Source organism: Cetorhinus maximus, chromosome 17, assembly GCF_964194155.1.
Source record: "Cetorhinus maximus chromosome 17, sCetMax3.hap1.1, whole genome shotgun sequence".
NCBI lineage: Eukaryota > Metazoa > Chordata > Chondrichthyes > Lamniformes > Cetorhinidae > Cetorhinus > Cetorhinus maximus.
In genome coordinates, this window is record NC_135895.1 from 80,626,887 (window position 1) to 81,203,602 (window position 576,716).

At 43.4% G+C, this 576,716-nt stretch overlaps 3 protein-coding genes across 3 annotated transcripts in view; 1 reads left to right on the forward strand and 2 right to left on the reverse strand.

The window, feature by feature from the left end:
* LOC144692534 (LIM homeobox transcription factor 1-alpha-like) overlaps nt 1–109,079 on the reverse strand; it is a 369,110-nt gene extending 260,031 nt beyond the window's left edge. The window contains exons 1-2 of the mRNA XM_078561506.1: nt 108,931–109,079; nt 90,457–90,643 (exon numbers count right to left, since the gene is read on the reverse strand). Coding sequence (XP_078417632.1) covers nt 90,457–90,643; nt 108,931–108,997 — 254 coding nt within the window. The 5' untranslated portion in view covers nt 108,998–109,079. The remainder of the gene's footprint in view (nt 1–90,456; nt 90,644–108,930) is intronic.
* A 78,540-nt stretch (nt 109,080–187,619) lies between these two features.
* imp3 (IMP U3 small nucleolar ribonucleoprotein 3) lies at nt 187,620–464,042 on the reverse strand. Its single transcript, XM_078561507.1, has 7 exons — nt 463,864–464,042; nt 447,943–448,050; nt 365,572–365,646; nt 351,231–351,310; nt 263,596–263,647; nt 190,855–190,927; nt 187,620–188,816 (listed from the first exon to the last, which is right to left on the reverse strand). The coding sequence occupies exons 1-7, from the start codon at nt 463,998–464,000 to the stop codon at nt 188,790–188,792; spliced, it is 552 nt and encodes a 183-aa protein (XP_078417633.1). The 5' UTR covers nt 464,001–464,042; the 3' UTR covers nt 187,620–188,789.
* Nucleotides 464,043–548,922: 84,880 nt separating this feature from the next.
* The window catches only part of LOC144692536 (uncharacterized), a 163,714-nt gene continuing 135,920 nt past the window's right edge, over nt 548,923–576,716 (forward strand). Inside the window, exons 1-2 of the mRNA XM_078561509.1 lie at nt 548,923–549,257; nt 574,184–574,265. Of these exons, the coding sequence (XP_078417635.1) occupies nt 549,194–549,257; nt 574,184–574,265 (146 nt within the window). The 5' untranslated portion in view covers nt 548,923–549,193. The remainder of the gene's footprint in view (nt 549,258–574,183; nt 574,266–576,716) is intronic.

Genomic DNA, 576,716 nt, shown 5'->3' on the forward strand with positions numbered 1-576,716 from the left:
TTGCCACACAGCACCATGTGAATGAGGGACAACGCTGCCATACAGCACCATAGGAATCAGTGACAACAGCGTCATACAGCACCATGAGACTCAGGGACAACACTGTCACACAGCGCCATGACAATCAGGCACAACACTATTATAGCGGCACCATGAGAGTGAGTGACCACACTGTCTAACAGCCCCAAGTAAATCAAGGGCAACACTGTCATACAACACCATGACAATCGGGGACAACATTTTCATGCAGCACCATAAGAATCAGGGAAAGCAACAACAAACAGCACCATTGGAAAGAGAGACAACACTGCCTTACAGCACCATGAGAATCAGGGACAACACCGTCATACAGCACCATAACAATCAGGGACAACACTGTCACACACCATGATGAGTATCAGGGACTACACCATCATACAGCACCGTGTGAATTCAGGATAACACTGTACTACAGCACCAAGAGCATCAGGAAAAAAACTGTCACACTGCATCAGGAGAATCAGCAATAAACTATCTTACAGCACCATGAGAATCAGGTACAACACTGTTAAAGAGCGTTATAAGAATTAGGAACAACAATGCCATACCGCAGAATCAGAATCTGGTACAACTCATCTGATATGGCACCATGAAACCCAGAGGCAGCACTGAGCAACTTCAGAATCAAGGACAAGACTCTCATACACTTCCATGAGAGTCAGGGACAACACTGTCATACAGCACCATGTGAATCAGGGATAACCCTGTCGCCCAGCACAATGGGAATCAGGGACAACACTGTCACACACCATGATGAGAATCAGGGACAACACTGTCATACAGCACCATGACAATCAGGGACATCACTGTCATACAGCACCATGACAATCAGGGACAACACTGTCGCACACCATGATGAGAATCAGGGACAACACTGTCACACAACATGATGGGTATCAGGGACAACACTGTCACACAGCATGATGAGTATCAGGGACAACACTGTCATACATCACCATGAGAATCAGGGACAACACTGTCACACAGCATGATGAGTATCAGGGACAACACTGTCACACAGCACCATGAGAATCAGGGACAACACTGTCACACAGCACCATGAGAATCAGGGACAACACTGTCATACAGCACCATGAGAATCAGGGACAACAATGTCACACAGCACCATGTGAATCCAGGACAACACTGTCATACAGGAAGATGAGAACCAGGGACAACACTGTCACCCACTACAATTAGAATCAGGGACAACACTGTCATAGAGCACCATGAGAATCAGGGACAACACAGTCATACAGCACCATTAGAATCAGGGACAACACTGTCAAATAGCACCATGAGAATCAGGGACAACACAGTCATACAGCACCATGAGAATCAGTGACAACACTGCCGTACAGCACCATGAGAATCAGCAATAAACTATCTTACAGCACAATGAGAATCAGGTACAACACTGTTAAAGAGCATTATGAGAATTAGGAACAACAATGCCATACCGCAGAATCAGAATCTGGTACAACTCATCTCATATGGCACCATGAAAACCAGAGGCAGCACTAAGCAATGTCAGAATGAAGCACAAGACTCTGAACAGCTCCATAAGAATCAGGGACAACACTGTTATACAGCACCATGAGAATCAGGGACAACACTGTCATACAGCACCATGAGAATCAGGGACAACACTGTCATACAGCACCATGAGAATCATGGACAACACTGTCATACAGCACCATGAGAATAATGGACAACACTGTCATACAGAACCATGAGAATCAGGGAAAACACTGTCCCACAGCACCATGACATTCTGGGACAACAATGTCATAAAGCTTCATGAGAATCAGGGACAACACTGTTACCCAGCACAATGAGAATCAGGGACAACACTGTCATACAGCACCAAGGGATACAGGGACAACACTGTCATACAGCACCATGAGAATCAGGGGCAACATTGTCACAAAGCACCATGAGAATCAGGGACAATACTGTCATGCAGGTGCATGAGAGTCAGGGACAAAACTGTAACAAAGCACAATGAGAATCAGGGACAACACCGTCATACAGCACCATGTGAACCAGGGACAACACTGTCATACAACACCATCAGAATCAAGGACAACACTGTCATACATCGCCATGAGAATGAGGGAAAACACTGTCTTACAGCACCATGAGAATCGGGGACAACACTTTCACACAGCATGGTGACAATCAGGGATAAAACTGTCACACAGCATGATGAGAATCAGCGGCAACACCATCATACAACAAGATGAGAATCAGGGAAAACACTGTCACTGAGCGCCATGACAGTCAGACACAACACCGTCATACAGCATCATGAGAATCAGGAACAACACCATGACAAAGCGTCATGAGAATCAGATACAACACCCTCGTACAGCACCATGAGAATGAGGGACCACACTGTCACACAGCAAGATGAGAATCAGGGACAAAACTGTCATGCAGCACCATGAGAATCAGGGACAAGGCTGTCAAACAGAACCATGAGAATTAGGGACAACACTGTCATACAGCACCATGTGAATCAGGGACAACACTGTCTTACAGCACCATGTTAATCAGGGACAACACTGTCATACAACACCATCAGAATCAGGGACAACACAGTCATACCGCACCATAAGAATCAGGGACAGCAACGTCATACAGCACCATTAGAATCAAAGACAACACTATCCTACCGCACGATGAGAATCAAGGACAACACTTTCACACAGCATGATGAGAACCAGCGACAACACTGTCATACAGCACCATGAGAATCAGGGACAACACTGTCACACAGCACCATGAGAATCAGGGACAACACTGTCGCACAGCATGATTAGAATCAGGGGCAACACCATCCTAAAGCACTGTGAGAATCACGGAGAACACTGTCACCCCGCACCATGAGACTCAGGGACAACACTGCCACACAGCATGGTGAGAATCAGGGACACCACAGTCACACAGCACAATGAGAATGAGGGACAACACTGTCATGCAGCACCATGAGAATCACGCAAAACACCGTCATACAGCATCAAGAGAATCAGGAACAACACCATCATACAGCCCGATGAGAATCAGGGACAACACTGTCACACAGCACGATGAGAATCAGGGACAAAACTGTCGTACAGCATGATGAAAATCAGGGACAACACCTTCACAGAGCACAGTGAGAATACGGGACAACACAGCAAAATGAGAAATATGGACCACACTGTCATACAGCACTGTATGAATCAGGAACAACACTGTCAAACAACACCATGAGAATCAGGGACCACACTGTCAGACAACACAATGTGAATCAGGGACAACACTGTCTCACAGTAGAATGAGAATCAGGCACAACACTGTCACACAGCACCATAAGAATCAGGGACAACACTGTCACACAGCATGATGAGTATCAGGGACAACTCCATCATACAGCACGATGTGAATCAGGGACAACACCTTCACAGAGCACAGTGAGAATACGGGACAACACAGCAAAATGAGAAATACGGACCACACTGTCATACAGCACTGTGTGAATCAGGAACAACAGTGTCAAACAACACCATGAGAATCAGGGAAAACACTGTCACACAGCACCATTCGAATCAGGGACAACACTGTCATACAGCACCATTCGAATTAGGGACAACACTGTCATACAGCACCATTGGAATCAGGGACACCTCTGTCACCCAACACCATGCGAATTTGGGACAACACTGTCATACAGCACCATGAGAATCATGCACAACACCGTCATACAGCATGATGAGAATCAGGGACAACACTGTCACACATCATGATAAGAATCAGGGACAACACTGTCACACATCATGATAAGAATCAGGGATAACAGTGTCATACAGCACCAAGATATTCAGGGACAACACTGTCATGCAGCACCATGTGAATCAGGGACAACACTTTCATATAACACCATGATAATCAGGGACAACACTGTCTCACAGCATGATGCGAATCAGGGACAAAACTGTCACAGAGCACCATTGGAATCAGGTATAACACTGTCACCCAGCACCATGCGAATTTGGGACAACACTGTCACACAATATGATCAGAATCAGGGACAACACTGCCACACAGCACAATGAACATACGGGACAACACTGTCAAACAGCAAGATGAGAATCACGGTAATCACTGTCATACAGCACCATGTGAATCAGGGACAACACTGTCATACAGCCGATGAGAATCAGGGACAACACTGTCATACAGCACCATGCGAATTTGGGTCAACACTGTCGTATAGCACCATGAGAATCAGGGACAACATTGTCATACAGCACCATGAGAATCAGGGACAACACTGTCAAACAGCACCATGAGAATCAGGGACAACACTGTCACCCAGCACGATGAGAATCAGGGACAACACTGTCACACAGCACCATGAGATTCAGGGACAACACTGTCACACCGCATGATGAGTATCAGGGACAACACCATCATACAGCACCATGAGAATCAGGGACAACTCTGTCATACATCACCATGAGAATCAGGGACAACAGTGTCATCGTGCATCACGAGAATGAGAGACAACACTGTTGTCATACAGCACCATGAGAATCAGGGACAACACTATCATACAACACCATGAGCATCAGAGAAAACACTGTCCTGCAGCACCATGAGAATCAGAAGCTACACCGCCATAGAAACATAGAAACTAGGAGTAGAAATAGGCCATTCAGCCCTTTGAGCCTGCTCTGCCATTTATTATGATCATGGCTGATCATCCAACTCAATAGCGTGCTCCCACTTTTTCCCCATATCCTTTGATCCCTTTCACCCCAAGAGCTATATCTAATTCCTTCTTGAAAACATACATCGTTTTGGCCTCAGCCACTTTCTGTGGTAGTGAATTCCACAGGCTCATCTCTCTTTGGGTGAAGAAATTTCTCCTCATCTCGGTCCTAAATGGACTACCCCATATCCTCAGACTGTGACCCCTGGTTCTGGGCTCCCCCACTATTGGGAATATCCTCCCTGCATTTACCCTGTCTATTCCTGTTAGAATTTTATAGGTTTCTATGAGATCCCCCCTCATTCTTCTGAACTCCAGTGAGTATAATCCTAACCGACTCAATCTCTCCTCATATGTCAGTCCCGCCATCCCAGGAATCAGTCTGGTAAACCTTCGGTGCGCTCCCTCTATAGCAAGAACATCCTTCCTCAGATAAGGAGACCAAAACTGCACACAGTATTCCAGGTGTGGTCTCACCAAGGCCCTGTATAATTGCAGCAAGAATCCTCTCGCTATGAAGGCCAACATACCATTTGCCACCTTTACCGCCTGCTGCACCTGCATGCTTACCTTCAGCGACTGGTGTACGAGGACACCCAGGTCTCGTTGCACATTCCCCTCTTTCAATTTATAGCCATTCAGATAACAATCTGCTTTCCTGTTTTTGCTACCAAAGTGGATAACCTCACATTTATCCACATTATACTGCATCTGCCATGCATTTGCCCACTCACTCAGCTTGTCCAAATCACACTGAAGCATCTCTGCATCCTCCTCACAGCTCACCCTCCCACCCAGCATTGTGTCATCTGCAAATTTGGAGATATTACATTTAGTTCCCTCATCTAAATCATTAACATATATTGTGAATAGCTGGGGTCCCAGCACCGATCCCTGTGATACCCCACTAGTCACTGCCTGCCATTCAGAAAAAGTCCCGTTTATTCCTAATCTTTGCTTCCTGTCTGCCAACCAGTTTTCTATCCATCTCAATAACTACCCCTAATCCCATGGACTTTAATTTTATACGCTAATCTCTTATGTGGGACTTTGTCGAAAGCCTTCTGAAAGTCCAAATAAACCACATTCACTGGCACCCCCTCATCAACTCTACTAGTTACATTCTCGAAAAATTCCAGTAGATTTTTCAAGCATGATTTCCCTTTTGTAAATCCATGCTGACACTGTCCGATTCTGCCACTGTTTTCCAAGTACTCAGTTATTAAATCTTTTATAATGGACTCTAGTATTTTCCCCACTACCAACGTCAGGCTGACTGGTCTATAATTCCCTGTATTTTCTCTACCTCTCTTTTTAAATAGCGGGGTTACATTAGCTACCCTCCAATCTGTCGGAACTGTACCAGAGTCTATAGAATCTCAGAAGATAACCACCAATTCATCCGCTATTTCTGGGGCCACTTCCTTAATTACTCTGGGATGTAGATTATCAGGCCCCGGGGATTTATCGGCCTTCAATCCCATCATTTTCCCCAACACCATTTCCCTACTAATACTAATTTCTTTCAGTTCCTCCCTCTCACTAAGCCCTGTGTTCCCCAACATTTCTGGTATGTTATTTGTGTCCTCCTTTGTGAAGACAGAACCAAAGTATGTATTTAGTTGGTCAGCCATTTCTTTGTTCCCCACTATAAATTCCCCTGTTTCTGATTGTAAGGCACCTTCATTTGTCTTCACCAATCTATCTCTCTTCACATACCTATAGAAACTTTTACAGTCAGTTTTTATGTTCCCTGCAAGCTTACTCTCCTACTCTATTTTCCCCTTCTTAATCAATCCCTTGGTCCTCCTTTGCTGAATCCTAAACTGCTCCCAATCCTCAGGTCTGTTGTTTTTTCTGGCCAATTTGTATGCCTCTTCCTTGGATCTAATACTATCTCTAATTTTCCTTGTAAGTCATGGTTTGGCCACCTTTCCTGTTTTACTTTTGCGCCAGACAGGAATAAACAATTGTTGCAGTTCACCCAGGCGTTCTTTGAATGTTTGCCATTGCCTATCCACCGTCATCCCTTTAAGTAACATTTCCCAATCCATCGTAGCCAACTCTCGCCTCTTACCATTGTAGTTTCCTCTCTTAAGATTCAGGGCCCTAGTCTCAGAATCAATTATGTCACTCCCCACCTTGATGAAGAGTTCTATCATATTATGGTTGCTCATCCCCAAGGGACCTCGCACAACTAGATTGCCAATTATTCCTTTCTCATTACACAATATCCAGTCTAGCATGGTCTGTTCTCGAGTTGGTTCCCCAATGTATTGGGCCAGAAAACCATCCCGTATACACTCCAGGAATTCCTCCTCTACGGTATTGTTACTAATTTGATTTGCCCAATCTATATGCAGATTAAAATCACCCATAATTACAGATGTTCTGTTATTGCATGTGTCTCTAATTTCCTGTTTAATGCCATTCCCAACATCACCACTACAGTTTGGGGGTCTATATACAACCCCCACTAACGTTTTTTGCCCCTTAGTGTTTCTCAGCTCTACCCATACAGATTCCACATCGTCAGAGCTGCAGCCATGTCTCTTTAATCCCGACTATATCATACCTGTTTACATCTATTTGCACGGTTAATTCACCCACTTTATTGCGAGTGCTCCTCACATTAAGGCACAAAGCCTTAAGGCTTGTCTTTTTAACATTACTTGTCCCGTTCCCACTATTTTTCACTGAGGCCCCATTTGATTCTTGCCCTTGATTTCGCTGCCTATCACTTTTCTTATTCCCCTTTCTGTCTTTTGTTCTTGTCCTTGATTCCCCCTCCTCCTTGCTTAGGTTCCCATCCCCCTGCCATTTTAGTTTAAACCTTCCCCAACCACTCTAGCAAAAATTCCCCCTAGGACATCAGTCCCGGTTCTGCCCAGGTGTAACCCGTCCAGTTTGTACTAGTCCCACCTCGCCCAGAACTGATCCCAATGTCCCAGGAATCTGAAACCCTCCCCCTCACACCATCTCTTCAGCCATGTATTCATCCGATATATCCTGCTATTTCTACTCTGATTAGCACTGGTGGCACAGGTAGTAATCCTGAGATCAGTACCTTTGAGGTCCTACTTTTCAACTTACTTCTTAACTCCCGATATTCTGCTTTTAGGACCTCATCCCTTTTTTTAACCTATGTCGTTTGTACCAATGTGCACCATGACCACTGGCTGTTCACCCTCCCCCTTCAGAATGTCCTGTAGCCGCTCTGAGACACCCTTGACCCTAACACCAGGGAGGCAACATACCATCCTGGAGTCTCGTTTGCAGCCACAGAAATGCCTATCTATTCCCCTTACAATTGAATCCCCTATAACTATTGCATTCCCACACTTTTTACTCCTTCCCTGTGCAGCACAACCAACCATGGTGCAACGAATTTGGCTGTTGCTGCTTTCCCCTGAGAGGCCATTCCCCTCAACAGTATCCAAAGTGGTATATCTGTTTTGCAGGGGAATAGCCACAGGAGATTCCCGCACTGCCTGCCTAGTCCTCTTGCTCTGCCTGGTGGTCACCCATTACCTTCCTGCCTGTGGACTCAGCCTGTGGTGTGACCACCTCATGATATGTGCTATCCACGATACACTCTACCTCACAGATGCTCCACATTGCCCCCAGCCGCCACTCCAGCTCTGAAACCGGGGCTTCCAGGAGCTGCAGCTAGAGACACTTCCTGCACACATGCTGGCCCCGGGCACAGGAAATGTTCCCGGCTTCCCACATAGAGCAGGAGGAGCACACCACAGCTTTGAACTCTCCTGCCATGACTTACCCCTTTAAATTAAATTAAACCTTTTGGAAGATACTTAAGATCAAATAATATCAATTACTCTAGGGCCCTTCTTCCCTGCTCCTCGTTGTTACAGAATACAGCCCTTACAAACGATGAACCACAAAATAAGACCTTAAAAACTATAAGCGATAAAAGTAGTAAATACTTACCCAACCGTACTCACAGTACTCAAAAACAAACCTTGTTCCCTCCTCACTGATCTCCCTCAGTCACCAAACTACAACTTACGCACTCTACTGCAGCCCACAGCAGCACTCCGGTGCAGACCCATGACAATCAGAGGCCGCTCTGTCATACAGTACCATGAGAATCAAGGACAATGCTGTCAAACAGCACCAGGATAATCAGAGACAACACTATCATACAGCACCATGAGGTTCAGAGACAACGCTGTAAAACTGCACGACAAGAATCAGCAACAATACTGTCATAAAGAACCATAATAACCAGTGAAAACACACTCAAACAGCATCATAAGAATCAGAGGCAACACTGTCATACAGCACCATGGGAATCAGGGAAACAAATGTCATACAGCACCGTAAGAATAAGGGACAATACTGTCATAGAGCATCATAAGAATGAGAGACAACACAATCAAGCATCACCATGAATTTCAGGGTCAAAACTGTCATACAGCACCATGAGAATCAGGGACCACACAGTCCTCCAGCAGGATATAAGTCAGGGACAACAATGTCTTGTGACACCATGAGAAAGAGCGAAAACACAGTCATACAGCACCATGAGAAGCAGGGAAAAGAAGACCAAACTGCACTATGAGAATCAGAGACAACACTGTCCTTAAGAACCATGAGAATCAGGGACAACACTGTCACACAGCACCATGAGAATCAGAGACAACACTGTCATACTGCACCATGAGATTGACACACTACACTGTGACAGCACCATTAGATTCAGGCAGAACACTGTCACACTGAATCATGAGGTTCAGTGACAAAACTGTCATTCAGCGCCATGGGAATCAGGGACATGACTGTCATAAACCAACATGAGAATGAGAGGCATGACTGTCATACAACACCATGAGAATCAGGGTCAACACTGTGATGCATTGTCATTAGAATCAGCAAACCATGTCAGACAGTACAGTGAGAATCAGATACTGTCATACAGCATCATGAGAATGACGGACAACACCGTTAAAGAGCACCATGAGAATCAGGGGCAACACTGTCAAACTGGGAATCAAAGACAACAGCGTCATACAGCAACATGCGAATGAGACACAAAACTGTCAAACAACACCATGAAAATTAAGGACAACACTGTCATACAGCACAATGAGATTCAAAGACAACACAGTCATACAGCAACTTGAGAATCATGGACAACACAGTTATACAGCACCATGAGAATCAGGGGCCACGTTGTCCTCCAGCATGATATGAGTCAGGGACAACAATGTCTTGCGACACCATGAGAAAGAGCAAAAACGCAGTCAAAGCGCCATGAGAAGCAGGGACAAGAAGACCAAACTGCACTCTGACACTGTCCTTAAGAACCATGAGGATCAGGGACAACACTGTCCTTAAGAACCATGAGGATCAGGGACAACACTGTTATTAAGAACCATGAGGATCAGGGACAACACTGTCCTTAAGAACCATGAGGATCAGGGACAACACTGTCCTTAAGAACCATGAGGATCAGGGACAAAACTGTCCTTAAGAACCATGAGGATCAGGGACAACACTGTCCTTAAGAACCATGAGGATCAGGGACAACACTGTCCTTAAGAACTATGAGAATCAGGTACAACAGTGTCCTTCAGAACCATGAACATCAGGGACAACACTGTCCTTAAGAACTATGAGACTCAGGGACAACACTGTCATACAGCACCATGAGATTGATGCACTACACAGTGACAGCACCATTAGATTCAGTAAGAACACTGTCACACTGAATCATGAGGTTCAGTAACAAAACTAGCATTGAGCGCCATGACAACCAGGTACAACACTGTCAGACAACACCATAAAAATTAGGGACAACACTGTCATACAGCAACATGAGAATCAGAGACAACACTATCATACAGCACCATGAGTATCACAGACAACACTGTCCTACAACACCATGAAAATCAGGGACAACACAGTCGGAAAGGACCATGGCAATCAGGGGCAACACTGTCAATCAGCACTATGAGATTCAGGGACAACAGTGTCATGCAACAACATGAGAATAAGGGGAAACAGGGTCAAAAAGCACCATCTAAATCAGGGACAAGACAGTCATACAGCACCATAGGAATCTGGCACACACAGTTATACAGCATCATGGGTATTAGTAAAAAGACTGTCATACAGTACCATAAGAATCAGGGAGAACACAGTTATACAGCATCATGGGAATTAGGAAAAACACTGTCATACAGCACCATGAGAATCAGGGACAACAGAGTCAGTAAGCACCATGGCAATCAGACATAAAACTGTTGAACAACACCATGAGAATCAGGAACAACATTGTCATACAGCACCATGAGGTTCAGAGACAACACTGTCATAGACCACCATGAGAATCTGGGACAAAACAGTCATACAACATCATGAGAATCAGGGACAACACTGTCATACAGCACCATGAGAATCAGGGAAAACAGTGTCATACAGCATCATGACAATCAGAGAAAACACAGTCATACAGTGCCATGAGATTCAGGGACAAGACTGTCATACAGCAAGATGAGAATAAGGGACAACAGAGTCAGAAAGCACCATAACAATCAGGCATAAGACTGTCGTACACCACCATGAGAATCAAGAACAACTCTGCCAAACAGCAACATGAGAATCAGAGACAAAACTGACACACAACACAAAGAGAATCAGGGACAACACTGTCATACAACAACCTGAGAATAAGGGTCAACACTCATACAGCACCATGAGTATCACAGACAACACAGTCATATAGCACCATGAGACTCAGGGACAACACTGTCATACAACATCATGAGAATCAGGGACAACACTGTCATACAGCACCATGAGACTCAGGGACAACAGTGTCATGCAGCAATATGAGAATAAGGGGCAACAGAGTCAAAAAGCACCTTCTAAATCATACAGCATAGGAATCTGGCACGACACAGTTATAAAGCATCATGGGAATTAGGAAAAACACTGTCATACAGCATCATGAGAATAAGGGGCAACAGAGTCAGAAAGCACCATGGCAATCGGGCATAAAACTGTCAAACAACACCATGAGAATCAGGAACAACACTGTCATACAGCACCATGAGTTTCAGAGACAACACTGTCATACAACATCATGAGAATCAGGGACAACACTGTCATACAGCACCATGAGAATCAGGGACAACACTGTCATACAGCACCATGAGAATCAGGGACAACACTGTCACACAGCACCATGAGAATCAGGGACAACACTGTCATACAGCACCATGAGAATCAGGGACAACACTGTCATGCACTACCATAAGACTGAGCGACAACACTGTCATACAGCATTGTCAGAATCGGCTTCAACACAGTCATACATCGCCATGAAAATCAGGGACAACATTTTGAAACAGCACCGTCAGAATCAGGTACAAAACTACCAAACAGCACCACGGGAGTCAGGAACAACACTGCCATACACCATCATGTGAATCAGGGACAACACTGCCATACGGCATCATGAGAATCAGGAACAACACTGTCAAACAGCACAATGAGAATCAGGGACAACACTGTCAAACAGCATTATGAGAATAAGGGACAACAGAGTCAGAAAGCACCATAGCAATCAGGCATAAGACTGTCGAACAACACCATGAGAATCAGGAACAACATTGTCATACAGCACCATTGAATCAGGGACAACAAAGTTACACAGTGCCATGAGATTCAGGGGCAACAGTGTCACACATGAGAATAAGGAATCACAGTCAGAAAGCACCATGGAAATCAGGGACAATGCACTCATACAGCACAATATGAATCAGGGACAAGACTGTCAAACAGCACCATGGGAATCAGGCACAACACAGTTATACAGCACGATGGGAATTAGTAAAAACATTGTCATACAGCACCATGAGAATCAGGGACCATACTCTCAAGCAGCACCATGAGAATCAGGGACAACACTGTCATACAGCATTGTCAGAACAATGGGGATGGGGACAGAGATTGATACAAAGGATCCTGCCATGGGAGAGTGTTAAGCAATCGTGTACAACATTAACAACTGAACCTCATGAAGTAGGATATCCTAAACTCCCTATACACCCGGCAAAGAATCAGAATTCTAGGCATCCTTTGCGTTTTCTTTGTTGCATTCTTGCCTGCATTCTTCCTGAAAGGAAGTGTACCTCAATGTGCAACTCTTGTGTTTACCATAGTCATTACTGTCATACAGCACCATGAGAATCAGGGACAATGGTGTCATACAGCACCATGAGAATCAGGGACAACACTGTCACACAGCACCATGAGAATCAGGGACAATGGTGTCATACAGCACCATGAGAATCAGGGACAATGGTGTCAAACAGCACCATGAAAATCAGGGACAATACTGTCACACAGCACCATGAGAATCAGTGACAACACTGTCATACAGCACCATGAGAAACAGGGACAACACTGTCATACAGCACCATGAGAAACAGGGACAACAGTGTCAGACAGCACAATAAGAATCAGGGCAAACACTGTCACAAATCACCCTGAAAATCAGGAACAACACTGTCAAACAGCACGATGAGAATGAGGGTCAACACTGTCAGACAGCATCGTCAGAACCAGCGACAACACAGTCATAAAGCAGGATGCGAATCAGGGACAACACTGACATAGAGCACCATAAGAATTAGTGACGACAGTGCCATACAGCAACATGAGAATAAGGGAAAACAGAGTCCCAGAGCACTAAGGAAACCAGCACAAGGCTGTCATACAGCACCATGAAAAACAGGGGCACCACTGTCATACAGCATCGTAAGAATCAGGCACAACAATGTCATGCAGCTCCAAGAGAATCAGGGACAACACTGTAATATATCACCATGTGACTCAGGGACAGGACCACACACAGCACCATGAGAATCAAGGATAACACTGTCATACTGCGGCATGTGAATCACGGACAACAGTGTTGTATAGCATCGTGGGTAACGGGACTAACACAGTAAAAGAGCACCATGAACATCAGGGGCAACAAGGTAATAAAGCAACCTCGGAATCAGGGACAACACTGTCATACAGCACAATGAGAATTAGGGACAACACTGTCATACAGCACCATGAGAATCAGGGTCAACACTGTTAAAGAGCATTATGAGAATTAGGAACAACAATGCCATACAGCAGAATGAGAATCTGGTACAACTCATCTCATATGGCACCATGAAAATAGAGACAGCACAGAGCACCTTCAGAATCAAGGACAAGACTCTCATACAGCACCATGAGAATCAGGGACAACACTGTCATACAGCACCATGAGAATCAGGGTCAACACTGTCATACCAACCATGAGAATTAAGGACAACATTGTCATACAGCACCATGAGAATCAGGCACAAGATAGTCATAGAGCTTCAACACAATCAGGGACAACTGTGTCCTATGGGACCATGGGAATCAAGGACAACATTGACAAACAGCACCATGAGAATCAGGGACGATACTCTCATACATCAACATGAGAATACGGGACAAAACAGTCAGAAAGCACCAAGAGAATCGGGGACAAAAGTGTCTTACAGCACCATGAGAATCAGGGACAGCACTGTCATACAGCACCATGAGAATCAGGGACAACACTGTCATACAGCACCATGAGAATCAGAGCCAACGCTGTCATAAACCACCCAAAGAATCAGTGACAACACAGTCATAAATCACCAGAAGAAGCAGGGACAACACTACCAAACAGCAACATCAGAATCAGGGAAACATTGTCAAAGAGCACCATGAAAATCAGGGACAGCAGTGTCGTGCATCAACATAAGAATGAGGGACAAAACAGTCAGAAAGCTCCATGCGAATCAGGGACAACACTGTCATACAGCACCATGAGAATCAGGGACAACACTGTCACACAGCATGATGAGAATCAGGGCCAACACTGTCATAAACCACCCAAAGAATCAGTGACAACACAGTCATAAATCACCAGGAGAAGCAGGGGCAACACTACCAAACAGCAACATCAGAATCAGGGAAACATTGTCAAAGAGCACCATGAAAATCAGGGACAGCAGTGTCATACAGCACCATGAGAATCAGGGACAACACTGTCATACAGCACCATGAGAATCAGGTACAACACTGTCATACAGCACCATGAGAATCAGGGCAAACGCTGTCATACAGCACCATGAGAATCATGGACAACATTCTTATACACCAACATGAGAATCAGGCACCAGATAGTCATGCAGCTCCAACACAATGAGGGACAACAGTGTCCTACAGCAGCATGAGAAGCAGGGATAACACTGTCATACAACACCATGAGAATCAGGTACAGCAGTGCTGTGCATCAACATGAGAATGGGTTACAAATCAATCAAAAAGTACCATGGGAATCAGGGAATACACTGTCGTAAAGCACCATGAGAATGAAGGACAACACTGCCATGCAGCACAATGAAAATCAGGTTTAGCACAATTACATAGCAACACTGGAATCAGGGACAACACTGTCATACAGCGCCATGAGAATTAGGGAAACACTGCCATTCAGCACAATGAGAATAAGGATCAACGATGTCACACAGCATCGGCAGAAACAAGGACAACACAGTAATAAACCACCATGAGAATCAGGGACAACACTGTCACAAAGCACCATGCGAATCAGGGACAGCATTCTCATACAGGACCATAAGGGTCAGGAACAACACTGTCACACAGCACCATGAGAATCAGGGACAACAGTGTCATAAATCAACATGAGAATAGAGAACAAAACAGTCAGAAAGCGCCATGAGAACCAGGGATAAAGCTGTCTTACAGCACCATGTGAATCAGGGACAACAGTGCCATTAAACACCAAGAGAATGTAGGGCAACACTGTCATACAGCACAATGAGAAAGAGGGACAACACTGTCATACAGCACCATGAGAATAGGGGACAAAACAGTCAGAAATCACCATGGGAATCAGGGACAACACAGTTCTACTGCATCATGAGATTCAGGGACAACACTGTCAAACAGCACTATGAGAATCAGGGACAAGACTGTCATACAGCACCATTCGAATTAGGGACAACACTGTCACGCAGCACAATGAAAATGAGGGTCAACACTGTCATACAGCATCATCAGAAACATGGGCAACACAGTATTAAAGCACCATGGAAATCAGGGGCAACACTGTCATACATCACCTTGAGAATCATGGACAACACTATCAAACAGCAACATCAGAATCAGGGACAACATTGTCAAACAGCACCATGAGAATCAGGGACAACACTGTCATACTTCAACATGAGAATAGGGGACAAAACAGTCAGAAAGCACCAAGTGAATCAGGGACAAAAGAGTCTTACAGAACAATGGGAATCAGGGACAACACTGTCATGAAGCACCATGAGTTTCAGGGACAACGCTGTGATACAGCGCCATGGGAATAAGGGTCAACACTGTCAGACAGCACGATGGGAATCAGGATCAACACTGTCATAGAACACCATGAGAACCAGGGACAGCACTGTCATACAGCACTATGAGAATCAGGGACAACACTGTCATACAGCACCATGAGAATCAGGCACAAGATAGTCGTAGAGCTTCAACACAATCAGGGACAACTGTGTCCTACAGGACCATGGGAATCAAGGACAACATTGACAAACAGCACCATGAGAATCAGGGACGATACTCTCCTACAACCACATGAGAATACGGGACAAAACAGTCAGAATGCACCAAGATATTCGGGGACAAAAGTGTCTTACATCATCATGAGAATCAGGGACAACACTGTCATGCAGCACAATGAGAATACGGGCCAACACTGTCATACAGCACCATGAGAATCAGGGCCAACACTGTCATACAGCACCATGAGAATGAGGGCCAACACTGTCATACAGCACCATGAGAATCAGGGCCAACACTGTCGTAAACCACCCAAAGAATCAGTGACAACACAGTCATAAATCACCAGGAGAAGCAGGGACAACACTACCAAACAGCAACATCAGAATCAGGGAAACATTGTCAAAGAGCACCATGAAAATCAGGGACAGCAGTGTCGTGCATCAACATAAGAATGAGGGACAAAACAGTCAGAAATCTCCATGCGAATCAGGGACAACACTGTCATACAGCACCATGAGAATCAGGGACAACACTGTCATACTGCACCATGAGATTGACACACTACACTGTGACAGCACCATTAGATTCAGGAAGAACACTGTCACACTGAGCCATGAGGTTCAGTGACAAAACTGTCATTCAGCGCCATGATAACCAGGTACAACACTGTCAAACGACACCAAAAAAATTAAGGACAGCACAATGAGATTCAAAGACAACACAGTCATACAGCAATTTGAGAATCATGGACAACACAGTTATGCAGCACCATGAGAGTCAGGGACAACAGTGTCAGGCAGAAAAATGAGGATCAGAAACATCACTGTCATACAGCACCATGAGACTCAGAGACAACACAGTCATACAGCGCCGTGAGAATTAGGGACCACATTGTCCTCCAGCATGATATGAATGTCTTGCGACACCATGAGAAAGAGCAAAAACGCAGTCAAAGCGCCATGAGAAGCAGGGACAAGAAGACCAAACTGCACTCTGACACTGTCCTTAAGAACCATGAGGAACAGGGACAAAACTGTCCTTAAGAACCATGAGGATCAGGGACAACACTGTCCTTAAGAACCATGAGGATCAGGGACAACACTGTCCTTAAGAACTATGAGAATCAGGGACAACACTGTCATACAGCACCATGAGATTGATGCACTACACAGTGACAGCACCATTAGATTCAGTAAGAACACTGTCACACTGAATCATGAGGTTCAGTAACAAAACTAGCATTGAGCGCCATGACAACCAGGTACAACACTATCAAACAACCCCATAAAAATTAGGGACAACACTGTCATACAGCACCATAAGAATCAGGGACAACAGTGTCAAAATGCACCATGAGGATCAGAGACAACACTGCCAAATAGCACCATCAGAATTAGGCACAACACTGTCATACAGCACCATGAGAATCAGGGCAAACACAATCATACAACGCCATGAGAATCAGGAACAACACTAACCTTCACCACCATGAGGACAACAGTGTCATTCAGCAACATGGGAATTAGGGACAACACAGTCATACAGCACCAGGAGAAGCAGGGACAACAAGAACAAACTGCACCATTAGAATCAGGAGAAACACTGTCATACAGCAACATGAGAATCAGGGCAAACACTGTCATACAGCACCATGACAATCAGGGTCAACACGGTCATACAGCACAATGAGAATCTGGGACAACACTGTCTTCCAGCATGATGTGAGTCGGGGACAACACTGTCTTGTGATACCATGAGAAAGAGCGAAAACACAGTCATACAGCACCAGGAGAAGCAGAGACAACTCGTTCATAAACCACAATGAGAATCAGGCACAACACAGTCAGAAAGAACCATGAGATTCAGGAGAAACAAGGTCATACAGCACTAGGAGAAGCAGGGACAAGAAGACCAAACTGCACCATGAGGATAAGAGGCAACACTGTCAGACAGCACGATGAGAATCAGGCAAAATACTGTCATAGAGGACAATCGGAATTAGGCACAACACTGTCAAACAACGCGATAGCTATCAGAGAACGCTGTCGTAAAGCAACATGAGAATCAGGGACAACACTGTCATATTGCACCATGAAAATCAGGGACAACACTGTCATACAGCGCAATGAGAATCAGAGACAACACTGCCAGACAGCAACATGTGGATCAGTGACAACTCAATCATAAACCACAATGAGAATTGGCAACAACACTGTCGAACAGCACCATGAGAATTAGGAAAAACATTGTCACGGCACCATTACAATGAGGATCATGGAAAACATGGTTAGAAAGCTCCATGAGAATGAGAAACAAGTTGATCATAAACCACGATGAGAATAAGCTACAACACTGTCATAGAGAACAATCAGAATTAGGCACAACACTGTCAAACAGCACTATGAGAATCACGAAAAACAAATGACACAGCACCATGAGGAACAGGGAAAACATGGTTATACAGCACCATGAGAATCAGAGACAACTCAGAAACCACGATGAGTATCGGAGACAACACAGTCACACAGCACGATGAGAATCAGGGCAAACACTGTCATACAGCACCATGAGAAGCAGAGACAATACTGTCTTCCAGCATGATGTGAGTCAGGGACAACACCGCCTTGGGACACCATGAGAAAGAGCGACAACACTGTCAACAGCAGAAAGAGAAGCAGGCACACGGCAACCAAGCTGCAACATGAGAATCAGAGACAACTCGGTCATAAACCACGATGAGAATCAGGGACAACACTGTCTAAAAGCATCATGTCAGTCAGGGAGAACACTGTCCCTCACCACCAGGAGAATCAGGGACAACACTGTCCCTCACCACCATGAGAATCAGGGACAACACTGTCCCTCACCACCATGAGTATCACAGACAACACTGTCATACAGCACCATGAGAACCAGAGAAAACACTGTCATACAGCATCATGAGGTTCAGGGACAACACTGTCAGAAAGCACCATGAGAATCAGGGACATCAGAGTCATACAGCACCATGAGAATCAGGGACAATACTGTCATACAGCATCATGAGAATAAGGGACAACAGAGTCAGTAAGCACCATGGCAATCAGACATAAAACTGTTGAACAACACCATGAGAAGCAGGAACAACATTGTCATACAGCACCATGAGGTTCAGGGACAACACTGTCATAGACCACCATGAGAATCTGGGACAAAACAGTCATACAACGTCATGAGAATCAGGGACAACACTGTCATACAGCACCATGTGAATCAGGCACAATATAGCCATACAGTGAAATGCGTTTCAGGCACAACAGTGTCTTACAGCAACACGAGAATGAAGGACGACGCTGTCAGCAGCACAATGTGGATCAGGGACAACATTGTCAAACAGCAACATGAGAACGAAAGATAATAGTATCATACAACAATATGACAACAGGGATCAACAAAGTCATGAAGCACCATGAAAATCAGGGACAACACTGCCATAAACCACCATAAGAATGATAGACAACACCGTCTTACAACACCATGTGAACCTGGGACAACACTGTCATACAGCACCTTAAGAATCAGGGACAACACTGTCATACAGCACCTTAAGAATCAGGGACAACACTGTCATACAGCAGCAGGAGATTCAGGTTCAACACAGTCATACAACACCATGAGAATCAGAGAAAACAGTCATACAGTGCCATGAGATTCAGGGACAAGACTGTCATACAGCAACATGAGAATAAGAGACAACAGAGTCAGAAAGCACCATAATAATCAGGCATAAGACTGTCGTACACCACCATGAGAATCAAGAACAACTCTGCCAAACATAAACATGAGAATCAGAGACAAAACTGTCATTGTGCATCATGAAAATGAGAGATGACATTGTTGTCACACAGCACCATGAGAATCAGGGACAACACTGTCATACAGCATTGTCAGAACAATGGGGATGGGGACAGAGATTGATACAAAGGATCCTGCCATGGGAGAGTGTTAAGCAATCGTGTACAACGTTAACAACTGAACCTCATGAAGTAGGATATCCTAAACTCCCTTTACACCCGGCAAAGAATCAGAATTCTAGGCACCCTTTGCGTTTTCTTTGTTGCATTCTTGCCTGCATTCTTCCTGAAAGGGAAGAAAAACATTCTAGTCGTGTACCTCAATGTGCAACTCTTGTATTTACCATAGTCATTACTGTCATACAGCACCATGAGAATCAGGGATAATGGTGTCATACAGCACCATGAGAATCAGGGACAACACTGTCACACAGCACCATGAGAAACAGGGACAACACTGTCATACAGCACCATGAGAAACAGAGACAACACTGTCAAACAGCACCATGAGAATCAGGGACAATGGTGTCATACAGCACCATGAGAAACAGAGACAACACTGTCAAACAGCACCATGAGAATCAGGGACAACACTGTCATACAGCACCATGAGAAACAGGGACAACAATGTCAGACAGCACAATAAGAATCAGGGCAAACACTGTCACAAATCACCCTGAAAATCAGGAACAACACTGTCAAACAGCACGATGAGAATGAGGGTCAACACTGTCATACAGCATCGTCAGAACCAGCGACAACACAGTCATAAAGCAGGATGCGAATCAGGGACAACACTGACATAGAGCACCATAAGAATTAGTGACGACAGTGCCATACAGCAACATGAGAATAAGGGAAAACAGAGTCCCAGAGCACTAAGGAAACCAGCACAAGGCTGTCATACAGCACCATGAAAAACAGGGGCACCACTGTCATACAGCATCGTAAGAATCAGGCACAACAATGTCATACAGCTCCAAGAGAATCAGGGACAACACTGTAATATATCACCATGTGACTCAGGGACAGGACCGCACACAGCACCATGAGATTCAGGGATAACACTGTCATACTGCGGCATGTGAATCACGGACCACAGTGTTGTATAGCATCGTGGGTAACGGGACTAACACAGTAAAAGAGCATCATGAACATCAGGGGCAACAAGGTAATAAAGCAACCTCGGAATCAGGGACAACACTGTCATACAGCACAATGAGAATCAGGGACAACACTGTCATACAGCACCATGAGAATCAGGGACAACACTGTCATACAGCGCCATGAGAGTTAGCAGCAACACTGTCAAACAGCAGAATGAGAATAAGGGACAACTCATCTCATACGGCACCATGAAAACCAGAGACAGCACAGAGCACCTTCAGAATCAAGGACAAGACTCTCATACAGCACCATGAGAATCAGTGACAACACTGTCATACAGCACCATGAGAATCAGGGTCAACACTGTCATACCAACCATGAGAATTAGGGACAACATTGTCATACAGCACCATGAGAATCAGGCACAAGATAGTCATAGAGCTTCAACACAATCAGGGACAACTGTGTCCTATAGGACCATGGGAATCAAGGACAACATTGACAAACAGCACCATGAGAATCAGGGACGATACTCTCATACATCAACATGAGAATACCGGACAAAACAGTCAGAAAGCACCAAGAGAATCAGGGACAAAAGTGTCTCACAGCACCATGAGAATCAGGGACAGCACTGTCATGAATCACCATGAGAATGAAGGACAACACTGTCATCCAGCACCATGGGAATCAAGGGCAACATTGTCATACAGCACCATGGGAATAAGGGACAAAACAGTCATAAAGCTCCATGCAAATCAGTAGCAACACTGCCATACAGCACTATGGGAATCAGGGACAACACTCTCATGAAGCACAATCAGAAACACGGACAATACTACCAAACAGCACAATGAAAATCAGTGTTATCACTGTCATGCAGCACCATTAGATTCACTATCATACAGCACCATCAGATCATCAACATGAGAATAGAGGACGAACAAGTCAGAAAGCACCATGAGAATCAGGAACGAAACAGTTTTACAGCACCATGGGAATCAGGGACAACACTGTCATACAGCTCCATGTAAATCAGGGACAACACTGTCACACAGCAGCATGAGAATCAGAGACAACACTGTCACACAGCAGCATGAGAATCAGAGACAACACTGTCACACAGCACCATGGGAATCAGGGACAACACTGTCACACAGCAGCATGAGAATCAGGGACAACACTGTCATACAGCATCACGAGAATCAGGGACAACACTGTCATACAGCACCATGGGAATCAGGGGCAACATTGCCATACAGCACCATGAGAATCAGGGACAACACTGTCATACAGCACCATGAGAATCAGCGACAACACCGTCATACAGCACAATTAGAGTGAGGGTCAACACTGTCATACAGCATCATCAGGAACAGGGGCAACACAGTAATAAAGCACCATGGAAATCAGGGACAACATTGTCATAGAGCACCATGAGAATAAGAGACAAAACAGTCATAAAGCTCCATGCAAATCAGTAACAATACTGTCATACAGCACTATGGGAATCAGGGACAACACTCTCATGAAGCACAATCAGAATCACAGACAATACTACCAAACAGCACAATGACAATCAGTGTTAACACTGTCGTACAGCTCCATTAGATTCACTATCATACAGCACCCTCAGATCATCAACATGAGACTAGGGGACGAACCAGTCAGAAAGCACCATGGGAATCAGGGACAACACTGTAATAAAGCACCATTAGAATCAGAGAAATCACTATCACACAGCATAATGAGAATCAGGTCCAACACTGCCATAGAGCAGGAAGTGTCAGAGACAACAATATCGTACAGGACAATGCTTATCAGGGAAAACACTATCATAAAGCACCACGACAATCAGGGACAACAGTGACATACAGCAACATGGGACTCAGGAACAACACTGTCATACAGCACCATGAGAATCAGGGACAACACTGTCATACAACACCATGGTAATCAGGAACAACACTGTCATACAGCACTATGATAATCAAGAGCAACACTGTCAAACAGCACCAAGAGAATGAGGAACAACACTGTCATACAACACCAGGGGAATCAGCGCCTACACTGTGTCAAAGAGCACTGTGAGAATCAAAGACAACACTGTCACACAGCATCATGGGAATCAGCAACAACACTGTTAAACAGCACCCAGAGAGTTAGGAACAACACTGCCTTACAGCACCATGAAAATCAAGAACAACAGAGTCATAAAACACTATCAGAATCAGAGACAACAGTGTCATACAGCAGCATGAGAAACAGGGACAACACAGACACAAACCAGCATAAGAATCAGTGACAACACTGTCACACAACATGAAGAGTTTCAGAGACAACAATATCGTACAGAACAATGGAAATCAGGGAAAACACTGTCCTACAGCATCATGACAATCAGGGACAACGCTGCCTTAACGCACGATGAGAATCTGGGGCAACACTGTCAAATAACACCATGGGAATCAGAGACAACACTGTCATGCAGCACAATCAGAATCAGGGGGAACGTTCTTACAGAACCATGGGAATCAGCAACAACGCTGACAAACAACACCATGAGAATCAGAGACAACACTGTCACACAGAACCACGGAAATCATGAACAATGTTGTGATACAGCTCCATGAGAATAAGGTGCAATACTGTCCTACAGCACATTGAGAGTCAGAGACATCACTGTCAAACATCACCATGAAAATCAGGGAAAACACTGTCCTACAGCAATATGAGAATAAAGGACAACACTGTCATACAGCACCATGGCCATCAGGTACAACACTGTCAAACAGCACCAGGATAATCAGGGACAATAGTGTCGCACAGCAACATGAGAATCAGGAAGAACAGTGTCATTCAACAGAATGAGAATCAAAGATAACACGTTAATTACAACACCATGACAATGAGGGTCCGGGCAGTAAAACAGCACCAAAATAGTACCGGAACAGGAAAGACACCAGCATGAGAATCCAGGAGAACAACCTTGGACGTACATCACCATCAATTTTAGGGGCCGTAAATTGATACAGCACAATGAGACACAGGGGCAAGAACTTTGGATATCACCATGGAAGTGAGGGCAATACAGCCGTTCACCATCATGACTTTCAGGCAAAGCAGAATCAAAAACCGCTATGACAAGAAGGAAAGACAATTTAATATACCAAAATGAGAATCAGGGAAAACACAGTCAAAGAGAATCATCAGAACGAGGGAATACAATGTAAGTGAAACACCGCGACAAAATACAAATACTGTCACACAGCACCATAAGATTCAGGGACAAAACTGTCATACAGCACCATGAGAATCAGGGGCAATACAGTCACAAGGCAACATGAGAATCAGGGGCAAAACTGTCATACAGTGCTATCGGACTCAGGGACAACACCGTCATACAGCACCATGAGAATCAGGGACAAAACTGTCACACAGCACCATGAGAATGAGGGACAACACTGTCATACAGCACAATGAGAATCAGAAGCAACACAGTCATACAGCACCATGAGAAGAGGGAAAACACTGTCTTACAGCACCCTGGGAATCAGCAACAACCCTGCTAAACAGCACCCCGAGAATTAGGGACAACACTGTCATACAGCAACATAAGAATCAGGGACAACAGAGTCATAAAACACTATCAGAATCATGGACAACAGTGTCACCCAGCACCATGAGAAACAGAGACAACTCAGACACAAACCAGCATAAGAATCAGTGACAACACTGTCACACAGCATCATGAGAATCATGGACAATATGGTCACAGAGCACCATGAAAAGCAGATTCAAAACCTTGATCTAGCAACATGAGAATCAAGGATAATGCTATCATAAGTCACCATGTGAGTCAGGAACAGTTTTGTCATACAGTACCATAAGCATCATGAATAATGCTGTCACACAGCAACATGAGCATCAGGGACAAGACTGTCAGGCAGCAACATGAGTATCTGGGACAACACTGTTAAACAGCACCATGAGAATGAGGGACAACATGGTCATAGAGCATGATGAAAAACAGGTTCAAAACTGTAATATAGCAACATGGGAATCAGCGACAACATTATCATAGATCACCATGAGCATCAGGAACAATTCTGTCATACAGCACCATGAGAATCATGAACAAGACTGTCAGACAGCAGAATGAGAATCAAAGATAACACGTTAATTACAACACCATGACAATGAGGGTCCGGGCAGTAAAACAGCACCAAAATAGTACCGGAACAGGAAAGACACCAGCATGAGAATCCAGGAAAACAACCTTGGATGTACATCACCATCAATTTCAGGGGCCGTAAATTGATACAGCACCATGAGAAACAGGGGCAAGAACTTTGGATATCACCATGGAAGTGAGGGCAATACAGCCGTTCAGCATCATGACTTTCAGGCAAAGCAGAATCAAAAACCGCTATGACAAGAAGGAAAGGCAATTCAATATACCAAAATGAGAATCAGGGAACACACAGTCAGAGAGAATCATCAGAATCAGGGAATACAATGTAAGTGAAACACCGCGACAAAATATAAACACTGTCATACAGCACCATGAGAATCAGGGACAACACCGTCATACAGCACCATGAGAATCAGGAACAACACTGTCTTACAGCACCATGAGAATCAGGGACAACACTGTAATACAGCACCATGAGAATCAGGGACAACACTGTAATACAGCACCATGAGAATCAGGGACAACAACGTCATAAAATCATCGAGGTCTATAGCACAGAAATAGGCCCTTTGGCCCATCGAGTCTGCTCGGGTCAAACAAGTACCTAACTATTCTAATCCCATTTTTCAGCACTAGGGCCATAGACTTATATGCCATGGCATTGCAAATGCACATCCAAATACTTCTTAAATGTTACGAGGGTTTCTGCCTCTACCAGCCTTTCAGGCAATGAGTTCCAGATTCCCACCACTCGCTGAGGGAAAAAGTACTTCCTCACATCCTCCCTAAACCTCCTGCCCCTGACCTTAAATATCTGCCCCCTGGGTGTTGATCCCTCCACCAAGGGGAAAAGTTCCTTCCTGTCTACCCTATCTATGCCTCTCATAATTTTATACACCTCAATCTTGTCCCCCCTCAATCTCCTCTGCTCCAGGGAAAATAACTCCAGCCTATCCAATCTCTCCTCATAACTAAAACTCTCCAGTCCAGGCAACATCCAGGGAAATCTCCTCTGCAATCTCTCTAGTGCAATCACATCCTTTCTATAATGCGGATTCCCAAACTGCACACAATATTCTAGCAGTGGCCTAACCAGCATTTTATACAGTTCCACCATAACCTCCCTGCTCTTATATTCTATGCCTCAGCTAATAAAGGCCAGTATCCCACATGCCTTCTTAACCGCCTTATCTACCTATCCCGCTACCTTAAGGGACCAGTATACATGCACGCCAAGGTCCCTCTGATCCTCAGTACTACCTAGGGTCCTACCATTCATCGTGTATTCCCATGCCTTGTTTGTCCTGCCCAAGTGCATCACCTCACACTTATCCGGATTAAATTCCATTTGCCACTGATCAGCCCATCTGACCGGCCCGTCTATATCCTCCTGTAATCTAAGGCTATCACTATTTACCACGCCACCGATTTTCGTGTCATTCGCGAACTTACTGATCAACCCTCCTACATTCAAGTCTAAATCATTTATATATACCATATACCACAAACAGCAAGGGACCCAACACCGATCCCTGTGGAACCCTACTGGACACAGGCATCCACCCCTTGACCATCACCCTCTGCTTCCTGCCAGCTCTGGATCCAATTTGCCTAATTGTCTTGGATCCCAAGGGCTCTTACCTTCGTTATCAGTCTCCCATGCGGGACCTTATCAAAAGCCTTGCTGAAGTCCAAGTAGACTACGTCAATTGCATTTCCCTCACCTATACACCTGGTCACCTCTTCGAAAAATTCAATCAAATTGGTCAGACATGACCTCCCCTTAACAAAATCATGCTGATTGTCCTTGATTAATTCTTGCCTTTCCAAGTGTAGATTAATTCTGTCCCTCAGAATTGCTTCCAATAGTTTCCCCATCACTGAGGTTAGACTGGCTGGCTTGTAGTTTATCCCTTACTCCCTTCTTGAATGATGGTGCCACATTGGCTGTCCTCCAGTCCTCTGGCACCACTCTTGTGGCCAGAGAGGTTTGAAAATTATTGCCAGTGCCCCTGCTATCTCCTCCCTTGCCTCACTCACCAGCCATTTCATCCGGGCCTGGAATTTATCTACTTTTAAGCCTGCCAGGACACTTAGAACCTCTTCCCTTTCTATGATAATTTATTTAATTATATCACAGTCCTTCTGCCTGATTTCCATACCGACGTCATCCCTCTCACTTGTGAACACCAACACAAAGTATTAATTTAGAACCATACCTATGTCTTCCGGCTCCACACACAATGACAATACTGTCAAACTGCACCCTAAGATCCAGGAGCAACACAGTCAAACAATACCATGAGAATCAGAAATAATACTGTCATACAGCACAATGACACTCAGGGAAAACAGTCATACAGCATCATGAGATTCAAAGACAGCGCTGTAACACAGCATCATGAGAATCAGGGACAACACTGTCATACAGCACCATGTGAATCAGGGACAAGAGTATCATACAGCACAATGGGAATCAGAAAAAACAGTTATCCCGCACCATGAGTATCAAGGACAACACTGTCAAAGAGCACCATGAGAATCAGGGAAAACACTGTAATACATCACCACGAGAATCAGAGACAACAGTATCATCGAGCACAATGGGAATCAGAAAAAAACACTGTTATCCCCCACCATGAGTATCGGGAGCAAAACATGTCATAAACCACCGTGAGAATGAGAGACAACACTGTAACACAGCACCATGAGAATCAGGGACACTGTCATACAGCACCATGAGAATCAGGGACACTGTCATACAGCACCATGAGAATCAGGGACACTGTCATACAGCACCATGAGAATCAGGGACACTGTCATACAGCACCATGAGAATCAGGAGTAACAATGTCCAACAGCAGCATGAGAATCAGGGACATCAGTATCATACAGCACAGTGGGAATCAGGAGAAACACTGTCATATTGCACCATGAGTATCTCGCATGGGGTGAATCATTGACTAAACTATCTAACAGCATCAAGAGAATCAGAGACAACACTGTGATATAGCGCTATGAGAATCACGAGAAACAATGTCCAGCAGCAGCATTAGAATCAGGGACAACACTGTAATACAGTGGCATGAGAATCAGGGACAACACTGTAATACAGTGGCATGAGAATCAGGGACAACACTGTAATACAGTGGCATGAGAATCAGGGACAACACTGTAATACAGTGGCATGAGAATCAGGGACAACTCTGTCATAAAGCATCATGAATTAACACTGCCATGCAGCAACACAAGAATTATGGGCAACACTATCATACAGCACCCTGAGAATCAGGAATAATCCTTTTGAGAATCAGGAGTAACATTGTCTCACAACGCAATGAGAATCAGGAATGACATGTCATAAACATCATCAAAGTCAGGAGCAAAGATGTCACACAGCACCATGCGAATCGGGAGTGACAATGTCCAGCAGTACAATGGGAATCAAAGACAACACTATCATACAGCACCATGAGGATCAGAAAAAACACATAAGGTACCATGAGTTTTAGTGACAAAACTGTCATAAACCACCAAGAGAATCAGAGACAACACTGTGATACAGCACCATTAGAATCAGAAATAACACTGTCATACAGCACCATGAGAATGAGAGACTACACTCCTGTACAGCATCCTGAGATGCAGGAACAACACTGTCATGCAGCACCATAAGAAACAGGGAAAACATTGTAATACAGCACCATGTGAATCAGGAACAACACTGTCATACAGCGCCATGTGAATCAGGAACAACATTGTCATACAGCACCATAAGAAACAGGGAAAACATTGTAATACAACACCATGAGAATCAGGAACAACACTGTCATACAGCGCCATGTGAATCAGGAACAACACTGTCATACAGCACCATAAGAAACAGGGAAAACATTGTAATACAGCACCATGAGAATCAGGAACAACACTGTAATACAGCACCATGAGAATCAGGAACAACACTGTCATACAGCACCATGTGAATCAGGAACAACACTGTCATACAGCACCATGTGAATCAGGAACAACACTCTCATACAGCACCATGAAAATCAGGAAGAAGATTTTTGCAAATCAGGAGTAACACTGTCTCACAACACAATGAGAACCAGGAATGACACAGTCATAGAGCATCATCACAGTCAGGGACAAAGATGTCATACAGCACCATGACAGTCAGGAGCAACACTGTCTTACAGCACAATGAGAATCAGGTACATCATTGTGATAGAGCAACATGACAGTCAGAGACAACACGGTCTTACAGCAACACAAGAACCAGGGACAATGCGGTCATACTGCACCATGAGAATCAGGAATAACAATGTCCAGCAGCACCATAGGAATCAGGCAAAACACTGTCAAACAGCACTATGAGAATCAGGAACAACAGTGTCCAACAGCAGCATGAGAATTAGTCACAACACTGTCTTGCAGCTCCATGAGAATCAGTGTCAGCACTTCTACACACCAACATGATAATCAGAGACAACAGTGCCATACAGCACCATTAAAATCAGGAAAACATAGTTATACCGCACCATGAGTACCAGGGACAAGACTGTCATACAGCCTGATAAAAATCAGGCACAACACTGTCTTACAGTACCATGAGAATCAGGAACACTGTCATACAGCACCATGAGAATCAGGAACACTGTCATACAGCATCATGAGAGTCAGGGACAACACTCTCTTAACACACAGGGTGAATCATGGACAAAACTAGCTAACATAATCATGAGAATCAGAGAAAACACTGTCATACAGCACCATGAGAATCAGGAATAATCCTTTTGAGAATCAGGAGTAACATTGTCTCACAACGCAATGAGAATCAGGAATTACACTGTCATAAACATCATCAAAGTCAGGAGCAAAGATGTCATACAGCAACATGACAATCAGGAACAACAGTGTCCAACAGCAGCATGAGAATCAGTGTCAGCACTGCTACACAGCAACATAATAATCAGATACAACAGTGCCATACAGCACCATTAGAATCAGGAAAACATAGTTATACCGCACCATGAGTACCAGGGACAAGACTGTCATACAGCCTGATGAAAATCAGGCACAACACTGTCATACAGCACCAAGGGAATCAGAGGCAACAGTATCATTCAGCACAATGAGAATCAGAATAAACACAGTTATATCACACCATGAGTTTCAGTGGCCAAATTGTCATAAACCACCCTGAGAGTCAGGGGCCACACTGTCTTACAGCACAATGAGAATCAGGGACAACACTCATACAGCACCAAGAAAACCAGATACACTACAGTCATACAGCACCATGAAATCAGGAACAACACTGTCATACAGCATCATGTAAATCAGGGACAACACTGTCATACAGCACCATGAGAATCAGGGAAAACACTGTCCTACAGCATCATGTGCCAACACTGTCATACAGCATGATGAGGATCAAGGCAACACTGTCATAGAGCACCATGGGAATCACAGACAACACTGTCAAACAGCATCATCAATCAACACTGTCATACAGCATGATGAGGATCAAGGCAACACTGTCATACAGCACCATGAGAATCAGGAGCAAATCTGATAAACAGCACCATGAGATCAGGGACAACAAGTTGATACAGCATCATGAGAATCAGGCAAACAGCACCATGAGATACAGGAGCAACACTGTCTTACAGCACCATGAGAATCAGGGCTACACTGTTTATACAGCATCATGAGACAACACTGCCATACAGCACCCTGAGATGCACGAACAACACAGTCAAAAAGAACCATAAGAATCAGAAATAACAGTGTCATACAGCACCATGAGATTCAGGGACAACAGTATCATACAGCACAATCGGAATCACAAAAAACATTGTTATCCCATACCACGAGTATCGGGGCAACACTGTCATGCAGCACAATGAGAATCAGGCACAACAATGTCATACAGCACCATGAGAGGGTCTCATAGAATCCTATAAAATCCTAACAGGATTACACAGGGTAGATGCAGGAAGGATGTTCCCGATGTTGGGGGAGACCAGAACCAGTGGTCACAGTCTGAGGATATGGGGTAGACCATTTAGGATGGAGATGAAGAGAAATTTCTTCACCCAGAGAGTGGTGAGCCTGTGGAATTCGTTACCAGAGAAAGTAGTTAAGACCAAAACATTGTTTCTTTCAAGTAGGAGTTAGATATAGCTCTTGGGGCGAAAGGGATCAAAGGGTATGGGGAGAAAGCGGGAGCAGGCTATTGAGTTGTATAATCAGCCATGATCATAATGAATGGCCGAGCAGGTTCGAAGGGCTGAATGGCCTACTCCTGCTCCTAGTTTCTATGTTTCTATGAGAGTCAGGAACAACACTGTCACACAGCACCATGCGAATCAGGTACAATGCTGTCATACAGCACCATGAGAATCAGTAACAACACCGTCAAAGAGCACCTTCAGAATCAGGAACAAGACTCTCATACAGCATCATGGGAATCAGGGACAACACTGTCACACAGCACCATGAGAATTCAGGGACAACACGGTCATCTAGCATGATGAGGATCAGGGGCAACAGTGTCCTACAGCACCATGAGAAACAGGGACAACACTGTCATACAGCACCACGTGAATCAGGGGCAACAGTGTCATACAACATCATGAGACAACACTGCCATTTAGCACCCTGAGATCCAGGAACAACACAGTCAAACAACACCATGAAAATCAGAAATAACACTGTCATACAGCACCATGAGAATCAGAGACAAGACTGACATACAGTATAATGCGAATCAGAGAGAACACTGTCAAACAGCACCATGGGAATCAGGGACAATACTGTCATACAGCACCATGGGAATCAGGGACAATACTGTCATACAGCACCATGGGAATCAGGGACAATACTGTCATACAGCACCATGGGAATCAGTGACAATACTGTCATACAGCACCATGGGAATCAGGGACAATACTGTCATACAGCACCATGGGAATCAGGGACAATACTGTCTTACAGCACCATGGGAATCAGGGACAACACTGTCATACAACATAATGAGAATCAGGGGAAACAGTGTCATACAGCATCATGAATCAACAATTTCATACAACATCATGAGAATCAGGAACAACACTGGCAAACAGCACCATGAGATACAGGAGCAAAACTGTGATACAACAACATGAGAATCAGGCACAACACTGTCATATGGCATCATGAGAATCAAGGTCAACACCGTCATGCACCACCATGAGAATCAGGGATAACAATGTCATATAGCACCATGAGATTCAGAGACAACAATATCATACAGCACAATCGGAATCAGAAGAAACGCTATTATCCCACACCATGGGTATCAGGGGCAGTACTCTCTTACAGCACAATGAGAATCAACTACAACACTGTCACAGAGCAACTTCAGAACCAAGGACAAGACTCTCATACATAACCATGAGAATCAACGACAACACTGTCTTAATGCGAAAGGAGAATCAGGGACAACACTGTCATACAGCACCATGAGAATCAGGGACAACACTGCCATACAGCACCATGAGAATCAGGGACAACACTGTCACACAGCACCATGAGAATCAGGGACAACACTGTCATAGAGCACCATGTGAATCCAAGACAACACTGCCATACAGCACCATGAGAATCAGGGACAACACTGTCATACAGCACCATGAGAATCAGGGACAACACTGTCATAGAGCACCATGTGAATCCAAGACAACACTGTCATACAGGAAGATGAGAATCAGGGACAACACTGTTACACAGCACCATGAGAATCAGGGACAACATTGTCACACAGCACCATGAGAAACAGGGACAACACTGGCATACAGCACCATGAGAATCAGGGGCAACAGTGTCATACAACATCATGAGACAACACTGCCATTTAGCACCCTGAGATCCAGGAACAACACAGTCAAACAACACCATGAAAATCAGAAATAACACTGTCATACAGCACCATGAGAATCAGAGACAAGACTGACATACAGTATAATGCGAATCAGAGAGAACACTGTCAAACAGCACCATGGGAATCAGGGACAATACTGTCATACAGCACCATGGGAATCAGGGACAATACTGTCATACAGCACCATGGGAATCAGGGACAATACTGTCATACAGCACCATGGGAATCAGTGACAATACTGTCATACAGCACCATGGGAATCAGGGACAATACTGTCATACAGCACCATGGGAATCAGGGACAATACTGTCTTACAGCACCATGGGAATCAGGGACAACACTGTCATACAACATAATGAGAATCAGGGGAAACAGTGTCATACAGCATCATGAATCAACAATTTCATACAACATCATGAGAATCAGGAACAACACTGGCAAACAGCACCATGAGATACAGGAGCAAAACTGTGATACAACAACATGAGAATCAGGCACAACACTGTCATATGGCATCATGAGAATCAAGGTTAACACCGTCATGCACCACCATGAGAATCAGGGATAACAATGTCATATAGCACCATGAGATTCAGAGACAACAATATCATACAGCACAATCGGAATCAGAAGAAACGCTATTATCCCACACCATGGGTATCAGGGGCAGTACTCTCTTACAGCACAATGAGAATCAACTACAACACTGTCACAGAGCAACTTCAGAACCAAGGACAAGACTCTCATACATAACCATGAGAATCAACGACAACACTGTCTTAATGCGAAAGGAGAATCAGGGACAACACTGTCAAACAGCACCATGAGAATCAGGGACAACACTGCCATACAGCACCATGAGAATCAGGGACAACACTGTCACACAGCACCATGAGAATCAGGGACAACACTGTCATAGAGCACCATGTGAATCCAAGACAACACTGCCATACAGCACCATGAGAATCAGGGACAACACTGTCATACAGCACCATGAGAATCAGGGACAACACTGTCATAGAGCACCATGTGAATCCAAGACAACACTGTCATACAGGAAGATGAGAATCAGGGACAACACTGTTACACAGCACCATGAGAATCAGGGACAACACTGTTACACAGCACCATGAGAATCAGGGACAACATTGTCACACAGCACCATGAGAATCAGGGACAACACTGGCATACAGCACCATGAGAATCGGAGACAACACTATCATACAGCAAAATGCAAATCAGAAAAAACACATTATATCGCAACATGAGTATCAGGAACAACACTGTAATAAAGCAGCATGAGAATGAGAGTCAAAACTGTCATACAGCACCATGAGAATTGGTGACAACACAGTCATACAGCCCCAGTTAACGCTGTCATACATCACCATGAGAATCAGGCACCATACTGTCTTACGGCACAGTGAGAATCAGGGACAACACTGTCATACAGCACCATGACATCAGGAACAACACTGTCATACAGCATCATGTAAATCAGGGACAACACTGTCATGCAGCACCATGAGCCAAAACTGTTACACACCATGATGAGGATCAGGGCAACACTGTCATAGAGCACCATGGGAATTGCGGACAACACTGTCATACAGCACCATGAATCAACACTGTCATACAGCATGAGGAGAATCTGGAGCAACACTGTTAAACAGCACCAAGAGATCAGGGACAACAGTTTCATACAGCACCATGAGACTCAGGAACAACACTGGCAAACAGCACCATGAGATACAGGAGCAACACTGTCTTACAGCATAATGAGAATCAGAGACAATAATGTCATACAACAACATGAGAATCAGGTACAACACTGTCTTACAGCACAATGAGAATCAGGTACAACACTGTCTTACAGCACAATGAGAATCAGGTACAACACTGTCTTACAGCACAATGAGAAACAGGTACAACACTGTCAAAGAGCACCTTCAGAATCAGGCACAACACTGTCATACACCACCATGGGAATCAGGGGCAATGCTGTCATACAACACCATGGGAATCATGGGCAACAGTGTCATACGGCATCATGAGACAACACTGCCATAGAGCACCCTGGGATGCAGGAACAACACAGTCAAACAGCACCATGAGAATCAGATATAACACAGTCATACACCACCATGGGAATCAGGGACAAGACTGCCATACAGTATAATGAGAATCAGAGAGAACACTGTTAGAGAGCACCATGGGAATCAGGGAAAACACGGTCCAACAGCATGATGAGACAACATTGTCATACAGCATGATGAGGATCAGGGCAACACTGTCAAACAGCACCATGGGAATCAAAGACAACACTGTCATACAACATAATGAGAATCAGGGACAACAGTGTCAAACAGCATATTGAGGCAACACTGTCATACAGCATGAGGAGAATCAGGAGTAACACTGTCATACAGCATGAGGAGAATCAGGAGTAACACTGATAAACAGCACGGTGAGATCAGGAACAACAATTTCATACACCACCATGAGACTCAGGAACAACACTGGCAAACAGCACCATGAGATACAGGAGCAACACTGTCTTACAGCACAATGAGAATCAGAGATAATAATGTCATACAACAACATGAGAATCAGGAACAACACTTTCATACAGCACCATGAGAAACAGAGACAACACTGTCTTACAGCACCATGAGAATCGGGGAAAACACAGTCATACAGCCCCAGTTAACACTGCCATAAACCACAATGAGAATCATGGGCAACAGTGTCATACGGCATCATGAGACAACACTGCCATACAGCACCCTGAGATGCAGGAACAACACAGTCAAACAGCACCATGAGAATCAGATATAACACTGTCACACAGCATCATGAGAATCAGGGACAACACTGTCATACAGCACCATGAGAATCAGGGACAACACTGCCATACAGCACCATGAGAATCAGGGACAACACTGTCACACAGCACCATGAGAATCAGGGACAACACTGTCATAGAGCACCATGTGAATCCAAGACAACACTGCCATACAGCACCATGAGAATCAGGGACAACACTGTCATACAGCACCATGAGAATCAGGGACAACACTGTCATAGAGCACCATGTGAATCCAAGACAACACTGTCATACAGGAAGATGAGAATCAGGGACAACACTGTTACACAGCACCATGAGAATCAGGGACAACACTGTTACACAGCACCATGAGAATCAGGGACAACATTGTCACACAGCACCATGAGAATCAGGGACAACACTGGCATACAGCACCATGAGAATCGGAGACAACACTATCATACAGCAAAATGCAAATCAGAAAAAACACATTATATCGCAACATGAGTATCAGGAACAACACTGTAATAAAGCAGCATGAGAATGAGAGTCAAAACTGTCATACAGCACCATGAGAATTGGTGACAACACAGTCATACAGCCCCAGTTAACGCTGTCATACATCACCATGAGAATCAGGCACCATACTGTCTTACGGCACAGTGAGAATCAGGGACAACACTGTCATACAGCACCATGACATCAGGAACAACACTGTCATACAGCATCATGTAAATCAGGGACAACACTGTCATGCAGCACCATGAGCCAAAACTGTTACACACCATGATGAGGATCAGGGCAACACTGTCATAGAGCACCATGGGAATTGCGGACAACACTGTCATACAGCACCATGAATCAACACTGTCATACAGCATGAGGAGAATCTGGAGCAACACTGTTAAACAGCACCAAGAGATCAGGGACAACAGTTTCATACAGCACCATGAGACTCAGGAACAACACTGGCAAACAGCACCATGAGATACAGGAGCAACACTGTCTTACAGCATAATGAGAATCAGAGACAATAATGTCATACAACAACATGAGAATCAGGTACAACACTGTCTTACAGCACAATGAGAATCAGGTACAACACTGTCTTACAGCACAATGAGAATCAGGTACAACACTGTCTTACAGCACAATGAGAAACAGGTACAACACTGTCAAAGAGCACCTTCAGAATCAGGCACAACACTGTCATACACCACCATGGGAATCAGGGGCAATGCTGTCATACAACACCATGGGAATCATGGGCAACAGTGTCATACGGCATCATGAGACAACACTGCCATAGAGCACCCTGGGATGCAGGAACAACACAGTCAAACAGCACCATGAGAATCAGATATAACACAGTCAAACACCACCATGGGAATCAGGGACAAGACTGCCATACAGTATAATGAGAATCAGAGAGAACACTGTTAGAGAGCACCATGGGAATCAGGGAAAACACGGTCCAACAGCATGATGAGACAACATTGTCATACAGCATGATGAGGATCAGGGCAACACTGTCAAACAGCACCATGGGAATCAAAGACAACACTGTCATACAACATAATGAGAATCAGGGACAACAGTGTCAAACAGCATATTGAGGCAACACTGTCATACAGCATGAGGAGAATCAGGAGTAACACTGTCATACAGCATGAGGAGAATCAGGAGTAACACTGATAAACAGCACGGTGAGATCAGGAACAACAATTTCATACACCACCATGAGACTCAGGAACAACACTGGCAAACAGCACCATGAGATACAGGAGCAACACTGTCTTACAGCACAATGAGAATCAGAGATAATAATGTCATACAACAACATGAGAATCAGGAACAACACTTTCATACAGCACCATGAGAAACAGAGACAACACTGTCTTACAGCACCATGAGAATCGGGGAAAACACAGTCATACAGCCCCAGTTAACACTGCCATAAACCACAATGAGAATCATGGGCAACAGTGTCATACGGCATCATGAGACAACACTGCCATACAGCACCCTGAGATGCAGGAACAACACAGTCAAACAGCACCATGAGAATCAGATATAACACTGTCACACAGCATCATGAGAATCAGGGACAACACTGTCATACAGCACCATGAGAATCAGGGACAACACTGTCACACAGCACCATGAGAATCAGGGACAACACTGTCATACAGCACCATGAGAATCAGGGACAACACTGTCACACAGCACCATGAGAATCAGGGACAACACTGTCATACAGCACCATGAGAATCAGGGACAACACTGTCACACAGCACCATGAGAATCAGGGACAACACTGCCATACAACACAATGAGAATCAGAGACAACAATGTCTTACAGCACAATGAGAATCAGGAACAACACTGTCAAAGAGCACCTTCAGAATCAGGGACAAGACTCTCATACAGCACCATGAGAATCAGGTGCAACATTGCCATAAAGCACCATGAGAATCTGGAACAATACTGCCATTACTCACCATGAGAATCAGGGACAACACTGTCATACAGCCCCATGAGAATCAGGGACAACACTGCCATTACTCACCATGAGAATCAGGGACAACACTGTCATACAGCACCATGAGAATCAGGGACAACACTGCCATTACTCACCATGAGAATCAGGGACAACACTGTCATACAGCACCATGAGAATCAGGGACAACACTGTCAATCAGCAGCATAATAATCAATGGGAACATGTAAATTACAACACCATGGCACTCAGGGATTTTGCAGAAACACGGCACTATAGGTAGAGCAACAGGAAAATCAGCAGTATTAGAAGCAGGGACAACAACTTTGGACGTGCGTCACCATGTGTTCCAGGAGCAGTAAATTTATACAGAAGCATGGGAATCAGGGACAACAACTTTAATATTACCATGGCAGTATGGGTCAATGCAACCATTCCAAACCATGATTTTCAGGTACAACATTAACAAAAAGCGCCATGACATTAAGGAAAGACACTTCAAATGCACAGTCAGAGTGAATTATCAGGGACTGCAATGTAAGTAAAATAACATTAGAAAATACAATCACTGTCAGACAGAATCATGAGAATCAGAGGCAACATTATCATTCAGCAAAATGAGAATCAGAATAAACACAGTTATATCGCACCATCAGTTTCAGTGGGAAAACTGACATAAAACACCATGAGAATCAGGCACCATACTGTCTTACAGCACAATGAGAATCAGGGACAACACTGTCACACAGCACCCTGAGGATCAGGGATAACACTCTGTTACAGCACCAAGAGAATCAGATACATTACGGTCATACAGCACCATGACATCAGGACCAACACTGTCATACAGCATCATGTAAATCAGGGACAACACTGTCATGCAGCACCATGAGCCAAAACTGTCATACACCATGATGAGGATCAGGGCAACACTGTCATAGAGCACCATGGGAATTGCGGACAACACTGGCATACAGCATCATGAATCAACATTGCGGACAACACTGTCATACAGCATGAGGAGAATCAGGAGTAACACTGATAAACAGCACCATGAGATCAGGGACAACAATTTCATACAGCACCATGAGACTCAGGAACAACATTGGCAAACAGTACCATGAGATACAGGAGCAACACTGTCATACAGTACAATGAGAATCAGGTACAACACCGTCAAAGAGCACCTTCAGAATCAGGCACAACACTGTCATACAGCACCATGAGAATCAGGGGCAACGCTGTCACCCAGCATGGGAATCAGGGACAACACTGTCATACAACACATTGAGAATCATGGGCAACGTGTCATATGGCATCATGAGACAACACTGCCATACAGCACCCTGGGATGTAGGAACAACACAGTCAAACTACGCTATGAAAATCAGATATAACACTGTCATACAGCATCAAGAGAATCAGGGACAAGACTGCCATACAGTATAATGAGAATCAGACAGAACACTGTCATAGAGCACCATGAGAATCAGGAAAAACACAGTCCAACAGCATGATGAGACAACATTGTCATACAGCATGAGGAGGATCAGGGCAACACTGTCAAACAACACCATGGGAATCAAAGACAACACTGTCATACAACTTAAAAAGGTTCAGGGGCAACGGTGTCAAACAGCATATTGAGGCAACACTGTCATACAGTAGGATGAGAATCAGGAGTAACACTGTCATACAGCATGAGGATAATCTGGAGCAACACTGATAAACAGCACCATGAGATCAGGGACAATAATTTCATACAGCACCATGAGATACAGGAACAACACTGTCTTACAGCACAATGAGGATCAGGTACAACACTGTCAAAGAGCACCCTCAGGATCAGGGACAAGACTCCCATACAGCCCCATGATAATAAGGGCCAACACTGCCATACACCACCATGAGAATCTGGAACAACACTGTCATACAGCACCATGTGAATCAGGGACAACACTGTCATACATCACCATGTGAATGAGGGACAACACTGTGTTACAGCACCATGAGAATCAGGAATAACACTGTCATACAACACCATGAGAATCAGGAACAACACTGTCACACATCACCATGAGAATCAGGGACAACACTGTCACACATCACCATGAGAATCAGGGACAACACTGTCACACAGCACCATGAGAATCAGGGACAACACTGTGTTACAGCACCATGAGAATCAGGGACAACACTGTCAATCAGCAGCATAATAATCAATGGGAACATGTAAATTACAACACCATGGCACTCAGGGATTTTGCAGAAACACGGCACTATAGGTAGAGCAACAGGAAAATCAGTAGCATTAGAAGCAGGGACAACAACTTTGGACGTGCGTCACCATGTGTTCCAGGGGCAGTAAATTTATACAGAAGCATGGGAATCAGGGACAACAACTTTGAAATTACCATGGCAGTGTGGGTCAATGCAACCATTCCAAACCATGATTTTCAGGTACAACATTAACAAAAACCGCCATGACTTTAAGGAAAGACACTTCAAATGCACAGTGAGGGTGAATTATCAGGGACTGCAATGTAAGTAAAATAACAGTAGAAAATACAAACACTGTCAGACAGAATCATGAGAATCAGAGGCAACAGTATCATTCAGCAAAATGAGAATCAGAATAAACACAGTTTTATTGCACCATCAGTTTCAGTGGCAAAACTGACATAAAACACCATGAGAATCAGGCACCACACTGTCTTACAGCACAATGAGAATCAGGGACAACACTGTCACACAGCACCCTGAGGATCAGGGACAACACTCTGTTACAGCACCAAGAGAATCAGATACATTACGGTCATTCATATAGCACCATGACATCAGGAACAACACTGACATACAGCATCATGTAAATCAGGGACAACACTGTCATGCAGCACCATAAGCCAAAACTGTCCTACACCATGATGAGGATCAGGGCAACACTGTCATAGAGCACCATGGGAATTGCGGACAACACTGTCATACAGCATGAGGAGAATCAGGAGCAACACTGATAAACAGCACCATGAGATCAGGGACAATAATTTCATACAGCACCATGAGACTCAGGAACAACACTGGCAAACAGTACCATGAGATACAGGAGCAACACTGTCATACAGTACAATGAGAATCAGGTACAACACCGTCAAAGAGCACCTTCAGAATAAGGCACAACACTGTCATACAGCACCATGAGAATCAGGGGCAACGCTGTCACCCAGCATGGGAATCAGGGACAACACTGTCATACAACACATTGAGAATCATGGGCAACAGTGTCATATGGCATCATGAGACAACACTGCCATACAGCACCCTGGGATGCAGGAACAACACAGTCAAACTACACTATGAAAATCAGATATAACACTGTCATACAGCATCAAGAGAATCAGGGACAAGACTGCCATACAATATAATGAGAATCAGACAGAACACTGTCATAGAGCACCATGAGAATCAGGAAAAACACAGTCCAACAGCATGATGAGACAACATTGTCATACAGCATGAGGAGGATCAGGGCAACACTGTCAAACAGCACCATGGGAATCAAAGACAACACTGTCATACAACTTAAAAAGGTTCAAGGGCAACAGTGTCAAACAGCATATTGAGGCAACACTGTCGTACAGTAGGATGAGAATCAGGAGTAACACTGTCATACAGCATCAAGAATTAACACTGTCATGCAGCATGAGGAGAATCTGGAGCAACACTGATAAACAGCACCATGAGGTCAGGGACAACAGTTTCATACAGCACCATGAGACTCAGGAACAACACTGGCAAACAGCACCATGAGATACCGGAGCAACACTGTCTTACAGCACAATGAGGATCAGGTACAACACTGTCAAAGAGCACCCTCAGGATCAGGGACAAGACTCTCATACAGCCCCATGAGAATAAGGGCCAACACTGCCATATAGGACAATGAGAATCAGGTACAACACTGTCACACAGCACCATGTGAATCAGGGACGACACTGTCATACAGCACCATGAGAATCAGGGACAACACTGTCACACATCACCATGAGAATCAGGAACAACACTGTTACACATCACCATGAGAATCAGGGACAACACTGTCACACATCACCATGAGAATCAGGGACAACACTGTCATACATCACCATGTGAATCAGGGACAACACTGTGTTACAGCACCATGAGAATCAGGAATAACACTGTCATACAACACCATGAGAATCAGGAACAACACTGTCACACATCACCATGAGAATCAGGGACAACACTGTCACACATCACCATGAGAATCAGGAACAACACTGTCACACATCACCATGAGAATCAGGAACAACACTGTTACACATCACCATGAGAATCAGGGACAACACTGTCACACATCACCATGAGAATCAGGGACAACACTGTCATACATCACCATGTGAATCAGGGACAACACTGTGTTACAGCACCATGAGAATCAAGAATAACACTGTCATACAACACCATGAGAATCAGGAACAACACTGTCACACATCACCATGAGAATCAGGGACAACACTATCACACATCACCATGAGAATCAGGAACAACACTGTCACACATCACCATGAGAATCAGGGACAACACTGTCAATCAGCAGCATAATAATCAATGGGAACATGTAAATTACAACACCATGGCACTCAGGGATTTTGTAGAAACATGGCACTATAGGTAGAGCAACAGGAAAATCAGCAGCATTAGAAGCAGGGACAACAACTTTGGACGTGCGTCACCATGTGTTCCGGGGCAGTAAATTTATACAGAAGCATGGGAATCAGGGACAACAACTTTGATATTACCATGGCAGTGTGGGTCAATGCAACCATTCCAAACCATGATTTTCAGGTACAATATTAACAAAAACCGCCATGACATTAAGGAAAGACACTTCAAATACACAGTCAGAGTGAATTATCAGGGACTGCAATGTAAGTAAAATACCATTAGAAAATATAAACACTGTCAGGCAGCACATGGGACTCAGAAAAAACAATGACATGCAGCACCATACAAATCAGGCACAACACTGTCATAAACACCATAAGAATCAGGGATAAATCTGTTATACAGCACCATGGGAATCAGGAACAACATTGTTATACAGAATAATGAGAATCAGGAACAACACTGTCAAACAGCAAAATGGGAATCAGGGATAACACTGTCATACAGCACAATGAGAACCAAGTACAACACTGTTAAAGAGCATCATGAGAATTAAGAACAGCACTGTCATACAGCAGAATGAGAATCTGGTACAACACTATCATACGGCACCATGAAAACCAGAGACAGCACAGAGAACCTTCAGAATGAAGGACAAGACTCACATACAGCTCCATAAGAGTCAGGCACAACAGTGTCGTACAGCACCATGAGAATCAGGGACAACACTGTCATACAGCACCATGATAATCAGAGCCAACACTGTCATACAGCATCATGAGGATCAGGGACAACACTGTCATACAGCACCATGAGGATCAGGGACAACACTGTCATAAATCAGATAGAGAATCAGGAACAACAACTTGAAACAGCAGAATGAGATTCAGGGACAACACTGTCATACAACAATAAACTATCTTACAGCACAATCAGAATAAGGTACAACACTGTTAAAGAGCATCATGAGAATTAGGAACAACAATGTCATACAGCAGAATGAGAATCTGGTACAACTCATCTCATACGGCACCATGAAAGCCAGAGACAGCACAGAGCACCTTCAGAATCAAGGACAAGACTTTCATACAGCTCCAGAAGAGTCAGGTACAACACTGTCATAAAGCACCATGAGAATCAGGGACAACACTGTCATACAGCCGAATGAGAATCAGGGACAACACTGTCATACAGCACTATGAGAATCAGGGTCAACACTGTCAACCAGCAGAATGAGAATCAGGGACAACACTGTCATACAACACCATGAACAACACTATCAGGAACAACACTATCTTACAACACAATGAGAATCAGGGACAACACTGTTAAAGAGCATCATTCGATTTAAAAACATCACTGTCCTACAGCAGAATGAGAATGTGGGATAACATCCTCATACGGCACCATGAGAATCAGGACCAACGCCGTCAGACAGCACCATGAGAGTCAGGAACAACAAGGTAATAAAGCACCATGAGAATCAGGGGGAACGGAGTCATACACCACCACGGGAATGAAGAACGACACTGTCATACAGCATCATGAGACAACACTGTCATCCGGCACGAGGAGATCGGGGACAACACTGTCATGAAGCACAATGAGAATCAGGAAGAATACTGTCATACAGCACCATGAGAATCAGGGACAACACTGTCATACAGCACCATGAGAATCAGGGACAACACTGTCATACAGCACCATGAGAATCAGGGACAACTCTGTCATACAGCACCATGAGAATCAGGGACAACACTGTCATACAGCACCATGAGAATCAGGGACAACACTGTCATACAGCACCATGAGAATCAGGGACAACACTGTCATACAGCACCATGTGAATCAGGGACAACACTGTCATACAGCACCATGTGAATCACGGGCAACAGTGTTGTATAGCATCATGGGAAAGGGGACTAACACAGTCAGGGAGCACCATGAGCATCAGGGGCGACAAGATAATAAAGCCACCTTAGAATCAGGGACAACACTGTCATACAGCCCCATGAGAATCAGGGGCAACACTGTCATACAGCACCATGAGAATTAGGAACAACACTGTCATACAGCAGAATGAGTGTCAGGGACAACACTGTCACACAGCACCACGAGAATCAGCAATAAACTATCTTACAGCACAAGGAGAATAAGGTACAACACTGTTAAAGAGCATCATGAGAATTAGGAACAACAATGTCATACAGCAGAATGAGAATCTGGTACAACTCATCTCATACGGCACCATGAAAGCCAGAGACAGTGCAGAGCAACTTCAGAATCCAGGACACGACTTTCATACAGCTCCAGAAGAGTCAGGGTCAACACTGTCATACAGCACCATGAGAATCAGGGACAACACTGTCATACAGCATCATGAGAATCAGGGGCAACACTGTCATACAGCAGAATGAGAATCAGGAACAACACTGTCATACAGCACCATGAGAATCAGGGACAACACTGTCATACAGCACCATGAGAATCAGGGACAACACTGTCATACAGCACCATGAGAATCAGGGGCAACACTGTCATACAGCAGAATGAGAATCAGGAACAACACTGTCATACAGCACCATGGTAATCAGCGACAACACTGTCATACAGCAGAATGAGAATCAGGAACAATACTGTCATACAGCACCGTGGTAATCAGCGACAACACTGTCATACAGCAGAATGAGAATCAGGAACAACACTGTCATACAGCACCATGAGAGTCAGGGACAACACAGAAATACAGCCCCATAAAAATCATGGACAACACTGTTATACAGCTGCATGAGAATCAGGCACAACACTGTCTAACAGCAACATGAGAATCAGGGACAGCACTGGTAAAGAGCATCATGAGAATTAGGAACAAGACTGTCATACAGCCAACTGAGAATCTGCTACAACACTCTCATACGGCACCATAAAAACCAGAGACAGCACAGAACACCTTCAGAATCAAGGACAAGACTCCCATACAGCTCCATAAGAGTCAGGGACAACACTGTCATACAGCATCATGAGAATAAGGGACAACACTGTTATACAGGACCATAGTAATCAAGAACAACACTGTCATACAGCAGCGTGAGAATCAGGGACAACACTGTCTTTACACACAATGAGAGTCAGGACAGCACTATCATAACGCAAAAGGAGAATCAGGGACAATGTTGTTATACAGCACCATGAGAATCAACAACAACACTGTCAAACAGCACACTGGGAATAAGGGTCAACACTGTCACACAGCACCGTGAGGATCAGGTACAACACCATCATCCATCACCATGAGAAATAGAGACAACACTGTGATACAGCACCATCGCAATCAGAGCACCAACAGAGCATCAGGGATAACACTGTCAAAATGCAGAATGAGAGTCAGGGACAACACTGTCACACAGCAGAATGAGAATCAGGGACAACACTGTCGTATAGCACCATGAGAATCAGGAATAGCACTATCTGACAGCACACTGAGAATGAGGTACAACACTGTTAAAGACCATCATGGGAATTTGGAACAGCACTGTCATACAGCAGAATGAGAATCTGGTACAAAACTCTCATACGGCACCATGAAAACCAGAGACAGCACAGAGCACCTTCAGAATCAAGGATGAGACTCTCATACAGCTCCATAAGAGTCAGGGACAACACTGTCATAAAGCACCATGAGAATCAGGGACAACACTGTCACACAGCACCATGAGTATCAGGTACAACACTGTCATACATCACCGTAGGAATCAAGAACAACACTGTCACACAGCAGAATGAGAATCAGGGACAGCCCTGTCTTAACACAAAGTGAAAATCAGGGACAACACTGTCATACAGCACCATGTGAATCAGGGACAACACGGTCATAAAGCACCATGAGAATCAGGGACAACACTGACACACAGCACCATGAGTATCAGGTACAACACCATCATACATCACCGTAGGAATCAAGAACAACACTGTCACACAGCAGAATGAGAATCAGGGACAGCCCTGTCTTAACACAAAGTGAGAATCAGGGACAACACTGTCGTACCGCACCGTGAGAATCAGGGACAACACTGTCATACAGCAGAATGAGAATCAGGGACAACATTGTCAAACACCTCTATGCCACTCAGGGGAAACACTCATGCAGCACCACGAGAATCAGGGGCAATACTTTCATGCAGCATCATGAGAATCCAGGACAGTGCTGTAATACAGCATCATGAGAATCAAAGACAACCCTGACATACAGTCCCATGGGAATCAGAGACAACACTGTCATACAGCACCATGAGAATCAGGTACAACACTGTCTTAACACAAAATGAGAGTCAGGGACAACACTTTCATAACGCAAAAGGAGAATCAGGGACAACATTGTCATGCAGCACCAAGAGAATCAGGAACAAAACTCATACAGCACCATAGGAATCAAGAACAACATTGTCATACAGCACCATGGGAATCAGGGACAACACTGTCATGTAAGATGGTGAAAATCAGGGGCAACATTGTTACACAGCACCATGAGTATCAGGTACAACGCCATCATACATCACCATGAGAAATAGAGACTACACTGTAATACAGCACCATAGGAATCAGAGCACCATGAGCATCAGGGACAACACTGTCACACAGCAGAATGAGAATCAGTGACAACCCTGTCTTAACACAAGGTGAGAATCAGGGACAACACTGCCATTCAGCACAATGAGACTCAGGAACAAGACTGTCAAGCAGCATCATGAGAATCAGGGACAACACTGTCATACAGCAAAATTTGGATCACAGGCAACATTGTCATACAGCACCATGGGAATCGGGACCAACACCGTCAGACAGCACCATGAGAGTCAGGAACAGCAAGGTAATATAGCACCATGAGAATCAGGGAGAATACAGTCATACACCACCAGGGGAAGGAAGAACAACACTGTCATACAGCATCATGAGTCAACACTGTCATCCAGCACGAGGAGATCGGGGACAACTGTCATGAAGCGCAATGAGAATCAGGGAGAATACTGTCATACAGCACCATGAGAATCAGGGACAACACTGTCATACTGTGCCATGTGAATCACGGGCAACAGTGTTGTATAGCATCATGGGAAAGGGGACTAACACAGTCAGGGAGCACCATGAGCATCAGGGGCGACAAGATAATAAAGCCACCTTAGAATCAGGGACAACACTGTCATACAGCAACATGAGAATCAGCGACAACACTGTCATACAGCACCATGAGACTCAGCGACAACATTGTCATACAGCACTATGAGAATCAGGGACAACACTGTCACACAGCACCATGAGAATCAGGGACAACACTGTTAAAGAGCACCATGAGAATCAGCAACAACATTGTCATACAGCACCATGAGAATCAGGGACAACACTGTTAAAGAGCACCATGAGAATCAGGGACAACACTGTCATACATCACCATGTGAATCAGGGACAACATTGTAAAACACCTCTATGCCACTCAGGGGAAACACTCATGCAGCACCACGAGAATCAGGGGCAATACTTTCATGCAGCATCATGAGAATCAAAGACAACCCTGACATACAGTCCCATGGGAATCAGAGACAACATTGTCATCTCGCATCATGAGGCTCAGGAACAACACTGACATAAAACACCATGAGAATAAAGTATAGCACTGTGCTTGAGAATCATGGACAACACCGTCAAAGAGCACCATGAGAATCAGGGCACACTGTCTTACAGCATCATGAGAATAACAGACAATGCTGTCATACAGCACAATCAGAATCAGGAAAAACACTGTCATCCCGCATGATTAGAATCAGGGTTAACGCTGTCATATTGCGCCTTGCGAGTCATAGATCACCACGGGAATCAGGGACAACTCTTTCATACAGCATCATGAGAATCCGGGGCAGGGCTGTCATACAGCATGATGAGAATCAGAGACAACATCATGATACAGCACCATCAGAATCAAGGACAACACTGTCATACAGCACCATGAGAATCAAGGACAACACTGTCTTAACACAATGAGAGTCCGGGATAACACTTTCATAACGCAAAAGGAGAATCAAGAACAACATTGTCATACAACACCATGGGAATCAGGGACAACACTGTCATGTAAGATGGTGAAAATCAGGGGCAACATTGTTACACAGCACCATGAGTATCAGGTACAACGCCATCATACATCACCATCAGAAATAGAGATTACACTGTAATACAGCACCATAGGAATCACAGCACCATGAGAATCAGAGACAACACTGTCATACAGCAGCGTGAGAATCAGGGACAACACTGTCTTTACACACAATGAGAGTCAGGACAGCACTGTCATAACGCAAAAGGAGAATCAGGGACAACGTTGTTATACAGCACCATGAGAATCAACAACAACACTGTCAAACAGCACACTGGGAATAAGGGTCAACACTGTCACACAGCACCGTGAGGATCAGGTACAACACCATCATCCATCACCATGAGAAATAGAGACAACACTGTGATACAGCACCATCGCAATCAGAGCACCAACAGAGCATCAGGGATAACACTGTCAAAATGCAGAATGAGAGTCAGGGACAACACTGTCACACAGCAGAATGAGAATCAGGGACAACACTGTCGTATAGCACCATGAGAATCAGGAATAGCACTATCTGACAGCACACTGAGAATGAGGTACAACACTGTTAAAGACCATCATGAGAATTTGGAACAGCACTGTCATACAGCAGAATGAGAATCTGGTACAAAACTCTCATACGGCACCATGAAAACCAGAGACAGCACAGAGCACCTTCAGAATCAAGGATGAGACTCTCATACAGCTCCATAAGAGTCAGGGACAACACTGTCATAAAGCACCATGAGAATCAGGGACAACACTGTCACACAGCACCATGAGTATCAGGTACAGCACTGTCATACATCACCATAGGAATCAAGAACAACACTGTCACACAGCAGAATGAGAATCAGGGACAGCCCTGTCTTAACACAAAGTGAGAATCAGGGACAACACTGTCATACAGCAGAATGAGAATCAGGGACAACATTGTCAAACACCTCTATGCCACTCAGGGGAAACACTCATGCAGCACCACGAGAATCAGGGGCAATACTTTCATGCAGCATCATGAGAATCCAGGACAGTGCTGTAATACAGCACCATGAGAATCAAAGACAACCCTGACATACAGTCCCATGGGAATCAGAGACAACACTGTCATACAGCACCATGAGAATCAGGGACAACACTGTCATACTGCGCCATGTGAATCACGGGCAAAAGTGTTGTATAGCATCATGGGAAAGGGGACTAACACAGTCAGGGAGCAGCATGAGCATCAGGGGCGACAAGATAATAAAGCCACCTTAGAATCAGGGACAACACTGTCATACAGCACCATGAGAATCAGGGACAACACTGTCATACAGCACCATGAGAATCAGGGACAACACTGTCATACAGCACCATGAGAATCAGGGACAACACTGTCATACAGCACCATGAGAATCAGCGACAACACTGTCATACAGCACCATGAGAATCAGGGACAACACTGTTAAAGAGCACCATGAGAATCAGCGACAACATTGTCATACTGCACTATGAGAATCAGGGACAACACTGTCATACAGCACCATGAGAATCAGGGACAACACTGTCATACAGCACCACGAGAATCAGGGGCAATACTTTCATGCAGCATCATGAGAATCCAAGATAGCGCTGTAATACAGCATCATGAGAATCAAAGACAACCCTGACATACAGTCCCATGGGAATCAGAGGCAACACTGTCATACAGCACCATGAGAATCAGGGACACACTGTCATCTCGCATCATGAGGCTCAGGAACAACATGAGAATAAGGTACAGCACTGTGCTTGAGAATCATGGACAACACCGTCAAAGAGCACCATGAGAATCAGGGCACACTGTCTTACAGCATCATGAGAATAACAGACAATGCTGTCATACAGCACAATCAGAATCAGGAAAAACACTGTCATCCCGCATGATTAGAATCAGGGTTAACGCTGTCATATTGCGCCTTGCGAGTCATAGATCACCACGAGAATCAGGGACAACTCTTTCATACAGCATCATGAGAATCAGAGACAACATCATGATACAGCACCATGAGAATCAAGGACAACACTGTCATACAGCACCATGAGAATCAAGGACAACACTGTCATACAGCACCATGAGAATCAAGGACAACACTGTCATACAGCACCATGAGAATCAAGGACAACACTGTCACAGAGCACCATGAGAATCAAGGACAACACTGTCACAGAGCACCATGAGAATCAAGGACAACACTGTCACACAGCACCATGAGAATCAGGGACAACACTGTCAAACAGCACCATGAGAATCAAGGACAACACTGTCACAGAGCACCATGAGAATCAAGGACAACACGGTCATACAGCACCATGAGAATCAAGGACAACACTGTCACACAGCACCATGAGAATCAAGGACAACACTGTCATACAGCACCATGAGAATCAAGGACAACACTGTCATACAGCACCATGAGAATCAAGGACAACACTGTCATACAGCACCATGAGAATCAAGGACAACACTGTCACAGAGCACCATGAGAATCAAGGACAACACTGTCACAGAGCACCATGAGAATCAAGGACAACACTGTCACACAGCACCATGAGAATCAGGGACAACACTGTCAAACAGCACCATGAGAATCAAGGACAACACTGTCACAGAGCACCATGAGAATCAAGGACAACACTGTCATATAGCACCATGAGAATCAGGGACAACATTGTCATACCACACCAGCAGAAGCATGTCCAGTACTGTTGAACACCACCATGAGAATTCAGCACAAGAATGTCCTGCAGCATGCTAACAATCAGGCATCGGACTGACAAACAGCACCATAAAAATAGAGGAGTGCGCCGTCATACAGCACAAAGAGAATTAGGGAGATGACCATCATAGAACAGCATGCTAATAAGGAAAAACACTTTTACAAGTACCTTGAGACTGATAGATATCCATTTAAGCAGACTGAGAATTGGGGTATACACTGTCATACAGCACCATGAGATTTAAGGAGGCTAACGTGAAACATCATCATGAGGGTCAGGTACACAGCTGTTGCACATATGAAATTGTCATAGACCAGAATAGGAATCAGGGACATATGCCTCATTATGACTAGTATAAAAATGTTTCAAAATTGCAATGTAGTGATAAATTATTCAATGCCACAATGTACTCACCAACAGTTTCAATACTTTTCTGGTTCCAAATTTGTAGCTTTCTGCTATCTCTAGTGGTTTAGGGTTGAAGTTTTCCTCTAACTTGATGATTGTGAATGGCATTGTGATTGGTCTTGACGGGACAAGAAGGTTTGTTAGTGAGCCAAACACTTCCAGGTCAATCTCCGTTACTTAAATTGCTTCCTTGGGTTCATGAAAAGCCTTATTCTGAGTCTGGGCCTCTTCACTTTCACCTTTGACTTTTAAAATATTATTAGCCCTGTAAAACATGCCCATTCTTTCAACATAAAAACTCAATAGTTCTCGAACTCTCTCAAACAAAGTAATTGACTCCGATTTTTCGCAGTCCATCGAGCCTTACGGTTGGTGGACGGGCAAATCGGCCAGGGGGCCTTTACATTTTTCATGAAACGTCATCCAAGGACAGGATGAGGTTTCCATTATGAAATAATATAAAAGAAAAGTCTGTGGGTGGCATTTTTACCATCTATACCTTCAAACGCCTGATTCTGATGCTTGGACATTTTTTGGAGGGGCTTTTTTGAAACTTTATTTGATGGTTTTCGGGTCTGCGGCTTCCTGAGGCATCCCTCTGCCTTCAGGGAGCTTCCGCTCAGCGCACGCCCGCATCCGCGCTGACGTCATCGCCCGCGCCCTTTCTCCCCTCACACCGGCAGCGCTGAGCTTTACAGAGCACATTTCGTGCTGGCTGGCCGTTACTTGGCCGTGTGTTCCTAGTCTAACGATATATATCCCACGGGTGCATTCATCTTGTCCCATTTCAAACGCACAGTCAACCTTCACAGTGGCTATCCAGAATCGTGAGGCAGAGTCTAAGTCAGCTTAGGTGGAACAAATGCGCTCAAAGCCAGTCTAGTCGGTAGTTGCATCAGATGGACAGTATGACCCTGCAGCAGCCCATTCAACTGAGTGTAGCCACGTGATGTCAGAAACAGTGAGGCTCAGCACAATCCAGTTGAAATCTCCGCCATCAGAGCAGGTATGTCACCGGGAGCTAGCTGATCTTGTTCATCACAGTCCCGGCTGCAGTTTGCTGGAAATAATTTTGTGCCTTGATCCAATCTTGTAGCCAAAATCTGGTACAGATTGGGAGATACTTGCATAGAAAGACAGACACAAAGACAGCCATTTCATACATTTAATGGCAACATTGCGCACTGCACATTCTCATAACTGATAGATAAAATGCAATGAAAATCAGACAAGATTGTAAATCACAATAAGAATCAGACAACACTGTCATAGGACACCATGAGAATCAGGGACAACACTGTCACACACACAGCACCGTGAGAATCACAGACAACAATGTTGGATAGTAACACGAGAATCAGAGGCAACACTGTCAGAGAGCAACACAAGAGTCATAGGGACAACACCGTCATACAGCACCATGAGAATCAGGGACAACACCGTCATACAGCACCATGTGAAACAGGGACAACACTAATACAGCACCATGAGAATCAGGGACAACACTGTCATACAGCACCATGAGAATCAGGGACAACACCGTCAAACAGCACCATGTGAAACAGGGACAACACTAATACAGCACCATGAGAATCAGGGACAACACCATCATGCAGCACCATGAGAATCAGGGACAACACTGTCATACAGCACCATGAGAATCAGGGACAACACTGTCATACAGCACCATGAGAATCAGGGACAAACACTGGAGGAAATCCATTTAATTTGCATTTGAATGCAGCAGTTCCTTATTGCTTCCACCTTCTCACAGGGGAGTCTGTTTGCCAGATTGACCACACACTCATTCTTTCCATGGATTAGTTTTGACTTTTCCTCCCTCAAAGTGCAGCTTTTGTCCTCTAACTCTATTCTTCTGGACAAGGTGAAGTAGCTTGTCATAGTGTACATTGTCTAACCCATTTAGAATCCCAAAAAAACAAATACCATATTGCAACTCAACCCTTTCTTTTTCAATGAGAAGATGCCCAATTTATGCAATCGCTCTTCACAGTCCAATCCTTCCATTCCCGTACTCCATTCTCTTAGGTCTGGTTCCTCTTTACTGCATCCTTTCAATAGCTTGAATATCCTATTTCTGCCGTGGCAACCAAAACTGTACATACACAATATTGTAAATGCAGTCGCCCCACAGATTTATAACATGGCAGAATTACCTCACTATTTTAGCTCAACATTAACCTTTTAACACCTCTGAACACCTGATTTACTTTCCTCACACTGATGATAATTGTTGCAATAATTTCAATTTATCCTCAATCAGGGCCATCAGCTCAGTCATTTCCCAAACATATTATATTCTTTCCATCCGTGTCCTAGCTTCTTCCTGGATATTTTTGTCCACCCTTTGCATTTCCCTACATTAAATCTCACCTCTCTGCTCCATCCTCAGGTATGTTCAATGCCTATTCTAGCTTATCCTGTACAGCTTTGCAGTCTGCTGCCTTCAGAAATTCCACATCAAAATATTAGTATTGGAGTCTTTAATGCAAACTTCTGTGATATTTTCCACTATGTTTCTGAAATGGAGACTTCTGTTTGGTTGGGATGATAGCCAGAGTGTCTTGTAACAGCATTTGCAGAAGAACTATGTATCACTGGATCATGATGCGCATTATCCAGGGAGAAATAATTCCATTTCCAAGAATGGATATAGTTTGTGCCAGGAGAACAAAGCCCTCTGCGGTTGTGTTTGCAGTTCCTTTAGTAAACACTGGATTTGTTTTAATAGGGCCAGCTCACATAGAATACGGTACATACCCTTCAACAAAGCAAATACGCAGGCTTTCAGACCCAGGACAGAACCATCTGCAGTTGCTAAGCTGCTCAGTGTGGCCCTTTCAATAGAAAGCTTCAGTTTACAGGTCAGTACAACTCATCTCATAAATTGTCTGATGTTATTTGTAAACATGACTGTCTGTCCTCCAATCAGTTAATGGGAGTGGAGTTCTTGTGTCGCAGTGGTAATGTCCCTACATCTGAGCCAGAAGCTCTGAATCCAAGTCCTGCTCCTAGACTTGATGGCCACAGGAGGTATGTTCATTATGTGGCCAAACAGGTCGACTATCAACCTGCAGAGCTACCCAATATGCCTGTGGCAGCTGGTAAGAGCAGGAGGGTCTCCTGGTTAGCCAGGACCGGGTGGTAGCTGCGGCGCAACAGCCTCTCCACATTAAGAGACTCCAAACGCAGGTTCTTTCCATGGGATGTATTCCAAGGCAAGCGTCCCCCTCACTTTGAGGCACCACCAGAAAGAGAGTAAATGGGAATGCTCCTGGACTTTAGGGATGAACTGGTGGAAAGGATTTGAGCAACGGATTATTATGGAATCGAGAGACGGGATGAAATGATGCAAGGGACTGATAGAATGGAGTGACAGGGTGAGTGATGGAAGGAACTGATAGAATGGAGTGACAGGGTGAGTGATGGGAGGGACTGATAGAATGGAGTGACAGGGTGAGTGATGGAAGGGGCTGATAGAATGGAGTGACAGGGTGAGTGATGGGAGGGACTGATAGAATGGAGTGACAGGGTGAGTGATGGAAGGGACTGATAGAATGGAGTGACAGGGTGAGTGATGGAAGGGACTGATAGAATGGAGTGACAGGGTGAGTGATGGAAGGGGCTGATAGAATGGAGTGACAGGGTGAGTGATGGAAGGGGCTGATAGAATGGAGTGACAGGGTGAGTGATGGAAGGGGCTGATAGAATGGAGTGACAGGGTGAGTGATGGGAGGGACTGATAGAATGGAGTGACAGGGTGAGTGATGGGAGGGACTGATAGAATGGAGTGACAGGGTGAGCGATGGAAGGGACTGATAGAATGGAGTGACAGGGTGAGTGATGGGAGGGACTGATAGAATGGAGTGACAGGGTGAGTGATGGAAGGGACTGATAGAATGGAGTGACAGGGTGAGTGATGGGAGGGGCTGATAGAATGGAGTGACAGGGTGAGTGATGGAAGGGACTGATAGAATGGAGTGACAGGGTGAGTGATGGGAGGGGCTGATAGAATGGAGTGACAGGGTGAGTGATGGAAGGGACTGATAGAATGGAGTGACAGGGTGAGTGATGGAAGGGACTGATAGAATGGAGTGACAGGGTGAGTGATGGAAGGGACTGATCATAGAAATCATAGAAAATTTAAAACACTGAAGCAGGCCATTTGGCCCATTGTGTCCATATCGACCAACAAAGGGCCACTGAGCCCAACCCCACCTTCCTCCTCTAGGTCCATAGCCCCACAGCTCGTGGCTCTTCAAGTGGATATCCAATTACATTTTTAAATGTGGTGAGAGTTTCTGCCTCTACCACCCTATCATGAAATCAATTCCAGGTCTCTATCTGGATGAAAAAAATGTTCCCTCATCTCCTTCTAATCCTTTTACCAATTACTTTAAATCTATGCTCCCTCATCTTTGACACCTCTTACTCACATAAGTAGGTCATCCCTATTTACCCTATCTAGGCCCCTCATAATTTTATGTACCTCAATTAAGTCACCCCTCATCCTCCTCTATTCCAAGGAAAACGATCCCAACCTATCCAATCTTTCCTCATAGCTAAAATTTTACAGTCATGTCAACGTACACGTAAGCCTCCTCTGCACCCTCTTCACAATGACTTTTTGGACTGACACCACTCACCTAGCCACATGACACATTCCTCCTACCACATAATTGAGCAATGTCATATGTGAATTTCAGTGCTAGTGCAATGTCAGGTCCTTGGCCAAATGTCCCAACAACTGGCTGATCAAGACAAACAGTATGTTCCTTTGGTTGTTCATAATATGTAGAATATACAGACTGTACTCAACTAGCCCGCACTTGCAAAACTCTAAAATAAAACGTATATTGTTCCATGTGATTCCACGATAACGCAGCACTTGTTCACAATAGCTACACTAACAACCAATTTAAGATAATCAGCCAAGCACATAACACAGCTCACTTATGCTTGCTCGAAGCAACAGACATTCATTCACAGGGACCCATCCTCTGCAAACAAAAGAAATATGTTCAATCCTTGCACTTTTTTTGAATTACCTGGGAGCTTGGAGAGTCTATAGTTTCCCATTGCTTTCTCCAGGACAAGTTTCGGCCTAACTTGCCAACCAATCAGCACCTTTTTCTCCTATGGTATAAATTATTGTGATTGTTTGAAATTTGGAATTCTTGTGTTTGTCCTGATGAGTGCAAGATGAAAAGCTTCAGCAAAATGTCTCGCTTTTCAGCAATACTCAAGTTCTGTACTCCAAGCAACTAAAGGACTTAAGTGAACCAGATGGGTTTTATATCATGGTACCATTACTAAAACTTTTCAATTCCAGATTTTTATTAATTAACTAAACCCCACCAGTTGCCCTGGGTGGAGTTTGAACCCATGACCCCAAGGCATTAGCCTGGGCTTCTGGATTACTACTGACATTACCACTACACCACCACCTCCCCTGAACCCTTAGGTCCCTTTACTCCTCTATTCCATTTGGACTTTCATTACCCAAGCAATATATGACCTCTATTCTTTCTTCCAAAATGCACCTTACCCTCACATATACTAAATTTAATTTGTCAAATATACACCCATTCTGCAAGCTTATTAATATCCTCTTGTACTTTTTCCTTTGTGTTAACTATGTCCCTCAATTTGGTGTCATCCACAAATTTTGAATTTGTATTTCCAGTTCTCAAATTCAAGTAATTAATTGTGAGTGCCAGTGGTCCCAGCACCAATTCATGTGCTACACCACTTCCCAAACGCCTGCCATTTTGTTCTGATGTTCGGGCTACCTAAAGGTTAGATCTGTGGAGTAAATTGTGAAATAAAAGCAAAGTGCTGGAAAAACTCAGCAGGCCTGGCAGCATCTGTGGTGAGAGAAAGAGAGTTAACATTTTGAGTCATATGACTCTTATTCGGAGCTGAAACAGGCTGAAATAATAGGTCTACACAGACAGACCTGTTTGTGGACGTTGGGAAGGTAGCAGAAAAGGTCTGATCACCGTTGAGGGACCGTGAGGTCTGAAGTTGTGGAGGAAAGGACTCCAGGGGAGATGAGGTCAGTGACAGTCCTGGAAACCATAGCTTAATGTTCAGAGGTGGGGTCATGCTCCTGAAGAAGAGTCTGAGAGTTAGCACTCAGCCTCTGCAAGGTAGAGATTGTCATGCCAGACGACAATAGCACCACCCTTCTCAGCAGGTTTGATAACAACATTGGGGCCAGACCTGCGAGAACGGAGTGCAGCAAGTTCAGAGGGAGACAGGTTAAAGCGGGTGAGAGAAGCAGAGAAATTCAGACAGCTGATGTCACACCGACAGTTCTCAGTGATAAGATCAAGAGCAGGTAAGAGGCCAGAGGGAGGGGTCCAGGTGGAGGGAGAATACTGGAGGCAGGTGAAAGGGCCCATTGGCTGGGGGGAGGACTCCTGTCCAAAAAAAAGCGAGCACGGAGCCGTAAGTGACAGAAGAAGGGTTCAGGATCGCACCGATCTCAAAACCCATTGAGGCAAGGGTGCATAAGGGGATAAAACTGAGTCCTTTGCTAAGCACAGGTTGTTCAACATCCAGAAAGATCAGAGGACATCATGAATACACGCCAAGAGGTGGGATTGGAAGACTGGACGGGGTCAGAAGGGAAGAAGGGGAAGGATCCGGAGAGGTGATCCTATCCATATTATCTCAGGTTTATTTCATATTTCCAGCATCCACAGTACTTTGCTATTATTTTAGTTGGTGACATTGTGGTTTTGTTAGTTTTGGACTAGTAATCCAAAGGTCTGAACTAATGATCCAGAGAAATGAGATCAAATTCCACCAAACAGCTGGGAACTTAAATTCAGTTAATTAAATAAACCTGGAATACAAAGCTAGTCTCAGGAATGATGACCATGAAACTACCAAATAGTCATAAAAACCCATCTGGCTCACAAGAGTCCTTTAGGGAAGGAAATCTGCCATCCTTACCCAGTCTGGCCTACATGTGACTCTGGACAGACATGAATGTGGTTGACTCTTAACTTCTCTCTGAAATGGCCTAGCAAGCGACTCAGCTGTACAGGAATGGGCAATAAATGCTGACTTTGCCAGCGATGCCCACATCTGTGATGAATAAAATAAAGGTTATGAGCCTACTACACAGTACTTTATCATAGACCTTTCGAAAAAGCTATATTTCATTACTACATTGTCAACTTTCTATTACTCCTTCAACGAATTTAGTAAGGTTGATCAAGTATGATCTTTTCTTTTAAAAATCACACTGACTACTCCTTATTATATTTTCTGTCGCTAGGGGCTGAATTTTCTGGCCCAGCCGAGGGTGGGGACAGAGGCAGGCAGGGCCTTAAAATATCAGCACTGGTTGAAGGGCTGGTTTCCCGGCCTCTTTCCTTAGGTGGGTATGAGGCCTACCTGGGAGGCCTCAGGGTGGGTAGCCAATTAGGCTCATTAAGGGCCTTGCTAACCACACTTAAAGGAGGCTGACTGGGATCTTCCAGTCGGTCTTGAGTTTCCCAAAGACACCCAGCGACAGGCAGGGGCCAGTGCTCCAGGCAAGCCCACCAGCCCTCCCTACCATGCGTGGTGCAACCAAAGCCTGCCCTGGAAATGGATTCCAGCTCCCCACCCTGCCACCTCCCCCTTCCCCTGGAAGTGGTAGCTGGCTGCTCAATCCGCTCCTTCTTTAATTTTTTTTTTAAATTAATGACAGAGTGGCTCAATGTTGAAGCACCCTCTCAGTTAGTTACTCTTTACTGCAACCTGCTGCTCCTCTCAAGCTGAAAGGCCTCCTATTCGCCCTCCCTCCCATTTGCTGCCCTTAACTGGACAGGGAACCTGTCTCCATGCCAATTTAAGGGCCACCTCTGTCAAAATCCCAAAGCCCGACTGTTTTTCCCCGGGGTTGGGGAGGGGGATGCTAGGTTCAGGGTTTGGAAACAGTCCCGACTCCTGTTTCCCACCCCCAGAGGGAATATCCATTCCTAGATATTTTTCAGTTACGTCTTTGAGTAAAGATTCAGTTTTCTTTCACACCATTGATGTTAAACAAACTGGTCAATAGTTCCCTGTTCTATCTCAGTTTTAAATGTGGAAATTACATTAGTTGTTCATCAGTCCGGTGGCACTATTCTTATTTTCTGATGAATTTTTATATGTATGATAGTGCCTCTGTTATCTCTCCCTTAAACGTCATTCAATATGCATGAGTGCAATGCACCTGGCCCAGCGGTTTCATCCTCTCAAAATTTGAATAGTTTATCAATTATCTCTCCCCATTCTATTTAAATATCTTTATATTATTTCTGATCTCTTCTTTGAATGTCATGCCCACCGTGTTAGTCTCCCTGATAAGCACTGAGGCAAATTAACGATCCAACATTTCTCTCATTTCATTGTCATTACCTGTGAGTTTAGCTTGAGCACCCCTTAGTGGCACTATCCCTATCCTAATCTTTCTTCTGTTACTAATATATCTATAGAATACTATTACATTTTATATTCCTTAATAATTTAATCTTCTAGATCCTCTTCACTTTCATAATGTTTTTGACACTTTTTGTAGCCTCTTCATATTCCTTTTTGTCATTCTCTCTTTTGTTGTCTATGCATTTCGTGTATGACTTTTACTTTGGTTTTAATTTGACCTCAAAATTCATCCATGGTGTTTCACTATTGGTTTGTTTTTTTCTCACTTTTTAGTCAAATATATCTTCCCTGGGCTCAATCGGTCACCGCCTAAAGTATTTCCCACCGCTATTCTGTCTTTGTGAATTCTTTTTCCAGTTTACCTTCCATTCTCATCCCCTCAATCTGCTTTTTTCCGATTCACTGCTTCAGTCTCAGTCTTCTGTATGTCTTCCTTAATCGTTATTGTAAGCCTCATTATGCTGTGTTGCAAAGGAGAAATGGGATACTTTTATAGAATTGTATGGTTATAGGCTAGATTAAGGAAGGGACTGCTGAAATAAAGTAATGGGGTGAAATGGAAGAACAGAATGAATTGGCAGATGAGACTGGCAGGATTGATTGATGAGATGAAGTAACAAGTTCAATTGATCCATCGGAGTTTTGCCTGATACCAAAGCTTCAGGATACAGAATTTAATGTGTGATCTTGTGACATACTAATGAGTCTGCTGTTCCACTGCTTTTTTAGACGTTTGCATTTATTTTTCATCAAACACCCAAACATGAAACACCCAACAAGATTCCCTCAAAGGCCAAGGCATCCCGAGTGGATGCTGCAGCCGCACTGGGGTAAAACACAGCGAGCTTCAGACAGGGGTCTGTGGTGTCAGGGTCCAATTGTCTCATTGGAAAGGGTGGGAGAGCATGAAGGAAACAAATGAAAAATATTGAACAGCAAGAAAGATAGGAAGGCATGAAAAGCAACAGAGTGAGTGAAGAAATGATCCTGAGAAGAAGAACAATAAAACAGAGCAAAAACAAGTGACGTGATCTGAATATTGTGCGATGTAACCTTAAAGATACCAAGGCTAGAAAAACCTGGACTCCTCAATCTTCAACAGAAGTGCGTGAGAGGGGCAAATTGACAGCGATATAGGTAGGGTTAATCCAGAGCACAATTTAACATGAAACCACTGCGGCCGCAGGGTAGCAAGACACAGGTATAAATTGGAAAAAGACAAGTACAGAACTGATGTCAAGAAGCGGTTCTATACACAAAGGCAGGCATCTAAAATGTGTAAGTGTAAGAGAGGCAGAATTTCTGTAATTATTCAGTGGGCAAGCTGGAGCAGGCCATAATTTTCTACATTGAGCTAGCTGGGCTGAATGGCTTCCACCATCTGCCTATATCTTTGTACAAATGGAAATAATTGCCCTATAATTATTTAAACTTGTGCATGCACAGGAAAGCATACAGAAAAAGCAAATAGATAATAAGAAGCTCCCCAAAGGCCTAACAGGTAAAGGGGCTACTTCGTTTAGATCAAAGTCATGTATTCACAATAGTCCCCAGGCTACCAAGTCGCAGCCAGTGGAGCAACTGGGGCAGTAGGTAAGGGAAAGGCCACTAGGTCACAGAAGGGAGAAAATATAAATCAGTCAAGGATCTTGCTCCTTTTTGCCATCTTCCAGCTCCTCCTGGATGGATGGTGGGGAAGAGGAGAGTGTGCTGTGTCTGAAGATTAGATGTCCTGTTGACACTCACTATCAATGTTCACACAATCAGAATCAGCACTTAAGTGAAATCATACCCCAGCAAGAGTCAGTGCCTTCAGGAGACAATAGGAAACTTGGAAAATGAAAACAGAGGGGAAAGCATGTAGGAATAGCCTGATGATAGAGAAAGGCTGGGTCAGAGGCGAGTCGGTCAGAGGCGAGTCTTTCTAACTTCTAGACCACGAGGCTTACTGCTTCCTGTTGTGTGTTCTGTTTGGACAACAGAGGCAGGGTTAGTGTTCTTTCAAATAAAATAACTAAAGCAAGTCTATTTTCTGAGTGTTAATAAGAGTGTGCATGCTGCTTTAATGCTCCCTGGTGTCTCATGTCTTACTACCCGTTCTGAAGTCTCTTGAACAGGGATTGAGTATTGAATAAATTGAGCCGTCTGGGTCCCAGATGTTTCTCCATTCATCCTGAGGCACTGAGTTATAATAACATTTTAACTCTCTGGCTCTATAGAGCTGATTCTCTGGCCCAGTGTTGGCATACAAACAAGGGGGCCCATGGAGTATGGGTCACACAATTGACCCTCCCTTCCATTTCGCTCAGTTCCCAACCTGAGGCATGCTGAGCGAGGGGGCACCAAGCAGATGCTATCACATGGCTGGACAAAGAGGTCATTGGCAGATGCCTGGTAGCGGGGCCTCCTAACCTCCATCGTCACTTGCCCACGGCAGCAGAGGCAGGGGTCCTGGTGGACGGGGTCTGAGTGCTCTCCAGTGAGGACTAAAAATGCCTCAGAGAAACAAACCAAATGTCAACAGCTAGACCTGGAGTGAATCTTCTAGCGTCTCTGCCATCATTGATGGCCGGCTGCTCATTGATACCACTTAAATATCTGAATATGACAGAGTTACAGCTATAATCAGGCAACTGGCAGGGTTGAAGTTGCGATATCAACAAACCATGTGACGCAACTACATTACAACGGTGACTACACTTCAAAGGGTTTCATTGGTCGCAAAGCATTTTTGGGACGTTATGAGGTTGTGAAGGGCACTAGATAAATGCAAGTCTTTCTTTTTTTCTTTATTTCACAAAGGCATCTTCTTATTCATCAGCATTACCGCCAGGGTCAGAATACAGAGTCTCCCCACAATGTCAGCTTTCTCAGGGCTGAGGTGTGCCTCAATTACAATGTAAAAGCAGTCACAACGTTCTGACTCGAAGATGAGAATGTCACCCCCTGAGGCACAGCCAATGCACCCAAATAATTGATTTGATAAGGTCAGCATAAAAAAAAGAGGTTTTTGAGAAAAGAAATACTATATTACAAATGTACCTTTATTCCTGATTCCATTGGCAACCTATTTCTGACACCAAAAGGAACCATGGCCTGGTGGAGATCACAGTGCAGCACCAACAGTAGCCTCACCATGGGAAAAGGACTGTCAAGGGTACTGCTCAGTTCCCAACCTGAGGCATGCTGAGTAAGGGGGCACCAAGCAGATGCTATCACATGGCTGGAGATAGAGGTCATTGGCAGATGCCTGGAAGCGGGGCCTCCTAACCTCCACCGTCACTTGCCCATAGCTGTCATGCCTCAAGGGTACTGCTGTCTTGTGCCCAAATGCTGTCAACTCTGATGCCAGCCCCTATGTCGTAGGCCAAGGACATGCTAAGTGCTTGGCCTATTCAAATAGCCCAACATTGCAGCATCCTGATCTACCCTCCCATTCATCAGGAAAATTCCACAACTACAATGAAATATGGAGGGAGGGAGGGGCGGATTGGGGGAGACGGGGAGGGAATGAATAAAGTTTTCTCTAGCTTTTATTCCCATTCTTCTCTCCTATATTGAAGGCAGTCGAGGCATCCTGGGCTACAATTCAATAGATCACCATCCTTCTTTGCCCGAGTGGCTATCCATGCCTGTGGGCTGAACCCAATCCTGTCCTGCTCCGAGATGAGCACACACAGCAGCACTTTCTAACAAGGAGCCACGGGCTAAAAGACCAGGAACAAGAGTCCCCTGCTGGCCTTTGAAGCTAATCACAGCACCAGTACACCTGCCCCATTATCGATCAATGACCGGCTCAGGCAGAGTGAGTGGAACATATACCTACGGAGATGTGGAGTTATTCATACAAACACACATACTTAAGATTGCTTGCACATCATTGTTTCTCTGCAGATCACCCCAGATCTCAGTACTTTCAAATGTCTTCCACTAGAAATAGAGCAAGGGGCGGGGTTTGTCCACAGAACCAGAAGCTAGGGAATTGTACAGAACAAGCTCTCCATTGGAACGGATTCTATAGCCTACACTAATTTCCCTGGGTGTATAGATGCCTTGGCTGATTGTAGAGGCATAGTGACGATGCTAGGGAAACTATGTCCAAACTCACATTATTATTCTGTACAACCAACTCTTTGTGCTGCACACACCTGTGCAATGTTTGTGAGAATTATGATAGGAATACCTCAGATTAATGGTCTGATTGATTTGATTGATTCAGAGAAGCCAGCTGAGAGGTGCATCTGTGGAGATTCTGTAAGCAAGTTAGCGATCTTGACATTTATATCTTTATTGGCTCAAAGTTTACACAGCAGTCCTTTAGCCTTGTTCCCCTTTCCTTAAAAGGAATATTGTTATTACTGTACTAGGCAAACAGTGTTGAAAGAAAGAATGGTTTGCTGTTTCTGAGTAAGTGAACAGTGGGGTCAGGTATTTAAACCAAAATGCTTTCATGTTCAGAGGCTCCAGCATGAGGCTGCTTAACCTTTTATTCAAGGCAGTGCAATTCATAACACAGACACGAGCCCTCTACTTTCAACCCACAATGGTAGACTGTTTCTTATGACCCTGGTTATCTGTTCACAACATGCCCTAGTAGGGGACATTGTCCAAGCTGCGAGCTGGGATTCGGTGTTATTACTTCACCCTTTCTTCTTTCTCGAAAAAGGTGACCGAGGAATGCGAGTGCAAGGCAGTGTTAAGCGAGATCCCGCAGAGCAAGTGAAAGGGCCCTGAATCGAATGGATAGAATTTGTTTAAACTGCTGGTTTTGCGGGTGTTCTTTGCACCTTCCTGTAGTAAACTGTCTCACTTCCACGGGTCAACTGTCTGCTATGGCGCCACGGTAAATCAATAAAGGTGGGCAAGGAGCTGGGTCCTATCGCCCCACCATTCATTGAGTTGCAGCGTTCCAAGGAGAAGCCCTCGAACAAGACATTAGTCCAGAGCTTGCTGGACTGGTGTAGATGAGGTGGACTTTTCGGCCTCACTGTCCAGCTCCAATGAACTTTACTTTACAAACTGCTGTGACGTAATTCATGGCTCATGTAATGTTTAAGAAGATTACATTTTAACTGTAGAAAATGGGACAATTGCAACCATAGCAGTGTGGAATCTATTGCACGTAAAAGGTTGGGCCCATGTTGACTTAAGGGGTTAGCAGCTAGAATGGAAAGATCCTAAAACAGCAGGTGGGCTCACTTAGCTGGACAGCTGGCGACATGGTGTCCACACTGCTTGCAAAGAAGTGCAGTCCAGAGAGATGTTTTGTTTTGGGAATTAAATTATCTCGAAAGCACTCAGGGAACCCTGAAAGGCTGCGCCCTCATGGAAATGTGTGGAGCTTAAGAAGTTGTTCTGGTTTCAATTGATTGGAGTGTTCTGAGGCAGGGGAAGAGGATATGCCAAAAGGGTGCTGTTGTTAGCAGGTTCAAGGCAGTTAGGGACTGAGGAAGCCCTGGGAGCCATTGGGGAAGCTGTTGGTTGCAGTTTGGACCTCATGTGGTTTGCAGCTAACAGAGAAGCTCCAGGAACTGTTAGCAGGTTCCAGGCAGTTGGGGATCAGTGAAGTGCTGGGAACTGAGAAGGTAGCAGAAGGTCACGGGTTCCATGCCAGGCAGTTAGGGCTCAGAGAAGCTCTGGAAGCTATTTATAACTCAGTACAGCCGGGAGCCTGGAGTTTGGAGAAATACAGGGACAGTGCCAGCTTAGTGAAGCCAGTGGTTTGCAAAAGAGTTGGAATTGTGCTAGTAAATTAGAGGCAGGAGTGTAGCTTTGTGAATCCCGTGGAATACAGTCTCAGGAGGAGAGATTGAGGCAGTTGTTAAGGCAGTTCAAATTGGAGTAAATGTTGAGGGAATTTAGAGGCTAAATCTTTGAAAGTAAAGAGTTAAAATCCCTAGTGAGGGAGATAGAGTTTTATTGAGATTTTGTGACTCACAGTGGTCACTGACGCCTGGGTGAGTTGCTGAGAAATCCGTGGGTTCTGTCTTTGGGTCTGCCATTTAATGTGCAGCATAGTGTTTTCAATCACAGTTTGCCTGTTAATTCATTTTACCTCATGATAATTCTGAATTTTAGAGTATAAGATAGATATTGTATATTGTTTTACTTTGCTGACATTGTGTAGTAAAGTTTATTTTGTTTGTTTGAAACAGTGGAATCTTGTGGCCATATTCTCCGAGTGGTAACTGAGATTTCAAATTTTGGCTCTGAAGAAGTCATACAGACTCGAAACGTTAACTCTGTTTCTCTCTCCACAGATTTTGTCAGACCAGCTGGGACTTTCCAGCATTTTCTGTTTTTATTTCAGATTTCCAGCATCTGCAGTATTTTGCTTTTATATTAAAGAAAAAAATTACTGATCCCCAACTAGATCGTAACAGATTACAGAAATATGAATCTCATCATTAAATGGGTCCTTATGCTGTTAAGGATAGCCCAACTTTCGCAACAAGTTTAATTTTCATTTATCGAGCAATTTCAGCAACTTCAGGAAACTCATGGGGAGATCCCGTCATCCCCCCTTTCTTCAAGAAACCAACCATTGACCCAGGGCCGGTGCAAGAGCCTTGTGCCTCCCACCCACCCCAACAATTAACTTTCGAAAATAAATATTGTGCATTAATATGAATAAAAATTTACAATTACAGATTTAGTTTACATGAAAAAGGAGAATGTTATGATACTGATTGTACATTCTCATTAATCTACATTTATCACAAAATATGGACTTGAAGAAATGCTCATTATAATGTGTAATATGGCTCATTTAATACTGTGTGTTCCTGCAACAGTTACTGGATGATTTTATGCGCAATTTACACAATCAATAATCATTATGACAGAGTGGGCTAGATTAAATTACGTTCTTTGGTATTATTTACTGGTTCACAGTTTTGGAATAGTCGTGCAGTGAACAAATTTGTAAAACAGCCACATAAATAGAATGAGGAATATAATATGAAATTTTGGAACAGACTGCAAATACATGGAAATCTATATGTATCTCAGTATCTCAGTCCAGTAGGTCTAAAACCTGTTTGTTTATTTATGTATTTTCATGAATAGTTTGTTCAGTTTTTTGCTGTACATTCCCACCACTGCTCAAATTTTGCCGCTCTAGTTGACCACCTAGTTTGCCTAATAGTTGTGCCGACCATGTATTGATCTCTTTGTCCTTGCATACTACCATCCTACCACCCCATCTTCAACCTCCATTTGCTTTCCAAAGTCCTTTGACATCTTGTCACCTCCCAAAGTCATGCCCATCTTTCCTGGAATCCCATGTTTGAATCCCTCCAATTGGGTTTCCGCCCTGTCACAGTTGCAAAATTGCTCTTATCAAAGTCACAAAGCATACCCTCTGGATGGGCAGAATTTAGTGTAGGCAACGGAGATCTCATCCACCAGCTGGAGAGCCCCAGGCACTTAACTGGTCAGTGGTGGGCCTTCCCAGGGGCGGAGGTCTGGCCTGATGCGAGCTGCCAGCCCATCAGAGGCCAGCAGCTCTTCAGTGCCCAGCAGCATCACCGACAAGGCGGTGGCTGCTGCTGCTAATGCACCAGTAATCGCCGAGCAACCCAGGCCACACATGAGTGATAGCAGGAGGAGGATCGCATGGTAAGGGATCGCTGGGGGTGGGGGACAGGGTAGTTGGCAGCAAGAGCAGAGGGGTGGCTCTCAGCTACCCACCCCTCCCAATGCTGGGTCCCTTAATCGGGCACCAAGTGCCTTTCAACATGGGACTCCCTCCTGAAAGCGAATCCCCCACCTGCCGCCGGGTGAATCCCAGCGGCAAAGGTATGCAGTCCTTAGGTGGGCATCAGTTGCCCACTTAAGGGCCAGAATTGGCGGGGCGGGAAGGCCAGCCACAAACCTTCCTGCCATGGACTTAATCAGGCAGAGGTGGGAAGACAGCAGGGTCCTCACCGCCAACTTGCTGCCTGATTAAATGCCCCGCCACCAAATTCGCCATGGAGGAAAGCATTAAATACTACCCTATGTATGTGACTGTGACAAAGGTAAACTATCTCTCCATGTCCTTCTTGTCCCAACTTGACCACCATCCTCCTCCAATGCCTCTCTACTGTTGTCCAGATGGATGGTACTGAAATCACCTGGTTCCATTCTTATATACCTCATCATAGCCAGAGAATTACCATAGGTGTCTTCTCTTCCTGCTCTCGCACCATTACCTCTCTTGATCTTTGACTCTGTGGCAACTGTCTGAGACTTGACTATTCCAACACACTCCGGCCAGCCTCCCATATTCTACCCTTCATCAACTTGATGTCAGCCACGGGTATCCCCATGACTGGGATAAAGGTCTAGGCTTTTTACTGTTCGCTTCCAGGGATTCACCCAATGAGTCCACCTGTTTTACTCCATTTGAATGAGTTTACAGGCACCAAGTGCAAGGGCCTCTGAAAATAATCAAGAAGAGGTTTTTAAAACAGAAGGAGAAAGTCTCCAGGTTAGGCTACGTAACAGCGTTCTGGGAGTGCCTCATGAAAGTCTGTGATGCGGCCCAAAAATACTTAAAAATTTCCCAAACAGCTATGAAGAAATAGGCAGACGAACATGCCAGGGCCCAAACCTTTCAGCCAGGAGACTGTGTGTTAGTGCTCCTACCAATACCAGGTGAAACTTTAAAAGACCGGTTCAGTGTCCCATACAGAGGAGCAAAGAAGAACTATCTAATTGAGACCCCACGTCAGGGGAAAAAGCAAAGGCTGTGTCAGGTCAACAGCCGAGAAGGGGACAAGCAGGTAACAATCTGCCACCGACCTAGAGGATGAGGGTAGCAGTGAGGATGAGTTGAAGGGAGACGTGGGTGAGGCCCACTTTGAACCCCTTACTACCCGGCTAACCAACACCAAGATACTAGCGAACTTAGACTCCTTATTCACCCACCTAAGTGCAGAACAGCGAGCAGGCTTGACAAGGCTGCTCAGTGCATTTAAAGGCTTAGGCAGAGACAAGCCAGGCTGCACCACCCTAGCCCAACAAGATGTGGATGTGGGAGGGGCGCCTCCCATAACGCAACATCCGTATTGTCTAGACCCAGAAAAGCTGGCCCAGGTTCGGAAGGAGATTAACTACATGCTGGAACACCAACTAATAAGCCTAGCAGCAGTAGCCGGAGCTCCCTAGTTGTGCCCGTGTCCAAGCTGGATGGCTCCATAAGGCTCTGCATTGACTACCAAAAAGTTAGTGTGGTGACCAGAGCTGACTCCTACCCAATACATTGCCTGGAAAACTGCATGGATAGGGTAGGTAAAGCAGTCTACATTACAAGGATAGATTTACTCAAGGGGTATTGGCAGGTTCCCTAGACTGCCCATGCGAAGGAAATCTCCACCTTCGTGACTCCGGATGGGTTATACCAGTGTCGAGTCCTGCCATTTGGACTTCAAAATGCTGCAGCCACCTTTCAAAGACTGATGAACCAGGTAGTGGCGGACTTATCCAATTGCATAGTGTACGTAGATGGCCTCCTAGTGTACAGTGACACCTGAGAAACTCACTTAGAGCAACTGGAAACCCTCTTCCGGGAAATACAATAAGCTGACCTCGTGGTCAATCTCACAAAGAGCGAGTTCACTAAGGCTCATGTGACCTATCTAGGATACGTAGTGGGTCAAGGACAAATACTGCCCAGAGCCACAAATGTGCAAGTACAGTTCCCCATTCCCACAACGAAACGGGAAATCTTGGGGATATGTGGGTTCTATCGCAAGTTCATCCCAAACAGTAGCCACCCCGCTGACCGACCTACTACAGAAAAAAGCAAAGGTAGCATGGACTGAAAAATACCAGACAGCTTTCAAAAAGCTGAAAACCATTTTAAAGGTGAGCCTGTGCTTGCAGCTCCAAACTTTAACCAAGTATTTAAAGTAGCCATCTATGCGAGTGACATCAGGGTAGGGGCTGTCCTCTTCCAGGAAGATGAATCAAGGATAGAGACACTAATCGGGTATTTCTCCAAAAAACGAAACATGCATCAGAAATGGTACTCCACAGTAGAAAAGGAAACCCTCGGTTTATTACTGGCTCTCAAACACTTTGAGATATATGTCTGAAATAGATACAGAGAGACCACAGTCTATACTGACCACACCCCATTAACCATTGTGGAAAAGTTTAAGACACAGAATGCCAGGTCCAACTCCATTGGAGTTTGTTTCTCCAACCAATCTATCTAAAAATCACCCACATTGCCAGGAAATCAAATGTGATTGCAGACGACCTGTCCAGAACTTAAATAGACCCAGTTAGAACTGAAAAGATGGATCATGAGACCATAAGACGTATGAGCAGAAGTAGACCATTTGGCCCATCAAGTCTGCTCCGCCATTCAATGAGATCATGGCTGACCTGATTATCCTCAACTCCACTTTCCTGCCTTTTCCCCATAACCCTTGATTCCCTTACTGATTAAAAATCTGTCTTTCTCATCCTTGAATACACTAAATGACCCAGCCTCTACAGCCCTCTACGATAAAGAATTCCACAGATTGACTACCCTCTGAGAGAAGAAATTCCTCCTCATCTCTTCTTAAATGGGTGATCCCTTACTCTGAGATTATGCCCTCTGGTCCTAGACAAGGGGAGACAACCTCTCAGCATCTACCCTGTCAAACCCCCTAAGAATCTTATAGGCTACAATAAGGTCGCCTCTCATTCTTCTAAACTCCAATGAGTACAGGCCCAACTCACTCAACCTCACCTCATAAGAAAATCCCTCCATAGCCAGGATCAACCTACTGAACCTGCTCTGGACTGCCTCCAATGCCAGTATATCTTTCCTTAGATAAGGGGACCAAAACTGTTCACAGTATTCTAGGTGTGGTCTAACTAATGCCTTGTATAGTTTTGGCAAGGCTTCCCTATTTTATTCTCCATTCCCTTTGAAATAAAGGCCAACATTTCATTTGCCTTCCCTACTACCTGCTGAACTTGTATGCTAGCTTTTTGGGATTCATGCACCAGAACCCTCAAATCTTTCTGCAGTTTTCCTCCATTTAAATAAAATTAATCTCCTCTATTCTTCCTACCAAAGTGCATAGCCTCACATTGTCCCACATTATGTTCCATCTAACAAGTTTTTGCCCACTCCCTTAACCTGTCTATATCCCTCTGTAAACTCTTTGTGTCATCCTCACCACTTGCCTTCCCAACTATTTCTGTGTCATCTGCAAAGTTGGTGATAGTACATTCATTTCCCTCATCCAAGTCATTAATATATATTGTAAATAATTGTGTAAATAATTGATCCCTATGACACTCCACTAGTTACAGGCTGCCATCCAGAAAATGCCCCCCTTATCCCAACTCTCTGTCTTCTATTGGTTAGCCAATCCTCTATCCATGCTAATATGCTACCCCAATATCATGGGCTCTTGTCTTATTAAGTAGCCTTACGTGCGGTACCTTATCGAACACCTTTTGGAAATCCAAATATTACATCTACTAGTTCCCCTTTATCTATTCTGTTTGTTACCTCCTCAAAGAATTCTAATAAATTTGTCAGGCATGATTCTCCTTCATGAAGCCATGCTGACTCTGCTTGACTATATTATGTATTTCTAAATGCTCTGCTATTATATCTTTTATAGTAGGCTCTAACATTTTCCCAATGACAGATGTTAAGCTAACTATAGTTACCTGTATTTTGTCTCCCTCCCTTTTTGAATAAGGGTGTTACATTGGCTGTTCTCCAATCCTCTGGGACTTTTCCAGAATCTAAGGATTCTTGGAAGATTACTACCAGTGCATCCACAATCCTAGAATGCAGCCCATCAGGTCCAGGGACATCTCAGCCCTAGTACTAGTTTCTCTGGTCCTTTTTCTCTCGTGATACTTATTGTATTTATTTCCTCCACCCCTTTTGCCCTTTGGTTATTTACTATTTTTGGAATGCTATTAGCATCTTCTACTGTGAAGTCTGATGCAAGGTATGTATTGAACTCCTCTGCCATTTCCTGGTTCCCCATTATTATTTCCACAGCCTCATTCTCTAAGTGGCCTATGTTCACTTTGGCCTCTCTTTTCCTTTTTATATATTTAAAGGAGCTCTTACTGTCCATTTTTATATAACTTGCTAGTTTACCCTCAAAGTTTATTTTCTCCCTCTTTATTTGTTTTGGTCATCTTTTGCTGGTTTTTAAAACTTTCCCAATCTTCTAGCTTACTTCTAATTTTTGCCACATTGTATGCTTTTACTTTCAATTTGATACTATCCTTAACTTCCTTGGTTAACCATGGTTGGTTTATCCCCTTCCTTGAATCCTTCTTCCTCACTGGGATATATCCTTGTTGTGAGTCATGAACTATTTTCTTAAACGTCTGCCATTGTTCATCAGCTGTCTTTTCTTCTAAACTCCCTTCCCAATCCACTACCCTCATTCCTTTCTAATTACCCTTATTTAAGTTTAGCACAATTGTTTCCAACCCAATATTGATCAAGGCTAGGAGAATGAGTGTGTGTGAGTGCGTGTGAGTGAATGTGTTAATTTGTTGATTTATATTTTTTTCTTGCCCTTGTAATTAAATGGGAATGAATCTCATTTCATTTGTGGTGCAGGGGACGTGTCATGAAAGCCAATTACCACCACAAATTACTTACTGGCATATTGAACTTTTTAAGGAAGACTTGTTTGTTTTGAAAGAAATACAAGCAAGGGCTCTGAGCCAAAGATGGCTGATAATGTATAGTGACCACTTTCTGGAAAATCCTTATGTGGATTATACTAACATGTTCTGAGAGAACATGTCACACCTCAAAAGGTGTCATGGCCTTCTTCAAGTATAGACACTTGAGAGGGAGATAGGAAAGATGCAAAAGATTGAACTTTAATCTACTGTGGTTGCGGAGACAAAGACTGATTATTACACCTCAGTAGTCATCCAAATTCCATCTCCTGTTGATTCATATCTCGGCATGTGTAAAAGGTCTGATATGAAAAGAACATGGACTCTGGGTGCGAGTCATAGTTTTTTCCCTTCCAGAATGCACAGGGAAAAAACAGTTAAAAAGCTGGTGTACTGGTGTGCTGCATGTGACAGCAAGAAGACCACCAACTAGTCACCCCTGCAATTTCAGGCAAAGTCTCTCTCTCTTTCTGTTGCTGGAGGCAAGGCTCAGCAGAAGCCACAATCATAAAGGAAATAGGACAGCTTCTTTAACTATCCTGCAAAACCAAGTGTCTCCAAACCTACTGCAAAACTGCCAGATCTACCAGAATCACCCAACTTAATAGCCGCAACAATTCGGCATCTACACCTCATGGACAAGCCAAAGACTGATTCGTATATCTTTGTTAACTTTTATTTGGGCTCTTACCTTCTCATTTCTGATCTGTGTGGGTGTGTATCGTGTGTTTATTATTTTTTCTCAGGTTTTTAGTAACTAATAAACTTACTCCTTCTTTGACTCAAGAAAACCTGATATGTTGGCTCCTTCAAAAAAAAAAGTACATTTGGACTGGGAAAAGGTATCCACAGAGGAAGAGGGAAGGGATCCCTTTTAAATTAATCTTATTGCAACCAGCTGAGGGGGTTGAATAAAGAAGGAGAGCCAGCTCATTCCTCCTCGCCCAGGAGCATAACAAAATTGGTGTCCTGTTCAGGAAGTTGGCAAATTGGGGCACCTCACCTGGGGACCAGACGTAACATAGGATATCTATGTTTCCCCAAGTTTGGCTTCTCAAACATTTTATTACATTAATTATGCTGTATAAATACAAGTTGTTGCTGTTACATGTGGAGTGGATTCCATCAATATCTCAGTAAGTGCCCACCTAGTGTAGTGTTAACCCATTCACTGGAGAAAGGTGCCTGGTTTGATTGCCTCTCTTTGTTGGGCCCCATAATCTCAAGCTGGACAACATTTGGCACATTCATCTGGCCTCACTCTCCTCAGGGTGGGGAGCGGGGAAGAAAAGTCAGTTCAGGTCCTAACTCCAGATGGTTACCTGTGAACCCTGCCTGGAAGCACACATGTGTGGAGACTAGGCAAGAAGAAAAATGGGCTCGAAAGTGTTTCATCGTGTTTTAAATTCTCATCTTTGTGTTCAAGTTCCTCCGGGCCCTCGCCCTCCCAATCTCTGTCAATCTCTCCAGTCTTACAACCCTCCAAGTTGTGTGTGTTCCTCTTGTGCATCCCCGACTTTGTTCATTTCTCCATTGACAGCCACGCCATCAGCTGTCGAGACGCTAAGCTCTGACATCACCTCCATAAGCCTCTCTTGCCTCTCAACCTCTCGCTCCTCCTTTAAGACACCCCTTAAAACCTATGTTTTTGACCGAGCTTTTGGCCATCTACTCTAACATCTCCTCATGTGGCTCAGCATTAAATTTTTGTGTGATAATCCCTCCTGTGAAAGATCCTGGGGCATTACTATATTTAAGGCGCTACATAAATACAGGTTGTTGGCATTGTTGTAGTCTGGGCTCACATGTGTAGAATTGTGCCTTGGCTGCAGTACAGATTGGCTGTCTCCCCTATCAGCCACCCACCTCCCCCCTCCTCCTCCTCACTCCCTTCCTTGGGCTGCTACTCAGAGGGTATTAGACCTCCTAGAGACTGGCAAAACAAGAGAACAAATAAATAATGGGCAGAATTTTCCCCTCCCCGTCAGGGGGGATGCTCAGGAGCAGGCGCATGGAGGCGCGCCTCCAATCGGCGCCCCCGATTGGGGGCACGCCGCCATTTTACGTGGGCAGGCCAATTAAGGCCCACTCAGCGTGACTCCCGCAAGGAAGCGCTATGCACTCCCTGTGCAGGCAGGGGCAGGGGGGCGGATTCCCTGAGCCGAGAGTGAGCTCTTTCGCGCATGCAGTGGGACATGCCCATCACTTTCAGTTTCACTTTTATTAAAAATTTATAAACATACATGAAACCTCACCCCACCCATGGATGAGGTTTCATGCTTTTTCCAATGCCCGCCAGGGCTCCCAGCCTGCCCTCCAACCTTAAGGTTGGACGGTCAGGTCCATTAATTACTTTAATGACTCTGTCAATGGCCTCATTTGGCCATTGACAGGTCGGTGGGCGCACAGCTGATTCGGTTGAGCCCCCGCCTACCTGAAAATCGAAATGGGGCGGGGTGACATCAGGAGTTCCGCCCGACGTCATCTCGCGTCATTTTACGCATTGGCGAGCAGGCCCCACCCCCACCCCCCCCCGCCCCACTCACCAAACGGGAAATCCTGGCCTATGATTGTAAACCTGGACAGCTCAAAGCACCTGACTCCCAGCTGTCAGCCCCCAGTGCACACAAGCTCAGTCCATTTGGCACTCTTTGCACTCTCCCCTATCATCATTAATATTGGTCCAAGACCAAGAGGGAAGTGGGGCAACGGCAGTGATTGTGATGGTCACATTTTCACTGCCTCTTCCACATGTAACCCAAGACATCTAAAATAATTTTTAAAATACGCTTCCCATCTGCTGGTAGATAAATGCTACACTGGGACTTTGGATGGTTACCAAGGTGGGGGCTTGATGCCTATAATAAAGTGGAACTGGTTATCGCTTTGCCTTTTATATAATCAACCCCCCCCTCAACAACTAGCCAATAATATTGAGCATATCACACCCAAAAGTACAGCCTGCCAAGGAGTTTGTTTCCTCTATTTATGTGGCCTTCATCTTGAAAACACTGATAAATATGAAAGAGAGAGAAGGGCTGGCAAAGGAAACAGCTTACAAGGGAAATATAGTGAGTTTTATCTTTCTCAACGCCTTGGAAATGAACTTGCACAAAGGAGCCTTTCAATCATAACCAGTGACATGCAGTAGATCTCTTTTGTTACAGTTACTACCTGTTTCTACGGCGATGGATTTTCCTGCTCCAACTATGAAAGTTGAAGCGTTGTCTTTGACCTTCTAAGACCCCCATATGTAGCCCGCTGAATGCCCGGAAAAAGTGTCATAGAAGGTAGTTATTTCCGGGCAGGCTTTTCCCACCTGCTGGTCCTGGTGGGGATGCAGAGTGTACAGTATGTTTGCTCTACTTTCTAAATTATATTTTGCCTATGGCTAAGGGTGAGGGCTAAAGATATAGGTTCTTGTGCAGTTGCCAACTTTCCAGGATTCTCCTGGGGTCTCTGGGAATTAAAGATTAATTTCCAGGACACTGCTGCAAGCGACCCCAGTGGAAATGTCACAGGGAATCAAAAAGAATGGTATTTCTTTTAAGAGTTTCATTAATTAACTATCAGAATATTGAAGGTGCGAGAAAGGGCTGATTGTTTGACAGTCAAGAGTCATTCAATTGCTAGCGAGGGGATTCTCCATTTTCCAATTGTCATGGGAAGGTGATGTGCCTTGAGGGGAGACCAGTGGTGGATTCAGTCACCTGAAGACACTTCACTTCCCAGAGGTAACAAGGGATCCTCTCTCTCTTTTATATGGGACTAGCTGCCATGATAAGTAAGAAAGCTGCTGTTTCACTCCTGCAGTATGGGTTTGGACTTCAGAAGGCAAAATTGAGTTCTTCGCTATCGGGAAATGCTGGCTCTGCCTTTTTTGATGGATCACTGTCACATATCTCACCACATCCCTCATCCTCTTCTGTCTCCACACCGTTGCCACTTGAACCCATTTACCCTCTGATTCCAGATCGGCAAGGGGAGTCAATTAGACCTTTCGCTGCTGCAACCCAGATCGGAGCCAGCTGGATTGAGGGAAAGTTATCCTTCTTTTTCTGATATGGCATGTGACAGTACTGTTGCTTCACCACCACCCCCTCAATGCAGACAAAGTGAAAACAAATCTCTCATTTCTGTTGCAATTTGAATGCGGTGAGTGGTGTTGATGGTTGTTTTAATCAGACTCTGAAACATGGGCCAGAATTTTTAGCCCAGCGAGTGGGCACGCGCCCGAACCGACCGAGCATGAAATAACGTTGGCCGATCGTGCCGATGTCAACGCGCAGTCACGCGATAGTTTGGTCGGCGGGCTTGCGTCAGAGTTGGCAGCATGCCCGCCGACAATTAAAAGGCCTATTAAGGCCATTAAGTTATCAACTGAGTTTAAATTTTCACTGCCCGCTCAACCTAACAGTGGGCGGGCAGGCAAAAAGGCCAAGCGGCCTTTCAACTTTTTTGGAAACCTCATCCACGGACGGAATGAGGTTTCCAAAAGCAAATACAAATACAAACTTTATTTTTTAATTAAAAACATGCACCTGCTCATGTGGCAGAGGCACATGAGGGGACACATTTTATTAAATTTTTCTTATGTTCAATAATTTGTTCAATATACTCTTCATCTCCCTGAGGCAGCTCCGTGCCTCAGGGGGATTGTTCTGTGCCCTCTTGTGCGCATGCACGAAGTGTGCGCCAGGCCTGCTCACCCTGCCCCACCCCCCAACCACCCACCCTCACAGGTAGCGCTCAGCGCTGCTACTCGCGTATCACGCTGGGCGGGCCTTAACTGGCCCGCCCGCATAAAATCGAAGAGTGCTGCCAATTGCGGGTGGCAGTCAGCTTCCCGACCTCCCTCGCCCGCCCCCAACGATCCCGCACGCCAAGCGCAAAACTCTGCCCGTGGAGTAGCAACTGGGCGGGTGTTTAATAATACTGCACATACAGTAGGGTTGCCAACTCTGATTGGATGTGCTCCTGGAGGATTGATGATTGAGGACATGATTTTCTGCCTCTATTTCTATAACTAATAAACAGAAGGGTTTTTTTTCATTCACTTGTTGGATCTGAGCATCACTGGCAACGCCAGCATTTGTTGTCCATACCTAATTGTTCTTGAGCAGGCGATGGTGAGTCGCCTTCTTGAACCACTGCAGTTCAAAGAAGATAAAAAGAACTCCACTTCTTTTTAAGGCCCCTATGACTTTTGTCCAGGCTTGCTACAGTAGTGTCCTGGAGATTAATCTTCAAGTCCTGCAGAATCCAAACCAATCCTGGAGGATTGACAACTCTAACATTCGATTCCACGCTCGTCAGATCCCTACTGGAAAATTCAACCCTTCTACTGTTTGTGGCCCATAAAATAGCACAATGTGCCTGCACAGTCTGTACTGAAGAACCTAAGCGTAAAGAGTCCCCTTCACAAAACTGCCCTCAGGGCTGCCACTAAAAATATATTGAATAGCATATTTCTTTGTCAGGCACTTTTATTTCTGGCGACCTTTAAAAGCACATGTTAAATATACCCTTTGTGAAACCTAACCAGGACAGAGAAAGCTGCTATGTACTTAAAGACCTTCATCCCCTCTGGGTCAAAAGTTGGCTCTGGATTCATGCCAATGTGCCAGAGTGTCAGGTGAATTTCAAATAAATTCGTTAAAACCTCACTTCTCCTTCCTTGCATCAATGCAGAGTAAGTGTTGTATAAAGAGTAGTAAATATACATTCAAAGCATGTTTTCCAGCACATATCCCTACCTTCCTCGCCAAAAAAAAATGAAAAGGCATTTTTTTTCCCCAAAAGTATTTATGAATTGGTTTTGTTCTGAACAATATTTGCTTGTTTACAAATTCTCAAGTGGATTTGTGCTGTGTTTTTTTTGGGAGAATGGACAATAGGTGCATTGTGAAGAACGAAACTTGAGGCCTGACTTGCTCACTGGAGCTCGACTGTATGCCACAGACTTCAGAACGACAATACAGACTCTGCTTAAACAAACCTGCCCGGCTCAAATGACACTGCTGCTCATTACTTTTCAATGCTGCTGATCTGCAGGTTTGTAGCTCTTATTGTCTGGTCATAGCTGGTCCTCTGTCACCTGTTCTGTGAACCTACAGAGGATTGGAGGGAGGTCCGTGCTTACAAACAAGCATTCTGTGTAGGCCTTGGTCACTAATACAACAGCATCTTTTCTTGGGTTCACTGGCAGAAATCATAAGCTTTGCAATAAGATGCTTTTCAAGATACTCAGTGGTTTCACATAAAGTCCCCGCATGTTTGAGATGGTATTGGAGGGGTGGGGGATTGATGATCTTCTGCTTTGGTTTTTGACATCAGTTAGTGTTTTGCCTCCTTCCTGGCTGGTTGTGGTCACTCTTCACTGTTTTGTGGACAAATGGGTGATCCACTCTCCCAATCCACCACCATATCCTCCGCACCGTTTCTTCTCTTTATATCGGTCAGGTGCATGAGAGGCCTTTCCTTCCCACTCTCTGTTGGGGGGTTATTGGTTTCTGTCCATGGTAGTAAGGCACATTTCAGAACATTATGGATGGAAGCCAGACATGGCATGTACCCAGTGCTCTGTGATGCCATACATCTATACACTAACCTGAAGTCACAACATTGCAATATTGACTACACTTCAAAAGCACTTCATTGGCTGTGAAGTGATTTGGGACATCCTGAGGCTGTTAACGGTGATATATGATATTTTTCTCTCTCTCTATATATACATCTGACAGTCTCATCTGGCAGCATCTACTTCTTTCATCAGATCGACATGAACGCACAATGGTAAAAATCATTTAATTAATGAGCAGAACCAGCCCAGCCCCTCCCCTCCGCCCCCGCTCCCCCACAAACACACACACACACACACACAAACACACTCAATCTCTTTCCCAATGAAATGTTAACCAATACAATCCAAGAATATAAGTTATAGCTGGGTAAGGAGTCCAGCTCTCTTGTGACTTCTCCACAGTTGCAGAATGGTCTCACAGGTATTTTAGATTGGATAAGAATACATGAGTCTGAGGGTGGAATCTTACTGCCTTAGTCTCTGGTGTAACGGCACGACTATTTTCGGATCACAAACCTGACCTGTTTAGCGGGCCTCCCAGTTGCTCTTTACCAGAGAAAAACAATTAAGTGCCTGGCTCCGGGCTCCCGGCCAATTATGGAGAGAGGGTGGGTGGGATGTTGCAGCCATTTTGTCAGAGGAAGGATTTCTGTTTAAAGAACCAGGACAGGTTTCAGAAAAGCTCAGCAGCACTTTGATTTTTGAGGTTACAGTAACCACAAGAATGGGGAGGGAACCCGGGAAGGCTGCTTTCCGGGTCCCTCACTCTTACTTGGAGATCTTGCCGTAGGGTTTGAGGGGCTGCAGCGAGGTGTGCTCTCCCAAAAACAGGGGGAAGAGGACAATCTCTCCAGCCGGCGAGGATTGGAAGTGGTGAGGAAGTGAGCAGCAAGACTGTGATCCCGCCAATCTGGAGACAGAGCACCAGGGGGATCCAAGACCTCAGGAGGGCAAGTCAGGCGAGTGGCAGAACACTTTCAGGTGCCAAGCCCCATACTCTGACTTTCCCAACATTCTCCTGCGCCACACTCCTCAGGGCAACACACCTTGCAGCTGCACTCATTTCTCTCTCTCCAGGCACCTCGCAATCCCATTCAAACAGCCAACACTCATACTCAACTTTAGCCTATGTCCCTCTCACACCCATGCCTCACAGACACCTTCCACAAATGGTGTCCTTCCCTCCTCTCCGCACAGGCCATAACAAACACTCACACGCCTCTGCTTTCTTTGCCTGCAGAAGAGAGCACACAACCTGGCGAGAGGCCTTTACATCCCCTAGTCCTGCCTGTGATAGATCAGTACAATTCAAATCCGGCTCCTTCATTAGCAGCTCCTTTATGATCCCCATATTTTTCCTTCTTGTGATTCCAACATCATCATAACAGAGTTCTTAAAGAGGTTGACAAAATATCTTGCTTAGTGAATATCCTGAAGGCTTGAAATGTCCCCATTTGGTAGCGCTGTTTAGGTGGCTGGATCCATGTCAAATTCATAACTTACCATTCTTTTTGCCAACAATTATTAATGAATCTATCCATTCTATCAGTTCATCCTTTTTCTGTCCTCCATTCAATCACACTCCATCTTAACAAAAACAGTGCAAGCAACACTTTTCTACATGGGTAAATTAATCAGATGGCTCATTTATTAATTGTGATCCAGTAAAATAGATAATTCATTTGTTGGCATCTATTCCATGGAGCCAGCTTGGTTCATTTGGTAACATCCCTGCCTCTGATTGTGTGCTCAAGTTCAGCTCCACAATCGGTGGGCATAATCTAGGATGAACTTCATTGCATTAGTGAAGGAATGCTGCATTGTTGGAGATGCCATATTTTGGCCAACACAGCATACTGAGGTTTTGATTGGTGCTTCAGTAGGACCTTACAGATTGCATGACACTTTTTCAAAGAGCAGCAGGGAGCTGTCTCCATGTCCTGGTAAATGTTCTTCCCCCAACCAACATCACTAAAAACAGATTCACTGTTCATTCACCTCATTCGCTGTTTGTAGGAAGTTATCTTGTGCAGATTAGCTGCTCCATTTACCTACATCACAAAAGTGTGGCTACAGTTCAAATACACCAGTTTTGAAGGGCATTTTGAGATGTCCTGAAGTTGTCATAAGGTGCTTTATAAATGCAAATTCTTTCTTTCTACATTCCACACTCAAGTGTTCTGCGCCTGTATTGATTTTAACTTTTACTGAGAGGTTCTTCCTTCTATATCTAAATTGTTGCAGAAGGGCTCAGACATATCATCATCTCCTAAACAACACCTATATAAATGACAACTTGTACATTGTATCCTTAAGAATAACGCTGCCTACAAGTCTTTATTTTACGCTTATGCCTTCTCCCAGTCGCAATGGTGGTGTAGTGGTAATGTCTCTGGGCTAGTAATTCAGAGGCCCAGGTTAATACTTTGGGGACATGGGTTCAAATCCCACCATGGCAGCTGGTGGAATTTGAATTCAGTTAATAAAATCTGGAATTGAAAGCTAGTCTCAGTGATGGTGACCATGAAACTATCATCGATTGTAAAAACTTACCTGGTTCACTCATGTCCTTATGGGGGTGAAATCTGCCATCCTACATGTGACCCCAGGCTCACAGTAATGTGGTTGATGTTTAACTGCCCTCTGAAATGACCTAACAAGGGCAATTAGGAATGGGCAACAAACGTTGGCCTTGCTAGTGGCGCCCACATCCCATGAAAGAATAAGAATATTAAAAAAGCCTCCCATAACTGAGGTGGATCTACCATCTTGGTCAGACATGACGTTAGCTTGCGCTCCTGAATCCAATTTAAATAGTTCAACTGTTTCCATTCACTACCAATGGACCCAAACTCTACCACTTGACTTGTAGCGTCTGTGCTTGAATAAATTTTCTCTGGTGGCCTTGTTTCCCCATGAGATGCAGCACAATTCCTTAAATAGTGCTAATCATATACATGTTTTCCCAAAGGTTGGGAAAGTCACGGGTTCTACAGCATTCCACATCATTATCACATACCTATCTCTACCATTTTATTTAAGGGGAGGGGTATTGCTCCCATACCAGGCTTTCTCCAGAGGAGGATTTTCCACAAGTGAATCTGCCCTTCAATGTTTGGTTTGCCAACGTATTATTATGAGTTCTTAATTCAGTTGCACACTGACGAATGGGTTTCTCCTGTTTTCGGCACAGGTGAAAGAAGTGTAGCTTCCAATTAGTTTTCTAGTGTCTCTTGAAACTTATTCATTACATCCAACACCAGGTCTTTCCTTCCTCGAAGTTGAAATTATGATAAATATTTAATGCGTGTCTACCAATGACATATAGCAAACAGCTGCTTTCATCTTCGTACCTTTTTATTTGCTTCACTAGTAGATTAAAAAAAACTTCGATCCATTTCTTAAGCCTTTACAAAATTTTAGCAAGATTTCCCATCTTAGTGTCTTTAAATTTACTGCGTGTGGCTTTATACCATCTCTCAGTTACTGTGCTTCTTCCTTCCATTTTTGTGTTCCCATTCAGCAGTTCCAATGCTTGTGCAAAGATTTCTAATAATGCAATGTCAAATAACAAAGGAAGAACAACCGTAATCTAGTTTTAAACACCTTCACTTTCACAGCAGCTCGTATTCTGTTTACACCTCCATCTTGCAGACTGACTGACTTCTCCAGGCTTGATCCAACTGGTTGCTTAATTGCAACATTAATGCAGAGTTTATTGGTCTTAAGGGAGTGTCTATAAATTCTCACACTCAAGCTGATAACATCATTATAACCACCAGACACAAGCTGCTTGACTTATGCAAACAACTTTTCCACCCCATTCTCCGCACAGGTTGTAAACAGCAGCAAAAGGTCTGCACAGCAGACACGTGGCAGGAATCTGTGTTCTCCATGCTGGATTAACTCACGCACTATAAATATAGTACGAAGAGTGCCCATGGTCACCAAGCCTCAACGTTGACCATTAAGGGTTGCCAAGGACCACATTTATTTACCTGAAAAGCAGCCCCTTAGCTGTAAAGTGCTTTGGGACATCCTGAAGTTGAGAAAGACACTGGAGAAATGAAAGTTTGTTCTTTCTTTCCAAATGGCTTCAACAATGTTTCCACCAAAATAAAAAAAGCTACCAAGGTAATTCCAACACCCAAAGACTATCAAAAAATGGAAGAACAACATCTTTCATTAAGAATTATGACACACCAATGTGCCATCAGGCAGTTTCTTTAGAAAGAATTGTCATCAGGAAGTGATGACTGGGTAGAAACCATTTGCAGGTGGTAGATGTACTTTACACATTGGCCCCACTTATACTGGTACCTGACCAGAATATACTTGCCTGTGAAGCATTACCTTCAGCCCCCATCTCTTCATTGCATCTTTTCTTCCCTCTCTCATTATTTTAAATCGATATGATGTTGGTCAATGCTCCTCACATTTCTTCCTAAATTCCAAATACACAACACTCCAGTGCAGTACTGAGAGGGTGCTGCATTTTCAGAGGTGCCATCTTTGGGATGAGACATTAAACTGAGGCCCTGTCAACCCTGTCAAGTGGGCAAAAAAGATAGTATACAGAGTTCTTCCCGCTATTAATATTTATCCCTCAACCTTGACCCCAAATAGATTATATGATCATTATCACATTGTTATTTGTGAGACCTTCTTTTGCACAAATTGACTGCCACGTTTCCGACATTGCAACAGTGACGATGCTTCAGGAGTAGAAGTGAAAACTTTGAAACTTACCAAGATCAGGAGATGCACTGTATAAATGCAAAGTCTCTCTTCCCTTCTCATTACATGCTCTTCATCCTTGCTGTGTTGGAACTAACCCTTAGTGCACTATCATCTACTCTGGGAGGTGTCAGCTGTGGCTCAGTTCATAGCACCCTCGCCTTTGAATCAGAGGGTTGTGGGTTCATGTCCCACTCCTGGAAACCAAGAACTGTGATTGTACTCAAAAGAGTTGCAATCTGTGACTGTTGATAACTCGAAAGAGTATCATCTACTCTGACACAAACTTCCCCAGCACCTCAGAATGGGGAAACTCGTCACCTCCTTCAGCACTCCCTTCCTCTTCTCATTAACCAGCTTTTGGAAACCCAAGCCTGGAGCCACCTAATCACCACCGAAATTAAGCCAATCTCCTCCCCTGCTCCTTGGGACATCCTGAGGATGTCAAAGGTGTCATACAAATGCAAGTCTTCTTCCTCTTTTAGTATTCATTTTTCAACCCACTCTGGTACCCTGGATGATGGGCCTTAGCTCTGCTCAATAAGAAATTAATGCTGGTATTCCAGAGGGCCTATCAGCCATCACCACCTGGAATGTCGTTGAAACTCCAGTGAGCTGCTGCTAAAGGCAATGCAAAACACAGGCCCCTAAAAGGCCCTTAGACTAGCAAGAGAATAGGAGACCAGTCAGATATCCCCATTTGAACACAGCTCCCCAATGTCCTATATGCGAAATAAAAATGCATAATCTACTACACTGCACCTTTCTTCCATCCTACCCACCCCCCCTTCCACCCAATTAAAATACTGGCATGCAATTTCTGCTAGGGGTGCAATCGATGAGCTGTGCCCAGAATGAGCTGCACCCATTTTGATGAGTTACTTCAAGTTGCCGCACAATTCATTAACTTAAGCCTCGAATGTAAAATCTCTCATGAATCAGTGTAATCAAGCAGCGTAATCGATCGTCTTCGATTTGTGACTGGAACAGGGTTTCATCCAGAATCACAGAGAAGAGTGGGATTGCCAAGAAATGAGCCATTCTTCAGTTGATTGATTTAATGCTCTTGGTCTTGCTTTTTAATTGGATTCAATTGACTGCTTTAATCTGCCCTAGGTACATAAGACCTGAGAGCAGCAGTCAATTGAAGCCATGCAGGTGTGTCCTGCTCTGCTGTAATTGACTGAATTCAGACTCATTTAAGCTGAACTTAACATAATTTAAAGTCATTGCAGCAAGCAGCAGCAGGAACACAAACAGGGTCAAGGCTTTCAATTGACCCCTGGTCACTGCAGGTACAGGAAATTAACGCTATAACATGATTATGGGCACAACCTATTTACATTTAAAATTCTGCAATCTTTAAACGTTATTTTGTTTGATTCTGTTCAGAGGGCCCTGCTATCTGGGTGGAAATTACGCAGTGACTCCAAGCATTGAAAACTATCCCACACTCTGGAGTAGAAAACACCTCAGATGGTTACGGGAAAGATTTAAAGATGCAAGAAGAGCCACTTGGAGTTGAGAAAAGGACGAGAAGGGTAAGATTTCCACAGGGCTGTTCCGATCTCCTGCCATAACTTTGGCAGAAATGCAGCCAGCTGGAGATTGAAAGGAGCCAAGTGCAAATTCCAAGCGGTCACATCCAAGAATCATTATGTTCCTGGCTTCACCTGACCACTTCTGGCTGCCTCCTTGTACAGCTCCATCAACAGGAACTGATACCCTTCTCTGTTGCTAATAGCACAACCTTTTACATATGGGTATTAATTCAAACCCAAACAATGCATATACATATGAGAGTCAGCAATATACTCACCAGCTGAGATTTAAAGGGACAAAAGGGGTATCCTCACTTATGTGTGTGGCTCACATATGCATGCTAGAAGCTATGTATATTAATACACAGGGCCCTGCCCTTTACAGGCATGTTGCAAAGAACATGTACACACACTGCACTTTTTTCAACTAAACAAAATAGGTGACAGCCATTCTCTGGTTCAATCCCCAGGGCAATGCCTTGACCAATCAAAGTCAACCTGCCTGGTTTGAATTTAAACAAAGCTTGGCAATTAACTGTCAGTCATCAGTTAACTGGTGCATTCTCCGTGGCAATGCCTCTACCAATCAGAGTCCAGTTGCCAACCAATCAGCACTCTCTTCTCATGCAGTATGAATTGTTGTTCCCTTTACATTTGGTATTCTTGTGAATTGTCCTGATGAGTGCAAAGGTTTCTTTTTGCAGCAATACTCAAGAAGAGAGTGTGTTTGACACATCTATTGCTTATAGTGTTCTTTGCAGGTGTTAGTTCCCCAACTTTGGTTTGAAAACCAAAGGGATACTTTCAAAAATAGTGTGCGGGCAGGAAAACTTCATACACCTAGATTCATAAAAATTACAGCATTCAGCCCAAGCTCCTCATGCAGGCACTGCAATTAAATTAATCCCTTCAAATTCAATTCTCCTGCCTTTTCAATCTGGCCTTCAACATTCTTCCCTTTCAAATACTTGTAAGACTTCCTCCCAAACATTGCTGTCAACCGCAACCCTTTTCCACTGCGTACACCACAACCAGCAGTTGCTGAACCCACAGTTGCTGGAGTGTACATTAAGTTGTATGAAATCTCTTACATGTTGTTTTCTAGCATCCACTGTGTTGTGAAGCAGCTGTCATGTTCAAGGCTGTCATTTGGTTGCATTCTCACTAGAGAGACCACGGTTGAACCTGATTCTCTTCTCCTCCCTCAGCCAGTATCCCATCACTGAGCCAGTAGAGGTCATCTAACATATTTTTATATCGCAGCCCCAGCTTCAGGAGACTGGTGCTATTCTAGCCTATTCAAGCTAAGTCAGGTGGCTAATATTTCTAACTGCAGCTCTTGAGTCCATGACCTTCTCCTGTTCCTAACTTTTATTATATATTTACACACTTGCTGAATGAATGAATAATAAGAGCCAAGTTTGAAATGCTCTGTTTTTTTTATTCCAGAAAGCGTGAACAAGAGTTCATAGATGCATTTAAGGGGAATGTAGATAAGTATGAGAGAGAAAGGCATAAAAGGTTATGCTGATGCTGTTGGATGAAGTAAGCTGAGAATCCAGGATAGAGTAGTTGGGCCGAATGGGCATCCTTATGCTGTAAATATGTCATTCCAAACACACGGTTACATTGCTTTCTCATTTTGTTGAGGTCGTCTTCAGAGAGGATTTGGCTGAGGGACTTGACAAAGAGTGGAAGCAAATGGTGATAGGAGGAGTTTGCAACATCCTTTATGTGGGAGTGGATTGGCTCACACTGTTCTGCGACATCCCAACTGTGGTATGATGCATAGCTTAGGCAATGGAGTGCGATGAATATTTCTAATTTGATACTTGAAACCAATTATCAATGTTTCATGTAAAATATTAAGGATGAAATTGGTCTCGGGCATTAGTGTAAAATGAGTGTCCAGGAATCAGTAGCCCACTTTATATCCTGCCCCAATTTTCTATTACACCATTGAAGTCAATGGAAATGAAGGTCGAGGGAGGGGCGGTAGGTACAAATGTCATCAATTCAATATCACCCATTTTGGCCCTATCGCTCAAGACCAATTTCACTCCAACACATTTCAAATTATCACACTTGATTGGTTCCAAATATCACTTTCATAAACGAGCAACAAATCACAACTGAACAGGGAATCCACCAAGGAGCAAGTGGCATTTTCAAAAAATATGAATGGAAGAGAAAGAAAGCTGATCATTTCACGCTGATTTCTTGTGACGTGAAGTCAGGAATTTATAAGCAACTACCAATATACAAACCTTCTTCAGTAACATCAACTAGTGTCTAATTGACCTCAATAGGTGCCTAATTACAGCAATTAGACTTTGCGACCTTAAAGGGGCAGGTCAGTTTTAACACAGCTCCTTGTTAGAAGCACAATATAACATTCTGCATTGCATAATATAATGCTCCTGCCATTACAAAATACTGTATCATCTGAGTTACTGTACACAACGCCAGGGAGGAGTACTCATATTGTAAGGTGCAGAGGTTACTGCACATTACATCAAAAGCCAGGAAAGTGGAACATCAAGTGTATCACCTTAACATTAACTCCTGTGTACATTGCATTCTTTACAACCATTCACACTATCATTAGTAAGTAACAGTGAGTAACATCAGTGTTAGATCACATTCTATGTAGTTGCTATATGTCACACTCCTTGCACCTGTTTTCACAACATTTGCTGTATCTCCAGTGACTTTTCTTCGCTATTTCATTCACCCTAACACTGTGTTTATGTACTGCTGCTAGATAAAGTTGCATAAACTTTAGTACTGTTTCACACTCCCCATATTATTAATCCATGATCATTTGTCAGTAGTTCACATGTTCCATAGTTGTTCTCAATTGTCATTGGTGAGTAAATGCACCAATATAACAATTACCTAAAATTCCCCAAGTTATGTACACAGATACCAGTAGTGAACAATATGAGTCATTGTTTTGCAATTCATGAACTTCTGCTCAAAACAAGGTTTGCCAACACTGGCATTATTTCACACGCCATGTATCTGTGCTCATCATACTGCCGGTGAGCAACACATACTATTATTTCACAACACCTGAGTCACCAACATGCAGCAATTTGGTGTTAGACCATAATCCCCTCAGCTGCATACACTGCACATTTATTTTTATTGGATCTTTCAAAATCAAGTTAGCCACAACATTTCTCAAACTCTGTAAATAGCACAGCAACAAACATAGAGAAGTTACGAATCCTGCTAAGAGCCTCACTCCCTCAATTTTTAAACCGAGGTTCAGATTATACACAGTATTAATTCCTTCACATGGTCAGGTTTAACTCTGTACAGCGTCCATCAAGGTAATTGCTTCTCATCACATTTTACGGCACTGATTGGGGTATTGACCGTGTGAAGTACTTAGCGTGGAACCACAGAGAGAGGTAGGTAGGACACAGTACATGCCCATGATTTACTGAAGTGTCATCCACTTCCCTCCCAGAGAGAGGGACAATGGAAGAGGAGTCACTCCCTTTGAGGCTTCTGTCAGCCGTGGTTCAAGCAAGGCACTGTCAGAGACCTAGCAACAGATGGTCTGCCTGTTCTTCTTGATCTGGTAACAGTATGTGGAGATGGGGTGCAGAGAATCGTTGGAACAGAAATCAACTTTAATGGCGGGGGGGGAGGTGGGGGTCTGTACATTTTACATTATTTAATGAGACGATTGTTCCTCACTTACTTTTCGTAGTCATGTTTGCAGTAAAGCTTCTTGTCTCTGTAGTAGCAAGTGGTGGTGAGGGGCTCCCTGCACCCAGCACATTGCACACACTGCTCGTGCCAAAAGCTGTCATTCACCCTCAGCAGAAAGCGGTCTAAGATCACCCTGTCACAGCCTTCACATACCGCCCTTTCCTTTCCACTGGGCCCTGGAGAGAAAAGACAGGAGGAATCCATGAAGCTGTTAATGCCACAAGCTCAGCCATCTGTCAGGTAACACCTCTGAGATACCATTTTCACTGGTATCGGAACTTAGCCACAGACTGGAAGGGGTCAGTCTGTATGCAGAGAGTGTCAAATATGACAATGAAAATATTAGTGGAAGAGAAGGAAAGTCGGGGCTGGATAAAGAATTGGACAGAGAGATAGAAAATGAGATTCAAAGATAGGTGAATGGCTATGGAGAAAGTGAGCTAAGTGAATAGAAGAGTAGAGGTTGGAATGAAAGCAGCAATGAAAGGAGAGATTTAGACACATGAATAGACAATAAGAAATAATGAGTTGAAGTAATGGAGGACTATGGAGGTAGAGGAATGGAGGGAAGGAATTCTGAATGAAGAAATGAGTAGGTATTTCATTGGTGGAGAGGACAAGTATATGACGTATTAAATATGCATCCACAAGTAAATACTGTATTCTTTAAAGACTATTGTAAAGTTATAATTTGGAGAATTATAAAACTTGGATGCATCTTACAACTGTGCACTGAAATATATTACAGACAAAAGCACACTATAATCTCAGACATTGCGCAGTGAAAATCCTTCTAATTTGTTCTCCACTGAACATGGCCCTCGATTGCAAATGTAATTTCCCACACCAGCCAAATTCATTGATGCTATGAACTAGATTGCCAATTGCAGAAAAAAAGAAAGAACTGCATTTGTGTAAGCGCCTTTCCCAGTCTCAGAACATCCTAAAGAGCTTCAAAACCAAGGAAACACATTTAGAAGTGTAGCCACTGGTGTAATGTGGGAAGACACAGCAGCTAATTTGTGATCAGCAAGATCCCACACTGAGCAATGAGCTAAATAACCAATTTTAATGAAGTTGCTTGAGGGATATATATTGCCCAGAACACAGGGAGAATACCACATTCTTCTTTGAATCATACTGTGGGGTCTTTTACATCCACCTGAGAAGGTAGATGGAAGACATTTGTGCTGAATTACAGGTAGTCTTTTGGAGCAGACCTGCATGTACTAGGAACTGTGATGAGACTGTCCCAAATTTATACTACACACAGCTAGAGGAGAGGGGAGGTTTCACCCAGTCAGGATTGGGTTTAAAATCAGGTCTCAGAAATGAAAATCCGATCTTAATTGTTCTGAAGTACAAGCATTTGAATGGATCTTTGCACAGCTCAGTGATTAAAAACCTGAAAGGTATATCTCAGGTGAAAGCCCACATAAATGTAGAAATACAGGAGTGGAGATAGAGTAGAATGCATTTGACATAGCTACTGGTCACAGTGAGTGGAATATTCCTGATCCCATGAAGGCAGCTTGGAAGGCAAGACCAGAAGCAAATTTGCAGATTAGGAACTTGGATCGGCAGGCAAATGTTTTCCTGCCTTCAAGAGATCTTACATAGGAAGAGTGAACAACGGAAGAGACCAGCCTCCCAACAGTAGCTGGTAGCCAATAATTAGCAATTCAGATAATGAGGAGGACAGGAAGGGCTCTGCCGGAATTGGAGCAGCATCGTGTTGAGTGCCAAGCTTGATAGCACCATGGAGGCAGTTACCGGGCAGCAGGCTACATGGCCTTGGGAGCCGGAGGCACCCTTGCGCTCTCTTTGCAGCCTCAGCAGTGTCCGCCTCTCCTTGTGGGGCTGCTGGCCCTCCAAAGCTACAGGCTGCCTGATTGGACCTGCAGCTGCAGGAACGTGCCCACTATCCTTAATTGGACTGGACCTCCAGAGGTGGTCAGTAAGGAGGTTGCCTCCCAGAAGATCTCTCTGGCAGGCGGAATTCATAGATCACTAGGGTCAGGCTCATATTTGTCCCCAGTGGAAGAATATTTTCAACGGCAGTAAGATTCCAACCAGCCTCCTTTACAGATGTAACTCCCCAACTTTGGTTTAAAAACCAAAGGAAATTCTCAACAGCAAAGAATCCACATAAAGTACCATACACCTAGAATCACAGAAGATACAGCACAGGAGGAGGCCATTCAGCCCATCTTTCTACCTCCTCATCTGAATCTGTCTCTTCAAATGCAATTTCTCTGTCCTTTCACTGTGCTTTTCTACATCCTTCCTTTTCAAATGTTTATCCAATTCACAGGACCAGAGGAAGAGAAGTAGTCCATTCAGTTCCTCAAGTATGTTCCACCATTCAATTAGACCATGGCTGATCTGTAATTTCATTCCATATGTATTACCTTGCTTAATAAAAATATGTCAGCCTCAGTTTTGAAATTTATAATCAGTTCCCAGCCTTCCCAACTTCTTTGGGGAGCGAGTTCCAGATTTTACTACCCTATGCGTGAAGGAGTGCTATCACCCCTGAACTGCCCAGTTCTAATTTTAATGTTATTCTCCCACCAAAGAAAATAATTTCTCTTTATCACCCAGTCAACTCCTATGATAATCTGAAACCCTTCAATTAAATCACCCAATCACTCACTGTTCCAGAACTACTTCATCCAATTCAGGGTCACGGGCAGTCAGAGCCTAGCCCGACAGGCAATGGGCGGGGTACAGCCAGGATGGAACGCCAGTCCATCACAAGGCACACACTCACATTAGGGGACAATTTACTGTAGCCAATCCACCAAACTGTCTTTGGATGGTGGGAGGAAACCGGAACACCCGGTGGAAACCCACGCAGACACGGGGAGAATGTGTAAACTCCACACAGACTGACACCTGAGGTCAGGATCGAACCCACTTCCCTGAAGTTGTGAAGCAGCAGCACTAACCACTGTGCCCATCACCCAATCAATTCCTTTAAATTTGATCACCCTTAGCCTTCTATACTCATGGTAACAAAACCCATGTGGCAGCTGTGGTTCTGTTAGTACATGCTAACCCCTAAGTCAAAAGGTTATGGGTTCAATTCCCACTAGGTGTTTGGGTGCAGAAATTTGCACTGACACTTCAATGTGGTACTGATTGAGTGCTGCACTATCAGAGGTGCCACCTTTCAGCTGAAATGTTAAACCCATCTGCCCCCTTAGGTGGATGCGAAAGATCCCATATGTGATGAAATCTGCAGTATGGGGAAGTGTGTATGAGCTGCCGTCTGCACAGCTACTTGTCAAATTTTGTTGGGTGCAGTAACTCCCGTCTCCAAGCTTTTTTTTTAAAGACAAGTAACTAACTGAAAGAGAAACTAAGACTAACTACTGGGAATGGGCTGTAACCTCAGGTTGCTCAGGAAACAGAAACTGGTTGAAACCAGACAAAAGATGGAGCCATGAAATGATCAGTTCAGTGCAGACAATGAGGAGAAGAAAGTTATGGCACAGTTGTAAAAGTAGACACAAAGGTCAGATCCATGAGCATAGCTGAGAAGGATTTGGAAAAGTGCACCTTAGGGCGTAAATTGTATCCATGGAACTCAGGCGGAGTAAAGCTGCTGTCAGATGGGACTTGATGGCTAAACCTGAGGAAGACAGAGCTATGAAGGACTTTGTGGCTGAAATTAATTCCATATATGCTGAATGAACTAGCTGAGAAATCTGGGAGAGCCATCTTCATTATATCCACTATTTAAAGTATAATTTATAGTTTATATTAACTGCAATTTGCCTGTTAATTCATGTTTAATTTATGTTGATTCTGGTTTAATTATTTCAAATTATAAAAAGTGAAATCTTGTCTATCAGTTTTTTTTGTTGGGGTCATTCAGTAAATTCTGTTCTTTTTAGTTTGTTGGTCTCCATGGGAATCATTTAAAGAAGAGCGGGGGAGTTCTCCCTGGTGTCCTGGCTAATATTGATCCCTTAATCATCACAACAATAGATTATATCGTCATTATCACAGCACTGTTTGTGAGATCTTGCTGTGTACAATTTTCTATGTCACAACAGCAACTACACTTCAAAAGTACTTCTGTAGCTGTAAAGTGCTTTGTGCTATCCTGAGGTCATGAAAGGAGTTGAATAAATGCACGTGCTTTCATTTCTTACATGCATTTATGATTTTGTTTCAAAAAAGTGAGAAAAGAAATTCATCTACCTGCTCTACCCTAGAACAAAAACAGAAAATGCTAAATACTGAGCTGGTCAGGCAGCATCGGTGGAGAGAGAAACAGAGTGAATATTTCAGAATGCTGTCCTGAAGGGAGGTCCATGGTGGAGAAGCAATTCTGTTGGGTTTCTTTTAGAGCTATACTTACTTAAAAATATTTCAACCAACTATATAAACAGAATATATTACAGTCAACACCATGAGGTGATAACTATTCCCATTCTTGAGCTTGCTCATGGATCTTAAAGTTCAAGATTCTCCTATGGAGGTGTGGTTGCAAAGTGACCAAAGTTGGGAATTAAATATTTCAGGATACTAAATTTTTTGAAGAGGTCAGCAAAATGGTAATGCAGGAGGCGTAGTCCTGATAATAGAGGATGGGATAATAGAGAAAAAGGATCTTAGCTCGGCAAATCGAGTGAAAGAATCAGTTTGGGTAGAACTAAGAAACAAGGGGCAGAAAACATTGGTGGGAGTTGTTTATAGATCTGCTAACAGTAGTTATAATCTAGGATAGACTATAAATTAGGAAATTATAGGCACATATAATATGGGTAATATAGTAATCATGGGGAACTTTAATCTTCATATAGACTGGACAAACCCAGTTTGCAGTAATAGTGTGGAGGACGGGTTCACAAAATGTATTCAAGGTAGTTTTCTAGATCAGTACGTGAAGGTACAAACTAGGGAATGGGTTATTTAGGATCTAGTACTGTCCAATGAGAGAGGGTTAATTAATAACCTCATAGTAAAGGGGCCTCTAGGGCAGAGGGAACATAATATGATAGAATTTTAAATTGGGTTTGAAAGTGACTTCATTAAACCCAAATCTAGGATATTAAATCTAAACAATACAAACTACATAGGTATGAAGGGTGAGTTAGCAAAGGTAAATGGGGAACCTTGTTAAAAGATATGGTGGTAGACAAACATTTAAAGGATTAATATATAATTTGCAACAAAGATGCATTCCTTTAAGGCAAAAAAATCCCAAAGAAAAAGTGATCCAACTGTAGCTAACAAGAGGAGTTACAGGGGAGTGGTGATTATAGAAAGAGACTTATCTCTCTCTCTCTCTACAGTTATGGAGGACCTCCATGTTAATCTTGCTCTGGAGGCAGGGGTCATCTTTGTTGGTGGTATTCATCCAGTTTGTGAGGCTCTTTAGAAAGATCGTTCTTTGTCGACCTTGATCTCTTTTACCATTGACCTTTCCCATCAGCATCAGACTTTCCAGGTCATGATTTCTTAAGTGCCCAAATATTTCCCCACTCTCTTCCTGATCTTGGTCAGCAGATCTCAGATTTTACTAGCATCTCTTCACTGGTAGTGTGATTGTCCAAAATATCTTCATTATTCGCCTCAAAAACCACAACTCTGCAGCCTTAATTCTTCTCTGCATTGCTTCACTGATCGTCCAACACTCACACCCATATGTAAAAATTGGTGTGATCTAGCATTCCAGGATTCTCAGCTTTGTTTTCATGCCTAATTTTGAGTTGATCATAATCCTTTTTATTCTTTGAAATGTACCCTTGGCCATTCCAACCCTTTATTTTATTTCTTGGTTGCACTTTCTGTCAAATGTTAACGTACTTCCTAGGTAAGAAAATTTGTCTACCTGTGTGACCTTTCCATTCTTCACTGTGATCTTACATTCTGGTGCAATTTTTATTTTTGGACACGACTAGACATTTTGTTTTCTTATGATTTATGCTCAGTCCTTTCTTCTCACTTTCACTCAATACTCTGCACAAAATCTTTTGCAGTTTCTCTTCAGTCAACAATAAAAATGAGTCATTGGCGGCGTGTCTTATATTATTGGTTATAGTGTTACCAAAAAGATTTAGTAAACCTGATGATTGAGAGAATTTGAGAAGTCAGCAAAGAAGGACCAAGAAATTGATAAGGAAACAGAAAATGGAACATGAGAGTAGACTAGCAAGAGACACAAAAACAGATTGTAAAGTTTCTAGAGGTGCATAAATAGGAAGAGGTTAGTGTAAGTAAACGTGGTGGGCCCATTAGAGGCAGAGACAGGTGAAATTACAATGGAGAATAAGGAAATGACAAAGACATTAAACAAATACTTTGTATCTGTCTTCACGGTAGAAGACACAAAAAAATCTGGAAATATTGGGGAACCAAATGTCTAATGAGAATAAGGAACTTCTAAAAATCGATATAAGTAAAGAAATAGCACTGGAGAAATTAATGGGACTAAGTAGCGACAAATCCCCTGGACCTGATCATCTACATCCTAGGGTTTTAAAAGAGGTAGCTGCAGAGATAATTGGTTTTGATCTTCCAGAATTCCTTAGATTCCAGAACAGTTCCCAAGGATTGGAAGGTAGCAAACATAACCCTGCTATTCCAGAAAGGAGGAAGAGAGAAAATGGGGAACTATAAACCAGTTAGTCTAACATCAGTAGCAGAGAAAATGCTAGAATCTATTATTAGGGATGTGATAACAGGGCACTTAGAAAATCATCATATGATTAAGCAGAGTAAACTTGGATTAATGAAAGGGAAATCACATTTGACAAATCTGTTAAAGTTTTTTGAGTTTGTAACTAATAAGATGGATAAGGGGGACCAGTGGATGTAGTGTATTTGGATTTTCAAAAAACATCTGATAAGGTGCCATGCAAGAGGTTATTACACAAAATTAGAACTCATGGGATTGAGGGTAAGATATTAGTGTAGGTTGAGGATTGGTTAATGGACAGAAAACAGAGAGTAGGAAGAAACGGGACATTTTCAGGTTGGAAGGCTGTAAGGATCAGAACTTGGGCCTCAGCTATTTATAACTATTGTATATTAATGACTTAGATGAGGGGGTTGAGTGTAACATATCTAAGTTTGCTGATAATACAAAGTTAGATGGGAATGTAATCTGTGAGGAGAACGCAAAGGGGCTGCAGAGGGATATGGACATTGGGTCAGTGGGCAAGAATGTGGCAGATGGAATTCACTGTGGTGAAGTGTGAGGTTATTCACTTCAGTAGGAAAAATAAAAAATAATTTTTTGAATGGTGAGAGGCTGGGAAATGTTTACATTTGAGGAACTGGGTGTCCTTGTACACAGATCGCAGAAAGTTAACATGCAGGTACAGCAAACAATAAGGAAGGCAATTGGTATATTAGCGTTTGTTACAAAGGGATTGTACTATAAGAGTAAAGAAGTCTCACTACATTTATACAGGGCATTGATGAAGCCACACATAAAGTGCTGTGTGCAGTTTTGGGCTCCTTACCTAAGGAAGGATATATTGACCCTAGAGGGAGTGCAACCAAGGTTCACTAGACTGATTGCTGGAATGAAAGGATTGGCCTATGAGGAGAGATTGAGCAGATTAGGCCTGTATTTCTTAGAATTTAGAAAAATAAGAGTTGATCTCATTGAAGATATAAAATTCTTAAGGGGCCAAAGCTGAGAAAATGTTTCTCTTGGCTGATGACTCTAGAACATGGGGTCATTTATGGCTGAGATGAGGAGAAAATTCTTCACTCAAAGGGTTGTGAATCTATGGAATTCTCTATCACAGAGATCTGTGAATGTTTGGTTGTTGAGTATGCTCATGCCTGAGGTTGATAGATTGTTGTGTGGTAAGGAAACTAGTGGGTATTGGGATAATGTGGGAAGGTGAAAGATCAGCCATGATCTTGTTGAATGGTGGAGTAGGCTTGAGGGGCCAAATGGCCTGCTCCTATTTCTTATGTTCTTATGTTCTCATGAGTTATGTAGTCAGCCTCACCTGTGGAGGTATTATCATATCCCTGTACTTCTTACCCATAGACCTGAATAACACAACACTATTATTAATAGCCATGAGCTGATTTTAATGCCGAGTGGCTATTGCTTTGTTTCAACTATTATTATCTGTTGCTGTAATTTTCCATGTCTATGTCATTTATCCCTGTCACGAAGACAGCTGCAAACGGAGTTGAGTAGAATTCCAACAGTGAAGATAACTCAGCTTATAGATGCATGATTCACAGAGAATTATGCAAATTACCAACCAAGGCTTGACTAGAGTGTACACGGCTGAGCATCATAATATACCTCACAGTAGATTTAGTTTTCCCTGTACTCACTTGTGGATACCACCTAGCCAATGCTGTGTTTTTAATTGTTAGCCACAAATCTCGAAATTTTGTTATTCTGATGTTGATTTCTGTGTATTTATTTAATGCTATATCACATTACATCAGCTAATAGAAAAAATACTGTCATTTAAACAAAAAAAATAGTGATTTATATTCTGAGTTAATGTGTCAGAAATCTGACCCACTTGGTTGTTCTCTGACCTTTAGTCAGCACAACATGTTCCCTTAAATCAAGCAGAGACAAGCTAAACCACACTCCCCGCCCCATCTCGCCCACAACCCTCCAACCTCTAGTTCATTTCTGGATAGCTTGATTGATTGGGGGGATATTAAGCCATCCCAGTTCCAAGGCCATTTGCAACAAATGCAAAAAAAGCAATGTAGAGACAAGTATCATATGAAGAATAAAAATAAAATAGCAAGTGTCACTTTTGAGATAGTTAATTAGTCGATAGTAACAAACCATAACATTTTTACTTGTCATCATATTAGTCAGTACTGACTGACAAGTGTATTGGCTGCTGGTACTGGTAAAGATGATCACTTTACTTAGAATTACTATTCAGTAACGATCTATTTCTAGCTGGCTTCTTTGAAGATTTAATTGTTCCCTGAACCAGAGATCAAGGGCCTGTTGAAACAAACATTTAAGTTAATTTATATTGCATGTTCAAATTCATTTTACCTACTTTCAAACATTTGATTGTTAATTTATGTTTTGTGTCAGCAGTTCATGGGGCAAGACAGGGTTTTAATTTATGTTCTTAGCCAGACAGTTTGAATGTATTCACATACACAGTTTTTAGTTAACACAGATTTATATTTAGAGAAAGGTGTGCTTATTTCTAAATGTTAGGAACTTTGTCGAACTGAGGCAAGCACAGCTGAATTTTTTTTGTTACTTATCTAGTAGCAAACCTGACCTAACATTGCTTAAGGTGACTGACTGTTATAATACTTGTGCAGCTGCTGAACAAAGTGTTACAGGAAGTAAATGTGACTCTCTTGCAAGAAGTGTACACTATAGAGGATGTGTAATATACCAACAAGAGATCTAACATGGCGCTGCTCTGCTTACTGTGAGTCACTACATGATATGTGTAAGTTCTGAACAAAATATGATGATAAAAGTTTTATGGGGAGCAAATGTGGCACTTAGTAGGTGTGTGCTATATATGAAACATTTAAGATATTACTCACTCTACTCCCGTGATATTGCATATGGCATGTTGGAGAATATGGTCTCTCTTACGAGTATAAACTGCCTTATTGCTGCTAATTCTCCATCTTTCACCTTCGATTTCAGTCTCTCCCTTTTGATTCTCTCTCTATCCTCTTCTAAATGGTTCTCGCTCTCTTTCTCTCTATCTTTCTTCTTTCCTTTTGAATGAGACAATGGTGTTCTGATGTACTGTCATGGGAAAAGGAGCTGCCAACCTACTGGCTGCCTCTGGATAGGGATTGCAGAGAAAGGTTGGTCCCCAGCAGCTTCCCCTCCGCACCCACCACTAATAACTCATGTTTCCCCTCCCCCTTTTCCCATCAAGTACTCATACCACTTTACCTTTGCACTACGCTCTCACTCTCATAACTCCCACTCATCCTCAATGCCCTCCCCCTTGCTCCCCACCGTCACCCACCGTATCCTTAATCCTCCATCAACTCATAATTTCCCCTTCCAAGAGTAATGGCAAGATGCAAGATGTCTTTTGCTCTTCTGTTCTAATTGGTTTCCCTTAAAGGCTTTGTTTCATTTACAAATTCACCTCTTTAAGATAAGAAAATTAAAATGAGAATACTCTTCCTTTCGCTTGTAGATGTTAACTATTAGAATATTTTTTCCCACAAGTGGAAGCAAAGGCATTTACCTTTTTGAACTATTGAAACAAAGACGAGATGATTAGTTGGCTTCAAATGCAACTAGAGATGTTTTCAAACTAAACTAGCAGCACAAAGACTCTCTTGCAGTCCTTCCCTCTCCTTCAAATTCTGCTCTCTCCCTTAGCTTAATACACTTTCTGATGTTTACCGAGCACAAAATAAAAGCTGTGTAATTGCTGCTCTCCATTTTTTCTCAATTAGCTGCAGGCATCTGATCACCCTTTCTGTTTAAAAACACAATCATTCTAAGCTTTACTTTTAAAAAAAAGTGTTCCTTCAAATAAGTTTGAAAACAAACTGAGTGTCAGCTGCTGGTAGCTAAAACAGAATATTCCATCAATGTAACAGAATGAATGCTGTTGCTGCAACCTGGAAGATTAGGTGCACAACACATACTTGTACTGCTGGATCCAAATTTGACCGACATCACCACAGCTTGAGGCAAACCAATTAAGTCCAAGCAAAAGCTTTCGGAAGAGATTGTAATCTTTGAATATTTTAATGAAAGCTTTAAAAGATACAAAACAAAATTTAAAGTATAAATGTGTTAATGTTATTATGGACTGGGTAGTGAAATAAAACTATTGTTTAAAACTTTATTTGGGTCTTACAAATTTCTGTTACTGAGGGGAAAAATAAATCAAGAACTTTCTAATGAAAAATATTTGGAAAGCATTTTGAATGATTTTTGGCGCAAAACCACCCAGTGGCCGGGTTGTGTAATTACAGATTGTGTGCTTAACAGGGATCATTCCTATTTTAAATGACGCGAATTTATGGTAGAAAAGAATTGACCAGCCTGTGCGCCAAAAAAAAAAGATAACGACAGATAAAAGTTGTGTAGACAGGAGGTTTTCGTAGCTGTAAGCTTATTAATAAGAAATAAAGGGATATTTCAGAAGCTAAGTTTAGGATAGAGTTGTTCAGGCTCTATTTTAAAACGTTTCCATGACATTGTTATTTATTTTCAATTTATCCAAGCAGGATATTTAATTTATGTTTTGTCATTGCCTAAGTGGCCGATACTATTGCATATGTATTAAAATTAATGAAGTACTGTATACCATTTCTCCTGTAATATATCCACGGATTTTAACTTGCCCACTTTGTGCCTTTCAGGTAAAGCTGATTGACAGTGAGTAAGGATTTATTTTCTTTTGATCTGTAAGCAATTGGCAACAAATCACTCAGTGTCAGTTCAGCTGGTTTGGTAGGAATCTTAGTCAGTAGGTTGCATGTTCCATTCTGATTGAGATTTATAGTGTGGCCTGACAATCCAGTGCATTATCAGATCGAGGTGTCAGCTGTGGCTCAGTTCATAGCACCCTCGCCTTTGAATCAGAGGGTTGTGGGTTCATGTCCCACTCCCAGAAATCAAGAACTGTGATTGTACTCAAAAGAGTTGCAATCTGTGACTGTTGATAACTCGAAAGAGTATCAGACCAGCCCTCCTTCGGGTGAAACGTTAAAGCCAAGATCAAGCTTGCCTTTTTTTTTAATGGGGTCCGGGTGGTTTAAAGCCCCGCTGGCGTGATTCAAAGAAGGGCAGAGCTTCACCGGGTGCCCCACAACCACCACTCTCAAAATTAGATTACCTGATCATTTATCTCATTGGTTTGAAGGGGTGGGAGTGATGTGCAGTCGTAGTGTATCTTAAATAACTTCCTATTGTCCAACTCGCCTTCTAAGCAACTGCTTGTAATGTGATGTCGTAAATACCTCTACCAATTAATCCTTGCCCCTCTCCCTTTGCTTTTTTTAACAGTCTGAGTCGATTCCACGTTCCTGATTTTTTTTAACACAATTTATTATTCGACATATTATTTCCAGGAATCTCTTTGAGGGGAAGTCGGGATTTTTTTTTTCAAAATTCGACGATGTAAACAGAATTACGGTCTAAAATGTAAAATCGATGTAACCATACCGGGGCAGCATCGAAAATATCCCTACAATTTACAAATAAACATTTTACAAATTGTCTGGGCAAAAACAAAAAATAGGCGCTTTCCATGGCAAGATAGGAATGTCATGAAGCAAGTTTCAATGTTAGCCCTGAATGCTCCAAAAGACCAGGTTAGAGAATATATTCAAACAGCAAATAAATAATTGGAAGCACAAATTATCCATTGAATGTAGAATCCGAGGACAAGTCACTCCCATCCTGAGGAGGGATGCAAAGAGAAGTGGACAGGTTAATTGAGTGGGCAAAAAATTGGCAGATGGAGTATAACATGGGGAAATGCGAAGTTGTCCACTTTGACGGGAAGAATAGAAAAGCAGCATATCATTTAAATGGGTAGAGAACACAGAATGCTGTGGTACAGAGGGATCTGGGTGTCCTTGTACATGAATCACAAAAAGTTAGCATGCAACTATAGCAAGTAAATAGGAAGGCAAATGGAATGTTGGCCTTTATTGTAAAGGGGGTGGAGTATAAAGGCAGGGAAATCTTGTTACATCTCTACAGGGCATTGATGAGACTGCACTTGGAGTACTTTGTACAGTTTTGGTTTCCTTACTTAAGGAAGGATATACTTGCACTGGAAGCATTTGAGAGCAGATTCATTGGGCTGATTCTTGAAATGAAAGGGTTTGTCTTCTGGTGAAATGTTGAGCAAGTTGGGCCTGTGCTGATTGGAGTTTAAAAAACTGAGAGGTGATCTTATTGAAACATATAGGGGGGCTTGGCAGGGTAGATGCTGAGAGGATGTTTCCTCTTGTGAGGGAATCTGGAACCTGGGGGCACAGTTTAAAAATAAGGGGTCTCCCATTTAAGGTGGAGGGAATTCCTTCTCTCAGAGGATCATTGGTGTAGAATTCTCCACCCCAGAGAGCTGGAGGCTGGGTCATTGAATATATTCAAGGCTGAATTTGACAGCTTTTTGTTTGGCCAGGGAGTTAAAGGTTATGGGGACAAGTAGGAAAGTGGAGTTAAGGCAACAATTAGATCAGCCATGATCTTATTTGAATGGCGGAGCAGGCTCAAGGGGGAGTATGGTCCACTCCTCCTCCGAATTCGCATGATCTCATGATGGTACCCATGTGTGTGAGCCGATCTGAATGAAAGCCTATTAACTTCCCCGATTCCATCACCTATTTGCTTTGCACGTGGCTCCGGGATGCAGAATGATCCCCGTCTCATCCAGACTCTAGGTGGGTGAACGGCACAACCAATGAGGTCTCACTTAAATGGAGACAACTGTAGAGCGAGTGATAGACAAACTCAGCGCAGCGAGGCGAGCTCCTGTCACAGCATCGCCGACATTCCGGCCTGATGGCCTTCCCACTTCTCTTTAAACGGTATGGGTACACGGCTCCACACCGATCTGACCCGCTGTTGGTGCCGTTATCACTGACCTTCTATCTGACTCCTTACATGTGCGCGATTAAAAAAAAAAATCTATGTAAGTCGTTTGAACATCAAGGAAAGCTAAGTGTGAGGATTGGGCAGGTAAACCAGAAGCGAAATGAACTGGGTAAGTTATTGGCAGACTTCAGGCCTGCAGTAAACGCTCTTTTTTAAAAAAAAAATTCTCCTCGCCAAGTTTAAAGTCTACCTTTAACTTATATAAATGAAGATATACATATGCAAATATGTGTGTACAAGACACAAGGGTCCACTTTGTGTGTTAAATAGTGTAGCCTTTAGCCCACGTCTCCTCGAACACCCCGAACAGTGAACTGCGAGGAAATCTCTCCCGGCCGCTTTCCCTTCCCGCATCCGGCTCCCTATTCACCATGTGGCTCGATCGCTCCCGGGAATTGTCGCGGGGATTTTTGAACATGGGGCAGCCCTGGAATCAGCCAAGCCGACCCAGGAAAGGACCTCACTCCAGTAAAGGCGGATTGAGATGCCTGGGGGGGCTGTCTGCGTTGAGTGCGAGGTGTTCACAGTAAGGCAGGACTGTGAGATTCGCGCTTTTTACCTTCAGGTTAAGAAGGAAAGCAGGTTGGAGACAGGAGGTAATTGCTGCTGTGAACGCACACTTCATTAAAATCACTATACAGCTGGGTCTGAATATGCAATGGTTCAGACCCATTTATTTAGTTCCATTGCCATCTATACACATCAAATGTGTGGTAAAGTCAAAGTATATAGGTGTGTGCAACCTCCTTGTAAAGCTAAAGCTACACTCTCTGTGTAACTGTGTGTGGAAACGGGTGTGTGATCTGCACATGGATATTTAAAAGTTGGTCTCTATGTATGCATATGCAAACACACACACAAAAATCCAGGTATACCCAGAAATAATTGCACATTATAGAAAATCAGGTAAATGCAGAGAGACACGAGCAGGAACGTGTTACTTAAAATATTAGGTGACAAATTTCTGGGTATCTCCCTGTGTATGTGTACATGGAGGTATCTATGGAGGTATGGATTAGTAGGTGTATGTGTGCGGGGGCGGGAAATCTATGTGTACATGCATTTGTATTATCGCGGATGTATTCCACTTTGTGCACACCTGGGGATCAATGTATGTCTATGGAAGTATTTATAGAGGTGTATATATATATATACACGTGTGTATATGTAGATGAACGCGTGGGCATGTAGCTGTGTGCCGGCCCTATGCGTCCATTTTGGCAACACGTTAGCTGCTTCATAACCCTGCTCTTCCCATTGATAGCAACAAATCAGAAAGTGAACCAATATGCCAAGTAGAGCTCAGTGTAATCGATCATTCTAAATCCAGATAGTTTGAAACTGAAGAACAACTTGAAAAACATTCGCTTCGAGGAGATTTTACAACAGAATACGTTTGATTCTTTACACGGGTAAAAGTGTTGCTCTTATGATATAAACAGCTATGGATCTGGATTTCGGAAATAAATCTTCGCCTCGAAATCTGTTGCCCCCCACCGCTCACGTCTCTTTGCGGACTTGCTGTATCCTGAGATATTGCAGAAAGGACAGCGTTCACATTCCTGACCACACCGAGCCCCTGGTAACCCGAACAAGCCCACCAGCACATGGGTGACTCGCTCAGAAACAACTATCAAAGGAAACAGCGCAATGCAATAAGCAGAGAGATTAAATATCACAGCTCCCTCCGGATGGGCCTGGGATTTCAAACAGCGCCGAAATAGCGAACGTTATACCTTGTTTTGGGGGAGGGGGTGGTGGGGGGACTTTTCTATTACTTTTAAATGATTTATCTTTAAAGAATTAGTAACCGTGATTTATATCTGATATTGGCTGCTGATGAAACGAGAAGTGGGAGTTTACCCTTTGCGAGGGTTATAGTTCGAAGAACATCGAAGGAACCGTTCGTTCTGTTCGTTTAGTTTCAACCGGACAGGCAATTAGGTCCATTTAAGTTAAATGTGAGTCAGAGAAACCGAAAACCGGGGTTAACAGCCGTTTTGTGTCTGTGTGGGTGTGGGTGACTGCCTATGTATGTATGTGTATGTGTTTGTGCATGTGCATGTATGTGTGTATGTCTATATGTGTGTATGCGTTTGTATGTGTGTACGTGTGTATGCATGTGTATATGTGTGTGTATACATGTGTGTATATGAGGGTATATATGTGTATATGTGTGTATGTATGTTTATATGTGTGTAGATGTGTATTTTATATGTGTATATATATGTGTATATATGTGTGTATGTGTGTGTTTATATGTGTATCTGTGTATATTTATGTGTGTGTGTATATATATGTGTGTGTATATATATATATGTGTGTGTGTGTGTATATATATGTGTGTGTGTATATATATATATATATGTGTGTGTGTGTGTATATATATATGTGTGTGTGTATATATATATATATATGTGTGTGTGTGTGTGTATATATGTGTGTGTATATATATATATATGTGTGTGTGTGTGTGTGTGTATATATATGTTTGCGCCCCAATGCTAACACTGATCACAGCTTGGATTCAGAACGCTCGTATTAACTGACAAGACAGCCGAAACATTAAATAACTTTACTTAAACGTGTAAATAACTGCCGACTGCGTTGCAAGGCCTTGCAATTAATCATTACACCCACACCCTTTCTATAAAATAGTCATGCAATTTACATGATAGCAATCCTCCTGAACTTGTACATGACTCCGATGTCTAAAGCGGTGAGAGAGTAACATTTTGTCACTTTTCTATCGGCGGCATGTGGTTTTTAATGTATACGGCTGAGAAATTTAAGATTGAAAGAAACGAGACTAGGATTTAGCGCCTGGGCTAAAATGGGAAAAGTCCATTTTACCCTCCATGTAACGCGTCACACAATCTCAGATCAGTACTTCAACAATCTGCTTTCTCTCGCCCCCCTTTTCTGACCCTTCCCATCTCCCGTTGTGGCCGAATCTAGTTAGTGTCTGCCTCGAAGACGTATTTGCTACCTATGTACACGCAGACTCAAATGCTCCGTCGTGTGCCTCTCTATCTCTCTCTCCAGTATTAATGTGTTCCCCACCATCTAAACACTCACCCACACCGTCTTGCTTACTTGCTCTGTCTCTTAGGCCCTCTGTCCAGCCCTTATCCCTTCTCCTGTCATTGTACCGTGCTGAGTACCCCTGTCCCTCTCATATCTGTCACCCACACACTGTTTAAAGCATTCCCTTAAGCCATTTATAACGTCCTGGGTCAGAAAACAATGCAGAAACAGATATATATCGTGTGCCTGCTAACTGATGCGTTGATCACTGGCTGTAAGTAGAAATATTTACTTAAAGAATGTTCTTATTCACTGTTCAAACTTGTCAACTTTTTGGTGTTAAGGGTCAAACTAAAACCACGGGTTTAGTTGCTCTCTGAGAGTTTCTCTACCTTTTAAAAAATATTTGGAGTGTCCCCTGTATTTGACGGCGATATTTTCTCCCATGTCCAACATAATCCTGGAGACACGGGATTCTCACCATGGCACTGTCCCACACATCTCAAGGTACAAACTTGGACAAGACTGCGCCCGGGAAACCTCACAGGCCATTGGCGACAGGGTACATTTTGCAACTTAATTTAATTGTTAATTTGTAAACCGCAAGTACTCCAGACAAAAACCCAAGCATCATAACGCAACGGATTCTTATTTAATCTAGCATAACATAAAGAAAATTAGCAAAGTGTTTTTTTTTTATATACATAAGAAATAGCTTTGTAAGTGTATCTGGGAAAGGAAATTTTAAAAAAAATGTTTCTGTTCAGTCCGGAATTGAATTGTAAATTTAGAGTATGGGCAAGTTTTCCCCGGGCAATCGTTCTTTTCACTTCTCGCTCAGCTCTGTGCTCGCTTTCAACTCCGTCAAGGTATTCCTCGGTACGGGGTTTGATTTAGATCTTAATATTGCAATCAACAGGAATGTGGGGGTTTTTTTTGTCACTGAGCGGGCATTTTAATATTGCGCTGGGAATTCACTGGAATTTGACTTTTTTTTTTAGATAAAAGCCCAGAATCTGAGGAACGAACAGATCGTCAATTTGAACGACTATCAGACTAATTCACAGGCAATTCTTACTTCATTAGCTGGGCAATGATTTCAGTGAAAACTACAAAATAAATCTTTACAGCGGCGGGTTAAGCTTTTATGATGCCGTATGTGTAATTTACATTTGGATGCATGTGCACAGATACATAAGAATGAACATATGTATGTATATATATATATATTACACATATGTATATATCGCCTCTGTAAGTAAATGTAAAATATATGTATATGTGCGCATATAATTTGGATAGATGTTTGCGTCTGTTGGGATCTATATAATATCCATGTATCTATGATGGCTGAGCATCGGTTTATGTGATAAATTATGTAGGCGGATGTGTTTATTTTTTGGGAGCGCCCACGCATTTTAAATTGAGTGTGTTACTGTTTAATGTGTACATAATGTCTTTAAATTGTGTGCGTTTGTTACATAAACCCCAGCATAACGTACATCGGGGTTTGCTCTGTGTGCATCCTCCAGATCCAGCGTATAGGAATTGTGTTTCATTTCGTGTATGTCGTTTCCACATCCTGACTATGGTACACTATTGTAAGTATTCCTTAATATTTTGCGCATGCTTTTACAAACGCCAATATGCAAGTTATGAGGAGGGATCGAGTTATACAATCCGCATGTCAGCGTACCGTTCGTATTAAAAAGATTCACGAGCATAGAGGAACTAAGGTAAAATAAAACTGGGCAGTCTATCTATGGGAGAAATTTAAAAAAAACACGGGGGTGGGGGGGGCATTAATTCTGCGATTTAATAAAAAAAAAGAAAAGCGAGTGAAGAACTCACCAAGTAGAGAGGCCGGGTTCTGAGCCGAATGCTGCAAATTCGCTTCCATTTTCAATCCGTCTAGCATGATCTCGGGTGGGGGTGGGTGGGTGGGAAGGGGAAAGCAGCACCTAAAATGAAGAGAACAGCGCTTGTCAGCTCATACCGGCCCTTCCACACACAAAGGGCAAAGCCCTGGCTGTCAACTACCTGGCCTCGGATCCCAAAAGCAATGCCCGCTCAGATTGCTGACATGGGGAGGGCGGGGTGGGGAGAGAGAGAGAGAGAGAGCAAGAGGGGCCCGTCGGCCGCTCCGTCATGGAGAAAGAGGTGGACAGAACTTCCTCCTCCTTCCCCACACCGCGACCACCAACCAGCACCCCGGCCACCCCTCCCCTCCGCAAAGTTAGCGATCTCCGCCCGCTGACTGGGGAAGCACTCTCTCTCTGTCTCTCTCTCTCTCTGTGGAGTGATCAAGCAGAGAGAGAGAGAGAGAGAGACCCGGGGCTACGAGGATCTGCAACATACCCATGCCTCAAATTGTTAAAAGTACAGAACTCAACTGGGACACGTTTCAAATTTCAGCGTTTAACCCAGGGGTTCAACTATCACGCAACATTCAAATAACAGCACTAAATCACACTCACTTTAACCAGGTAACATTTTTTTTTTGCTGTGAATTTTGTTTAGTTTAATTTACTTCGATTTCTTACGTCCAACGCGGGCCCCATCTACCCCCTCCCTCCCTCCCGCCGAAGGGAAATATTTATTTCTGATGTTGGAGCTGACGGGTTGAACCCCACCCCCCCCGTTAATATATTCTTCTGATTGACAGAGCGTTAACTGTTAACCAGATTGCAACGCTAATGAATTTCTGAAACTCGTGTCCATTAAGGACATTAATTTCCTGTGAAGTGAGTTCTGAAATTGATGAGGAGACAAGGAGGGAAAGTGGGGGTAATAACACATCGGAAAGTGGGGTAATAACACATCCTATCCCGTCAGCTCCGGGCTGCGTTAATTTCGCCCTTCCTTCCCGAACAACCGATCGGAAATTTTGCCCTCGGACCCGCTCCCTCCTTGGTCATTCATTTGTGCATCGCTCGATTTAATTTTTTAAAAGCCATTATTTTAAAAAAATACACTGATGCACTACTTTAAAAAGAATCGGTGTCATTCGTTTTAATTTCAAGAGAGTTTTGGATCTTTATAGAACCGTACGTAATATTTCACATTCATTGTCTTTAATATTCAAACAAGTTCGACACAAACCGGCACCACTTTATAAATCGAATGCACAAATTGGGAGTTTGCGAGATTTTAAGGCTGAGTTTAATATTTCTATTTAAGCATTCATATCCAGGTTATAACTATTATATACATATTTAAACATTTCAGTACTGCAACCAGTTTACATTAAACAAGGCCGTTGTCGCGTTCAATGCGGGCGGGAAATATCCCCCATCTCTAATAAATTGTCACATGCAAAAAAATTTTTTTTACAAAAGTTTTTTAAAAAAAGACAGATTTGGAAAGCTGGAATAAACGGGTCGGTTTAAATTATGAGTGGACCCGGGGTGGAGAGCGCGGTTATAAATTACAAGGAGAAGGGACTGTCAGTAAAATATATCAGGAGATGTGTAAATATTTTCACGCACCTCATTTCGCGCTGGCCAATGTGAAAAGTGTTGTTTAGAATCAAAAATATTCAAACACAAACAAAACCAAAAAAAAAATTGGCAGCTAACAGTTGCGCCAAAATTTAATAATGAATTCACAATCTTCACAATCAGCTGCAAATGGGGTTGGAAATCAGACTTTATTTTGAGGATTGTTCCTGTCATTGTTCGTGATTACAAAAATGACAGAAATGGGGATTTAAAAGAAGGTGGTTGGTTGGAAGCAATTTAAAGAGCGTCGGAAGGCAGCAACGTGAGCAAAAAAACGTGCACGTTATATCTTGTTAAAATAACTTTTATATTAAAGGTTGCACTGACCGTCTGGTGTTTTTTTTTTCCCCGGCAATTCGATCGGAAAATGCACGCACAGACAGTGCCCAGGCTGCTGGCTGAGTTAGCTCGGCATCACTCTTGTACTCAACACACATGCAACTCACCGCAACGTCAGGGAGCACGGTCACTCTTTCCAGGCGGATTGGGAGGGCTTGTGCTCAGGACTGGTCTTCAGACGCCGATCACAGCCCGACCAACACCACCCATCACCTACCCCACCCACCCCAACCCCCACGATCACTCTGTCACCAGTCAGTCTCTCTGTGCAGGTACCTGTGTCCCAGAGCTCATCGACAGCCCGTCTGGCGTAAGGTGAAATTCCTCCCGCAGCTCTCCAGTGATGCCAGTGCGCCCAAATTCTGACTCCCTAAATCCAGCCTGTAACTAACGTTGGTGGGTTCTCTCTCTCTCTCTCTCCCCCTCTCCGCTGGGAAGTGGGGAGGGTGGAGGGGGGAGGGAGGGAAGAGGTAGAGAGGGGAAGCAGAGGAAAGGGCTGACAGGTCCCGATTGGGTTTAGGAGCTTCCTAATCCCAAACTTTTCTCCCAGGGAATCACACACTTCTCTGCTTGTCACAGCCAGCCTGAACCTTGGGAGCCAGCCCCTCCGATTGCTCCGCGCCAGTCACAGGGCACTGGGCGGGGGGAGCCATGCATACACACAGCTGGGTACAAAAAGACCCCTGGCTCAGGGAGAGCAAAGAGTTTCAGTGGGTGCAGCAACCGGTAAAGGGCAATGGTGGCATTGGACGAAATATCCTCAGGAAACAAAGCCCCAATCCACACAACCACCCCAGAATAAAATGACAGCCAGAAAAAAAGTGGCAAATCCACACCACTCCCCCCACCCCCCGCCCCCACCACCCCAGTAGCAGTACATATTTATGTACACACAAATTCTGTTATTTTACAAACATATACACATTATATATAATATATACATGCACATATATACATTTTATAACGCATTTTGCATGCATCTATGAAACATATCTTGCCATACATGTGTGAAAACATTTTACTTGAACGTGAAAATATTTTATTATAATCTGCAGTTTATGTGTGTTTACTTTCATGCGGCCATGTGTCTTCAGGTCCTGTGATAGTTTATCCAAGAAAAACATTTTCGCCCTCCTTCAAAGCTTATTGGCACGGTGTAAGACATTCTGTAGCTTCATAAAAATGCGGCCAGGAGCACCGATACGGGGAGGGGGAGTTGATTAAATTCAGATCGGCTTCACCAGATCGAAGTGGGCGATTTTATATTTGCTTTGTTTTTGGGGGTTTATTTTTTTTTTCTCCCGAACTTTTGCCCTCCTTAATTTAAGGATGGTCAGGTTCCAGTCTCCCTGTGAAGAGAGACCTCTCGTTCCGGGACATGTCTTTACCCGTCTGTCTAAATGCACATTTAAACATTTTATACTAATTAACGCCCTACTCTGCTTAATGCCCGTTCCTTTCCGTTCGCTTCTATTTTTCGTTCGCGCCCTTGAACAATTTTCTGAGATCTGGGTAAGTGCTTTCTCGGTCATATCTTTCATTCTCTCGCTCCCTCGCAAATCTCTAGGTTTGTGTGTGCTCAGATATCTTTATTCGCCTCTTCCTCGCTCCGTGTGTTGCTGTCACCTGCACTGGCTTGTGCCTCTTCCTGTGTACTGACCGAGGCGTGTAACACATCCCCGGGAAAGCCACTCGCCGCAGACAAGACCCCTGCTCGGTTCAGCCGCTCCAGCGATTACACCCCGAGACTGAACTGGGGGAGAGTAAGGATGAGAGAGACGGGGTGGGGGAGAGAGAGAAGGGGGGGTGAAGAGAAATAGAGCCAAGCCGGGAAGCTTCGGAAATGGACAAAAAAAAGTGGAGTTAACACAAGAGGCTAACTTGCAGTTAACAGCAAGCGTTGGGCGGTGGCCCCGCTCTCCATTTCATTCCTTAAAGTTATTGCTTTCCCCGACATCCTCATTTTAAATTCTGACCGCCCCTCGTCCTTTTAATGCTTTATTCTTTCTCGGAGTAAAATCTCAGTGTGAGATATGAGAGCTTTTTTCCCCCGGCTGTGTTACCTGAGTGATAACCTCCATTTCAGCTGTAGAGAAGACACCCGGACACAGAGTTAGTTTACTGGTCTCCCCTCTCCCCTCACACACACACACACACACCGAGACTCCAGAGCAGCAGCATAACCGGATTATCTCTTTCAAACTGGGCCAGGAAGGCGAAAGCGAGCGATTGAAACACGAGTTTAATAAGTCTTTAAACCCTTTAGTAAGTTTACAACTGTTCACAAACTCTGCAGAGATTAATGCTGCACGTTCGCCTAATTCTCAATCACAATACAGACACACAAGACATTTCTCGAGTGAGCTCAGGCTCCTTCAAGAGCAAATGCAGGACTTTACAAATTCATCTAGTCCCTTCGTTCTCTCCCATGGTCACAGACAGCGCTGTTATTAATTGAAAGCTCGGTGTGTGTGTGCGTGTGTGTGTTGGGGGGCGGGGGTGTTGAGAGGTGGGGGGGGGGGATGTTGGGGGCTTCTCATCCTCCCCCGGCTATCCGACCTCTCTGCTCTGCCTCTCCACCTCGGGACTGCCTTCTCCAGTGCTCGCCGTTTATACAGCACCAGATATTGGGGGGGTGGGGGGAATATTCGAGTAACAGCAACTGCCAGGTATTTGATTCCAGAAAAAAAAATTCTGCAGCATGTTACATAAATCATTTGTGTATCTCAACTGCCAGTGAATGTGTGCTTGTGGCGTATATTGTATATATAAGACACATATACTGAAACTACTGGAAACGTGAAGTAACCGGGAGAGATTTAGAAAATTATTCTCACCCACCGTCTACAGCTGCACACAGTCCAGGAGCTCGGGGCCTGTTAAGTGTTGCCTCCCACTTTAGACAGAGGCAACATTACGAGGGCGATTATATTCACCGCCTGGCTTCCACCAGTGCAATGATTATAAATCCTCGCATGTTACTATCACACTGTTTAATAGTTTCCATTCACGCGAAATTACTGAGCTCTATCATGACCGATTTCAGGGATAAGTCTATAAATGCTAAGGTTTTTGGAATTGTTTAGCAAGCCCTATAAAACACCAATGAATCGCGCGTGTGATTCATGAGCCGGATTCCGAGGCGGTATCATTCTGTGCATTTAAAAATTTTTAAAAAGCTGCAATTACCGTTGTCAATTGGTGCGATTAAAGGCATTTCAATATGTAAATACAACACTGTTCAGGTGGTATATTAACACAGTTACAAGACTGTAATATCCGTGTCAATTAGTGTGGCGAGAGAACGTTATATATTATTACACATACATTTATACATACATTCAGGACTACAATTTGCTTGTCAGAAATGCAGTAATAATATTTATTTCTAAAGTAACTTAAAGGGATTTAATGCGCGGTGTATATGAAGCGGGTACAATCGCGCTTTAAATATTAAATATTAGACACAGGCAACGCCACTCATTTCGATAACTGATTTGCACCAAATCAAACACTTGAAACTGGATGATTTTGAATGGATTCCGATCGGCGCATTGACGAGTTTACTACATAAATGAAACCCCGAATCGCCCTAGCGGGGATGTCGGTCCGTTTAGAGAGGGGTTTTTTTTTTGTTAATTCTGTGCAGGATTTTAACGATGTTTTTTTTTAAAACCAAAAGGAAAAGGTTTAAACTGATAACCGCGCCGTCCGGGAAAGCTGCATAAATTGAATTTGTTTAATGTTCCACAGACAACAGCCTAGCTCGTTATTACCGTCATCTCTTTAACAGCTTTTCGGAGAGGATTAATATTTCCTTATCGATTTTTCTTTTTGAATATAATTATCTTTCTTGTTATCATGAAGGAATCAGCGGGCACTTTCGACAATAATTTGATAAGAGCTCATTAGAGCTGACTTCGCTCGGGGGCACTCTTTATTACAACTCTCACTCAGAGAGGCTCCGATTATTAAAGGAACGCAGCCCACACCGCCTGGACTGTGCAAGGGACCGAGGGCCGAGAGAACTCCGCGCACATTTCACACAAACTCCCCACTCTAAAGTACTACAGTGTTTTCTTTTTTCAAAGATCACCCGAAATGTGGGACTGCGGAGAGGAGGGAAGAAATGAGGAGTAATTCGATCAGTTTTAAATTCACTGGAAAATTAATTAAATGCAGCATTGCTTGTAAATGTAACTGTTCGATTTCATCTCAAATGTTATGTTAGTGTGAGAGTTAACAGGTTGCTTTTAAAATTATATTTAGACTAGAGCTGTGCGGCAGCTTTATTCTAGGGTGTTAGTGGCACCCGAATCTCTCTTGGTCCTAAAACATTTTGAAGCTTAAAACTGTTCCTATTGAACAGGGCTCAGCCTGACAGACAGATTGTCCCTTTAATGAACGCCAGCCCCCAGTGAGTTTCGTTCCGGTGGCCTGGCGAGAGGTGAAGTTTTTGTTTTGTTCCCTCGCCCGCTATGCTCAGAGATGGGGAGGGGGAGTGGGGAATGAGGGAGCAATCCGAATCCCGATCGAGTTAGGGGGCGATCAGGCCGAGAGTCCGGCTGGCGGGGAGGGGCAGGCTGAGCTGGGTACCCTCTGACCCATGTCACAGTGTAGCTACAGAATCGAGCTGCTACCTAACAGGTCCATGTAGACAAAAGACATTCGTGTAACTGTTATAATCGTCAGTGTTTGTCGAACTCAAAGAGCCAAGCACCCCAAACGCAAAAATGTAAAAAAAAATACACATATAACATCCTCCGTTTGATCAGAATCAGGGTCATTGACTGAGTTTTCAGATGCAATAATATTGTCGCTTTTGGTGTCCACATCCCCTGATGGGGATGAGAGTTTAAACAACTGGAGAATATATAACGGAGGGTAATGTAACTGAAAAGTGCTTAAACAAATGAAAAGAGGAAAGTGAGGGGAGTGTGGCGAGTTGGGATGTGGAGTTAGTCTGGTGGTTTAAGTGTTTACTGATTTTGAGTGCGGGCTGGTGGAATAGGACACAATCTACAGCTCTAAACACTCTTCCAATGGGATTCACACTGGACGGCAAGTTGGTCGACTTCCACGTACGTGTGGAAAAAGATGTACAGAGGCTGGGGATGTTTCCAATCGAGGCATTTCGAAAGCCTGACCGAATTCTACCCGTTTACAAATTGAGATGTCGGCTTATTTCAGTTCGCGCACAAATCAAACGAGCAAAGCTCGCAAAGTTAGTAGTTCGAATGGATCCGGGTTTATACGAATGACTGCACGCTTTTAAAATAGATGCCAGGCCATAGATCGTGCAGTCACTGTCAGAGTGAGCCAGCTCACCCATGCAGACAAGGGCCAGGGTCCCAAGAGGGAACGGGGAAGAACAATGAAAGTTCGCCAAATCTATCACACCTATCAGTTAAGTGCAAAACTTGGTCACAATATTTGCACCGAAGCCGATTACTCTGCGTTGTAATGAGGGGTGCGGGTGGAGCTGATGCGGCCCAGGGGGCTGGAGAGTCAGGAGATGCAGAGCAACAGGCCACTTTACAAGTTAAAATTGGGATTGTCTTCCCCCCCCTCCCCCCCTCCCCCCAAAATGATCAAATCACCTCTCGCCTCGATGGTCGAATGCTCCGACTCGGTACAGACTCTGTAACTGGCCTGTCACAGGCACCGATCCGTTTACTCCCCACCACCCAACACCAACACAGCCACCCCCCGCAAAAAAAACAAACAAAACTGTATTTCTCCCACTGAGTGTAATTTAGTTTGTAAGTGAAACTCTTTCGAGTTATCAACAGTCACAGATTGCAACTCTTTCGAGTACAATCACAGTTCTTGTTTTCCGGGAGTGGGACATGAACCCACAACCCTCTGATTCAAAGGCGAGGGTGCTATGAACTGAGCCACAGCTGACACCTCTTAGTTTGTAAGTGAAGGTGAATTTGGAACCGGAACTCAATTCCAAATTGGGAGGATTGCACACACCTCGCCGTGTGCAGTTTGATGCAGTACACAGTTGGGCACACGGCGCAATGTCCTCTCATTGGCTGCAATCTTATACAGCTTCCTGGCATTCTGCATGAACCGAACCTGAGCTCCAGGAGAGGGGTCAGGGAGTGTAGAGGCAGCGTCAAAGGGGTTCAAAATGACCCCAAGTTGCACGGTCCCCTTCAACCCGAAAGAGGAGCTGACCCTTAAATATATCGCCTGTCCTTTTTTTTTTACTGAATCCTGTTCAACAATAAGGCATTAAGAGAGTAGATATTTTACCAATTTGCACCCACTATGACCGAGTTGGCACGGAGTTAAAGCGGATCACACAAACATTTTCTTTTCATTAATGTTAATCGGCGGAAGATTCTACCCTTTTTTCTCCTCTTACCCCCATCCCTACCCCTTAATTTCCTAAAATACTGGCGACGCCCTGTACCCGCACGAAACTTCCTAAAATGTACCGCCTGCTTTGGAAATCCAATTTTAGTTTGGGGCGTTTGTGTGTGTGTGTGGCCTTTTCCTATCCGACACTAACTGCAAGAACCTCTCAGCCAGGTTCCAATGATTTATCTGCGGTTGGGAGGAAGTTGCGATGGAAAGATATAAAATGATATATATATATATATATATAATGACCTAGAACTCCAGTTTAGTTGGCTGATGTATAGAATGATGGATTCATGGGAATGAGTTACACCCAAAAATCTAATGCTTGGATTCAAGTGTTATGTAGAATAACGGATTCCCAGCAATGAGTTACAGGTTGAATTCTAATCGGGGTCAATATGCAGCCTAGATACCCAAGAGCGAATTGCAGACGTGAGTCTAATCATGGGGTGCAGAGGGTTCATAGAAAGGACCGATTTATCTTCAACAGGTTTGCTGGTGGGTTAGAATCCAAGAGTAGGTGCTACTAGATCACTTTGCCAAGCCTCTGCAATTTCTTTCTGGGCGGAACCTGTCACTATCTCCAACTCAGAGCTCTGTCTGACCCTTGTTGCTGCCATCACTTCCTCCTTATGTTCTCCCCATCTATTAAAACGAACCTTGAACAATCCCCAGCACATGTTCTGCCACACTATGAAAAAATGGTGCAGGGGGCAATGGTGTTAAATTAGTAGGCCCATTGTGGACCACCAGAAGCAATAATTTCTTCACAAACAAGTCTGACATGCAGGGGTGGGTGGGTGAGGCGGTGGGGGTGGGTGGGGGATGTGTGTGGTTGGTAGGGATTCATCACCGCGGGCAGCAAGACTTGACTTTCATTATGGAAGCAGGTCTAATAGTTACAGGATGTCACATTTGTGACCGTTTGTGCAGCTTACTGTCATTAAAGGGCAACCCTTAACCTACCCCAGCCTTACTTGATCACATTGAGCCCGAGCTTTGTGTCAATCAAACCATGGTTAATGAGATTGCTGGAAAGCAACACTGGCAGTGGGAGTGGCGCCACCTTCTTTAGACCAATGAGTTTCTTAAGACAGTCATGAGATTACTAACTGCCAATAAGACAGCTCAAAAATGACACCCACTGTTTTTGTCTAATAACTGTTATGGGATACCTGGGAATGAGATGACACTGCAATTTGAGATGATTTACAGTGTCAATGGTTTATAATGGTCACCTGATCCCCAACATTAATTCACTACCTTATGATCTCTCTGAAGTAAATTCCTTCTTGCTAGATAGCATTGTAAAGAAAACAAAAGAAAAAGCTTAAATCTGTTTGATGCCTTTCTTATCCTCATAGCCAATTAAGTATTTTTGAAAAATAGTCACTGTTGCTTTGTAGACAAAAAGCTACAGCTGTTTTGTGCACATCAAGGTCCCACTATTTGCAGTGACGTACATGACCAAATAATCTGTTTAGGTGCTTTTGGATGAGGGAGCAATATAGGCTAGGGCACTTGGGAGAAGCCCCCACCACCCCCCAATGATCTTCAAATAGTGCCATGGTATTTCTTGCAACCACTTAAACAGGCAAAAGTCTCAGCTGAAAGGTGGCACCACTGGAAGTGCAGCACTGTCTATGTACTGAACTGAAGTGTTGGGTTAGGTTCGTCACTCAAATCTCTGGAGTAGGGCTTGAAGTTATAACTTTCTGACTCAGGAGCAAGAATGCTATCACTGAACCAAAGCTGGTATGTGTTGATTTTACATTAATCTTATGGCGTGGTATAATTTTGACTTTGCTTTATGTCAGACGTACCTGTCAGTGCAGAGGTGATAGTCAATGCATTATATGTTGTGATAGAAAAGTAATGATTGCAACATTAATAGTGTAGATTCAACAGGCAACTGGTTATATATACTCACCTAGAATCCAACAATGTTGATGGTGGACTTGAAGGTTTTGCAAAATAATCTGTAGATAAATTAACAGCTGTATCACAGAAATTTCTACATCAATTACTCATCTCCAAATACCTATTTGACACTACAATATGTTAAAAAGGTAAAAAGGCATTGTTTTCTGTGAGAATGTCCATAGATTTTACTCAGGCTTTCTTTGTTTCACAACCATGAGAAAACAATTGTATTTAATACATGATCTCTGGAAAAAAATAATTTCATCAGAAGCACGTTAGCATAAATAAAAGTCAAATGAGCAGGTAGTTATCAGAAAATTAAACCATTCCCATGCACGTGGCTTAAAGGAAAGCAAGTTCCAGTGGTGGTGCTGGAAATTAGCATAATCTGCTGACACAAGTAGTCAAACCGCAAGTAATAATGTCTCCTTCATAAGTGTTCACATTCAGCAACATTTTGGCTATTCTATTTGTACAGCCTTAGCATCCTAGTTCCATGTTATTTTGTTACAAATAAACTTTCCTTCTAATGGTGGTGCTTTGGTCTTAATGATGATCTTTCCTTCTGTACAAGTGGAATCATGGAATGGTTGTAGCACAGAAGGAAGCCATTCATGTTTGCACCAGCTCTCTGCAAGAGCAACTCACCTAGTCCCACTCTCCCACCTTTCCATCACAGCCCTGCAATTTTTTTTTTCTCTTCAGCTAATTATCCAATTCTCTTTTGAAGGTCTGAATTGAACCTGCCTCAACCAAGACCCTCAGATTCTAGATCCTAACCACTTGCTGCGTTAAAAAAAAAGTTTTTCCTCATGTCTCCATTGCTTCTTTTACCATTCACCTGAAATCCATAGCCTCTGGTTCTCAACCCTCCCACCAATGAAAACAGTTTCTCTCTATTTACTCTGTCCAAGCCCTTCACGAATTTGAGCACCTCTATCAAATCTCCTCTCTACTTTCTCTTCTCGATGGGGAAACTGGGACTGTTCCCCAGTCTATCCATACAAGTGAAGTTCTTCATCCTTGGAGCCATTCTCAGAGGAGTGGAGCATCACGAAGTTTGGGGGCAGGTTTTTGTGCACTTATAGCACAGTGTGTGAGCACACTCCAAAACCACTGGTGGTTACAAATTAAATCCCAGGGAGAATGAAATCTCCCCAGGTTAGGTTTGTGATTTAATTAAAAGCAAAAGGCTGCAGATGCTCAAAATCTGAAGTAAAAACAGAAAATGCTGGGAAAAAAACCCAGCAGGTCTGGCAGCATCTGTGGAGAGAGAAACAGAGTTAATGTTTCAAGTCCATATGACATCTTTGGAACTAGGTTTATGACTTATTTACTTTGGAGGTGATTTTGATTTTGTTGAAAGGGGAAAGTTTATTTTGGAGGAGTCGGTTGAAGGCATAGAATTATTAAGGAATGTACTCTGTTGAGGTGAATTCCATGGCAGGATATATTTTGCTCCATCTCTAATAGTAATTGTGATTGGGTTACTTAATGTATTTGGAATACATTCTGTAACCCATATATATGTGGTAAGGATCATTAATAATATATGAGATATCAACAAACATTTCCTGAGGACTGTGGTGATTTTGCCAGGCAGAAATACAGAGTATTGAAAAAAAAATGATACAATAATGTTTTAAATTAAGCTCCACCTTTCAGCTCTGATATAAGTGTTCTGTTCAGCCTGCATTCCTTTTTCCCTTTCACGGAGCTGCGGTTGTCCTTGAAAGTTTTAATGAGTTCTTCCACCTTTAATAATAATTGACATCTCTACCTGACAGCTACAGTCAACGATGACGTGTTATGCCTAATAGCGTCTAGAGAGAAAAAAGTGACCTTGTAATAACTGAACAACGTTTTGCATACCCAATTTAACATCACCAACAGCTTTAAAAATGATATGAAAAACAAACTAAAGCAGCAACAGGGCTTTCACTTCGTATTTGGCTAGAAGTCATTGCAAAATCGTTGCCTTCATCTTAAAAGTCCCTCCATAGACTCGCCCCCACCCCCCATCCCGGCTCCTCCTGCAACCTCCTTCAATCCACACACAGACAACTCTGTTCAACTCTGGTCTAAAAATTAATAAGATTTTGTTAGTTCAGGGTATCGAGGGGTATGGAGCTACGGCAGGTAAATGGGGTTGAGGCGTAGATCATTCATGATCTAATGGAATAGCGGAGCAAGGCGGGGGGGATGGGGGGGGTGCTGAATGGCCTTCAAACATTCCCATGACTGCTGTGCTCTCCCCATCGCGCTCTTGCAATATTTTTGAACCCGAAGTCTCTGTCTAAACCGTTTCGCCTTGCTGGAGCATGCCCCACATTCAAATGCCTCTTCAAAACACATTTCTCCAACAACCTCTTCACTTACCTAACCCCAACTCCACTCAGGACTTTCGCTTGGAGTTCATGTTCTGCTCCCTTCTCTGTGAAACACTTTAGTGATATTTCACGGCGTTAAAAGCTGCCATGGAATCCAAATCATTTAGGTGAGAACCAAACACTTCATAAACACAGTTAATAAAAGCTCCACTCACACACAGGTGGTGTCTCAAAAAATTCGATCATCAATTAGAACTGAACAGGGCAACTGAGGGTCAATGTTGCACAGTACAATCTGCACAGGATAATTTTGACAGGAATTTGTTGTGCCTTTTGCTGGTTAGCACTCAAACGTATGAAAGCATGTAGCAAACATCAGAAAAAATGCTATCCTACACTGATTGTAAGCAGAAACAGCTACTTTTTATATAAAACAGGCAGCCGCTGGGGGCAATTGTAACTAAACCCGCCAGCTGGGAAACTGACGGGATTGGATATAATGTTGTTTTGCACCTTGCCCCATGAATCTCTCCATTGAAGTTAATGAGGCACAATATTAGGCAGCAAGTAAGACTGACCTTCCGTCTGATTTCGTCAGTTTCCCAATGGGCGCCCCCCCCACCCCCCCTGTTTAGAGAGATGTGAAGGGTAAATTTCTGTTATATACTGTAGCTAGGTCACCACCTTTTACAATTTGAAGTAGTTATTACCTTAATATTTTAGAACTTTCCCCTCCCCCTTGAAATTTGCAAAGCTTTTTTAAAAACAACTGTTTGTTCAAAGTAATTAAGGAAGTCACTAACCTGTGGCAAATCTTTTATTACGGCAGAGGAAAGATGAGGATAACAGAAACTAGAACGTGTACTCAGGTTAATATTTGCTCGTAAAAATCAAGGCAGTAAAAATTATTATTGATTATTGTAGTGCTAAACCTCGATGGATAGATAGGCTCTTAAAGAGATCACAGTCCTAAAGCAGAGCCTGCCCCCGTGTGGTAGCAAAGGAAATAGGCTAGAAAGTTCATCAACTTTTTCAAAGAAGCAAACGATATATTTTTGTCATTAAGGTTATTTCATCAACAAGAATATTATTTCTTTGATTAAATAGAATAACAGAGTTACAGTCTGCAATCTAATCGAGGGGTTTGGGTGGTTTATATATAGAATAACAGATACCTGGGAGTGAGTTACAGACTGGAATCTATTCGAGGGGTTCGGGTGGTTTATGTATAGAATAACAGATACCCGGGAGTGAGTTACAGACTGGAATCTAATCGAGGGGTTTGGGTGGTTTATATATAGAATAACAGATACCTGGGAGTGAGTTACAGACTGGAATCTAATCGAGGGGTTTGGGTGGTTTATATATAGAATAACAGATACCTGGGAGTGAGTTACAGACTGGAATCTAATCGAGGGGTTTGGGTGGTTTATATATAGAATAACAGATACCCGGGAGTGTGTTACAGACTGGAATCTAATTGAGTACACGGCTTCCCCGTGGGACAGGGTGCCAATTACTCCACACCTAACACTTTGCGGGCACCTCATGTAAAGTCTGAGATGTACTGCAACTAGAGGAAATGCTATTCCTTCACTCTCCAGCTTGTGTGTGATCCCTGTCCAGCACATCCTACAGGTCAATGCCTGGTATCTGGGCAGCAGTCATGGTGCTTTTGTTCTGTGGCAGTCCACTGTACCATCGGTATTTCAGCCACCATGACAAGCCAGATGTTGGCTAATGGGTGACAGGGACTATCAACTACCAGGCTTACGACTACAGTGTATGACCCACGCACACGTGGGCAACATACATACAATTCAAGCCATGCAACCACATGAAATGCAATCAAGCAGACTATTGGGATAGGTAGACAACACTACCATTATCTGGAACACGATGGAGGAGCCCTGCAGTACTCACCACAGCACGTCTCGATTCTCCGTGGTCCATTGCATATTGTCAATCATGCGATCGTGAGGGCGCAGTTCTTGCCACCAGGTATGCAGCAATCAGCTGAGGAGCTAGAAGAGGAAGAGGATCAGGAGGTGGCAACCATCACCCTGTTCTGGCCAGACTGAGCATGATTAACTCACCTGACTGCAGTATCAATGCAATCTCAATTCCCCTTTCACCAACAGCCTCACACCTTATCTTCCCTCTTTTACTGACCATCACCGAATCCTCTTGCCACAATGTTGAAATAAAAGACACCACAAAACAAATGTTACAAACCAACTTTATAAATCAAATCATACCATATTCTATGCAAAAGTCAACTATTCAGACTTGTGCATTCCCTAAGAGCCTGAGTTGTGGGTGCCTTTCCCTATTTTAGTGCTCCTGCACAGTACTACTCCAGTGGTGGCAGCATGGCTGCTGGAAGGCTTTCCGTGCAGGAAACTGCAGATGGCTTTCCAGGATGACCTTTACCACCTTTGGTCCTAATAGGCCCGACTTTGGTCTGTATCGTCACTGCACGGGCGGCTGCAGTCTGAGCTGGCTGGTTGACAGGCAACAGTAAGGGCACTGGGTGGGAGGACCAATGCTGTCAGCCTGAGAGAAGGCAGCAGGTTCATGCTCCATGATACAGCTGTCCCTGCTCCTGGACGTCGCAATGGACAACCTGGCAACGGTTGGATGACAGTTTCCTGGACTAGTGTGACTACTGGACTGAAAGCTCCTTTTCACACTGGCAGCAACAGCTAGAATGGCAGCAGTCTGAGCCTGTGTGGCAGCAAACTGAGCTTGCATGACTTCAGGCTCAGCTTCCACTGCAGCACCCAAATGCTGGGTGACTTCTGCTTATGCTGCAATGGAAGTGTCATGACCACATAGAAGACTTTTCCTTAATGTTGCCCGTGAGCTAAGATGTGTGTGTATGTGTGTGTAGCCCCCTTTTAATTTGTAAGTAATTCAATTTAAAAATAACCCAGCAGTCAAGCTTTATTCTCAAGATAAAGCTTAGTTCATTACAAAAGCTACTGCTGAAAGTTACTTAGGTGATAGTGATAAAGTTATTAACTAAAATAGAGATACAAAGATTAAAATGCAGATAGAGAAAAAGGAACACTTAAAGATGAGATTTGAAATCAGCCTCTGTGTGATATTGTTGTGGGCCTGTTGCATGAATTCCTTCTTTCCAAAGTGATGGGTTTGAAACTTGAGGTTTGGTTTAGCAGCTGCAATGGCTTCTGTAGTTGAAGAGTTGGAGTTTACCTTTGTAGTTGGACTCAGTAAGTAGAACAGCTTTGGGGAGCGAGCGAAGGTCCTTTTCCTTTTACTGGTGCTGTCAGCTGAACACTTGTAGACTGCCTGGTTTCCCTTTTTAGCAGACCAGTGATGGTTTCTAGACAATGTCCTCTTTGGTTCCCTGTGGCAGGGAGCCCCAGCTCTCGCATGTGGTTTAGCTAAGAGATGTCTGCTGGTACTGTCTCTTAAAACTGCCACACCAAAATTATTTCTTGCAAATTCCTTTATACAATCCAAAAACACAAAAATGGCTGCTATCCCAAAATGTTGAATCATGCTTCCATATTAGGTGTTGGGTTAACCACGGTTTGGGGGCATAGTCACATTCATTGTCTTTTTAGCTGAGGTAATTAACCTTTTAAATGTCTCAGCCATTAACTTGAATGGTTCCCATTCTCCTAGGTTTGAGGAGGTAAGAAAGAGATATTCAGACATCCAGGCAGGCCAGTGTCAGTGAGTTTCTGTTTACCCTTGAGAAAATGCACATTGAATCTCAAATGTCTTCACATGTCTGGATATGTCTACTTGCAATCCACTTGGAGCCTTCTAGAAGCTTGAATACATTACAGTTGAAAAGGTCAGGTGACTTTTGGCAGCCACCTTTAAGACGACTTGTGTTCATTTAAAAAGGAAGATCAGCTTTCTTACAAAATCTACAATATCACATCAACATGTTTGTGACAGGGAGCTGAGACATCAAATGCTGCATAATGGTTAGATCTGCAGTGCTCTCATGTAATTGGCCATAAATGCACTGAGCATTTCAGTGTGTATTCCCATCAGCATTTTTCTGTACATCTCCCCATCAAAGTCCTCATCTGAGTCATATGCAGCAGAACCTGAGTGTGACTTTGTCCTCCTTTGTTCCCTCCCTGGACTTCAGCCCTCTCATGCCCCTCTCTCACTACATTCACATCTCACCTCTACTCTCTCTCTTCAGATACCATGCTCGCAACCATGGACATCCATTTGTTTGCCCATGGTTATGCTTGGCAAGATGTTGCAGTGGTTTCCTGTTGCCTTCTGCAGGATCTGGCTGACCAGGAAACTCACCTCTATGTTATCCTCTAAGTTACGTGTAATGTCATTATCTGAACTGGGGATTGCAAGGGTAAGAGCAAGTGACTGTTTTTCTTCAGAATCTTGCTCTTCCATCTGTTGCTCCTCCACCACTGTCTAGCCAGGTGTCTAGCCAGGTGGCAGTTCTTGGATATCTGAAAGGAGAAAGTCACATGGGTGAGGTGATGGGAGTTGGGGGAAGTAAGAAGTGCACGCTTACACCATCTGCAGCTTGTAAATTAGGATAGAGGATGAGCTGAGGGGAAGGGGAGAAGTGGGATGTGAGAGATGGATTGGGTATGAGGATACTGTCATCATCAATAATTGCAGCTCCGGCATGGGCCACTACCCTCAGTCATGGCCTCTCCAGGGATTAGAATGTACACCCTTACCTGTCCCCCTGCTGGCTGGCTGCTGCCTCCACCTGTGTGCCACCTTGTCCTGCAAGAGAAAGGAAAATGAGTGTGCTGAAACATGTTTGGTTGATATGGCTGAATAGCTGGCTGTGTGTGCAAGCTGGAAGATTGGGTATGAGTTTTGCAGCAGCGCTAAGTGTTTGAGGGTGAGGTGAAGCAGTGAATGTAAGGTACAAGTCATGATTACTGGAGATGGTCGGTAGGCAAGTGAAGGGGAGGTGGTGGTGAATTCAGCAATCTATAGACTAATGGGTTCAGTTGGTAGTACATGCCATTTGAAAATGAATCCAAGGACTTTGACCACTAGTGTAAATTCACTAAACTTTTCACAGGACTGCATCCAGATCATCATGTTTGTACTACTTTCTTTGAACGTGATGGCCATCTAGTCCCATTGCCTTCTCAGAGTTTATCTGGAGGGCCTCCTGGCCCCATGTGGATAAAGAACATCGCTCCTCCTCTCCACTTCCTACACCAAAGTCTCCAAGTGGTGCATGAGAGAACAATGGAGCACAACTTCTGCCTTGTTGCACCATTAGTCAGTGTTCTTCCTGCTCAGAATATCTTCCCCAGGAACTTCCAACACCTGCTCCAGCCAGAATACACCTTTTTCAGAGGTGCAAGCTTGCCTTAAGTATTGTTGGTTAGCTTTAAGTGGTTTTAGCCTTGGCCCTGCTGCTGAGGCATGTAGCTACTCAACAGTGCGTTTACTACACTCTCATCCTCCTCCAACATCTCTCCATTGGCATCCAACTGGGTGGGATTGCACTCGTCTGGTTCCATTCTCAGCTATTGCATTATAGTCAGAGAATCTCTTGCAGTGGCTTCTCTTCCTGTTCCCACACCATTACCTCTGATGTCAGCACCACCCCGGGGATCGATCTTAGACCTCCACCTATTGTTCATCTACATGAGACCCCTCGGCAACATCATCCAAAAACAGTGTCAGTTTTCAAATGCACACTGACAACACCCAGATCTACCTCACCACCACCTTTCTTGACTCCTCCAATGTTTCTAAATTATTGGACTGCTTGCCCGACATCCAGTAGCGGATGAGCAGAAATATCCTGCAACTAAATATTGGGAGGACTGAAGCCAGTGTTTTTGGTTCCTGCCACAAACTCTGTTCTCTAGCTATTGACTCCATCCCTCTCCCTGACAACCGTCTGAAACTGAACCAGATTGTTCGCAACCTTAGTGCCATATTTGACTTCTGAGCTTCTGACCACACATCCACTCCATCTCTAAGCATCTATTTCCACCTCTGTATCATCCAACTCCACCCCTCCTCAGTTAACCTGCTAACTAAAACCCCCATCCTTGACTTTGCTATCTCTTGACCTCTAAACTTGACTGTTCCAAAACACTGCTAGCTCACCTCCCACATTCTACCCTCCGCAAACTTGAGGTCAACCAAAACTCTGCAGTCTGTGTCCTGACTCATACCAAGACCTATTCATCCATCACCCCCTGACGTACATTGGCTCCTGGGCAAGCAACACCTCAATTTTAAAATACTCACCCTTGTTTTCCAGTCACTCATGGCCTCACACCTCCCTACCTCTGTAATCTCACCCCCCACAACCCTCCAAGGTATCTGCATTCATCTAATGCTGGCCTCTTGAACATTTCTGATTTTAATTGTCCCATCATTGGTGACTGTGCTTTCAGCTGCAAAGGGCCTAAGCTCTGGAATTGCCTCTCCACCTCTCTCTGTCCTTCTTTAAGATGCTTAAAGCCTACCTTTTTGACCAAGCTTCTGGTCATCTGCCCTAATATTGCCTTATGTGGCTTGTCAAATTTTACTTTACGACACTCCTGTAACATCTTGGGACATTTTATTACCCCCCTGTAAAAATGCTATATAAATGCAAGTTGTTGTTGTCATTTAGCACTGTGCTGCATTGCGATTTCCACTCCCATTTCTGGCGGCTATCTAATTTTGTCTCCTGTATGTTACACCCAAAAACAAAACTCCACAAATAAGTGGAACACACATTTTCAATGTTTTCAAAGCGGACGTGCCAAGCAAATGGATGTCACCACTCAACATGCTGAGATAATGAACTCAGTATAACCACATCCAGCCTCTTTTCCACTAAGCTGCATTGGTCCAACTTTTCCCCCTCTTTTCCTGCCTCATGCCAAAAAGGCGGTTCCACCGGTGCCGGCTGCCCTCTCGTACCTCTCCCGAGTGCTTGCTCCATATGTATCGGCCTAGACGGTGATGTTAGTCAAGCCCCAACTGTGAGCCAGTATTGTGGCTGAGCAAATGCTGGAAATGCTCAGCAGATACGCCAGGACCTGCGGAGGGAGAAATAATGTTCAAGTCTCAGGTCGTCCGTCCTGTTCATCAGCTTGCATTCACTTTCCACTGTCAACTATCTGTGTGGGGGCCCAAGGGCCGGATTGGCATCTCATCATTAAGGCAGGAATCGGGGTGCAAAATGCTGAACTTCAAACTTTTTTTGCTAAAGAAATGGTTTTCCTCTGCCTTCCCAAACGCCCCGCCATTTTTGCGTGGCCTTTCACGGGTCGGGAGGGGGGGTAAATTGTTTTTGCGAATGCCCGCCATTTTGACCTGGAGCTGCACGTTTTTTGAGCCTTAATAACCCAAGTCGCCCCAGTCGAGGTGTGACCGCTTCTGCCAGGCTGTAAGGTGTTTATTTGGAGTGCAGCAATATTCTGCCATTACAAAAACAGAATTACCTGGAAAAACTCAGCAGGTCTGGCAGCATCGGCGGAGAAGAAATCAGTTAACGTTTCGAGCCTTCATGGCCCTTCGGCAGAACTGGTTCTGCCGAAGGGCCATGAAGGCTCGAAACGTTAACTGATTTCTTCTCCGCCGATGCTGCCAGACCTGCTGAGTTTTTCCAGGTAATTCTGTTTTTGTTTTGGATTTCCAGCATCCGCAGTAGCTTTTAGCTTTTTGTTTTTAATATTCTGCCATTGTTTTTTAATCATTTTTTAAAACAACAAAGTTTGCCTGCAGGCATGAGGAGGCTCTGGCAAGGTGGAGGGAGTTGAAGGAGGAGTCTCCACAGGGCCACATCCAGCACAGCTGCAGACCTGCAAGCAGCTACTCTCCACCTTGAGCCTCAGCATCTCCTGCGGTGACATCCTGATTCTGCAATGGGAGCAGCCCCAGGCCACCTTCAGTACATAGAGGCACAGGTGCAGCAGCAGCCTGAAATGCCACATTCACTATGTGCATGGTTTAAGAGATGGAGGCACGACAACATCAAGTGCCTGTGAGGAGGCGGCGACGAATGATGAGGCAGTATGCATCTAAGAGGGCATACAGGAATAGGGTAATGTATCTAGCCATGACTGCAAGGCAATGTCAGAGGAGGCTGTGTCTGTCCCTGGAGGCAGGTTGTCTTGCAAACTTCTGCGAGACAACCTGCAGCCAAGGGGGCAGTCAGACACTCCCAGTGGCCTTGAAGGTGACCGTGAGCCTCAATTTCCTCACTACTGGCTCAATTAAAGGCTGCACATCCGACGTCTGTGGGATATCAGAGTTAGTAGCACACAGGTGCATCCATCAGATCACTGATGTCCTTTTTTCCAGGGTGAGGCAGTTTATCTCCTTCGGAACAGACACTGCAGCTCAGGCACAGCGGGTGACAGGATTTGCCTCAGTGGCAAGATTCCCCACATGCAGGGTGTGGTCGACTGTACGTACATGGCGATAAGAGCACCCGTCCAGAATTCAGGGAGGTACATCAACCAAAAGAGCTACCATTCCTTAAACATAGAACTTCCCTGTGACCACCGCAAAAGGTTTGCACCAGAGTATGGCAGTTGCCATGATTCTTTCATCCTAAGTGAGTCTGGGCTGCCAAGAATGTTTCGACCAACCCCACGCCCCGGTGCATGGTTTGATACTCAGCGATAAGGGGTATCCCCTGAAAACGTGGCTCCTCACACCCCTAAGACAACCACAAACCTAATCGCAGAGAAGATACGTCAAGAGCCACCTTCACACAAGAACATTAACTGAACATTGGCCTTCTAAAGATGATGTTCAGGTGCCTTAACCGCTTGGGTGGGAGGGTGGGTGGGCAGCACTACAGTATGCACCTAACAGGGTATCCAGAAACACTGTAGTCTGCTGCACGCTCAACAACTTGGCACTGAGAAGGGGCTCAACCCTGGACCCCGAGGAGGCTGAGGAAGGGAGTCTCTCCTCAGAACAGGGGAATGAAGAGGAGGAGGAGGAGCAAGAGGAAGAATTCCACGCAGAGGAGGAGAGCGAGGATGAAGGTTAAAAAAAGAGACCACAGAGACGAGGGAGATGACTTTGCCATAGAGATAGTGAAGACTCCATGCAAGACGCCGTCATGAAGAGACCTTTTGATACAATGGTGCTTCACGTGATGGGACCCTACCATGAGTTCAAAGGCTGACCTGGAAGGCAAAGGGAAGGGCATTGGAAGGATCCAGCAATCCAGCACATATAAAGATTCATGAAACAAATGTGGAAGCAGTGCTCAGGTGTCAGGTGAGACATGAAAGACTTTTGACTGCATGGACACTTCCAAAATTCTATAAATATATTGTACATAGTTATTATACCCAGTGAGCAGATGGCATGCCTGGCTGAGTGGCCAAGGAATCTGAGGAGAGTGAGATTTCCTTAAAATGCATGGATCCCTCATGCTCTTGTCCTGATTGTGCAGCTCTTGGTGTGCTGTCCTGATGGCTGGATGGGCTGTGGTGCTGGGGTACAGCTGCCATCCCCTCTAGCCACCGATTTGCCACTCATGATAGTCCTGTTCAGTGACAGTAGCTCCTCTCCCAGTGCTGCGACAGAGCTAGTGCCATTGAACAGGAGACCTAGAACCACTTGCATGCACTACACGTGCTGCCACATGGGGTCAGCACATGTTTGGCTGTTCATCATGCGCTCCCCAACCCGAGAAATGCCAAAGGTCGTGACCATAGCAGACTCCTCTATTTAGAGAGCATGAACTTGCAATGTCTCAGGGAGATCAGTCAGATGGCCACTTATATGGTGCTGCAGGTCCATAGAGAGCTACTGTAACTCAGTCTCAAAGGGAGGCTCCTGCGTCTCTGCCTCACTGACCGCAGAGCATCCCTGTGACAGCCCTTCCCTCTCTGTGGTAAACTGTGCACAGACACCTCTGACTTTTACACCTTCTTGTGCACAATGATGTTGTACTCTTCATTCAGTGCTCCCCACTTTACTTCCACGCTTAACCCACCAGAGTGGGCATCTCTGAGCTGGTGCCTGCTGCTTGCGAAGGTGGGATGGTGTACCCACGGACATTGTGCCTCCCCTTCATGTATGAGGTCAGATTCCTTTCCGGGTGGTGGGACCGCAGTTCTGAGAACTGTGAGAGAAACACCAGATAGTCATGAGATGAAGTCACGCACAGCATCCCCATTCCCATTGACATTCCAAAGCCAAGCTTGAACTAGGTTTGCCACCAGTCAATGCCTCCTAGGCTGAACGCCTTCATAACTTGAACACCTTCATAATTTGGAACTTCATATTACCATTAACATCAGGGATGCCATCCCCAAAGTCTATCCCCCTCCCGCCGTCCACCCCCTGCGGACCCCATGGCCATGTGCCCCTGGGAGGGGGGACTCGCCATCACGCACACGTTCTAATGGTGGAGTCCGTGTTATGGCCTCTCCTCCACAGCTCCGATGTGTCTCAGATTTGGGGTCCCAGCCCCAGTCTAGGCCAGCCCCCTGGTGTAGTGGGCCTCTTCTCCTGAAAGGAAAAGATGGAAAGGCTGGTGTGTAGGCTCATCGAGACATGGTACTTGGAGATGCCTCCAAGATATCTCAGATGTCTCTTCCTCAATGGCCTTTGTTCAAGGTGAACATTATTTGATTCACCTTGGCCATGGACTCCTGCTGCTGCAGCACTTCTGAGCATCGTTTGCCCTGTGTCCACCTGAGGCCAGCCATGCTGCTTACAGCAAAGAAGGTGGCTGTTGATCCATTCCAGGTCCCCTGGCTAGGCTGAACATGGGCCATCCTGGAATAGGGGCAGATGAGTCAGCACGTGGGGCTGTCATTTCCTTCCTTGCCATGAGCTTTATGGGGTTCAACGATCATGAGGGGAAGGTACAAATGTGTGTGTGGCATGGGAGGGAAGTGTTTGCCTGGCACAGGCTTGGTGGCCTAAGCATTGCGTTGCAAGTGACAGGGGGGGCAATCCATGTCCCAGGTCACAAGTGCAAGGGCCTGAGGGGTTCAAGGCATATTCATAGCCTGTTTTGTGATGCTTCTGAAGGCTAGCCTGGGAGTGCTCAGTATGCTGCGTCTTATTGAAGGGGAATCCTTCGAGATGGGTGTTATGGGTTTGAGAGGGTCTGTGTTGGAGTGAGGGGTGCAGCAGATGAACTGTGCCACTGGGTCGGCTTGCAGAGCTGCATAATGTCACTTTAAAAGTTAAAGACTTTCAGGGGTAAGCAGCAAAATAGTGGTGCAGTGTGATACCTGAAAGATAAGGTAAAGTGGCAGCATTGGCTTAGAACAGTGAACACATCAGTCCATGTTGCCTTAACTAAGAGTATACAGTAAACGGGCCAGCTCACACGGAAACAATGTTTCAGCCAACATAAAAATCAACAGTACTTACTTACAGTGCAAGGGTGGCAGGTCACCTCTTATGGCATAGCTGTCTCCAGGACGATTTTTAATGTTGCACCATATTCTACCTTTTTATTGGGCAGAGGACAAGAAGTGCTGGCCTCCGCCACCCAGCCTCTGTTTTCCACACGTCCGAACCCAGTCACCACTCGCACATTGCATCTGGAGTCCACCCCTTTCTTAAAATAACAAAAATCTCGGGCAAAGTAAGTACTCAGCTAGCAGTGCATTTCAGAAGGGGAAGCGGTGGCATAGTGGTATTGTCACTGGACTAGTATTCCAGAGGCCCAGGGTAATGCTTTGGGGACCTGGGTTCAAATTCCACCATGGCAAATGGTGAAATTTGAATTCAATAAAACGCCTGATGATAACCATGAAACCATCTGGTTCACTAATGTCCTTTATGGAAGGAAACCTGTGGAACTTACCTGGTCTGGCCTACATGTGGCTCCAGGCCCACAGCAATGTGGTTGACTCTTAAATGCTCTTTGAACAAGGGTAATTAGGGACGGGCAATAAATGCTGGCTGAGCCAGCAACTCCCACAGCCCATGAATGAATAAAAAAAACCTAGACCAGTGTCAGTTGAGTATTTCACAACTGAGCCAATCCTGTCCGCATCTGATAAGCTCTCTCCAGCAGCCATTATTGCATGGTGAACGTTCTCTTCCTAATTCAAAGGAATGGAGAGATCCTACAATGCTCCTGAACTGCCTTTCAGGGCCCCTTCTAATAACCATTTAGAAAAACTCACTGTGAACTTTAACAGTCTCTTTTACCTTTTTGTTTAAAAGAAACAAAATATTTTTAGTAATGATGGCATAATCAGGGGGAAAGAGTGGAGCAGTAACTGAATATGTCAGTCACACTATAGGCGCCTTCAAGCTAGTTCCCCAATGGTCTACTGAAAATATATCCATTAATAAAGGGGTGAAAAAGATATAGAAGTTAATATTATAGAGGCTCAAACGCTGCTTTTGGGATCGAAAGTGGTAAGACTTCAATCACAGTTTCTGTTTCTAAGGGTCCTGGCATTAGAAGACCAGGACAGGATCAAGTTTGGCTGAGATTCCTCCCCCTTCCCCCCCGCCCGCCCCACCAATTATGGTTGAATAGCTTACTGCTAATAATTTACTGTCTACATTCTTGGTCACTCAGTTGAGCTATCAAATGGACCCAAGTGACCATAATCCAGCAAAGGTCAGCACCATCCTGACAGAAGAGGGGAGGAGGGAAATTTGAGAGATTTTTTCTGAAACATACAGCAGAGGAGGCTGTCATTTGGCCCATCGTGCCTGTGCCAGGTCTTTGAAAGTGCTATCCAATTAGTCTCACCCTCCTGCTCTTTACCCATAGCCCTGCAAGTTTCTTCTTCTTATGCATTTATCCAATTTCTTTTTGAAAGTTACTGCTGAATCTGCTTCCACCGTTCCTTCAGGCAAGTGTATTCCAAATCACAACACACAGCTTAAAAAAAAAATCCTCATCTGCCCTCTAGTTCTTTTGCCAATTATCTTAAATCTGTTTCCTTTGGTTGCAGACCTTCCCCTAGTAGAAACAATTTCTCCCTGTCTCCTCTATTGAAAGGGGGCTGGATATCTCAGTTGGTTAGGTGCTAGCGTGTGGTTCAGAATAACATTACCACACAGGTTTGATTCCTACTCCAGTTGAATTAAACTTGGGATGTATTTCCTCATCCTGCCCCTGAGCTTGAGAGGCAATGGCCAACCACCACTGAAAGCCAGCTAAGAAAATGGCTCAGGATAAAGCATCTGCAGAAAATGAGCAAATCGCCTGACTTCAGGCATAGCACATGTGAATAAAGGAATATTTTGAAAGCCTCTATTAAATCTCCCTTTAACCCTCTGCTCCAAGGAGAACAATCCCAGTTGTTCTCTCCACATAACTGAAACCCATCATCCCTGATACCAGTCTAATAAATCTCCTCTGCATCCTCTTCAAGACCTTGACATCTTTAGCTAAAGCAATAAAAATTTTATTGAAATTATATGTTCTAATTGTGTTTTGTGAATCTGGGCGTCTACACAAACAATTTATACCATTATCATGAGATTAAATTTAGATGAAGTTATGTACTTAACCTAATTGAGACCTCATCCTTCTAGAGCATGGACACTCCCCTTTCTTACTATTACAGCATGTTCTGCTTCTTAAATGACTCAATGACGCAGCCTCAAATTCCTTTCTTGGTAATTCATTCCAGCTGTTTGTCATTAATAACCATTATGGTTAAATGTATTTTAGATCCAATGAAGTATTCATGAATCAATAATGTTTTTAATTTTAAAAAAAATCAAACATTGCAGAGCTTTGGCAGAAACTGCTGGTACCATTAACCATTAGAACATCTGATGCAGATTTGTGGCACAGCTGCATAATGACCAATATCTCTACATGATATCAAACAGCTCAGTGCTCATTAACACTTGCAGCATGCACAATCTTAGTAATTTTTAAAAATTATTGAAGTGAAGGAACTCTATCCAGTTTGCAGATTAATGAACATAAAAAGTTGATTTATTAGTTTGTTAGAACTATCTTGGAACTATCAGAGCAGAAATCCAGTGAGTTTCTGTCCTCGGAGAGCCCCCACTGCTATCGCTGGGACTAAATTTCCAAATTCCCACAGCTTGTGTCTCAGGAAAGAAATCAAGGTGATTATTTCCTCCAGTTCAATATTAGGCACAATACTGTCACATGCTCAACCATAACTGAAATCATGTTTGACTATCACATTTTCTCCTCCTTTCAATCTTAAATCTTACTAAGGGAGCAATTGGATATTCATATTAGGTATTTTTGCATTCACACAAATGTAGCATATTATGAGGAAGTCAGCTAATAGCAGAGTTTCATACAGCTTTTCACTTAAAGATGAGAAATAGCAGGTTTAAAGAACCATGTGGATAATCCAGTGACGAGTAGGGACAGCACATATACTTTTCAGAAGCAACATATAGGGACAATTTGGTGAGGGAGCAGAGACAGCACATGGTGAAGGGACTGCAGAGATAGCACATGTTGAGGGGAAAACAGTGATTGCATCTGGTTAGGGAGTAGAGGTAGCACGTGGTGAGAAAGCAAATAGCACCTGGTGATGGAACAGAGAGAGCATCTGGTGAAGAAGCAGAAAGCTAATGTGATTCCTACATATAAAAAGGGAGATTGAACAAATCCATGTGATCCATGAGCAATTAATGCCAGTAGTAGGAAAGGTAATGGAATCCTTGCTCAAAAATGTAATAGAAAAACACCTAGAAACTGAGAATATAATAAACTCATTGGCACAGGTTCTTTTTATTATTCATTCATGAAGTGTGGGCTTCGCTGGCTGGGCGAGCATTTATTGCCCATCCCTAGTTGCCCTTGAGAAGGTGGTGGTGAGCTGCCTTCTTGAACCACTGCAGCCCATGTGATGTAGGTACACACACAGTGCTATTAGGAAGTTCCAAGATTTTGACCCAGCGACAATGAGGGAATGGTGATATGTTTCCAAGTCAGGATGGTGAGTGACTTGGAGGGGAACTTCCAGATGGTGGTATTTCCATCTATCTGCTGCCCTTGTCCTTCTAGATGGTAGTGGTCATGGGTTTCGAAGGTGCTGTCAAAGGAGCCTTGGTGAATTCCTGCAGTGCATCTTGTAGATGATACACACTGCCGCTACTGTGCGTCGGTACTGGAGGGAGTAAATGATTTATGGATGGGGTGTCAATCAAGCTGCTTTGTCCTGGACAGTGTCAAACATCTTGAGTGCTGTGGGAGCTACACTTATCCAGGCAAGTGGGGAGTATTCCATCACATTCCTGACTTGTGCCATGTAGGTGGTGGACAGGCTTTGGGGAGTCAGAAGGTGAGTTACTCGTTGCAGGATTCCTAGCCTCTGACCTGCTTTTGTAGCCACAGTACTTATATGGCTAGTCCAGTTCAATTTGTGGTCAATGGTAACCTTCAGGATGTTGATAGTGGGGGATTCAGTGATGGTAATGCCATTGAACATCAATGGGCGATGGTTGGATTCTCTCTTGTTGGAGATGGTCATTGCCTGACACTTGTGTGGCATTAATGTTACTTACCACTTGTCAGCCCAAGCCTGGATATTGTCCAGGTCTTGCTGCATTTGGACATGGACTGTTTCAGTATCTGAGGAGTCGCGAATGGTGCTGAACATTGTGCAATCATCAACGAACATCCCCACTTCTGACCTTATGATGGAAGGAAGGTCATTGCTAAAGCAGCTGAAGGCGTTTGGGCCAAAGACACTACACTGAGGAACTCCCACAGCGATGGCCTGGAGCTGAGATGACTGACCTCCAACAACCACAACCATCTTCCTTTGTGCTAGGCATGACTCCAACCAGCAGAGCGTTTTCCCCCTGATTCCCCTTAACTCCAGTTTTGCTAGGGTTCCTTGATGTCATTCTCAGTCAAATGTGGCCTTAATGTCAAGGGCAGTCATTCTCACCTCACTCGTGAGTTCAGATCTTTTGTCCATGTTTGAACCAAGGCTGTAATGAAATCAGGAGCTGAGTGGCCCTGGTGGAACCCAAACTGGACATCGGTGAGCAGGTTATTGCTAAGCAAGTGCCGCTTGATAGCAATACTCTTCCAATACTTTACCGATGATCAAGAGTAGACTGATGGGGCTGTAATTGGCCGGGTTGGATTTGTCCTGCTTTTTGTGTACAGGACACGCCTGGGCAATTTTCCACATTGCCGGGTAGATGCCAGTGTTGTAGCTGCACTGGAACAGCTTGGCTAGGGGCACGGCAAGTTCTGGAGCACAAGTATTCAGTACTATTGCCGGAATATTGTCAGGGCCCATGGCCTTTGCAGTATTCAGTGCCTTCAGCTATTTTTTGATATCGCGCAGAGTGAATTGAATTGGCTGGAGCCTGGCATCTGTGATGCTGGGGACCTCCGGACGAGGCTGAGATGGATCATCCCACTCGGCACTTCTGGCTGAAGATTGTAGCAAATGCTTCAACCTTATCTTTTGCACTGATGTGCTGGGCTTCTCCATAATTGAAGATGGGGATATTTGTGGAGCCTCCTCCTCCAGTAATTTGTTTAATTGTCCACCATCATTCACGACTGGATGTGGCAGGACTGCAGAGCTTAGATCTGATCTGTCGGTTGTGGGAACTCTTAGCTCTGTCTATCACTTGCTGCTTATGCTGTTTGGCACACAAGTAGTTCTGTGTTATAGCTTCACCAGGTTGACACCTCATTTTTAAGTATGTCTGGTACTGCTCCTGGCATGCCCTCCTGCACTCTTCATTGAAACAGGATTGATCCCCTGACTTGATGGTAATGGTAAAGTGGGGGGATATGCTGGGCCATAAGGTTACAGATTGCGTTCGAGTGCAATTCTTCTGCTGCTGACGGCACACAGCGCCTCATGGATACCCAATCTTGAGTTGCTAGATTTGTTCAAAATCTATCCCATTTAGCACGGTGGTAGTGCCACATAACACGATGGAGGGTAACCTCAATGTGAAGGCGGACTTCGTCTTCACAACGACTGTGCGGCCTACCGATACTGTCATGGACAGGTGCATCTGCAGCAATCAGGTTGGTGAGGATGAGGTCCCAGTCTAGCAGCTATGTCATTTAGAATTCGGCCAGCTCGGTCAGTAGTGGTGCTACTGAGCCACTCTTGGTGATGGACATTGAAGTCCCTTTGCCACCCTCAGTGCTTCCTCCAAGTGGTGTTCAACATGGAGGAGCACTGATTCATCATCAGGAGGTTTCCTTGCCTAAGTTTGACCTGATGCCATGAGACTTCATGGGATCAAGGTAGATGTTGAGGACTCCTAGGGCTGTATACCACTGTGCCACCACCTCTGCTGGTTCTGATGACAGGACATGCCCAGGGATGGTGATGGTGGTGTCTGGGACACTATCTGTAAGATATGATTCTATGAGGATGACTAGTCTTGACTGGTCTGTGAGACAGCTCTCCCAATTTTGGCACTAGCCCCAGATATTAGTAAGGAAGACTCTGCAGGGTCAACAGGGCTGAGATTGCTGTTGTCGTTTCCGGTGCCTAGGTCAATGCCGGGTGGACCATCCAGTTTCATTCCTTTTTTCTGGTTTGATACAACTGAGTGGCTTGCTGCCATTTCAGAGGGCAGTTAAGAGTCAGCCACATTGCTGTGGGTCTGGAGTCACATGTAGGCCAGACCAGGTAAGGGCCTTAGTGAACTAGATGAGTTTTTTACAACAATCAACATCCAGATTTTTTTTACTGAATTCAAATTCCACTATCTGCCGTGGCAGGATTCGAACCCAGGTCCCTACATTACTAGCCCAGTGACATTACCACTATGCCATCGCCCCACCCAAAAAACAAACTGTTAGGCTTGACCAACCTGATTAAATTCTTTGAAGTAACAGAAAGGGTAGACATAATATATTAGCATTTCCAAAAAACCCTTAATAAGGTACTACATGGCTGATTCATAACTAAAGTGGAGTTAGAAGACAAATAGCAGAACAGGTAGCAAGCTGGCTACAAAACAGAGAACACAGAGAAGAGGTTAACTGAGTTACCTAGATTGGCTAAAGGTGGAAAGTAGTGTTCCACAAGGATCAGCATCAGGACCACTGTTGTTCACCATTTACACAAAAGATTTGGACTCAAGAATCAGAAGTACAATTTCATAATTTGCGATGACACCAAATATGGGATGGGGGTTAGTTAATACAGAGAAAGAGTATGACAAAATACAGGAAGACATTGGGCAGGATTTTAACTCCCGTGGGCAGGCATGCGCCCGGCTCGATCGGGCATAAAATAGTGTGTGATGATATCGGGTAAGCGTCCCGACGTCATCACACACTCGCGCGATACTTTGGTCGGTGGGTGCGCCCGAGAGTCGACAGTATGCCCACCAACAATTAAGAGGTCTATTAAGGCCATTAAAGTTTCAATTAGTGGGGATTTTTTGCTGCCTGTCCAGCATTACGGTTGGCAAGCGGGTGAATCGGCCAGGCAGCCTTCGCATTTTTGAGGAAGCCTCATCCAAGGGCGGGATGAGGTTTCTGAGATTAATTTTAAAAAAGATAAAGATGTTTGGATACAAATTTCCGCATCCATATGTTTAGGTGATTCATTCTGATACATGGGCAATTTTTCCGGATTTTTAAATCTGTTTTCATTGAATTTAAACTCTTCAGCTCCCTGAGGCAGCTGTCTGTCTTCGGGGAGCTTTCATTCCGTGCTCCCCCGCGCCCGTGCTGACTCCAGTGCTTGCCCTCCGCCTGCCCCAACCCCAGCAGCACTGAGCCTTTCAGCACTCGTATCACGATCAGGGGCTGATTGTGCGCAGTGGTCCGTTCCCCATCCGCTCCCGGGCCCGCTGTCCCGAAAATCCTGCCCATTGATAAACTCCCAGACTGGGACTGGGCATGTAACTGGCAAATTAAATTCTACATAGACAAATATGAGGGGGTACATTATGGTTGGAAGAATAAGGTCACATACTCCTTGGAAAATGAGTGTCCACATGTGTAGGATGGAGGACTTGTGGCACAGTGGGTAGTGTCCCTCCCTCTGAGTCAGAAGCTCCAGGACTGAGTCCCACCCCAGGACTTGATGGCCAAGGAAGATGCGTCTATAACATGACCAAACAGTTTGAGTGTCAACCTGCAAATCCCTCCAACATACGCCAATGGCAGGTAGTAAGAAGTGGGAGAGATTCATGGTCAGCCATGCGATGGGAAGGAAGTTCGAGCCTCTACCATCATTATCAATAACTCCAGACTACAACATGCATGTAGAAATTGCATGATGCCACAGCAACTCGGACTCCCTGACTGAACTGTAACACACCATCACCACATAGATAGAGGATCAATGGGATGTGGTGTACACTTAAATAAATTATTAGAAGTAGTAGTTGATAAGGTTTATAAGGCCATTAAAAAAGCAAATAAAGCACTGGGGTTCATTCCGAGAGGGATAGAATTGGAAAGACAAGAAGTATTAGACCACACATGGAATACTGCAAACAGTTCTGGTCTCAATATTTTGAAAATGGCATAAAGGCACTGGAGAAGGTGAAAAAAACTTACTAGATATCAGAACTGAGAGGTTATACCTATCAGGAAAAATTGAATGAGCTGTCTCTCTTTTCTCTAGACGAAAGGCGACTGAGGGGTGACCTTTTAGAGGTCGTTAAGCTTATGAAAATATTTGATAGGGTAGACTTGCTACAAAACCAGAACTAGGGGCCATAAATATAAGATAGTGACTAATAAATCAAATAAGGAATTCAGGAGCAGGTTCTTTAGCCATAGAGTATCTAGAATGTGGAACTCTACCACAGGGAGTGGTTTAAGCAAAAAGCAGGGATGTACTTACTGAAATTTCAGGGGAAACTAGATAAACACATGAGGAAGAAAGGAATAGAAGGATACATTGATATGGTTAGATGAAGAAGCGTGGGAGGAGGCTCATGTGGAACATATAAACAAGCATAGAGCAGCTGGGCTGAATGGCCTGTTTCTGCCCTGTAAATACTTTGTAATCTTGTGAGGACAGCTGAGATACCCCATTGAAAAAAGCACATAGTTATCCCAATAAAGGACAGCACAGTTACCATCTGCGATAGAATGCATAATTACAACAGATGAAGAATAGTATCGTTATCAGTGAAAAGCAGCATTAAGTTCCCAAATGGCGTATGTGAACACAACAAAGGAGCAGGAGTGGGACATTCAGCCCTTCAAGCCTGGTTCCCACAATCATTAAGATCATGGCTGATCTTCTACCTCAATTGTACCTTCCCAAATGAGGTGCATACTGTACGGTGTTATTGCCAGGGGAGAAGACAATTATTCAAACAACACAGCTACCCCAGAGTGAAGGAGAGATACTTCTGCCAAATGAGAGCATGCAGTGTTATTACCAGTGAAATAGAACAATTTACATATAGCAAAGTACAGCGAGATTCATCTAGTGAAATGCACGCAGTGTTACCACCCATGAGGACCACCTTGAGATACCCTCCAGTGAAGACCACCAGAGTTACTGCTATGAAAATCAATACAGCTACAGCCACCTGGCTCAGCAATTGTTCCTGTCCCATGTCAGTAGCTGCCAAATTAAATAATTTAAAAAGCATTAACTCAGTAGCATGGTCTGGGCTTTGATCTGCCTCAAACTTGCAGATATTGGATTTGGCGTGCACCATTGAACAATTAACTGCACAGTTAATAACCCTACTTATTAAAACCAGATCCCATTAGCACCATGACGTTCATTCAATATTGTTTAGCACACTCAAGGACAGTCGTTAAGGGCGGAAATATTTTCTGCATTTTCACACTTGGGAAGCAAGCATTCATTGATTCAAAGTTCCTTGAAAACTAAGAAAAAATATTCTCACAGAGAGTCAGCTCTTGCTTTTGAAAGGAACATTCCAAGTACCTTTGATGTAGCTCACACAATTATACATGTTTAATTACTGATGGGTGTTCACAATGACACACAGTAAAAACCCTGAAGCACAGGTAAGCTATGTAATGTTTCTGCTTGTGGGCTGACCTTGGCTAACCTTGCTAAGGAGTACTAGCGTCAGTCCACTCATGAAGATATTCTTTTCATTTCATCCGACTTGCAGACTTTGTCCTTCCCCCACCTCCCCATACACTGTCCCTTCTATTTGACTTGGATAGTGCCCTAAGCAGTGTGCAGGTATGCACAGGTTCTTGAAGCTTATTTAGCAGCTGCAGTCCTTCTCCCTAGTTGTCATGTCTCACAGGATCACATCACCCAGAGGGTGCCGGATTTGGAGTCTACACCTGCCTCTTCGAATGGCAAAGCCCTGGATTGTAGCTCCCAGTATAAGATTAGAAGCAATTGGTGGAACAATTCTCCTTAGAGAAGAGAGTGTTGAGAAGAGATATGAAAGGTGTTCAAAATCATGAGGGATCCAGACAGGATAGACAGAGAGAAACTGTTCCCTTTGGCAGAAGGGTCAAGAACCAGAGGGCACCAATTTAAGGTGAATGACAAAAGAACCAACAGCGACATGAGGAAAACCATTTTTAAACAGGTAGTTACGATCTGGAATGGATTGCCCTTGACTACAGTGGAGGCAGATTCAAATCTGGCTTTCAAAAGAGAATTTGATAAGCACCTGAAAAGAGAATGCAGGATTACAGAGAAAGGGTGGGGCAGTGAGACTAGTTGGGTTGCTCTTGCAGACAGCTGATGCAGACACAATGAGCCAAATAGCCTCCTTTAGTGTTGTAACTATTCCATGATCCTATTCTAATTAATTCTCAAAAATAGTCTCCTGACACACCCCATTTTGCTTAAACAATTTGGGTGACCTTTTCCAGGTAGAGTTTTGCATATGGCAAAGGGGGTGTATTTGGGTTCATTGCAGTGAAAGGAATCAGTGCTGGGCAAAAGAACCTCTCCACTTTTCATCAACATCAAGGTTTTCCTTGCAACCTGAGGATTGAAGTACAGTTACAATACTGAAATATATTACATTAATAATCAGCACATTATGAACATGACAAGAGGAAAATACCAGCTGCTCCATCAAGCCTGCCCCACACGCCATCATGGCTAAGCACTCCCCACCCCCCCCCCCCTCCCGTTCACCATGGATGGCCAGATCTCTCTTGTTGGAGATGGTCATTGCCTGGCATCTACCAACAATCTGGAAAATTGCCCAAGTATATCCTGTTCACAAAAAGCAAGACAAATCCAATCTGCCCAATTACCACCCCATCAGTCCACTCTCAATCATCAGCAAAGTGATTGAAGGTATCATTGACGGTGCTATTAAGCAGCACTTACACAGCAATAAACCACTCACTGATGCTCAGGTTGGGTTCTGCCAGGGCCACTCAGCTCCTGACTACAGCCTTGGTCCAAACATGGACAAAAGAGCCAAACTCCAGAGGTGAGATGCGAATGACTGCCCCTGACATCAAGGCAGCATTTGACCTAGTGTGGCACCAAGGAGCTCTGGCAAAATTGAAGTCAATAGGAATCAGGAGTGAAATTCTCAACCAATTAGAGCCATACCTAGCTCAAAGGAAGATGGTTGTGGTTGTTAGAGGCCAATCAACTCAGTCCGGGACATCACTGCAGGAGTTTCTTTGGCAGTGTCCCAGGCCCAACCATCTTCAACTGCTTCATCAATAACATTCCCGCCATCATAAGGTCAGAAGTGGGGATGTTTGCTGATGATTGAACAATGTTTAGTACCATTCACAACTCCTCTGATATTGAAGTAGTCATGCCATATAAAGCAAGACATTCAGACTTGGGCTGATAAAAACAAGTAACATTCCTGCCACAGAAGTGCCAGGCAATGATCATCTCTAACTAGAGAGAATCTAACCATCTCTCTTTGATATTAAATGACATTATCATCACCAAATCCCCATCTGGGGCTAATCATTGACCAGAAACTAAACTAAACACTGTGGCTACAGAGGCTGGGAATCTTGTGACGAGACCTTCTGTCTTCCCAAAATCAGTCCACCACCTACGAGGCACAAGTCAGGAATGTGATGAAATGCTCTCCTATTGCCTGGATGAATACAGCATCAACAACACCCAAGAAGCTCAACACTCTCCAGGACAAAACAGCCTGCTTAATCGGAACCTTGTCTACCAACTTAAACATTCAGTCACTCCAACACTGTTGCACAGTGGCAGTAGCATGTACCCATCTACAAGCAACTCACCAGCCTCTCTCGAAAACACCTTCCAAACACAGGACCACTTGGAAGAACAAGGGCAGCAGACACATGGGAACACCACAATCCGCAAGTTGTCCTCCAAGCCACACACCATCCTGATTTGGTAATACATCGCCGTTCCTTTACTGTCACTGAGTCGAAATCCTGAAACTGCCTTCCTAACAGCACTGTGGATGTTTCTGAACCATTTGGAGCGCAGAAGTTCAAGAAAGCAGCTCACCATCTTCTCATGTGAAATTCAGGATGGGCAATGTACGTTGATCTCTTCAGCGATGCCCATGCCCCATGAAAGGATTAAAAACAGGATACCCAAGAACTGACAGCTGGTCAGACATGAAAGTGTGAAGACCAAAAGGAGCAAGACACTGATGATGAATAAACACCATTACTTGATCACACGCTTGGAGCCACAGCTCAGATACTAGTACTGTGAGTACTTTAGAGGAGAGCATAGAGGTGGGATCTGCATATGGTGAACCACTGGGCATGAATACGCTGTAGCCAGGGCACAGGAAAGGTTAGCTGCCTGGAGGGCACAGTCCAATATGAATTCTGCTGCAGAGGGCTCAGATGAGGACTTCGATGCAGCAGTATAAAGAAAAAAGCCAGCAGGCATGCACACAGAGATGGCTGGTACATTGGTTCACCTGCCAGAAAGCCTGCTGCCACTATCAAGGAGCACGTAGGAGTCCAGGTCCAACTTGGTAGAGGGCTTTGCAAGGAGCTTGCAACCCATCCTTTCCAGTGGGGAAATGGGGGCCAACTCCATGCGAACACTTGAGGACACAACCATGATGCAGCATCAGGTGGTTGATGTCTCAGCTCCCACTGCAGCACAAGCAGGAGCCAGACTGCTGCAGTGGAAGCTCAGACTGAGGTCATGAAATCTTAGCTTGCTGCCATGCAGGCTCAGAACGCCACTGTCCTGGCTGTGGATTATCAGTGCTCAAAGGGGCTTGCAGAGTCTCACAGCAGTCCAACAATCTGCCCTCTCACAGATTACTTGGATTTCTGAGGTGCCACCCGAAGGAGTGGCAATGGTTCTGTGGAGCATGAACCTGCTGTTCTCATTCAGGATAAAAGCCTTCATGATTCCACCACAGCCACTGTCTTTCAGTAAGCCAGCCCAGACTGCTGCTGCCTGTGCCGACGTGGCACAGGCCAAAGCCAAGCTTTCTAGGTACAGAACTACCAGACAGCACCCTGTAAGGCCATCTGCAGTCTGTCCCAATGAAAGTCAGTAGCCTTCCAACAGCCATGCTGCTGCTGCTGGGTTAGCACTGCATGGGAGCACTAGGCCAGGCAAAGGCACCCAGGCATTAAGGGAATGCACAAGGGTGATTAGTTGTGTGTTCTACAGGAATATTGGAAGTTTTGAGGGATAAAGTTGGTATGGAATTGTTGTTTTGCAGTGGCTTTTATTTCAGCAAGAGATTGCTGTGAAGCTCCATAACAGGGGGATGGTAGGTGTGGAATTGTTGTACAATGGGGGTTTTGGGTTGTGTCCACAGGAACATGAGTCAGATCAGGTGCTCCCATACAGACCAGCTGGAATGCGCAGATGCACCAGTGGCTTCCTCCTTTCCTCCTCCTTCAAGTGCTCTCTGTATCCCTGGTGACAAGGGTTGAGTCCTCATGCTGTCCAGATGGTGGAGGATACAGCAGATCACCATGAATCAGGACACCTGACCTGGCGAGTATCAGAGTGTGGACCAGGAAACAGCACCCTTGCTTCAGCACCCAAATAGTCTGCTCCATGGTGTTTCATGTGGCAGCATGACTCTCATTGTACACATGTTGGCCTCATGTGGTTGGGTTGTGAAGGGCATCATGTGGCAGATATAAAATGGAAATCACTTACTGCCCAGAAGCCACCCTTTAGTTTGACGAAAGATGGAGAGAACAGAGGACTGACGCAGGATGAATGTAGTATAAATGCTGCCAGGATGGTGGACATTTACCAACATAATGTGCCGAGCTTGGTCTCATGCCATCTGCACACTGAGTAAGTGGTAACCTTTGAAGCTGTGGTATATCTCAGCATTGAGGGAAAGTCACATGCAAGCTCTGTTTCTCTCTGTTCAGAGAAAACAAAATGAAATCCCCTCTCCTGACAAAACGAGCATTGTCACCTCTCAGATGCAACACTGGACAGCAAACTGGGAGATATTAGATATGTTGCCTATTCCAGCTTGGAAGGGTTCAAACACAAATAAATTCAGGGCTATGGTCACCTTCACAGCCACTGGCAGTGCCATCCGTGCCCTGTTCTGAGGTCTGGTTTCAAGGGGTGGAAGAATTCTGTGAGTACCTCCTTCGTAAAGTGCAGACAACAAACACACTAAACTTGTCTTGGGGGAGACCCAAGCTGGATAAGGCTTCCTGCTGAGAGCCCCTCTTCCCCTCCATCTTCTCTCTCTCTGAAAAATATGTCCTTTTATTGGCTGCCAGTGCATGATCTCGTGCTGCAACCTAAGAGGAATTGCAACTATAGCACTCCTGAATAGAAGCTGGTGGTCTGACCAGAACCCTGCAATCACAACAAATGGCCTACCCCACATGCAGCACCACTCCCTGCAGACTTCACCAACTGTAACCAACTCCTCAATACGTGAAACACTTCCAGAAACTAAAATAGACTCAGTAGAGATTAATCAGCACTAACCTGTAAGTTGTTAACCATCCCTTTAAATAATTGGCATGGCAGGGCAGCTCGGCCAAGTGGAATGTTCCTCCTATGCAATGTGGGAAGACAGGGACACTTCCCTGACCGACCAGGTGTGCAGGAAGTGTCTCCAGCTGCAGCTACTTGAAATCCATGTTTCAGAGCTGGAGCTGTGGCTGGAGTCCCTGTGGAGCATCCGCAAGATTGAGATCTTCGTGGATAGCATGTACAGTGAGGTGGTCACACCACAGATAATGAGTGCACAGGCAGAAAGGAATTGGGTGACCACCAGACAGAATAAAAGCACCAGGCAGGTAGTTCAGGTGACCCCTGGGTCCATCTCCCTCTCCAACAGATTTTCTGTTTTGGATACTGCAGGAGGAGATGGTTTCTCAGGGGAATGCAGCAGAGCCAAGACCGTGGCACCACGAGTGGCTCAGCTGCACGAGGTTGGAGGGGCAGAAAGAGTAGGACAGCAATAGTGATAGGGGGTTCTATCGTAAGGGGAACAAACAGACATGTCTATGGCCACAGACATGATAGCAGGATGGTATGTTGCCTCCCTGGTGGCAGGGTCAAGGATGTCACTGAGTGGCTGCAGGGCATTCTGAAGGGAGAGGGTGACTAGCCAAAGGTCATGGTCCATATCGGTACCAGCGATATGGATAAAAAGAGGAATGAGGTCCTGAAAGGAGAATATGGAGAGCTAATAAATAAATTAAAAAGCAGGACCTCAAAGGTAGTAATCTCAGGATTACTCCCAGTGCCATGAGCTAGCAAGATCAGGAATAGGAGATTAGACTGGATGAAAGCGTGGCTGGAGAGATGGTGTAGGAGGGAGGGATTTAGATTCTTGAGGCATTGGGGCCGATTCTGGGGAAATGGGACCTGTACAAGCTGGACAGGTTGCACCACAGCAGGACCAGGACCAATATCCTCGCAGGGGTATTTGCTAGTACTGTGGGGGAGTGTTTAAACTAGATTGGCAGGGTGATGGGAACCTAATCGGAGAGGCACAAGAGAGGGAAACAAAGATAGGAATGAAAGACACAAAAATAGGAAGCAAAAGTGGAAGGCAGAGGAAACAAGGGCTAGCAGCAAATAGGGCCATAGTACAAAAGAATGTGTAAAAATGTTGAAAAGACAAGTCTAAAGGCACTGTGTCTGAATGCACGGAGCATTCGCAATAAAGTAGACGAATTAACAGTGCAAATAGATGTAAACAGGTATGATATGATTGCGATTGTGGAGACATGGCTGCAGAGTGACTAAGGCTGGGAACTGAATATCCAAGGGTGCTCAATATTTAGGAAAGACAGGCAAAAAGGAAAAGGAGGTGGGGTTATGTTGTTAGCTAAGGATGAAATCAGTGCGATAATGAGAGAGGATATTGGCTCAGGAAATCTAGATGTAGAATCAGTCTGGGTGGAGCTAAGAAGCAACAAGGGGCGGAAAACATTAGTGGGAGTTGTATATAGGCTTCCAAACAGGAGTGATAAGGTAGGGGATGGCATTAGACAGGAAATTAGAGATGCATGTAACAAGGGTGCTACAGTAATCATGGGTAACCTTAAACTACATATAGACTGGGCAAACCAAATTAGCAATAATTCTGTGTCGGATGAATCCCTGGAGTGTGTACAAGATGGTTTTTTAGACCAGGATGTCACAGAACTGACTAGGGAACAGGCTATCCTAGATTTGGTATTGTGCAATGAGAAGGGGTTAACTAATAATCTTGTTGTGCAGGGTCCTTTAGGGAACAGTGACCATAAAATGATAGAATTCGTCATTAGGAAGTAGTCTGAACTGAAACGAGTGTCCTAAATCTAAACAAATGAAACTATGAAGTTATGAGATGTGAGTTGGCTAAGGTAGATTGGGGAACTTCATTAAAAGACATGACAGTGGATAGACAATGGCTAATATTTAAGGAATGAATGTATGCATTGCAACAGTTACACATTGCTTTCTGGTGCAAAAACACAACAGGAAAAGTGTCCCAACCATGGCTAACAAAAGAAATTAAGGATAGCATTAGATCCAAAGAGGAGTCATATAAAGTTGCTAGAAAAAGTAGCAAGCCCGGGGATTGGGAGTAATTTAGAATTCAGCAAAGGAGGGCCAAGATATTCATTAAGAGGGGAAAAGTAGAGTATAAGAGTAAACTTGCAATGAACATAAAAGCGGACTGTAAAAGCTTCCATAAGTATATAAAAAGAAAAATTCTCCAAAACTGGAGAATTAAAACAACTACTTTAGTTCTGTCTTCACGGAGGAAGACACAAATAACTTCCCAGAAATACTAGGGAACCAAGGGTCTAGTGAGAAGGAGGAATTGAAGGAAATTAGTAGTACTAAAACAATAGTGCTGGAGAAATTAATGGGACTGAAAGCTGAAAAATCCCCAGGGCCTGGTAATCTACATCTACAAGGAGGTAGCCATGGAAATAGTGAATGCGTTGGTTGTCATCTTGCAAAATTCGGTAGATTCTGGAACAGTCCCAGCAGATTGGAGGGTGGCAAATGTAACCCCACCATTTAAAAAGGAGGGAGGAAGAAAACAGCGAATTACAGAGTGGTTAGCCTAACTAAGCCACAGAATCACATAGTGCAGAAGAGGCCCTTCGGCCCATCGAGTCTGCACCGACACGTGTGAAACACCTGACCTACCTACCTAATCCCATTTACCAGCACTTGGCCCATAGCCTTGAATGTTATGACGTGCCAAGTGCTCATCCAGGTACTTTCTAAAGGATGTGAGGCAACCTGCCTCCACCACCCTCCCAAGCAGCGCATTCCAGACTGTCACCACCCTCTGGGTAAAAAAGATTTTCCTCACATCCCCCTAAACCTCCTGCTCCTCACCTTGAACTTGTGTCCCCTCGTGTCTGACCCTTCAACTAAGGGGAACAGCTGCTCCCTATCCACCCTGTCCATGCCCCATATAATCTTGTACACCTCGATCAGGTCGCCCCTCAGTCTTCTCTGCTCCAACAAAAACAACCCAAGTCTATCCAACCTCTCTTCATAACTTGAATGTTTCTTCCCAGGCAACATCCTGGTGAATCTCCTCTCCACCCCCTCCAGTGCAATCACATCCTTCCTATAATGTGGCGACCAGAACTGCACACACTACTCCAGCTGTGGCCTCACCAAGGTTCTATACAACTCCAACATGACCTCCCTACTTTTCTAATCAATGCGCCGATTGATAAAGGCAAGTGTTCCATATGCCTTTTTGACCACCCCACGAACATGCCCCTCTGCCTTCAGAGATCTATGGACACACACGCCAAAGTCCCTTTGCTCCTCAGACCTTCCTAGTGTCATGCCATTCATTGAATACTTCCTGTCAAATTACTCCTTCCAAAGTGTGTCACCTCACACTTTTCAGGGTTAAATTCCATCTGCCACTTATCTGCCCATTTGACCATCCAGTTTATATCTTCCTGTAGCCTAAGACACTCAACCTCACTGTTAACCACCCGGCCAATCTTTGTGTCATCTGCAAACTTACTAATCCTACCCTCCACATAGTCATCTATGTTGTTTATATAAATGACGAATAATAGGGGACCCAGCACAGATCCCTATGGTACGCCACTGGACACTGGCTTCCAGTCACTAAAACAGCTTTCTGTCATCACCCTCTGTCTCCTACAATTAAGCCAATTTTGAATCCACCTTATCAAATTACCCTGTATCCCATGTGCATTTGCCTTCTTTATAAGTCTCCCATGTGGGACCTTGTCAAAGGCTTTGCTGAAATCCAAATAAACTACAGCAACTGCACTACCCTCATCTACACACCTGGTCACCTCCTCAAAAAAATTCAATCAAATTTGTTAGGCATGACCTCCCTCTGACAAAGCCATGCTGACTATCCCTGATCAAACCTTGCCTCTCCAAGTGGAGATAGATTCTCTCCTTCGGAACTTTCTCCAATAGTTTCCCTACCACTGACGTGAGACTCACTGGCCTGTAGTTCCCTGGCTTATCTCTACAACCCTTCTTAAATAGCAGAACCACATTAGATGTTCTCCAGTCCTCTGGCACCTCCCCCATGGCCAGAGAGGAGTTAAAAATTTGGGTCAGAGCCCCTGCGATCTCCTCCCTTGCCTCCCTCAGCAGTCTGGGACACAAATAATCTGGACCTGGAGATTTGTCCACTTTTAAGCCTGCCAAAACCTCCAATACCTTGTCACTCCCTATATCAATTTGCTCAATAACCTCGCAGTCTCTTTCCCCGAGTTCCATACATTCATCCTCATTCGCTTGGATGAAGGTGGATGTGAAGTATTCGTTCAACACTCTACCGATGTCCTCTGGCTCCACCCATTGATTTCCCCCTTGGTCCCTAATGGGCCCGACTCTTTCCCTGGTTACCCTCTTCCCTTTGATATACTTATAGAATATCTTGGGATTTTCCCTACTTTTACCAGTCAGAGCTTTCTCATATCCTCTCTTTGCTCTCCTAATTGTTTACTTAAGCTCCAACCTGCACTTTCTGTACTCCACTAATACATCTGCTGATGTGCTCCCCTTGCACCTGCTAAAAGCCTCTCTTTTCCTTCTCATCGTATCCAGTCATAGGGAAAATGCTAGAGTCTATTATAAAGGATGTGATAACAGGACACTTAGAAAATATCAACAGGATTAGACAAAGTCAACATGGATTTATGAAAGGGAAATCATGTTTGACAAACCTACTGGAGTTTTTTGAGGACGTAACTAACAGGATAGTTAAGGGAGAACCAGTGGATGTGGCGCATTTGGATTTTCAGAAAGTTTTTGATAAAGTTGCACATAAGAGGTTAGTGTGTAAAATTAAAGCACATGGGATTGGGGGTAATATATTGGCACGGACTGAGAATTGGTTAGCAGACAGGAAACAGAAAGTAGGAATAAACGGGTCTTTTTCAGATGACAGGCAGTGACGAGTGGGGTACTGCAGGGATCAGTGCTTGGGCTTCAACTATATCAGTGATTTGGATGAGGGAACCAAATGTAATGGTTCCAAGTTTGCTGACGACACAAAACTTGGTGGGAATATGAGCAGTGAGAAGAATGTTAAGAGGCTTCAAGGTGACTTAGGTTGAGTGAGTGGGCAAATACATGGCAGATGCAGTATAACATGGATAAGTGTGAAGTTATCCACTTCGATAGGAAAAACAGAATGGCAGAGTATTATTTAAATGGTGATAGATTAGGAAATGTTGATGTACAAAGGGACTTGGGTGTCCTTGTACACCAATCACTGAAAGCAAGCATGCAGGTGCAGCAAGCAGTTAAGAAAGCAAATGGTATGCTGGGCTTCATTGTGAGAGGACTTGAGTACAGGAGCAAGGATGTCTTACTGCAGCTCTACAGGGCCTTGGTGAGACCACACCAGGAGTATACTGTGCAGTTTTCGTCTCCTTACCTAAGAAAGGATATACTTGTCATAGAGGAAGCGCAGCCAAGGTTAACCAGACTGATTCCTGGAATGGCAGGATTGTCGTATAAGGAGAGATTGGGCCCACTAGGCCTATATTCTCTGGAGTTTAGAAGAGTGAGAGGGGATCTCACTGAAACGTATAAAGTTCTGACCAGGCTGGACAAACTGGGTGCAGGGATGATGTTTCCTCTGGCTGGGAAGTCTAAAACAAGGGGTCACAATCTCAGGATACGGGGTAGGCCATTTTGGACGGAGATGAGGAGAAACTTCTTCGCTCAGACGATGGTGAACCTGTGGAATTCTCCACCACAGAAGGCTGTGGAGGCCAAGTCACTGAATATATTTAAGAAGGAAATAGATAGATTTCAGGACTCTAAAGGCATTAAGGGGTATGGGGAGAGAGCGGGGGTATGGCATTGAGACAAAGGATCAGCCATGATCATACTGAATGGCGGAGCAAGCTCAAAGGGCTGAATGACCTACACCGCTCCTATTTTCTATGTTTCTATGTTTATGTTTCTATATGGTGTGTGGAGGTTGGGGGAGGGGGGGTCCTTCTTGCTGCTGAATGCATGACCATATGTACATGTTTAAGGGAGGGTGTTAGCTAAAGCAGTGAAGTTCAAAATGTCAGCATTGGCATCTGTTTTACATTCTGACATCAAAATCTGCCTACTCTACATTCTACCAGTGAACATTTCTAACTCCCACACTAATGCCCTCACCAAGATAGTGTTCAGCGTGGGCCGCACTGCAAGTGTGCACATGCAGCATGGACACCGTCTTGATATGATAATGGCAAGTGAAGGCAATGGGAGCATCATCACCACCATAGGAGGAGGCATTTAAAGTCGATGAAAAGTCAAATGGTACAAATTGACTAGATCTCTCTATGTCAACTGAACTCCTTAATATAAATCTGCAATATATGGGGAGCCGCTGGAATTGTAAGCTCATTCAGTGCGGGTCTATGATTGAGTGGTTGGATTAAAGGAGTTGGTTTGAGTGAAGTGTATGGCAGAACTCTATGTTTGCAGACTGTCTAGCAATTATGTCTTCACACTATGCTATGTTAACAGGACTTCACTATAAGATAAACAGGTAGAGCAAGCATTAAGATTCCTCTCTCTAAACAGTAGCAGAGCAAAATACACAATGTTAAACTGCCTTAACAGCCTTAATGATATTGGAGGGTTGATAATGTGATGCTCTACCCTTGGCAGATATGAATATAGGTCACAGAGAGATTACCTAATGCTGTAGGTGTCACTTCTTTGACTGGCACTTGCATCCAGTGATAATCCTTAGATCTCTGACAAACCTCAACTGCATGGTAATGAACACCAGAGTGGCCTTGTAGTTAAAGGGCTAGTGAAGGTTTCAGTAGGTTGGAGTTTCAAATGTACCCTCTTCTCGCACCATCACAACAGACCTGAAAAACCAGGGTGCTGCCTCAGATGTCTAAATGATTGTTACTTTATAATATTATACACAAAAACACTGCCCATAAAGTAGCTGCCTGTGTTTTATCCTCACTTTCCTTTGGACTCTGTGTGGAATTTGCATAGCAAGGAGCCTTCTTGGTATCACATTGTTGTTCCACAGGTGATGACACCTTTTTCTGATATCCTGATTTTCTGTTCAGCTTAGCTTGTGATTAGGTGCTGAAGAGGTGAAATTTCTGGATTTTGCCACATTAAAGTTCTATGTGGCTTTGTTGACCTGAATATTGATCAATGATCAGCCAGGAACCTGCCAAGGTTTGGTTTTGGACTTGGTGTCAATAGTGGAGCAAGGATTAGCCTTTGGACTAAAACTAGCTGTGTACTCCAAATGTTACTGAGGATTTGGTTTCTGTGCAACTCATGTTGCAGCTGTATGAGATTAGGACTGCAGTATTGCTTTGTTTACTGCATGTGCTGTGGACAGGTGGAGAGGAGGAGAGTAATAGCGATTCACTGTGTTTCTAATCTTTGTTACTGTGCTTCTGGCTCCATCTAGAGTTTAAAAGTAGGTCAATTGCAGCCCGGCTCTGTACATTACAGTGCCCACAGAGTTCTTCTTGCACAATGTAAAGGGACAAAAGATTGGAAACAGTTTAGATTTTTACCTCTTGGCGCAATGCTGATTAATTGTTCAAAAATGCTACATTTGCATAAAATGCTGCATTCCCATAATCTTTACAGTCTGGCCTCTTTGCACTCATGATCTGTATATCACAAATGTGATTTACAGACACAGAGGGTACGAAACTTGTCTCCATAGTGCCAGGTTTTTCATCTCTATTAGTGCTGTTTTGTCTCCAAAATGGTGTCCACAGTGTGCAGGCACGCTTCAGGTGTGCACCTGGGGGACGTTATTTTTAATCAGGGTACATAGGAAATCCGCAGAGTGGAAAGATCATGGTGTCTTGATGCCAGCGCTGCCATTTTGGAGTTCAACGCTTCAGCTAACACCCTCTCTTGACATAACATAAGAAATAGAAACAGGAGTAGACCACATGGCCCACTAAGTGTGCTCCGTCACTCAATATGATCATGGCTGATCTTCGGCTTCAACTCCATTTTCTTGCCCGTTCCCCATATCCTTTAATTCCTTGAGACACCAGAAATTTGTCTATCCCAGCCTTAAATGCATTCAATGATGGAGCATCCACAATCCTCTGGAATAGAGAATTCCAAAGATTCGCAACCCTTTGAGTGAAGAAATTTCTCCTTATCTCAGTACCAAATGATCGGCCCCTTATCCTGAGACTGTGACCCCGCATCTTAGATCCCCCGACCAATGGAAACAATCTCTCAGTGTCCACTCTATCAAGCTCCTTCAAAGTTTGTAGGTTTTAATGAGATTGCCTCTCATTCTTCTAAACTCTGGAGAATATAAACTCAGTTTGCTCAGCCTCTCATCATAGGGCAACCCCCTCATCCCAGGGGCCAATCTAGCGAACCTCCACTGTACCGCCTTCAATACAAGTATATGTGAAAGGGTTAATTGATTTTAATTAGAAGTATCTTTTAGTAAAAATAAAATTTTAGCAGAAAAGAGTAGCAGATGTGCTTTAGACAAGATAGAGAATGAGACAAACAAGCTAGAACAAAGGACAAGGCCAGGGAGTGGGTGTTGAAATCAAGGAGGCCCAGACTCCTGCACAGTCAGCAAGATATGGTGGTCTTACATGGATGAGAACATTGTCTGGTGTATGTACACACGAGAAATAAGTAACTGAAGCCAGAGACATCTGTTTAAGCATGTGATTGTAAAATGACAAGATTAGAATATGTGTACATGACTCAAGGTGTATATAAGGAGTGAACACTTACAACTTTTTAGAGTATGGTCCTGGACTGCCCAAGGCTGTCTCTTCCTGAGTACGCTTGAATAATAAATGATTAAAACTTGTACCTGAGTCTCCTGGTGGTTTGTCGAGGTAAACTACAACAATTGGCACTGCGAGCAAGGTACTCATACCAGATCAGCACTACAAACGGGTGAGTACATTTATTTACCACCCATAGTTAGAGCCGTAAGCCTACCTGAGTAAAGGTCCGGCCAAGTATCCAAAGAATCTGAAAGGAAGACTCAGGACAGGAGGCACTGGGAAGAGGAGGCAGAACCGTGCTGGTGGGTCAAAAGCAGAACTGTGCAGATAGGTGGACCTCTTGGAAAAGAATAAGCCAAAGCCGCGTAGGTCAGGAAACTAAGACCACGCAGGGTGGACGGAAAACAAGATGTTTTCGTTAGAGAAGAATGAGACGAAGGGGACCATGAACCACAACTGGGGACTGGAAGGCTCCATTATGGGGTTCATAGCAGAACATCAGAAAAAGATTATTAAGAGAATGCAGGAGGACAGGTGGGACCCGAAAGGACCCCCGCTGAATTTTTGGTAAATAACTTAAAAATGAATTGATCTAAGTCACAAGAGCGGTTTGTTCTGAAGAGCGAAACAGAGAGAGGGGTACCCCTATGGTGGTTAATAAGCAGTGACAGGCAGGAGCAGAGGAAATATGAGTTTCAGTCATGAGCCTCGAAGATTCCTTTATTCCCTCCCACTGCTACTTGAAGTTTTGTTTAGAGTATGATAGGTTTAAAGTTATTAAGATAAATGTTATAAGAATGAAAGTACATACATTTATATATGAAGTGTTTGTGTGCAAGGAAGAATTTGTATATGAGCTTTAACACGGTTTCTTCCCTAAATTGTCATTTGTGTGTAGAGTTCAGCACTTTAGAGTCAAAAGCATCATATTAGATTAAAGGAAAAGTGGACTCAAACATTCCAATGTTTTAAGTATAAGGTTCAAGTTGAGATTTCTGGCAAAAATCACAATTCGAAGGTATTGTAAAGATAAAACAGGGTTTTCCTTTGTTTGAGATGAACCAGCTTTTGCACCACCCCCTTGCAGACTAGCAGGGAGTAACTATTTCCACCAGCTTCTAAGCTGATTGGGGTTGATGAATTAATTTTAGTTCATATCAGTTGGTATTCTAAAAATTCCAAGGAAAAAAATTACCTGACATTCAAAAGGATTCGAGGAAAACCAAAAGGCATAAACACATGGGTTTCTATGGACAAAAAGGGGTTTCTTTTGAAGAAGAGGTGAATTAAATATGAAAGGAAATCTGCAGCCCAACAGCACTGTTATTTGAATTTGGGACAATCTTGAGATGTGAAAAGTGTAGCGTAATTTAGCAGGTTACTTTTGAATAACTAGGATGCTATCCAAGATAAAGGATATGTGTTGATAAACATGTGGGACTTTTAATCCGGATACAAATTTATACACATGGGAAAGAGGTAGTTTTAATTTTGATCGTATAAATTACAGTTCTTACAAAGTTTAAAAATTTGAGGTTTGGTTCCGATAAAGTTCTCAAGAGGGAGTTTTTATTTTAAAAGGTTTGACAACAATTGACAATAATTCAAATGCTGCAAGCTTTTTGTATTTGTAAGTCTGTTCCCAAAATATAAAGTTAAGCTCAAGACCGTGACAAAGTTTGGCAGATATCCAATTTTTGTCAGAGCAAATGAATCTGGGATCATCTCAAAATAAAAAAAAAGGTCAGACACAATCTAGTGGGTTACTTTTGAGAAAATAGAATGTTGTTTGAGGAGAAGAAGATAAGGAAGCAAAACACGGTAATGCCTGGAATCAAACAGAAATGTTTGATTTCTGTTTTAAAAATGTTATGAGAATACTTTATTGGACTGTAAAATCTCTCCAGACAACCTGAACAAGAAAGTAGCTATTGCATGTGTGAAATGGTATGAGGAAATGATTAAGGGTAGGAGTTAGAGTTAGGGAAGGAGGACACAATTTGATAATCCGGCCATCACCTGAGGCATTGGAACTGCACACGGGAAGATAAGCAAAGATCTAGAGACAGAGATCCCCATTGACATGGAATGGTTAATATGACCTAAAGAGTGAGGAAACATTTTAAACAATCAAGGCAACAGAAAAACTGACCTTAAGAGAATCTTAAGACGTTCCTGGTCAGAGGGAGTAAAAAAATTTAAAGGTAGAAGTGTAAGGAATCTGTAGTTGAGGCAATTGAAGGGTAAGGAGGAATAATACTTAACAACAATTTACCACAAGATGGATACAGGTAAAGGGAAATTCGGAAAAAGGCTAATTAGATGTATTACTGAATATATTAATGTACCTGTGAGCTACAAAAAGTAAGACCACGGGATTAACACAATGATGACAGGCAGGGTTAGACCATAAGGCCATAAGACATAGGAGCAGAAATTAGGCCATTCGGCCATCGAGTCTGCTCCGCCATTCAATCATGGCTGATAAGTTTCTCAACCCCATTCTCCCGCTTCTCCCTGTAACCTTTGATCCCCTTACCAAACAAGAACCTATCTATCTCGGTCTTAAATACACTCAATGACCTGGCCTCCACAGCCTTCTGTGGCAATGAATTCCATAGATTCACCACTCTCTGGCTAAAGAAGTTTCTCCTCATCTCTGTTCTAAAAGGTCTTCCCTTTACTCTGAGGCTGTGCCCTCGGGTCCTAGTCTCTCCTACTAATGGAAACATCTTCCCCACGTCCACTCTATCCAGGCCTTTCAGTATTCTGTAAGTTTCAATCAGATCCCCCCTCATCCTTCTAAACTCCATCGAGTATAGACCCAGAGTCCTCAAACGTTCCTCATATGTTAAGCCTTTCATGCCTGGGATCATTCTCGTGAACCTCCTCTGGACCCTCTTCAGGGCCAGCACATCCTTCCTGAGGTACGGGGCCCAAAATTGCTCACAATATTCTAAATGTGGTCTGACCAGAGCCTTATAAAGCCTCAGCAGCACATCCTTGCTTTTATATTTTAGTCCTCTCGATATAAATGCCAACATTGCATTTGTCTTCCTAACTACCGACTCAACCTGCAAGTTAACCTTAAGAGAATCCTGGACTAGGACTCCCAAGTCCCTTTGCACTCCAGACTTCTGAATTCTCTCCCCATTTAGAAAATAGTCTATGCCTCTATTCTTCCTACCAAAGTGCATGATCTCACACTTCCCCACGTTGTATTCTATCTGCCACTTCTTTGCCCATTCTCCTAACCTGTCCAAATCCTTCTGCAGCCTCCCCGCCTCCTCAATACTACCTGTCCCTCCACCTATCTTTGTATCATCTGCAAACTTAGCCAGGATGCCCTCAGTTCCTTCATCTAGATCATTAATGTATAAAGTGAAAAGTTGTGGTCCCAACACTGACCCCTGCGGAACTCCACTAGTCACCGGCTGCCATCCTGAGAAGGACTCCCTTATCCCCACTCTCAGCCTCCTGCCAGACAGCCAATCTTCTATCCATGCTAGTACCTTGCCTCTAACACCATGGGCTCTTATCTTACTGAGCAGCCTCCTGTGCGGCACCTTGTCAAAGGCCTTCTGGAAGTCCAAGTAGATAACATCCATTGGCTCTCCTTTGTCTAACCTACTCGTTACCTCCTCAAAGAATTCTAACAGATTTGTCAGGCATGACCTCCCCTTGATGAAACCATGCTGACTTTGCCCTATTTTACCATGCACTTCCAAGTATTCTGAAATCTCATCCTTAATAATGGACTCTAAAATCTTACCAACGACCGAGGTCAGGCTAATCGGCCTGTAATTTCCCGTCTTTTGCCTCACTGTTACATTAGCGATTTTCCAGTCCTCTGGACTCCAGTGATTCCTGAAAGATCACCACTAACGCCTCCACTATCTCTTCAGCTATCTCCTTCAGAACTCTGGGGTGCAATCCTTCTGGTCCAGGTGATTTATCCACCACCACTGGAAGTGAAGATATTGAGCCATTGACAGATAGGATAAGAAGGTGCATTGTAGAGTTGGGTAGACAGCTTAAGAAATTGAGGTCCGAGGTGAGATAGCAGCAAGAGATAGCAGACTAGGAAAGAAGTGAGGGGGAGCGGCTCCCCAGGACATGCCAGAAGTGAGGGATAAGGTAATGGTGAAGGTAACATCTGAGAAACCAGGTTTTTCACCCAAGTGGATAGGACCTTATGAGATAATAACAATTAGCGATACTTGCGCCTATGTGGATATGAAAGGGAAGGGGCGCTGGAAGCACTGGTCACAAATGAAACATGTTACTAACTGATCTTACTTTACAGAACTTATCGCGACCAACCAGTGACGACTGGGAGGTCATGTACTTGAATCCGCAGGAATGATGCTATAACAACAGCACTAGCTGACTTAACAAGTGGAGGCAAAATGCTACAGCCGCAATTAACTGATCCCTCTTGTCCAGCATTGAGCCCTGGACTGGTGTTGATAAAAGCAGACAAAACTCTGTATGATAATGTACACCATGAGCTGGTATCCATCGTCCTAAACATCTCTGACGTTAATTTGCCCGAATGGGGCTCGGGCCAAACCCGAGCACTGTATGCAGCACTAGCAAAACAAGTGACAACACAGGCAGCCTGGTCTAACAGTGGGGAGGCAGCCCGTGGCAGCACCCCTTGTTCAGGGAAAGGGTCGGTTAAAACGTAGTCCGATTAATAATGTCGCCACAGTATTTAACACAGGGGCCTCAGTAGTAAATTTGATTGATTTGGCAACAGGGGACCAAAAGGACTGGACATTAAGCTCTCTGCTTAAGAAAATTCTGGAAAAGGGACAGGGGGTCAGGACAGACAACACAGTACGGACCAAGACCTGACACGGGTAATTCAGAGCTTAGCCACTGTACTAGAGAGCCATGCTTGGACTATTAACACATTGATTAATGTAGAGAGAAACCTCTCAGATGATGTGGTCAGGAATGACGTCTGCAGCACCTACGGATGATGGATGCTTGAGCAGACACGAGAAAACCTGAGACAAATCCATGAGGGTGAGGTGCCCCTGTGGATAACAAATGTGCACTTGTTTAACCTGTCACAACGTGAGAATCATGGTTTGATTGGTTGCCAGCTCAGGGGTATGACGCGTGTATATAAAACCGATGTTAAGTGTGTTGCGAATAATAATGTTAATTGGCATTGTTTTGGCAATCCCAGTTTTACCAGAAACAACACTCAATAAGACATTATAGCGAGTAGAAAATATTGGGGCAATTAGTGGGAAGTATTAGGTAAGGTAACAAAATATATCACCATATGCAGTAGGGACAGAGGGTAATATAGTAAGCACCACTATAGAGAGATGCAGTGTAGAGGGCTCTTCGGTAGTGTGTCCATATCCAATACATGAGACGGAAGAAGCGAGGTGTGGGTTTAATGCAACAGCCAATGATACAATGGAAGCTATATGGGCTATGTTGAAACCAACTCACGTTGCATACCTGGGTACAGAGAGATATTATATTACCACATCACAATGAGAGTACCAATATGGGAACAATCGATCCTGTCCTATAGCCAGCCATGCGGTGTGTCTACACCCACAGGTACGAGCTCGGGTGGGAAAGGTAGAACTGGTGGAAATTTACAAGAGGGAAACAGTTAATGTGCAGGTAGAGGAAAGCATAAAAGAAAACCTGGCACAGTATTTGAGCCAGTTCTCCTATGTAATCCCACTGTTACCTGAACACCTAACAGATATCCGTGATGAGACCCAGTGGGTGCATAGAACATTATTATATGCTGCAGTAACAGGTTAAAACCCTGATGATTTTTAAAAATATATTCATTCATGGGATGTGGCCTTCGCTGGCTGGGCCAGCATTTATTGCCCATCTCTAATTGCCCTTGAGGTGGCAACGAGCTGCCTTCTTGAACTGCTGCAGTCCATGTGGTGTAGGTACGCCCACAGTGCTGTTAGAAAGGGAGTTCCAGAATTTTGACCCAACAGCAGAGAAGCAACGGCAATATATTTCCAAGTCAGAATGCTGAGTGACTTGGAGGGGAAGTTGCAGGTGGTGGTGTTCCCATCTATCGGCTGCCCTTGTCCTTCTAGATGGTAGTGGTTGTGGGCTTGGTAGGTGCTGTATAAGGAGCCTTGGTGAATTCCTGCAGTGCATCTTGTAGATGGTACACATTGGCTACTGTGTGTCGGTGGTGGAGGGGGTCAATGTTTGTGGATGGGGTACCAATCAAGCGGGCTGCTTTGTCCTAGATGGTGTCGAGCTTCTTGAGTGTTGTGAGAGCTGCACTCATCCAGGCAAGTGGGGAGTATTCCATCACATTCCTGACTTGTGCCTTATAGATGGTGGACAGGCTTTGGGGAGTCAGGAGGTGAGTTACTCATCACAGAATTCCCTAGCCTCTGACAATGTGGAACAAATAGATACCCCCACTTGGTGGGAGGACCTTTGGAATTGGGGATCGAATGTACAGGTGCACCTGTGGATTAGGATCATCTCCCATGTTTTGGTTATGGTACAGTTGATATTGGTTCTATACTTAACTTACTTGGTCCACCACAACAGAAGGACACACAAGAGTTGGCAGAGAGTAAGGGATTTCAGGAATGCGGGTACTAAACAAGAGAGGCAAGTGTCTGTATTGCAGGGCCAACCTGTACAGATGATATAGCCCGATACCCTTATAAACTCTAAGGTCGATACCCGGCCAGTGTCAATGAGAAGCGGAGAGTAAGAAAAAGGGCAGTGCCATTGGGTTGGCTATCTTGGACCAGGCCAAGGGCCAAAAGGAGGACTGAAAGGGTTAAACGATTTTAGTTAGAAGTGTCTTTTAGTAAAAATAAAGTATAAGCAGAAAAGCAGAACTGGAGAGTAGCAGATGTGCTTTAGACAGGATGAGGAATGAGACAAGCAAGCTAGTAGAACAAAGGGCAAGGCCAGAGAGTGGGTGTTGAAATCAAAGGGGCCCAGACTCCTGCCCAATCAGTGAGACATAGTGGTATTGCATGGATGAGAACAACGTCTGGTGTATGTACACACGAGAAATAAGTAACTGAAGCTGGAGACATCTGTTTAAGCATGTGATTGTAAGTTGACAAGATTAGAATATGTACGTGACTCAAGGTGTATAAAAGGAGGGAAACCCTATAACTTTTTAAGAGTTCGGTCTTGGACTGCCCAAGGCAGTCTCTTCCTGCGCATGCTTGAATAATAAATGATCAAAACCTGTACCTGAGTCTCCTGGTGGTTTGTCAAAGTGAACTACAACAATATCCTTTCTTAAATGTGCAGACCAAAACTGCACGGTAATCCAGGTATGGTCTCACCAAAACCCTGTAGAACTGTAGCAAGACTTCTTTATTCTTGTACTTCAATCCCCTTACAATAAAGGACAACATGCCATTTGCCTTCCTAATTGCTTGCTGCACCTGCATGCTAACTTTCTGCGTTCCTTGTACCAGCACACCCAAGTCTCTTAACTTTGCACAGCTGAACATGGGTTCAGCAGCAAAAAGGAACCCCCACCAGTGATAACTAAAGGAGTCACCAACTGCTTTCAAGTTAGATGCTGTTCGCGTTCTACTGGCTATTGCTAGGATTGTAGAAGTGTTTGGTTGCTTCCAGAATTGTTTATTGTTGAAGTCTACAGGAAGTGGTGTGGCACGTGTTGTAGGACTTTGCCCCAATTTCAAGGTTTCTTCACAAACCACTTGCTCAGCACAGATATGGGTCCAGTAGTTTGCATTCCCCTTAGCCTACAGTATGACATGAGTAGAGGTGATAGAGAGCAGGACAAACTGCTGGAAGAGGGAGGAGGAGAATGGGTCTCAGCAGGAGGTCATATCTGCCCAGGATGTTCAGAAAGCAATTCTCCCACCTGAGCCTCAGCCAGCAACAGTGTGTCAGGTGTCTCCACTTCAGTAAGGATAGCCTCCTTGAAATCTGCCACCTGTTGCAGCCAAAACTGCAACCTCAGAGCATGGGGAGAATAGTATTGCCAGTAGTTTTAAACATGACCATGAACTTCAATTCATCTGGCTCCTTCCAGGCTGGAGCAAGTGGCATCTGCAACATCTCAATGTGCACCATTCACTGTTGCATAAGGTTCTGTATTCCAAGGAAATTAGTACATTTTGTGTTCTCTTGCCAAAGAGAAGCAGGCGGAGACAGCATGTGACTTTGCAAAGATTGCTGGCTTCCCCATTGACTACACATATGACATTTTGCAGGCACCACAATTTAAGTCTGAGATGTATTGCAACTGTAAGGAATTCCATTCTCTCAACACCAAGTTGGTTATAATGCAGGTGAATATCCAGTATCGTGGTAGCAGTCAGGATGCCTTCAATCTGTGGCAGTCTGTGTACTATCTACATTTAAGCCATCGCAACAAACCAGAGGGTTACCACTGAGTGACAAGGACTATCTTTTGATGCCAAAGACAATCCTCATGACTCTGGTGAGCAACCCATGCATACTTTGGCAGTAAAATAAAAGCAAAATACTGCAGATGCTGGAAATCTGAAAATAAAACAAAGTGCTGGAAAACCTCAACATGTCTGGCAGCTTCTGCGGAGAGAGAAAAAGAGTTAAGGTTTCGAGTCCAATATGACTTCTTCAGAATGAGAAGGCTGATGAGCACACACACAGAGATGCTTGGTGCATTGGCAGGCCTGCCAGGGGGGCTGCTGTCATTGTCAAAGAGACATGGAGGAGTCTGGCGCCAACTTGACAAAGGCCTTCACACACAGCTCGGATCCCATCCATTCCAGCATGAAAGTGGTGGCTAGCTTCATGAGGAAATCTGTGGACCCAACCACAGTGCAGCGTCTAATGGCCGATATCTCAGCTTCCATTGCAATGCAGGCAGAAGCAACCCAACATTTGAGTGCTGCAGTGGAAGCTCAGATCGAGGCCACAAAATCTCAGTTTGGTATCGTGCAGGCTCAGGTTGCTATCATCATGGCTTTGGGGTGCAAGTGTTCAAAAGAGGCTTTCAGGATCTCTCAGTATCCTGCAAGCTGTTGCCCCAGCATGATTACTGAAGCACCACCCAGGGGAGAGGCAGTGGCTCATTGGAGTTTGAACCTGCTGTCCGCTCTCAGGATTACAGCATTCATATTCCCACCACTGCTGCTTCATCAGTGCCCTTACTGTTGCCTGTCAGCCAGCCAGACCAGGCTGCTGTCACCCATGCCAAGGTGATGCAGTCCAAAGCCAGGCCTTCTAGGCCCCAAGCTGCTCAGGAGTATCCTGCAAGGCCATCTGTAGTCAGCAACCTTTCACTAGCCATTCTGTAGCCACTGAGGTAGCACTTACAGAATACGGTCCCACCGAAGTCAATGGACTTTTGAATGGCTTGTTGCATTTTATGGCCTCACCCACACCACGACAGGGGCTGGAAAATTCCAGCCAAGGAATGCGCAAGGATGATTAGTTGAATTTTTATGGGATATTGGATTGTTGTTGGATAACGTTCATATGAAATGGTTGGCTTCTTTCAGGAATTTGACCAAGGGTGCTGCGATGGTCAGTGACAGAGGGATTGTAAGGTGTTGTGCTGCGTTCAATGGGGATTGGAGCATGTGTTCTCAAAAGCCGGAGGTGAACCAGATGCTCGTGGACGGCTGGGCCGAGCTGCCTTTCCCTTTTGCTTCCTCCTCCTCCTGAAGTGGTCACTGATTCCCTGGTGCCCTCATGATGACCAGGTTGTGGAGGATACAGCAGATAACCACAAATCAGGACTCACACTTTGGCAGGTACTGGATGGCTCCTCAAGAGTGGTCCAGACAGTGAAACTTGCTTCAGCATCCCAGTGGTCTGCTCTATGATGCTTCACATGGTGGCATGGCTCACATTGTACACATACTGGCCTCATGTGGTTGGGTTGCAGTGGGGAGTCATGAGCCTAGTGTAAAGTGAAAATCCCTTATCGCCTAGCAGCCATCCAATGGTTTGGCAGGGTGGAAAGAGAATAGTGGACTGGTGCAGGATGAATACGTCAGGAGTACTGCCAGGACAGCAGGCATTCAACCAGTGTGGTGTGCTGAGTATGATTGCACACAAACAACACTTTCGCAGTTGTGATACATTTCAGCATCAAGATGTGTCACCTGTGTCCTCTATTTGGGTAAAACCACATGTGACATTCATGTCATACCTGCAAGGTTATAATATTCCTAACTTTCAATATACAGACTTCAGTCAATGCGGATGTGAAAATTAACTTTAAAAAAAAAGTGGTCAAAATGCTGCCCAAGGTGGCCTACAAGGGTCAGGTAACTTTGTGATTTCTGCACAAGGGATTAACTCACGTCTGAACATGTTTCTGGAAAGTGCTTAATGGGTAAATGACTGTGGGTGGAATGCCTTTCTTTGAATAGATAGTCGCAACGTGAAACCGCCTGTGAATTTGCACCTCCTATTGACTGGATATTTACCAAAACTCAAAATCAATAGCCCTCCTAGATGCAGTGTCTGTGTCAGCGAGCTTGACCCCTGACGAAGAAAGCTGCAGAGAAACCAGTTATCCCAATGAGTGCGAACAGCCACCATTAAAACTCCATTGTGTAGCAACGGCTTCAACTTCAAACCAGTTATGTGGACAATGGAGGTGTTGATCGCGGACGGGGGGTGGGGATCACATGAATGAAACAGACCTCAGATCATAAATTCTTTTACTCCCAGAGCCAGGGGGTGACAGAGCAGTCTGAATACCAACAGGGCAAGAGGGACCATCCTCCAGCAAGAGGGACAGCACTCTGCCTAACTAGCAGTCAAGCCAGGCTGAGAGAGACAGGGACTAATTCATTTTCACCTGCAAAGCTTCACCCTGACACAACTTGGCCACAACTTCATCTGGAGACCCATAGGCTTCCAACTTCCTTTCATCCAAAGAACCACGAGTGGGAACCAATGCACGCATTTTTAAAGCACTGAAATCTGGACACATGATTTACTACTTGTATTTTCTTTTGCTAATAACCTAAACGAATGCTTGTCTCTTGAATCCATCTTTGCTTGTCTGTATAACTGTGTGCATGAGGGAGTGAATGTATTTCATTGCGTTTATATTTCGGGGTGTTATGTGAATAAACATTATCCTTTCTTTTGACTTTAAACTCACCCAAATGCCTACTTCATGTTTATATGAAGATTTATGAGAGAAGACAATGAATCCCCCCTCTCCTGGAATAAAGAGCCTCCATCGCCAGCCTGACTCAGCAGTGGACAGCAAACTGGGGAGATTTTAGATATGTCACCTCCTCCAGCCTGAAACGAACCTGACACAAAAAAGTGCATGGTTACGGTCACCTTCACAACCACTGGCACTGCCTGTTTGCATGGCTCTGAGGCTGCATGTTTGGTTCCAAGAGGTGGCAGCATTCTGTGGGCCTCTTGAATTGCTCAGAATGCACACATGTCTCCTGGCTTAGGTGTGAGTAAGAGAAGTCTCCCAGAAAGCCCTGCTGAGGACCTTCCCCCCCACACCCCCCCATTCCTCTCCATGTGAGCAGTTTGTCTTGTCCTTAGCTGCCTCTGCACCATCTCCCTCTCATGCTGCAGCCCAGGGGAGAATGTAACTTTAGCAGCCATAACATGGATCGGGTGGTGTGCCCAGAACACCTGCAGTCACAACAAATGCCTTCACCACATACGCACCATTCCCTGCAGACTTCATCAACCGTAACCAACTGCTCAAAACACCTAGCATTCCATAAACAAAAACAAAAATTGCTGGAAAAACTCAGCAGGTCTGACAGCATCTGTGGAGAGAAAGACAGAGTTAAAGTTTCGAGTCCGTGTGACTCTTCATTAGCATTCCTTAAACTCGCATAGGGCCTGTAGAGAGTAATCAGAAATTAACCTGCCAATTGTTGATGATCCCTTTAAATAATGGTGGGGTTCCTTCCTGCTGCTGAAGTGAGCATGAGCAGTGGCATGCCATTTTGGTACCAAAAACAGCACCCTTAATGCCAAAACCATGGACATTATGGAGCCCAATTTGCAGTCAATGTTTCAGTCTTAATTACTACGTTTAGTTAACAGGAATTTCAGATTTTCTTTTCTGTGACATGGAGGAAGATCAAACAGAACTGTGTCCTGGATCAATCTTCAAAATGATTTCCATTCATTTGTCTCAATAGTCATGTTTGCATTTCAATATCCAGGGTTGATTCGAGTTATAGGACTAAAAATTGATCCCGTGCACATTTTTTGGTTACAGGGTTCACGATTCACAATTCTGCCCATGCTGGTTCCTGTTGAAGCAGAAAGCATGCAAACTTTGTGCTGCCTCCCCATTTAGAAGATTTCTGCATGCAGCCCAGCATGACTCCCACTGCAGTCTGGCTGCACACTCAATGTGGGATTATTAGCATGCAAAGCTAGCACACGTTCCAGCTAGCCTCCAACTCTTACAGGAAGCCTTTCCCACTTCAATGGAAGCTGCTGTTGAATACCAGATGCAACTGCAACCAAGAGATGTTGCAACACCAGTGCAGAGAGGGAGGGTTCTGCCATTCACAGATGCAACACTGGAGGCTTTTATCATGGAGCTGCACAGGAGGAGGGAGGCCATATTGCCACTAGGAGATCAGGAAGCTCTCAAGGAATGCTTTCTGAAGGGAGTGGGAGCATGTGTACATGGAGGTCAATTCCCAGAGATCTGAGGACTCAGCAGTGCTGGCGCAAGAAGTTTAATGACCTCACATGGATGGTTAAAGTCTGCACATGACCTCTCATCTCCACCACACCACCAATCTCTCATGCAGCCGAATGCACCACACCCCCATCTGTCAACCTGTTAGCAGGCCATAGCAGTAAGGACTCACACCTAATATTCACATACTCAACCTCACTCTCATATTTTCTACTGATTCCAACCTCACACCCACCTCTCACTGCCCCCATATATCTCCAGCTACTCAACTATGGCAGGCACATCACCCAACCACTGTGCTACACAAACACTGACATTCTGCCCTCTCTCTTGTAGGACAAGGTGTCACACAGCAAAAGGGAGCAGCACAGAGCCTGTAGAGTTCAGGCATGCGTTCATCCACACAGTCAGCCTGACAGAATAGAAGCTGCTCCCAACCATGGGGCCAGTTGCAACATAGCATTTAGCATCCAGCACCTGATGATGGTATGTTACTGCCAATGGCCCTTCTCAATGGCCCCCCTCACCCAGATCTGCTATCTGTCATGCTGTACAAGCTGCAGGTGGTAGGACCATGGACCTCTTGCTTTACACGCCCCGGCACAACCCCTCCCTCACCCCAAAACCTCTTTTATGGTTTCAGATACCCAAGAGTTGCCATCTATCTAGCCACAGCAGCCTCAGGTAGAAGGGTAAGAGCAACTCTACACCACCGATGAAGAAGCACCATACTTGATCCAACAACTGCAGCCACAGCTGACATTGTGCTACCCTCTAAGGTATGAACAGAGTCAGGGTATGTACTTGGTGAGTCACCGAGCATGAGTGGACCATGACAAGGCTGGGGGAAAGGATAGCATGTGCCAGCTCCCAGAGAGCAAGGTCGTAACAACTTCTGCTACAAGGTACTCACAGGAGGACTTTGATGGGGCGGCATACAGGAGAATGCTGATGAATACGCACACTGAGGTGCTTGGTTCATTGGCAGGTCTTCCAGACAGCCTCCTGCCCATTTAATTGGATGTGTTGTCTAATAAAGATGTTACTAAAAAGGTTTTCATGGGTGATTTTTATTATTGGATGGTGACCAAGAGGAAGTTGGGTTGAGGTGCTCAGATGGTGAGACATGGTGGATTCATGGTGGCAAAGGGATGCAGTTTTATTGAAAGCAGAGTCTGAGAAGACACTCTCTGACAGCCCATCCAGAGTGAAGAATTCAGGATTCTCCCTGCCTCTCCCATCTTCCTCCTGATGTAACCTCTGGATTCCTGGAGATAAATGGCTATGTCCTCATGATGGCAATGCTATAGAGGGGGTAGCAGGCCACCACGAACACCCATAGCCCCTGCAGTATGCACTACAGGGCTTGCCCCGAGCAGTCAAGGCAAAGGGAACTACAGCTTGAGCAGTCTGACTGCCTGCTCCACAAGGTTTCTTCTGACTCCATTATACACCACAGTTCTGGTAGAGTTGGGTAGTGGAGAGAGGGTCATTAGACACAGCTACAGAGGGTAGCCTTTATCCACAAGGAACCAGCCTCTGATTCCCCCATGAAGCCCAAAATTGGTGGGTAGGACTAAATGGCACGGGATGAATGCATTGGGGTTGCTGCCAGGACGCTGGGCATTCACCAACATTATGTATTGGTGTGGTCACACCACGCGTTTAGAAAATAGTGGCCCTTACCATTCCTATACCTCTCCAGCTTGAAATGGGTCAAGTGCATGTAATCAGTGGCAACCTGCACCATTGGACCTGCACCTGCCGAAGCCATGTGTACTCTCATACTGCTTCTCCTCTCGTACTGCTTCTTCCGACTGAGAATGAAACAGAGTGTACTCTCCTCTTATGGCATACATGTCCTACATAACCTCCTGGGTGCTCTGATGGGCTATGTACTTGGAAATGATTGAGATGCTGCCCACTTCTGCCTGAAAGACCCGGATGCCTGAAAGTTCAATGCCACTTTACAGCCACTGGCAGGGCCATCCTTGCCCTGGTTCAAGGCTCCAGGTCGGGTTGGTGGAGTTGGCAGAGTTCAGTGACCACCTCCTTGTTGAACCCGAGTTGCCTCCTGGGTCAGGTAGAAGTAGGACAGAAGTGCTCCCGAAAAACCCTCAGCAGAATGGCATTCTGTGGAGATCCCTCCTCCCCCGCCCTCTTTGCAGAGCTTCTTCTCTCTGCAACATTCACTCCACCCCATGGTCACGTTGTTGACCAAGACGACTGCAAAAACAGCCTCCATACCTCGGTCACCAAATCCTGCGTTCTCCCAGATTTTGAACACTAGCTCTCCAAAACATCTCCAGAAACATGACACAGCTCTTCCACAAACTCAGCCTAAGTAGAAGCAAATCAAAAGCACCTCAACTGCAATTTGGTATCTGGCCCTTTAAAGAAAGTTCTGATTAGAGATCACAGACCTGAACCATTAACCCTGTTTCTCTCTCAACAATGCTGCCGGACTAGATCAGTATTTTCAGCACTTCTGCTTTTTATCTCAAATTTCCAGCATCCTCAGTATTTTGTGCTTGTTTAAATAGTTTTGCTGGGGAGATCCTAATGCTGCTGCCACCCTTCAGCTGGGAGTGGTCAGAACAGGCATTGTACGGACAGTCGCAGGTTCAGTTTCTGAAAGCAGTGTCAAATCAGCTGGAATGGCTGTTTGATATCATGGAAGCTCCACTCATGAGCCTTCCAGTGTACTCACTGTACTGAGATAAAAGCAAAGAACTGCGGATGCTGGAAATCCAAAACAAAAACAGAAACAGAAATACCTGGAAAAACTCAGCAGGTCTGGCAGCATTGGCGGAGAAGAGCACAGAACTGTTGAAGGGTCATGAGGACTCGCAACGTCAACTGTGCTCTTCTCCGCCGATGCTGCCAGACCTGCTGAGTTTTTCCAGGTATTTCTGTTTCTGTTTTTGTACTCACTGTACTGCCCCCACTAGCGCACTTCCTAGAACAGGGTGATGTGTGGAGCGTGCCGGTAGTGGTCGCAAGCATGGGCAGCACCAGTTTCTTAATTCAGGGCTTCCGCAGCTTCAGTCGTAGCAGCTCTACAGAGCCCAATGTAAACTTCTGCTGCAGTTCAACTGCATTTTCAACAGTGCCACCTCAATTGTTATAGTGCTGACCAAGAGAGGGCAGTGTGTTGCTGGATAAAATGTTCACAGAGACAGGCTTGAAATGAAAATCTGCCGATAAAATATGGGCCTTCACTATTGTCCCAGATTTTTTAAACAACTACGTTACTCCAAGTAGGCTTAGTTCTGCACATTTACAAATCTCAGTGCAATATTTAACAGGAACACCAGTAGACAGTAAGGTTGCCAACTCTGGTTAGATGTATTTCTGGTGTTTTCATCGTTGACCACCCACGTCCAAATGACCTTCCTAGTTAAACAGGCATTTTTCCCATTTCCAATATAACTAATAAACAACCAGTTCAGAGAAAATGAAATAAACACAATATTTGAAATGCCCTATGATTTTTCTCCTTCGATTGCTTGCAACAGCGTCCAAGATATGAATGCTCAACTCCTGGAGACTCCAGGGCATTCCTGGAGAATAGGTAACTCTTGCCCAACAGGAAAACAACAAGGGGAGTGCTGCTCCCCTTAAAATGAGATCACAATTCAAAGTACTCATTATCTAATACATCCGAGCATCAGAATATGAATTTTATATCCTTACCAATCTTGGTAAACAACTAAACATTCCATCTTTCAGGAAGACAGTGTATGTCTACAAGCAGCCAAAAGCTCCAAGAAGCCCAGTCTCGCTTTATAATCTGATCTGGGTGAATGAATACCAGATGATAGTAGCGAGAGGGAGGAAGGAGCGAGAAAGCCAGCCGTACAGACATGTATTGAGATAATGAGCTCTATAGAAAAGTTCTCTTTGTTATGCCTTTGATGAATACATGCTCATCTGTTGCAGAGGCTGCATTGAAAATTCTTATTCATTCCACATGTCTCAGACTGATTTTGAGTTGATTATCATTGCATGAATATAGTTTCACTTCTTGATTTCTCTTTCCTCTTGCCAATTGCAGTGCCACAACCTTGTTGACACCAGCAGGCTCACACCAAACACAGAAAAAAATTTGGTGAGTTCAAAGTCTGGATAGCTCATTACTACCCACAAGGCATCCGACAATACCAGTTCTGGATTGTATGAGTTTACTGGAAAGTTTTAATTAATTAAAATGTAAAGAAATTAGATTGAAAATGTGCAATGCACCAGCCACAGCTTTTATGTCAATACCAACCCTGGGACAATTCAGAGGAAGCGGATACAGGTAAATCAGAGCTGTTCAACCTGAGTTGAAACACTTAGTCAGCTGTAGATGCTGGCAGCCTAGGGTTAACCTGCAATCATTTGAACTACAAGATCAAGAGATAAATAAATAATCCAGAGCAAAGCGAGGGCACAGGGAGCCCAGGCAAGAGCGAGGGCACAGGGAGCCCAGAGCAGAGCCAGGGCAGAGAGCGCCCAGGGCAGAGCGAGCACACAGGGAGCCCAGCGCAGAGCGAGCACACAGGGAGCCCAGAGCAGAGCGAGGACACACAGGGAGCCCAGAGCAGAGCGAGGACACACAGGGAGCCCAGAGCAGAGCGAGGACACACAGGGAGCCCAGAGCAGAGCGAGGACACACAGGGAGCCCAGAGCAGAGCGAGGACACACAGGGAGCCCAGAGCAGAGCGAGGACACACAGGGAGCCCAGAGCAGAGCGAGGACACACAGGGAGCCCAGAGCAGAGCGAGAACACACAGGGAGCCCAGAGCAGAGCGAGGACACACAGGGAGCCCAGAGCAGAGCGAGGACACACAGGGAGCCCAGAGCAAAGCAAGGACACAGGGAGCCCAGAGCAGAGCAAGGACACAGGGAGCCCAGAGCAAAGTGAGGACACACAGGGAGCCCAGAGCAGAGCGAGGACACACAGGGAGCCCAGAGCAAAGCGAGGACACACAGGGAGCCCAGAGCAGAGCGAGGACACACAGGGAGCCCAGAGCAAAGCGAGGTCACACAGGGAGCCCAGAGCAGAGCAAGGGTACAGGGAGCCCAGAGCAAAGCGAGGACACACAGGGAGCCCAGAGCAGAGCGAGGACACACAGGGAGCCCAGAGCAGAGCAAGGGTACAGGGAGCCCAGAGCAGAGCGAGGACACACAGGGAGCCCAGAGCAGAGCGAGGACACACAGGGAGCCCAGGGCAGAGCGAGGACACACAGGGAGCCCAGGGCAGAGCGAGGACACACAGGGAGCCCAGGGCAGAGCGAGGACACACAGGGAGCCCAGAGCAGAGCGAGGACACACAGGGAGCCCAGAGCAGAGCAAGCACACAGGGAGCCCAGGGCAGAGCGAGGACACAGGGAGCCCAGAGCAAAATGCACACACCTAGAGCCCAGAGGAGAGCGAGTACACTCAGAGCCTAGAGTGGAGCAAGGCAGAGACAGAATGAATCATTTTTGGGAAGAGGTCCACCACCAGCAACGCAGGGCATCTAGGGATTGTAAATAAATGCAACCATACCACAAATTAAATATAGTCTTCAAAATTTCTTTCAGCAGTTAAGGTGGACCTTTTCTTTGTACCACTACAGTCTTTATGCTAATGGTGGTCAAACGAGTTTTGAGTCACTGATGATTAGTTATGTGAAGAGAAAAAGATTGGTGAAGACAAATGTAGGTCCCTTATAGTCTGAAACAGGGTAATTTATAATGGGGAACAAAGAAATGGCTGACCAACTAAATACATACTTGGGTTCTGTCTTCACAAAGGAGGACACAAATAACATACCAGAAATATTGGGGAACACAGTGCTTAGTGAGAGGGAGGAACTGAAAGAAATTAGTATTAGTAGGGAAATGGTGTTGGGGAAAATGATTGGATTGAAGGCCGATAAATCCCCAGGGCCTGATCATCTACATCCTAGAGTAATTAAGGAAGTGGCCCCAGAAATAGCGGATGAATTGGTGGTTATCTTCTGAGATTCTATAGACTCTGGTACAGTTCCTACAGATTGGAGGGTAGCTAATGTAACCCCGCTATTTAAAAAGAGAGGTAGAGAAAATACAGGGAATTATAGGCCAGTCAGCTTGACGTCGGTAGTGGGGAAAATACGAGAGTCCATTATAAAAGATTTAATAACTGAAAATAATTGGAAAACAGTGGCAGAATTGGACAGTGTCAGCATGGATTTACGAAAGGGAAATCATGCTTGACAAATCTACTGGAATTTTTCGAGAATGTAACTAGTAGAATTGATGAAGGGGAGCCAGTGAATGTGGTTTATTTGGACTTTCAGAAGGCTTTTGACAAAGTCCCACATAAGAGATTAGCATGTAAAATTAAAGTGCATGGGATTGGGGGTAGTGTATTGAGATGGATAGAAAACTGGTTGGCAGGCAGGAAACAAACAGTAGGAATAAACGGGTCTTTTTCTGAATGGTAGGCAGTGACTAGTGGGGTACCGCAGGGATCGGTGCTGGGACCCCAGCTATTCACAATATATATTAACGATTTAGATGAGGGAACTAAATGTAATATCTCCAAATTTGCAGATGACACAATGCTGGGTGGGAGGGTGAGCTGTGAGGAGGATGCAATGATGCTTCAGTGTGATTTGGATAAGCTGAGTGAGTGGGCAAATGCATGGCAGATGCAGTACAATGTGGATAAATGCAAGGTTATCCACTTTGGTAGCAAAAACAGGAAAGCAGATTATCTGAATGGCTAAAAATTGAGAGAGGGGAATGCGCAACGAGACCTGGGTGTCCTCGTACACCAGTCGCTAAAGGTAAGCATGTAGGTGCAGCAGGTGGTAAAGGCGGCAAATGGTATGTTGGCCTTCATAGCGAGAGGATTCGAGTACAAGAGCAGGGATGTCTTGCTGCAATTTTACAGGGCCTTGCTGAGGCCACACTTGGAATGTTATGTGCAGTTTTGGTCTCCTTATCTGAGGAAGGATGTTCTTGTTATAGAGGGAGTGCAGTGAAGGTTTACCAGATTGATTCCTGGGATGGCGGGACTGACATATGAGGAGAGATTGAGTTGGCTAGGATTATATTCGCTGGAGCTCAGAAGAATGAGGGGGATCTCACAGAAGCCTATAAAATTCTAACAGGGGTAGACAGGGTAGATACAGGATGTTCCCGATGGTGGGGGTGTCCAGAACCAGGGGTCACAGTCTGAGGATATGGGGTAGACCATTTAGGACTGAGATGAGGAGAAATTTCTTCACCCAGAGAGTGGTAAGCCTGTGGAATTCGCTACCATAGAAAGTAGCTGAGGCCAAAACATTGTATGTTTTCAAGAAGGAGTTAGATATAGCTCTTAGGATGAAAGGGATCAAAGGATGTAAGGAGAAAGCGGGAGCAGTCTATTGAGTTGGATGATCAGCCATGATCATGATGGCGGAGTAGGCTCGAAGGGCCGAATGGCCTACTCCTGCTCCTAGTTTCTATGTTTCGATGATTGGAACGATTTACATATCCAAGTCAGCAAGGTCTGTGCGCTATGAAATACATAATGTTTCTACGATCTTGCAAATACCTTTTTTGAAGTTCTTGATGATGGAGCTTGTGGACGTAGGAGGTATATTGAAGTAAACCTGATGTCTTTCTGCCATGTATCGTGTAGATAATACACACTGTGGCCATAATACACCATTGATAGTGGGGTGAATGAAGTCCAGTGGCAAGCAGCACAAATAGAAAACCTGATTTGTCCTGGATAGTTTTGTGCTTTTTTGGGTGTTATTGCGCCTAACTTTATTCAGGCCCATATTGGTTATTACAGTACACGCTTCATTGGGAATAGTGCGATAGAAGTAATGGTACTGGACCAGTAATCCTAAGGCCTGGACTACTCACCATAGAAGCTGGGAAATTTAAATTCAATTAAAAATTCTGGAATAAAACTAATCTCAGTTATGATGGCCATGAAATTACTGGATTGTCTTCAAAATCCATCCGGCTCACCAATGTCCTATAGGGAAGGAAATCTACCAACTTTACCTACTCCGCCACATGAAACAGAAGATGGTTGATGAGAAGAAACCGGCTCCCTAGAAGGAAGCCAAGAAAACCTTGAAGAAACCGTCAGCAAGTGCGGGGAGAAGGTCAAAGGGGAGTTATTCCATCTCCATCTACAAATTGATGAAGCAGGCTCAACCCGACACCGGCATCTCCTCCAAGGCCATGAGCATCATGAACTTGTTCGTGAACGTATTGAGCGTATTGCAGGCGAGGCTTCCCGCCTGGTCCATTACAACAAGTGCAGCACCATTAGCTCCCGGGGGATCCAGACTGCCATGCGCCTGCTGCTGGCCAAGCACGCCACGTCATGCCAAGTACACCAGCTCCAAGTAAAACTTCATATGTGCCTCCAGACCCACAGCAATGTGGTTGATTTTTAATTGCCTTCTGAAATGGCCTAGCAAGCCACTTAGTTAAGGCCTATTAGAGATGGGCAATACATGTTGCCCTTGCCAGCAACGCCTACATCCTGTGAATGGATTTTAAAAACCCTGCCCAATCGACTCTGCAAAATCCTTCTCAATAACATCTGGGAATTTGTGCCAAAACTGGGAGAGTTGTCCCACAGGGCTAGTCAAACTCACCGAATCATACCTTTCAACCAATATCACTGACTCGTCAATCATCATCCCTGGATATTTCCTGTCCCACCAGCACAGTGGTATACGGTCGAGAGTAAGTTGCATTGGGAGTCCTCAACAATTAATGCAGACTCCATGATGTCTGAAGGCATCATATCAAAAATGGGCAAGGAAACCTCCTGCTGATTACTACTTACTACCCTCTCTCAGCTAATGAATCAGTCCCCCTCCATGTTGAACACCACTTGGAGGGTAGCAAGGGCACAGAATTTACTCTGGGTGAGGGACTTCAATTCCATTACTGACTGAGCTGGCCAAGTTCTGAAGGAAATATCTGACAGGCTAGCTCTGTGGCAGGTGGTGAGAGAACTAATAAGAGGGAAAAACCAACTTGTCCTCATCTCACCAATCTACTTGTCACAGGTGAATCTGCCAATGCCAGCATTGGTCAGGGTCACCATCGCACAGTCCTTGTGGAGACTGTCCTATCTTCACGTTGAGGATACTGTCTATCATATTGTGTGGCACTAGATTCAGGACAGATCTAGTAGCTTAAAACTGGGCATTCATGAGACATTGTGGGCCAGCCACAGCAACAGAATTGTATTCAACAACAAACTGTAACCTGGCATATCCTTAACTCTTCCACCAAAATCAAGCCACGGGATCAACCCTGATTCAATGAGGAGTCTATCAGAGCATGCCAGGGCCATCACTTGGCACACTGAACAATGGGGTGTCAACACAAAAACTGAAAATGCTGGAAAAACTCTGCAGTCTAACAGCATCAATGGAGAGAAAAACAGAGTTAATGTTTCGAGTCTGTATGACTCTTCTTCAGAGCTAAAGAGAAGTAAAAATGTGATGCAATTTATACTGTTTAAGGGGGATGGGGGAGGTGAAGCTGGATAGAAGGTCAGCGATAGGTGGGGGCAAAGGAGAGATTGACAAAGATGTCAGTGGGGTGTCAACCTGGTCAAGCTATAACACAGGAACACATGCATGCTAAATAGCAGAAGTAGCATGTAATAGGCAGAGTTAAGTGATCCCATGACCAATGAATCAGATCAAAGCTCTGCACTTCTACCACATCCAGTCAAGAATTCACAGGAGGAGGCTGCTCCAAAAATAGTTGCATCCTCAATGATGAGGGAGCCCAGTACATCAGCGCATAAGACAAGACTGATGCGTATGCAATCATCTTCAGCCAGGTGAACTGAGTGGATGATCCATCTCTGACTCCTCCAGAGGTCCCCAGCATCACACATGACAATCTTCAGCCAATTTGATTCACTTCACATAATACTGGACACAGCAAAGGCTATTGATCCCAACAACATCTCAGTTGAAGTACTAAGGACTTGTGCTCCAGAACAAGCCGTACCTCTTGCCAAGCTGCAACAGCTATAACACTGTCAAAGAGGCTTTGGCAAGTTGTTGTAGTGAATCTTGTAGATGGTGCACACTGCTGCCAGCCTGCCACTGTACGCCAGTGGTGAAGGGAGTGAATGTTTAAGGTGGTGGGTGGGGTGTTGATAAAGCAGGTGCTTTGTCCTGGATGGTATTGGGTATCGTTGGAACGGTACTCATCCAGGCAAGTGAAGACTATTCCATCACTCCTGGCTTGTGCCTTGTAGATGGCAGGCAGGCTTTGGGGAGTCAGGAGTTGAGCTCTGCGTTGCAGGATTCCCAGCCTCTGACCTCCTCTTGTAGCCATAGTATTTACATGCAGTTAATTGTCAGGAGGAACTCATTAAGTGATATCTTGGGGATGCAATAATTAGTCTCAGCCAACTTTCATAATGTCAGGTTTGACTTCAATCTCTGAAGATTTTCTCCTTGACCTCAAGTTCTTTTTTGGGTTGCTTGGTGCCATGTTGCTGACAGCTAGACCATGTCTGTAATAATGGCTGAAGCCAATGACAAGAAACAATTCATGGGTGAGCAGGTGCCATTCAAATTACGGAATGATAGAGTGGTTACGGCAACTCAGCTAGACCCACTCCCCTGCCTTTTTTTCAAAACCTGCAAATTTTTTCTGTACTGATGGTTATCCAATTCTCTTTTGAATGCCACGATTGGATCTGCCCCCACTCACTGCACAATAAAGTTTTACCTCATTTTGCCATTCATCTTAAATCTATGTCCTCTGATTCATGACCCTTCCACCAATGGGAACAGTTTCACCCTATCTACACTGTCCCGACCCGTCATGATATCCTCCCAGCTTCTCCAATCTATCACTAAACTGAAGTCCCTCATCGCTGGAACTGTTCTCGTAAATCTCTTCTGCACCCTCTCTAATGTCTTCACATCCTTCCTAAAGCGTGGTGCCCAGAATTGGGACAATACTCCTGCTAAGGCCCAACCTCTTGTACTCTATGCCTTTTTAAAACACCCAGGATCCTGAATGCCTTTTGAACCACTTTATCACCTTTCCTGCCACCTTCAATGATTTGTACACATATAGCCCCAGGTCCCTCTGCTCTTCCATCCACTTTAGAATCGTATCAATTCACAGTTCTCGGCATTAAATTTCATCTGCCACATGTCTGCCCATTCCGTCAGCCTCTCTGCGTCCTCTTGAAGTCTATCATTAGCACCCTCACAATTCATAAAACTTCCAAGTTTTGTGTCATGTGCAAATTTTGAAATGGTTGTGCAGTGCACAACCAAGTTTACATCAGAACAAAGATCAGAAAAACCAGTGGTCCTAATACAACCCATGGGGATCCCCACTGTATACCACTATGTATCCTCCAGTCCCAAAAAACAGTTCATCACTACTTTCTGTTTTCTGTCACCAGCCAACTTTGTATCCATGCTGCCATTGCTCCTTTTATTCTGTGGACTTTAACTTCGCTGATAAGCTTGTCATGTGGCACTTTATCAAATGTCTTCTGCTAGTCCATGTAAACCACATCAACCCCACTACCCTCATCAACCTTCCCGGTTACCTCAAGAAACTCAATCAAGTTAGTTAAACACAATTTGCCCTTAACAAATCTGTGATCTAAATCCTTAATCAATCTGCATTTTCCCAAGTGACTGTTAATTTTGTTGCAAATTATTGTTTCTAAAACCTATTGGTCCTGGTTAAGTCACATTCTAAGCAGATGAGCCAATATGAGCAGGTACCTGAAGTCCTTTTAACAATGCTTTTTTTTAATGAATGACTTGTTTTAAAACTGTGTTTACCCCTAGAATTTGATCTGTCAGCAAGACTTTGCATCTGTCTGCTTGTTTCTAAAAGCTTTCCCGCCACTGAGGTTAAAATGATTGGCCTGTAGTTGCTGGGTTTATCCTTTACCAACTTATTTTGAACATTTGCAATTTCTCTTCTCCTCTTGCGCCGCCCATATATCCAAGGAGATTGGAAGACCCTGGCTAATGCCTCTGCAATTCCACCCTCATTTCCCTCAGAATCCTCGAATGCATCTGATCCAGTCCTGGTGGCTTATCAATTTATCAAGTACAGCCAACCTTTCTACTACCTTCTCAATCAATTTCTTGCTTATTTCTAGCAGTTTTTTTGGAATCTTTGATTCCAATTTGGGCCTCTTCTGTTCTCACTCTACTAAAATTGTCCCTCCCCCAATTAACTATTTTTATTCTGGATTGTTCCTTGCCTAGCTAGCTTAAGCATTATGACATGATCATCATTGTCCCCCAAAATATCCCTCTATTGACACTTGATCCATTTAACCACTTCATTACCCAGAACAGATCCAGCAATGCCACTTTCTTGTTGGGCTGAAAAAAACACCAATCTAGAAAATTCTCCTGAATATATTTCAGCAACTCTTTCCCCGCTCTGCCTTTTACACTTTTACTATCCCAGTCTATATTAGGATAATTAAAGTTCCCCATTATAACTATTCTACAGCTTTTGCACTTCTGTGTAAACTCCTTGCAAATTTGTTCCTCTATATCCTTCCTACTAGTTGGAGGCCTGTAGAATACACCCGGTAACATAATGGTACCTCTAATGTATTGAACTAGGGAAGTCCACAGTAATTCCAGGTATGGCTGATGATTGGCCAGGCAACCCATCACAGTAATTGGATTTGGAGAGCTGGCCTACCACTAGGTGCTGGCATTCCACTCACCTGATTCCAACTAGTTACCTTATGGATTGAATGGTCCTACCTGGGCAAGGAGCAGGAAATCTTACCAGTGTTCTCCAGTGGGTAAGCTGCAACTTCGAGGTGATTAAATTCCAGCAGTATGTCTGTGCACGCATGGGGGCACCAACTGTCGTCAATCTGCCTTGCTCTCTTGCCTTGGGTAGTCTATGTCTTCTGACCGGGAAGTGTACGCACTCCAACTGAAAATCTACATGTGTAAAGTGGCTTGCTTTGGACACTAATCAGCGTATTCATGGAATTACAGCACAGAAAGATGCCATTCTGCTCCTTGTTCTTGTATAGCTCTTTGAAAGAGCTATCAAATTATCACTCCCCTGCTCTTTCCCCAATGATAATGAATTTCTGTGCTTGCAGCTAACCAAAAAACAGATTTGCGAAGCTGTCTACATGATACACAGGGAGCTCACTTTGTCTGCTCACTATTTACATCAATTTTAAATGCTCCATATCTCCAGCAGTTAAAAATGCTGCTTTAAGAGTATATCTATACCCGTTCCATTTATAAAATTTACATTAAGAAAGACAAATGCTTGATGTTTCATCATGCAACAGCAAGATGCACGAAAGGTTCAGTTCAAACACAAAAAAAGTTCACAACACAAAAACATGATTTGCTGTGATCACCAGCTACACCCCCAGGTATACAACATATAGTTGCTCTGTGTCATTTCTAAATATAAACAGATAAATGCAAAGTCCTGCTGATGGATCAGATTCTAGGAATAAGCAAGAGTTTTAAAAGAAATCATTCATTAAAAAAGCATTATAAAAAGGTCTTCAGGTACCAGCTCATATTGGCTCATCTGCTTAGGATCTGACTTAACCAGGACAAATAGGTCTGGTGCCACTAATTTGAACACATGACTCTGCCAGTGACCCTTTTCTGGACCCCAAGAAGGTCTTTGATATTACTAACCATAACCATACCAACCTTCTAACACAAACTTAATAAATTAAATACAAGTCTGTCTTCAAATAAATAGGTCAAGTACTACTTAACATATGTCAGAGAGTGCCTTTGAAGTGAAAGCTGATCCAGCACCAGCTGGAGTTGGAAGTGCTCTCATCAGACGCATACTTCTTCCACAGTATGTGATAGGGTTTGGTCTCAGAGAACAGCCAGGGAAAAATATATTGTGTGATTTAGAAAGAGCTTGCATTTATATATTGTTCCTCATGACCCAAAGCACTTTACAGCCAATATAGTACTTTTGAACTGTATTCACTGCTGTAATATAGGGGAATGTGGCAGCCAATTTGCCCACAGTAAGGACCCACAAACAGCAATGAAATGAATGATCAGATATTCTGTTTGTAGGTGCTGGTTGAGGGATAAATGTTGGTCCAGGGCACCAGGAACTCCCCTGCTCTTCTCCAAAGCTTGGCTATGCGATCTCTCCTGTACACCGAGAATGCAGACATGGCCTGAGCTTAAAAATTTTTTAAAATTTAATTAAAGTTTTTTAAAAAGTTATGGACATGTCCCAACTCACATGGGAGGTCATGTCAGGGAAATTTTTTATTTCTATTTTTAATGTTTTTGATAGTAGAGGCAATCTACCTGAGGCAGCACTTAGCCTCAGGGAGATGAGTGTGCTCTTTCGTGCGCATGCGCAAAAGAGCTCACTCTCAGGTTTAGGGATTCCCCCCCACCCCCCGTCCACACAGGGAGCGCATAGCGCTTCCATGCGGACGTCACTGTAAAATGGCAGTGCGCCCCCAATTGGGGTGCCGATCAGAGGCACGCCTGTGCGCACCCGCACTTCAACTTTGCCCCCAATGGGGGGAAAATCCTGCCCTGTGAATTTCTTGGTTATGAATCTTTGGAATTATCTGCCCCAGAAGTTCGTGGATGCTCAGTCATTGGGTATATTTAAAATTAAGGTAGATAGATTTTTGGGCACAAGAAGAATGAAGGATATGGCAATAAAGTGGGAAAGAGGAGTTGAGGTAGAAGATTAGCCATGATCTTATTGAATGGGTTAAGGACTATCCTAAATAAAACCTGGTTTCAAAACACGCTCAATATACCTTTTGTTCCAAAATAAGTGGGGGGAATTTTGTGCAGTGCAGGCTATTATGAAGGAATCAGTGGGCATTGGTGAAGCCCCACCAGCCTTGCAATGAGCAAATGTAGCACCTTTTTTTTTAAACAAAAAGCAACAAATTAGATTCAAGTAATAAACTAATTAGAAAACAATAAAATACTGGAGTTATTCCGAGCAACAGGCTGGAGTACCTAAAACTAATAAAATTAATAAGTTAATATGTAGCAGCAAATATGATGTGGCAAAGATTTTGTATGTCGAACCTCCTCAACTTCCTGGAGGTCACTACTGATTAAATACAGGTATTGGAACTCCTTAAGGTGTAATTTGTTAGGCCTTGGAGAATGCTTTTGACAAAAGTTCCACATAAAAGAATCCTAACTGAACTGAAAACAATCAAAATACAGGGATATCCAAATTCATTTGGATGCTATCATAGGAATTGGGACACATGGATGACCTTGTATTGCACTATACTGAATTTTCTGTGTCTATAGTTGTGGTTCAGAAAGTCAGCAGAGGTCCTGAATATATGACTCTTGCCCTAGAACACACTGCCAGCAATGAGAAAAGGACACATTGTCTACTGGTTCCACCCTGTGTTTTACATCCATGTACAAAACCAAATCAGGCTAAGCCAAGATTAGAACCCTGTCAACTTTTCTGTAATGTCACTCCCAAATCTTCATTCAGCACATCTGGTGACCTAATATTTAAGTGAGAGGGGCAGATGCCAACACTTCAGTTCCAATTCTCACATTTCCAAATGTTATTGCATATAATTTGCAATTGTCCCTTCCTTTGGCTCAGAGTCATTTTTTCTCTGATAATTCTACTGTGAAGTGCCTTGAGATGTTTTACTATGTTAATGGCGCTATATACAATTCTGAACAGCTTCATATCTTACCTGGAAAAACAATTGTATGGATTCTCTTCAACATAGGTTTCATTAGCATACATTGACATTACTATGACCATCACCAACCAGGAGGATATCATTCCTTTTCAACAAGCTGCACAGATCTGCCACCCCTTCACTCTGTTACACCATTAAGACTGCCATCAAATTTTACCTGCTAGACCAATTCCACATCAGTGGGTAGCAGAGTCCATCCGTCATGGGCTCAAGCCCTAATCCATAGACATCAGCACAGAATCCAGGCTGTCATTTCAGTGCAGCACCAAGAGAGAGCTACGCTTGTCAGATGAGACATTAAACTGAGGTTTTATCTGCCTTCTCACGTAGATATAAATAATCCTATGGCCTTTCTCAAAAGAGAGCAAGGGAGTTCCTTTGGTGCCCTGACCAATATTTTATCCTTCAAATAACCATTTAAAACAAACACAGTTTTGATCATTTATCTCCTTGCTGCTTCTGGGACCTCGCTGTGTGAAAATTAGCTGCCACATTCCCTGCATTACTGTAAAACCTACAGTTCAAAAGTAATCTACTAGTTGTAAAGTGCTTTGGGATTTACTGATAATTGCAAATGGTTTCTTTCTAGACTCCAAGTTCCGACTCTGGTCTTGATGGTTCTTACCCTATTGTCCAAAAGGTTAGCATCTCAATAAAATGTTACTACTTCTCTTTTTCGAAGTCTACTTTTACTTCTCACTGAAAATTTGCTGTTCCCCAAGTAATGTGGTCGCCCTTGCTCTTCAAACAACTACCCTAATGTTCATACACTGGTACTTTCTAAAATTATGAAAGCTGCTGCTCACTTAAATTATCCCTCATCTTGAAAATCCTGGCCTAATCCATGATCACCAGTGCGGTTTTGGGCACTGTTATCCCAATAGTGACCTTATTACCTCTGAAACTCTATTTTTGAAAATGCTGATGAGTCATTTGCCATTGTCTTTGAGCAGACCCAACATTGTATACTTGTCAATAACTTATCATATGCCATTCATGCTAGGACACCATAAAGTTTTGAAGCACACATCAAATTGCCCAACGCATGCTGTAGTTTGTGGCTCATCCTCCTACCCTTATCAAATAATTCTGGAGTTCTCCAGGGTCATGTCTTTTCTTTTCACTATTTCCTCCGATCAATGACATCCTTCTACAGTAAGCCAAGCATATCCATTTGTTTGCTAATGATTCCACTTGAAATTAATCAACTTCCTTTAGACTGCAAATCTTCAAAGCATGCTGTTTTATTCCTTTTGCAGTATAATTGCTGAATGGCTACATCTTGATCTTCTCCATCAGACATTTTATTTCTCCTCAACAGGTGTTAACATCAAGTGTCAGCCTGGATTATATGTGCACAAGTCTGAGTGGAGTTTGAACCTACAACCCTTCTGACTCAAAGGTGACAGTGCTTCTGATGAACCTAGGCCCTGGGCCTCGTCATAATGTGGGGACAACTACTGCTTTCAACCAAACAATCATCAAGACATACTGAGAACATGACAATATAACTATCAGCTTTATTTTTTTACCAATCACACTAGGAATTCAGGCTGTGGTACAGCTCCATGGATGCTGCCAGTTCATTCCCTGCACAACTGCCAATCTTGATATGAAAGTCCAGTGTCAAGTCAGATTCTCCGCCAACGGGAATGGGGAATGGATTGCAGCTGTACCTGATCATGAGTTCAATCAAAATTAACACAGGAGATATCAATGGGAGATAATCTGGTGCAGGAACCATGGCTGAATCCCCAAAAGAGGGACTTCTGCCCTGCCTTTCCCTCACATCCCCCACCAACGTAGGGCACTGAGAATAATTAAAACAACCCAAAGATCTGCTGTCTCAATCTGGTCAGGATCAAAATTGGGGATGATCTCATCTATTGTGCTCAGTACCAAACTAGACAGTGGATTCACCCAGTTGGTCATCAGAGTGTTCACTATCTACTATATTTATTATAGATCACTGAGGGAGACAGGGACGCACACGACCAAGAGAAAAAAGACCCATTGTGGCTCATCTGACTGGAACCAGAGTTTTCTTCAGTTCACAAAGTTGAATGGCATTTGCAGATTGAAGATTTGTAAGGAAAAATAGTCAAGTCAGTACAAGAAAAAGGACTGAAAATTATATCGTTGTAAACATTCATATGCAATGTTTCTACACATAAAATTTGCTAATTGAGCAAAGTTCTGTGAACCTTCAAAATAAATCCCAAACCTTATTTGGAATTTTTAATTTTAATTTAAAAGGCAATTAACATCAAGTGGTTGCTCACTTCAAAAATTGGAACAGGTCACTTCCTTGGCCTTCGCTCACTGCAACAATCTCCGCAACTCTGAAACCCAAGCTTGGCCTCGACCAATCGCCACTTTCTAATTTACCTCATCTTCTCTTTCACGCTGTTCAATTCATCAGCAATTGAAAGTGCTCAGCCAGAGGTTCAATTTAAGGTCAAACCTGGATTGGAGGAGTAAAGCTTCAGCAGAAATCTAAGCATTTAAAAAATACATATGCATATATTAAAGCAAATCTCCGCAGTTAATTCAATTACTTCTTCCAGAAATTAATTTCCAATACAATCTAGTATATTATCGAGCCACACTAAAGGTTAATTCCAGCCCTACAACAAACAATGACAGCTTCATCTTACTGTTTCTCGTAATTAGAAAGAGCAACCCTTGTGGCTTGACCCCATTCCAACCATATGCACAGGGGACGAAAGATTAAGATTAGTGGTGTTTTAAAAGTTGGCTTGACACTTGGATTTCCTTCCCTTACACAAATAAAATGACAGTCAATGTTCCCCTCCTTATTGCCTAAATGTAAAATTTCAATGAACTGGTCATTCTGGTTGGTGAAGATTTTAAGCTGTCATCCTGGTTAACAACCTCAGCATTTTCTAGTTCTAGTTCTGTTTTGGTACATCTGCATTCAGCTCCAAGGTTTAGCAAACAGCGATGTTTCTGCCAACGGCTGCAACCAGTGTTCTATGAATGCTCCCTCTTATTCAACACCCCTGTAACTTTTAAAAGAACATTACAATCCTTACCGACAGCCATCTACCCCGAACCTGCCTTTACTACAAAGAGACCTTTTGTTTACAAATGGAAACCACAGTTGAATGGAAAATGTGAAAGAGTTGGGTTTATTTATAGAAGTTTTTTTTTAAATTGAGAAATACTAACATAAGATGACGTTAGCCTTTGTTAACCTTGGCATAACAAATTCTTGTAGAGCTGGAAACACCGTAGTCTCAAAAAAATAGGTTAGACTAATTTGTACATTATTCTTTACAAAAATCCAGTATTATAACATTTGGAATCTACTGACATTTTGTTTGCCCCCAAAATGAACACTACTAGATCAGGGTTTGGGGAACTGTGTTTAAAGCAAAATTAATCTTTTCTTCTGAAGAAGAATCTTCTGATTTGAATTCAAATTTTGGGATTGGAATGCTTTTCCAGTCCTCTGAGGATCAAAGATAACAGGGGGCTGGTTTGATTTGGTTTGAGTATATGCAATTCACCTTCTGCAAACCCCATGGGACAAGGCTGCTGTTTATCAGATGATTGTGCAATGGCTTCAAATAGAATTCTCTGCTTTGTTACAAAAAAAATGGGCTGCTGGTGCTTTCTTTTGAATGTGTGTGTGTGCATTTGGACTGATCTGTGAGCTAGGGATGGAGAGTGCATCTTCCTTGTGGCCCTGTATGAGCAGTTTACTTCAAAATACATTCAGAATCATATCAGATTAATGATAGGACTGCACTAACACAATGTACTTGCCAACAGTTAGGGAGTAGTTGTCTCAGTATCAGATCAGTGTGGAGGTTATGGTGCGCTCAAAGGGGTAGTTTACAAAAATTGAAGTCGAGTTGCATCCCCACCAATTTGGTACAACAATGACAATATTGCAGGCAATGATAAGACTATACACTGAATCACTGCTTCAATGCAAGCATATAAATTTGTTTTGACACAAATTATGCCAAAACTGGTAAAATAACTCAATGTAACCATTTAGGGAGAGTCCACCATGTTGGAAAATTAGAATGTTTTATAATATATATTGCATCAACAAAAGTATGAGGATGGAGATAAAATGGAAAGTTGTTGTGGACTGATTATAACCAAACAGAAGTTCATAAATTGGTAGTTCCATCATACAGCCTCGAGATATGGTCTGAGGTTAGGACGTTTCAGCAATGGTGACTGCAGTCAGTAGGTCACCAAAGGCGATATTCCCTCTACTTAAACCAAGTAATGCACAGGGCAGTCCGCACAAAAACATGGAACTAGACAACCAGGTCAAAGTCATCTCTCTGAAGGGGAAAAAAAAAGGAAAATTAATGCACATCTTCCAGTCTGTTACATCAATCAACAAGTGTACATTTCAAAGATATTCCAGCTTAATTTAAAGCTATCTTCTTGATTTCATTATATATAGAAAGAGAAAATGCTGGAAATGCACAGGAGAGCAGGTAAATGTGTTCAGTGTGTCCCTTCATCAGAACCACAAGATCAAACACTATCACCCCACAATATCAACCTTGCATCATACCCTCCCCTCCTTAAAAGTCACTTCTTTGACTCCTCCTAAAATCTTTTTTTTGCTCAATGTCCATTTGTCAACACTCTGCGAAGCGCCTCAGGATATTTATCTAGCTTAAAGGTTTTATAAATGCAGTTTCCAAGAATCACCCTTTCTATTTTTAGTCACTGGATGTTTTCAGCCTCAGGCTTTATTTAAGAAAGTATTAGAATTTATATAACATCATCATGGCCTCAAATGCCCAAACAGCCAATTAATTACTGTTTGAAGTGCAGTCAATGTTGTTATGTAAGCAAAAATGTAAGCCAATATGCTCACAGCAAGATCTCACAAACAGTAAGTGAGATAAATGACAGGTTAATCTGTTTTGGTGAAATTAGTTGGGGGAGGAATGTTCGCTAAGATACGAGGTGAACTCCCTGCTCCTCTTTAAATACTGCCAGAAAATATTTACACTCAACTGAAAAATGTGGTTCCAGTCGCAGTTTAACATCTTATCTGATAAATGAAATCTCAGACAGTGCACCACTTCCTCAGAACTGCACTGACATGTCAGCCTTGATTCTACGCTCAGATCCTGGTGTGGGCTTGAAGCTTTGACTCAAAGAGGAGTGCTACCAGTGAATTAAGGATCGGCTGGCTATTCAACTGCAGAGATCATTATAATTGAGGCCAATTCTGTCTTCAATCAACACCACACATAGATCCTACTTTACACAAGGGTCAAAGAAGCCAAATTAATGTCTCCACCACTGCCCTCATTAATCTCAATTAAGTAAACATGGAACACTGTTTCACCAAGATATCCCCCTGGACTATATGGCCAAGTTCCACAGCAAACACTGCTTCTAGTTACTGTGTCCCTATCTACCTCTCTCTAGACAAGTCATCATTCCTAACTGGCAGGATAAATGTTGACCTCCAGCCAAAGTATCATACTTAAACTGGTTATTAAGGATTAATTATTGCATTGGGGTGACTTGTGACATACAGTGCAGTGGATTCTGAAGTCCAATGTTAACTCTGCATCTCTTTTCACTGATGCTGCCTGACCTGCTGAGTATTTCCACCATTTTCTGCTCTTATTTCAGATTCTGAGGTGCATTAGCTTCAAGTGTCAGGCTAAAGCAGACAATTAAAATCCACTCAAAGGCCACTTTTTTTCTTATTTGTTCAGGGACGTGGTCATCACTGGCTAGGCCACCAACTATTGCCCATCCCTAATTGCCCTTGAGAAGCTGGTATGAGCTGCCTTCTTGAACTGCTGCAGTCCATGTTGTGTAGGTACACCCACAGTGCTGTTAGGGACAGAGTTCCAGGATTTTGACCCAGCGACAGTGAAGGAGCGGCAATATAGTTCCAAGTCAGGATGGTACGTGGCTTGGAGGGGAACTTGCAGGTGGTGGTGTTCCCATGCATCTGCTGCCGTTGTCCTTCTAGGTGGTAGAGGATGTGGGATTGAAAGGTGTTGTCTAAGGAGTCTTGGTGAGTTGCAGCAGTACATTTTGTAAATGGTACACGCTGCCAACATTGTGCATCGGCGGTGGAGGCAGTGAATGTTTCAGGTGGTGGATATGGTGCCAATCATGGAGGCTGCTTTGTCATGGATGGTGTCAAGCTTCGAGTGTTGCTGGAGCTGCACTAATCCATGCAAGTGGAGAGTATTCCATCACGCTCCTGATTTGTGCTTTGTAGATGATGAAATTAACTTGGGCAGATCCTCCCCAATAAATTAAGTGCATAAGTCAATCAGGAAGAAAAAGTGTGCAATAGAATTTCAAGCAAGTTGTTAACAGTATAGTTCTTACCTCTTCATTGTACTCCATTACATGCTGCTTGATTTTCGAGGAGTCCACCCAGGTTACATAGTCTTCTGTATTCCTGTAGGTTTGATACGAAAATGGCCACGTTAACACAGATATTCAAAAAGTATTTGGACTGCCTTGTACTGAGGCTGATAAATGCACACAGCCCTTTACCCACTATAACCAGTACTTCCAGATTTAACCTGCTACACGCATTGACATGTTTGTGCTGTCAGGCACTTTCACCAACAGAAGGGAGAAAACGGTCTCTCCCACAACTGTTCCACCCACTGCTGATGTCCTTCTCACAGTAACCTGGCATTGAAGCAACTTGACTACTCCTAGTCTGAGACAAGCTAGGTTCAAATTTAAAATGGTCATAAACAGTGCATATGTGTAAATATCTTGCTACCACAAGCAGTACTTAGCCTGTTTCCACTAACATTCTGGGGGGCAAAGGTGCCCACCCAAAAATGACTGAAGGGGAAGAAAACGTGAGGGAGGAAGGGGTCAGTCTGGCTGGCAGATTTCTCTGCTTCACTTCATTTCACTTTCACTATCACAGTTCTTTTAGTGATAAAGAAGTTCCTTCTTCAGCTGTTGACGTTTAGGATCTCACTGAAAACATGCCTTATAACATCAGTTTTTATTATAATTCTTCAGCTCATAGTGGCAATCAAAAGCCAAACTATGGAAAATGATTCCACTATATCTGCCATCAAGTCGTATGATTCAGGCTGTCTTCCAACACAATGTGCGTTCACAGCACAAGGGTAGTTATTATAAAGTAGATCAAGTCTCCTACGAACCAACATCTGCACCCTTATATGTGTCAAGAGTGGAATAGGATATCACGGGATCGATAGTTACCTCTAATTACAGTAAGTCATAATTGTTCATTGTTAATGTCCCCAGTGATTGTAATTTCTGAAAAAAGCTAGATGAAGAGTTGAAGCCTAAAATCAAAATAATACCAAAGTTAAAAAAAAGCAAGGGGGAATGGACAGAGTAGATAGTCAGAAGCTTTTTCTCAGGGTGGAAGAGTCAATTACTAGGGGACATAGATTTAAGGTGAGAGGAGAAAACTATAGAGGAGATGTGCGGGGCAAGTTTTTTACGCAGAGGGTAGTGAGTGTCTGGAATTCGCTGCCAGAGGAGGTGGTGGAAGCAGGTACGATAGTGGTGTTTAAGAGGCAGCTTGACAAATACATGAATAGGATGGGAATAGAGGGATACGGATCCCGGAAGTGCAAAATGTTTTAGTTGACGGGCAATATGATCGGCGCAGGCTTGGAGGGCCGAAGAGCCTGTTCCTGCGCTGTACTTTTCTTTGTTCTTTGAAGACAAAATACATTAAAGAAATGGAATACAAAAACACACTGCAGGTTCTATACTACAAAAAATGTTGAGAGAGGATTCTGAAAGCTCAGAGAGCAACAGGCAAGATACAATATACTTTAAAAGCAGAAAAAGCCGCAAATACTCAGCAGGTCAGGCAGCATGTGTGGAGAGAAAAACAAAGCTAACATTTCAGGCTGATGACCTTTCATCGACAAGATGAGCAGATTTCCAGCAGCTTCATTCATTTTTCAGATTTCCGACAGCTGCAGCATTTTGCTTTTGTGGGCAAAATATAATAACTGCTGTATTACAGGCGGCTGTCGATTGCCTTTCTATATTGGAATGATTGCTTGAAACAAATCATAGCAGATATAAATGCAGCACTTGTTTTTAAGTAACACACAGTCCTCAGTTCATCACACAAGGGTTTTTTTTTAAAAGGAGGATCAATCGTTTACATGGATTTGGCATCCTAATGGCAGTGTCCAATCACACAGACAACAGCAAAAAGGACATCAAGCTGGATAGTAATATACAAGTTATAGATTTTCCATAGGTTAATGTATTATTCAGCTACTCTTCCCCAGCAAACAATGGTTAACTGTTTCCAATTGTGAATATAAAAGACCAAGTTCTTCCTCTTCCCCTCCCCTGATTTGGTCTCCTGGCATCTATCATGCAGTTCAGATGCATTCATCTTTCAGGGTTAGATCAAACACGCTCCAGCTCTGGCACCCAACCAGCCAGAGTACAATGAATCAAACATTATGAGAAGCGCAGTAAGGAGAAATGGTTTTATCTGTGAATATCTTACTACCCGCAAAACTCATTCCCCACCACTAGGAGGGGACGCTCCCTTTACAATGAAGTTCATCACACTAAAGTCAGATTCGCACATGGCTGACATAAAAACAGAATAATGTCTTGAAAATGTGTTTTCTGTTTGTGTCACATTTAAGGACTGTGGTTGTGGGACCAGCTTAATGCAAAAAAAATAAATAAACCCTGTAGCAGTTTGGTACATGCCACATTTAGGATATAGGGTCTTCAGGCAAGACAGGGAAGGAGGAAAAAGAGGAGAGGGTATCACAATATTGATCAAGGAATCAATTGCAGCAGTAAGGAGGGATGACATCTTAGAAGGCTTCTCAAATGAAGTCATATTGTTAGAACTGAAAAACAAAAAAGGAGCAATCACATTGCTGGGAGTGTACTTTTGGCCCCCAAACAGTCAGAAAGAAATAGAAGAGCAGATATGTAGGCAAATTTCAGAGAATGTAAAAATAATAGGGTAGTAATAGTGGGGGATTTCAACTTCCCCAACATTAACTGGGTTAGTCATAGTGTGATAGGTTTAGAGGGAGCAGAATTCTTAAAAAGCATCCAGGAGGGCTTTTTAAGCCAGTACGTAGAAGGTCTGACAAGAGAAGGGGCAGTCCTGGACTTAATTTTAGGGAATGAAGCCGGGCAAGCGGTAGAGGTATCAGTGGGGGAGCATTTTGCAGTTAGTGATCATAACTCCATTGGATTCAAGGTTGTTATGGAAGAGGACAAGGATGGACCAGAAATCAGAGTTCTAAATTGGGGGAAGGCCGATTTTAATAAGATCAAATATGATTTGGCCAGAGTGGACTGGGGACAGCAACTTTTGGGTAAATCTGTGTCAGAGCAGTGGGACTCATTCAAGAAGGAAATAGGGAGAGTACAGGGCCAAGATGTTCCAGTAAAGATAAAAGGTGGGACCAATAAATCCAGGGAACCCTGGATATCAAGGGATATACAGGATTGGATAAAGCGAAAAAGGTAGGCTTATGGCAGATACCGAGGGCTCAAAACAGCAGAACCCTAGAGGAGTATAGAATGTGTAGGGAGGAACTTAAAAAGGAAATTGGGAGAGCAAAAAGGGGGCATGAAGAAACATTGGCAGGTAAAATAAAGGAAAATCCAAAGTTATTTTACAAGTACATTAAGAGTAAGAGGATAACTAGGGAAAGAGTAGGGCCCATTAAGGGCCACAGTGGTAATTTGCATGTGGAGCCGGAAGACATAGGTAGGGTTCTAAATGAACACTTTGTGTTGGTGTTCACAAGTGAGAAGGACGACGTGGGTATGGAAATCAGGCAGAAGGACTGTGATATAATTAAATAAATTAGCATAGAAAGGGAGGAGGTTCTAGGTGGTCTAGCAGGCTTAAAAGTAGATAAATCTCCAGGCCCGGATGAAACGTATCCCAGGATGTTGAGTGAGGCAAGGGAGGAGATAGCAGGGGCGCTGGCAATAATTTTCAATACCTCTCTGGCCACAGGAGAGCTGCCAGAGGACTGGAGGACAGCTAATGTGTATTGTTATTCAAGAAGGGAGGAAGGGATTAACCAGGGAACGACAGGCCAGTCAGTCTAACCTCAGTGGTGGGGAAACTATTGGAAGCAATTCTGAGGGACAGAATTAATCTACACTTGGAGAGGCAGGGATTAATCAAAGGCAGTCAGCATGGTTTTGTTAAGGGGAGGTTCATGTCTGACCAATTTGATTGAATTTTTCGAAGAGGTGACCCGGTGTGTAGATGAGGGCAATGCATTTGACGTAGTCTACTTGGACGTCAGCGAGGCTTTTGATAAGGTCCCGCATGGGAGACTGAGAATAAAGGTAAGAGCCCATGGGATCCAAGGCAATTTGGCAAATTGGATCCAGAATTGGCTGAGGGCCAGGAAGCAGAGGGTGATGGTCAAGGGGTGTTTTTGTGACTGGATGCCTGTGTCCAGTGGGGTTCCACAGGGATCGATGTTGGGTCCCTTGCTGTTTGTGGTATATATAAACGATTTAGATTTGAATGTAGGAGGGTTGATCAGTAAGTTCACGGATGACACGAAAATTGGTGGGGTGGTAAATAGTGAGGAGGAGAGCCTTAGATTACAGGAGGATATAGACAGGTTGGTCAGATGGGCTGATTAGTGGCAAATGGAATTTAATCCGGATAAGTGTGAGGTGATGCACTTGGGCAGGACAAACGAGGCACGAAAATACACAATGAAGGGTAGGACCCTGGGAAGTACCGAGGATCAGATGGACCTTGGCGTGCATGTCCACTGGTCCCTTAAGGTAGCGGGACAGGTAGATAAGGTGGTTAAGAAGGCATATGGGATACTTGCCTTTATTAGCCGAGGCATAGAAGATAAGAGCAGGGAGGTTTGGTGGAACTGTACAAAACGCTGGTTAGGCCACATTGAGCATTGCGTGCAGTTCTGGAACCCGAATAAAGGAAGGATGTGATTGCACTAGAGAGAGTGGAGAGGAGATTTACCAGGATGTTGCCTGGGCTGCAGAGTTTTAGTTATGAGGAAAGATTGGAAAGACTGGGGTTATTTTCCCTGGAGCAGAGGAGATTGAGGGGGGGCATGATTGAGGTGTATAAAATTATGAGGGGCATAGATAGGGTAGACAGGAAGGAACTTTTCCCCTTGGTGGAGGGATCAATAACCAGGGGGCATAGATTTAAGGTAAGGGGCAGGAGGTTTAGAAGGGATGTGAGGAAGAATTTTTTCATCCAGAGGAAGGTGGGAATCTGGAACACACTGCCTGAAACGGTGGTCGAGGCAGAAACCCTCATAACATTTCAGAAGCATTTGGATGTACACTTGCGATGCCATAGCATACAAGGCTATGGGCCTAGTGCTGGAAAATGGGGTTAGAATAGTTCGGTACTTGTTTGACTGGTGCGAACTTGATGGGCCGAAGGGCCTTTTTCTGTGCTGCATGACTCTAAGATCAATTTATTTTATTCTTTTCCAGATACAAGTAACCTTTAAAGAAATATGCCCCTGCCCTCCCATCCCCAATACCTTTAATTTCAAGGTCCTGCAGGCCTGCAGCTTCAAAGGCTGATGAGTAGACTGTTCTCTACAGCTCAGTTAATGCACTCTTTGCTTAGCCTTTAGAAGGCAATGAGGTGACAACATCCACAGCTGATGTTCCCTCCTCACTCACCTCACAAAGTTAAGCCATGATCTCAACACAGTGTCTGGCTGCACTGTTGAACCTAATAGGAGTTAAATAGAAGCAGCAATTTCAACTTGTACCTCGCAATTTCTGGAGTTCCCTGTTGAAGCTTCAAAACCACCATCAGGACCAACTTTTATTTCCCCACACGCACATCAGAATTCATGCCTTCAACACCTTAAGGCAAAAATTGTACAGTGCCCTCTTAGCTGGCCACCAATATCAACCTTTCATAAACTTCAACACACTGACAGCCTTGCAGCTCACTCCTCTACTGAATCCAGTGGCACTGAGTACTCCAGCATGGTCATTTCAAAATTCCGATCACGGGGGCTGGATTTCCATCCTGGAGGTGGGAAGCAGAAATCGGGAAATATCCCAGCTCAGCTCGCCCGCCTTGGGAGAAAGTGCCAGCAAATTTGCGATTTTGGTGCTGGACAGGTGTGGAGTTAGTGCTAACTGGAGTTGGGCCCATTACTTCCGGAAAAAGTTTGCAGGCAGCCACAGGGGCTGCTGAGTCCGCCGAGTGCTGAGGTGGGCTGTTTAAAAAGGCCCGCCTCAGTGCTCAAGGACTTTGTCCCAGTTGTAATAGTGACAGCAGAACAAACAACAGCCTTCTTGCGCTCACCCCTCTCATTCCCCAATACCCCATCCATCCCATCCAGGCTAACTCATGCCACCTCATCCCCCATCCACCCCCCCAAGGCCCTCATACCCTTGATGTCAAGCTATGCCCCTCCACTCACCCTCCCATGGCCTCTCATGCCTTCCATGCCAAGCTACAGCACTCCCATGCCCATTCACCCATTATACACTCTGTAGAGAACCAACGAAACCTATCATAACAATAAGATGCGTGAAAAAGCTTTTTAAAAAATCAAACGTTTCGACTTCTTAAAAGCTTATTTCACTACAGCCCTATAAAAGTGTCAATCATTCAGATCCTTTAAGTTATTAACAGCAGAAACTGCAAGCACTTGACATCTCTCTGTGTCCTATGTAGATACACATTGTGCAATTGACAGAATAGATCACAGAGCAAGAGCTGTCAATCAAGTAACTTTTTTTTCCTATGGGCTCTCAGCCAAGAATGTTTATGAAGCTTTTTTCACCAGTACAAGGTTAAGAGCCAGGAATGGGATTGGGAATCCTGGAATCGGGTTCTGGCTGTCATTTTTTGTTTTATCTCCATGGAATCTCCCCACCTCCATGAAAATCCAGCCCACGGTTTCCAAATCCCTCCATGGCCTTGATGCATCATGCCTCAGTGATCTCTTCCTGTCTAATATCCATATGAACACTCCCGAACCTAACACTGATTTTTCCGCACTACCCCACTCCCTGCAACATTGGCAACCACTCGTTCAAGTACTACATACTAACCTTGTGTAACTTTCTACCTAGTTCCAACCGCCCTCCCTGCTTTGAATCACCCTCTCCAAATTCACCACTTGGGAAATACCCTTTCAAAGATCTCCATTCCCTACATATCAATTGTTCATCACGTTATCTTCTTCCTTACTCTAAAGAGCTCTCAGATATTTTCTTGCATTGAAGCGCACTGTAGAAATGAATAATAGGTCATTAGCTTCATAACTAACCACAAGAAGTGAGTGAATCATCCAAACTGAACAGTTTGGGAGTGATAACGCAGGTATCTGCCACAAATCTACTGCTAAAGACCCAGTCACATATCTACTGAATGTGACATACTCAGCACAATATAAAAGCCATCAGCAACTAGTGAGAAGAAATAAGTTTAACTAAGGAAACCCATCTGACAGCTCACAGGGGCAATTTCAGCCTTGCCTGCACCCTAAAGATAGCTCCACATCATCTTCCCAGTCACGAAACAAAGCTGGGATTTCTCCTGGGCCTGAACTACTCATCCTGATATGTGTCCTATACGCCACAAATGATCACACATTCTTACAATCCATAAAGTGCAAGTTTGGCAGCAATAGGCAGCAAGGGGGTTAAGTTCACGCTTCAAATTTTTGTGTGACATCTGATCTCCTGGATGGGTTTTGGCCTCTAAGCAGCCTCCTTCTGCTGGAAGGGTAAATTAGTGAACCACTGACTACTGCTCAGCTTCAAGACAATAAGTCCCTCTATATTCAGGGAGCCAGAGGGAAGTTTTGCTGTGGGAAACTGCAGCTTGTACCAGACACTGAAACATAAAACAAGCTGGTTCAAATGTCAAGGAATGCTGGGACTTGAGCCCAGGGCCTAAAGTCAGTAAATCTGGAAACTTTTTCTTCGGAATCTCCCTCCCCAGGATCCACAGGGGTGGGGTTTGTAGGGCCACAGAAAATACAAGTATTGCAGGCATTGGGTATGCTGTGCATGGTAGCAAAGTTGTGCTGATTGGTGAGTGGGGGTGGTGCCGTTTGGAAGCTGGGACCAAACGAATAAACGATGTTCGCTCTACCTCAGAGATCTGGATTCAAATCCAGTGCAGATTCCAGAATAGAAGATTCCTCTGCCTACTGGCTGTAAAGATGCCATAAGAAATGAATGTGGATCAGTGTGGACCACTTCAATCAGCTGCTATCGCATACGGGCCCTTACCATGACACTGGCCTAAATAGACAATGTCACTTAGAAAGGTCAGAAGGAGGGAATGTGAGAGGGATACACCACAGAATGGAAAGGGGTGCTCTGCTATAGATGGAGCCTTCTGAACTTTTCAAACTATGCTATAACTCACCTGGCTGTGCTTGATACTTACACAAGGTTTCTAAAGTCAAGAACATTCCATTTCTACACCACAAACACCCTCAACTTGGGCAGAATCACATTTACAAAAAAATACTTGAGAAAAATACCCTGGGACAAGTCAAACCAATTTGCTACGTCATCTTCTGTCTTTGTAAGCTACTGTCCCATCTCTAACCTCCCTTTCCACTTCAAAGTCCTTGAAAGTGTTGTTGCCTCATAAATCTATTCCCATCTTTCCCGATTCCACGCACTCCTAGCTGACCTCCCACATTCTATCTCTGTAAACTCGAGGTCATCCAAAACTCTGCTGCCCATGTCTTAACTCACACCAAATTCCATTCACCTATCACTTCTGTGCTCACAAATCTACATTGGCTCCTGTCAAGCAAAACTTTGATTTTAAATTCTCACCCTTGTTTTCAAATCCTTCCATAGGTTCGCCCCTCCCCATCTCTATAATCTCCTCCAATCCCACAACTTTCCAAGATATTTAAGCTCCTCTTGCCCGGACCATTTAAGCATCCCCAATTTTAATCACTCTAACACTGGTGTCTGCGCCTTCAACTGCCTCGGCTCTACCCTATAGAAATTGCTCCCTAAACCTCTCCGCCTCTGTATCTCACTTTCCTCCTTTATCAATTGAAGCATAGATTACAAAAGTAGGGAGATCATGTTGGAGTTGTATAGAACCTTGGTGAGGCCACAGCTGGAGTACTGTGTGCAGTTCTGGTTGCCACATTATAGGAAGGATGTGATTGCACTGGAGGGGGTGCAGAGAAGATTCACCAGGATGTTGCCTGGGATGAAACATTTAAGTTATGAAGAGAGGTTGGATAGACTTGGGTTGTTTTCGTTGGAGCAAAGACGACTGGGGGTGGGGGGGGCGACAAGATTATGAGGGGCATGGACAGAGTGGATAGGGAGCAACTGTTCCCCTTAGTTGAAGGGTCAGTCACAAGGGGACACAAGTTCAAGGTGAGGGCAGGAGGTTTAGGGGGGATGTGAGTAAAAACATTTTTACCCAGGGGGTGGTGACGGTCTGGAATGCGCTGCCTGGGAGGGTGGTGGAGGCGGGTTCCCTCACATCCTTAAAAAGTATCTGGATGAGCACTTGGTACATCATAACATTCAAGGCTATGGGCCAAGTGATGGTAAATGGGATTAGGTAGGTAGGTCAGGTGTTTCACACGTGTCAGTGCAGACTCGATGGGCCAAAGGGCCTCTTCTGCACTGTGAGATTCTGTGAAGATACTCCATAAAACCTACCTCTTTGACCAAGCTTTTTGTCATCTGACCTAATATCTCCTTATATGGCCTGGTGTCATATCTTGTTTTATAATACTCCTGTAAAGTGCTTTGGGACATTGTATTATGTTAAAGGTGCTATAGAAGTTGTTGCTGTTGTTGGGGCCATTTTCTATGGATTCTTGCTGGTTTGCATTAGTTCCCAGGTAGACATCTCACAGACACTCCCTATCTGCCTATCTAGAACTGCCATGTTCAGAAGGGCAACAAATCCACAAACATTAGTGCAAATCAGCAGGTTATATCCAATATTTTAAAACAGTAACTACATTAGTAACTGTCAGTTAGCATCTTCTGTGCACAATATCCAACAACTCTGACACAGCATCGTGATATTTTGATTAATTTTATTTGTCTTATCACAAGTGATCCAGCCTACATGTTTACAAATCTATTGGGAGAACCTACCAAAAAATGTATTTGCTGCATTTGGCTCCTTGCCTTTCAAAGCTTCTGTTCATTTTCACATCAAACTATCCACATCCACAGTTTCAGCTTCCCAAAACAAGCAGAAAGGAGACAAGGGAGACGGAAGCAAGCTACACGTCCGTGAGGTACAAAGTGCTCGAAATACGCCTCAGATCTACCACCATCAGGAATGGAAAAGGCAGGTTTATGGTTCGGGTGGACACCCTTGATTAAAACTCAAGATCTTCTGCAAATTTCCAGGATCTGCTGTGAATTTCAAGGTCCTCCTGCTTTTATTTCAAAGTCTGGCACTCTCAGTTTCTCTTTTTTGTAAATTTACATCCAGTCCTGTGCACAACGGGCAAACAGCTTGCCACTCCACTTTTTCACTAATTGGAAAACACTGGCTCAACAGAATTTTACAACATATTTGTACAGCTGCTAATCTTATTAAGCATAGCTGAAGAAATGTTGAAACTATACATCAATGTTGAATTAGCAGCATTTTGGTTGACATTCCAGAAATATCAGTTTGATTACATAGGAACAGCAGTAATCTGAGCTATCAAATCTACAGAGAGGGGCACAGATAATAACTGTGAAAAGGATTCATTTTTGAACGGATTCATTTATAGAATTTTCTGTTCATATATTTTGAACGGTCCCAGCTATCCCCAACGCACGTCTTGTGAAAATCAGCAGTAATGGGTTGTTTTAAAATGGAAGGTGGAAGGCTTTCCAAGCTGAGGAAAGGGGAGGGAATCAGAAGGAGATGCCCCTCGGAAAGGGGAGGGGTGATTACTAGACAGTGGTGGTACTAGAAGCCTGGTGGGGGTAATATTTCAGAAATGTGGGAGGGGAAGTGAAGGATTTGAAATGAGGATTCCCAAAATTCAAAAAAATGAGCATCTGAGCAGATACAAAGGGCTGAGCCTTCCTCTGGGCTCAGGAAAACTACTTTTGTGGATCACAAATGGCACACCTGACCCAGGTGTGACTTCACAGACCATTTTTGCCTTTTCAGACTGGGATCGGGTTTGCAATGCAATTTAAGTCGTACCAGAGTGCATGAGCAGTGTGAGTGCGGAGACGGACCAGTTAGAAGGCCCACCTTGGTTCTCCAACACAGTATCCCAGCTCCCCAGAGTTTAAAGGCCTCCTAACCTTCACCTCTCAGCTCCCCCCCACCATTCCCCCTCAGATAGCCCATGCTGGCTCATGCCCCCTCTGATATCCATGCCACCGCATGCCATCTTTATGTCCCCTCAGATCACCCATGCCACTCCATGTCACTTCTATGCCCCGTAGCCACTCACCGAATATGCGTGTTGTACAGTCTTCAGATTCCACGCAATATCAATGGAAAATATTGTACATTTTGTGGAAAAAAATAAGCCTTCCGCCATCTAATAAAAGCTTATCAATTCATTGGTTTTGAGTAAAAAATGCATTCTGCCATGTGAAAGGAAACTGGTATACTTTTAATCCTATTAGCTTGAGTCGACAAACCAGAAACCACATTAAAGGGGCAATCTGTTATTACAGTTTCTTGAAACTGTCATTCAATCTCAGATGAATGAACCAATTAGCAGTTGAAACTCAGTCAGGCATTGATAATGGCTATTCTCTGGGAAGGAAAGAACAACAGGGGACCATTTCAAATTCAAAGCAGAGTGCCTGTCAATCAATCCAAAGAGCAAGTGGTTAGATTATTTTCAAATGTGGATTTTTTTTAAATTTCAAAACCAGTCTTTTTCAATCAGCCACAGGCATTTAAGTCACAGTACAGAAGATGACAGTACAGGCTGACAGGCCATTTTGCGACTTTTCTCACTACATTATGGTGCTTTCTCCATTGGAAAAGCACTATAATGCAATGAGCTAATGTAAAAGGCCGGTCGATGTAAGTGTTAACTTACCTTTAAAGGACAGATCCCTATGAATCACTGCATTAAACATACATCTACATTACAATACAGAATAGTGACATTTGAAGGTGTGAAAATACTTTACGTTTACCTTTCAGAACTTTTCATTTCCTTAAAACTCTCTCAAACTTTGTGTGCTTTAAATGGGCTTCCAAAACCCTCACCACCATACAAAAATGGTGGGAGGAAATCCAATTTTTTCCCTCAATTAAAATGGGGAGCCCGACCTCAGCGGGGCGGGTGAGTATTTTTCACACTAGGTATTCCCGACCTGCAAAAGGCCAGAGGAAAATGGTGTGCAGTCGGAAATGCAGAAGAAAATCAGATTTGCTCCAAAAAAACTAAGTGTGGCCATTCGCACAACCAAATGCCCTTCCACAACCAGGTGAAGATACAGCTCAACATCTTTGTGATGAAAAAGATTTTTGTCACTGCGGCAGAAATGGCATCACTTTATCCTTCCGAGTATCTATATACAAACATAAGTTACTGTAGGTTCCTTTACCATTAAAAAGGTTTCTTAGAAGCAGTGTTACATCCTTCCACTGAGAGACCACAAAGTGTAGTTGGCTAGTTAGTTCATTCTATCAAACACTCCCTTTCTGGCAGGCCTGCATTGCACTGCAAGTTGTTGACCATAACAGGTTTGCTACAGTCAGCATCACAAGGACTGAAAAATGAATGCAATCATCAAATGGTGACACATGTAGAATAGGCTGTATTGTTGCAACAAACAGGTCAAAAGTTTTAGATAGGGAAAGTTTTTATTCCTTTACACTTCAACAGATTTCTGATTTAAGTGGAAGTGACTGCAGCAAGGCTGAGCACTTGTGCTTGGCTTACTGCAAACAGGTGACTATGAACAAATCACTCTGCAATTTAACTCCTGACATAACAGATGAGGGCTGAAATGAGATAAATAGAGAGAAAAAAAGAGAGAAGGGAGGTCAGATGACTGCTGACATTAGGCCAAATGTAAGTATGAATGGGTCCTCTGAATTCAGTCAGATTGAAAGGTGTTAATCTCCAATGAATTATACTCAGCAATGGGAAGACAATCTATAGGAAGCTTTAAGTGGAAGACATGGATGGGATGCAGTATCCAGGCAGTTTAAAATGATATTTGTGAGTGTGAGTGCAATTCTGCAAGTCTGTATTATTTTTGCCACATACTTCAGACCACAATATGTATACTATAAAAAGGTTTAGCAAGGCAACTCTGTGGTTGAGTTCTTACATTTTCTCCTCCAGTTTACTTCTTTCCTTATTTGAAGGTGTTAACTCATGCTAGAGTATGGTTTTTGGTAACGAGCTGCCTGCCTGCACCTACCCTGACGACCATTATTCTTGTGTGAGCATAGATAGACAAATCAAGAGGCATCACTGACCAGCTCCGTAACCCAGGTGATTTCCCCTCCTCCTCCCCTGCACCCCCTCCCACCACACTCCACCATAAGCCAAGGAGCTCAAATTAGGCAAAATGCATTGCTGAAATCAGCAAACTCAGATTAGACCAGAGATCAAAGTGATGACTTTCTTGATTTGTATGGTTAAATTACATATTGCTTTTAAAACCCAAGCTTAACACCACCTTAAAACAACTGCTCAATTTAGTCCATCTTCTCTCCTACTCTTTTACAGCTTGATGTGGAGCACAACGAGCCTCAGTGTCTCCATTTTCATTTTTTTTTTAAAAAGGAAAAGCTGTGAAATTAACACAAAAATATAAGTAAAGGAAGCAGCAATCAGGGTAGCAATCTTCCACACGGGCAGGATTTATATTTTACATCCCTGGCTTCCTATTCAATTGCAGCCAGATCCACTACCTGAGTCAGTCACTGTAGAACCACCAAACGTTTCAGAACTAATGGCATTAGCAGTTATGTACACAAATATATCATTTATTTGGAATTAGATTAATTTATTTTGAAATACAATGGAACCTACTTTGGACGAGCAGTAATTTCCTCCAGCTAAACCCTAAGCCATCATCCTTGGCTGCCACAAATTCCCAAATGCTGATTTCTTTGGAATAGAGGAGGACAAAGAGAGATTTAATTGAGGTGTCTGAAATCATGCTGGGCTTAGAGTGGATCGGAAGGACCCATTTCCCTTAACAGAGAGGTCAATAATCAGGGGCATAGATTTAAAGTATTTGGTGGAAGGGTTCAGGGGAGTTGAGGAGAATATTCTTCACCCAGAGGGTGATGGGGTCTGGAACTCACTGTCTGAAAGGGTAATAAAGGCAGAAATCCTCATTCACATTTAAAAAGTGCTTGGGTTATGCACTTGGAGTGCTGTAGTCTACAGGGCTACAGACCTAGAGTTAGAAAGTGGGATTTAGGCTGGATAGCTTTTTTTCTACCAACACAGACATGATAGACTAACTGGCTTCCTTACATGCTGTGAATTTCTATGATAAAATAGCTTGCCTGTCCCTAGATTTTAAATTTTCACCCTCATATTTAAATTAGTCCATAGCCTTGATACTCCTGATCTCTGTAGCCTCCTCCACCACACACCCCCATCCCAACTCACCATTCCACTGACTCTGGCACCTTGTGCTCCACTCCCCCCCCTAGCAGCTGAATTTCCAGCCACCTATGTCTTTCCCTTCCTAAAGCTCTACACTTTTTCACCTCCTCCCCCTCCTATATGACCTTCATTATAATCCACATCTCTAGGTAAACTTCGGTCCTCCCAAATTTTCATTCTTCGGCTGAGTGCATGTTTTTCCTTCTACATTATCGGTTAAGTGCCTTAGGATGTTTCTTGGTATTAAAGGTGATAAATAGAATCTGGTGGCATTAACTTATTCAAAATAAACACAGCCCTACATGTGTAAATGGGTTTGCGATTTACCACCTTCTTTATAATCATAAATGCCATTACTAATATTTCCACAACATTAACAGCTCTGGTTATAGGGTGCTGTTGCTTTCTCATCTCCAAGGGAAGAGTGTGAAGTAGTGGAAGGATTTGCAAGCTGACTGACAATCTGACAGGCCACAATGAGAACACTCTTTCCATGACTGTAAGCTTCATTACACCAGTCCTATAGTCCTATACAGCAGAAGGTTTTCTTTTAAATGGGTTCCCACAACTCACAGGATGAAGGGTAGGAAAGGAGGGCACCCATGCCGTCAAACACGAGTATCCCACTGGATGGCAATCTTGAATTCTAAGCAGGAGCTCCATCCTCCATTTGCCAAGACTGTTTAGAACAGGGTTTGTACCCTTCACCTTCTGAGCCAAAGGCAGGAATGCCACTCCAGGCTGGCTCTAGGCACAGGATAAACACAATATCCTCTGCCATTTCCGCCAACTCCAGCATGATGCCACCACCAAACACATCTTCCCTTCACCCCCGCTGGCGGCATTCCGCAGGGATCATTCCCTCCACGACACCCTGGTCCACTCCTCCATCACCCCCTACACCTCAACCCCCTCCCACGGCACCTTCCCATGCAACCGCAGAAGTTGCAACACCTGCCCCTTTACTTCCCCTCTTCTCACCGTCCAAGGGCCCAAACACTCCTTTCAAGTGAAGCAGCATTTCACTTGCACTTCCCTCAATTTAGTCTACTGCATTCGCTGCTCCCAATGCGGTTTACTCTACATTGGAGAGACCAAACGCAGACTGGGTGACCGCTTTGTGGAACACCTTCGGTCTGTCCGCAAGCATGACCCAGACCTCCCTGTCGCTTGCCATTTCAACACTCCACCCTGCTCTCATGCCCACATGTCTGTCCTTGGCCTGCTGCATTGTTCCAGTGAAGCTCAACGCAAACTGGAGGAACAGCACCTCATCTTCCGACTAGGCGCTTTACAGCCTTCCGGACTGAATATTGAGTTCAACAATTTTAGATCATGAACTCTCTCCTCCATCCCCACCCCCTTTCCGATCTCACCTCCCACCCCCCCCCCCGCTCCAATAATTTATATAGATTTTTCTTTTCCTACCTAGTTCCATTATTTTTAAATGTATTTCCATCCATTGTTTTATCTCTGCCTTTTAGCCTATTTCGATCCCTTCCCCCCACCCCACCCCCACTCGGGCTATCTGTACCTTTATTATCACATTCCTTAGATAATATCACCTTTGTCTATGACATATTTTGGTTACCTCCACCTATCACTGGCCCTCTATCCAGCTCTACCTGTCCCAACCCCCCCTTAAACCAGCTTATATTTCACCTCTTATCTATTTTTCCTTAGTTCTGTTGAAGAGTCATACGGACTCAAAACGTTAACTGTGTTCCTCTCCGCAGATGCTGTCAAACCTGCTGAGTTTTTCCAGGTATTTTTATTTTTGTTTTGGGTTTCCAGCATCTGCAGTTTTTTGCTTTGATCACAATATTGGAAAGACAGGTTGTGGACAGTAGCAAGATAAAACTCTAGGGAGCTGAATTAGCATGAGTAGAGAAGTTCATTAACCCACAGTGCATCAGTTATAACTCTATTAATTCAGTTCCTTCCTGTTGTCTGGCTAAGGAAATACTCGTAACCATTTCCTAACAATGTTTGTATTATTAAGCACAGAATTTCAGCAGCAATAGTTACATAAAATCATACAAAAAAAACCCCACATGGAAAGAAACTAATCAAAAAGAAAGGAAGATCAAGTTATAGTGATTTCATGATTAATCATATCACAATCAATCTTTGAATTGCATGCCCTCTGTAAAGGGAGAAACTTAGCCAGCAGGGGGGAGTAAAACATTGGGCAATGTTGCACTCTACAATTTTCACCACTTGACATTTTATCAGGTTTTATTCACACAACATTTCATTAAGTCATCTGTAAGTATACTCTCAGATTGGCAGGAAGGCAGGGATTGAATTATTACAGGGTAAAACACATTATTTTGCTCTTACTTTCTTGACACAAACTCATACAAATTCACCATTGTCATTAATGTGAAACTCACGGAAGGCTGAATTTCCATTCAAGTTTTGAAAACACTCAGTTTCCACAGCACAAGACTTTCATAAGTAACCTTCTGTAAATTTCTAATGCTGAATACAATAAGGTAGAACTTGAGATTTCCGTTCTCCTGCTCCAACTTCTGGCAGCGATTGTGTTCTGCCTGTGGATCATTTCTATTTCTACAGGGTCTACATGAAAGTTGGCATCTCTGACAGTGCAGCATTCTCCAAGTACTGCCCCAAAGCATTAGCTTAGTCTATGTGCTCAAGTCTGCATTGGGTTTGAAGCCATAAGCCCTTTAACAGACTGGTGACTGGAACTGAACCACAGTAACACAGTGGAAACTAGTTTCATAGTCAGATGGCTTTGGATTTAAGCTCCACTCCAGATGTGTGAATGCATAACTAAGGCTGATCCTGCAATGTAGTACTGAGGAATGGTTGTATGGTCAAAGATGCAATCCTCCAAGTGAAATCAAACAGGTCTGCTTCTCTTACTCGTTCAAGTGGATGTTTAAGATCCACAGCACTATTTAAAGGTAAGCTAAACTTGCTGTGCACAGAATTTGCTTACATTATAATAACAGTCACTGCGCGACAGAGCAATTCATTGTGTGTGAAGCACTTGGCAAAGTTTCAGAGAAATATGACTAATAATTATATACAAGCAAGTCTTTTTTTCTTAGTAAGCTAAGGTTGGGGAAAGAAAAAATTAGTCAGCATATATGCTCCAACTAATCAGACTACAAAACCAGTTGATGGAATCGCAGAGGAGGATGACTTACATTTATATAACACCTCTAACACAGTAAAATGTCCAAGGTGTTTCACATACTATCATGCAGCCAAAGAGAAAGACGTTATTAGGATGGGTAAAAGAGGTAGGTTTTAAGAAGTGTTATAAAGGAGGAGGGAGAGGTGGAGAGATTTAGGGAGGTTATTCCACAATTTTGGGCTTGGACAGCTGAAGTTCTAGCTCCCAATGGTGGGGTGAAAGAAATCAGGGATGCAGAAGAGGCCCAAATTGGAGGAATGCAGAGCTCTCAGATGGTTGTGGGGCTGAAGAGGTTTAGAGATAGGGAACAATCAGGACATGGACGGATTTGAACACAAGGATGAGAATTTTGAGTTGTTGCTTAACTCAGATCCAATGTTAGCGAGCACAGAGGGATGATGTATGAAATGGAGCTTGAGGTGCAAATTAGGATATGGGCAGCAGAATGTGGGATCAACTGAAGTTTACAGAGGGTGAAAGCATGACAGAACTGAGTTTTTTTTAAATTCATTCATGGGATGTGGGCATTGCTGGCTAGGCCAGTATTTATTGCCCATTCGTAATTGCCCTTGAGGTGGTGGTGGTGAGCTGCCTTCTTGAACTGCTGCAGTCCATGTGGTGTAGGTACACCCACAGTGCTGTTAGGGAGTTCCAAGATTTTGACCCAGTGAAAGTGGAGGAACAGTGATATATTTTCAAGTCAGGATGGTGAGTGGCTTGGAGGGGAACTTCCAGGTGGTGGTGTTCTCATGTATCTGCTGCCCTGATCCTTCTAGATGGTAGTGGTCGTGGGTTTGGAAGGTGCTGTGTAAGGAGCTTTGGTGAGTTCCTGCAGTGCATCTTGTAGATGGTGACACTTGCATCGTAATGGTATGATAATTCTCACACCATCCATACCATCCCAGTTTTATAGCATAACAGTAACCAATTTGCAGCTGAGACCAGATCCCTGGTAATCCTTCCAGTATATATCACTGTATGCATCTGTTTTCGTGGGCTGCATAGCTATGTACCATGGAGCCAGTCAAAATTTAAAGTCACATCAGCATTAATTGCAAGATTTCAAGTTACTAATATTGATGGGTCTTGTATTCTGATTACTAATTTATGTTAGTAAAACGATAACAGTGCTAAAAGCAGCCCTTTCTAATTTAGAACAAACTAGCATAAAGTACAAGTAGGACCAAGGTGCCTGGGCTTCAAGATGTTCATGCTAGGAAAAAGGAACACTTCCCATTTAGAGCACCTGTTAGCTTCAGGCACTTGCAATTCATGTTCAGTATGGTGTTCTCCACTGTGTTCCAATACAACAATATAACTCAGGTCAGACTTCAGAAGAGGGCCCCAGACAATCCCAGTTAGGTCTTTTGCTTTCCATTTTTGACAGCATACATCCTTAAGCCACATGGATTACTTACGTCAACTCGAGCTGAAATTGGGCACTTTTGTGCCGTGGACCATAAGCTTAGTAAGAGCAGGATTGAGAATGTCAAAAGCCTATTACACATGTCACCAGAAGGGCTTCCAGTCTGTTGTCTGCAATGGATTTGGACCTGGGTCTCAGAGGTGAAAGGCCAGTGTGTGACCCGCTTCCCCACCCATCCTCTGAGCAATCACTAATAGTGCCACTTGTACCCCATCAATAAATTTGATCCACATCATTCAAATTACGTTTACTCTGCAAAGAACCCAGCTAAGAGTTAATTAAGCAACAATTACAACTTGAAGAAGCAACAATGGGACACTGTTCTTTGCAGCTTTTAATATGTGTGGGACATGCGCAATTCAACTACTGCGAAAGGGGATTACTTTCTAAGACGCATTTCAAATGCAGCCTGTTCCAGGTTATTTTCTGCTCCAAATATTCTTCACTGTGTTTAGTTCTTATACTTCAAAATCACAAAAGCTATTGCAGCCAGAAGTTCTGCATTATATTAAAAGTGAACAGATATATGCTTTGCTCCTGAGGCATGATACTTTTCCCCCCTCTTTCTTTACAGTCCTTCCATGCATTGCGCTTTGCACATTCTTGTTCTATTTCATTTGCCCAGCTGTCTGAAATCCACGTAGATTCCAGAGGTTAAGAAAGAAAATAAAAAGGCCTACTAAAGATGTTGGCACAAAGTCATGGGGGTGGGCGTATGGGGAACAACATGTGCAATACCACAACTTTTATCACTTGTTGGCAAGCTCTCTGAAATGTTAGCAATAGCTCATTGTTTCAAAAGATGGTGATGTTTAAAATTTTGAAGGTTACAGAAGCAATATTGTCAAGATGTGCTGTAAACTATGTGTTGTAAGCTTATTAGGCTCTGTGAAGCACAAAGGATAATCACAATCGATCAATGGCAACTGTTTAATTTTCAGAAAAGCCAATTAGTTGCTGGGAACTGAACTGCACTCTAAACTTAGCTCACTGAAGGTGAAAATGAACCTAATATATGAAGCACCCTACTGTAATGAATCTGACACTTGTCTACTCATTCTTGTCATAATTTAAAAGTCTGCTTAATTTCTTCCTTTACCCCTCCTCCATTACAGGCTGTGGCTGATGCCCTTTCCAGAAAAATGAGCAAGCCTTTAGTACCTCACACACAAAGTCCTTAACTTTGCAAGAGTCTGGCAAGTGAGTGTTAACAGGCTAATCCTGGGGAGCATAACAGCCGAGTTAAACCAGTCATCTTCCAACGTTCATAGACATGCGCTTTCCAGCAAGCAGACTGCAGCCGCCACCCCAGCTAAGGTGAGCTAACTTAGCACTGATTACAAACTGAACGTCGAGGCTTTCTGGTCTGTGCAGTTCAGCACCACACCTCCAAAACAGTTACCTAGTGCTTTACAAAAAGGGATGAGAAATGAGAATATGGTTGGTGAGAGGCTACTTTTCATTAAAACCGGGTTTCTGGTCTGCTAAACAAGGCTTTTGGTTCTAGAAAATTGCATCTATCTCAAGTATAAAGGAACCAGAGTGGCTCCAAGTTGTTTTTTTTCAAATTGAAGATTTCTTTATTCATGAATAATAAATAAATGATACCTCAGTGAAAGTACAATTATTTCTGGAGACAAGTGAAATTTAGATATAACTTTTGGCAAGACATCTAGTATCAGAGCTGCACTATGTAAATAACAAACAAGGTGAACTTGGAGTGAGAAAATCAATGGCTTCCAGTGAAATTACACCACTATGGATTTCCCGCCACCTCTTGTTGATTCTCTACTAAAAGGAACACAAAAGTATTTTCCCCTACCTGCTTTGGGGAAAAAGAAATGGTCAAGCCGTCCTGTTACCTTTATACCCTTCAATTCTTCCTCCTAACAAATATCATTCCAGCTCCATTACAAATGTCTCGATTGCTTTTTTTTTTGGCAATGTCTCCTGTACTAGATGACAACTTCTTTTGATTCTAATATCCAACTTTATCTTGAGATTTATGAACGTTATACTCATATTCTTCGGTCCTATGCTCATTGCCTGTGTTAAAAAGCTAGCCTCCTTCAACCACATCTGTGCCTTGCGTTACTTCGACAATCTGCAATATGTCTCCTCTCACTGCTCCTTCCTCCAATAAAAATTTAGTTAGTCATTTGAGCTTTTCTTCGTAACTTTGATAAAGGCTAACAAATTAACTGTTGAACTTGACATTGAACATAGCGCCCATTTTCACAGAATCAAATTCACAACTCAAGTGGAAATAATCTGAGTAACAGAACTTTGTTCTGGACACCTTTTATTATCCAGGGTAGTATGCTGTCCAGGACAGAGACATTGCATTAACAGTAGAGGAGCAGAATGGACTGCCAGAAAATTTACAAGTAATTTTCCTGATCTAGCAACATAGGTATGATGAAATTACAGGTGCAACATCCAAGCAAGATGAAGCTGTGGTTCTGGTGCCAGTGAGCAAGGCACACATCCATTCATCTTCTAAATAGAGGGCTCTCTAGCATCCAGCAAGGAGCATTCACCAGTTGCTTTAGCCTAAGTTCATTAGAGCTAGCTGCCTCAAATGCCCTGGTATATAACGTGGACTTTATTCAAGTATCAATGAATCTGTTTGAGCACATGATACTTTACATCTTTTGACAAACTAAATATATAGTGGGACTTCTAGTGTGCAATGCACAGTAAGCTGGGTTAATCACCAAATCAAGTTAGAACATGAAAGACAGATTTTGGATTGCTTACAGAAACTGTTGCCAGGTTGTTTAAATGAGAAAACTATATTTCAAAAGCCGATTCTCAAGCAAGCTGTCACGTGAGAAAATGAGGAAACGACGTGGGTGGGAGAAGAGGATCTATGGGAGTGGATCGGCCGGGGGGGGGGGGGGGGGGAGGGGGGGAGTCGGGGTGGAAGAGAGAGAGAGAGGAATAGAGGATATTTCAGCTATGAGGGATTTGCAGACTGACGGGATATAAGCCTCGATCACCCAAAACCATTATTGTCATAGAGTCATACAGCACAGAAACAGACCCTTCGGCCCATCATATCCGTGTTGGCCATCAAGCACCTATCTATTCTAATCCCATTTTCCAGCACTTGGCCCGTAGCCCTGTATGCTATGACGTTTCAGGTTTCTAAATACTTAAATGTTGTGAGAGTTCCTGCCTCTACCACTCCCTCAGGCAGTGTGTTCCAGATTCCAACCATCCTCTGGGTGAAAAATTATTTCCTCAAATCTCCTTTAAACCTCCTGCCCCTTACCTTAAATCTATGCCCCCTGGTTATTGACAACTCCGCTAAGGGGAAAAATTTATTTCTATTTACCCTATCTATGCCCCTCATAATTTTGTATAACTCTATCAGGTCCCCCCTCAGCCTTCTCTGCTCTAAGGAAAACAACCCTAGCCTATCCAGTCTCTCTTCATATCTGAAATGCTCCAGCCCAGGCAACATCTGAACCCTCTCCAATGCAATCATATCCTTCCTATAGTGTGGTGATCAGAAATGCACACAATACTTGTCCTGAATAGTGGCCAAAAGGAACAGCTCTGGATAATCTCCCTTATTGCAATAACCCCGAACAGAAGTTGCCAGATTTGCACAGCACGAATTAGGTACTTGACTACCCCAACTTGTCTCCACAGAACTGCAGAATGCAAACTCACACCTGTGACTTCCCACAAAAGAACCTCCTAGGCTTGGCTCTGCCATTGGGGGCAGGTGCAAAGTTCTGCCTGCAGGCTTGTTTAATCAGAACAGTGAGGGCCAAAGGGAAGAGGATGAAAAAGTACAAGCAAATTCAAAGTCACCCCATGACATTGTTTTGGCTTCAGAGGGAAAAGTCAAAAATCCAGTTGTGTGTATACCTTCCTTTTAGGAAATGCTGTGCCTCAGAGGGCAAACTTTTGCTTTCTGAGGTAAAACATAAATAGCAATTTATATGTTTCTTCTATCAAGTGAATTTTAAAATGCACCAGTCTCAAACTCAAGCTAGATGTAGAGTAACTTCAGAATTTCTATCTCCACCCAGTTTCACACAATCGACATATCTTGTGCAATCTCAATGCGTTATGCAATTTTGCCCTTAAATTCAGGTCATGGTGGAAATTCAGCGATGGTATAATTTCTTAAATATTTGACTTACAGAAGCAGAACTTTGTTTAAATAACTGACTAACTGAACAATCAATCAAGATTCACAACGAATTTGCTTGCTGCCATCAGCTAAAATAATAGATAATGTAAATACTAAGGAGCTATATTATAAACACTGCAGGTGTGTATGCACTCAATATAACCTTTAAATACATGCATATTGGCACATGCTCAGGTTCTTTTGCATACAACCATAGAAAGTTAAAGCACAGAAATGGGCCATTTGCCCCAGCAGGTTTTTCTCCACCAACCACCTAGTCCAATATCACTTTCCCACTTGTTTCCAACACTTTTTAGTATTCAAAAAACTGTCAAATTCCCTTCCAGAAGAATTTATGAACTCTGCCTCGACAACAATTTTTATTCAGTAAATTCCAGATTCAAGTCACACCGTGTACAGTGATGTTTTTCCCGAAGTACCCTTTTCATTTAAAAGCAAAAGACTGTAGGTGCTGGAAATCTGAAATAAAAAACAGAAAATGCTGGAAATACTCTGCAGGTCAGGCAGCATCTGTGGAGAGAAACAGAGCTGGTTGATGATGAGGAAATGTTAACTCGACAAAGTTCCTCACCGCAGCTGAATGGTCTGCTTAGATTCACGAGCATTGAGCAACAGGAAGTTCAGCTTTGCCACGATGATGTCACACAGACAGTCACTTGATCTGACACTCACAGCTAGCAGTTCACATACTGGCACTGCACATACTTGAGAAAGTAGCATCGAGATGGAATCCACACGTGGTGAGTGACCAGGCATGAGTGACTTGCAGCCAGGGCAGGGGAAAAGGAATTCACGGGTGGCAAACAAGTTCTACTGCAGAAGACTCAGACGAGGACTTCAACTGGGTGGTGTACAGAAAAAGGTTAATGGGCATATATACAGAAATGCTTGGCGCATTCGCAGGTCTGCCTATAAAGCTTGCTACCACTTTCAAGGAACATGGAGGAGTCCAGCTCTAAATTGGCACAGGGTTTCCCAAAGAGCTTGGAGTCCGTAGAAATGGTGGCCAACTCCATGAGAGCACTTCCAGATCTGTCTGTGATGCAGTGTCAAATGGCTTATGTCTCAACTCCCACTGCAGCTTTTTGATGAGATAACAGAGAGGGCTGCTGAGGGTAATGCAATTGCAGTAATGTATATGGACTTCCAAAAGTGCCACATAACAGGCTTCCCAGCAAAGCTGAAGCGCGTGGTATAAACGGGGCAGTTGCAGCATGGATACGGAGTTGGCTGAGTGACAGAATACAGAGATTTTCAGACTGGAGGAAGTTCTACAGTGTGGTCCTATAGCAGTCAGTAGTAGGATCACTGTTTTTATTCATCTATATGAATGACCTAAACTTGGGTGTGTAAGACACAATTTCAAAATTTTCAGATGGCACAAAGGCCCCAAAGCTGCTCGAGGGTATCATGTAAGGCCATCGGCAGCCTCCCCACCTGCAAAGTCAGCAGCCTTTAATCAACCATGCTGCAGCCACTGGGGTAGCACTGCAGAGGGGTGCCAGGTCAGGTAAAGGCAAATGGAAGACAGGCTGTAGGGGAAAGGGTGATTAGTTTAACATTGTATGGAGGAGGCGGTAGTGTAGTGGTATTGTCACTAGACTGGTAATCCAGAGGCCCAGGGTAATGTTCTCGGGACCCGGGTTCGAATTCAATTCAAAAATCTGGGACTAATGATGAAAATGAAACCATTGCCGATTGTCCTAAAACCCATCTGGTTCACTAATTTCCTTTAGGGAAGGAAATCTGCTGTCCTTACCTGGTCTGGCCTACATGTGATTCCACACCCACAAGAATGTGGTTGACTTTTAAATTCCCTCTGAATGAGGGCAATTAGGGATGGGCAATAAATGCTAGCCAGTGACGCCTACATCCCATGAACGAATAAAAGAAAAGTATTGGATTTGTTGTTAGATAATTATTTAAGGAATATGGCCAAGAGGACACTGTGATAGCCTGTAACTGAGGAATGTTACAGTGTGCGACTGTTGACCAATGTGGATCTGGAATTGTATTCAGGGCTTCAACACAAAATTAAGACTGACACGCCAGTACAATACTGAGGCAGTGCTGCACTGTCAGAGATGCCGTCTTTTGGATGAGGTGTTAAACCAAGGCCCCTCTTGCCTGCTTGGTGGGTGTAAAAGATCCCATGGGGCTATTTTGAAGAACAGAAGTACAGTTACCCTGGTATCCTGGCCAATGGCCAATATGTATCCCTCAACCAACAACACAAAAACAGATGATTTATTTGCTGCTTGTGGGAATTTGTTGTGTGCAAATTGGCTGCCATGTTTCCTATCTTACAACAGTGATGAGAATGAAAAGTACTTCATTGGCTGTAAAGCACTTTCAGTTGTCCAGTGGTCATGAAAAGCACTATATAAAGTCTTTTGTTCAAAGGAACCAGAGATGAATTAGACACTTGCGGACAAGAAAGTCCAGAACATAGATGTGCCAGCTGCCTCCTTCCACCATCTCCTGAGGTGCTCATCGAATCAGTGATTGCAAAAGCTATGCCTCATGATGGCCAGGTTGTAAAGGATGCAGCATACCACCACAAATTGGGACACCGCTAGGGCAGGTACTGGAGGGCTCCTCCAGAATGGTTGAGGCAGCAGAATTCTTGTCCCAGCACATCCATTGTGTGCTTCATGCTGTTTCTCTTAGCAGCATGACTCTCAATGAACGTGTAATGGTCACATGAGGTTTAGTTGTGGAGGGCAGTCATGAGCCAGGTGTAGGGTGGATGGCTCTTATCATCCAGCAGCCACCCTCTGGTTTGATCTGGTGTCTGAAAGGTTGCCAAACAGCAGGCTGGCGTAGAATTAATGCATCATGAAGGCTGCCAATATAACAGGCACCCTGCAGCATGAGTGTGTTCGCACACCTCCTGCACATTCAGCAAGTGGTAACCATTGCAGTTACGGTACATCTCAGCACTGCGATGCAATGCCCACAAAGCCATGAATATGCTGTCGATGGCAGCATGGGTAAGCCCACTATCCTGGAAATGGCATGTGCAAGCTCTGTCTGTTTCTCTCTGTTCAGAGAGGACAAAATTAACTCCCCTCCACTAGCATAAAGAGTCTGTATAAACTCTGATGCTGTAATGGCCAGTGAACTAGGAAGATATCAGGAATGTCGCTTGTTCCAGCCTGGAAGGATCTGAACGCAAAGAAATTCAGGGTCACAATCACCTTCACAGCCACTAGTAGCACCAGTTGTATGGTTCTGAGGTTGCAAGCTTGGTTCCCAGAGGTGGCAGCATTCTGTAAGCACCTCTTTTGTGAATTGCAAGAAACACAGTTCTCCTAAGAGGGCTGAACCTGAAGACCCGATGTGGATAAGGCCTCCTGCTGAGAGCCCACCTCACCCTTCCTTTGCAAGCAGCTTCTCTTCTTATTTGCTGCCAAAGCACCATCTCCCTCTCATGCTGATCCCAATGGGGCTGCTAATATTATGCATATAGCTGGGAGCAAGGGGTGAGCCCAGAGTCCTTGCGGTAACAACCAGCATCGGCCATGTGCAGCATCACTCCCTGCAGACTTCAACTGTAACCAATTCTTCAAAGTGCCTTGCATGTTCACCAGCTCAAACAGAGCCAGTTGAGAGTAGTCAGCAACTAACCTGCAAGTGCTGATGATCTCTTTAAATAGTTCTGCTTGAGGGTGGGTCCTTCCTGCTGTTGAATGAATGTTCAGCTGCGTGTGGTTAAGAGAGGACATTAGCTAGAACAGTGAGGTCAAATATGGCAGCTCTGGCAACAAATCAGCATTACACTTTTGACTGATGTCACGATCTGCCTGCTCTAGATATTTCAAATGAAAGCTCCTGACACCTGCGCTAGCATTCTCATTAGGATGGAGTCAGGTGCAGGCCACAGTGGAGTTGAATAGAATCAGCACGGACACCATTTTGAAAGGGAGAAAGTGAGGGAGAGAGAGAGAGGAAAGAAACAAGAGAAAAGGAAAAGATTTGCATTTATATAGCACATTTCGTGGCCATTGATGTCTCAAAGTGCTTTACAACCAATGTAGTGCTTTTAAAGTGTAGTCACTGTTGTAATGTAGGAAATGTGGCAACCAAATTGCACACAGCAAGCTCCCACAAACAGCAATGTGATAATGACCAGACAATCTACTTTTGTGGTGTTGATTGACAGATAAATATTGGCCAGAACACTAGGGGTAACTCCCCTGCTCTTCTTCAAAATAGTGCCATGGGATCTTTCACATCCACCTGAGCAGGCAGATGGGGCCTCTGTTTGAAGTCTCATTTGAAAGGCAGCACTTTCAACAGTGTGGTACTCTCTCAGTACTACGCTGCAGTGTCAGTCTTGATTTTTGCGCTCAAGCCCTGGAGTGGGACTTGAACGCAGAACCTTGCAATTCAGAGCAAGAGTGTTACCAACTTAGCTACAGATGACACTTCAAAATGGCACAAATAGCGCCAATTTTTGTCACTGATTGTTTAATTTCCAAATAATTGAAAAATGTAAGCAATCACCTATTCTTTCCACCCTTAAAGGTAAAACTTGGAGAAAATCCTGCCTTTACTTGCACTGCCAATGAGGGATGTGCTGTACGTACCCCAATGTAACACAACAGTTGAATTTTTTTTTTTATTCATTCATGGGATGTGGGTGTCGCTGGCTAACCACATTTATTGCCCATCCCTAATTGCCCTCGAGAAGGTGGTGGTGCGCTGCCTTCCTGAACCGTTGCAGTCTATGTGGTGTAGGTATATCCACAGTACTGTTGTGAAGGGAGTTCCAGGATTTTGACCCAACGACAGTGAAGGAACAGTGAAATATTTCCAAGTCAGGTTGGTGTATGCCTTAGAGGGAAACTGAATCCATCGGTTTAATTTGCCACACTCCTGACTCGTGAAGCTGAATTTTATGATGGGCGTCAAGACCCCAATGTCGGGGTAAAGAGCAATTCCCAAACACATACTTGTCAGCTGCAGGACCTGCTTGGCAATTTTATCACAGGCCTCCTAATTGGCCATCTGTGGGCCCGCTGTCCAATTAAGGATATTGGGAAGGCTCCAATCAGATAGCCAGCAACTCTGAAGCCTCAACATTGCCACCAGGATGTGCTATCACTGCTGGGGTATGTAGGTGACCTGGAGCCTCCTAGAGACAAGTTGATAAAAAGGTCTTGGGGCTGAGGGTTGGAGGGGAAACCCATCCGGGGAGATTGTTGGGGCGCAGGTGTTGCCTTTTCTGCCCACATCCCTTTGAGCCATGAAGCTTTACCCACTGGGAGGTCATACTGCCACTGGCAAAATGTCGACGGTACTATAAAATGGTCCATAAATTGTACTTTTAATTCTGGAAATTACGTCTGGGCCCACCATCGTTAAAATGTCTCGACAGGACATGCTCCCTTGATTTGACCTGTTTCCCAGCCCGCTTCCCAGGGACTACTAAATTGCTGGCAATGACGTTTTCCATGTACACCTCTGATCATCAGTTGTACTTCATACATCCAGCAATGCCTCAAATATCCCATTCTGTTCCATATTCTTTTCTCACGGGATGTGGGCATCGCTGGCTGGGCCAGCATTCATTGCCCATTCCCAATTGTCCTCGTGTAGGTGGGGGTGAGCCACCTTCTTGAACTGCTGCAGTCCACATGGTGTAGGTGCACCCACAGTGCTGTTAGGAAGGGAGCTCCAGGATTTAGTCACAGCGACAGTGAAGGAACGGCGATATATTTCCAAGTCAGGTAAGGTGCATGTATTGGAAGGGAACTTGCAGATGGTGGTGTTCCCATGCATCTGCTGCCCTTGTCCTTTTAAATGGTAAAGGTCTCAGGTTTAGAAGGTTCTGTTGAAGGAGCTTGGCGAGGTCCTTCAGTGCATCTTGTACATGGTACACACTGCTGCTCCTGTGCGTCGGTGGTGGGGGGAGTGAATGTTGAAGGTGATGGATGGGGTACCGAACAAGCGGCTGCTTTGTCCTGGATGGTGCCGAGCTTCTTGACTGTTGTTGAAGCTGCACTCATCCAGGCAAGTGGAAAGATTTCCATCACACTCCTGACTTGTGCCTTGTAGAAGGTGGACAGGCTTTGGGGAGTCAGGTGGTGAGTTACTGATCGCAGGATTCCTAGCCTCTGAACAGCTCTTGTAGCCAGAGTATTTATGTGGCTGGTCCAGTTCAGTTTCTGGTCAATGGTAATCTCCAGAATATTGATAATGGAGGATTCAGTGTTGGTAATGTCTATTATGTCAAGGGGCGATGGTTAGATTCTCTCTTGTTGGAGATGGTCATTGCCTGGCGCTTGTGTGGTGTGAATGTTACTTTCCACTTATCAGCTGCATATGGACATGGACTGCTTCAGTATCTGAGGAGTTGCAAATGGCACTGAACATTGCCATCAGCAAACATCCCCACTTCTGAACTTTTAATGGAGGGAAGGTCAGTGATGAAGCAGCTGAAGATAGTTGGTTCAAGGACACTACCCTGAGGAACTCCTGCAGCGATGTCCTAGGGCCGAGATGATTGATCCCCAACATCCATGACCATCGCCCTTTGTGCTAGGTATGACTCCGACCAGTGGACAGTTTTCCCCAATTCCCGTTGACTCCAGTTTTGCTTGGGCTCCTTGATGTCACACAGTCAAATGCTGCCTTGATGTCAAAGGCAGTCACTCTCACCGCACTTCTTGAGTTCAGCTCTTTTATTCATGTTTGGACCAAGGATGTAATGAGACTGAGTGGCCCTGGTAGAACCCAAACTGAGTGTCAGTGAGCAGGTTATTGCTGAGTAGTATTGCTTAATAGTACACCTTCCATCACTTTGCTGATGATCAAGTGTAAACTAACGGGGTGGTAATTGGCTAGGTTGGATTTGTCCTGTTTCTTGTGGACAGGACATATCTGAGCAATTTTCCACATTGCCGGATAGATGCCAGTGTTGTAGCTGTACTGGAACAGCTTGGCAAGGGACCTGGCTTGTTCTGGAGCACTAGTCTTCAGTAGTATTGCTGGAATGTTGTCAGGGCCCATAGCCTTTGCAGTATCCAATAGCTTCAGCTGTCTCTTGATATCACATGGGGTGAATATATCTCTTGTAATTAATGCTCTATACTGCACACTATGTCTGACAGCATACCCCTCATGACATGCCTAAGAGTTGTCCTGATGACACACATTGCTCCCTACTGCTCTCACATCAAGAACTGCAGACATACAATGGGGAAATAGCATCCTCTGTTTACTTATGTCATTTGTAAAACTGTCTCATAGTATATTTCAGCAGAATCATAGCATCCACTATTTCAACTGTACATGAACCTTGATAGATGGATGCAACAGATCAGAGGGGAATGAAACAAGTGTGGGCCCCACAAAATTCAGTCCCCACACAGCACATTACAAAGAGTGGAAGGAGAGTGAAAGCCAACTGATTCCTATCTTAAACAAAATTAATACTTTTACACCAGCAACAGCTCAAATATAGATTCACGCAAAAGGCTCCCAGTAATCAGAGCTTTTACTTAGCTATTTACTTGTTTACACAGGGTTTCAGTGCTGTAAAGGCCAGCAAAAATAAACTGCAAGAAAATGAGCAGGAAGGTCAGAAGTGGAAATGAGAGGCGGTGGTTGTTAAAATATTTCAAATATTCAGACGTAAAATGGCCATGTAGATTTACTTAAAAGGGAATCCCTCCCTCTTCACCACACTACTCTACTGTGACCATCTGGATCTCCTTATGGCAGGAAAGGAGGGTAGAAAGTTGGAAGAGAAAAATGAAACAATTATAAACTATCGAAAAATTATACACAAAGGGAGTCAGCAATTGATTCGCAGCAGATTGTTCACATCAAACAGAAATCATGTAAAGAGTGCTTAGAAATTTTATTCCACCCTTATCCCTTTAGAGCTTCAGGTGAATGCTTAGCTTGGTTTGTTTTGCTAACAGTAAAGTATAGAAGGTGGAAACAACGCTCATCCCATTGAGAGTCTGGTACAACCTATTACTCGAGGTCACAGGTAAAAGTTTCCAGCAAAAGAAATGGTTTGAACCCAAGAATCATGCTCACCAGCCCTCTCTAAACCTTGTCCATTGTATCAGTGGTCTTTTTAATTTATTCTTTAGCTGTGGGCAGAGAAGGAGGAGGGCTGGAAGCAGAAGTGAGAGCTTTTGAGTGGGAGCTGCTGGATGAAGTACAGAAGGGTCACAAACACAACAGAAAAGCAAATGGGACTGAAAATTGGTTTAGGTGTGGGTCTGAAGGGCCGTGAGGTCAGCAGCAAAGGAAGAAGTGGAGCTCAAGAACATCTAGAGGCAATGACCAGAAAAAATTAAGGAATTTCATTGCATTCTTTGAACCAAGGTGCAGATTAAAGGGAAGTATAAAGGAGCAGGGCAGAAAGATCGGAAGTGGGACGGTACAGGGAGTCATGGTAGAACGAGATAGAGGGAAGAGCACCTGGGGCCCATTTGCTAAATCATACCAGGAGAAAACAAGGAGGCAAGTGGGTTAAAATAGCAGCAATTGGAAAATGGGAGGCCCAGTAGCGTGGCGACAGGGCTGAATTCGTAAAGACAAAAATTGCCAAAGATTGTCTGGAGGGAAAAATATAAACAGGCAAGAACACAGTTAAATTAGTAGATTTCTTTCTGAGCCTACCTGAAATGAGGCTGAAGTAGCTGTGGTGGGCAGTGCAGAAAATTCTGCAGCTGCACAATTTTAGTCAATAAAGCTGGCATGACTGGGATCCACACCAGCTATTTGGCCATTTACTATTGGGAATTCTGCTGAGTACTGGGGTGCCTACCTAAGAGAGAGTAATGTCGATGGCCAAAAATGGAGAGTACAACATACACATGGAGTTTTTCCTGATTCAAATCAAAATGATGTATGCCTGGATGAAGGATGGAGGCAAGACATAAGGCAAAGGAAGAAAGCCTTGCATTTAGCTAATGTTTAATAACATCTCAGAAACACCCCAAAATTCTTCAATACAGCAGTGACCTTCCACACAGCAAAGTCTAAGTAAATCACTAATAAGTTCAAAGACAATTTAGTCTGTTTTTGATGACAGTGGTTAAGGAAGGAATGGAGGCCAGGAAACCCAGTCGTTGATCTGGAGCAGTAACTGTTTCTCTCTCCACAGGTGCTATTTGACCTGCTTAGTATTTCTTGCCTTTTTTGTTCTTAACCAGGAGAACATGTTCATCACTGAACAGTGCCTTCAGGTCTTGATAGTCACTTGGACTACTGGAATAGACAGAAAGTTTTTACAACATAATCAAAAATACCTGGAAAAACTCAGCAGGTCTGACAGCATCTGCGGAGAGGGACACAGTGGACGTTTCGAGTCCGTATGACCCTTCATCAGAACTAAGACATATAGAAATGAGATGAAATATAAGCTGGTAGAAGGGGGTGGGACAGGAGAGCTTGATAGGGGGCCAGTGATAGGGGGCCCCCTATCGAGCTCTATCTGTCCCACCCCCCTCTACCAGCTTATATTTCATCTCACTTCTATATGTCTTAGTTCTGATGAAGGGTCATACGGACTCGAAACGTCCACTGTGTCCCTCTCCGCAGATGTTGTCAGACCTGCTGAGATTTTCCAGGTATTTTTGTTTTTGTTCTAGATTTCCAGCGTCCGCAGTATTTTTTTTTATAGAAAGTTTTTACACGTCACTCTGTACTACACTGGAGGGTCAGCAAGCATTATATGTTCATGTTTTGGAGTGGGGCTGAATCCACAATCCTCTGTTATCTTAGCCATAACTGATCCAAGTGGATACATTTAGTCAGCATATGAAAACTTCTCTCAAGCCCTCTCAAGGCTGGATTTGAACTTATTTTCCAGAGATGGCCTATCATTTGAGATTCTAACAAATGCTTTTTAAAAAAAATAAAGGGAGTCAGTTGAAAAGTTGGAATAATTTACATTGTATAACCAGGGATTGGATTATTATAAATTATACCTTGGGAGGTGAACAGGTGGATGCTCATGTCTTTCTTATGGACTTTCATTATTTAAATGGTGCCTGTTTTAATTGCAAGTTAGGTCCTTCAAAATTTGACTTGGCAGTAGAGAGCTGTTAGTAATGAATGGACAATGGAACTAGGCATAATGAGCAGTGGAGTTCCACTTTTCCACTTACTGCTAACTGCTCCCTATTGCCAAGTATTTAATTAGCTAGAAAGCACTTTGGGATGTCCTGAGGTCATGAAAGATGCTACATAAATGCAAAAGACCAAGCTCTTGATTTAACAGAAGCAGCAGCTTCAAGTTGACATGATTTGAAAATCTAAAATGCCATTAGATCATCTCTAGCAGTTAGTGAGATGTCTACATACAGATTTCCATAATTTACAGATCACCCTCACTTGCAGGAGCCAGCATCATGCATGTTCAGACAACCGCAAAGAGTTTAATCAGAGGAGCATAAAGTTAGAAGGCTGCAATGGTGCTTGACGAATGAACACTTTCCTGGTGAATACTGGCAATCTCCTTACATTGATCACCTGGTCACATAGCTTGATCTCAATGGACCACTGGGAGCGTTGTTCAGTTTATAAATAGCAGGGCATCCAGAACAGGCACCAGTAGAATTCCACTCATCATTAGGCTCAGTTCCAATGTCCATTTATTACCAAGTGTTCTACTGCCAAGTCAACTTTCAAAAGGCCCAACTTACAAATAAAACTGGCAAAATTTAAAAAGTGAAAATCCATGAGCCTGCTCACCTCCCAAGCTCTGATTTATATCAATCTAATCCCTGAATACAGTATCAAACAGTACTTTGAGATCCTATCGCCTCAAAAATATGCATAGCACATTCAAAGACAGAAAGCCCCTTAAAAAAATAAGTTACTTCATTCAAAAATGGTACTCAATTGCAGTGCATCAGGTACAGAGTTTAAAGTTGCTTTTGCTTCAAAAGCATTTAATTGTGGACCTAGAATTCACCAAACAAATGTCATCAATTATGGAAAAAAGAGAGTAGCGATGAACTTATTTTCTTTGTACTTCAATATGAAGAAAGCAATACTTACAACATACTTGAAAGAGTGTTGAGAAAAATGTGCTTTCATAGTCACATTGAAATGACCAGCCAAGATTGCTTAAGAGTTGAGAGCACGATAGCTACATTAACCAGACACCAACAGATGAATAACAGATTGAATAGCATTTACAATGGAAACTGAAAAACAATGCATAGAACAGAATTCCATGGAAATGGTTAAGGACTGCGAGTGAATTTACACATTATTACATTCCATACATGGTTTTTACAGCAGATAAACTGGTCATTCTTCCCATGTGTGCGCAGGTATTAATGATCCATACCCAGGCCTTTTCACACCTTACTTCATCTAACCCTATCAACATGTACTTCTATTCCTTTCCCCTTCATGTACTTGTCCAGCTTCCCTTAAAATGCATCAGTGCTATACACTCAACCACACCAGCTGGTAGTAAATACCACATTTCATTATTCGCTGAAGTTTCTCCTAAATTCCTTTTGGGCTTAGTATTGACTAGCTTGTGTTTATGTCATCTGGTTTTGGACTTCCCATGAATGGAAACATCATTTAAAACACTGATACACAACTTAAACAAGTTACACTTTTCATCTGATAAGCATTTATATTTGCACAGAAGTACGGAACACACCAAATTCACATCTCAGCTCACTGCTGTAAATGGCCCAACATTTCAGGGAAACCAAAAGCATTTTGGACCTGTAAAAAATGTGGGTCTACAAACGTGTCACTGGAATGAGTTTTGGTGATCTGAATGTGGGAACCCTATCGAACACAAATTGGATCCGAACATCACACAGTGAGCCCTGTGTGACCAGCATTATGTTAGGAAAGTGAAAGGTGGAGCACGATGCACAGAATTTGCACTCTCTAGATGTGATGTGACAACATAAAATTGTAAACAGGTATGTGTGCAGTAGGCTGTAGAAGACAAAGGTGAAATAGAAAATTGCCTCTGACAACATGATCAGAACTGGCCCTGGTGTCACTGTACAATGGCATGGTTTATAGGTCAGAAGCTTCCTGCATAGGAACTAATCATCACAAACCTGTACCCTATCACACTACATAGTCTGCTAGAGCTTAGGTGTTCCGTGCCACAGTTTAATTTTGCGAAACCTATAACAACTTGTATTTATACAGCACATTTAACATTGTAAATGTCCCAAGGTTTTTCTAAGCAGAATTATGAAACAAAATTTGGCATTGAGCCACATGAGGAGATATTAGGATATGTGGCCAAAAGTTTAGTTAAAGAGAGAGCTTTAAGGGGTGTCTTAAAAGCAGAGAGAGAAGCAGAGAGATTTAGAGAGGGAATTCAAGGGCTTAGAGCCTAACGAGCTGCCAATGGTGAATCAATGAAATTTAAGCATGTTCAAGAGTCCAGAATTAGAGGAATGCAGAATTATCAGAGCATTGCAGGGCTGGAGGAGGTTACAGGGATGGTGAGGGATGAGGCCATGGAAGAATTTGAAAACAAAGATGAGGGCTTTAAAATCAAAATATTGTCGGATTGGGAACTAATGTGAGTCAATAACAACAACCATCCATTCAAGTTGTACTTTAAGTGGTTCACTGAGATTAATGACATCACTACTTCCTCTGTGCTTGTAGTAAACTGCCAAGTAATGAGTGGCAGTGGAACTCCAATGCACTGCATTTCAACGATTGTGGACACAGGATCACGCTCATAATTCCTGACATACTGAGCTCTTGATCTCAAGCAAGTTCTTGCACTCCACAATTCCCTACACACCAGTCTCATGAATCTCATGATTTAAACCACAAGCAGCTCAAGATTATTCTTTGCATGAAAAGGTCCTAAACTCATAGATTACATTCTATACATGATCTAGAGGCAGTTTAGGCTTTCAAATCACGTCAACTTGAAGCTGCTGCTTCTGTTAAATCAAGAGCTTTGTCTTTTGCATTTATGTAGCATCTTTCATGACCTCAGGATGTCCCATATAGAAGCTAAATTAATCCTAGATAAAAGGCAACAATGATGCTTTGTTCGACTAAAGCCTGCATTTCAGCTCTGTTCTGCTGTGATAGCAAAATACATCACACACTGATTGGCGGGCTCTCAAGTAATATGTTAGAGCAGGTACTGATTAGCTGTTTCAAAATAAAGTTATACAGCAACTGTTTTGATCAAGCCAGTCAGGTGAAGACGCCAGCCGCACACTCTAACATGATACAAGTGTAAATTGTACACTATCATGACATTGCATCTGGGAATATGCTTTTTTCCTTACATCAATAGCCATAAATTTACTTTACCCAACGAAATATATTGCATCTCTAAGAAACAATCGAGGCCTAAATACTGTTGACCTCAAGAGTGGTTTGGGGAGGCATGGGGGTTTGAAACAACCTCATGAATTTTCAACCCACTGAAAAAAATCCAGGTTGGGGGAAGTGGTTCACCTAGATGAATGACATCACTACTTCCTCTGTGCTTGTAGTAAACTGCCAAGTAATGAGTGGCAGTGGAACTCCAATGCACTGCATTTCAACGATTGTGGACACAGGATCGCACTCATAATTCCTGACATACTGAGCTCTTGATCTCAAGCAAGTTCTTACACTCCACAATTCCCTACACACCAATCTCGTGAATCTCATGATTTAAACCACAAGCAGCTCAAGATTATTCTTCGCATGAAAAGGTCCTAAGCTCAGTGATTTGCCAGTGAATAGAACTGATCTCAGCACAGCTCTTGAATTCAGCTATTCGAATGGCTGGATCCTGATCTTGGCAAGTACCATGCTTGTTCATCCTTCGAGATGACCAGGTTCATCATCTGCGGTTTTTCAGTTGGCTTCCAGTGGGCGTGTAGGTGACTGCTAAGGCTGATCTGCGCCTGGAAAGTTCTGCTGTAAACAGGGCAGGATACCACAGACGGCTGAGCTTTGGACAAGTTCCTGGCTTGGGATTTCCTCTCCTTGTGTTTTCTCTCTGCCTCTGATATGCACTTGCTTTTGAAGGAGGCCACACTGTTTATTATTTTGTTGCACCAGGGTGCAGTGATCCTGGGCAAGCTTCTTCTCAGGACTTGAAGTCGACATCGAAGCTCCTAAGTAAAGTTTTCAGAGTGTCCCTTTTTTTTAATACATTCACGGGATGTGGGCTTCGCTGGCTGGGCGAGCATTTATTGCCCATCCCTAGTTGCCCTTGAGAAAGTGGTGGGGAGCTGCCTTCTTGAACTGCTGCAGTCCATGTGGTGTAGGTACACCCACAGTGCTGTTAGGAACGCAGTTCCAGGATTTTGACCCAGCGACAGTGTAGGAACAGTAATATATTTCCAAGTCAGGATGGTGAGTTACTTGGAGGGGAACCTCCAGGAGGTGGTGTTCCCATCCATCTGCTGTCCTTGTCCTTCTAGGTGGTAGTGGTCGTGGGTTTGGAAGGTGCTGTCTAAGGAGCCTTGGTGAATTCCTGCAGTGCATCTTGTAGATGATACACACTGCTGCTGCTCTGCGTCGGTGGTGGAGGGAGTGAATGTTTGTGGGTTTGGTGCCAATCAAGCGTGCTGCTTCGTCCTGGACGGTGTCCAGCTTCTTCAGTGTTGTGGGAGCTGCATTCATCCAGGCGAGTGGAGAGTATTGCATCACATTCCTGACTTGTGCCTTGTAGATGGTGGACAGGCTTTGAGGAGTCAGGAGGTGAGTTACTCATCGCAGGATTCCCAGTCTCTGACCTGCTCTTGTAGCCACAGTATTTATATGGCTGTTCCAGTTCAGTTTCTGGTCAACAGTAACCCCACAGGATGTTGATAGTGGAGTTTAGCGATAGTAATGTCATTGAATGTCATGGGGCGATGGTTGGATTCTCTCTTGTTGGAGATGGTCATTGTCTGACACTTGTGTGGCGCGAATGTTACTTGCCACTTCTCAGTCCAAGCCTGGATATTGTCCAGGTCTTGCTGCATTTGGACATGGACTGCTTCAGTATCTGAGGAGTGCTCCTTGTGACACTTCCTCAGGCCGCCATGAGAATGCACCCCAACTCAAGTTCCCCATAAAAGGTTCGCTTTGGTAAGCAAGTGTCAGGCATTCTGGCTCCATCACCAGCCCAGTTCAGTTGCGATGTTCCATAGAAAGGTGACACTGGTCAACATGGGCGTATGGAATATGTGTGTCCTCATGGACGACACAACAGCTGACAAACCTGAGAGAAGGACTGCTCGTTGGTAGAGAGCTGGCTAGGTACAACATTCAGATCGCTGCCCTCAGCAAGATTCGTCCACCTGAGTCAGCTCAAGGAAATAGGTGCAGGTTGCACACTCTTTTGGAGTGACTGTAGAAAAGAACAGCATGAATCTGGCATAGGCTTTGCTGTCATGAACCATCTCATCAGTAAGCTGACTTGCCTTCTCAAGGCTGTTAATTATCTGATGGTGCTTAAACTCCCCCTGCACAGCAACAAGCAAACAACTCTCATCAGTGTGTACGCCCCTACCATGACCAACCCTGATGAAGTCGAGGATAAATTCTATGACAACCTCCACTCCTTCATTGCTATTGTACCAAAGTCAGATAGGTTAATCATTCTGGGTGGCTTCAACTCAAGATTTGGTGTAAATCACCAATTGTGGAAAGGGACTATCGGAAAAAACAGGGTTGGCAGTTTTAATAGCAGTGGTCTCCTTCTTGCTGAAGATGTGTGCTGAGCATGAGCTCTTAATTACCAACACAATTTTCTGCCTCTCTAATAACAGCAAAATGTCTTGGATGCAGCCCCGTTCTATGTGTTGGCATCTAATTGACTATGTCATCATCAGGCAGGGGTCAGGCAGGATATGCGTGTAATAAAATCCATGTGCGGTGCTGGCTGCTAGGCTGACCATTGACTTACTTCTTGGTGAGCTGCCACACAGTGAACTCATGACCGAGGCTGTTTTTTGTGCACTGAACTACTGATCTTAATCATTTACCATATGGCAAGCTCCTCACTTCAACCAGGCCATGTTACAAGGGGACAAATGGAAGGCAGAGGTTTCCATATAGAAAAGAAAAATTATCTAAATGGAATCTATCTCAACCTGTTCTAACACATTCATTAGCTCAGGCACAGCACTGGCAGATATCTGGAGATAAAAATCACTAATGTGCCCTCCTGTCCAGTGATTGTAAAGTTTCTGGCAGAGGTCAGGAAGGAAATTATAAACAAAATCACTTTTGTTTCATCCGTTCATGGGGTGTGAGTGTCTCCGACAAGGTGCACATTTGTTGTCCATCCCTAATTACCCTCAAGGAGGACTCAAATTATCCTCTTTATCCACTATATTTAAAAAATCAGTTTTATCCTATTTGTAAAATATTAGGACAAACTCTCTTGTGAAATAAACTGGGTGTTCTTCGAATCACTCAAAATTTGTAGGAAATACCACAAAATAAAAATTGGATTTAGTATGTGTTTGTAATACATGTGCTGTTGAAAAATATCACACAACTACAAGCCATTGCTCCAATGAGTTTGAGAAATATTTCATCTATGTTACAAAGTCTTATGGGGAAAACTAGCTTAAGATTTGAGAGACTAATTTAATTTAGGATCCTCTGAGTGTCAGCGAGCAGTGGAACCCATTCTTCCAGATGGATTCAAACACAGCCCCTTGCAAGCACAGTGCAAAATCTTCTAATCTTTTGTCCTAAATACAGATTTTAATAATTCATTCTGCTAATTGAAGCAAGCTACTAAATATTTGTGCCAGTATTTTTGCATCTGACCCCAATTTCTTCTATCACTTATTTTTCAAACATTGTCCTTGTAGTTCCACACACCCACCCCCAACCCCCGCCCCCTCAGTCACATAATCTTCTGGGAGAGGCTAAACAAAGAGAAAAAAATCTGTGGTCAATTTAGAAAAAGAGACTGTAGAAACAAATAGATAAGATGCAAAAATAACTTGTCAGGGAAAATATGCCAAAGCAGGAAATATTAAAAATATAAACTCAAATTTCAGTAGACAGCAAACAGGGACACATTTTTCGACCCTTCACCAAACTATGCTACCTTTCCCAGATGACTTAAATGCCAACAAAAATGGAGGTAGCGTTCCCCAAGCTACTCTGGAAACATTGCTACCAAAGGCGGCAACTGACCTTCACTGGCAATGGGCAAAGCTATTTTTTCCTGCCCCTTGGGTGGATTGATTGTTGAGAACTTCCCATTCAGGCAAGTGTTCTCTTCTCCCATTTCTGGCCTGTGCTGATTATCCAGTCATTGGGGAAGGTCTGCTGGGCTTGAAGTTAATGAAGGATTGCATTCACTGCTGTTTGTTCTTAGGAGTACAGTGAAATTACTCTGGAGTATAAATGGAGTGGATTCTGGTGCACACTACCGAGGAGATTACAAAACTGCTTCTACTCGAGGCGGCTCATTAATACAAAGGGGGTAGGTGTCTAAGATTGGATTGTGAGCTGTAGCTAGAATTGATAGATTTTCTCAATAAGTACAGCATGCTGTGTGCAGGAATATAAGTATATCTGATAAAGACGAGAAAAGTTCAAGTAGTAAGCATAAGCTCACCTGGAAGTTGAGGGATTTGTGCTTTGTTCGCACCACCGAGCTGAGAGAAACAGGGAGGAGCTGCTTAGAGCAGAGAGAAGAGGAACCCGGTGCCAATCTCTAACCACATAAGCAGCCACTTTTAAAGAAACACAAGTATCCTTTTAATCTTAACCTCCAGTTGCCACCAAGCATTCAGGGTGTAATACTGCAACTTACACAAGGGTCTAGTACAAAATCTAGGAAATGGGCTGCCCCCCCAACTAACAACATACTTGTTGATTCAGTACAGTTTAACTACATATTGTACTTTCTCTCACTCTCTTCCCTAATTTTCTCTCCTTCTCTCCTAATTGTGTTGATTCTTTCTAGTCTACATTTCCAAGGTGTCATTCTTCACATGAACATAGACAGTGAACATCATAGGGCTATTCAGTTTGTTCCTGCAGGGGTCACTGGACCTCATCAGGTGACCACCATTGCTGATATTTTTTCCCATCTGAACCAAGGGCAGAGCAGCTCATTGCAGCAGCACATCAGTTTGATATTTCTGTACAGTAATAACCCTTGAATTAAACAAGCACTGCCCATGCACAGCTTAAATACTGACTAACATCCTAAAGCTGGGTAGCTATAATTTACTATTCACCACCACATGCAGCAAAAGCTTATGGCACCACAGTTCAGGAGTCAGCACTCCCCTCATTATTTGATTACCATCAGGCCAGGAGACTAACCCCAGTTCAATGCAGTGGTTTTGAAAGCATAGCACCAGGCAAATCTTAGAATGTGATACCAATCTGAACATGGCTAATTATATGACAAAGGCCAAATGCAGGCTAATAGTCACACAGTCAATGGATAGTTCCAACACCTGGATTTGGCACCAACCCCAGGAAAGCTCAAGGCAAGTGTGAAGTCATCTAGGGATTTTATGAACTTCAGTTTTCAACCTTGAATACTAGGAAGTTCTGAGGAACAAAGGGTCCTTGGCGTGTGTGTCCATAGATCTCTGAAGGCGGAGGGGCATGTTAGTGGGGTGGTGAAAAAGGCACTTGCCTTTATCAATCGAGGCATAGATTATAAAAGTAGGGAGGTCATGTTGGAGTTGTATAGAACCTTGGTGAGGCCACAGCTGGAGTATTGTGTGCAGTTTTGGTTGCCACATTATAGGAAGGATGTGATTGCACTGGAGGGGATGCAGAGGAGATTCACCAGGATGTTGCCTGGGATGAAACATTTAAGTTATGAAGAGAGGTTGGATAGACTTGGCTTGTTTTCGTTGGAGCAGAGAAGATTGAAGGGCGACCTGATCGAGGTGTACAAGATTATGAGGGGCATGGACAGGGTGGATAGCAGCTGTTCCCTTTAGTTGAAGGGTCAGTCACAAGGGGACACAAGTTCAAGGTGAGGTTCAAGTTCAAGGGTTAGGGAGAATGTAAGGAAAAACATTTTTACCCAGAGGGTGGTGACGGTCTGGAATGCGCTGCCTGGGAGGGTGGTGGAAGTGGGTTGCCTCACATCCTTTAGAAAGTACCTGGATGAGCACTTGGCACGTCATAACATTCAAGGCTATGAGCCAAGTGCTGGTAAATGGGACTAGGTAGGTAGGTCAGCTGTTTTTCACGTGTCGGTGCAGACTCGATGGGCCTCTTCTGCACTGTGAGACTCTGTGATTCTAAACAGATGATCCCACCAGATTCACACTTAGCTACCTGAAGCATCCAGCCCTGTGCACACATCCAAGCTCACATGCTCACATCCAAGCACATGTGTAAAGAATTCTTCTACTGCCAATCTTAGGAAGAGGCGCAGCCAGCAAAGCACCACATTCTATAGGTACTGATCTTAGACGGGTAGCTGATGTATAACTAAACCCCAAGTTGCAACAATGGAAGCATCACCACAAACATTAAATGTGCGCTTGGATGTGTGCACTTACACAGAATCTCCAAGTGTTGGAGCACATTGATAAAAAATCTAAACATTTTACATTGTAAGCTATTGCTAAAATATTAACTTAACCTTTCAATTTACTGAGCAATAGTGCCATAATTTATATTACCTGTACAATTAGATAGATTTTATTATTTTAGTGTCTACTTTAATGCATCATAAGGGTTACAATCAAGATGAGTATAAGGTCATATCAGCTAAATATGTACTTATAAACATGCAGCCAACACATCATTTTACTGGACAATTATACAGTTTCAGCCAAGGATTAGTTCAAATCCTTAAAGTCCAAATCCTGTGACAATACAAGTTTGAAACAACCGTATTATTTATAAACCCACAACATTGTTTGGGAGACAATGAAATTGGCTACTTCAGTCTGCCCACTCACCTCTGACTCCTCTACAATCCTGTCCTCAGCCAAGTTCACTCAGCAGAAACCTTCAAGGCCACCTCAAAAGCCTCATCACCTCCAATGTTCTGATCAAGGGCAAGGACAATTCTGACCACCTCACCTTCTGCCATTCAGTCTGTTATGCCTGTGCCAGCTTTTTGAAAGAGCTGCCCAACTTAGCCCCATTCCTCAGCTTCTTCCCCCTACCCCCCGCCACCAAGCCCAGTAAATTAACTGTCTTCAATTCAGTGGCCAATTGCCTTTAAAAAAGGCTCCTCTTTTTTTCCTACCCCTCAAAAGAGCATTTATATTATGGGTCTCTCCATGTTGTATCCCCTAAAGAGCATCAGTTCACATTTATGCAGATTAAATTGCATCTATCATATGTACATCTATTTCCCCAAATTATGCCCTCCTGAAGTCTATTACTATCCTGTTCACTATTTACATTGCCAAGTTTTGGATTGTCTGTAAACTTTGAAATTCCACTCCCTATACACATGTCCAGGTCATTTTTATAAATAACAAGAAAAACATTAGTCCTAATATCAACGTCTAGGGGAACCTCCACTGCATACTTCTCCACAGCAAAAAAAGACACCTGTTCACCATTCCTCCCTGCCTCCTCTCCCTTAGCCAGTTAGGTTTCTATTTAATTCTTTCATGGAACATGGGCATCGCTAATAAGGCCAGCATTTATTACCCATCCCTAATTACTGAATGGCTTGCTAGGCCATCGCAGAGGGAATTTGAGAGTCAACCACATTTCTGTGGGTCTGGCGTCACATGCAGGGCAGACCAGGTAAGAACGGCAAATTTCCTTCCCTAAAGGACATTAGTGAACCAGATGGATTTCACAACAATTGATAATAGTTTCATGATCACCATCACTGAGACCAATTCCAGATTTATTGTTTGAATTTAAACTCCACCAGCTGCCATGGTGGAATTTGAACTGATGTCTCAGGGTCATTAATCTGGGCCTCTGGATTACTCGTCCAGTGACATCACCACGACACCAACATCTCCTCCCTTAGGTAACAAATTATCACCGTCCCTTTAATCCCATGTGCTTCTATTTTCCAAATTGTCTGCTATGAGACGCTTCAGCAAATGTCTTTTGAAAGTTTATATATGCAACATCTGTGCTACTACCTTCATCAACCTTTTGTTACTTCATGAAAGAACTCAATCAGGTTAGTCTGACATGGTTTGCCTTCAATAAATTGGTACTAGCTAACTCTTAATCCTTGCTTCTCCAAGTAGAATTAATTCTGTCTTTCACAATGGCCTCACGTTTAAATAGTTATCGCTGACAGTGAAAGAGATCAAGGGATCTTATGAACATAATGTTTAATATATCTGCCCAATGCAGTGAATCAAACCAGTAAAATGATGCACTATCTAGCCCAAACAGTGGAGTAAAAGTTGGAGGAAGAACTATCAAGGGTGTCATTCCTCAGGGCCTGAAGATTTCAGGATAAAATGCCTTTTAATTTTAATTGGGTATTTAATATTTTCACTTTCTCCAATGTAACCTTCTCCCAGGCCTTTGCCATTATGTGTCTGTGATCAACTACCAGCAGATGCACAGAGGAGCCTGGGCAAACTGTCAAGGTAATGACTGGACTCCATTCAGTACATTTGGCAACTATCATGACAAAGGTCAATGCCTTGCTGTTTAGCACAGATACACAATGAAGTTTTAAACAGCAGACAGATATCGCATTGGGAACGTCACAAGAACTGAGGAGCTATACAGGCAAACTAATGCTAGATTATTCTCAACTCAAAATCAAAGCATTACTGAAGACCCTCATGATATAAACATATAGGTTAAACCACTGGTCAGAAAGGGTCAAATTAATACCTGAAAATTAATATTTATTTTCATATTTATAAGCAGTCATAAATATCAACTATCATATGCATAATGTTGGAAAAACTTCCACTCCAATTAACTAACCTGTTTGAGGTTTTTTGATGAGGTAACAGAGAAGGTTGATGAGGGTAGCAATTGATGTAGTACACATGGACTTCTAGAAGGCTTTTAATAAAGTGCTATATAACAGGCTTGCCAGCAAAGTTGAAGCCCATGGAACTAAAGGGACATTGGCAGCATAGACAAAGTTGGCTGAGTGACAGGAAACACAGAGTGGTGGTGAATGGTTCTTTTTTTGACTGGAGGACGGCATACAGTGGAGTTCTCTAGGGATCGTATTAGGACCACAGCTTTTCTTGATTGTAATAATGACTTGGGTGTGCAGAGCACAATTTCAAAATTTGCAGATGACAGCAAGCTTGGAAGTAAAGTGAACTGTGAGGGGGATAGTAATAGATTTCAAGAGAACATAGGCAGGCTGGTGGAATAGGTGAACAAGCGGCAGAAAAAATTTAATGCAGAGAAGTGTGAAGTGATACATTTTGGAAGTAAGAACAAGGAGAGGCAATATAAAATAAAGGATATAATTCTAAAGGTCGTTCAGGAGCAAAGAGACCTCGGGTTAAATGTGCACAAGCCATTGAAGATGGCAGGGCAGGTTGAGAAAGCAGTCAATACAGGATCCAGGTTTTTATAAATATATGTTTATGCAAAAGCAAGGAAGTTATTGTGAACCTTTATAAAACACAGGTCGGCCTCAACTGGCATATTGTGTCAAATTCCAGTCATCGTACTTTAGTAAGGATGTGAAAGCATTAGAGAGAGTGCAGAAAAGATTTACAAGAATGGTTCAAGGGTGACGGACTTCAGTAAAAAGGACAGATTAGAGAAGCTGGGCTGAGGCTGTTCTCTTTAGAGAACAGATTTGTTCAAAGTCATGAGGGGTCTGGATAGAGGAGATGGGGAGAAACTGCTCTGACTGGCAGAAGGGTCGAGAACCAGAGGACACCAATTTAAGGTGAATGGAAAAGGCGACATGAGGAGGAGCTTTTTTGTTTTGCACAGTGAGTGGTTGGTATCTGGAATTCAATGCCTGAGAGAATGTTGGAAGCAGATTCAACTTTAGCTCCAATAGGGTTTTGGATAATTATCTAGAGAGAAAAAAATTGCAGGGTTACAACGAAAAGACAGGGGTAGTGGAGTAGCAGAATTGCTCTTGTAGAGTTCGCACAGACACAATGGGCCAAGTGGCCTCCCTCTGTGCTGTAACCACTCTGTGATTCTATAACTGGGACAAATAGGTGTTACTGCTATTTGACTTGAGTTACTCCTCAACAATGGCCTTTGATGTTGAATCCAGCACTATCTGAACTGCTTATTGGTCTTCAGCTAAAGAGTAGTCTTATTCTATTCATTAACTGGTAAAAAAGTAATCCCAAATATAAAACATAGAAACCTCATAACAACATGTTTCTTTTTACTAACAGTGGCAGTGAATCTACCCCATGCACTGAGGGGATAAAAATGGCCATACTGAAGCTTCAACAGGAATCCAATGGCTTCCCTTGATCAGTTGGATATACTTCATAATCCCATTTGTTTGAAAACTGGAGTATTAATCCATATGGGTTGAACTGTGTAATGGTGTGAGGTTGGGTCACATCAGATTGCACTTTTATTTAGCATTTTAAAACATATTTTTCTTGCTTCAGGTTTAGAAGTAGCAACAAAACTCCACTGTTGCATGGTAACAAATAGCACATAACGAGCTTTCCAAAGTCAACCACAGAAAAAGACCACACACATACACTGCTTCATTCCGGGTATTATATTCTTGTAGCCTTGATAACAGAAGTACAAAGATGTGCTTTTTTAAAAATTTAAATACCCATATTGTGTTTGGAAGTTAAGCTAAAGAAAAACTGTCGGATGTGCCAGGAGCTGACCTCAGCAATCCCCAATTCTCAAGCACAGGGAAGAGGGCCACATGGCATCGACACTCTTTCCAACAGAGACAAACACAATCCGTTATGTGGTATGCTTTCAGGCTCAATAAAATCCAGCTAAGGTTCCTTTCAAAGGTCAGGAAATATATATACCAAGAGCTGCTAAAATGGATATTGGTCCATTGCTTTTTTATTTCCAAACTGAAGACAAGGCCGAAGGATTTCTAGATTTCAAACTGCGCCTTTTGGACAGCCAGGTAACTTCAGTGGTAGAACTTGTGGCTCTGAGCTATCATGAGCTAGCACAAGTTGAATCTCATATGACTTGGGGTACAGTGGTTATGTTACTGGACTAGTAACCAAAATGCCTGGACCAACAACCGGAGATATATGTTCAAATCCCAACATGGCAGCTGGGGAATTTAAATTCAGTTAATTAATTAGGCTGCATTTGCTGACACTGCAACTACAGAGGGTGCAATCCCCGCACATGGGGTTGCAGTGCCTGTGACATCACCGGCAGCAACATCCCAGGCAGCTGCCGGCATCAAAGATGACGCAGACCAAACAAAGCGAGAAAAGAACATACAGCGCTATTACAGTTCCCTCCTGCCCTGCTCTCTTCGCCGATTCCTCCCACTCCCATCGTCCACCTCCCTTCACCACACTCTCCACCACTACTTCCGGTGCTCCCTTCCACTTCCTGCTCTCTCCTGACCTTTGTCTGCCTTCCATCACCAATCCCTCTGCCGGTCCTTCCTGCTCAGCAAATGAGGAGGAGGAAGCAAGGAGGGTCAGTGAAGGGAATGGCAGAGAGAATGGGAGGAAGTGTGGGGAGGCACCAAAGTGCCACCAAGCACTCCAGGCCTTACTAGCATACCCCCTCAGGAAGAAGGGGCTGCTGGGGTTCCCACACACGGTGTCCAGGAGCGACAACGAGCCGTGGCTATTCAGCGCCTAGCGACACCAAGGGTCTATAGACGCCACCTAATACTCCTGCAGATGACTGAGATGCAGTGTCGCCAACAACTGCATACGTCTAGGGACCTGGTCACTCACATCTACCACTTACTGCAGGACATCGCACCAAGGGGACATGGAGGGCATCCACTGCCAGTGGCTGTGAAAGTGACCGTGTCACTCCTTTCAGGGCTCCACAGATGACCTCTGTGGGATATCACAAACTGCCACTCACAAATGCATCCATGAGGTCATGGATGCCATCTTCTCGAGAGCACATAACTTTGTGCATTTCACCTGGGGCTGGGACAGCCAGGACACAAGGGTCATTGGATTCTCCTGGATCTCGAGATTCCCACAGGTGCAGGATGCGATTGACTGCACCCATGTGGTGCTCAGGTCTCCATCGCTGCACACGGTGGACTACATCATCCACAAGGGATTCCCATGTGCAGCTGGTATGCAGCTACCAGAAACGTATCCTGCGGGCGTGCACACGGTTTCCAGGGAGTGTGCACAATGTCTACATCCTCAGTCGGTCACATATCCTGGAGTCTTCCAGGGTCCACAAAAGCTGCAGGGATGGCTCCTCGGGGACAAGGGCTACCCATAGAGGCCGTGGCTGATGACACCTGTGCGGCGGCCTCAGGCTGTAGCTGAACGATGGTACAATGAAGCTCATGCTGCAACTCGCAACTTGGTGGAACAGACTATTGGGGCGCTGAAGATGAGGTTCCTGTCCCTCGACCAGTCTGGTGGAGCCCTGCAATACAGTCCACAGAGGGTGTCACGCATCATTGTCATCTGCTGCAATGGGGGGATGAGCTAGCTAAGGAGATGGAGGAGCTGCACGTCTCCTCCGAAGAGGACGATGATGCCGACGGGGATAAGGGTGAGGAGGTCCTCGGAGGCAACGATGATGGGGATGAGACCCTCGCACTGGCTAGATAGGCAGAAGTGCCCGGGAGGCCCTCATAGCTGCTAGATTTGTGAAGGATGATGACGACATATAGTGAGGTGAGCCCATAGATCGTCACATTGCATCTGTGAACGTTTGACTCTAGCCTGGTTTATGGCAGTGCTCATACCCTCTGTGAGAATGCTCCTGTCATGGAGACACAGTGGAGGCCCTAATAGTCACTTGACTGCAGGAGGATGATGACAGCATGCAGTGAGGACACTCCATAGATCTTCACACAGCCTCTGAGAATGTCTGACTCCTGTCTGGCCGAAAGTAGCTTGCTTGCAGTCTGTGATCAAGGTCATATCATAGAGACGCAGCCACGAAACGATAGAAGTTCTGATGCTTTGTCTGCCTTCAGCACCTGAGCCCTTCAGGGCTGGAGCACAGCATCAGTGGTCACAGATGCTGAAGAGATGGGGACAGTCCCTCCTTAAAGGTGCTGAAAGCACATCAAGAGAATGAGAGAATTCTGTGGCGCCTGCCCACTACATTCTGGCAGCAATGACAAGCGCCGCCTAGGTGCAGGCATCAGTAATGTGTCCATGGAGTGTGAGGCTGGACCATCACTTTGGTCTGAAGGCTGCACAGAGCTCAGGGAAGAGGCCCTGGAATGAGACATCTACCTTTATATTGTGCAGAAAGGTTTCACATCTGAGTGGCAAGAACACTGTTCATCAGAACAAGGAGCCATAGGCAGTGGGAGTTTACTGACAATAGTGAACAGTATGTACAAATGATTAACACCTGTGCCCAGGCTGTGCAACTAATTCTCCTTAACTTTCCTAACCCTGCCGCTACATCTTGTTGCTCCCCGGACATCCACAGCGGAGGTGGAGTTAGCCTGCTGACTGCGACATCCTGTCTGTGATGACTTTGGCAGGTAGTTGCACCAAACCACTAAGACAAAGTACAAGGATCAAACTAGCCAGACCAGCTGGCATGGATCAAGCACTGCGAATAACTTGTTTATAATTCATAATTTCTAGAATATAACTTTTTGTTTTAGGAATTGAAGTTTTAATTATAGATAAATGGGTGCATCTGGTTGAGAAACTGGTAAAAATGACTCTGATTGTAAATGAAACTCAAACAAGCTTGGGTTTATTACACTAGAAAAGGTAGCCTGTGTTTACCTTACACGGTCAGAGTTGACAATGAAAAAAGCCTTAAACAATGGGTGACTCATCCCTGGACCTCTTACTAGAACCAGGGAGTCTGGAAAAGGGCAATTACATCCAGCAGTAATATAAATTATTCATATAGCTTACAGAATCAGAGCTGCGATAAAGGTAAAATAATTAATTTACATTTCTATTTGAGGACATCCCAAAGTAGGCCACATTGTCATAGAGCTGCTGTGGGGGTAGAAGGTTATTTTATTTAAGTTATCTGGGTTTTTGCTCAGAAAGCAGGCAGAAGTTTTGTTTTAGTGTAGACTGCATCTCACTGGATTGAGAGATCCAACAGGAGAAGATTGCTAGTCAGAGAAAACATTAACTTCACCATTCATAATGCAGGTGGGACACGAACTCAGTTTGGCTTTCGTAAGGGAAAAAGCAGCAGTAAGGTTTGCCTAGCTTGCAGCTAGAGGAAGAAACCTACAGTGGCCCTCACAGAGCTGTGTGGAAGAAAGCAGTCAGCAGAGTTAGCTTGGAAGCTGTGAGAAGGCAATTAGATATCTGTAGCAACCAGAAGTGGAAGCTGAAGTATCCACAGGCATAACGTATTAAATAAAGGTTGGAAGGTCATTTAGTCAAAAGGTTAATAGAAGAGTCCCCATAAAATCATACCTCAGAGAATAGCTAGAACATTGAGGAGAATTGAGGTGAATTCCGGAGGGCTGTGGCAAGTCTTTGGCTTGATGCCTACAGAAGTGAATGAACCTTCAAGGTTCTTGTAATATATAAGGGAAATTTTGGGTGGAAATAAAAAGTAAAGCTTAGTTCATAGCATAAGTAATTGTGTGATAGGTTACCAGTGCTTGGTTTATTTAATTCTTATATACAATGAAGTTAGTTTTTGAAAAATCTTGTGGCCTAGTTCTGTTAGTTAATCATGGTGCTCAGGTTTCTCTTTAAACATTAACAGTCCCTAACAAGATCATAACACTAGACACTCGATTCAGCCACAACAAAGGGCACTTGACCCTGCAAAGTCCTCCTCGTTGACACCTGGGGACTTGTGCCAAATTCAGGTAAGCTGTCTCACAAGCTAATCAAGATTGGCATAGTCAAACCTTTCAGCTAACATCCCAGATTCCTCTATCACCATCCCTGGGTATGTGCTGCCCAACTGGCAGGGTAGACCCACTAGAGCTGGCAGCATAGTAAGGTGATCTCAACATTGACTCCAGACCAAGACTCATCACATCATTTCAAACACCTTCCGATTACCACCAGCACTCTGCCTCAGCTGATGAATCAGTACCCCTCCATGTCGAACACCACTTGGAAGTACTGAGGGCAGCACAGGCACAGAATGTACTCTGGATGGGGGACTTCAATGTTTTTTTTTTCATTCGTTCATGGGGTGTGGGCGTTGCTGGCTAGGCGACGTAGGGAAAGGCTTCTTTCAAGAGTATCCTCCAAACCTCCCATCTCTACCACCTAGAAGACATGGGCAATAGACGTAGGGAAAGACCACCACCTCCAGGTTCCCCTTCAAGTCACACACCACCCTGGCTTGGAAACATATCACTGTTCCTTCATTACGCTCCTGGAACTCCCAACCTAATAGATCTGTGTGAGTCCCTTCACCATACGGACTGTTCAGTTCAAGACAGCAGCTCACTACTACCTTCTCCAAGGAAATTAGGTATGGATAATAAGTACTGGTCTTACCAGTGCTGCCCACATTCTGCGAATGAATTGTAAAAAAAAATTGTCACTCCCAAAGGGCAAGCTTTTGCCAGCTTTCAATTAGCAATAAGGATCACTGTAGAGAATGTTGATCACTATGGTCAACAAATTCAAAAATTGAATTAGTGAAAAAATATGCAGCAAAGAAATTCTCTCAACCCATCAATGGTAGAAAAAAGCACCAGACTGCACTGGAATTTGAACTTTATACTTCCACTTAATAGTTATTAGATTTAATCCATGTTCATCTAACTCTTTACAATGGCTTAATTTTCCAAAAGTAAAACCATGCTGAGACTTCCCCTTTAAATCTAATATGCCTACATCTGCTGGCAAGGATCATGTAACATTCCATATTTCAGTGCAACAAAATGATGATGTCATGCATTTACAATGTCTATCTGATGAATTAGAATAAATGAATCAATCCCATCCTCCAAGTGTGGAGTTGTTCTCTGAGATCAAGAGTTAGAGAGATGGGGCTACGTGGCTGCAGTACCAATTATCTTACACATAGCAGCTTTGACTGCAACTCTCTGTCAAAATGCAAGATCGAAGAAATTACTTTACAATATCAAAAAGAACTAAATCAGTTGCTAAATGCTACATTAAAGCTGTTTCAATGGTGCATTGCTTCAGAATGGCTAAATCTAACGCACAGTAGTTTAGGAGTTTACCATGAGTAGAGCTTTTGGAATATGTAGATAGGAAGGAGGGTAAACAGGGAAACTCTCTTCAAAATACACTTGTAAATTCATGTAACATAATGAAACAATGAAATAAATAATCACAATGAAACAGCTGGTCTTCAGAACACAAAATTCTAATAGTTAAGGATACTTTCTATTTCGGAGCTAGTGTCAACTCCAATAGTATTTCCTCGAAGTATTGCTGCACAAGCCTCAACAAAGGTTTAAATCTAAATGACAACAATAGAGATGGACAGAGAGAGAGAGAGCCAAACCAAGAGGGAGGGAGGGACAAACCGAGAGGGAGGGAGGGACAACCCGAGAGGGTGGGGGAGAGAGAGAGACAAACAGAGAGAACAAGAGAGAGAGTGCAAGCAAGAAAACAAGAGCAAACATCTGCTGACAAACAAAAGACCAGAGATTTTATGTTGCAGAGTAATCCACTGGAGGAAATTACCACTGGATCTGAATCAAAGTCAAATGTGAAAGATAATCTCCAATTTCCTTGCAGTTTTTTTTGATTCAGTTGAACCTGATTTTTCAATTTGGAGTTCATAGGTCACACATGATTGTTAATGTTGGGTGCAAAAGTGAGAAAAGGTCCTTCAGAATTAAAAATTTTTGCGAACACAAATACAACCAAACATAATGTCCAAAACTTACACATGTTGATAAATTTAATAACAATTTAATTCTATTGATTCATGTCCACTAGGAAATGATTGGAAACGGCTTGTTTTCATTAGGGAAATGAAAGACTAACATGCAATCTAATTCGAGTTTCCAAGTCCTAGAATTGCAACAGATAAGAAACTAAAAGCAACAGGTACTGTTTTATTGTGGAGGAATGCAAGTTAATAAAACTAGAATGAGAAAAGAAGCTACAGACTCAAAGGTTATTGAGGAAATTAAAAGCTCATGGTGTAGAGGATAACATATTGGCATGGATAGAAGATAGGCTAGCTAACAGGAAACAGGGAGTAGGCATATATGGTTCTTTGGTTAGCAGGATGTAGTGGGTGGTGTGCCACAGGGATCAGTGCTGGGGCCTCAACTATCTACAATTTATATAAATGGCTTGGATGAAGGGGCCAAGTGTATGGCTGCTAAATTTGCTGTTGACACAAAAATAGCCAGGAAAGTAAGTTGTGAAGAGGACTTAAGGAAGCTACAAAGGGACATAGATAACTTAAGTGAGTGGGCAAAGATCTGGCAAATGCAGTGTAATGCGAGCAAATGTGAAATTGTTCATTTTGGTAGGAAGAATAAAAAGCATGCTATCTAAATGTTGAGAGATTGCAGAGCTCTGAGATTCAGAGGGATCTGAGTATCTTAGTGCATGGATCACAAGTACGCAGGTAATGCAAGTAATTAGGAAAGCTAACAGAATGTAATCATTTATTGCAAGGGGAATTGAATAAGAAAGTAGGGAGGTTATGCTTCAGTCATACATGGCACTGGTGAGGCCACATCTGTGTACAAAACTGGTCTCCTTATTTAAGGAAGGATGTAAATGCATTAGAAGCAGTCAGAGAAGGTTTACTAGACTAATACTAGGAATGGGTGGCTTGTCTTATGAGGAAAAGTTGGACAGGCTCGGTTTGTTTCCACTGGAGTTTAGAAAAGTAAGAGGCAACTTGATTGAAACCTTCAAGATCCTGAGGGGTCTTGACAGGGTGGATGTGGAGAGGATGTTTCCTCTTGTGGAAGAATCTAAAACTAGGGATCACTGTTTAAAAATAAGGGATTGCTCATTTAAGATAGGGATGAGGGGAATTTTTTCTCTCTCAGAGGGTCATGAGTCTTTGGAACTCTCTCCCTCAAAAGGCGGTGGAGGCAGAGTCTTTGAATATTTTTAAGGCAGAGGTAAGTAAGGAGGTGAAAGGTTATTGGGGTAGGCAGGAATGTGGAGTTGAGGTTACAATCAGATCAGCCATGATTTTATTGAAAGGTGGATCAGGCTCAAGGGGACAAATGGCCGACGCCTGCTCCTAATTAGTATGCTAGTATGTAAATGCTGAACAACAAGGCAGAACAGAGAAGAATTTGATATGCTGATTGCAAACTCGTTGATACTGGCCTCTACGTGTGTGACAGCAGCAAAGGCGGCGAACAAGATTTTATCATACATTTTCACAAGGATAGAGCACAAATCTTAGGAAGTGATGATGAACTTGTACAAAAACCAATTCCCAACCTGAATACTCTTATAATCCTGGCCACTGCACTATAATGAAAATATTCTGAACAGGATATGCCACAAAGTAAACTGATAGCATGGCTTAGTCTCTTCTCATAGTTCAGGTGCCTATGAAAATTGGGATTATTAGCAATAGTGAAAGACTATAAGGGGAGACCAACTCAAGCTCAGAAGGAGGAAAGGAAACAGGCATTTAGATCTAACTACATTACAAAAAAGATGGTAAATATAAGGAAAAGTCTTGCCTCAGGAGAGGGTGGATACAGATTATGCTGCCAAACTTAAAAGGTAAGTGGATAGATTTCTGGCAGAGTAAGTGACTAAAAGGACAAGGAAGAGTATTGTAGAGTCTATTTTTTTACTTTCAGGTTCACAATATTGACCAAATTAGTCTCTGCTGATCCCATTCATTCCTTTTTCCAATCTGAAATTATGAAAGGAAATAACAACATTGATCCATGTAAATTGTTCATGATGAACATAAGCATCAGGATAAAATTATAAAAGAAAGCTAGAAGAAACTCTTGACCACAAAGTAATACACTTGTGGGATAAATTAGCATGGAAATTATTAAAATGAACTATAATAAGTAGAGTTGGATACATTTCCAGCCAGAGATAAGATGGAGGCATATGTTGAGAAGACAGTACACTAGGTTAATCTCTAAAAAAGGATGAGTTTGTTAGATTTGGAGGGCATTTAGTGGTCATATACATTCTTATATTCTTAGGTTTGTAAATTAGTGACCATGCCAATGAAATATGAAACATGTGATATTATAGTGGACTCTTCCACAGATGAATACTTATATTGGCTAAAACTCATGGCAAGAATAGTTGTTAAAGGAATTCTTCGCAAAAAGAATAAGATATTGTTACCAGCAGTTTAGAACAGTCAACTCAACTACCAAACATCTGAGCTACACTCTATTCTTCATATTCTTAACAAAATGGTGACCTAAAATATCACAGACCTTTTAAAAATACAGGCTCAGAGCTCCAAATTTGACACATATAAATAAGAAACGCCAATCCTGCAATCCATGGTCAGTATGATGCCAAAATAAAAGTAAACACCACCTGCCACTGCTTTCATAACTGCCCAATCTTTCACTCGGAAAAGCAAAGAAGTCCTAACAAAGAAAAGTAACAAGTTATAAAAGGTATTAGGCGAGCAACCAAGTACCCGCGCAGTAACAGTCTGGTTACCAAATAGATAGTCAAAAGTTGGGATCCGAGAGTTGCCACGACTGAAATGCAACTGCCACAAAAGGACTGTTCCCTTGGTGGATTGTCTTATGAGGAAAGGTTGGACAGGTTAGGCTTGTATCTGCTGGAGTTTAGAAGCGTAAGTGGCGACTTGATTGAAACATTGAGGGGTCTTGACAGTGTGGATGTGGAAAGGATGTTTTCCCTTGTGGGAGAGTCGAGAACCTAGGGTCGCTATTTAAAAATAGGGGTCGCCCATTTAAGACAGGGATGAGGAGGATTTTTTTCTCTGAAGGTCGTGAGTCTTCGGAACTCTCTTCCTCAAAAGGCGGTGGAAGCAGAATCTTTGAATATTTTTAAGGTAGAGATAGATAGATTCTTGATAAAAAGGTTATCGGGGGCAGGCAGGAATGTAGAGTTCAGGTTAAAATCAGATCAGCCGTGATCTAATTGAATGGTGGAGCAGGCGCGAGGGGTCTACTCCTTGTTCATATGTCCCTGTTAAGCCATTAGTGAACTGCATTAACAATTGTTGAGAAGGTGTCAATTTTAATAAGAAAATCAGGTTTATTGTAAGTAGCTAGGGTTAGGGAATGAGCCTTAGGCTTAATGACACCATTCCCATCTGAGTTAGGAGATGTGTCCAAGCCCCATTCTGGACAGCTCCACTAAGTAAAGGTGAGAATATGCCATGGCCGGGATTTTCCAGCCGCGTCCACTGCAGGAACTGTTACGGGGGAGACGGAAAATTTGACAGACCAGCAAAAGGTCCATTGACTTCGGGTGGGAATTTCCAGGCCCTAAAATCCCACCCATGGTTTCTAAATAGTGGGTCAACACCCAGTTTTCAATCTTTTCCAATCAGAGTGACCTCTGCTCAATGGTAGTACTCCCACCTTGGATCAGAATGGCTGTGTCTAACTCCCACTGCAGGCAGCCCTGGTGAATAGATACTGGAGTGGCTTCTCCAAAGAGGGTTATTGTAGGTCTGGGTGCTCCCACCTCATCATATAAAAGACAGGTGAAGCTCTTTAGCCTGGGTTGCAGAAAAGTACTCCAAAGATTAAATCTATGAGGAAATCACAGGAAAATCATCTTATCTGCCCTTGGCAAGTGTCTCAAGAATCCGTATATTATTTGGACCAGAACATGATGGACAGGCTTTGGGTTAAATTGGTATAGCGATGACCCAGAAATCGAAACTACTGATCTAAAAGAGGGCAATTTTTCTTTCTCAACCCATTCCATTTCTTTTTTTCTTTCAAGTCGGATAATCCAGCCAAAGGCTCAAAGTTTCCCCTCAACACTGCCTGCGTTTAATGAAAACATGAAGTGAGAGGATGACGTAAACAAATACATGCCACAGTGCAACTAATTATTTTTTCACACATACATGGCAGCCAACATTTTAGCTCAGGCTTAGATGTTTAAACTGTAGCAACCTAACAATTATTTTCATCAGTCTATGGAAGCCACATTTTAAAACAAATACTAGAAGGCAGCTCAGTGAAGCAACTTAGAAGACTCGTATCCCTCCTCAGAACTACTCAGAAGAAATCTACGGCTCGAAAAATATTAAGAAAACTACATAAAATGATAAATCATGAAGACAGTTTCTCCTCTGCGATACGACTCTACCACAAAGCTGAATTTATTTCGAAACCTCTCCAAAGGTGAAAGGCAGCAGCAAAGAACCATGCGCCCTCTCACTAAAGCATCAGGCTAAAAAGAGATTCAAGAGAAATCAAGAACATTGCAGCTTTAAAATTTTCTGGCTGGTAACCATTCAATTACAGGCAAAGAGAAACAAAAACACTGCAAGTAGAATGAGCTCAGCTGGAGAGGGAGAGATGAAAGGCCAGTGTTGTTATGATAACCTCATATGGAGACTGGTTTTTCAGTAACTAAATAGAAATGGAATTTCAACTCAACTGTTGACAAAGACTCTGGTCTGGTCTGGTCTGCACTTTACTGACGTCACTCTGCATGCAGTCAGCAGCACCCATTCAACAAATATTTTAATTGCCTACTGACCAAGTGGCTCATCCTGAAGCTGAGCTTAAGTGGAGTTAAATGGACTTGATCTAGTTTAAAATACTGATGTACATTGCCAGTTGATTATGCAATTCACACACACAGCTCCAATGGATCAAGGGGGTGAAATTCCTTCATAATTTAAAACAGGAGTATGCCCTTTGGTGCAGAATGGAATTCCGTGAATGCACAGCATTAAAAGGTGCTATTTCTGAGAATGCAATTTTATTGCACAATTAATTTCATTCTCCCCAAATCATTTCCGCTTTACTCCAAGTGAGCAAAAATATAGCATAGTGCCCAGTCCATATTGGGCTGTTTACCTTCAAATGAGCAGTACTAAAACCATGTGCCTGCTCTCTACCTTTACCCCACTTTTCCTTCAAACACCTATCTAACCTATTCTTCAATGCGGACAAATTTTCCCTTGCAATCATCAACTCAGGTCATGCATCCCACTGGCTCACAATTTTATGCAAGAGCTACTTCTGCTGTGTACTAAATCTTCTATGTCCTCTTATTGTAGACCCCGCAATCAGAAGAATGCCATTTTGATCTACTGTCTCATCCCTTCATAATTTTAAACAATTTTATTAAATTACACTTCCATCTATTCTGTTTGACTATCAAAACAGCATCACACTGTCTGTAGATTGTAAGTTGAAAACTAAGTCCAACAATCATACATAAACAGAAGGAAAGCCAGAACATTTCATTCTGAGTCCTGAATTGTAGCCTGAAGAGCAAGTAAACTCCAGTTGATCACAACCTGCACAGATCCCTTACCAAATAATTGAATGTAGTTATCGTACAAGGACACAAAAATACATAGCACATCACAGAAGACACCATTCCTATCCTTACAAAAAATGTTGGTCAATACCATGACCCGAATGTTGCTCTAATTTTTAACATTTAAAAATAGTTTACGAAGCAAATATACAGATATGCACCATTGTTGGAACAATAGGAATAAGATGTGAATACTAAGCTGGCCTTTTCCTCTTTCCTCAGTTTGAGAAAGGTTGTTGGCCAACAGAAGATGACAGAAGTTTTAGAAACAAGGGAATCCTCAAAAACCAACAAGGAAAGCCCTTACGTACAAATCGAATTAGCTCACACCTTCCCATTACATAGAGGTAAGCAATGATCCAAGAAAACTGTTACCAAAAGTATTCAACATTTTAATTGCTCAGGAATTTAAATTTTCTCAGCCCACCTCAGGTTTTCCTTGACCAATTCTGGTCTGCTTGAATAATAATGCTTTAACTTAGTGAGTGGTGAGAAATCAGTTGGGGTTCCTGCTCCCAATAACTGTCCAGTGACTGCTTCTACAGTTAAGTCTGCATTTAATGTTGCCTCATTTTACATTGTTTTGCTTTATCGATCAGTTAATAGGGCCTGTAATCTTGTTTAGTGTTGCAAGTTTCATTTTAAAGTCGTTTCATGACAGTCTGCCATAGGGCTGCGTGGCCCAATTGGCGCAATTTTGGAGCGGCTTCCCACACTCCCTAACCCTCTTGATGTCGACCCTCCGACTCCCTAACTCAACCTCTGGCTGAACCTGTCATTTCCGATCCTCCCCTTCACTGCCTCCCTCTCCTGTACCTGCATTCTCATTCATGGAAGGTACTAGTTCCAGATCCGATCAAAAGCCGGAGCTCCAGGGTTGTGAAATTGTGGGTCCCAATGGTGCAGAAACACTGAGCTGGGCTGTTAATATCAATTTTTAAAAAATGAATACAATAGTATGTGAAATGGGAATCAGTTTACTTTCTCTCCATAATCTCTGTCCGCTACACACATTTTCACCACTCCTCACTGCAGTCACGTCCCCAGTACCGCCACAGCTACTCACTTCCAGGGTCACATCTCAAAAACCCACTAGCCCTGTGCGAACCATTTTCCTTCTTTCAATATTCAAGGCTAATTATGCCATGAAGTTTTTTTTTAAAGTGATTTAAGTCAAAGACTTCAGTCAAAACTGCTCCTCTGGCCTCTTACCACTCATCTCCAGAGCCTTTGCTCACAGCAAGGGTTCAGGAGAAGGAAGCAGCGAACGGAAGAGTGGGAAGCAGGAGGTTCGGCAAGAGGGTGGGTCAGGAAACGGCAGCAACCGCAAGCCGGGGGGGGGGGGGGGGGGGGATTGGCAGCAAAAGGGTGAGTTAGGGAGCGGGAGAGGTCGCGAACTGGTGGATCAATGAGAGGAAGGGTCTGCAGTGGCCAGAAGGATCGTGTGGAGATTCAGAAAGCAGGATCGGTGGCAAAAACTGTTCCAAAATAAAAGACGCTGAATGAGATATTCCATGCTTCATACCTTGCTGTACAACACTGATAGAAAATCTTAACATTTTTTATTAATTCGTGGGATGTGAGGGTCGCTGGCAAGGCCAGCATTTATTGCCAATCATTAATTGAGCACCTTGAGCAGGTGGTAGTGATCTGCCTTCCTGAACCGCTGCAGTTCATGTGATGTAGGTGAACCCAAAGCACTGTTAAAAAGGGAGCTCCAGGGTTTCGACCCAATGACAGTGAAAGAACGGTGATATAGTTTCAAGTCAGGGTGGTGAGAGGCTTGGAGGCAAATGTGCAGGTGGTGGAGCTCCCATGCATCTGCTGCCCTTGTGCTTCTAAGTGGTAGAGGTTGTGGGTTTGGAAGGGGCTACCGAAGGAGCCTTGGTGAGTTGCTGCAATGAGTTGTAGATGGTACATTGCAACTGCTACTGTGCAATGGTGAAGGAGGGAGTGAATGATTATGGTGATGGATGGGATGCCGATCAAGCGGGCTGCTGTGTCCTAGATAATGGCAAGCTTCTAGAGTTGCTGTTGTTGTCTGGCACACTGACCACTACCTCGCAGAGGCTGAGCGTCAACTCGCAGACACTTCCTTCTACCTCTCCCCGGACCATGACCCCACCACTGAACATCAAGCCATTGTTTCCAGGACTGTCACTGACCTCATCTCCTCTGGAGATCTTCCTCCCACAGCTTCCAACCTGATAGTCGCCCAACCTGGGACGGCCCGCTTCTACCTCCTACCCAAAGTCCACAAACAGAACTGTCCCGGCAGACCGATCGTGTCAGCCTGTTCCTGCCTCACTGAACTCATTTCTCATTATCTTGACTCCCTTCTCTCTCCCCTTGTCCAGTCCCTTCCCACCTACATCCGTGATTCCTCTGACACCTTATGTCACATCAACAATTTCCAGTTCCCTGGCCCCAACCGCTTCCTCTTCACCATGGACATCCAATCCCTCTACACCTCCATCCCCCACCAGGATGGTCTGAGGGCCCTTAGCTTCTTCCTTGAACAGAGGCCTGAACAATCCCCATCCACCACTACTCTCCTCTGTCTGGCTGAACTTGTTCTCACAATGAACAATTTCTCCTTTAACTCCTCTCACTTCCTCCAAATAAAAGGTGTGGCTATGGGTACCCGCATGGGCCCCAGCTATGCCTGTCTCTTTATGGCGTATGTGGAACATTCCTTGTTCCAGTCCTACTCCGGCCCCCTCCCACAACTTTTTCTCCGGTACATCGATGATTACTTCGGTGCTGCTTCATGCTCTCGTCGGGACCTGGAAAAATTTATTAATTTTGCTTCCAATCTCCACCCCTCCATCATTTTCACATGGTCCATCTCTGACACTTCCCTTCCCTTCCTTGACCGCTCTGTCTCAATTTCTGGTGATAGACTGTCCACTAATGTCCATTACAAGCCCACCGACTCCCACAGCTACCTCGACTACAGCTCCTCACACCCAGCTGCCTGTAAGGACTCCAGCCCATTCTCTCAGTTCCTTCGCCTCCGTCGCATCTGTTCTGATGATGCTACCTTCAAAAACAGTTCCTCTGACATGTCCTCCTTCTTCCTTAACCGAGATTTTCCACCCACGGTGGTTGACAGGCCCCTCAAACGTGTCCGGCCCATCTCCCACGCATCCGCCCTCACGCCTTCTCCTCCCTCCCAGAAACATGATAGGGTCCCCCTTGTCCTCACTTATCACCCCACTAGCCTCTGCATTCAAAGGATCATCCTCCACCATTTCCGCCAACTCCAGCATGATGCCACCACCAAACACATCTTCTCTTCACCCCCCCTGGCGGCATTCCGTAGGGATCGTTCCCTCCGGGACACCCTGGTCCACTCCTCCATCACCCCCTACTCCTCAACCCCCACCTATGGCACCTCCCCATGCCCACGCAGAAGATGCAACACCTGCCCCTTTACTTCCTCTCTCCTCACCGTCCAAGGGCCCAAACACTCCTTTCAAGTGAAGCAGCATTTCACTTGCATTTCCCCTAACTTAGTCTACTGCATTCGTTGCTCCCAATGCGGTCTCCTCTACATTGGAGAGACCAAACGCAAACTGGGCGACCGCTTTGCAGAACACCTGCGGTCTGTCCGCAAGAAAGACCCAAACCTCCCTGTCGCTTGCCATTTTAACACTCCACCCTGCTCTCTTGCCCACATGTCTGTCCTTGGCTTGCTGCATTGTTCCAGTGAAGCCCAACGCAAACTGGAGGAACAGCACCTCATCTTCCGACTAGGCACTTTACAGCCTTCCGGACTGAATATTGAATTCAACAACTTTAGATCTTGAATTTCCTCCTCCATCCCCACCCCCTTTCCGTTTCTTCCCCCTCCCTTTTGTTTTATCCAATAATTTATATAGATTTTTCTTTTCCCATCTATTTCCATTATTTTTAAATCTATACCTGTAATGCCCTGTCAGTCTTTCCACCCCACCCCCACTAGAGCTGTACCTTGAGTGTCCTGCCATCCATTCTTAATTAGCACATTCTCTTAGATAATATCACCACCTTTAACACCTCTTTGTTCCTTTGTCTGTGACATCTTTTGATTATCTGACCCTATCACTGCTTGCCTGTCCCTACAACCACCCCCCCCACAACTTCTCTCCCCCCAACCCCCCCAATTTCTCTCCCCCCCCCCACCTTAAACCAGCTTATATTTCACCCCTCTCCTAATTTTACTCAGTTCTGTTGAAGGGTCATGAGAACTCGAAACGTCAACTCTTTTCTTCTCCGCCGATGCTGCCAGACCTGCTGAGTTTTTCCAGGTAATTCTGTTTTTGTTTTGGATTTCCAGCATCCGCAGTAGTTTTTTGTTTTTAGCTTCTAGAGTATTGCTGGAGCTGCACTCGTCCAGGCAAGTGGACGGTATTCCATCACACTCCTGACTTGTGCCTTGTAGATAGCGAACAAGCTGGGGGGAGTCAGGAGATAAATTATTCTGAAGAATTCCCAGTCTCTGGTCTGCTCTTGTAGCCACAGTATTTAAATGATTAGTCCTGTTAAGTTTCTGCTCAATGGTATTCATCAGGATGTTCAGATTCAGTGATGGTAATGCCATTAAACGGCCAGGGGAAATGGCTAGAGTCTCTCTTGTTGAAGATGGTCATTGCCTGGCACTTGTGTGGTGTGAATGTTACTTGCCAATTATCAGTCCAATCATGAATGTTGTTCAGGTCTTGCTGCACATGGACATGGACTGCTTCAGTATCTAAGGAGTCTGAAGGATGCTGACCACTGTGTAACATCCCCACTACTGACCTTGTGATGGAGGGAAAGTCACTGATGAAGGAGCTTCAGATGTTTTGGCCCAGGGTACTACTCTGAGAAATTACTGCAGCAATGTCCTGCAGTTGAAATGTTTGGCTTCCAACAACCACACCCATCTTCCTTTGTGGTATGACTCCAACCATCAGAGAGTTTAACTCTGATTCCCATTGACTTCCATTTCAACAGAGTTCCTTGATGCCACATTCAGTCAAATGCTGCCTTCATGTTGAGGGCAATGACTCTCGCCTAACCTCTGGCATTCAACCTCCCATGATCGGGCCAAGAATGTAGTGAGATCTGGAGCTAAGTGTCTTGACAGAACCCAACCTGAGTATCAGTGAGCAGGTAATTGCTGTGTAAGTGCCAGTTGATAGCACAGTTGAGAACAAGTTCCATTGCTTTACCTATGATTGCGACTAGACTGATAGGGCAGTTTAGCCAGCTGGGATATGTGCTGCTTTTTATGGCCATTGCCAGGGACTGCAAAAGCAGACTGTAAAAGCTTCTATAAGTAAAAAGAAAAATATTTGTGAAGACAAATGTAGGTCCCTTACAGTCCGAAACAGGAGAATTTATAAAAGAGAATAAGGAAACGGCAGAGCAATTAAACAGCTACTTTAGTTCTGTTTTCACGGAGGAAGACACAATAACTTCCCAGAAATGCTAGGGAACCAAGGGTCTAGTGAGAAGGAGCAATTGAAAGAAGTTATTACTAAAACAATAGTGCTGGAGAAATTAATGGGACTGAAAGCCAATAAATCCCCAGGGCCTGATAATCTACATCCCGGGGTACTAAAGGAGGTGGCCATGGAAATAATGGATACGTTGGTTGTCACCTTCCAAAGTTCTGTAGATTCCGTACCAACCCCGGCAGATTAGAGGGTGGCAAATGTAACCCCACTATTTAAAAGAGGAGGGACGGGGGAAACAGCAAACTATAGATCGGTTAGCCTAACATCAGCAGTAGGGAAAATGCTAGAGTCTATTATAAAGGACATGATAACAGGATACTTAGAAAATATCAACGGGATTAGACAAAGTCAACATGGGTTTATGAAAGGGAAATCACGTCTAACAAACCTACTGGGGAACTAGCAGAATAGATAAGGAGAACCAGTGGATGTGGTGTATTTGGATTTTCAGAAAGCTTTTGATAAATTCCCACATAAGAGGTTAGGATGTAAAATTAAAGCACATGAGATTGGGGGGAATACATCGGCATGGACTGAGAATTGATTAGCGGACAGGAAACAGAGTAGGAATAAATGGGTCTTTTTCAGAGTGGCAGGCAGTGACTAGTGGGGTACCACAGGGACCAGTGCTTGGGCCCCAGCTATTCACAATATATATCAATGATTTGAATGAGGGACCCATATGTAATATTTTCAAGTTTGCTGATGACACAAAACTTGGGAATGTGAGCGTTGAGGAGGATAGTAAGAGGTTGCAAGGTGATTTAGGCAGGCTGAGTGAGTGGGCAAATACATGGCACATGCAGTATAATGTGGTTAAGTGTGAAGTTATCCACTTCAGTAGGAAAGAATGGCAAAGTATTATTTAAATGGTGATAGATTGGGAAATGTTGATGTACAAAGGGACCTTGGTGTCCTTGTACACCAATCACTGAAAGCACGTAGGTCAGCAAACAGTTAACAAGGCAAATGGTATGTTGGCCTTCATTACGAGAGAACTTGAATACAGGAGCAAGGATGTCTTACTGCAGCTGTACAGGGCCTTGGTGAGACCACATCTGCAGTAGTGTGCGCAGTTTTGGTTTCCTTACCTCAGAAAGGATATACTTGCCATAGAGGGAATATAGTGAAGGTTCACCAGACTGATTCCTGGGATGGCAGGATTGTCGTATGAGGAGATATTGGGCCCACTAGGTCTGTATTCATTGGAGTTCAGAAGAATGAGAGGAGATCTCATTCAAACATATAAAATTCTGACAGGGATGGGCAGACTGGATGCAGGGATGATGTTTTCTCTGGCTGGGGGGCCTAGAACCAGGGGTAACAGTCTCAGGATTCAGAGTAGACCATTTAGGACTGAGGAGAAACTTCTTCACTCAGAGGGTGGTGAACCTATGGAATTCTCTACCACAGAGGGCTGTGGAGGCACTAAAAAATTTAAGAAGGAAATAGATAGATTTCTGGACTCTTAAGGCATCAAGGGGCATGGTGAGAGAGTGGGAGTATGGCGTTGAGATACAGGATCAGCCAAGATCATATCAAATGGTGCAGCAGGCTCGAAGGGCCAAATGGCCATCTCGTGCTCCTATTTTCTAAGTTTATACGCCAGTGTTGTAACTGTACTAGACCAGCTTGGCTATGGGTGAGAGTAGTTCTGGAGCACAAATCTTCATTACTATAGCTGGGATGTTGTCAGGTCCCATAGCCTTTGCTGTATCCAGTACTTTCAGCCATTTCTTGATAACATACGGAGTGAATCAAATTGACTGTGATGCAGTGGGCATTAAAAGAGGGCAAGATGAATCATCCACTTCTGGCTGAAGATGGCTGCAAATGTTTCAGCCTTGTCTTTTGCACTGACGTGCTGGGCTCCCCCATCATTGAAGATGGGGATGTTTGTGCAGCCTCCGTTTCCACTTAAGTTACTGAATTGTCCACCATTAGTCAGAACTGATGTGGCAGGAGTGCAGAACTTTGATCTGATCTGTTGGTTGTGGGATCGCCTTGCTCTGTCTACAGTATGCTGCTTCCAATGTTTAGCATACATGTAATCCTATGTTGCATCTTCATCAGGTTTGCATTGAATTTTAGGTGCACCTGGTGCTGCTCCTGGCATGCTCTCATAGAGTCCTCATTGAACCAGGGCTGGTCGCTAGCTTGATGGTAATGGTAGAGTGAGAGATATGACGGGCCATGTATTTACAGAACTGTGTCAAATAGATCAAACAAGCTAATCATTCTGAATGTTGAAAGAGCATTCAGCACCCATCTGATCTCAAACACCAATCCTGTGTAACTTGGCAGTATAGACCAGCAGTTAAATGTCACATTAGCATAGATTGTTTGCTTCAAGGGTTAATATTAAGGAAATAGGAAACATATCCCAATTCTTGAACCTGGTATCTTCATCAAACACTGCTATATTTGGGTCCAGCACAATTCTGGTGCACGGTAAGCTTTCTCTCCAGCCAATCTTTCCAACTCCAACCTCACAGCAGCATGACCTTCACTGCTGCTCTAAAGCTGTTTACTTAGTAGTGAATTACAGCAGCTGTGCACTGCAGATCTTTGTTCATTTGAAACGGAGATGAGACTGCCCAAACTTACTTCATTTAGGCCTCTTACAGCTGTTAAGACAGCAGAGATTTTCGTTCCATACAGACTAGATGTAAATCCAAGCCCAAGGGAAATGGACAAAGTTCCAACACATTGTGCCATTTAGTTAATCCAATCCTCCCTCTTCCCCCAGTCAAGAACAAGCCATCCTTTCAATCCAAAATTTCATAAATTTTTGTACTTCCTCACATCTCTGTATTTGCAGGTCAAATGTCTGAGGTTTTAGCATTTGGGATTATGAGGATAGCAAGTGTGGTTTTTAAATTATTCCTGTGAAGAAATCCATGAATCATTTTTTGTTAAGAGTGCCAGGAATTTGGGAATATGGAGAAGCTGGCTAAACCTCACCATCAAGAGCACAGAAAAGGCGAAAAGGAAAATAGTTCAGCAAGCATGGGAAATAAACAGGCCAAAAAGTGAAGCAGAGAAAAAGAAGCCTCCTTTGCAGTCCCCACCACCCAACAAAACATATCGCAGCAATATTGGGATTACACGGGATTGTTTTTAAACAGAGGACAAACTGTATTTAAAACAAGTAACAAGTTATCTAATCTGCTGCTATTATTCCACTTGCAGTGGAGGGTACACTGGCAATTATTTAATGCTGCACAGAAGTAAGCTTTCCCACACTAAGTACGACAATGTATCTTCATTATTATCACCGTGCCTTCACCATCACCACTTACCTCATTCTTTTTTTAAATTCATTCATGGGATGTGGGCATTGCTGGCTAGGTTAATATTTGCTGCCTATCCCTAGTTGCCCTTGAAAAGGTGGTGGCGAGCTGTCTTCTTGAATAGCTGCAGTCCATGTGGTGTAGGTATACTCACTGTGCTGTTAGACAGGAAGTTCCAGGATTTTGACCCAGCAACAGTGAAGGAATGGCAATATATTTCCAAGTCAGGATGGTGAGTGGCTTGGAGGAGAACTTCCAGATGGTGGTATTCCCATGTGTCTGCTGCCCTTGCCCTTCTAGATGGCAGCAGTCGTGGGTTTGGAAGGAGCTGGCTAAGGAGCCAGGGTGAGTTCCTGCAGTGCATCTTGTAGATGCTACACACTGCTGCCACTGTGCTTCAGTACTGGAGAGAGCAAATGTTTGTGGAAGGGGTGCCTCGTCCTGGATGGCACCAAGCTTCTTGAGTGCTGTTGGAACTGCACTGATTCAGGCAAGTAGAGAGTATTCCATCACATTCCTGACTTGTGCCTTGTAGATGGTGGACAGGCTTTGAGGAGTCAGGAGGTGAGTTGCTTGCTACAGGATTCCAAGCTTCTGACCTGCTCTTGTAGCCACAGTATTTATATGGCTGGTCCAGTTCAGCTTCTGGTCAATGGTAACCCCCAGGATGTTGATAATGTGGGATTAAAAACAGTCCCATATAATCCCAACATTGCTGCAATATGTTTTGTTGTGTGGTGGGGACTGCAAAGGAGGCTTCTTTTTCTCTGCTTTACTTTCTGTCCTGTTTAAGGGCAATGGTTGATTCTTTCTTGTTGGAGATGGTCATTGCCTGGTACTTGTGTGGCACAAATGTTACTTGCCACTTTCAGCCCAAACCTGGATATTGTCCAGGTCTTGCTGCATTTGGACACGGTCAGCTTCAGTATATGAGGAGTCACAAATGGTGAACATTATGCAATCATCAGCGAACATCCCCACTTCTGACCTTGTTATGGAACGAAGGTCATTGAATAAGCAGCTGAAGATGGTTGGGCCTAGAACACTACTCTGAGGAATTCCTGCAGTGATGTCCTGGAACTGTGATGATTGACCTCCGACAACCATAACCATCTTCTTTGTGTTAGGTACGACTCCAAACAGCGGAGGGTGGCGATGGCATAGTGGTATTTTCACTGGGCTAGCATTCCAGAGACAGAGTTTAATGCTCCAGGTTCGAATCCCACCATGGCAGATGGTGAAATTTGAATTCAATAAAAATCTGGAATTAAATATCTTATGATGACCACAAACAATTGCCGATTGTCCTAAAAACCCATGTGGTTCACTAATGCCCTTTAAAGAAGGAAATCTGCCGTCCTTATCTGGTCTATCCTACATGTGACTCTAGACCCACAGCAATGTGGTTGGCTCTTAATTGCCCTTGTTCAGAGGGCATTTAGGAATGGCCTAGCCAACAACACCCACAACCCATGAACGAACAAAAAAAAAAGCACAGTTTTCCCCCCCAATTCCCATTGGCTTCAGTTTTTGGCCCTTGATGCCACAGTCGGTTAAATACTGTCTTGATGTCACTCTCATCTCACCTCAGGAGTTCAGCTCTTGTTTCCATGTTTGGACCAAGGCTGTAATGAAGTCAGGAGCTGAGTGACCCCGGCGCAACCCAAACTGAGCATCTGTGAGCAGGTTATTGCTAAGCAAGTGTGGCTTGATAGCACTGTTGATGACCACTTCCATCACTTTATTTTTGAGCGAGAGTAGACTGATGTGGGCCGATAATTAGCCGGTTGGATTTGTCCTGCTTTTTGTGTACAAGACATACCTGGGCAATTTTCCACATAGCTGGGTACATGCCAGTGTTGTAGCTGTACTGGAACAGTTATGGAGCACAAGTCTTCAGTGCTATTGCTAGAATATTGTCAGGGCCTACAGCTTTTGCAGAATCCAGTGCCTTAAGCCGTTGCTTGATATCACGTGGAGTGAGTTGAATTGGCTGAAGACTGGCATCTGTGGTGCTGGGGACCTCCGGAAGAAGCTGCGATGGATCATCCACTCAGCACTTCCGGCTAAAGATTGTTGCAAATGCTTCAACCTTACCTTTTGCATGATGTGCTGGGCTCCTCCATCATTGAGGATGGGGATATTTGTGGATCCTCCTCCAGTGAGTTGTTTAATTGTCCACCACCATTCATGACTGGATGTGGCAGGACCGCAGAGCTTAGGTCTGATCCGTTGGTTGTGGATTCCTTAGCTCCGTCTATCACTTGCGGTTTATGCTGTTTGGCAAGCATGTAGTCCCGTGTTGTAGCTTCACCAGGCTGACACCTCATTTTTAGGAATGCCTGGTGCTGCTCCTGGCATGCCACCCTGCACTCTTCATTGAACCAGGGTTGATCCTCTGGCTTGATGATAATGGTAGAGTGGGGGATATGCCGGGCCATGAGGTTACAGTTTGTGTTTGAGTACAATTCTGCTGCTGCTGATGGCCCACAGAGCCTCATGGATGCCTAGTCTTGAGTTGCTAGACCTGTTCGAAATCTATCCCATTTATCATGGTGGTAGTGCCACACAACACAATGGAGGGTAACCTCAAAGTGAAGACGGGACTTCATCTCCACAAGGACTGTGCGGTGATCACTCCTACCGATACTGTCATAGACAGATGCATCTGCAGCAGGCACCCTGGCGAGGATAAGCTCGAGCATATTTTTCCCTCTTGCTAGTTCTCTCCCCATCTGCCAAAGGCCCAGTCTAGCAGCTATGTCCTTTAGGACTCAGCCAGCTTGGTCTGTAGTGGTGCTACCGAGCCACTTTTGGAGATGGACATTGAAGTCCCCCACTGGAGCATGTTCTGCGCCCTTGCCACCTTCAGTGCTTCCTCCAAGTGGTATTCAACATGGAGAAGTACTGATTCATCAGCTGAGGGGGGGCTACTTTTGAAGCAATTATTGGCTTGAATATTTACTTGGATAAAAAGTAATCTTAAGGATAAACCTATTACATTTCTTGATTAAGATCCATTATCAGGGCATTTGGGGCACAGGTTTTACATTTTTACTTTATCCAAAACACCCTTACAGAGTTCAGGTTTATTAGTTTTTAGATAGATCGGATTTTTCATTCAACAGTGGTTCAGTGTTAGCGATTTGCCATGCCAAGTTCTAGGTTTGACTCATGACCCAACATGTCCATTGATCTCTTCAGGGGTTGCAGTGGGAATATGACAGTTGGTCTCAAAATTACCCAGCATTTTTGTTAATCAGTATCCAGCACTTCTAACAGAAGATACAAATATGACTCTCTGGTGAGGACATGATAGGACTATCATGTCCTCCACACTCAAACAACCCACTTAACGTCCACATGGGAATGCCATTTGGGTACAGTAGCAGGAGGTTTTTTGTATCACTGAGCCATAATCCAGGAAGAATCAGTACTTTTAAGGAAAGAGAGGGCCAAAAAGAGCAAATCCAGGGCTGAAATTTTTTCAGGGTAAATAAAATTTATCCATGCTGTCAAAAGGTATTAAATGGATGGCAGTTCCTCTAACCCTACAATAACTACAGTATTTATCTAGCAGAATTACTGTAGTAAAACATCCCAAGGCACTTAACAGAAGCATTTTCAAATGCAATTTGATACCAAGCCACATAAGGAGATATTAGCAGAGGTGAACAAAAAGTTTGCTCAAAGAAATAGATTTTAAGAGGTATTTTAAAGTACAAGAGAGAGGTAGAGAGTAGAGAAGTTTAGGGAGGGAATTTCAAAGCTCTGCACTCATGGCCATGAGTGACCCTTTGGGAAAGTCATGTCAACAGGTAATAAGGGAATGGATGACAGTTTCAGCACAGGCAAACTGAGGTTGGGGCGGATTCAGGCAAAATCACCGAGGTGAAAACAGGCAGTCTTGGTGATGGCATGCTTGTGTGGTCAGAAGTTCATCTCTGGGTCAAATATGACACCAACAATGGGTTCAGTATAGTTCAACCTTAGGCTCAGAGGGATGGGGCTGGTGGGCAAGGAACAGAGTTCGTGGTGGGGACCAAAGACAATGTTTCATTTTGCAAAATCTTCAGCTGGATATTGGATAAGCAGTCTCAATTTAGAGATAGTTTTTTAAAAATTCATTCATAGGATGTGAGCATCGCTGGCTCAGCCAGCATTTATTGTCCATCCCTAACTGCCCTTGTTCAGAGGGCGTTTAAGAGTCAACCACATTGCTGTGGGTCTGGAGTCACATGTAGGCCAGACCAGGTAAGGATGGCAGATTTCCTTCCCTAAAGGACATTAGTGAACCAGATGGGTTTTTATGACAGTCGACAATGGTTTTGTGGTCATCATTAGACTTTTAATTCCAGATTTTTATTGAATTCAAATTTCACCATCTGCCCTGGTGGGATTCGAGTTTCCCAGATTCAGGTTCCCAGAGCATTACCCTTGATCTCTGGAACATTAGTCCAGTGACAATACCAGTATACCACCACCTCCCCTGGAAGGGTCAATAGGAGTGGTGGTAAGGCACAATTGGTGTCACCGAGGGGCATCATATAGTTGAGAATAAGGGGGGGGGGGAAACAAGGATCGATTTTTGGGGGAACACCAGAGTTAAAGGTGCAGTAGCGGGAAGAGAAACCATTGCAGCTGATTCTCTGACGATGACTCGATAGCTAAAAATGGAGGCATGTGTTGAAGGTGGGAGGGGCATTGGAGGAGGATGGTCAACCATTTAAAGGCTGTAGGTAAAACAAGGAGAACAAGAAGCAATAGTTTTCCACCATCATAGTCACATGGAAGAGTAACAAGTGACATTCTAAGAGTCATTCAGGCACTGTGGTGGGGGGAAGAAATCTGATTGGAGGGTTTCAATCATGGAGTTCCAGGAAAGATGGGTATGGATTTGGAAGCCAACAGTACATTCAAGGACTTGGGAGAGCAGAATGAAGTTGGAAACAGGGTGTTAGTTTTCAAGTCTGGAAGGGTCGAGGATTGTGTTTTTGAGGGGTGAAGAATGGCAGACTTGAAGTTGTGAAGGGGAAAGCAGTACATGGGGAGAAAGAACTATTAACAATACCAGCTAATATGAGGGCCAGAAAGGCAAGTCGGGTAGTCAGCAGTTTTGAGAGAATAGGGTAGAGGGAGCAGGAGGAGGATCTCATGGACAACATGAGTTCAGAGAGGGCATGAGAGACGATTGGTAAGAAACTAGAGAAAGATGTGAGTTCAAGGCTAGGCACAACTGAACCTCGAAAGAAAATGGTTCAGTGGGCAATGGAAAGAGGATCTACTGGAAGCAGGAGGGCTTGATTAGCTTGAGTGTGCCAGCAGTTTTGCACAAATACAACTTGTACTAACATTCTCACCTAAAATTGGCCTTAAATTAAATTTTCAAAACAAAGAATAAAAACAGAGCTTTTTAAAAATGAGACACAGATAGGGTGAAAAAAATCTCGTACAGAAATAGAAAAGCCAAAAAACAAAGTGCTTGGAATTTCTGCCTCAGAATCTAAGGAATAGACCTCTTTAAAAAATTACTGCTTACCTTGTCACCATGAAGGCTGGATCAGTTATGACTTCAGGACCAACTCGCACATCTGACACAGCAAGTTAAGGAATCACTGGAGTACCACAGTCAATCAAAAAAAAAAACGACACTTTGTTTTGACTCAGGTTGTATTGTTCAGCATCCTGTGCAACTTAATTCTTGTTCAGTTTTGTTTAATTATTCACAAGGTCACTGGTTTTTAATTTTCACAGAAAAACCACCCAATATAATTCTCAAATCACTGACAAAAATTCAATCCATCTAAAAACTGATGCAGTGGAAATTAAATTTGATTTATTTAGTCAACATAAACCAGTGATTCCAACTATGGAGAATGGCAGCCACTTTACATATTGCAGATGAGATAACTGATTTCTGATGGTCATACAAGAAAGTGTAATCACAAAATGTGATCCCAAAACACAAAAAGCTCAAGTGCAAAAGAGATCCCTTCAGCCCCTAAAATAACCATCTTTGTTCTGCAGTAAGCACAAAACATTAAACATAGTGCAAGCAATTGTGAAACCTAGTCTGTATACTACTGCATTTCCTGATGTAAACAAACCAAATCTCTAAAAGCAGGTCTGTCACACGCAATTTCTGACTATACCTATATGGACAGACCTTGCTGTGAATAGTTAAAAATGCTATTATTAAGTTAAAGTGAGCAACCAAGAGGCTTAAAGTCAGAGCAGGACAGGGAAAAGTAAATTTCAATTAGTAGAGGTGTCTAAGCCATCATGCTTCAGGTACATTGAAAGATAGGTTGTGCATTTTATTGATCATTTATATGTGTGTTGATTGAGATAACAATTTATTTGAGCTCAGCAGTGATAGTTGCTAGTGCAATCTGGGAAGATTCCACTTCCTGGGGTCAGGAAAAAAAGAATACGCATCGTCAGTGTCAGTCAGGCAACTATGAATTTGCAGCAGTTTTCCAGGGCCAGGCTGACTTGAAAGGAAGTCAGACAAAGAGAGAATATTTGTCTAATTGACACAGTGAGGCATGATTTTGTTATTCTGTTCTCAAAAGTTCTAAAAGTCGGAGATTGCTGCTTTTGTTTAGCCATGTGTGTTCTTTCTTAACCCAAGGGATTTGGGGGCAATTTGTAGCACCCAGTCTACCAATCCTGGCTGAGATGAACCAACTCAACAAGCTATGGATTGAACAAAGGACTTACTTGTAATTCCATATAGTTCAGTTACTCACTGCCTTAATGAGCTATCAGGTGAAGCACAGAAGCCTTTAAATTGTTGATGCCCATTTGTCAATAGTTGAATTTTTAAAAAATGTAGTTTTTTCTGTGCATTCAGAGGATCCTAATAATTCTCACACAGCAGCTTGGCCAGTTAGGATCACAGATAAGTAGCAGCTCTGGGAAACAAGCCTTGCAAACATATTGCTGCAATCATTTTTATTGAACTACATCTGTTGCACATATACCACTTACAATGGATTGGCATGGAAATAGTCACTGAGCTTGATTATCATCAAGGGACAGAGAGTTCTAAACAATCAGTGCATTTGTATCATTGGTAAATTAAATCTGCATTTAATTCCTGCTCCTCAAGTTCTCTCACAAATTAAAAAGGCAGATTGCACTGGTTCACTGTCTGTGGTCCTTTAATTATATGTATGACTTCTTTTGCAAATAAATGTAAATGGTTGGTTTTCCCAGTGACACCACTGTGCACACACAGGCACACAGAATAGCAAACTTCTATGTACCAAATCACTCTCCATTCACATGTCAAGACTTGCTCATGGGTGGTACTGCCTTGAAAATAACCACAGCGCTCAACACTGGATCAGTGACTTCAGGTACAATCATCCCAACTAGGTGAAAATTAAACTTGTAGAACTGGTAGCCTTGAACTGTCTTTTTGAAAAGGGCTTCCATTCTCAAAGTTTAGCATAATGTACAATGCCAATAGTTCTATTCATTTCGACTAGAGATAGCAAATTGTCTTGGAACACTTTCCAGTGTCTTCATTTTTTTTTGTCTCCAGAAATCACATACTGCTGAAGTATGATTCCATGGTGCTTGCTGCCCTGTAGCACCTCAGTAAACTAGTGATTCTTGATTGGATGGCTGGCAGAGGCATCACACACAACAGCCTCGCCCCATTTTTACTGGTAGCTACATACCTGCAAGGGGGTGATTAGATTGCAATCAGGAGTCAGCACCCTAATTAACCCAGTACACTGTGGTCCATTCCACAACCCAGATGAGATCACTCAACTCAGCTCAGGTGCACGATGCCTAAAACTGAACTAGTAACTTGTTTTAATTTTTCCTGATTGGGAATGATCCACAACTGTAAAATGCTAAGCCAAGAATCATTTTCCAGAAAAAGGCTCCTATTAAAAAAGCTCTGCACACTGGGCAGCACCTTACTTCTGATAAACACACCCAGCAATATCAGAAAGTGTTAGAAATTTAACCACGTCTGCCAACAATGAAGAATGCTAGAGCAACACGATTTGTTGACACTTGCAAATAAATAACTATGTTCCATATATCTGAAAGTGACATGTGTAGAATTGGGCTGCATTGTAAAACCAAATGAAAAATTACTTCTAGTCCATCAGACTTAGTACTTGACATGTTGAAAACAATCTTATATTAGTTTATGTTAATTTACTTAAAGTTTAGATTTATCTATAGAACGAATAGATTAATTGGCTGTTGTGTCAAGGAAGCACTTAAGTACATGATTGATTACTAAGGTAAAGGCAAAATACTGCGGATGCTGGAAATCTGAAACACAAACAAAAAAAAAGTGCTGGAGAAACTCAGCAGGTCTAATGGCATCATCGGAACAGATACGACGGAGGCGAAGGAATTGAGAGAATAGTATGGAGTCCTTACAGGAAGCAGGGTGTGAGGAGCTATAGTTGAGGTAGCTGTGGGAGTCGGTGGGCTAGTAATGAATATTGGTGGACAGTCTATCACCAGAAATTGAGACAGAGAGGTCAAGGAAGGGAAGGGAAGTGTCGGAGATGGACCATGTGAAAGTGCTGGAGTGGTGGAAATTGGAAGCAAAATTGATTTAAAAATTTCCAGGTCCAGACGAGAGCATGAAGTGGCACCAAGGCAGCCATCGATGTACTGTAAAAAGAGTTGCGGGAAGGGGCCTGAGTAGGACTGGAAAAAGGAATGTTCCACATACCCCATAAAGAGACAGGAATAACTGGGCCCATGCAGGTGCCCATAGCCACACCTTTTATTTGGAGGAAGTGAGACAAGTTAAAGGAGAAATTGTTCAGTGAGAGAACAAGTTCAGCCAGACAGAAGAGTGGTGGTGGATGGGGATTGTTCAGGCCTCTGTTCAAGGAAGAAGGGGAGAGCCCTCAGACCATCCTGGTGGGGGATGGAGGTGTAGAGGGATTGCACATCCATGGTGGAGAGGACGCGGTTAGGGCCAGGGAACTGGAAGTTGTTGATATGATGTAGATCAGAGGAATCGCGGATGTAGGTGGAAAGAGATTGGACAAGGGGAGAGAAAGCGGAGTCAGGATAGGAAGAAATGAGTTCCGTGGGGCAGGAACAGGCTGACACAATCAGTCTACCGGGACAGTAGGGGAGGAGGTAGAAATGGGTTGTCCAAGGTTGGGAGACTATGAGGTTGGAAGCTATGGAGGGAAGATTTCCCAGGGAGATGAGGTCAGTGACAGTCCTGGAAAAAATAGCTTGATGTTCGGTGGTGGGGCCATGGTCCAGGGGTAGGTGGGAGGAAGTGTCTGAGAGTTGGTGCTCAGCCTCTGCGAGGTAGAGGTCAGTACACCAAACAACAACACCACACCCTTATCGACAGGTTTGATAACAAAGTCAAGGTTGGACCTGAGAGAACGGAGTGCGGCAGGTTCAGGAGGAGATAGGTTAGAGTGGGTGAGAGGAGCGGAGAAATTGAGGTGGCCGATGTCACGCCAACAGTTCTCAATGAAAAGATCAAGGGCAGATAAGAGGCCAGAGGGAGGGGTCCAGGTGGAGGGAGAATACTGGAGGCGGGTGAAAGGATCCATTGAACAGGGGGGCAGGACTCCTGCCCAAAAAAATGAGCACGGAGGCGAAGGCGGTGGAAGAAGAGTTCAGCATCCTGCCGAGCCTGGAATTCATTGAGGTGAGGGCGTAAGGGTATGAAACTGAGTCCTTTGCTGAGTACTGAATGTTCAACATCAGAGGGGAGAAAGGTCAGGGGGTATGGTGAATACACAGCAAGGGTTGGGATTAGAAGATGGGATGGGGTCAGAGGGACGGGAAGGAGTGGAGGGTCCTGGATGGGCGTTGGTATTAATGAGTTGTTGGAGCTTGCGTTCCTTAGCACCTGAAAGAAAGAGACAAAGTTTCTTGTTAAGGCGTCGGATGAGACGAAGAATAAAATGAAGCTGGGGGCGAGGACAGCTTTCAGATAGGGTGAGTCAGTGCTGCTGGAGGGAGAGGTCAAATGTGTTCATATGGCAGCACATGGCACTGAGTGTGGATCTCAGGATGTGATGAGAACAGCAGCCCGAGCAGCGTTGTATGTTCCGGAGATACCTGTAATCCTGGGTGGATTTGAAACACGAGGGATGGAACTTCAGTTGGAATCCACCTGGTAAGTCAGAGACGGAGACAGTCACTGGGGAAGGAAATATGGCTGTGAAAGCGAGTTTTAGGAAACACCTTGTCAAACACCAGGAGGGAAATGGAAAGTAATGAAGATGAACAGGGCAAAAGAGACAAGCGGAAATCATGTCAGAGAGAAGAGCAGTACTTCTTCAAGGTAGGCATTCCTGGAAGAGTAGTGGCAGTGAATTAAACACGAAGATAAAGGCAAAACACTGCAGATGCCGGAAATCTGAAACACAAACAAAAAATGCTGGAAAAACTCAGCAGGTCTATTACATGATTAATTACCGTTGACCCACTGGGGAGGCCTGCGACAAACCAAAGAGCAGGCAAGCTGATACAAGCCACAAGATTCTTAGCAAAAATAATCATTTAATAGTGTGGAGATAAGATAAATAACAAATTATGTTTAATTCACATCAATGTATAGTTAAACTCAATGATATAGAAGGCATTGGAGAAGTTGCTAGGAGAAATCAGTGAATATATAAATCCTGCCAAGAGTTACCCTGAACTTCGCTGATAAGCGAATCCTCATAATGATGAAACTGCAAGAACAAAATATTCCAGCCAATTACATGCAATAAGTAGGATACAGGCATCCTTTAATATTCAACTTTTATTAAATAAAAGTAAGTAGTGTGTACAGATTTGATTTCGTACGTAGCATCAGAATTATATTTTGCTAATAAAAGTAGAGTCCTGAGAAAGTAGCTCAGTCAGGGCAAGGAGGTAAATAGAAAGATATTGCAATATTTTCCTCATTCAATGCAGTAATATGCCCCATTCTGAAGGCAGATATTTGGTATTTGAACCCATCAGCCTTGTTACTAAACCCTTTGTTTCGGCTTCCTGGTCCAGATCCATCATCTCTTTATAGAACAGCATAAAATCTCCCTCACCAATAGCAATCAGGCCTTTTGCTCAATTAAAATACCACATTGTTCTGGTTGTGTGGCATCAATAGACCACATTTTTAACCTTTTAAAACACAAATCATTTGGAAGTTACAATATACATGAACAACATAGTAACACTGTAAAACGAGTGATAACAAACACGGAAGAAGGTGCAATCACCCATTGAGCCTGGCTTACCATTTTCAAAACTCATGCACAGATTTAAAACAGACCTAAACTCCCGCAACCATGAAGGTGACATCTCATCTGTCATACTGATCTGACTAGTTAACTGTACTGAAATGGAGATGGCAAGTTAATTGCAGTGGTTGCACAAATCGCTTACTTTCTGTGTTCTTACACATTTTTAGTCAGAACATGCTGCATTGAAACCTGTTTGAGATGGGCTGGAGCAAGAACTGTGCCCATTTAAATCAAACATCTCGGTGGAGAGGGAGACTAAACAGTGAGGAGATCCTCGGTATGACATGGGCATATACATATTTATGCATAATGGACATTTTGCTAATGTGATGCTCACATCATGCGAAATTGAGCTTAATGTAAATTTATGAAGTATAAACACAAAATGGAACTTTCCTATACAAGAAAACGGAGTTGAGAGGTCAAGTGACTTTTCTTTCCTGCCAATACACGTGGACACATGGAACTGCAAAGACCCTGAGTTAATCTCACATTTGGACACGTCTTAAAGTTATTAAAATGCAAATGACCATTCAGGACATACCTTTGAGGAGTCATCAAAATGCAAATGACCCTTCCTGTGGTTAATGGCTGACTTCTCCAGCTAAATAAAAGACTGGTTTCACAATACTATTTGCAGACACTTTGACTCCAAAGCCAAAATCAAGAAAATTGGTTATGAATAGCTCGAACTTATCAAGATGATGTGTGGATGGGTAATACTCATCTGACAATGGCCCACCCATCATAAACTATTTACGAGGACAATGGAAAGAGATGCTATAGGCACATGACAGAAACGAGGGGTGGAATCGATCCTTCCCATAGCGGTGGGGTTCGTGGCGGGTGGGAGCAGCGAATATGGCACGAGTGAAAAAAAATCGGTTTCCTGAAGGCAGGAAATGAGCAGGAACTTGCGGTCCCGACTGTGATGGCGGAAGAATGGCAGGTTGCCATTCCCACCAAAAGCTGTCGGGAAGTCATTTACCATCTCAATTATTGGGATTCAAATTAACACCCGAAAAGTAGGAAGCAGTAGGGTGGGAGGATGAGGGTCTGTCAGTGGCACGTGAAGGGACAGTTTGGGTTGTTGGAGGGGACTATTGTTGGAGGTTCTCCTGAAAGAATTTGAACAGTTAGGAGCTACATTAAAAAGCAGAACCTCCAAGGTAATAGTCTCGGGGCTACTACCTGAACCACGGGCAAACTGACATAGGATAAATAAATTCAAGGAGTTAAATGCGTGGTTCAAAGATTGGTGTGGGAGGAATGGGTTTCAGTTCATGGGGCACTGGCATCAGTACTGGGGTAGGAGGGAGCTGTTCTGGTGGGATGGGCTTCATCTGAACCGTGCTGGGACCTGTGTCCTGGAGAATTGAATAACTAGGGCTGCAGAGAGGGCTTTAAACTAAATAGATGGGGCAGGGCTGTGGAGAAGGGATAAGGCAGCTTATAAAGCTAAAGGGTATGGTGGCATTGCAGGGCAGCTACTTAGGTAATGATACCCAGAGTGTGACAGGAAGAGTGCACAAACATAAAAAAAGCAGCAAATAAGGTCAAAGGGGAAAAAAAATGGTAAAAAGGCACAATTAATGGCTTTTTACTTAAATGCCCTTAGTATTCAGAAAATATAAATGAATTAACGGCACAAATAGAGATTAATGGGTATGATCTTATAGCCATTATGGAGACATGGTTACAAGGAGATCAAATCTGGGAACTAAATATTCAGGGGTATGTGACTTTTAGAAAGGACAGGAAGGAAAGGGCGATGGGGTAGCTATGTTAGTATAAGATGGAATAAGTATGGTAGCAAGAAATGATCTTGGATCGGAAGATGTGGAATCCATATGGGTGGAACCAAGAAGTAACAAGGAGAAGACGACACTGGTGGGAGTAGTCTATAGGCCCCCTAACAGTAGCTATGCTGTCAGACAGAGAATAAATCAGGAAATAACAAGGGCATGCAAAAAAGGCAGTATATTAATCATGGGTGACTTTAGTCTCCATGTAGATTGGGAAAATCAAATTGGCAGAGGTAGCCACGAGCAAGAATTCAAAAAGTGTATTCGGGACAGTTTCGGAGAACAATATGCTGTGGATCTAACCAGGGATCAGGGCTATTTTGGATCTGGTAATGTGTAATGAGGCACATTTAATAAATGATCTCAAAGTAAAAGATCCCCTAGGAAACAGTGACCATAACATGATGGAATTTAGCATTCAGTTTGAGAGTGAGAAACTTAGTTCGGAAACATATGTGCTAAGCTTAAATAAGGAATTACAAAGGAACGAGGGCAGACTTGGCTGGAGTGGGCTGGGAAAGGAGTCTAACAGAAAAGACGGTTGATGAACAATCGCAGACGCTTAAGAAAATAGTTCACGACTCACAACAAAGATATATCCCAATGAGGAAGGAGCATTTAGGAAGGGAATAAATCAACCATGGTTAACCAAGAAAGTTAAAGATAGTATCAAAGTGAAAGAAAAAGCACACAATGTGGCAAAGATTAGTGGTAAGCCAGAGGATTGGGAAAGTTTTAAAAACCAACAGAAGATGACCAAAAAAATAATAAAGAGGGAAAAAATAAACTCTGAAGGTAAACTAGCAAGTAATATAAAAACGGACAGTAAGAGCTTCTTTAAATATATAAAAAGGAAGCGAGGGGCCAAAGTCAATATAGGCCCCTTAGAGAATGTGGCTGGGGAAATAATAATGGGGAACCAGGAAACGGCAGAGGACTTGAATAAATATTTTGCATCAGTCTTCACGGTAGAAGACACTAATAGCATACCAAAAATACTAAATAATCATGGGGCAAAAGACGAGGAGAAAATAAATACAATAATTATCACTAAAGAAAAAGTACTAGCGAAACTAATGGAGCTAAAGGCTGATAAGTCACCTGGACCTGATGGGTTGCATCCTATGATATTAAAAGAAATAGCTGCAAAGAAAGTGGATGGACTGGTAGTAATCTTCCAAGAGTCCTTAGATTCTGGAAAAGTTCCAGAGGATTGGAAAACTGCCAATATAACAAAAGGGAGACAGACAAAAACAGGTAACTATAGGCCAGTTAGCTTAACATCTGTCATTGGGAAAATGTTGGAGTCTATTATAAAAGATGTAATAGCAGAGCACTTAGAAATGCATAATCTAATCAAGCAGAGTCAGCATGGCTTCATGAAGGGGAAATCACGTCTGACAACCTTATTAGAATTCTTTGAGGAGGTAACAAGCAGGATAGATAAAGGGGAACCAGTAGATGTAATATATTTGGATTTCCAAAAGGCATTTGATAAGGTGCCAGACATAAGGCTACTAAATAAGATAAGTGCCCATGGTGTTGGGGGTAGTATATTAGCATGGATAGAGGACTGGCTAACTAATAGAAGACAGAGAGTTGGGATATGGGGGGTATTTTCAAGGTGCCAACCTGTAACTAGCGGAGTGCCACAGGGATCAGTTCTGGGGCCACAAATTATTTACAATATATATTAATGACTTGGATGAGTGAAATGTATGTATTATCGCCAAGTTTAGGGATGACACAAAAATAGGCAGGAAGGTAAGTGGTGAGGATGACACAAAGAGTCTACAGAGGGATACAGACAGGTTAAGTGAGTGGGCAAAAACGTGGCAGATGGAATATAATGTGGGGAAGTGTGAGGTTATGCACTTTGGCAGGAAGAATAGAGGAGTTGAATATTATTTAAATAGAGAAGCTGCAGCACAGGGGGATTTGGGGGTCCTCGTGCATGAATCCCAAAAAGCTAGCATACAAGTTCAGCAGGTAATAGGTAAGGCAAAGGGAATGTTGGCCTTTATTTCAAAGGGAATAGAGTATAAAAATAGGTAAGTCTGGCTAAAACTATACAAGGCACTAGTTAGGCCACACCTAGAATACTGTGAACAGTTTCGATCCCTTTGTCTAAGGAAAGATATACTAGCATTGGAGGCAGTCCAGAGAAGGTTCACTAGGTTGATCCCGGGGATGGAGGGATTTTCTTATGAGGAGAGGTTGAGTCGGTTGGGCCTGTACTCATTGGAGTTTAGAAGAATGAGAGGTGACCTTATTGAAACATTTAAGATTCTTAGGGTCTTGACAGGATAGATGCTGAGAAGTTGTTTCCCCTTGTTGGAGAGTCTAAGACCAGAGGGCATAATCTCAGAGTAAGGGGCGCCCACTTAAAACAGAGATGAGCAGGAATTTCTTCTCTCAGAGGGTAGTCAATCTGTGGAATTCTATACCGCAGAGGGCTGTAGAGGCTGGGTTGTTAAGTATATTCAAGACTGAGGTAGGCACATCTTTAATCAGTAAGGGAATCAAGGGTTATGGAGAAAAGGCTGGAAAGTGGATTTGAGGATTATCAGATCAGCCATGATTTCATCGAATGGCGGAGCAGACTCGATGGGCCAAATGGCCTACTTTTTATTATCTTATGGGATTCAAGAAGTGGGCACAGACCCTAGGGGTGGGCAGGATAAAGGTGGGCATGGGGACTGTGACTGGGGTGGGCTCGTTGGGGATGCTATGTGAACGATGACAATGATAGGCTGCAGTGTTATGGGGGGTTTAAAGGGTAAAGGTTGCACCTGGAGTGATGGCAGGGGGGTGGGAGGGTGTGAGTTACAGGTGCAGGATAGAAAGTGTTAGGAAAGGAAACGCGCACCATCCTGCTGCTGAGGCACTGTCCACTCCCTCAATGTCCAGCTCAAGAGATGCTGGTTGGGAGGGCAGTAATCATGTGGGTGCAGCTGCAGGTCAGTTCAACTGGACAACTGAAAGTGAGCCCTAATATACTGTCCTGACAAGGAAAAGGTATTTCTATAGACTAGGCAGTGGAGGGAAAGGGAACAGCGTGTGTGGGATGCTTCTCACACATGGCTCACAAGGGCCCTGGCAAAGAATGATGCCTCCAAGCACAAGCAGGATCTAGTTGCTCCAGGGGGACATAAACCCAGCCTGGGTCGGCCACTTGAATTGGGTGGTGGGGAGGCACACATACATTAACATGAACAGAAGCAATAAAAACCTAGACCTCCGTAAAGTGCAACTATACTTATATTTACAAGTGTGCAACAACAATTTACAATGATTGTACACCTGTGCTTCCAGAGTGAACTCAGAATTTTTAAATTTTATATGACCTGCCATTGCATCTAGGTGCTTTCTTGACATACTCAGCAGGGCTGAAGGAAGCTTGCTTACCACTATGCCCTGTTGTCTTTAATGACCTGGCGCCGTTCTCTGGAGGCCCAAGGCACCTTCCAGGCCCGCGAGCTGCAGCAGCTAAAAGGACAAGGACAAGAGAGCATCTGCAGTTGCCCTCAATGCCACCCAGGCTCACTCACCCTGCCGGTGCGGATGAGGTCATTCATTCTTTTCCTGCACTGCAGAGTGGTCCTCTTATGAGCTGAATTGGCACACACCACTCTGGTGATCTCCTCCCATGCAGGAGTGATAAGACGGGTGGGCCTCCTCTTCCCATCTCTTGGTAAAAGGACATCCCTCCTGTCCTCCTCTGCTTGAAGAAGTGTGCCCAGCAAGGCATCGTTGAACCTTGAGGTTGGTGCTTGTTGACTCCTACCTGTCATGTCCAGCTCCCGAACTCTAATGTGTAATGTGAGTAGCTGTCCGGGCGCCTTTTAAATATGGCACCCGGATATGACAGTGGGGCACACGACTTCCTGCCCGCCCTGCCGGGTGGGTCCCCGGGAAACCCCGAGCTGCATAATTAATCAGTGCAGCATCACACGATTTGGCTGCTTATCCCACCAGGCTCTGCAGCGAGAGTCCCTCTGACTTCCTGTCCCCGCCACGGGAACTTAGGCCCGGATCAATAAATCCCGGCCTTGGTTTCTGATAAGGATATTTAATAAGTCATATTCTTCTCAGTATCACGAAAATGCCTCTTCATTTTTGGAAAGAAGTTTTTTTTAAAAATCTTACTGCTGACTAGAAATTCGGTACTTTAAAAAAATGAAGAAGCAGACTGTTTTAAAATGCAAGGCCACCTTCAAAGGTGAAGGAAAACAAATAACAACCCTCTCCAAAAGGAAGTGTAAAAAGAGAGACATTTCTGACAGATATCAAAACCCAACACTCTAAGGAAGAGATTAAAAATGCAAAGTGCTGAATTTTAATCAACAGTAAAGACAATGGGAACTGCTCATCAGCTAGATACACCCAACAGACACTCAAACCCCACTGTGGAGGACAAAATAACCCCGTCTCCTCTTGGCTTCTACTATCTTGAAATGTTTGAGATGAAAGATCTAAATGTGATTACTTGATCTATAACAATGATTGCAAGACATATTAATCAAATTCCTTTTTGGGAATATAGAGACAGGAGGTTTTTAAGAAGTGGTTTTGCCAAGCCAGACACAGAGAAAAATCATCGAGATCATCGGGAAAAGTGCTGAAGGGAGGAGCAAGGAATCTCTCTCCCTCTCAAGTTAAGACAAGCCCTATCTCTACAGTATAAAAATCCACCCGAGATGTAGTGACTGTCCATTGGAAAGACCCTCAGGAGAAACCTATCGATTTCTTGGGGATGGATCACAGAATTAAAAGGAAGGAAATTGTCTCCAGCATGGTGCAGCTACCTGGACTTCAATTGAACAGTATTTTAAAGGGAGTTAGCTCATTTCAAATGGTTGCAACATTCAACAATCTACAAAGGACAAGCAAAGGACTTAGTTGTATATTCCTTTCACTTTTATTTGGACTCTACCTTTTCTTACTTCTGATATGTGTAAGTATGCATGAGTGTGTGTGTGTTTCGTGCCTTTGGTTATTTTTCCTTGGGTTTAGTAGCTAATAAACATGCTCTTCCTTTGACTCAAAACTTGGTTTGATTGGCTCCTTATTAAGGAGTAAATACATTTGGATTGGAAAGCCACCTACAGAGAAGAAATTTGAAAACTTGTGTTGCAACCAACCGGGGAGGCTGAATAAAGGGGATCCAGTTCATCCTTCCTCACCCAGTCGTACCATCAAACAGAGGCAGAAACATCTAAACCAGTGAAGGAAAAGGACCCTGCCTAAGAAACACCAGTAGGCAGAGACTCAGGTTGGCCTTGACCCCTCTACCTGAGGAACTGTGCCAAGGCTTCGCTACAGGGCTTCACTTTTGCACCGTATCTGGAGTGGAACAAGAGAAATCTGCAACTCCGAACATAAAACAACAACTAGTCTGTCTTCCCAAACCTCCAGACTCTTCTTCAGTGGACAAAAAGGATTACAGGCCTACATCGTTTCAGGTCTTCAACCCAGGGAAAGGCAAATACAACAAAGAACCCTTGAAATCCTAAGATCTAAATGCATGCGACTTCTGTAACCACAATTTTTTCTTGAGGGTGCTTGTGTGCGTATCCGTATGAGTGTGAAAGTTGTGTAGTCACGTATATATTCAGGTGTTGAATAATAAACATTTATCTTTTTTTAAAACTTAAGAGAAAACCTGTCATTTGTCTATTACTGACAGTTCCAGCACTCGGGGTTTAAAACATTTTTTTTAAAATGCACGCCATCTTCAATCAGTCGAGAAATGGAAAAAAGGGGAACCATCCCTATCAGACCTCTCTTGTCCATAACAGTATGTGTATTAAATTATACTCATAGAATTAGAACACAAAAACAAGACATTTGGCAAACCAGTCAGCATAAGACCATAAGACATAGGAGCAGAAATTAGGCCATTCGGCACATCGAGTCTGCTCCGCCATTCAATCACGGCTGATAAGTTTCTCAACCCCATTCTCCCGCCTTCTCCCTGTAACCTTTAATCCCCTTACCAATCAAGGACCTATCTATCTCGGTCTTAAATACACTCAGTGACCTGGCCTCCACAGCCTTCTGTGGCAATGAATTCCATAGATTCACCACTCTCTGGCTAAAGAAGTTTCTCCTCGTCTCTGTTCTAAAAGGTCTTCCCTTTACTCTGAGGCTGTGCCCTCGGGTCCTAGTCTCTCCTACTAATGGAAACATCTTCCCCACGTCCACTCTATCCAGGCCTTTCAGTATTCTGTAAGTTTCAATCAGATCCCCCCTCATCCTTCTAAACTCCATCGAGTATAGACCCAGAGTCCTCAAACGTTCCTCATATGTTAAGCCTTTCTTTAAACATTGGTGGTTAATCCCCACATGAGCTGTGGTCTTAACCCCATATGCCTGCCCTGTCCCCCATCATCTTTCATCCCCTAATACAACTGTTTTTAAATGTTGACATGATCTCAGTTTCGACGACTAACTCTAATAATGTAAAAACAAAATGATGCTGATAATGTAGATGCAGTCAGACCTGCTAAGTTTTTCCAGCATTTTCTGTTTTTAACTTTAATAACGTATTCCACAGCCCCATTACCTGCCACAAGTTTCTTCTGCTGTCTGCCTGAAGCCTTACATTTAATCTTATCTAAACTCTCTTCCTTTGCAATCGACTTCACACATTCCGTCACACCCCACCTACTCTAGACAGAAGCATGATTACCTGATCATTCCCTGCCAATGCCAAGTTGGGTTTCTGCCAGGGGACAGGGAACCCCAGCAGCTCACACACAGCCACAGATCTTTTGCTCTGGGAACAAAATGCAGACATCCAAAACTACAGCTTTACTCTAACTTCAGCACATGTGGGTAAAATCTAAGTGGGGTTTAAGCCAAACCACAAAAAGGTGATAGAGAAGAACTACCTGCATCAAGCAGTGTGGACTCTCTTCCTCAGGGTTCACTGAGTCTACCCTACTCCAAAACACCCCTATCCAAAAATATGTATGGATTAAGTACCAGAGTGCATTTTTCATTGAAAGAGGAAATTGATTCTGCTTTGCTTCTAATTGTACGATTTGTTTGAATAGTTGTGATTTGAAAGTATCATTAGCAGAATTGATTGGGTTTGTTGGGTTTGTGCAGGATGAACATACAGGGCTGTAATTAAGATATTACCTAGGCTTAAGGACATCGCTTGATGGAAATTCAGTTGGTGGCTTTTCCTGACAAGCTGCTGAGCATAGTTTTAAACAACATTCACTGTTTATATGAAAATAAATCCAAAAAAACAACAATTTTTTGCCTCCATTTCTAAAAGAAGCACAAAGTTAACCTTTTTTAAAATTTCTGGACAGCTGTTTACAGCTGCAATCAGTTAACAGTGACTGCGTTTATAAAGCAAATCCACTGAGGCAATGAGTAATGAGTACTGCATTCCACTTTAACTTTTAAAGGCTGCTGTGCCTATTTTAACCTCCTCAAATTTCTCTACGCCTACACCACTATTGTTTGTAACAGCATCACAGGGGAACAGACCAAAAATAGGATCTCACACATCTTGTTACACATCACAACCATGATTCCTGGTAAATAGATATTTTTAAAGGAAAAAATTGAAGTAAGAAAGAGTTTATTTACATATAGCGCGATGCCATGTTCTTAGGATTTACAATCAAAAGATTACTTTTGAAGAGCAGTCACTGTTACTATGTAGGAAAACACAGCAGGTAATTTGAACATGTACAAACCCTCAAGCAGCAAGTAAATGCATGACCACATAATCAGTTTTGGATGGTACTGCACTCCACAGCTGACTAGCTGATCGACTCATCATCTGGATTTACACATCAAGAATGGCCAGTTGGGCTAAGTGCCAGAAACTGCTGCCATCTGATCCCTAGGTTGAGACTACATTTTCTAGAGAGGGGGAGAATAAAGGAGGAGAAAAACAATTTATCATCCTGTACATGTCTCCTCAACCCAGCCTGAGTTTTCAGTCACCCAGGGCTCCTGAATCCAAACAAGCCCACAAGAACAGACACCAGGACTGTAATGAGCTACTTCCTGTTTCCCATCCAGCATTATCAGAGGAATCGAAGAGAGTACACCAGACCTTTGCTTTCTCAGCTTCCTACAGTCACACAAAGATGAACTTTCCAAAGACCATGCCAAAAGGGACTAAAAAAAGCACTGTTCTCACTTTCTAGATCCACGAGAGCAACCCAGAGTATCTAAAAATAGTCCTTTTTCACTTGGGAATAAGACTCGCAGCATGGGAAGTTTTAATTATAAAGAATTTAAAGACTTAACAAGCTTTTTTATGATCCCTGCCAAAATCACTGGGTCATCATCTTTTAAACAAACAAATAGCTCAGCATTTTAACCCTGCATATCAAACATAGTTAAAGGGCATAAACTTCCATCAATATTTCAAATCACTCTCACAACTCACAAAGTACTGGAGACTGGGGGTGGGAGCCTGTTAGAACTAACCCCACAACAAATATTCTTTGCAAAGAAATTTTTCAAATCACCTGACATCAATAAAGTTGTCAGCCATAATGCTGAACATGGGATAAGCTTCAGTAAATCATGCTGCAACTCACTGCTGTAAACTATATTGTTTTCACTATTTTTTTAATCATCAGCCAGGGATTTGAAGTGCATAGAAACGCATCAGCATATCCAGGCCACTTGGGCAAAATCCTAGGCTTAGGGATTCTCAAATGTGTGCAACTGACTACCAGTTACAACTTTGCCAGAATATCCAGATGTCATTTGATACAAGGAACACTTGGGGCACATACAATGGGTTCAAAAAGGGAACAAGTCCATCAGCAAAGAAAACAGCTCCACTGAAAACAAAGGGAGGTAATCACAGAAGGCAATTCACAATTGGAGAGATGGGTGGAACACAACCTTGAAATGTAATCTAGGAAGAACACGGTCATCGAGGAAGCTCCGGACAGAACAGAGAGCCTGATTGTCATTGGCAAACCCACAGCAAAGGAGCTTGGCAAAGCCAAAGGCTCGCTTGCCATTGGCAAAGATCCAGTTGATGATGCTATACTGCCTGAACGCATCAAGCACGGGAGACCAATACTCCTGAAACATCTGTACAAACTTTGTTGTCTCTGTTAGAGGGAAGGGGCACTGCCTCAGGGGGTACATGATGCAAAGATTGTAAGCCAGTACATGAACAAGTGCAACTGCAGTGATTACAACAGCAATCGAGGCATTTACCTGCTGTGTATCATGGGAAAAGCATTAGCCTGTTTTGCCCTCGTCAGGCTGCAGATCTTGGTTGAACGCATCTATCCTGAATCCCAGTGTAGTTTCAGAACTGGAAGATTCACAATCGACATGATAGTCTCAATTAGGCAGTGGAAGAAAAATGCTGCGAACAAAGGAGACCACTATATATTGCCTTCGTTGATCTCACCAAGGCATTGGAACATGTAAGTAGAGGTAGTCTATTTAGGCTGCCGAAGAAAATCGGCTGCCCACTGAAACTGCTCAGTGTGATTTCCTCCTTCCATGACAATATGATCAGTAAAGTCAGCAATGGCAGAGCAACATCAGAACACTTTGAGACCCACAATGGGGTCAAACAAGGTTGCGTTCTAGCATCGACATACTTTGGCATATCCTTTTCCTTGCTGCTGCCAAATGTCTTCAGAGGATGCCTACTTACATACCAGCTGCTCAGCCTTGCCTGCCTGAGATTCAAGGCAAAAGTATGCCAAGTCCTCGTCAGAGTTGCTCTATTCTGATCATGCCGTATGAGCATTCTATACCTACCCATTCAGCAGCAAATGGACAGACTCCCTCTCACACATGTAAAGAGTTTGGTCTGACCATCAGCATCAGGGAGACAAGGTCCAGGAAGTTGCCATACCGCCATCGATCAGCATTGGCAATGTGATACTGAAGGTTATTGATATCTTCATGTATCTAGGCTCCACAATCATCAGCAATCTGTCACTTGATGCCAAAATTAACATCCACATTGCAATAGCTGTTATGTCCGAGCAGAGTAAGAGCGTGGAACAACAGTGACCTGACTGGAAACACCAAACTACAAGTCTACCAAGCCTCAGTACACTCTTCTACAGCAATAAAACCTGGACAACATAGGCTAGGCAAGAGAAAAGGCTTAATAGTTTCTACCTTTGCTGTCTCAGACATATCCTTGACATTTCTTGACAGGACAAGGTCATCAAATCAGAGGTCATGGAGTGTGCTAATTCCATCAGCATATGCACGTTATTAAGCCAATGATGTCTGTGCTGGCTCAGCCATGTTCATTGGATGGATGATGGCAACATACCCAAAGACCTTTCGTAAGGTGAACTGGCCACTGGATCATGACCTCCTGGGCGTTCCTACCTCTGCTACAAGGGAACCTGCAAGTGAGGTATGAAGACCATGGACATTGATATTGACAACTGGAAGACAGTTGCTGACAGCCTTTAGAGGCTAACTGTTTGGAAGGGCATCGGAAGAGGCGAGCAGAAATGAAAAGCTCAACTGGCCGTGAATAGAACTCAGAGAAAACAGATTCCATTGTCTTCACCTGCAGCAAGTGTGGCAGTGTGGGGCTCCTGAGCCATAGCAGGCGATGTGTAACATAAAATGGACCACCAAGGTGCAAAAATACTGTCTCAAGAGATAGAAGGCTGCCGAGGACTAGGATTCTGCTCAAATTCAGGCTAAACTAAAAATGTTTACCAGATTCACAAAAAAATTCTCCTACTGATCTAACTTGACCCACCCAATCCAAAACAGCATTACTATGCAAGGCAACCTCGAGCCAAATGTGAAGAGTTCCAGCATTCAACGACAGGTCTACCAGTCCAGATCTCATTAGCTCAATAGTCTCACTGGTCTATCTACTTCGAAGGGACGACTCAGTCCAATCTTTAAGCCAATTTGACTCCAAAGAAATTGTACTTACACAATGTCTATTAAGGGAGATGCAATATTAATAAAGTGGCTTTGTTTCATCTAGGGTAACATAAAAGTAAATCACTGATAAGGTTAATTTTTTAAAATAAATATGTCATATCTTGAATTAGAAAAAAGCAAATTTACATTTGTTCCCCCATTTTTTTTTTACCCGCCTCTCCTGAAGGTACCAACTTTTGCTGGAGGTCCTGGACACTTTGGGGCATGAAATGCACTATATAAATGCAAGTCTTCCTTTTGTTATCACTGGGGGGCATGACAGCCTGAGTTATCTTGGCGTCCATAAAAGCAACACTTTCCAGCAGGCAAGACTGAACAGCAATTGGAATGAAAATGTAGCTGGTCGACTACAGTTCCTACCCCATCATTCCCGGACACATGGGCACACAATACACAGTGGTTTTGAAACCAATTGCAGCACCTCAGTCAAACCCATTGAGATTAATTGAATCATCACAGACCGTCTCAATATGGCCCAAATCCACCTGAAACAATGTTTTTTTTTAAAACAACAGAATCATCAAGGCAGGGACAATTATACATTTAATATGTTAAGAAAGACAGAGTACTACCTCCAGCATCAGTACCATTGTTCAGTTGAACGCATATAAAAACTGTCTGAAAACGGGCTGAAAGATCAAGCATTATAACTGATGTTAGTTGCTTTTCAAAAGTATACATAGGAGTTCCAATGGTATTCAAACAAGCATTCCCTTATTGCTAAACAAATGCCTTTGACAACTGAACAAGAAAGCACACAAGGGCTTTGCAGGGTAAATATATAAAGTTATTCAGTTATCTAAAAGAGCTGTAGATTCAGATGTCTCAACTAAGCTAGTAGCGAGTTATGAGTCTTGCTGAATTACACTCTTGAGGAAAGATTACCAACACTCTACACTCCTGCAAACTTCCAATCAGGTCAGAAGACACCCAATTCAAAACTGAACATGGAATTGAACAGATGATAGAAAGAAAACTACACAGGATAAAGTACTTTCTTCTACAAAAATGAGGTACTTGAATTTAAAAGTTACCAAAGGGTTTTTTGGTTATGAAGGGAGCAACAAGCCATCATGTCTTGACCCAATTAGAGAACAAAGAGATTCAATGAAGACAGAAACTGTTGGAAATACTCAGGTCAGGCAGCATCTGGGGAGACAGAAACAGAGTTAATGTTTCAGACTGATGACCTTTCATCACAACTGGGAAAAGACAGAGATGTAACTAGTTTTATGCGAGTAAAGGGGCAGGGAGAGAGGGTAGGGGGTTAACACAAGGAATGCCGGATAGGATAGAAAGCAGGAGACATTAAATGGAAAAGAAGGTGATGATGCAAGGCAAAAGAAGATTGTAATGGGACAAGAAACAAAAGATACATCTAGGAATGTAAATGCAAATAAAAGAATCATCAACAGCTGTTGTCCAAAAAATTGGGGCAGATAGTGATCTTAAATTGTTGAACTCAATTTTGAGCTCAGAAGGCTATGAAGTGCCTAATCGAAAGATCCTGTGCTGTTCCTTAAGCTTATGCTAAGCTTTATGTTGAATAGTGTTGGAGGCCAAGGACGGTGGGGGTAGGGAATTAAAATACAGGCAACCAAAAGCTCAGGGTCAAGCTTGCGGACTGAATGAAGAAGTTCCGCAAAGTGGTCGCCTAACCTGCATTTGGTTTCATCAGTGTAGAAGAGACCGCATTGTAAGTGCCAAATACATTATACTAAATTGAAAGAAATATAAGTAAATCTCTTTTACCTTGAAGGAGTGTTTACAGTGGATGGCTGTATCAAGGGAAGAGGTAAAAGTGCAGATTTTTCTCTTTTTATCAACTGTGGATTCCCCTCCACCACTGTTGACAGGGCCCTCGACTCTGTCTGTTCAATTTCCTGCATTTCTGCTCTCACCCATTCCTCTCCCCTCCGAGAACCATGATGGATTCCCCTTGTCCTCACCTTCCATCTCTCAACCACCACAGTCAATTGATTATTCTCTGTTATTTCCTCTGCTTGTGATGCCAAATCCAAACATATTGATCCTTCCTCTCTCCTTTCAGCATTGCAAAGCGATTGCTCCATCCACATCACCCTGGTCCACTCCTCAATCACTCACAAAACTCCATCCCCTTCCCAAAGTACCTTATTAATTAAGGAAATGCAATGTGCACAGCTCCCTCCTTCCCACTGTCAAGCACCCCAAACACTCCTTCCAGGTGAAACAGAGATTTACTGGTGCTTTAAATTTGGTATACTGTACTTGCTGCTCATGATGTGCTTTCCTCTATAGTGGGAGGCCAAACACAGATTGGACGTCCATTTTGCGGAACACCTCTGTTCCCACACTGACCTCTCTGTCCTTGACCTCCTACACTGTTCCAATGAAGCTCAACGTAATCTTAAATTAGAGCAACTTATCTTTCAATTAGGCACTTGACTTACCATTTGAGTTCAACAATTCCAACTCATAACCTCTGAAGCCATTTTTTTTGGGCAGGAGCTGTTAGCAATCATTGTGCTATTCACATTTACATCTCCTAGACCATAGTTTATTTCTTTGTTTGTCGCAATACTCTCTCCTTTTGTCTTGCACCATTGTCCCTTTTGTCATTCAATCTCTCCTGCCTTCTACCCCATCACAGACCTTCTCTTTTGTTTCTCCCTCACCCCTTTCTTTTCCTTAGTTCGGCACTTGCTTAAAACCTGTTACAGCTCTGTTTATTTCCCCAATTCTGACAAAAAGTCATCAACCTGAAACATTAATTGTTGCTCTCTCCACAGAGGCTGCCTGACCTGCTGAACATTTCCAGCACTTTGTTTTTATTTCAGATTTCCAGCATTCGCAGTATTTTCCTTTTTATTCAACAAAGAGTTGGATTCTGTTGTGCAACACAGCACCAAGTCACTGAAAAGAATTCATGAATTCTTTGCATCAACACTGTATAAATATTGAAGTAATAAGCAAAGCAGTTTCTGATGAATCTCAGCAGGATGGTAACAGCAAGAAACCAGACTTCACTAGATAGGAACAGAGATTTTTAAGCAGAGGAACTTAGTCCATCCTTCTTGCCGTGCCAAATTTAATGCTGATTTTGCAATCCCATATCCCTTGAAATACTTCAAATATAGATCCAATATCTATTTGGATAATCAAATTCAAAAAACATTCCAAATTCCATCAATTATAAACCCAAAATGTTTCTTCTAATCTTTTTTCACATATCTGGTATTTATCTTATCGTGGCCTCTGCTTTCCATTTACGTACCAACAGAAATAATCTATGTTTACCTCATCTGATCTTTATATAATTCCGAACGCTTCAGTCAAAAAGACCCTCAGGTAGACAAAACCATCACCTTGTACAGGAGAACAATGACATTTTAGAAAAAAAATTTAATCTCTCTTGTTATAAATCCTAAAATTCCATCTGCCTTATTTTTAACCCCAACCATTCACTTTTAACAATTTATGCATCAAAAAGATTCCTTTCGCTCCTCAACTGCGTGGAGAAATTTATAATTTAAGGAGCATTTCCATTCTTCATTCCACTTGCCAACATATATTAAGTCACACGTTTTCAAAATTAAACTGCATCTGCCATTTTTCTGTCCAGTCTCTGAGTCTGTTTATGTACTCCTACATTCTTCCTGCCAGTTTGCCACTCATAAATAGAGTAATGTCAGCAGATTTTAACACTTATTTGTTTATGTCTGAACGTAGTTAAGTTCCTAAAGCAGCTGGATTCTGTAAAGTTATATTCAAATCTGTGCAACCATTTTATTTTCATTGTTAAACCAAGAGACATTATCTCTGGTTTGAATGACAAATTACAGTAAACCTCATGGTGCTCTAAACTGCACTAAAGAAAATCTGGCACAGCAAATTTTGACCAGCATGCCATAGGGCACGAGAAAACAATTGTGCATCTTCGCTGTATTAAATCCCTAGATTAGAAATTTCTGAATTCAGAGCTCAAACTGCAGCTTTTAGTATTTCAGGGGCTTTTCCCACACCGCCCCCAACCCCTGTAATAGTAGTGATGGATTGCTGAGTGTGCATGAAGCTCAAGTTGGTCCGCTGCTTTCTTGGGAGTCAGAGAGGACCTGCTGGAGACATTCAGGAGCTGAGGAGCATCTGTAAATAAAGCCCAGGGATTGGAGTGTGACCTACCTTCCTGGGAGTCAGAATGGATGTGCGGGAGGCAGTTAGGAGCTGAGGAGCACCTGTAATAAAGACCGGAGATTGGAGTTCGTTCTACCTTCCAGTTAGCTTAGTATCTGTCATAGGGAAAATGTTAGACGCTATTATTAAAGAAGCTACAGCATGGCACTTAGATAAATTTAAATTTAATTTATTAGATTAGATAAACGTAATCAGGTAGAGTCAACATAGTTTTGTGGGAGGGAAATCATGTTTGACCAATTTATTGGAGTTCTTTGAAGTGGTAACAAGCGCTGTGGATAAAGGGGAAATCGGTGGATGTACTGTACTTAGATTTCCAGAAAGCATTTGATAATGTACCACATCAAAGACTATTGAGGGAAATAAAAGCTCATGGTGTAGGGGTAACATATTGGCGTTGATAGAATTTTGGCTAGCTAACCGGAAACAAAGAGTAGGCATAAATGGGTCTTTGTCTGGCTGGTAAGATGTAACGAGTGGTGTGCTACAGGGATCAGTGCTAGGGCCTCAACTCTTTACAATTTATATAAATGATTTGGATGAAGGGACCAATGGTATGGTGGCTAAATTTGCTGATGACACAAAGATAGGCAGGAAAGAAAGTTGTGAAGAGGACATAAGGAGGCTCCTAAAGGATACAGATAGGTTAGGTGAGTGGGCAAGGTTAGGTGAGTGGGCAAAAGTCTGGCAAATGGAGTATAATGTGGGAAAATGTGAACTTGTCCATTTTGGCAGGAAGAATAAAACAGAAGTGCACTATCTAAATGGTAAGAGATTGCAGAGCTCTGAGATGCAGAGGGATCTGGGTGTCCTAAAACATGAATCATAAAAGTTTAGTACTCAGGTGCAGCAAGTAATTAGCAAAGCTAATAGAATGTTATTGTTTATTGTGAGGGGAATTGAATACAACAGTAGGGAGGTTATACTTCAGTTATACAGGGCATTGGTGAGACCACATCTGGAGATTGTGTACAGTATTGGTCTCCTTATTTATGGAAGGGTGTTATTGCGCTAGAAGGAGCTCAGAGAAGGATTACCAGGCTAATACCTGGAATGGGTGGGTTGTCTTATGAGGAGAGGATAGACAGACTAGACTTGTATCTGCTAGAGTTCAAAAGAGTAAGATGTGACTTGACTGAAAAATATAAGATCCTGAGGGGGTTTGACATGGTGGATGTGGAAAGGATGTTTCCTCTTGTGAGGAGAATCTAGAACCAGGAGTCACAGTTTAAAAATAAGGGGTCGCCCATTAAAGACAGTAATGAGGAATTTTTTTTCTCTTAGAGCATTTAGAGTCTTTGGAATTCTCTTCCTCAAAAGGCAGTGGAGGCAGAGTCTTTGAATATTTTTAAAGCAAAGATAGATAGATTCTTGATATGAAAGGGGTGAAAGGTTATCGGGAGTAGACAGGAATATGGAATTGAGGATAAATCGGATCAGCCATGATCTTATTGAATGGCGGGGCAGGCTTGAAGGGCCAAGGTGACCTACTCCTGCTCCAAATTCGTATGTTCACATGTTCATAGGTATTCCATTGCACCAGTCACTCTCCTGATCTTCACATCTCACAAACCTGTATTGAGAGTAGTTTTGGAGCCGTCAGCATTTTAGCTGCTTTTAGCAAAAGTAATGGTTCACTTTTACTAGGTTTTTTTTGAGTTATAACATATATGTTCTCAAAGCCAAATGGATCTTCCCAACATGTAATTTTTAATGAAATTATATTCTGACAGGCTTCATACCCAATGAGGTTTTAATCAGATGACACCTTTATTTCTTAAAAATATATTAAATAACAAAACGGTTAGGTTCTCTCGTTCAAGGTTCAACCTAATAAAAGAGATGATGAAATTCAAAACAAATTATACCAAACAGCTGCTCTGCCTCTGATGCCACCTGGATTGTTGACTTCATTTAATAAAACAGTGATTGAAGCTATAATTCTCTCCAGCCAAGGTTCCTGTCTTTACAAAACAGTGTGCTTTCATCAAATTATGGCTAAACATACAAAGATTCCACACACACTCTGAAGCCTCACAAAACTGCACTTGTTATCTAGTTGATTGAATATTAATTGGAGGTCTTCAACTGGCTCTCTCAGTTCAAGGTAGGATAGAGAGATAAGGCAGGCAGTTTCCCACCATTCTGGTCAATACCCTGCCCATCTGTCATTTACCAAGTAAGTCCGACTACTGGGAACTCCTGGAGATTTGTTATTTTAAAGAGACATTATACTCTCAATATAATTTTTTCTGAGAAAAGTACAAGACATCACATATTTATACCTTTGGCTCCAAACAATGCAAATTGCCTTGGGAAAAAGATCTTTAGAACTTTCTCACGGCGCCCAATTCATCACCTTTTATGACGAACCAATCATAAAACTGCATCCTTTGACAGTGAAGAATTAACAGTCAATCTAAACCATCAATTGCTTAATTTCAAAATATCTTTTACATGGTGAACACTTTTTATTTTGTGGAATTGTCAGTCAGTCACTTTCAGCTAACTTCCTTACCTTTGTTACTCGTCTCATGAACATGCCTAGGGAAGTACACAACAGTCAGTAAGTCACTTGTGATCTGTTCAAAAATTCATGCAAACTGGGCTTTTCTTCATCTATATTTCCTTACTCTTAATTTTGCTTTTTACAACTCCATCTGGTGTGGTGGGGGGGGGAGGTGGGATATGCTCATACTCCAAATGGCAAGATCTTCCCCAATCTTGCAAGTTCTGGAAAAATGTAACTTTCTTTTAGCAACAAAAGTAACTTAATTACCTCAAGATTTGTATGGAAGGGGATCAATTTTTTTTGAAGTATCATTTTTTTGAGATACCATCCCTTTTAATCTAAAATCTTATTAGTAGATGCACTAATTTGAAGAAGTTATAATATAATGCTAGACAAACATCCTTAAACGTTGTGTTAAGGCCATTATCAGGGGGAAATTTCACCGAGTTTTATATCTTATTAAATTACATATTTAGTTACTAAACTCTAAGATTAAACAACTGATGCAAAACCTGAAACAATGCAAATTATAGCATATTACCTTTAACAAGTTATTATGCACACTTTAGCAAAGACAGACTCAGATGCACCCATAACACCAACTAATGCTCCAAACTGCACAGTTAAGACATTCAAAAATTCTGCAAATGTACAGTTTTTCAAAATTGTATTTTTAGACATAAACTAGAGGGTCTTCAAATATTATTGAAAATTAACTCTGCAGATATCTCAGTATAGAAAGTTACACTGGAAAACCCAATGCTAGAAGTGCAATTCATCTCATTAGGGAGTGGGGCATAAGACTGTTCAGTGTCACATTTTTCCAGGCATTCAGCCATCAGAATTGAAAAAATGTAGATGCACAAGGGAGAGTGTGGTCTCTGCTTTCCATCTGAGCTGGGCTGCTTTGTGCTATCATTGAATACAATTTGGAAACTTGCACCATTCCCCAGTGCAGCTAAACTCTCATTCAAAAAATGAATTTCACCAATTCTTCTCTTTTAACATAAATTACAGAAGACTTTGGAGATGCCACCATGAAATATGCAACTTAAAAAAAAGTGACAGTAAAAATATCCAAATCCTACTATTACAAACCATCAGCCACTTTAACTAACAGCTCAACCTAACCAACGTCATCCAACAAAAGATCACAGAATTTCCAACCAACTCCTGACCTTCTCTTCTCAACCTATGAAGACTTTTAAATCCTCTTCACAATTACCACTTTGATTACATTCGCCACATAGGGTTTAATACGCTTTTAAACACATTTTTGCATAGAAATGGATACTGTGAACAGAACTCAAAAATTACAAAGGTTTCTTCCATTAAGTAAACTTTAGAAGCATAGTTTCATATCAACTAGTGCATTGTTCACCGACTCTAGATTCTCCAAACTCATGTCCAAGAGATGTTTTAAAAAAGTGGCAAGAATTCATTACCACAATTTTAGAAGGTCACAAAAACAGGTTGCAAACTGCAGAGGTGACCAGAGATATAACTTGCCATCACTTAGTAACTATTGGAACCCAAAGTTAGCCTCCACTTCTTTTCTCTACTGTAAATTGTCTTCTTAAACACTTCTCCCAACTCCTCCACCCTCAGGTCCAACAAATGCGAAGAGCTTATGGATTTCTTTTGTCCATAAGATAGAGACCATCTACTCAGCTGCCCTTGCACACTGGGTCATACGTACTCCTTGCTCTAGCCTTGAACTTTTCTCTTTCTCTAGTTTCTCTCCTATCTCTCCTTATGCCATCCCCGTGTTCGTGTTGTTCATGAGATCCACCTCCTGCTCTTGCAACACTATTCCCACTATACTAGTGGCCACCCAACTTGCCTTCCTAGCTCTCATGTCAGCTGATATTTTGAATGGTTCTCTCTTCAGGTTCTGTCCCTCTCTCCTTTTAATCTCAGTTATCATACCTATCCTCAAAAAAAAACCCTTGAGCGACCATTCTTGCAAATTAAGGCTCCACATCCAACTCCTTTTCTCTCAAGTCCTTGAACTTGTCACCTGCTAAATTTGTGTATATCTTTTCTGGAACTCCATGTTTGAATTCACCCAGATTTCCACTCTTGTCACTATATTAAATTGGTTCTCATCAACGTCACAAAGGACACCCTTATGAGACTGTGACAAAGGTAAGCTATCTCTTCTCATCCTTCTTGGTAGGTCCATAGCCTTTGACATGATTGATCACACCATCCTACTTCAACGCCTCTCCACTGTTGTCCAGTTGGGTTTGGGCTGCAACTGGCTGGTTGCAATCTTCTTCATCTAAGCACAGCCAGAGAATGACCTGCGCTGGCTTTTCCTCTCACTCCCATACATTATCGCTGGTGCCCCCCCAAGGATCTATTCTTGACTCCCTCCTATTTACATACATCATTTATATCCAAAACTCCTAGCCATCCACATACTGCCCCTTGGCATCCAAAAACACGACATCTGTTTTCATATGTTGCTTCTCATACCCCAATGACACCTAGCTTTACCTTACCACCACCTCTCTCAACCTCGCTACTCTCTTTAAATTGATAGACTCCTTGTCCAGCATTCAATATTGGATGAAAAGAAATTTCCTCCAATTACATTTTGGACTACCAAAGCCATTGTCCTTGATCCTCACCACAAACTCCATTCCCTAGCCACCAGCTCCATCCCTCTACCTGGCAACTGTCTGAGACAGAGACAGACTGTTAGCAACCCTGACAGTTGCTAACCCAACTGACCCAGAGATGAGTTGCCAACCACATTTCCACAACATCACTAAGGCTGTCTATTCCACCTCTGTAACATTACCCAACTCCGCTCCCCCCTGCACCCCGCCTCAGCTCATGTGCTGCTGAAACCCTCAACCATCCAGTTGTTATTTCTAGACTATTCCAACACACTAACCGCTGTAAACTTAAGCTCATCCAAAACTCCGCTGCCCGGGACTTGTACCTCACCATCGCCCGTGCTCGCTGACCTACATTAGCTTCTGGTTAGCATGGCTTCAATTTTTAAATTCTCATCTTGTTTTCAAATCCCCTGTGGCTTCACACCGCCCTATCTCTGTAATCTCCTACCTCACAACCTCAGGGTTATCTGCACTCTTCTAATTCTAGACTCTTAAGCAATCCCAATTTTAATTGCTCCACCATTGGTGACCATGCCTTCAACTGCCAAAGCCTTGAACTGTGGAATCTCCTCCCTAAACATCTTGGCCTCTTTGCTTCACTTTCTTCCTGTAAGACATTACTTAAAAGCAACCATTTGATCAAGGTTTTGGTCATCCGCCCTAATATCTCCTTATGTGGCTTGGTGTCATACTTTGTTCTATAATTCTCCTGTGAAGTGCCTTGGGACTTTTCATTTCATTAAAAGTGCTATATAAATATAAGTTGTTGGTGTGCTCTCTATCCTTGACTCGCAGCGAAGGTGGACAGTTGTTGTTGTAAGAATAATGAATAGTTCAACTGAAGTTATCTATTTTAAACTCTACTACTTTAGATTAGTAAATCAGTTCTGCATTGCCATCTAAACCAACCTTGGATGGTTTCTCAAAGTTAAGAAAAAACAAAATCTCCCTTAAAACCCAATACTCAAACCATACAAACTTTCTCTTTCTTATGGCCCTCATTCTAACCTTGAAATTCTGACCAACTAACCACGTCACAAGTTTCACTTTAGACAGAAGCTTTAAGAAGCATCAATGAAGACTTAATTGGCTTGAAAAGGAACCCTCATGGAGATTTGCATTTTTGTTTAGGCACTGAAGGGGAATTTGGCAGCAAGAGGGAATGAAGCAAGTGTCTAAATGGCATTCTGCAATCACACATTGCACTCCAGCTCAGACAGAAAGCAGAGGCTTGTACTGGTTCATCATTCATTTTGATGTCTTCATGTGCACTTTGACAGCATTAATCAATAGTCCCCACAGGTATTACAAGGAAAAATACTGGTACACTTTTTTAAGTCTTTTAATCTGTCAGATCTCTGAAGATTTAAAATCTTGACTTTTTAATACTAACATTCAGAAAGTGTGCATGACTGCTCCCTTCATGTCATATCTGACTCTTACAATTTTGTAGGAAGAATAATTTATACATTGAATCAAATCATTAAGGAAGTTGAGTAACATTTAGCAAGTATTTCACATCACAGCCAAGCAACTGTCGTTGTATAGATAACTACCAATGCAGTGTCAGCTCCAAAATCTGTGCCACCTTCCTCCCAACTCCATGTCTGAATCTCTCCAGACAGATTTTCAGCCCTGCCACAGAACTGAAACAGCCTGAACCAAAGTCTCATATTACAACCTGTGACTGTGGTGCACTATTCCTCCTCATCCTCTCGACCTGTCTGCAGTCTTTGATCTCGTTGACAACACCTCGCCTCTGTTGTCCAGCTGAGTGAGACTGCCTCACCTGGTTCCAATCTTACTGATCCAGTCATAACCACATAGTCATGTCATCACTATGTTCCAACTCAATATTATCACTGGACTCCACTCCTGTCTCAGCTCATTTGCTGCTGGAAACAACATTCATGCCTTTGTTACCAATTGACTATTCCAATGCACTCCTTTCTGGTCTCTCATACTCTATCCTACATAAACTTGAGGTCATCTAAAACTCTGCTGCCTGTGTCTTAAGCAAGGCCTATTCACCTGTCACCCCTGTGCTCACTAATCTACACTGGTTCCCAGTCAAGCAATTACTTGATTGGAAAATTCTCACTATTGTTTTCAAATACCCTCCCTTATCTCTGTAATCTCTTCCAACCCTACAACCCTCTGAGATATCTGCTCTCATTTAATTCTGGCCTCTTCAGCATCCCCAGCTTTAATCAGTTCACCTTTGGTTGCCTCAGCCTTAAGTTCTGGAATTCCTCCCTATACGTCTTCCACTTTCTATCTCATTTCCTCCTTTAAGGCACTCCTTAAAACCTCTCTCTTTGACCAAGCCTTTGGTCATCTGACTTAATACCTCCCTATGTGTCGTATCTTGCTTTATGATTTTCCTGAAAAGTACCTTGGGATTTTTTATTACATTAAAGGCACTATGTAAATATACATTGTTGTTGTAGCCAGAGGAATTCTCATTCTACTCCTACACCATTACTTCTGGTATCCCCTAGGGTCTATCCATGGCCCCTTCATATTTTTCAGCTATTTGCTGCTGCTTGATGACATCATCCAAAGAGATGGTGCCATGTAAGCTGACAAGATCCAGTTCTAACTCACCACCAGCTCTCTTGCTCAAGCTCTCCACCACCTGTATTTACAACCTGCTTGTAATCTGCTTGCATCCAGTCCCAGGTAAAATGCAAGTTCCTTCCATTAAACTGAAGACACAGAACTGTGGTCTTTGGTACTTGCCACAAACTCCATTCATAAGCCACATATTCCATTGTCCCTCTCATGCCACCCATGAAGTGCTGGAGTGTATTCCTATGTTAAAGGCACCATATAAATGCAAGTTATTGTTCACAATGCTCTTCCAGTTCTAGACACAATCCATGCAATAGTCATGCTACCGCCAACATATTCGTCACGGATGCTCTAACTCATTGCTCCACATTATAAATTACTCCAGGTCAGCTCGATAGCAGTTAATAAAAATAACAAGCCACACTATGTTAGAAGCGCTTCTCTTCACTGATGCCGTTTCTTACTTTTACAGCCAACTTCTAGAATTAGCAAGATTGTAATTGCAGCATTTATATCCAAAGCTCCTAGCCACTATCAAAACAACGACGATAAGCTCATCCAAGAGATTGAAACAGGGTATCATCCCAGATTTGAACTAAGTGCTGTAGCAGGCGGGAAAATGGCAATTTACCCACCAGCCGCAATGATGGCTTTTCACATCATATTATCCCAAACCCGCCTCATTAACAATGTATTCCTGGGAAACACGCCATTTCAATGACGGGCAGGTTCGCATTCGTCTGCCACGCCATCACCTCGCCGCTTCATCACACTGGGCGCCATATTTAAACTGCAGCCACGCAAACATCTTTCAGTGCTTCCAGACAATGACTGCTGCAAAGAAGACATGGCCCAGAAGGGCAAGAAGGCTGCAGCCCCCCCCTGGTTTAATGATGCACCCTTGAGTGCTTTTGGACGGAGTGGAGGCCCGTTATAATGTCTTCAACCCTGCAATGGCCGCAGGAGGGGCAGCACCATCACCAATCCAGCATGGAAGGCGGCAGCAGCAATGGTCAGCACCAATGCCCTGCAAAAGAGGACAGCCACCCAGTGCCCAAAAAGGGTGAATGATCTCCTCCGTTCCACAAGGTAAGTCACTCTCCTCATTACTCTCAACTCTCACACTCTCAAACCCACCACACATCCACATTCAATTACTCTCACACACACCTTAATTGCCCTCATCCCATCCATATGACCACTCACAACCCACAGGTGCCAGGCATACTTATTAATTGGCCTGGCAGGCATCCTGCTTACACTCTCTCCATCTTTATTCATGCAGGAAAAGCTGACACACAACAAGAGGGAGAGGTCGCAGACTGGCGGAGGTATGCTTGAAATATGCTTGAAATCAAAGTTTTCTCAGACTTTGAAAACAGAGCCATTCAGCTGGCCGGCGAGGATCTGGACCATTCCTGTGCTTACAGTGAGGTCAGCAGTGCTCTACCAAGTGAGGGTCCAGCAGTACAACATCCATCAGGCAACTGCTGTGAGTGACGTGACCTGTTCCGCAGGCCCCTGCCACGCACTAATTATCTCTCCTTGCTTTCGCAGGTATATCTGGGAAATAGCCAACAGAGTCCACGATCCAGGGCCTCCAATCAAGCCCTGAAGAAATCTCTGAAGAGGAATCTGAAGGAACCTTCAATGAAGACCTGTCATAGTGCTCACCAACACCCTCCACCAGTGCAGAGACACAAACCTCGGTGGGACCTAACTTTAGGGTAGCCTCGGGATCACAATCTGGTGAGCACATCACACTGTCTGATCCACAGCAGGCGGCGGTAGGGACTTCCCAGGTCTGCGGCACTCGGAGGGCTACTGAAGGCCAGAAATCTACTGAGTCCAGGTCAGATGACGAGCCTCTGGACTCGGTCATACCTCATTTCCTGGAGCTGCAAAGGCAAGCTTGAGAATATCAGGAAGGGATGTCCGCTGCACTCCTCGGATTGCAAGGCATGATGGAGGACTCAGTCTGCCTTCAGGCTGAGATGATAGCGCCGGCATGCCAGCGCACCAAGTTCAACATTGGTAGGATGGCGGCCGCCATGGAGACCTTGATCCAGGACACTGGAGGTCAGCCCGTGCAGCAGCACAGGATCATCACTTAGGCCATAGTTGGCCTCCAACAGTATGTACATGAGAAGGGTGTGGGGCAGCTCGATCTCACTCCAGCTTTCCCTTCTCAAGGAGTCAGCCCTCGGGCAACCATATAGAGGATCAGCAGGTGCACACCCTAGTGCCATCCACCCAGGTGACTCAGAGTGTTCGACTCATCCAATCCCCTCTTCCCGTAACCCCAGCAGCTCCAGCTCCACAGGCCGAGGTAGGTGCCGCTGTTGCACAGCAGGGTCCCAAAAGCAGGCTGGGGCTCTCCAGGTCTTGGCCCTCCAGAGGACGCACGCCAAGGTCATCACAGACAGGGCGTAGCAGTCAGCAGAATGCCTCCACCTCTGCTGTGGATGTCAGGGGAGCACCAATACATAGTGACAGGGTTAGGAAGGTTAAGAAGATGTAGTTGCACAGTCTGGGCACTGGTGTTAACCACTTGTACATAATGTTCGCTCTTGTAAATAAACTCCCAAGAATGTCCCCCTGCCTATGGCTCCTTGTTATGATAAGTAGTGTTCGTGTCACTCAGAAGTGTAACATTGGTACCTGCATAAGATAAAGGCAGGTGTCTCAGTCCAGGGCCTCTTCTCTGTGCTTTATGCAGCCTTCAGGCCAAAGTGATGGTTCAGCCTCACACTCACTGGACACATTAGTGATGCCTACACCTCGAGGCTGCTTGTCATTGCTGCCAGTATGTAGGCACGCATCACAGAGTTCCATCATTCTCTCTGTGTGCTCTCAGCGCCTTTGTGGTGGGGCTGGCCCCAATCTTGTCAGCATCAGTGACCAGTGATGCTGTGCTCCTGAAAGGGTCAGGTGCTGAAGGCTGACAAAGGAGCAGGTGCATTTAAAGTTTCATGGCTGCGTCTCCAATGATATGACCTCGATCACAGAGCACAAGCGAGCTGCCCTCGGCCAGACAGGAGTTAGGCATTCATAGAGGCTACATGAAGATCTATGGAATGTCCTCACTGCATGTCGTCAGCATCATCCTCCTGGATTCAAGCAACTAGTCGGGCCTCCACTGCATCTCCATGACAGGAGCCTTACCACAGAGGGTATGTGCGCTGCCACCAGTCAGACTGGAGTCAAATGTTCACAAATGCAATGTGAGGGTTGATGGTGTCTCCTCACTGCATGTTGTCATCATCCTCCACAAATCTAGCAATTATGAGGGCCTCCCAAACGCGCCTATCTCATCTGGCCGGTGCGATCACTTTCCTTCTTTCCTGGTCCCGGGTGGAATGCACAACTTATGGGCCTTCACGAAGGTAATATCCGTGACCTCATAGATGCATTTGTGGGTGGCGGCTTGCCATATCCAGCAGAGGTCACCTATGGAGCCCTGAAAAGAGCCTCAGGTGCAAAAATTGAGCACCGCAGTCACTTTCACAGTCACAGGCAGTGAATGCCCTCCATGTCCCTGTGACGCTAAATCCTGCAGTAGCTGACAGGTGTGACTGACAAGTTCCCTAGGCATACGGCAGTATGTATTCCGCTTCATGGCTGTCCGAAACCCCACCCACCTCCGCCCACTCCACCTGACCGATTGGCTTCAGCTTCGCCCACTGGACAGCATGCTGTACTCTCAGCTCAGGCACAGGCATTCACCTAACCCACACTACAAGGCTGCAGTGTTAACTTGGACTATGGGGGAGACTGGTCCAAACCTGAATGATGCAAGGGGCTGTGAGCACCTTCCACTAGTGACTGTTCCATGGCCAGCTTTAGCAAGGGGATTGTACAACGTGCCCAGTCACCCAACTGTTCTGTAGTCCACTAAAACACTCATTAATTTGCAGTCTGTGCCTGAGGGGTGAAAAGTTCAGGAGCATTTGGTGGCAATTTCATGCCTTTGCGTTGCTTGAATGGGCAGATAAGCTAGAGGCCCGACACCAGGCCTGTGAATTTGGCTGCGTCTGAACTGTCTCAACTGCAGAGGAATGGTCACTTTATACAAGGTTTCCCAATTGCGTGGCCACTTCCCTCCCCAACACCCCGCATGTGCATTCCTTGCCGACCCTACCAAGTTGCTTCAACCGCAGTGCAGCCCTTGTACCCCCACCCCACCACCCACCCCGACCTCACTTCAACCGCAGGGCAGCCCTTGCCCTGGCACTGCACTGTCAGCCAGGAAAAAGTGACCTGCCTGTGCTGCGGGCTGGCCTTATAATGATATGCAGATGTGTTACAATGAGGTTCCCGACATCCAATGGCAGGAAACGCGGCCCGCCATTGACGGGCAGAGCAGATGATTGTAAATTGTGAAACTGATTTTTGGCTTTCTTGCCATATTGTCCGCTCTCCCCACCAAACACACCCGATGCCAGCAGGCACGGAAAATTTTGCCCGGGGTTTCAGGGAGGAGCTCGGTTGGTGGTGGTATGAATGTCAAACTACTTTTATTTTTCTGTACCTCTATTCTGTGCAGAAACCTCCAGTGAACAGAAACAAAAAGCTCAGCTGGCCAAGAAGAGGGTTGAGAGAAAACAGAGGCCAACATATCATGCACCTTCTCAGCCCATCATCTTTCTTTGCAGCAAATGCAATAGAGACTGCCATGCAAGGGGTTCCTGAGCTACACCAGGTGTTGCTTAACACAGAGTTGGCCACCATGGCACAAACCATTGTCTTACAAGACACAAGGCTAAACTTTTCGTCTTGTACTCATCAGGACACTCGCAAGAATACCAAAAAAAGGGGAAAACAATAATTTATATTTTATGTGAAGACAGTGCTGATTGGTTGGCAAGTGGTGTTACCATGGAGAATGCACCACTGATGGTGACTCACAGTTAACTGCCAAGCATTGTTTGAAATTTTAAACCAGGCAGCTTGACACTAATTGGTCCAGGCACTGCCAAGGAAATAAATCCACAATCTTCTGGGGTCGGTTATTCCAAAGATTCACAACCTTCTGAGTGAAGAAATTTCTCCTCATCTCAGTCCTAAACAGTTGACTGGTTATCCTGAGGCTGTGCCCCCATATTCTAGGTTCCTCAGCCAGGGAAAGCAACCTCTCAGTGTCTATCCTGTCAAATTCCTTCTGTTTCAATGAGATCACCTCTCATTCTTCTAAACTCAAGAGATTATAGGCCAATTTACTCACAGGGCAACCCTCTCATTCCAGGGACTAATCCCATGAACGTTCGCTGTACCGCCTCCAAGGTGAGTATATCTACTTCGATATAACATACAAAACTATAATAGTACTCCAGGTGTGATCTTGCCAAAACCCTTTATTCTTATGGTAAGATTTCCTTATTGTTGTACTCCAACCCACTTGCAATAAAGGCCAACATGCCATTTGCCTTCTGAATTGCTTGCAGTGCCTGCATGTTAACTTTGTGTTCATTGCACGAGTACACTTCTCTGTGTATCAACATTTGGAAATGTAAAGCCTTTTAAAAAATATTCTGCTTTTCTATTCTTACTACCAAAGTGAAGAGCTCCACACTTCCCTCATTGTACTCCATCTGCCACCGTTTTTCCCCACTCTAAACGAGTCAATATCTCTTTACAGCTTTCATTGATTGAGGGACAGGGAGAAGATAATTCAACCGGGTTGCTTCCCCTATTAGTCATGTGGATGTTCAGTGATGACAGAACAAGCCTTAGGCTTTGCTGACCTATGTGGTGAATTGCCTGTCAGCATTCACTGTTCAAGGGGAAAACAGCCGTTAGCACAGGATTCCCGAGGCTTGCTGCCACTCTCCAAGCTGCGTCGCTACCTTCAGAATAGGACACACATGGGAAGTGGCATTAGGAATGTTAAAACTTGGGCATCAATATTTAGATTTAAACCACGAATTGGTATAATCGATGTAAAAGAGAAAAACTGACATCTTGCCAAATTTTGTGACCATAATATAGTGCTCGCAAAACCTGAAAGAACAAGTGCCAAAATTGACCTGAAGCTGAAATGAATGAACAGGGCTATGTCATACAGGAATCATTTTCCCACATGTCTATTTGCTGCCACTTATTAATGCAATCCTGTCTGTCGTAAGTAGGCATTAATACATACCAAGTGAAGCTAAAAGATCCTCCACTGCTTGGTAGCCATGAGCAATGAAAAAGACTGCCAAACAATCAATCAATTTAGAAAGGATTAGATGGGAACATTTCCCAAAAATCAGGCCTTTATCTTGACTCCAGGGACTCAGCTACATAACACTGGGCTGAGCTTTCTGGCTGGTGGGGAGGCGGAGCGGGAGCAGGCGCAGACCCAGACCCAATTGCCGCTCGCGATCGAGTCCACGCCACCATTTTATGCAGCGTACTTCACAACTCCCGTGCAGAGCGGGAGTGGGCAGGCAGTGGCGAGTGCGCTCAAGCCACCAGGTCCAATGGCGACCCAGCAGCCTGCGTAAAGGAAGGCCCTGGCAGCCTCGGAAAGGCTGCTCTCAATGGCTGGGTGAGGGGCTGTGCAGAGGGGCAAGTCCGGAGGGTAGGCCATCGGGGCAGGCCTGGCCAGAGGGTAGGGCGGGGGGGGGGGGGGGGGGGGGGGGGCCAGTGTGCCCCTCGTTTTTTGGATGACTGCCTTGCTGCCCTCCTCGAAGAGGTGGCAGTATGGGGGGATGGGAGGAGCCCCACCCCCACATGACAAAACATGCCTGGGAGGTGGTGAGCTCCCGCGATGTGGTGCGGCGCACCTGGATCCAGAGTCACAAGCGCTTCAACGACTTGTTACGCTCTGGCAGGGTGAGTACCATGTTGGAATTGGTCATTAACCCAGCAGGTAGGCTTACCCCCTGCTGCCCCCCACACAAGCTGAGTGTAGTGACTGCACTGAATCATTGACGGCATGTGCCCTTTGCTGGGTGGGCCAGCAGATATTGCCCATGCTGAGGTCACCCTGAGAGGGTGATGAAGAGATGTGTTTTGCCCCCGCAGCATGTGTTACAATGAGTCCCACATGGCTTGGGAGCAACCTGGAAGAGCTGCACCTAGGCGCTGTGTTTGAACTGCAGGACTTGTCCAAGTCAGGGTGATGACATGCTGGGAGGGGAGCTTCAAGGTGGCGAAAAACGAACCGTCTGCTACGTTCTGCGCTCCATGTGCTTGCGCCTCCTTGTTACGGAAGGATATACCGTGTGGTGCCTAATGTGATGTAGGCAGCATGTGCCAAAGGGGATGGTGGGGGTTGGGGAACTGGCCTAGCATGTTTTGAGACAGTGTTCGGCAGCAGCAGGGTGAGGAGGCACTGGAGCCCTGATATGTCCCACTCAGGCTGGGGTGGGCTGTGCGCGAAGCGAGTCCATGTGCAATTTGCACTAATTAATTCTCGTCTCTCATTTTCAGGAGACGAATTCTCATAACGCGGCACAGCATGCGAGGGCTGGTGGCAGGCAGGCGCAGATCGCTATTCTTAGCCGCTTCGAGGAGGCGGCCCTGGATTTGGAGAGGTGCCATGCACCCAGGTCAACTGGTGTCGGTGAGGCTGGGGTGCCACGGCCAGATAGTTATGCCCAACAGTGAGGTCAGCATTGTTCTCCCAACAGCCATAGCAGTGCTGAATGTTAATTGATTTAATTTTGAAACATGGCTTGACCATTGGTTATGGAAGGATGAGCACATAATGATCCAGGGGACAAGGATGCACTTTGTCACTATCTCCACGTTAACTGATCCACTGTCCTTGTTCTTCCATTCAGCATCATCGGAGGTAGGAGGAGCAGCAGAGGCCCCCTCTCACACCTGAGGGGCCTGAAGTCTCACCAGCATCACACCATCTCTGCGAGGCAGGCACCAGCGCAGATACCAGCACCTTGATGGGAATTCGAACATCAGCTAGTATCCCAGGGCACAGTGGTGAGGGCACTTCACAGTCACTGGAGGAGCTGGCAGAGACAGAGAGTGCAAGTCGGAGGACTTCAGGGGACCAGGTACATGCTCAGTCGGTGCCTGATGATGTGCCTCTGGCGTCATCTGCGACGTAGCAGGGGCAGGAAATGCGGCCGGGTGTGCGGGAGCAACTGGGGGAGTTACATAAGGCTATGCTTGGCTTGGTTTCCGTGGTGGAGGAGTCTACGTGGACAATCGCCGAAGCAATGAGCCACATGTCCGAGCGCCATGCATCCTCCATGGAGAGAGTGGAGACTCTCGTAGTGAGGCTCCTCCAGGAGACTTATCAGGGCTTCCCGGGGATGTGGGTCTGACCAACAAGTCCTCACATCGGCATTGACCTCAGCTGGTCAGTGCCAGTGTGGGAGATGGTCTGGGCACCAAGTTTCCCAGCTCAGTGCCCATCCATTCACGGTGAGCAGGGAGGTCGGAAGTGACCTCATGTCGACGCAGCAGCTGCCTGTCTTCTCTGCGGGCACCTCTCAGGACACTCCGGATGAGGGCGGCCGCTCCTCTGCCCCTCTCCCAGTGACCGTAGCATCTGGCGAGGCTGCGACGATTGGGGAGATGCCAGCAGTGGAACTGGCAGATCCCTCCCAGGCGGGGCCAGCACAGGCTCCACGGGCCAGAGGACGACCACCAAGGTCATCGAGGCCAACAGGACAGCAGATTGTCTCAGATTCCACTCCCAGCGAAGGGGCAGCACCAAGACGTAGCACCTGGAAACATAAACATAAGGCACCTTAGGCACGTCACGGGTTTATCATTGGTGCTTTTGTGTTGGCCCAAAATGAGGTTTTTATGATTTGCTTTGAATTGGAACACCATTGTCATTTTTCTGGCTTCAGTTTCTTTGCTTGTGATATTAAATTCAGACATGTGACCATGGCTGAGGGTGCCTCTTTACTTCTGCATGTATATGGTTTCCAAAAATGTTGAGTGTTTTGTGGGACATTCAGCTTTATTAACAAGGCCCTTAGTTACTGTTCCTGACCTGGCAGATTTGGTACTTAGATATCGAGTATGCAGCCTACAGCTCCACCTGTGGTGTGCTACCTGAAGGTTCATTGGATTAAAGCCTCCCAGGTGTCCCTGCCTCCCTGTAGTATGCCTGGGTCAGCGTCTACCCCCTCAACATTCCCCTGTGCATGTTCATCCTCGGACTCACTGCTGGACTCATCGTGTGCAGCCACAGACAATGCATGGATGTCTTCATCGTCCACTGCGTCTCCCCTTTCGAGTGCACGATTGTGGAGAACGCAGCATGTAACCACTATCAGCAACACACAATCTGAGGGGTACTGGAGTGTGCCCCCTGAGCGGTCCAGGCATCGGAAGCACATCTTGAGAAGCCTGATGGTTCTCTCCACCACAGCCCATGTGGAGGCGTGGCTGCTATTGTACCACTGCTCGGCTTCTGTTCTTGGCTGGCGGAGAGGCGTCATCAGCCACCTTCTGAGGGGATAGCCCTTATCACCCAGCAGCCATCCATCAATCCAGGCTGGAGCACTGAAGAGCCCCGGTACCTGGGGGTGTCTGCGTCATGAGAGCTGCCTGGGTACCTTGCACAGACTTGTAGAATCAGCATCCTGTGATCACACACTATCTGCACGTTCATGGAGTGGGATCCCTTCCTGTTGACGAAGGCACCGGGCTCACCTGCTGGCGCCTTGATGGCCACATGTGTGCTGCCTATTGCATCCTGGACGCGGGGGAAGCCAGCAAAGGTCGCAAAGTCTCTGGCTCACTGCGTCTGGCTTGCCTGGTCCCAACTGAAGTGGATAAAGGTCAATGCACAGTTGAACAGAGCATCTGTAACCTGCTTGACACAAGCGTGGACATCTGATTGGGAGACACTGCAAAGATCACCCATCAACCCCTGGAAGAAGCCAGAGGCATAGAAGTTGAGGGCGGCTGTGACCTTCAGAGCCACTGGCATGGAGTGCTGTCCCACACAGTTAGCAGAGATCTCAGGCCCAATCATCTGATGGATATAGTTGACTGTCTCCCTTAAGAGAAGGAGCCTCCTTCGGCACTGCACCTCAGTCATATTGAGGTAGCTGCTTCTCCGCCTGTAAACCCTGGCAGCAGGATAGTGGCGTCTTCTGTGGCCCCTTCTGCCTTGGTCCACCTCTTGGCCCTGCACCCCTTGTGCCTGCGTCTGTCTTCCCAAAGGTGGTTTCCCTGGAGGCTGAATGTGTACTCCTGGCCTCCTCCCCCTTCCACCCCTCCCTTCCTCCTCAGAGGAGCTGCCTCCAGTGGACAGTTCAGCTCCCATTCCCAGGCTAAGGGAAGGCTTCCTGAAACCTGCAAGCCCAGAAAAGATTCCTCACTGCAGGGTGTTGACCTGAAGGTTAAGAGTCCAGACAAAGCAGCTGGAATGCTTTTTGAAGTACTGCAGATCACACAGGCAAGTTTCAATAACTTTGAAAAATAAATACTTGATAGTGCACACTCGCGACCCCAGTCAGCCCTCTTATCCTGCCCGTGGATAAAGTTTATACAAATGTCTCCTACCTGCCTGCCCATTGTGCCCGTGCGTCGGCCCAAAGATTGCACGGGCGCCGAAAAATCAGCACGATTGGCAAGTCAAGGGCCTTAAGTGGCCCGTTAATTAATGCCAGGCACGCGCATCAGACATCATCGCACGCCCGCCCAACAAAATATCGGATACTTGCCCGACATCACCGCATGTCATTTTATACGTGTGCGTGCATGCGGGGCCCGCCCCCCCATGCCAACGGAAAAATTCTGCCCATTGTGTTTTTGGTATGTGAGAAGTGCCATCAATGAGTAATTGAACAGGCAACTGATCATTGAATACAACCAAACCTTTTTTCGATTTCTATTCAGTGGCACTGAACTGTTTGGGGCGTTAACAAAATCAACAGAATTTCCCTCTTCAGGTGAGAGCTGAAGCAGTTCTACAGGGCCAGGTGCAATGCGCATACAGTTCAGTGGGATTAATTCTGCAGGTACAGTCAAGTGAATTCTTACGTATTTCATCACCCAGTAAAGTACAGTACACCAAAGAATTCTCACTTCTATTTTTCAGTGCGATAATATAAATCAATGGTATTCAAAACGTACCTGGAGTTTCTTTTGTGCTGCTCTCTACTCAACCCTTTCCCTGCTCAAGTGTCCCTTTTTATGCATCCATGAATTTCAATTTTGCAGCAATAGTACTGAAGCTGTGATTAAAGCGGGAGAGAGGAGAAAAATACATGCTTGTTCTCCAACAAATCACGATAATGTCTTGTTGAGTATCAAGAACATCAGTAATCATTAGCAAATAAAATTTTGGCCTTGAAGTAAACATTGGTTTCAGTTCTATCCTTCACTAACTGGCTTTCAGGAATAGAACACCAAGTTTAGTTTGTGGTTAACTTAAAGAGAATTTGTCCACACTGAATATTATTTTCCTCAATTATGAAGAAACTCATTAAATCAGCCCTGCGTTTTCTTTTGGGCCAGCAATGCACAGAAAGCTATGTCTCCAAGCCAAGAGAGATCTGCTGTCTGTTTTATTTCTCTGAAGTGACACAAAGTGAGCACTCTTTCCCCACAGGGACATATCAACTTGCCCAAGAACTTTAGGTCGAAATTCACAAAATAAGAAGCTTGGAGAATCCTGACCGTAAGCTAAGGTATTCTGGCGTTCAACCAGAACATTACCATCACAGGGCTCTGGCATTCTCCTAGCTCACCCTAGCAGTTAAGGAATTTATTTGTAGAGTTACCTGAAACTAAGTGAGAAGAATCCCGCACGTCTAAATCTCTGAATTCCACTGAAGTTGGCTGGCCAGGTATCAACAATCAGCAGCAGCACTGCAGAACTGCCCAACTTGGGATCTGATTACACTGCCCCTTGGAGGTATAATTGTTTTAAACTACAATTGGTCAGCACACCAACTCAACCCTGCCAAAAAAGACTCTACTTGTCTCCCATGTAAAAACTAGTTGGCCATTAAACTGTTAAGTGCAGGTTGGAATTCTCGCTACCTGTCTAAGCAGACCATAAGAATGCATCAGCAGCACAGCTCATTGTCTTGAAGATAGCGCACTTTTGCTAAGTGTAACATTGCTCTTCATAATAGCCTTATTGCTATAAAACAGAATCTCCTCCAAGTCATCAATACAAATGTGATTGGAGAACTTTAAATCACAGGAAATTTCAAGTTTTTTTTTAAAAATTTAGCTGTTTCTGTAAAATTTACTAAAATGTTTTATAGTACTGTTCTTTCCTTTTTGATCTTATGGTCTGTAGATCTTATTAACATCTTAACATTATGGACCTAACCCTCCTGCAAGCTTAGTTTCCAGTAACAATACAAAGGGACTTGCACTTATGGTGCAGAATTTAATGGGTGGCAGAGCAGCCACCCTTCTGCTATCTAACGCTCCATGGAGCGATGGGCACTGCTGGGTCTACCAGCAGTCTCCAGGTTCTAACTCCGAGTCCAGGACCAGTTGAGTGTGGGGGTTCTCCTAATGGGAAGGGGAGGTGAGACTCAGAGGGGTGTGGGGGGAGTGAATGGAGGTCTCATTAGAGGGGCTGGGTGGGGGGGGTTGAGGGCAGATGGTCTCACCCCCCGTGAGCACCCCACCCCCACCCCCCCGAAAAAAACTGAGGGCAGGTTTGGGACGGGCAGGTGGCAGAAAGGTCACCCAGGTAATTTAACATGCCTGCCATGACTGCAAATTCACTAGGGTCCATTAAGTTTTACCCATGTAGTTCCTTTCACAATCTGATTCTTCCAAAGCGCTTTGGAATTAATGAAGTACTTTTGAAGTGTTTTCACTGTTGTAATGTAAGAACAGTGACTACACTTCACAACAGTTAGACAGTCTTAAGTTATACATCAAGACTGTACTTATCCTAATGAGTACAAGAATAGTGGTTGATATTTTGCCACATAGCTGCCTATAGTTCACAGAATAAATTCATTTGAAAGGAATGCAGGTCCAGAATACAGATGCAGAGAGATGGTGGCGAAGTGGTCATGTCACTGGGCGAGTAGTCCAGAGGCCCAGAATAATGCTCTAGGTACACGGGCTTAAATCCCACCATGGCAGCTGGTTGAATTTAAATTCAATTAATAATCTGGAATTGAAAAGCTAGTCTCAGTAGTGGTGATCACGAAACCACCGTCGATTGTTGTAAAAACCCATCTGGTTCACTAATGCCCTTTAGGGAAGAAAATTTGCCACCTTTACCTACACATGACTCCAGATCCACAGCAATGTGGTTGACTCTTAACTGCCTTTTGAAATGGCCGAGCAGGCCCAGTTTAAGGGCAATTACGGAAAGGCAATAAATGTTGGCCCTGCCAGTGACGCCCACATCCATGAAAGAATAAAAAAAATCATAATCAGAACCCAATTCATGTATCACATCATTTTCTCATCCACAGAAGCAAAAGCCCACAGATGGGTGGGCAAGTCATATAATGGATAGCCCATCATCTACAACACACAAAGGTTTGAATCACCTTGGTCAGAGACAAAGGGTGTGCTCAGGAGGAATGCATCAAAAACTCCTTACCAAAAGCACAAAAAGCAATTTGAAATAGCATCTGGAAAGTGACGCTGCAGCTCAACAGGTTCAAGGAAAGAAAGAACTCATATTACTAAAATAGAAATAGGAAGAGAACCTTCTTTAAAATTGAGGAAGATAGATGAGGAAACGTCTGAATGAAAACAAAGGTGAAAGACTACATATATTAACATCTTTGCCCTTTTACGCTTTGTTCTGTTTTTAGAAGCACTTTTTGATACTTATTTGGAATAAGGGTAGTCCAAATTCTGACTATTGGGAGATTTTAAGCAAACAGGTCCTTTAAAAAAATTGGAAATTGTGGTCTACAGTAATAACTTATATTTTTCTAGTGCCTTTAATGTAACAAAATGTCCCAAGGTGCTTCACAAGAGTTTCATAAAGCAAAATTAAACAAAGCCACAAAAGACAACATTAGAACAGATGGCCAACAGCTTGGTCAAAGTAGTAAGTTTTATGGAGTGTCTTAAAGGATGAAAGAGGGAGAGAGAGCAGTACGGTTTAGGAAGGGAATTCCAGAGCTGAGGGCCTAGGCACCTGAAGGAACGGCCGTCAATGGTGGAGCAAATAAAATCAAGGATATGTTTAAATGGCCAAAATTAGATGAGAGCAGATATCCTGGAAAGTTGTGTGGCTGACAGAAATTTCAGAAATAGGGAGGGGTGAGGCGATGGAGGGATTTTGAAAATACAAATCAGAAGTTTAAAAATTGAACATTGCTTGACCAGGCACCAATTAAGCTCATCTTGGGGTTAAATATGACACCAAACAGTCTGGTTTAGTCTCAGACAGTTTCAAGGAAGGGGGATACAGTTAATAGCTACGCAACGAAGATCAAAGACAATGGCTTCAGTCTTCCCAATATTTAATCAGAGGAAATTTCTGCTCAACCAGTACTGGATTTCAGGTAAGCAGTCTGATAATTTAGCACAAGTGCAGGAGTCAAGAGAGGTGGTGGCAAGATAGAGCCATTATCGTCATACACTTGTAAACTAATGTTGTTCTTTTGAATGATATCGTCGAGGAGCAAGAGGTCGATCAGAAATAGGAGAGCCGAGGGAGACACCAGAGGTAACGGTGCAGGAGCAGGAAGAGTAATCATTGCAAATAATACTTTGGCTACTATTAGATGCAATGTGGTTAGCTCTTAACTGCTCTTGGAAATGGCTTAGCAAATCACTGAGCAAGGGCATTTAGAGATGAGCAACAAATGCTGGCCTTGCTAGCGACGCCCACATCCCATGAAAAAATGAAGTAAAAAAAATAGAACAGAGGCGTTGGAGGAAGATGGTGTGGTCAACTGTGTCAGTGGCTGGAGATAGGTCAAAAAGGGTGACGTGGGATTTTTACAATCATCACAATCATGTAGGATGACATTTGGTCTACAGTAAAACCCCTACAAATCGCAAGCCAGAAATAGCTAATGCAGAAAGTATGAATTGAAAAATCTAAATTATGTTGCTGAGCTTGAACGACGATATAGTTCCAAGTCAGGACGGTGTGTGGTTTGGTGGGGAACTGGAAGGTGATGGTGTTCCCATGCACCTGCTGATCTTGTCCTTCTAGATGGTAGAGCTTGTGGGTTTGGAAGGTGCTGTCGAAGGAGCCTTGGTTACCGAGTTTGAAACTAATGGCATCCTGCCAGTCAAAACGCTGCATTTTTAACAATAGTCATCTCCTGAGGGTGGCCAAACCCAAGTGAGGAACCCCCATCCCCAACAAGTGCTCTTCATCCAGTTCCACAAGACTCTCTTCATTTGACACAAAACTGCTTTATTAACATCATCAAATCTCTCTTCGGCTAGATAGACAGCAATTGTGAAAATCTGAAAGCTGCTCTGGGTTTGGATTAAAGATGATGGGTCTTGAAAGACCATTATTCAGCATCTAACCCATGCTATAATTTATTAAGGAGCATCTGATGCTGGTGATTGATATCTATTACTATGATCAATTAATTTATCAAAACTGTTGTTTATGATTTAGAAGCTAAACAGTGCATCTAAAGGACAGCTTGTTGATCAACTACCTCAATTTGCATTCTACCTTGAATGCCTTTGACAGGGCACCAACAGTCAGGGTACCACAGTCACCCTTCAAGGGATTATTGAATTAAGCAACTATCTTGGAAAACTCAGAAGAACCAAAAAAATAAGGGCTGGCTGAAACCGTAGTAATGGACTTAGTATCTACTGTGCAGGGAAACTGAAGATAGCAGATGAATGAAAACATGACTTGCTGTGTTCGACATTAAGATTTTTGGGAGAATTAAGTACTCAAAGCGAGGCATGCCTTGGCGTGCAATAAGTGGAAACTATTTCAAGACTAGGGGTCGGATTTTCGCTATCAAGGTGGGGATCTCAAGTGGGGAAATATCCCTCCTTTGCCTCCTTTAAAAAGGCCACCACCTGCCATATTTTCATCCTGGGGCAGCTGGCTTGGAGTGGGATGGAGCCAGGCCAATTGCCTCCAGAGGCAGGAAGACGGCATGCGTCGGTTCTTTGAGACTTATGCCCAGTTGTATAAAAGGCTGTTAGGCCTTCAAGTCCTCACCCATCACCACCCACTCACTCCCCATGCCCTCATATCTCCATGCCTCCTCACAACCCATGTCATCTCCATGTACCCTGCCCATATCCCCCATTTCACTTCCATAGTGACTTACCCAGGATCCATATGGGTAAACCTCAGGAGCCATGTGGGAATGAAAAATTGAACTTCCAATAATCTGAGAGCTCTCACCACACACTTGATACTGCAAAAAATCTCATTCATGAAGCCTATTCAAAACAAAAAGTGGTCAATGTGGTCAATCTATTGCAAAAACAAAAATAAAATCAGTTTACTGACCACATCAAAGGCATCTAATCCTTTAATAGCCTCTTAAAATTGCTAAAGTTAGCCCAGCCCCCTGCTGAGATAGTGGTTTTGGAGCTTTTGAAACACAGCCAAGCATTCATAATGGCACAGCTATAATGACGATCCTTGGGAAAGGTCAACAATGAAGTCTGATGAAACTGCAAGCCACTGATTTTTTTTACGCTACACCAGATGGTCTTTCAATCAATATACTCCACCAGCGGGTATCCACTTTTTACTCTGACTGATAGCTGTAGCCTTTTTATTTTTAAAAGGCTGAGGGTTGAAAACATTTTAGATCATGACACTTAAACAGACTTATCCATTCTTCAAGAGCATTTATACTTCTTCTATAAAAGCATGGTTCCCATGCTGCAGGTTAAGGCTCTTAAAATAAAGTGAAAATGGGTTGTTCGAACTCAACACTAATTATAAATGGCCCTGCTGGGTTCGTGAGTCCTGCCTGTGAGATTGATCCCCACTCCCCACTGCTGGTAAAAATAGGATCTGCCAGAAATGGGGCAGGACTTCTGCATCTGGGTCCCACCTGCCATTTTTTAAGGGTTCCTGAGTTGGTCCGACTCCACGAAAAAAAATTGTTCCCAGATTAAGCACAGCATTGGCTACAGGCAAAAAAAAAGCTCCCTCTGTCTCATCAATCTCAAACTGAACCCCAGAATAGCACCCTCTGCTGAGTGACGCATCAATTAACCTTATAGCTGCCCATGAGATTTACTTATGAAATGCAACTTTGTACTAGTTTTCTGCTGTGCAACAAAGCCACTAGAAACTTGATTGAGACAAACCCAAATGATTTAAAGATGGACTATTGCAAACATCAGGCAGAAAATACTTTCCCTGAAGACAAATTCAGGTTTTAGACCTACTGAAGTATCTAGCCCACCAAACCAAACTATTTTCAATTCTCTATTCAGCTATGTTCTATCTTCATCATCTTGAGTTTCATTTGCTTAAAACCAGTGCACTTTACAGCAGACACAAGTTAATGCTGCGGCTGCCCACACATCAACTCAGGATTTTGGCCACGGTTGTAGGGAAAGGTGCTGAGCAGAGATGAGAAATTTCCCCGTTGGATAAGAGAGTAAAATCAAAGCTTAGTCAACTTATGCAGGCCTATTAGCACGTGCAAGAATGACGCAGAACCTTGAAAAGGAAGGGCAAGGAACCAACTAGAAAGGCAAAGTTTTGAAACCAAGAACAACCTCAATAAGTCATTTTTTATAAAATGCAACTTCCTGTATTCTGATGGAGAAAACCACATGATTTATCTGAAAGGCAACAACATACAAATACTCTGTGTGGGTGTAAAGGGTCGTGTAGGACTGTTTGTGGGGCAAAGAAGGGGAAAGTGTGACGAAGCTTAGAGCTTAAATGAAAAACATTTAGACAAAAAGACATTTTCTTCTTCATAACCTTTTTTGGTAATCAAAACTGCTCAATTATGTTACATGAAACAAACTCGCAGCTAGCTGTACTTCACACACTCAATGTAATTGGTGGCAGGCTGACAAAAGCTTGATGAAATTGGCTCTAGCACTGTTAAGGAACACAAAGCATGGAGGACTGGTAGTGAGTGTATGAATGTGCTAATCATGTAGTAAGAATCAGCAACCAGCTGAGAAGTCAGAGTTCTACATGACAACACAACCCAAGTTGAGCTTCATAAGCAGCAAAGAAGCAATCCCTAAAGATGTGCCACCTCTTTGTTAACTTCCTGGATTGATGAACATTAAGCTGCAGCACAAGGACAGAGGTACATGCCTTAAAAGTTAGCAACTCTGCAATATGGCTACAGTCAGGCGACTTTGCAACATCTTTCTGACAGTGCACAGGATAAGCTTCCACCGGAGATGGCAGTCCTCATCCAAATCAACTGGTTAGTATTTGTCTTGAGAGGGGAGTTAACTTCAGCTGAGTTTCCACTGAGCAAAGGAGCAAGGTAAACAATATTTCAAAGCTGAACAGATACAAGGCTTGTTGAATGCACAAGTAGAGTTTACTTTTCTGGACCATTCCTGTTGTAACAATTTTCTCAGTCTTCTTTTGAATTTCCTTGTCCCAAAGTTATCCCTGAATGCTGACCAGATTTCAGCATCGTCCTTATTACAGGACAAATCTGACCGCAACTTCTTGCGTCCAGCTGTGCACAGTTAAACACCGTGCAATCTCATTCCCCCAGAAGAGAATTAATGCTGTAGATTTTATAAGATTTTCTTTTTGCTTTTTCTGTTTTTCTCCGATCTACCTTAATCCCATTTATACTTCCCAACCTTTCTTTTGCTTCCTGTACTTGATTTAAATGTAATTAATATTTCCTGTTTTTTACTCCCTGGTTTGGGCTCTCCGTATCTTAGGGAAGACACTTCAATCTGATTGGTGGTTAAAGCAGTGTCACTGATCCCCTGTCGAGAGAACCACACCAAAGCAGGCATTGGATGACTGGAAATGTCCGCTGACAATCCTATGAAAATTCTATAGGCAACTGTACATGAAATGATGGTGATGTCGTTGAAAACAAAATCCAAGCTAATGTAGCAGAAATAAAAACATAAAGTGCTGGAAAATCTCTCTATGTCTGGCAACATCTGTGGAGAGAGAAAGAGAGTTAACGTTGAGTCCAATACGGCTCCTCTTCATCAGATAAGAGATCACCAACTGTCTGATGAACGTGAGAACCCATTGATAAACAGACATATTTGTATGCAGATGTGGGCATTTCATTTTTCCTTAGCAAGGCTGATACAGCTTGGCGACAGTCAGAAATAACCTAAACATTTTCTTGTCACATGGGATGCCAGATAGTTATTTCCTCTTAAAGTGTCTCAAGGAGCCTCCAATCAAGATTGCAGTACAATAATTTGAGGCGGCATAGGTAGCTGCCTCAACTTTTATCAAAGTCCAGGTAAAGCCATCATGCCAAAAACCTGAGAGCGTAGGATGCACATCTTTGTGGAGTATAGGTAAACTGAAACTCGACAGAGCAACAAAGTTAGTGTCTGAAAAGCCAACATGGAAGAAATGGAAGTGCTAGGAGGAGAGCAAGAGCACAACAAAGTTCTAAATATAGTCAAAGTGAGCAACAAGGCAAGGCACCAGTAATGAGAAGAAAAGTAACGTGGCTTTAAAGCAGGAGTGAGACAAGATATTTCTCTCTCACTGTGAGGCAGATGTTAATGCCTGGTCTGAAGGCAGGTATAGGAACAACCAGCTAGGCAGCAACCCAAGCCAAAGAACCCCATTATAATATTAACCTGTATGGATTCAATGAATTCCATATGTTCAATATTTTTAAATTCCAGGTAATTTAAATAAGTTACCTAAAGTTGCAATAACCCATGTTACAAATATGAAGTTTGTAAGATTGTTATGTTTTGGGACTGTCAGTTTAACTTGGGATAAAATGGAATGAAGGGACCCATTTTAAATTCTATTCAACAATGAGCTTGGTGGCTTGGTGGTTAAAAGTTAGAGGGGGGGGGCCAGGTTGTCTAAATTTGAAGATGATGCGGGATATTCACACTTGTAAACAATGACTAGGGCATCTGTGATGACTGGAAGTAAACTGTTAGTCTCCAAGGTCTCACAGAGAGGTGTGAGGAATGTCAGGTTTTAAAAACTGTAAAAAAAAACTGTCTATTTAATTTCAAGATAGAATGGAGTTCGGGGTCTAAAGGATTGCTAATTAGCATTTCTACCTGGATATAAGGCCCATGTAATTCACGTTTGCCATGAAGGAAATAGTCCGTAGGACGCCATTGTAGGATCGAGTTGCAGGTTTTCCTAAGGTATTCCTGCACCTCACAGATACAGTCTGCCAGAATCTGAGAGAGGGCAGAGAGACAAATGCTGCCAGTCTCTATTGTTCACCCCACAGAATGCAGATGAGAGCTAATACTTGGATTCAAGAGACCAAGTTTGTCAGGATTTAAAACAGGCTGGAAGATGCACCTAGCTTGGCTAGTGACGGAAATCTTTTGGGTGACCTCACCATGAAAGTCAGCTGGAAACAGAAAAAGCAGGGTCATTGCCAGCCGAGAGTAGCTTTCGACTGGTTCCTGGAGAATGAAATGTCCACTTGAGGGACAGTATAATCGTGGTGGGGGATTTTTTGGTCATGTTAAACGTTAAATGGGGTGAAACCTTTCAGTAATCTAGAGTTTAAGTTGCCTACAAAAATAATGTTTAGTAAATGTTGTTTTGAATTTGTTACAGTAAAAGACTTAAAGCTTGAAACCTTGTTGTGTATTTCCTTCTAGTCAGTTACTGGAAATTCAAATACATGGTGTTGGGGGTAACAAGTTAGAATGGATGACGGATTGGTTAGCTACCAGGAAGCAGAGAGTAGGACTAAATGGGTCATCACAGCTTGCCAACCCCCAAAAAAATGGTGGGAATCAATGCTGGGGCATCAACTATTTACAATCTACATCAATGATTTGGATGAAGCTACCGAATGTCTGGTAGCTAAATTTGCCAATGACACCAAGGTTGGTAGGAGAGTAAGTTGTCAGGAGGAGGTAGAGAGTCTGCAAAGGACTATAGGCAGGTTAAGTGTGTTGGCAAAAAATTGGCAGATGGAGTATAATGTGGGAAAATGTGAACTTGTCCACTTTGGCAGGAAGAATAGAAAAGCAGTACACTATGTGAATGGAGAGAGGTTGCAGAACTCAGTGGTGCAGAGGGGTCTGGGTGTCCTGGTATATGAATCTCACAAAGTTAGTATGCAGGTGCAAAAAATGATTAGGAAGGCAAAAGGAATACTGGCATTTATTGCAAGGGGAATGGAACATAAAAGTAAAGAAGTTTTGTTGCAGCTGTACAAGGCATTGGAGAGACCACATCTGGAGTACTGTGTACAGTTTTGGTCTCCTTATCTGAAAAAGGGTATACTTGCTTTAGAAGCAGTTCAGAGAAGTTCATTCCCGAGATGAGGGGCTTATCTTATGCAAAAGGTTGGATTGGTTGGGCACCCCCCCCTGGAGTTTAAAAGGATAAGAGGTGACCTTATTGAAACATATAAGATGCTGAGGAGATTTGATAGGGTAGATACCAGGAGGATGTTTCCACTTGTAGGCGAGAATAGAACCGGGGGGTACAGTTTAAGAATAAGAGGTCTACCGTTTAAGATGGAGATGAGGGGAAATTTTTTCTCTCAAAGGGTCATTAGTATGTGGAATTCTCTTCCCCAGAAAACAGTGGAGGCTGGATCATTGAATTTACTCAAGGCTGAGTTAGATTTTTGATGGACAAGAAGTTAAGGATTATGGGAGACAGATGGCAATTTGAGACCACAACGAGATCAACCATGATTTAATTGAATGGCAGAGCAGGCTTGAAAGGTTGAATGGCCTACTAATGCTCTTAAGTCCTATTTTCCTAAATATCTTTTTAAAAGTTATCAGTCTCTAAGGGGGTTGTTAACACCCATAAAAAGCTTGGAATGTGTTGCATTTCTTCATATTCTTTTAGAAACGCACAATCAATAACAGAAAAAGTTGGAAACTGATTTTGATTCTGCAAGAGAACAGCCTGCATGCTAAACAAGTGACAATTTGAGGGTCAGTTTCAAGTTTGGTCAATGTTGGTTGCTTCATTGATCAAACTGATTCTTATTGAATCATGTTGTCCATAGCTGACTTTTATCCATGGGTTGGCCTACTCAAAGGCCACAGCAGGAAGGTGAAAAAATTCAGCAAAACCAAAAAAAACTGTATTAATTTAAAAGCAGTGAAGTTTAATGATGTGTGCAAGTGCAAGTTACTCAGGTGTACGAATAATGGATTTGGAAGGCAATCATCTTTATGAACATCTCACCAGATATGCCATAACAAGATAGTTTCTTAATTACTATATCACATTAATATCTTGAGAAATATGAATGGTTTATTTTCAACCTCTCTGTTGGTAGTAACAAGAGAAATCTTAAATTTCTTAATCAAGTGAACCAAAGTATTGTAGTATTGCAAGTCAACTGACATTTCCAAAACCAAATTAGTAGTCAAATATTTGTAAACAAGCTATTGCAGCCAATTCTTACTCACTAGGGTGAGATAAATGCCAAGTTATGGAACTTATATTTCTGCTTGAAATTATAATGCACCAGATTTAATTGTCTGATCTCTGATCAAATATTCCACTCAATTTTATATATCCAATCCAATTGTCCATTCTGCAGACTTAAATCACAGCACCTAACACCCGGGTTCACTCAACTCTTGAAAACAGAACCAATACAGGTGCTCAAGAAGCCAGGCAGGTGTATTTAGTACATGAATTCAATAAAATTAACTAGGTTAATGCTAACTGCGTAGTTTCCTGTCTTTTATTTCGCATCAGTATTGCTCAATCTGGTCCCCATGCAGCCACAAACTAGGTACAGAAGGTAACCACATCAAATAAGGGCAAGAAGCAATATTTTTCCTCTCCCAGCTTGTGAAAGTTGATCAAATATGAACAGGGGAGGAGTACAGACAGACAGCTGCTACATCAAATATATCCAATATTTAAGTCAACTAAAGCAAATTAGAAGTTGCACTGTAGAAATTCCACTGACCAGAGAGGTGCCCATCCTTGACCATAAAACCATTCTGGTTCAAATGCAACCACATTTATGAGCATTATGTCTATATAAAATAAATTAGTTGCTATAGAAACCCTAATCTCACCATGCCTTGCCTTGGAAAAGTTAGCTAAGCTTCTCTCTCTCTCAAGTTTCTGGAAAGCCATCTAAGAAGACAGCCACAATCCTTTAATTAGTATTAGTTCAACCATTCAGAAGCATGGCGACCTTTCGGGGCTGCAGGGCTCTGCCATGCTTGGAGATCCACCAATCCCACTCAAATCCTCTTTTCATTCCACTACCTCAAAATTAAAAAAAGTTTCAAAGCAGTTATTAATGAAAATTGTCTCTGCAGTTGGGCTCTCCCTTTGTGTAAAAGGAAATGGGAATTGCACATTGATGAAAAGCTCCTGCTCACTATTTGTCAAGTGAAAGAAAACTAATTTATCACCTTGGGAACCAGCTGACTGAGTCCCTTGTGAAAACACGGTACTAGGGATTAAAATACTTTTGGTGTTAGACCACCTCTGTCCAGTGCACAAATAATAGTTTTCATGTATTAATGAGTCAGGAATTCCAGAGAAACAAGAACTTTTAAAAAAAATATTAACAAGTATAATGTTTTTTTTAAAACTTAAAAAGGTTATCGTTTCCAAACATAAATGTAGAACAAACCCAGTGCACTATACAGGAGTGCAGCTTCCAAGCTACAATGCTGTAACACAATTCAGAGCACACTCAAAAATTGCAAGAATAAAACTAGGGTTATTCAAGTCATTTCCCAGAGACTGCAAGTAATGCACTTTAGAACAAGACTATATTATACCTCAGTTCAATTTTGGCACATGAATGTTAAAAAATGTGAAGATAGAATGGATTTCACAAATAAGAAATCCAAAGTATATTGTCACATAGGCAGTTGCTGCTGAGCTGTGTGTTGAACCTGTTCAGGGGCTTCCACAAATGCTGCTGTGACATAAACTGTTAGCATGTAGAAAAATGACCCAGGGTCCCAAATTATCATCGCTGTGTGCTGGGTGTTGTCTTCTTGTAGCACACCAGAGAACAACATACAGGAATTGCACACACTGGAATGTAGGTGCTGATCCAACACACTCCTCAATGTCTCTCTGTAAAATCATAGCACAGCCATTCAACCCACTGTACCTATATTGATGGTAGTTCTTCAACTAGAGTGATTCACTCTCATCTCACTTCTCTGCCTTTTCCCAATATGGTTTAAATTTTACTTCTTCAAATATTTAACAAGTTCCCTTTCAAGTCAAGGTATAGTCATTGATTCAACTCCCATTTGTGGTAAGGATTTCATGAGCTATTATAAATTGACATTTAAAGCTTTGTAGCTTCCTGCTTTCAATATTTCACAGGTATCAGCAGCCACTGACCTGGCCAATGTAAGATGCCAGCAACTGTTAGCAAAACCAACATGGCACAAAGTTACTTGTTGTCATAATGTCTGCAAGTTAAATGAACAACATACAGAACTCAAGCACTGGAGAAGCATCTTTTTTACTCTGTGGTTATATTAGAGAGTTTTCAGCAGGTCTTCAAATTACCTCAACCACACTGTGTTCTGCTACTGATATCCCACACAGTTTGTAACCACATCAATATTACTTAACCATTTAAACATGCTAATAGTGTACAACAAGCTCATAGCGAATCAGCAGCCCAATTTACACTTCACTCTATTTTCTTTTCCTGCTTTGCAGTGCTGGTGAAGATCAATTCCACCACCAAGCCTCCCTTGCCCCACCAACAGAGTATTAATCTGTACCTTTATTGCACTTCAGGAATTTTCTTTGGCCATTTATCCATAGAAAAAATTTGAGGAGGAGCAATAGTTAGGTGCTTTGTTTCAAAATGAAGTTCGTTCAACGTAATTTTGAAATGCTCCTTAAAGCAAAGGGGAGATTGATGTCTCACTGAGCCAACTGTCCATACAGTTTTCCACAATGTTCATGAGAAATGAGTAATTATTAGGTCATTCACTCAAAGATGATATTCTTGAGCACTTAGCAGGAGACTGCCTGCTAAGAATATACTACATGAAGAGAGGTAACCAGTTTGGCTAATAGGCCAACAGGAGAATCACCGCAGGAAAGATGTTGGAACAGCCCTTGCACTTCCTGGGAAGACAAATGCAAAAAGTTACACAATTAGCAAATAAGGATAAATTTTGGTAAGGAGCTCAGCAAGGGAATGTTTGTTCAAGCTCTGTTATGCACAACCAGAAGGTTGACCAGGAAATATTAAGTTTGCCTTCTAACATGAGATGGTGTGAGGAGGGGGTTTGAAGTTAAGTGAAGTAAGGAAGTTTGGATGATTACTATCAGGCTCTATAATCATCTGCTTTCAGCAAAATAACAACAGCACCAAACCTCATCTCACTGAACTGTTTTAATGCACCTATGAAGAGACCGATGGAAGTGCATGAGAGCACTTGTAAAAGCCATAATATCCAATTTGGTTCCATGGGACGATTTGAGGGGCAGGGGAGTTCTCCTGCCTGACGTTTATTGTTCAACCAAGGCTGTAAACAGTGAGTATGGTCATTAATTACATTGCTGTTTATGGGACCTTGCTACGTGTAGATTAGCGAGAACATCAGGCAAATGCAAAATTTTTAAGTTGTATACTTTCTGGGTAATTAAGGAGTCACAAAGCACTTCTTCACACAAATGGCAGTGAAAATCTGGAACTCTCTCTCCACCTCCAAAACGCTGTGGATACTGGGTCAACAAAAATTATAAAGACTGAGATCAGGTAGTTAAGAGTATCATGGAATATGGAGCATAGGTAGCTAAATGGAGAGGTAATGTAAGTGAATGGCGCAACAAGCTCAAGGAGCTGAATGGCATACTCCTGTTCTTATGTGCTCGTGCCATAAAAAGCATCACTTCATCTAAATACTTTCATGCTCCAAGTCAGTTTTGTCCAGTAAAAAGCACTGGTTTGTCATATGCATGGCTCTGCAATGGCAACTCTGTATTAGCTATATACATTACTTACTTATTACAAATAGCCTGTCTTAAAACCCTCCCTCCGCAACTCCAACAAAAATGAAGAGCTCATGGGTATTTTAAAATTAAGACTGAGGTCATCCAATCGGCTGCCTCTGTCACTTCCCTCCATTCCCCAGCCCACCAGGTCAAACTCCCTCTAACGTTCTCCCCTCACTGAGTCCTAAGCTTCACATTGTTCACTAGGTTTCTCTCATGCCTCTCCGAGCACATCTTGTTCATGAGGCCCACCTCCTGCTCGCTTGACACTGTATCTGCTGAACTGTTGATCATCCAACTCCTCTTTCCAGTTCCCATGTTAGCATTTATTATTAATGGCTGTCTCTCTTCAGGTACTGTCACCCTCTCCTTCAAATCTGCTATTTTCATCCCTCTCCTCAAAAAAAAATCCTTGACCCCACCGTTTTTTCCAACTACCGCTCTATCTACAACCTTCTTTTCTTCTCCAAAGTCCTCCCAAAAGTCTATGCCCATATTACCCAGACTCCATGTTTGAATTCCTCCAATCATGTTTCCATTTCTTTTTTATTCGTTCAAGGGATGTGGGTGTCACTGGCTGGGCCATCAATTATTGTCCATCCCAATTGCCCGTGAGAAGGTGGTAGTGAGCTGCCTTCTTGAATCGCTGCAGTCCACGTGGTGCAGGTACACCCACAGTGCTGTTAGGAAGAGAGTTCCAAGGTTTTGGCCTAGGACAGTGAAGGAACGGCGATATATTTCCAAGTCAGGATGGTGTGTGGCTTGGAGGGGAACTTGCATGTGGTGGTGCTCCCATGTGTCTGCTGCCCTTGTCCTTCGAGATGGTCATGGTCGTGGGTTTGGAAGGTGCTGTCATTCCCACTACATTTCTGAAATGGCTCTTGTCAACATCACAATTGACATCCTATGTGACTGTGACAAAGGTAAACTCTCCCTCCTCATCCTTCTCCACCTGTCTGCAGCCTTTGACACAGTTTACCACACTATCCTCCTCCAATACCTCTCCACTGTCATCCAGCTTGTGGGGGAAGCGGGCACTACACTCATCTGATTCTAGTCTTATCTATCTAAGCATAGCCAGAGAATCATCTGCAACAGCTTCTCATCCCATTACCGCACCAATACCTCTGGCCTCACCCTTGCCCCCTCCTACTTCTGATCTAAATGCTGCCCCTTGGTGGCAGCATCCAAAGTCAGAGCGTAATTTTCATTTGTATGCTGATAATGCCCAGCCAAACCTCACCACCACCTCTCTCAACTCGTCCACTGTTGCTAATTAAAAACTGGTTGTGCAGCATTCAGTACCGACTAATCAAAAATTCCCTCCAACTATATATTGAGAAGACGGATGCCGTTGCCTTCAGTCCATAGTACAGACTGTGGTCATATCTGACCCCACAATGAGTTTCCAACCATATATCCATGCCATCACGAAGACCCTGCCCTTGCCTCAGGTCCACTGCTACTGAAACTCTCATCCATGTCTTTGTTACCTGTAGACTTGACTATTTGAATGCACTCCTGGCCAGTTTCCAATGTTTTGCCCTCTGTAAACTTGATGTAATCAAAAACTCTGGTACCCATGTCCTTAATTGCACCAAGTCCTGTTCAACTATGATGCTCCCCCCAACCCACCACCATGCTCTCTGAATCACATTATCAACTGGTTAAGCAAAGTCCTAATTTTAAAATTCTTATTGTTGTTTTCAAATCCCTCCCTGGCCCCACCCTCCCTGTCTTTAATCTTCAACAGCCTCAAAGCCCCCCAAAATGTCATCATTCCTCTAATTCTAGCTGATTGAGATGTCCCAATTTTAATCACTTTGCCATTGGTGGCTATGTCTTCAGCTGCCAAGGCCCTAAGCTTTGAAATTCTCTCCACCTGCCTTTCTTCCTTTAAGACCTACCTCTTTGATCAATGCTTTTGGCCACCTCCTTAATATTTCCAATGTGGCTCTGTGCCATTTTGATCTTTACAATGTTCCTGTCAAACGCCTTGGAACATTTTATTACGTAAAAGGTGCTCTATAAATACAGGTTGTGGTTATTAATAGAAAATGTCTTATGTACAATATTAGTAAATATACTTCACACACATACTTGCTTAGACATCTACCACCATCAAATGCAAAATTCCTCATTCAAAGTTTTGAATTCTGGTATGAATTTCAGAAACCACACATCTTAATGCAGCGAGTAAACAGGAGTTTTTATTAATTTAATCAAGTTTGTCAAATGTTTATACTCCTTTTTGCTAAAATTGAAATATTTCATTTCTGAATCGCGTCTGTAGTAGATGCTAACAGTAGCTCTGTCTCCAGGACATTATCATGTTCAAAACAGAAGTCATTGGTGTTACGCTTTACAATTACTCGTATGTCCTTGAGAGACATAGTAAGCAAATTCAAGGTGTTGACATGATTTTTCTGAGCGTGATAGCTTGAGCAAGGGAAACAATGTTGGTAGCCACCAAACAGGTTAACTAATTGTCCTTTCATTGTTGTTTCTGGGAACTTGCGGTATGCAAGTTAATTGCCAAGATTGTGAATGTAACATGTGACTATCCTTCAAAAAAGATTTATTGGCTGAAAAGCACTTTAGAACATCCTGAGGACATGGAAGTTGCTCTGTAAAAACAAGTCTTTCTTCAAGATGTGATCAACACACAGTCTACCTTAAAATAAACATTTTAATGCAAAGTAGTTTTGAGAAGTTTTGGTAGGCTCAATGCTACTACTTGCAAGTACTAGCTTGTCTAAATGTTAGCTTGTGTTTATTGAGTTATAAACCAAAACACATTTGCTTTTGAACCCACCCCTGCATATCTCAGTTCTGCATATTGTATTTGTGTATGATAGACAATCATAAGGCTTGATTAATCACTGTTTTTGGGTGTTTTATTGACCAGGGAGTGGGAAACGGCATGAAATGTTATACCGGTTGGCAATTGGAAATTGGCATTTGAAGCAGTTTCTTCTCCGCCGATGCTGCCAGACCTGCTGAGTTTTTCCAGGTAATTCTGTTTTTGTTTCAGAAAACTACATGTTAGCAGTGAAAGCAGCAACAGGACATTAACTTTAATGTGACAAAAGCCTCTGGTGCTATAATTTAGTACAAAGAATACAGAAGCCAATACTTCTTGGAGTGCTTAAATGGAGTAACAAGGAGGAAAGATATGGAGATACAAATACATAAATCAGTAAAGATACCAATGCAAGTTAATGGGCCATAAAAAAGCAATGGAGTTCATTTCTAGAAGGATGGTATTATAAAGCAGAGAGATTATGTTAAATGTGTTGAGAATCTTTTCAACCACGCTGAGAATGTTGAGCACAGTTCTGGTCTCCATATTATAAAAATTGTATTCTATTACGGGGGCACTGGAAAAGATACAAAAAAAAGGTTTACTCCAATGATACCGGAATTAAGAGGGTGCACTTATCGGGAAAGATTTAATGGGCTGAGTCTCCTTTCCCTAAAAAAAAACAGACTGAGGGGTGACTATGAAAACTATGAAAAGGCTTGATAGGATAGACATGGAATTGATGTTTCAACTTGCAGGAGAGGTCAGGATTGGGGCCATGACTAAAAGATAGTCATTAATGAATCCAGCAGGGAATTCAGGAGATGCTGCTTTAGTAGGAGAATGGTGAGAATGTAAACCTCACAAGCACATGGGGTAGTTGAGACAAATAGCATAAATACAATTAGGGGAAGCTGGCTAAGCATGAGGAGGAAAGCAATAGGAGAATATGTCGATGCAGTTAGATAAAGAAAAGTGAAAGGATGTTCATGGGGAGAATAAGCACCAGTGTAGACAAGCTGGACTGAAAGACCCCCATTTCTGTGCTATAAATATATATTATGTAATATTTTTGTCCAGCAGTTGCAAGCAGTGCTTTGAATTAATCAAAGTAGCTAAAGCAGCTGACTTGCAAAAGACAGAACACCGCACCCCGAACCCCAACTCCTCATCGAGACACTCACTTCCCAGCCCCACTCACCACAAAGACACTCCTGCTCTCTATTCAGACGCCCACCACAATCCCTACTCTCCATCTAACAACTTCAACAACCAAACTAGAGCTAGAGGACGCAGTTTCAAAATAAGGGGTCCTCCATTTAAGACAGAGATGAGGAGAAGTATTTTTCTCTCAAAGGTTCATTAGTCTGTGGAATTCTCTTCCCCAGAGAGCAGTGGAGGCAGGGTCACTGAATATTTTTAAGGCTGAGTTAGATAGATTCTTGATTGATAGGAGAGTCAAAGGGTATAGGGGATAGATAGGAAAGTGGAGTTGAGACCACAATTAGATCAGCCTTGATTTTATCAAATAGCGGAGCAGACTCAAGTGGCCTACTCCTGCTCCTAATTTGTATGTTCGTATGAATGCCCACACCCACAGCTCTCCATCCAGAACATGTTTGGTTGCTACTTGCCCTTTGCCATGACATGCCCTGTTTGGTTGACAATGCATGTTGGCCTTTATTGCAAGGGGATTGGAGTTCAAGAATAAAGAAGTCTTGCTACAGTTGTACTGGGTTTTAGTGAGACCGCTTTTGGAGTAGTATGTGCAAATTTGGTCTCCACATTTAAGAAGGATATATTGCACTGGAGACAGTATTGTGAAGGTTCACTGAATTCTTCCCAGGGATGAGGGGCTTGTCCTATGATGAGAGGCTGAGCAAATTGGGCTTATGTTCTTTGGGAGAATATGAGAGACCATCTCATTGAAACTTACAAAATTCTGAAGGGGCTTGATATGGTGGACGCTGAGAGATTGTTTCCATTGGTCAGGGAATCTCAAACACCAGGCACAACCCCAGGATAAGGGGCCGATCATTTCGGACTTAGATGAAGAGAAATTTCTTCATTCAAAGGGTTGTGGCTCTTTGGAATTCTCTACCCCAGAGGGTTGTTGATGCTCACTCATTGAATATATTTAAGGCTGGGATAGACGGATTCTTGGTTTCTCAGGGAATTTCGGAATATGGGGAATGGGCGGGAAAATGGAATTGAAGCCCTAGATCAGCCATTATCGTATTGAATGCGAAGCAGGCTCAGCAGGCGATGTAGCCTACTCCTCTTCCTAATTCTTGTGTTCTTACTTTCTTCTGCTTTGGTGTGGTTATTCCAATGATTGGGCTGACCATGATGTCAATTTCCTTCTCCATACAATGTTGTTGGTGTTTCCATGGTGCTTAAGATTGGCCTTCTTACCCAAGTTACACACCATTTCAGCAGAAAACCAAAAAGCAGTAACCAAGGAGGTAAAACACTCAGAATCATCGAAATACACTCACAGACTCTGCTTTTAGTTTCACCATTTTACCAAATAATGCTCAGAAATGTTAAAGTTGACACACTCAGAGGCCTTGCAAGTGAGATATTGAGATCACAAAGCCAATAACAATGCTTATTTGTAATATTTATTTACTAATCAGAAATACATTGTTAGCCATATCTGGATTCCCAATGAGCCATGTGATTAAATTGGACAACACTGCACTGAATCATATTTTACATTATTAGTTAACAGTGGTTTGTAACAGTTCGCCTGCAATTGCTAAGTGGCAAGGTGGTATTGAAAACCTACGAAAGTCTGGACCTATCTATTAGTTGGCTTCCTGCTGGAGCAAAGTGTACACGATAACCGATCTTGCATGCTAATGAAGGGTTTAAATACCGACACCACAAATGAAAAAGTAGAAGTTAATAAAAAAGGAAATCATGCATCACTTTCCCCCCCCAAAGGATAACAGCGTTGTGGAAGAAGTTACCAACAAAGAACATTAAGACAGGCAGTATAAACAGATTTCAGAGACAGATTTATTTCTGGAATGAAAAGAAATTGAGAGACATAAGGCTTTGCATTGATGAGTGAATATCACAAAGGAGCAATCTTATTGGCCTACTACTGTTCTGAAAGGCTGTGGTGATAAAGTTGTAAGCTGACAAATACTAAATGCATAACATAGGTAAAGATGCTTGGAAGGAAGTAGAAGACAAATTACATTCAAAGCTCTGAAATATATAACGAACAAAAGAACAACATTTGAGCAGACCCTTCTATTAGAACTTTTAACACATTTTCCTGTTTTTTAAAATACGTATTTTGCAATCAGGTTTTTTCATTCTTCCATGGGATTGTCAATCCCTAATTGCCCTTGAACTGAGCGGCTTGCTAGGGCCATTTCAGGGAGCAGTTAAGAGTCAACCACATTTCTGTGTATCTGGAGTCACATGTAGGCCAAGCCAGATAACGATGGCAGATTTCCACCACCTTCTCAAGGGCAATTAGGGATGAGCAATAAATGCTGGCCTAGCCAGCGAAGCCCACATGCCTTGAATTCTAAAAATATTCCTTCCCTAAACGGTATTAGTGAACCAGATGGGTTTTTATGACAACCAATGAAGTTTCATGGTCACCATTACTGAAGCTAGCTTTTAATTCCAGATTTACTAATTGAACTTAAATTGCACCAGCTGCTATGATGGGATTTGAACCCATGTCCCCAGAGTTTTAGCCTGGGCCAGTGGATTCCTAGCCCAGTGACATTACAACTACACCACTGTCATCCCCATTGATGTCTTAAAATGAGGAAAGTGAGGTAATAGAGATATACAGAGGCTATTCCAGAACTTGGGACCTAAGCAACTGAAGGCGTGGCCACCAATGTTTGAACAAAAAAAAAGCAAATATACTTTTGTCATTAGTTAGCTATGGCATGAAAAACATCTTACAAAAACATAATCCACTCTTGTCTATTGTCCGCCTAGAAAATGGATCTATTTTCTTAAAGCACAGACTTTAAGCCTAGCTCAAAATACAAACTCCAGGACTGACTGAGTTGAGCGAACTTGTCTATATTACAAGCACTCAATGCAGGCAGCATGGTTTAATTACAGAGGAGGGAGGAGGGATCAAACTGAGAACGCGGTGCTGCTTTCAACTGTGGCTTCGTATGAAACCGACCCCACAGACGGCTTCGTATGAAACCGACCCCACAGACGGCTGTACTTTAAGTCATGATCTGTTCAGAAAGAAGGCTCGCCAAGTTTATACTGGCACCTAAAAGGTTAGATTTTGGATTTGATCCAATCGCTAACAGCCTACACAGAAAGGGTACGATTGTTCAGTGAAACCCTTTTTTAACTGGTAGTTCACATCATAAGCTAGGTCAAAAAAATAAACTGTGGCAAAACAGTAAGATATAATAGCAAGTATGAAGAAATGTCTGTGGTCTTAGAAAATATGATCTCAGCTATAGAACAGGAATAGAAACAGTAAATAGATATCCAACTCAAAGGGGGGAAAAGTATACATTTTCAATGACGTACATCTCAGAGCACTTCCAAGAGCATAATGCACTCTTGGATTTTCATTTCCTGCATAAACCATGCCAATTTGATCACAAAGAACCCAAAACAAAAAAGGAAACCATCTAGCCCAACTAGTTGATGCTTGTGTTCATTCTGCACACTAACATCCTCCACTCTATTTACCTTTTCAAATCTAGTCCCGATATCCACATGTATTGCATAAAGTCTCAATTTGATTGCACCAATGCTCTCTGCTTCAACCACTCCATGTGGCAGCAAGTTCTCCATTCTCACTCTCTGTGTAAAGAGATTTTATCTATTAGGGGCCATCTTATATTAATGTCTCCTTATTCTGGACTCATCCATATATGTAAACAGTTCCTCCACATCCACTCAGTCAAACACCTTCCTAATTTTAAAGACCTCCATCAGTTGTCTCAGTATTCTTTTCATTGGGGAAAGGAGCACCACCCAGCCTACTTAATATTTGAGTACTGCTGAAAAAAGACTTATTTTGTCAAAGCTTTTCGCCTTGCATTCATCAGGGGAATTCACAAGAATACCAATTGTAAAGGTAACGACAATTTATACTGCATGAAAAGAGGGTGCTGATTGGTTGGCAAGTGGACTCTGATTGGTAGAGGCGTTGCCATGGAGAATACATCAGTTGATGGTGACTGACAGTTAACTGTCAAGTACTGTTTGAAATTTAAACCAGGCAGCTTGACTTGGATTGGTCATGGCATTGCCAAGGAATGAACCAGCTAATGGTTGCAATCCTCAGTGGGCTAATTACACTGACAACCAATTAAGATTGTCAGTCTGGTTCGCAGTGTGGCGCTTTTGCATGTACTGGAAGCTACATATATTAATACACAGGGCCCTGTTCTTTGCAGATAGAAAGAACATATACACACATTGCGCTTATTTCAGCTAAACAAAATAGTTGACACCCATTTGCTGCTCCATTCCTCAGGAGTAGTGTCTCTACAAATCGGAAGAAAATCTTTTTTTTAAATTTTACAGCATTACTCCCTGGAAAAAATAATCTGGGAATTCATCGATAGAAATGAGTAAAAACAGATGTTAGAAAGAAACTTAACCATCAGTCATGAATAATGGATTCCAAGAGTGAAGGGTGGGAGAAATCTGGGTGGAAATGAAACCAAACAACCACCAGACACTTGCTTCTGTTTGATTATCTGCTCCTATCACTGCTTGCTTATCCCTACAACCACCCCACCCTCAACTTCTCTCTCCCCCCGCCCCCCACCTTAGACCAGCTTATATTTCATCTCTCTCCTAACTATACTTCAGTTCTGCCGAAGGGTCATGAGGACTCGAAACGTCAACTGTTTTCTTCTCCACCGATGCTGCCAGACCTGCTGAGTTTTTCCAGGTAATTCTGTTTTTGACTTGCTTCTGTGCACAATCCAGTGCCCTTTGTTAGAAAGTGAGCACCAAGTATTACTGGAGGACAAGGTTGGCCTCAAGCTTGATGCCTCTCATGGTTAATAGAATTAGCCAACACTCACTTACTATGCTCAATCCTGAAGCATTGTCATATGAATGAAGTGCTGAAGAGTGGTGGGGGTTGGGGGGTGCTGTCATCGGTCGAACTATATCCAACCAATGAATCACCATCTACAGTGCAGCAATAAAACAAAATTAAATTAAATTGTCAAATAGAAATAAATGTATGGTTTGAAATCTTATGGAGGTTCACGAAAAATGTGTTGTCCATATTCACATTGGTGAAAGGGTAGATCTGTAGTGAAGTGATGTTCTCAAAATAAACCAGTTTTGAAGGTGGTTTTAATTTGTAAAAGTTCCTAAATTATATACTGAATACACAAGAGACTACCAGGAGAAATATTTATCTGATGGCTGAAAAGCAATAGCCTGATTTACAGTTTTCACAAAAAAACAAACTGGGTAGAATCACACAAACACTAGTAATGAATGCTGGAATGCCAAATAATTAAAAGAGAATGGGTCTCCAGAAACCAATGATCCTCAATGTAAAAAGCCAGGACTGCAAAATGCAATTGACCAAAGACTAGTAAAATACAGAAATTCTATATAAGAAAATGGAAATTGAGTTATTCACCATAAAACTGTATTCCTGTCCATGACACAAAGAGGCAGAATTTTCAGCTCCTGCCAACAGCAGGAATCATGGGAGTGGGGTCACAAAACTTGGCGTGTTTGAAAAAGTCAGTTTCCTGCCAGCAGGAAATTAGTTTGGAATTTTGTTCTCCTGACTTTGATAGCAGGTTAAAGGTGCTTGGGTTTCCTGCTGACCTATGTCGGGAACCACATTTACATTCATTTGCATCTCATGAATGCTTATTAAAAGGCCAATTCACTGGAATTCAGAGGGCTTAAAGCCATGCTTGCAGTTGTATGTGAAGAAACTGTCCTGGAGCTGAGGCCATGCTGCCAGTGGCATCTTGAACAGACTCTCCTGGTGCTGTGTGGGCCATGATAGAGGGCTCTGCATGGCACACATGTCTTGGTCCCGGTATTGGGAGGGGAAGTCCTTCCTGGGAAGTGACGGAGATGCTTATCTGGTGTGCAGAGCATGGTCAGTCACCAAAGGAATTTTGGGGGTTAGAGTCATGGTGCCGTGAGAGAGCGGGCACAATAACATTCAGGGGAGGCACCTGTATCCTGTAAGTCAGTAGTTGAAACATTATTGGGCAGTATTGGATGGGCTCATAGGGGTAGTTCTGGAAAGTCAGGGTGCACATGGCCTCGAGGAGGGGGGTGGGGGGGCGGACAGGTCACCAAAGGGTAGGGGAATATCAACATTGAAGGTTCAGGGGGGAAGAACAGGAATATCCACATGGATAATGATGGGTTCAAGGGTAACATGGGGACGCTATTTTCTGATTCATGGATCAGGACAAGCATATCGCTCTGAACCACCAAGGGAAGCAATCGCTTCCCATTTAAATTTACATCTACCCTGCCATGCCCTGTAAAAATTTTGTAAGTTTCAATGAGATCACCTCTCATTCTTTCAAACTCTATAGAATACATAAGAACATAAGAAATAGGAGGAGTAAGGCCATTCAGCCCTTCGAATGATATACATTCAATTATATCATGGCTGATCTTCGACTTAAACACCATTTTCCTGCATTATCCCCATATCACTTGATGCTTTTAACATATAGAAACCTAACGGTCGCAGTCTTGAAAATACAGGCCTAGTTTTTTTTCAATCCCTCCTCATAACACAATCCTGCCATTCCCAGGGATTCGCCTGCTGAACTTCTGTTGCACACCCTCTATGACAACCATATATCCTTAGATAAGGAGACCAAAACTGAATACGGGGAGGAAGAGGCGTAGTGGTATTGTCATTGGACTAGTAATCCCCCAGAGACTCAGGGTAATGATCTGGGGATCTGGGTTCGAATCCGACCACAGCAGATGGTGGAATTTGAATTCAATCATTAAAAATCTGGAATTAATTATGGCCATGAAACCACTGTCAATTGCTGTAAAAGCCCATCTGGTTCACGAATGTCCTTTAGGGAAAGAAATCTGCTGTCCTTACCTGGTCTGGCCTACATGTGGCTCCAGGGCCACAGCAATGTGGTTCACTCTTAAATGCTCTCTGAAATGGCCTAGCAATTCAATCAGTTGTACAAAAGCACTGGGGATTCAATAAAGAATGAAACCAGCGGACCACCCGGCAGCGACCTAGGTCCCGGAAACAATAGCAGCAAACTCAGCCACATCAACCCTGCAAAGTCCTCCGTGCTAACATCTGGGGGCTTGTGCCAAAATTGGGAGAGCTGTCTCTCAGGCTAGTCAAGCAACAGCCTGACATAGTCATACACATGGAATCATACCATAATTTCCCAGACACCACCATCACCATCTTTGGGTATGTCCTGTCCCACCAGCAGGAGAGACCCAGCAGAGGTGGCGGCACAATGGTATACAGTTGGCAGGGAGTTGCCCTGGGAGCCCTCAACATCGACTCCGGATCCCAAGTCTCATGATCAGGTCAAACATGGGCAAGGAAACCTCCTGCTGAGCGCCACATACTGCCCACCCCTCGCCCTCTCAGCTGAGTCAGTTTATTGAACGCCATCTGGAGAAAGCACTGAGCGTGGAAGGGCATAGAATGTAGTCTGGGTGAGGGACTTCAATGCCCATCACCAAGGGTGGCTTGGTAGCACCACCACAGACCAAGCTGGCCCAGACCTAAAGGGCACTGCTGCTCGGCTGTGGCTGTGGCTGTGGCAGGTGATGAGGGAACCAACAAGAGGGAAAAACATAGTCAACCTCATCCTCACCAACCTTGCTGGCGCAGATGCATCTGTCCATGACAGCATCGGTAGAAATGACCACCACCGAGTTCTTGTGGAAACGAAGTCCCATCTTCACATTGAAGATGCCCTCCATTGTGTTGTGTGGCACTGCTAGCATGCTAAATGGGATAGATTTCGAACAGATCCAGCGACTCAAGACTGGGCAACCATGAAGTGCTGTGGGCCATCAGCAGCAGCAGAAGTGTACTCAATCACAATCTGTAACTTCATGGCCCAGTACATCCCCTACTCTACCATTACCACCAAACCAGGGAAACAACCCTGGTTCAATGAAGAGTGCAGGAGAGCATGCCTGGAGAGCACCAGGTATATCTATAAATGAGATGTCATCCTGGTGAAGCTACAACACAGGAATACTTGCGTGCAAAATAGCATAAACAGCAAGCAATAGATAGAACTAAGCAATTCCAGATCTAAGCTCTGCACTTCTACCACGTCCAGTTGTTAATGGTGGTGAACAATTAAATGACTCACTGGAGGAGGAAGCTCCACAAGTATCACCATTTTCAATGATGGGGGAGCAGAGCACATCAGTGCAAAAGATAAGGCTAAAGCATTTACAACAAACTTCAGGCAGAAGTGTGAAGTGGACAATCCATATTGGCCTCCTTCAGAGGTCCCTAGCATTACAAATGCCAGTCTTCAGCCAATTAAATTCACTACTCATGATATTAAGAAACGGTTGAAGGCATTGGATACTACAAAGGCTATGGGCCCTGCAAATATTCTGGCAATAGCACTGAAGGTTTGTGCTCCACAACGTGCTGCTCCCGAGCCAAGCTGTTCCAGTACAGCTACAACACTGGCATCTACCCGGCTATGTGGAAAATTACCCAGGTATGTCCTGTACACAAAAAGCAGGACAACTCCAACTCGGCCGATTACTGCCCCATCAGTCTACACTCGACTATCAGTAAAGCAACGGAAGGGGTCATCAACAGTGCTATCAAGCAGCACTTGCACAGCATTAACCTGCTCACTGACGCTCAATTTGGGTTCCACTAGGTTCACACATCTCCTGACCTCTTTACAGCCTTGGTCCAAACATGGACAAAAGAGCTGAACTCTAGAGGTGAGGTGAGAGTGATTGCCCTTGACGTCAAGGCAGCATTTGACCAAGTGTGGTATCAAGGAGCGCTAGCAAAACTGATGTCAATGGAAATCAGGGGGAAAACTCTCTGTTGGTTGCAGTCATACCTAGCACAAAGGAAGATGACTGTGGTTGTTGGAGATTAATCATCTCAGTTCCAGGACATCACTGCAGGAGTTCCGCAGTGTAGCGTCCTAGGCCCAACCATCCTCAGCTGCTTCATCAATGAGCTTCCTTTCATCGCAAGGTGAGAAGTGGGGATGTTCAGTGATGATTGTACAATGTTCAGCATCATTTGCGATTCCTCAGATACTGAAGCAGTCCATGTCCAAATGCAACATGACCTGGAGAATATCCAGGCTTGGGCTGAAAGTGGCAAGTAACATTCATGCCACACAAGTGCCAGGCAATGGCCATCTCCAACAAGACAGAATCTAACCATCGCCCCTTGACATTCAATGGCATTACCATTGTTGAATCCCCCACTATCAACATTGATCATAAACTGAACTACACTATCCATATAAATACGGTGACAACAAGAGGTCAGAGGCTAGGAATACTACAGCAAGTAACTCACCTCCTGACTCCCCAAAGTCTATCCACCATCTACAAGGGACAAGTCAAGAGTGTGATTGAATACTCTCCACTTGCCTGGATGAGTGCAGCTCCAAGAAGCCAAAGAAACTCGAAACCACCCAGGATGAAGCAGCCCGCTTGACTGGCACCCATCCACAAACATTCACTCCCTCCAGCACCTACACACAGTGGCAGCAGTGTGTATGATCTACAAGATGCAGTGCAGGAGCTCACCAAGGCTCCTTTGACAGCACCTTCCATACCCACGACCACTATCGTCTAGAAGGCCATGGGCAGCAGACACATAGGAACATCACCACCTGGAAGTTCCCCTCCAAGCCACTCGCCAGTCTGACTTAGAAATATATCACGGTTCCTTCACTGTCACGAGGTCAAAATCCTGGAATTCCCTCCCGAACAGCACTGTGGGTTTACTTACACCACATGGACTGCAGCGGTTCAAGAAGGAAGCTCACCACCACCTTCTCAAGGGCAATTGGTAATGGGCAATAAATGCTGTCCTACCCCACGACGCCCATATCCCATGAATGAATTTTTTAAAATTTCAACTGGACAACAGGTCAGCCAGGATTCCTACCCATGACGCCATCAAACGATCCTTGCTGGAAAATGCACATGTATAGAAATCAGGAGAGTACAGGATTGTGCTTGGCTGCAATATCCTCCATAACCAAGCATTTCCCAACATTCACTGGGCTCAAGTAATAAAAAGGAATGGCCACTTGCATGAGGCAAACAAGAGTTGGCGTCTTCAATAGAGGAAAAAGAAAAGTGGTCAGCATGAGGTCACTTGGCAGTGAGATTGGGGGGTGGGGGGATGCTGGTGGGAGGAAAAGGGGGGAGCCTACCATTTTACCATCTCATCGTTTTGAGTACACCTTAAATGTAAATAGAGAAGTTTCGGAACCCTGCAGTTTTGAAGAGTTGGCTTTTCCATGAAGCTAGTAACCTCAAGTAGGTTGTAACAAAGTTTCTACAGAACATTAACAGCCCATTCCTTTTTCAATATTTGCTGGACATTTACGCTATGGTAAAGAAAAAGAAAGTAACTGAATAGAAACTAGCCTGCTACACTTCTGATGCCATCAAGCTGAAAAATGCAGAGCTACAGAACAATATGAGTCATGAGCACAATTTCCTGAAATGAGTTGTATTAAGAAATTATATCTTCACCCATAATGTCAAATTTTTAAGATGAAAAAGACATGCACTTTTGGTTGAAGTTCAGGACAAGGTTACCAAAGGTGCCATGTTAAATGCTTGGGACCAAAATCAGACTTTAGTGCAACTCAGCAAACAAACCACATGGTTCAGTACAGATTAGTAAGGTCCAATTTTCTAAGAACATAGCAAATATTCAGAGGAGACAAGCAATAATCAAAATAGGCCACAATCAATCTCTAAATATATCTATCTCACTGGATTAGAGTTGCCTTCTTTCAGATGAGGCATTAAACCAAGGCCTCATCCACGTGCTTGGATTGCAGGAGTTTGCTGTGCATAATTTGGCTGCTGCATGCCCTACATTACAACAGTAACTACACTTCAAAATTACTTAATTGGCTGCAAAACGCTTTTGAGATGTCTCAATTTTTCTTTTTTTTTGAAGAAGCCAACACACAATGAAAAGAATTTTAGAATGGTATTCCCTCCAGCCATTTTCTCTCCTCCATTCTTCTGGCAAAGATTGGTAAAGACAGAACCATAAATGGAGGAAGTTTAATGAATAATTTTTTCGATAAGGAGAGCTGTTTAAGGAACAGCCTACAAGTTCCCTTCTGCTTCGAAAATGAATTTCCCCACAATTCTACACTAAAAACTATGCAAAACACTTGCTCTGCTTCATGTTTGACTTTGACAACAGTTTCTCAAGATTTTTAGAAATTATTTATATATTATTTTGTGAATTACATATGTGATCTGTGTTAAGCTGAACAGAAAGAAATGCAATAGGTCATAATGTATTCCCACCCCTCCCTCATTCACAATTGGAAGCTGTGCTTTCTCTCACCTGGTCCCACACTCTGGAGTTCCCACCCCAAACGCTGTTGCGTCTTAATGTCCTCATTAAAGCCCACCTTTTTGGCCAAGCTTTTGGCCACCCTTCCAACATCTCCTTTGGCTCAGCTCCTATTTCCACTCTTATTACAGATATGTGAAGCAGTTTGAGGCATTTGTCAACACTCAAGATGCCATATGAATACAAGTTGTTGTTGAGATGCATTAGCATGCTAATATGTTGAACAACAACAACAAAAATAACTTGAATTTGTATACAACAAAGCAAAAATGAATAGGTTTGAGTCACATAGCGATTTACTGATCACAGTCAGGCCAGGAGGAAAAAAATAAAATTGATAACAGGGAATGCAACATACAAAGGATGAGATGATTCACACTTTTCCGAACACATCTATTAGCTACCAATTCAACAACAGAAACAAGAGAGGCTATCACTTAACTGATTTCATAGCCAAAGGAATGCTATACATTAGGAGAAGGGGCAAAGGAGGAATATAAATGTTCAACTTTTGTTGAAGGAGGCAAACAGCTATTTAAAATGTGATTTATAAACTGGAGCAGAGTTCAGAGGCTCAGAATTGGATAAAATAATTGCAAGTATTTTACCAGGAAGGAAGTAACAAGGTTTTGATCAGATGACATAAGAATCTACATCCAAAATAGCCTGGTAGTCAAGTTAACAGAAGAGAAAACAGGAGTCACTAAATTTAGGCCACTAAATTGGAAATGTGGGAAGCTAGGTGGCTACTTGTCTAGATTTGGAAATTGCCCCAACTGCAACAGTGCCACTTCAGTCTCCACATGATAGGCCTCGGGGAAATAAGTGATGTTTGGAGTTTGGAGATGAGACAGATACATAACCTGAAATGCAGGCTGCAACATAGGCATTAAAAAAAGCTCAACTATCTCTTCTCCTGCAGTGAATTAATCTTTCAATAGTATTGAAGGCAATTAATTCCCATAAAATACACTGACATGATACTTTCTGCACATTTTGTTTTAAAAGTGGTACGATGCTGTATCCCAAATACTGCAAAAAAGTAAATCATTTATGCCTTAAATCCACCTCTTACCAGTTGAAATTTTCCAGACTTTGCACAGAACTGGTAAAAATTTGGAATAATTTACCAGAGGCAGATTAGGATAAGGATGTTTACAAATCACATGTTTTCTTCCCACAAAGTAAGAGTTTTATAAACATGCTTATCTATAGGTTAGCACTTCAGCGCACTTCTGAGGGTGTAACGTTGTTGGAGGTGCTGTCTTTTGTGTGAAATATTAAACAGAGGCCATATCTATCAGTTCTGATGGATCTAACAAAAATCCCATGGGACTTTGGAGTGGGGCAGAGAACTGTGCTGGTGTCCCACCCGACATTTCTCATTCAAGCAATACAGAGAATACAGATTAACTGATCATTTCTGTTGCTTGCTGTTTGTGGGGCCTTGCCATGCAAACCCATGATCTCTCGCCTCTAGCTTATCCAAGCCTTGTTGATACTTTGTGGTTTAAGAGTGCCCTGCAGAGTCTAAAATTCAGTTTGGTGAGATAAGAACATAGAAATACGCAAGTAAGCCATTCTGCCCCTTTAGCCTACTCCGCCATTCAAAAAGATCACGGCTGATCTGACTGTGGTCTTCACTTTCCTGCCTGTCCCCCATAATCTTTGACTCCCTTTTAGATCAGAAATTTGTCTAACTCAGCTTTGAACATTCTTGCTTAATGTGTAGTTGCAACTTTAAGTGAAACAATTTTAAACAAATCAGATTATCCATTACAACCAATGTAAAAACTGTAATTAGGTTCTGTGGACCACTGACTACAGAAAAAAAATTATAATATTTTACCCTACTAGTTGAATTACTGTAGATTCCTAAATTCTATCAAAATAAAACAAATTTAAAAATAGAAAAGAAATATGCCAACTCTTTCTGCTTACCTCACACTGGACAACCCTACGGCTTGCTGACTCTCTCCCATTCGCCTGCCCTCTCCAACTGCCGCTACCCTCTCCATGTTCCTCCTGTTTGCTGCCTCTCCCGCTGACCAACCCTCCCAGTTGCCACATCTCCCTATCACTGCTTGCCTCTCACGAACCCTCGCTGTGAGCGAGGGCTCAGGAGGGGGTGGTGAGAAGGAGGAAACAAGTGAAAGAGAAAGGAGCTAAGAGTGGAAGGTCAAAGAGGGAAGTGACAAGCAGGGGGGTCAGAGAGCAAAGTGGTGAGCAGGAGAGTTGGGGAGGGAAGCAGCAAGTGAGAGAGAGGCCGCGAGCGGGAGAGAGGCCGCAAGCGGGAGAAACTGCTCCAAAGTGGCGGTGATCAAGTGACACAACACTACATCAGCCCCAGTACAAAACAACGCTAAAGTGGAAATCTCAATACTGTGCATACCAGTCTCATTATATCCGTGATGCTAAAGAGGAACAATGCTGAATGAGGCAATTTAAAATGGGGACGTACTATATTCAAACACCCAGTCTCCACTGCTCTCTGGGATAGTGAATTCCAAAGATCAATGACCCTCAGAGAAGAAGCTCCTCCCCATCAGTCTTAAATGGGAGACGTCCCATTTTCGAACTGTGCCCCCTAGTTCTAGATTCCTCCAAAAGGGGAAATATCCTCTCAGGTTCTACCCTATCAATCTTATGTGTCTCAATAAGATCACTTCTCATTCTTCTAAAATCCAACAAATACAGACCTAACCTGCTCAACCTTGTCTCATAAGACAATCCCGTCATCCCAGGAATCAGCCTAGTGAACCTTCTCTGGTCTTGTACACATGTAAATTTTTCCCTATTTAAATAATAAGAAAAAAACTCTACCCAGCACTGCAGGTATGGTCTTACTAATCCTAAGACAAAGGCTTGGGGTATTATATAATTCCTTTGAAGGGTGTTTACTAGCAATAGCAAATACAAGCTACTTAACAGTGTAACAGAGGTTTTAACACTTGCAAGTTCAAACTATTTTAAAATTTAGCCACTTTTAACCTGAAAAGACTCACTTACAAAATTTACTAAAATAGACAATAACCGAATTTGCAATGTCTGCTCATTGGCCAGTTTCTTAGGTATTCACCCAAGCACCGCTGAACACGCTCAATATTTAATTACATAAAACATGAACTTTGAGCTAAGTATTGAGCATTGTTTTAGTCTTTTCCGAGGTACAAGAGACCGAGAACACAAGAAGGGGAAAGGCCAGCTGCTTTCTAAACACCTGGATAAACCAACTTCTCAGGATACTGATTCACAAGTACACCTTGTAGGCCTTTAACTCGGGAGCAAAGGGCCAAGTTCCTGCATTTTAGCAATCATGCACTATCAGCAAGATGATCCCTTCAGAATTATTACTACAGAGCACAGAGCTTTCCATGATTAAAGAGAGTGTTCATGTTGTGAGAGGGAGAATGAACGATGGAAAGACTTGGATACCCACTAACAAGAGATCACAGGTGAAGAATAACTAAAATTCCTGGTTGTATTAGAATAGGGGAGTTCAAAGCCATTCAAAATACTGAATAAATGCAACACAAATCTAATCTACAATCTACAAATCTAACATAATCTTAAACAGATGAGTGCTGTGACAACAGACAATCTATGGCACGAACTTTGATGATGTCCTGCCCTCCATGCCTTCTGCGCAAAAATTAGGATGCTGCCAGGACCAAGTTGTATTTTACTATAGTCAGCACCCAAACCTACCTGGACCTGCTCCCAGCAGCAGAGGGATCAAATACAGTCTGTAAATTCAAAGATCTTGTTTTTCGTGGCAAGAAATTCCATTCCACAGATATGACTAAACATAACTCCCCAAAATGGGCAAATATTTCAGGATTAAGATATTTTACTGCAACATCCCTGAAAGAAATTTGGAACATTACAGAGATTAGATGTAGTAGTATTTCATACAAGAAGTTTTAACTGAAATACTAACGCTGACAAGTTTTGTACAGATAACAATAAGGAATGATTATAAGGCCTGATTGTCAAGTTCACAATAACAGCAATGATGCTCATGGCATTTAGGAGCACTATGAATGAGAGACCAGATCCCTCTTTTGTGTTGGTTAGAGCATCTGCTGCATACCTGGGAAGTATATTGTTCTTATTTCAGTCACAGCCTTGTCTTTCAATGACAAAGAGTTGTCTGTGACTTAAAGTCAACAATCTTCATGATGATGACAACTATTGCTAATGTACTATCACTTGTACATTTCCTTTAACATAGATATAAAAACACGAGGCACTCCAAGAAGTAGAATCAGGCAAACATTGGCACTGAGCCACAGTAAAAGATATCAAGAGGGGAAAATAAAAGCCTGGTCGAAGGTGGGTATTGAAGGACCATGGGGAGGTGTAGAGGCAGAGAGATGAAGGCAGGGAATTCCACAGTTTAGGGCTAGATGCCTACAAACCAAGCGGTCACTGGTGGGGCAAAAAAAGTGGAGGATTCACAAGAGGTCAGAGGTGGGGGAATGCCAATTTCTCAGGAGGGTTGTGGGGCTGGAGAATATGCCAGAGATAAGGTGGGGAAAGCCCATGAATGGATTTAAAAATGTAGAGCCAAAAATTCAGCAAACACTGGGGTGGTGGATGAGGAGAACTTGGTGCAGCTCAGGAAACAAGCAAAGATTTGGATGAGCTCAAGTTTATGCAGGGAGAAGATGGGAGGAATATTCAAGTCTGGAGCTAACAAGGTGAAGGGTGAGACCAACAAGTCCAGAGATCGCTGGATGTCAAGCAACGTACAGGATTGGATAAGGGAAAAAAGGGATGCTTACAATAGATACCAAAGGTTCAAAACAGCCGAAGCCCTAGAGAAGTATAGAAAGTGCAGGGGGTTACTTAAAATAGAAATTAAGAGAGCGAAGAGGGGGCATGAAAAAACAATGGCAAGTAAAATAAAGGAAAATCCAAAGGCTTTTTATAAGCATATTAGGGGCAAGGGGATAATCAGGGAAAGAGTAGGGCCCATTAGGGACCAAAGTGGCAATCTGTGTGGGGAGCCGGAAGACAGGTGAGGTTCTAAATGAGTACTTTGCATCTGTATTTACTATAGAGAAGGACAATGTAGGTATAGAAGTCAGGGAGGGGGAACTGTGATATACTTTACAAATTAACATTGAGAGGGGGGAGGTGTTGGCGGTTTTAGCGGGCTTAAAGTGGATAAATCCCCAGGCCCAGATGAGATGTATCCCAGGCTGCTGTAGGAGATTGCACGGGCCCTGACTTTAATTTTCAAATCCTCTCTGGCCACAGTAGAGGTGCCAGAGGACCGGTGGACAGCTAATGTGGTACCATTATTCAAGAAGGGTAGTAGGGATAAACCAGTAAACTGTAGGCCAGTGAGTCTAACATCAGAGGTAGGGAAACATTTGGAAAAAATTCTGAGGGACAGAATTAATCTCCCTTGGAGAGGCAAGGATTAATCAAGGATAGTCAGCACGGCTTTGGCCAGGGGAGATCATGTTAAACAAATTTGATTGAATTTTCTGAGGAGGTGACTAGGTGTGTAGATGAAGGTAGTGCAGTTGATGTAGTCTACATGGGCTTCAGTAAGGCTTTTGACAAGGTCTTGCATGGGAGACTGGTCAAGAAGGTAAGAGCCCATGGGATCCAGGGCAATTTGACAAATTGGATCCAAAACTGGCTTAGGGGCAGGAGGCAGAGGGTGATGGTCGAAGGTTGTTTTTGTGACTGGAAGCCCGTGTCCGCCACTGGAGGTACCGTAGGGTTCAGTGCTGGGTCCCTTGCTGTTTGTAGTGTAAATTAATGATCTATGCATGAATGTAGGAGGTATGGTCAGTCAGTTCGCAGATGACAAGAAAATTGGTGATGTGGTAAATAGCGAGGAGGAAAGCCTTAGGCGACAGGACGATATAGACGAGCTGGTCAGATGGGCAGAACAGTGGCAAATGGAATTTAAACCTGAAAAGTGTGAGGTGATGCATTTTGGGAGGACTAGCAAGGCAAGGGAGTACACAAGAATGGTAGGACCCTAGAAAGTGCAGAGGATCAGAGGGACCTTGGTGTACATGTCCATAGGTCCTTGAAGGCAGCAGGACAGGTAGATAAGGTGGTTAAGAAGGCATATGGGATATTTGTCTTTATTAGTCGAGGCATTGAATACAAGGGTAGGGAGGTTATGATGGAGCTGTATAAAGCGTTAGTCAGGCAACATCTGGGGTACTGTGTGTAGTTCTGGTTGCCACACTCTAGGAAGAATATAATTGCACTGGAGAGGGTGCAGAGGAGATTCACTCGGATGTTGCCTGGGCTGGAGTGTTTCAGAAATGAAGGGGGATTAGATAGGCCGGGGTTGTTTTCCTTAGAGCAGAGAAGGCTGAGGGGGGGAATCTGATTTAGTTGTACAAAGTTATGAAGGGCATAGATAGGATAGATAGGAAGAAACTTTTCCCTTTAGGGAAGGGGTCAATAACCAGGGGGCATAGATTTAAGGTAAGGGGCAGGAGGCTTAGAGGGGATTTGAGGATCCAGAGAGCAGGGGGTATCTGGAATTCACTACCTGAAAGTATGGTAGAGGTGGGAACCCTCACAACAATTAAGTAGTCTTTAGATGAACATTTGAAACATCATAGCATGCAAGGTTACGGGCCAAGTGTTGGAAAATGGGATTAGAATAGATAGGGGCTTGATTATTGGCGTGGACACGACAGGCCAAAGGGCCTCTTTCCATGCTGTAAAACTCTATGACTAAGATGAGAATTTTGGCAGATGAGCTAGGACAGAGGAGGAGACAAGCGATACTATGGAGATAGAAGTAGGCAGTCCTTGTGATGGGGAAGACCACAGGGTTGCAAGTTCAGCTCATGGTCAAAAAGGATGGCAGGGTTATATACAGACTGATTGAACTAGGTCAGTGGCCAGGAAGGGATATGGAATCAATAACAAGGGTGCAATTTGTGGCAGGAATTGAAGATAATGGCATTGGTCCCTCCAGTGCTTTTTGGAAGAATTTATGGCTCATCTGGGCTGGATTTCAAACAAGCAGTTGGACAATACAGGAATACTGAAGGGATTGAGACAGGTCGAAGAAATAAAAGCTGGGAATCATTAGCAAATATATGGAAGCCCACGCCGTACCTTCAAATGCAAGACAATTTCAGTATGATAACAGGGCAGAAACCTGGTTAGAGAAATCAAAATATTTGTTTTGGATATGGGGTAATAATTTGCAAGGACAGAATGGTTCAGGGTAGGCTATTTTGAGGAAGAGGTTGATAGCAGTTTTGAAAAAGGGCCCAATACCCAATACCCAATACAGAACCATAGAACAAGACTCCCCTTGTTTCTTTGAACTAGGGGCGTGATTAACATGAACAGCTGAAGCATTCAAACTGCGAAACTAAAGATGAATTTTTTGCAGGACAAAGGAGAAAACATTTGCCAAGAATGTTTTCAATGTTAAAGAGCAAAATCTAGAGGTTTAAAGAACATTGTGTAACATGCAATACCAGTGGGTAGGGAACCAAAGCCAGCTAGGAGGAGGGTCAGGAAGGGAAGTTGGGTGATCAGCAGTTAGAATAGGGTTAAGAGCAGGAAGTGGATCTCATGCACAAAATGAACTCAATGACATAGAAAGGAAAGATGCAGGTTTAGGACTTGGACAAGGAGGAGGTTGAGCTTGAATGGTTGGGGAGGGTGGTGGGAGTGTGAGATGGATGCTGAACTGGCAGCTAAACAGACAGTTTTAATCACAGTGCCAATTTAGTTCATGAAATAATGTTTTAAAAATATTTTTAAATCTTTTACAAATGAAACAGCATGTAAATATTTTACTCCAGCAGAAAATGCTTTTCCTTTGTTCACCCGCTAAAGGCTAAATATTCAGTGATCAACTATTTATTGCCCAATGAAAAGAAATCAGAATCAACAAATTAAAATAGCTCCTGCTGTACAGTTCTGAAGTAACATTACATCTCCTACAACATCGTCACATCTGGAACACCTCAATCCATGACAAGTCTATCTTGCTTTAATTCTTACTTTTCTGACCCAATTCCAACCCATGAAACTATTTGTTTCCTTGTACTTAACAACATATATGGAGAGCACACCAAAGTTTAATTGAATACAATTAATTGCACAAAACAATATAATAACCAGCCTCATTGCTTAAACGTTGTCAGCAAGGTCTGCGGTGATCCCTGAACTCAAGGTAGAGGTGGTGGCATAGTGGTAATGTTACTTGACAAGTAATCCAGAAACCCAGGCTAATGCTCTGGGGACACTGGTTCAAATCCCACCATGGCAGCCTGTGGAATTTAAATTCAATTAACAAATCTGTAACTGAAAGCTAATCTCAGTAATGGTGACCATGAAACTATCATCGATTGTTCCTGAAAACCCATCTTCAGGAAATCAGAAGCTGCTTCTGAGTTTTTTTCGGTCAGGATCGCCTTCTGTCAGAGTATGGTCTCCCTACCATCCTGTACCTGGTTTACGTACTCTGCCAATGTTGAGGCTCAGAGTGCCGGCAGTTTATTTGACCATGAGGACTACAAAGACATGCTCAATTTGGTGCTTACTTGCATGCCTACGCACATACTTACAGGGTCAGAGAATGGAAATCAGCCTGCTGTTCATCGCTGCATTTTTCATGAGTACCTTGCAGGATTCCAAGGTTGGCAGACGAGCACAAGGCTTTATGTGTTTACTGAAACACATTGAAGGATTTTACAATGTGACTACTGCAGTCAATTGCAAGGAAATTAGATGTTCAGCACGAGTATATTTGTATAAACAACAGGACAATTACTCTGGGAGAAAAAAATGTGTTCAAAGCAGATCATTCACCTGACCACTGCCAAAGAAGAACCATAGAACAAGACTCCCCTTGTTTCTTTGAACTAGGGGCGTGATTAACATGAACAGCTGAAGCATTCAAACTGCGAAACTAAAGGTGAATTTTTTGCAGGACAAAGGAGAAAACATTTGCCAAGAATGTTTTCAATGTTAAAGAGCAAAATCTAGAGGTTTAAAGAACATTGTGTAACATGCATTTTCTTACAAGGCCCCAGCTGGCTTCATGAGTGAATGCACCAGACATGATCCTGAACCACAAGAGTCCAGAAATGTCCCAGGTTTGATAGCCAGTCTGTGCCGAGGTAACTGCTTTCAGCTGGGATGGCAGGTGGCACAATATAAATGGCTTTAGTTCTTGTGGCCTTGAATGTGCAGGAGAATATTAGGTAGGGAGTGGAATCCTGCTGGCTATTGAGCGAGATGCGCCCAGATTTGCACATAAAAACCAGAGAACTATCGGCACCTATCGGCCAAATCATAAGAGGCAGAAACTTTTGAAGAAAGCAGGGGAAATACTGAAATAAAATTCTGAAATAAAGTGTCATGACATAGAATCACCACCAGTGACCTGAAATAATTTTTCTCAGCCCAAAAAATCAAAATCTCCGTAGACAGAAAATAGCAATATGGTTACAAGGTATAAAAAGGGTTTTGCTTCCAATATTTGCAACTCCTAGTTTGTCAGAGCTCATTTACTAACAACTTTTTTACAGCTGCCTTTATTGGCTACTAAAAAAGTAACAACAGGCTGTATTAATCTAGAATGTCATAAACCTACATTGTAAATCATCGCTGCAAACGCAGAAGCTCCAAAATAAATTATTTGCGTGTAAATACTTGAATTTATACAGAGTCGTATCATATCGCCGTATCTGAGGTAGGTTTGCAAAATGAATAACTTATTTTTTTAAAAATTTATTGGCAATTACTACTTCGTGGAAAATACAAAGCAACTGATTTCAAAACCTGGACTGTGAACTGAGAAAATGCAAAGTATTAACCAAAGGAGCACTTGTATAATATTAATTTGTTTTGCAGCCCGACAAGTTTGCAGTTTTTCAAACTAATATTTTATGGAAATAGTTACATTTTATCATTGATTCATTCTCCCCAATATTCCTTACCCAAATCAGCCACATCTAGCCAGATCGTCCATCAATAGTGCTTATGTAAACAACCACAAGAATGCAAGAGGAGTCTGGATTGGCACTTGCTCCAATTTGCTCCTTCTGGCCCATGTCAAAGCAACTTGATGGCCCCACTCTTTTGTCAAGAATAGACAGCAAGTAATCCAATTATTTTTTCATAGATATCATTCCCCAAATTCCAGTGAGGACACTGTAGATTCAAAGCTTTCTTTTAAATCACCTAGCCAGAATGAAGAGTATAACTTAACTGGAACACTTGGCCTTTTGTTAAGTAATACAGCAGTACACTTGACATTTTTGTAACATGTCTACCTAATTGGGGAGGAAAAGAAACCAAGAAGTACAGTTAAAGACTTCCTGGATATGCCTGAAGAGGTCATATTAAGAAATAGGTACAGAGTGAATTGTGGTGATTGCAGGTCTTTCATTTGTAATGGCATTGGCAAGAACAATGCAATGATCAATTAAAGGCACTTTTATAGGAATACGATAGTATTCACCTTTTTCTTCCCCCCATCAGCTGCATTCCTCAACTTAACGCAACCTACATCAAGCCAACAACATCAGAAATTTATCAATACAAGGGTTTATGAAACTGACACCAGTCCTTGTAAATAAACACTAGCACCGGTCCCCCACATTTTCAACCCAGCTAAGATTAAAGTTCCATGTTATACAATGCAGCCAAATGAAATCAAATTAAAAGTAAAAAGGTGAGCAGTGGGGAGCGGATTTGACTGCACAGCAATTATGTTTCCTAAAGAAGCAAAGAAATTTGCAACACAGGAGGCCATTCAACTCATCATGTCCACACCAGTCAACAAGTAGTCATCCAGCCTAGTATCACTTTCCAGCTTTCGGTCCGAAGCCTTGTGGGCAACGGCACTCAAGTGCAAATCCAAGTACTTTTCAATGAGGGTCTCTGTCTCTGCCACCCTTTCAGGCAGAGTTCCAGATCCCCGCCATCTGTGTGAAAAAAAATTTCAGCTCAAATCCCATCTAAACCTCCTACCACTTACCTTAAATTTATGCCCCTGGTTATAAACCCCTCAACTTAGAGGAATAGGGCCTTTCTCTTCACTCCATCTAGACATCACACAATTTTAATCCTAGACAGCAAAAAAAAACTTCCTCAGAGGCTTAATGGGCAATTTATGACATCAGGGTCACTTAGTATCTGAAACTAGAAGTTTGCAGGTTTAGTCTGTATTTCGTTATCTAGCCTTAGCCAAGATTTGAAGTGCAGAAATAGGTTTTCACACCCCTGCACTCAGACTCCTGTCCCTTTTGTAGGAAGAATAAAAAAGTATATTATCTAAATGGTGAGAGATTGCAGAGCTCTGACTTGCAAAGGGATCTGGGTGTCCTAAAACAAAATCGTGAAAGGCTAGTATGCAGATACAGCAAGAATTCAGGAAAGCAAATAGAATGCTATTGTTTATTACAAGGGGAATTGAATACAAGAGTAGGGACGTTATGCTTCAGTTATACAGGGCATTGCTGAGACAACATCTGGAATACTGCGTACAGTACTGGTCACCCTATTTAAGGAAGGATGTAAATGCATTGGAAGCAGTTCAGAAAAGGTTTACTAGACTAATACGTGGAATGGGTGGGTTGTCTTATGAAGAAAGGCTGGACAGGCTAGGCTTGTATCCGCTGGAATTTAGAAGAGTGAGAGGTGACTTGATTGAAATATACAAGATCCTGAGGTAACTTGACAGGGTGGATGTGGAAAAGATGTTTCCTCTTGTGGGAAAATCTAGAACTAGGGGTCACAGATTAAAAATAAAGGGCCGCCCATTTAAGACAGAGATGAGGAGAAATTATTTTCTCTTGGAGGGTCATGAGTCTTTGGAACTCTCTTCCTCTAAAGATGCTGGAGGCAGAGTCTTTGAATAATTTTAAGGCAGAGGGAGATAGATTCTTGGTAAGCAAGGGGGTGAAAGGTTATTGGGGGTATGCAGGAATGTGGATTGAGGTTAAAAATCAGATCAGTCCCCTGATCTTATTGAATGGTGGAGCAGGCTCAAAGAGCCGAGTGGCCTACTCCCCTTGCTCCTAATACATATGTTCGTATGTTATTGCTAGCCATGGCATTTGCACGAATACATTCATGTGAGCATCTACAAAGGACGAGGTCAGGTTTGGCTGGAATAGAATTTGAATCACCTGCTATTTCCTATTTTCTTGGTTCATGGTTAAATAATTGTGACCTGGTGAGGTAGTGGAATTCTACCTTTGCCCTGAGAGCCAGGTGCACAGTAAGCCAGTGGCAGCACTGGCTTTGGGCAATACAAGAGAAATTAATATTAGGGGAAAAAGTAAAAACTTTAGGAAATCTCATCACCAAGGCTACCCCTGGACAAACAGATGTACAAATCAGGAGCAGACAGTTCTACAAAGACAACAAGAAAGAAAACTCAAAAAGGGCAAAAGGAATGTTTACCCCAAATAAAAGAATGTGTAGTATTGGACATGACATTTCACAGAACAATACTAAAGAAGTTTCTTTGGTGCTGGCCACACTTAGAATTCAGTATAGGTGGGATCAAATTTTTACCAATACAAACTCATGTGCCATGGTTTCAATCCAGCTATAGAAGGATCATGTTTATGTGTGTGAACATATACATGTATCATTTTTTTTATATACACAAACATATAGAGAGGTCACACTGGGTGTCAGAGTCAAATGTGAAGGTATTGGTTAAAAACTCAATAATAAATGACTGTTAACTATGTGATGCAATAAATTGTAAGATGCTTCAGAAACGTTACAACACACAGAAACACCTAGATGAACAATGGATTTAACAACAAAAAATCATCACAAGTTGGCAGAGAAGTCTCACAGAAACCTGGAATGATTGAAGATAACAGGGACTGTTCGAATGTTGAATGCACTTGGCAGTCTTATAGAACATCTACAGAAATGCTAAAAAAGTGTTAATTCACAATTTAAAGTAAAATTAAATAAATTTAGAGAAACGTTTGAACTGCCAATATTTCTTTTAGGATGAAAGCTTATTTTAAATCAACAAACAATAATTCTAGAGATACAGCATCAAACTGCCTTTCAGGGTACCACAGCCCAAACTGTCACTGAAATTTAAGTCCACATGGGGGAATTTGGCTGGACTACTTCATGCAATCACCTTATGAGGGGAGGCCTACCCATTACCATTAAAAGAGGGGAAAATAAATTGAAGAATTAAAAATATTAGGACAATTTATCTTTCATAAGATTAAAGTCATTGCCCAAAGTTTAATGCCATCATGGCATCTAATTCCATTTTAAATAAGCTCAATGCTTCCTTCTGCCTTAACCAATGGGAGTGCAGAGACGGGCCACAGCAAGAGATAGAGGGGTAGACAGAGGTGGAGTGAAATCAATGAACAGCTAGAAAAAAAAGTTTTGCTGAAAGGAATGAAAATGGACAACAAATAAAGGTCTCCAACAAGCAACTTTCCTCAGGAAAATCTTCAGTCTCTCGCAGCTATGCAGCCAACAATGGGTTAAACTGAAGTTAGAGGCTCTCATACAATCTCACTGTTAAACTGCAGTGCAACATGGTAAATCTGCTCTATGTAAACATGATCTTATCCAGCTGTCTAAGCTTCATTAAGTGTTTTATCACCATTTTCTGGCAAATAAGACAAATGGCTCACCTCAAAATGCAGGATTCACTTTAACCAAGATAGAAACAGTTTGATTATGTAATCAGAATGAGATGTCCACAAGAGGTTCCAAGAAACTGTACACTAGACACTTGTTAGTTGAAGCTAGGATAACCAATTAGGCTTATTAACTTGCCCTTATATACCATGGAATAAAAACAAAAGAAATACCCTGATTTCAGGAAAATAACATACCGTGTCATTAGAAACTACTTCTATGCCTACTTCATACTCATTGACCATTTTTAATTTGATATTTCAGTACTGTTCACAAAAAAATTAACATTGCTTATCGCTTTGCGATGTGTTTTTCTCTCTGTATGGTTTGCTTACATTTGCTTTCACTATGTTGCATGTAGCTGTTACGAGCATATTTTCTCATTCATTCTGCACAGCTGTCTCTCTTGGCCCAATTCTCTTTCTCTTGCTGTCTCTGCAAGTCTGTATGATTCTCAAATCCACTCCATTACTCCTGACCAATTTCTTACTTTTGTTAAATACCAAAGTGCATAGAAAGAGGCAGTTCAAAAGTTCTGAGATCTTGGGGGACCAGCTGTCCTTGGGGCATAGAGAAAGATGAAATGTGCTGGGAGGGAGAAAGGGGGTTTAAGGCCTTGGGAAGGAATGAGCACAGAGGATAAGGGGCGAGGGGGAGAAAAGGGAGGGGTTCAGTGGCACTGAGGGAAGGTTGGCAGAGAAAGAACAAGTCACAAAGAATCATAGAATAGAAAGTACTGAACAAATGGGTGGAAGGGCAGTAACCAACCAAAGTGCATGGGTAAAATGAGGACTTGGGATTGGAAGTGAGAGTGTGCCCAAATCAAATACAGCTGCTTCCCTATTAGGTTGTACATGTGACTGGTCCTTATTACCACATGATGAATCATCTCTTTGAAAAGAGACAGATATGGAAAGAGGGTGAACGCCACTCAAATTTTCTTTACAAATTTTGGTAAACTTTTGCACACACAGTGATTGATGGCACAACAATTTCCGATCCACCATCATTCCGGTCAATCTACACAGTATGCTCTCGATTTTTTATTTTGGGTGGAAAGGACCTGAAACCTAATGTTTTCCACAAGTTTACCATTAGTTCACCCTTTTAGATGCCCCTATTAATAAAACCCAAAATGCAGATAAATGGGCTCTTCCAAACAGCTGTTTGAACTTGTACTTTCTGGGAATTCTGCGAAAGCGCCAAAACCTTTCTACTGAGCGTGTACACTCACACAGGCACATGCATACATTTTCAGGCGCATTTATAATGTTTTACATGTTACACATGCAAATTTCTATGCCACACATAAAATGATATAAAAGGAAAAGAATAAATAGTCAGTAAGAAATTTCCCCAGGAGCAGAAAATACCCTTTCAGAATGTAATTAATAACTGGGCTCAGAAACATGTACATTTGCAGCAGGAAGGCCTTGTAGCCTTAAAGTGGTACAGGCCATCTCATACAATTGCTGCTTCAGCAAAAGAATAACACACTGTGCATAGTACTGCGTAAAACTTTGCCCTTACAAAATGGTCCATCGCCTGACTTATCACAGGAAATTGATCAACTGTTGGAATATTTCAGAAACTGCTTTTATATATTCAAATAGTCATTTAAGTTGAATGGTAAAATAGCAAACATGGAGAAGGATAATCAATGAGCATTTTGGCAGCCCATAGTAAAATGGGAGATGAAAGATGTTAAAATAACAAACCTTACACACAAAATTGCATTACGAAAATTGACACTCCCATGTGTTAATGTCAACTTATCCCAAATCAATTGTCTTACGCAACTTCATTCAAAATTTCCATCATCCTGTTTCTTGCTTTCAAAATGGATCATCATATGGAAGCTCAGCATCTTACACTGGGCAGGCAGAGCAGGGTGTCAAAAAAAAGAATGCAAATGGGAGGAAACAGGAGGAAACTAGGAGAGAAAGCTTCCAAAGTCCACCTCAAAACATAGCCACCTCCACCCTCGAGACCAAGCAATGGGATTAACATTGGCAGCCGATAAAACAAAGGGAGACAAAAAGACTCCAGCTTGAAAATAATTACAAGCTTGAGGACAAGACTGGTATAAAACTGAAACACTGCCTTTCTTCCTTTCCTCCTGTTTACAGCACACTGCTACACATTGGCAGATTTCAAAAAACTTTTTTTTTTAAGATGTTATCCACTGTAATGCAAATGAAGCAGCACAGAAAAACTTTTCCAGAGCTTTGTTCCATGGGAATACTTGAAAAGGATACGTCCTTGCTCAATGAAGGTAATTGCTGTTTTTAGGTTCTGGGCCATGCGAAGTTTCACCATAATAGTAGGGAGACGCCTCCTGCAAAAGGAACACAGTTTTAATATTTTTTTAATGCAGAGTCAAATGCTTATTACATCTCTCAGTAAATATCACCCTCCTCCATCAATCATTAGTGACCAGCACAAGAATTCAGTCTTTTATTTGTACAGCTGCAAAGTAGCCAAAAAAAAATCTAGTACAAGCTGGTTCTCTCAAATATCTCGGCATTGAAATTACACAATACTTGCCGGTAGCCATACCAACCAACCAAGATAGATTAGTAACTAGGAAAACTCGTTCCAAATGAGCAACAGAATATGTCCGTCAGCTCTCCAGTTTCTGAAAATAAACCAAACACAATTATATTCGATTTTACTGTCAAGTATAATTGATATGGTGCTACCTCATTAAAAAGCCACGTGAAGCTCCGTACACCCCTGACAGAGTTTGTAATATTTAATGTGTTCAAAGGCCTTATTCTGGAAGTGGACTTCAAGGTCTTTATGGAAAGATGGCAATTCCAAATTACAGCTCATACCATCAGCTGTTGGTTACAAGTGATTATCGTTTATGCAACCAGCATTACTGCTGCATCCTTTTAGGAATAAAACAAGGCTAACTGAAGTTCAGAACACAAAAGTACTAATGATTCCTGAAGGAAATGGTGCTAGATTACAAAAAATAAGAAGACTCACCACCAGCTTACTGTGATGAATGGTACCTAGTCTTATATCCTCAGTGCTATCTAGTCACTACAAAAACCCTTAAAATCACTTGAGCCTCAGTTAAAAAAACAGCCTGGTGATAAAAGTTTAAGTCTGATTGATAATACTAACTGGACAATGCTAAATGGTACTAATTAAAATTCCAGGCGTGTGTTCAGAATTGAGGCCCACATCAATAAGAAATTCAACATCAATGAAAGCATTTTGCTCAGTGCATATGGAATATTAGAAATGTTACAATAGGCCTGCATTAGGCATAACACTTCTTCATTCTAGCAATGTAGTTCAGCCTCCTCACACAACCAGACTTACCTACCAAGTGAAAAAAATATGTACCTTTAAGAATCTGAAGCCATACATAGCCCTCACTGTGGTGTTTCTTTATATGTATCTATAATATCTATATTAAAAATCTTACACTTGTGTGCACTGTCTGCACCACTTGACTTTCCGTACTCACATTTTGTGTCAGCATTTTCAAATAAATTTATTATGACAGTGCTTCTCAAACTTTTTCCTGGTGTGATTCCAGTTTAATGTCTCAGGCCTTTTGTGACCTCAGTGAAAATTTGGGGGTGTAAGAGAACTGTAGAGGGGTGAGGGAATGTGGGAAGTTTCAGTTGTTGAGGGGTGGAGGGGGAAGCTTCAGTTGCTGAGAGGGAAAATGCTTGAGTTGCTGAGGTGCGTGGGGGGGCGGGGGGGGGAAGGCTTCCGTTACTGACGGTTTCTCGAAAAAGAAAAAGCAAACATCTACCTTTTCTCAAGCATTTTTTGCAGCAGCAGCAACCAGCAGCAGTCCATTAGGCCATGCCCGCAAACAGAAATAAAATTGAGAGATTTAAAGGACCCTTGCAGCTGTCAGGAATCAGTCCAAGCTCCACTGCAGACATTGATGCCTTGGAGCTTACAACCTCAAAACCTCGTCTCACAACCCACAGTTTGGGGAGCCCTGTGTTATAAGGCATATGTCAACTTGTTCCTCATGGCACTCTGACCACATAATTTGGTCACTGGGTTGCCACCACTGTGTCAAAAAGCTTTCTGAAATGTTTCATTATCTATTCTGCCAGTCCCTCAGTAACTAAATTTCTAATGTTAAAATAAGAAACTAAACAAAATAATGTTAGAAAAAATATACTTTTTGTGATGCGATAAATGGCTGGTTTCCGTGCTGTAAATACTACGTACCACTTTGCATCATGGTTTTTGATCCAAACTTAAAAGCAAAATTTCCAAATTTCCAAGTGAAAGCTTTGAGTTGTTTTATTTTGCAACTGATTCATAATGTGATTTATCAGCTGTGATATTGATGTTTACCTCTGCCAAATGCAACTTCTTGAAAAACATTTTATTCATTCATGGGGCCTGGACAGTACTTTTACTTTAGCTTCTTCAACTTCAAATAAATACTCTTCAAATAATTTTGAAAAGCACAAGAACAAATGAACAAAAAAGCTATGCTTGTGCGCAAGAAAAAAGAGTGCACTACACACCTGTTGTAGCTTTCGCTGTGTCCCGTGGAACTTAGAAAACGTATTGAATAAGCTTAGGGTGCGAGAGGCCAAATGACAGAGTTGAGAGGGAAAGGGAGCAAGAGAAAGAGAGGGCAATGGTGAGGTTGAAAGAGGGCAAAATGGGGGCAAGAAAATGTGCGAGAGAACAAAAGCAGCCCAGGGTGTAATTACTGCATAGCAAGTTTGCACAGGCAGTTTCCAATTTAAATGTCAACAGAAGAGTTCATAATAGTTATTAAAAATAAAGACAGACTTTCAAAATGAGGACTGAATAATATCTGTGCACCATGGTCTAATTTTCTTTGGTCTCTTAACACTGCTGTAAATGAAGACAACCTACATGCAGGGTTGGAGGTACAGCCATATGATATACTGCAAAGCTTTATTCTGGCATCACATGGTGTGATAAAAAGAGAAAATTTATGCAAATGAGCTAGTTAAGAATCATATGAATTCTTTTTTCAGTGTTTTACAAAGGAGGAACCTTAAAGGTGCAAGCTTAACCATGCTAAAATCAAGTGGAAGACGATGTATGCTATATGTAATCAAACATATCCTCAATTCATTCAAACTCTGCAAGCAAATGAATCATGGTGACCACAGAAAATTTCAGTCTTTTATTTAATGAAGTATCATCACGAGAATTTTGCAGGGGTAAACCCATTTGCCAAAGGTGGTCTCAGTCATCTGTAACCACGCAGACACAAGCCAGATACTTTTTCTCATGTCCAACTCAAAGGGTCTTTATGACAGGCAAGCTCAAAACATGATATGTCCAAAGGAAGAAAGCCTGGAGTGAACAGTACACTTGAAACAGTAACTCTGACCTCCCAAACGAGACAAATAGGACAGTAATCTCACTTCTCACTACAAATCATACAATTTATGGGGGCTGTGATAGCATAATGATTATGTTACTGCACTCATAATCCAGAGTCCTGGACAAACGATCCTGAGACACAAATTCAAATCACACCATGGCAGCTGGGAATTTAAATTAAGTTAACTAAGTAAGTCTAAAAAGCTAGTGTCGGTTATGGTGATCAGAAAATTATTGGGTTGTTGTAAAAACCCACTCATTTCACCTAATGTCCTTTATGGAAGGAAATTGCCATTTTCACCCAATCTGGCTACAGCAACGTGATGGACTCTTAACTGTCCTCTCAAATGGCCTCACAAGCCATTTAGTTGTTTCAAGGCACAAACTTCTCTAGAGAAACTTGGGATAAGCATCAAACCCCTTCATGATTCTAACGATTTCTATCCGGTAACCTCTTCCTCTTCCAAAGAAAATCTTGTTCTGGTTCAGTCTTTCCTGAGTTACAACCTCTCAATTCTGGTATCCCTTTTCTCTTCCACCCCATTTAGAATTATTTTCCAAAGAGTTCCTCCTGCAAATACACCATTACTACCATTCTATACTAAAACTGATTTTCTATTTACCTGCCCATAAATACAAAGTGTGTATATATAAACAGATATTCAGTCTGCATTGGCTCCAGTTCTTAGCTGCAGAATGATTCATGAAACATTGATACGGGACCATAATTAAATACTTTTTTACTTTTACTCAAGTCTGAACTGGGTCAAAGCAAAATCAAAAGAGTAACTTTCACAATTAAGGTTGGCTGTCAAATTCAAACAGGTTTCAGAGGCGTACTGCTCCAAGGGTTTTGTGTTATTATGTTTGCACCTGTAAAACAAAGAAGCTGTTGCAGTGTACTGAAATACATTGAGTGCAGTGGTATTGACCACAGCTGATACTAGTAAAGTCAACAAGTCCCCTGTTAAGTGATCAACTGAAAGATAATTGGCTTCATTTACCACAGGCTGGGTCATTTTTGTTTGGGCTCTGGTTTGCTTCAGTAACCAAACAATGACATCACAGAGGCATTACTCCCTTCCCTCCCCCAACTCCACAGATTCAGTGAGAGTTTTAAGTCAAAGCAGAATAAGACTCAGAGTGCTTTCAGACTGGATTCACACCCGAGGATGATCCAATAAAGACACCTGTTCTCTTCCTGAGCTAGAACTATGGTCTTTTAAGAGACAGAATTCAAAGTAACTTTGTGCTGAACATTAAGCATTTTTAACAAAACTTTAAGCATACATTAAGTCCCAACACTACAGCTTGCTGTAGGTTGTGCATTTATTGAAACGGCAGACTTCAAAAACCAAGTAGTTATTTTTGGTACGACTGAATAAGAGCTGCGGACATCAAGGCAGACACCAGTACAGACTACATCTCATCTTAACAAAATAAAGAGCATTGAAGTACACAAGATCATGGATGCACAGGTCCCATAATACACTCACAGTAAACTCATATGGTGATAATATGCAAAAGATAGAAAAGAACGTAATAACTCTTCCTGACAGTGGAGATGGGGAAAAGCAAGATCATTGCCAAGGACATGAATGGCACCAAATTAAAAGAGACACAGTTACTGTGGTTTATGCTTCCTAACCAATTTATTTAATAGCCCACTCATTCACAAGTAGCATGAAAACAAAATGAAGTGCAAATTGAGAAATGGAATTTTCACACTAGTACAAAATTATGATTGTTTTGTCAGATCAATGCCCTTTATCATATGTAGAGAGGGCACTGATGTTTGGTGTTGCTCCATACCATAAACGGCATGTGATGTTCAACAAACATTGAGTGGAGAAGTATTGACGGACCAACCACCACCTCAAAATCCTGCACGTAAATGTCAAATTATGTTTTTTTTTACATTTTGGAATGCTTTGCAGATATCAATTTCTTAGCTGACCATAGTATTCACATTGCAACAGTGATAAGCTCCTCTGAATCACAGTCTGATGATTTGAAAGGATAAGCAAAACGTGACGTAATTGGCACAAACCTAGCAGGGTGTCTCGAACAACTGCTGGAAGAGGTTGTAACAGCACCCTCTTGTGGCTGTGTGTGTGTATATATAATATATATATATATATATATGTATGTATGTACGTATATATAGTCAAACTGGAATAAACGAGTTTTTCAGTTTGAGTACTTTGAACTCTGTGCTGCACGCTGTCTTTTCCTGTCCTGCAAACGTCTGGCAACGAGGTGGGATTGTGAATGTCATCAGCCAAACAAATTTGGGTTGCAGAAACATCCAGCAAACCGGTAGAGCACCCGAAAGGTTTTTTTTTGTCGAGAAATAGTTTTAAAAATCCAGTCTTAGAGAAAAGGTTGATTGCGCAAGTGGACGGACTGCCTTCGAAGGTGGCTACATCAATAGGTATTGTTGGGTGACTGGGAGACTATAGCCGTGACTGAGACTTTTTCAGTGCCTATGTGGAGTGGCTAGAGATGTATTTTAATGTTAATAATTTCCTCGGTGTTTCCGATAATCTGACTGTTAATCAGGCAGTGGGGGTAAAGGAAAAGGGTGATATTTCTGACTGAAGCAGGCCCAAGAGTGCATGAAACAGTCAAGAATTTGCTCGCCCCTGCTAAATTGAAAGACACGTTGTGTTTTGTGCAAGCTGGAACAGCACAACAGTCCCAAGCCTAGCTAAAAGCTATCATTTTGGAACCAGTAAGGACGTTGTAATTTTGGAGAATTTCAAGAGAGCGCACTATGGGACAGATTTGTAAACGGTTTAAAAAGTGAAGGCATTCACAGGAAGTTGCTGACATTGCCAAAGTTAAGTTTTGACATAGTGTCGCAAACAGCCTTGTCTATGGACATGGCAGGGCATGACTTGAGAGAAGGCAGAGTTAACAACTGCCAGTCGTCAGCTGAAGTAAATAAGCTACAGCTGAGTAAGCAGAAGGCCGTAACAGCAGCAGTTAATAGTAGCAGTAGTAGAAATAAAAAGTCCTGTTTCCAGTGCTTAGACCAACAATGGGCACAGAATTGTCCATTTGTAAAGGAAGAGTGCTACAGCTGCAAGAATATGGGTCATCTTGGCAAGGTATGTCAAAAGAATGTAAATGGAAAAAACACGGGCTGAAGGAAATGTAGTCACTGCATACAGTTTTCAAACAGCGCCAGGTTGATGATGGGTAGGTTGAAACTCATAGGGCTGGACTTTACCATCGGCGAGCAGGGGCGGGGCCCGCTCACCGACACGTAAAATGATGCACGGTGACGTCAGGTGGAACTCCCGACGTCACCGCGCCCCATTTAAATCTTCAGGAAGGCGGAGACGCAGCAAAATCAGCTGCACACCCGCCAACCTGTCAATGGCCATTTGAGGCCATTGACAGAGCAATTAAAGTAATTAGTGGACCTGCCCGTCCAACCTTAAGGTTGGCAGGCAGGCCAGGAGAAAAAGCATGAAACCTCATCCACGGACGGGATGAGGTTTCATGTAGGGTTTTAAAAATTTTAATCAAGTTTTTTTGGAAATTATGAACATGTCCCAACTCATGTGACATTATCACACGAGGGGACACGTTAGGGAAATTTTATTTTTCTATCTTAAGCTTTTTCACATTTAGAGCCAATCTCCATGAGACTGCACTTAGCCTCAGGGAGATGCGTGCGCTCTTTCGTGCACATGCACGCACAGAAAAGCACACTCTCGATTTTAGGAATCCCCCCCGCCCGGACAAGGAGCGCATAGCGCTTCCCTGCGGACGTCACGCTGGGTGGGCCTTAATTGGCCCGCCCACATAAAATGGCGCTGCGCCTCCGATTGGGGGCGCCGATCGGAAGCACGTCCATACGCACTCACCCATCAACTCCACCCCCCACCCCCGCCAAACGGGTGGAAAATTCAACCCATTGGGTCCAAAGCACAAGGATGTCCAGTGGAGATTCGCAGGTCATCATAGTCCAATTCGCGTTGGATGGAACTCTAGTAAAAATAGAGGTCGACACAGGGGCATCAGTCTGCGTGATTCCTGAATTGCTATACCGTCAAAAGTTGAATCAGCATCAGCTGGAGAAATCACGCACAGAATTACAAAGTTATGGAGGAGAGAAAATATCCGTAATGGGAAGTGTGTCAGTTCCAATCACATACAAGGAGCAATGCGCAAAGTTGCCCAACATTGTGTTGAAGGGTGGAAAACCAGTCTTATTCAACGAAACTGGTCAACAGCAAGACGCAAGACGATGCGATCACCAAGTACCTGAAGTGTTTAGTGAGGCCAGCAAACTGATTCAAGGTTATATGAACAACCTTCAGGTCCAGAGGAACACGCGACCAGTTTATTGCAGGCTATGTCCAGTACATTATGCTCTAAAAGAGAAAGTAGAGCAAGAGCTAAAAAGACTTGAGATCGAGAATATTATCTCTAAAGAAGAACAGAGTAATTTGGGTTACTCCCATTGTTTTAGTACCAAAGTTAGATGGTAGTGCAAGAGCACGTGGGAATTATAAGGTAACTGTAAAGCAGGTACTGGAATGTAATCCACCTGATACTTTGCGAACAAATCCCCCACATTTGGCAATGTTATCAGAAAGTCAGATTTTTTTTCCAAGTTAGGTCTGACAAACGCCTATCTGCAACTTGAGTTGGATGACGAGTCCTGGTCATATTTGACTATTAATACACACATGGGTCTATTTCACTTTCATATGCTGCCAATTGATGTTTCTGCAGACCCTGGAATTTTTCAAGGAGTAAAGAACCAAATCTGCAAAGAATTCAGGGAGTATAGTGTGCTATTTGGATGATATATTTATTTCAGCTCCAAAGAGGCAGACTCATGATGACAGGCTGAATAAGGTGCTCCAATATTTGGAAAAGCATGGAGTTCGGGTGAAGGCACAGAAAAATGTGAAATGCTTCAAAACGCTGAAGATTATTTGGGTCACAGAGCAGACAAAGATGGGTTATAAAAACAAAAAGCTAAAAGCTACTGCGGATGCTGGAAATCCAAAACAAAAACAGAATTACCTGGAAAAACGCAGCAGGTCTGGCAGCATCGGCGGAGAAGAAATCAGTTAACGTTTCGAGCCTTCATGGCCCTTCGGCAAAACTGAAGCATAGTTAGAAGAAGGGAGAAATATAAATTGGTTTAAGGTGGGTGGGGTGGGGGGGGGGAGACACATTGAGGGTGTGGTGATTGTGGAGATGAGCAGATAATCAAAAGATGTCACAGACAAAAGGGTCAAAGAGGTGTCGAAGGTGGTGACATTTGTCTGAGAAAAGTGCTAATTAAGAATGGAAGACAGGATATTCAAAGTACAGCTCTAGTGGGGGTGGGGTGGAAAGACTAACAAGGTTTTAGTTTAGATTTAAAAAATAATGGAAATAGGTGGGGAAAGAAGAATCTATATAAATTATTGAAAAAAAAAGGGGGGGGGGAAGAAACGGGGTGGGGATGGGGGGAGGGGGAGTTTAAGATCTAAAGTTGTTGAATTCAATATTCAGCCCAGAAGGCTGTAAAGTGCCTAGTCGGAAGATGAGGTGCTGTTCCTCCAGTTTGCGTTGGGCTTCACTGGTGGGTTATATGCCACCAAGAGTAAGGTTCAAGCAATAAGAAATGCGCCACACTCTCAGAATATCTCTGAGCTCAGATCTTTTCTGGGCTTAGTGAATTATTCCAGTAAATTCATATCAAATTTGGCAACCTTATTGCATCCATTGAATGAACTCCAAAGGAAGTGTGTTCCTTGGAATTAGACAAGGGTGTGTTACAAAGCATTTCAGTTGTGTAAAAGTACGTTGGGAGATCCTAAAATGCTTGTACATTAGTGTGTCCTAAAAGATTAAGCTAGCACGTGATGCCTCTCCATATGGAGTAGATGAGGTGATCTCATGTGTTAGATAATGCTCAGGAGGGGCCTTTGCGTCACACACCCCCAGTGCCTGAGAGTAGAATTATGTTTAAATAGAACATGAAGCATTGTCTTTGATTTTTTGAGTAAGAAGATTTCATAGATTTCGTATAGCTGTAATTTCACGATCAAACTAATCATAAACCACTCACAGCTATTTTAAATCCAAAGTCTCCAGTGCCCACTTTAGCTGCAGCCTGATTGCAGAATTGGGCTTTGATATTGTCTGCTTTTCAGCACGGCATTAAATACATTAACTGGAAGATCATCGTAATGCCGATGCGATGTCTAGATTACCATCCCCCTCGGAGGTAAAGCTCAACAGGGAAGGTTTATTTTTCTTTTCACACATCGACTAGTTGCCAGTCACAGCAGATTACATGGGAGAACAACCCAAAGGAACCTTGTATTAGTAAGGGTGTACGACTGTATTGCAAATGGTTGTCCAACACAGATACTGGAATTAGAAGTCAGGCCAGTTTTTGTGTGTAAGAATGAGTCATCTGTTGGTAAAGGTTATCTTATGTGAGGAGCCAGAGTTGTAATTCCTGAAAGGTACAGGTCACAGTTACTATGTGATCAACACAATCCACACTTAGGGATGAGCTTGTCAAAGAGTCTAGTGAAAAGCTATCTTTGGCAGTCAAGCTTAGATAAAGACATGGAATACACAGTGAAACTGTGCAGAGTTTGTCAAGCAGCAGAAAAGAAGATGCCATCAGTGCCTTTGCAATCATGGAAATGGCCAACCAGAATGTTGCCGAGGCTGCACATAGATTTGGCAGAATTTGAAGGGTAACAGCTGTTCAATGTGATAGACATTCGAAGTGGGTTGAGGGTGTCCTGATGAATTGAATAACAATTGCCAAAAATCTAGATATATTGAGTGGTTTGTTTGCAACTAATGAACTCATGGAGGAATTGGTGTCTGACAGCAGACCTCAGATTTATTCAGAAGTGTTTGTAAAATTTGAGAGAATGAACAGGGTAAAAACTCTAGAATTTCACCGTATCATCCTGCTTCAAATGGAGCAGCAGAGCACAAAGTACAAATTGTTAAACATGTTCTTGTTAAACAAATGCTGGATAGAAATTGGAAGAAATGTCAGTTGTCATTGAATCACAAACTGGTAAATTTTTTGTTTATTGTACACACCTCACATTACATACAACTGGCAGAATGGCAGCTGAATTGTTTCTTAGAAGACAGCCTTGAACAAGATTTTCATTGCTAAATGTGGCTTCAACAGTCAGTAGAAGAGAAACAATCCAGGCAGAAACAGAGTCATGATAGGGGTAGAGTAAGAGAAAAAAGTCTGAAGTTGAACCAGAAGTTTAAGGTGAAAGAATATCATAAAAGTGGGTGAAGTGGCTACCAGGAAAAGTAATGAAAATATGTGGTCCTCATACATATCTGGTCAAGATGTTTGGTTGTGACAAGGTTAGGTTTGTACATATAGATCATGTTTTACCTTCAGAGATTCATGAATAAGAAGGAAGTTGGGAAGAATCAAATGAGTCTGATGAATTGGATAGTTGGGATATGAATAGAGTACTAATAGTTACTCCAACACAAGTTGTGCCTGAAACCAGTTAAGATTCGATGCAGAGTTAGACAGATATGCCTGATAAAGTGGAAAATTCAACTGAAGTTCAAGGGCAAAATCATTCTTTGTCGGAGAAAGCTTCTCCACAGACTCATGCCCAGATGGGTCAGTGTCCTTCCCAAGTTCTGAAATTTTAGGACAAGAAAGAAGGTATCCTCTTAGGAATAGGAAACCAACGGCTAAGTTAGATTTGTAAATAAATGAAAAACAATAAATGTATCTAAGCTGTATGGAATTTGAACTTTTGTGCAAGTATTCATTGACGGAAGAATGTAATAGCACCCACTTGTGGCCATTTGTGTATGTATGTATATATAGTCAAACTGGAATAAGCATGTTTCAGTTTGGTACTTTGAATGCCATGTGCTGCATAGATTCTCTTTTCTGCCCTGCAAAGATATCACAGGAGGTATTTGAAATACACTGCAGACCATAATATGTCTTCATGTTTACTATCAAAAAACTGGCAGGGAGCAAATAACAAAACACAGGCAAGGGGAAAATAAAAGATGCCAACTTTTACTTCAAGAAAAGCCACATCAGAATGCATACCGTATGAACATCAAAACTATAATTAATAGCACAAATAATTTATTTTGCATTAACAAATGGCCCAAATTTTGCTGGGAAAGGGCATTTTGCTAGTTAGTCTTTTAGGTTATGGAATATTTGCTCACAAGGTTGTTGGTTGCAAGGGAATCTGGTGAACAATGGGACAGTGTATCCCTGTAACCAATGAGTCTAAAGGTTTGAGAAATAAACAGAGGAAGGCTTGAGGAGGAGGGTGAATTAGAGTGGATGAATGCCATTGACAATCTTACCTTCAAAGCTCCCACACTTTGCCCTGCCACTCACCCTAAACACCTCCTCTTCACCTCCTCCACCTCTCTCTCACCATAAACCCCTCTACTTTTCCCATCTCCCTCTCATTCATAAGTACCTTCCACCTCTTTGTACAGGCTTTTGGTTATCCCACCCTATACCCCCTTTCTTGGCTCAGCATCTAACTACTTGTGTGCAACGTTTGGAACATGTATCAATTTTATACAAATATGAGCTGTTGTTCTGTTTCTTCCTCTCTTGTACCGCATTTGTAATAGTTCTGAAAAGGAGATTTATTGTGAAATTAAATGCAGCTTCCTTTTTCTGGCTGGCTCAGTAGCAATGGGCGTGGCACAGGGAAGAAAGCATTTACTTGCAATTTTTCATTAGGAACACTGGACATTTACTGCTGCTGGGTTAGTCCATAAGTTTGTCCTGTATAGTAAACTGATAGCAGTACAACAAGCTGTTTTGGAAGCAAGAACAGTTTCATGCATTATTTTTATTTTTGCTATATGACATTTAAGCGCTAATTGCTTCCTGCACTTGATAAAACTCACTTGTATCATACATGTATGTCGATTGCTATCTCAGGAAGGATTTCATCACCATTGTAAAGTGCCGAGAATTGAACCGTGAAGAAAATGCAGAAAAGCCCATCACAGACCCTGAGCAGGAGGATGCTTATATCTGAGTGGCCAACAAGCATACAACAAGGCACTGCTTTTCTCCAACTGCATATTACCACACGACGACTGCAGGAGGCACAACTCATATGCTACATGACAACATCAGAATGCTCCACTTTGTGTTTATGACTTCAGAGATTACAAATTCTACTTAAAAATGAAATGTTTCAGCTTAACATCCCAATAAGGAATCCCACCTTTTTTCTGGAAAAAATGACTAATACAAACCCAGTAGTATATTCAATGAGGAGTTTCCATCATTTTTCATTTGTGCCCATGGTCTGATTCAGGAATGCAGTCCAAAATGTGTTATTTGGTAGCAAGGAAAGACTATTAAAAACCGTTACACAAGTGGCCTGATGGGATGCAATAGATAAGTTTAATCTCCAATTGTTTAATAATAGGGAAATATTTGAAGGAAGATACTTAAGCACTCCAAAATCCATTACTGTCCTCAAAAAAAATGTAACAGCTCAAGCTATTCAAATTCAGTCCTGGCTCAAAATCAGAACTTCATGAATATATGCCAAGGCCACAAATTCTATGTACATAGCATAGTGATAGTCTGTCAATGACTATTTCATCAAAAAGTTTGTGATTTTGTTGAATGTTGCTCACTCAGTGTTACCGGCAGTCCCAGAGATCCATATGCAACAGGAGTCAATGCCAGAGAGGAGCAGAAATATGAATTCTGAGAAATTCTTGTACAAGGTTTTTAACTTGTACAGCTTAGAAATTGCTGTCTTTGCATCAAGATTCTTTCCGATTTATTTGAAACCAGTACCTTGACAAAAGATTAGTACAACAAATGATTTGAATAACTCCAAGTCCATTCAAGGCTTTAATATAAGCCATTACTTGAAGCACGTATCTCATCATTTTATAAGTTTCAATTAAACTTACGCCAGTTAAGAATGAATTCCCAATTTGCCAAGTCATCAAGTGGTTATCAGAAACAATGGCAAGAGGGTTTCTTTTCTGTTGCGGCTCAGTTCTTGCCTCTGAGTCACAAAGTTGCGAGTGCTGGTCTCACCTCGGGGTTTGAGCACAAAAGTCAAGGCTGGCATTCCAGTGCAGTACTGAGGGAGTACTGCACTGACAGAGTTGCCATTTTTCAAATGAGATGTTAAACAGAGGCCCCAACTGCCTGGGGGATGCAAAAGATCCCTTGGCACTATTTCAGAGAGCAATGGAATTATCCCTGGCGCCCTGAGCAATATTTAGCCCTCAATCAACATCACAAAAAAAACATAAATTATCACATTGCAGTTTGTGAGTGTTCTTCATGCACATATTGGCTGCTGTGTTTCCTACATTACAACTATGACTGCACTTCATTGGCTGTAAAACACCGAGACATCGGTGGTCATGGAAGGTGCTATGTAAGTGCTCGTGTTTCTTTTCTTTCTGTTCATTGGTTGGGAATTATGACTTCATAAGGTTGGGTATAAAGTAAGAGTTTGTGGGGTACAGCATAACCCTGTGATAAATTAGCCCAACAACTTGTAAAAATTGGTCCAACTCAACAATGTCCAACTCAAAGAGACAACCAAAATCCAATGGTTTGACTTTATCTTTTGAATGAGAAAGATTTTTAAAAATTAACTGAAGGTGTGTAGCAATGTCTGGGAAACAAAATTGAGCAAAACAGAACTAACAAATAACTCAGTTGGTTCAGACCATCGGTTATTGAGCCATTCAGATGAGAGAGGTGCTGGCTTGATCCCATGTGGGTACCAAGTTAGCTGATCACGGAGCTAGAATGTACACAATTGGTTTCAGTACCATCAGCTAAGGGAGCAGAAAATTAGCCTGAGTTTCTGTTCTAATTACCCTTATAAATTCAAGTTTGTGGGCAATAGATTAAGACAGGATTGAACTCTGTGGTGATTCCTCTTCCCCCATAAGTAATACTCATCATTTAGCTCGAAGTAGCTACTTCTTCATGGGTCCAAACCCATATCACACCAATGTATAGCAGACACAACTTTTATACAAATGCTGCTGACGAATAAAGGTTCATGCATAACACCATTGTAGAATGTGAATATGAATTGATTGCAAACAAGCAATGAGTAATTGGCAATGATGTCTATATGATTGCTGGAAGCATGACAGGGCTGAAAATCTTAATGTACATAATTACTATACCTTAGTCTCATTGTGCATGAGCTTGTGATAAATTCATACCTGCAGAAAGATGATGCTGACACTTTCTCACACAGGTGTAAGCCTTGCTTTGTGGGTATCAGGCCTGCTGAATATCTGAAATTGAAAACAGGACCAAAGTTAAATTGAATTAATTCTAAGAAATAAGAACTAACCCCTCCCTACAATCCTTCAGTTTTATTAAACAAGTTCTCAAAATCTGGCAGTATCAAGTACCATCAAAGCATGACTGACAAAAACCAATTGCTCTATAAAGCATTGCTGAGCCTGAACACGTACTTCAATCACTATCTCATCAGTGCATCCATATTAATTGCACCCACAGTCATGCCAGTTTCCTACATTTCTCATTTGCTAAGTACATCAACAAAACATCATGAGCAGCAGCTTTGCATTCACCGGGACCTAAATGGAGTATGCTTACTCATATTTTACTGTACAGATAATCCCAGTCTGGTCAACAACATCTGGTCTCAAAAGTAATATGTTTCAACATGCAAACGCAAAAGGCATCAGTCCATGGCATACTTGATGTGAAAAACTGCAACATTAATGGGTGCTGCAGTGGCCTTTCACATGTCAGATCTGCTTCACATTCCAGTCGAGACCAATAGAATTAAAACCTTGAGGATCCTCTATAGAATGAGTCTGGGGAGCAACAATCCACTTTCAAGAAGGACAAATGTCCATAGCACATAGCTGCCTCTACCATTCCTCAGAATCTCATTCAGAAAGCTCGTAACAAATGCAACAATGTCATAACGATAGAAGGGGAGGCACTGTCTCAATGATGGAGCTAAGGCATATCGCTGAGTGTTTCGAAGGAGAAAGTGCAGGAAGAGTCGAGAGAACTTCTTTGTTCAGATCCTCCTCAGTTGTGGGCACTACTAGTAAGGACGGAATTTATTTCTCATCCTTAATTGCATAAAGGTGGGATAGTAGTGGTGGTCCTTCTTGAACCACTGCAGTTTGTGTGTGCTGATGATACTCACACAATGCGGTGAGGTAGGAAGTACCAAGATTGTGACCCAGTAATGAAGGAGGAATGATAATACAGATCCAAGTTAGGATTGTGTGTAACATAAAGGTGGTGTTTCCAATGCATCTGCTGCCCTTGGGATGCCAAGGTGATGGTGGTCATTGGTCTGGGAGCTTCTGCCCAAGAAGCCTTGACAAGTTGCTGCAGTGCATCCTGTAGAGGTTAATATACTGTGCAGCTTGGAGTGCACAGGCATGACCACAGAACTTGTATCCCTGTCTATCTTAGTACTAGAGGTTAATAGACTGTATTTTTATACAGTCTATTAACCTCCAGTACATTTTAAATGTAATATCTCCAAATTTGCAGATGACACAAAGCTGTGTGGGAGGCTGAGCTGTGAGGAGGATGCATAAATGCTTCAGTGTGATTTGGACAAGCTGAGTGAGTGGGCAAAGGCATGGCAGATGCAGTATAATGTGGATAAATGTGAGGTTATCCACTTTGGTAGCAAAAACAGGAAAGCAGATTATTATCTGAATGGCTATAAATTGAGAGAGGGGAATGTGCAACGAGACCTGGGTGTGCTCGTACACCAGTTCACCAGTTGCTGAAGGTAAGCATGCAGGTGCAGCAGGCGGTAAAGAAGGTAAATGGTATGTTGGCCTTCATAGCCAGAGGATTTGAGTACAGGGGCAGGGATGTCTTGCTGCAATTATACAGGGCCTTGGTGAGACCACACCTGGAATATTGTGTGCAGTTTTGGTCTCCTTATCTGAGGAAGGATGTTCTAGCTATACAGGGAGTGCAGCGAAGATTTATCAGACTGATTTCTGTGATGGCGGGACTGACATATGAGGAGAGAGTGAGTCGGTTAGGATTATATTTGCTGGAGTTCAGAAGAATGAGGGGGGGATCTTATAGAAACCTATAAAATTCTAACAGGATTAGACAGGGTAGACGCAGGAAAGATGTTCCCAATGGTGGGGGAGTCCAGAACCAGGGTTCACAGTCTGAGGATACGGGGTAGACCATTTAGGACTGAGATTAGGAGAAATCTCTTCACCCAGAGAGTGGGGAGCCTATGGAATTCACTACCACAGAAAGTAGATGAGGCCAAAACATTGTATGTTTTCAAGAAGGAATTAGATATAGTTCTTGGGGTGAAAAGGGTCAAAGGACATGGGGAGAAAGCGGGAACAGGCTATTGAGTTGGATGATCAGCCATGATCATAATGAAAGGTGGAGCAGGCTTGAAGGGCCAAATGGCCTACTCCTGCTCCTATTTTCTACATTGCTATGTTTCTACACTAAGACACCCAGTTCCTCTGCTGCACACTAATTTTGGCGTGCCATGTCCAACGGTTCTGACAAGTCACTAATTTAACAGCTGACTGCGTATAAAATATGCTGCAATAAATATTTTGCTTCAAAAAGTTTCTATGCCACAAAGTTCCCCATTTTTGTGCACGCAATAGGCTTTATTTTAAACGGCAGCAGTGTCAACCCAGAAAATGAAGCAGATTCCCTATGTCTAACAAACGTCAATTTCATCTTGTTCCCTCTCAGTATGCTTAATTACTAGCCCAAAAAGACAACAGTGATAGAGTTAAAGAAGAAAGAAATTGCATTTGTTAGGCACCTGGCACACTCTCAGTCTTCCCAAGGCATCTTACAACCAATTTAATTACTTCTGAAGTGCAGTCACTGTTTTGCAGGAAAAAGTTTTACGCTCAGCAAGGTCTCACAAACAGCTAATCAATGACCAGATAATCTGGCTTTGCCAACGGTAGAGGGGAAAATAATCATCCTGGGCTACAGGAATATTCTCTTTGTAAAGTGCTATGGGACCCTTTACTCTCAGTGGAGCAGACACACAGAGGTTCTTTAATGTGTTATCTGAAACAAGGGAAAAATATGTCAATACTGTGCTGGACAGAATTACAATATATTAGGACAGGAATTCAAATTACTCTGTTTAAATGGACAACCTCAGGGTCCACACAAAACAGCACATTCAATAAATATTTCAACACAGATTGTCAAAGAGCTTTCCACTGATATGATATATACCTCGCTAATCTATTTTTCTTTCAATATAAAATGCTCCTGGTTATGCCCATTATCTTGATGTTGCCCTCCACGCCATGACACCATTCCTGGCAATAAAAAAGTGTGCTGGTGACTGGCACTTAGTCTGCCATTAGATGTTCTTAACCGGTTTAGAACTCAGACAAGTTAAACATTAAGTGCACCAGCTTTAAAACATTCAATGGTACAATTATCACTGCATCCTGCTTCCTATTTCACCCTTTGCCATGTTTTCATTATCCACATCAGCCTTCTGCTCTCTTACCTGAACCATCTGTCCTAGCAAAGGTCTCAGCTTCATCCCCTTATGCAACATCTTAACAAATTTCAAGCTCGGTGCAATACGGAGTTCTTCTTCTGTAGCCTTCACACCTATTTCTTTGACGTGTAGTCTTCCAGCCCCATCCCCAAAAAGCAGACATTTAGCTCTCATCTTCAGAATTCTCATCCACCTGTACCCATCCCTCTGGCCTGTTACCCTCTAGATCTTTTCATAAAGAGCTGATGGCTTGAAATCAGTCAACTCAATTTCTGTTCCGCTTGCTCATTCTAACCTACCTCCCTTTCAACTTGTCTTTGGTCCCCACCATATACTCTAAACCCAAACAACTGTTTTCATCTTTGGCAACTGTGTTAAGCTGAATAAGACCACTCTCAACCTCAGTGTAATGTTCAACTCCAACTTGAGTTTCAGGCACCATATCCACATGATCACCAAGGCTGCCCACTTCCAATTCCATAACATTATTCAACTCCAGCCCTGTGTCAGCTCATCTGCAGCCAAAACCCTCATCCATTTCTTTGTTACCTCTAGACTTGAATATTTAAATGCTCTCTTGGTCAGCATCTCATCTTCCATCACACATAAACTTGTGCTCATGCAAAATACTGTTGTCCACATCTTTTAGCAGCCTTGGCACTCAACTCAAAGACCCCTCACTAAACCTCTCTGGCTCTCTTTCTCTCTCCCAGTGGATTGGAAACCACAAGGGTAACACCCCTTTTCAAGTAAGAGACAAAAAGCAGGAAATTATTGGCCAGTTAGCCTAACGTTTGTCATTTAGGAAATGCTGTAATCCATCATTACGGAAGTAGTAGCAGGATATTTGGAAAATAATATGATCAAGCAGAGTCAACATGGTTTTATGAAAGGGAAATAGTGTTTGACAAATTTATTAACAGTTCTTCAAGGGGGTAACAAGCAGGGTCGATAAAGAAGAACCGTTAGTATATTTTGATTTCGAAAAGGCACTCAATAAGGTGCCACATAAAAGGTTACTGCACAAGGTGTCTATGACTGTGTTGGTGGTGATACAGACAGAGAATCGGCTAACTACCAGTAAACAGAGTGTCGGGATAAATGGGTAATTTTCAGGTTGGCAAACTATAACTAGCAGAGTTCCACCGGGATCAGCTGGGTCACAGTTATTTACAATCTATATTAACGGCTGTGATGAAGGGGCCGAGTGTACTGTAGCTAAATTTGCTGACAATACGAAGATAGTCAGGAAAGCAAGTTGTGAGGAGGATACAAAATTTTTCTTCTCTTTCTTAAGCATCCCTCGGGGTCGAGGATGACTTGCTTCCACACTAAAAATTAGTTCTCAGGTATTATGGCACAGCAGATGGTAAATGTTAAGCTGTTCAAATCCCAGAGGGAAACTTAAAAACAACTGCCACAACTGTTTTGCAATTTGTATTTTTATTTAGAGATGCATGCCTTGAATTCAGTAGTAATAAGTCCATTGAGTCTTAGAGGTTTTTTTTACAAAACTAAATTAAAATTTTATTACTAAAATAAATAATTTTGAGCAAATACATAGGTCTACAAATTACTACTATGATAACTCCTAGCTCCCCTAATTGACCTGACTCCCAGTTACACCCCCATTAAGGCAACAGTAAAAACAAAATAGATTTTAACAGACCTAAGCAAAGCACACGATGCCCTGGACATGGATATTCACAGTGAACTCTCTTAGCTTCGGTTCCTGTAGGCAGCAGCTTGGTACATAGAGGCTGGAGGCTTTTCACAGTTGTTAGATCTTAGAATGCCTTCCTCTTACACATAGCCGTCACTCCTTTATACATATTTTCCCCTTTGAATGCAAATTTCATTGTTTCAATAAGTCTTTGGACTTTACCTATCGAATAATAAAAGTCTTTTATAGTGCCAATTTTATCAGTAAGCTTTGGGAAAAATAAATACTGTTTGGCTTCTTCTGGCTAAGTATAACATTTCGTCCTTTCTTTTGAAATTCAAACTACTCTGATTTATCTAAAAATGCAAATTTTCCTTTACATCTCACATTCTAAAACTTCAGTCATGTTTGCGTATTTAGCATTTCAAACCTAGCTTCTCTTCTGATACATCAAAGCCTTCAGACCAGCTGTCTTTAATTCAATTAAGTCCTTCACACACACACATAGACTATCCAGACCCCACTATTCCTACTTTACAAAAAATCACAATAACATTATGAAAATTAGTATGGTTGCATGACATCAGGTGACTGAAGAGTCCAATGCACTACCTACAATCTGTGGGTACAATCTGTCACAAGTGGGGCAGATGGTGGTAGGGGGAACAGGTGGGTGGAGTGCCTGAGTTGCCACCCGCTCCTTTTGCTGTTGACGCTTGGCTTCAGCTACCCTTTGGCGATGAGACTCAAGGAGTTCAGCTCCTTCTCGGATGCTTTCCCTCCACTTATGACAGTGTTGGGCCAGGGATTCCCAGATGTCGGTGGGGATGTTGTACTTTTTCAAGAAGGCTTTGAGGGTGTCCTTGAAGCGTTTCCTCTGCCCTCCTGGGTCTCACTTTCCATGTTGAAGCTCTGAGTCTAGCACTTGTTTCGGGAGTCTCATGGCAGGCAAGTGAACAATGTGGCCTGCCCAGCAGAGCTGATCAAGCGTGGTCAATGCTTCGATGCTGGGGATGTTGGCCTGAGCGAGAACACTGACGTTGGTGCACCTATCCTGCCAACGGATTTGCAGGATCTTGCAGAGACAGCACTGGTGGTACTTCTCCAGAGTTTTGAGGTGCCTGTTGTACATAGTCCACGTCTCTGAGCCATAGAGGAAGGCGGGTGTCTCTGCTGCTCTGTAGACTGAGCTTGTTGCCAGATTTCAGGTCCTGCTCTTCAAACACTCTCATCCTCAGGTGGCCGAAGACTGTGCTGGCACACTGAAGGCGCTGTTGAACCTCGTCATCAATGTCTGCCCTTGTTGACAGTAGGCTTCCAAGGTAGGGCAAGTGTCCAAGACCTCGTCGTGGATTTTGGTAACCAGGGTCAGTGCGGTGTCCGGGGCATGGTGGGGGTGGGGCACAGATGTTTAGTGTAAGACCCATGCTCTCTTACACCTCGGTGAAGGTGTTGACGATGGCTTAGAGTTCAGCATCCGAGCGTGAGCAGACACAAGCATCATCTGCATACTGTAGTTCAATGACAGCGCATGGGACAACCTTGGATTTGGCCTGCAGGCGGCAGAGGTTGAATAGGTTCCCGCCTGTTCTGTAGTTTAGCTCCACTCCAGCAGGGAGCCTGCTGAGGGAGAGATGGAGCATTGCGGCAAGGAAGATCGAGAAGAGTGTCTGTGTAATGACAGAGCCTTGCTTGGCCCCAGTCCAAACGTGGATTGAGCCTGTGGTGGATCCATTGGTCAGGGTCACTGCTTGCATGTCATCGTGGAGCAGGCGGAGGATGGTGACAAACTTTTGGGGGCAACCAAAACAGAGGAGGATGCTCCATAATCTTTCGCGGTTGACAGTGTCGAAGGCTTTTGTGAGGTCAAAGAAGGCTATGTACAAGGATTGGTGCTGTTCCCTGCATTTCTCTTGCAGTTTCCGCATGGTGAAGATCATGTCCGTTGTGCCTCTTAGTGGGTGGAATCCACATTGTGACTCTGTAGCCAAATTTGCTGGCAATACAAAGATAGGTAGGAAAGCAAGTTGTGAGGAGGGTACAAAAAGTCTGCAAAGCAATAAGGATAGGTGAATGGGTAAAACAGATGGAGTATAATGCGGGAAAATGTGAGGTTATCCACTTTGGTATGAGGAATAGAAAAGCAGAATATTACTTAAATGGAGAGAGACTACATAATGCTTTGGTACTGAGGGATCTGAACGTCCTCATACATGAATCACAATAAGTTATCACGCAGATACAGCAAATAATTAGGAAGACAAACAGAATGTTAGCCTTCATTGCAAGGAGTTGAAGTAGGGAAGTCTTGTTACAACTGCACAGAGTATTGGTGAGATGACGCCTAGAGTACTGCGTATAGTTTTCGTCTCCTATTTAAGGAGGGATATGCTTGCATAGGAGGCGGTTCAAGGAAGGTTCGCTAGGTTGATCCTCAGGATGAACGGGTTGTCTTGTGAGGAAAGGTTGAGCAGGTTGGGCCTATACTCACTGGAGATTAGAAGAATGAGAGGTGACTCTTTCGAAACATAAGATTCTGAGGGGGCTTGACAAAGTAGATGCTAAGAGGATGTTTGCCTCCTTGGAGAAACCTGGAACATGGAGGCACAGTTTCAAAATAATGGGTCGCCCATTCAAGACAAAAATGAGGAAGAATTTCTTCTCTCAGATTCACAGAAGCACAGAATTTTAACGGCACAGAAGCAGAACATTCGGCCCATCATGTCTGCACCGGCTCTCCAAATGAGCATTATGACCAAGTGCCTTGCCCTGCCTTTTCCCTGTACCCCTGCACATTATTTCTATTCAAATAATCATCTAATGCCCTCTTGAATGCCTCAATTGAACCTGCCTCCACCACACTTACAGGCAGTGCATTCCAGACCCGAACCACTCACTGTGTGAAAGTATTTTTCTCACCTCACATTGGCTTCTTTGGCAAATCACTTTAATCTGTGCCCTCTCATTCTTGATCCTTGTGGGAACAGCTTCTGCCTATCTACTCTGTCCAATCCCCTCATGATTCTGAACATCTCTATTAAATCTCCTCTTATCCTTCTTCTCTCCAAGGAGAACAGCCCCAACCTCTGCAATCTATCTTCGTAACTAAAGTTTCTAATTCCTGGAACCATTCTTGTAAACCTTTTTTGCACTCTCTCCAATGTGTTCACATCCTTCCTATAATGTGGCACCCAGAACTGTACACAATACTCCAGCTGAGATCTAACAAGGGGCCTATATAAATTCAGCATAACCTCCTTGCTCTTCTACTCTATGCCCCTATGAATAAAGCCCTGGATACAATATGTTTTATTAACTGCCCTTTCCACCTGTCCTGCCACCTTCAATGATCTATAAATATATACACCCAGGTCTTTCTGCTTCAAAATTTCACCCCTTATTTTATATCATCTGTCCATGTTCTTCCTACCAAAATGCATCACCTCACACTTCTCCACATTGAACTTCATCTGCCACCTATCTGCCCACTCTACCAACTTGTCTATGTCACATTTAAGTTCTACATTGTCCTCCTCGCAGTCTATAGACCGCACCGAGCAAAGCAATTGCACCCTTTTTGTTCCTTAGCTCCAGCCAAATTGATTCGGTCCTTGTACCTTCTGGGACATCCTCTTTATCCAGCACTGTAATGCTCTCCTTAACCAAAACCGCCACCCCCCCTCCTTTCCTCCCTTTCCTATCTTTTCTGAACACCTTGTACCCAGGAATATTCAACACTCATTTCTGCCCTTCTTTGAACCAGGTCCCTGTTTGCCACAACATCATTTTTCCACATGGCAATCTGCGCCTGTAACTCCCCAATCTTATTTACTATACTCCGTGCATTCACATACATGCATAGTAGCCCTGATTTAGATTTTGTTATTTTCTCCCTCACCCCGACTTCATCTATTAACTTACTATTCTCTACACTAGTGCTATCTGTCCCTCCCAGTATTTTGTGCACCCTGGTATTTCTCTCTAATATTTTCTCTTGGTTCCCACACCCCTGTAAAGCCCTCCCAACTGCACTAGCAAAACACCCCACAAGGAACTCAGTCCCAGCTCTGTTCAGGTGCAACCCATCCGGCTTGTACAGGTGCCATCTCCCCCAGAGCCAGTCCCAGCGTCCCAGGAATTTTAGATTCCTCCCTCCTATGACATCTTCCCAGCCACAAATTTATATGCCTTATCCTCTTATTTCTGTACTCAGTGGCACATGGTATTGGGAGTAATCAGGTGATTACTACATTTGAGGCCCTGCTTGCTAATTTTCTACCTAGTACCCTAGAGGGTCGTTAATCTTTGGAATTTACTACCCAGAGAGCAGTGGAGGCTGGGTCATTGAATATATTCAAGGCTCAGTTAGACAGAATTTTAATCTACAAGGGAGTCAAGGGTTATTGGGGGCAGGCAGGAAAGTGGAGTTAAGGCCACAATCAGACCAGCCACGATCTTACTAAATAGCAGAGAAGTTTCGAGGGGCCAAATGGCCTCCTTCTGCTCCTTTTACTTATGTTCTTATTATGTTCTCTCTCTTTTAAGGTGCTCTTTAAAACCTACCTCTTTAATCGAGCTTTGGTCATCTTCCCGGATAACTCATTCTGTGCCTTTGTGTTTTCATTACTATCACTTCTGTTAAGCACCTTGGGACATCATACTAAGTTAAATGCACTATATAAATTCAAGTTGTTGTTGTTCAACAAGCAACACTCCGTCTTTCAGGAACAACTCAAACATTATAATTACAGCTGCTGACAAAGGGACCGTTCCCCTCATGACATCCTGGTCTACTTTTCCATCATGCCCAACACACATTCTTCTTCCCATTGCACCTTCCCATGCAAACTAAGGAGATGCAACACCTGCCCTTTGACCTCCTCAATTTCTACCGAAGAGGACCCAAAACATGCCTTTTAGATGAAACAGCAATTTACCTATACCTCTTTCAATTAAAAGATATTGTAATCATAAGAACAAAAGAAATAGGAACAGGAGTAGACCATTCGGCCACTCGAGCCTGCTCCGCCATTCAATAAGATCATGGCTGACCTTCTTGTGTTTCGATTTCCACATTCCCATTTAACCCTGATAACCTTTGGTTCCCTTGCCTAACAAGAATCTATCCACCACTGCCTTAAAAATATTCAATGACCCCGCCTCCACCATCTTCTGAGGCAGAGAATTCCAAAGTTGCACAATCCTCAGCGGAAAAATTTCTCCTCATCTGTGTCCTAAAAGGGCAACCCTTAAATTTAAAACAGTGCCCCCTAGTTCTGGACACACCCACAAGAGGAAACATCCTTTTGACATCTACCTTGTCAAGGCTGTTCAGGATCTTGTATACTTCAATCAAATCACCCCTCACTCTTCTAAACTCCAGTGGAAACAAGCCCAGACTGTCCAACCTTTCCTCATAAGACAACCAACTCATTCCAGGTATCAATCTAGTAAACCTCCTCTGAACCGCCTCCATTGCATTTATATCCTTCCTTAAATGAGGAAACCAAAACTGCACACAGTATTCGAGGTATGGCCTCACCAATGCCCTGTATAACTGAAGCATAACATCCTTACTTTTATGTTCAATCTCTCTCATAATAAAGCATAGCATTCCATTAGCCTTCTGCTCATGATGTAGTCTCCTCTGTGTTGAGAGACCAAACACAGATCTCGATTCAGTCTGCAAGACCCTGAGTTTTTGGTTGCTTGCCATTTTAATTTTCCGTCTCACTCCCATGCTGATCTTTTCTCTTCTGCCTCTACAGTATTCTAAAGAAGCTCAATGCAAGCTCGAAGGACAGCACCTCATTATTTCTATCGGGCAATTTACAGCCTTCTGGACTCAACTTCAGGTTCAATAACTTCAGATCATAATCACTGTCCCTGTTAATTGCAGACAGCAGCTATTGCATATGATATTGTTATTCCAATTTACGCTTCCTTTAGATCCACTTTTTAGTTTCTTTAGTTGTCCCACCTGCCTTTGCCTTGCACCATCATCCCTTTCATCCTACCACCCTATCACACTGACAGCCCTTTTTGTTCTTTCTCCCACTCCCAGCCTGTGTACTTGTTTAAAACCTCATGTCTGTCACATTTACCAGTACTAATGAGGTCATCAACCTGAAACATTAATTCTTCACTCTCCCCACAAGTGTTGCCTGATCAGCTGAGCAATTCCAGCATAGAAACATAGAAAATAGGAGCAGGAGCAGGCCATTCGGCCCATCATTACTGATGGGGATATTTGTGGAGCCTCCTCCTCCAGCGAATTGTTTAATTGTCCACCACCATTTACGACTCGATGTGACAGGACTGCAAAGCTTAAATCTGATCTGTTGTTTGTGGAATCACTTAGCTCTGTATATCACTTGCTGCTTATGCTGTTTGTCACGCATGCCCTCCTGCACTCTCCATTGAACCAGGGTTGATCCCCTGGCTTGGTGGTAATGGTAGAGTGGGGGATATGCCGTGCCTTGAGGTTACAGATTGTGTTTGATTACAGTTCTGCTGCTGCTGATGGCCCACAGCGCCTCATGGAGGCCCAGTCTTGAGTTGCTAGATCTGTTCAAAATCTATCCCATTCAGCATGGTGGTCATGCCACATAACATGATGGAGGGATCCTCAAAGTGAAGGAAAGGACTTCGTCTCCACAAGGACTGTGCAGTGGTCACTCCTCCTGATACTGTCATGGACAGATGCATCTGCGGCAGGCAGGTTGGTGAGGACGAGGTCAAGCATGTTTTTCGCTCTTGTTGGTTCCCTCACCACCTGCTGCAGACTCAGTCGAGCAGCCATGTTCTTTAGGCCAGCTTGGTCTGCAGTGGTGCTACCGAGCCACTCTTGGTTATGGACATTAAAGTTTCTCACCCAAAGTATATTCTGTGCCCTTGCCACCCTCAGTGCTTCCCCAAGTGGTGTTCAACATGGAGGAGCACTGATTTATCAGCTGAGGAAGGGTGCTTACGTGGTAATCAGCAGGTGGTTTCCTTGCCTGTGTTTGATCTGATGCCATGAGACTTCATGGGGTCCGGAGACGAGGCTGAGGACTCACAGAGCAACTCCCTCCCGACTGCATACCACTGTGCCGCCACCTCTGTAGGTCTGAGCCGACGGTGGGACAGCACCTACCCAGGGATGGAGGAGTCTGGGGCATTGCCTGTGATGTATGATTCCATGACAATGACTATGTCAGGCTGTTGCTTGACTAGTCTGTGAGGCAGCTCTCCCAATTTTGGCACAAGGGCATTACTAAGGAGGGCTGACAGGGCTGAGTTTGCTGTTGTCATTTCAGGTGCCTAGGTCAATGACAGGTGGTCCGTCTGGGATATTCTTTTTAGACTTTGTTGTGGTTTGATTCAACTGAGTGGCTTGCTAGGCCATTTAAGAGTCAACCATATTGCTGTGGGTCTGGAGTCACATGTTGGCCAGACCAGGTAAAGACTGTAGATTTCCTTCCCTAAAGGACATCAGTGAACCAGATGGGTTTTTACAATCAGGAATGGTTTCACAGTCGTCACTAAACTTTTAATTCCAGATTTTTATTGAATTCAAATTCTGCCGTGGTGGGATTCAAACCCACATCCCCAGAGCATTACCCTTGGTCTCTGGAATACTACTCTAGTGACAATACCACTACGCAACCGCCTCCACGTAATGTCTATTAAGCTTAAATGTTTAAACACTGCTGGTTTTAGGTTTGTCATTGGTGGTGAAACTGCTGCAATCAATTTGAAGCAATAAATTTATCACCATTCGTTCACTGTCGCTGGGTCAAAATCCTGGAACTCCCTCCCTAACTGCACTGTGGGTGTACCTACACCACAGGGACTGCAGCAGTTCAAGGCAGCAGCTCACCACCACCTTCTCAAGGGCAACTAGGGATGGGCAATAAATGCTGGCCTAGCCAGCGAATCCCACATCCCATAAATGAATGGAAAAAAAAATTAGTTAGATTAAACTAGCACATAGCCCAAACCAAAGTCTGCGGCATCATGCGATTTATAGCTTGGGAAGGATGTAATGTCTTAGAAACAATTGCTTACACTGCAAGGCAATTTCTTTTACAAAAATGTAATCATGTCGTCAAAATATTTTGACATTAAAACATTTAGTTACTGTGGTAATTATGGCTTTATCCAAGTGTGTGGTATACCTTTAAGAAGGATGTTATAAAGGAAGATCACATGACCTTGTGTAACCAACAGAAGACTAATGCGGACTACCTCTGTAGTCAGTAGCCAGAAGCATGGAGATAGGGTTTGATGTGAAAGGAACAAGTGCAGCTGCTGAGTACCTTTCTAAATGAACAGAATGTGTCCCACCTAAGAAATGTCTGCTGATCAATTGGGCATGCAACTGGGATTCACAAGTCCCAACAAACTGGCGACAAGGATTCAACAGTTACCAAAAGCTATCTTCATACAGTACTGAAGCATCGGCATGCAAAAATATCTCAAAAACAAGCAGCACCTATATTCCTCTGCGCAAGTCAACACGTGAGCTACAATTATTCTACCTTAACCTCCTTTCTGAATGTGAATTAAATTTCGTAACTGAATGCAGTTTCGCAATCAATTAATGCTCTCCATGTGTCATCTAAGAGTTTCAGTTTACTATGATTTGCAACTCGTTTGTCTGTGTCAATTTAGCCTCAGGGCACGGAACAAAACAGACACGTTACCTAGGTTTTCAGGTGCATAGGAAATATGTGATGGTTGCAGACTTTCTCGGTGCCAATAGGGGATTGATCTGATGAAAATATAGGGCACCATAATGTACAAAGAGCCAAAGTGCACACAACATGATGCATTAGTTATACATAAAGCCCTCTTTAAAATACAAACTAGAATGCCTGTTCACAACATGAAGAATATTCAACTTGTGACAGCATGAGCCACTCCCTGTTTGAGTAAACCAAGACATCTGACTGGAATCTGCCCTCAGATTGCAGCTCATTTCTCTTTCTGGTCTCCCAAAATTAGAAATCTGAATCAGGTGCTATATTTTTAAACTTACCAAGTTAAACTTATCAATTTAATTTTTAAAATGTGAATGCCCATGAGGATAAAGCATTCATTTCTCGAGTCACTGTTTCCATTATGCAATTTCCTTTATGCATGTTTGCTTCTGTAATTTTATCCAAGAAACTGAAATAGGGAATACCCCTTTATAACTGCTTTTGTCACTAAAGCTAATTAATAAATAAAAATATAGCAAAGTATTTCTCAACTTTTTCCCTTGCTGCCATAATACCTAGCACTGATCAACTTCAGGCGTTTAGCTTTTACAGGTATTGTTTTTTTTGCTATAATTTATGGTTAAACTTTGTCACAGGAGTTTTGGATTAACACATGCCTGCGTCACAATTTTTAACTTGTCAAATTAACAACCATGGGAGAGAGGAAGAGGGGCTGCAAGCTTCGAGACACAAAAAGTAGTCACTTATATATTTGATCAGAAAAAAATTTCAGCAACTAAGGTGAGCTAACTTAGGCAACCGAAAGTGATCCTTATCAGAATAAAAGACAGTGGGTGTCAGTAAATAGATGGAAAATAGATTTGTGTAATGAAAGGAATGAGTCACAAACAGGTTTGCGTACTACTGTGTCTAATGTTGTCCCTTTTGTCATGCTTGTTTTGTTTCTACAGTGGAATCCTGTTTTTTTTAAACTGAGCAATGCAGGTGCACAGTTAAGGCTAATAGCACAGGACAGTACCAAGGCTGAAAAAAATAAGAGAGATGTTAGAGTAAAACAAATGGCAATAATTAGGAGACACCAAACTCTCTATCTAAAACACCTGATTTTGAGGGAGGAAGAGAATACCTGAAAGAGGAGATGAATGAGGATACAGAGAGTAAGGGAAAATTGAAGCTCGCTGCTTAAAGTTCAGAAAAGGAATGACCGTGGTAATATTAGTCAAACAGAAAGAGTTACGGTTAATTGCACTAAGGAGAACAGGGGCATAGAAAGAGCGAGAAGCTGCTTCCATATTGCCAAAGACCTACAGTACTGGCACCAATTACCAATACATAGATCTTGCACGGTCTGACTTAAACTTTACAGGATTCAGGAAAACCTCCCAGCTGCATGCAAAGCATATATCAGGATTCAGCAACAAGCACAGATCTTACACAGTATAAAATGCAGCGACAAGTTAGGAGGTAAGGACCACCAATCAAACAGCAAGGTTTCTGCTGTATGCCCAGAACTAAGAGAAAGGTGTTAGAAGAGTTTCTTCAGAATTGTGAGCATTATGTAAATCTTCAGTCAGACTCAAGTTCAGAGAATCTTACATGAACAGTGGTAGCAATTGATCAATGGACCTGACATCAATAAATTTGCCCCATGGTCTTTGTCAAATAGCCGAACAGTGGAATAGTTCAAGGAAGAGTTCGACAACTCTTCACAAGTACAAGCCTTCCCTTCAGATACACCAGCAAGATTTATGAGCATAATTAGAGTCATAGAGGTCCACAGCACAGAAAAAGGCACTTTGGCCCATCGAGTCTGCGCCGGTCAACCAAGTACCTAACTATTCAAATCCCATTTTCCAGCACTAGGCCCATTGCCTTATATGCCATGGCATCGCAGGTGCACATCCAAATACTTCTTAAATATTATGAGGGTTTCTGCCTCTGCCACCCTTTCAGGCAGCGAGTTCCAGATTCCCACCATCCTCTGGGTGAAAAAATTCTTCCTCGCATTCTCTCTAAACCTCCTGCCTCTTACCTTAAATCTATGTCCCCTGGTTATTGACCCCTCCACCAAGGGGAAAAGTTCCTTCCTGTCTACCCTATCTATACCCCTCATAATTTTATACACCTCAATCATGTTCCTCCTCAATCTCCTCTGCTCCAGGGAAAATAACCCCAGTTTTTCCAAAATCTCCTCATAACTAAAACTCTCCAGTCCAGGCAACATCCTGGTAAATCTCCTCTGCACTCTCTCTAGTGCAATCATATCCTTCCTTTAATGCGTATTCTAGAACGGCACACAATACTCTAGCTGTGGCCGAGCCAGCGTTTTATACAGTTCCAACATGACCTCCCTGCTCTTATATTCTATGCCTCGGCTAATAAAGGCAAGGATCCCATATGCCTTCTTAACCTCCTTATCTACCTTAAGGGACCGGTGGACATGAACACCAAGGTCCCTCTGATCCTAGGTACTTCCCAGGATCCTACCATTCATCGTGTATTCCCGTGCCTTGTTTGTCCTGCCCAAGTGCATCACCTCACACTTATCTGGATTAAGTTCCATTCGCCACCAATCAGTCCATCTGATCAGCTCATCTATATCCTCCTGTAATCCAAGGCTATCCTCCTCACTATTTACCACCCCACCAATTTTCGTGTCATCCGCGAATTTATTGATCAACCCTCCTACATTCAAGTCTAAATTGTTTATATATACCATGAACAGCAAGGGACCCAACACCGATCCATGTGGAATCCCACTGGACACAGGCATCCGGTCACAAAAACACCCCTCGACCATCACCCTCTGCTTCCTGCAACTCGGCCAATTCTGGGTCCAATCTGCCAAATTGCCTTGGATCCCATGGGCTCTTACCTTCTTTAGCCCTCTCCCATGCGGGACCTTATCAAAAGCCTTGCTGAAGTCCAAGTAGACTATGTCAAATGCATTGCCCTCATCTACACACCTGGTCACCTCTTCGAAAAATTCAATCAACTGGTCAAACATGACCGCCCCTTAACAAAATCATGCTGACTGTCCTTGATTAATCCCTGCCTCACCAAGTGTTGATTACTCTAGGCATTTCCTACTTTGTACATTCACCAACTACATCAACAGAAAACACTGCCCCCCAAAGAGTTAACAGTACCAAGGAAAATTTGTATTCGATAACAAAGTTAAAAAACACTGGGGTTCAAGCTTGTGATTTACCTACACAGCAACTACTTGATCTCTAACATGTCATCAAAAAACGAAGATACTAAATAGAAATGAGAGATTTCCCAAAAGTTGATCAAGCAAAGTTCACAACTAGCAACTCTCCAATTCCTACTAGCCAAATTAAAACCAGCCAACCCTGCATTTAAGCTGGACAATGGTCTACACTGTGTGAAGAAACCAATTAACATGCCCAAAAGGCCAAAAGGTACTGATCGTCTAATCAACTAAAGCTCATCACGTATCTTTGAACACTCTGTGTCCTCATCCGACAATATCTTTCAATCACTTTCAGTTTGAAAATCAAATCACAAAAATAGTATTTTTATCCTGTTCCAACTTCATGCAATCTTGTTCCAACTTCATTAACAAATTAAAAGTATTTTTGAAACAAAACCATGCAAGTCGTAATTCAGCACCAAGGGAATGACTACATTAGAAAAAACTCAAAAATTTAAGCTCTAAAAATATATTTTAGCTCACAGAGAGTTGGCAGACATCCATTAAGATGATATTTTTGCCCAGCTACCACTTTTAAAATTCAATTACTATCTTATGGTCAGTTGTGGACTGAACAGGGCATGTTTGGTCCCTGCAAGCTATACTCCAAAGAATTAAATGTATTGCCAGTCTAGGGCCACTTTGGCACTTGCTTCCAGCCATACCCACTTTTGAAAGTCGTGAGTGGTTTGGGCGTCAGTAGCATTCTGTGACAGCCCAATACTTGTGCAATTCACTGTACATTATTAATTCACTGCACCAGTATTCAATATGCAAGCGCAACTCACTGTAACTTCCTCAATCATAAGGGGTTTGATGACTAACTCGTGTAGCAAGCATTAGGCAACAAAAACTGGTTGTCTTCACACAGTATGATCACAAGATCAACAATTGCATTATCTGGGTCGGTAGCACAGTGGCAATTTTACTGCATCAGTAATCTGGTTGCCCAGGCTGAGGGTCTGGAGACGAGAGTTTAAATCCCATCACGGCAGACCTAAATGATATCACAACCAGATCAGATCAAAGTTCTGCCGTCCTGCTACATTCAGTTATGAGTAGAGATGGAAATTAAACAACTAACCAGAAGAGGTGGCTGCGCAAACCTCCCATCTTCAACAAAGGGGGAGCTTAGCATGTCAGTCTAACATACAAGGCTGCCACATTTGCAATCATCTTCAGCCATAATTGCTGATGATACATTTTGGCCTCCCCTGAGATCCCCACCATCACTGGTGTCAGTCTTCAGCCAACTTGATTCACTCCACATGATATCGAGAAATGGTTGAGCACATGAAATACAGCAAAGGTTATGAGCCCTGATAACATTCTGGCTGTGCTTCTATCCAAATTGTTCCAGTACAGCAACAAACACTGACAATATGGAAAATTGCCCAGGTATATCCTGTCCACAAAAAAAACAGGACAAATCCAATCCAGCCAATTATTGCCCATCATCTACTCTCAATCATCAGCCAAGTGAAGGGAGAGTGCTGTTGACAGTGCTGTCAAGCAGCACGTACTCACTCGTATTCACCTGGTCACTGATACTCAGTTTGAGCTCTGCCAGGATGACATGGCTCCTGACCTCATTACAGCTTTAGTCCAAACACTAATTCCAGAGGTGAAGCGAGATCTACTGCCCTTGACAACAAGGCAGCGTTCAATCGAGGGTGGCATCAAGGTGCCCGAGCAAAACTAAAGTTATTAGCAATTAAGGCAAGAACTCTCCAACTGGTTGGAGTCATACCTCGCACAAAGGAAGACGGTTGTGGTGGTTGGAGGCCAATCATCTCAGCTCCAGGACATTGCTACAGGAGTTCAACTGTCCCAGGCCTAACCACCTTCAGTTGCTTCATCTATGATCTTCCCTCCAACATAAGGTCAGAAGTGGGATGTTCAGACAATTGCACAGCATTCAGTTCTATTCACAACTCCTCAGATGCTGATGCAGTCCATGCCTATACATAGCAAGATGTGGACAACATTCTCACTTGGGCTAATAAGTGGCCAGTAATATCTGCGCCACACAACTGTTGGGCAATGACCATCTCCAATAAAAAAGAATTTAACTCACTCTCCTTGACATTCAGTGACATGAGCATCACAGAAACCCCTCCCACCATCAACGCCCTGGGAGTTATTGTTTACCAGAAACTTAGCTGAATCAGCCATGAACAGAGCAGAGGCTGGGACTTCTGTGGCGAGTAACTCACTTCCTGACTCCCCAAAATTTGTTCACCATCTACAAGGCACAAGTCGGAATGTGATGGAATAATCCCCATTTGCCTGAATGAGTGCAGCTCCATCAACACTCAAGAACCTCGGCTCCATCCATAACAAACCAGCCCACTTGAGTGGCACCCCACCCATAAAGAGCACACATTGGCAGCAGTGTGTACCATCAACAAGATGCACTGCAGCAACTTGCCAAGCTTCCTTCAACAGCACCTTTCAATCCCATATTCTCTCCCACCTAGGAGGACAAGGGCAGATGCATGGGAAGACCATCACCTGCAAGTTCCCCTCCAAGTCACATTGCCATTCATACACTGTCGCTGAATCAAAATCCTGGAACTCCCTTCCTAAAAGCACCGTACATGTACATACACCATATGGACTGCAGTGGTTCAAGGCTGCACATCCACCTTCTGAAGGGGAGTTAGGAATGGGCAATAAATTCTAGCCTTGCCAGTAATGCCCTCATCCCATGAAAAAATATTTAAGGTTAAGGTATTAATGCCAACAAGGAATGCTATTCTGTTCACTTTAGTTCATCCAGTCAGAAGAAATCCACCCAATCACCCCCCCAATCACAACGTTTGACAATTTCTTGATTCCAGTTTTTTTCCTCCATTCCTCTACCTCAAAGTCAATTCCATGCGTTCAGCACTGACTTGAGAACTGCTCAACATCAAACTAAACTTTCATTACTTGAGACCAACACGGGGCAAGTTAGTAACTTTACCTTTAACTTTAACTAGCTGACCACTGCCCATGTCCTGCAGTTTACATTTATGGTTGCCATTCAGAAATGTAACCTAGGATTGTGTGCTTCTGCACGTGCTTGTGCCTGTATGCATCATGTTATGCAAGTGCCAGAACAGTTGGCACAAAGCCTCCAGACCGACTAAGTAGAAATTAAGCGATGGGCTTGTCTATTATTCCTTCCATAGTTTAAGTTCCTTTATGAAGGAGGAGATTGGGAGGGTTATGGGATCAGAGCAGAGGAGGTTAGGAAGATTGACAGTGGGACTTTGCAGAAGAAAATAGAATTGTCACTCTATGGAAGAGGAAAGACTAGATATAATCATGCAATAGAAAGGAGATGGGACATTATTGTAATGTGGGTGGTTGGAGGATGTTCAGCCAGTTCAACTGTGACAGGAAACAGGAAGTTCTTCAGAAAACATTGAAGGCAATGAGTATGTACAAGTTGCCCTCTGGTTGCTCAGCTAAGTGGCTATCACTTATGCATGACAGTGCATGCTGGTGGGCTGCTTGGTCTAAGGGAAACATCACAGTCAAGCTTGGTCTTATCCTGAGAGATATAAACAAAAAATGCTGTAAATATTCAGCAGGTCTTGGAGCATCTGTGGAGACAGAAACAGAGTTAACTGTTCAGATCTGCGACTTTTCCTGGGGGACAACAAAATTAAAAGGGGTTGTGGTGTGGGGTGTTCCACCCTAATGAAATTTGAAGTGTGTTTCCCATACTGCCTATGTGTACTGTTAATGGAATTGCCTGTAAAGAGCAACAATAAAATGTTGAGGGCGTTTCTGAATAAAAGAACTTTCTTTTCTTTTTGTTTTTGCAGTATTCCCAATCTTTTTGCATCAGAGGGTTGTGGGTCAGATTCCGCTCCAGATACTCGAGCACATAATCCAGGCTGACATTACTGTGTAGTACTGAGGGAGTGCTGCAGTTACAGAGGTGCCATCTTTCAGATGAGACATTAAACAGAGGCCCCGTCTGCCCTCTCAGGTGGCTGCACAAAATCCCATGACACTATTTGAAGAACACCAAGAGACTTCTCCCATGTCCTGGTCAATACTCATCTTCATCCAAAATCACTAATATTATTTGGGTCATTTATATCATTACTGTTTGCAATAACTCACTGTGTGCAAACTGGCTGCCATTTTTCCAATGTTACAACAATGACTGCACTTCAAAAGTTCTTTGGCTGTAAAGGACTTTGGGTTTCCTAAAAGAAGCTATGTTAATGTGAATGTCAGCAGGCTTTGAGTCAAGTGTTCTGGCATGTACATTTTTTGATGCATCCATATGCGAAAGCAAGCTGTGGGAATCCCGTGGACAAGAAATCTAGCTGGCAAGTTCCAAATATTGGTATAATCAGTGTGATGGCAAGAAACCAAATGCTTAAGCAATGTAACAGGGTAACCATGAATGCCCTTGTTAATGTTGGAAAAGTAGAGTTGGACACGGAATAAGACGGATGCAAGGTAACCCTGCTTTCCACTGCCAGGCACCCTCACAGTAGGTCACAGCATTATTCTGTGCCCAGGTGCAGCAAGAGGAGGAGAAAGGGAGAATGCAAGCGTACTGGTAATGCCAGCTCCATGGTTCAGGTTAGTTGAAGATTCCCTTGCACCATACAACACAGTTTTATACATCCAGTTCTGCATGGTGACTGTCATATAACTTGTATGTAAATGCAGGCGAGAGGGGACTGGCAGGTGGGGGAAGTCCTTCTCTCCTATAGTCTGACTTGCCTGGTATCCCACAATTTTCCCTCTTGCTTCAAAAAAAAACACCAGCAGGATTTCCATAGAAAACCGCTTGTCCATATATCATGGGTTGTACAAAAAAAAAGGGTAATAATAAAATGCTTGGCACAGAGCCCCATAAATAGCTGAATGGAAATAGAAATAAAAAGACGTCTATGTGTGTGCGCGTGTGTGTGTTTGTGTGTGTGAGAGAGATGGGGGGGTACATGAAGATGTGTGCATCGTGCATGCAATCAGGTCAGGATCAAGCTTTGCCACAACACCCTTTTTATCAAATAACCAGGCAGCATTCACATTAAGGTTCACACAAGGAGGATTGTCACTTGGGTGGGTGAGGTACCGCATATTATTAAGGGCGTGATATCTATCATGGGCAAAGTGGGGAAAAGGCATAAAGAAAGACAATCCCAGCTTGGTACCGAGTGCTGAAACTCAGTGGTATGTGTTGAATGCCTGAATCAGAAATTCCGCACAACGAAAGGAAATAAGCATCGAGATAGAGTCCATGGATCAGTCCTGTTGTTTATTAAAAAATAAAAATTACCAAGACAATAACTACAATATTCTTTTGCTGAATTTGTGAATATTTTGAGATAATATATTACACATAGAAATCTGACCTGAAGCAATTACTGAGCAAACAGCAAAAGGGAATTGAAATCAATGTAGAGCTGAAAAGCAGGCCATTACTGAAACATCCAGTCACTGAGTTTCTATTCTAACTTTAGCTGAATATTTTATAAATATATATAAAAAAGGAAGCTGTTCCAAAATCCTGTTAATTAAGTGATATCTTTGGCGCTTACTAGTTATAAAAGTAATAATTATAATTACCTCCTGGCTTATTTTTCCTAAAATTGATGGGAGAGGAAAAATCTTTTAAACGATTATAATGTTATTGACAGTATTCAGCACACTTTTCTGCTCAGAGGAGACGGAAAGCCACAGGAATTATACAAACAGAATGATGCTGTGCACAAGTGTGACAACTTACATTGTGTTCAAAGTTTGTAAAAGAATATAAACAAAAGGGTTAGTCAAAAATTATTTTGCAAAACCGGAACTCTTCAGCTTAGTTTATTGGCTTTTTAAACTTTGATTCACTAGTGTTATTCTAGCTCAAATCACTCCTGGACAGATGGAGACTTCCTTTTCTGCTTCAGCATAGTCTGTCTCAGATCAGGTCTCAGCAGACGAGCTCAAGAAGACTGGCCATGTCAGGCATTAGTTCATTAGCACACATTATATCATTGACTGCACAATGCATTGCTGAACTCCCAACATCTGCACAGATTCGCAAAAGCCCTGAGCCCTGCTCGTAATCATGAAATGAGCACAGAGCAGCACTGTTGGGTCAGTTGTTCAATCCTTAAATGTAGCTGGTGGAAAAAGTTTGCTCCCCTCCCCAGGGATATATTTTACGCCAATTATTAGGCACATTTCCTTCCTGCAATATGATGATCGTGGTTATTGAATGATGGAAACACAACACGAGGGGCATTCTTACAGTACATTATGTGTGAGAAACATATCCAAGTGGGCTGAAAATTCAGTTAAGGTTTGCTCTATGAGTAGCAAAGTTAAGAATACACTACTTAACATTATTCTCACTAAGCACCAAGATTTAGCAGAAACACGAATCTGTCATAGACATGAATTTGAAAAGTATTATATGCTCTCATCAAATGTTTAGCAGCTATTGGAAAAAATAGATGGTAGACATATTTTCTGAATGCAACTAAAAGTTTTTCAAAAATAAACAGAAGTAGATCTACTTATGGTATATTGAGAGCAACCTGTGCATATTCACTGCTGAGTTTCCTCCCTTACTGTAACTGCCCACATAAATAACCAAAGTCTCATCTCAACAAGAGATTACTTAATTTTAAAAATCTTCCGCATGGTGAAGAAGCCACTAAGGACCAATATTTGAAAATTAGAACTATGACAGATAATCTGTGACAGCAGAAGAGTGAAACAGAGAAAAGATCAGTTACCCCACGAAGCTTGCTGCCTCCAACAGATCTTTGTGCAGCTCCGATATTTGTCCGTTTAATATTTTGAGGATCGTGAATCACTACAACTAAAAAGGTGCACAGCAGGAAAACTTTTCTCATCAGCTACCAGAAACAGGTGAAAATTAAATTCCATGATATCAATGTTTACACTGTATTTTGTTTAGTCCACATAGATCCATTCCATCTATAAGTTTCCAATAGTCCCAACAGAGCGCATGTTCTTGATCAGGCCAATGCTTATCTCAATACTTTCAAGCTGATCAGGGACCCATATTCATCCATCTTATTTTTAAAACTATTTACATTATCCAAATATATAGAGTCCACAATGTCTGCAAATATTACTGCCCATGACACAATGCAGGCAGAACAGATTGCCCATACAAGTTGTTTTGAAAACCAAATTACCAGGCTTCCCTAAAGCCTAGTGAGTGTGTATTATGAAGTGTTGTTAAACCAAAGACTTCAAACTTAATGACTATCCTAGATTAAGTTTGCCATACTCAGTTGGGACAGCATTGGGCACAATTGGTCTTTGTATCACTGTGTGAGAGAGAGCAAAAATATGAAGTGATCCATGCTCTTGATTTCTACCCAGTCACCCATGTATTTAAGTGTTCATGCATGGGCATCAAGTGAAGGCAATAGCAAATTCAAGCTGTAAGCACCCCCCCCGCCCCAAAGTAATCAAGCATCAATGTCAAGAATGCCAATAATGACCGCGAGTAAGGCACTGGTGAGAAGTTGGCAGCTTGAATTAACATCTTTAGGTAGAGGAAACATGGCAGGGGGTTGGAGGGTGGGAATGTCGATAATGATCCAATAATGAGCAGCGAAAATCCCTGACTCTGCTGTCCACCATGACCTATTTGAAAGCAAAGTAATTTTCACTCCCCTAATAGTTCAGTTGGTAAAGGACAGTGGGAAGAACAGAAAAAGTCCCAAGGTTAATTTCCAGTCTCTGCCAAGTTAACTGATTTCAGCCAGGGCAGCAGTTGATGCTCCACAATTAACTTCAGGTTTTTATTATGACAGTCAAGGATAGGAGGTGGAAATCACCCAAGGTGTCATCTCCTAATTACAATATGAGTCAATGAAAAGCTAAGTGTACACAAATGAACATTCAGCAAGGGTGACATTTGGCCTACAAGGATATCTACCAACAATCATAGCCAAACTCACACATGAAAGTGGTCATTTGGGTGAGTTCACTGGAGGGCAGCCAACACCAAGGAACCATGAACCAAGATAAGTCAACACCACTGAGAGACGATGAGAGGTGGGGAGAAGTTTTGAATATTTTCCAGTTCACATGGTCCAGTTCAAGTTAAAGCTGTGCACAACATGCCAACTTAGCGTGCTTCAGAAGTCCAAGCAGTCCCACTGTTGTCAATATTTTCAATTCAATATCTACACAGGTATTGTACCTGCATAATTTAAAAACTCACATTTATATGGTTTCTCATGTCCTCAATGTCCAAAGCACTCGATATCCAATCTTGGAATTGTGAAGATGTATTAGGTGGTCAAATGTAGCAGCCAATTTGCAAATGTGGCAGCCAATTTGCGTGCAGCAATCTTCCACACGCAGATAACAAACAAACAGTTACTCAGTTATTGGTGATGTTAGTTGAGGAAAGAATGTTGGGCCGGACACAAAAGTTCCCATTTTTCTTCAAATGGTGCCACAAAATCAGGCAAATGGGCTCATTTTAACATTTCACCTGAAAAAGAGTCTGCAATAGTGCTACACTCCCCTCAATACTGCCAGCCTCAGGTTGTGCGCTAAAATTCTGGAATGAGACTAGAGTCCATAACCTACTGACTCGGAAGTGGCAGTACAACTAAATGTGCCAAAATGGTACTGATATGTGTATTGCAGTTAACTCTGTGAGTGACCATAGACCAGTTTCATTGTAAACAAAAGCAAACCTAAGACAATCTCATTATTTATAATTTACTTTTGCACTCCATAATCTCTAAACATAATTGTATTACACCTATGAAATTTACTTTCAATTATCATCACATTACATTCACTTAAAACAGCATGGTGAATTTGTGCATTCGAGCAACATTCTGAGTTTAGAAAATTTGAGCGGCTCTCGCACACCATCTGTCTGGCATGAGCAGAGTGTCCTGGTTGCAGGTATTTGTTCAGTCTTCTGGTTTCCAAAGTTCGAAATACGAACGAGGGAGTAGGTCACTCAGCCATTCAGTAAGATCATGGCTGATCCGATTCTAACCTCCCACCTATCCCAATGACAAGGGGGTGAAAAGTTAATCAAGAATCTATCTATCTGTCTACCTAGCACCGCCTTTTAGGAAGAGAGTTCCAAAGGCTCATGATCCTCAGAGGAAAAATTTCTTATCTCTGTCTTAAATGAGCAACCCATTATTTTTAAACAGTGGCCACTAGTTCTAGATTCTCCCACATCCACTCTGTCAAGACCCCTCAGGAATTTAAAGGTTTTGATCAAGTCACCTCTTACTCTTCTAAGCTCCAGTAGATACAAGCCTAACCTGTCCAACCTTTCCTCATAAGACAACCCATCCATTCCTGGCACTAGCCTGGTAAACCTTCTCTGAACTGCTTCTAAAGCAGTTACAACTTTCCTTAAATAAGGAGATCAATACTGTACACAGTACTCCAGATGTGGTCGCACTAGTACCCTGAACAACTGAAGTATTATCACCCAACTTATGTATTCAATTCCCCCTGCAATAAACAATGACATTCTATTAGCTTTCCTAATTACTTGCATACTAGCCTTTTGTGATTCATGCACTTGGGCACCCAGGTCCCTCTGAATCTCAGAGTTCTGCAATCTCTTACCATTTAAATAATATGCTTCTTTTTTTATTCTTCCTGCCAAAAAGGACAATTTATCATTTGCCCACATTATACTCCATTTACCAGGTCTTTACTCATTCACTTAACTTATCTATGCCACTTTGTAGCCTTCTTACGTCCTCTTCACAATTTACTTTCCTATCATCGTGTCATCAGCAAATTTAGCAACCATATCATCTGTCCCTTCATCCGCGTCATTAATATAAATTGTAAAAAGTTGAGGCCGCAACACTGATCCCTGTGGGCAACTAGGAATGGGCAATAAATGCTGGCCCAGCCAGCGAAGTGCACATCCCGTGAATAAACAAAACAAAAACACCACTCGTTTCATCCCGCCAACCAGAAGAAGACCCATTTATTCCTACCTTCTGCTTCCTGTTAGCTAGCCAATCTCTATCCATGCCAGTATATTACCCCATACATCAAGAGCTTTTATTTTCTGCACTAACATTTGATGTGGCACCTTAAATAATTACACTCATAGACTCAAAATGCTGGGGCTTCGCTTGTTTTACAGCTCTCTATGTGACTGGTGGACTGATAACATTCTAATTCATCACCTGATTGCAGTGCTGCAGTAAAATGTGGCACCCTGAAAGTATATTGGCATAACAATTAGTTCATTATTCTTTACAAATAACAATATATAATACATTATATCATATATAAGCTCCAGAATTTTGAATTTAAATGTGTGATTATTTTGCACTTCTGGGAATCGGAAGGCATAATATAGTGGCAGCGGAACCTGAGAGTAAGAATCAAATATTTTAAACAGGTATAACGTTGAGTCAATTTGAAAAAACATCAACCTGAATTAGTAAAAGGCAGAGAAAAGCTGAGTGAATCGTGCAAAAATGAAACGTCCACCACTGCAGCAATGAATGCACAGCTATAGCCCATAATGAATTGGAGGTTGATGATGTCGTAGATGCATTTGAGAAGTTTAAACAGAAGTTCAGGCTGACATTCAATAGTGTGATCAAAGGTACTAGTTAAGGGAAAAGAGTCTGCTACATCCTTATGTGGGCAGGAGAAAAGGGGTTAGATATTATTTCACTGGGAGTGAGTGAAGGCGAGAGTAAAAATCCAGACAAAATTTTTGAAAAGTTCAGCACACATCTCCAGCCAGTGTCCGAACGTCAGATCCACTGATATGAATTTCAAAGCCAGTGGCAGGAACCAGGTGAGCCCCTTGACCATTTAACAACATTGAAAAAGGCAGCCAGAAAATGTAAATTCAAGGGCATAGATGAAACGCTGATAGATCAGCTCATTTGGTGTCCTGCATATCCTGAAATACAAAAAGGTTTGACTGACAAGGGCAAGCTCATAATATTGCAAGTTGTAGACACCACCAGAGTCCATGAAGTTACGAGTAGGCAGATGAGGACTATGACTACCAAAACAACTAGCCTTCTGTTAAGTCAAGAGAAAAGCCCAGGGTTGATGCAGCGAAACAGCAACAAAACAATGCACAGCAGACAGACAGAAAGATGCGCAGGAGCGATGGACAACCACGAGTTCACAAGCAGATGGAAATGTCCCACATGTGAATCAAATTGTAGAGTTTATAGAAAGCCCAATCACTGGGAAAGGATGTGCAGAACAACAAAACATGATGATAAATGAGTTATCAGAGACAGAGCAACAGGGCAAATGAGAGAAATAAAAGAAACCAAAACATCCATACCGTGGAAGGCAACAATGAGTTTGAGGACACAATTGGCATAGGAACCATACAACTGTGTGAAATGGCTAGATGCAACAGTTCCCAGAGAAAAGAAATTCACACAACCATTCAGATGAGGAAAAGGATGAGAAATAAGTCCACAGCCATAAATCTGAAGCTGAAGATTGATACCAGGGCACAAACCAACATCATTCCACTCAGACCCAGAAGATCTTTCCTGAAAATTTGAAAGAAAATGATTACCCAAAGAAAGGTGTTCCGAAACCGAGCAATGTCATGCTAACAGCATACGGAGTAAACTGAGATTCAACAGCTAGAAAGAATCCAAATCAGGGGGACACACAAAGAAAAAGATGTCAACTGTATGTTCTACTTCACTGAAACAGATGGTCCTGATATCGTGGGGTTGAGCAGTTGCAATGACCTGTAACTTATCTCAGTAAACCATGAGGTGAAGGAGGCGGCACTAAGGGTTAAAGATAATTCACTCATTGAAAAGCATCCTCCAATCAGAAGCAAGGAAGTTCTGGTATGAATGTATCCAGAGTGTTTAGACGAGACATGCACAGGATGTAAAAGAGTAGTCAGCATGGATGACATCATTCAGATCTATGATGTGGATGAAAAAGATCATGGCCATCATCTACATGAAGCCATTGAGAACCAGGGAGGTTGGGATCAAGCTAAACGCAGGCAGGTGAAGGTGACAGAATGCCATTTCTTCAGTATACTGTTGACAGATTCAAGTCGAGTCCTGAAAAAGTCTCAGCCATCTCTAAGATATAAGTTCCAAGAGACAAGAAAGAGTTGAGGGGTGTCCTTGGCTTTATCCAGTTCTTTCATGCCTCACAGTAAACCTATGAAAGCTGATGAAAGAAGATTTTGAGTACCAGGTGATCAATCATAGGAGAGGAGTTTCAACAAATAGTCGTTTGGTAGTACAGAACTTGAGTATTGCTGAAAAAAGAGGTATGTCTAAGCTTTTCATCTTGCCCTCATCAGGACACTCGCAAGAATACCAACAAAGGGGGAAAACAACAATTTATACTGGATGTGAAGAGATTGCTGATTGGTTGGCAAGTGGCGTTGCCATGGAGAATGCATCACTGATGGTGACTGACAGTTAACTGCCAAGTATTGTTTGAAATTTAAACCAGGAGGCCTGATTGGTCAAGGCATTGCCCTGAGGAATGAGTCAGCGAATGGTTGTCACTCATTTTGCTTAGCTGAAACAGGCGTAATGTACGTACATGTTTTTCTGTTTACGAAGAACAGGGCCCTGTGTATTAATATATGTAGCTTCCAGTACACGTAAATGCGCCACATTGCGAGCCCGACTGACAATCTTAAATTGTTTATAAGCGTAATTCTTCACACATTGAGGATTATTTAGCAAACATTGTCCAATCGTGGAATCGTATCTAATGTTGTACACTGTGTCTTAAGTTTTGCTACTGCGGGCTGATTCAGTACGGTCTGTACCTTGCCCATTATGAACAACAACTGGGGTATGTTATTTGATACTATCCGCTAGTCTTTGGGACATAAGGCCTACATACCTAGCATCACACTGGCACCGAAACTCATATGCCACATTACTCATTTGTGTGAAAGGCAAAACATCTTTTTGGCTTGATGGCAGCATCCTGTTAGTGGCGAATACCACTCATGTTGCTCCTGCATAGTAGCAGCATGAAACAACTAGCTTCACCTTTTGCTCAAAATTTGAGATACCTTGCCCTTCCAGGGTAATCTGAGGTAGACTGGGCACTTTTCAGGGCTGCAAGTGACAGCCTTAGGCCTGTTCATGAGTTTGCGTGATATACAGCATGAAATGATCTGATCAGGGTAGCCATTATCCAGCAGGGTGCCTTTGATTTGCCCTATTTCAGCATCATGTTTGCATGGTGAGCAATGAGCATGATATATATGACAGGGTTCGTCCTCACGGTTTTCTACATCCACATAAGTATGGGCTGCCCAACACACACAAAAGTGATGTCCCTCCACGCCCCATCTTATCTATGACCGGCTCTGCGAAACACAAATTGGCCAAATGGTTGAGCAAATTGTTACAACCAGTTTTGACCAAGTTTTCCACATACACACTGACGGACTCCTTCACATTTGTGAAGGCCATACAGGGTATGTGTATCGATAGCAATACTGTGTCCATGTGCTCATTTGGCATTTCCAGCCTATTCACCAATGTTCCACTTAAGGGAGCCATAGATATTTGCGCTGCAGCACTATATCATGATGATCCAGACCTGCCACCATTGCATGAATCAGTATTCATTGAACTTATGAACTCGGCAACTTGCATTCAGTTTTAATTATGCCATGTATGCCCAAATAGCTGGTGTTGCCATGGGATCCCCTCTAAGCCCAACTCTCGCAAACATCTTTGTTGGGTTTCATGAGAAATGTGTCTTCGATGGAATGGCACCTGACCCCCTACCCCTCGCATATTTCCAATATGTTTGCTACATTTAAATCCACAGCTGCAATAACAATTTCCTTACATGTCTTAATGGGCTCCATCCTGTGCTCAAATACACCTACGAAATGGAGCAGTCAAATGAACTCCCCTTCCTTGCTGTACTAGCTGAGAAATCTGCCAGGGGATTCTTTACTACGGTCTACCACACTATCTTCACTGGTCAATATACGCATTGGGATTCTTATAGTTCCACAAGCTGTAAGATTGGTCTTATCAGCAACCTTGTAAATAGGGCCGGAGCAATTTGCTCACCATGCAAGCTTGATGCTGAAATAGGGCAAATCAAAGGCATCCTACAGGATAGTGGCTACCCTGATCAGACCATTTCACGCTGTATATCACGCAGACTCATGAACAGACCTAAGGCCGTCACTTGCGGCCCTGAAAAGTGCCCAGTCTACCTCAGATTACCCGGGAAGGGCAAGGTATCTCAAAAATTTGAGCAACAGGTGAAGCTAGCTGTTTCATGCTGCTACTATGCAGGAGCAACACGAGTGATATTCACCACTAACAGGATGCTGCCGTTAAGCCAAAAAGACGTTCTGCCTTTCACACTAATGAGTAATGTGGCATATGAATTTCAGTGCCTATGTGATGCCAAGTATGTAGGCCGTACCTCTCAAAGACTGGCGGGTCGTATCAAACAGAATGTCCCAGCTATTGTTTGCAACAGGCAGGGTACAGACCATACCCAACCAGCCCATGCTTGCAAAACTCAAAACACAGTATCCAGCATTAGCTGTGATTCCATAATTGGACAGCGTTTGCTAAATAATCCTCAATGTGCTAAGAATTACACTGACAATCAATTTAAGATTGTCAGTCAGGCTCGCACTGTGGCGCATTTGTGTGTACTGAAAGCTACACATATTAACACACAGGGCCCTGCTCTTTGCAGACAGAAAGAACATGTACACACATTGCGCCTGTTTCAGCTAAACAAAATAAGTGACAGCCATTCGCTGACTCATTCATCAAGGTAATGCCTTAACTAATCAGGGTCAAGCTGCCTGGTTTAAATTTCAAACAATGCTTGGCAGTTAACTGTCAGTCACCATTAGTGGCACGTTCTCCAAGGCAACGCCACTTGCCAGTCAATCAGCACTCTCTTCACATCCAGTGTAAATTGTTGTTTTCCCCCTTATATTGGTATTCTTGCGAATGTCCTAATGAGTGCAAGGCGAAAAGCTTAGGCATGTCTCTTTATTCAACAACAGTTTCAACAAACTCAAAGAAGTCATATGCAAGAAGACAAGTCTGTCATACGAGAACAGAAAGAAACTAGTCACTCTGCAAGCAGATACTTCTACAAAAGGATTGGGAGCAGCCCTGGTACAAGAGAGAAAAATGATGGCATTTGCATCCAAAGCTCTAACATCAGCGCAGACCAGATCTGCTAACATAGAAAGGCAGCTTTTGGCAGTCGTGAATGGATGTGAAAAATTCCATACATATCTCTAGGGGAGAAAGTTTATAGTGGAGAGTGATTATTATCCACTGGAGCAAATCTACAAGAAAAATCTGTGCCGAGCTCCAGCAAGGCTGCAGAGGTTACTCTGACGCTTCAGAGTTACAAGTTCACTCTGAATTACAAGGCAGGAAGAGAAATGTTGCTAGTAGATGCCCTGTTTCAATTGTCACCACAGTAGAAACATGAGATAAAAGATCTCAGTATAAAGATCAATTACCTAGTGAATGCAACACCACTGAAACAAAGTTAAGTTAGAGCTGAGACTAGCAAAGATGAAGAGCTACAGATACTCTCTCAGCAAGTGATCCAGGAACACCCTGATAAGATACAGCAAAGACAGCCAGCATTACAGCAGTTTTGGTCATTCAGAGGTGACATCTATAAGATGGCATTCTGCTAGCAGGATCCAGAATAATCATAGCCAAAATGATGCAGAAATAACCTCTCCAGAATATACATGAAAACCACAAGGGAATGGAGAAGTGTAAGCTCACAGCCAGATCAGATGTGTATTGGAAAGGCATCTACAGAGACATCAAAAGAATGGTGTATACCCGTGCAATGTTTGCCAGAAGTACAGAAACACACAGCAAAAAGAGATGATAGAAAGTGCCACCCAGGCCATGGTACTGTGGGAAATAATTTATTTAAACACAATCAAGAATTGTATCTTATAGTTGCAGACTACGACTCAAGTTCCCTTTTATCCAAAGGGTGAAATATTTAAGAACTTCAACAATCATCTCAGCGGTATGAATTCTGTTCGCTGAGCAAGGGAATTCTGAAAGAGTAATAAGTAACAATGGAACCCAATTCACCTCCATAGAAGGAATTCGTTGAACAATATGGGTTCAACATCACATCACATTCCTCAAGGGCACATGGCTTTACAGAAAGACACATGCAGATGGTCAAGAGATCCCTCATGGAATTATGACAGACAAAGGGAGACCCAAACCTTGCCTTATTATCACTCTGATCTACACCTCCCTTGGTTGACAGTTAGATATATATAAAAAGAGTTAATGATTGGCTGTTATATTGACATAGAGGCAATTTTTTTAAATAATGAGGGATGTTATACTGTTATATTATTTGCAAATAGCTAAGTAATTGCCATGAGAACGTACTTCCTGGATGCCACATTTACTGTTGCACTGCAGGCAGGTGCTGAGCAACAAATGTATCAGTCCACCAGCCACATGGCGAGCTGTAAGAAATATGCTCAATAACGCTCCAGTATTTTGAGTTTCAAAGCATTGTTATTTCAAACTTCTGGGAACAAGGCGACAGTTAAATGCAAAATAGGACAAAAGAAAATAAAGCACATTTCCACCACCTGCAAGAATTTGGTCAGAAAATTACCTGGTGGCAATGCTTTGACAACAATAGCAATGTCTTCAGATCCAAATGTACAACTAAGAAGGTACAAAGAATACATTGTCAAACCTGATAAACCAATGTAGGGAGAAGATAAAATAAACAAAAAACAGCTTAGTCTGCCCGGCCCTGAAAACGAACACAATTCTTTTGCCCTTCTATCTGAACAGGAGTTATTTATCATAAGTAGTCTCTCCAGTATTATATTATTTGGCAAATAGGCAGCATCTTTACCAGGATTCAGCAGTACAGTACTGTAACGTCTGATTAATTCTGACGGTCAAATGGCCTACGCTAAGCTCAAATTGCACACTGGCTGTAAATTGCTGAGATTAAAACAACTGAAAGTCCTCAAAACGTTCTCTTGCTCTAGGAAATCTGACCCCAGTCTGAAGTGTTGTGGAGATGAGTGGCAGCTTTAGTGATTTATAACATAGAGTGAACATCAACAGTAGAGCAGCAGGACCTTGAAAGAAAACTGATGCATCTAAAATGCTAGCAAGCTTCATAAAGATTTCTAATGTAGAGGATGCTGCCTGCTTTCAAACAGAGAACTTATTTCATCTGATTCCTAAATTGAGCACTTATCAAACCTTGGGATTTGTTAACCAATTATTTTAATTTGAGATAAAGGAAATGAGGAAGGGGGTAGCATTTCATCTCATTTCAATAAAATTGCCCAAAGGATCCCAAGTAATGTTTGATATGTTTACCAGGAAAACAATTATTTAAATAAGACGAAAGAAACTAGTGCCAAGATAATTAGCAACTGAGAATGTTTTCAGTACAAAGACTTGAAAGAACCAGATGCATCTGAACATAATGGGAATCATAAGACTTAGAAGGAACATGAAGACAGCTGCTGAAAAATCGCTTAAACTAGATAGGGAGGTGGAGGCCACAGACAAAAGTGATCCCACAGGAGGTTGATACAAGACTGGAAGCTAGCCAACAGATGAGTACAAACAATAATATTCAGAAAAATACCAGATCCAGCTTTCAGTAAAAGGGAGTCACTCAAGATAAGAAGTCACTTTAAATATAAGTTAAGGTGCATTGACATAAATGGTAAAAGCATTCCAAATAACATATCTGAACATAAGAATTAAGTAACTGGAATAGAAACATGGCTGACCCCAGAGGATGGAAATTAATCCAACGTACAATGGTACAGATAGTTAAGGAGGGACACCGAGTAGGTAAAGCAAGTTCATCCTAGGGGTAGCGTCAAACAATATACTCTGCCTGAACACAAGGAAAGCAAAAATGATATTTTGGGTTTGCTATGAACCAGCTATTCAGAACAAGGTGAATGGCACTCATTATACAAAGGTAAGGAGAGTACATGAAAATAGGAATTGGGGGGTGGAGGGTTCGACCAACCAAATACAAATTGGGAACGCTGAAATAAGTCAACAAACATATTACACTGTCGCTTCATGAACTAATGTAGGAGAGAAGCCATAAATGGCAGTTTTCAGCTCATGTTGGAAATGGTAAATGATACTACAAAAAGAAAGTAAATTACAGCATCCCTGGATGATGTCCAACAATTGATAGAAGCTGAAATCATTAATACCAAGGTTGTGCAATTTTAAGGGTATGAGAGATCAGGAAAGCTGTGATGAATAAGATGTGGGGAGTGAGAGAATAACCAATCGTTGCCTAATGTAAATACTTGAAGATTTGTGACCTACAGATTTGGGAAATAGTGAGTATATGTAACATTTTTATATCTCTTTCATCAATATATTTGCACTATTTTTTTCTGGATACTGTTCAAGTCTTGCATCTTACCAATTGACATGCTCGGGTACAACTGGAACTGAATGGATTGATCAGATTATCCATGTATATGTTCAGCACCATATGATATCAATTTCAAGATTAAATTTTTCTTGTTCCTTTCATTGTGGGTTCTGATGATTTGTGAGCCTGCGAGGTTTTAATTCAATGTTAAGCAGGCGTTCCATCTAAATAATACATGGTGTATTTCCCCTTTACAGTTCACTCTTCTTTAACCAGAGTTTGTATTGGTAAAATGTAGGGTTGTACTCATTTGAATCAAGTTCAAGCCATCTGTATGAAATTGAGTTAAAATAGAAATAATTACAGCATTATTTGCCAACAAACCAGTGTCAGTTATGGGGCTTACCCATGGTTCTATGGGTAAGTGCACTGTGTGACAAGTGATTAAATCAGAGAATAATATAGTCATAAAGGTAAGTGGAGAAGGACAGAAAGAATTGGAGCCAATCTTTACACACTTTTATCAACATTTATTTACAGACTTGCACATTGCAAACATGCACCTCCAATTCAATAATCATAGTTTTAGTCTATGTCTGTTTATACCTCTCATAAACACATTACCAATAAAGTGCTCCATTTGAAAGGGACACTACTAACCCACTGTAACAAAAACAAACAAAACACAAACAAGCTGAAACTTTAAAGGCGACTTAATAATTTAAATTAAAATGTCATTCCCAGCACTGATAATACACTCCAGTCTCCACGTGCCCTCTGGTCATGGAAGGCCTCGTGTACTGGTGGACATCGCGTGATCCATCTCCAAGAACACCCAGGCATGGGTGTAATCATGGAAAAGAGGCAGGCAATCAAGTTAAATGACTGCCTTCTTCCTGGACCTGTTAATGGCCACCTTGGCCAGGCCCAGGAGCAGACCAACAAGGTCGTGCCTCTCTGCACTGGATAGCCAAAGATCAGAAGCATGGGACTGAAGTGTAATAAGAAATTGAAGTGCAGCCCCTTTAGTTAATGGAAGAGGGGAACAAGTGATTACCTTGTTAATTCCCACTACCTGCATACAAGTAAACACAATTATTATCTACTTCTTTTTAGGCGGTCCCTCAGGACCAAGGATGGCTTTCTTCCACTCCAGGGTTGTGGGTCCAAAGGTTACTAAAAAAAGTCCAATGCTGGATCTACACACTCTGGCACAGGTGGGCAGGTAGTGGTTGATGAGGTGAGTCGGGTGTTTGGATCCTGCTGTGCTCCTTCCATTGTATGCGCTTGGCCTCCACCTGGGCCTGTCGATGCTTCTTCTCCAGTTTCGGCGGTCTTAAGCAAGAGATTCCCACAAATTGGTGGGGATGTTGCAACTTTTCAGAGAGGCTTTGAGGACAAACCTGAAACATTTCCTCTGCCCTCTGTCCTCCTGGTAACCGCTTGCCATGAAGAAGCTCGGAGTAGACAGCTTGTTTTGGGAGTCTTGTGTCAGGCATGCGGATTATGTGGTCCGCCCAATATAGCTGATTAACCATAACCTGTGCCTCGATACTGGGGATGTTGGCCTGAGAGAGGACAGTGATATTGGAGGGCCTATCCTGCCATTGAATTTGTAGGATTTTGCATTGACATCACAAGTGATATTTCTCCAGGGATTTAAGGTGTCTGCTGTACATTGTCCATGTCTCTGACGCACACAAGAGGGCAGGTAGCACTGCAACCCCGTAAGCCATGAGCTTGGTGCTGGGTTTGAGGTCTTTGTCATCAAATGCTCTTTCCCTCAGATGGCCAACAGCTGCACTGGCACACCGGAGGCAATGTTGATTTTCAGTGATGTCTGCCCTTGCAGAGAGGAGGCTCCCAAGGTATGAGAATTTATCAAACGTTGTCCAATGGTTCACCATGGATCTTGATAATCGGGGGCCAGTGTTGCGCAGCAGGAGCAGGCTGGTAGAGGACCTTTGTCTTCTGGATGTTTAGCCTCTGGCCCATTCTTTCATACGCCTCCGTGATTGTGTCACGATAGTTTGGAGCTCAGCCTCTGAGTGTGCTCACAAGCAATTGTCATCAGTGTACTTTAGCAGGAACTACAAACTCGAGGGAAAGAAAGCCGGTCTAGACAAATAAAGGCCGAGGTCCAACAAAAAAACCCATGACCTAATGAACAGGTGGAGAGAGTGCAGGAAATACAGGAACTCAGTGGCATCCATGACATGCGTGGATTCTTCAGTGCGGTCAAGACCATTTACAGCCCAAGCACCCAAGGACCCACTCCACTGAGAGCTTAGAATGGAATGGCGCTTATCAAGGACAGAGAGGCAGTCAGCGCTCATTGGATGGAGCACTTCCAGGATCTCCTCAACCGAGACTCAGTTTTCGACACAAGCAGCTTCAACCACATCCCACAACATACTAACCACCACCACTTCAGCAGAATCCCAGCCCAACATGAGGTTGAAAAGGCCATTCGACGGCTAAGAACCAACAAGGCTGCCACCGCAGACAGAATCCCTGCCAAATTACCCGGGATGAAGAACTCTAGCTATGAGGATAGATTAGAGAGGTTGGGACTGTTTTCCTTAGAGAAAAGAAGACTGAGAGGAGGCTTGATGGAGGTATTCAAGATCCGGAGGGGAATGGACAGCGTAAATTGTGAGAAACTATTCCCACTCAAGATAACATTAAGAACTAGAGGGCACAGATTCAAAATAACTGGCAAAAGGAGTAAGTGTGATGTGAGGAAAAGTTTTTTCACCCAGAGGGTGGTTGGAGTCGAGGTATTCAAAAGGGAATTGGGTTGCTACCAGAAAAGAGAGAATGTGCAGGGTTACAGGGATAAGGCAGCGGAGTGAGACTAGGTGGAATGCTCTTTCAGAGAGTCAGTGCAGACTCGATGGGCCAAATGGCCGCCTTCTGCACTGTAACGAGGCTGTGATACTATGAAGTACTCTTGAAACAAATACATGACCTCATCTCTCTCATCTGGAAGGACAGCATGCAAGGGTGACTGATCAGTGATCATTATCTATTAGCGTTTTTAAAGTGGCCATAATAATAGTAAAGTCACAGGCAATAAAACCTGGCAAACTACTACAGAAAAAAAAATCATTTTCATATGTAACATCCTTTCAAAGGATGCAAACCCAAGAACGGTTACTGACCCCAATCGTGTTACTACCACTTCCAATTTCCGTTCATTTCCTCCTCTCCCAGGTACTTCAGTGCTACTGCAGAAGGAATGGGAGGGGCAAGGATTGCTATGGCAAGACTTCTATCTGTACAACTGCTTACTTCTTGAGAACATGGGAGCTGGAAAAAAAATCAGGACCTAAAGGCTTTCTCTTACTGCTGCTAAAATGTTATAGTTCTTAATGTCACATGTCCCAAGCCTTTTTTCTCCAAATCCAGTCCTGTTTGTTCCCACTGTTCTCCTATTAAAAGAGGGATTTTAAATTGGAGCATCATTGGCCAGTTCCGATGGAAGGAGATTTTCCCAAGGCAGTATTCAAAGAGCAACAACAGAGTTCTCCACATGTTCTGTTGAATATTTATCCCTCAACTAAACAGATTTGAGTCATTTATGTTCATTGACATCTGTAGATATGCTCAAATTGGCTGCTATGTTTGTCTACATTGCACTGCACTTCAAAAGTGACTTGTCATCTCAAATGTTTTAAGAGATTCATGGCAACAGTTCTTTCTTAAGTGGACAACCTACATATGTGAGCTAATGCAGTGAGGATCAGTGGGCTATCCAACCATGTGTGAGCTAGGGCAGTGAGGATCAGCGGGCTATCCAACCATGTCAGGTCATTGACAAGTTTGAAACTGCCCTCAATCTTTGCATAGCTCATTTAAAACCAGCAACTGGGAAAATGACCGATAGCTTCCCCCCTCCAAAATGTGGGAAAATGCAGCATTCAAATCTATGATCTTCTTGCTCTTATGACCTCCATCCAATACATTTTATCTTACCCTGTCATCAACAAAGGAAGCCCAGTTGCTTCATTTTTGATAATACTGCTAGTTTGAGAATTGCAAACTCCACATCAGGGTTGTCCCCTTTTATGACTCAGCATTTGGTAAAACTGAGTTAGTTAAAAATCCCAGAGGGAAACTTTAAACAACTGTTATAACCTATATTTTTAAGTGGTACGTTTGAAATGCAACTCTAAATTCAGGAATCAGACCACCAGTTCACGCGATTTAATGTTAAACTAAATGAAACGTTTTATTAATTTACACAAGTTAAATATATACACATGGCTACAAATTACTACTATCATAACCTTTAACAAATTCCCAAAATAATCTCCATTAAGGCAACAGCACCCATAGACTTAACCAGACACTAGGCAAAGTATTTTTACCTTATGAATTCAAAATGAGGTTCCTCTCACTTTGGTTCCTGTGGCGACAGTTGTAGGCTTACAGCTACTTTGATCTTACATTGCCTCTGCTCTGCACACATAAAACTGCTATCAGTTATATCCAGCACATCTCACTGAATGTAAATTCTCATTGTATCACCAACCTCTTTGAACTCCACCTCTTCTAACAATAAAACCCCTTTCATAGTACCAATTTTATTAGTAACATAAATATATTGCTTGGTCTCTGCTAGCTAGGTGCCAGGATTCACCCCACTTCTTGAATGCTCTATTCAAAAAAGTGCACATGCACTCTACCTCTCTTACATCTCAAAACTAGTACACATCAAAGCACCCAGACTAGCTGCCTTTAATCCATTTAAGACACATCCACAGGCTAAACCTCTATTTTAAAAGAAAAATATTTTCCAATAATATTACATACATTAATAGCTTTGTGACATCCCCTCAATATGGCACAATATGGCACAGTAAGCTTCAAAATCTCCTTGAACAGACCTTGGTTGATGCAAGTTCATGCTCAACATCCTAGTAACTTCATTATTGAAAATTAGTAGCAAATCAAATAGTATATTTACCAATGAACTGGTGAAAATGGGGAAAATAAATGCAGGTTAATATATCCTCATCACATGAAATCATGTACCAAATGCAGGCATACAAGTTCAAGGTTCATTGGACCATGTATAATTTCACTTTAATACACAAATTGGAAGAGGAAAAAAATCCAAATCATCCATTAGAAGGTTATAGGCAGATAGCCTTCTTTTCCAACGGAAACAACACTGAACACTAGATATCTATGTACGAGAAATAAGAATGAGGGTCTCCAAACTGATTTCACATATCTTTTCAAACTTCAAAGAAATACCTTGAAGCACTGCCCCCTACAACCCTGTTATCAATCAACATTGCACTAACTTTCTTCCCTAGCAGGAGTTTTAATCTGTAAGGTTTTTGCAACCTGGTGTTCAAAGACAGCAGGAACAGTTTGACAGCAAAAATGAAATTACACATTTAATTAGGGTCAACTCTTGAAGGGCACAGAAAAAATCCCTTGCAGACGAAAATCATGTGTACTGGCACATTGCAATAACCTTGCAACATTGTATGAATGCTTTCATTAGTGTAAGCTATTTAGGTTTAGAATCAGCTCAAAGGTCAGATCCAGTTTTTGAGCAAATTAGATTTGGCCGAATAGTTGGAGGTACTGGCAGCAGGTTAAACCACGTTACTGCACCAAAGTGCAAGGCCCATAGGAACACAGTGTATGCTAGCAAAACAGATAGAAGGTAACTGATCTGTACAATTTACATGATTAATCCTTTACTTAGGAACACAGGAGCAGACATAGGCTATACGGCTCGACGAGCCTGCTCTGCCATTCAAACAGATCATAGCTAATCATCTTAACCTCTATGCCATTTTCCACACCATCCCCATATCTCTTGATGTCTTTAGTATCCAGAAATCTATCAATTTCTGTCTTCAACATGTTCAGTGATTGAGAATTCTCAGTAGAGAATTCCAAAAATTCACTGCCCGCTGAGTGAAGAAATTCCTCCTCATCTCAGTCTTAAATGGCCCGCCCCTTATTCTGAGACTGTCCCTCTTAGTTCCAGGCTCACCAGTCAAGGCAAACATCCTAGCCACATCTACCCTGTCACACCCTGTAAAAATTTTGTAAATTTTAATGAGATCACCTCTCATTCTTCGAAATACTAAAGAATAAAGGCCAAGTTTCCTCAATCCCTCCTCATAAGACAATCCCACCATCCCAGGGATTAGCCTGGTGAGCTTCCATTGCACTCCTTCTATGGCAAGACTATCCTTCCTTAGATAATATCCTTAGATATTGTGTATAAAACTGTACACAATACTCCAGGTGTGGTCTCACCAAGGCTCTATACTATTGCAGCAAGACACCTTTACTCATTGTGATGAAGGCCCTTGCAATGAAGACTATTGAAATGAAATCCCCTTGTGATGAAGGCCCTTGCAATGAAATCCCCTTGCGATGAAGGCCATTGCAATGAAATCCCCTTGCGATGAAGGCCATTGCAATGAAATCCCCTTGCGATGAAGGCCATTGCAATGAAATCCCCTTGCGATGAAGGCCATTGCAATGAAATCCCCTTGCGATGAAGGCCATTTGCCTTCCTAATCGCTTGCTGCACTTGCATGCTAGCTTTTAGTGACTCATGAACAATGACACCCAGGTCCCTTTGGACATTAACACTTCTCAACCTCTGACCACTTAAGAAATACTCTGCCTTTGTTTTTTTCTACCGAAGTGAATAACTTCATACTTATTCACATATTCCATCTGCCATATTCTTGCCCATTCACTTAGTCTGTCCAAATCCCCTTGATGCCTCCTTGCCTCTTCCTCACAATTTACATTGCCACCTAGTTTTGTGTCAACAGCAAATTTGGAAATATTACATTTGGTCCCCACATCCAAATCATTTATACAGACTGTGAATAGCTGTGGCCCCAGCACTGATCCTTGCAGTATCCCATTAATAACAGCCTGCCATCCTGAGAAAGACCCATTTAATCCTACTCTCTGTTTTCTGTGTGGTAACAAATTTTTAATCCATACCTGAATATTGCCCTCAATCCCATGTGCTCTAATTTTGTTCACTAACCTGTGTGGGGCCTTATCAAAAGCCTTTTGAAAATCCAAATTCATCACATCCACCGGTTCTCCTTTATTTATGCTGCAGGTAACATCCCCTAAAACTCAAACAGGTTTGTCAAGCATGGTTTCTCTTTCATAAATCCATGTTGACTCTTCCCAATCATATCATTATTTTCCATGTATCGAATTGTTACATCCTTTATGATAGATTCTAACAATTTTCCTACTACTGATGCCAAACTAACAGGTCCGTGGCTCTCCATTTTTTTCCCTCCCTCCCTTCTTAAATAGTGGAGTTACATTTGCTACTTTCCAGTCTGCAGAAATCTTTACAGAATTTATCGAATTTTGAAAGATAACCACCAATGATCGACCATCTCTAAAGCCATCTCCTTCAACACTCTGGGATATAGCTCTTCTTGTCCAGCAAATTTATCAATCTTCAATCAAATTAATTTTTGAGTACTACCTCTTTATTAATACTAATTTCTTCCAGTTCCTCATTTTCACAAGTCCCTTGGTTCCCCAGTATTTCTGGGAGATTTTCTGTATCTTCATCCATGAAAACAGACATAAAGTAATTGTTTAGTTTCTCCGCCATTTCCATTATTAATTCTCCAGTCTCTGCCCGTAATGGATCCACATTTGTCTTTGCTAATCTTTTCCTTCTCACATACCTAAAGAGGATTGTACAGCTCGCTTTTATGTTTCTCACTAGCTTACATTCATATTCTCTTTTCCCTTTCTTTATCAGTTCCTTGGTCCTCCTTTGCTGAATTCTAAATTACTCCCAATTTTCAGACTTTTTTGGCGACTTTATCAGTTACTTCCTTTGATCTAATACAATCTTTAACTTCTTCTGTTAGCCATGATTGATTTACCTTTCCTGTTGGGTTTTTGTGTCTTAGAGGAATGCATATTTGTTGTAGACCATGCAATAATTCTTTAAATACTAGCCATTGCCTGTCTACCATCAAATCTTTAAATGTATTTTCCCAACCATCCAAACTTGCCCCTCATACCTTCATAGTCTCTTTGTTTAGATTTAAGACCCTAGTTTCAAAATGAACAATATCACTTTCAAACTTAGTGTAAAATTCTAGCCCAACCCCCAGTTGGTTCTTCAATGTACTACTCAAAAAACCCATCTCATACACACTCAAGGGTTTTATCGCCCACAGCATTAGTGCTAATTAGGTTTACCCAATCTATATGTAAATTGAAGTTGCCCATTATTACTGTGTTGCCCATGTTACATGTAGCTCTAATTTCCTGACTTAAACAGTGCCCAACATTACCACTACAGTTTGGTGGCCTATAAATAACTCCTACCCTTGCTATTTCTTAGCTCCAGCCAAACTGATTTTACATCTTGATCCTTCGATCTATGATGGTCTCTTACTAATGTACTGATTTTGTCCCTTATTAATAGCATTACCCCACCTCATTTTCCTTTTTGGCTATCTTTCCTAAATGAAAATATCCTTGAATATTCAGTTCCCAATCTTAGTCACCCTGTAACCAAGTCTCTATAATGGTAATTAAATCATACCTATTTACCTCTATTTGTAACCTTCAAATTATCTACTTTGTTGCGAATGTTGCATGCTTCAACTGCCTTCTAATTTTGCTTACTACTTTTCTACTTCCTGTTACCAGTATTGCTTCCCTCCAATCTGTGCTCCCTCTCAGGTTCCCATCCCCTTGCCAATCTCATTTAAACCCTCCCAAACAGCACTAGTAAATCTCCCTGCGAGGATGTTGGTCCAAGTCCTGCTAAGGTGCAACCTGTCCATCGTGTACAGGTCGCACCTGCCCCAGAACCGGTCCCAATGCCTCGGAAATCTGATGCTCTCCCTCCTACAGTAATTCTCCACCCACATGTTCAATCGCTCAATCCTCACATTCCTATGCTCACAAGCATTTGGCACTGAGTGTAATCCTGAGACCACTGCCCCTGCTTTTAATTTCTTTCCTAACTCCCTAAGATTTGCTTTCAGGACCTCATTCCTCTTCCTACCTCTGTTGTTGATACTAACGTAGACCATGACTTCTGGCTGTTATCCATCCTCCAGAACAATGTCCTGCAACCGCTCTGACATCCTTGACCCTGTCACCAAAGAGACAACATACCATTCTCAAGTATGTCTGCTGTCACAGAAATGCCTGTCTGTTCTCCTATTTAACAAATATCTTATCATTATTGCTTTTACATTCTTCTTTCTCCCATCCTGGACAGCTGAGCCACCAGTGGTGCCACAGACTTGGTTCTTGCTGTACTCCTCTGAGGAACCATCACCCTCACCAGTATCCAAATTGGAAAGCCAGTTAGCAAGCAAGATCAACCCAGGGGGCTCCTGCACTACCTGTGTGATTCTCTTAAGCTGTCTGGCCCATTCCCTTGCTGCCTGCATGCTCCTAACCTGCGGTGTGACGACCTCTTTAAACATGCTATCCACATACTTCTCTGTCACGCAGAGGCGCCACAGTGACTCCAGCTGCCGCTCGAGTTCCAAAACCTGGAGATCAAGCTTCTGCAGCCAGTCACACTTACTGCAGATGTGTTGGTCTAGAACACATGTTGCATCCATGACTTCCCACATTATGCACCTTCCACTTGGCTGAACTGCCCTGCTATACCTTAAATTTTACAAACTACTTATTATAAGTAGAACAACTTACCAGTTACATACCAATCAGCTTCTTTCTTTGTGCCGAAGTTAAACCCAAATACTGGAGGCTGAGAAAGGCAGATCTAGGTGCTGAATGCCTCCAGGTCCTTCTTTCACCCAGTCTTCTACATGCTGCTGACTGCCTCCGGGTCCTCTTTTCACATGCTCTTTAATTGAATTGAATTTCCTAGCTACCTTGGTGGGATTTGAGCACATGTCTCTGGATCATTAGTCCAGGCCTCTGTCCAGTAACATAACACAACACTATCAAACCCTTCTCTGTATTACTGCATAATTCATTTATGTGTCATGCACGCATCTTCTCTCTTCAAAGGGGGAATGAACTATGAGCAGTGGACAGGATAGCTCCAATGTTACAGTGAAAAGGATAAAGAAGTACTTATGGCAACAAACTGATATGGCATCACCAAACTCCCTCAATTGTCCAACAGCACACAGGTGGCAGTGCAGTAATTTAACTTCATTCCATCAAGGAAATTCTCCTATTTAGGACTGTAGGAACAAGTAGCAGACCCATTCAGCTCCTCAAGTCTGCTCCACCAGTCAATTATGGCTGATATGAATCTTAACTCCATCAATCTGCATTGGTTCAGTGACTCTTAATACCTTTTCAAACAAAAATCTAGCAATCTCAGTTTTTGACTAGGTTTGTACTGATCAAAAAATTGATCATTTGCTATTTCCAAAACAACAAGTACTGACAGAGACAACTGGAAGGAGTCATTTCAGTGCTGAAAGGGAATGAGCAAAAAATATTAAAAGATTTCATGAAAACCACCAACAGGAATGAGACTCAAACGCTGTGACAGTTGCCAAGGAAAGGAATGGAGTCAGTAGTTAGGGAACGGTGTTTGTAGTGGGAACGAAAACAATGGCATCAGTCTTCCCAATGTTTAACTGGGGAAATTTCTTCTCCTCCAGTACTGGATGTCAGATAAGCAGTCTGATAATTTAGTAGAGGAGTCAAAAGAAATGGTGATGAGGCAGAGCTAGATGTCGTCAGCGAACAGGTGAAAGCTAACACTATGCTTTCAGATGGTGTCAGACAAGAGCAGGACCCAATAGTGCTTTATGTGGTCCAGCCAGATCTGGCAGTGGATGGCTAAAAGAGTTGCCCGCCATATTATTTCAAGTCTGTGTCCCTTGGCCTTAAAAGTGGAGAAAATGGCTAAACTGGGAAACGGCCAGGCTGAGAGAAATTGTTTTACTCAGGATTATGGCAATGGTGGAGCTGAGGATGTGCTTGAGTAAATCAGTAGCTGCAGAATTGCTTTGGCAAATGGAGTGCCAAAGGCTCAACATTTAGGATTTTGAAAGTGCAGTTGTAAGTGAATTGGAGGCTGATGTTTTCCAGGAGTGAAGAGTATAGGGTTGGGATAAAAGGTGTATCTGGATGGAGAATGATACAAGGAAGTGATCAGAGATGGCCCTATCTGTGATTGATATGATGGGACAAGCAATATCGTGTGTGATGGAAGGTCAAGGGGGTGGACATGAATATGGGTTGGAGAATTAAATGGATGGAGAGAGTTAGGGATGGATAAGAGAGCAGTAAATTCAGAAAAGTCAGACTTTGATGGAGTTGAGATAGAGGTTGAAATCATGAGGATGAAAAGTCGTTTGTTGCAGAGCTTGAGAGAGGAAAACAGTGAAGATATCTCATGCTTGAGAGGGCGGTGGAGAACAATTATTTCGAATGAAAGGTGAGAGGAATGGAACAGGGTGAGATGCTCAAGAGAGGAGAAAGTGCCAGAGGAGTAGGGAGTCATGCCAAAATGAGATCTTGTGATAAGCATCACACCATCGCCATGATAGTCTTGACAAGGCATATCTCACATATGATCAGTCTGCGCAACACTGCACCACATACCACCATAAAATCAGTCAAGTTTCAATGCTCTTCAGACTATAGTGGTGTTTTATTTTGTGTTCTGATATTTTTCATTGAAGGTGCAAAGTGCAGCAGTAGAATCTTGTATTTTTCTAAGGACACAGACAGGACACTTTCAGCACAAATTTATCTTGGAACACTGGCAGTTGAAGAGTAGAAAATAAAGTAGATTGTACTCTTAGCAATTTTAAGCTGCTTTTGGCCATGGGAAAAGAACTGAATTATTCAGTCATTCAAATTAAATAAATAAGTGGAAAAATGTAGAATTATCAGACAATTCAAACTCAGCCGCTACAAATTCAAAGTAGACTATATCGAGGAAGGTATTATGTTTATTCACAAAACAAATGAAAATTATCAAATGAGGTGGTAAATTCAATACTGCGAAACCCCATAGTGGCAAAATCAGAGGGAAAAAAAGAAAAACTATTCAAGGGATGGGAGTTGCCTCCATTGTACTTAACTGTACTCTTAACAGAAAATATGCTACATGGTAAGATGGCAACATATCGTACTGGTACACAGTGTCAATTAAAAATGTATGTAAATATCTCATTTAAACTAGCAAATGGAAGCCAACACAACACATTCATTCTTTTGTTTTTGGTATTATAAAAAACAAACAAACTAAATCCAAATTTTGTAAAAAAAAGTCCACCATTTAGTGGGTTTATCACAAGTAAACAGCAAAAGCTATAATTTGGACATAACTTTCCCACCAAAAGTAACAGAGTTGACAGAAGCAAAGCCAACCCAGTTTCCATGCCATTGTTCAGCTGAAATTGCTGGTATCCTGATCCTCATCCTAAAACTGGTAGATTATAACAAAGTAAATTCTGGCAATCTGCATGTATGTCGAACTGCACATGCAGGGTGCAAGTACTGGATGTCTTGTTTTTTAAAAATTCTAATCATCCAGTCTTACTGCACCCTCCTATTTCCTATTCACATGCCGCCCCTCAGCAAATTCACCCAAGAGCACATCAGATGTACACTGTTAACACTCAGATCTAACTCATCATAACCTCTAGCAACTCCTCCACTGACTTATAATGTTTTGCTGCTGGTCCAATTGGGCAAATAGAAGCCATTGGCTCAGATTTTCACTCCCAAGGCTAATGCACAGTGTTGCAAAATTCTCTGGCTCAGTGAACCAGCCTTGGGAAAAGGTGTCCTGAATAATGGATCTTCATTCCCAGTGGTGGGGGCAGGAGTGTGTAGGAGTTGGGCCTGCCTTCCCCAGAAACAGTTCAGAGGCAGCCACAGGAGTTGCCAAGTGTCAAGGCCTGCCCCTGGTGCTCTGAAACTTCATTCCAGTTGTCTGGTTGAATATTAGCCCCTATAGCCCTTACCCTCACCCACTCCCAGGCCTTATCTATGCCAATCCATGTCCTCACCCAGCTCCTTTGGCCCCTCATACCCTCCATGCCAACCTATGCCCCAACACTCACCCCATGACCCTTTATAGCCTCTATGCCAACCTAGTGCCAACTCATACCAACACATGCTCCCCAATCATTCCGATACATGCTCCATGCCAACTCACCCAGTATCCACCATGGGTAGACCTTAGGTGCTAAGATGAAATAAAATAAAGCCCTGAGTATCTAATACAGACTTAATTGTATGAAAAGAAAACACTCGCATTGATAAAAGCCCATTCAATATATTTAAATCCTCTCAAGTACTTAATCCCTTATAAAAACAAACATTTATATTCATAACCCCACATCAAACGGGAAATAGTGGCATAGTGGCAATGTCACAGGACTAGTAATGCAGAGGCCCCGACTAATGCTCTCAGGGCTGGGTTCAAATCCTGCCACGGCACCTAGTGGAATTTAAATTCAATATATTAATAAATATGAAATTAAAAGCTACTCGCTGCAATGGTGACCATTAATCTAACATAGATTCTCGTTGGTGTTGCTCACATAAAAGCATCTAATCCTTTACTAACCTCTTGGAGCTGTCAATCAAACTGTGAACTCTCAGCCCCCCCACTGTGATAATCACAGGTTGTAGAACCATTCAATGTTATAATGATAGCCCTGTGGTAGGATTATGTTAACAAACAGCTATTAACAATGCAAGTACTGATTATTTTCAACTCAGAGATACAAGCAGACTTTTTTTCAAAATTTAAAGGGCATTGGATTCAAATAATTTGACAGCTTGAGAGTTCCACAGACCTTATCCACCTTTTACAAGCATTTATGTCTACTCTAAATAATCTCAAGTCACACAATGCAGGATAAGGTCTTGTTCCAGAGAAAATGGGATCAGTTGGAACTCAGCACTGAGTTCAGATGGTCCTACTGAATTCAGATTCCCCCCATGTGAAAGTCATGTCCCACCCAACACCCCCTGCCTTCCCCTACGGATGAAATGGAATCCATTGGAAATGGAGGCGGGACTTCCGCATCCAGGGTCCCAGCGCCATTTTTGAAGGCAAGGAGTCCCCACCACTCTGAAAATCCAGGCCACTGCCTTTAGCCCCAGTCACAAGCTTCTGTTCCCTAACCACTGACTCCATCCTTCTCCCTTGTGTCATCTCAGACAGAACCAGATTGTTGGAAATCTCAGTCTCATATTTGACCCTGAGCTGAGTTTCCAACACCATATTCTCAACATCAGCAAGGTCGCCTACTTCCACCTTTGTCACACCACCCGTCACTACCCCGCTTCAGTTCATCTGCTGCTTAAATACTTGACTGTGTTTTTATTACTTCCAAACTCAACTATCCTAACTTCTCCCACCCTCTATAAACATGAGTTCACCCAAAACTCTGCTGCCTGTACCCTAGCTTGCACCAAGTTCCACTCACGAATTCCTCCTGCGTTCGCTGACCTACACTGGCTCCCAGTACTGCAATGCCTCAATTTTAAAATATTCATCTTTGTTTTACTACATTGAATGAGGTATATAAATGCATGTTATTGTTTGAAAGAGAAGTTACTATGTTTTAAGAAAATATTCTATTGCAAGGCAGACAGGGAGTTTTACAATAATTTGTTTCTACCCCTCCTTCAAAAGGTAATAATCCCTGAGGAGCTTTGTGCTAGAATTGCAAGCAGACTTTTTTTCAAAATTTAAATAATTTGACAGCTTGAGAGTTCCAGAGACCTTATCCACCTTTTACAAGCATTTATGTCTACTCTAAATAATCATAAGTCACACAATACAGGATAAGGCCCTGCTCCTTGTCCTCGACAGCAGTTTCGCTTTGTTATTAAGATGGTTGTTTCTCATCTGCATAGAGTCCTCACAATCATGTGTTATTACGTGGCCGTGGAGCTCAGTTGCAACCTGCATGGCTTTCCACATTGCAGGAAAGGATAAATTGTCTGATTTTGTTGGAACTGCCCAGTCTTTCTGCCTTGCCTTTTGTCCTTAGCTGCCTATATTCCTTGCTGTTCAAAGAAAGCAGCATCACTACTCCAGGTTCCTCCCCAGGTGGTTCTTTCTTGTGCATTATTCTCTCAGTCTGTGTCATGCGGCATTTCCTGAGGAGTCTTTGCACCTTAATTTTGGCCTACTTCACAGGCAGTGTCCAAGTTTAAGTTGTGAATACATAGCCACCTCAGAGATTTTGTCAGACAAACATACTCCCTGTCCACTCCATCTGAGCTGGGCTCTGATGGTGAGTGCTTCAATTCCAGACATTTCTGCATTTTGAAGTACCTTAATGTTGGGCATTTTGTCCTCCCATTTGATGCCCATGTTGCTCTGAATGCATCTTATGTGGAATCTTATGTCTAACTGCTTAGTATGTCTGCAATAGGTAGTCCGTGTCTCTCAGGCATATAGAAGAGTAGATATTACCACAACAAACCCTCTGTTGTGGAGATTGACAAAGCCATTAAATCCTTATCATCAAAGAAAGTTCCAGGCCCAGAAGAGACCCCAGGAGAAATTTATTAATCTCGGGGGCCCCAGCTTGCCATCAATTAAATCACACAATTAAATCACAGAAAGTGGGATCAACATATCAATCCTCAGGGGTTCAAGGGTGTCACAATCATTCAGTTGTACAAAGGAAAAGGACAAAAATCTGTACGTGACAATCACAGAGGAATCTCGCAACTTGTGATAGCTGATAAAATTCTAGCAAAAGTTCTACTCAACAAGCCGGTAAGCCAAATGGCAGAACCTGTGCTGCCAGAAAGTCAAAGTGGGTTATGGAAAGGCAGAGGTATTTGCAACATGATCTTCACTCTGTGGCAAATACAAGGAGAAATGGGATGTTACCGTACCTTTGTTAACCTGATGAAGGCTTTTGACACAGTAAATAGAGAGGCTAGAATTAATACATCAGATGAAACGTTAAAGGGAACTTCACACCGCATACAACTTAATACAATTACCTGTATGTACAATGTATTAAAGTGTTCCATTACTACTATTATCCCCTCACTTCAAACAGCAGAGACGCACAAATAATTTGTTTGTGCATGTTATTGAATTGGAGCAAAATAGAACACTTGCTGTTTTGGGAGCCCACATCAAGCCCTCTCTTGTCAGGTGAAACACTGAAGTTCTCTCTACTCTGTCATAAAGCATCTCAGCCCCAATCTCAAAAGGGTTCTCCGCCCACACTGCAGTGACATTTCTCAGTTTCCTCTCAGGAACCAACTTGTGGACTGTCTGACTGCAACTGTTAAATTTACTGCAATGAAATGATAGATGGGAATTGAGTTGGCACTGCCAAAGTGTTTTAGGTATTATTTCAATAACCAGTATACTGTAGGATGGATGTGAACTCAGTTCCAACATTGCAAAACCCAATGGCTAAATTACTCAGGAAACATTTATTCCTACAAACAATATTCCATACCTGGAATGACTCCAGACAGGGCAATACAGCGGAAGCAAAAACCCTGCATTCATTCAGGAAGCAGTTGCAGGCTGTGTTTGGGGATTGCAAGTCCCAATGGAAGGATGAGCTGGATAGGCCAAAGTGCATCCCTTATCTGTACTTGTTTTTGTAATCCTCTCTCTTTATGTGTTCCATCCTTAAAATATTTTTTCTCTTCAAAAGCATCAGGATGTTACACGATTGAAGGCATCACCTTCAAGCCTGGTCCTGTCCTCACTAAACACCCCAATATACACGCATACCACTACGCAGCAATTGCAATAATAAATCATCCTCTCAACTTCAAAATTCTATGTATGGTGTGGTAACATACAAAGACTTAGGTGATCATTTGAACTAAAACGCATAAGTTACTGCACATTTATTCCAAACTTCAGAACTCATTTCAGGAGAACAACAAATATTTAAGTGAATCAATATACTCTGAAGATATATGGGTAGCAGTTGCAGGTTTTAAGGTTACTGTTGTATGATTTAAAATTGGCTTTCACTGTTTGAGCCCTTGGTTGTTTCATTTCTAGAGACATTGCTACCTCCAACCTCACATCAGTCTTTGAGCTGTGGACTTGAACATAATTCTTTCCTAACTGTGCCATGGTAAAAATGGAGAGAATCCACTCAAGATAGCATCTTCAGGCATCAATCTGTGGCACCCGGCGGCTTTTTGAAGGTGGCAAGTATTAATTTGCATAGTAGGCTGTTAAGCCAGTTGCAGGTTCTGACAGCTAAGCCTGAAAGTATATATGAACAGTTGCATCAAGGCTCAACATATACATCCTCTACAAGTTCAAGGCCACAACTCACTTGCACATTTTGTGGCGTTCAACAACCAGACATGCAACTTCCCAGTGTGAGTTGCTGTTCTGCACTATGAACCTTAGTAGTTTCATAAGATCGCACCAATGATCTGGGACTTAACCAAACAACTACAGCCACAGTCCCACCCAACTAATGGATTTACATTGTTACAGATAAAGCAATCAACTAATGGATTTACATGTTACAGATAAACCAATTAACACTAAGGGGTGGGGAAGGGTGTTGAGGGAGGGAAAGCAGTAAATCAACTCCCAAATCTCATCTATCAAATACCATTAATCCCCACCACCCCTATCAGGGAAAAAAAACTTGGCTACACACTAGGTCCTTCAAAATGGGTAACAAGGAAATAGGTTAACGATTGCAAATTATGGTAATCTCAAACACTCTGCAAACAAGAGGGGGCCTCACTGCTGGAGGACATGGATTAAGTTGGTTAACTTCATTCCCCTCACAATGCATATCCTATAACACTAGTTCGACATCAGCAGCAAAGAAGAAGCAGTTTCAATGAAGAGTTATGTGCTGAGGTTAAAGGTTTACAGTGTTTTACTGCTGCTAACCTAAACTAGTTTAAAGCAAGATGATTCAGTTTTTAAATGAATACTTGCTTCCTTCTAATAAGGCACTTGGTGCCATAAAATAATACCTATAGATGCTATCTTGACTGCAGCATCTCAAATTTTATCTAATCACAGTTAGGAAAGAATTAATTCAACTCACACTACCTCTCAAGTGCAATTAGGGATGGGTAATAAATGCTGGCCTCACCAGCGATGCTCACTTCCCATGAGCAAATAAAAAAAATAACTAGCAACAATAATATTGAAGGACGCAAAATGCTAGAGGTCCTCAAATAAAGCCTTCGAGATGGTTAATAATTATCTTCCAAGTGCAACCACGTGTTTTTAAAATAGAAGCAAAGAACTTACATTTAAACAACTGCTGAATGTCCAGTTAGTAAAGGCAGTCTGTAACTGCAGCACACAGACCAAAATATCCTAGATTCAATTCCAAGTGTGTGTCAAGGTAGATGATCACCGATTGGTCCAGTTGGTAGCATGCTTACCTCAGGGTCAGAAGATTGAGAGTTCAAATGCCATGACGATTTTAAGCACATTGATTTTGACTGACAATTCACTGTAGTATTGACCGAGTACTGCATTGTCAGGCATCATTCCAATGAGACATTAAACCAAAACTTTGACTGCCCATCAAGTGAACAATTACACACCATCCAAATGAGATCAGGAAATTCCCCTAGCATTTCTGGCCAACAGTCCTCCGAAACAAAAACCACTAAAACAGGGGTGGGGGGGGGGTTTGAATTCAGTCAGGTTCCTACTTAATATGCGCACCAAGTGGAAACAAGGTTGGATAAACACCTTGGCTGCACCCCCCACCACCCCAGTCCCCCACCCCCAGTTGATAACATACCATCATCAAGAACCACTCACTGTCTACTTAAACCAGGTTCCAGCGGGAAATCAGTAACACAATTGAACCCAAGCTGGAGGCAATGCCAATAAAGGGGAGAACATTAAAGGGAGAAAAGGCAGAGGAAAAAAAACTAAAATTGTTTTAGAATTGCTCATGCGCCAAAACTCTCTAAGTTAAAATGTAATTGATTTTTAAGTGAGAATAAAATCGTATTTGTATATGCTCCATTTATAATTATTAATAAATTCATTGGTACAGTTTCAAGAGTTTTATTCTAAATGCAATGAAAGGTAGTAAAACAAAGTATATATTTACCAAAAATAGAAAGAAATTTTATTTCAAAATTGAGTAATCCATAAATGTATCATCTAAGTAGGTTGCCAATGCAACTCAACTCATTACTGTTCTTAATTTTTGACAGATTGCTGTATGTTTGATGCATTTCTATATTGCACAGCTCATTATCATAACCATTATATTTTTATTTTGAAAACTGAATCAAATCTGTATGCCTCACTTCCCCCATTACCACAGTCAAGCACTCTCACTGCTAGTACTTATTTTTCAAATTCACTCTTTACCAAGGATCAACCTAAACAATCTTGTCTTGTTGGGCATTAGCAAGCAGCCAGATGGGTTCATCTTCAAGAACTGTTTGCCATCTTTCACTAGCTCAGCTGCCACTTTTGATTTTTGTAATACTACCATCTGTGGCAATGAAGTAACTGATGTTAACTTCGCTGGCATGGAGAAGATAAAACTTGCCTCTTGGCCTCATGTCTGATGTGGCACGGAATCTCATTCTGCCAAGCATCGCACTGGGTCAGTCACACCCCAGAACTATAGCATGCAAGCTCGGTTTCCTCAGTCAGCACTGGGGGAGTTCAGTATTGTTGTTGTGCTCTGTTTCAGACAAAAGTAACACTAAAAAAGGTCCTATCGGTCTGCTTAGGTAGACAAGAAAAGTACCATTGCAGTATGCAAAGCAGGGAATTCTCCCAGTGTCTTGACTATCAGATCTTTCTCACCGACACAAATTTTTAAAATAGATTAACTAATTATTTAATTTGCTTGATTTTTGGGGGATTTTACTATACATAAGTGTTTCAGCATTTGCTTATATGAAAGCAATGAATCTGTTTCCCAGTATCCACTCTTCCTCATCATTACTGCTTAATGGGATTGGTGTCCCACAGGTGATAAATCAAACTATTAGCACTTTACCCAGGTACTTAAAAGTAATGCGTATTTAAGCTATATAATGTCTGAATCAACCTAAAAACCAACAGTTTCACAAATTGGTTGAGAGAAAGCAAACAGGGCTAACATTAATTTAATTCAATAAATTTATCAATCTAATCATAAAATATAAAGTGTGAAATAGGGAACATGAGGGAGCCAAGAGAAATGATGAAAGATTGGCAGGAAGAAACAATTGAAAAAGAAAAAGCATTAATGTTACAACAATCACAGTCATACACTGTGGGATTACACCCAAAGAATCACAAAACCTAATTGTTTTTAAGTACAATGCTTGGTTCCAAAATTTGCCACAATTCAATCTCTGATGCGCAAACTGAGATGCCAAGATGCCAGCATTGTTTTTCTTCCAGTTCTTAATTCCAACAAGTATGACAAGGCAGCCCCAGTAGTCCACCCTCATTATTTCTATACACTGAGCCTAAAATAAGTAATAAGTGAATAGTTAGCCATAGTCCACAAAGGACCATCAGTGTTTCTCTCCATTAAAGCAGCAGGGAATAGGACTGTTAAGGTATATTTGATGATGTGGCACGAGCCATGAGAATATCCCACCACTTCCCTCCTGCACAAAGCACTTCCCTGAATTTTGTACATTGTCCAGGACAAAGCCAGTGAAAAGCCAAAATGTTTATTTTATTTGGAAGTTAGGCGATATTATAAAGGAGCTATGCAGACAAACAATGACTCACTGGGTTGCAGAAGCAGACAACTATGGACAGTCAATGGGAAAAATCAGAAATTACATCCCTACAGAGAGGGGTAAGGGGGCAATGGAGGAGACAAAAAGCCACTTTGGGTATCTCTTTATAGGTGGCTCAAGTGCAATATTGACCAATTGTCTGCTACTTCCTTGGTTGGAGAGAAAAAATAAGGCTGTTCACCAAAAAAACAAGCACAGTACTTACTGCCAAAGCACACTTATATGTTTCTAATTACTTTGTTTTCAATAAGGTCCAAATCGATCAGGAAAATAGCATTCGCTTGATTTTTGAAAATGAAATGTGCCTGGATTTCTAGGCTATAATCAGCAGCCAAGTTAATAAAGTTGAAATATAAGCATCAGCAGAAAAAGAAATTTCCAAAATTACATATCTCTGAACTGAAACAAACTCACATTTTTACTGGGGTCACTTTTGAGAGGACAACTGACTCAAACAAAAGCGATGCTGGTCACATTGTTGCAACAATAGTCTTTTCACAACTGGTATTGCACCATAAGCAAGGATGTACAAATAACCTCTTAAATGGCAATACAATAATAAATATTACAAACCACACACAAAAAAATTTAGTTGTAAGGACATAGTTGCTGTGTGAATTTGGAACAATGCATTGTAAATAAGGCTGCATTTCCACCTCACTCACTACCACAAGCCTTTTTTAAGAGCAAGACAATTGGGAAGTCCAGGTTCAACTTGCCAGTTCACAGTTCTACTGAACATGGGAAAAGGATATTTAGTCACTCATGTGCCCAAATGCATGGTTGCTGTATAGTTATAACAAGTGTGAATACGGGGGTTGATGTTGCCTGCCCATGTACTTAGTTGATGAAATGTGAAATAAAGAGAGACCATTTCCTGGAGGGGGGTGGCAAGCTAACTTGCCACGATGCAATCAAAGTTACTTTTTAAACTGAAAAGGTTTGCACAGTACAAAACCTTACGCACAGCCGAACTGCAACACAAGTTCAATCTGTACTCTTGCCTGACATTTGTACTCAAGTTTCCCTTAGTAGTTAACCAGTTTGCCAGCCTTAAGTTCTGTTGCTTCATTAGAGAAGCTCTTGCAACATTGCAATAAATAAAGGAAAATTGGCAAGAGAGCAAAGAATGAGGACTTTATAAAATACATACAATACTTTTGCACCAAATTCCATAAATACCCAACTGCAGTTTCAATTTTTCAGCAGTTCCTGCTGCGTCCTTCCAATCTGCTTTGCAATCAGTCACAGCACTAAGACCGCCCTGATCAAAAACACTGATGAGATCCAGTTTGTTGTCCCTCCTCACCCTCCATCACCTTCACTCCACTGATTCTGCTTTGAAATGCTCCTCTGTAGGACAACACCCTCTTGGTCTCACTCCCACCTGCCCAAAATGTACTCCCTGAACATTCCCAGCTAATGCCTCCAATCACCTGGTCAGCTACCACATGATATCTCGAGACCCTTACATTGAGTATGAAGAAAACGTGTAAATAGAATTGAGGTGCAGATTACCCATGGTCTTAATGCATAGTAGAGCATTAAGTTACCATTCCGCCATTACTGAATGAATAATTCAATATATCAAAGTTATGATGAACTAACATTTCCAAGAGTTCAACATCAGAAAAACTGCAGTCACCCTTTCCATTTCCACCAATTCCAGCATGCCCCAAGTTCAACTCCATCAAACCCTCTGGCTGATCTGGTCCACCAGAGACTATCTTCTTCCACCTCAAGCATGCACATGACCTACCTCCTTCCCAAAAATCCTCAAAAATCTGAAATCCTCAGAATCATTTACCACTTAAGACTCAGTATTTTCTTTATTCTCCTTGGCCTCCCTACCCCTAATCCCGGACCTTCCAACAATTTAGCTAATCTGGAACTCTACAGCTTAATGTGTTACACACTCATAAGGCCACATGTTCATCTGCACCATTAGCTGTACCACAGTGAATGTATGGAGATGGTTATCTTAATTTTTAAAACATTCAAAGGGTTCAACCCATCCCACTGAAACCCTTATGTGCCTTTATCACCTCCAGAGTCAGATACTCAATACGCCTTACTAGTTTCCAATCCTACATCCTGTATAAATTTCAATTTATCCAAGGTAAAAAAAAACCCTTGTTCCACATTAATTCCCACACATCTATCACCACTGTCCCTGGGATCTAGACTGGCTACATCACTATAAATCCCTCCATGTTCTTGTCCCACTGTATCTCTCGAATTTCCTCCAGCTCTATATTGTTAACAAGCAATCAGTAGCTTTCGCTAAGATCTCCAAATTTCCCAATACTTTGCCCAGCACTGGGTTGATTACTGTCTCTGGTCTACCTGCCAGAATAACAGTCCTAAAACCTCTTAGCCTTCTCTCAAGCTGTCAAAAATTTGTTCAAAAACATAAGTTTTGATCTAGTTTTGTGCTTCCTCCTAAATGCTTACTTCCTGATTCAGCATGCATTTTCTTTTTATTAAGTGCCTTTGGATGTTTTGCCACTTTCAAAATGTATGACATATACAAATTGCTGCTGTATCATCTTTTATCACACACTCCAATCCCATGACAAGGCCCCTTCCCCTCCCTATTCTTACTACATGCTCCTTGACCGCTCTGCCTCACCATCAGAAGCTAGTCTTTGTGCCATCCTGTCCTTCACATCTGGCATTCTCTCCATAAACTAATACAGCTGCCTATAAAAGCCTCCAGAACAACTTATTTCTAGTATTGCTTTAATTTTTTTTCACTTTATAAATTGATGTCAACCTTTGTGCCTAGTAAATCTTTCTGACATTGCTTCAGATTACAACTTAGTTACAAGTCTAAATTTATGCTTTACACCCTCTATTTTGTAAATGTACAAATTTAATGACTACTTTAATGAGGGCAAGTTAAACCCAATTACATTTTGGGAATTTTTTCTGATTATTTCCACAAATAGAAGACAAAAATGAGAGATATCTGATGTTGACAGTGGCACATAAGGATATGCTATAAGTACTCTTAATGTCAGACCTGATCTCCATTTCCTATTGAAAAATCAGTTAATAATCCTGTCACAGACAAAATGGGTTTTCTCTTACTGTCTGTGATCAAAGTATTCTGTATATGAGGTGTGTGTACTTCCTTACCCTGAGTGATTGTCCCAATTTAAATAATTCCACCAGCAAGCTATTTTGAGAGTTTTAAGACAAAAGTTATTTATTGTCCCCACACTCACAAAGGAAGTTTAGAAACTTGTTGTCTCACTCACTTGACTCTCACACACTATCACTCACACAAAAACTAGGTAAATATGAAGAAAAAAAATTATTACAAGTATAATTGTCTCATTCTCTCTTTCGTGGCAGGTCTGTCGTTTCTTGGATGAGTTGATACTTCTAGTTGAAGTGAAGGTCACATAAGCAGAGGTTTCTCAATAAGATGGGAGGCCTCATGTATTTGAATTTCCAGGAGGTTGGTTCTCAGGTGAGCTTGAAATTGGAACAATTTGGAGAGAGTCCTTCTCCAACTTTCAAGGTATTGCTGTTTATTACCTTGCCTACCTAGTTGAGTTGCAGCTGGTTCAATGGCTTTTCTGATAAATTCTGCTGGAACTCTCTTTGCAATCAGTTTTTGCTGTTTTCAAAAGCAAACGCAAAGTATGGCCATCCTGTCATGCGACCTCCACCAGTTCAAAGTTCTTTTTCAAATAAGCTGGGTGGTTAGGTCAATTATTCATCTCCTGGTCTGACAGTACCTGTGGAGAGGAATACAGTTAACGTTTCGAGTCCATATGACTCTTCATCAGAACTAAGGAAATCTAGAAATGAGGTGAAATATAAGCTGGTTGAGGGGGGTGGGACAGGTAGAGCTGGATAGAGGGCCAGTGATAGGTGGAGGCAAAGAAGAGATTACCAAAGATGTCATAGTTCGATCCCTTCCCCCCACCCCATGCCCACTAGGGCTATCTGTCACTTGCTCGTCCTGCTTTCTACCCTTAATGTCACCATTAGCACATTCCATAGCTAATATCACCACCGTCAACATTCCTTTGTCCTTTTGTCTATGACATCTTTGGCAATCTCTTCTTTGCCTCCACCTATCACTGGCCCTTTATCCAGCTCTACCTGTCCCACCCCCCTCATCCAGCTTATGTTTCACCTCATTTCTAGATTTCCTTAGTTCAGATGAAGAGTCATACGGACTCAAAACGTTAACTGTATTCTTCTCCGCAGATGCTGTCAGGCCTGCTGAGTTTTTCCAGCTATTGTTTTTGTTTCAGATTTCCAGCATCCGCAGTATTTTACTTTTATGCATCTCCTGGTGTCGTTTGACACTTTGAAATGCATGCCGTTTTGTTATCTAGTTTTGATGAAGGACCAGAATATCATAATGAAAGGTCGAAGAGATCCATTTCATATTCGTCTAACACACATTGAGTTCTGCTTTTTTTGTCCAGGGTGAAATAGAAAGATGAATTGGCAGGAATGCAATTGTTCTTTTTGTTGATGGTCCATTCTTAAACAAAGGGATGTGTGAATTTCCTGGCTGGCTGTGAATATCCATACTTAATTAGGTATTTGCTTCAGACTCAGGGCTATCTGGAGCCCAATATACCAAAGGACACATGATTTGCAGTGGCCACTTTAACCTACTGTTTATGTCCAAAATTTTAAAAGTATTGCCTGAAAGTTCATAATATACTGGAGGATAACAATTATAAGAAATTTATGATAATCCTGCCAAACATTACTCGTAACTTCGCACTGCACTGGAGTGACCACCTGTTAGTGCTGCTTATTTAATGCCACGCTAACCTGGGTAAGGCGCTACATGAACACACACAAATCTTTTTGTATGTGCATAATTGCGCTTGCACATGGAGAAGAGAAATTAATTTTTTTGTGCATCTATGATTCTGTCAACAGGAAAATGTTAGAGCAGTCGAACGGTAGTCAGTAATTAGCAGCAGAAATAAGGTGATCCTTTGTTTCTGAGGTCATTGTTTTGTCCTCTAGAAGGGGATGTTTACTTACCTTGCACTGGCTTCAGGTAATGTTAATTAAGGAACAAATGGAGAACCAGTGTTCATGGACAATCTCCTGGAACCCAAATTAAATGAGTGCAGTAAGGCTCAATTTCAACATAGTGAAGAAGCAGAGAAGGGCAAGAACATGTAGGGCAGACATGTAGGTATACAGAAGGAGCAAAGGAGCATTAATAAAATACAGACAAGAGGAATATCCAAGCAACCTCTGATGTACCTAGCAAGTATCATTTCTAAGACTTAGCACTGCTCCAATCAATTACCTTACCTATGTTAATAAAAATTGTTCGGTTAACTGCCAATTCTACATCTGCCCTGATTTAAAGAGAATCATTCAGACCGTCTATAGTTCTTTTGCATCTGCAATGAGAGCTCCTTGGATCATGATTGCAATTCCAGCACAAATTGAATTAAAACCCATTCTCTCCAAAGTCAGCCCACGCCTTCCCATGTCCAAGGCAACCTTAGGTTCTTTTAACAGTTGTCTTGTGTAAGTACACTGTTCAATTGTGAACATTTCCCTACCTTAAATAATACACTGCAATTGGCTAATGTTGAAAGTTTAAAAGCAACCATAAGGTTGGAGAACAAAGCTATTTGAAGAAAAATTGCAGAAATTTAAAATCAGCACATTGTGACTTCTTCCTTCTCAAAACGAATGGCTAATAGAGTGATAAAAATCACCAGTCTCTTGCAACAAAAAAATGCTGCTCGTACAAGTGACCCACATGTAAACAGACATGACTTAATCCCCACATCATATGTTACAATGAGTTGCTAGAGATCTATTGCATTGGTTATTTTCATGAAACACTACCGTTATTGTGCTCATTTAGTGGATGAGCTAATTACAGTATTTGGCAAGTATTACTTAGGGCTATTTTGGCAACAAGCAAACCTATGTTAGTCTTTGTAAAAAGTTCATTGAAAATCCTGCTGCAGAGTTCCTTCCTTTTGATCATCACTGCACACAGCACTGGTCCTCCTTTTGCACCCTAATTAGTGTTATTGAAGCCTGTGGCAGGTAAGAAAAGAATCCCCTTACAGAGTACGAAGCAATGACCTCAGAAACAAAGGGTTTCCTTATTCCTGCTGCTAATCACTGACTACCATTTGACTGCTATGACATTTTCCACCTGACCTCAGTACAAACAGCTTTCAAAACAAAATGATGATGAATGTGCTGCCATTTTGCATTGCTTCAGTAGTGGGTAACTATACGACACCTTCAGTCCTAGCTTTCCTGGAAAAGAAAAGACAAGACAACAATCCGTATGCACAAAGTTGAAAAGTCAATAACTTCCATTTCTGATCTCTACTGTATCCTACAAAGCTGTTGAAACCAAAAATACAGTGAAGTCAACCACATTTTTTTTAACACAAGAACTGTATCAAGTGTATCATTACTTTTCAGAGCCAGTATTCAGTTTGTTCATATATTTTACTACATTGTGAATCGCAATCCAGTAAATGGGAATAACAGGATGGTTTTATGGAGCAGCTCAATGTAGTTTTAACTTTGAGAGCACACAGCCAAAATGGCTTCCTCCGTTGGTCTCCCATTTGTAAATTTAGGTCTGCCAAACTGCGCTAGACTCATTGTGTTACAATCACTGCAGAGGCCAATAACATTTAAAAATAAATTAGAACTTCCAATTAATAGCTAAAAGATGACACAGTAAGACCTCATGTTTTAAACCCTGTAACAAATAACTAAAAAAAATTATTGACTAAACACTATTTTCCTTTTGGTAAGCAACTTGTACTTTAACTACAAAAAGTGACATTCCTCTTGTATAATTATCACCCACTGCACTCTCAAAAGAATTGCAGTCCTTTCAGCAAACAGGTGCTCCCGGCTTCCAATGGGTTCCCGTGTCCCCGCTTCACCAAGTAGTAACTTCAAGTGACCGTTTCCAGGCACTAACCAGTTTTTAGAGTTTCTTAAATCCACCACCAGCAGAAAAGACTGTTCCAATGGTTCTTATTCCCCCTGACCGTGCCAAAACAAATCTCCTAGAATCTATAGATGGCTGCAGGATGTGTCTCTTCCACTGGAGACCTTCTCCCTCCAGCATCTGGCTATGTTGGGTCGTAAAGCCTTTTCTCCTTGTCAACCGCATAGAACCCCTGCTGTCTGTCTGTGCTATTCATTAATTTGTAGGGAAGCCTGTAACCTGATCTCAAAATGACTTTCTCTACCCTGTTCCCCATGGCAATGTGAAATAGATTAGCTTTTTGTCCAGGTAGAAATGCTACTTAGCTATATTTGATCCCAACTCTCTAACATCTTAGAAGTAAATGGACCATTTAGAGCATAACTGTTTACAACCCGATACCAACAAACATGATCATGCAAAATCAGCTCTGCTGGTCTGGATGTCAAATAAATGGCTTCCAAAGCAGATCCTATTTTCACATCGTAAGGATAGCATCTTATCTCAAGGAGGAGAGAGAAAAACCTTTTATGGACTTTCTGAAAGCCTCACTGAAAAAGAGACAAAATTAAAGTACGTTGGTGGAACTTGTAGCAAACTATGTCATGTGGTTGTGCCTCACCCAACAAGCCGCAACAGCCGCAGTGGGATTTGAACCCGTGTTTCCAAAGCATTAGCCTGGGCCTCTGGATTACTAGTTCAGTGACATCCCCACTACGCCACAGTCTCCCCAAAATTGCTATTACAGCCTTCCTTTCCTCAGGTTTCAGTCTGTACAGCACATATTGGTCACAAAAAAATCATACTGATACATGCTGGGAATGTTTTAATACTTATGTTTGTCCAGACTCATGACTATAGTATGCTAGGAATTGAAGGAAATTTGAATTATAGTTGTTTGTTGCCTCTTCAGCTGGTGGAATGATACGAACATACAAGTTAGGAGGAGTAGGCCACTCGGCCCTTTGAGGCTGCTCCGCCATTCACTAAGAGCTGAATGTAACCTCCTGCCTACCCCCGATAACCCTTCACTCCCTTATTTATCACAAATCTATCTACCTCTACCTTGAAAAGATTCAAAGACTTTGCTTCCACTGCCTTTCGAAGAAGGGAATTCCAAAGACTCATTACGCTCTGAGAGAAAAACATTTCTTCTCATCTCTATCTTAAATGGGTGGCCCCTTATTTTTAAACAGTGACCCCTAGTCCTAGATTCTCCCACAAGAGGAAACATCCTCTCCACATCCACCTTGTCAAGACCTCTCAGGATCTTATATGGGGAAAGAGCAAGGAAGTAGGACTAACTGGATAACGTTTCCAAGAGCCAGAAGAGATCCGATGGGCCAAAAATCCTCCTTCTATGCTATTTCATTTTATAATAGTAGATACCGGGAGTGAGATTTAGCTACATTGGGCTTGGCCTGTGCCATTGACAACCACCCTGGGCTTTGACAATCCTGAGATAGTGTCCTGCAGTTTGGCAGTAATGTAGTGAGGGTGTTGTGTTTTAGCAGGATGGGTGGCGGAAGGAAGATCCTTTGGTCTGACATCACGGAAGAGATACAGAATTCTGAGACTGCATGAAGCTTACATAGAAACTGCATGAGTTTTCAGATCTCCACAAGTCTGGGGGCATTAATTTGAAAATTTAGCCTTTGAGCCCAACTTTCAAACAATGGACCTATAAAACTGCTGTAAATCCTGTAATACTCATACTAACTGTACTCATGACCATTTAAAATTTAAAAAGAAATTTCTAAGGAGTTTTCTGCCATGGACTGACATCCAATGCAAGATTTCCATTCCATCAATCTGTTGAATTCCTTGAGATGAACTCTAACCTACTGTGTCAGTCAGCGTTTTATTATTTTTTTAAAATTACCTTGCAGGAGAAGACAATTTCCTTCAATAATCACACTGCGCATTTCCTAGATATTCACAACCCTGTGCCAATATTTCAACACAACATAATAATGCTCTCGAAAAGTAAAAGCAATTTTATGGTAAACAGGTTATGAACAGGAATAGTGTGTCTGTAAAAGACTGGGACAGGTCACTAATGTGTACTGTAATAAATTTAGTAAATGCCCAAACATTATGAGATTATTTTATACACAGTCGCACATCACAGTCTTCAGGCCTACAAGTAGCACCAATAATTCAACTATTGGCTCACAGGTTTCCCATGAGATAAAGAAAAAACACTTTGGACACCAATAAAACAAAATGGGCAATAAAGAGATCACTATCAGGTGAGTACCTGCTGGTAATTCTCAACATCTTCACGATAAATGATGGAATTTTACACAGCATAGGAAATATACATTGTTTGCCCCATTGTTAAGATATAAATCTTACTTCCTGGCATAGGTTCCGTGTACAGTTCTAACAGCTGTAATTGGAGAAAGTAACCAGCAATAGTAGGGGAAAAAACAAGAACATCTTTTATCTGTTGGTAAGCTTACAGCTGTCCACTGGACTGTGTGATCTGCATTCCAGTGTCCGAATTTCACGTTGGATGGGTTTTACACTTAACTCATTCATTGCTGCCTGAGAATCCAGGAGGGAATTCTTCTTTCACCACCAAGGTTTACCAAGAGGTGGCAAGTGGCAGAATCAGGAAAATTCCCCACATTAAAGTCAATTTTGTGCTCATCCAAGTAAGCACATTGGTGCCGTGAATGGTGCCGGGAACTGGTGAACAATATTCAGTTTCTCCCATCTGGCTGCATAAAAGGTGCTGCCAAGCTAGCTCTCCCCAATAGCAGAGTGACGTTACAGAATGTGCTGCTGAACTTCTGATCTGGGTTGTTAGCTGATGTCAGCTGGAATGGTAGTAAGGATGCTATAATTAGCCTCAGTATCTTTGGACTATGAATGACAAAGGGGAAAATAGAGAGGGTGGGGGAGAGGGAGGGAGATGGTGGGTCAAGCAGGAAGAGAAGGGGCCAAAGAGAAGGTGGGGGGGCTTCGGAGAGACAGACTTATATAGACCGATGCCAGGAAACAAAAAACAGAGAGACAGGCCTGCCAGACTTTCCATTCCTGGTCAAGTGGCAATGGAACCATAACTCACCAGAACTTCATGCAGAGGAGGGAATGCAAGAAACACAAAGCTCCCTCTTACTTTTGCCCCATATACCCCACCAACAATGGCACTACTTTCAACCTGAAAAGCATCCCTTAATGTACGAGTGCAACAGTTTTCCATTTCTTACAATCTGTAATCTGTCATTCTGTAATCTGACTGAATTTTCAATTTAGTGCTAATTGGTGCCAACTTAGCACTGTGGACCTATACATATAAATAACTGAATTAGATTTCAAGAACTCATTTTACACAAGTTTCACAGCTAGCAGAAGGAGATTTTTGTTTTCAGTGTAGACAGGGTTTGAACCCAAGGCTAGTAGGGGAGAGACCACTACTTAACCAATGAATTATTAATTCCATTTTGAATGTTGCCTATTCACCATTATCTGGTGGAAGTGGCACTAATGAACAACATGAACAATGTGGCAAGTAAAGCTCCGACAATAGCTTGTACAAAACCTGGCAACACAAACACCAGCAGCATTCTCCAACACTTACCTTCATCGGGATAATAAGCATCTTCATTCTATATTGGAATCTGGCTCATTTTGCAACTTGCTACACTGGTGAGATTAAGTGGTTTATATCCTCTGTACTTCATTAACCGAGTTACTTTCTGCTCTGAATATCTTGCAGCTTCCTCCTGTTACAGCTCCTTTCAACAAGATACCTGGGAGGCAGATCAGAGGCTAGGGATCCTGCGACAAGTAACTCACGTCCTGACTCCGCAAAGCCTGTCCATCACCTACAAGGCACAAACCAGGAGTGTGATGGAATACTCCCCACTTGCCTGGATGAGTGCAGTTCCCACAACACTCAAGAAGCTTGACGCCATCCAGGACAAAGCAGCCCACTTGATTGGCACCACATCCACAAACATTCACATCCTCCACCACTGACGCACAGTAGCAGCAGTGTGTACCATCTACAAGATGCACTGCAGGAATTCACCAAGGCTCCTTAGACAGCACCTTCCAAACCCACGACCACAACCATCTAGAAGGAGATGGGCAGCAGATAGATGGGACCATCACCACCTGGAAGTTCCCCTCCAAGTCACGCACCATCCTGACTTAAGACCATAAGACATAGGAGCAGAAATTAGGCCATTCAGCCCATCGAGTCTGCTCCGCCATTCAATCATGGCTGATAAGTTTCTCAACCCCATTCTCCCGCCTTCTCCCCATAACCTTTGATCCCCTTACCAATCAAGAACCTATCTATCTCGGTCTTAAATACACTCAATGACCTAGCCTCCACAGCCTTCTGTGGCAATGAATTCCATAGATTCATCACTCTCTGGCTAAAGAAGTTTCTCCTCATTTCTGTTCTAAAAGGTCTTCCCTTTACTCTGAGGCTGCGTCCTCGGGTCCTAGTTTCTCCTATTAATGAAAACATCTTCCCCACGTCCACTCTATCCAGGTCTTTCAGTATTCTGTAATTTTCAATCAGATCCCCCCTCATCCTTCTAAACTCCATCAAGTAGGAAACTTGGAAATGTATTGCCGTTCCTTCACTGTCGCTGGGTCAAAATCCTGGAGCCGCCTTCCTAACAGCACTGTGGGTGTACCTACATCACATGGACTGCAGCGGTTCAAGAAGGCAGCTCACCACCACCTTCTCACGGGCAACTAGGGATGGGCATTAAATGCTGGCCCAGCCAGCGAAGCCCATATCCTGTGAATGAGTTTTTTAAAAATCAAGAATATAAAAACAAGTGAATCCAGCATTTTCCACGTCACCTGAGCAAATGTTCTCTAAAGGCTTGTGACAAAAATGGCATCTTAGTCCTTGGACTCAAAAAAGTGACCAAAATCACTGAGCAGTACCAAAACATTAACACAGGAATCCTGGTTGATTTGTCGCTTTCCAAGCAGAGCACAAAGGTCAAATGGAGGACACATGTCCCACTACTGCTTTGGTTATAATCAGTGATCTTGATTTTCCTCCTTCATCACATGATTTTTTTCTGTTACCCTGGAAGCCCAGAAGTCAATTATCCCCCCAAGCTTGGTGATGTTATTAATGGAGGCTGTCCTTGTGCATCGCAGATCAGTTCAGTAGGAAACAGCTGGCTTTGTGATCCCAGACTAGCTCAGGATCCACCAGACATTCCCAGTGGTTAGCTTAATGCAACGCAGGATCAACAGTCTGGATAAACTCTCAGGCTGACCCGAAATAACGGTCCTGTTGTTTTTCATGAAGCCACTCTGGGGTGCCCTGTGTGTGATTGCAAAATAAGTTCAATCAAAATTCTCCAGAAGTTAGTTATTAAAATGGGACAATAGTCTTAAAAAAAAAATTACCCCATCAAGGCTTTTCTTCACATTTGAGCATCCACCCTGTATCTTAGCAAGATGACTTTCTTCACCCTGTTACATATAAGGCTTTGTTACGTCTTTCATCCTGCATTCTTTCATCGCAGAAGGCAGAAATGAGATAAGCCACGCAACACACAACAAATAAAGCCACAAAGTCAAAAATGGAAATCCAAGGGAAGGCTTTGTCACCTTAACTCTTTCAAAGAATCTGGAAATCAATACCCAGAGATAAGGTGGAAAATTCTTCCTCGCAAATACATATATCCCTCGAGTTTGGCACAAATTTTACACTTTCATCTTCTCAACACCATCTCCATTTCCTTCCCTTTTTTTCTGAAGGCACCAACATGTGTTGCAAAGGGACCAGGCACCCTTCAGTACCTTGTCCATGGTCACTCTCCAATAAAAAGGAGCATCAATAGACTATTACACCTCAGGTGACATCACAACTGATCCCAATCAATCTATGCACACACATACTTTCCAAATTTTGAGTAACCCATAAGAAAGAAATCGGGCAAATTTTCCAGGCCTGAAGTTTTGAGGTCAGTGATAGCATGGTGACCTCTACCAATTAAGGCCAACTAACTTGAGTATAGGCCAAAAAAAAAGGACTTGCATTTATATCATACGTTCCATGACCTCAGGGCACCTCAATGCACGTTACAGCCGATGAAGTATTTTTGAAGTGCATTCACTTTGTAATGTTGTATACAAAGGTCTGAACCTGGGGCATCCCTGGTCTGCATAGCTCAGTTGCAGAATGCTTTTTCCACTTAGCCATTAGGTGAACAACTTACATGTTTACAATTCAAGTGACAACAGCAAACGTTACGCCATAAATATATCACTGACTGTGTTAAACAGAGATGAACTAACTGACATAGGCCTTGACATTGACAAGTAACAACTTAGATCGCATTGTGCTGCTATGTCAAAAGCAGAAAGCGAAAACTTCATAACATTTGAAAACTTCACAGCTTGCGTACTGATGAAGGGTCACAGACCTGAAATGTTAACTCTGCTTCTCTCTCCACAGATGCTGCCAGACCTGCTCCGTGTTTCTAGCATTTTTTTTTATTACAGGATTACAGTATACCCAGACAAGAGAGCAATTATTTTCTTGTCAAACAGTTGCTGAGGCCAGAAGAATAACAGCCAATGGGAAAATTTAGATAAGATCTTGCATTTATTGGACCAAGGAGATAACGTGACCTTGGTGATGACAGAATGATGTGACAAAAACATCTGAAGATGGCAATTCCTATTTGTATATTACATTAAATGAGTTTAAAGGTTTGCAGTATATTCCTTCTCTGTCCCCTCATAAAATGGCTTGTTGAAACTTCGGAAGATTCGCAGTGAGACCAGCATAAATTTAGATTAAGTAGAATATACAGCATATAGTATCAGCACAAAGCAGTTTCAAATAGAATCAACTTTGAAGTTATAGCACAAGTCCTGCATCGGGGAGCAACCAAACTCCACAGGAAAGCAAAGTAAGGGTCTCGAAGCAGTTTCAATCTGCCTTTCCTCACAGGTCAGGATCAGACTCTGGATTTACACAACAGCTTCTTAGCACCATTGTGAAATACCAACATGTAGTCTTGATTAACTCACTACTTCTACACCCATCACATTTCCCAGTATGCCGCTTCTCTCCATTATTTAAATCTTTTAAAATAAAGACTGTTATTTGTGACTGCTGGCACTCCAAGTGGAACAGCAAAGGAGTTGAAGAGAGAAATATTAATTTATGTTATAATGCATTCCAGTCACAAATTCCACTGCAGTAGCCAAGTAACATAAGGACTTAAAAAAGGACTAAAAAGCCAAAATCCAGTATGCTAAGAAATCGGCACTGTGTGAAGTAGAAGCATACGTCACTGACTGTTACACCCTTGAGCCATACCAAGCAGAAGCTCACAGGTTTAATTCCAAGTCCATGCTTGGTTAATCTTAAACAGAACAGCTTTTTGGGTGCCACTGATCTCATTGACTCTGCAATGTGCAGGTGTAGGATCTGATACATCAGGGTTAATGTGGAACTGAGTAAGAAGGCACATGATCCAGAGGCAAGGTCAGTATAGAGAAGGACAAACCTAGGATGTAAAGACCTAGGATGGAGTCAGCTCCATACCTGTACCATCTACTGCATATATGTATTTAATTATGAGTTGTTATTGAAGTCTTGCTGTTAATATACTCAAGACTACTTCATGGTGTCTGAAGCAGGATTCTTCAAAATGCAGGGCCATGGGGCAAAATCAACTAGTTTCCCCATTCCTGATTGCTAGCCTGTGACACCTACTAAAATCGCACACGAGGACTTTGGGTTCCACTCTAAAACATTTCACTGTCAACCAGCTGGCTAACATTCACAAATGCAGGAAAGGCAAATGACAAAGGATGGTCACTTTGGTAAGGCAGCAGAGGACTGTCAGTAACTATGGAACTGCACTGCAGAAAGGTTGAGGGGAGGTGGTGGGGGAGGAAAGAATCCTGCTCAGCAAAAAGGCACTGTAACAAATCCAAAATCTACATATCAATAACTGACTCAGGAGTCAAATATATTCTTATGTGAAGCCATTCCATACAAAGTTTCCAAGTAAATTGGTTGGCAGGAGCATATACACACCATTTAATGCTTATAAACTATCACCGTTATAGCATTCAAGCCAATGATGTGGAGAGGTTGTTTTACAACACCAGTACAGCTGGACCCCAGCTCCCTTTCCTCAAAGTATGAAACAACTGCACCATACCAGCAGTTTATTTATATTTTCTGACTCAAGTAATCCAAAAGTTACAATACATCCAGGCTTCATAACCTACAGACATTAAAAAAGGCCCTGAAGTGCATTCAAAATAAACATGCATGTGGAAACACTCAGCTGAAACAGTCTACATTTTTTTTTGTTTACAACTATTTCAAAGCCATGGCGTAACCATGTTACTGCAATGTTAACCACAGAACAATCAAGACGATTTTGCCATATATATGCTCCATGATAACCAACAGCATATCATTTATTCCACTGGAGAAAAACACATAATAAAATACTAGTTACCAATTAGGTCGCAGTGTCACATTAGGGTTAATATGAAAAAGGATATCAATAAAATGCATGCCTTTTGCACAGAAGGCTATTAGAGGTCATGATCCAATAATATACCCAAAAATTGAATATTATCATTTCTCTAACTGCATTTTTTGGCAAACATACATTTTATTTTTCAAACTGCAACTCTAAAATATTCAACAAAGACACTGTTATGTTACTCCAAATTGATTCATTAGGATCTGATGGGGTTTGTCCCATTTATTGCCATAAAGAAAACTGTATGCTTTATATCAACTAACACTCACTACTACACCCAAAAGCCAAAAAATGGCACACTCAATTAGGTGGAGAAGGAATTCCTAAACTAGGTACAGAGGATGAAAGATTTGTCCCCAAATTCATTTCACAAATCTTCATCATTCACAATAAGCTCCATATACAATACTTAAATTAATCCACCAGAAATCTCTCACCATCTCCACCACACCACCACCCCCACCCCCCAACTTCCTGAAGCCCCAGAAACCATACTCCTCATGGACACATATTACACAGTCAGCTTGTGCTGTCAAAAGCGAGAATTCATACCCACACCAGAACTGTCAGGAATATAGTGAGCATTGCAGCTGCAAGCTCTGAACACCATTTTACTACATTCAAACATAAAATACTCTTTCACAGCAAAATAAACTTGTAACACTGTTAACCCATGGGACTACACTAAGTACCAAATCATCAAGTCACCTAGAGCGGATTTTGTCATCGTTCTGACCGGAAGAGGCCATACGATCATTATCTGTCCCGATAAGATCAACTCAGAAGGGGAAAAACTGCACTTATGGGCTTTCGAAAGTGTCTACAACTTCACATCAGCATAAAGTTTTTAATTTCTCAGTGCACATTTTTCAACTCATGGAAGGATTAATGATTCTCGAGCCATTGTCTAACTGGCAGCAGAAATGAGCTGCATCCTTCTCCAAATCAACCACTGACACAGAGGTTAAAAACTAAACAGATTTATGGCAGATAAAAACACAACTTTACCAGCTTCAGCACAGTGACATTCATTCCAACAATGCTCAGAACCAATTCACACAAATCTCCCTTGGCATTTCTCACCATAAGGCAGCAGCATTGTTACTGCAGCTAAAAACTGCCAGCTTCACTGCTTTTAAAACTCACTTTCCAGTTGTTTCATCTGGGCAAATTTTCCATCAATGCATAAGATAGTGGGGCTTAAGAAAAGCAAATCCTGGCATGCTCTGTGAATTGGTCAGTCATACTGTCAATCATGCAACACCCAAAAGTATTGATGAAAAAAGAGACAGGTCTAAGCTTTTCGTCTTGCACTTATCAATACACTCGCAAGAATACCAATAAGAGGAAAGCAACAATTTCTACTGTATGTGAAGAGAGTGCTGATTGGTTGGCATGTGGCGTTGCCATTGAGAATGCACCAATGATGGCAACTGACAGTTAACTGCCAAGCTTGTTTGAAATTTAAACCAGGCAGCTGGACCCTGATTGGTCACAGCATTGTCCTGAGGAATGAGTCAGCGAATGGCTGTCACTTATTTTGTTTAGCTGAAACAGGTGCAATGTATGGACACGTTCTTTCGAAAAGCTGAAATCTGCAACCTGAATTACTTTAGCCAAGAGTGATGATTCTGGCAACCTCCAGAGTCTTCAATATCTCAGGTGCAGGCCTCCACATGGATCATTAACATGGTAAATGTTACTGTTTAAGTTATTCGATAAGGTGCCACACAAAAGATTAATAGGCAAGATAAGGAATTGGGGTAATATTTTAGCATGGATAGAGGATTGGTTAATGGATAGAAAGGAGGGAGTGGGCATGAAAGGGGCTTTTTCAAGTTGACAGGCAGCGAATAGTGCAGTTCTGCAAGCAGCAGTGCTGGAGCCTCTGCTATTTCTAATCTATATTAATGACTTAGATAAAGAGACAGAGAGTAATATATCAAAGTTTGCTGATGATACCAAGCTAGATGGCAGCCTGTGGGAAGTACACAGAGAGGTTGCAAAGAGATATAGACAGGTTAAGTGAGTGGGCAACAAGATGTAAGATGAAGTAAAATGTACAGAAATGTGAAGTTATTCACTTTGGTCGTAAGAAAAGCAGAATATTTTTTAAAAGGCGTGAACTTGTAAGTGTTGATATTCAAAGAGGCTTGGGTGTGTTTGTATAAGGAATGCAGAAAGTTAGAATGCAGGTGCAGCAAACAATTAGGAAGGCAAATGGCATGTTGGCCTTTATTGCAAGGGGATTGGAGTATGAGAATAAAGAAGTCTTGCTACAGTTGTACAGGATTTTGGTGAGACCACATCTCAAATACTATGTGCAGTTTTGGTCTCCACATTTAAGAAAGGACATACTTGCATCGGAGGCATTACAGAGAAGGTTCTTTAAAATTGGTACCTGGGATGAGAGAGTTGTACTATAGCAAGAGGTTAAGTAAATCAGGCTTATATTCTATGGAGTTTAGAAAAAAGGTATCAAAACCTACAAAATTCTGGGGGGGCTTGACAGAGTTGATGCTGGGAAATTGTTTCCGATGGTTGGGAAGTCTAAAACAGGGGGGCACAGTCTCAGGATAACAGGTCGATCATTTAGAACAGAGCTGAGAAGAAATTACTTCACTCAGAGGGTTGTGAATCTTTGGAATTCTCTACCCCAGAGGGTTTTGGATGCTCCATTGTTGAATACATTTAAGGCTGGAATAGACAGATCTTTGATGTCTCAGGGAATTAAAGGCTATGGGGAGCGGGTGGGAAAATGGAGATGAAGCCCAGGATCAGCCATGGTCGAAGTGAATGGCGGAGCAGGCTCAACTGGCCAAATGATCCACTTCTGCTCCTATTTCTTGAGTTTTTGGGTTAAATTCTCAATTTAAAAAAAAAAGCTTTATTGGCTTACAAACCTCATTTCTGGTGGAAAATGTTCAGGCCAGTACAGTAACCAAGGTGGTGGTCTCTCTCTGGAAACAAATTGATTGCTTTGCTTTTTTGAAAACAAAAATGGCAGCAATTGCTAATCGCCCCACACCCCACAATTTTGATTTGTGGTTCTTTTTCAACTTCATGATTAATTGTTTTCTTTCCTGCTGACTGGCAAAATTACTACCTGTTCAACTGAAATTTATGAACATGCAATTGAGCATATTACTCATGATAAAGGATAGTAGTTCTATAGCATGCAATGTGCAATGTATTATTTTGCTAATATGGAACAGAGTGTTGTCAAAGCCACAAAGTTGCAATGCTTTTTTTTAAGCAGACAAAGATTTAGGTCAGAGATTAATTTTTGCTTGGTCCTCACAGAACAACATACGATCTAAATTACTGTAAATAACATTGTAAATGATTCATATTATAATTGGAGGAAAATATGTTAATGGAAAAATACATTTGGATAATAAGGCATCTATAATACCCAACGAGTACCTGATATATATAAATCATGTTCTTAGTTGTTCCAGTATGGTCCCCATCAAGTATGAATTAACACAATCCAAATCTACAATTTATACCAAATCTCAGTAAATCCTTTCTGGAGAATATTTGTGAATTACAAAGAAAGAAAGAGGAAAGAAAGCCTGACTTGCATTTCTCTCGCACCTTTTGCGACCTCTGGACACGTCAAAGTACTTAACAGCCAATAAAGTACTTTTGAAATGCCGTCACTGTTTTAACATAGGAATCACATTGCTGTAAGCCATAATGCTCGCAATGGTTAAGAAATCTTCTTCTTGCCATCTCCTGGCAAGCAGTAACTCTTCTGGATTCAACAACTGGGTTTTCTCTTTCACAGTACTCAGGCGGGTAGGGGAAAAAGATATTACATGTGGAAGATGTGAGTGCCAAACACCTGCAGCATGGTCTATATTTATTATCAGAAGTGAAAGCCACTGAAGAATCCCCTATATAAAAACAGAAAATGTTGGAAAAACTCAGTATGTCCGGCAGCATCTGTGGAGAGAAAAACAGAGTTAATGTTTCGAATCCATGTGACTCTTCTTCAGAGCTGAATAATTCCCTAGTTTGATGCAGTCTTTGAAGTCCATGCAGCTTAATCACTTGTAATCAAAAGAAATGATAATGAGCAACAAGGCATGCATTTCCTCAGTCTCAAGTACTGACACCCAGATCTTTTACAGCATAAGATTCAATTTGTATTAAGGAAAAAATCTTCAGTTCAACTAATTTCCTGACAAACAACCTTTCCATGCTCCAACAGGCTAAGTGTCTCTGGTCTTCCATCCTGAAATTTAGTGAAGGAGCAGTCGCTAAGTTGACCCAAGGCCATCCATAAAAACACATGAAATACAAACAGAAGATCAAGATCATGTCAGACAATTTTCCCCTCCTCAGCCCAGAGATGACACCAAGACAAAATGTAAAGCAGCAGGTTGAAACCAGCTTACTCAAAACAAACCAGAGATTGAACCCAAGGCCTACCCAGCCATTGTAGCCCAGGATCACACCTGATGGTGCGTTGACTGACGATTCCAAAGGAAGGTGGTTACTAGCGGGTGGTTGTGAGGTTTTTCTTTAACAAAATTTTTTTATTCATTCACAGGACGTGGACATCGCTGGCAAGGCCAGAATTTATTGCCCATCCCTATTGCCTTGAAAAGGTGATGGTAAACCGTTTTCTTGAAACGCTGCAGTCCATATGGTGTCGGTACACCCACAATGCTGGTGATGGAACACTTTTTTTACAGCTGAAAACGTACGTGTATTTTTAAATAAAGTAGTGTGAGAGAACAACACACTTCAGGTGGATTAATTTACATCCATCCCTTTCAGTTTTCTGTCCCTTTGTCCCAAAAGGCATCAATGTGGTGTTTTAAACTTCAGAATCGAGGACAAAGCTTCATCATATCACTGTGGTTCTAAAAGCGTGCCAAAAATTATGAAATGCATTCAGTATGCAAAGAATTAAATGGATACAGCACATTCTGGGAATCATTCAAGACACCATAAATGGTTCACCCACAGCAGTACAACTATGCAGTGTAACTATGGCAGTTCAAGATATAACTGTGCTTTGATCAAATTCCACAAAACAGCAAGAACATTCTCAAAGAACAGCTTGAAAACGAGGAAGGAAAAGGAGCCAAACTTTCTCACTCAGTAATTCAGTTCACAGCACAACACAGACTCAACCCAAGGAGACCCTATATCTCTGTCAGGGTGGATAGAGAAAAGATCGATGTCCATGCAGGAGTCTGTCTGATAGAGTGGAAATTACAGTACATCATTGATGCATAATGATAGCAGCAAGGGACAGCCATTCTATAAAATTTAAGGGGAGATGGTGGCACAGTGGTAATGTCACTGGACTAATAATCCAGAGGCCCAGGCTACAGATTCAAATCCCACCATGGCAGCTGGTGGAAGTTAAATTCGATTGAAAGCTAGTTTCCATAACGGTGACATGAAACTATCATCAATTGCTGTTAAAAACCCATCTGGTGCACTAATGTCCTTTAGGGAAGGAAATCTGCTGTCCCAGGTCCAGAGCAATGTGGTAAGCCAGTCAGTTCAAGGGCAATTAGGGATGGGCAACGAATGCCAGCAATGCACATCCCAAAAATATATTTCTAAAAAAATTCATTTTCCATCCAGCAATCGTTGATCAGCACCCCAATAACACAAAGAACATTTGTACAGTATCCAAAACATAATAAAACATCTGAAGATACTTTACATAGGGTGGAGACAGACAAATTGTAAAGATTTTGAGGGGAGAAAAGAGTTGGCTGAAGGCAAGGGGAGAATAGTAGCACCCAGGCAGAGAGATTTAGGGTAGGAACACCAGAGTGCGACCAACGTGGACTAAGATTGTGCCATCAAGCAAGGAAAATGGCAAGTTCACAATTCCAGCATGACTGGTTGGTATTGAATTTGGGATAGTTTCGGGTGGCATGGTGACAACGGGACAACAGCTTGTTGTGATAAACTTGTAAGGCATGCATTTGTATACTGGTGGTCAGCTGCAATTTAACTGAAATAGATAACTTGTGTTTACATCATGCCTTGGTGCTTTACCGGCAATGAATTGCTGTCAATATTTTGACAATAGTGCAGTCACTGTTGTTCTGTAGGCAAACACAGCAATCATTCTGGCCCTGAACAGTAAATTAGATTAATGACTAGATAATCTATTTTTGGTGATGTCAGTTGAGGGATAAGCAATGGTCAAGCCATCATGAGATCTCCCTTTGAATAGTGCTTCATGACTTCTACATCTACCTAGGCAAACAGACATCCAAAAGGCAGTCCTGCAACAACGCAACAATTACAAGTATTGCAGTGAAGTGTCAACCTATATAACCTTTAGAATCTAGAGTGGGGTTGAAACACACAGCTTTTCAATTGAGAGGCAAGGGTAGTACCACTGCGCCAAGTTGACACTTAGTCATAAATATTTTCTGTGAAATGCAACAAAAAAATACCATTAATGATTAAAAGATGTTCAACAGTTCCACAAAGATGATATGAAGTAAACATGAGAGCAAGCGGGTAAACAACATTCAGAAACACCACTTGTCTCAAGAAAATGGGTGATGTTTATAATTCGTATACAAAAATACTGATAAATTACATTAATTTTGTAGAACTGCATGGTCTCTGCAAGAACTTTAAAGCTATTAGTCTTAATGCACCACTTCAGTGCATCAAATTGAGCCTTACAGATCACACACAAAAGATATAAATCAGTGTTTCCATTGATCTCTCTCTCTATATACATCAAGCTGAAGACAATAATACACCTTGGTATTTTCAATGAGGTACTGTAATTTTATGAACAGCCCTCTCCAGATCTATGAATTTCAAACAGGGCAAACAAACAAGAGGGGCTCAAATACAAGTTGTCTGGACACAGTTAATCAGATTGTCCAGCCATGAAGGATGAAAATGATACAAGGGTTCATAATTTGGAAACCTAATAGGATGTCATATGCAGGAGTCACCAGGAAGCACCTTAAAACTGGGTAATCATAAGTGCCCTTTCAGTTTTGTTTTAAAAACCTTTCCACCTCCATATCATTGCCCAACTCCACCCTGACCTCAGTCTATCTGTTGCTGCAACCTTCATCCATGCCTTTATTAACTTTAGACTTGACTATTCCAAAGCACACCTGGCCTGTCTCCCATCTTCTGCCCTCCATAAACTTAAAGTCAATCAAAATTCTGCTGCCCATACTCCATATCGCACCAAGTCTCAAGAACTTATACTCATGACCTGTATTAGCTCCCAGGTAAGCAGCCTTGACTTTAAAATTATCATTGTTTTCAGCCCATTCCACCCACCTTACCCCACCATCTCCAGCCCCATGGCCCTCCTAGAAAGCTGCAGCCCCCCAATTGTGGTCTCTTGCACATCCTCGATTTTAAAACCATTGGTGGTCATACTTGCAGCTGTGTTAATTGTATATTAATTCTGTTTAATTGTATGCAGGTGGTGAGCATTAACTGAGTAGTCACTTGTGCCGGTAAAAATCGATGCAAGCTGAAACGCTGGTCGTTCAGTTAGTAGGTGCATGCTTGTAATGTGTAACTCTGTAAATGCTTATAAAAGTGACTGAAAATTGGTTCCATTTCTATCCTTCGCAACCTGGCTTTCAGGATTATAACATGGGTACATTAAATACAATTAATGCACAATTAACACAGCTGGAAGTATGACCACCAATGGTGTGTCAATTTTAAAATCAAGGTGTGCAAGGGACCACAATTGGAGGAGTGCAACTTTCTAAGGGTACAGCTATGACACTGGCACCTACCTGGCAATGTGGAAAATTGCCCAGGTGTGTCCTGTACTCAAAAAAAAAAGCTGGGCAAATCCAGCCTGGCTAATTACCGCCTCATCAGTCTACTCTCAATCATCAGTATAGTGATGGATGGGATCATCAACAGTGCTACCAAGCAACACTTGCTTAGCAATAACCTGCTCACTGATGCTCAGTTTGGGTTCCACCAGGGGCACTCAGCTCCTGACCTCATTACAACCTTAGTTCAAACATTGACAAAAGCTGAAATCCTGTGGCGAGGTCAGAGTGACTGCCCTTGACATCAAGGAAGCATTTGACCGGGTATAGCATCAAGGAGCCCTAGCAAAACTGAAGTCAATGGGAATTAGGGGGAAAACTTTCCACTGGTTGGAGTCATACCTAGCACAGAAGAAGATGGTTGTGGTTACTGGAGGTTAGTCAGCTCAGCTCCAGGACATCACTGCAGGAGTTCCTCAGGGTAGTGTTCTAGGCCCAACCATCTTCAGCTGCTTCATTAATGACCTTCCTTTCATCATAAGGTCAGAAGTGGGGATGTTCACTGATGATTGCACAATGTTCAGCACCATTTGCAACTGAAGCAGTCCATGTCCAAATGCAGCAAAACCTAGGCAATACCCAGGCTTGCACCGACAAGTGACAAGTAACATTCGCGTCACAGAAGTGCCAGGCAATGACCATTTCCAACAAGAGAGAGTCGAACTATCGTCCCTTGACATTCAATGGCATTACCATCGCTGAATCCCCCACTATCAACATCCTGGGGGTTACCATTAACCAGAAACTGAACTGGACAAACCATATAAATATTGTGGCTACAAGAGCAGGTCAAAGGCTAGGAATAATGCAATGAGTAACTCACCTCCCGACTCCCCAAAGCCTGTCCTCCATCTACAAGGCACAAGTCAAGACTGTGATAGAATACTCTCCACTTGCCTGGATTAGTGCAGCTCCAACAACATTCAAGAAGTTTGACACCATCCAGGGCAAAGCAGTTCGCTTGATTGGCACTCCACCCACAAACATTCACTCCCTTCACCACCGACAAACAGTGGCAGCAGTGTGAACCATCTACAAGATGCACTGCAGGAACTCACCAAGCCTCCTGAGACAGCACCTTCCAAACCCACAAACACTAGCATCTAGAAGGGCAAGGGCAGCAGGCACATGGGAACATCATCACCTGGGAGTTCCCCTCCAAGCTACTCACCATCCTGACTTGGAAATATATCACCGTTCCTTCACTTGTCACTGGGTCCATATCCTGGAACTCCCTTCCTAACAGCACTGTGGGTGTATCTACACCACAGGGACTGCAGCAGTTCAAGAAGACGGCTCAAAGCCACCTTCTCGAGGGCAATTAAGGACAGGCAATAAATGCTAGCTTTGCCAGTGACTCCCACATCCCATAAATTAATTTAAAAAAGGAATGGTTGTCTAAAGGTAAAGATCGGAAATAAGAAAAAAACTTTAGACAGAAAACTAAAATCCTAGCGGCCATGGTGGAAAATAGCAGAAAGCAAGTGTAAATCGCCAGTATACGATTACCCTCTGATGTTCTTGGAGTCTGAATCATATGACCAGGGTAAGAATAAAGTGGATACGCAGACACGGATTATGTCCCTATCAAAGAAAAACAAGGTCTGGCATCGGCATTGTCACTTCCGCCAAGAAGTAAAATCAGAAGTAAATTTGTGAAATGGATGCCTGTCAGTTGGATAGTGAAGGAGGTTTGGATCTTCTGCTAGAGTTCTTGGTGAAATCTACAAGAAAGATGATCTTTTATGAGGCATGATCAGACTTCGATAGAATTAACAGATGGTCATTCCATAGAATACATCATGAACTTTAACTGATTGAATTTCATCAGGCTTTTTGTACAATCTCGGGATCCCTGCTAGCATTTAAATCACTGGATTGTCCTAAGGTGTCTCATATGGATAGGCTACTGGTTCTAACTGGTGTTTGGTTCTCAGAGAGCAAGACACTGTTGGATCAGATGTCTGTTGCCTTGAAAAAATTCTTGGGGATCCAGTCATTTCCTTCAGCCTTCACGGAACAACTGGGACATTCGAAGTGACACAAAATAAAAGGAACTCAATGGTTGCCACATTTCAAAATGGTCCAGATACTGGAAACAGGCACAATACAATGGAAGGATTAAAAACACGCAGAATGAGGATGAAAGCACCTTTTGTAGATCTGACTGTTACAGCAGAAGACAAAACAAAAAAATAGGTGAATGAAGCCGTAAAGTGCCCACAAAACAGTTAATAGGTGTGAGCCGATCATTAGGTGCAAGTAGAGAGGAGGAAACTCAAAATGACACATGACAAAGAATTCTGAGGAAAAGGATGAGCATAATGATGGATCCAAATAAATTATACTGATCAGAATGAGTTTTAGTCCTGTGATGAATTTGTTAGTTGTGAACAACTTTTTACTGTCCCCAAGTATTAGATATTGCTTGCAATTCAACAATGTGTGGAACAGATTGGCTAAAATGTTACCTTGATTCGCTAAGCAATGAGAATCACACAAGGTTGAGGAGTATAAAACTCAAGCTCCAAAGGAAAGTCATATTTGACTCAAAATATTAACTCTGTTTATCTCTCCACAGATGCTGCCAGACCTGCTGAGTTTTTCCAACACTTGCTGTTTTGATCCCCATACAAGGTGATTGAGCTCATTTGATTATTCAATGGAAAATGTTACGCAAAGCAATACAGGGCCCTCCAGTAAGATCCAAGATCCATCAGGAGTTACCTGGTCTAGATGGAGCAGTTTAATCATTGTAGTTGACCTCAGTATCCTCAGGCTACCAGAGGAGGGGGAAAAGGTGGGGAGGAGTAGAAATATTCAGTTTTAGGCATTTGGCATGAAGCTGAAAACTGAACTTCTTTGGGGCAGCTTTAGCAAAGGAAGAGATGTGGGTTAACACAAGTTAAAATGCAAACTAAAATACTTAAAATTCACTTTCAAACAATAAACATATCCATGGTTTTCTTTCCCAATTTAAATTAACTTCCTCTTGCTTTATTTAAACTGAGTTGGAAGCACTCACAGTTTTTCCAGTAATCGGCTGGTGCTCTTGGCCCGGAAGGAGTCTTTCTTATCAAGGTCTCGGATTTTGCGTGCCAATTCTCGAACTTCCCTACTCAGCTTATTGTACCTAAAAGTTTGAAAATAAAAGTGTTGAAAATCTAATTTTTCACCATTAAATAACTAGCTCCACATTTTGACTGGACAAAATGTAGGGCAATTAAAGACAAGTAGGATCAAAGGCATCATTGGCTATATCATACACACTAAAAAAAATTACATTTCAGTCCATCAGCAAGCCAAATTTAAAAAAAAGCCTAACCCAAGTTGTGGGCCATGATCCCAAATTGTCACTCTTGCGCCTAAATCTCAAAAGTGAGGAGGGCAGTTTTAGACTTTCAAATCATTCATCTTCTTGAAAGCTCTGGAAAAATCAATCATCAGTTTGGTTTTCAGCATGACTGCAGCACTGGTGATCTTGTTTGCAATTCCAAAAACATACTGGGGTCCAAGGATTTTGAGATTTGTTCTCAAAAAATCTCAGTGGAATTGGAATTGTCCTTGACAATTGCTTTCACCTCCTTCCCTCACTCACCTGTTGCTCTCCCTATCTGGTCCAACTTTAACTGGAATTTACTGTCTCAGTGAAGTTGCCAAGATCTCGGTGCCACAGTGCATTTATCTGGCTGCCATACAGAGAGTAATTTTTCTTCAGAGAATGAAAAGGAAGCCTGTGGCTGGGAAGGGAAGGTGTCCTGACAAGTCAGGCTAGCAAACACCGCCTGATATGCTGGATGGCCTTTAGTGGAAAGCCTCAATTGTCAAAATCCAAGAAATTGCCTTCAGGAAATAGTTCTGTCTAATTTAAAAAGAATTGAGAATCACCATTTGGCAAAATAACTTTCAGCTCTATTCACAGGGCAATATCTCTTTATTCAGAGTCTTGGAGAAAGAAACTTGAAATGAAGTGCAAATACTACAACAAATCTGTCCATAGCCAAAGCTTTGGTGAAACCAGCATTATGCAGCAGTAAATCGACAATGAGGCAGCAAGAGGGGAATCACAACTTTTAAGTAAGAGCTGCAAGCCACACTTACAATGGGGCCTAAGTTAGTGTGTGCAACCTAAACACTCGGACTCCTTGTATCTAAATTTTGTACAAAAACTCGTTTGCACCAGACTGTAAACCTCATCCTGCTCAGGAAAGGAGAAAAGAATGCACCAAAACTCTCCCAACAACAGTAATTTGCATTTATGTGGCACCTTTGACAAAGCGAAACATTCCAAGGTGTTTCACGGGAGGGTAATCACACAAAATTGACAGCAAGCCAAAAAGAGTGTGTTAATGGAATGGGTAACTAAAAGCTTGGCCAAAGAAATCATTTAAACAGTGTCTTAAAAGAAAAATGATATGGAGAACTTTAAGGAGGGAATTCCAGGGTTTAGGGTATGAAAGCACAGCCTCCAATGATGGGTAAAAGGAGTCAGATGATGCACAAGTGGTCAAATACAGAGGAACACAGTTCTTAGACGGTTGTAGCATTGAAGGAGATTGCAGAGATAGGGAGGTGCAAAATCACAAGGCATCAGTGGTCTGGGAACTAATGGAGATCAGTGAACACAGAGGTGGACAGGTGAACAGGACTTGGTGCAAGTTAAGATATGAACAGCAGAGTTTTAGATGAAATCAAGTTTAGGGAAGATGGAAGGCCAGCATTGGAATAGTTGAGTCTGGATGCAACAAACACATGGCTGAGGGTTTCTGCAGCAGATGGACTGGTACAGAGGCAGAGATTGGTGATGTTACGTAGGTGGAAGCTCAGCTCACAGTCAAATAGGATGTCAAAGTTGCAAACAGACTAATTCAGCCACAGGAAGTAAATAGGAGTTGGTGGCATGGCAACAAAGGTATAGAGCAGGGGCCAAAGGCTATGGCATTGGTTTTCCCAACTTGAACTAGAGGAAATTTTATCTTATCCAGGAATGGATGTCAGGCATGCAATCTGTCAACACAGAGGAAGTATAGGAGCTAAGAGAGATGGTGGGGAAGTAGAGGTGGCCTGATCAGTCTACCAGATGTCATGTCTTTGGATGATGCTCCCAAGGAACAGCATGTAGATGGGAAATAGAAGTATCATGAAATCACAAGGGCTTGTGTAACAGGATGGATTGTTGTGGAAAAGGGAACACGTTAAAAGGGACAGTTCTTTAGTCATTCAATTAAGACAGGGTGAATTTATGAATTAATCCTACCCCTTGGGAACAGCACAAGCTGAGCATTCTGTCCACTCAAACAACCAGAAAAGCCCAAATTTTCAGACTATAAATCTCAGGATTTCGGGATCTCTAGATACAGGTTTGCAAATAACTGTTGCCCATGTTATGCATTATGCAAACTTTGGTGAGCCATCGATCATTGTCTTGGGTCTCTCCATAGCTTGACAGATTATAAACACTGGGATGGAAACATAGAAAATAGGAGGAGTAGGTCATTCAGCTCTTTGAGCCCACTCTGCCATTCAATATGATCATGGCTGATCCTCTATCTCAACGCCAAACCCCTGCTCTCTTCCATACCCCTTTACACCTTCAGTGTCTAGAAATCTATTTCCTTCTTAAATATATTTAGTGACTTGGCTTCCATAGCTTCCTGTGGTAGAGAATTCCATAGGTTCACCACCCTCTGAGTGAAAAGTTCCTCCTTATCTCAGTGCTGAATGGCCTACCCTGTATCCTGAGACTGTGACACCTTGTTCTGGAACCCCCGCCCCCCAAAGCCAGAGGAAACATCATCCCTTCATGCAGTCTGTCCAGAATGTTACATGTTTCAATGAGATCCCCTCTCATTCTTCTAAATTCCAGTGAGTACAGGCCTAGTTGACCCAATCTCTCCTCATATGATTCCTGCCATCCCAGGAATCAGTCTGGTCAACCTTTGCTGCACTCCCTGATGGAAAGTATATCCTTTCTTAGGTAAGGAGACCCAAATCTGCACACAATACTCCAGGTGTGGTCTCATCAAAGCCGTGTACAGCTGCAATAAGACATCCTTGCTCCTGTACTCAAGTCCTCTTGCTATGAAGGCCAACATACCAATTGCCTTCTCAACTGCTTGCTGTACTTGCATGCTTGCTTTCAGTGATTGGTGGACAAGGACACTCAGGTCCATTTGTACATCAACATTTCCAAATCTATCACCATTTAAATAATACTCTGCCATTCTGTTTTTCCTACCAAAGTGGATAACTTCATACTCATCCATGTTATAATGCATGTGCCATGTATTTGCCCACTCACTCAATTGTTTAAATCACCTTGAAACCTCTTAATATCCTCCTCAAAATTCACATTCCCACCAAGTTTTGTGGCATCAACAAACTTGGAAATATTACATTTGGTTCCCTCATCCAAATCAATGATATATATTGTGAATAGCTGAGGCCCCCAAGCACTGGTCTCTGTGGTATCCCACTAGTCGTCGTCTGTCACTCCGAAAAAGATCTATTTATTCTTACTCTCTGTTTGCTGTCTGCTAACCAATTCTCAATCCATTCCAATATATTACTATATATATTAATATAAAACATATCATGTCCAGTCCCATCAAAGCTGTCCGCAGCAAACTAGATGCCTCAAAGTATTCTAGCTGTGATGCGATCTTTTACATCAACTCAGAAATTGGCAAGTGGATAATCCTCTATCCTATTCTTACTTCATACCAACAACCATGCCAACCACGCCCTTGACTTTCGTCCAATAATATCTGTTTCTTTGCCAATTCCAGTGAACATTTGTCAACTTCCTGCAAATGATAGGGTTCCTTTACCATTCATGCAGTACAGAAGTTAAAAGATAAACAGTGAAAACATTAAAACAAAAATAAAAATAAGGCTTCAATGGGTCAAAAGTCCAACACTTAATATAAATGTCAGAGATGAAAGAATGTCTTAGTCATAACTCAGGTTGCAAGCTAATAAACAAGGTGCAGGTCAATCCTTAACAAATGGGTCTTCTGATTTTCTAGGTATTTCCACCCCCTTACTTAACAAATTGTGAAATCAACTGCAAGCATTTAGAGGTTATTTGTTCCCTGTGCCACAGAAAGGAGATTGGCTCAGCCATGGCTTGCTAAACTTCACAACTAAGTTTTTCGAAGAAATCGCAGTCACATAGACAAATTCTGAAATTATCCTGACAAATGAATACATTCAATCCAATCAGTGCTACTTGTGCTAAATTAGTAGGTTCAAATCCAAAACTAATTATGCCTAATTAAGATTTCGTAACTCAAATGGTACCCAATTAACACTAATCTTACAAACCCCTAATAAAAAGTTAAGAAACTCAACACAAGAAGCTGAACAGTTATGAGCTGCTCTCCCTGCCAAGATTAATGGCAGCCAATTCAGCACCCAGAGGTGGGTTTGCTGCTGGTATCCTCATACATGATTACTACTTCTTTCAAATCCATGTGGTTTGTCATTATGAGGTCTGGGGAGGAACACTGCAGCACTCAAATACTGGCCTACTTTTCATTGTCACAAATGTAAAGAAATCCCGCCTGACATGCAATGGTTTAAAGAGCAAGATAAATGGATCACACCAAAATCCTGCTAAACTCATTTGAGGTCTCCAACCTTCAAATTAAAATGTTGCCTCTCCAGTGATATTGGTCTGGCATGAGTCATGGGAGAGTGGAATAAGAACCAATTTTTTCCATTAACATCACTGACCCTAGCTCACTTATCATGGCAACATGATCACAGACAGCTTTTTTTTGGTGGGTCTATGATTTTGCCACCTGGTTGCCAGAGTTGGTTTCAGTAATATAATAGTGGGAAACCAGTGCTCAGATGCTGCTTTCATGCAATACGAACTAACAAAGTAAAAGAAAAATACAGTGTTTGACTTCAAGATCAAATTCACTCTTGTCAGTAAATGACCTCCATTTGCATTTGTACTTAACTCTTTATACGCAGGCAACAGCTGGCAGTGAGCTTTGCATCCACAGATATGTGGTGCTGCAGATTAATTTAGTATTTCTGGACTGTAAGGCTGCAGTTAAACGACTGCTACTGGTCTCAGGAATATCTATGGAGTGCAATCTATAGTCAGTGCATCGATATCATGCCAAACACTGTTGACTGCATTTTGCACACAGGGACTTTGCGTAAGTATTCAAGTTCCATTCCCTGGACAGCTACTTTTTGGCAATGTAAATAGAATATGCTGGAAACACTCAGTAACATCTGTGAGGACAGAAATAAAGTGAACGTTTCAGGTCGTTGACCCTTCATCAGCCTCTCTACAGATGCTGCCTGACCTGCTGAGTTTTCCCATTATTTTCTGCTCTTCTCTGATTTCCACCATCTCCAGTATTTTGCTTTGAACTACTTTTTAGTGTTTGGAAAAAGTGCACATTCCCACCCACTTTCTGGTACTTAAAAAAAAAACTGAAGGTTTTAAAAACATCAACTCTGTTTCTTTCTCTAAACATGTTTCCAAACCTGCTGAATATTTTCAGCACTTTCTGTTTTTATTTCTGATTCCAGTGTCTGCAGTATTTTGCTTTTATTTTATAGCAGATTTTAAAGGTTTATTGGAGTTCCATGAGGCACAAGGTCGGATTATGTTGCAACTCAAAGCATACAAGGTAGCCTTTTGACATCAGCATGGAGGAGAGTTACATCAGGACCCAACTCCCAAACTACAGTCACTTTCTTGTTGATGCAAACAATTTTGAGTGACACTGATGAAGAATGGGCCACTATAAATACACCCCAAGTTTCACACTTGGAATGGTTCAAGAATTTCTGTCAGTAGCAAATTCACTCAATTAATGCATTTCCCGCAAATGCTTCCCTTCCATCTCTCCTGAAGATGCCGAGCCAGGCTGGGGAATGGGGAAAGACAATTCCAGCAACTTCATCCAGCTCGTCTTCCTTTACACACTGAGACAACAAGTGAGTTAGAGAACTATTTGACCAGTTAGGGAAACTAGCTGAGCCAATCCTGTCCTTGGCCGACATTTGCAAATATGCACTTTGAGCAGGAGTCTCTGAATCAAATATAGATCCTTGGCTAACTTATCCCTCACAAGTCTGGCAGTGGTGAAAACAACCACGACACTTTTGTCATCCAGCTGAGCTTAGCTAATTCAAAACACCCAAGATTTTTTTTAAAAGCAGGATTAAAAACTGCAATAAAAGCACAACGCTGGAAATACACAGCACTCTCAACATCTGAGAGCAGAATTTTTTTGGGCACAGAAACTGTGCAAACAATTCTGATCAACCTGACATCTTTCTTTTCAGCTGCTGACAGACCTTCATTCTTCTGGCTCAGGAAACCTTTGTCGATCCTTTTATACATAATACTTGTGCCTGTCATATGAGGAAACTGTTCATTACTGGTGACATAAACAATCTAATTGGCATCATTTGTATTTAGGAAGGTGGCTGGCAAGAGTTTGTAGCCAAGTCCTACACTTAAGGATACAAAATAAACAGATGGATTATATTAAATTATTGGGAAAATACTGAGAAGGATCAATTAAGGAAAAGGCCTGGGAGTCATGATTAACCAATCCCTCACACCAATGCCTGGCTGCTGTTAAGAAAATAAACAAAATGTTCTGACCTTTAAGGATAGGAAAGTGCGTCATTGAAGGAAGTCATCCTGCCACTTTGTAGGGTTTTTGTCAAGGCTCTGTACAGCACTGACACACTCACTAACTGCACGATTAAGAATTAGAGAACGAACTTGGATGCCTGGGAAAGGAAACAACTGAGGTGGAATATGATGGAGATATCTAAATTAGTAGGGCAGGCAGATGCAGTGAGTTATGTCAAGATGAAATACAGGATAGCAGAACAAAGCAGCAAAAGCAGAAAAGGGATAGATTCAGACTTGCCATAAGAAAGCAAATTACACTGGAGTTTGTAGAAGCAAGTAGCTTAGATCACTTCAAGGTTAAATTGGACAAGTGTTTTCAAGAAAAACATGCCACAGCCAGAGTACTGCGTGCAGTTCTGGAATCCGCATTACAGGATGTAATTGCACTATAGAGGGTGCAAAGGAGATTTACCAGGATGTTGCCTGGGTTGGAGAGTTTTAGTTATGAGGAGAGAGTGGATAGACTGGGGTTATTTTCCCTGGAGCAGAGGAGATTGAGGGGGGGCATGATTGAGGTGTATAAAATTATGAGGGGCATGGATAGGGTAGACAGGAAGGAACTTTTCTCCTTGGTGGAGGGATCAATAACCAGGGAGCATAGGTTTAAGGTAAGGGGCAGGAGCTTTAGAGGGGATGTGAGGAAAAATTTTTTCACCCAGAAGGTGGTGGGAATCTGGAACTCACTGCCTGAAACGGTGGTAGAGGCAGAAATCCTCATAACATTTAAGAAGTATTTGGATGTGCACTTGCGATGCCATGGCATACAAGGCTATGGGCCGAGTGCTGGAAAATGGGATTAGAGTAGTTAGGTACTTGTTTGACCGGCGCAGGTTCGATGGGTCAAAAGGCCTTTTTCTGTGCTGTAGACCTCTATGACCCGATGTCATTGCTTACAAGTGGTTGTACAGTAGGATTGAAACTGGATGAATCCATGGTCTTTTCCAGCCTTGTGTACTTATATGTTTCAGCATAGGTTAGGCATTCATCCAGGGCCTTTCTTCACTTGTGTGGTTTAGTACTATACCATACAGTGCAGTTAACCAGATGATGATCAACAGAATTTTTATACTCAATGCACGTTAAGTAAAACTATATCTGTAACATTGATTTTTCAGGACACTATCAAAAAAACTGCATTAATTTGAAGAATAAACTTACATTTATGTAGCACCTTTCACTGTCTCAAGACATCCCAAAGCACTTTACAGCCAATTAAACATTTTTGAAGGGTCATTACCATTGTTATGTAGTCAAACATGGCAGTCAATAAGCAGCCAGCTTGCTCCCACAAACAGTAAGTGAGATAATTATTTAGTTAAGCCCCTACGTCCATGTGGCTCAATTCATAGCACCCTCGCCTTTGAATCAGAGGGTTGTGGGTTCATGTCCCACTCCCGGAAACCAAGAACTGTGATTGTACTCGAAAGAGTTGCAATCTGTGACTGTTGGTAACTCAAAAGAGTTTCCCTATATATTTATACATCGTTTAATATACTTTCAGGAGGATCTCCCTGGATTATCATCTTTCAATAATACAAGGCTCAAAATTCTCTAATCTTTCTGCATCACTTATACCTGTCAGGTCAGTCTGGCTGTTATTACTGCACCCTTTCTAATGGAAATATATAATTTAGTGTAGTGATCACAGCAGGATTTCACTAATACATTGTAAAGCCTGAGTATAACTTTTGCATATTTGATTGTGACTTTGATTGTTACCTGTCTGAAAATATTACTTACATCATAGAATAATCTCTTGCTTTTGTTAAAATTTCTGATTGCTGTATTTGTTGCGTTTTCCTTCCTCCCTTCACTGTTTCTGGTACTATCTGAACGTTTGTACAACCTGTCTTCTTGATTTACAAATGCCAAACAAGCAGTTATGTTTCAATATTGAAAGCAAAGTACTTTTACATCTAGGTCATTCCAAGTCTCCCTATATGCCAATTCCAGAATTTAATTTCTTCAGACATTTGTCTATCCAATTGCACAACAAACCTAAATGCTTCTGCAAGTCTTTTCAATCACAGAAATGTTCAGTGCAGAAGGAGGCCATTTTATGTCTGTACCGACATTTTCTCAAACAATCCAAAACTTATGCCATAGCAACATTCTCTACCCTCAGGCCTATCTCTTGAGCAATTCCAACTATTTATCCAATTGTTCCCTCAAATGATTCAATGGTCTCTGCCTCATGCACTCCATGGCAGAGCATTCCATTCTCCAACAACTGTGTACAAAGACATTTCTCATAACCCCTCTCCTTGTTTAGTGACTAAATTAAATTGATAACTCTTTGTTACCAACTCCACAAAACAGAGGAACTAACAGCAATCAGCCTCCTACTCAAACTTTGCCGTTCATATATTTTTTCTCTTCTCACGATTCCACTATATCTTGCTTCAATTTCTGCTTTAATTTGTGTGTAGCTGTTCTGCCCCTCATGTTTTTGTTAAGCATGGAGCTGGCCTGTGTCTTTTTATTCTAACACTATTTGCATTCTTCTGTCAACTTTCGCTTGGTATAAATACTCTCATCTCAAAGCCAAAATGTCATGGGTTTAAACATCCCTCCAATGACTGACACTTCTGCAATGCTGTCAGAGACATCATTTTTCATACAAAATGTTAAGCTAAGGTCCAATCTACCTTCTCTGGTGGATATAAAAGATCTCCTTGTACAATTCAAAGAGCAGGACATTTCTCCTTGTGTCCTGGTCATCATTTATCTCTCAGCCAACACCACCACCGAAAACTGTTTATTTAATAAATGATCTCTGCTGTTTGAGAGGCTGCTACACATAACTTGCTTGCTGTATTTTTCTACAAGAATAGTTGCACTTCAGGCAGCACACCATTGGCTGTGATGTGCTTTGGGATGTCTACAGCACTATATAAATGCAAGGTCTTTATTGCATTACAACTACATTCCCCCACTATGCTTTTATGTCATCCATTTTCTAATGAGAACAGCGCAATGACTCCCACTCTATAATAAAAACAGAGAAAGAAATGACAGCTCGGGCTCTGATCCAAGATCACTGACCCGAAAAATGAACTCTGTTTCTCTCTCCAGAGATGCTGCCTGGCCTGTGGAGTATTTCCAGCATTTTCTGTTTTCATTTCAGATTTCTAGCAGCTGTGGTATTTGCTTTTGTATTAGAGCACCCTCTCTATAATTGGTATCGCTCCCTAAATGGACTACCCTCCCAGATCGTCTTGGAATCTCCAGGAATAACAGATACATTTCCCAGACACTGCTGTGAACAACTTCTGTTTTTTTAAGTTCATGGGATGTGGACAACACTGACAGAACCAGCAGTTATTCCCCATCCCCAATTTCCCTACTGAAGGCCACCACGAGCCAACTTCTTGAACCACCGTAGTCTGTGTGGCATTGGTAATCCCACTGTGCTTCGCTGGAGAAGGAATGAAAGTTTAAGTTCGTGGATGGGGTGCCGATCAAATGGGCTGCTTCCGTCTCGATGGTGCTGAGCTTCTTGAGTGCTGTTGGAACTACACTTATCTAGGTAAATGGAGAGTATCTCATCAGACTCCTGACATGTGCCTTGTAGAAGGGGAACAGGCTTTGGGGAGTCAGGAGGTGAGTTACATACTGCAGGATTTCCAGCCTCTGACCTGCTCTTATAGCCATAGTATTTATATGGTTGGTCCAGTTAAGCTTCTGGTCAATGATAACCCCCATGAAGTTGATGCTGGGGGATTCAGTGATGGTAATGTCAAGAGAGGGTGGTTCAAATCTCTCTTGTTGGATTTGGTCATTGTCTGGCACTTGTGCGGCACAATTGTTACTTGCTCCCTATCTGCCTAAGCCTGAATATTGTCCAGGTCTTGCTGCACGCGGGCATTGACTCTTTCAGTATCTGAAGAGTTGCAAATGCACTGTGTTCAGTATCAATCATCAGTGAACATCCGCACTTCTGATCTTATAATGGAGGGATTGTTATTGCTGAACCAACTGAAGATAATTGGGCCTAAGACATCACCCTGGGGAACTCACGCAGTATTGTCCTGGGGCTGAGATGATTGTCTTCCAACAACACAATCATCTCAGAGAGCAGGAGTGTCAGCCTCTGCAATTGTCCAACAGGTCTGATGTTCTCTCAGCTTGTTTGGGTGAGAGTGGGGGCTGTAGGGTGGATGAGAAAACTGACCATGACACCGTGGTACAGGAAGCCATCCAAGTGGGGGAGCAAAAAGGAATACAGTGGTGGTAGGGCACAGTATAGTAAGGCGGATTGACACTGTTCTCTGCAGCAAAGAGCAAGAGTCCAGGCGGCTTTGTTGCCTGCCCGGTGCCAGGGTTCGGGACATCTGCTCATGACTGGAGAGGAATTTGCAGTGGGGCATGGGGGAGGACCCAGCGGTCGTGGTCCATGTTGGTAGCAATGACATAGGCAAGATGAGGAAGGAGGCTCTGCATCGTCAGTATGACGAGCTAGGCACCAAATTAAGAAGCAGAACCTCAAAAATAATAATTTCTGGATTATTATCTGAGCCACGTGCAAATTGGCATACGACAAGTAAGATTAGAGAAATGAATGCACGACTAAAAGGCTGAGAGAAGTGGGTTCCGGTTTGTGGGGCACAGACACCAGTATTGGGGAAAATGGGATCTGTACCGTTAGGACGGTCTACACCTGAACCTTGCTGAGGCTGGTGTCCTCGTGAGCCGCCTAACTAGGGAAGTAAAGAGGGTTTTAAACTGAATAGTAGGGGCAAGGGATCAAATTTGGGAAGATGTGGTAAACTGAAAAGAGGAGAGACAAAGCAAGAGAGACAAGAATTAATATGGGAAATGATGAACAGACTGTGACAGGAAGGGACAGAGTACATTTCTAAGAGTAAGTCAGCAGATAAGGCTAGACACTACAAAAATAATAAAAGGACGAAACTAAAGGCTCTGTATCTAAACACATGTAGCATTCAAAACAAAACAGATGAACTGATAGCGCAATTAGAAATAAAAAAGTACAATTTAATAGCCATTACATAGACGTGGCTACAGGTGACATAGATTGGGACTTGAATATTGATTGGGGGTGTGACATTTAGGAAGGATGGGAAGTTAGGAAAAGGTGGAGGGTAGCTCTGTTAATTAATGATGGTATTAGCACATTAGAGAGGGATGACCTAAGTTCAGGAAACCAGGATGTAGAGGCGGTTTGGGTTAAGAAGAGGAATGATAAAGGCAAGAAGTCACTTGTGAGAGTGGTGTACAGGCCTCCTAATTGTAACTACATGGTAGGACAGAGTATAAAAGAAGAGATAATGGGAACTTGCCAGAAAGGTACAACAATAATCATGGGGGATTTTAATCTACATCTAGATTGGAAAAATCAGATGGGCAAAGGTAGCATAGATGAAGAGTTCATAGATTGCACTTGGGATGGTTTCTTAGAACAGCGTGTTCTGGAGTCAACCAGAGAGCAGGCTATACTAGACCTGGTATTATGCAACAAGATAGAATTAATTGATAACCGCATAGCGAAGGCACCCCTAGTTAGCAGCGATCATAAGATAATTGAATTTTACATTCATTTTTAGGGAGAAATGAGTGCGTCCAAGATTAGTATTTTAAACTTAAATAAGGGCAATTATTAAGGCATGAAAGCAGAGTGAGCTAAAGTGAACTGGCAAATGAGGTTAAGGGATGTGTCAATAGACATTCAGTGGCAGACATTTAAAGGAATATTTCAGAATACACAGAATATATACATTCCAATGAGAAAGAAAAATTCCAAGGGAAATCCGTGGTTAACTAAAAAAGTTAAAGGCAATATCAAACTTAAAGTAAAAGCATATAATTACACAAAGGCGGGTGGCAGGTCAGAAGATTGGAAAGAATATGAAAAACAGCAAAGAATGACAAAAAGATTAATAAGGAGGAAAAAATTAGAGCATGAGAGAAAGCTAGCTAGTAATATAAAGACAGATAATAAGAGTTTCTATAGATATTTAAATAAGAAGAGTTAACAAAGTGAGCATTGGTCTTATAAAGTATGCATCTAGGGAGTTGATAATGGAAAGTAGGGAGATGACGGATTAATTAACAGGCACTTTGCTTCGGTCTTCACTAAAGAGGGCACAAGTAACATCCCAGAAACAGCTATAAATCAGGAAATGGAAGGGAGGGAGGAACTCGGGAAAATTACAATCACCAGTGGTATCGAACAAATTGTTGGGGCTGCAGGGTAACAAATCCCCAGGTGCAGATGGACTGCACCCTAAGGTCTTGAAAGAAGTGCCTAGTGAGATAGTTGATGCACTGGTTTTAATCTTCCAAAATTTCCTAGATTCGGGGAAAGTTCCATTAGATTGGAAAATAGCAAATATAATTCCTTTATTCAAAAAGGGAGAGAGACAAAAAGCAGGAAACTATAGGCTAGTTAGCCCAACATCTGTCATAGGGAAAATGTTAGGAGCCATTATTAAAGATGTTATAGCAGGGTACTTCGAAAAATTCAAGGCAATCAGGCAGAGTCAACATGGTTTTGTAAATGGGAAATCATGTTCAATTTATTGGAGTGTTTCATTGGAGTGCTGTGAATAAAGGGGAACCAGTGGATGTACTGTTCTTAGATTTCCCAAAGGCATCTGATAAAGTGCCACATCAAAGGTTATTGCAGAAAATAAAAGCTCATGGTGTAGGAGTTAACATATTGGCATGGATAGAAGATTGGTTAGCTAACAGGAAGCAGAGAGTTGGCATAATTGAGTCTTTTTCTGGTTGGCAGAATGTGACGAGTGGTGTGCCACAGGAATCAGTGCTGGGGCCTCAACTTTTTACAATTTATATAAATGACTCGGATGAAGGGATGATGGCTAAATTTGCTGACGACACAAAGAAAGTAGATTAGAAAGTAAATTGTGAAGAGGACGTAAGGAGGCTACATAGTGACATAGATACTTTAAATGAGTGGGCAAAGATCTGGCAAATGGAGTATAATGTGGGCAAATGTGAAATTGTTTATTTTGGCAGGAAGAATAAAAAGGAAGCTTATTATCTAAATAGTGAGAGATTGTAGAGCTTTGAGGTTCAGAGGGATCTGGATGTCCTCGTGCATCAATCACAAAAGGGTTGTACGCAGGTACAGCAGGTAATTAGGATAGTTATCATCTATTATGAGGGGAATTGATTACAAAAGTAGACAGGTTAAGCTTCAGTTGTACAGGGCATTGGTGAGACCACATCTGGAGTATTGTGTACAGTGCTGGTCTCCTTATTTAAAGAAAGATATAAATGTGTTAGAAGCAGTTCAGAGAAGGTTTACTATGCTAATACCAGGAATGGGCAGGTTGTCTTATGAGAAAAGGCTGGACAGGTTAGGTTTGAATCCACTGGAATTTAGAAGGATAAGAGGCAACTTAACTGAAACCTTTAAATCCTGAGGGGTCTTGACAGGGTGGATGTGGAGAAGACGTTTTCTCTTGTGCGAGAATCTGGAGCTAAGGGTCACAGTTTAAAAATAAGGGGTCGCTCATTTAAGACGGAGATGAGGAGAAATATTTTCTCTCAGAGGGTAGAGAGTCTTTGGGACTCTCTTCCTCAAAAGACAATGGAAGCAGAGTCTCTAAATATTTTTAAGGCAGAGTGAGACAGATTCTTGATTAACAAGGGGTGAAAGGTTATCAGGGGTAGGCTGGAATGTGGGGTTGAGGTTACATTCATATCAGCCATGATCTTATTGAATGGCGGAGCAGGCTCAAGGGGTCAAGTGGCCTACTCCTGATTCCTAAGTTCTTTATGCTAGGTATGACTCCAACCAGTGAAGACTATTCCCACTTTCTATTAACTTCAATTTTACTCAGGATCCTTGATCCCACTCAGTCAAATGCTGCCTCGATGTCAAAGGCACTCATTTTCACCTCACCTGTGGAGTTCAGCTCTTTTTGTCCAGATTTGGACCAAGGCTGTAATGATGTCTGGTGCTGAGCGGATGCATTGCCAGGGGGCAGACATTCTCCAGGAGAGACTGTCTCCTGCGAAGGGGGCTGGGGGTTGCCAGGGCAGACTGTCTCCTGCGAAGGGGTTGCCAGGGCAGACTGTCTCCTGCGAAGGGTGCTGGGGGTTGCCAGGGCAGACTGTCTCCTGCGAAGGGGGCTGGGGGTTGCCAGGGCAGACTGTCTACTGCGAAGGGGGCTGGGGGTTGCCAGGGCAGACTGTCTCCTGCGAAGGGGGATGGGGGTTGCCAGGGCAGACTGTCTCCTGCGAAGGGGGCTGGGGGTTGCCAGGGCAGACTGTCTCCTGCGAAGGGGGCTGGGGGTTGCCAGGGCAGACTGTCTCCTGCGAAGGGGGCTGGGGGTTGCCAGGGCAGTCTGTCGCGTGGGGGTGGTGGCAGTGGGTTGGCAGGGGAGGCTGGTCTCCCGGAGGGCTTGCCAGGGGGGAGGCTGGTCTCCCGGAGGGCTTGCCAGGGGGGAGGCTGGTCTCCCGGAGGGCTTGCCAGGGGGGAGGCTGGTCTCCCGGAGGGCTTGCCAGGGGGGAGGCTGGTCTCCCGGAGGGCTTGCCAGGGGGGAGGCTGGTCTCCTGGAGGGCCTGCCAGGGGGGAGGCTGGTCTCCTGGAGGGCCTGCCAGGGGGGAGGTTGGTCTCCTGGAGGGCCTGCCAGGGGGGAGGCTGGTCTCCTGGAGGGCTTGCCAGGGGGGGGACGCTGGTCTCCTGGAGGGCTTGCCAGGGGGGACGCTGGTCTCCTGGAGGGCTTGCCAGGGGGGACGCTGGTCTCCTGGAGGGCTTGCCAGGGGGGACGCTGGTCTCCTGGAGGGCTTGCCAGGGGGGACGCTGGTCTCCTGGAGGGCTTGCCAGGGGGGACGCTGGTCTCCTGGAGGGCTTGCCAGGGGGGACGCTGGTCTCCTGGAGGGCTTGCCAGGGGGGACGCTGGTCTCCTGGAGGGCTTGCCAGGGGGGACGCTGGTCTCACGGAGGGGTTGCCCGGGGGGACGATGGTCTCACGGAGGAGTTGCCCGGGGGGACGCTGGTCTCATGGAGGGGCTGCCGGGGGAGGCTGGTCTCATGGAGGGGCTGCCGGGGGAGGCTGGTTTCATGGAGGGGCTGCCGGGGGAGGCTGGTCTCATGGAGGGGTTGCCAGGGGAGGTTGGTCTCATAGAGGGGTTGCCAGGGGAGGTTGGTCTCCTGGCTCCAGTCGGGCGAGAGACCGTTGCCAAGGCCTGGCCAACATGGCGGCGCCCTTAGTTTCCCTCCCGCCTGCTACTGGCCCTTCGCCGTGCGGCCGCCTGAGCCCAACTCACTCACTTGGTATAATCCTCTCTCCGCTGAATGCGGAACCGGCGCAGAACTTTAACCTCCTTCAGGTTATTGTCCACCTCCCAGGAGATAAAGTCGACTTTCTTCAGCAGCTTCTGCTCGTGGAACTTCAGTTTACGCACCATGGTTACCGGGGTCCTCTGCGAGAGGCTGTGGTGTCTGCAGCACTGCCTGATTACAACACAAACTCCCTGAGGAAGCAGAGGAGAGCTTCTATAGGAGCCTGTGTACTTTCAGAGAGAGAGATGAGAGCTTCTGTAGGAGCCTGTGTGTTTTCAGAGAGAGAGGAGAGCTTCTATAGGAGCCTTTGTACATTCAGGGAGAGAGCAGAGCTTCTGGAGGAGCCTGTGTACTCTCAGAAAGAGGAGAGCTTCTATAGGAGCCTTTCTGCTTTCAGAGAGAGGAGAGCTTCTACAGGAGCCTGTGCTTTCAGAGAGAAAGGAGAGCTTCTATAGGAGCATGTGTGCTTTCAGACATCAAAGGAGAGAGAGGTGAACTTCAATAGGAGCCTGTGTGTTTTCAGAGAGAGAGGAGAGCTTCTATAGGAGCCTGTGTGCTTTCAGAGAGAAAGGAGAGCTTCTATAGGAGCATGTGTGCTTTCAGACATCAGGGAGAGAGGAGAACTTCAATAGGAGCCTGTGTGCTTTCAGAGAGAGAGAGAGACAGAGGAGAGCTTCTATAGGAACCTGTGTGCTTTCAGAGAGAGAGGTGAGCTTCTATAGGAGCCTGTGTACTTTCAGAGAGAGAGCAGAGCTTCTATAGGAGCCTGAGTGCTTTCAGAGAAAGAGAGGAGAGCTTCTATAGGAGCCTGTGTACTTTCAGAGAGAGAGCAGAGCTTCTATAGGAGCCTGAGTGCTTTCAGAGAGATAGGTGAGCTTCTATAGGAGCCTGTCTACTTTCAGAGAGAGATGTGAGCTTCTAAAGGAGCCTGTGTACTTTCAGACACTAGAGAGAGGGGTGAGCTCCTATTGGAGCCTGTGTTTTCAAAGATAGAGGAGAGCTTCTATAGGAGCCTGTGTACATTCAGAGAGTGAGGAGAGCTTCTATAGGAGCTTGTGTACTTTCAGAGAGGAAAGCTTCTATAGGAACCTGTGTACATTCAGAGAGTGAGGAGAGCTTCTTTTGGAGCCTGTGTACTTTCAGAGAGAGAGGAGAGCTTCTATAGGAGCCTCTGTACTTTCAGAGAGGGAGGAGAGCTTCTATAGGAGCCTGTGTACTTTCAGAGAGAGAGGAGAGCTTCTATAGGAGCCTATGTGCTTTCAGAGAGAGGTAAGCTTCTATAGGAGCCTGTGTGCTTTCAGAGAGAGAGAAGAGCTTCTATAGGAGCCTGTGTGCTTTCAGAGAGAGAAGAGCTTCTATAGGAGCCTCTGTACTTTCAGAGAGGAGAGCTTCTATAGGAACCTGTGTGCTTTCAGAGAGAGAGGTGACCTTCTAAAGGAACCTGTGTGCTTTCAGACACCAGAGAGAGAGGACAGCTTCTATTGGAGCCTGTGTGTTTTCCGAGACAGAGGAGAGCTTCTATAGGAGCCTGTTTACTTTCAGAGAGAGAGAGGAGAGCTTCTACAGGAGCCTGTGTGTTTTCAGAGAGAGAGGAGAGGTTCTATAGGAGACTGTGTCCTTTTAGAGTCAGAGGTGAGCTTCTATAAGAGCCTGTGTACTTTCAGAGGGAGGGGAGAGTTTCTATAGGAGCCTGTGTACTCTGAGAGTGTAGAACTTCTAAAGCAATTTGTGTACTTCCAGAGAGAGAAGAGAGCTTCTGTAGGAGCCTATGTGTTTTCAGACAATGAGGGCAGCTTCTATAGGAGCCTGTGTACTTTCAGAGAGAGAGGAGAGCTTCTATAGGATTCTGTGTACTCTCAGAGAGAGGAGAGCTTCTACAGGAGCCTGTGTACTTTCGGAGAGGAGAGCTTCTATAGGAGCCTGTGTGTTTTCAGAGAGAGAGAGGAGAGCTTCTATAGGAGCCTGTGTGCTTTCAGAGAGAGAGAGAGAGGAGAGCTTCTATAGGAGCCTGTGTGCTTTCACAGAGAAAGGAGAGCTTCTATAGGAGCATGTGTACTTTCAGACATCAGGGAGAGAGGAGAACTTCAATAGGAGCCTGTGTGTTTTCAGAGAGAGAGAGAGCAGAGCTTCTATAGGAGCCTGTGTGCTTTCAGAGAGAGACGAGAGCTTCTATAGGAGCCTGTGTGCTTTCAGAGAGAGACGAGAGCTTCTATAGGAGCCTGTGTGCTTTCAGAGAAAGAGAGGAGAGCTTCTATAGGAGCCTGTGTACTTTCAGAGAAAGAGCAGAGCTTCTATAGGAGCCTGAGTGCTTTCAGAGAGATAGGTTAGCTTCTATAGGATCCTGTCTACTTTCAGAGAGAGATGTGAGCTTCTAAAGGAGCCTGTGTACTTTCAGACACCAGAGAGAGGGGTGAGCTTCTATTGGAGCCTGTGTTTTCAAAGATAGAGGAGAGCTTCTATAGGAGCCTGTGTACATTCAGAGAGGAAAGCTTCTATAGGAACCTGTGTACATTCAGAGAGTGAGGAGAGCTTCTTTTGGAGCCTGTGTACTTTCAGAGAGAGAGGAGAGCTTCTATAGGAGCCTCTGTACTTTCAGAGAGGGAGGAGAGCTTCTATAGGAGCCTGTGTACTTTCAGAGAGAGAGGTGAGCTTCTATAGGAGCCTGTGTGCTTTCAGAGAGAGAGAAGAGCTTCCATAGGAGCCTCTGTACTTTCAGAGAGGAGAGCTTCTATAGGAACCTGTGTGCTTTCAGAGAGAGAGGTGACCTTCTAAAGGAACCTGTGTGCTTTCAGACACCAGAGAGAGAGGACAGCTTCTATTGGAGCCTGTGTGTTTTCAGAGAGAGAGGAGAGGTTCTATAGGAGACTGTGTCCTTTTAGAGTCAGAGGTGAGCTTCTATAGGAGCCTGTGTACTTTCAGAGGGAGGGGAGAGTTTCTATAGGAGCCTGTGTACTCTGAGAGTGTAGAACTTCTAAAGCAATTTGTGCACTTCCAGAGAGAGAAGAGAGCTTCTGTAGGAGCCTATGTGTTTTCAGACAATGAGGGCAGCTTCTATAGGAGCCTGTGTACTTTCAGAGAGAGAGGAGAGCTTCTATAGGATTCTGTGTACTCTCAGAGAGAGGAGAGCTTCTACAGGAGCCTGTGTACTTTCGGAGAGGAGAGCTTCTATAGGAGCCTGTGTGTTTTCAGAGAGAGAGGAGACGTTCAATAGGAGCCTGTGTGTTTTCAGAGAGAGAGGTGAGCTTCTACAGGAGCCTGTGTGCTTTCAGAGAGAGAGGAGAGCTTCTGTAGGAGCCTGTGTGCTTTCAGACACCAGAGAGAGAGGACAGCTTCTATTGGAGCCTATGTGTTTTCAGAGACAGAGGAGAGCTTCTATAGGAGCCTGTTTACTTTCAGAGAGGAATGCTTCTATAGGAGCCTTGTAATTTCAGAGAGAGAGCTGAGCTCTATAGGAACCTGTGTGCTTTCAGAGAGAGAGGAGAGAGCTTCTATAGGAGCCTGTGTGCTTTCAGACACCAGAGAGAGAGGAGAGCTTCCATAGGAGCCTGTGTACTTTCAGAGGTGACCTTCTATAGGTGACTTTGTGCTTTCAGAGAGAGAGGAGAGCTTCTATAGGAGCCTGTGTGCTTTCAATGAGAGAGGAGAGCTTCTATAGGAGCCTGTGTGCTTTCAGACACCAGAGAGAGAGGAGAGCTTCTATAGGAGCCTGTGTACTTTAAGAGAGGAAAGCTTCTATAGGAACCTGTGTACTTTCAGAGAGAGAGGAGAGCTTCTATAGGAGCCTGTGTGCTTTCAGACACCAGAGAGAGAGGAGAGCTTCTATAGGAACCTGTGTACTTTCAGAGAGAGAGGAGAGCTTCTATAGGAGCCTGTGTGTTTTCAGAGAGAGAGGAGAGCTTCTATAGGTGCCTGTGTGTTTTCAGAGAGAGAGGAGAGCTTCTATAGGAGCCTGTGTACTTTCAGAGAGAGGGGAGAGCTTCTATAGGAGCCTGTGCACTCTGACAGGAGAGCTTCTATAGGAACCTGTGTACTTTCAGAGAGAGAGGAGAGCTTCTATAGGAGCCAGTGTACTCCCAGAGAGAGGAGAGCTTCTATAGGAGCCTGTGTACTTTCAGACGCCAGAGAGAGAGGACAGCTTCTATTGGAGCCTGTGTGTTTTCAGAGAGAGAGGTGAGCTTCTATAGGAGCCTGTGTACTTAAGAGAGGAAAGCTTCTATAGGAGCCTGTGTGTTTTCAGAGAGAGAGGAGAGCTTCTACAGGAGCCTGTGTGCTTTCAGAGAGAGAGGAGAGCTTCTGTAGGAGCCTGTGTGCTTTCAGACACCAGAGAGAGAGGACAGCTTCTATTGGAGCCTGTGTGTTTTCAGAGACAGAGGAGAGCTTCTATAGGAGCCTGTTTACTTTCAGAGAGGAGTGCTTCTATAGGAGCCTTGTAATTTCAGAAAGAGAGCTGAGCTGTATAGGAGCCTGTGTGCTTTCAGAGAGAGAGGAGAGCTTCTATAGGAGCCAGTGTACTCCCAGAGAGAGGAGAGCTTCTATAGGAGCCTGTGTACTTTCAGACACCAGAGAGAGAGGACAGCTTCTATTGGAGCCTGTGTGTTTTCAGAGACAGAGGAGAGCTTCTATAGGAGCCTGTTTACTTTCAGAGAGGAGTGCTTCTATAGGAGCCTTGTAATTTCAGAAAGAGAGCTGAGCTCTATAGGAGCCTGTGTGCTTTCAGAGAGAGAGGAGAGCTTCTATAGGAGCCTGTGTGCTTTCAGACACCAGAGAGAGAGGAGAGTTTCCATAGGAGCCTGTGTACTTTCAGACACCAGAGAGAGAGGAGAGCTTCCATAGGATCCTGTGTGCTTTCAGACACCAGAGAGAGAGGAGAGCTTCCATAGGAGCCTGTGTACTTTCAGAGGTGACCTTCTAAAGGTGACTTTGTGCTTTCAGAGAGAGAGGAGAGCTTCTATAGGAGCCTGTATACTATCAGAGAGAGGGGAGAGCTTCTATGGGAGCCTGTGTGCTCTGAAAGGACAGCTTCTATAGGGACCTGTGTGCTTTCAATGAGAGAGGAGAGCTTCTATAGGAGCCTGTGTGCTTTCAATGAGAGAGGAGAGCTTCTATAGGAGCCTGTGTACTTTAAGAGAGGAAAGCTTCTATAGGAACCTGTGTACTTTCAGAGAGAGAGGAGAGCTTCTATAGGAGCCTGTGTGTTTTCAGAGAGAGAGGAGAGCTTCTATAGGAGCCAGTGTACTCCCAGAGAGAGGAGAGCTTCTATTGGAGCCTGTGTGTTTTCAGAGAGAGGGGAGAGCTTCTATAGGAGCCAGTGTACTCCCAGAGAGAGGAGAACTTCTATAGGAGCCTGTGTACTTTCAGAGAGAGGGGAGAGCTTCTATAGGAGCCTGTGCACTCTGAGAGGAGAGTTTCTTTAGGAGCCTGTGTGTTTTCAGAGAGAGGAGAGCTTCTATAGGAGCCAGTGTACTCCCAGAGAGAGGAGAGCTTCTTTAGGAGCCTGTGTACTTTCAGACGCCAAAGAGAGAGGAGAACTTCTATAGGAGCCTGTGTGTTTTCAGAGAGAGAGGTGACCTTTTAAAGGAACCTGTGTGCTTTCAGACACCAGAGAGAGAGGACAGCTTCTATTGGAGCCTGTGTGTTTTCCGAGACAGAGGAGAGCTTCTATAGGAGCCTGTTTACTTTCAGAGAGAGAGAGGAGAGCTTCTACAGGAGCCTGTGTGTTTTCAGAGAGAGAGGAGAGGTTCTATAGGAGACTGTGTCCTTTTAGAGTCAGAGGTGAGCTTCTATAGGAGCCTGTGTACTTTCAGAGGGAGGGGAGAGTTTCTATAGGAGCCTGTGTACTCTGAGAGTGTAGAACTTCTAAAGCAATTTGTGTACTTCCAGAGAGAGAAGAGAGCTTCTGTAGGAGCCTATGTGTTTTCAGACAATGAGGGCAGCTTCTATAGGAGCCTGTGTACTTTCAGAGAGAGAGGAGAGCTTCTATAGGATTCTGTGTACTCTCAGAGAGAGGAGAGCTTCTACAGGAGCCTGTGTACTTTCGGAGAGGAGAGCTTCTATAGGAGCCTGTGTGTTTTCAGAGAGAGAGGAGACGTTCAATAGGAGCCTGTGTGTTTTCAGAGAGAGAGGAGAGCTTCTGTAGGAGCCTGTGTGCTTTCAGACACCAGAGAGAGAGGACAGCTTCTATTGGAGCCTATGTGTTTTCAGAGACAGAGGAGAGCTTCTATAGGAGCCTGTTTACTTTCAGAGAGGAGTGCTTCTATAGGAGCCTTGTAATTTCAGAGAGAGAGCTGAGCTCTATAGGAGCCTGTGTGCTTTCAGAGAGAGAGGAGAGAGCTTCTATAGGAGCCTGTGTGCTTTCAGACACCAGAGAGAGAGGAGAGCTTCCATAGGAGCCTGTGTACTTTCAGAGGTGACCTTCTATAGGTGACTTTGTGCTTTCAGAGAGAGAGGAGAGCTTCTATAGGAGCCTGTGTGCTTTCAATGAGAGAGGAGAGCTTCTATAGGAGCCTGTGTGCTTTCAGACACCAGAGAGAGAGGAGAGCTTCTATAGGAGCCTGTGTACTTTAAGAGAGGAAAGCTTCTATAGGAACCTGTGTACTTTCAGAGAGAGAGGAGAGCTTCTATAGGAGCCTGTGTGCTTTCAGACACCAGAGAGAGAGGAGAGCTTCTATAGGAACCTGTGTACTTTCAGAGAGAGAGGAGAGCTTCTATAGGAGCCTGTGTGTTTTCAGAGAGAGAGGAGAGCTTCTATAGGTGCCTGTGTGTTTTCAGAGAGAGAGGAGAGCTTCTATAGGAGCCTGTGTACTTTCAGAGAGAGGGGAGAGCGTCTATAGGAGCCTGTGCACTCTGACAGGAGAGCTTCTTTAGGAGCCTGTGTGTTTTCAGAGAGAGAGGAGAGCTTCTATAGGATCCAGTGTACTCCCAGAGAGAGGAGAGCTTCTTTAGGAGCCTGTGTACTTTCAGACGCCAAAGAGAGAGGAGAGCTTCTGTAGGAGCCTGTGTACTTTAAGAGAGGAAAGCTTCTATAGGAGCCTGTGCACTCTGAGAGGAGTGCTTCTATAGGAACCTGTGTACTTTCAGAGAGAGAGGAGAGCTTCTATAGGAGCCAGTGTACTCCCAGAGAGAGGAGAGCTTCTATAGGAGCCTGTGTACTTTCAGACGCTAGAGAGAGAGGACAGCTTCTATTGGAGCCTGTGTGTTTTCAGAGAGAGAGGTGAGCTTCTATAGGAGCCTGTGTACTTAAGAGAGGAAAGCTTCTATAGGAGCCTGTGTGTTTTCAGAGAGAGAGGAGAGCTTCTACAGGAGCCTGTGTGCTTTCAGAGAGAGAGGAGAGCTTCTGTAGGAGCCTGTGTGCTTTCAGACACCAGAGAGAGAGGACAGCTTCTATTGGAGCCTGTGTGTTTTCAGAGACAGAGGAGAGCTTCTATAGGAGCCTGTTTACTTTCAGAGAGGAGTGCTTCTATAGGAGCCTTGTAATTTCAGAAAGAGAGCTGAGCTCTATAGGAGCCTGTGTGCTTTCAGAGAGAGAGGAGAGCTTCTATAGGAGCCTGTGTGCTTTCAGACACCAGAGAGAGAGGAGAGCTTCCATAGGAGCCTGTGTACTTTCAGACACCAGAGAGAGAGGACAGTTTCTATTGGAGCCTGTGTGTTTTCAGAGACAGAGGAGAGCTTCTATAGGAGCCTGTTTACTTTCAGAGAGGAGTGCTTCTATAGGAGCCTTGTAATTTCAGAAAGAGAGCTGAGCTCTATAGGAGCCTGTGTGCTTTCAGAGAGAGAGGAGAGCTTCTATAGGAGCCTGTGTGCTTTCAGACACCAGAGAGAGAGGAGAGCTTCCATAGGAGCCTGTGTACTTTCAGACACCAGAGAGAGAGGAGAGCTTCCATAGGATCCTGTGTGCTTTCAGACACCAGAGAGAGAGGAGAGCTTCCATAGGAGCCTGTGTACTTTCAGAGGTGACCTTCTAAAGGTGACTTTGTGCTTTCAGAGAGAGAGGAGAGCTTCTATAGGAGCCTGTATACTATCAGAGAGAGGGGAGAGCTTCTATGGGAGCCTGTGTGCTCTGAAAGGACAGCTTCTATAGGGGCCTGTGTGCTTTCAATGAGAGAGGAGAGCTTCTATAGGAGCCTGTGTGCTTTCAATGAGAGAGGAGAGCTTCTATAGGAGCCTGTGTACTTTAAGAGAGGAAAGCTTCTATAGGAACCTGTGTACTTTCAGAGAAAGAGGAGAGCTTCTATAAGAGCCTGTGTGTTTTCAGAGAGAGAGGAGAGCTTCTGTAGGAGCCAATGTACTCCCAGAGAGAGGAGAGCTTCTATTGGAGCCTGTGTGTTTTCAGAGATAGAGGAGAGCTTCTATAGGAGCCAGTGTACTCCCAGAGAGAGGAGAACTTCTATAGGAGCCTGTGTACTTTCAGAGAGAGGGGAGAGCTTCTATAGGAGCCTGTGCACTCTGAGAGGAGAGTTTCTTTAGGAGCCTGTGTGTTTTCAGAGAGAGAGGAGAGCTTCTATAGGAGCCAGTGTACTCCCAGAGAGAGGAGAGCTTCTTTAGGAGCCTGTGTACTTTCAGACGCCAAAGAGAGAGGAGAGCTTCTATAGGAGCCTGTGTGTTTTCAGAGAGAGAGAGGAGAGCTTCTATAGGAGCCAGTGTACTCCCAGAGAGAGGAGAGCTTCTTTAGGAGCCTGTGTACTTTCAGACGCCAAAGAGAGAGGAGAGCTTGTATAGGAGCCTGTGTGTTTTCAGAGAGAGAGGAGAGCTTCTATAGGAGCCAGTGTACTCCCAGAGAGAGGAGAGCTTCTACAGGAGCCTGTGTGTTTTCAGAGAGAGAGGAGACGTTCAATAGGAGCCTGTGTGTTTTCAGAGAGGAGAACTTCTATAGGAGCCTGTGTACTTTCAGAGAGAGGGGAGAGCTTCTATAGGAGCCTGTGCACTCTGAGAGGAGAGTTTCTTTAGGAGCCTGTGTGTTTTCAGAGAGAGAGGAGAGCTTCTATAGGAGCCAGTGTACTCCCAGAGAGAGGAGAGCTTCTTTAGGAGCCTGTGTACTTTCAGACGCCAAAGAGAGAGGAGAGCTTCTATAGGAGCCTGTGTGTTTTCAGAGAGAAAGGAGAGCTTCTGTAGGAGCCAGTGTACTCCCAGAGAGAGGAGAGCTTCTTTAGGAGCCTGTGTACTTTCAGACGCCAAAGAGAGAGGAGAGCTTGTATAGGAGCCTGTGTGTTTTCAGAGAGAGAGGAGAGCTTCTATAGGAGCCAGTGTACTCCCAGAGAGAGGAGAGCTTCTACAGGAGCCTGTGTGTTTTCAGAGAGAGAGGAGACGTTCAATAGGAGCCTGTGTGTTTTCAGAGAGAGTGGTGAGCTTCTACAGGAGCCTGTGTGTTTTCAGACAGAGAGGAGAGCTTCTGTAGGAGCCTGTGTGCTTTCAGACACCAGAGAGAGAGGAGAGCTTCTATAGGAGCCTGTGTGTTTTCAGAGAGAGAGGAGAGCTTCTATTGGAGCCTGTGTGTTTTCAGAGAGAGAGGTGAGCTTCTACAGGAGCCTGTGTACTTTAAGAGAGGAAAGCTTTTATAGGAACCTGTGTACTTTCAGAGAGAGAGGAGAGCTTCTATAGGAGCCTGTGTGTTTTCAGAGAGAGAGGAGAGTTTCTATAGGAGCCAGTGTACTCCCAGAGAGAGGAGAGCTTCTATAGGAGCCTGTGTGTTTTCAGAGATAGAGGAGAGCTTCTATAGGAGCCAGTGTGTTTTCAGAGATAGAGGAGACCTTCCATAGGAGCCAGTGTACTCCCAGAGAGAGGAGAGCTTCTATAGGAGCCTGTGTACTTTCAGAGAGAGGGGAGAGCTTCTATAGGAGCCTGTGTGTTTTCAGAGAGAGAGGAGAGCTTCTGTAGGATCCAGTGTACTCCCAGAGAGAGGAGAGCTTCTTTAGGAGCCTGTGTGTTTTCAGAGAGAGAGGAGAGCTTCTACAGGAGCCTGTGTGCTTTCAGAGAGAGAGGAGAGCTTCTGTAGGAGCCTGTGCGCTTTCAGACAGCAGAGAGAGAGGACAGCTTCTATTGGAGCCTGTGTGTTTTCAGAGACAGAGGAGAGCTTCTACAGGAGCCTGTGTGCTTTCAGAGAGAGAGGAGAGCTTCTGTAGGAGCCTGTGTGCTTTCAGACACCAGAGAGAGAGGACAGCTTCTATTGGAGCCTGTGTGTTTTCAGAGAGAGAGGTGAGCTTCTATAAGAGCCTGTGTACTTTAAGAGAGGAAAGCTTCTATAGGAACCTGTGTACTTTCAGAGAGAGAGGAGATCTTCTATAGGAGCCTGTGTGTTTTCAGAGAGAGAGGAGAGCTTCTATAGGAGCCAGTGTACTCCCAGAGAGAGGAGAGCTTCTATAGGAGTCTGTGTGTTTTCAGAGAGAGAGAGGAGAGCTTCTATAGGAGCCTGTGTGTTTTCAGAGAGGAGAACTTCTATAGGAGCCAGTGTACTCCCAGAGAGAGGAGAGCTTCTATAGGAGCCTGTGTGTTTTCAGAGAGAGAGGAGACGTTCAATAGGAGCCTGTGTGTTTTCAGAGAGAGGTGAGCTTCTACAGGAGCCTGTGTGCTTTCAGAGAGAGGAGCGCTTCTGTAGGAGCCAGTGTACTCCCAGAGAGAGGAGAGCTTCTATAGGAGCCTGTGTGTTTTCAGAGAGAGAGGAGAGCTTCTACAGGAGCCTGTGTACTTTAAGAGAGGAAAGCTTCTATAGGAACCTGTGTACTTTCAGAGAGAGAGGAGAGCTTCTATAGGAGCCTGTGTGTTTTCAGAGAGAGAGGAGAGCTTCTACAGGAGCCTGTGTACTTTAAGAGAGAGAGGAGAGCTTCTATAGCAGCCTGTGTGTTTTCAGAGAGAGAGGAGAGCTTCTATAGGATTCTGTGTACTCTCAGAGAGAGGAGAGCTTCTACAGGAGCCTGTGTACTTTCGGAGAGGAGAGCTTCTATAGGAGCCTGTGTGTTTTCAGAGAGAGAGGAGAGCTTTCGTAGGAGCCTGTGTGCTTTCAGACACCAGAGAGAGAGGACAGCTTCTATTGGAGCCTGTGTGTTTTCAGAGACAGAGGAGAGCTTCTATAGGAGCTTGTTTACTTTCAGAGAGGAGTGCTTCTATAGGAGCCTTGTAATTTCAGAGAGAGAGCTGAGCTCTATAGGAGCCTGTGTGCTTTCGGAGAGAGAGAGGAGAGCTTCTATAGGAGCCTGTGTGCTTTCAGACACCAGAGAGAGAGGAGAGCTTCCATAGGAGCCTGTGTACTTTCAGAGGTGACCTTCTATAGGTGACTTTGTGCTTTCAGAGAGAGGGGAGAGCTTCTATGGGAGCCTGTGTACTTTAAGAGAGGAAAGCTTCTACAGGAGCCTGTGTGTTTTCAGAGAGAGAGGAGAGCTTCTATAGGAGCCTGTGTGTTTTCAGAGAGAGAGGAGAGCTTCTATAGGAGCCAGTGTACTCCCAGAGAGAGGAGAGCTTCTATAGGAGCCTGTGTACTTTCAGAGAGAGGAGAGCTTCTATAGGAGCCTGTGTACTCCCAGAGAGAGGAGAGCTTCTATAAGAGCCAGTGTACTCCCAGAGAGAGGAGAGCTTCTTTAGGAGCCTGTGTACTTTCAGATGCCAAAGAGAGAGGAGAGCTTCTATTGGAGCCTGTGTGTTTTCAGAGAGAGAGGTGAGCTTCTATAGGAGCCTGTGTACTTTAAGAGAGCAAAGCTTCTATAGGAACCTGTGTACTTTCAGAGAGAGAGGAGAGCTTCTATAGGAGCCTGTGTGTTTTCAGAGAGAGAGGAGAGCTTCTATAGGAGCCAATGTACTCCCAGAGAGAGGAGAGCTTCTATAGGAGCCTATGTACTTTCGGAGAGAGAGGAGACGTTCAATAGGAGCCTGTATGTTTTCAGAGAGAGAGGTGAGCTTCTATAGGAGCCTGTGTACTTTCAGACACCAGAGAGAGAGGACAGCTTCTATTGGAGCCTGTGTGTTTTCAGACGCAGAGGAGAGCTTCGATAGGAGCCTGTTTACTTTCAGAGAGGAGTGCTTCTATAGGAGCCTTGTGATTTCAGAGAGAGAGCTGAGCTCTATAGGAGCCTGTGTGCTTTCGGAGAGAGAGAGGAGAGCTTCTGTAGGAGCCTGTGTGCTTTCAGACACCAGAGAGAGAGGACAGCTTCTATTGGAGCCTGTGTGTTTTCAATGAGAGAGGAGAGCTTCTATAGGGGCCTCTGTGCTTTCAATGAGAGAGGAGAGCTTCTATAGGAGCCTGTGTGTTTTCAGGCACCAGGGAGACAGGAGAGCTTCTATAGGAGCCTGTGTACTTTAAGAGAGGAAAGCTTCTATAGGAACCTGTGTACTTTCAGACAGAGAGGAGAGCTTCTATAGGATCCTGTGTGTTTTCAGAGAGAGAGGAGAGCTTCTATAGGATTCTGTGTACTCTCAGAGAGAGGAGAGCTTCTATAGGAGCCTGTGTACTTTAAGAGAGGAAAGCTTCTATAGGAACCTGTGTACTTTCAGAGAGAGGAGAGCTTCTACAGGATCCTGTGTGTTTTCAGAGAGAGAGGTGAGCTTCTATAGGAGCCTGTGTGTTTTCAGAGAGAGAGGTGAGCTTCTACAGGATCCTGTGTGCTTTCAGAGAGAGAGGAGAGCTTCCGTAGGAGCCTGTGTGCTTTCAGACACCAGAGAGAGAGGACAGCTTCTATTGGAGCCTGTGTGTTTTCAGAGACAGAGGAGAGCTTCTATAGGAGCTTGTTTACTTTCAGAGAGGAGTGCTTCTATAGGAACCTTGTAATTTTAGAGAGAGAGCTGAGCTCTATAGGAGCCTGTGTGCTTTCGGAGAGAGAGGGGAGAGCTTCCATAGGAGCCTGTGTACTTTCAGAGGTGACCTTCTATAGGTGACTTTGTGCTTTCAGAGAGAGAGGAAAGCTTCTATAGGAGCCTGTGTGTTTTCAGAGAGAGAGGAGACGTTCAATAGGAGCCTGTGTGTTTTCAGAGAGAGGTGAGCTTCTACAGGAGCCTGTGTGCTTTCAGAGAGAGAGGAGAGCTTCTACAGGAGCCTGTGTACTTTAAGAGAGGAAAGCTTCTATAGGAACCTGTGTACTTTCAGAGAGAGAGGAGAGCTTCTATAGGAGCCTGTGTGTTTTCAGAGAGAGAGGAGAGCTTCTATAGGATTCGGTGTACTCTCAGAGAGAGGAGAGCTTCTACAGGAGCCTGTGTACTTTCGGAGAGGAGAGCTTCTATAGGAGCCTGTGTGTTTTCAGAGAGAGAGGAGAGCTTTCGTAGGAGCCTGTGTGCTTTCAGACACCAGAGAGAGAGGACAGCTTCTATTGGAGCCTGTGTGTTTTCAGAGACAGAGGAGAGCTTCTATAGGAGCTTGTTTACTTTCAGAGAGGAGTGCTTCTATAGGAGCCTTGTAATTTCAGAGAGAGAGCTGAGCTCTATAGGAGCCTGTGTGCTTTCGGAGAGAGAGAGGAGAGCTTCTATAGGAGCCTGTGTGCTTTCAGACACCAGAGAGAGAGGAGAGCTTCCATAGGAGCCTGTGTACTTTCAGAGGTGACCTTCTATAGGTGACTTTGTGCTTTCAGAGAGAGGAGAGCTTCTATGGGAGCCTGTGTACTTTAAGAGAGGAAAGCTTCTACAGGAGCCTGTGTACTTTCAGAGAGAGAGGAGAGCTTCTATAGGAGCCTGTGTGTTTTCAGAGAGAGAGGAGAGCTTCTATAGGAGCCAGTGTACTCCCAGAGAGAGGAGAGCTTCTATAGGAGCCTGTGTACTTTCAGAGAGAGGAGAGCTTCTATAGGAGCCTGTGTACTCCCAGAGAGAGGAGAACTTCTATAGGATCCAGTGTACTCCCAGAGAGAGGAGAGCTTCTTTAGGAGCCTGCGTACTTTCAGACGCCAAAGAGAGAGGAGAGCTTCTATAGGAGCCTGTGTACTTTCAGAGAGAGGGGAGAGCTTCTATAGGAGCCTGTGTGTTTTCAGAGAGAGAGGACAGCTTCTATAGCAGCCAGTGTACTCCCAGAGAGAGGAGAGCTTCTATAGGAGCCTGTGTACTTTCAGAGAGAGAGGAGAGCTTCTATAGGATCCTGCGTGTTTTCAGAGAGAGAGGAGAGCTTCTATAGGATTCTGTGTACTCTCAGAGAGAGTAGAGCTTCTATAGGAGCCTGTGTACTTTAAGAGAGGAAAGCTTCTATAGGAACCTGTGTACTTTCAGAGAGAGAGGAGAGCTTCTACAGGATCCTGTGTGCTTTCAGAGAGAGAGGAGAGCTTCCGTAGGAGCCTGTGTGCTTTCAGACACCAGAGAGAGAGGACAGCTTCTATTGGAGCCTGTGTGTTTTCAGAGACAGAGGAGAGCTTCTATAGGAGCTTGTTTACTTTCAGAGAGGAGTGCTTCTATAGGAGCCTTGTAATTTTAGAAAGAGAGCTGAGCTCTATAGGAGCCTGTGTGCTTTCGGAGAGAGAGAGGAGAGCTTCCATAGGAGCCTGTGTACTTTCAGAGGTGACCTTCTATAGGTGACCTTGTGCTTTCAGAGAGAGAGGAAAGCTTCTATAGGAGCCTGTGTGTTTTCAGAGAGAGAGGTGAGCTTCTACAGGAGCCTGTGTGTTTTCAGAGAGAGAGGAGAGCTTCTGTAGGAGCCAGTGTACTCCCAGAGAGAGGAGAGCTTCTATAGGAGCCTGTGTACTTTAAGAGAGAGAGGAGAGCTTCTATAGGAGCCTGTGTGTTTTCAGAGATAGAGGACAGCTTCCATAGGAGCCAGTGTACTCCCATAGAGAGGAGAGCTTCTATAGGAGCCTGTGTACTTTCAGAGAGAGGGGAGAGCTTCTATAGGAGCCTGTGCACTCTGAGAGGAGAGCTTCTTTAGGAGCCTGTGTGTTTTCAGAGAGAGAGGAGAGCTTCTGTAGGATCCAGTGTACTCCCAGAGAGAGGAGAGCTTCTTTAGGAGCCTGTGTACTTTCAGACGCCAAAGACAGAGGAGAGCTGCTATTGGAGCCTGTGTGTTTTCAGAGAGAGAGGTGAGCTTCTATAGGAGCCTGTGTACTTTAAGAGAGGAAAGCTTCTATAGGAGCCTGTGTGTTTTCAGAGAGAGAGGAGAGCTTATGTAGGAGCCTGTGTGCTTTCAGACACCAGAGAGAGAGGACAGCTTCTATTGGAGCCTGTGTGTTTTCAGAGACAGAGGAGAGCTTCTATAGGAGCCTGTTTACTTTCAGAGAGGAGTGCTTCTATAGGAGCCTTGTAATTTCAGAGAGAGAGCTCAGCTCTATAGGAGCCTGTGTGCTTTCAGAGAGAGAGGAGAGAGCTTCTATAGGAGCCTGTGTGCTTTCAGACACCAGAGAGAGAGGAGAGCTTCCATAGGAGCCTGTGTACTTTCAGAGGTGACCTTCTATAGGTGACTTTGTGCTTTCAGAGAGAGAGGAGAGCTTCTATAGGAGCCTGTATACTATCAGAGAGAGGGGAGAGCTTCTATGGGAGCCTGTGTACTCTGAGAGGACAGCTTCTATAGGAGCCTGTATGCTTTCAGACACCAGAGAGAAAGGAGAGCATCTATAGGAGCCTGTGTGCTTTCAATGAGAGAGGAGAGCTTCTATAGGAGCCTGTGTGTTTTCAGACACCAGAGAGAGAGGAGAGCTTCTATAGGAGCCTGTGTACTTTAAGAGAGGAAAGCTTCTATAGGAACCTGTGTACTTTCAGAGAGAGAGGAGAGCTTCTATAGGAGCCTGTGTGTTTTCAGAGAGAGAGGAGAGCTTCTATAGGAGCCAGTGTACTCCCAGAGAGAGGAGAACTTCTATAGGAGCCTTTGTACTTTCAGAGAGAGGGGAGAGCTTCTATAGGAGCCTGTGCACTCTGAGAGGAGAGTTTCTTTAGGAGCCTGTGTGTTTTCAGAGAGAGAGGAGAGCTTCTATAGGAGCCAGTGTACTCCCAGAGAGAGGAGAGCTTCTTTAGGAGCCTGTGTACTTTCAGACGCCAAAGAGAGAGGAGAGCTTCTATTGGAGCCTGTGTGTTTTCAGAGAGAGAGGTGAGCTTCTATAGGAGCCTGTGTACTTTAAGAGAGGAAAGCTTCTATAGGAACCTGTGTACTTTCAGAGAGAGAGGAGATCTTCTATAGGAGCCTGTGTGTTTTCAGAGAGAGAGGAGAGCTTCTATAGGAGCCAATGTACTCCCAGAGAGAGGAGAGCTTCTATAGGAGCCTGTGTGTTTTCAGAGAGAGAGGAGAGCTTCTACAGGAGCCTGTGTTTTCAGAGAGAGAGGAGAGCTTCTATAGGATTCTGTGTACTCTCAGAGAGAGGAGAGCTTCTACAGGAGCCTGTGTACTTTCGGAGAGGAGAGCTTCTATAGGAGCCTGTGTGTTTTCAGAGAGAGAGGAGAGCTTTCGTAGGAGCCTGTGTGCTTTCAGACACCAGAGAGAGAGGACAGCTTCTATTGGAGCCTGTGTGTTTTCAGAGACAGAGGAGAGCTTCTATAGGAGCCTGTTTACTTTCAGAGAGGAGTGCTTCTATAGGAGCCTTGTAATTTCAGAGAGAGAGCTCAGCTCTATAGGAGCCTGTGTGCTTTCAGAGAGAGAGGAGAGAGCTTCTATAGGAGCCTGTGTGCTTTCAGACACCAGAGAGAGAGGAGAGCTTCCATAGGAGCCTGTGTACTTTCAGAGGTGACCTTCTATAGGTGACTTTGTGCTTTCAGAGAGAGAGGAGAGCTTCTATAGGAGCCTGTATACTATCAGAGAGAGGGGAGAGCTTCTATGGGAGCCTGTGTACTCTGAGAGGACAGCTTCTATAGGAGCCTGTATGCTTTCAGACACCAGAGAGAAAGGAGAGCATCTATAGGAGCCTGTGTGCTTTCAATGAGAGAGGAAAGCTTCTATAGGAACCTGTGTACTTTCAGAGAGAGAGGAGAGCTTCTATAGGAGCCTGTGTGTTTTCAGAGAGAGAGGAGAGCTTCTATAGGAGCCTGTGTGTTTTCAGAGAGAGAGGAGAGCTTCTATAGGAGCCAGTGTACTCCCAGAGAGAGGAGAGCTTCTTTAGGAGCCTGTGTACTTTCAGACGCCAAAGAGAGAGGAGAGCTTCTATAGGAGCCTGTGTGTTTTCAGAGAGAGAGGAGAGCTTCTATAGGAGCCTGTGTGTTTTCAGAGAGAGAGGAGAGCTTCTATAGGAGCCAGTGTACTCCCAGAGAGAGGAGAGCTTCTTTAGGAGCCTGTGTACTTTCAGACGCCAAAGAGAGAGGAGAGCTTCTATTGGAGCCTGTGTGTTTTCAGAGAGAGAGGAGATCTTCTATAGGAGCCTGTGTGTTTTCAGAGAGAGAGGAGAGCTTCTATAGGAGCCAGTGTACTCCCAGAGAGAGGAGAGCTTCTATAGGAGCCTGTGTGTTTTCAGAGAGAGAGGAGAGCTTCTACAGGAGCCTGTGTACTTTAAGAGAGAGAGGAGAGCTTCTATAGGAGCCTGTGTTTTTAGAGAGAGAGGAGAGCTTCTATAGGATTCTGTGTACTCTCAGAGAGAGGAGAGCTTCTACAGGAGCCTGTGTACTTTCGGAGAGGAGAGCTTCTATAGGAGCCTGTGTGTTTTCAGAGAGAGAGGAGAGCTTTCGTAGGAGCCTGTGTGCTTTCAGACACCAGAGAGAGAGGACAGCTTCTATTGGAGCCTGTGTGTTTTCAGAGACAGAGGAGAGCTTCTATAGGAGCTTGTTTACTTTCAGAGAGGAGTGCTTCTATAGGAGCCTTGTAATTTCAGAGAGAGAGCTGAGCTCTATAGGAGCCTGTGTGCTTTCGGAGAGAGAGAGGAGAGCTTCTATAGGAGCCTGTGTGCTTTCAGACACCAGAGAGAGAGGAGAGCTTCCATTGGAGCCTGTGTACTTTCAGAGGTGTCCTTCTATAGGTGACTTTGTGCTTTCAGAGAGAGAGGAGAGCTTCTATGGGAGCCTGTGTACTTTAAGAGAGGAAAGCTTCTACAGGAGCCTGTGTACTTTCAGAGAGAGAGGAGAGCTTCTATAGGAGCCTGTGTGTTTTCAGAGAGAGAGGAGAGCTTCTATAGGAGCCTGTGTGTTTTCAGAGAGAGAGGAGAGCTTCTATAGGAGCCAGTGTACTCCCAGAGAGAGGAGAGCTTCTATAGGAGCCTGTGTACTCCCAGAGAGAGGATAACTTCTATAGGATCCAGTGTACTCCCAGAGAGAGGAGAGCTTCTTTAGGAGCCTGTGTACTTTCAGACACCAGAGAGAGAGGAGAGCTTCTATAGGAGCCTGTGTACTTTCAGAGGTGACCTTCTATTGGTGACTTTGTGCTTTCAGAGAGAGAGGAGAGCTTCTATAGGAGCCTGTATACTATCAGAGAGAGGGGAGAGCTTCTATGGGAGCCTGTGTACTCTGAGAGGACAGCTTCTATAGGAGCCTGTATGCTTTCAGACACCAGAGAGAAAGGAGAGCATCTATAGGAGCCTGTGTGCTTTCAATGAGAGAGGAGAGCTTCTATAGGAGCCTGTGTGTTTTCAGACACCAGGGAGAGAGGAGAGCTTCTATAGGAGCCTGTGTACTTTAAGAGAGGAAAGCTTCTATAGGAACCTGTGTACTTTCAGAGAGAGAGGAGAGCTTCTATAGGAGCCTGTGTGTTTTCAGAGAGAGAGGAGAGCTTCTATAGGAGCCAGTGTACTCCCAGAGAGAGGAGAACTTCTATAGGAGCCTGTGTACTTTCAGAGAGAGAGGAGAGCTTCTATAGGAGCCTGTGTGTTTTCAGAGAGAGAGGAGAGCTTCTATAGGAGCCAGTGTACTCCCAGAGAGAGGAGAACTTCTATAGGAGCCTGTGTACTTTCAGAGAGAGGGGAGAGCTTCTATAGGAGCCTGTGCACTCTGAGAGGAGAGTTTCTTTAGGAGCCTGTGTGTTTTCAGAGAGAGAGGAGAGCTTCTATAGGAGCCTGTGTACTTTCAGAGAGAGGGGAGAGCTTCTATAGGAACCTGTGTGTTTTCAGAGAGAGAGGTGAGCTTCTATAGGAGCCTGTGTGCTTTCAGAGAGAGAGGACAGCTTCTATAGGAGCCTGTGTGTTTTCAGAGAGAGAGGAGAGCTTCTACAGGAGCCTGTGTACTTTAAGAGAGAGAGGAGAGCTTCTATAGGAGCCTGTGTGTTTTCAGAGAGAGAGGAGAGCTTCTATAGGAGCCAGTGTACTCCCAGAGAGAGGAGAACTTCTATAGGATCCAGTGTACTCCCAGAGAGAGGAGAGCTTCTTTAGGAGCCTGTGTACGTTCAGACGCCAAAGAGAGAGGAGAGCCTCTATAGGAGCCTGTGTACTTTCAGAGAGAGGGGAGAGCTTCTATAGGAGCTTGTTTACTTTCAGAGAGGAGTGCTTCTATAGGAGCCTTGTAATTTCAGAGAGAGAGCTGAGCTCTATAGGAGCCTGTGTGCTTTCGGAGAGAGAGAGGAGAGCTTCTATAGGAGCCTGTGTGCTTTCAGACACCAGAGAGAGAGGAGAGCTTCCATTGGAGCCTGTGTACTTTCAGAGGTGACCTTCTATAGGCGACTTTGTGCTTTCAGAGAGAGAGGAGAGCTTCTATGGGAGCCTGTGTACTTTAAGAGAGGAAAGCTTCTACAGGAGCCTGTGTGTTTTCAGAGAGAGAGGAGAGCTTCTATAGGAGCCTGTGTGTTTTCAGAGAGAGAGGAGAGCTTCTATAGGAGCCAGTGTACTCCCAGAGAGAGGAGAGCTTCTATAGGAGCCTGTGTACTTTCAGAGAGAGGAGAGCTTCTATAGGAGCCTGTGTACTCCCAGAGAGAGGAGAACTTCTATAGGATCCAGTGTACTCCCAGAGAGAGGAGAGCTTCTTTAGGAGCCTGCGTACTTTCAGACGCCAAAGAGAGAGGAGAGCTTCTATAGGAGCCTGTGTACTTTCAGAGAGAGGGGAGAGCTTCTATAGGAACCTGTGTACTTTCAGAGAGAGAGGAGAGCTTCTATAGGAGCCTGTGTGCTTTCAGAGAGAGAGGACAGCTTCTATGGGAGCCAGTGTACTCCCAGAGAGAGGAGAGCTTCTATAGGAGCCTGTGTACTTTCAGAGAGAGGGGAGAGCTTCTATAGGAGCCTGTGCACTCTGAGAGGAGAGCTTCTTTAGGAGCCTGTGTGTTTTCAGAGAGAGAGGAGAGCTTCTATAGGAGCCAGTGTACTCCCAGAGAGAGGAGAGCTTCTTTAGGAGCCTGTGTACTTTCAGATGCCAAAGAGAGAGGAGAGCTTCTATAGGATCCTGTGTGTTTTCAGAGAGAGAGGAGAGCTTCTATAGGATTCTGTGTACTCTCAGAGAGAGGAGAGCTTCTACAGGAGCCTGTGTGCTTTCAGAGAGAGAGGAGAGCTTCCGTAGGAGACTGTGTGCTTTCAGACACCAGAGAGAGAGGACAGGTTCTATTGGAGCCTGTGTGTTTTCAGAGACAGAGGAGAGCTTCTATAGGAGCTTGTTTACTTTCAGAGAGGAGTGCTTCTATAGGAGCCTTGTAATTTCAGAGAGAGAGCTGAGCTCTATAGGAGCCTGTGTGCTTTCGGAGAGAGAGAGGAGAGCTTCCATAGGAGCCTGTGTACTTTCAGAGGTGACCTTCTATAGGTGACTTTGTGCTTTCAGAGAGAGAGGAAAGCTTCTATAGGAACCTGTGTACTTTAAGAGAGAGAGGAGAGCTTCTATAGGAGCTTGTGTACTTTAAGAGAGAGAGGAGAGCTTCTTTAGGAGCCTGTGTGTTTTCAGAGAGAGAGGAGAGCTTCTATAGGAGCCAATGTACTCCCAGAGAGAGGAGAGCTTCTATAGGAGCCTGTGTACTTTCGGAGAGGAGAGCTTCTATAGGAGCCTGTGTGTTTTCAGAGAGAGAGGAGACGTTCAATAGGAGCCTGTGTGTTTTCAGAGAGAGAGGTGAGCTTCTACAGGAGCCTGTGTGCTTTCAGAGAGAGAGGAGTGCTTCTGTAGGAGCCTGTGTGCTTTCAGACACCAGAGAGAGAGGACAGCTTCTATTGGAGCCTGTGTGCTTTCAGACACCAGAGAGAGAGGAGAGCTTCTATAGGAGCCTGTTTACTTTCAGAGAGGAGTGCTTCTATAGGGGCCTTGTAATTTCAGAGAGAGAGCTGAGCTCTATAGGAGCCTGTGTGCTTTCGGAGAGAGAGAGGAGAGCTTCTATAGGAGCCTGTGTGCTTTCAGACACCAGAGAGAGAGGAGAGCTTCCATAGGAGCCTGTGTACTTTCAGAGGTGACCTTCTATAGGTGACTTTGTGCTTTCAGAGAGAGAGGAGAGCTTCTATAGGAGCCTGTATACTATCAGAGAGAGAGGAGAGCTTCTATGGGAGCCTGTGTACTCTGAGAGGAGAGCTTCTATAGGGGCCTGTGTGCTTTCAATGAGAGAGGAGAGCTTCTATAGGAGCCTGTGTGTTTTCAGACACCAGGGAGAGAGGAGAGCTTCTTTAGGAGCCTTTGTGTTTTCAGAGAGAGAGAGAGGAGAGCTTCTATAGGAGCCAGTGTACTCCCAGAGAGAGGAGAGCTTCCATAGGAGCCAGTGTACTCCCAGAGAGAGGACAGCTTCTATTGGAGCCTGTGTGCTTTCAGACACCAGAGAGAGAGGAGAGCTTCTATTGGAGCCTGTGTGTTTTCAGAGAGAGAAGTGAGCTTCTATAGGAGCCTGTGTACTTTAAGAGAGAGAGGAGAGCTTCTATAGGAGCCTGTGTGTTTTCAGAGAGAGAGGAGAGCTTCTATAGGAGCCTGTGTGTTTTCAGAGAGAGAGGAGAGCTTCTTTAGGAGCCTGTGTGCTTTCAGAGAGAGAGAAGAGCTTCTATAGGAGCCCGTGTACTTTCAGAGAGAGAGAAGAGCTTCTATAGGAGCCAGTGTGCTCCCAGAGAGAGGTGAGCTTCTATAGGAGCCTGTGTGTTTTCAGAGACAGAGGAGAGCTTCTATAGGAGCCTGTGTACTTTCAGACACCAAAGAGAGAGGAGAGCTTCTATAGGAGCCAGTGTACTCCCAGAGAGAGGAGAGCTTCTATAGGAGCCTGTGTACTTTCAGAGGTGACCTTCTATAGGTGACTTTATGCTTTCAGAGAGAGAGGAAAGCTTCTATAGGAACCTGTGTACTTTCAGAGAGAGAGGAGAGCTTCTATAGGAGCCTGTGTACTTTAAGAGAGAGAGGAGAGCTTCTATAGGAGCCTGTGTACTTTAAGAGAGAGAGGAGAGCTTCTATAGGAGCCTGTGTGTTTTCAGAGAGAGAGGAGAGCTTCTATAGGAGCCAATGTACTCCCAGAGAGAGGAGAGCTTCTATAGGAGCCTGTGTACTTTCGGAGAGGAGAGCTTCTATAGGAGCCTGTGTGTTTTCAGAGAGAGAGGAGACGTTCAATAGGAGCCTGTGTGTTTTCAGAGAGAGAGGTGAGCTTCTACAGGAGCCTGTGTGCTTTCAGAGAGAGAGGAGTGCTTCTGTAGGAGCCTGTGTGCTTTCAGACACCAGAGAGAGAGGACAGCTTCTATTGGAGCCTGTGTGTTTTCAGAGACAGAGGAGAGCTTCTATAGGAGCCTGTTTACTTTCAGAGAGGAGTGCTTCTATAGGGGCCTTGTAATTTCAGAGAGAGAGCTGAGCTCTATAGGAGCCTGTGTGCTTTCGGAGAGAGAGAGGAGAGCTTCTATAGGAGCCTGTGTGCTTTCAGACACCAGAGAGAGAGAAGAGCTTCCATAGGAGCCTGTGTACTTTCAGAGGTGACCTTCTATAGGTGACTTTGTGCTTTCAGAGAGAGAGGAGAGCTTCTATAGGAGCCTGTATACTATCAGAGAGAGAAGAGAGCTTCTATGGGAGCCTGTGTACTCTGAGAGGAGAGCTTCTATAGGAGCCTGTGTGCTTTCAATGAGAGAGGAGAGCTTCTATAGGAGCCTGTGTGTTTTCAGACACCAGGGAGAGAGGAGAGCTTCTATAGGAGCCTGTGTGTTTTCAGAGAGAGAGGAGAGCTTCTATAGGAGCCAGTGTACTCCCAGAGAGAGGAGAGCTTCCATAGGAGCCAGTGTACTCCCAGAGAGAGGAGAGCTTCTATAGGAGCCAGTGTACTCCCAGAGAGAGGAGAGCTTCTTTAGGAGCCTGTGTACTTTCAGACTCCAAAGAGAGAGGAGAGCTTCTATTGGAGCCTGTGTGTTTTCAGAGAGAGAAGTGAGCTTCTATAGGAGCCTATGTACTTTGAGAGAGAGGAGAGCTTCTATAGGAGCCTGTGTGTTTTCAGAGAGAGAGGACAGCTTCTATAGGAGCCAATGTACTCCCAGAGAGAGGAGAGCTTCTATAGGAGCCTGTGTACTTTCAGAGAGAGGGGAGGGCTTCTTTAGGAGCCTGTGCACTCTGAGAGGAGAGCTTCTTTAGGAGCCTGTATGTTTTCAGAGAGAGAGAGGAGAGCTTCTATAGGAGCCAGTGTACTTTCAGACGCCAAAGAGAGAGGAGAGCTTCTATTGGAGCCTGTGTACTTTCAGACGCCAAAGAGAGAGGAGAGCTTCTATAGGAACCTGTGTACTTTCAGAGAGAGAGGAGAGCTTCTATAGGAGCCTGTGTGTTTTCAGAGAGAGAGGAGAGCTTCTATAGGAGCCAGTGTACTCCCAGAGAGAGGAGAGCTTCTATAGGAGCCTGTGTATTTTCAGAGAGAGAGGACAGCTTCTATTGGAGCCTGTGTGTTTTCAGAGAGAGAGGACAGCTTTTATAGGAGCCTGTGTGTTTTCAGAGAGAGAGGAGAGCTTCTATAGGAGCCAATGTACTCCCAGAGAGAGGAGAGCTTCTATAGGAGCCTGTGTACTTTCAGAGGTGACCTTCTATAGGTCACTTTGTGCTTTCAGAGAGAGAGGAGAGCTTCTATAGGAGCCTGCATACTATCAGAGAGAGGGGAGAGTTTCTATGGGAGCCTGTGTACTCTGAGAGGACAGCTTCTATAGAAGCCTGTGCGCTTTCAATGAGAGAGGAGAGCTTCTATAGGAGACTGTGTGTTTTCAGACACCAGGGAGAGAGGAGAGCTTCTGTAGGAGCCTGTGTACTTTAAGAGAGGAAAGCTTCTATAGGAGCCTGTGTACTTTCAGACACCAGAGAGAGAGGAGAGCTTCTATAGGAGCCTGTGTACTTTAAGAGAGGAAAGCTTCTATAGGAGCCTGTGTACTTTCAGACACCAGAGAGAGAGGTGACCTTCTATATGAGCCTGTGCTTTCAGGGAAAGAGGAGAGCTTCTATAGGAGCCTGTGCTTTCAGAGAGAGAGGTGTGCTTCTATAGGAGCCTGTGTGCTTTCAGAGGGAGGGGAGAGTTTCTATAGGAGCCTGTGTGCTTCCATACACCAGAGACAGAGGAGAGCTTCTATAGGAGCCTGTGTGTGATCAGAGAGAGAGAGGAAAGCTCCTATAGAAGCCTGTGTTTTCAGAGAGAGAGAGATCTTTAGGAGCCTGTGTGTTTTCAGAGAGAGAGGTGATCTTCTATAGGAGCCTGTGTACTCGCAGAGAGAGAGGAGAGCTTCTATAGGAGCCTGTGTACTCTCAGAGAGAGAGGAGAGCTTCTATATGAGCCTGTGTACTCTCAAAGAGAGAGAAGAGCTTCTATAGGAGCCTGTGTACTCTCAGAGAGAGAGAGGAGAGCTTCTATAGGAGCCTGTGTACTCTCAGAGAGAGAGGAGAGCTTCTATAGGAGCCTGTGTACTCTCAGAGAGAGAGGAGAGCTTCTATAGGAGCCTGTGTGCTTTCAGAGAGAGAGGTGAGCTTCTATAGGTGCTTTCAGACACCAGAGAGAGAGGTGAACTTTACAGGAGCCTACTTTCAGAGAGAGAGGTGAACTTCTATAAGAGCCCGTGTGCTTTCAGAGAGAGAGAGGCGAACCTCTATAGGAGCCTGTGTGCTTTCAGAGAGAGAGGCGAACTTCTATAGGAGCCTGTGTGCTTTCAGAGAGAGAGGTAAACTTCTATAGGAGCCTGTGTAATTTCAGAGAGGTCAACTTCGATAGGAGCCTGTGTGCTATCAGACACCAGAGAGGTGAGCTTCGATAAGCACCTGTGTACTTTCAGAGACCAGAAATAGAGAGCTGAGCTTCTATAGGAGCCTGTGTGTTTTCAGAGACCACAGAGAGAGGTGAACTTTAGAATCATAGAGGTCTACAGCACAGAAAAAGGCCATTCTGCCCATCGAGTCTGCGCGAGTCAAACATGTACTGCCAATTACCGCCCCATCTGTCTACCCTCAATCATCAGTAAATTAATAGAGTCATAGAGGTCTACAGCACAGAAAGGGCCCTTCAGCCCATTGAGTCTGCGCCGGTCAAACAAGTACTGAACTATCCTCATCCCATTTTCCAGCACTAGGCCCATAGCCTTGTATGCCATGTCATCGCAGGTGCACATCCAAATACTTCTTAAATGTTATGAGGGTTTCTGCCTCTACCACCCTTTCAGGCAGTGACTTTCAGATTCCCACCACCCTCTGGGTGAAAAAAGTCTTCCTCCCATCCCCTCTAAACCTCCTGCCTTTACCTTAAATCAATGTCCCCTGGTTATTGATCCCTCCACCAAGGGGAAAAGTTCCTTCCTGTCTACCCTATCTATGCCCCTCATAATTTTATACACCTCAATCATGTCCCCCCCTCAATCTCCTCTGCTCCAGGGAAAATAACCCCAGTCTATCCAATCTCTCCTCATTACTAAAACTCTCCAGCCCAGGCAACATCCTGGTAAGTCTCCTCTGCACTCTCTAGTGCAATCACATCCTTCCTATAATGCGGATCCCAGAACTGCACGCAATACTCTAGCTGTGGCCCAACCAGCGCTTTATAGAGTTCCAGCATAATCTCCCTGGTCTTATGTTCTATGTCTCGGCTAATAAAGGCAAGTATCATAAATGCCTTCTTAACCACCTTATCTACCTATCCCGCTACTTTAAGGGACCGGTGGACATGCACACTAAGGTTCCTCTGATCCTTGGTACTTCCCAGGGTCCTACCATTCATCGTGTATTCCCGTGCCTTGTTCGTCCTGCCCAAATGCATCACCTCATATTTGTCTGGATTAAATTCCATATGCCACTGATCAGCCCATCTATATCCTCCTGTGATCTAAGGCTATCCTCCTCACTATTTACCACCCCATCAATTTTCGTGTCATCCGCAAACTTACTGATCAACCCTCCTACATTCAAGTCTAAATTGTTTATATATACCACAAACAGCAAAGGGACCCAACACCGATCCCTGTGGAACCCCACTGGACACAGGCATCCAGTCACAAAAACACCCCTCGACCATCACCCTCTGCTTCCTGCCACTCAGCCAATTCTGGATCCAATTTGCCAAATTGCCTTGGATCCCATGGGCTCTTACCTTCGTTATCAGTCTCCCATGCAGGACCTTATCTAAAGCCTTGCTGACGTCCACGTAGACTACGTCAAATGCATTGCACTCTTCTACACACCTGGTCACCTCCTTGAAAAATTCAATCAAATTGGTCAGACATGACCTCCCCTTAACAAAACCATGCTGACTGCCTTTGATTAATCCCGGCCTCTCCAACTGTAGATTAATTCTGTCCTTCAGGATTGCTTCCAATAGTTTCCCCACCACTGAGGTTAGACTGACTGGCCTGTAGTTCCTTGATTTATCCCTTCCTCCATTCTTGAATAACGGTACCACATTGGCTGTCCTCCAGTCCTCTGGCAGCTCTCCTGTGGTTAGAGAGGTATTGAAAATTATTGCCAGTGCCCCTGCTATCTCCTCCCTTGCCTCACTCAACAGCCTGGGATACATTTCATCTGGGCCTGCAGAATTATCTACTTTTAAGCCTGCCAGACCACTTAGAACCTCCTCCCTTTCTATGCTAATTTCTTTAATTATATCACAGTCCTTCTGTCTGATTTCCATACCCATGTCGTCCCTCTCACTTGTGAACACCGACACAAAGTATTCATTTAGAACCCTACTTATGTCTTCCAGCTCCACACACAAATTACCACTGTGGTCCTTAATGGGCCCTACTCTTTTCCTAGTTATCCCCTTACTCTTAATGTACTTATAAAATAACTTTGGATTTTCCTTTATTTTACCTGCCAATGTTTCTTCATGCCCCCTTTTTGCTCTCCTAATTCCCTTTTAAAGTTCATCCCCCACCTACACGTTCTATACTCCTCTAGGGCTTCAGCTGTTTTGCGCCCTCGGTATCTGCCATAAGCCTCCTGTTTTCTCTTTATCCAATCCTGTACATCCCTTGACATCCAGGGTTCCCTGGATTTGTTGGTTCCACCCTTTGTCTTTACTGGAATATGTTGGCCCTGTACTCTCCCTATTTCCTTCTTGAATGAGTCCCACTGCTCTGATGCAGATTTACCTAAAAGTAGCTGCTCCCAGCCCACTCTGGCCAAATCATATCTGATCTTATTAAAATCAGCCTTCCCCCAATTTAGAACTCTGATTTCTGGCCCACTCTTGTCCGTCACAACCTTAAATCTGATGGAATTATGATCACTATCTGCAAAATGCTCCCCCACTGATACCTCTACCATTTGCCTGGCTTCATTCCCTAAAATTAAGTCCCGGACCGCCCCCTCTCTTGTAGGACCTTCTACGTACTGGCTTAATTCCGCTCCCTCTAAATCTAACACTATGACTAACCCAGTTCATGTTGGGGAAGTTGAAATCCTCCACTATTACAACCCTATTATTTTTGCACTTCTCTGAAATTTGCCTACGTATCTGCTCTTTTATTTCTCTCTGACTGTTTGGGGGCCTATAGGGCACTCCCAGTAATGTGATTGCTCCTTTTTTGTTTTTAGGTTCTACCTATATGGCTTCATTTGAGGAGCCTTGTAAGATGTCATCCCTCCTTACTGCCGTAATTGATTCCTTGATCAATATTGCGATACCCCCTCCTCTTTTACCTTGTTCCCTGTCTCGCCTAAAGACCCTATATCCTGGAATATTGAGCTGCCAATCCTGCCCCCCTCTCAATCATGTCTCTGTGACAGAAATAAGATCATACTTCCATGTGTTAATCTGTGCCCTCAACTCATCTGCCTTAGTCGTCAGACTCCTTGCATTAAAATAAATACCATCCAATCTTGCCAAACTCCCTTGTGCCTTAAGTGGCCTATAATTTCTATGCCTTCCAGACTCACTTGCTCTCTCTTCTAATTTTAGCTGTGCATCTCCTCCTGCTGAACCTCCTCTCAGGATCCCAACCCCCTACCAAGTTAGTTTAAACCCTCCCCAACAGCACTAGCAAACCTCCCCGCAAGGATGTTCGTCCCATTCCGGTTCAGATGCAACCCGTCCGCTTTGTACAGGCTCCACCGCCTACAGAAATGGTCCCAATGTCCCAGAAATCTAAAGCCCTCCTCGTGCACCATCTCTCCAGCCACACATTCATCTGGACTAACCTTCTATTTCTATACTCACTACCGCGTGGCACCAGAACTAGTCCAGGGATTACTACCTTTGAGGTCCTGTTTTTTAATCTGCTTCCTATCTCCCTAAGTTATTCTTGCAGGACCTCATCCTTCTTTCTAGCTATGTTGTTGGTACCAATATGTACCACGATCTCTGTCTGTTTTCCCTCCCCCTTTAGAATGCCCTGCAGCCGTTCAGTGACATCCTTGACCCTGGCACCAGGGAGGCAACATACCATCCTGGAGTCACATCTACGGCGACAGAAACACCTGTCTGTTCCCCTTACTATTGAGTCTCCTGCCACTATCGCTCTTCTCCTCTTTTTCCACCCCCCTATGCAGCTGAGCCACTCACAGTGCCATGAGTGTGGCTGCACTCCCCAAAGGAACCGTCACTCTCACTGTTTTCTATCACAGAAAAACAGTTCTTGAGCGAGATGCCCCCTGAGGATTTCCTGACATGGTTCTTGAGCGAGATGCCCCCTGAGGATTTCCTGACTATCTGCCTGACACCTTTCTTCTGACTGATGGTCACCCATTCCCTCTCTGTCTACATTTCTGTAAGCTGTGGGGTGACCACACCTAAAAACGTGCTATCCCTGAAACTCTCAGCCTCGCGTATGCACTTCAGTGCCTCCAGCTGCTGCTCAAGCTCCGAAACTCGGAGCTCAAATAGCTGCAGCTGGGGGCACTTCTTGCACACGTGGTCGGTCAGAGCGCAAGGAGCGCCTAGGACTTCCCACATGTTGCAGGTGGTACATAACACAGGACTGAGCTGCCCTTTCATGCCTCTAGTTGAAAAAAAAACCTTACTTTAAGTTAAATACAGTAAAAAAACGTTGTTATTTCTGTACTTTAAATAAAAACTAGAACTCTTATCTTTCCTTAGCTCAATTTATTTTAAACTGGAGAAAAACACTTACCCACTGCTCACCAATCAGCTCTTACCTTTGTGCTGACATCACTTTTTGAAGCTTCGTGCTGGTTCTGATCTCTCTGCCGCTCTCTCACACTGTCTTGTGATTTCACACTTGTTATTTTCAACAAGAACTGACTGCAGGACACTCTTCCCTGGAGTACTTCTATAGGAGCCTTTGTGCTTTCAGAGACCAGAGAGATAGAGAGGTGAGCTTCTGTAGGAGCCTGTGTGACTTCAGACACCAGAGAGAGAGAGACAGAGAGGTGAGCTTCTATAGGAGCCCGTGTGACTTCAGAGACCAGAGAGAGAAAATAGCAAACAAAAAAAAACTGCATTCATACAGTCACCTGCACATCTTCAGGCTGCTTTACAGCCAATGAATTGCGTTTTGATGTGAAGTCACTGTTGTAATGTCGGAAACTTATTTGAGCAGAGCAAGATTCCACAAACTACAATGTGATCATGACCAGACAATCTGTTCTTGTGATGTTGAATTTGGGACACCAGGGAATAACTTCCCAGCTCTTTTTTGAAAGCATCAGCTTTGGCTTACTTCATATAGCAGAAGGTTCCAGGTTTAATTCCCAGCACAAGGCTTGTGGACAAAAGTCAAGACTGACCCCTCCAGTGCAATACTGAGGGAGTTCTGCACTGTCAGAGGTGCCGTCTTTCAGATGACATATTAAAACTGCCCTCTCAGGTGATCATAGCACTATTTTGAAGGTTAGTCGGGGAGTTGTCATTAGTTATCCCTCACTCAAAAAACACAAAGACAATCTCATCATTATCACATTGCCATCTGTGGGAATTTGCTGTGCACAAGTTGACTGCTACATTACAACAGTGACTGCACTTCAGAAGTGCTTAATTTTATGTGAAGTACTTTGGGATGTCGAGTGGTTATGAAAGGTGCTATATAAATACAAGTCTTTATTAAATATTGCCATAGGACTTTTACAACCACCAGAGATGGCAAATGTGGCCTCAGTTTAATATCTCATCTGAAAGATGGCACCCCAGACAGTGCAGCACTGCTTGAAGGACTCCCTGAACCAGACGTTAAGGAACAGTCCCTTCAGATAGTGTAGAAGGGGCTGAAACCTATGGCACTGTTGGTCTTTTTTGCTCAGTGTCATTGTAACAGTTTTTGAATTGTTCAAAAATCTCAGAAAAATAAGTTACCAAAATCATAGGTGGCTTTGAACTGTTTGAATTTTGAACAATTTCTTATTACAAGAGTGAAAGCAATCAAGCAGCTCGCTTGATTGGCACTGCATCCACAAACATTCACTCCCTCCACCACCAATGCACAGTAGCAGCAGTGTGTACCATCTACAAGATGCACTGCAGGAATTCACCAAGGCTTCTTCGACAGCACCTTCCAAACCCACGACCACTACCATCTAGAAGGACAAGGACAGCGGATAGATGGGAACATCACCACCTGGAAATTCCCCTCCAAGTCACTCACCATCCTGACTTAGAAATATATCGCCGTTCCTTCACTGTTCCTGGGTCAAAATCCTGGAACTCCCTTCCTAACAGCACTGTGGGTGTACCTGCACCACATGGACTGCAGCAGTTCAAGAAGGCAGCTCACCAGCACATTCTCAAGGGGCAATTAGCGAAAGGCAATAAATGCTGGCCCAGCCAGCGAAGCCTACTTCCCATGAATGAATAAGAGAAAAAATCCTCTTTGAATATAAATGTAAGAAAAGATTTCAGTAGAGGTAATGAGCAAATATAAGGAAATCCTGGCATGCTGGAAAACCTCTCAAGCAGCTTTTGAGCCTAGTGGCTCAATTATTTTAATTTTAAAATTATTTTAAAATAGAGTTCAGTGGTGTCTGTGTCTATATGTATGTTTGTGTGTCTTAATTGGATTAAAGCCAGCTGGTCTAGAAGCTTTGGTGTAAAAAAGAGAAGTAGGTTTGAAATGGTAATTAGGTAAACATAGAGAAATAAAAGGTGAGGTGTAAAGGAGGCAATTTGCATTTTTAAATAGACCATTCTAAAGAGCGGGTGAAATGTTACACCTAACCAGGTGAAGCTCAGAAACAGTGTGTTTATTTTTTTCAAAGCTTACTAGTAAAATGGGTATTATGAAAGGGTTTTATTGGTAGAAGATTTAAAATGTTAAAAACCTAGTGGCAATGAGAATTTGCATTCAAAGAGGAAAATATGTATCAAGGAAGAGAAGGCTGTTGGTAAAAGGAGGCAGGATTCTAAGATCTAAAGCCTCCAGCCTGTAAGCCTCAAGTCTGTCTGCAAGGACCCAGAGATGAATGAAACTCATTTTGAATGTGACTATCCAGGGTGTGCTTTGCCAGGGGCCTATTTAAATCTGTGTGTTTTACTGTTGCCTTAAGGGGGATGTAACTGAGAGTCAGATTAATTATGGGATTTTTGTAGTTATTATTGTAGTAATTTTGTAGACATATGTATGTGCTTACAATCTTTCTTGTATTAATAAATGTTTAACTTAGTTTTATAAAAAAAAGCCTCTTGAGACTCGGTGGTCTTATTACTACTGAATTCAAAACCTGCATTTCAAAACATACAAATTGCAAAAATGAGTCATGACAGTTATTTCAAGTTTCCGTCTGGGATTTCAACAACTCAGCCTTTACCATCGGCTGTGTCATAATACTATCTAGATAATCTGTCAAGTTTTCATCTATGTTTGTCACCCATTTTTTGTGACATGTGAGCCAGTATTTTGGATAAAGGGCAGCTGGGCATGCTGAAGACACATGGAGTTGTTTTTTTTTTACAATAATCATAGCCTCTCCTTCCATCTTTAACTGCCCTTCTAAGGTGTCGGCCTTGTCTCAGTACTAGCACTCTCAGCTCTGAATTCAAAGGTTGTGTGTTCAAGTCACATTCCTGAGACTTGAGAACATAATCTATGTTGGTACTTTAGGTGGGCGTAAAAGACCACACAGCACTATTCAATTAAGTTCTAGGGAATTCTCCCAGTTCCTATCAAATATGTACCTCTCCACATACACCTAGAACAGGCGGTTTGTTATTTATTTCATTGCTTTTTGTAGGACCTTGCTGTGCAAATTGGCTGCATTCTTCCAACACTATAACAGTGACTACATTTTAAAAGTATTATATTGATTATAAAGCATTTTAGGACATAGGTCATGAAGGCACTATATATATATATATATATATATAAAAATCTTTTCTACTTTCTTTTATTCTTAATGCCAGATCTTTGATTCCCAAATCCTTGGCACCATGGCTTGGTCTCATCTCTTTCCTGGACCCACTCCTCGGGCAATCCTTCCTACACTGATCTATCCCCAGATGGGGCTCTTGTTTCCCTCTATCTGGCTTTTGATCTCATCTTCTCAGGCTGTTGGTTTGGCCTTCCAAGGCCTTTTCCTGCTTGTATGGCTCCTCTCACACCTGTGCTCACAGATCAAGAGAATGTTTTCCTTTAATCTGATTTTTGAAAGCAATATGGTGCATGATACCAGGTGTAAATTCAAGATCAGTTTGAATAAGTCAGTGTGCTGAGGAAGCAAGAAGATTCCTGGGGAAGTGAGACCAATGAACAAGGGACGGTGCTGTGGTAGATAGGAGTATTCAACACACTATACTGCTGGTGAAGCAATAGCACTGGTGCTGGTTGATAAAGAGCCACAATATTCTCCTTGTGAGGTACGTAAGGGTACAGGCTTTAATGGGATAACTTTACAATGGAGACAGGTATGACAGGAACTTGGATCCATGAACATGACATTTGTGAGGTGGGTCTGTGTTGTCAGGGAGGCTGACATTTAAGTTGCATCTAGCGTCACCATTTCCACCCCCCAACCCTGGAATGATATAATAAAGGTAATTGCCTACACTGTAGTCTGCCACTGAGAATTTGACAGCGCTAGTATCTACGGTAGAGACCTGGTTATGCAAGTCTGAGGCATAGCAGGAAAGAAAATAAAGACTTTGATTTATACAGTACTTTTCAATAACTCAGAATAACCCAAAGCACTACACAAACACTTGAGGGAGGATGTGAGTGTCCTTGAGAGGGTGCAGAGGAGATTTACCAGAATGGTTCCAGTGATGGGGGATTTTAGCTACAAGGTTAGGCTGGAGAAACTGGGGTTGTTCTCCTTTGACCAAAGGAGATTGAGAGATTTGTTAGCAGTATACAAGATTAGGACAAGTTTAGATAACGTTGACAAAGAAAAACTGTTCCCATTAGCTTATGGTACATGGACTAGAGGCAAGAGATGCAGGGGTGATTTTTTTTGCAACCTCCATTGGACAGTCACAGTAAAACGCAATTTCCATGGTGAATGAGTACAGGTAACGGTAATGAGTGGATCCTAAGATCTGGTACAAACCCACCATTCTATAGCCAGACAGATAACTGGACCTTGTAAGAAAATATCTTCTAGTGGATAGAAAAAAAGTCTTAAATTTGGTCTTCTGCATTTGTTGCTCCCAATGTGGTCTCTTCTAGATTGGGGAGGCCAAATACAGACTGGGTGACCGCTTTGCGGAACACCTTCAGCCTGTCCTCAAGCATGACCCAGACCTTCCTAACGCTTGCTGTTTCAACACACCATCCTGCTCTCATGCCCACATGTCTGTCCTTGACCTGCTGCAGTGTTCCAGTGAAGCCCAATGCAAACTGGAAGAACAACACCTCATCATCCGATTAGGCACTTTACAGCCTTCCGGACTTAACATTGAGTTCAACAACTTCAGACCATGAACTCTCTCCTCCATCTTCACCCCCTTTTTTTAAAACCCCTTTTTAAAAATTTTAAATTTATTTTTATATCTTATTTCCTTATTTTTATGTTTTTTGATCCCTTTCTTATCCTTTTTCCCCAACCACCGCCACTCCCCCCCTCCAAACAGGGCCGTCTGTCACTTGTTTAATATGTTCTTTCACAGAGTGCTGACCCTTGTTCTGCCATTCACACATTCTGTTTTCTCACCTTTTCCCACCTTTATGCCACTATCAGCACCACCAGAACCTTCCTTAGTCTTCACCACTACCATTAACACTCCCTTTGACTTGTGTCCATAATATCTTTGTCAATCCCTCCTCAGCCTCCACCTATTACTGACCTTCTATCCTGCTTTACCTGCTCCACCCCCCTCAAACAGTATAAATTCCATCTCATTTCTACCTCTCTTTAGCTCTGTAGAAGAGACATAAGGACTCGAAACATTAACTTTGTTTCTCTTTCCACAGATGGTGTCAGAACTGCAGAATTTTTCCAATATTTTATTTTTTTATTCCTGGTCTTACATTCCTATGTTGGAAAGTTGTGTGGTCCCAGATCCTGCCAAGAGCCACAACAGTGCCTCGTTCAGCCTGCAGTTTGGACTCAGATCCTTTAATGACTACCTCTGCTTTGAAGAGAACACTTTCAACTACCATCAGAATAGTATGACACATCTATTGCTGGCAGTAGATAGTTTTCAGAGAATTATTTTCCTTTCTTCCTCTGATGTTTGTGTCAGACTGCATATCTCAAAGGACTGCAACCAAGAAGGTGAGCAACCTGTCCACAGGACAATGAAGCATTAGACAGCAGATGAGCAGTAACTACCATTGATTTGAGTCACAAATTTAATGGATCTGCAGCTATTCTCTTGCATTCTGAGTCACTGCTAAGGAAACTTCATCCACTGATCAATATCTAATGAAAAGATTGTATAACCTGAATGTGTTCTAGAAACTGTTATCTGGTATGTGCCAATATCTGCGTTCTCCTGTCTTTTCAGAAAGATTGAAAAGCATTCTAGTGAGATGAGGTTGATTGTATTTTATCGTCTTTAGCTGTCCCTTGATTCGCGGATGATGTCTACTCAGGGAAGGGTTGGGGAGAGAAATCATGGGCCCTGGTACTTCTCTTGTTTCCGGGCCTTTTATTGGCCCCGTCTCCACTTTAACCCTCCCTCTCAATCATCTCATCTTCCCCCAGCTCATCTCATCTACCCAAAATGACATACGAACACATGTATTAGGAGCGGAAGTAGGCTTTTCGTCCCCCCAAGCTTGCTCTGCCATTTGATAACATTGCCTAGATCATACCAGTGACTACAACTCAAAAGTACTTAATTAGCTGTATTGAGATTTGGGGCATAGTGAAAGGTGCTATATAAATGTAGGTTTTGTCTTTCTTTCATTATACCTACATGAAGTGGGCAGAGTGACTTGAGCAGTGGTGAAATTGGAGACCCAATGCTGAGTCCCTAGGGATAATTAATCATAGACCAATCAACTGATGTTAGGAAAGTGGCTACGAAGAAATCACTACATTTACAAAACAATGCAACTCAGTAGCTCATACAACTTTACTATTCTAACTTCTTTTGCGCCAACCACTGTTGTACAATTGTGTTGTCCACTGAATTTACAGGTTATCCAAAGGTTCCATATGATGTTGCATTATATTTATACTAAATAAATGTGCAAATAGTATTTTTTTAAATCTAATTGTTGGCTGAGGTAGGAGAGAGACAGGCAAATTAAGTGGAAAAATGTAATTAATAAATAAGAAACTCCAACAACAAAACAAGAGTGTGACAGCAAAATCCCAAAAAGGAATCATTTCTAGAAGCACTTATGTCACAGGATTAGTTTTCTGTAAAGACCCTTAATGGGAAAAGCCCTTTATGCTGTATCTCTGTGATTTCAATGAATTTGGATTTTTTTGCCAAAGTTACAATGGATGATCAGGAACCCTCACCCCTAGAAAATTTCATTCCCAATGTATGACCACCTTTTGCTAGATTTTAAACAAGATGGTGCAGAGTGGAGTGAACCTAGGATGGAGTAGAGATTTGTAAAACCTTTAAGGAATTTCTTTGTGACAAATAGGGATTTCATTCCCAGACTTTACAAGAGTAATAAAGCAAATGACAGTGAGTGAACGCCCTGTTTTGCATCTCTCTGGGTTTTAGTTTCTTACATTTATTTTGATGAGGCCCAAGATAATCAAGCCTTTGTTACACCATCACAGCATGTCATCAGAATTGTGTCCACTTTGGGGCACATGCTGGTTTAAATTCAAAAGAGAATTTTGAGAAGTGTATAGTATTTAGTTTAATGGTACTAAACCTTAAAAGGGCCCCCCTCCAATCTCCCCCCTAACCACCCCACGGCCTCCCCTCCACAATCAGCCCCCCAACCTTCCCCCACCCTTCCAACCTTGCCCCCCAACCTCAGCTGCAATATCTCCCATCAATTACTCCTCCCTCCCCCCGACCACACAGCATCCAAGTAGTTCTAGAACTATAGAGATTTCACTTACCATGTTTCAACCGAGAGCGCTGTCATGACAGTTGCTGCACTGCTGCTGCTCACCTTTGGGCAGCTTCATGGTTTTCTGGCTGGCTTTTCAAAAAAAAATTGGAACCGCGAAGCTGCCCAAAGTTGAGAAGCAGCAGCACAGCAGCTAGTGAAAGTGACCTGAAAGACTGGCTTTTAAAAAATCAGAACCTTCAGCCTGCCGGTTCCGATGTTTTTTAAATCAGTTTTTCAGTCTGAAGCTCTGGCTGCTCAGAGTGGACAATGTGTGAACTCCATTTAAAACACTGAGCCCAGGTCCCCCCTAGCCCCCCCAGCCCCTGGTGTTTGGCACCATCTACGCACCCCATCTCCCAGGCCCTGACTCAGGGTATTTATGTGACTGAACAGGCTGATTTTTGACCCAAAGACTTTTGGGGACATGGGGCAAGGTAGTGGGATCAGGAACATAGAATTTGCTTCCTTATTTTTACTTCTCTGCCACCATTCTGGTTCAACATTAAGACGTTAGGTCTCAAAACATGATGCAGCTTGATGGACAAGTTGTCAACGTTTTGAACAATTGCTACCAAGATCCTCCCAATCATTCATGTCAATTCTGCTGCACTTCAAGGAGAACTTTAGAATGTCTTTGAAGCATTGTCTTTGCGCTCCAGTCCATCATGTTAATTCATTCTGAACCCAACTGGTGAAGTAGGAAACCAGACATCAATTTTTACTTAATACTAGGTTTATTTACAGATTTATGTCAGAAATTTATTTTCTTTCTAGTATCTCTTTTACGCCAGCAAGGTCAATCCTTAAACTTTTCTCAGTCACACTTTTAATTGATTGTATGTTATCCCACAGGGAATGATTATCTATATAACATTCAATGGGCATTCCCCGAAAATATTTGATAAGTAAAACCCCATATCAATTGTTTCTACAAGAGCCAATGTTTCCACAGGTAAAATACTTTTAACCACCTTTTTTATTTTTATGTTTCTGTGTCTTTTTCTTCTTCTCTCTCTCTCTCTCTTTCATTGACTGATTTGAGAGAGGGGTATCCATGTGGCTTTCAATATTTCAGACTGCCACGAAACAGGGGGGGAGAGAAAGCAAAGATTGTCTTCTGAGCCCTACTTCAGCTCTGGATGTCAAGAATTACTGCATTGAGTCTCCAATCAAAGCTACCACCTTGACTGAAAAAAAATCCCGTTGTGGAGGTTTGCAGCACAATTCAGCTAAGCACCCCTGTTGACCAGTTTGAACGGAAACCTTTCATTGATGGCATGAAATACCTAGGAACATGCATTAACAAACTATGTCGTCTCAAAACTGACATAATATGCAAAAGTAAGCAATCAGATATGACATGGCTGGCATTTATTACCTATCTCTAGCTGCCCTGAGAAGGTAGTGGTGAGACATTTACTTCAACCATGTCATGATACAATTTGGTACAATTGAATGGCTTGTTAGGCTGCTTCAGAGGGCACTTAAGAGTTAACCACATTTGTGTGGGATTGGAATCAGATACAGGCCAGATAGGGTAAGGTTTTCCTTTCCTAAAAGTCAACCAGCTTGGCTGAGTAGTCTTTTGTCATCCTAACCACTCTGTAAGTTAAATCTAATCTTTCAGTAATATCATAACAAAAATCAAAACTAAAACCCGTCCATACCATGTTTATAGAAGTCCCAAAATGTTACAATTTTCCTTTCTGCTCCCTCTACCATGAGAATAACCTGGCCCATTTTAGATGGTGTGACTGTTGGGATTGAAAGAGTTTTATGAATCAAAGCTTCAATATTTCAGTGTACAGACATTGCTTCTAATTGATTAAACTGCAGATGAAAAGATGATTTCAGCTACATTTACATAAATGGATAGCAAAATATTTGATGTAAACAACAACTTATATTTATATAGTGCCTTTAATGTGACGAAACATGCCAAGGCACTTTACAGAAACAACATTAATGAAGAATGATACCAAGTCCCATAAGGAGATATTAGATCAGATGTCCAAAAGCTTGATCAAAGAAGTAGATGTTAAGAGGTGTCTTAAAGGAGTAAAATGAGGTAGCGAGGCAAAGTGGTGTAGGGATGGATTTCCAGAATTTGGGGTCTAGGAAACTGAAGGCAGGGCCACCAATAGTGGAGCAATTATAGTTTGGAATACACAAGAGGCCAGATTTAGAGGAACGCAGATATCTCAGAGGGCTGTGGGGGTGGAGGGGATTACACAGATAATGAGGGCAAAGGCCATGGAGGGATTTACTTCTCCTATCTGCTCTTTTTCCCCATTATTAGATCCTCCAGTGATTCCTCTCTTGTTGGGCTTCATACATACTGGGTAATAATTCACAAGCAAACCCCTCTGCACAATTAGCAATTGTAAAATCTGAGGTAGTATATTTAATATCACTAACCTCCACAAATACAATCCTTCTTTCAGCCCTGAGGGTTGATACTCATTCTTTAAATATTCTTTTATTTATTATACTGGTTAAAAAAACCTTTGGTACTTACTGATTTTCCTCAATGGCGTGTGTCAAATAAACAATCAGGAGATATAATGTGGGAAACATGAACTTGCCCACTTTGACAGGAAGAATAGAAAAGCAGCATATAATTTAAATGGAAAGTGTTTGCAGAACTCTGAGGTACAGAGGGATCTTTGTGTCCTGGTACATGAATCAGGAAAAGTTAGTATGCAAGTGATTAGGAAGGCAAATGGAATGTTGTCGTTTAGTGCAAGGGGAATGGAATATAAAAGTAGGGATATTTTGCTACAGTTGTACAGGGTGTTGGTGAGACCACATCTAGAGTCCAGTTTCAGTCTCTTTATTTAAGAAAGGATATAAATGCATTAGAAGCAGTTCAGAGAAAGGCCATTCAACTGATCCCTGGGTTGGGGGCTGGGCTACCTTATGAGGAAAGTTTGGACAGGCTGGACCTGTATCCATTGGAGTTTAGAAGATTGAAAGGTGATCTTATTGAAACATATAAGTTCCTGAGGAGACTTGACAGGGTGGATGCTGAAAGGATGTTTTCCCCTTGTGGTAGAAACTAGAACTAGGAGACACAGTTTAAAAATAAGGGGTCTCCCTTGGAGATGGAGATGAGGAGAATTTTTGGAAATCTCTTCCCCATTGAGCAGTAGAGGCAGGGTCATTAAATAGTTTTAAGGCATAGGTAGGAAGATTCTTGATTAACACGGGGGTCAAAGGCTTTTGAGGGTAGGTGGAATGTGGAGTTGAGGCCATAATCAGATCCGCCTTTATTGAATGGCAGAGCGGGTTTGAGGGCTGAATGGCCTTCTGCTGCACCTAATTCATTTGTTTGTATGAGATGTTCAATCTCCTGCACATCAGGTTTAATATTTCACCAGATGTAGTTTAGGTACTTAGTCTGTATTATTCCTTTGAGAAGTAATGTACAGATAGGAAATCCGCCCTGTAGAGTCATTGTGTCAAGAAAGCACTGTTACAAATATGAGGTTTGTAAGATTGTTATGTTTTGGGACTGTGTATTTAATTTAGGGTAAAATGAAGAGGGTCATGTGACGTTTTCTGAAATCTATCTAACAACAGGCCTGGGTGACATGGCTGTTAAAGAGTCAAGGGTGGCCTGAGTTTTGCTAGAAAGAAGGTGTAAGGTGTTCACACTTGGGGAGAATGGCAGCAGCATTTGTGTTAAGAGTGGTTAGTCTGCCAGTCTCCAAAGTCCCAGGAAGGTGTTGAGAATGTCGGGTTGGAAATGTTTATACTTAAACTGCCCATTTACTTCTAAGACAAAATAGCATTGGGGTCTCAAGGATAGCTAATCAGCATTTCTACGTGGATACAAAGCCCATGTGATTCACGGTGCCATGGAGATGGGCTTTGAGAGGATAAGAGTTTCTAAGATATATCTAAAAACTCACAGACACAGCTTGACTGCCAGTACCCACGCAGCTCCTGACCTCATTACAGCCTTAGCCTAAACATGGATAAAAGAGCAAGAACTTGAGAGGTGAGTTAAGAGTGACTGCCCTTGACATCAAGACAGCATTTTACTGAGTGTGGCATCAAGGAGCCATAGCAAAACTGAGTCAATGTGAATTGGGGGGATATTCCCCACTAGTTGGAGTCATACCTAGCACAAAGGAAAATGGCTGTGTTTGTTGAAGGTGAATCACCCATTCCAGAATATCACTGCAGGAGTTCCTCAGGATAGTGTCCTAGGCCTGATCATCTTCAGCTGTTTCATCACTGATCTTCCCCACCATCATAAGGTCAGAAGCAGGGATGTTTGCGGATGATTGCACAATATTTAGCACCATTTGCAATTCCTCAGATACTGAAGAAGTCCATGTCCATTTGTAGAAAGACCGGGACAACATTCAGGGTTGGACTGATAAGTGGTAAGTAACATTTGTGCCACAGAAATGCCAGGCAATGACCATCTCCAACAAGAGAGAATCCAACCATCGCCCCTTCACATTCAATGACATTACCATCGCTGAACTCCACTATCAACATCCTGGGGATTACAATTGACCAGAAACTGAACTGGAACAGCCATATAAATACTGTGGCTACAATAACAAGTCAGAGGCTGGAAATCCTGCGGAGAGTAATTCACCTCCTGACTCCCCAAAGTCTGTCCACCACCTACAAGGCACAAGTCAGGAGTGTGATGGAATCCTCCCCACTTTCCTGGAAGAGTGCAGCTCCAACAACACTCAAGAAGCTTGACACCATCCAGTACAAAGCAGCCCACTTGATTGGCAGCCTATCCACCGCCTTCAACATCAGCTTCCTCCACCATCAACGCACAGTAGCAGCAGTGTACACCATCTACAAGATGCACTACAGCAACTCACCAAGGATCCCTCAGCAGCACCTTCCAAAGCCGCAATCTTTACCACCTAGAAGGATAAGAGCAGCAGACGCATGGGAACACCACCACTTGCAAGTTCCCCTCCAAGCCACAAACACCATCCTGACTTGGAAATATGTCACCATTCCTTCACTGTTGCTGGGTGAAAATCCTCCCAAGCACAACTATGAGCATACCTACAACACATGGACTGCAGTGGTTCAAGAAAACAGCTCACCATCACCTTCTCAAGGGCAATTAGGGATGGCCAGCAATGCCCACATCCTGTGAATGAATAAAAAGAAAGGATCTGGGAGACAGAGAGCATCTGGAGGATGAAAGTCTCAATGATCCACCTTACAGGCATGTAGGTGGAAGCTCTTGCTCAGATTGAAAAGACTGAATTATTAGGATCTGAAATGAGGCTGGAAGATTTGCTTTGCTTGCACTAGAGGGAGATTCTCAAGGAAAACCCTTCACTGTAAAAGACAATTCTTGGGTTAAAAATGATCAGGCTGGGAAAAGAAAAGAATGGAAGTAAACCCTCAGGAGATAAGGATCACTTGGAATGGTTCTGGGAGATTTGAATGTCGACTTAAGGGACAGTGTAAAGGAAACTGTGGAGTGGGATTTTGGTTGTGTTAAAAGTAAAAGGGGAAAATTCTGTTCTGTAATTTAAAGTGTAAGTTGCCTACTGAAATAATATTTAGTCAATAATGCTTTTAGTTTGTTTGTTACATTAAAAGTCATAAAACATGAAATCTTGTGATGTCACCCTTTCAGCTATTCACTGGAAATTCAATTTTTTTAAAGTCATTGGTCTCAACGGAGATTGTAACATTTCCCAGAATGGTACTGTGTTATACAGACCCAAGTTCAATCCTGATTTGTGTTCAGTTAGCCAATGTTGGCCATAGCAATAGATAGGACTATATAATTATGGGGTTATCACATTTGAACCAGGCTGTGTCCACACCCATTGTTCACAATGTACTTGTAACAAAAGTCATAGGACTATTCTGACGAAGAGCCTTTTGTCTGTATTTTTTAGCTGCCCATTCCCATTTCAGATGCAAACAAGTCTACTGTGCATTTCCAGTATTTCTGCTTTAGCGTCAGATTTTCAGCGTTCTGTTCTGTTTCTTCTGTTTCTTCTGTTCTTTATCTACTGCCGTCTTTAGCTGTAGTCAGCTAGATTAACTGTCCTGACCTCCATGACTGCCACACCACACAGTGCATTTACCCACATTTCAGGCTGCGTTAATCCTATTTGTTCACTGACTCAGATACACAAGCACAAGATTGCCCACAATCAGCACAAGCTGGTGCTAAATTGCTGCGAGAAAAAGGGAAGGTTTATCGTTGATCTGTGTGGGCGGGCTTTGAGGAATCAGATTATGTTACTTGAAAATTTTTGTGATAGAGATACTTGGAAAAACTACAAATGGAAACCACAACTAGCTTGCCATGTGTCGCTCTGACAGATCTACAAGGTTATGAAATTTTCTTTTTGAAAAAAAGCAACTATTTTCATAGAATTATAGAAATTGGAGTGTAGTAGGAGGTCATTCAGCCCATCATTCCTGTATCTTCTAAATCTTCGACTGACATCATCTAAACCCACTCCAGGCTATCTATGTACATTCATCCTTTTTAAATCCCGTTTAATTGATGTTACAGTCTCAAACTCAATAACTGTTTGTGGTAAAGCATTCCATCTTCTAACAACTGTATTTTTTCCAACCTCCCTTTGTTCTTACTCTTTTTTTTCATTTTTTTCCCCCTATTTCCAATTCATCAACAAGTGAAAACAGTCTTTCACGATTCACTCCCTCAAAGTTCTTAGCAATTTTGAAAACTTGTACTAGATCTCTTAATTTCGCTCCAGCAAAAAAACCTTAATTTTTGTGCCAGTTGTCATCATTATAACTTATAGTTCTCCTTCACTATACCTGAGAACAGCATGCCTGCAACTGCAAAAAGCCCAACTCTGGTGCAACTGCTGTCTTGTACAAACTCAGGATCAGTTCCTTGCTTTTCCACTCAATGTCCCTTCATACAAAGATAAAAATCATGTTCGCCTTTCTTTATGAACTTTTCTCACTGGGTGTCTTAAATGAGCAGCCGGAGTAGGAAATCAGAGAAGTTTGGGGAGGCTTTGAGTCTTTGCAGCTGAACGCACAGATGCTAATGGTGGAACGATTAAAATCAGGGATGCAGAAGGCCAAAATTTGAGCAGTGCAGAGATCTTGCAGGGTTCTAGGACCGGAGGAGGTCACAGAGATAGGAAGGGATAGACCACGGAGGGATTGGAACATAAGAATGAGAATCTTAAGATTGAGGTGTTGCCAGACTGGGAGCCAATGTAGGTCAGTGATCATACAGATGATGTGTGAACACGACTTGGCATGAATTAGGGTACAGGCAGCAGAATTTATGGAGGATGGAAAATTGGGGGCTGGACAGGAGTGCATTGAAATTGCCCAATCTGGAGGTAACAAAGGATGGGTTCAGGAGAAGATGAACTGAGGCATGAGTGAAGTCAGGCAATGTTACAGAGATAGAAATAGGCGACCTTACTGATATTATGCAAATGTGGTCAGAAGCTCATCTCAGAGTCGAGTATGATACCAAGGGTGAGAACAGTCTAGTTCAGCCTTTGACACTTGCCACGGAGAGGGATGGAGTCAATGGTTAGAGAATGGAGTTTGTAGCAGGAACTAAAGAAAATGGCTTCAGTATTTCCCATACTTAGTTGGAGGGAATTTCTGATCATCCAGACTAGTTGTCAGACAAGTAGTGTGGCAAATCAGAGAGAGTGGAGAGGTCGAGAAAGATGTTGGTGAGGCAGAGCTAGGTGTCATTAGCGTACATGCAGAAGCTGATATTTTTTCGGATGATGTCACCAAGGGAGAGCATGGAGATGAAAAATAGAAGGGGGCCCAGGATAGATCCTTGGGGGACTTCAGAGCTGATTGTGTGGGAGCAGAAGAAATGCCATTTTAGGTAATTCTCTGGGTATGATTAGATGGATAAGGATAGAATGAGGCAAATGCAGTCCCCCATAGCTGGATGACAGTAGAGAGGCTGTTGGAAGAGGTGTAGTCAAATGTGTCGAAGGCTGCGGATATTTGGAGATGGATGAGAAAGGACAATTTACCTCAGTCACATAGGATTTTATTTGTACTGTGGCAACCTGATTGGAAGGGTTTGAACATAACATAACAGAAAGATGGGCCTGGATTTAGGAAGTGACAGCATGTTCAAGGACTTTGGAGAGGAAATGGAGGTTGGAGATTGGGCAGTAGTTTGCAAGGAAGGTGGGGTCAAGGGTGGGTTTTTCGAGGACGGCGTGATGATAGCAGACCCGAAAGGGAGGGGGAACGGTTCTTGAGAAGAGAGAGCAGTGAATGATGTCAGCCAACATGGGAGGCAGGAAGGGAAATTGGATGGTCAGTAGTTTAATGGAAATAGGGTTGTGAGAGCATGACATGGGTCTCATGGGCAAGAGGAATTCGGAGAGGGCAGGAAGGGAGATCGGAGAGAATCAAGAGAAAGATATGAGTTCAGGACGGATATACTTTGATTGGAAGCAGTTCAGAGAAGGTTCACTCAGCTGATTTCCGGGATAAGGGATTGCCTTATTAAAATAGGTTCGGCCTATAGTCATTGGAGTTTAGAAGAATGAGAAGTGATCTTATTTCAACATATAAGATTCTGAGGATGCTTAACAGAGTGGATGCTGGGGATGTTTTCCCTCATGGGGGAATCTAGAACTCAGAGTCACAGTTCTAAAATAAGAGTCTCCATTTCAGATGGGGATGAGGAGGGATTTCTTCTCTCTGAGGGTTGTTAGTCTTTGGAATTCTCTTTCACAGAAAGCGATGGAGAGTGGTTTATTGAGGATATTCAAGGCTGAGTTAGACAGATTTTCGATCTACAAGGGAGTCAAAGGTTATGGGGGGCAGGCCAGAAAGTGGAGTTAAGGCCATGATCAGATCAACCATGATCTTTTTGAATAGTGAAGCAGGCTTGATGGGCTGAATGGCCTACTCCTGCTCCTACTTCTTATGATCTTCAAGGAGAACAAATTTCCAAGATATGGGGAAAGAGTCGGAGATTGGAACTAACTTGGTACAGACTCGATGGGACGAGTGGCTTCCTTCTGTGCTGTATTGTTCTATGACTATTATTCACACTGCAAGGTGTGGTTGGAAAACCGGTCGGATGAGTCATAAGCTCAGCAAGTGACAGCACTGATGGGGGATAGGCTGTAAACAAGACAAACTTTTCTTGAGATTTAAGTAACTGAATAGCAGTTCAGAGACACAATTCGAGTCTCACAATGTAGTTCAGTGCAGAAGATTAGTCCTGTGTTCAGAGAAGCCCATGAAGCCATATTTGAGAAACAAATCCACTGCTTACTGATCGAAACATGGCAGAGGGATGAGCAGTGGGCCCAGTTAACTTTGAACTTGCAGCTTGAACATGTAATTAGGGCTAAACTGTAGCCACTAAACCCCAGGGATTTCAAAGAGTGGAAGAGAGGAGACTGAGGGGAAAAGGGCAAAGGACGGTAACAGGTGGCCAAGGCTAGAGGTGCACAGCAAACCACAACAGCACAAAACTAAAATACTGTGGATGGTGGAAATCTGAAATAAATCCTGAAAAAGCTGGAAATACTCAGCAAGTCTGGGGGCATCTGTGAAGAGAGCAACAGAGTTAACGTTTAAGGTTGGTGACCATCAGATCAGAACTGGGAAACGTTAGAAATGTAATAGGTTTTAAGCAGATGAAAGGATAGGAGCGAGGGTGGGAAAGAGAACAAAAGGGCAGGAGAGATTAAATGACAAGAGTTGATGGTGTAGGGAGAAAGGGAGTGGTATTAGAACACATAAACAAAAGATATTTCTAGAGGAGGCATGAATGAGAAGGAGGCAGAATCATAAACAACCGCTGCCCAAAAGAGAAAAGGAGAAAAACAAGAAAAAAAAATCAAAATCAGAGAGGAAAAGGGTAACAAAAAGGGGGCAGAGGTTCCAATCTAAAATTGTTGAATTCAGTGCCCAGTCCGGAATGCCTGTAAAATGCCTTGATGTAAGGTGAGGTGTTGTCCTTGAGTTTGTGCTGAGCTTCATTGGAACACTGCAGGAGGCCATGGACAGAAAGGTTAGAGAGGGAGCAAGGTAGAGAATTAAAATGACAAGCGACAGGAAGCTCAGGGCCATGCTGGCGGACTGAACGGAGGTGTTCCACAAAGCAGTCAGCCAATCTGTGTTTGGTCTCCCTAATGTAGAGGGGACCTCATTCTGAGTGGAAAATACAGTGTGTTAAGTTGAAAGAAGTACAAGTAAATCGCTATTTCACCTGGATGGGGCCTTGGACGGTGAGAAGGGAGGTAATAAAAGAGCACGTGATGCATCTCCTGTGCTTGCTTGGAAAGGTGATTTGGAAAGGGAGGAAATGTTGGAGGTGACTGAGGAGTATACCAGGGTGTCGCGGAGGGAAATGGTCCCTTCAGAAGGCTGAAAGGGGTGGTGGCTTCACGCTGGAGGTGGCGGAAATGGCGAAGGATAATCAGTTGAATATGGAAGCTGATGGGGTGGAAGGTGAAGATAAGGGGAACCCTGTCATGGTACTGGGAGGGGAAGGGTTCAGAGCAGAAGCGCAGGAAATGTAACGGCCATTATTGATAAAAGGGATTAAAAAAGGATAAAGATAGAGGAGAGAGTTCATGGTCTGAAGTTGTTGAACTCAATGTTAAGTCAGAAGACTGTAAAGTGCCTAATCCGAAAATGAGGTGCTGTTCCTCCAGTTTGCATTGGGCTTCACTAGGACATTGCAGCAGGCCAAGGACAGGCATATGGGCAAGATGGTGTGTTGAAATGGCAAGCAACAGAAAGGTCTGGGTCATGCTTGCAGACAGACCGAAGGTGTTCTACAAAGCAGTCACTATTGATACAGCCGGTGGTATAGGCTGAGTTGCTCAAATCCCAGAGGGAAACTTGAAACAACTGTCATAACCCATTTTTGCAATTTGTATGTTTCGAGATGCAGGCTTTGAATTCAGTAGTAATAAGACAACCATGTCTCAAGAGGTTTTTATAAGAATAAATTAAACATTTATTAATACAAGAAAAATTGTAAGCACATACAAATGTCTACAAAATGACTACTATAATAACTACAACAATCCCCTAATTAATCTGACTCTTAGTTACACCCCCATTAAGGCAACAGTAAATCTCATAGATTTAAAGAGACCCCAGGTAAAGCACATTTGACCATACGAATTCAAAATGAGGTTCCTTGCAAGTTGGTTCCTTGCAGACACAGTTGGAGGTGTACAGGCTGGTTAAGTCTTAAATGACTCTGTCTTACACACACAAACTTCTTTCGGTTTATACCAAGATTTTCATTTGAATGTAAATTTTCATTGTATCAATAGGCTTTAAACGTTACACCTTCAAACAATAATATCCTTTCATTCCACCAATTTCATTAGTAAGCTGAAAAAAATAAACACATTGCTTGGCGTCGTCTAGCTAGATTTCACCCTTTCTTTTGAATGGTTTATTCAACAAGTCACTAGAGAAAAAGTACTGAGCAAACTATTGGGATTAAAGGGTGACAAGTCTCCAGGACCTGATGGCCTACATCAGGGTCTTAAAGGAAGTGGCAGCGGAGATAGTGGATGCATTGGTTATGATGTTCCAAAATTCCCTGGATTCTGGAAAGTTTCCAGTGGATTGGAAAAATGGTAATATAACGCCCTTATTCAAAAAGGGGGGACAGAAAGTAGGAAACTATAGACCAGTTAGTTTAACACCTGTCGTTGGGAAATTGTTGGAATCCATTATTAAGGAAGTAGCAGTGGGGCATTTGGAAAGTCAAAATGCAATCCATCAGAGTCAGCATGGTTTTATGAAGAGAAAAACGTGTTTGACTAATTTGCTAGAGTTCTTTGATGATGTGACAAGCAAAGTGGATAATGGGGATCCTGTAGATGTAGTATATCTGGACTTCCAAAAGACCTTTGATAAGGTGCCACACAAAAGATTAATACACAAGATAAGATCACATGGAGTTAGGGGTAATATATTAGCTTGGATAGAGGATTGGCTAACCAACAGAAAGCAGAGAGTCGGGATAAATGGGTCTTTTTCTGGACGGCAAGCTGTAACTAGTGGAGTGCCACAGGGTTCGGTCCTTGGGCCCCAACTATTTACAATCTATATTAATGACTTGGATTCAGGGATAGAAGGTACTATAGTTAAATTTGCAGATGACACCAAACTAGGTGGGAAAGTAAGTTGCAATGAAGAAATAAGAAATTTACAAATGGATATGGATAGGTTAGGTGAATGGGCCAAAATTTGGCAGATGGAGTTTAACGTGGATAAGTGTGAGGCTATCCATTTTGGTCGGAAGAATAAAAAGGCGACTTATTATTTAAATGGAGAGAAACTTCAGAATGCTTCAGTGCAGAGGGATCTGGGTGTCCTTGTGCATGAATTGCTGAAAGCTAGTATGCAGGTACAGCAGGTAATAAGGAAGGCAAATGGAATTTTGGCATTTATTGCTAAAGGAATAGAGTATAAAAATAGGGAGGTGTTGTTGCAACTGTATAAGGCATTGGGGAGACCGCACCTGGAGTACTGTGCACAGTTTTGGTCGTCTTACTTGAGGAAGGATGTAGTTGCACTGGAGGCGGTTCAGAGGAGGTTCACTAGATTGATTCCAAAGATGCGGGGCTTGTCTTATGAGGAGAGATTGAGCAGTTTAGGCCTATATTCGATAGAGTTTAGAAGGATGAGAGGAGATCTAATTGAGGTATGTAAGATGCTAAAGGAGATAGACAAAGTAGACGTGGAGCAGATGTTTCCCCTTCTGGGGAATTCTAGAATGAGAGGCCATAGTTTTAGGCTAAGGGGTGGTAGATTTAAATCAGAGATGAGGAGGAATTACTTTTCTCAAAGGGTCATGAATCTGTGGAATTCACTACCTCAGAGTGCAGTGGATGCCAAGACACTGAATAAATTTAAGGAAGAGATAGACAGATTTTTAATTAGCAATGGATCGAAAGATTGTGGGGAGAGGGCGGGAAATTGGAGTTGAGGCTGAAATGAGATCAGCCATGATCATAATAAATGGCGGGGCAGGCTCGAGGGGCTGAATTGCCTACTCCTGCTCCTAGTTCTCATGTTCTAAATGCAAATGTACACTTTACCTTTTAACTTCCTTACTGTTTCCCCAATTAACATCTCAAAACTACTATACATCAAAGCACCCAGACTATCTGGCTTTAATCCAAATAAGACACACACAGACATACACAAAGCCACAGACCCCACTAGAACTCTATTATTAAAAAAATTTCCAATAACATTATCGACATTAATCTCTTCATGACAGTTACCCAGTCTGCATCTGGTCTCCCCAATGTAGAGGAGATCACATGGGAGCAGTGAATGCAGTAGACCAAACTGAAGGAAGTGCAAGTGAAGCGCTGCTTCACTTGAAAGGAGTGTTTGGGCCCTTGGATGCGAGGAGGGAGGAGGTAAAGGGGCGGGTATTGCACCTTCTGTGTTGCATGGGAAGGTGCCATGGGGGGGGAAGTTGAGGTGCTGGGGGTGATGGAGGAGTGGACCAGGGTGTCCCAGAGGGAACAGCCCCTACGGAATGCCGACGGTGGGGAGTGAGGGGAAGACGTTTGGTGGTGGCATCATGCTGGAATTGATGGAAAAGGCAGAGGATGAGCCTTTGAATGAGGAGGCTGGTGGGGTGATAAGTGAGGACAAGGGGTACCCTATCATGGTTCTGGGAGGGTGAGGGCGGATGACACGGTTGAGGGCCCTGTCAAACACAGTGGGTGGGAAACCTCGGTTAAGGAAGAAGGAAGACATGTCAGAGGGATTGTTTTGGTAAGTGGCATCATCGGAACAGATGCGACAGAGGCGAAGGAACTGAGAGAATGGGATGGAGTCCTTACAGGAAGCAGGGTGTGAGGAGCTGTAGCCGAGGTAGCTGTGGGAGTTGGTGGGCTTGTAATGGATATTGGTGGACAGTCTATCACCAGAAATGGAGATAGAGAGGTCAAGGAAGGGAAGGGAAGTGTCAGAGATGGACCATGTGAAGGTAATAGAGAGGGTGGAAATTGGACGCAAAATTGATAAATATTTCCAGATCCAGGCAAGGTGGATTATATTTGTGGAGGCTTGCACAATTTGGAGAGGATGGTCTGCCTGCATGTGGAAGGGTCTAATGTTCAAACTATTTACCATACCCACATGGTATGTGTATATGTTCTGAGGAGGCAAGTCTCTCTGAACTCATCTCAAATGATGATGATGCCCCTCAAGCTCCTTGTTTTTGTTTCCCCCCCCAGGAAAGACATTGGCAGCAGCTGCCATGAGCCCTGAGGGACTCTTGCTAACCTCTGAGGAGGAGGAGGATGGAGCCTCAGAGGGTGCAGCATCATATCCTTGCTCTGCATCCAGCGCCTGCACAGGTACACACCTCGAGGGGTTTGTGCAGTTTGACTGTAAGGGATCGACACACTGGTGAGAACACATCACAGTTGTGAGACCAACTGCCGAAGACTGAGATGGAGCAGGCTTCTGACACTTGGAGGACCTGGATGCTGAGCCCCTGTCTGATGGTGAGCCTCTGGAGTCATCTGTCAGGCGGCAGATGCTGGAGATCCAGCGCGAGGTTTGTGGAGATGTGGCAGAGCTTCCAGAGGGGATGTGTACACTGGCAGATAGTGGAGGAGCCCATCCAGGCCATGAGTGCTGCGATCACCAATTCTATAGAATGCATGGCTTTCTCCATTGACAGACAGGCAACTGTCACATAAGGCCAAAACCAGCAGCTCACTGCTGGTATACTGGGTATGCATGCTGACCTGCACTCCCTCATCTTGTCTCTGAGTTCCGGGGCCGAGAGCCAGGGCGAGAGGGGATGAGGAGCCTGTAGTCACATTCAGGCTCCTGGTTCCTCTCAGGGAAGCAGGGAGGGCCAAATGAACCTCAAAGTAGCGGATGAGCAGCAGCTGCCCTTGAAACAGATGCCTCTGAGTGCTGCGGAGACAGGTGAGCCACCTGCCACTGTGCAGGAGACTCCAACCACACGGATGCCCTCACAGCCTCAGGCAACCAGGAGACACGCGTCAAAGTCATTGTGAGAATAGGGTTATAAGGGTCAGCGGCCTGTCTCCAGCACAGTTGGCAGCGAGGTGGGGGAGCACCGCATTGGAGCCCTTGGAAACGCTTTCAGAAAGCACCTCATTAGACACACTTGAGTTCAAATTGCTGATTTTCATGTGATTTTTGATTGATGCTATTTAATTATTTTATTAAATGAGAGTTCTTTGAACATGATGTCCTGGCTGCATTGATGCATTATCGGTGAGACGTGATGGTTTTAATTTGGATGGGCTCGATGGTGTTAAGAGAGTTTGTGTTCTTCTGGATCCCTCTACACGTGGCATTATTTGTTGACTCTACATAGCCGTTAGCAGATGTGGCCCAGTGTTCTTGAGAGGGAGATAACACGAGAAGGTGGCAAGCGTCAAGAAAGTGTTGTTGAGTTGCAGACACATTGTTAATGGAATCTTCTCATTATAAGTGACCCTCTTGTGTTCCTGACATCCAGACTTTCCCGCAGATTGTGATGCACACCTGGTCTGCATGACTCACCCTTCTCTTCATCAGAGTCGCCATCAGAGGACAGCGCTCTCTCCATCAAATGGTCCTCACTATGCAGGGCCAGGTTGTGGAATGTACAGCATATCACGACCATTAGTGACACGGTTCCAGGTGCATATTGCAGCGCATCCAAACAAAGGAATCGCATTTTCAGCAGACCAACGGTCTGCTCAGAGAGGGCCCTGGTGGATGAGTATCTCCTCTCAGCCTCTGTTGGTGGGTTTCACACTGGTGTCATCAGCCATCTTCTAAGACATCCTCTATCCCCCAGAAGTCAGCCATACAACTTTGTTGCATTTGTTGAACATTCCTGGCACCCGGGAGTGTCTCAGCGTGTGGGCATCGTGGCTGCTGCCTGGATAGTGTGCGCAGACCTGCATGATGCATTGCCTGTGGTTGTATACCAGCTGCATGTTAAGGGAATGATATCCCTTCCTGGCTGTCCACAAGGCACTTTAATGGCCACATGCGTGCAGTCTTTTATGCCCTACACCCTTGGAAAACCAGCAATACTGCCAAAGCCTCTGGCCTTTTCAACCTGACTGGCATTGCCATCAGTAAATTAAGTAAATTCATGCACACGCCTGAACAGGGCATCAATCATCACCTTTATACAGTGATGCATAGCCAGCTGCAAGATCCCACAAAGGTCTGCAGCTAAGGCTTGGAAGGACCATGTGGCAAAAACATTCTGGGCCACTGTTACCTTCAAGGCCACAGGCAATTGGATGCAGTGTTGGCAGCCAGCATGTTACTGATTGCTGTCTCCCTGGATAGCCAGAGTCCTTGGAGGCACCGGTGCTCTGTCATTCATAAGTATGCCAGACTTGTCCAGTAGATTGTACTAGCAGGATAATGTCCTCTCCTCCACCTGTCTGCTGCTGTTGACTCCCCTCTGCAGGCTCTCACAGCAGGTTGTCTACCCTGCTAGACCACAGGGCGCACTTGGCCAGCTGCCCTTCTCCTTCTCCTCCTCTCCTCGGCACTGGAGGAGGGCTGAATGTACAATTCCTATTTGGAAACAGCGATGTTCAGCACAAATGCTGTACTTCTGAAGTGTTGGTTGCAGCAACTACTGATTGGCACCTTCCCCCAGGTCTAATGCACTGTTGAAATGAATGGAAAGCCAAATCACCAGTACTAGCAAGGCCTCCCAGCCCTGATCTCGTGGAACCAGCCATAGTCCTGCTTGCAGCCTTTGCAACACTTGCTGCCAAAAAACGGAACTCCCACTGAACATGCTTCCTGTGCACCCACCGGATTATGGCAAGGACAATGTAAAATTGTGGTCACTTACCTTGTTAAACATTTGTTACTAGTTTTTAAAAATGGTAGGCGGGCTGCTGATTTCAGCGCTCACCTGACTTCTGTTTGGCAAACTTTCTTGTTGACGTTAGGTTCGTGACCCCACGTCATTACACTGGATTTTACGCCTGTGCGGTCAGGCCTCGGTCCTGATTCCCAAGCATAAAACTTATCCCTAAAAGTTCTAAATAATTGCAAGTCATTGGTGTAGTTGGCTTAGAATAATGGGGGGAGTGCAAGCCCCACTTCATGACCCAAGCATGTAGTCAGTTATAACACTGGAATATTATTCTTCAAATGAGACATTAAACTGAGGCACTATCTTTCTATCCAGGTGGAGGTTATAAATCCCAAGGTACTATTGTGTTTAAAAAGGAGCAGCAGGTTTTCCCCGTGTCCTCAGCCAACATTATACCTTTAAACAACATCATTGCCAAAAATACTTTAAAAGGCCATTCATCTCATTCATCCACGCGACTTTACTGTGTGGAAAACGGTTGAATGAGCAAAAGTAACTGCACTTGAAAAAGTAATTTATTGTCCATGAAGCGGTTTGGAACGTCCTGAGTCACGTTTTAAGGCACTACATAAATGGAGAGAAACAGAGTTAAGGCTTCAGGTCAATGTCTTTTTGTTAGAACTGTTCTCATGAAAGGTCATCGATTGAAACTTTAACTCTGCTTCTCTCTCCACAGATGCTGAGTATTCCCAGCATTTTCTGATTTTATTTCAGATTTGTAGCGCTCACAGCAGTTTTGCTTTTGCACTATATCAATGGAAGGGCTTTTGCTCTTTAAGTGGTTGTGAACTCTGCAATCTGCAAGGCCAGGATTTTAGATGATTTCACAATCAAGTTTTGCACATTTAAGAAGTTCCTAATGGTTGTGGTACTGTAAGAGCAGCCCAGAGGTCATGAGTTTAAATCTCACCATGACAGCTATAAATTTAATATATTTGGTTATTTATGAGCTTGTACCACAAAAATTACCATGAAAGCAATGGCCTCCCTGATGTCCTTCAGGGAAGGGAATCTGCCACCTCTAAGCAGTCTGGTCCATTCCCACATGACATGGTTGACTCTTAACGCTTAAGGACAACTAAGAGGTACACTTAAGTGTGTCACTTTCATCTTAATTATTTTTTAAAGGGAATAACAAACGATGTGATATCTACCCTGATGGTTTGCTGGAAAAGGACACTTCATCTTGTGATGCAAACCATACTGACCAGATGACTCTGACCTTGAGTTCTGCTCTGTGTTGAGCTACCTGACCTCAACCAAGACAGCTGTTGTGGTGCTGCAATTAATTTTGTGGGTCCTGCACTAACAAGGAAAATAAGTCGGTCTGCGTTTCTACTCTTGTTCACAGTTTCTGCTGGAAAGCATTCAAGGGTGGAGGATCGGTGAGGACAGATTTCAACTCGGCATCAACAATCACACAGAAGGAATGACAGTGTGAGTGGCGTGCTAGACTGTAGCTGAGAACGCGGAACCATACCCCAAAGAGAGGCAGTGTTTTCAGGGGAGGAGATAAGAACATTTGGGGGTAATATTGTTTTCCAAAGTTGAACCATTGGTTTTTTTAATACTTTTTACCACAGATAAATAATTATGAAGTGCTGGAATATACAGAGTTGAGGTCAAGCAGCAAGAACTTGTTTTGTGTTGCTGTAATTGCAATCTTGTTTAGCATTAGTTATATCTGATCGATTGCTTTCTGAATTTGTTGGATTGAATGGTGGCAAACTCCATGTTTGTCCTTTCAGTTTGAGATCTCATGCTGGTTCCCGTTCGCTAGTTAGACCTGGTTGTGGTACTGGATGAGCAACCCAGAGGTCATGAGTTTAAATCTCACCATGACAAGCTACAAATTTAATATATTTGGTTATTTATGAACTTGTACCACATTTGATGCGCTGTTCCCTAGTTTGATTTGGTGTGTCATGCTCTCTCATGGTTTGAGTTGATATGTTGTGCTGTTGCTTGGTTTGATTTGACATATTGTACCATTCCCTGGTTTGATTTGGTGTGCCGTGCTGTCTCACTGTTTGATTTTGGTGTGCTGTGCTGTCATCAGGTTTGATTTGGTGTGCCGTGTTCTCTCATGGTTTGATTTGGTGTGCCATTCAGTCTCATGGTTTGATTTTGGTGTGCTATTCTGTCTCACGGTTTGATTTGGTGTGCCATTCAGTCTCATGGTTTGATTTTGGTGTGCTATTCTGTCTCACGGTTTGATTTGGTGTGCCATTCAGTCTCATGGTTTGATTTTGGTGTGCCGTGCTGTCTCATGGTTTGATTTTGGTGTGCCATTCTGTCTCACGGTTTGATTTGGTGTGCCATTCTGTCTCACGGTTTGATTTGGTGTGCCATTCAGTCTCATGGTTTGATTTTGGTGTGCCGTGCTGTCACCAGGTTTGATTTGGTGTGCTGTGCTGTCTCATGGTTTGATTTGGTGTGCTGTGCTGTCTCATGGTTTGATTTGGTGTGCTGTGCTGTCTCACGGTTTGATTTGGTGTGCCGTGCTGTCTCATGGTTTGATTTTGGTGTGCTGTGCTGTCTCATGGTTTGATTTGGTGTGCCGTGCTGTCTCATGGTTTGATTTTGGTGTGCCGTGCTGTCTCATGGTTTGATTTGGTGTGCTGTGCTGTCTTGTGGTTTGATTTTGGTGTGCTGTGCTGTCCCACCGCACACAAAATCAAACCATGAGACCGCACGACACACCAAATCAAACTTTGATGTGGTGTGCCGTGCCTGTGCTGTGCTGTCTCATGGTTTGATTTGGTGCGTGGTGCTGTCCCATGGTTTAATTTGATGTGTTGTGCTGTGTCATGGTTTGATTCGGTGTATTGTGCCATTCTCTGGTTTGATGTATTGTGTCATGAAGTACCACAGTTTGATTTGATGTACCATGCCATTTTCAACTCATTCCTGAAATGCAGGATTTATCTTATGAAGAAAAAGCATATAATTACGCAAAGACAGGTGGCAGGTCAGAAGATTGGAAAGAATATAAAGAACAGCAAAGAATGACAAAAAGATGAAAAAGGAGGGAAAAATTAGAGTATGAGATAAAGCTAGCTAGTAATATAATATAATATATAATAGTAAGAGTTTCTACAGATATTTAAATAAGAAAAGAGTTAACAAAGTGAGTATTAGTCCTATGGAGAATGTGTCTGGGAAATTGATAATGGAAAGTAGGTGGATGAATTAAACAGATGAATTCAGTGGGGAGGTGATGGTGTAGTGGTATTGTTGCTGGACTAGTAATCCAGCCACGCTCTGGGGACCCGGCTTCAAATCCTGATACAGTGGAGTTTGAATTCAATAAAAACCTGGAATTAAAAGTCTAATGATGACCATGAAATGATTGTTGTAAAAACCGATCCAGTTCACGAATTTCCCCTTTAGGGAAGGGAAATCTGACCCACAGCAATGTGGTTGACTCTTAAATGGCCTAGCAAGCCACTCAGTTGTAACAAACTGCTAAGTCACAAAAAAGGAATGAAACTGGACAGACCACCTGGCAATTGCAGCCCTATCAACCCTGCAAAGTCCTCCTTGCTAACATCTGGGGTCTAGTGCCAAAGAGCTGTCTCACAGACTAGTCAAGCAACAGCCTGACATAGTCATCCTCATGGAATCATACATTACAGATGATGTCCTAGACTCAACCATCACTATCCCTGTGTATGTCCCACTGGCAGGACAGACCCAGCAGAGGTGGCAGCACAGTGGTATGCAGGTGGGTGGGTGGGAGGGAGTTAACCTGGGAGTCCTCAACATTGACTCTGGACCCCATGAAGTCTCATGGCATCAAGTCAAACATGGGCAAGGAAACCTCCTGCTGATTGCCAAGTACTGCCCTTCTTCAGCTGATGAATCAGTGCTCCTCCATGTTGAATATTACTGGTGCAGAATGTTCCCTGGGTGGGGGACTTCAATGTTCATCATCAAGAGTGGTTCAGTAGCACCACTACTGGCTGAATTATAGCTTCACCAGGTTGACACCTCATTTTTAGGTATGTCTGGTGCTGCTAGACTGGGTCTGCGGCAGGTGGTTGAGGGAACCAACAAGAGGGAAAACATAATTGACCTCATCCTCACCAACCTGCCTGCCGCAGATGCATCTGTCCATGACAGCATCAGTAGGAATGACCATCGCACAGTCATTGGGGAGACGAAATCCTGCCTTCACACTGAGGATACCCTCCATCGTATGATGTGGCACCGTGCTAAATGGGATAGATTCCAAACAGATCCAGCAACTCAAGACCGGGCATCCATGAGTAACTGTGGACGATCAGCAGCAGCAGAATGGTATGCAACCGCAACCTGTAACCTCATGGCCTGGCATATTCCCCACTCTACCATTACCATCAAGCCAAGGGATCAACCCTGGTTCAATGAAAAGTGCAGGAGCGCATGCCAGGAGCAGCACCAGGCATACCGAAAAATAAGATGTCAACCTGGTGAAGCTATAACATAGGACTACTTGCATGCCAAACAGCATAAGCAGCAAGTGATAGACAGAGCTAAGCAATCCCACGACCAATGGATCAGATCTAAGCTCTGCAGTCCTGCCACATCCAGTCGTGAATGGTGGTGGACAATTAAACAACTCACTGGAGGAGGAGACTCCACAAATATCCCAATCCTCAGTGACGGAGGAGCCCAGAACAACAGTGCAAAAGGTAAGGCTGAAGCATTCACAACAACCTTCAGCCAAAAGTGCTTGAATGGATGATCCATCTCGGCCTCCTTCGGAGGACCCAGCATCACGGATGCCAGTCTTCAGCCAATTCAATTCACTCCACGTGATATCAAAAAACGGCTGTAGGCACTGGATACTGCAAAGGCTATGGGCCCTGACAATATTCCGGCAATAGTACTGAAGACTTGTGCTCCAGAACTTGCCACGCCCCTAGCCAAGCTGTTCCAGAACAGCTACAACACTGGCATCTACCCAGCTATGTGGAAAATTGCCCAGGTATGTCCTGTACACAAAAAACAGGACAAATCCAACCCGGCCAATTACCGCCCCATCTGTCTACCCTCAATCATCAGTAAAGTAATAGAGTCATAGAGGTCTACAGCACAGAAAAGGCCCTTCAGCCCATTGAGTCTGTGCCGGTCAAACAAGTACCGAACTATCCTCATCCCATTTTCCAGCACTAGGCCCATAGCCTTGTATGCCATGGCATCGCAAGTGCACATCCAAATACTTCTTAAATGTTATGAGGGTTTCTGCCTCAACTACCCTATCAGGCAGTGAGTTCCAGATTCCCACCACCCTCTGGGTGAAAAAATTCTTCCTTACATCCCCTCTAAACCTCCTGCCCCTTACCTTAAATTTATGCCCCCTAGTTATTGATCCCTCCACCAAGGGGAAAATTTCCTTCCTGTCGACCCTATCTATGCCCCTCATAATTTTATACACCTCAATCATGTCCCCCCTCAATCTCTTCTGCTCCAGGGAAAATAACACCAGTCTATTCAATCTTTTCTCATAACTAAAACTCTCCAGCCCAGGCAACATCCTGGTAAGTCTCCTCCGCACTTTTCTCTAGTGCAATCACATCCTTCCTATAATGCGGATTCCAGAACTGCATGCAATATTCTAGATGTGGCCTAACCAGCATTTTATACAGTTCCAGCATAACCTCTCTGCTCTTATATTCTATGCCTCGGCTAATAAAGGCAAGTATCCCATATGCCTTCTTAACCACCTTACCTACCTGTCCCGCTACCTTAAGGGACCGGTGGACATGCACACCAAGGTTCCTCTGATCCTTGGTACTTCCCAGTGTCCTACCATTCATCGTGTATTCCCGTGTCTTGTTTGTCCTGCCCAAGTGTATCACCTCACACTTATCCGGATTAAATTCCATTTGCCACTAATCAGCCCATCTGACCAGCCCGTATATATCCTCCTGTAATCTAAGGCTTTCCTCCTCACTATCTACCACTCCACCAATTTTCGTGTCACCCACGAACTTAATGATCAACCCTCCTACATTCAAGTCTAAATCGTTTATATATACCACAAACAGCAAGGGACCCAACACCGATCCCTGTGGAACCCCACTGGACACAGGCAACCAGTCACAAAAACACCCCTCGACCATCACCCTCTGCTTCCTGCCACTGAGCCAATTCTTGATCCAATTTGCCAAATTGCCTTGGATCCCATGGGCTCTTACCTTCATTATCAGTCTCCCATGCGGAACCTTATCAAAAGCCTTGCTGAAGTCCAAGTAGACTACGTCAAATGCATTGCCCTCATCTACACACCTGGTCACCTCTTCAAAGAATTTAATCAAATTGGTCAGACATGACATCCCCTTAACAAAACCATGCTGACTGTACTTGATTAATCCCTGCCTCTCGAAGTGTAGATTAATTCTGTCCCTCAGAATTGCTTCCAATGGTTTCCCCACCACTGAGGTTAGACTGACTGGCCTGTAGTTCCCTGGTTTATCCCTTCCTCCCTTCTTGAATAACGGTACCACATTGGCTGTCCTCCAGTCCTCTGGCACCTCTCCTGTGGCCAGAGAGGTATTGAAAATTATTGCCAGTAATGGAATGGGCCATTAACAAGCAGTACTTGCTTAGCAATAACCAGCTCACTGATACCCAGTTTGAGTTCCATCAGGGCCACTCAGCTCCTGACCTCATTACAGCCTTGGTGCAAACATGGACAAAAGAGCTGAACTCCAGAGGTGAGCTGAGAGTGACAGCCTTTGACATCAAGGCTGCATTTGAACGAGTGTGGCATCAAGGAGCCCGAGCAAAACTGGAGTCAATGGGAATCAGGGGAAAAACTCTCCGCTGGTTAAAGTCACACCTAGCACAAAGGAAGATGGTTGTGTTTGTTGGAGATCAGTCATCTCAGCTCCAGGACATCACTGCAGGAGTTCCTCAGGGTAGTGTCCTCGGCCCAACATCTTTAGCTGATTCATCAATGACCTTCCTTCCATCATAAGATCAGAAGTGGGGATGTTCGCTGATGATTGCACAATGTTCAGCACCATTCGCGACTCCTCAGATACTGAAGCAGTCCATGTCCAAATGCAGCAAGACCTGGACAATATCCAGCTTGGGCTGACAAGTGGCAAATAACCTTCGCGCCACACAAGTGTCAGGCAATGACCATCTCCAACAAGAGAGAATCCAACCATCGCCCCTTGATGTTCAATGGTATTACCATCACTGAATCCCCCACTATCAACAGCCTGGGGGTTACTATTGACCAGAAACTGAACTGGACTAGCCATATAAAGACTACAGCTACAAGAACAGGTCAGAAGCTAGGAATCATGCAACAAGTGTCTAGTTGTCTAGGCACCTCCTGACTTCCCAAAGCCTGTCCACCATCTACAAGTCCCCAAGTCAGGAGTGTGATGGAATATTCCCCACTTGCCTGGATGAGTGTAGCTCCCACAACACTCAAGAAGCTGGACACCGTCCTGAACAAAGCAGCCTGCTTGATTGGCACTAGAGCTACAAACATTCACTCCCTCCAACACCGACGCATAGTAGCAGCAGTGTGTACCATCTACAAGATGCACTGCAGGAATTCACCAAGGCTCCTTCGACAGCACCTTCCAAACCCACGACCACTACCACCTAGAAGGACAAGGGCAGCAGGTAGATGGGAACACCACCACCTGGAGGTTCCCCTCCAAGTAACTTGCCACCCTGACTTGGAAATATATCCCTGTTCCTTCACTGTCACTGGGTCAAAATCCTGGAACTCCCTTCCTAACAGCACTGTGGGTTACCTACACCACATGGACTGCAGTGGTTCAAGAAAGCAGCTCACCACCACCTTCTCAAGGGCAACTAAGGATGGGCAATAAATGCTGGCCCAGCCAGCGAAGCCCACATCCCGTAAATGAATTTAAAAAATAAGACCACAAGCCTCAAGAGGTATTTTATATAAAATTAAATTAAACATTTATTATTTTAACAACAAATTAAACACATACAAATGTCTACAAATTACCACCATAATAACTTTTAAACAAATCCCCTAATTAAACACTCCCAGGTAAATCTTCACCAGGGCAACAATAGCCCATAGACTTTAAACAGATACCAGGCAAAGCACATTTGACCGTACAAATTCAAAATGAGGCTCCTTGCAATTTGGTTCCTTTGCAGACACAGTTGTAGATTTACAGGCTGGTTAGATCTTAAACGCCTCTGACTTACACACACACAAACTCCTTCCTGTTTATACCTAATTTTTCCTTTGAATGTAAATGTTCCATTGTATTACTAAGTTTTTAATCTTACCCCTCTGAACAATAATATCCTTTCATTCCACCAATTTTATTAGTAATACAAACACATTGCTTAGCGTCTCCCAGCTAGCTGCAAGATTTTACCCATTCTTTTGAATGGTTTATTTAAAAATGCAAATTGCCCCCTTGACACCTATGCTTCTAAACTTCCCCATGTTTATCTATTTACCATTTCAAACCTACTTCTTTCTATACATCAAAGCACCCAGACTAGCTGGCTTTAATCCAATTAAGACACACACAGACACACATTTAGACACAGACCCTACTACAATTCTATTTTAAAAATAATTTGCAGTAACATTATAGACAATATCACTTCATGACAGGGAAATCATGTTTAACCAATTTATTGCAGTTCTTTGAAGGAGTCACATCAGCTGTGGATAAAGGGTGGATGTACTGTACTTAAGATTTCCAGAAGGCATTTGATAAAGTGCCACATCAAGGGTTATTGCAGAAAATAAAAAGCTTATGGTGTAGAAGATAACATATTGGCATGGATAGAAGCTAACAGGAAGCAGAGAGTAGGCATAAATGGGTATTTTTCTGGTTGGTAGGATGTGACAAGTGGTGTGCCACAGGGATCAGTACTGGGGCCTCAACTTTTTACAATTTATATAAATGACTTGGATGAAGCGACCAAAATTTGCTGACGGCACAAGGATAGGTAGGAAAGTAAATTGTGAAGAGAACATAGGAGGTTACAAAGTGACATAGATAGGTTAAGTGAGTGGGCAAAGATCTGGCAAATGGAACATAATGTGGGCAAATGTGAAATCATTCATTTTGGCAGGAAGGATAAAAAGGAAGCTTATTATCTAAAAGGTGAGAGATTGCAGAGCTCTGAGATTCAGAGGGATCTGGGTGTCCTCGTGCATGAATCACAAAAGGTTAGTATGCAGGTACAGCAGGTAATTAGGAAAGCTAATAGATTGTTATCATCTATTGTGAGGGGAATTTATTACAAAAGTAGGGAGGTTATGCTTCAGTTGTACAGGGCATTGGTGAGACCACATCTGAAATATTGTGTATAGTACTGGTCTCCTTATTTAAAGAAAGATGTAAATGCAATCGAAGCAGTTCAGAGAGGGTTTACTAGACTACTACGAGGAATGGGCGGGTTGTCTTATGAGGAAAGGCTGGACAGGTTAGGCTTGTATCCACTGGAATTTAGAAGAGTAAGAGGTGGCTTTAAGATCCTGAGGGGTCTTGACAGGGTGGATGTGGAGAGATGTTTCCTCTTGTGGGGGAATCTAGAATTAGGGGTCACAATTTAAAAATAAGGGCTCGCTCATTTAAGACAGGGATGAGGAGAAATATTTTCTCTCAGAGGGTAGTGAGTCTTTGGAACTGTCTTCCTCAAAAGGCGGTGGAAGCAGAGTCTTTGAATATTTTTAAGACAGAGCTAGATAGATTCTTGATTAACAAAGAGATGAAAGGTTATCAGGGGTAGGCAAGAATGTGGGGTTGAGGTTACATTCAGAGAAGCCATGAACATATTGAATGGTGGAGCAGGCTTGAGGGGCCAAGCGGCCTAATCCTGCTCCTAATTCGTATGTTTGCATGTTCATATGTAGGATGGATCTATACCCATTGGAGTGTAGAAGAATGAGAGGTGAAGCCTATAAGATCCTGAGGGGACTTGATATGGTGGATGTTTCCACTTGTTGGGGAGACGAGAACCAGGGGACACAGCTTAAGAATAAGAGGCCTCCCTTTTAAGATGGAGATGAGGAGAAATTTTTTCTCTCAGGATGTCATTAAGTCTGTGGGACTCTCTTCCCCAGAAAGCAGTGGAGGCTAGGTCATTGAATTTATGAGTTAGATATATTTTCGATAGACAAGGTAGTCAAGTGTTATGGGGAGCAGAGAGGAAAGTGAAATTGGGACCACAAACAGATCAGCCATGATCTTATCGAATTGATGGAGCAGGCTCAAAGGGTCACATAGCCTACAACTGCTCCTAAGTTCAATGTTCCTATGTTCCTTGTTTTGACTTGTTGTACCATGATGTCTCATGTTTTGATTTGGTGTGCCGTGCTGTGTATTTTCAGCATTTACTAATTCTGTTGTGTCATTTTTCTGAGAGTCTTATTTTTTTAAAGTGAAGAATTGACATTTTTCTTTCACCATGTTGCTCTAGTTGAGAGCACAGACATCTTGCAATCTCAGCCTGCAACCACCGGTAGTCCTGTTAGTAAGTTTCTCCATTCCATTTGACACCTCTATCCTGAAAATAATCAATTGGTTTGACGGATGACAGACCCCTGCCTCACCACAAGTGAGTGTTCCATCGTTCCCTCAGATTTCTGTGTAAATTATAAATTAATTTAATTTCAAGTTGTTTTAATTTGTTTTACAGCATTGCTTTTTAAAAAATAGTATTTTGAAATATCTTTGCTTCCTCCCTGTAATTTCCTGCCTGAGGCAGTGTACAATTTCCGAGTAAAATCCCCTAGTCTTTTCGAAAGTTCCAACTATCGACAATATAATCAGAAAACTGTTCTTCTTCCTTCCTGTGACATCACCCTCATGCAGACTGAACACGCTGATGAGCTGGCAATTACAGCATTCTCCAGCAATACCCAAAGGCACTCCAGCGTGTTAAGTGCAAAAATAGGCAAATCTATCTTTTACCATAACTTTCTCGTGTGTGTTTTGTACGCTGGGCCTGTTGTCCAAGTCAAGCTGTCAGATTTTACTCTTTGCGCTATGGTGGGGTGCTTAATTTTCTCCTTTTGCCTAACTGGATATTTTCTGCCTCCATTATGCTTTGTTTTTCAGCAGTCAGATTGTGCGCAACTCTTCACATTGATTTCAATTTTCACATTCTGCCCAAGCAATCTTCCGAGATACAGTCATGATGACAGGTCCTCAGCCACTCCTTGTAAAGACCAACAAATACAACTCATCATGTAGCCAATATACAAACAAAAAATTACAAACACACCTATAAATTTGGCAGTACCAACTTCTCATACCTTGATGCTCGACACAAACAGTACAATGGACCCCTATCGTCTATAAAGATCCTTGATATAGAGGTGCTGTCTTTGGATGTATGTTCATATTTTTGTTCATTGTATGTTTATGTCAGCAAAGGGGTGAAAGTTTATTGGGGGTAGGCGGGAATGTGGAAGTTATAATCAGACCAGACCTTACTGAATGGCAGTGCAAGCTTGAGGGGCTGAGTGGCCTACTACTGCTTCTTATTCATATGCTATGATGGGCTAAAACTTCACATCCCTTGAAAATGGGTAGGGGGAATCATGATGTTGAAAGTAATGGAAGCAACAAGCAAACATCTTGCCTGCTAATTTAAATGACAGTAGCATGCAGCCCAGTATTAAGAAGTGCTGTTGAGTACTAGCATACCTCAGCAGGGATCCCAAGTTCATGTGAGGCTAGCATAACCTAAAGCCAGTCTGAATATTCCGGCTGGAGTGGGTACTGGAAGTCATCGTGGAAGTGTGTCTGACTGATAGGAAAGGAGTAAAAATGTCGAAACATGGCAGAGAACGGGCTTCCAAATTTTCAGATGTTGCACTTGAGGTCCTGGTGCAGCGGGTGGACAGGAAGAGAGAAGTTTAGTGACTTCACACAAGTGATCAAGGTCAGAGAATTCACTTACAATGACATATCCTTATGACTGAACTATTAACCTGGACTTATCTCAATTTACCAACCTCACATCACTCACCACCAACTATCGCTATCAAGCTCAACCTATTCCTCCCATTTATACTTTCACCTTACCCTCACACACTTATCACTGCAGCAAGCCTCACATCTCACAGTTTGAGCGCACTGCTATCTATTCAACCACATCACCCAAGCACATTGCACCCACTCACTGACACACTTCAATCTCTCTTGCAGGACAAAGTGGCACACTGTTGGTTGTATTCAGGTCGTGGGCATTCACTGGTCAATCACTTGCGCTCCTACGCATAGGAACAGACTGAAACTGTTTTTTTGGATTAGGCAATGTATGTTTGTAATGTGTATATCTGTAAGCAAAGTTTTTAAACTGTGTAAAGATTGGCTCCAGTTCTTTCCTTCACAGCCTGGCTTTCTGAAGTAAAATACACACAATCAGAGCCAGCAGCAGCTAACCAACAGGGGGCCAGGTAAAGCTGTATGTCCTCAACCTCATGGAGGAGACAATGCTTGCCATAGTTGAGGCAACCATTGCAGAGGCTGTAGTCAGTGGTTCGGCTGAGAGCAGAGAAAATGACAATATGTTCCCAACTAATCCACCTTCTCATATGCCACTTTTCCCTATTATGATATGCAAGCTGCAACTGCTATAAAAATGCATCTCTTATTTTCCACCCCATTCCCCACCTCACTACAACACTACCTACCCTTCTTCCTTTCTCCTTTTCGATACTAAAGAATTGATAGCTGGCCAAGCACTTGTGCGAGAGTGTGAAGGCCACGAGCAGCAGGATACTAATGATGAAGAAAGATTGTCACAAGATCACACACTTGCAACCACCAGCTCAGATGCTAGTACTGTGAATACTTTATAGAGTAGCATAGAGGTGGGATCTGCACATGGTGAGTCACTGGGCATGAGTGACCTGCGGCCAGGGCAGGGGGAAAAGATAGCATAGGTGCCAACTCCCTGGAGGGCGAAGTTGCACACGAGTTCTGCTGCAGAGGACTTAGATGAGAACTTCAATGGGGTGGCCCAGAGGAAAAGGCTGATGGGCATGCAGACAGAGATTCTTCCAGAAATCCAGCTGTTACTGTTAAGGAGCATGGAGGAGTCAGGCTCCAAACTGTCACAGGGCTTTTTGCAGATCTTGGATTCCATCTTTTCCAATGTCGAAGTGGCCAACTGGATGAGAATACTTGTAGACCCAACCATGATGCAGAGTCAAATCGTTGATGTATCAGCTTCCATTGCAACACAGCACATGGACTACTGCAGTGGAAGCTCAGACTGAGGGCATGAAATCTCAGCTTGCTGCCATGCAGGGTCAGAATGCTGCCACCATGGTTGTGGATATCAGTACTCAAATGAGCTTTTTTTTAGTATTGACTTATGGGATGTGGGTGTCACTGGCTAGGCCAGCGTTTATTGTCCATCCCTAATTGCCCTTGAGGAGGTGGTGGTGAGCTGCCTTCTTGAACCGCTGCAGTTCCTGAGGTGTAGGTACACCCACAGTGCTGTTAGGAAGGGAGTTCCAGGATTTTGGCCCAGCGACAGTGAAGGAACGGCGATATATTTCCAAGTGACGGTGAGTGGCTTGGCAGGGAGCTTCCAGGTGGTGGTGTTCCCATGTGTCCTTGTCCTTCTAGATGATAATGGTCGTGGGTTTGGAAGGTGCTATCCAAGGAGGCTTGGTGAGTTGCTGCAGGATCTCACAAGCCTGCAATCTGTGCTCGAACAGATCACTTGCTGCCTGGTGGGAGTGGGGAGCATGAACCTGCTGCCTTCTTTCAGGATGGCAGCATTCATGCTCCCACCAATTCTACCTGTGCCTCTGCAGTTGCCTGTCAGCTGGCCAGCCCAGACTGCTGCCACCCATGGTGAGCTGATGCAGTCCGAAATTGACCTCCAAGGTCCAGAGCTATTCGAGACTGTCCTGCAAAACCATCCACAGTCTCTCCAAGTGATAAGCAGCAGCCTTCCACCAGCCATGTTACAGCCACTGGGCCAGGGAAAGCCACGTGCAAGGCATTGAGAGAATGCATAAGGGTGATTAGTTGAGTTTAGTATGGAATATTGGATTTTCATTTGGACAAAGTTGATGTGGAATGGTTGTTTTGCCATGGCTTTTATTTTAGCACTGTGATCAAGAGGATGCTATGATGGCCCGTCACAGAGAGATGGTAAGATTGCACAATGGGGATCCTTATGTTCATGGGTACCAAAGACAACTGAGGCACCCGTGAACAGCCCGACTGAACTATGAATGTGTCAGCTGCCTTTCTTCCCCCTGCTCTTCTTCTTCCTCCCCCCTCTGTGAGTAGTTTGTCCTCTTCTTTGCTGCCTCTGCTCCATCCCTCTCCAATGCTGCAGCCCGAGGTGAATTGCTACCCCAACTCCCAAGACTGGGAGCAGATACTCTGACCATAACCCTTGCAGTGACAATCAATGCCTTGTCCACATGTAGCACCACTCTCTGTAGACATCACCAATTATAAGAAACTCCCCAAATACACTCAAACAGAGCCAGTAGAAAGTAATCAGCATCTAACCTGTAGACTGTTGATGATCCCTTTCAACAGTAGTAGTGGTGAAGTCCTTCATACCGCTGAATGCATATTCATCTGTGTATGTTTAAGAGGGGATATTAGCTCGAACAGCGAGGTTGAAAATGACAGGGCTGGCATCAAATCAGCACTACACTCGACTGATGCCATGATCTACCTACTCTGCACACCTACAGCACAGGCTCCTAATATCCACTCTGCTCTCACCAAGATGGCACTCAATGTGGGCCATGCCAGAAATGTGCATGCGTGATGTGGACACCATTTTGGTAATAACACAGAGCCTGTATCACCAAAATTATAGCCATTACAGAGCCCAGTTTTGCAGATAAAAATTTAACCCAACCCCATCACCCTTTCAGGTGGATATGAAAGACCCCAAGGCATGATCAAAGAAGAGCAGGGAGTTCACCTCAGTCAATGTTTGTCCCTCAACCAATACCTGAAAATAGAAGATCTTGCCATTATCACATCGCTGTTTGTGAGAGTTTGCTGTGCATAAATTGGCTGTCACTTAACTTTCCTACATTACAATAGCAATTACACTTCAAAAAGACTTCATTGGTTGTAAAGCATTTTGAGACATCCCGAGGCCATGAAAGGTGCTATAGAAATATAAGTCTCTCTTTCTTTCATGGGTACACCCTCGGCTCACCCATAACTTCATGATGCCCCACATTCAGAAGCCTCTGACTCGACCCCTCTCAATCAGAAAATTAGCACCCATTATCACAAACAGCCAAGCTCCAATCTGTGCACAAACCAGTCAGCTGAATTTTGGTGGTTGGAGGTCTCTGAATAGATGGCTAAATTGGTCAGCTGATTTCTGGCATTTGCACAGGATTTCACCATATGCACAAGGCTATCAGCTGAATTCCCAGCTTTACATCATTATCTCTTAGATTGAATTAAACAAATTGGAAAGGATAGCAGGATAGCAACCAGGTCTGTAGAAGTGCAGTGTATATACAGTGACTCAAATCATATTGGAGCTGTGGAGTAGTCCGGAGGGATTGTGGATTTTAATAATATCACAGGAAATTTGCTAAGAGAGGGAGAAGCAATAGGCTTGGAGGCAGGGAGAGAGAGAGAGAGAGAGAGAGAGAGAGCAAGAACCCCAGTTCCACTTATTATACACTGAAGGTCTCCCACCAGCAACAGTGGGGAAGAGGTGAGAACCCATTTCATGTACATTTGTGAGCAATGGCAAAGAAGTCAATTAACACTGAAATAAAATCAGACTGTGTTGGTATTCGGGTCTGATACACTATTGATCAGGTTATATGCTGCCTATGCTTTGTATTTTCAGCTTTTTGCATCATTGTTGGAATCCATTCATTGATCTTTACTCAGTGGCTCAGGTGGTTAAGTGTGACTGAGCCATACAGACTGAGAAGGTCCCAGGTTCAGTTTGGCCTGTGCTGAGTTAGCTGAGACATTGGCTGGAATGCTACAAATGGCCTGTCCTTGGGCTCTGTAATGGCTATAATTTTGGTGATGCAGGTTCTGTTTTATTACCAAAATGGCATCCACATCACGCATGCACATTCCTGGCATGGCCCACATTGAGTGCCATCTTGGTGAGAGCTGAGTGGATATTAGGAGCGTGTGCTGTAAGTGTGCAGAGTAGGTAGGTCATGGCATCAGTTGAGTGTAGTGCTGATTTGATGCCAGCCCTGACATCTTCAACCTCACTGTTCGAGCTAATATTCTCTCTTAAACATACACAGCTGAATATGTGTTCAGCAGTAGGGAGGACCTCCCTACCATCGCTATTTAAAGGGATCATCAATAGCCTGCAGATTAGATGTTGATAAGACGAGGGTAAATAAGCTGGGCAGGAAAGAGGGCTTTTAGTCCAATAAAACAAAAGCAAAATACTGTGGATGTTGTTCTGATGAAAAGTCACTGACCTGAAATGTTTTTCTTTTATCACTGATGCCATATGACCTGCTGAGTATTTCCAATGTTTTCTATTTTTATCCCACCTTTAAGAGTTGTACAGTGCCTTGCTGAAAATTGTGCGCATGTCGTTGTCAGGTGAGGTCGGGATAGGAGCTCAGTTGTGCTGCACTTCATGGTTGAATAACCCACTGGCTCAATATCTTGGTTCAAGCATGATACAATAACCACTCTTTTATAGCGCAAGAGGATTGCCAGCAAGTTGGAACAGCATCCCAGTAAGGAATCAGCCACAGCACAGGAAAAAAGTGCAGGAAAAACATTGTTCTGAGGCTAAAAAAAACGTGTATTTTTTAATCCTATTTATTTTTTCTTAGTGTTTTTTTCCTTGTTTTCTTTTAAAAGAAAGAGGAATGCAACAATGAATTTTGAAAAATATAACGGCATTGAAAGACTGATCCAAATAATTTGAAAGCCATTATTTCAGGGAATGTATGCTTAATTACTGTCTCCCTCAGTCCTGGCTTTCAATAACATTAGGCCTTATCCCGGCTGACAGCTACTCCCTTTCTTCACATTTTGACTGTAGGCTGTGGCGTCTGTTGTCGCTCATGTCATTGCAGCATTCTTAGCATCCTCATTGTGCTCCCTTTATAGTCAGAGTGCCATTCATCTAGGTGGGTACTGGGAACAGATGTTTCAATGGATATTTCAATCCTCAAACACCCAAATGGTTGTTCAATGGCTTGTTTGTCTCCTTAGAGATTGTGTGATAGAGGAAGACTTCAAGAATTTCAGACGGGGATCTCTGGAATTCCACAGCAAGGAGAGAGGGAATCGGGAGAGAGCTGCCTCCATTGTGTTATTATATAATACTGTGACTACTTAAAGGAAACAAGATTTTACAGAATAAAGATGTTTCATTAGCGAATCAGAAGGGCTTGATCAACTTGTACCCACTATTCGTTTGCCTTTCATGTCATGATTGTTTTCAACCTCAGGAGAGAGGTAAGTGTTGAAAATGGTGACATTCCGAAGTGACCAAATTAACTGGTAGCTGTAAGGCAAGAACCTTTAAATAGACCTTTTAGTGGGTGTGGAAGATGCAGGGACATGTTTTACTGCTGACAGTGATGGGGCAAAGAGTCCGGTATTTTCTGAACAATGAGATATCTGATGACCTGAGCTCCTTTGTCTGCTCCCACTTCCATCCCCTTCCCCATAGCACCACACACCACCTGCCCCACCACCCGCCCTGCTAATCTAATAGTCATGGTAGTAAATTTTGGGAGGTTACAATTGGGTGGGGTCACCTTTGCAGGTGCTGTCCTGATAAAGTTTATCTGGCAGTTTCTGGGACAAGTGCTCCAGGAAAAAATTAGTCCAAACAAATTTGCAGCTGAACCATAGATTAACTTCAGGGCTAAAATAGTACAGGCAGGATCTTTAGTGAAGCTGTTAGCTGCAGCATTAAAATAGCACACAGAGGAAATTAAACCCACATGTGTTTTGACACTGGTCTCTCTCTCTCTCTCTATCCCTCTCCATTTTTTCCTTCCTCTTCACCTCTTTCACAATCATGCTCTCAATGACTGTGAAAGAGACATTAAGGGCAGAATTTTCTGGCTGGAAGGGGGCGGAGCGGGACTGGGCGGGCGTGGACCTGATCGATGCCCGCAATCGGGTCCGTGCTGCCATTTTATTGGGGCAGGCTCATTAAGGCGTGAATTGCAGCTCCTGAGGACAGCGGGAGTGGGTGAGCAGCGGCGGGACTGCAATGACCGGGTGGTCCAATGGTGACCTGGGCGCCTGTTTTAATAAGTTGCTGCAGCCTTTCAAAGGTTGCGAATCATGGCCAGTGGAAGGGCTTCCCAGAACGCAGCTGCTGAGCAGGCCAGGCAGGAGGGTAGGGCGGGGGGGCACTGTGCCCCTCGTTTTTCTGCCGATTGCCTTGCTGCCCTCCTCGAGGAGGTGGCAGCACAGGCAGGAGGTCCTTGTATCCCATGATGGGAAGAGGAGGACCCCCCCCCCAACACATGACCAAACGTGCCTGGGAGGAGGTGGGGGAGGTGGTGAGCTCCCGCGACGTGGTGCAGCGCACCTGGATCCAGTGTCGCAAGTGCTTCAATGACCTTCTGTGCTCAGGAAGGGTGAGCACCATGTTGGCATTGGTCACTGAACCCAGCAGATAGGCTTTCCCCCCTGGTGCCCCTCCACCAAGTCTGAGTGTAGTGGCTGCATTGAATCATTGATGGCATGTGTCCTTTGCTGGATGGGCCAGCAGATATTGCCCATGCCGAGGTCACCCTGAGAGGGTGGTGAAGAGATGGGTTCTGCACCCTCAGCATGTGCTGCACTGAGACCCACATTAATATTTTGGGGGCAACCTGGAGGAGCTGCAGCTATGCGCAGTGCTGGAGCTCCAGGACATGTCAAAGTCAGGGTGATGAAATGCTGGGAGGGGAGCTTCAAGGTGGCGTTGGCACTGATCAATCTGCTGTCCTCTGCGCTCCACGTGCTTGCACCTCCTTGCTATAGAAGGTTAGACTGTGTGGTGCCTAATGTGATGTAGGCAGCATTTGGCCAAGGGGGTGGGGGGACAGGCCTGGCATCTTTGTGTGAATGTTTGGCAGCAGCGAGGTGAGGAGACACTGGAGCCCTGCAATGTCCCACTCTGGTTGGGGTGGGCCGTCCACAAAGAGTCCAGCTACTATTAGCACTAATCAATGTTCTTCTCTCCTTTTCAGGAGAAAAATGCACATAATGCCGCCGAGTGGGTGAGGACTGGCGGAGGGCCGGCACAGTTAGCGATTCTCAGCCGCTTCGAGCAGGAGGCCCTACATTTGGAGAGGCGCCATGCGCCAGGTCCACCGGTGTCGGTGAGGCTGGGGTGCCACGGGCAGGTATGTTTGCCCAGCAGTGAGGTCACCATTGTTCTCCCACCAGCCATGGCACTGCTGAATGTTCAGTGATTGAAGTTTGCAACATGGCTTGACCATTGCTTATGGAAGGATGAGCGCAAAATGATCCGGGAGACAGGGATGCACATTGACATTGTCTCCACGCTAACTGATCCAATATCCTTGTTCTTCCTTTCAGCATCATAGGAGCAGGGCCAGGAGGAGGAGTAGCAGAGGCCCCCTCTCACACTTGAGGGCCCTGAAGTCTCTGACATACCAGCGTCACACCACCTCTGCCAGGCAGGCACCAGCGCAGATACTAGCACCTCGGTGGGAATTAGAACATCGGCTACTGTCCCGGGACACAGCGGTGAGGGCACTTCACAGTCACTGGAGGAGCTGGCAGAGACAGAGAGTGCCCATGGTGCCAGCAGTCGGAGGACTACAGGGGACCAGGCACATGCTCAGTCGGTGCCTGATGATCTGTCTCTGGAATCGTCCGCAATGCAGCAAGTGCAGGAAATGCAGCCAGGTGTGCGGGAGCATCGGGGGGAGACACATGAGGCAATGCTTGGCTTGGTGTCCGTGGTGGAGGAATCTATGCGGGCTATCGCCGAAGCAATGAGCCTCATGTCCGAGTGCCATGTGTCCTCCATGGAGAGAGTGGCAACTCTCGTGGAGAGGCTCCTCCAGGAGACCCGTCAGGGCTTCCTGGGGATGCGCTCAGACCAGCAAGCCCTCACATCGGCATTGACCTCAGCTGGGAGATGGTCTGGGCACCAAGTTTCCTAGCTCAGTGCCTATCCATCCACAGTGAGCAGGGAGGTCCTAAGCGACCTCACATTGGCGCAGCAGCTGCCCATTGTCTCTTTGGCCTCCTCTCAGGGTGCCTTGGATGAGGGCGGCAGCTCCTCCACCCCTCTGCCAGTGACCGTTGCATCCGGTGAGGCTGTGACGACTGGGGCGATGCCAGCTGTGGAACTGGCAGCTCCCTCCCAGGCGGGGCCAGCACAGGCTCCACGGGCTAGAGGATGACTACCAAGGTCATCGAGGCCAACAGGACAGCAGAGTCAGCAGGCTGTCTCAGATGTCACTCCCAGCAAGGGGTCAGCACCAAGACGCAGCATCCAAAAACGTAAACATAAGGCACCTTAGCCACACCACGGGTTTATCACTGGTGCTTTTGTGTTGGCCCACAATGAGGTCTTTATGAGTTGGTGTGATTTTTAACACCTTTGTCATTTTGTTTCATTAAGTTTCTTTGGTTGCAATATTAAATTCAGACATGTCACTATGGCTGAGGGTGCCTCTTTCCTTCTGCAGGTGCATGGTTTCCAACAATGTAATGAATGCTGAGGGGGTAGAGGCTGACATATGGACTCCAGGAGAAGCCTGGGCTGTAGGCTCCATATTCGAGACCTCAGTTACTGTTCCTAACCAGACAGATTTTGCACTTAGGTCTCGAATATGGAGCCTACAGCCCAGGCTTCTTCTGGAGTCCATATGTGCTAGCTGAAGGTTTGCTGGATTAATACCTCCTGGGTGTCCTTGCCTTCCGTTAGCATGCCCGGGTCAGCCTCTACCCCCTCAGCATTTCCTTGTGCATGTTCATCCTCAGACTCACTGCTGGATTCATCGTGTGCAGCCACAGCCAATGCGTCTATGTCTTCATCGTCCACTGCGTCCCCCCTTTCCATCACAAGATTGTGGAGAGCGCAGCATGCAACCACTATCAGCGACACACGATCTTGGGGGGTACTGGAGTGTGTCCCTGAGCGATCCAGACATTGGAAGCGCATCTTGAGAAGACCGATGGTTCTCTCCACCACAGCCCTTGTGGAGGCGTGGCTGCTATTGTACCGCTGCTCAGCTTCTGTTCTTGGATGGTGGAGAAGCGTCATCAGCCACCTTTTGAAGGGATAGCCCTTGTCACCCAGCAGCCATCCATCCAGTCGGGCTGGAGCACTGAAGAGCCCCGGCACCTGGGAGTGTCTGAGGATGTAAGCGTCTTGGGAGCTGCCTGGGTACCTTACACAGACTTGTAGAACCTGCATCCTGTGATCACACACTATCTGCACGTTCATGGAGTGGAAGCCCTTCCTGTTGATGAAGGCACCGGACTAACCTGCTGGCGCCTTGATGGCAACACGTGTACAGTCTATTGTACCCTGGACGTGGGGGAAGCCAGCAATCACTGCGAAGCCTCTCGCTCGCTGTGTCCGGCTTGCCTGGTCCCAACGGAAGTGGATGAAGGTCAATGCATGCCTGAACAGAGCGTCTGTAACCTTCTTGACACAAGTGTGGACAGCTGATTGGGAGACACCACAAGGATCACCCACTGACCCCTGGAAGGAGTCGGAGGCATAGAAGTTGTGACCTTTAGAGCTACTATCATGGGGTGTCCTCCCACACAGTTCGCGGAGATCTCAGGCCCAATCATCTGACAGATATAGTTGACTGTCTCCCTTGAGAGGCGGAGCCTCCATTGGCACTGCACCTCAGACATATTGAGGTAGCTGCTTCGCCACCTGTATACCCTGGCAGCAGGATAGTGGCATCTTCTGCGGCACCATTCGCCTTGGACTTCCTCTTGGCCCTGCGCCCCTTGTGCCTGCGCCTGACCTCTGAAAGGTGGCTTCCCTGGAGGCTGAATGTGCACTCCTGACCTCCTCCCTCTTCTAGCCCTCCCTTCCTCCTCAGAGGAGATGCCTCCAGTGGAGAGTTCAGCTCCCATTCCCAGGCTGAGGGAAGGCTTCCTGAAACCTGCAGGCCCAAAAAAGATTCTTCTTTGCAGAGTGCTGACCTGAAGGTTTGAGTCCAGACAAAGCAGCTGGAATGCATTTTGAAGTATTGCAGGTCACACAGGCAAGTATCAGTAACTGAAAAATCAATAGACAGAGCACACTTGCGACCCCACTGAGCCCTCTTATCCTGCCCGTGGATGAAGTTTATACAAATGCGTCCTACCCGCCTGCCGGTTGTGCCCGTGCGCCGACCCAAAGATTGGTGCCTCAAGGGCCTTAAGTGGCCGGTTAATTAATGGCGGGCGCGCATCTGAGGTCAATGCACGCCCAACGAAATATCGCGATGGCGCGTGGTGACTTCGGGACGCTTGCCCGAGGTCACTGCGCGTCATTTTATACGCGTGCGTGCACGGCCCTCCCCCACACACCAACGGGAAAATTCTGCCCTGAGAGATTTTGATGGTTTGAACGCTGAGGTGTAGTTTCAAACCACAAGGGTGTGCGGTATTATTAAGATTAGTGGTGCACAGTTTCAATAGTTAGAACAGACACCATCACCTCCTAGTAGTTTAGGAAAGGCTATGAAATAATCATTTTTTAAATCAGTTCACGTTACCTCAGTCAACAGTATAAGGCTTAAACAGGCCTGAGTGTTTTATTGAGATTGTGGTTGGCATAGTGTATCAGGCTGTGGTCCGGTATGGTTTGTGGCCTGGGACCTCTGGCCTGTTGGTTCAATGCCACACAGCACATAATGGACTTGCTCACAGAGACAGCAGCAGGGAATGCTACAGTGTTTCCCAGGCTTGTCCCAAGTAATTTTGTGTAGACATGTCATCAACACCCACTCTCTCACTTGCAGGTGACTTGGAGACCGTGACACTGAATTACACTCAGCTACCAAAGGAAGTCTATGCTCAAGAATGAAAGGGGACAGTGGGCTACTGCCTCCAAGAAGCAGGAGACACATTTCGTGGAAGGCATACTAAAGCAAAAAAAAAAACTACAGATGCTGGAAATCTGAAACAAAAAGAGCAAATGCTGAAAATACTCAATAGGTCAAGCCACATCCATGGAGAAAGAAGCAGAGTTAACATTTCAGGTCAATAACCTTCATCAAAACTGAGAAAAGTTAGAAATGTAATAAGTTTTAAGCAAGTGAAAGGGAGGAAGGCGGGTAAAAGAACAAAAGGGAAAGTATGTGATAGGTTGGAAAATTAGATAGATTAAAAGGCAAAAGAGTGAGCAGTGTAAAACCAAAGGGAGTGGTAATGGGACAAATCAAGAAACAAAAGATGTGCCTGGAGGAGGTGTGAATGGCAGAAAGATGAACAGCAGCTGTCTGATCACAAAAAACAAAAGAAAAACAAGAGGAAGACTGAAACATGAAAAGGAAACGAACTGGAGGAGATATTATGGTCTGAAATTGTTGAAGTATACCTAAATCACTATTTCACCTGAAAGGAGTGTTTGGGGCCTTGGATGGTGGGGAGGAGGTAAAAGGGTGGATGTTGCATCTCCTACATTTGTATGGAAGGGGGATGGTGTGTTGGGGGTGATTGAGGAGTGGGGCATGGTGTCGTGGAGGGAATGGTTCCTTTGGAATGCTGAAAGGGGAGGGTCGATATGTTGGGTGGTGGCATTGCGTGAGGCGTATGGAAGACGCAGTTCTTGGCTTTGCATTCCTACTGGAAACTAACCAAGCTAGCTGCATTTGAATCCACCAGATTCCATTCCTGTGTGACTCCAGTTGCATTTCATGTGAATCTTAACATGGATATCTGCCTCCCCGCAACCCCTTCTTACCCCAGCCAAGTTCAATCAATTGGCTGCCCTAGTTAAGACGACATCTGCACATAAGTCACAGTATTGGGACTCAAAATAGATATTTTTCACATCTTTTAGTTCTGCCAGTGAGTTCAAAAACACCATCTACATGCTGATGATTTACCCATGTAGCCATTCCTCACGTCTACTGACAGTGAATGTCAATTGGCTATTTAATCATGAGGCTCATCAGAGCTGATCTCAATTCTGTCCACACCTTCCAGAGATTGTTGGATCCTGGGCAGAAACAGGATTTTCCCAATTTCCCCTCTTCTCCAAAACCTGTCCTGAAGCCACTGTGCACAATTGTAGCACTTAAACCAGCATCCTGACTGAGGTTATGTGATTGAGCAGACATCAGACTTATGACTTTTCACCTATGTGTAACTGAAAATCATACCAGAAACTACTTTTAGCTACAGAACAATCCAGGGAGCCACTGGATCATTGGCTTTTAAATCTCTTGGGATCCAAGAAGTTGTTCCCCCTCAAGATGTAAGAAAAGGCAGATGAAGAATTTTGTACTATCCAAAATAGCGAGAAATACATCTGCATGTTTGCCTCACTTTGAAAAGGAAAGTGGATGTACATTTCAAATGGAAATACTTGAAGGACAATGTGGAAAGAGCCAGTAGAGTGGGATTAATTGGATGGCACTTTCAAAGAGCTGGCCTGTACCATGTAGCATGGTGTACCAAATAGCCTTCTTGTGGGCAGTTTGACTCCTTGAATGGGAAGCTGATTAAAAAGCGTGCTTACTTTGGCCGACATTACACTCTTTTTTCACTTGTTTTTCCGGTATCCTCTTCATCTCTCATGAAAATTCTGACACTCTGCTGTGTCATGGCACTGGTAACCCTCCAGAATCTCAGTCAAGTGCCCGCACTTCACATGTGAGTTTGAACATTGAGAATCAATGGGCTATTTGATTGTGGACTGCAATGATCCCAATCCTATTCTCACCTGAGGTGAAGATGCACACAGACATGCAGCACACTCACAGGCAGAGGCACAGACAGGCATATTTCAGCTTACGTCATCGGGTAGCAACTAAGCTTGGACATTTCCCATCCCCTACAAGAATCACTGAGGCCAATTGTCACATCCCATCTGCTGGCCAGCTCAGGTCAGCCAACTCAGCACAGAGCAGGGATTGAACCTGACCCCTACTGGAGTATTGTTTATTAATTTGCATGATTTTATGGTTTTCAGTGATTTAGTGGGACACACAGAAATGTTACACACACTTCAGTGACAAACTAGGTTTGCTTTGTCACTTAAAGCAATTGCATATCATTCTACACCTTTGATTCTTTTAAGGGTGAGACGTTGGGGGTACAGCATCTTTCTGGCTTGGCTGTCTGAGGTGCTGTTCCGTGGAACACAAAGGGATTGAAGATCACATTCCTGACGATAATTGGACGCACCACCCAGTGGTTGGATGAGGAACTACTGTGCTATTTCAGTGTCATTCACATCTTGGAATTAAATCCACATCTCCAACGTATGGGATGAATGTTGTGACTGGCATCCTATCCGGGCCTTATTTAGTTACAATTTTCTCTTCTTTTAGATTTAAAAGAAAACATCGTTATCAGGATGTAGGTGTCACCCCAAGTCCAGCATTTACTGCTCGCCCCTAGTTGTCCTGAGATGATGGTGGTGGGAAGCCTTCTTTTTGAGCTGAGTGGCTCATTAGGCCAGATCAGAGGGCAGGTAAGAATCAATCACATTGATTGGGGGGAGGTGGGGGGGGCTGCTGTTGGAGTCACATATAGGCCAGACTGGGTAACAATAGCAGATATCCTTCCCTGAAGGGCATCAGTAAAGGGGATGAGTTTTTCCTCAAGCTGCCATGATAGGGTCTGAACTCCGTTCTCCAGATTATTAGCCAAGTTCTCTCACTTTCTTTCTTTTCTTGCTGTTAGTTGAGTGACCTAACCAGTGCCCAGGTTTCAGACCTTGTCAAACGTTGGCCCAGCCCTTCAGCCAACAGGAAGTTTAGTGGATATATGTGTATATGTACGTGTATGGTAAAAGTGGGAGGGAAGACAGCTATTGGCAGACTGACATATTTTGAAGTGAGCTCCTATACCATTTAGGCTGCGCTACAAAGTAATCAGGAGGATAGTAAATCTGGTATTGGTGTTGGGCAGGTTCAAGTGTAAGACTGCGAACTTGAAAGAGCAACCCCACTTGGGCTGCGCATCACAGATGGAATTTGCTTGCACCGATCAGAAAAAATGTGGCATCTTGAGAATAAGTGAGGACCCTGTCACCCAAGAGACCACCCAATTCCAACAGCAAGTGCAAGGTGCTGTGCTCGTATATTTGCACTCCTTTTCGGGGAGGGGAGGGCAGGCTGAGAGACAGGAGATGACCAGAATTGTTTTACACAGCTAATTACGATAGAGAATTATCTTCCACTATAACTCAGAAGGTGGCTGCTCCCTTCCTTAAGAAAGCCTTTGTACTGACAAAGAATTATCCCTTTGGAACACAACTGACAGTCCACAATCCCAATCACAGGTAAAAGCACAGAATAATGAACAAACAAGTGAAGATTTCCTATGAAATATTATTGGATTATTGGATGAGTACCCCATACAGGAGTAAGCTATAAATGTCATGAAGGCTTCTGGCTTGTTACCCTGTCCTGTGTTTAATCACTTCGTAGCAGTGGAGGGGGGGAGGCGATTACAATAATTGGCCTCAATGGTTTCAGTCTGAGCACTATGCAGCAATTCCTTCTCATGGGCTATTACAGGGATGGACAACAAATGCTGGTGTTGCCAGCGACGCCCCATTCCATGAAAGAATACGAAAAATGTGGATATTAGGTAAGGAGAGAATCTCCTACACCTCTGCCCCCACCCAAAGTATAATAGCTTACTAACTCTGTCCAGGTTCATATGTGACGATAGTTCTGTTGGATGAACTAACCCACATCCATGGAACTGTACCTTAGGTGAGAAGGGGAAAGGAGAAATTGGAGGAGTGGAATCAGTTTATTGAGATTTTTTAAAATTAAAAGGAGTGACTAATTAGCAATGACTGATTTTGCTCATTAGGTTTCAATGCTTTTGGCAGGCATTTCAAATACTTTTGCTTTTGTTTAACTTTATTTTCATTTGTAGTAAAATTTTTCTCCTCGAATTCTGCAAGTACCAAAACGTCCGGCACTGCTGTTGTCACAGAATTTTATGTCTTTTCAAAGCACAGTCCTCGCAGAATTAAAATTGTTTGGCAAACTTGTTTTGAGGAAGAAAAGATACAATGTTTGTTGCAGCGTCATTCCTTGCTGTGGTTTATGCCATTGCATCATGGATTTGCAGACAAACTGAGCTAAACTTTGTCACATGCTTCTTCACGAAGGCAATTGGGTAGATTTTAACTTTGTACAAAAATATTTTTTTTAATTCATTCATGAGATGTGGATGTCACAGGCCAGCATTTATTGCACATCCCTATTTGCCCTTGAGAAGGTGGTGGTGAGCTGCCTTCTTGAACCGCTGCAGCCCCTGTAGGTACATCCACAGTGCTGTTACAGAGAGAGTTCCAGGATTTTGACCCAGCGACAGTGAAGGAACGGCGATATATTTCCAAGTCAGGATGGTGAGTGGCTTGGAGAGGAACTTACAGGTGGTGATGCTCCCATGTGTTTGCTGCCCCTTGTCATTCTAGATGGTTGCGGTAGTGGGTTTGGAAGGTGCTGTCAAAGGAGCCTTGGTGAGTTGCTGCAGTGCACCTTGTAGACAGTACACACTGCTGCCACTGTGTGTCGGTGGTGGAGGGAGTGATTGATTATGGATGGGGTGCCAATCAAGCAGGCTGCTTTGTCCTGGATAGTGTCAAGTTTCTTGAGTGTTGTTGGAGCTGCACTCATCCAGGTGAGTGGAGAGTATTCCATCACACTCCTGACTTGTGCCTTGTAGATGGTGGACAGGCTTTGGGGAGTCAGGAGGTGAGTTACTTGCCACAGAATTCTTAACCTCTGACCTGGTCTTGTAGCCACAGTATTTATATGGCTAGTCCAGTTCAGTTTCTGGTCAATGATAACCCCAAGATGTTGATAGTGGAGGATTCAGCGATGGTAATGCCATTGCCAAGTGTGCCAAGACTCTGAAGAAGAGTCATGCAGACTTGAAACATTAACTCTGTTTCTCTCTCCACAGATGCTGCCAGACCTTTCTGTTTATATTTCAGATTTCCCGAATCTGCAGTATTTTACTTTCAGCCAAGTGTAGTATGGGTGTCGCAATTTGTCAGCCCGCTTTACATCTCTCCTGATTTTGAAGTGAGTGAAAATTAAAACTGAGAGATGTAAAACAGGCTGACAATTCGCTATCACCCTTTTTATATTATCACACGGTCATGATTAACCTTTAGATCAACTGTCAATGGCAACCATCCAGTTAAAGTCCACAGTACTGATGCTTAAGAGCTCTCCTTCCCTAATGTGTCAACTTGGCTTAGTGGCTGGCAGTCTTATCTCATAATCAGAAGGTTGTGAGCACTCCTCCCCAACGTTTCAGATCTTGGCTGACATTCCAGTACAGTGCTGAGGGAGTGCTGTATTGGCAGGGCTGCCATCTTTAAAACAAGATATGAATGCCAGGCTCTATCTACCGGTTATAATGGATGCAAAAGATCCTATGGCTCAATTTGAGGAAGAGTCGTTATCAGCTGTCTCTCGATTCAAGGTGATGTCTACTCAGGGGCATGAGTTTCTATCATGGGTCTTCTTTTGACTGAGCAGGCTGATCATTGACCCACAGACCTTCGGGCACATGGGGCAGGACATCTCATGAGGTAGATGGGATCCGGAGTGCAGGATTTGGCTCCTTTTAGAGTAGAAAGTTCTCCTGGCATTCTGGGCAACATTCCTACCTTGATCAAGAAATAAACAGATTTTCTGATTGTTCATCTCTTTTGGACTCTGCGGTACCTGACTGTTGGCAAACCGGTTGCCATGACAGCGTTTCAAAACTTCTTCATTGGCTGCAAAGCACCTGTGGAAGTAATAGGGAACTGTGTGATTACAATTTCTTAACATTAAAGGATACATCCTTGGCCAATTGCTTCCCTGATCCCAGCATGGTCCCATGCATCTTCCATGCTCCCGGCAGCTCAGAAATGAAAGAACGTGACTGTTTTCTGGCACCCATCACATTTCTCACAGAAACGTCCCAAAATGACACATGCAATAATTTTCTTTTTCAAAGGTAATCACTGTCATTATCTGGGTAAACTTGGCACACAGCAAGATCTCAGGAACAGTGATGAAATTAAATCACCTCTACTCCCCATCATCGCTTGGATCATTCAGAGCCTATCTAGCTTTGGTTGTTACTGTGTTTGCCGCACATTCAATTCTGACACTGTATGGGTGCAGGTATTATAAAATGTGGAAGTCCTCCTACTCAAATGGCTGGGGGACAAATGGAGCTTTCACGATTGAGGTTGGCTGATTTTTGTTGGGGCATCAAGGGATATGGAGCTAAATGCAGTTAAAGTGCAGATCAGCCATGATCTAATTGAATGGCAGAGTAGGCTTGAGGAGCTGAATGGCTGACTCCCTTTTATGTGTTCTGATACAAGTCATTTAGTTAGGCGACAGCAAGAAGGATGTGAACCAAATTGTGAGGTGTATCACCTCATGACAAAACACAGCATTTGAAGTGCCTTCAACCAACTTAACGCCCAAGGGTAAAACTCTAAGTAACATTTTATACCTTAACAAAAGTTGATCAACATACTTCCTACAATTAAATACCGGGAAGGCTGAAACCATAGGGCAGAATTTTCCCGTTGGCGATTTGGGGTGGGGCCTGCTCGCCGACAGGAAAATGACGCAGGATGATGTCGGGAGGAACCCCATTTAAATATTGGGGAAGGCGGGCGGTCAGCTAAATCAGCTGTCCACCCGCCGACCTATCAATGGCCAATTAAGGCCATTGACAGGATAATTAAGCTTGTTAAATGGCCTGCCCGTCCAACCTTAAGGTTGGTGGGCAGGCCAGGAGTCCCAGCGTGCTTCTGATATTACATGAAACCTCATCCATTGGCGGGATGAGGTTTTATGTCCGTTTTTAAAAACTTCAATAAAGTTTCTGTGCTTCTTATTAACATGTCCCATCTCGAGTGACATTGTCACATGAGGGGGACATGTTAATAATTTTAATATTTTTCTATTTTTAAAGATTTTTATACCATCAGTAATCTCCCTGAGACAGCATTTAGGGAGATGTGCGCTCTTTGACAGTTGGGGATTCCCTCCCCCCCCGCACAGGAAGCACAAAGCGCTTCCTGTCGGGCAGGCCTTAATTGGCCCGCCCACTCAAAATGGCGGTGAGCCCCGTTTCGGGGCGGAGTCCAGCTGCCCACCCGCCCATCAAGGTAAACATTCTGGCCATAGTTTTTGGTCCCTAGCTATCAAATCCATCCCTCCCCCCCAGCAACTGTCTGAGAATAAAACTACCCTATTTGTAACCTTGGTGTCATATTTGATTTGAGCTGAGTTTCTGACCTAACTCGTACCATCACTAAGACCGCCTAGTTCCAGCTCCATAACATCACCTGACTTCACCCCTGCCTCAACTCATCTGCTGCTGAAACACTTTTCCATGACTTTGTTACCTCTAGATTCAGCTATTCCAAGACACTGCAGGCTGGCCTCCCATATTCCACCCTCCATAAACTTGAGGTCATCCAAAACTCTGCTGCCTGTGTCTTAACTCGTGGCCAGTCCATTTCCCTCTTGCCCCTTTGCTTGCTGACCTACGAGCTCCCAGTCGAGTAACGTCTCCATGGCCTGGCCTCTCCCTCTCTCTGTAATCTCCTCAGCCCCACAACCCTCCAGTGTCTGTGCTCCTTTATTGCTGTCCCAATTTTAATCACCTGGTGGCCATACATTCTCTCGCCTAGACCCCAAACTCTCGAATTTCCTCCCTACGCCTCTCCACTTTGCTTTCCTTCTTTAAGACACTCCTTCAATCCTACCTCTTCCACCCAGCTTTTGGCATTCTGACCAATGTCTGTCTGCAGTGGCTTGGTTTCACACTTTGTTCAATAATGCCCCTGTGAATTGCCTTTGGGATGGTTCATTACCTTCAACTCTTTCGAGTACAATCACAGTTCTTGGTTTTCCGGGAGTGGGACATGAACCCACAACCCTCTGATTCAAAGGCGAGGGTGCTATGAACTGAGCCACAGCTGACACCTCTTTCATTACCTTCAAACTCTTTCGAGTTATCAACAGTCACAGATTGCAACTCTTTCGAGTACAATCACAGTTCTTGGTTTTCCGGGAGTGGGACATAAACCCACAACCCTCTGATTCAAAGGCTAGGGTGCTATGAACTGAGCCACAGCTGACACCTCCCTATCATTACCTTCAAGGTGCAGTGTGCACAACTGAAATCTAAGTTGTTGTTGTTGCTTAATTTCATTCCCCAAAGGGAGAAAGTTGAAACAAAACTTTTGGAAACTATCTGCGTGTCTCACAATCTAACAATTCTGCAGTTTGTTGAACAGATGAGTGGAGAAAGGAGATTCAGTCTTGCTTTAATTCTGAAATAATTGACACATTTACACCCCCCCTCAAAAAAAAGTTGAAAAAGAGAAGAATGAAATACCTCCGCAGAAAGGCGGGGGGCTAAATAGTTCCTCCGGTTTGAAAGAATAAAAGATGGGATGAGTTTAAGACCTGAGGCTGGGAAGAGGAGGAGAGGAGGAGGGAGACAGGAGGGTTGAGGGCGGTGCTGTAATCGGCGGGGATTTTCAGCGGCTGGCGGAGTAGTGCGGGCGGGTGAGGCGGTCTCGGAAAGTTACTCACTGCGACTTTCCAATGTCGGCGAAGTTTGGAGTTGGTGCGTTCGGGGCCGGCGGCCGCGCTGCAGAGTCGCCGCAACTTTAACTTAAAACTTTATTTTTCTGGGAGGAGAAAAAAAAGAGACAAAAGAAAACAGAACTTTTCCTCCTCGTCTCCTGCCGCTTTCTATGAGGAGTGTTGACAGGACATAGCTGCCGAGAGATGGGAGCCAGCCGCTTGTGGAGGAATCTGTGGGGCGTCCTGGGGGTAGTTGCTGTGTGTGGAGGTAGGTGAGGGAGGGAAATGTTGAGGGGCGACCACCCACCCTGGGCAAAGCGCGGCTTTATAGTGAATGGAAAGCCGGGCTTTCGCTATCCTCCTTCCCCTCCCCAAAAAAAAAACTTTTCTGACAAACTTTCGCCGCGGTAAAAGTTAGAGAGAAATCAGGGAGAAAAGTAAAAATCTCTTCCACAGCGATGCAAGACCGATTGCCATCGCAGCCTCCCTTCAACCTGTGTGTTTAAAAGTTTTATTTAAAAAAAACACTTCAGTTTTCCTCTCTGAATGCCTCAACATCGCGGGCGAATAATCTGCACAGTTCAGGCATCATTCAGCGCGCCTCTGGGCTGCAAGGCTGAAGAATCCTGTCACAAACTCCTTCCCATTGTTAATATTTCCCTCCATCCAGTGATCAGACTGCCGGAGGAGCTGATTAAAAGTTATTTTTCTCTCTCTTTCTTTCTCTCTCTCCACTTGAGTGCCAGATTCTCAACATCCAAAATGAACTCCGCCGCCCATTTCCCCATCTTAAACCCTGCGACAGACCCAAGGGCTAAAAAAGTTTCGGTTTAAGGGAAAAAGAAATAGTTGTCCAGACTGATTGTGAAGAGGTTTGGTGCCCATCCCAAACCGCACGAGTACTAGATGGTGATTTTATTTTCTCCACTTCCTCTCTCGCCCCCACCCTCCACTCCAAAAAAAAATCCATGTATTAGCTTTTGCCCTGGTTAAACTTCTGGAGTTTGGTACTTCTGGCACTATTTTCACGATGAAGAGTTCAAAAGAAACCCTTTTTTAAAAAAAAAAATCTTTGGCAGCGGTTCCACATCTCGATTGGGACTGTGTGTGGTTTGCTGTGTTCATTTCTCTCTCTCTATGACAACTGTGCTTTCCCAAAACCCTTATTTTTTTTTCAAGAAAAAGCATCAAAATTTGTTGACAATAAGTGTTGGTGTCAAGAGGGGAACTGAAAAGGTCGCACAGTACAAATGACAGTTTGGAAATTTTATTAGTCAAAAGACTGGTGAATCACATTGCCAGAGAACTGGTGTGTTGAAATGTTTTACGGTGAGAAGAAACAAGGGGGATGGGGGGGTGGAGAAAAATGGCATGGCAGCAGTTTCTGTCGTGATCCAGCCTGCGAGGAAGCCCATTCTTGAGTTGTGAGCGAAGTTGACTTTGTGCCTTTTTAAAAAGAGGTGGTGGATGCCTTGTATCCATTTTGTGTTGGGAGGGCATTGTTTAGTATGCAGTGGAGGTGAAAGGTTGTTAGGTTTCACCTGTGCATTGTGTTTTTCTTGCACTGAGGCAGCGACATATGACTTTTCAGAGTTTGTTTGAAGTTCATGGTTTTGCTGCATAGTTTTGATGCGTTGAATCACAGATCTGAAATGCTATTGACTCCACACAGACAGACACACGACTCACATGCTGAAACACTGATTTCACTTTGTTAAAGCATAAGTGCACTATCTGCTTTTGTGCTGTTGAATGGGTTGAGCTTGCATAACGTTTTTTTTTAAAAAGTTGTGAAAACTAAAATAAGCTATTGCGGAAACTCCCCATGCTGCCAGTAAATGCACCATTCACTGTGAAATAAGAAAACAACACTTGTATTTGTGCAACCTCTTATCACGTCATTGGAGTGTCTTGGAGCACTTGATGTGATGAGTTGCTTTTGAAGTTCAGTGACTGTTATGGAAATAAACACATTGACCATTGTGTCATCCATGTATCCAAATGGCGGTGAGATGGTTGGCTTAAATCAGGGTGGAAGGGCTATCGTGTAAAAGGAACTGTAAAGTCAGTTTCCTGAGTGAGGGCTGGGATTTGAATGCTATCCACTGTTTTAGGGTCCAATGGCCCAGCATAGCAGCAATTCCAAGCACAGTCCTAAGAAATGGACAGAAAGTCACAGACCATGCTGAGGTTAGGTGGGGTATTTAAATACATTAAAGGCACTATATAAATATACATTATTGTTGACCATCCTTATTTTCCAGCCAAGTTGGCAGGGATTTCTTTTGCCTGCTCCTTTCAATGTGAGACAAGGTACTTACTCCCACGGCAGGTCATTTAAATGCGCTGAGTGGAATAAAATTCATTTAAGATATGGCAGGAAGTAGAATAAAATGCATTTCAGTGCCTGTAATGTAGGAAGTGTGTACTGGTTTGTAATTTTAATTAAGCATTATCCTTCCTTTAATATCCCATTCACCACTTCCCTGTTACTTGCTGAATTTGTCTGTCGATTTTTGTTACTTCATTATTGCTGCATGTTTGCATATTTTTAGCCTGGTGCCTTAGTTTATGTTTAAATATTTTTAATGTAAGTTACTCTGCAGTTGAGCCTTTGGGCTATGAAGGTGTTTCTTGAGTAAAATGCCATTATTGCTAAAATATACATCTGTACTTGGAGGTGAGGGAAGTGTGACACAGGAAGTAGTTCATCAGGTAGCCTTTTTAGCAATGCTTGCTTTGAACTGTAGAAATGTGTGAAATGGAGGATCAGGCTTAACATTGCTGCAGTTTTAATTTATTTCTGCAATGGTTTGAACATGTTCTGTGTCTGGTTCACACTTGCTGTACTCTTGGTACAGGTTGATGATTGCACTTCACACAGTGTGGCCAAACAGAGCCACATCATCACAATTGCAGTCATTAAACTGCACTCTGAGCACTGTGTAAGCCAGACAGGTAACAGTTGCAACTAGCAAGTTAGGTGCTAAAATAGATCAGAATTACCTGGAAAAACTCAGTTCTGCCGAAGGGCCATGAAGGCTCGAAACGTTAACTGATGCCGATGCTGCCAGACCTGCTGAGTTTTTCCAGGTAATTCTGTTTTTGTTTTGGATTTCCAGCATCCGCAGTAGCTTTTAGCTTTTTGTTTTTAGCTAAAATAGATCATTTGGCTTCCTTACAATGATCCTTCTTCAAAAGCCAAAGGGAAAGGTCTAAAGAGCTTCAGACTCTTCCCCCAGTTTTTGTTTATCTTTTTGCTTCTTCGGATAATTTATTGCTTTAGGAAACTTGCATGCCTTCTTGAGTCATGGTGTATTGCCGTACTTGCAGATACATAAGTTTGTTAATGGTATGTTAATTATATTGTTAGGTTATGCAGTTGAAGGGCATTGTGTAATTAAGTACTTTGAGCACATATAAGTAGGAGACAGCTGGGACACTGGGTGTTGAGGAAAGCTCTGAAAAAAAGAAAAGCTCCGTCTTGGTTTCGACTTCACCGACTGGCTTGGATCATGTTAAGGCCTGAAGTACCTGAGATGAAGCAAGGAATGGGTGGGCTGCATTAGGAGGTAGCAACACACTTGGAAGTAATACTTCTCATTTCTGCAGGCTCAACCTTGGCCCCAGCTCGAAAGTGACTGGGGAACACTCGCCTCATTTTAAAAAAAAACCTCCAGTGCTCCATTCTCCTTCCCTTTTCATTGCATATGTTATCTGCTGCAGCCTTTGAAAACTTCTTTCCCTCCCCAGCTCTGTTATTGACTTGGCTGTAATTAAGATACTGTACCGGTTTCATTCCCTAAAGGATCATTTGGATTTTTAGGACAATCCAACAACTTAATGATTACCATTACTGGTGTTAGCTTTATATGACCAGATTTAAAAATGAATTTATATTCTCAAACTGTCAGATTGACATTTGAACACATTCCCTGGATTACTAGTCCAGAAACCTACTGTGACAGGATGTGAGAAAAAAAAAATTATAAGATGATATGTAAAAGAACTACCCTGTGTGAGGTTATAAGAAAAGAATAGATTTAGAATTAAATTCAATCACTTGTTTTACCTACAATATTCCTCTTAATATTATAACCCTTGTAGGGGCTCAGTTCCACAGGTGATGGCAGCCTTCTGATCCCTTATACATGTGGCTGTTTTCCACTGGTGAGTCTGTATAGACTGAGTGCTAGCAAGCTATTGAACAATGAGATTTCGGAGGAGGAAAGACACTCTCTCACCCCAACCTGATCCCACACAGCTGCATTATCCACTAGGGAGTTCCTGTGTCTTGTGGAGGAGCATGGATTCTGGTTGATTATTCACTTCTGTAAATTAGGCAAGGTTGGAAACTATTTTCAAAATTCACTCTGCAGCCCTAGCTGAAACCAACCAGCAACCCTCTCACTTTGCCCCTGCATGTTGCCAGTGTCACATACCACTTTAATTTAAATGCTGAGGCAGGGAGGATCCCCTTTTCTTTCTTAGGAGTTGGTTTAAAATAAAGCTAATTATGTACTTTATCTACAATAAAACAATTTAAGTCCTTTTTGAAGGCTGAATTACAAAGACAAGCAAGGGCATTTGAGTTAGTTTCCATAGATGCTTGTTGAGAATTAGTTGGGCAAGAAGAATGAATGATGAAGCCCTTCAGCTGATATAAGAGGAGAGAATGAAGTGATTGAGGTCATGGCATGTGTCTGAGGAATCATAAGGAAAAGTGCGTGTGTGATTTAGTGCCTTGAAAAATTGGTGGAAATGGATCAAGAGGCAGTGAAAGAAGAATTTGATGGAATCGGCAAGAATAGCACCAGGGCTTATGTTGTCTATCTTTGCAGAGACCAGAAAGTATAGAGTGCACTTGTCAGCAATCTCCAGAGCAGAATAAACTCGTGGATGGAGGTTATACAGCGACATAGGAATTGCTGGACAGAAAGATCAAGGTCCTTCTATTTCCAGCTTCTACCATCATGTAGTTGCATAATCCAATGATAATGTAGTTGTTGAATTATCAGAAGTCTTTATCAGTTAGCATACAACAGAAACAGGCATGAGGTGAGGAAAACCCCAGCAGTGGGAACCATGAGTCCCGTCCCCTTTTGCTTCAAGCACTTAGCACATGTCATGTCTCATATTATTCTTATAGTGCATCCCAAAATGATATTTTCTGGGAAAAAATCTATTTAATTTGTATTTGAATGAATCAATACAAACTGATTCCACCATTCAGTGAATTATGGAAGGAAATTCTAGTGGTTCCTTTGAAGCCTAAACCACCATTATATACAAACGCATGTAGAACATCATCCTTTAAGTGAATTTTTACTGTTCATATTGGTGGAAGAAGCATCCTGAGTGGTTGAGATGATGTCTGTAATGCAGTTAAAGAAGCAAATTGCCAGTCATAAACTTGGGAAGGAGGGGTTATTGTCAGTGCCAGCTCCCATCACTGTTACTTCCCAATTCTTTGAAAGGTGATGAGTCCTCCTTTATCAAGAAAAAATGATTATCAAAATGAATGAGGATAAACTGCCTTTCAGAAGCTTTTTTTCATCTTGATGAGTTTGTTTTTACTTTAGGAGTGAGATACTGAACATAGGGCACCAGTGCTTTGCTTTCCTTCTGGTCTGCCTTTGATTTCTCGCACTAAGTGATGCTTTTGTGAAAGTAGCAGCAGAAAGTCCCAAGCCAAAACTAATGAAATTGTAATGGCTTCTGTACTTTGTAAACTTGAAGTTTGGCCCATTGGGAAGTATTTGGTGCCAGTCTGTTTAAAACTTGGGAAATCATTACAGGTTTCAGAAGTAATGGGCTGAAACTTTAATGCATTTTTAGTTTCTGAATAGGCTAAATCTTCACCAAAACCAGCTGTTAAACGTTGTGTAGGAAGGTAGAATGTCAGTGAGAGGAGCAGGAATGTAGGAAAGAGCCAGTGGGATGACTGAATGGAAAGAGATTTGTGAAAAATAGTGGTTGGTACTAAGCCAAGAATTGGCCATGTTTTTTTTATTCAATCCCAACCCCAAAAGTGCAGTACTGCAAAGCACAACTTTTAACCACCAAAAATATTTGTCGTGCCCAAATGACTCAGCTGGTAAATGAAACATGTGATGTGGTATTGAGCTATTCAGACCAGGAAGAGTCCCAATCTAATTTTAATCATCTACATTCAGTAAATTAATCTCAGCTGGGACAATGATGAGTATGCTGCAGTAAGACTCAATGCCCTTGGGTTAGGGAGGTACAGTGCTCTCCCTCGTAATCAGTGTCTTTCTAAACAAATGTATGTTTGTTGTTTCCTTCCTTGGCTTTGCACTCCAGAGTTGGCCACTAGCAGATTATGTTGGAAAGTAGGAAGGAGTCAGCACATATTGGGAGAAGAGAGAGGAAAGGTTCAGCGGAAAGCATACTGCAGTTAACAAGGGCACAAGTTTGAAATGGGATTCTGAATCTGGTCATATTTGGAAATAAATCCAGAAAGTAATTGTAGTGTATATAATAGACCTGAGCAAGAAATATGCACATTGGAACCTACTTCCTGTGGAGTCTGAAGTTGTTCCATTGATTTCACAATGAGTTGGCCATGTAACCAAGCTATGTAGTCCAGTAAGGTTTGATCTTTGGCCTTAGTTTACTGAGTTGGATTCAGCCAGGGCAGTAATATTTCTACAACTTTCTTTGACTTCCTTGAATTAACGGATTGATGGCCAGGGTTCCCAAAGCTGATCACACTCCAATGGCCCAAGCTGGGAAGGATGCAAATATGTTTGGGTGAGAACAGGGTCAAGCTTGGTTGTGATTTCCTCTAAGGTCAAATCATTTACCAGCACTCATGTCTGAAGCTCTGTTATGAATAATAACTCCTTTTTATTGAGGTAGCTGTGGTTGACTAACCCTTGTGGGAATTAAACCCACAATAGGGATTCAAGGCCTTCAGAAAGAGAGAAAATTGGTCAAGCAAGAATTCCAAGAGCGCATGATCGAGTTAAAAATGTTTTCAATCCTAATTGAATATATTGACTGAAGATGTAATTTCTACACTACACTCCTGGTGTGAACAGTGTGTTCAAGGTTATAACTCAACTTCTCTGTACAAGTTTGAACACTGATTTGATGCCGTAGAATTAGTAGCCCCTCCAGGTGTCTTCAGTACATTTTGGAGTATTGTTCACAGGTGTGTCATCTCGATTGGGATACAGTGACACCAAGTGGCAGGTTTGCTGCAGCATCATCCTAGAGAGCTGTTGTTATCAGACACTTGCGTGCAGCTCACTTGAGTGGGTGACGGCATATGTTAATGTGATCGTGGTGAGGACAAGAAGCGTCCAGGCTCAGTCCCAGTTTTGAGGAGTTGGCTAAATTAAGCGAGAGGGACAGCGCTTTGGGGACTTCTGGTTTATTGTGATTAGACACCAGGTTTATCTGAGTAGGATCATGATAAAGCCAGAGTCTCCCACTGTTGATGGTCTTTCTGAACATAACGGAGTTGCTCTCCGGAGAATTAATGGAAGGAAAGATGTTAGCCCGCGTTGGGGGATGGAGGGCATAGATATTGGGCGTTGTTGGTTTGAGAACTTCCTGTTCTGGCCCACTAAATGCACTGAGCCAATTCAGTGATTATTTTTAGATGCAAAGTATTGAAGGAAATGTGGTATCATACATCAGAGGTTAGATGTAGGACAGAAAAGAATAGTGGTGATAAATGTTATTCACACATTACAAATGGTGTCACTGAAAGACCATTGTGTTTAAAATAAATATATATGATCGCAGTGTGATTACAGTGATATGATCAAAATTTGTCAACAAAATAGGAAATCTGGTTAAAAGAAGAGGATCAACTTGACCTGAGGACACTTGCATATGTTGGATGTGTAGATATTATAAAATCTTAACATGTGGAAATGTGATTGGGATACATTTTGGATGAATCTTGGATAGGCAATATATACTAACTAAAAAACAAAAGGAGCAAAACATCTGAAGTTCCACTGAAAGAGATGTGGAGTTCAAAAGCAAAGCGATGCTAAACCTATACAGATCATTGGTTAAACCACAGTTAGAATATTCTGTTCAGTGTTGGGAACCCTACTTCAGAAAGCACATTAAGGCCATGGCGATGGTGCAGAAGAGATTTTGGTACAATGAGAAATTACCCTCTTCAGTGGAACATGGGTGGTTGGAAGCTCTGACAAATGTTCAAAATTCTGAGGGATTTTGATGAGGTTAGTTGGGAAATATTATTTCCACTGGCCAATGAAACAGAAACTGAAGGGAACAATTTTAAGATCACCAAAAGGATGAGGAGAGAGTTCAAATTTTTTAATGCAATGATGGAAGGAACATTGGTAATAGTTTGTAAAAAGGAAGTTGATAGATACTCACAAAAGTTAATTATGTAGATGTATAGCACAGAAGCAGGCCATTCGGCCCAATTGGTCTATGCTTCCCCTTAAATGTATCTATGATATTTACCTCCCTGTGGTAGCAACCCAACCATTCCCTGTGGTAGCAAATACCACATTCTAACTACTCTCTGGGTACATAATACTGAATAACCTGTTGGAATTATAAAGAAAGAATATTAGAAAAGTTTAAAAGCATACAAACAAACAGCAAGGGAATGGGACTTGGTTCCTTCAAATTGGCAGAAGCATGATGTGCTGAATGGCCACCTATGCTGTACAATGTATGACAAATGTACACTGACCTGTAGAAACTGTTGCCCATCAATTCCCAGGCCTGAAGTGTTGTGGGAATGTAAAGACTTGAGACCCCCTCGCATTTAGGTGGACACTCGTTTTCCAGATTTGCCTCCAAAGGGTCTACAGCTGCGAGTTGAACTAGGGGAGCAGCACATGAATATTGCATTTGTATTGCAACGCTGGCGCCTGACTTTAGAGTGTATGGCACTTGACTATTTTGCATACTGCAGGAGCTCACCGAAAAATCAAAAACCTAAATGTTGCAGTGCACCTTGTGCCATGCCAAAATTGTCCCACAATTTGACAAGCACATGCATAAAATACAAGCCCCAAAATAGCATGCCATACAACCATTCAAACAGTGAGCTCTTGTACTTTTCTGCAGTTTTATTTACCGGGTTTGTGTCATGTCTGTTTCTGCAACATCCATCATGTTTTCTGTGACTAGATTTGATTTGTGCATTGGGTTGGCAGCTGCTGACTTTTTTTCTTCACTAAATATTTCAGAATTGTATGACTTGTAACAACAGTGGGCGATGGTTCAGATTCAGACAACTAGAAAATAGGATATAGTGAGAGGGATTCTGGTAAATATGTTTGTGTATATAATCATTTTCATAAAGAATTTATTTGCAGTTTTGTGTGGAAAGGAATCTCTCCCCATGGAGCCTATTCTGTTCTGAAAATGTGTTAATTTTTGCAAATTAATGGCAGGTTCTGGAAACAGCTTCTTCCCCTTCATCTTATGCTTTTTAAATTTTTTTTCAACCCATGTAGAATTTTGTGTAAAGTGCCTTGAGACTTACTGTGTTAGAAGTCATATATATAAATGCAAGTTGTCGCAGATCATCTGAGGACATGGAGATTGGTGGCTTCTTTTTCCCAGAATCATTGACGAATCTCAAAATCTCTTTTGCCTTGTTCACCTTCATTGCTTTCCATTTCTCTCCTGGTGTTTGACAAGGTGTTTACCAAAACTCGCTTTCACAGCCATATTTCCTTTCTCAGTGACTGTCTCCGTCTCTGACTTACCCCGTGTGGATTTCAACTGAAGTTCCACCCCTCACGTTTCAAACCCACCCAGGATTACAGGTATCTCCGGGACATACAGCGCTCCTTGGACTGCTGTTCTCGTCGCATCCTGAGACCCACACTCAGTGCCGTGCGCCGCCATATGAACACACTCGACCTCTCCCTCCAGTAGCACCGCCGCACCCTATTTCTAAGCTGTCTGTGCCCCCAGTTTCATTTTATTCTTCATCTCATCCGACACCTCAACGAGAAACTTTGTCTCTTTCTTTCGGGTGCAAAGGAACGCAAGCTCCAACAACTCATTGATACCAACGCCCATCCAGAACCCTCCACCCCTGCCTGTCCCTCCGTCCCCATCCCATCTTCTAATCCCAGCCCCGGCCGTGTATTCACCATACCCCCTGACCTTCCCCTCTCCGATGCTGAACGTTCAGTGCTCAGCAAAGGACTTAGTTTCATACCCTTGCGCCCTCATCTCAACGAATTTCGGGCTCGGCACGATGCTGAACTCTTCTTCCCCTGCCTTCGTCTCTGTGCTCACTTCTTTGGGCAGAAGTCCTCTCCCCGGTAAACGGATCCTTTTACCCACCTCCAATATTCTCCCTCCACCTGGACCCCTCCATCTGAATTCTTACCTTCTCTTGATCTTTTAATTGAGAACTGTTGGCGTAACATCAGTCGTCTCAATTTCTCTGCTCCTCTCACCCACTCTAACCTGTCTCTCTCTGAACTTGCTGCACTCCGTTCTCTCAGGTCCAACCCTGACATTGTCATCAAACCTGCTGACAAGGGTGGTGCTGTTGTTGTCTGGCGCACTGATCTCTACCTCGCAGAGGCTGAGCGTCAACTTGCAGACACTTCCTCCTACCTCCGCCTGGACCATGACCCCACCACTGAACATCAAGCCATTGTTTCCAGGATGTTACTGACCTCATCTCCTCTGGAGATCTTCCTTCCACAGCTTCCAACCTGATAGTCTCCCAACCTCGGACGGCCAGCTTCTACCTCCTACCCAAAATCCACAAACAGGACTGTCCCGGCAGACTGATCATGTCAGCCTGTTCCTGCCTCATGGAACTCATTTCTTGCTATCTTGACTCCATTCTCTCTCCCCTTGTCCAGTCCCTTCCCACCTACATCCGTGATTCCTCTGACACCCTACATCATATCAACAATTTCCAGTTCCCTGGCCCCAACCGCTTCCTCTTCACCAGGGACGTCCAATCCCTCTACACCACCATCCCCCACCAGGATGGTCTGATGGCTCTCCGCTTCTTCCTCGAACAGAGGCCCGAACAATCCCCATCCACCACTACTCTCCTCTGTCTGGTGAAGTTGTTCTCACACTGAACAATTTCTCCTTAAACTCCTCTCACTTCCTCCAAATAAAAGGTGTGGCTATGGGTACCCGCATGGGCCCCAGTTATGCCTGTCTCTTTATGGGGTATGTGGAACATTCCTTGTTCCAGTCATACTCTGGCCCCCTCCCACAACTCTTTCTTCGGTACATCGATGATTGCTTCGGTGCTGCTTCATGCTCTTGTCTGGACCTGGAAAAATTTATTAATTTTGCTTCCAATTTCCACCCCTCCATCATTTTCACATTGTCCATCTCTGACACTTCCCTTCCTTTCCTTGACCTCTCTGTCTCAATTTCTGGTGATAGACTGTCCACCAATATCCATTACAAGCCTACCGACTCCCACAGCTACATCGACCACAGCTCCTCACACCCCGCTTCCTGTAAGGACTCCATCCCATTCTCTCAGTTCCTTCACCTCCGTCGCATGTGTTCTGATGATGCCACTTTCAAAAACAGTTCCTCTGACATGTCTTCCTTCTTCCTTAACCGAGGTTTTCCACCCACGGTGGTTGACTGGGCCCTCAACCGTGTCCGGCCCATCTCCCGCGCATCCGCCTCACACCTTCCTCTCCCTCCCAGAACCATGATAGGGTCCCCCTTGTCCCCACTTATCACCCCACCAGCCTCCACATTCAAAGGATCACCCTCCGCCATTTCTGCCAACTCCAGCATGATGCCACCACCAAACACATCTTCCCTTCATTCCCCCCGGCGGCATTCCGCAGGGATCGTTCCCTCCAGGACACCCTGGTCCACTCCTCCATCAACCCCTACACCTCAACCCCCTCCCACGGCACCTTCCCATGCAACCGCAGAAAGTGCAACACCTGCCCTTTTACTTCCCTTCTCCTCACTGACCAAGGGCCCAAACACTCCTTTCAAGTGAAGCAGCATTTCACTTGCACTTCCCTCAATTTAGTCTACTGCATTCGCTGCTCCCATTGCGGTTGCCTGTACATTGGAGAGACCAAACGCAGACTGGGTGACCGCTTTGCGGAACACCTTCGGTCTGTCCGCAAGCATGACCCAGACCTCCCTGTCACTTGCCATTTCAACACTCCACCCTGCTCTCATGCCCACGTCCATCCTTGGCCTGCTGCATTGTTCCAGTGAAGCTCGACGCAAACTGGAGGAACAGCACCTCATCTTCCAACTAGGCACTTTACTGCCTTCCGGACTGAATGTTGAGTTCAACAATTTTAGGTCATGAACTCTCTCCTCCTTTCCCACCCCCTTTCCGATCCCCCTTTTTTCCAGTAATTTATATAGATTTTACTTTTCCCACCTAATTCCATTATTTTTAAATGTATTTCCATCCATTGTTTTATCTCTGCCTTTTAGCCTATTTCGATCCCTTCCCCCCACCTCACCCCCACTAGGGCTATCTGTACCTTTATTATCACATTCCTTAGATAATATCACCAGCTTCAACACCTCTTTGTCCTTTTGTCTATGACATCTTTTGATTATCTCCACCTATCACTGGCCCTCTATCCAGCTCTACCTGTCCCGTTCTCCCCCCCCCCCCACCCCCCCGCCTTAAACCAGCTTATATTTCACCTCTTTTCTATTTTTCCTTAGTTCTATTGAAGAGTCATACGGACTCTAAACGTTAACTGTTTTCCTCTCCGCAAATGCTGTCAGACCTGCTGAGTTCTTCCAGGTATTTTTGTTTTTGTTTTGTTTATCATTGACAGGCTGTTGGGTGCCACAGCTTAAAGATAAAGGATGGAATTTAAAGCTTTGCTTTTTGAAGAAAGGAAGACTAATTGTGTTTGGATGATGCCTTTGTGCTGAAACGTCAACAGTCTTGAATAGTGTGGTTTCAAAGATGTCTACATATTAGATTGTTTCTCATTCTTTATTCACAATTGAACGTCTTGTTGCCTGTAATGACTCTCAGGTATTTGTCTGTGGAATCTCTGTCATGAAGGCAGTATTCACTGGAATGTAGAATCTATTTGCTTCCTTGTGAAGGTTGTTATAGCACTGAGTTCTGTGTATTCGCCAAAATAACACACGAGAAAATAGTTTGCTCTCATGGGCAGAAATCTGATGCTGCCTAATGGATTTTAAATGTATTAATGGAGCAATGAGTATCCATACCCTTAAATTTAACCTGGGTTTATTCAAATGTTATCAGTTGTCCATGGGCTCCTTGAATGTTTTTCATAACATGGGAGTTGACTGTATGGTGGAATTATGTTCCATCCTGTGTCAAACCAAAGCAAGTCTATAGTCAAGTCATGATCTGCAGCATATCTCTGACCCCAGGCTCCATCAGCCCCGCTGGCTTCCAACTGAGGCCGTGCCCAATGATGTGGAGTCACAGAATGCTGGTTAATCTCAACCTGAGTTTTCTCCACCACATCTATTCCATTGTTGCCGAAGCTTCCTTCTTCTCACATGTCTTCAGTGCTTCCAAAACCTTTGAACCAGTTTAACCTGTGGGTCTACCTCTCTAAAATTACAACTCACTCAGAATATTGGCAGCCTGCATCCTCACAAATTCAAATTCCCATGGTACCATTTTCCCCCATCCTTGCTGAGTTACACTGACTTCCAGTTCCCCAATAATTGCTAGACCTGCAAATTTAAATCCCCCCAAATACTCACCTTTGATTCCATGCCAGCTCTGTGATCTCTCATCATTTGTTTCCCATATAAATTTCCATCCTGTTGGGAGCCAACTGTTTTCTCTCTTGACATGAGCATGATTGAAGTGTTTTGCATGCACTAAATACAACCACTGCCAGAACTGTGACACAAGAACAAGAACAAGGACCAGGCGTAGGCCATTTGGCCTCTTGAGCCTGGTCTGTCATTTGATAAGATTGTGACTGATCTGATTGTGGCCTCAACTCCGCTTTCCTGCCTTCTTCTTCCCCCCCCCCCCCGCCACCCCCAAAACCCTTGGCTCCCTTGCTGATCAAAAATCTATCCAACTCGGTCTTGAATATCGTCAATGACCTTGCCTCCACTGCTCTCTGAGGAAGAGAATTCTGCAGACTAACGACCCTCTGAGAGAAAATTTCTCCTCATCTATCTTAAATGGGAAACCCCTAATTTGTGTCCCCTAGGTTTAGATTTCCCCACAAGGGGAGACATCCTCTCAGCATCCACCCTTCAAGTCCTCTCGGGACCTTGTATGTTTCAATAAGATCACCTCGCATTCTCCTAAACTCCAATGGGTATAGGCTCACCCTTTCTTCATAAGATGACCCCTTCATCCCAGGAATCGGTTGAGTGAACCTTCTCTGAACCACTTCTAATGCAAATATACCCTTTCTTTAAGTAAGGAGACCAAAGCTGTACAAAATGGTATTCCAGATGTGGTCTCACCAACAGTAGCAAAACTTCTCTACTATTATACTTGATTCCTCTTGCAATAAACACCAAAATTCCATTTTCCTTTCTAATCACTTGCTGCACCTGCATACTGGCCTTTTGTGATTCATTTGCCAGCACACTCAAATCCCTCTGTACTCTATAGTTCTGCAGTCTCTCTCCATTCAAATAATATGCCGCTTTTTGTTTCTTCCTGCCAAGTGGACAAGTTCACTTTTTTCCCATATTATACTCCATCTGACAAATTTTTATCCAATTAACCTACCTAAATCCCTCTGTAGACTCTTTATTTGTTCTTGACAACTTCCTTTCCTACCTATCTTGGTGTCATCAGCAAATTTAGCTACCATACATTTGGTCCCTTCATCCAAGTCATTGATATATATATATATATTTTTCTTCATTCTTTCATGGGATGGCCAGCATTTGTTGCCCATTCTGAATTGCCCTTGAACTGAGTGGCTTGCTCGGCCAATTCAGAGGGCAGTTAAGAGTCGACCGCGTTTCTGTGGGTCTGGAGTCACGTAGGCCAGACCAGGTAAGGATGGCAGATATCCTTCTCTGAAGGGCGTTCATAAACCAGATGGGTTTTTACGACAGTAGATAGATAGTTTCATGGTCACCATCACTGAGCCTAGCTTTATATTTGAGATTTATTAACTGAATTTAAACTCCTCCAGCTGCCATGGTGGGATTTGAACCCATGTCCCATGTTAACTCTGTCTAATTGTATAACTTTATAAATGGCCTGCTATAAATTCCTTTTAATAATAGATTCTAGCATTTTGCCTGTGATGGACATTAGGCTAATTGACTTGTAGTTTCCCGCTCCCTGTCTCCCTCTTTTCTTGAATTGAGGTGTGATAGCAGTTTTTCCAATCTGCTGGGACCTTTCCAGAATCTAGGGAATTTTGGAAGATCACCACCAATGCATCTACTCCCTGCAGCCACGTCTTTTAAGACAGTAGGATGAAAACCATCAGGTCCAAGGGACTTATCAGACTTTAGTTCTAATAGTTTTCCCAGTACTTTTTCCTTAATACTTGTGATTGTTTAAGTTCTTCCCTTTTACCTCTCGATTTTCAAGTATTCTTGGGATGTTTTTTCTGTCTCCTACACTGAAAACAGACACAAAATACCTGTTCAACATGTCTGCAATTTCCTTGTTTCCCATAATTAGTTCTCCATTCTCACCCTTTAAAGGACCAACACTCCATTTAGTTACTCTTTGCCTTTTTTAATACTTGTAGAAACTCTTAATGTCTGTTTTTGTATTTCTAGTTAGCTTACTCACTAGCTCGCTCTAATTTCTTGCTCCTTACTATTTTTTTTAGGACATCACCAGATTGAGCCCAAGGTTGTTCTGACCAATTTTGATTCATTTAATGACTTGCTCGTGGTCCTGTCTGCACCGCCTTTGACCATGCATCGTTTAGATCTTCTAGCAGAAGATTCATAATTGCACAACATTTAGGTTTTTGCGTACTTTTGGCCACAGATAGTGGTTAAGTTGTATCATTCTTTTCAAGAAAGACCTGCTTTGGGTATCTGGTTTCAAGTCACTTGCCTGTTGCTGGTTACTGTGTTTGTTGCACATTGTAATGCCTCGAGATGGAATTGGTTTCATCAGTTTAATGTTTGTTAACTGCTTGGCCAAGGTGGGTATTTATAGATCTGTGTACTCACCTCATTTGTGTGGCATGTTTGTGCATCAGCCATCCTGTTATTGAGAAGCTTGTTATAGTTTGACATATGGAGGAGAATACTGAAGGTTGATGCTGAATAAAGTGGTAGGTAGGAAGTAGTTTTTACAATTAAAGCCAATTCCAGTCTCCCTCAACTATAGTCTACCTGTGTACCTGCAATTGTTGTTTGTGTAGGCTGCGTTATCCAGAATTCTGAAATATTCACGTAGAGTTTTATTCCTGGAGTTTGACTGGGCGGATAGCTTCTTGGGTTAGAGTATAATATGTGACACCTATGGAAGAAATGTGTGCGCGCTGAGATGAATTTCACTTTTGCATTTGTGTTCATTATCTAACTTCTCACTGAATAAAACTTTCTGCTGCCCAGTAATGCATCACCAGATCATGATCAGATGTGGAAACCCCGATTGATTTATCACCTGTATCCCCATGCTCTCAGGAGATAGGGTCACTGGGTAATTTTGAAACACCCCAGCAACTTTCCTAGTTGAGATTAGCTAATTCAGCATGTACTAGGCATAAAACCTTATGGACTATCTGGCCCACTGCCATGTCAGATGCTGCTTTGTCCCTTGATGCTACCATGCTACCTTATATCTTTTTCTAGATACTATCACGTGATCTTCCCCTTCATTAAGCATATTCAATCGTGCTGCCTCTAGTAGCACCAGCCTTGACTTCCTTGCTAAGGTCATGAATGACTGCATGTACAATGATTGTGGTGGTATGCCCCAGGCTTTAACTCAAAATTTGACACTGTGCATGCTGTTGCTTATAAGATTGCTTTTGAGGTTGTAGTTGGGCTGCAACTTTATTGTGAGGGGCAATGTATTTTCAAAGTTTTAAAAAAAAAAAGTTCATCTTTTTATACGAACAAGGTTAGTAGAACGTTTACCAAAGGGTTTAAACTCTGTTTCTCCCTGGAAAATGTGAGGATTTGTTAAGGAGACCACAAGGATTGAAATGCAGTAGAAAAGTGGTGAAACAGCAACTGACAGTTGGAGATGCCTGCTGTCAGGCATAGCTCTTTTCTGCTATGAGTCAGAAAGTTGTGGACACAAGTTCTAGTATAGAGACAAAAGCACATAGTGTGTTCCTGCTTTATTGTCACATTACTGGTGAAGAGCTAGGACCTAATTCCTATGAATACATATCCTGGGGTGCCCCATGCACTGCTACACTGCAATCATGTGCCAAGTAACAATATTTCAGTCCACCAGCCGCATAGAGAGTTGAAAGAAACACGCTTACTGAAGCTCCAGCATTTTGAGTCTAAAGTGTGTTTATTTCTAACTTATGGGAATCAGAAGACATAACAATTCCATAATACTGAGGGAACGCTGCACTGTCGGAGACTTTTTTGGACGAATCATTAAACCTAAGCAATGTCTGCTCCTCAGGTGGACCTGAAAGTTCCCAGTACGCTCTTCAAAGAGTGGGGGAAGTTTCCCTGGCCAATAATTACCTCTAAACTAACATCACTAAAACAGATCATCCGGTCATTTATCACGTTGCTGTTTGGGAGCTTGCTTTGTGAAATTTGGCTGCCTTGCTTTCTATGTTATAACAGTGATTCCATTTCAAAAGCACCTCATGAACTGTAAAGTGCTTCATGAGATCCTGAGGTCGTAAAAAATGTATAAATGCAAACCTGTCTTTTTGCTGCGTTACAAGATCTTCATGGTCAACCAAAGCTGGAAAGCAGATGTAGATTAATTTTCTTAATTATTTTTGAACTGCTTAAGAAGTAGTGGTCCAAAATGAGCCAGGCAGCTAGTGTTCACATTTAACCTGCCCTGTTCACAAGGAAGCAAACTGCAGATGGCTGAACCTGGGCACTTGCTTAATTTCAAAGTCACAATTTGCAGCATTTTCAGCTGCTGTATCTTCCCTAAAGTGATGAGTACAGAAGACAAATTCAGGCCAGTGAGCATCTGTGATCAAAAAACTGGAGCCTTCTCAACCTGTGGCAGCAGTGTTCATATTAACCATGAGAAGCTTCGTTGCCTCCAGAAATGTTGGTCAAAACTACCCTGTCAAAATAGTTTATAGCATAGGTATCCAGACTTGGGTCCACAGACTGCATCTGGCCCAATATGCCCTTCATTTTTAACTCATAGGTCGCGCCTGAGGATAAATCTCAAATCAAAACACCGAAGTTTGTTTCCTTCAGGGGCTTAGAATTATTGATTGATTCATACTTTATATGTAGCCCACAAAGATTCTGAGTACACACCTTAGGAGTCCATAAAGACTAATGACTGGAGATAGGAGTTCAAATCCTACTGTAGTAGCTTGGGAAGTCTCATAGTATCAGATTGAGCATTGGTAAGGAAACTATTGGCTGATTGCGACTGCCCTCCCTTGGCTTATGAATCCGTACTTCTCTGTGTTGAACGTTACTAACAGTAGCTCAGTAGCATCAGTGCTTTCCAAGCTGGCTGAGCCCTGAAGGACATATCTGCCAGGCGAGGCCTGTGGCAGGTGGTGAGAAAACCAAGAGAGAAAAACCTACATGACTTTATCCTCTCCAGTTTACCTATCGCAGATTCATCTGACCATGACAGTATTAGTAGAAGTGATCATTGCACAATTCTTGTGGAAACCAAGTCTCAGCATTCACATGGAGGATGCCCTCTATCATGTGTGGCACTACCACCATATAGCAGCTGAAAACTTGGCATCTTTGAGGCACTGTTGGCTATCAGCAGCAGAATTGTACTCTGATGCTATCTATAAGCTCATGGTCCAGCATATCCCTCATTCAACCATTACCATCAAGCCAGGAAGAACCAACCCTAGTTAAATGAAGAGTGCAGGAAAGAATGCCAGGAGCAGCACCAAGCATACCTAAAGATGAAATGCCAATTTAATGAAGCTACAACAGAGAACAAATTGCTGTAGACAGCCAGGTGATCCCACAACCAATGGATCATCTCAAAGCTCTGCAGTCTTGCCACATTCAGTCATGAATGATGGTGACAAATAAACAGCTAACTAGAAGAAGAAGCTACATGAACACCCCTGTCATCAATGATGGCAGAACTCAGCACATGAGTGCAGGAGACAAGGCTGAGGCATTTGGAACCATCTTCAGCCAGAAGTACCAAGTGAATGATCCATCTCAGACTCCTCCTCAGGTCGCCTCCACCTCAGAAGCCAAAGTTCAGCCAATTCAATTCACTCCATCTTATATCAAGAAAGAGTGAAATGGGTGCAGCAAAGGCTATGAGCCCTGATGGCATCTTGACTGTAGTGTTAAAGACTTGTGCTCCACAACTAGCTGCACCCTTAACCAAGCTGTTTCAGTACAAAAGCAACATTGACATCTACTTGACAAATTGGAAAATTACCCAGCTATGTCCCCTCTAGAAGGTCTTGTGGTGCAGTGGTAGCATCCCTACTTCTGGGACGGAAACTCTGGTTTCAAGTCCCACTTCAGGATGGCTAAACAGGTTGATTATCAGCCTGTAAATCCTTTCAATACTCCTGATGGCAGCTGGTAAGAGTGGGAGAGTTTCCTGGTCAGCAGTACTGCAGTACTTTGCCAAGCATAATCATGGACCAATCCAATGAAAGTCCATGGTCGCCACTGCCCTCTTAGGACATGCTAGTTGAAGGAGGAGGAGGGTGCCTTGTCCAAAGAAAGTAAGAGAAATCCAGTTTAGCCAATTACTTGCCCCAGCAGCCTACTCTCAATCAGCAGCAAAGTGGTTGAAGGTGTTGTCAACAGCTCACCATTAATCTGCCTGCTGACACTCAGTTTGGTTTCTGCTCGGACCACTTGACTCCTGACCTCATTACAGCTGTGGTCCAAACAGAGCTAAACTCCAGAGATGAGGCGAGAGTGACTGTCCTTCACATCAAGGCAGCATCAAATATGGCATCAAAGGGCACTAACAAAATTTAAGTCCGTGGCATTGAGGGGATAGGTTGGAGCCATAAGTTGTGATTTGTTGTTGAGTCGCAGGTTGTGGTTGTTGAAGACCATTCATCTCAGCCCCAAGTCACCGCTGCGGGAGTTTGTCAGGGCAGTGTCCTAGGTCCAAATATCTTCAGCCTCGTCAATGATTTTTGGTCCTTCATAAGGCCAGAAGAGGGATGTTTGCTGATGATTGCAGAGATTCATCCACAACTCCTCAGTTACTGAAGCAGTCTGTGCCCGTGTGTAGCAGGATTTGGATGATATTCAGGCTGAGCTGATGTGTAGTGTAAATGTTACTTGATATTTAAGTGCAAGGCAATGTTTACCTCCAGCAAGAGGGAGAGTCTAACCATTTCCCCATGGCATTCAAAGGCATTGTCATCATCAAATCCCCCACCATCAATATCCTGGGAGTTACCATTGACCAGAAACTGAACTGGGCTAGCCATATAAATACTGTGGCTGCAAGAACAGGTCAGAGGCCGGGAATTCTGAGGCGAGTAACTCACCTCCTGGCTCCCCAAAGCCTGTCCGGCATCTGCAAGATACAAGGCAAGAATGTGATGGAATATTCTCCACTTGCCCAGATGAGTGCAGCTGCAACAACAAAGAAACTTGACACCATCCAGGATAAAGCAACCCTGCTTTATTGGCACCCATCCATCGCCTTAAACATTCACTCCCTCTGCCACTGGTGCACTATCTACAAGAAGAATTTCAGCGACTTGTCAAGGCTTCTTTGACAGCACCTTCCACACCTGTGATGTCTACCACTTAGAAGGACAAGGGCAGCAGATGCATGGGAACACCACCAGCTGCAAGTTCCCCTCCAAGTCGCTGTTCCTTCACTGTCAGAGTCAAAATTCTGGAACTCCCTTCCTAACAGCATGGGACTTGGGAGCAGGAGTCGGCCATTCGGTAACATTTGATAACATCATAGCTGATCTGATTGTGGTCTCAACTCACTTTTTCCTGTCTGCACCCCCATAACCCCTGACTCCCTTGTCCATCAAAAATCTATCTATATCAGCCTTGAATAAATTCAGTGACCCAGCATCCACTGTGCCACTGAAGGTGTACCTTCACCACATGGACTGCAGTGGTTCAAGAAGGCTACTCATCACTAATTTCTCAAGGGCAGTTAGGGATAGGCAAAAAATGCAGCTCTAGTCAGCAACACTCACATCCCATGGAAGAGTTTTTTTAAAAAAAGACTGAAGGGGTCCTGAAAGTTGCTAGGCTGGCTGTTGGAATCAGCTTGCTTCTTGGTGATTCAAGATGTGGTTCATGATTGAAACCTTGTCACTTGCACTTCAGTGAAAAACTACTGGTAAGAAGAATATTCACTCTTTATTTAAAAATGAGTCCTGTGGCACTATATCCCCGATTGTTTTCTTTTGTTTTCCTAGCTGGATCTAAGCAATTAAGTTGTGGGGGTGGAGGGTTTGGAATTTGAAGCAAATCGGGAGACAGTGGGATGCAGCAAGCCCCTGATGCCAGACATTTGTTTGCAGCATGAAAGTTCTGGCACTCGGAGCGGAATTTTAATAAGAGACATCCGGCCCCGGATGGCAGGCTTTTGTAGATTCTGTATTCTCAGTGTGACGGCGAGGATGAGATGGTCAGGAAAACTGCAACAAAACAGCCACTCTTAAGATTGATCTGTTGTGAGCAGCGGTAATAATTAAAAAAAAAACTAACCGGAACATGCAGCTAAACTTCAGGTCTGCATTTATGTAATGGAGCACAATGCAGCTCCACAGAAGGCTGTGCAGTCTGCCAGAGGCTTCAGGGCTGAAAACTGTCTGTGGAGAGCTGTGAAAACTGTTCCCTCCATTCTCGCTCGCTCGCTCTCTCTCTCTCTCTCTCTCTCTCTCTCTCTCTCTCTCTCTCTCTCTTCCCCCCCCCCTCCCGCCACAGCTCCTATCTGCTTTGGAAAGTCAGCGGTCTTCCACTTGGTACTGAACCTTGAAAACCTCAGGTAACGTCAACAACATGAACCGAGTGTCAACATCAAGCTGGTTGTAACTATACTCCTGCACACTGGCCGAAATGGTGTTTGTTCACAAAGTCAATAAACAGACGTTCTTTGCATTCGAACGATGGGTTGGCCGGGGGAAGAGATTGTGAAAATCTGCTCTCTCTGGGTGACCTAATATTAACTATTTTTGTGCCTTTGGCGATTTTCGGCAGGATTCCAATTCCATGGGCACAGGCAGTTGTCCATTTGAGTCACTCGAGCCACCATCTTTGTGAGTTAAGAGAGCTATAGTGATAAACTGTTAGGCCGGGAGCTGGCTGATGGGGACCTTCCTGTCTGTGTAACTGGATCTTCAGCCATGGCCAAGATGTTGAGCGGGGATGTAGCACTATTTTCCCCTTCCCTATTCCTGTTTTCCAGCAAGTGAATTTCATTCAAACTGAAGTATTCCAAGGGCAAGCAAAGAAACTGCATGAAAACATGAAAAATGAGGACAAGAAAAGGCCATTCAACTTGTACCACACATTTGTGATACCGTGTGCATTAGAATACATGGACTCCCCATACCACCTTCAGAAATTATCCAGTTTTTAAAAAAATGCTTTGTGGTTAACTTGCCTATTTTTCACTTGATAACTGCAGTGATGATTAAAATGAGAATTTCCAAGGTACGGCGACATTGCAGGCATAGACCTGTATCCCGTCATACTGCGTAGCACAAAACTAAGTGAATAACACTAATGTGGGACGGTTCTGTAGTTCTGGGCACTATTTTGTACCAGAATAAGTGTCATGCAATGTGATGGTGAAGCATTACCTAGCTCTCTTTTTTGTAGGACAGAGAGGGGAGAAGTGTGTGTGTGTGTGTGTTTATCTGTGCAGCAGATAAAATTGCAGATCGTTGTCTTTCTGTTGTCCAGATTGTAAGCATTGAGAATTCCTGCAGTGATTTGTCGAGTATGTGTTGACATTTCCAGCCAGTTCCCCTGGATACAGCTAGGGAGACAAATGGGTTTGTGGAGTAGTGGGAGGCGAGCTGAGTATTGAACAAGACTTCATCTGTCCAGCAATGCATGTGCAATCTTCCTAAGAGCAGCTTAGCATGATACAATTGGGCAGCATATTAGATTTCCTGTCTACTCCCATTCTGCATCTTAAAAAGAAAGTCCTGTGTTTCAAATCTGTTCATTTGAAATTCTAATGAGTAAGAGTAAATGTTAAAATAGACCGTTCATGCCTTTCTAACACACGTTTCAGTAACCTGGCCTGCTTGGTTGAAGCACAGTAACCATGATGAAAATCAGATACAGGTCAGACAAGAAATAGTGAAATGAAACTAGCATTTAAAAATAACTAGGCTCACTTCATTATGATCTACAATCTGTGACCCTTTATTGGATGGTAAATTTCCTGTCGCATTGTGTTTTTTATTTCGCTACTTTTGTATATTCTAACCCCTCCTCCACCCCCATTTTGACTCATCTTTTCTCTTTTCTCCTGTACCACAATAAGAAGGGTCAAAAAGGCAGTTGCACCCTAGCCTCTGGCATTATTGCTTCATAATAAGCTTGGAAGTGTGTGTGATTGGCACTGGGTGGTTTAGCATCTCATTGTTCTCTTTTCATGGATAGGGAAGCAAATAGCTGTCCTGTCTCTTCCTCCTCCTGCCCCTTTCTGCATTAACTGGTCTGTGGCAACACAGTTCACCTCAGTAGAGTCTGGCTTAAGGAATGAAAACTTGGCCAAGCCTAGCGCTTTTGCTGCAAGGTGTGTGTGTTTTTTTAAATGTGGGTCTCGCTGACTAGGTCAGAATTTATTGACCGGGAGGGGAATTTGCGGATAGTGATGTTCCCATAAATCTGCTGTCCTTGTCCTTCTAGGTTGTAGACATCACTGGATTGGAAGGTGATGTCGAAGGAACCTTGGTGAGTTGTTGCAGTGCATCTTGTAGATGGTACACACTGCTGTCACTGTACATCGATGGTGGAGGGAGTGAATGTTTGTGGATGGAGTGCCGATCAAGCAGGCTGCTTTGTCTGGATGGTGTCAAGCTTCTTGAGTGTTGTAGGAGCTGCACTGATCCAGGCAAATGGATAGTGTTCCATCACACTCCTGTCTTGTGTCTTGTAGATGGTGGACAGGCTTAGGGGAGTCAGGAGGTGAGTTACTGTCTAGAATTCCCAGCCTGTTGCTCCTGGATGTCAATTATACTGTACTATTCTAGAAAAGAAAACATCAGTTATTCAGACAGCATTCGTTTTGAGCCTTCCATGATGTTGCTGAACTGCCCTAAATGTTAACATTTTTGTTCATCAACAAGAAAAGAACTCTGGCTCTGTTAGGTGAGAAGCTGCCAGAAATGAAGGAATCCAGCCCTTCACTGTATCTAGATTTAATGTAGACGCTTCTTCGCAAAAAATACTTTTCTAATTTTGTGCAATTTAATTTGACTCTGCTGAATCCTGAATCCTAACATGCACCTCATTTCCCCCAGTTGTCATCCCTTTGCTCGCTGATCCACAATGTCTTCTGATCTTTGTATTTTAAATTTTTGTCCTTGTTTTCAAATCCCTCCACCTCCCAATCTCTGTAAACTCTTCCAACCTTCACTTTGCTCCCCCTATTCTCGCCTCTTGCGCATCTCTGGTTCCACCATAGGCAGCTGAAGACACAGATGCCAAGGTTCTGAAATTCTCTTACTAAACCCTTTTGCCTCTCTCACTCCTCCTTTTAAGATGCTTCTTAAAGGCAACCTCTTTGACCAAGTTTTTGGTCTCCTATCGTATATCCTTGTGTAGCTTAGTGTCAGTTTTGTAGGATAATGTTCCTGTGAAGCATCTTGGGGCTGTTTTACTATGTTAAAGGCGTTATATTAATGGAAGCGATTACTGTTGAGAGAACAGACAATTAATGTTCCCACATTTCTCTTTCTAGAACCCAGTTCAAAGGATCATATGAATTTCTGACTAACCCTTACATATAAGTACTAGAATAGACAATGTTGCAATTTAAAGGTGTATGTTAAAAATTGACTTTCTTCTGGTAAGAGAGGAAGAGTTGGCAATAGTTAGATGTAATTTGAAAAATGCTGTCTTTGCACTTGTTTTAACAGAGGTTTTCTCTTCTCTTAGCATTACAGTGCCGTGACTCCTTTCAACCATGTGCTAATAGAGGAAAATGTGTAATGCATCAGAACGGTACAGGAGAATGCATGTAAGTAGATGCTCTGTCCATACTTCATTGCTGATTGCACGTTTGCTATGTGCTTTGTTGTTTTCGAGTTGCCACAGAATGGTTGAAGAGGGAGGCGGTTTGGATCGCCCTCGTGCTGAAGTGCATTTAATGACCTGAGTCGACTTTCTGCTCCGGTTGAAGGGAGGGGACATCAGAATAATTTTGCCTTTCCTTTGTATGTTATTGTGCTGCAATTTATAGCTAAACTGGAAGAATACGCTTGTGACTTAGATCTGTGCCAGTGTGGTCCTAGTCTGCAAGACTGGCTTTGGGGAAAAGTTTGGTTCCTCTCCTGGCTGAGATAGCAAATGCAACCATGCAGGTGTAGGGAATTTGCAGGAGTGCATCTTTTCAGATCCAAAATTCTGCTGCCTGTATCCTAACTCGCATCATACCATTCATCTGTCACCCTTGTGCTCACTGACTGACCTACATGGCTCTTGAAAGTCTGCATCTTAGCATTTTTATTCTCCATAGCCTTTCCCCAACCTACCTCCATAACCTGCTCCAGCCATAAAGTCGTTTGAGTTCTCTGCGTTCCTCTGACTCGGCCCACTTCCTACGGCCCACTGTTGGTGGCCATTTCTTCAGACCTCTAGGTTCTGGAATTTCCTCTGCCAAACCTATCTGCCTCTACAACTTTCTCCTTTTTAAGACACTCCTTAAAAGCTACCTCGTTGACCAAACCTTTGGCCACCTGCCCTGATATCTCCTCATTTGACTTACTATAAATGTGTGTCTGATAAAGTCCCTGGTGACGTTTCTGTAGATTAAAGGCAGTACATAAATTCAAGTTACTGTTGTTGGAATTTCCTTTTGAAGTTATGTTACATTTTAATCTACAAGTCCTTGATTCATGTACCCATCATCCAGGTGAAATGTGGCAAAGAAACTACAGCATAAAGCATTACTTTGCATCAGATTTTCAATCCATGTAGTCATCTTGCATTTACGATGGTGTTCATTGCCCTCAGGATGTGCCTAAACACTCTGTGCCCAGTGAATTAAGTTTTGGGGTGTATCCACTGTTAGTGGGTGAACACAGTCAGTTGGTGCACAGCAAGTTCTGACAGCAAGTAAAGTGAATGAACAGTTCTGATTAGATTACTGAATCCTATTATACTTGGTCTAGAAGGTCAGCTGGCAGCCCGGCACAAGCAAAGAAAGGAGAACCCATTGGTGAGGCGTGCTTTTGCACAGAGCGAACACCTAGGAATTGTGTTAATGTTTGTAGAGCTGAGAACTGCATTCGTCCCATAGGTAATGGATACTCCGAGATACATACAAGGGTTGCATTGTTTCTGGGGGAGGGATAGATTGAATAGCAGAGCTGAGCAGGGCTTGAGAGATTTTATGTTTGAGCAAACGACTTGGTGCTTTAGTGCCCATTTTGTAATTTGTAGTTATGCGAGATGGTTGCGTAAGTTGACCTGGATTTATCTCCTTTCTGCTTCGACTGCCAATTAGAGTAGGATTTTGTTCAATGTCTCAACAGATTTGCTGCTGTAGTGCATTAGGTGTAAGCGGAACAGTTGACTGATTTTTAATGTGTGCTTTAAATAACAGTCCTCCCGCCCAATGTTACTAAATGTTGACACATCTACATATCCTAGTAGGTTTACTGAATAATACTCAGGAATGAAGTTCCTTGTGTCGGTTTTGGCTCAGTGGGTAGCACTCTTGTTTCTGAGCCAAGAGGTTGAGAGTTCAAGTCCCAATCCAGAGGTTAGAAAATCTAGGCTCACGCTCCAGTGCAGTACTAAGAGTGCTGCATTGTTGATCGTTTGGTTGAGATGTTAAAGTGAGGCCCTGTCTTCGCTTGCAGGTGGATATATAAGATCATTGGGCCACTCTCTCAAGGCTTTCAGCCATAGTGCACCAAGGGGCTGGAAACTGGGTGAAACTGGTTTTACACTGAATCTTGTAAATATTAATTGTAGTTGTACATGTTGTAACATACAGTATTGGAAGAAACTGATTTGGTTTGCACGTTATGTAATGTCAACTTGAATGGCCCATGTAACATGCCTTTATACATTTTATGAATAACATATTTTTGGGGGAAAAAAAGGTATAAGATCCAGTGGCACTATTTTGAAGATGAGTAGGGGAGTTCTCCCCAGAGTCACAGCCAATATTTATCCCTCAACCAGCATCATTAAAAACAGATTGTCTGGTCATTATCACATTGGTGTATGTGGGAGCTTACTGTATGTACATTGGTTTATGTGGGAGCTGCTGCACTTCCTACATTACAGCAGTGACTCTGCTTCACTGGCTGTAAAGTACTCTAGGACATCCTGAGGTCATGAAAAGTGATGTCAACATGCAAATCTCTTTTTTTATGGATAATTTTCACTTCTACTCAAGAGAGCAATTCCCTCAAAAAGAAAGAACTCGTCAAGTGCTTTACAAGCAATGAAGTACTTT

Coding starts and splice junctions, on each gene's coding strand:
- imp3 (XM_078561507.1), bottom strand. CDS start 464,000: ATGGTGCGTAAACTGAAGTTCCACGAGCAGAAGCTGCTGAAGAAAGTC. Junction 448,051..463,863: donor CGGAGAGAGGATTATACCAA/GTGAGTGAGTTG, acceptor TCAAACTTTTAG/GTACAATAAGCTGAGTAGGG. Junction 188,817..190,854: donor TAATGGAGTACAATGAAGAG/GTAAGAACTATA, acceptor TTTCCCCTTCAG/AGAGATGACTTTGACCTGGT.